This window comes from Cylas formicarius, unplaced genomic scaffold (assembly GCF_029955315.1).
Source record: "Cylas formicarius isolate icCylForm1 unplaced genomic scaffold, icCylForm1.1 PGA_scaffold_1__22_contigs__length_36826433, whole genome shotgun sequence".
Taxonomy (NCBI): Eukaryota; Metazoa; Arthropoda; class Insecta; order Coleoptera; family Brentidae; genus Cylas; species Cylas formicarius.
This window is the reverse complement of record NW_026844264.1, coordinates 3,560,398-4,055,809: the sequence shown is the minus strand read 5'-3', so window position 1 is coordinate 4,055,809 and position 495,412 is coordinate 3,560,398. Positions and strand designations below refer to the sequence as shown.

Below are 495,412 nucleotides of genomic sequence, written 5' to 3'. Positions count from 1 at the left end.
TCAGGAATTTGTGCTATACAAATTGCTGATCGATTGTCTTCATATATTGTTGTTGGGCTATCAACATGAAAACCAAAATCATACATTATTTTTCTCAGCCAACATGCTTCAGTTACTGCTAGACTCAACGCTAAGTATTCTGACTCTGTTGATGATATGGCTACTGTTTGCTGCGATAGTACAATTAAACATCTTAAATATAAAACCTGTGGTAGATTTGCGATCAATCGTATCTCCACCCCAATCGGAATCAACATATCCTATTAACAAATTTTTCATCTGGCTTAAACATTAGTTTTAAATCTAGTGTGCCCTGAACATAACGCAAAACCCTTTTTAAAGCTTTGTATAAGTTTTCGTTTGCTTTGTCTTGAAATCCACTTAACAAATTAATGCTCTCAAATAAATCAGGTCTAGACCCCATTGCGGCGTACATTAAACTTCCCACAATACGTCTGCATAATTTTTGCAATGCCAGGTCAACTTTTTCTCATTTAAAGATTTTCAAATCTATATTACTGTCTAAAGGAATGTTTATGGATTTACAATCCTGCATACCAAAACGAGTTAACACATTTTTTAGATATTCTTTTTGTCCTAATTCAGTAAGTCCCTCATTTAGTCTCTGTTTAACTTCTATACCTAAGTAATTTGAAATAACTCCTAAATCTTTCAAATGAAAATTTTCATTTAAAACTAGCTTTAACCTATCTAATTATCTGTCATCCGTACATAATATTGAAAGATCATCAACATATAACAATACAAATGATTTGTTGTTTTTATTCGATTTAAAGTATAAACAATAATCATTCTGTGATCGGTCAAAACCTTGATTTCGCATGAAAGAGTCAAATTTTTTGTTCCAACATTTTGGAGATTTTTTTAGACCATACAGTGACTTATTTAGCCTACTTACTGTATTACTATTACTTTTATTTTTACCTGGTAACACCATGAATACCTGTTCTTCTATATCTCCATACAAAAAGGCACTTCTCACATCCATTTGGTGTATTGGTCTACCCATCTTGCTGCTCACTACCAGTAAAATGCGGAAAGTTGTTAACTTTGCTTCAGGAGCATATACGTCATACAACTCAGGACCACTTCTTTGTTGAAAACCGCGCGCAACAAGTCTTGCTTTATATTCTCGGTCACCTTTTTTTTTAAACACCCACTTACTATCTATGAGGTTTTCATTCACGGGCCAAGGCACTTCAGTCCACGTATTGTTTTCACGAAGCACTGCCAATTCTTTTTCCATCGCATTCTTCCATTTTTCACTATCTGTACTGGTTATGGATTCTTCGAAGGTCATAGGTTCTTGTGTTTCGGTGTAGAAGGTCACATCATAGTCTCTCATCCAATCTGGCCTTCTAACTTTTCTCTTTTCCAACTGTTCATTCTCTTTTCCTTCTTCTGCATTCTCTTTGTCTAATTCAAATTCTGATTCTTGTATTGGTTTATCTTCACTGTTTATGTCTGTGTCCAAATCTAACAAAACTACATTAACTTCATTTTTCTTCTCTTTAGTTGCCTATCCATATCCTACCAAAATTCCAAGTTTGCTCTTTGAATCCAATTTCTTTCTCTTGTTTTTAATTATGTGCACCGCTACTTTGGAACCAAATTCATGAAACATATTCATCTCGCATTTTTTGTCAAACCAAAGTTCATAAGGTGTTTTGTTTGGAATGGAACTACATCCAATTCTATTTAACACAAAAACTGAAGTGTTAATAGCTTCTGCCCACAGATTTTTGTCCAAACGTTTGCTATGCAATAACGTTCTAGCGGCTTCTACAAGGGTTCGCATTTCTCTCTCTGCTCGGCCGTTTTGCTGTGGAGTATATTCACACGACCTTTCATGAAGCATTCCTTTATTGTTTAACAATTTTTTCACTTCTAAATTCATGAATTCCAAACCGTTATCTGTTCGTAACTTCTTAACTTTGTTCTCTGTTTGTGTTTCTACCATATTCAAATAATTCTTGATGTTCTCTGCTGCTTCTGACTTATTCTTTACGAAATATACATATCTATAATTGGAAAAATCATCCTTCAGCATCAAAAAAATATCTTGCCTCTCCCAGTGATGGTACTTCAATAGGCCCTTCCAAATCAGCATGTATAAGCTTTCCTATTTTTTTAGCTCGTGACTCACTATGTGAGAATGACAGCCTGTGCTGCTTTCCTGCCAAACAATCTTGACAAAATGGGTTGGCAACATCCTTGTATTTTATTTCATTCCTTCTCAATACCTTCTTTACTTGATCAAAATTGACATGGGCTACTTTACGATGCCAGTTTGTCAGACTTTCTGTTATACTGCATAGTGACATACTCTCTGGAGGTTTCAACTTCATTTTATATAGTCGTTCTTTTCTCTGAGCAACTGCCCTCACGTATCCGTTTTTATCTCGGAACTCGCTCTCTTGTTTATTAGACTGCATCATTAGACCTTTATCTAGAGCAACATATGTTCTGTGGCTCCGCTATCTAGCCACCAGTCACATCCACCATTTGATTCCCCAATCAAAGCTGATAAACAAGATACTCCTACTAACGCTTGTGTAACATTTACTTTTGCATTTTTTTCATCGCTTTCTGCATTACCACCTTCTTCCTTTTTCTTCTTATTTTTGTTAAACCAACAGTCTTTAATTAAGTGTCCCTCTTTTCTGCAGCAGTGACATATTTTCTTGGTCTTTTCTGGACAATTCTTCTTTATATGACTCCTTTTATTGCACTGAAAACATACTATATCTTTCCGTTGTTGTTGAAACTTGTTTGACCTAAATGTTTTTGTGACTAAAGCTGTCCCTGAACTACTAGGTTTGTTTCTTTCTTCTTCTACTAACAATCTTGACATCAGTTCTGACAAAGTTTGTTTGTCTTCTGGCATGGATTCCCACGCTGAAACAAAGTACTTTAAACTTTCGGGTAGAGACATAAGTTTTTTTGTGATTGCCATTTTATCGCTTATTTCTTCTCCTTGTAGTTTCAGATTTCCTTGAATTTCTTCAATTTTTGATATCAACCCAGATATGCCACCTTCGCCATACTCCAAGCCAAAAAACTTCTGCTGCAATAAATGTACACTTATCTGAGATCTATTTTCATAGATTGTCACTAATTTTTGCCACATTTCCGCTGCTGTGGTACATGGCAATACATGGGTAAGGGGCTTTTCTTCCAGTCTACACACAATTACTTATTGAGCCTTTGCATCTTTCATAATCCATTCTGTAACTTTCTTATCCGTTTACAGCAGCCTTGTTAATAACTTCAAACAGTCCCTTGGATTTTAAACACACCAATGTTTGAAATTTCCAAAGTGTCCAATTTTCTCCATTCAACTGAAAAAAGATGAATCCAAAAGTACAAAAAGTAACCACGCGTCTCTTATTCTGACATAACCTTCTTCTTAACTAGACCCTAGTCTACATTCGTTCCTCGGACCATAGATGTAGGATATATTTTATTGGTTCGTTTTACGATTACCAACAAATTACTACCCAAATCAAAAAAATATAAATAAAGTATGGCTCCAGTCTGACATACAAAACAATTGAATATTAATTCCCGTTTTAGCGAATTGCCTATTTTAAATGAAACACCCTGTAGGTTTTCCATTTTTGTATATCACGGGTTAATCCAAGTGGAAAATGTTCCTTAATTTTTTCGATAGCTCTAATAGTTTTGGAGATAATGAGTTCAAAAGGCAATTAAAATAAGAAAGAAACATATTTTAATCAAAACATTGGCATTTGACGATTTGATAAAAGGGTCTAGTGACACTTCATTGTCAACATTTTGCAAGCAGTGATAGGTGTTCATAAATCTTGGAAATGGAGAATTAGAAAAGTAATTAGTAGAAATCCTTGACTGATGACTTGACTCAGCATTTTGTGGAAACTATCATAGAGAATCGATTTTTACAAATCTTGTTCATAACCTAGATTTTTAAGTAAGAAAATGGACGTACCTATTATATCTGTAATTTAAAGCATTCACAAATCTTGTTTCTACTTGATTCATTATGAAGAAAATTCTAAAGTGTTTAAAACATAGAGATATGGTATTTATAGCATTTATGGCCTTATTTAATTCTTAATAATTATCCTAGCATTTTATTGGCGCTTAGAACAATGTTTTCAATATGTGCTTCAAATGCAACTTAACATATAAGGTTATATTCAAGTCTCTGACGCTGTTGACACGTTTTAGGTTCCCATTAATAAAATATTATATTGTTGAGTTTGGGAACAAATAATAAACGAAGATTTTTCGTAGTTTAAGAACAATTTATTTTTATGACAGTATGAATTTAATCTATTGAAATCATCTTGGAAAGTTTGAACATTAATCAGCACGTAAAAAGCACTTATATCGATGAGAACAATACTGAATATTAATGGGAAACACCCGTGATGCACACTTTCGACTATTTATTATTAATAACCACAAATTTATAAGTCGGTGAGCCATATAAAAAGATTGATTTTGATTGATTGATTTTGTTTAAATGGGTTTTCATTTTGGGTTGATTTGACATTCAAACAAAAGTTCATGAAATATAATAAATTCAAGTATTTAAGAAAAAAATATTTAGTATTAACATTGGGCCATAAATTGTTACGTTACTTAATTTTATAGAATATTTTCTAAATTCTCATTCAGTTTGGACTAAATTTGATCTTTTCCTACTTTTTTTCATACAACTGGCTGAAGTAGCAAAAAAATATTTTTTTTTACTCACTACTCCTTGGCCGTAATGTAACCATTTGATAAAGTCGACAGCATCAAAACCTGTTGAGTTCTGGACCCAGCAACTGATTTATTATGCAACAATATAGAAACTGTGTCTACAGCCATTATTCACTGATTATTACTATCTGAGACCGTCGGTGGTTTTGATAGGGCATCTGCCACGATGTTTTGTACGTCTTGGAATGTTGTCGATTTTCAAGTCGAATGCTTGCACTCCTAAAGCCCACCCAGCCAATCTACCAGTTGGCGATCTCAGCATCACAATCCGTCGAAATCAGTACAATCAGTATAATTCTTTTCGGCAACTGTTACTAAACGACTGGCGTATTCGACCGATCTTTCGTCTGGACCCTCCACCTGGAGTAGACATAAGCATCAGTCTTAACAATGTATGGCACGTTAATATCAGCTTGACATAAGAAAGGCGCGGAAGTTAATAAAACGTTAGGCTTCTCGAAAGAGTCTTGTTGTAATGGTTCGCAAGATCACGAATCATTTTTGTTTGTCAAATGACTTAGTATTTTAGAGAGAGTTGTAAAGCTTGGAATAAATCTGTGTAACCACGACCAGGTGTGAAGAAAGCTGATTGACAAGGTTTGTAATTGCAGCGACCTGGTGACGATCAGCTTTGATCCCATCTCGTCCAATAGGGTGGGCAATATATTGAAATGCAGAACGTACAATCCGTTTTCTTCATTTTTAGCTTGTAAGGTCGTAGACGACTCAAGTCAAGTCAAGTATTTAATGTGTGGATCAAAAGTAGAAGATTGAATGAACAAATATTCTAGATATCTTAGCATCTGTATATGAGGCAAACCTGAACAGAAAAAAAGACCAAAAAGCATAGCTTTGCAAAGTTAAATCCCAAACGCCGTAAAGAATGGTACTTGATGATAACCACTTTTTAGGTCCAATGTAATTAGCTTTTCCAGTTGCATGTTCTTCGTAATAGCATTCAGTCGCCGGTAATCAACACACAGTCATGAAGTTTCCGCCTTTTTTTCGGTATATGAACATCCGGTTAGTAAGTAAGTTAGTTAGTAAGTAAATTAGTATGATTTTGGGCTCTACATACGGAGTAGCCTCTGTCCTTTTGTCAAACAAATCTTTGTTTTGATCCAGTAGTGTATGTTCCTGATTATTTAAAAGAGCAATAGCGGGTCTTTCAGCCTCTCGGATATGTCGTTTCTTAGCTTCGGTATATTGAGGCCAATATGGAATTGTGTTATAAAGTCAACACCCAAAAGAGTTCTGCTGTCTTTGTATTCGATCGGCAAATACTAAATTCACTGAAGTGGTCTCCAATGGTTGTTAAATAGCATTTAGGAGGCTTAGTAATTTCGAACCTGCAATCCTGCATCTTGCTCTGGAATCTACAAAAGCAAACCCGGATTTGTTTTGTTTGGTATCACAGGTCTTAACAATGATGTCAGTAGATTTGAAGGTTCACCAAAATCAACAGTAAGCATTTCAAGAGTATGCGATGGTCGTTGACGGCGTAGATTTACAATTTGAATGAGTATATCCAGGACTACCGCAACCATAACACGTGATAACTGTGGATGACTGGTAAGAAGGGCTGACTGTTTAAGAAAAACAGGAGGATGAGCTTTTCTCAACGACTTTGGATTTAAATTTTCTGCAAATAACTTAACTAGCAACACCTTTAACACGTTAAAGTAAAACACGTTTATCTATCGCTCCGTATAAAATGGTTAAAACAGTGGTTTTAAAGTGCGGATTAGTTTCGAATCTTGACGACAAAAGTATAGAAAATTACGCGGAACTTTAGTGGATTAGTTTCAAGTGAATCCTAGTTCATTATCATTAGTAATTTTACAAAAAACGTGTATAAACAACCAGAGATAGTAATAAATTAAAATCTCTTATCGTACTTTTTAGTTTTTTTGATTAGGCCGGTCAGCTGTGACCGTAGAATGTTTTGTTTGTAAACAACAATATCATAATACCTGTTTGGAGTCTCCCTACCCAACTGAAGTACTTAAACTTCAGGGATTTTCTCACCGGTGTAATCAATGCTTGTCCGGTGATAACACAGAATCCGATAATACTATAAAAAAGTTGCTAGTGGAAATGAATAACAAGTTCGATGTTATGCAGTCCAATATTGGTGACCTGAGATCCACCCAAACAAATCTACAGGTCTCGATTGAGTTCCTTGGAGGGAAGATCGACGACTTCAATAAAAAGATGATCGAAATGGAAAATTCAGTCAAGGAGATACCAAAGATTGAGTCAAAGGTAACAGATCTAAATAAACAAGTATGTGAATTGAAAACATCCGTTAATATTCTGCAGCAGCAAGCAAGAATGAATAATCTAGAAATAAATAATATCCCAGAAAAGTGCGGAAATGATCTACGTATGGTAATTAACTCAGTCTTTGATGCTCTTGGTACCGAAAAGGATACCTTTCAATCTTACAAGAGGGTTGCCCATCTGAATGCTGATAACAGGACTCCGCGTTCTATAATTGTTACTATGAAATCCAAAAATGATAAAGATGCTGTCATTGCTGCTATCCGGGAAAAGAAAGGTCTTAAATTAAATGAAACAGGATTATCCCGAAATGATTCGGCTATATACATTAATGAGCAGCTGACATTTGAAAATAAAGGGTTATTCAAGAAAACCCGCGATTTTTGCAGAAAAAATCCAGGAGCCAAGTGCTGGACTTTTGACTGCAAAATATACTTGAACCATAAGGATAAAGTGATACAAATATTATCTGAAAACATGCTGAAATGACCTTGTGTGTGAAATTTTAACGTAAATTTAATATACTGTTTTTCCTAGTTTTTTTTTTATCAATGGCGTTTAAAATTAAATATCAGAATGTGGGTGGGATGAGAACAAAATTGCAAGAGTTTTATTTATCTACATTAAGTGATCAAGCGGATGTTTTCTGTGTTACTGAGTCTTGGCTCAATAATAATATTTTTGACTCTGAGTTCATTGATACAAATTATTACGAAGTTTTTAGGTTGGATCGAGATCTACTTAGATCAAACAAAAAAGATGGTGGGGGTGTTTTTATTGCAGTCGCGAAAAAGTTCGAATCAGAAGCACATTTTGATTGGAGCTGTGATGGGATTTTTGAGGATCTGTGGGTGGAAATTAAGCTGCAAGCATCTGTGTCTATTCTGCTGTGTTGTGTATATGCTCCTCCTGAATCTAGTGTTGAAAATCTCAATGCGCACCTAAATAAAATTTCTAGTATTGTGCAGATGTGTCCTGCAAAAAAATGTGTTATTTTGGGCGATTACAATGCTTCGAAAGTAAAGTGGATATTCGATAGTGGCGATAGTTGTTACGTACCCTCAGAGATATCTGGATTATATGGTGAGTCACTCATTGATTCTTTCAATTTAATTAATGTTGATCAATTCAATAATGACAATGCAGGATTTTTGGACTTGGTCTTTAGTAATTTTAAAAATGTTAGCGTGACGAGGTCTGTGGACCCTTTTGTAGTGGAAAGAGTTACTCAACATAAATGTATTGATATTTTGATTGATACAAACATACAGGAATCACTTAAAGGAAAGTTTTGAGAAATTGAAATACAGGTATGCAAACTATGGCGTAATAAACGTAGAGCTGTCACGTATTCCGTGGTTGGATCTTTTTAAAGACTTGAAAGTTGAGGACTGTGTACATATTTTCTATGAAAGGGTTTACGGGGTGGTCATGGATAGTGTTCCGAAGAAAAAAGTAAATAATAAATTTCCTACTTGGTACATTCCAAGTACGAGAGCGCTTATTAAAGAAAAATATAAACTAAACCAAAGATGGAAAAAGTACAACAATCCTGTTGATTACGTCATATTCTCTAATTTGAGAAGGAAGGTCAGAGCTGCAATAAGCACAAACTACAAAAACTATGTTAAAAACACTGAGAGTAATCTGAAAGATAATGTGAAATCATTCTGGAACTTTGTAAATAATAAAAAAAATCAAAAAACATACCAAAATCAGTAACGTATCAAAATCGTAGTTTTTATACTAATGCGGATATCTGTGCAGCATTCTCTGATTTTTTTTCGATTGTCTATGAACCTGATACAACTCCTTCGAGAATCCCGTTGTTAGAACCGCCATGTGACACTGTTGTTTTAAATTTTATATCCGAGGACCAAATCAGGATCCAGCTAAGTAAGCTTGATATAAATAAAGGCCCTGGACCTGATAACCTACCCCCGATATTATTCAAATCATGTGCTGAATCTTTAGTGCAGCCACTTTTTATTATTTACAATAAAAGTTTATCTGAAGGGCAGTTTCCAACTATTTGGAAGTGTGCCAAAATAATACCTGTGCACAAGAGTGGCAGCAAGGTTGACGTCAGAAACTACCGACCTATATCTATTCTTTCCGTTCCAGGGAAAATGCTGGAAGCTATAATTACCAATGAGTTATTTTTCAAATTAAAACATGTTCTTGGAGATACACAACATGGTTTTTTTAGGGGTAGGTCGGTTGCTACTAATCTCTCACTATATGTCCAGGATGTTTCTGAGGCGTTAGATAATAGGGTGCAGATAGATGCTGTGTACACCGACTTCTCAAAAGCTTTTGATAAGGTTCACCACCCAACAATGTTGATCAAATTAAAAAATTTCGATGTACACGGTTGTCTTTATAAAATTCTTCAATCCTACATCAGTCCTCGGACTCAGTTTGTAGAATTGAATTCTGCAAAATCCCAAACGACCCGCATTACATCTGGAATTCCTCAAGGGGGACCATTGTTATTTTCACTGTTTATCGCAGATGTCAGTAAATGTTTTCTTTTTGCTAAATCAGCATCATACGCAGATGATCACAAATCATACGCGCCCGTGAAAAGCCTCAACGACTGTCATAAGTTTCAAGAAGATCTTGATCGTTTTTATGAATACTGTGTGAAAAATCGTCTATTTTTAAATATTGATAAATGTTGCTGTCTTAAGTTCAGCAGGCGGATAAATGATATAAACTTTGACTACACATTCAATGGTGTAAAAATAAAAAAAGTAGAGCAGATTAGGGATCTTGAAATAACTATAGATGTAAAATTAAGTTTTGATATCCACATTATAAAAATTTAGGTTTTATATTAAGAGTTAGCTAGGAATTTCAGGATCACAAATCGCTTATTATTCTATACAATTCCTACGTTCGATCTCACCTTGACTATGGCGGTGTGATATGGAGTCCTCAGTATCATAAATATATAGACAGAATCGAGAGAATACAAAAAAAGTTTGTTTTCCATTTAAATTTTAGATTTAACCGTAACTTACTAACTCATTCGTATGAAGCTAGTCTTAATTTCTACCATATACTGAAGTTATCTGTTAGAAGAATTATCTCCAGTGCTATATTTTTGCATAATATTATTAATAGTAGGATTGACTGTCCTTTACTGTTGTTATTATTTTCTGCTTATCGTAGATATAGGTAGGTACCTACTTATAAGTTTTACTTTGTTAATTAAATAATGGTATAATTGTTAGTGTGTATTTGTAAATTGTGAAGTTAGTTCTTCATGTTAGGGCACCTTTGTAATAAATAAATAAATAAATAAATAAACTATGTCCATAAGCTTGGGCTTGGGCTTCTGGACTTAGGATGGGGAATTCAACTTCGGGTTAAATTCAGCAAGGCTGTCTTCGATTGCTCTACACTCGTCGATCATTTTTAGAAAATCACGAAAACTGTATCGAGGCAGCTCTATAAACCATTTCTAACTTGTGCTCGTTCGGCAAAGGAGTACAATTTCAAAAGCAGTGCACAGGTCAGGTTTAGGAAAAGATTTGTTGGTTTATTCTTTGTTGTACTGGTTTGTTAAAGCCAAGAGCATCACGTAATGCATCCGAAACTTCAGCCCATAAGATGTTTGATTTCTTAGTACCTTGATACCAGCTACTAGATGCAGCTGAGCCATCTAGTAGCTTGCGTAAAACTTTCACAGCATTGTCGTCACTAATGTTCAAACAATCCTTGTAGACAGTGATGGCTTCGGCGTCTTCTTCTGACCTGCCAGAAAACCTGTGAGCCGCATTTGGAGAAATTGGTCAGGGTCAGCAATTTTGTCTAGAGTCATTTTGGACGATCGAAGATTATAAGACATAAATAAGAGACGGGCAGTTTAAATGCGTGTGATGTCTCGAATAACACTTTTCGTTTAAGGAACGGGCACGTTGCGTTGAAAACCAGAAAAAATGAGTAAATCTTAACACCAGGCCACTGGAATGTCCGTATTTACCAGAAAAGAAATTTTAACTTTTAGAAATATCTTAAAATGTCCAGAAACTTGTTGCAGGAAACTGTAATGCCGAGTTACGTCATTCGATATCGCTACACTCACATGTTACCAGAAAAGTACAATTTTTAATGATCACAAAAGCACTAACTCCAATCTAAAAGCCAATGAGTTAGTGGACATACTGAAACCCCAGGCTCAAGTTGGGACATTACGTATGTAGCGGGATTTGGTGGAAACCACAACTCGTCGCACTACACTTTCACGTTTAATAAAATTTATGTCAGAAACATAATAAAACGTTTAAGAATTGAATAACAAATAAAAGAAAAGATATAACAAAACTTCTATGATGTATGCAGAACGGAGGTTAACCTATCTGTTGTTAAAAGTCACGTAAAACAAGAATTTCGGTGTGAAAAATACTTTCTTTCGAATCCTTAATGTGCAACAATCAAACATCTAGTATTAGAAAAGTTTTATTTAAAAAAATATCTATATTTCTATATATATTTTAACTTCTGCTGTATGCTATGAAGCATGTATTTAATGATATCTTACTAAAACAGAACTCAGTTTTACAACGTTGGGTCACAATTAGCTACTTTGTGGACAAAAAAAAGTATAACATTTTGACTTTTTTTTATTTATTTTTCTTGTTAGTCCTAAGAGAAAAATGATCTGATCCTGCACTTCACTTGTTGCTATGTGGTAATAAAATTAAAAGGTAATTGCTATATCAACATTACATTTATATGATTAAAGATTGCTCCTGTAAGTCCACAGCAAAGTATAGAATCAGTTATACCAATGTCACCAAGTCTTTATCCATATTGTAACATTAGGATAGTGATAATTGTTTAATATGTTATAAGGTATTTTATGCATTAGTAAATGTTTTCTAAAAGGAACACTACTGGATCGAGAATATAATTCGTTAGAAAGTACAAGTTAGATTTGCTCTCTGCCTTTTGAGCTTTCTACGAGATTTCGATCTCCTTCTTCTGAAGAGGGGAAGAGGAAGCACAGAAAATAGGCGTGAAAATAAAAAAAAAAGATGATAAGAGAGATGGGTCGAGTTATATGATAAATAGAAAAGAAAAACGAAGTAAAACAGCGGCAAAATCTTTAATTGGCCAGTGCACAAAAAACGACAAATTACAATGATGATGATTAAAGCCGCAAATTTATAAAAGATACTTGTAATAAAAGATATTATTTAATTCTAAAAACTCTAAGGTCAAAAAAATAAGCAACTGACCCCAGCTTCGGTATAGGTGTGCTAGAAATAAAAAACCAAACTTACATAAAAATCTTATATATTGACCATATTATATACATTACCTTTAGAATCTAAAATACATAATATTACATGTCAACGGAGAACTGTTTTCTAGTTATAAATACATAGGAATATATATATATATATATATATATATATATATATATATATATATATATATATATATATATATATATATATATATATATATATATATATATATATATATATATATATATATATATATTCATGTGATTGCTTTGTACAAAACATTTCTAAAATACCTAGAAAACTACATTTTTGATTTTTTTGTATAAAACTCTACGTGTATATGTATAATATGTATATAAATGCTTTTTTTTATCGTACCGCTTATAACTTCGTACATTCCTTAAGCAGATGTTCGCAGTTTAGTGCCTATACTTAACAAGTGACTATAGGTATGCAGGAAAGATTGTTCCCTCCACTATACATCTAATACAAATACAGTTCGTTATTAAATAAATGGATTGCACAGCGTCTCCTTACTTATACTAGGCTTACAGTGACAATTTCTTCATGAATTAATTCTTGAAATTGGTTCAAACAAACAAATTTGACAAGTGCAATGAACCACTTTGATATCAAACAGTAGTCAAATAAATTAGCGAACTTTTTACGTCAATCCCACGCATGTAACCATTTTTTTACCATAAACCATAATTACAAAAAACATAATTACATAAAACATAATTACAACTTTTGCTACAAATAGGTAGTAGGAGACTCTGATATTCGAAAGGTGTACCGGGTGTCTCACATTTCCATATAACATATAACGTATACGTCACATATGCTGCTAAAATACTTTTCAGTGTATAGGTCTTAGAACGCGCTAAGTATATTCGCATAATATACAAGAAACGAATATTTTTTATCAGCAATGATAGTACTTCTGAAAAAATCCCTAAAAAGTTTATACATAATCTATTCCACCTATTCATATACTCGGAATATTTTCCAAATATTCTACTAAGAAAATTTCTTTGAGTAGATTTTTAGCACTTAGTTTTTTTATTACATTACAAAAGTCTCATGTGATGTTAAAAATCGTGGGTGGAAAAGCCTCCAAGATGAAATGCATTTGGGAGCGAATAAAATTATATCATGATTCAAATTCCATAAATTTTCAAAACACGGCTATTAGCTACTACTAAACAAGACGCTCAAAACAACTTCAAGCTGAATAAAAAAATATATATGATTAACAATCAATTGGATAAATAATTCTAGTAAATAACCATAGTATATAACCGATCTGCTTTATCTATATTCAAAGGGCATAGCAACTAACCAATAGGTTATAATTTGTCGATGGTTGTAACTTCAATTTTGTATAAGACGTGTGTACGTTCGCGGTCCGGCTTTGAAAGACATTTTTCTTCCAAAGAAGGTTTTGATGTTTATTTCAAAAAAGTAGTAAACTTCGACAAACTTAAAATAGCTTCAAATGTTACAAATAAAATATGACTATCAAGCATTTCCTATATGAAAAGTTTATCCACGTAAGTTTTAGCAAGAATTGAATATATTCAAGAATAAATAAATTATAGAAACTCATTATTTTCAATTTTTCAAAATACCTCAATCTAGCAGAGATAAAATTGCCAATTAAATGTCAGTCAATTCCAAATAGTGAGTGAAAATCTAAAACTTTTATTTCGGCAAAACTTTGTTAAAAACATCTAAATAAGGTTTTGATTAGTACAACACCTGTAGAAGATCCGTACCATTATGCACATTCCAACAATATACCTAGATTGTACTAAGTATTATATAAGTTGCGGCTAACGTGTAAACTTGATTTGTGTGTAAACTAGCTGTGTAGTTTACAAGGTAACTAAGCTGTTGACTATTTTAATAGAAAACGCTTTTTCACCTCTATTATCGGCTATTTTATAAACTAATAAAGAGTTTGTTTAATATAAATTTACTAGAAATCTGTATTAGTTGGTTACTTTATGAACTATCCGTTGCAGTCTAGCTAACATAAGAACCATAATTTATAATAATACAAAATAGCCAAACCATTTCCAACCAATTCTGTGGCTAATGGAGAAATAAATTTAGGTTATGTTAGTACTTTTCTTTTTTTTATACTATGAGGGTGTGTTGTTTACATTTTAAACGTACTTTTAGTATACTAAAATGGACCACAAAGAAACATTTAACGCTACGTTATTAAATCTGAATTGTAAAGAAGCAAATCATTCCAAACTTCATTATGACAGCAGTTATACAAAAGTGGTGTCGAAAGATTAATGAACTTACGTGTCACTAGACTATCAACTATGCAAAAATCTGATTATTATTGGAATAAGCATTTTGATTTAAAACGAGTTTCTGGCAAAATAACAGCTTGCATGAATGATGTGGTTGATATTATTAAAGAATGTCATCAGTCAACTGGACCCGGTGAAAGACAAGCTACAACAAAGCTAATGAATCAAAAATGTTCAAATATATCTCAATAAATTGTAATATTGTTTATTGACGGATGTAAGAAATGCCAGTTAAAAAAGAAAAAAGTAAGGTAAGAAAAAACTGCAAATGGGAGTTTCCTATATTAACAGCACTAGTCCTTCTAATGACCAAATAAAATAGGAGAAATAGAAAACAGTACAAGCTTACAGAGCTGCTCAATGTGCAAAGAAGATGATTTATGTTTACATTACACATTACACACACAACAAACAAAGGACAGAAAAGATAAGAAAAGATTGTCGGGAAGTAATTGGGAAAAAATATTTTCACGAATTGATTTTTGGAAGCAAAATTTCTTGTTTCCCGATTATTTCAAAAAAGACACAGAAATAAGCATTAGTAGTGCTTTTGATTAGTTTCAGGTTCATCACAAGGTTATGTAAGGCGTCAGTGTAAAAAACATTGAATGAACAAAAAAATTAAAAGCATTGCTCTGGGATACACCTGTAACAGCGAATTATTATTATTATTATTATTATTAGTGCTAGCTTCATACTTTTAATTGTTTGGCGCCTTAGTTGATGTGCCATATATCTAAACAATCTTTCTACCTGCTATACAATAATTTAAGAAACACACAAATTTTTATATAATAAACAAATTTAAAACAAAGGTTAGCATTTTGTGGGTAACTATTCCAGCTAGTATGTAAATCATAAACCATGGTTGGTAAGTTTCTAAAGTAGCCTAATGTTCGGCTATATTGTATTACTATAAATTATGGTTTTATATTAGCTAGACTGTAACGATTAGTTTATAAACTAACCAGGTAATATAGTTTTCTAAATAATTTCAACTAAATTAGCCAAGTTGGATGAAAATGCGTTTTCTATTAAAATAGCCAACAGTTTGGTTAGACTGTAAACTGCACAGCTAGTTTACAAACTACTCAAGTTTGCGCATTAACTGTAACATATATATTATATAAATACATATACCAGTAGAGTGCATTTGGCTTTATCATAAATACATGTTAAGAATACAAGTAGATAAATAGAATATGCTATTTCAAATTTCTTGGTAACACCTTGTGTGAGACCCCCAGTATAATGTATTTTCACCTGTGACTAGAAATCTTATGCCTAGAAGTCTCACGCGTCGAAACTTTATGTTCATTTTTTCGATCTGAGCATTCACACGGTACGGTAATTTATTTGATATCCTCAAAAACTACTGTAAACTGTTCATCCCTACTTGTAAACTCTTCTTGGCCAAATTGAACCTCTTTTTTTATCTTAATTATCTTCTTTCGATGTTACATAGGTACAAAAAAAATTCCAGCAACAATAAGAGCAAGGGCAGCATATATTTTTCTAATTCTTATAGAATTTTGTGGAATAGACTGGGGCTTAAACATTTCAACCAACTAAGGACTGTTATGAATAAAAACTGTTTTAAAACAACTGACAAAGTAAAACATAACCTCCATATTTATCAAGGAATTAAACCCTTACACTTCATGAAGTTATTGTCAGTGTAAAACTAGTATTACCGCTTCGGTTAGCTTCACAATTATAATCTATTTGTAAGCTTGGGCAGTTAACGAGAAGTAAATCATTGCGTTGTCGGTACTCGTGTGCCTGTTTTAGGCCGCTTCGGTGTGTTTCGTTATACTCGGCGTCGTTCGTGAAAGTCAAAGGGAAATACAGTCTCTAACGATTTACAACCAGTTGGGTCCCAAACAATTTTCTAAAATATTCACAGCGTCGTACCTCTCCATGTCGCTAAATATCTGCTTAAGTTCGGTTAAGGCGTTACTGTTCCTGTTCCTAGACTCCCACAGGTCCAATATACAGTCTGTCGGTGAGGGTTTTGTCGCGAAAAAGTTTATATACCGGTCGACGTTTAACGCGTGTGCCAACATTCTCCAGTCGTTGCCCCTTTGTACGGGAGTGTCGAGACAGTGGCACAGTTGCTTCCTAATTTGCTTACATAACCTAAACGTAAAGTCGTCGCACGTCGACACGCCCTTATCTGTCACTATCAAGTTTTTGGCACTCTTCTTCGAATCGCTCGATCGGCTCGTCTCGCTACCGTGCTGCAACGCTATTTTTGGCACTAGTTCGTTGTGGTTAAACTTGGTCTTGGAATCGGACACGTCGTCTCTGCACGTGATGTCGAACACCTGGTGGTACTCGAAGTTTTTCTGGTTCACTTTCAGCTTAAAACTCAGATTCCGGTTCACCTCGTACGATTCCAGGGTGAACGAGCAATGGAGACTGTTGCTGTTCGCTTGCCACACGTGCATGAACGGTATCTCCTGGTAGTTTGAGCCCGGTTTAGATTTCCAACCGTCGCATACCGATTCCATCGTCATGCAAAGGTTGTTGCCACCGTCTTGAAACAGCATCGATCTCGGTTCATCCAGTAGGTACCCTCCCAGACGTCTTTCCTGCCCGTAGACGGTTTCCATGGAACTGTCGGTGTCTTCCAAGATGTACACCCTGACACAGTAATCGACGGTGGTTTGGAAACAGAGTTTCGGCGCGAACGCTGCCAGCTTCAGTCTCTTGATGGCGTTGCCGTTCACGGATCTGCCCACGATGACGAAACGCGACAGGCAATCGGTGACCAAATAAGCGGCGTCGTTGTCCAATTGGCAAAACACGATCGTGTTGATCGTTTCCTGGCCGAGGGTTACCGCGTTCTGCCACTGGGAGTCGCTGCAGTCGCTCTGCAAGACGCTGATCGACCAGTTGTTCTTCGTTAGTTCCGCGCAGTGGGGTAGTTTCAAGATGACCGCCTTGTTAAGGGAGACGTTGGGGCCGCACGAGACCACCGGACTCAGTTGAGTCAGGTGCTCGGCCAGTTTAGGCCTGAAGCAGTCCTCGTTGAGTATCGACAGGAAGAGTTCTTGTTTGCGACTCCTGGAAACCGCTCCTTCCGGGACCAAGAGGTTGACTCCGGACTCGGGGAGGTTGAGGAAGGCGCCCGCGTGAGTCACGGCTGCGCTGGTATAGTTGCCGCTGGTCGTAGGTGTCACCGCGTAAGCGGCCGGCAAAGCGGACAGCGGCAGAGTTACGGAATCGGTCGCTACCTCGTACGTAGAATCCGCTGGAACAGAACGTAGTGTGAAGCGACGTCCTCGTTAAATGTTGAGATAACTCACAGTGATTGGTGCACCCGCTCAATTGACTCCGTTTCCCGCTAGACGATTCCAGAGTCGAGCTTGTCGCGGGTGACATTTGGATATCCGAAGCGGAAGCCAAATGGGGAACGTCATAATGATGTTCCGACGCCGATTTGGTTATCGACGTGGCGGGGGTGGTGTAAGGGTACTCGTAACAGGCGGGTACCGTCTGCGTCAAGTCTGGTTGCAAACTCAAGGACTTCTTGTCCTGTTCGGGAAAAAATTCTGGGTGGTAGTCTGGAAAGGCGAACAGAGAGCGTATGCGTTTGAGAATGTTAGTCTAACGATACATATCTATAGTCAAAACCGATCTTATTTTGGTTTTCTTTTACAGGCGTATACTATCTTGACGTGAAAAAAGGATAAGCTTATAATTTATAGTGGCTTAAAAGCTTTGACTTTGAGCTGCGAGTTTTGAGACTTCGACAATTTTAAGGGGAAATATGAGCAATAAAAAGCAATTTTCTGGTTTTTTGCGTCACAGAGCAAAAACTGTGATTTCAAATTTGATAAACTATTTTGAAAATGAAATAGAAAGTGGAAATTATCTACGAAATTGTTTAGGAATTCTGCAGAAAATTGTGCATTAAAAAAACACAGGTATATTACAGAACAAGACAAAAGGTGTAAACGACAGAAATGAAAGATTTCATTGAAAATGTGACAACCGATGTAACTTCCAATTTTGAAAGAAATTGTAAACGATTCATTGTAAACATTATCAACATTACTAATCCAGCCTGGAGTAGCCTCAAGCTGTCTTTGCTGATCCCAAGACCGGGCAAAAGAGGAGGGTTGTAGCAGCGGACCCCTGCTCTATGTAAAAAAAAAGATTTTTCCTAAAAAACCTAATCACAATGGAAAAACCACGAGGACAAAACAAGCATAGAAAAAGGAAAACGAATTGTACTACATGGAGTAACGAAAGACATCAGGAAGTTGCGAAAGTACATTACCACATGGGAACCAATTAACGAAAAAATGAAAAGAATGAATCTCAAAGTGTTGGGAAGAAATGTTGCGATTAAGATTAGTCCATAATAAAGACTTACTTTTTGAACACTGAGAATGGGAAGAAAGGAAAAGGCAATGAGGGAGACATATGCGAACAAAGTCAGTTGATGGTTCTAAATGGTCATTTTCAACATCCAGAGATCGACAAATACACATGGATACAGTCACCAAGAAACTTATTACGCATTATCGACTTTATTATAACAAGACAAAAATCTCGATTAACATGCATAGACCTTAAGTACAAATAGGTGCCCTCTTGTGGGAGTCACCACTACCTAAAGGAAAGATAAGATAAAGGAAAAATAACCTTAATTAATAAATCGAAAGAAAACCCAGACAATATTTAACGAGACGAAGAACCGGCAAACGAGGAAGCACTACTAATATTTAACACGATTAGCTTGAAAAACGAAAGTACAAAAATACTGTATAACACCCTACTGGGTCAGAAAATACAAAAGGTGGAATTCAATGATATAGAAGAAGAATACAAATACATAAAGCAATACAAATACATCCAGCCGCAGAGGAAAGGTGAAATTACCACAAATACTTAAGCTCAAAAACCTTAAACGACAAATTAAGGTACAAATAATCGCAAGCCAGAGTACGAAGAATGATAATCGAAAAAACCAAAAGGAAGAAGAAAACGTACAGAAAGTAGGAGATTCCTTAGAAACATGACAATAGAACTGAAACAGAAGGTATAGACAAATGTTGGTATAAGAACGTCTTCAATAAGACCAACATTAGCAAAGATTAAGAAAGTGTGTAAAACTTTAAAAAATGGCAGAGTTCCGGCCCCAGGTGAACTTGTAAAATACGGAAGCGAAAAACTGTCTTGCCAACCATGCATAAAAAAGGGACACAAGAGCAATTGTGACAATTATCGGGGTATGGAGGTTACAAGTTCCATTAGTAGAATATATGCAAAAATTAACAAAAAAACAGAATAATTCGCGGATGTTCAAGTGGTTATTACACAAGACATGGATGACATCGACACATGACACGTAAGCTAATTGAGGAGTCTGACAAATCTGGCGACTAATTCTATTGAATACGTATTTATTATTTATATAATTACAATTAGATAGTAGACAATACAACACAATGTATTCAAATGTTTTGTTTCAAGTTCCTTACTACTAACTTGAACCGGTTTGTATTGGCCCACAATGACGACGTTAATAGCATTCGTCATGACTTTTTTTATACATAATTTCTTGTAGAGTCCTTAAACGGACTTCAACTGTTTTCGCAACTGCTTCCCGGGGACTGGATACCAAATTTTCATTCTCTTTTTATTACTTGAAATAATTATTATGATTAAATACCAGTTGTTGTAGATAGATGCTAAAATAAATTGAACTGTTTAATATTGTTACCGATAAGATAAAATTCATTTTATTATTAAGTTACCGAAATAATCAATACTATTTTTTTCTAACTTTTCAACACCTACTGTTTTATATTCTTGTAAAAATAACGATATGTGGCTATCACAAGACTATACTTAGATAAAATAATACTAATTCTAATAAACTTCTTATTTCTTCTGGTATATTATTTAAAATATATAATATATAATACAATATAATAGCATACTATGATTAGTGACCATATATTAAGACTGGATTTGACTATATGGAAGTTATTTTAACGACAGTTAGTTTTTACCCTATCGCTACGGTAATTGTTTTATACAAGAGCATCATTCATCATGGTTAGTATTATTATTAGATAGAAACCTAGTGTTCTAGAGGATAGGCTTCCTAAAATTACCCTAAACAGCAACTACAAAATGTAATTATAATGACATCATCTAATTTAATGAATGAATCTTATTGTCGAGAAACAAATCTGGGAAATATTCATTATAACGATTGCTGCCTAATATTAACCTAAAAATTTGGTGTAAAATCACTGTCATGCCGCCGCATCTTTCGCATGGGCATCTAACAAGTATTTCTAGATAGAAATCAGGGCATGGGCACTTTACTAAATGATAATTCATCCTCTGGACTATAGATGGCGAGACAAGTATCGCTCTGACTAATAACACACAACTGTGCTTCCCTGTCACCTTAACAGTAGTTTTAGAAAAATGCCTATTAATACTCTCTTATTATCAACATAAGTAACGAAATATCATTTAGTTTTATCCATGAAACTAACTTAAAATCCTGACTACTCCTGCAAATGGAATATAGTATCAAGGGTTAGTTATTACTGTTCTTTTTACTATTTTTCTTGCAATTGGAATATCTTTATTTGACTCTTTTCTGATTATTAGTATGGTTGCCGTCAGATTGTGAGATAACCACCCAAAATTGTTGCTCCTCGTTATTAATTAACTTAAAGTTTGTGAAGAAAACATTCCCCAAGTCCTTAACAACACATTTAACGGTATGGTTGGTTAGTTTTGTTCAGATTTATATTTAATATACCCTGTTACCCCCCATAAATAGACTAAATATTGAATTGAATTGAATATTGCTCTGACTGACTATTTGGCAGCTTTAGGTTGTTATGATGTATATCGCAATTTTTATGTGATACTGTGAGCAGGGTGTTTCCTGATAATTCGCTATCCGTCTCAACTTTGTTAATCGAAGAGATAGAAAATAATTAATAGGAAAGTTTTTTTATATGAGAGTTGCTTCATAACTTTTGGAAATCAATACGATCAAAAAGAATAAATAACTGTTTTTTTTTCTGTTATAAATACAGCATAAAACTTTATTTTATAAAAATAATGATGACATATCTTAATCAAGAAAAGAATGCAGGGATTTATTTGGAGATCATGTGCCGTAGATATATAGAAAACAACTTCAGCGAAAGAAAATCTTTAAAAAGAAAAAGTCGGATGGTTCCAGCGGATGAAAATGAAGAGTTTGATATCTTACTTTTCTTTGAACAATATTTTTTACAATATTATTATTACAATATTTATTTACTATACAAAATTTAAGATATTAATTTATAAAAAATCCTGGAATCTCCACTGAAATTGCTAGAAATTATTTTGGAAAATAAAAAAAAAACATTTAATACGGAAGAATACGGATATCAAGAATTGACAGAAATTTTAAGATTAGAAAGTTGCGATTTTGCATTTTTAAAGGGGTTTTGTGGACTGATGAAGCCACCCTTACAACTGCTGAAATATTTAACTGGCCCCATCTCTGGGGCACCCAGAATCCTCGAGGTATTAAAAAAAATTACTTTTACACAAAAAAATTGTTATTATTATTATTTTTTGTTCATATCAGCCTAAAAAAGTTAAGAAAAAAAACTACAAAAATTTCATATAAAAACTTTCTGTCGTCAAACAAAGAGGTTTCTACAGTCTGAGTTTCTTTTATCCGATTTGGATGCAAACAAAATATCGATTCTACATCAGGGTTAGGTCCACATCCATTTATTAGGTTATATGATGTCATTTCAATAACAATCTGTATGTAGTAATTGCTTTGAGATGTTAAACTTAAAAATGAGCGGGTCTGCCCATACTCGTCCATCATAAAACACTTTCGGCGATACGTTTTTCCCCCCACCACAGAAAATCCTCCGCGCGGGTAGGATACGTGCAATCTAGGTATATATTGACTGGTTTACGATGTAAATTAGCATTCCACATCTGCCGGGGCCGAATAATTGTAGCTATAAATAATCAGGAGACCGTGTAAAATGATTTAATCGGTAACAGAGCGGGCGTGTTTTACATAAATTCTACGGGAAAACGGAAACGAGTTCCCTTTTGATAAGTTACTTAACGTGCGGGAAAAGATGCTCGAGTGATGTACCTACATTCTTATCGATCGATGTTGGAAAGACGACAGACAGCAATACTAATACATTTATCGGTTATCGTGATCGTTAACCTTTTAAGAATTCACAGATGAACCAGCATCTGCGACTTTCAAATAACTGACGTGAGATTAGCGAAAGTCAAAAGATTATGTTAAACTTACCGTTTGTGGTCATGCTGTACAAGCTTTGGTGCTGACCTTTCTTCCTATATAGTCTGACGACGAAGAATGACAACAAGCAGACCAAGAATATAGCAACGGTGAGGCCTATGTAGAGCAGTATGTCGTTCTGGGTACTCTGAATGTTCGCTGAAACAGAACACCAACCGATAAGTTAAACCAAGCCCCACTCATTTTAGATAGTTATGACAAGACCAAAGAAATGAGTAATCGTAAAAGTTTGAATGGGATTGGTTCTGAAAATAATTCTAAGATTTCAACATTTACTTGAATAAAAAGACTTTAGTTCTATTCAAAATTATTTATCCGACTCCAACCAAATAACAGCTCAAACAGTTTTCATTATCAATGAAAAATTTCAATTGGGAAACCACTTCCGAAAAATTCAAACCCTTCATCGTTTAACGATTTTCGCGTTATCAGTTATACCACCGACTTTATTTGAAATACTTTAAACAATTTTATATAACCAAATGTTTCTTGGTTAATTTAATAATACCAAAAATTCAACTGACTGGCCATTTTTTGAGTTCTTTTCAGTGTTCTGTTCTTTTTATTCTTTTCGATTATTGAAAGGTATTGGATAAGATAAATCATTCACTTCTGGAATCTAAATGAAAATATTATGGTTTTGGTTTTGATAATATAGCTTGCTTTCTTATAAGTTCCTATTTAGATGACAGATTTCACTCTATACAGTGTAATAATAATTAAATTATCTGTTCGGGACCATATGAGATCCGGGATTCCACAAGATTACATCGTAAGGCCTTGCTCCTTTATAGGGATCTTTTTAAGCCACTGCAGTAAAAATATCCGCTACCAGTTGCTGATGATACTGAAATTTATTTTTCTCTTGATAACAGAAGTAATCTTTCTAAAAAATAGAACTTCAAACTTAATCCTGAGAAAACTCATTTTATGATTTTTTGAGCAAGAATAAGTAGATTTTCTTTAAAGCAATGTTGAAATCTCTATGGACAATGGTAATACTGTTTTACAAAACTTCTAAATTCCTCCTGCTGGATTCCTCAACATTCCTCTACTCAACAACAATCGACGCAGGAGAAATCCATAAGTTTTGTAAATAGTATTATAGTAGCCTGTGGAAGCTTCTTAAAAAAATTAATGTAAAATATTGGTTTAGTTGACGAGATAAAAAATTTGGAAATACTAATTGATAGTAATTTTAGGTTTAAACAACACTTTTCTTGTCTCGAAAAATGCTTTACACCATATTTTATATTTCAAATTAAGCTAAGTTTTGTGTAAAACCTTAGTACTGTTTCTGCCTCGATGTGGACACCAGAAACAGACTTGCAATAGTTTAGCATGACTTTTAAATGTGTACATCATCATAAAATTATTTAAACAAATAGTCCGCCAACTCAATCAGAGAAAGATTGCTATTTCACTATAATGTTCATAATTTACGAGGTATATGAATAAATTGTCGATTTCAGGTGACCAGAGTGCTATGTTTTCTTAAAATGCAGCTTTTTACTTGATAAATATATAATTATATGTAATATAAATTTTGTGAGGGGTTAGCTTAATAGTGCAGGCAAGTGACTACTGTTCAACACGGTTATTCTTTCTTAAAATTATATTTTAAAAATATGTATGTGATATTTTAGGCATAGTAATCTCAGGATATGGTGATATTGAGGCGGAGGTGAGAGAACGAACAACAAAGGCAACAAGAATAGCAGGCGAAATAAAAATATGAAAGTGGAAAGTAAATCAAGAATTTATAAGGCAACGGTGAGACCAATTACGACTTACTCTGCAGAAACTCGATCTGATACAGCAAAAACCAACCAACTACTAGAGACAACCGAAATGAGTGTATTTCGCAGAATAGCTTGAAAAACAATGTTAGACAGAGAGAGAAATGAGAGCATAAGAAGAGCATGCAAGGTGGAAAATGTAAATAAATGGGTACACAGTAGAAAGAAAGAATGGAACGAACACATCAGCAGAATGGATGACAGAAGAATAGCGACAAATCACCCCTGGGTCGCAGAAGTTTAGGACGTCCTCGGAAACGTTGGTGCGGCAACTTGGCAGTCTAACTGGCGGAGGGTGACGAAGGAACGGGCGACTCGCCTAATATGAAGAAGGAAGAAGAAGAAAAAAAAAGAAGAAGTATGTGATATTATTATTATTATTTTTATTACATCATATAATTACTAAAGTCCACATTTCGCCCTACAAAAATCAACTTATGTTCCATTTATTATAATAGTAGTTTTCCAATTTCGAATACACTTCTATCGCGTTGCGAAAGCGACTATAAATAAAATTGGGTCATAACGAATGATCGGATCAAGACGCTGCTTGTAAACATCAGAATGTTTCGACGCCCCCGGCCACACACAAAATACTTATTTCCCATAGGAGAACCGGGAGAAGGGAAATTTCTTATTTCCACCTTTTTCGCGAAAGTTGCGAGTGTACCGCAATACTCTTTTGGAAAATCTAATAACTAAACGAGGTTAAAGCATCGAATTTCGTTTGTCTTTGGCGTAGAGTAATACTAACAAGAAACGCCAAGCTCATTCCGTATCACCAGCTGCTTTTAAAATGCGAAAAATTTGTTGTTTTGATGAATTCTTAAGATTCTGTGTATATCGAAACAAACTTCCAATTCCATTGGAATACTATATATAAATCTTCTGCATTCTTCCTATGTCGGTGGTTATTGAAACTGCCTCTCATTCTATTCTGTACCTGCTTATTCTGTCTGATGGGGGCTGAGATAAAGTGAGGTAAAAGTTGAAGATATGAGTCGCAGTTAAAATTGTTTGTTTTGCTCGGATTTTTCTTTGGTAGTAGCATAATATCCAGCTTTTTTCTTCTTTGCCGTGAGAACTGTTAGTTTTGTACTATTTAAACTCAATACATCCTAACATAGGTTTTATCACTGAATTAGGAACTAATATTCCCCCCTTCTTCTAAACTTAATTAATTATTAACACAGGCCAATACCTCAATGCATTACGCCACCATCCGGCTTTGATGTCATCGGTTGTAAACTCTCTTATTTCCAGAGCGGCAAAACTATCTTATAATTTCCATATTAGAAATATTAAGTGTTCCTTTAGAAAAACACTTCACCACAAGCACACAATTGCCACTGTGGTTCTTCCTTACATTTCAAAAGTGGTTAAAAATGCACTGTTATAACTAGACTACCCAAAAATTTTTCAACATTTCCAGTCCGTCAAAAATAAAATTCTGTTTGAAGCACCATGTGCTGCGAAGGATACATTGGAGAGACAGGTTGACAAATATGTAGGCTGAAAGAACAAGGCTACAGATAAACTCAACAGCAGTTCCCGAACATAACCGAGAATCCATACAAATCTCTAGACACACGAAACAGTCATCCGATAAAATGTTCATGGCCCTCCTCTAGCTACACCCCTTTAAATAATTATAAGTAGGAATAAAATAAACCAGTCTTAGTAAAGCTCTGAAGAAGCCAACAAGATGATTGGCGGAACGTCGGCAAGTTCTATTCAGATTTGTAGATTTGATTTTCACTTCTACCATTCACCATAACCATCTAATATTTTTCATAGTGTTAGTAAGTACTTAAAGCATTTGAAGCAGGTTGCAACCAAGATGAGTTGTAATAAGTTATTTCAGGAAAGTATAGGGTCGTCATCCAGATCGTCCTAATTTGGGTATCGGCCATAGGCGTGCGTAAAGTTTATGCAATAAATTTATTTTGGAAATCCGAAACTAATAAATGAGCAAGTACCTGATATATTGCCCCTCACTATTCCTTTATGACGGAATAAAGGGAAATGAGCATTAGTTTGGTGTGACAATGTAATTGTAAAATAATAAAATATATTTCGTCTGATTCGGTAATGGTTATGGATTACGCAAGTTAACATACACAACGCGTAGAGAAGTTTCCAACTTCATCTCAGAGAAAACACGAAATTATCTACCATTTAACAACCAAAAATATTGAATTTGAAGCTGATTTGTTAAAGATGAAACTGCCTACCACATATAGCCAACTTAAATACACATAGACTATTTGATCAAGTCATTGCGTGACACCTGGTGACAAAAGCAGCAAATCATGACCAGAAAATGTCTTTTTTATCCGGATTCACAGGAACCAAAATATCGATTCGTCTTAATAACACCCTGTACAATTCCGAAATTTAAAGGTTTGGGTTTTCTCGAAAACTAGTTGAGCAGATACAATTTGCATCGATGTATGTCACTCTCACTCAAATCCGGCGTAATTTGCATTAAATACGTACACACACGCGTGTATTTTGCTGCTGTTTCAATCCCGAACAATAAAACAGCCCGTCAGCTGCCGATGCGCCATCTTCCGTCTCGTATACGTGTGCACGCAACGTTGCAAAGGGAACACATTTGTTGGCCCGCATACATCATCAGCGAAGCGCGACCGAAACCTATTAGTTTACCTCCGAATGCCGTGGGGCTGCTTCGCACCGCGTCCGTTATATTTAACCCGAAACTAACCCCGGAAATGCTACGTTGCCGCCGTCGCAGAAGTCCACCTCAAAATAATTACAAAGCGGTTTTTTTAACCGCCTTCATAACTTTTACGCCGTAACATTTTATGGAGAAGTTACTACACGCTGCATTAATGTGTCACCCGAATAGAAGGAAAAGGGAAATACCAAGGATAACCTGGAGACAAAATACTACGAGTCTTCACGGTTTAGAAGCTGGCGAATCTTGAGATGTGGCGTATGGAAGCGGCCAACGCTTTAGGAACTCCGTTAAATGTATTTATATAGCAACGTTAATGAGTTTACTCGGTGGAGACTTTAGGGAAATTACGCATGAGCTGGCAACGTGGCAATCTTGTGCCCGTTGCCCAGCGTAACGAAAACAATCCCTCAACTCCAACGGTTTGTTATCTTTTAAACTTTAAACAAAGGTTCAAACCTTTACACAAAAAGTACTAGGCATGATGGCAGCTATATTATTCCTAGACATCAAACTGCATTATTTACTTTTTTTATTTATTTGTATTTATCATTTTAATTATTGTGTGCGAAAACCTATAATAGTATCGATACTTTTCCAACTAATATCAGTTTGGATTTTCGCATTCCTGAAACTAGCACAGCACACAATGTAGACATTTAAGGTTAAACTTAATACCATAAATACAATAAACTAATAGGCGTGTCATTTGTGGGTTACGTAACTGCTTTAATTATGTATTCATTCTGCTTCGAATTCCTTCAGTTCAAATTTATTTTTGGCTTTCAAAATGAACATTTGCCTTCTATTGTTTTGAAATTGACAAATTTTATTTTTTGTTTTGTTTTCCATTCAGTTGTGACTTTATTCTGTTGTAAATTGTAATAATTTTTGTATTAACTTTAGGAATTTGATTTTTGTTTATCTGTCACAGTAGAATTTCTGTATACTTTTCTTACTACTGTGGCCAGTGATACTATTTTTATGATAATTTTGAAGCGCCAACAACTGATTTACCTAATATTAACAAATTGTCTTTGAAAACAATATTGTTATTATTGGAACTACGTTGTTGCAATAAAACACTAGCACTAAGAAATTCATCGTTTTTTCTAACCCTTTCACTTTTGCTAGGGCAAAAGTATCTTGCTAACAATATCTTTGACCATTTGAGTGGTGTGAATTTTATTTTATTTTGTCTGGAATTGTTAGAGTTTTTCATTTAACATGAAAGCACAGTTTCCTATAATCACAATTTTTTTTATTTCGTACAATTTGCTAATTAAATCGAATGAATAAAGCAGTCTGACAACACTGCGCAGCGGGATGACACAATTAAAATTTTCTAATCGTCTAAATACGTAAAGCGCAGGATTACCCTTTAATTTTTAAATCTTTCCGTTTTCGATCCCTTTCTAGGGAATTTTCCTAGTTAGCATCGGAGATGTATATCGTTAAAAATGGCCCAAAATGAAGCGTCGCAAAAAATCCAGAAACGAGGAGCAGATGAGATATGCAGCAGTGACGCAAATTAAAATTTAATTTCAAATTTCTAGGAAACTAGTCGACCGAAAACAACCGAAAACGAACAAAGGAACGAAGAGAGGAATACATTTGGAACGCGGAGACGGAAATGTTCAAGGGGGTGATCGCGTAGACGCAGGAAGGCATCGCCTGTCTGCTGATTATTTATTATTACGACGCGTATACCAAAGGAATCTCTCATTGTGTTCGACGAAAGCGATCTTTTATTGCGTTTTTATTGCTTACCGAGCAGTTTTTCGTTAACGGTCGGAACGATCCTTCAGATTACGCAGCTGAACGTTAACGACATAGATCGGATAATTAAAGATAAATCTAATTTATTTCCTATTTATTTCGGGCATTATTTGTATAGCTTACTTCTTCGATAATAAGAGAATTACTGGTAATAATAGCATTCGAGGCGGTGTAATTATATTTACACCTGGCTTATGGTTTTTGTAACCACCCTTCTACACAGAACTAACCAAAACTTATCAAACTATCGTGTCGATAGGAACCACGGATCCAAACGATCTTCTGGTTAGTTTCAATTCTACTAAGGCGCCAATTAATGAAACTATCAACATTACCTCAGATATATTAAAACCAGAGAATCTGAAATCAAATCTTTCAGATATATTAAAACCAGAGAATCTGAAATCAAATCTTTTATCTATGGGTTGTTCATTAGCATGGAAACTTTTGATAGGAAAACTATAGACATTTTCCATCCAAAACCAAATCTTTGGAATCGCTACCTTGATGATACTTTTGCTATTAGGCGTCATGGTCAAGAGTATCTTAACTATTTAAACGCTAAACACACTAACATATGTTTTACATTGAATTAGAAACCAATATTGGATATTCTTATTAATAATTCATTTTCATCAATTCTCAATTCTCTTGTTTACATAACCGTAAAACTATCTTCATCCGAATCACTGAAACCAGAATTAAAACATCTTCTTTCAAATAATTTTCACATTAGACACAGAACACCTCCCAAAAGCAACCCCACACTTGCCACTGTAGTCCTTCCGTACATTACAGCATTCCATGCTTATACGGCAAAGAGAAACTTTGGAAAGACAGGACGTAAAATATCTACATGAACGACCTTCAAGACTACGACTAGTAAAATTGACGAGCATTACCATGAAACCGGAGAGATCGAAGAATCCATAAAGATTTCTACACAATCCAACAATCTTAAGTGCGCCTCAGGTCTTTACGCTTAAACAATATATAAGCAGGCGCAAAGTAGAATACAAACCAGTTTCATCTAAGCTTGCAACAAGTAATAAGTAATAAGCAACCTACGCAGAAGGAATCCAGATGATTTGTAAATAGCGTCATACAATGGAAGGACAAAAACATACCGGGGTAAAGACAGACCAAGGAATTCCTCATGAAATAACCGGCAGACTGCTAGACAAGAAAAGCAAGGCCCAGCAGGCATCTGAGCCTCACGGGAGAGGATAAAACACTGAAGTTGGAAGAAGAACTATACCAAGGTGCCATTCTCGAAGCTGGCTAGTTTATTCAGCTCAGTGACTATGGAGGGATGTTCCTTTGGGTCATAGTGACGCTAATTGTTGACTCTCCCTGACCTGAATCTGCATGTAGACGCCGGACACGTATTAACCAGATATCGTTTTCAGTTAGATCACCGCTAATTAATTTTCACTATGCACGAACAACGAAAGTTTAACCTACTGTCACTTACAAGATGGCTACAGTAAGTCACACTCTCATTAAACTTTAGCACGAGTTGTAACAATCCTTTCTAGTTGCCGGTTTTTGGTTAAGGCTTTGCTCAAACTACGAACAGAACTGAGCCATTGGAGCAGATGGAAAATGAAAATCGAAAAGCGCCCGTCGTATATTTGACTATAAACCGATGCGATGGGGTCTTTAGTTATAAATCGGGGTATTGAAATCGAAATTCGCAAATGTTCTGTACGTGACTGAAGGGTTAAGTAACCCCCCATTATGCTACGTGCATTCGGAGAATACTAAATCAGGTTTGAGTAAAGAAAATCGCGTCTCCCAATAGAACACTCGTCTCGATGGCAAGGCGACGAATCTGAAGGATAACCATTCGCGGAATTCAATATTCAGATATATTCAAAATTCATTATATTGCAAACTTTACTCCTGACTGGGAATCTACCTATCCTACATTACCAATATTTTTTAGAAGATTCTAAACGGTGAGAATTTTGAGGAAAGGACCACACTTTGAAAAGAACAAATTTGAAATCCATTTCTTTAAAAATTTGTGCTTTGTGCCAATGGCCTAAAATATGCAATTACAACAACAAAATTTTGGCTTCAATAAGAAATAAAATTACATTTTTAATCAGCTATGGAAACTATTCAGCAACTGATCATTTTTCTTCTTCAATTCTTTGGTGTTCCGATATGGCGTTTTCCATCGCATTGATAAAATCTCTTCTTTTCACTTATTTTCATTTTCTGGTTTATGTTAACTCCGTTCTTGTCTCTTTATGAGTTTGTCCAGTTTTGTGCAACATTTTACTTTTCGTAGGAATTTCATTTTTTGAGCTTGCCTTGCCTTTCTTCTTTTTACGTGGTTCTTCACGTTTCACTACATTTAAGAAGGTTGGTAGAGCTATTATGTATTCCAGAGATGCGTGTGAATTTGTAAAGTTTTTCTTCTGTGGCTGTACTTTGGTCATAAGATATATAGCATCCTAAGCATTTAAAGTGCTTTCTACCGTCTTTGATAATCCGAAACTACGTTTGCCCTTACTGAATATTTATCTGAGAAAGCCATGGTTTTCATTTTGCTTGATGATACTTTCATGTGTTTTTGGATGGATTGTTTTTATAGTATATGTTTCTCCTTGTAGGTCTTCTTATATTTTGGTCTAAATTTTTAGGGCTCTTCGTTTGCCGCTCTTTCAAAATGCCATCTATATATAAGTTAAATAATGTTGGCGAAATACAACACTAACTACATTGTTGACATTTTTCTAGTAATCTTTTCGCCCATATCTATCGCACATTTTGATATCAATGTGTAAATTCTGTATTACTCTTATTAAGTGTATTGCGTGCCTCTATTTTTTCATAATATTCAATAATGTGCATATTTTTTATCGTCAAAAGCTTTCCGAAAGTCTATAAAGCTTTCATGTTGTATTCTCTGTGATCGCCTATGATTTGTATATATGGTAGATCTATGTTTTCTGAAACCCATCTTCTTTCCTTCTGTTATGATTCGCAGTCTTTTATTTAATTCTTAGGTAGTTTTAAACCTTCGAACCTTTCTTGAACAACAAGTGACCTTGGCTTTATTCCATTCATCAGGAGAAGTGCGGTTCTCCAGCATTTATTAAATAAATGTAAAAGTATTTCTAGAGTTGAATAGTGATACCATCCATGCAAATCGCTTTTCTGTTTTTGGTAGCCTTGAAGCCTTCTGTTGTTGTATGATCGCAATGATTGACCCAATTTTCTTCGTCTTTGTTCTTTACCCGTAAACTATCATTTTCCTGGATGATTTCATTACTTTATGGGTCAAGTTTTCTCTTCTATGTATGTCATGTTACTTACTTCATTGGTTTTTGTAGTCATTTCCTTCACGAAATTTCTGTTTTTTTTAGTAAATTTATGTCTATTTATGTTATTTATGTTTATGTTTTCTTCCAATTATCTGCGTATGTGCTTGCTTGTTCTTTTCTTTTGCCGGACGCTACTGTATTCTTTTCTTTTGCCTAACGCCACTGTATATTTTGCTTTTTTCATTGTTTCAGTTATAGCTGCGAAATCAATTTTTATATTTTATGGTTTTATCAATTCATCGTTTATCCTTTTTTTTTTTTTTTTTGAAACACATTTTACACACATCTGATTTTTTTTTCTATTGTAGACATGAAAAAATTGTACAACCTAACCTAAAGTAATTTAAATGTAGAGTAAGTTTTCTGTCATTCTTTGGTACAAGCAGCAAATTTGAAACATTTTTTTGAATTCGTTGCTCACGCTCCTTGGCTCTTTTCAGCCAAGCAGTTATTGAATTATCACATTCTTTTGATATTTGTGATGTGTTTGCCTTCTTATCCGCATCTGAAAATATTTTAGTTTTGAAAAAGACAAGTTTTATGAATCTGTACTTCATAAAAGAAAATAAAAAGAAGAGACTGGCATCTTATATTTTTAAAAAACAGATTTACATTACATTTACATCCGCCTTTTATGTAAAGGCTTGATTTGACGCTGATAATACTCTCGTGAAAGTGATCTTAGATGCTAGTCTCCACGATGGAAGATTTTTATAATACGAAAAAAACATTGATGTAGGTATACTTTTATGTATTTCGTCACATTAAATACAAATCTCATAAAACTCTCATTGGTAGAATCTCCGTTATGAGGAGTAAGTTACTATAGTGGGCAAAAAAACTAGGCGAAATTTGACTTTTCAGTTTGACAGTAAAGGCCTATTTAAATGCAATATTTTTTGCCAACCTTAAAATTTTCCTAGTTTTTTTTGCTCGTTATGGTACCTACTATCAACATGAAAACAAGCCCTAAAAAATGTGAAATATGAATGAATTAACTCAACAACCATTTTATGTGAAAATTTGATTCCTAAAATAAATAATTTGTTTTTTTGTGGGGGGGGGGGGCGATTCATGGATCCATTAAAAAAAAGCTTTTCTGAAAATAAAATAATTTACATATTTTTTAAATTATGCAAATATGTATCTAAACATATAATTTTGTTCTGGGGGATTTTTTTCTAATATTGCTTACTTAAATAAAAAATTAGTTTAGTTTTGTATTCCTAAATTTAGCTGCTCAAAAAACATGAGCAATAACTAAGCAATAAGATAAGAAAAGAAGTCTATAATCAAAAAAGGTATGCAATCTAAAAAGTACATATAGGTACATAGGTCAGATCATCTATTCAGCGCATATCGTTGGTATGTCATGTACACTAAATCCAGAAGCTATCCCTGGGATGTATATTACAGTATATTCTTAGTATATATGCTAACGTATAAGGCTAAGAAACTCCTTCACGTGTCCCGGGACATGCGACTTAAATTGGACGTTGACCGGATATAGTGAGGATATTGTGCGCTATTTGGGTATGTCGTCATCTCGGTCATTTTCAAGTTTCCGGAGTGAAAAATGTACAGAATGTCAGAGTTGTGGTTGGAAAACTGAAAATTGCCGTAACTGATAAACCGAGGCAAAATCCTTATGGGCCGCGTGAGAGGTCAATTTTTTTGATGTACCTTTTCGTCTCTCTAGAAAGCGATTGGTTAGAATTAAATGTTACTTCGTAAGTCAACTATTTACGCTTTTCGTATATTATACTGGCTACTCACAAAATATCGATTCAAGCAGGATGTTTAAATGATATAGGGTGAATCAAAAATCCTCCCGCGGATTTTGTGGAAGTACCATTGGGCTCCTCTGGAGCCCTCTATGCCAGGTATGTGGAACTTTTGACAGGTTGTGGGCCAAACTTTAATGATCGCGTCTAAAATTAGTGTTGTAAAGAACTGTTCATAATTTTTAACGATAGAGAGATGTAAAATAATACGATATTGTTATTGTAATAGACTTCATAAAAATAAAAAATTAAATGGAAAATATAGGTATAACGTTGTAATTGTTTCGAATTATCACACACTACGTAAGTTAAATAGCGACACTGTAATCAATGGGACACTTGAGCTTGAATTTGAGAAGGCGACCCATCGATATTTGGATTAATTCCAGTGATACAAAGACGTAACGAAGTTTGCAAATTATAGTCAATCAAGCTTGTACGACGTTTTGATTTAATTACTTTCTGCACCACTCTAAGCTGCACAAAATTGTAGTCTTCGAGGTATTTTTTGTAGAAATCGCACAACTGCATGCCATCAAATTTAGATTTTAGGAGTGAGTTTTCTTGAATCTCTATCAGTTCCATTTGCAAGTGTATTGGAACATGTTGTACATTACTAGGTCTATTACTGTCTGTCGAAGCGGTAAGAAATCTATTCGAAAATTGTTCCGACAGTAACTTTAGTTCTTCAGCACATTGAGTATAAGCCGTATTTTCATTAGAGAGGGTGGTGAGATAGTAACAAACAGATTGTCTTCTAAAATGCTTTCAAATGGCTGGAAAGATTATTTACTAACTGTCCTTGTTTTTGATGTTTGAAATAAAAATCAAATAACTTGTAAGCTTGATCAGAAATGCTAAGTCAGATATCCATTTTGGGTCATTCAATACTATATGTTATAATATGTCACGTCGTCATTTCATTAAAAAACGCGACAATGATTTTGCCCTCGAGAGCGAATAGAATTTATCGTTTCTAATGTCACATTCATTAACATTCTGGAGTAGAAGTTGTTTAACTTAAAACAAACACCACACACATATCTAATATTAACATAAAAATAAAATGCAAACGCCTTTTGTTTTTCAGCTACATTTAAACGTGGAACATTTGTTTTTGTTTGGCTGCGTGAGCTGTAATCTGATCCATTGAATTAATATAAGTCTGAATTCTCTATTTCAACGATAATGGCTAACACATTTCGGGGACTTATACGACCACCAATTTTGCGCCCAGAAAACTTTTTTTACAGCAATTTTGAAGTAGTAGATTCTTTTTTGCAGCTACTCTTTTTGAATCAATAATGTCGAGCTGCGTAGTCAGAACTTGAGATGAAGGCGCAATCGGTTGCAGATCAATCAATGTTTGAGCTGATGTTGAGGAAGGTGAATAGTCATCAATATCCACATAGCGCACAGTTCAGATATATGACTTGGTTGCTGCACTGTCTGCCATTATCCGAAGGCAATGTAGTGGGAGCACCAAATATTAAAAAAACGTGAAGTAGGTGATATGATACTTCTTCTGCTCTCTTGGTTTTTAACGGTTGTAACTGAACAAACTTGATAAAATAATCCTGGTAAACCATTATAAATTCGTGCCATCGCTGTGTGATTGCAAGTCTATCAAATCGACTTGACATCTTCGGAACTCACCATTGGTTTTATAACAATACCCTTTTTAGGCGCACTGAGTTGCATTTGACCTGTTAAAATGTGAGTTTCGGAAAGCATATTTAACAACACTTGTAAAATAAAACTAGATATTCGTTTCACCTGGTTAGTTTATTTAACTTTAGTTAACTTTTGTTCGTCGCTCACTTTTAAAATATCAAAACGTTTTAAACGTCTGTGGCCCAAAGCAGTCTTGTAATTATATTTGGCAGAAAACGTTAGAAACGATTTTAGAGCAAGATAAAAACAATTGTCTTCATGTTTGCTTTTTATTAGTGTATCTGAATTTTCACGAAATTGATCACTACTTACTGCACACACCACATCACACAAAAGCATCTTAGTGGTTTCTGACATCGAAGCTTATATGTGTTTGTCGACATATACCGGTTGCGTCGTTCACGAATTCGTTTGGTGTATGTCAACAATCACTAATTTCGGTCTTTCACGATAACATATGCGAGGGCTAGTCCTGCCATCTAGCGACTAACGTTTTTATAGGGAAGTTAAACATTTTGAGGTTAGGTTTACTCAGTTGGGTTTTGACGAAAAAGTGTTGTTTGTGTATTTTATGATAAATGAAAAAAATTTTGACAATTAAAAATTAAACTTAATCGGGAGCATTTTCGTGCAACTTTAGAAGTGGACTAACTCAATAGCAATGCATCGATGAACTTAATTCGACTTTTGGAGTTAAAGCAAATCTGTTTATCGCTGGTTTTCGGACGTGGTTCTTGTTTTCTTAAGGATGAATTTTGTAAAGGCCGTCCAAAATCAGTGGTTGTCCAAGAAAACATTGATGTAATGCGGAAACTGATTTTGCAGGATCGTCATGTGGCTTACCATGAGAGGTATTTTTGAGCATTCGTGAGTGGGACCAGCATACATAGAATTTTGCATGAACTGCTAAAAAAATTTGTTCGCGTTGGATTCCACTCAATTTGACATCAGATCAAAAAAAGACTCATGTTGATTGGTCGAAGGACATGCTAAAAAAACGATCGCGGTGCTTCCAAACACTATCTATGCATATGAACCTGAAAGTAAACAGCAGTCGTCGGTGTGGGTCTTTCAGAATGAAACAAAGCCGACAAAAGTTGTTCGTGTGCGAAGCACCTCGAAAAAAAATGGTAGCCTCTTTTTTCAGGAAAACTGACCACGTTGCAACTCTTTCTTTGGTGAAAGGTAAAACAGTTAATTCTGAATGGTATACAACTATTTGTTCGCCGAAAGTCTTCGAAGAAATTAGAAAAAGCAACCGCCGAATATGAATCAATCTCCACGACGACAATGCTAGCTCTCACGGATCAGTGCAAACAAATAACTTTTTGAGCATTAAAAACGTTGATTTGATGACTTCTTTTCATTTCCATACATTAAGAATAAATTACGCCGACAACGATTTTTGATATCAGAAGAAGCGATTGATGCGTTTAAAACGCATATTTTGGAGGTGCCCGACTCGATGTTAGTGGTTTTATCGAATGCAAAAGTGTGTTGATCATCACGGTGAATAATTTGAGGAACAATAAAGTCATATTTGTTGGTAGCTTATAGTTTTTAATTACAAATCCCGAAATATAAAAGGTAGCCCTAGTACGAAGCTACAAAGCAGATTGAAGGCAAAATTGAAAAAGAATAATTACTTGTTAAGTCGCTACTCAGCCTGCGCTCCAACTTTTAGGGCATTGGCTTAAACTTTTCCAATAGAGTTTTTTTTTGCGGGAAATCGTAGTGGTCGTCCTGAGACATTCAAGTTTTTGAAAACGTTCTCGATAGCGAATTGTATGGAAAAACATGAATACTCGCCCTCGCCCGGAGGAATCCGGAAAACATCCCCGCGCGCGTCACGGAGCATACCCCCACGGAATTTCGTTAAGATTTAAATAACGCTCCCCTACCACCTCGGATGCGGGGAACGGCGAGCTTTTGTCACTTTGAGGGGGTCGAAAGGGGGGGAGACATTTCCATACGACCGACAAGGGTGAATACTTACCAAATACCGGCGCATTTATACAGGCGAATATATGAGGACATATAAAGGAATATAAATGAAAGGAATCGTTCAAAAACGGGAAAAAGATGTCGTCTCTGGGCGTCTCTTTGGCACAAAAGGGCCTGGGAATTTTGTCCTCGGCGGCGGATTCCGCGCGCCGATAATATGTCTAATAGGGCTCGCTCTCGTTTTTCTCGGTTGGCAGATTTCGAGAAATTTCGATATATAAAACGGGTCATTCAGTATCGTACACGTGCGACTCCATTAGATTTTTCCCATTCCAAAGAAAAATAATTTTTCGCAAAATTTAAATTCGATTCGATTTTGGAAAAACTGCTTATCAAAAAGTCTCGAAATATTTGCCTTCATGCAATTTTTGGTTGGTTGTAAAATAGGTGAAAACAATTTCCGGTAAATGTTTAAATTTTTTCAACTTTTGTTTCTAGGACAAATTTTACAAACTTGTTCAAAATTCGATAAGTGAAAATAGAGTAGCCCGTACCCTATATGCAATACGCTAGTGTTTTTTTTTTTCAGTTTAAGGCCGATAGACACAATGGCTACTGGAATTTCTGCGTGTATTTAAATGTATGTAAATGTAAAAAACTATTTTTTGTAGGCAAGCACGATGCCATGGTTTCGAGCAAAATTTGCTTTATTATTTTAAATAAATTTAGTTTTAAGAGGTTGAATAATTATTCCAAGACTAAAAGCGAGAGAAATGGGGATGTTTCTTTGAAGTTCCGAATATAATCCAATTCTCTATTGAGTTACATTGAAACGCAGTTTGTTTAAACAAATTGTTTATGTCTCCTTTGTTATAATAGATTTTAATTTCCCAGTGTGCATACCTATAGTTTTGGTTCGGAACCGATATCCCCAGCTATAGGTTCTCCAGTTGCTTCTTGAAAACTTTTTTCGGTGAGATTTTTCCTGTTCGATATTTAGTATCCCATAGTTATAAAAAAGTTATATACAGTTCATACATGTATTACGTGTTTGTGCTATTTTAAGCATAATAGTATACCATGCAACAAATTATATACTTACCTAGTTTTTAAAGGAAAGTTGTTAACCGTTCGAAGCAAGAAAACAACGAGTAAGGTTAAAACCGCCAAAGTTGATAATAACAATTAATTATTAACATTTTCACATTTTAAGAAGAGTTACAAATGAAATGCGTTTTTGAAAATGGATTCAATCACTTGTAAACCAAACGCAACGATGATCCTAAGGAAATGAACCAGGAAAACTTTCTTTGTTGGTTCGAAAAATAGCCATTGAAGAACTTAAGTGAACGATCACGTAATAGTTCGAGGACCAATTCTGAAATAAAAAATCTTCTCCACGCATGCAAATATTGATAATATCTATTTATTAATATTTGGAGGTAATTGAAGGATAACTGGGTTGTAGGATAAATATATCAGTATATCCAGGGTTCGTCAAAAGTCACACAACGACCATATTACTTAGTAATTATTAGACTTAAATTTATGAAATTTAATATACATCGGTTGCTAATTGTGTTAGATGCAATGACATAGGCGAAGTTACTATATTTATGGTTTTTTTACTAAGTTACTAAACTTTCTTATTTGGAATAGAAAAAAAATAGAAAATTGTAAGCATTCTTCGTGTAACATATACCCTATACCCATATTCAACTGTTTTTGCAGATATGACAAAAAAGGAAAATTGGTAATAATTATATCAATAAACTAGAATTTAATTTATGATCAACCTCATTAATGATTTTATAGAATTGCTAAACTTTAATAACAGTAAAAACAATTTAAAAACAAAGAAAAAATGTGCTTATTTTTACAAATGCTCAAGTTGACTGCTGATTTTGATGATTACCCATTCTAGTCAATCAGTCATCACTGAGAAGAATTTTGCCATATATAAGTACAAGCCAAACAAGATAGATTTTCTTCAGCAATTATCCGAAGATTATCCAGATCGGCAGATTGAATTTTGTGTTCGTGTTATTGATGAATCGATTTTAATTCCAAATTTCTCAAGTTATATCCTTTTTCGGATCACGAGACTTTTTGTTGGAATGGCTACGTTAACCAAGAATACCTGAATCAAATATTTCAAAATCAGTAGTAGGCGAAAAGGGACTGTCGAGTGGCCGCCTCTTCGGCAGATTTAAATCCCTTAGATTTTTTTCTTTTGGCTCAACTGAAACCAAAGTGTACAAAACGAAACCCAACACCTTGACAGATTTACAATAGCGGATAAGAGCCGAAATTCGTCAAGTAGCAGAAATACGTCACTTTGTGTTGTTAACATAAGCATTTTTTTCTCATTTTTAAACATTTTTTTTTTGTTATTAAAGTTCATTAGTTCGTTAAAATCATTAATTATATCGCCTATAAATTACATTCTAATTTATTTATAAAGTCTTTTTTGATTAGCCATGAAGGAGAAACATCGGCAAATTCAAATCGGAGTTTTATTGCATGCAACCCAGGAAAACATCTGACGGAAGGATACTGTTATGTTTTTTTTGTTATGTTTACATGTTTAAAATATAAAATACTTTTATTAAAGGTAAATATGTAAATAATGGCAACGCTGTGCCGTCTGAATTCGATGACGTGGCTTACTATATGGTATGGGTTATAAATGGCTTTTTTTATAAAAGTCTTTATATTAAATACATATATAGTCATCTTTCGTATAGTTGAATTTATAAATTTAATAAAAATATAAAATTATGAAATTTATTATTATAAATTATTTGTAAATTTATGAAAACAAATGCTTTGCGCCGATTCCCACACATAGATTCCGGAAAAAACTGCTGCTATTTTTATCTGCCTTTTTGCATTTTATAATTTGATGCGTTGCAATATTTACATGAAAAAATAAGTGCAGAAACACACGCATAAGTTGTATCGTGTCAACCCGGCTTTGCTTTGTGACTTTCTTCACTATTTGACTTCAATAACTAATTGGTCAGACCTGCTTGCAGGCTGGAAATGGTATTCGAAAGTAAGCACGAAAACGTTAAATAATTACGGACCCTTGTCTACCTACGTAGCGCAGTTCACCTTTTATTTATGTTTGTGGCATTTTGCCGCAAGTGATACATACCGCCCCAGGGGGACCAATTCGAGCGTTATCGGGATCCCTTTCTTCGGAGGGCGGCCCACTGTTTTTCCAACGACCTTTATCTGGTGGAAATTTCAGCCTAACATCGTCATCATCGCCTCTCATCTACCGCAAACCAATTAACTGCTTTTTTTTATGGTAACTTGCGTGGAAAATTGCTCCCACGATTTTGCCATCAAGTACGGACTAAACTGCGTCGTTATGTTTAAACTATAAAACAAGAATAAAGACACTGCGTGGACCGTAAAAAGCACGTGTTTACGTCTAGTCGCTGCACTTACAACCCATTTCCTTTAATAAAGACGCGTCTTGAGTCTGTCAAAATAATCCATATTTCTAAACAAATCGGCGATATCGCTCGCGTATGTGTGGCAGTCAATTTTCTCCTCGTTTATTGTTCCAAGCATGAAAAACTGGCGCGAACGCGATCATCGCGTCACATTTTCGCGCAAATACAGCTTGCGGATTAGTCCTAAGCTTGAAATATATATTCAATAAACATATAAACAATCGAGATCACAGACAGCGCCCGCCTGTAATTAATGTGTGGTCGAAATATTAGGCAACTAAATATATCCAACAAACGCGCCTTCACCAAAATTGCTTTTATTTTGGGCGTAAAACTAGATTGTTATGCATGGAGATAAAGATTTAATGTTTTATTTTGTTCAGGGAGACTTCAGGTGAGTTTTGGTTATGATTTCAAAATTTTGCTTTCGAAAATATTATGTTTTTGATTTACTTTTGTTTTAGGCCAGGGCTCTCAATTACAATAGCCGAATCGGAGAATTAGCCAGAAAATCATAAGGCAGTGAAACTTCAAAACAAAAATACTGAATATGCTGTCCTAGATGTTAATACCATACTTTTACATCAGAAGAAGGATGCAAAAATTCCAAAAAGGTGCCACTAATAGTACACTAGACAGACTACGCGTTTTATTATTAGATTTGTCGCTACTTTTTCTTCAATAAAAGTTTTCGTTTACCGTTTATTTGCGTTTTGATGTTTTCTTCTTTATTTTTAAGTAAATCATATTTATTAATAAAACAAAAGTGTATTTTTCCAAAAATCTCTCTCCCCAGTTAGAAGTATAGGTACTGAAATAAAACGAGGCATTATAACATGGACCGCGGCCATTTCTTTAAATTTCTCTATGGTTGGTGTATATTAACATCTCATATATGATTTACCATGAGACATTACTATGTATTATTGTTTCCCTAATATTTCTACGACCCCTTTTAATAGCTTACACGTCTATTATGTTACCACGTCACTGCTAAAAAGTGAAAACAAATTTAAAAGTCTTAATTCTGTCCTCGTCACATGACTCCCCATAAAAAACAATTTTAAAATGAAGATGGGACAAAAGTAGTTGGAGGAACCACGTAAAATAATTATTGTGTTTTACAAAAATAACTATTTAATTTTTCAAAGAAACTTCCACAGGCTACTGTAATACTTTTTATAAAAGCAAATAAAGGAAATGCTACGGTGGTCATGAACACAAATGAATATCAGGAAAAGATTCTTACAGACGGATCATATCGTCAACATCCAAAAATCTATCATTAAGGCTCTTTATCAGACTCCGTGAAAAAATCTGTCACCCCGCATGATTCTGAAATTCCTTGTCTCTATGGACTTCCAAAGATTCACAAACCCGGATTACCGCTTCGACCTATTGTCAGCACCATTGGTTCTCCAACATATTCTCTAGCAAAATATCTAGCTTCCTTATTAAAACCCTTTACAGAGAAAACTAACAATTTCGTATTTAATTCCTTTCAATTCATTGAGCAAATAAAAAGCATTAAATTAGATGCACAAGGTATTCTGGTTAGTTTCGAAGTAGAATCCCTCTTTACTAATGTTCCTATTCCTGAAACTGTCACCATCATTTCAGGTATATTAAAATCCGAAAATCTGGAACTAAACCTTCTCACCTTATTTGAAAAATGTTTGTCTGGGACATATTTTTCTTATAACGGTCAAACATTTGAACAAACGTCGAGAACAAATATGGGTTCTCCACTATCACCAGTCATCCCGAATATATTTATGGAAGCCTTTGAGAAGAAAGCTGTCGACACCTTCCATCTAACACCAAAATTATGGAAACGCTATGTCGATGATACTTTTGTTATTTGGCCTCATGGCCAGGAATCCCTACGAGATTTTCTTAGACATTTAAACTCTATACACCCTAATATACGTTTCACCATTGAAATAGAAACTAATAACACTCTCCCATTCTTAGATATTCTTATCAATAGAAAATCAGACCTAACATTGGGTCATTGTGTTTACAGAAAACCTACGCACACAAAGCGATACCTTAATGCATTGTTACATCTCCATCCCGCCCAAAAATCATCGGTTATCAACTTTCTTGTTTACAGAGCCGTAAAACTATCTCTGTCCGAGTCATTGAACCCAGAATTAAAACACCTTACCTCTGCTCTTCGCTCTAAAAATTTAAACATTAAAGATATTAAGCGTGCCATCACAAAATACACTTCACCACAACCTTCCAATAGCAATGAAACCGAAAGCAATCAAACACTGTTGACTTTCCATATATTCAAAATATCACTGACCACATACCAAAAGTTCTAAACAAATATAACGTGAAAACCAGATTTAGCACACTTTAGCACTTATCAAAGAACATGAAAGAGCCTTAAGACTAAGACAAATAAACTCGTCAGCAGTTGCACAGTTGCAACACAATCACGAAACAGGACATAAAATTTTATTCGATAAAACTAAAATTCTTGCATGTAATCAATTCAACTAACTAAGCAATCAAACTAACCAAAATTAACCAACGGAAAATCCGAGTATAGAAATCTATATGCAACCTAACCTGTCAGCAATATGGGAATCAGTCATCCGAGACAGTGTTTATGCCCCTCATTTAGCTCCGCCCCCCACAAACAATATAAAAGCAGGTACAGAGTAAAATGCGAGCCAATTTCAGTCAAGCTCGGAAGAAGGCAACGTTAGAAACGTTAGCTAGTTCGAGTCAACAAAAACCGACGCAGGAGAATTCCGGAAGTTTTATAAAAACTAAAGTAACTATTTAGTTGTTTAGACGCAAAAAAAATCTGTTGAATCTATTCTGTGGACTAGCAAAATAAACATTTTCTAATCTTGTATTTTCAATCTCATGAAATTCAAAGAGTTGCAACCTGTAAGTTAAAACCACTTCGTTAGATCAAAAGTAGTTTTTATTAATTATTTTTTTAAGTCAGTGCCAATAATGTAGGCTCTACTGAAGGTGCAGTAGCCTCTGCTTCACCATTCGTGGCAGGAAGGTTATTTGATAAAACTTTTATAAAAGCCAACTAATATTTTGCTAAAGAATAAATTCAAAAAATATAATTCTGAAAACAATGGCATATTTAAAAAGGTCTGGTAATGCTTTTTAAAATTTAATTGCATATTACGCAATTCTAATAAAGTAAATTTTATATTAAATATAGGTGTGTAAAAAAAATCTCCGAAACATTAAATGCTGATTCTCACTACAATAGTTCCTGGTATTGTGATGATTACATTTGAGCACTTGAGAAATAGCATTCGTCTGACCAAATAACCAGTGTGTGAGTGTCAGTTTTTCTACATGAGGATGAAGTTGCTGCTTCTGCACATCCTAAAACATTTATCTCTTTTTTTTCTGTTTTCTTTGTTGTATGTTTTATTTTCATTTAGCGTGTGAACCAATGATCCGTTCTCAACTAAATTGGCTTTTAAATGAGTAAATCCTTCGTTCCGCAATAAGCACAAACTTATAATGATAATCAGCTATAATAGCTTACTCACCGTTGGAAATAAAATTCGGAAGTTGCCTCAGAATTTTCATTATTCTCATAATTTTCATAAGTTGCTATTATTAAAAGAAATTGACAAGTATCAACCAAACGAAAATACCAAAACAACCCAAAGAAACTGCTACCTAAATCGCTGGGAATATTTGACATTTGGTTTCTGTCATAAACAATAGCCATAGCTTATCAAATTATGCATTTAATTTTCGAAAATTATCTATCTTTGCATGTTTTTGAGATATCAGTTTTCGCATTTTCAATAAGTTATCTGATAAATACAAGAGGAGCCTGAAAATGCAATTTTTCAATTTAGCTCACAACTTTCTATGTAAAAAAAAAACGGAGATACTTCGCAAAACTACAAAAAATAGCACACCGTGTACATGAGAAAAATTTCCGAATGAGTGAAAACGTTGATAATAAGGCATTTGTTTTTTATCGTTTGCTTTATTTGTGGTGATTTATCCAAACCCTCTATGCCATATTTCCCAAAAATTTATGCTCCCGTTTCTCTCAAAACAAAACTCCGGAGAGAATTTGTTAGGGGGTGGAGGGTAGGCCGCTGACGCAGTGACGCGAATATTTCATCCGGCATGCAGCTTTTCGACCTTTACTTACATACGTAGCGGCCGTTTTAATTAGCGTTTTAAGGGGCGGGGAGCTGCAACTGCCGCGATTTTCAACCGTTCATGTTTTCAGCAGCACTCCGGGTAATTACGGCTCGAGTGATTTACCGTTTAGGAAATTCCTGTTTATTACGCCATCGGGGCAAAACGGTCGCTGGCAAAAATCGATCAATTTCTTTTATTGCCCTTCACGATAGCAGCTTACGCTTATGTTTTATTTGAAAAAAATAAATTTAACGACGTTTATCAAAAACGCGGAAGAAGTAAAAGAAAATTATAACTAAGTTTTACAACTTCATCTAATACTTATTACATTATTAAGCCCTTTAACTAACGACAGAAAAAAATAAAAACGGTTTCTAGAAAGTTGTCTAACACAGTCAGAGTTATTACTGTTTTGAAGCTGAGACAAATGTTCTTTGCTCTCTCTCTGGAAAGAAGTTGTCGAAGGTATTCGATTAGTTTCGGAAATAAATGTCTCAAAGGCTAACGCATTTTAAAATACTAGGAGTCGTTAAACAGGTTTATTGCTAGGCTATCAATCGACTATCACTAAGACATGACTGGTATTGCTTACCTGGCCACCAGGTAGGGCTTTTTGATATAATCCCAAGAAAAATAATTTTCTGAAAAAAAATTCAAAGATACGACTTTTTATATGACATTAGTTAAATAAGATTCTAACAATCCAGTGAATTACCTAAAATGTAAATAAAAGAACAGAAACGAGAATTTTCAAAATTCTTTATTAGACATTTTGCAAATAAATAAATATAATCCAACAAATGATCGAAGTAGAGCAGTGGATCTTCTACGTTCCCTAGTCCATTAATTTTTCCGATAGAGTAAACAATTTTTTTTTGAAACTATGCAGTACGCCGCAAATGATGTCATCGAGTCTAGAGTGAGCGCGATTTTCATATCAATATTTACACTGTATAAACGAAATAGACATATTTTTCACGAATTTTGATATACAGCTAATAATTTAATCCCGAAAAGAACACTTTTATTTATCTTTTCTATTTAATCGAAAAAATGCTTGAAACAGAAGATATAGCCCCGTTTTTTGGTTCAAGAATTTTCCGATAGGGTAAATATTTTTCGAGAAAACAATTTTTTTCTGAAAGCAAAAATAATTTAGAAAATTCTTTAAAAAATACTTTGATGAAAATTTTCACTTTATAAGTTGTTATTAATGTCTAATTACCCTAAATTTGACAAATGAAACGGATGCCAAATGATATTTAAAATTGAAGAATTATCAATATTATTTAATGTTCTCTGAAAAGTATAGATGATACTCGAAAATTAAAACAAAATTGCTATTGTGTCACCATTCTTACTAGGCCTATTGTTTACAACCAATTGGAATCGAGTGTTAAATTAGACAAACCAATCAAAGGAACTCACACACGCAACGGGCAATTCAATTTTTTACAAACTAACCAAAGTGTACAAATATGATATTTACAAACCTTCTGGATTCCTTCTGCCTCGGTTGTTGATAATTTGAACTTCCTGACGTTTCCTTACAGTTGACTTTTTCTGAGCTTAAGTGAAACTGGATCGCATTCTACTCTGTACTCAGCAAGTTTTATTTATCAACAAACGAACGAATGAAACCGAATCCAGAAGAATTTTTAATAGTATTACAGTAGCGTGTGGACGTTTCTTTGAAAAAAGGTACAAAAACGATTGCATTACGTCTGGAAATTCTTACTCGTTTTCAAATGTTTATCAATATTTTTTCTTTTGGAAACCTTTTCCTTGAATGAAATAATTCTTGTCTAATGATTAAGATTGTCATGAAATCAAATTTGGTTTTTATCTACGCAGTAACCAAAACTAAACCTTTAATAAGATTTTACAGGAATAATAATAAATTAACTGAAAAGGGACTAGGATATGAAAATGTAATAAGTCAGCTACTGGGCAAATTCAACTTTTTTTCTAGTTCTCTATTTCACATTTCGGGTTAGCATAAAGGTAGGGAGGTGGGGTTTTCACTTGGTTATATTGCACTTATTTGAAAATCTATTGAAGCAAACAAGGTAAAATTGGTTTATATTTTTTGCAAAATGCAATATTTGAATTTGAATAGATTTGAATTTGTCTCAGCTTTAATACGGTACTCTCTTATGGTCAATATAAGAAAATTTTTCAAAAGCCAGAAGCCATTTTCTCTTTACCGATTTTTTTTTAATTCCCAGATCGACACCCAATAAATGAAACAAAACAAAAACAACAGCCAATCTAAAGTTCAGTTGAGAAATGTGAATTGTTTGTACATACTTACATAGAACTAGCTCTATTTTTTATTTGAATTTAAAGTAGATGTCTTCGAATTCATGAGCCTGCGCAATGGAAATATAGCGTTCGACTTTTTGTCGAACCGCCTTCGAACTCTCCGTTCTCTGTTTCAGACCAAGGAATTTTATAGCACAATAAGAATTTTTAAGAAAAAAAATTTTTTTTTCAGAAAATAACGTCCGCCGGGCTTGCCCTCTTAAATGAAAATAATTAAAAAACAAATTGGAATAAAAATACAGGGAGTGTTCTATTTCTCACATTGTTATTAATTATAATAGAAATGAAACCCTAAAACTTCAGTATTCAAAATTTTTTATTTGTTAATTATATTGTTTTTTATTTATTTATTTAACTTGCTTCCTTTCTAGGTCGAGGAGGATTTGTTAAAAAAGCTTGCTATTTGAAACGATCAATTGAAATGCTAAAAAATGTTCTAGAATTATTTGGTTTATCAGTTTATAAACAAGGACAGAGAAATTTGGTGAACAACTATCGTCCGATTGTATTAATTTAAAATCTTGCTAAGATTTTTGAAAAAATTATTTTTGTCAGATTATTCAACTTCCTTAATAAGCACAACATATTAAGTTTAAGGCAATTTGGTTTCCTCAACAAGAAAGGCACAGATGATGCTATAGCTTTACTTAGCAAATTTATATATGAAAACTTAAGTCTTAGCCTACCAACCCTTGTGACCTTTTTAGACTACACAAAAGCTTTTGGTGCAGTTGATAACGTTATACTCGTGTCCAAATTGCAGAATATGGGAATAAGGGGTATAAGTTTGTCCTTGATAGCAAGTTATCTGAAAAATAGACGCCAAGTTGTAAGGGTAAATTGTGCTAAAAGTCAGCAAGTTAAAACAAATGTTGAAGTGCCTCAGGGCTCAACACTTGGACCAATATTGTCCATCTTATATATAAATGATTTGTTGGTATTGCTTTCCTTGGTACTGCAGTACCAATGAAAGCAAAATCATGGCCCGAACTTTCAATACCCATGTCATCAACTCTGGGTATTATATACTCCTGGCTCTATCAAAATAAACTGGTACTCAACACAGACAAGTCTGTTTTTATCTCTTTTGGAAACTATAGAGACTCTGTTCCACAGCATATACTGATGATACTGCAGTACCAATGAAAACAAAATCATAGCCCGAACTTTCAACAGCCATGTCATCAACTCTGGATATTATATCTCTATCAAAATAAACTAGTACTCAACACAGACAAATCTGTTTTTGTCTCTTTTGGAAACTATAGAGACTGTTCCACAGGATATTGAAATCAAGACTAATGCTGTGAGTCTGAAAAGAGCTACCAGTAGTAAATATCTAGGAATAACTTACGACTACAATATAAAATGTTCACGTGGCTAACACAGTAAAAAAAAAAACAAATACTTAGTAGTACGCTGTGTATGCAGTCATAGGCTGGGGAGGTCTCTACAGTTCTTCGTTTGACCCATTGGATCGGCTTCAGAAGCGTATTCTTAAAATTATTGGAATAAAGGAAGAAGATGCAGATGGACCACTGAGTATCAAACAAGCTTTTGTGCTGAATTCAATAGTGTATCAACATAGTGAATTAAAAAATGAATATATACAAAATCAAATGAACACTCATAATAAAATATTATTTTGCCTCGACACCAATAGTTTGGACAAAGAAGCTATGTTTACTATGCAGTAAAACATTTTAATGAATTACCTAATGAACTGAAGAATCTCAATGTTGACAAAAAAGTACTTAAAAAAAAGAAAACATTAGAAGTGTTACAATCTAATAAATAAAATATAAAAAAAATTCAAGATATCTAAAAGTTTTTTTCAATTTGTAAAATTATAAAAAGCAAAATATATTTGTGTATAATTGGCGGGGTGCAACTCACAACCAATATTAAGTAGTTGTAAGTTATAGTTAGTAGTTGTAGTTGTAAGTTATGTTAGGGCCCACCTATGTACGGGCAGTATTTGCCCCCTATATAAAAATATTTTTTATTTAAAAGGAATTTTTGGCAATAAATATTATTATTATAATTATTTTTGGGGGTCACTTTAATTTCAGTGTTTATGCTTTGCGATTTTTCAAAGAAAGTATTCCTTTCTGTTTGTTGGTTTCTGTAGCAATATCCTTGAGTAATCAAATTCGAATTCTTTGCTGTCATAAAAAAAATTAAGGTTTTGATTATTGAAAATTTCGTAACGTTCGGTTAAACTAATTGAAATTCAAAATAAATAGTTTAAGTTATGTCACAGTAACTCTCTGATTCCAAATCACTTCTACGATAAAACCAGGGGGCATCTAGTTCTGCGTAGTCAAAGGACAATTTTACAAACCTGAATACGCTTATTATTTTAGTATGATCTGTGAGTGTCCAGTGCAAAACGTAAAACAAACCGTGGAGCATCGCACGCCCTCAATTTAACTCGGATAATGAACACATTTCCGCCGAAGAGTTCTGGAATATGTTATAGTTTGCAGTCGAATCGGAGAATAAAGAGCCTCTTGGGTTTTGTCCTTGAAGCGAAACTTCAATTATATGCACCCCTCGCGTTTCTGTCTCGCTGCCTGGCCGCACAACTTCGTTCCCATTTTATTACGATTTTCGCCATGTTGAGTATAATTTCCATTTTCCAAATCTTTAATTGATGCTCGGGTTGTTTGAAGCGTTCGTCACTTTCGCTAATGATTGCTTCGTGTTTTGATCATAGATATGTTGAGATGGTCAACCATTTTGCGCTAACACATAACTCTTGCCGAAGTATGATCGTTCATAGATATAAGAAAGTGACCAATTTGGTCATTAAGATACAATGCAACAGGGTTATTACTTAAAGTTTCGGAATTTAAATTCAGGTAAAATTGTGGTCCGTAATAGAAAATAATTTTATACCTACCTGTGTTTAATATCCTTTGATTTGGTATACTATTTAGTTTAAGTTTATTTATTAGTAATCATTCTTATTTCGTGTGCAATACAGAGTGTGTTGAATCGTGTGCGAATTATGCAAAATATGTGCGAGTCTAGTGTATCTCAGGAGATGGAGATGAAAAATCGAACATCAACTATATAGAAAATTGTGAATAATCCCAATTCAGCGAGGAAAGAAAGAAGCGATGCTGACATTTCCTCGAGTGTAGATGAAAGTGATCAAGATATAATACGTCGTAAAATTTACCAGTTATACGAGGAAAAAAGCATGCCTACATTAGATATCTTAATTAGGAGGCTTGCAACAGATGAAACCGGTGTTAAATGTGGCAGAACTACCTTATGGAAGTGTATTCAACACATGGGTTTTAGACTTAAAAAAATTGGCAAAAGGCAAGTTTTAATGGAATCTTTTAAAATTCAGAAATGGCGGCTGGAATATCTATAAAAAATTAGGATTTACAGAGAACAACAAAGGCCAATTATTTAGTTGGATGAAATTCTGGTTCGACACTTATGATACCTCGGAATAGGGTTGGGTTGACTCAACTGATAAGTGTAAAACAAACGCGCCACCAAAAAGGGGTAAAAGATTAACTATTTTGCTTGCTGGCTCTAAAGATGGTTGGATTCCAAATGGACTTTCTCTGTCTGCGAAAAATATTAAAGATTCTTCTCTGGATTACCATGAAGACACCACCGCTGATTTATTTGAAAGTTGGTTTAAAAACAAACTAGTTCCAAACATTCCTCCTAATTGGGTCATTGTAATGGACAACGCAAGTTATCACAGTAGACAGTTGACTAAAACCCCTTCCTCATGTGACACAAAAGCAACAACCCAAAACTACATGTATAATAACGACATTTATTTTCAAGAAGATTATACCAAAAAGCAATTAATTGAGCTTCTACAAAGCTTGAACCTACAAAAGGAATACGTCTGTGATAATTATGCAAAAAATCTAGGGTATACAGTTTTAAGGCTTCCACCTTATCACCGTAAATTGAATCCCATTGAACATGTTTGGCACCAACTGAAATCTGCCATTCGTCGTAGCAATGTATTTCCCCGTGTTAACTCCAATGTTCTCAAACTTATAGAAACCGAAGTTTTTAATATCCCTCCACAAAGTTGGGCAAATTATGTTAAACATATAGAAAAAGCAGAACAATCGTATATCCATATTGCAAATAATATAGAACAAATAATAATTAGATCAGGCGATGATAGCGATAGTGATATGTGAATAATTTTAAGTAATTTAAGTAGGTAATAAAAATAATTTAATAAATATATTTAAACATAAATACATACATAAATAAATAAATATTGTTTAGTATCTTTCCTAACAAAACCCCAAATAATTACATTTTAAGCAAAGTACGGACCTGTTCGGCCATATTTTATTCTTACAGCTTGCCCGGGTCTTTCCTTAATTCATATCAGTTGCTCACTTTCTTATATCTATGAATAGTCTTTACTTCAATGTAGTGTTTATAATCACTATTACAGAAATGGTAATAGCATTTATTGTTTACCCTGAGGTTCTGTGAAACAACAGAATATTACCTATTTCAGCTGTTTGTTATTTAGGAAACTTTATCGTTATTGGACTTTAGGGGAATTTGCTGCTGATAATGCAATATTAATTCGATTTTTTACACTCCAATATCTTGTACATTTAATCAGTTTATGATCAAATAATAATTCCTATACCCTTTGAATTAAGTTCGAATTGGAGCATCATCTCTGGTATTTTGGACATTTTTTATTACTTCCGTACATCAAAAATCCAAGCAGGTATGGATAAGAAGAGCGAATAATCCACTAATAAACAAAAGAGGCAAATAATATACATCGATATATTGTCGGAAATTCAACGCAGTAAACAATCAAAATCAAAAATGATTTCAGATCTGGCCCGTTAAGCAGGAACCTACCGAAAGTGGAGAAACTAACCAAAACTGCACATATGTAGTTCATCTACGTCTATATTGGAGAGACACTTAAATAGTTTACAAAATATTTATGAATACATTGACTGAGCCTACTGTCTGAATTGACAAACGTCAAAATTCAAGCCGTAGGAGATAATTCCGATTGCTCCCAAACCGGTGTGGTGATATGCCGGAAATGTTCGAAGCGGCTAGCACTAGTAGGAAAAGAAAGTTACGTGGTAAGTGACACTTTCCGCGAGCTAGATTGGTGTTTAATTGGGTAATTTACAGAAGGGAGTAGAAAAATTGAATATCGGGAAGGTTAAAAATAATGCATAAGTATGACTTTAAAAGAGAAGTTAAGTTTACTGTTTTCCTGAGTTCAGTTGAGTTTGTATATACTTATTATTGACTGTCACCTTTTGCATATTTCAGGACATAATAAAAAACAAAGTGGTACAGGGTCTGAAAATTTTAAAAATAAATAATATTTTTTCTGTTGCAGAAACGCATCAATACATTTTTCTGTAAAATTTAGTAAAACGAACCAACAAAGTTATATAATTTATGGAATCTTAGCGACTCAGATTCAAACGCATCTGCCTCAGACTCTGCCTAAATTGTAATTCACAAAAACAAAACAAATTTCTTCATTCCAATAAAAGTATAAACCAGCCGTCTCACAGAATCTATGGCTTCAAAACTTTTGAAATTTTTGTTGATGTTGCAAAGTCTATGGTTTCTTTCTTATAGGTTCTAAGTTTCTATTTTAAATTTAATTAATATGTTTTTTTTTCAGTTTGTTAGAAGCAGACAATTTAAAAATTAAATAAAAATGCACCTCTTTCATTAAAAAAATAAGAAACTTGAGAACTCCGTAATTATTCGATCAAGTAGTAGACGTATATATGTATGTGTTATCCGCCTTTGATTTAAAACATTTCTAAGGGAGACATAAAAAAAACAATTTCGATCAGAAATTAATATCAAAACCCCAGTGTGCGACGGGCAAACTAGTACGACGTGCCGAATCTGGTCGGAACAAGTGCACCGTGGTGGGTCAAGGGTCAATCCGTTCGCTCCACGGGGTGCGAAACGCGATTCCCACCGGACGTCGAAACGTGATTCATACCCGGCGCGTTGTTATTTACACATTTATGAAAATTACGGATATCGTGCGCTTGGTCCCGCTGCTTCGAATTGCTCTGGCGGAAAAAGCGAGAATTACCGAGATATAACGCTACGGGGTTCGGTCGTAACCAAAGGGAACGATGCAGATAATTGATAAAACCATTCTTCTCCCTACTCTGTCGGCGAGTGTCGAATACACGCGATGCTAAATAACAATAAAGCACTTTTATTGTAGAAAACAAATATATATTTTTTATAATTTTCCCCCTTAGAATAGAACGGACGAGATTCAGTTCATCCGTCTAAAACCTGAAATATCGTAAAATGCGCGAGATCAATTAAATAGGCAGGCCGATGCCCTAAAGTTTAATACATTATTGCTCTTTTATTAAAAAAAGAAATAAATGCACACATTTTTAGTAGTATTTTCGAAATTCGATAAGTAAATCTACTAAGGAAACGAAGGTGTAACGTATTTCTGTTCTATTCTGTTTCTGTTCTAGAACGCAGTTTATGGTGCAAATATTTTTTAAGTTCGTTGTTAAAATTTCCAAAGTGTGAGAAATATGTTGATATTTCCGAACAAAAAATATCAACATATTATTGTATTATTAGTAGTAGTAGTAGTAGTGGAAAAAACCTTTTTGTATAGATTTGTTGATGTGCTCTGTGCAACTTAATTAATGATTCAGGTTCCTAATAGTTTTACGAAATGTGATAGGGGTGGATTCTAAAATAATTTGGTCCCTATATGTGCTCTGAAACATGTCCCTCCACTCCCGTGCGTTCCAATATAGGCTGTGCCGTTTGGATATTACAAATATTTTACTAAACAGAAAATTAAGCGGCCGCTTGTTCGCTTTCGTTTGTTTAAAACGAGTTATAACCTTGGGTCGCCCAGCAAAAGTGATGAAGGCACGGCAGAAACGCAGTCGGAAAGTCATATTACATACAGAGCATTGAGTAGACGCGCCAAGACCGACGCAGCTGCACACCAACATCAACCGTTAAAAAACTTGACTTCTCACAATGATACAAAACAGCTCACGATATCACATATGCTTTAAAGTGATATTTTTAATTTTAAATTTCATCCACTTTAATAATAGATACCGAATTAGAGCAAATTTAGGGCGACTTTTAAATCTGACACTTTCAAATAGGAGTGTGGCCCAGGATTTTTCCATATTTAACTTTATACCCGCTTTCCACTACTCCCTTCTGTAAAATACTTAATTATACACGGATATAACGTAAAACCTCACTTTACCAGGTGCGTTTCGTGTTCTGCAGATCCGAGCCTCTTCGGATATTTCCAGGATATTACTGCGCGGGTTTGACGTTTGTCAATTCTGACGTCATGGCATTGAATGTATTCGTGTTGTTTTGTAAAATGTACCCAAAAAGTAACGGTCGTGGAAAAAGTATAATTTGCAAACAAGCTTAGTAAACTTTTTGTTATTCATTTAAACACTCGCTGCGCCGTACCAAAAAAATTTGCGACACAAATGCCGTATACCACACTTGTTGCTTAATATACTATTACAAATCTTCTGAATATCTTCTGCGTCGGTTGTTTATAAATCAAATATTCTGAAGTTAGCTGAAACCAAATTATAATTAATTATGATAGAAATCTCTAAAAAAGAACAACAGTGAACTCAATTTTCAATTTTTTACTAGTATTCTGAGGTCTTTAACCTTCAAGGTTTACAGACAGAATGTCTGAATAATATACCTATAATCCAGACTACTTGGATATCAACGGTAGTGTTCTTAAAGAAATTAGATGCATTTAATAGAGAAATTTTGCTTGACTGGGTTTCTCATGACTTACTGCTGGAAAAATTGAACAAGTATTGGATCTTATTAAATGATAGCTGTTATCTAGGACACAATGTGTGGTCTATTAAAATGAAAAGTTAGAATTAAGAACCGTAGATAGTGGCGTACCACAGGGCTCTGTCCTGGTTCTGCTGCTTTTCGCATTAACATATTGCATTAACGATATATGTCATTTCTGGTCCCCGATAAATGCATTTATTAGGCAGACTATACGTTAATTATTAGCTAGGGCCAAAACACGCAACATTTAATAAATAAAATAAAACAAGTAGCATCTTGTGTTTTCAACCGATAATAGCTTGGTGATCGGTGCTAGTGTAAAACTTTTGGTGATTACACACGTCTCGTATTCTTGTAGTCCGCGAACTAAAAAAATTTTTCTCTAAGGAAACATTAATAATTACATATTATTCTCTTTCATTCACACCTAACCTATGGCGCTTTCATGTGAGGTAACTTTTCTGCAGCTGGTATGGTTTTTAAATTTCTTTAGTAGATAGTAAGAGTGCAGGTTATCTACGTTATCTAGAGCATTGTAAACCTATCTTTGCAAGATCGAAATACATAGGGCTAAAATCTTATCATGATTATCCTATCCCAAAAAGTGACTTTCTTTGCAATAAAAAAATTAAAATAGATGTAAAAAAAAGTTTAGTTAAAAGCCATGTTTCGACTCCGCGCGGAAGTAAATGGACAGCAACATCATGGTAGAGGATGCTATCGAGTTTTAATGTGGTGTGGTTTTAATGTGTTGTTTTTTGTTGTAATTTTTTTAATTGCTCTGTCTGTCGCCGCTACTCCTTTTCGTTTCATATTTTACATATCTTCTCTACTCCCTTCTAAAAAATTTCTAATTATACAGCGATCCAGCCTGCGGAAAGTGTCAGTTTACCACGTGGGTTTCGTGTCCCACGGATCCGAGTCACTTCAGACATTTCCGCATGGGTTTGGGAGCAATCCAAGATTTTCGGAGATTTTACCTCACGGCTTGAATTTTCACGTTTGTCAATTCTGCTGTTAGTGAATGTATTCGTGTTGTTTTTGAAAATTGAAAAAAAACTAACGGTAGTAGTAAAAGTATAGTATGCAACACGTGTGATTTTTTTTTTCTCACTCATTTAAAACACTTTTTGCATAATATACTATATAATATACTATTTCCTACTCATTTCTGTAAAATATCTTATTATACACCGATGTAGCGTACGAAAAGTATCATTTTACCACGCCAGTTTCGTTTCCTACGGATCGGAGCTACCTTGGACATTTGCAGCTCCGTTTTCAAAAGGACACTTTCACATACTATCGTTATTTGACTTTTCTTGGTGGGTGGTTGTATTTGTAGTAGGTTAATGATTTGAAATATCTATGTGTAATGTAACATGTGTTTAAAAAAGGATACGTTTAAAGCGCTCTTTCTAAGTTTCTCGCTTTTTAATGATAATAATATGATATTATTTGCATGACACCGCACTTGTCAAGCCCCATCAGATCGACAGTTCGATGTATCATCTCGTTAAATATTAGATACGTATATTACGATTCTCTCCGAATAATACCTATTCGGGGGAACGTTATTTCCACGACACCATACGGTAAAGTGAATTCTCCACGGTGTAGGTAATAGGCTTAAATACGAAGGGATCTGCATTGTTACCGCCCCATCCGAACGCGTACCCCCAAGGGCTACAAGATAACTTAAATTGTATACCCTCGACGATCACTTTACGATCTGTTAACTACGCAAGTTGCCTTGAGAATGTTAACGCGTGGCTACTTTGTGAGTAGAAATAACCTCGCTTTTCCTAGCTGGATAATCCTAGTGATGGTGGCGTCATTCGAAATGAGGCACCTCGTTCTGTTCTACATTTTCATTTTGGTTAAGTTGGTTAGTTATCGTAAATACCTTAATTTGCATAGAGTAAATGAGTTTAGAATCAAAGTAAACTCATAACAGTTATCAGGACTACATAGACTACAGGGTACATATTCCAGGATGCTTTATTTTAATTTTGTAGAAACATATCCGAGTTTATTCGCATCGCAGGGAAAACTTTTTCTGAAAAATGGTTCAGACGACAGTTGTGCGCATTCCGAGCCTACAAAACGAAAAGAAATTGCTGATGTATTGCAAAAAAAAACATACAAAATGGTTAAATAATATGAAAAAATGTTGTGTATGCTTGTTAATGCAGGAAAATAAGGTTCTTTGAGCACAAAAGAAGTGTGTAATTTATTAAGATTTTTTGTACTGTTCAATGGGTAAGAATTTTTTTATGTCACGTACAAATGGAATATATCAGCAACAAATGCAATATCGAAATTCTAACAATTGCACTTCGTAACCGATAATTTCAGACAGATTTGAAAACAAACAGTACTGAAATAATAAATGCTCAGATTTTTGTTTTCAAAAAATCAATGTGAACAACAATTCAGACCATAGATGCAATGTTTTAAAGATTGTTGCGTTGGGTTTCCAAAATCATATTCATAGAGTAGCGAAAATTACAACAACTTAATCGACTCCACAGAAAAATTCCACTCAAGGGCGCTTTTGAACTTTGAACCTTTTTTAATGCAAAGAAAACAAATAAACAAACTTTCGTTAACATCCATGTACTCAATCAATTAATATTCGCAGCCTTTATACAAGTCACAAAATTAGACATTAAGAATCTTTCTCATTATAAAAAATAAATGTTTTATCATCTTTTTGTAATTAAGTCGTTTAAAAATCAAATGGTAATTTCTTGCTCAATTTAGGAGCTTTGCATGAAGAAGATTTTATATAATGCCGTGTTATGTCGCGATAAAAGTAGCAACTGTTTTTTTCTTGTATTAGTACAATTTAGCTCCCTAAAAATATGCTTTTTAGACCATAAGACATTTTGCAAGCAAGGTGAGAGGTGGAGGTATTTTAAAGATCACACCTCCCTATTTACTGTTTCTGTCTTTATTGCTTGCTGTCAACATACGATAACGTAGATTCCCATTATTTCACTATTTAAGTAGAGTTGACATGTTTTGTGAATATTAGATTAGTACCCATTGCTGTAGACACCCTGTCGCGATCTTCTGTCAAAGTAGGAGTTGATTAATTCAGTGTATCTAGCTTGAAAAACCAAAAAAAAACTTTTTAGAAAACAAGTAGCAATAATAGCAAAAACTCTGCTGTAATCTAGCATCAAGGAGCTGGTATTACTCTAGTTGGAAATAGACTATAGAGCACATAACCTCAATTTACTTTACTCGCGTCGGAGAAGAATTGCCTGACCGGTTCTTTCCATTTTCTGATCATGCGGTTCGGACGTTTCGAGAATATACCTCTGCGCTACCATCCGAATAAGGTAAACAATTTAAATCGTTTAAGCGACATTTGCTAAAACATTGACCGTAAACCGTTCGCGTTTAACCGATCTCGACGTTTAATCTGCGCGAGTAAACGAACGTCCGTTTTGCTTAAATGCAAAAATATTAAAATTCGAAAATATTCGTGGGCGAGACGAGAACGTTTAGCCGCTTGGATCTGACGACGCTATTTACGGCGTATTTAAAAGAACGTTATCATAGCGGCGACGTTCTTAAGTGTTTAATACTTGATGGCTGATTTAGTTTACAAAAAGGGCTAAGTTTAGTCAAGTAGCTCGACGCCATCGCGAATTACACCTGGCCATAAAAAAAATAATAAAAAGAAAGTGGCAGATTAAAAGAGAATAACTACCATCGTCATTTATTGTGTCTGAGGAATACATATACAAGTGAATGGTTCACATTTTTAAGGTACTCAATTGAAATTTAAATTTTAAGGGCTGCCTACTGGGAATCCGCAAACGGAGTCAATTTTCGATATTTTCCTGCGCGTTATAGAGATAAGAAAAAGTTATTTGCAAAAAAGGTGTTCCGAATATTATTCTTATCCCACATATCAAATTTTATGACAAAATTCGCATTTTTAGATTTTTTATTGTTTTGGTGAGTACACAAAGATATTTTTTGTGTTGTTTTTTCTATTTTTTTATAAATTACTGCAAACAAAAATCTATACAATGTGGTCAATTAAACAATATCCATTAAACGGTAATTGTTAGTAGTAGTAGTTTTTGGTTACTGAGTAAATTTAAGGAGATAATGAAAACAATAATTTTCATTATTTCGCTCGACTAGTCCTCCATTTATTCGAATGTTAATTTCTTGACAGGCTTGTGTTGTCCTGGTACAAAGTTCATCTCGATTTCCGTAACTCCCCCAAATCAAGTGGTGTAATATTTTTGGGTTCAAAAGGACTGTCTGTCTTCCTATCCGGCGCATAAGAAATTGTTAATATAACTATTGACGAAACATCTTTGAATTGCTCAGGGATGCATCATCTACCTGGGAATATATATCCAGTCACACATTGATACGACGATTTTCTATAGCATCCGATTATTCCCCATGGAAAAAGATAACTAAATCATCAGTACTTAATGATTGTTTAAAGAAAAGGTTCTATTATTTGAAATCCCAAAATACCACACCAAAGATTGGCTTTCTGGGAATATTCATCTTTACCATTTATAACCCAGTGAGGATTATTTCTGGCTCAGAAAATGGTCCTAGTAACAATCATCTAATCTATTATTCTCATCGCCATCTTTTAATGTATGCAATTATATGAATAAATTGTACAAGCCATAGAGGAGCTAAAATAATACCAGGAGAACCATTACATAGGTCCAGTTATAAGCTGATCTAATGCATTTGGAATACGGAGGTGCTAAAGGATATATAGAAGGAAGTTGTTTCCCATCCATAAAAAAGACGACAAAAGGATAGAATCAAATTATACTGAAGAGATAATTGAAGAGATAGTCGGGGACAACCAATATCAAGACCAATTTAAAAGATTTTTTTTCTGGTGTTCAAAAAAGAAGCGGCAGAAGCCTAGAAACAAAATAGGCCTAAAGACAAAATGTATGTATCTGAATACAATATCCAGTAAAACAATATAAAACTGGAAAAAGATAACCCTTTGTTTTTCAAGGTTAAATGAAATCAAAAGAACTTACGAGAAAAACTAAAATAAATCTATACAGATCGATCATAAAGCCTATATCAATATATAATTGCGGGACCTGGACACTAACCGTCGCAAATAAAGAACAACATTTGAAGGCAAAATGCTGAGAAGAATATTTGGCCCGACTAGAGAACAAGTAGCAGGGCAATACCGAGTAAAAACTAACCATGAACTCAAAGAACTGTAAACATATAATAAACAAAGTAAATTTAAAGAGACAATAGTGTACAGGTCAAGTAACAAAGCTTGTCTACCATGAAGAAATAACATTAGAAAATATTTAAGAGTCATGAATATTCAAGATATTCTGAAAACAAAGCTAGACAGAGCAACACGGAAGCTCGTAGTAAAGTCGGTAAAAATCTACACAAAGTGGTGGCGTCAGGGAGAGAAGAGGAGACGCAGACAGCAGATGTTCTGAGCTATGCTATTATTCTGCAAATTCATTAACAAACCAATATGAACTACAATAAAGACCTCTTTCATTAAAACTAAATTCTCATACGTAAATTTAAGCAGATATGGTGTGTCAATGATGGAGAGGAAATTCTACAAAGAGAGACCTACATATCTGGAGGTCATATTGTGACTCTCAACAGAAAACTGGTACAGTGATGCTGATGTCTTAAAACATTTGTCTTCATCCGGTGTGAGAGAAGTCCAATAGTAGTACAATAAAATGTGGCACACGGGCGTATGGCCTAAGAACTGGATGAACACTATCCTTATACCTTTGCATTAAAAAGAGCGACTAAAGCGACTAGAAACCTAGATGAATTGGCAGATAGCACAGGAGCAGGCAATAAGGAGGTATAAGAGAAGAAATTCCCAATGCCGAAAAATATCGCCGTTTTCATACGCCAATTGCATCCGGGCTTGGTAATTTTCTCCACAATAATTAACGCCTTCGGTCGCCATTTATTGCCCTGCCAAAGGGTAATCCTGACGGCGGTAAATATTGGCGCTCGCAGGCGTCATAAGCAGCAGCCGAAATGTCGAACGTAATCCGGACTTATGACCGATTCCTGTCCGGTCATCAAATATTGTAGCGCGGGTGGGGGGTGCTTCGTCAACCATGTTTGTCCCCTCACCCTACCGCGCGTTATTAACTTCCGAATTTGTCACTGCCTGGAAAATCTGCGGATATGAATTTCTTTGCAATGCTCGTCACTAAAGCAAAATGTGGCATATCTAACATACCAGGCGTCATTTATTTTAAGTCGATAGATATTTTTTTGAAATTTGGACTATATTTGTCCCTGTTAACTGAAAAAAAAAGGAACGGTTTGATGATATTTGTTTTTTGGTTTTATTTACATCCAAGATGTTAGAAGACTTTAAAACTGGACACTTCGATCATCTGATTTGAGGTCTTTGGATTTTCAGCTCCGGAGCGCAAATTTTAAATGATGTAGACGCTTATGCCAAACACAAAAGTAACAAATGAAAACGAATAATTTGACAATTGGTTTATCCCCAATAGGGTGGCTAAAATTTGACGGGAGATTTCAAAATTGTTCCTCTATTTCAAATAAGACACCCTGTCTATTACTTATGACCCTATTTATATCTACTGTAACTGGTTTTCTTTTTATTCGATTTTTCAATTTTTTCTATTTTAATGTCATATTTGGCAGACACAGAGGGATAATGTTGTTTTAAGAACTAAAATGAACAAATCGAAACAGGAAAATTGAAGTTATATTGTATATTATTTATCATGTTATTTATATCTATTGTCACTGGTTCTCTTTTATTCTATATTTTCTATTTTAATGGATGTTTGGCAGATTTTCTTTCTTTTAAAGACACAAAAAACTTGGAACAGAAGAAAAAAAATTGTTTCCATATGACACATTTTTATTAATTATTATTATTCATGGTCTGCATTTAAAGTAGTAAAGTGGTAAAGAAATCGTGAATATGATTTGATACGTAATTTTTTTATCTCTGAAATGTAATTCATATCACTCAAAAAAGTTGTTTTATATGGCCACGAAATGGAAAATCCACAAATCCAATTGCTACTAATCGGATGATCAGGTGGCCAGTTCCAAAGTTGCTTAACCTCTTCTGAAGTAAATAAAACCAAAAGGTGTCTAGTTTTTTCAAATTCAATGGTAACTAGGAAGAACTTTGAGGTTTTTTTGATATTTGATGGAAACTTTGTTAAAAAGAAGTACCGCTCCGAAATATTTTTGTTGGATAATCCGAAAAGCGATATTTACAAGCAAAATGGAGTCGAAAACCGTTCCTTATAGGCAAAAAATTTTCTCCGTATTTGTGTAAGGATGGAAAAAGTTTCAACAGTCTCCCCCAAAAGCTATCCCCACCAACAACTTTACAAGTTTGACTGACTCTCAAGACAACTACGATTTTAAACTATGCCCCCATCAATAAATTGTTAAAATAATTTCGTAGTTTTCGTAAAGAAAGCCACACTAATTAAAAAAAGACTCTATATCTTCATGGTATCAAAGTTATTTTATCTCGTCAAAAAATATGAACTATCACCTTGTTGCCCGACTTTTACCAAATCATTCCTATCATCATTCCTCAAACTTAAGTAGAGATCTGATAGTAAGTGGCAGTTTCTATGAAAATCGCCTCGATTAGGCCGTAATTCGGCTGGCTTATTAACAAAAAAATTAGCGCGTCAGCGTCGGAAGCGTTAATGGAACCGATGTAAAGCGAGCCGATGGGAAAAAACGCAGGCCCGCGCCAATTAAAACTTACAACCAATAGGCGTTAAACCAAACAGTATTAAAACGCCATGCGCCGTGAAGTACGGAGAGCAATCGGATAGTAAAGGAGCTTAACGTTGAGTGCTCCGACACTACCGCCAAATTACGTAACGATAGGAGTGATATAAACGGGGTGCTATTTTTAGTATTTTTTTTTAGTATATTTAGTATTTTATTATTAAGTATCCGCTCAAAGTTTGTTCGGTAACGCACGACATAATTAATTAGGTTAGGCTCGTTTGAATTATAATACACCAAATATAATTATAAACCCTATTTGAACATATGTAACCCACTCTACGAAGTTGACAATATCGCGAAAACGGTTTAGAATTAGGAAGTATTTTATGTTATTCTATTTAACTTTGTTCATACTTTAAGGAAAAGGGGGCAACATATTGGTACCTATATGAGCTATATTAAAATAAATTACATATTATCAAAAAATTGCTAGATATCAGTTTTCATGTTGTAACTGTAAAATTGTTACAATTGTGGTTATTTTCACCTTTTTTTGAATTTATGATTTTCTTGTGTCGGTTTTTGTTGAGTTGAACAAGCTCTGAAGAAGCCCACAGGATGATTGGCGAAACGTTAGCTAGTTCGATTCAACAAAAACAGGCGCAGGATGAATCCAGAAGTTTTATACAAAGTATTTCAGTAGCCTGTGGAAGTTTCTTTGAAAAATTTACTGATTTTTATACTAATTAAGTTCTAGGTACTTGGTTTTTGAAATTTTGCTGATCCATTGTCTTTTTTCGAGAAACCAATATACTTGATAAATTTGCTTCTCCGAGATCATAAAGTCACAAAATCCCTTCCCTCCCCTCCAAATCACAAAAACGGCAGTTTTTATTCCAAATTTGGGCACCTAATCCTGCGAAATTATTTTGGCAGCTCATATAAAAACGTTAAAAAGTGACGATTAAAAATGACCCAGAGATATTCAACACACAAGCAAGTTCGCGTCTCTGTAGCTACACACACTCGTTATACATATCCGCCATGCGTAATTTTTCATATTCCTTTGTAACGTTTCAACTGGTCTCGAAAATAAAACTCGCCGCTCCCGCCTTTTTATGACCGACAATGGCCTGGCCGGTCGGCAAATAAATCGGACGGGCATTTGTCAAAACGGATTTAACGTCCAGCGATTAGGGAAGCGCGCACCCCCTAAAAAAATTGTCGCCGATTTCAGCGTATCGTGAATTACGTGCGATGCTAGAAAACGCTTTGCGTTCGAAGGGAGATTTTGTATATGTTGACTATAGCATCCCGATTTACATTTTTGACAGCAAAAAGTAACGAATATTTATAAAGGATTTTATAAAAGTGTGCATTGACTGCGCGTTCCAGCCGCGCCCAGTGGATACGTGTTGGAGCGTGCGCCAAGTTGACCAAACCAAACTAATCAAAACTAACCTGACTTAAGTTAAAATATCTGAAAAATAAGTAAGAACTTCTGCAACATAAGTCTGAATTTGAATAACAAGCCATAATTTCTGATATAAGTGTCCCTTAAGGGACAATGCACATGGTGAGAATAACCAATAACTTTGAATTTCTGAAAACCTAGTTAGAATTTCTGAAAAATAAGAAAAAATTTCTCAAATAACTCAGAATTTATGACTTAATTCAGAATCATAAAAATAAGTCAGAATTTATGGAAAACAAGCAAACAACCAATACGTTAGAATTTTTGAAAAACAAATCAAAATTTCTGAATGATATGACAGAATTTATGATTTAAGTCAAAATTTCTGAAAAATATGTCATAATTTCTGATTTGTCATAATTTCTACAAAACAAGTCCGAATTTCCAGAAAACAAGCCAAAGTTTTTAACATAAGTAAGGGACAGTACCAATCGTTATTAGTTAATTAGAGTTAAATAATAATTTTTGAAACATAAGTTAGAATTTATGGAATGGAAACCAGAATTTCTCACATAAGTGTCTAATAAGGGAAAGTGGCAATCGTTAGAACAACCAATAAGCCAAAATTTCTAAAATAAATCTCTCGTAAGTGATAGCGGCAATCGAAACATCAGATATACAGGACCATCCATAAATAATGGTCCATCTCCAAACTAGAGGTACTGGACATTAAAATATTGTGAAATCCCAAATTTGATCGGGAGGTTTTTTATTACTATTATCCAAGTTATCATTGCTAAATATTGACATTTTAGGGATAATCGTAATATTTCTTCTTTTAGGTATTTATTTAAAAAAATCAGAAAATATTCCTCAATCTTTTTAAAAGCAAATAAGTCAAAAACTGAGAGGATTAGGCGGCCCACGGAAGAGCATCTGCCCTATGAAAAATTAAACATGCAGATTTTCATGAAATTATACTATAACAACTTTCCCATTTAATGAGAAAATTCAAAATTTTTAAAGGCCTTGTATCTCCAAAATCAGCGACATTTGCATAAAGCACGTTGAGTTAAATCATATTTTGGTTTCTGGTACCTCCCATTCTGTATGAATAACGCTATATACCTGATGTTTCGATTGGTACTGTCCCTTACAAGAAGCAAATGTCAAAAAATTTTGACATCTTTTCCATAAATTCTGACTCATTTGACACAAAATTATCACTTAACTCAGAAACTCTTACTTGTTTATAACAAATTCTAGTTTATTTTTCAGAAATTTTGATTTGTCTCATAAATTCTGAATTTTTTCTTCTGTTTTTCAGAAATTTTGACTTAAGTTAAAAATTCCCTTTTATTTCTCAGAAATTTGCCTTATTAAACTAAAACCTATATTTCATTTTAGGTGACTTTTCGGCGCTCTCATAGAAAGTTTTCTTTTAGAGGTGCGTTTCGAATTTTTGTAATTGCTTGTTAATTCGAAAAGTAAATGTACGAGATCAAAGCGTATTTTAATAGAACATAAGTTTGCGTTGTTTACTTTTAAATATATTTTCTTTTTTATCCTTAAAACTAAATTTTAAAAATATTTCGTATTGTAATAATAAAATTCCAACCGAGATCACAATTTCATTATATCTATTTTGAACCCATGCCTTATTTAATTTACATAGTCGGGAAAGGTGCCGAAAACCACATACGTTTACTCTCCGAAACATGGGAAAGCACGTTTGCGACCAATATATTTTCATTTTTCCTCTAGCTCCCCGGTGTCGCCCGAACAGATTACAAGGATAATTTCGAAGAAACTTCGCGGAAAACAAACGACTAGACGTGTTCGTCTCCAGCGGAGAGCATCTATTAGATTTTGTTTCTCGCATCGTTCGTTGTCTTTTACCCCCTTTCTACTCGATGACACCACGAAAATACAAGAATTTGGAATAATGTTCTTTTCATATAAGTTTCACGTAAACGTTAATAAGATCCTACGTCTTTCGTGGAACGCAACCTTAAATCTGCTATTAAAGCTTCTTCTGTATTAGAATCCGTGAAAAAATTTGTCACATATATATATATATATATATATATATATATATATATATATATATATATATATATATATATATATATATATATATATATATATATATATATATATATATATATATATATATATATATATATATATATATATATATATATATATTTGAATTCAAAGGATATCGGGTAGCGGTCCGTGGTTAAGAGAAAAAAAAACAAAGAAATAGAAAGCTCCTTTGTTCTTTAACACTCAATATTTCGTCAATTTATTTGTTGAATTCTACAAGAATTGTATACTAAGTGTTTATCCGTTTGTTTCATTATGTCGCTTCGTTCATTTCAACTGTAAAGTATGGTTTTTGAGGAACTATGTGGTAGACTCTAATTTTTTCACTCCTGAAGAAGTCAACAAATAAATTGACGAAATATTTAGTGTTAAAGAAAAAAGGAGCTTTCTATTTCTTTGTTTTTTTTTCTCTTAACCACGGACCGCTACCTGATATCCTTTGAATTCAAATAAGTTTAGTACGGTCGATATAAGAAGAAATTCCAAGTGTTAGTATATATATATATATATATATATATATATATATATATATATATATATATATATATATATATATATATATATATATATATATATATATATATATATATATATATATATATATATATATATGATGACACTATATTCCGGGATATCATCCGTTCGCTCGTTGAACTCCGACTGGAATCCTGCAAATCCTGCAGACGTTTCGCCAAAATCTCACTTGGCATCTTCAATGCTCGCGCTCCGAAAACACTTCGAAGTGTTTTCGGAGCGCGAGCATTGAAGATGCCAAGTGAGATTTTGGCGAAACGTCTGCGGGATTCCAGTCGGATGCAGGATTTGCAGGATTCCAGTCGGAGTTCAACGAGCGAACGGATGATATCCCGGAATATAGTGTCATCATATATATATATATATATATATATATATATATATATATATATATATATATATATATATATATATATATATATATATATATATATATATATATATATATATATATATATATATATATATATATATATATATATATATATATATATATATATATATATATATATATATATATATATATATATATATATATATATATATGATGACACTATATTCCGGGATATCCGTCCGCTTGTTGAACTCCGACTGGAATCCTGCAGACCTTTCACCAAAATCTCACTTGGCATCTTCAATGTATACATGACGTCGATTAGCTTCGACCTAGAATCCCTTTACTTCCTATTCTTGAAAGTCAACAAGGAATTTCTAAAAAGGAGGCTATTCGCCTAAGTGCTGTTATATTGGCTATTCTCTTCCACTTAACGATACAGAATATAAAATTTTAGTAACTATTAACGTCAACTTCTATCACAATATTATATTGACATTTGTGTCCATCAAATATCCAAGTTAGTATTTTTAATGTCATTTTTTAACTTTTTGAATGAAGATAAAGAAGATATTGATATCAAAAGAAGTTTTGAAGATGAAAATAAAAACGAAAGGCTTAAGGAGAAGCTAAAGCAGAAGCACTGAAAGGCGGTTTACACCAATTTCTTTTAATAAAAAAGAATAAAAATACAGTATATTCTTCCTAGTATCAGCTTTAAAAAAAGAACTAAAAGTTCAGATTTTCATGAAATATATATTTTCACATAACAATTGTTTCGATATTTGATAATTTAACTAAATAAGTAATTTAAAATAAATATGAAAATAATACTAAACTAAAATAATACTAAATAGCACCCTTCAACTTCAATTCAAGGAGGATAATGGAATATTCGAAAGCACATTCGTTAACTGCACAGTAATTATTATAAAAAATATTTTTAGTACAGATTTACACTTTAAAAAAAGACGAAGAAGAAATGGGTATTTCCGGAGTAGAATTTTTTCAAGAAATATTAATCAATTGATAGTTGATAATAATATAGATTATGATTTTCTAAATTCGATCATCTCAGGAACGATTTGTTTATCACTAATTTCAGTTGAAAGCGAAATATTGATGAAAGCCAAATTCTTGAGGAGCTTATATCAATAAACGCAAGAAGAATTGCATTTTAGTACCTTTAAATAAATGAACTTATCGGGATTAGACATTCAATTCAATAATTGAAATAAAATTAAATCTATTGAAATGAGAATGATTTAAGTAAATATTTATTTGATTTTGTTGTTTGCAATACTAATCAATCAATTTTTTTTGTCTAGAATTTATTTGATGGGCTTCAATCATTATTCTATTTTGGGGCGCCAAAACTAACGCTGTCTCCACTCCATAAAAAGAACTAACTTTACAGTGATATCAATCCAAACAAAAGAGGTTTAAGTAATCCTTATGGCACTCTAAAGACTTCTAAAATAGCAGTCACGAATAATGTTTTATTTTCGCTTTTGCAGGTAGAATGAGCCGACCAAAGGTTGAAACGTAATACGTAACCATTATTATCAATTATATTTGATAATGTATATTCATTTCAAATATTTATTTTATATTTATATTTAATATAGTTTATAAACAATAATAAGTAAAAAGACAAAGGAATTTTGTTTTGTAGCAACATTCCAAAGCCAAGCAAAAGGAAAATAGTTTTGGTGATTGTCATCTCTCTTATGGAGCGGACGATTGGTTTGCTGGCCAAAGTACGTCCTCCTATGGCGACGTTAAATATTTATTCTGTGGTATCTGTCGAAGCGGAAGTTGATTAGTGGCAGGTTACAGCGAGCGCTAAAATATTTACAACCGCATTACCAATCCGGCGACATTTAAGGTTTGACCATTCCGGTTAAATGTTAAATGCCATTATCGAGTATGGCAGCTAGTCCTACATTATTGAACGATTTTGCAATTGAAATTTTATACCGTTTAAAATAAAAATTGATGTAAATAATACACTATTTCACGAGTAATAAGAGTTCCTCTGGTTTGAAAAAAAGTTACATGGGATAACTTGGTTGAAAAACTCTGTGCTCTTAAGAATTACATAAAGATTTAAAAATGCGGTTTCTGCCATGGAACATTTCAATTCTCCAATATAATACCAGTATCGACAGGAATTATCAGTGATACCATGGTGGATAATATCATAAAAGAAGTGAAAACTACACGCAGAGCATACAGAATCGGAAAACAGGAATTTAAGATAGTTTGCCAAGCTGATGACCTCGGAAAATAGGGACTACTATACACATTCGAAACAGTTGCAAGAACAATATTTAGAGAACCAAAAGCGATATAAACTGGCGATTCCTAATAAAAGTGTGGAGCAGGTTATGTCTTTTAGATATCTAGGGGTTAACACTATGGAAAAACCACAAAACTTGTGGTGCGAAAAAAAAAAGACTCAGATCAACTGTAAATAGTTTAAGAGAGAACATGAACGAAGCATAGAGAAAAAATCCTATTAAAAGAGAAACATGGAAGAACTATCACAGTGCCCTGCTGAGAGAAAATCGAAGGGACTATCTAGACGCATACTCTAAAGCGGAAGAAAGAATGGAAAATGAAGTAGAAGAGAGTAGAAGAACCAAAATATCAACTTGAAAAAATGAAAATCAATAAAACCCGAGGAGGAGGTGATTTACCCATCGAGTTATTGAAGCATGCTACAACCACAGAGCTTGATATAATTTAAGCAAAATTTTATAAACGCTAAAACATGAATTCGATCTATAAGAAGAGAACTAGCAAATAATGCGGAAATTATAGGGAAACTAGCAAACATCGTACGAGAGAGTTCTAAAAGTAGAAAGAGTAGAAAGAGTAGAAAAAAAGTTGCGGAGACTGAGGAACAAAGTGTAAGGACCTGCATAGACGGCATATTCGCACTAAACCAATCAGCAGAAAAGATTCTAGCAAAACTTCATGCTCTTTTGCGAGTGAAAATGGGATACCAGACCTCTGCACCGTTTCAACAGACCAGAGTTGTTGTCTCTTCCCCAACTCTTTTTAAAATATATATTTGTGCAGCTCTAAAGTACTGGAGTAGAAAGTGCAGCACATTGGCAATATAACCTAATACCAGCCATTTTCTTTGCAGACGACCAAGCCGTTATTGTTGAAGATGAGTAGGGCATTACAATATATTAACACTTTGGTGAGATCTGGAAGTGAACGCAGAAAAGACGCAATATATGGTGATAGGAAGAAGGGGTAAAGATATAAAACTGGAAAAGGGAATAATAAAAAATGTAAGTCAGTACAAGCATTTGGGAGTCACAATCTGTAACAGCTGTAATCGTACGTGCATGTATGTTGCATAAACGACGGAAGAATACCATGTATAGAATTGGATCCCAGCACAGAAAAAAGAGGAAGACCAAGAAAACTGTGGCTAAACAACATTGCTCAAGAGAGCCGCAGGAAGGAGATTGCAAAAGTGTAAGGTTAATTACAGGTAAATACTCAAAGATAGAACAAGAAGCAATGAGATTAGAACAGTATGTGCTAGAACCAGAAGAAGAGCATGGAGGGACCATCTGAATAAGATTGACAATAATCGACTGGTAAAAATCGCAAAGAATGAGAGACCAGCCGAAGAGAGGTCTCTCGGAAGAACACCAAAGCACTGGTATGAGAGTTCGACATCAGAGCCATAACTTAGACTACATCCTTGAACAAACCAGAGATAGTCTAAGAAAAATAAGGGACATTTCTACTCAAATCAGACGTAACTTAATTTTTTTTAATGGAAAGCCGGTATATTATGACATTTTTGAATTCTATGAATAAATCGGGCAGTTTCCATGTAGTATATGTTTTATCTCTCTTGAGCTATTTTGGAATTTTTTTTTTAAATTAAATTTATTTAATGCTTCAGCCGTTTTAGGTCAAAATCTGGAAAATATGGAAGCTGCTTTGTTTAAAAAATTATGCACATTTTGCAAAGTATATAAATGTAAATTAAAATTTAATGTCCAAGCCCTCGTCACCGTTAATTATTTATTAAGTTAAAATATTTTTGAGAAGAGTAGTGGCACGAGGTAGTATTTAGATTTCAATTTCAATATGCAGGCGATAAGCCTGTAGTCAGTGATATTTCTAGTAAGCATGGACTTTTACTTAATGAAAATAAAATGCAAATTTTAATTCTCGGCAAAGATAAATCAAAAATGTCTACCCAAGATAACGTTCAAATTTATTTAAGTGGTACAATTTTAGAGCCTATTGTTGTATTTTTTTATAGTAATCTTGGCTTCGAAGGTGACGTAGCCGCTACCCTCACAGCTGTTGAGTTAAAACTGAAAAATTCTTTAATGCTGTCCAATATTTCATATTATAATGCAGTTTTACTTCAAAGAGACAAAACCAGCCTTCTGTATCAGATTGGCTTATAATGTTTGTAAATTTGGTTATATTTCTGCGACCCTTGATGAGTCACGCTGGCTGAATTTAAACGAACGGTTTAAATCGTAGCTTTTAGTTCGAAAAAAGTAATCACTATCCAACCTATTTGAGAAACTTATTCGTAGCCCAGATATTTATTCAGTAAATACATGCCATATGGAACTGTTCGCTGTTTCCAACTATAATTCCACCTAAATTAAATACTACCTTAGCTATAACACTATCAAAGTTTACAATAAACTCCATCTCCAACTTCTTAACTGCTTTCAAACAAAAACTTAGGCAACCCCTTTCTGATAACGAAGACGTAAAATAGTGCTATCATTATGTTTAGAATTTTTCTTTGTTAATTTGTTAAATTGTTATAAAGTGTGTTTTTTTTCGATGTATAGAGCTTTAAGTTGGCATTACTGTTCAAGATGGCGACCGATTTAACAGCTGTCAAGTGATTTATTCTCAGTTTGGTTTGGCAATTCCTCATGAATAGACTCACGCCTGAACAACGCTTGCAAATAGTGCAATTTTATTTCGAAAATAATGGTTCGGTGCGGAATACTTATCGCGCACTACGCCCATTTTATCGTTGACAAAATCGTCCATCAGAGCAGTTAATTCGATTAACCATGGAACGTTTTCACACCACGTTTACTCCTAATGATAACTCGCATCCCCAGAGACGCCGTACGGTGCGTACAGAAGAAGCTATTGCTGCTGTAGAGCGTAGCATTGAGGTAGACCCGAATGAGTCCATCCGCCATCGAGCACAGGAATTGGATCTGTGTCCATCCACTTTATGGAAGATTTTGCGGAAGGATCTTGGTTTACGTGCTTACAAAATCCAACTCGTGCAAGAATTGAAGCCAGACACTCATCAAGTAAGGCGTAGATTCGTCGAATGGGCCCAAAACGAGATTGCCGTTGTTCTCGATTTTCATAAGCGAATTTTGTTTAGCGATGAAGCGCTTGTCAACAAACAAAACTGCTGCATTTGGAGCGAAGCTAATCCTCCAGTGTATGTCGAAACACCGTTACATCCAGAAAAACCGACTGTTTGGTACGCTTTATGGGCTAGTGGAATCATTGGTCCGTACTTCTTCAAAAACGATGATGGCCATAACGTTACAGTCAATGGTGATCGGTATAGAGCTATGATTACTAACTCTTTCATTCCTGAATTGAATAACCATAATGTCCAGGATATTTGGTTTCAACAAGACGGCGCAACATGTCACACAGCTCGTGCCACAATCGATTTATTGAAAGACACGTTTGGTGACCACCTAATTTTACGTTTTTGACCTGTGAATTGATCTCCAAGATCTCGTGATCTAACACCGCTAGACTACTTTCTGTGGGGCTATGTAAAGCCATTGGTCTATGCGGATAAGCCACAAACGCTTGACCATTTGGAAGACAACATTCGCCGTGTTATTGCCGATATACGGCCACAAATGTTGGAAAAAGTCATCGAAAATTGCACGTCCAGATTGGACTACATCCGCGCCAGCCGTGGCGGTCATATGACAGAAATCATATTTCAAATGTAATGCCACAAGATTATCTTTCGGATAAATAAAATTCATGTCAATCGAATAATCCATCGTTGTTTTATTGCAACTTAAAGTTCTATACATCGAAAAAAACACCCCTTATATAATGTTATTATTTTGTTTCAGTTTTGCACTTACCAGTTTTTATTTCCTTACTTTGCACGAATTTTTTGGCCATACCTACATATGTACTCTATATTAATTCAGTTCAACAACCGTATATATCTGTGACTAGTTGTTTGCTTTAGGGGGTTGCATAAGAACAAGAATGTAGAGCCTCTTATCATTGCACCAGAAAATATTATACCTATAATAAAAATAATAAAACTTTTTATATTTTAAATAATTAATAAATACATAAATACCAAACCAAAAATATATCTAATCAATAAGTTATCTAATCTATCTAGTTTAATTATTCAATAATTTAGCAAAATTTCCCTTGAGGGTCCCTCTCGGATGAAATTTGACAAGGAGCGATCGCGATTTCTCCCGGATTAATTTATCGGCTTTGCGCGAATCATTATTTCCGGATTATGCCCGGATTTCAAGCGTCGAACGTATTAGTAAACACGACCGTCAGAATTAAGGCTTTGGGTGGCGGAACGGATATTATCGAAAAGTCGTTTTTTAATTGCCCGGACTAGACGCGTTTTTCCATATCAATAACGGCACGAACTCGCCATTACCATTTACGTTTCGTCCATTAATAAATCTGCCCAACGCCAAATCGCCAATTAAAATGTCAAGATCGGCCAATGGTATCAGAATTTAATAATTGCTACAAATGTTGCACTTTAAAGTCTTCGACTTTTCTGAAGTCAAGAACGGATTTTTAAGGTGTTTTATGAATACAAAGATTGAATATTATTATATACATTACATAGTAATTACCTAAATAAGTACTTTATTTTCCAAAATCTAATTCTGTCTCTATGTTATTTTGTTTGTAAATGTTAGAATCTTCAGGTAGAGCTGGAATCCCTCAAGCAGTATGGAATAAATCCTTCTTCCTTAATTCCTGAATCTGAAGATGCTTTTGCCTGGCAGTTTTTCCTAGAATCAGCCCATCATTTGAAAGAAGCTTATTCAACGCTGAAACGAGGTCGAAATTTACTTGATTTGACCCTGTCAGAAAAGTAAAGGAGGGATGATGTGCCGGGCAGAATGAATACTCAAACACGACTTCTGTGTACCTCCAATAAAATACGATGGTAGTACGAATTATTAGAGCCGATAATTGAAGGAAAAATTAACAACGAGAGAGGAAAAGGACGTAAAATATATTCCTGGTTGAAGAATTTAAGAACTTGGTTTGAAACATCAGTCGAATTATTCCGAAACAAGTGTGAAAAAAAAGAGGAGACAATTTTATCGCTTTCGATTTTATGTATCAGTTTAATTTGAATCTGTAATTACGTATTAGTATGAATTGAACTTTAAAATATCGAGTAGTACGTAATTTTCGGAAAGCACATAGTTACACAAAAGCTCTTGATTCAGGAATGATAATGGTATTAGTCCTTCTAGACTATTTCGTCAACAAGAAGTAAATATCGATGGTCGCCCATCTTCTATCCGAACTTCTCGTATCTTACTTCTACATATTAGGACCCATAACGTATATAATTTAGACAGCGTTTCTGAGCGCAGGGCTGAGTTATATTTCAATGCAAGTGTACGCAAGTGTTGTTGTTTCTGTCATTTGTTGTTGTTTTTGTCAGCTTATGAATAGAGACCTACTACTACTACTATTTGCTAGCAAAAAGGATGTTAAGAACTGAATACTGTACTTGATTTTTAGTGGACTGTATTTATTTTATTGTTAAATTATACCGAAATTGCCTTGCGGCATACAAACAAAAGATGCCGTACGGCGTACATGAAAAATGTAACATAACCTCTCTTCTTCTGGTCTGTCCTGTCTCTCAACAGTATTGCCGATGTTCGTTCTTTGTTTACAAAGAATTTGAGATAATAATGTAGGAGCCTGCTTAATCTTTACATAAGCAATACCAAATTAGACTTTTGTAATGTAAGAATAAATCGGGGATATTGGTTAGATGTTGACCTACGACTTAAAAAGTACATCTTTGAGTGTTTGAGGAAATCAATTATCCATCAGAAGACCTGCCTAAGTTTCACAAATCTTCTTGTTTCTCTGTTGAGGAATCTTTTTTTTATTGCACTTTTATATTTACATAGAGATATGTATAGTACGTATAATTGTTGCGTGATACCTGTTAAGGGGAAGACCAACTCTTCTTTATTTTTATAGAAAGAGATGAACTTCGACAGTTTAGAGATAAATACTGCTGCAGTCAATGATTTCAGTAATTGCTACATTTATGTGATCTAATATATGCTATGTTTTTGTCTGAGTAAAGGATATTTATTTTGATAATTCTCACACTATTGCGAGCACTGTATCTTTGTATCTTTAAAGAAACACAAAAGCGCAGGGCTTCGTTCAGTAAATGAAATAAATCTGCAGGTGCAGATTAATAGAAAAATGAAAGGAAACAATGAAGTGAACTTATAGGAGCTATTAACGCTTTCAGTCAAAGCCTTGTATATGGGCATTGTTCCAATTCCGATAACTATAATCGAGAGATGAAACAAGGTTGGTGAAGTGTCGATGGAACGTGTCTAAGCGTGATGCTCGAGATCAAGATAATGCACGACAACATCGCTAACTACGTTGGCATAGACTTTATTTCAGTTAGGCAGTGCGGGGATACTTGGAAATACATAAATGAATTATTTATAAAAATCAATTAGGTAGCGAGAATCAGAAAAACGGATAATGGAAAAATAAGAAAACTGATTTATCGAAATATGTTTAGTCAGACGATAAAAAACCCTTATTAATTTAAAGAAGCAAAAATTAATTCCAATTAAAATCAAGTGCGCATTGGAATTTCTATAGACGACCTCGAATAATGATAGAGATCTTTTTTTTACGAAATTTTAACTGTAGAAAGGTGCAGAGAGGAGATCCAAACTTCCCATTACGATAGTTTGGCAATGGTATTTTCAACAAGACCAGCATTCGAGACGATTTTGAATATCCTGGTCATCATGCTACATAATACCTCCTGAATTCGGTTTATATTTTTTAAAAAGACCTAAGCTAAACATAGAGGTTATGGGAAAAAGAATGGGGCTTTCTACTTTCTTCGGATAGAAGCTATATCATTCGAAGGGTGCAGATAATCCATATTAACAACTTTACTTCTGGTGTGTCTCCAGGATCTGCCTTTCAATCGATTCATTAACTCGTTCGTCCTCAATTCCTGATTTCTTCTCCGCTCTAATGGCTTATAGTTATTCATGAGAATTGAGACTAACTTATGAGAGTTGGAGAGGTGGACCTCGACAGGTGTCGGACTAATGGCCTAGAACATTGGCGAATGTGAGTCAATTCAGAGATCTGGTTATTTTGCTGAGATCTAATTTAAGTTTCCTTTCCCATATTGATATTGGGTGAAACGTAACACCGTAACACAATATATTTTGCCAGTCTCGACTCCATCAAAACTCCACGTTATTCATAAGTTTCATAAATATTTCTACGATTAAGATTTTCATTATGAAACACTTTGTGATACACCTGGCTTGTCAACTCATTCCCATCGAAAGAAGCACAGACGTTTCAAACATATCCATGGAATTATCAGTCTTACGCCTAACTTCCAACTTACTATTTTTTTGGAGATTGTGAGTCGCATTATTGAAAGTCCAAATTCATAGCAGCTATTTGTATGAAAGTAGTAAAAGAAATTGAAAAGATTGACGTAATAAATATCGTTTCTATAAAACTATTATATTAAACACTAATTTCAATATCTGAGATCATATATCAAGATTTGAAGTCACTATTTACAATAAAACCTCCTACAAGCCTACAAGCCATCTACAGCTTTTCTACTTTAGCCTTCTCTATAATAGCAAAACTCGAGATACAGTTCTATTTACAAATATTTTGATTTGTATTTCCTTTTTCCTTGTCTCGGATAAAATGTAGACAATTCTAATTTTTGTTATATCATATTTTGCATCAAATAGGTTAATTCGGCTTCTGAATAAAGAAACTATTTTTGCATTGGTAGCCTATCAAAAATATAAAATTGTCCATGTTTGATGAACCTTTACATCAGTAAGAATATGAAACTCTCATTATCTTAAAAGCAAATAAAAGATCTTTAGATTTAATACAGTGGCTCACAAAAGTCTACATACACCCTTAAAACTTTCATTATTTTAGAGCAAATGTCCTCTTTGTAAATATTAATTTTAAGAAAATTATAAATACAATAAATAAAAAATTTAAAAACACAACTAAATTTACAAAAAGATGTTTTGTGGAAAGTAAACATACACCAAGCAAAAATTAAGGCAGCGTAAAATAAATAATAAATAAGAAACATTGAATAGTGACAGTTCAGTTTTATCGAAGACGCGAAAAAGAACCACTATTTTTTATTTGTCACTTGGTAAAAAGGTTTTAAAATGCCATGTTGGAAAGAAATATCGCTAGAACTTCGTAATTCAATGGGAAAATTACGAAAGGAACGATAATCTTACAATCTTATGGTCCAATAGCGGGTTTTCTCGCGCGACTGTACAAACACTTGGTTTTGAAACAAATTTTACTTTTTAGAAAGAAAAAAGTCCAGGCGTGTTAGGTCTGGCGACCGAGCTGTCCATTCAATATGGCCTCGTCTTCCTATCTACCTATTAGAAAAAGTAGCATTCCCTAACAGGTCTATATCTATATAGAACTCTTTGAAATTCATTTCGGTTGTTGACCTGGTAGTCTCTAATGTTGTATTTACACGCGACTTTACATTAATAATTATTATTACTTGAAATAAATTGTATTTAAAAATGCATCAATAAAATTTCTTGTTTTGCAAAAAACGGACAAATCGAATGTTTTCAAAATTGGTATGCGAATAGGACGTGACAAAAACTTTTAAAAGACGCATCGCATGAACCCTATTGCTGTCATTTTAACATTTTGAGACATTTTTATATCAGAAATTAAACATATTAATTATATACGTGCATGCCAAATTTCACCATGCTAAATGCAAGGGTACAAAAAATAAATAGGGGATCCCATCATTTATGCGGGCACTGTATATCTTGGGGGATGTCTTAATTGTCTTAACTGTGAATAAAAAATAAATAAATATTTTTAGAAGTAGAAGATGGAGGCTATTTCCAGCTTTTATTGAAGGTTTTTTTTTTCAAAGCCCTCATTATTCGTGTTTTATTCTATTATATTTAAGACATCTGTCCACCGATCAATCGACCATGACATTACAAAAATATAGGTAGACGCCCTACTACATAGTTTTTTTGAAAGACTCATGTTATCCAGTGTGGGTTAATCCCTGCCAATTTAATAACAGAAACAGAAGGGGTGGGGGGAGGACAGGGACAGTCAGAGGCCGAAATTAACATGGGTCACTTGAAATATGCGAGGGTACGCGGAGAGGAAATGCCGCTGTCATAGTTACCCCCTCCGCTCCGACCGGAGAGGGTGCGAAACGCGATGCTTTACGCTGACGGATGCGTAAATATGTCACTTCTGACTGCGATGTTTCTGTTTACAGCGGTGACGGCGACGCGACGCGAAAAATCCAGTTGACAGCGTCGGAGAGGGTGACGTCGAGTTGTGTGCCTAAAAGGGCGGAAAGAAATTCGATACGGTCCGAGCGATATAAGCGAGAACAAAACGCAACAGTTATGCAACACTAGTTGTTGCATCGTTGGGTATATTTCTCATAACAACCGCAAATAATAATAACAACAGGACTTAAGAGGGAAAAAGATCGATTTTTAAAGGTGGTTTGCGAGTATACAAATGATATTGGCATGGATAATGACCTACATGTGCAACTCTAAAATCGAAAAAAGTTCGATGTCGAAGAAACTTACGGATAACTTGGTCTGTCACAAAATTGAACACAGGACGTTTTTCTAGACAAGTTTTCTTTTGGTAGCGTCGTTTGAGGTCCACAGTACCGGGTCTAGCTTTGAAAGGGTTCAAACTATTTAAATTTATCTCATTCAAGGAACATTTCGTAATCTAGACAGTTTATATTATCCCGTTAACTAAAAGAAGAAGCCTGGTCTATATAATGTTTCTTTATAAAATTCTGAATTGCTGCTATTAATAATAATAAACATTAATAATGATATACTATACTAATAATAGACAGTAGACAATGATAATTGTAAGTTAAAAATAATACGTTACATTCGAAGTACATCTACAAAAATAAACAAACGAAAATTCGCCCTAAAACCCTTGATCACATTTCATAAGTTAAGCTTGTTGCAGAAAGTGACTTATATAAAATACAAAACAATCAATTAATTAAATTTGACATTGACAAGAAACAAATCTTACACTTCTTATTTTTGACATTCTCCACTTTTTCTTGATATTCATATTTTTCTTCTTAATATTTCGTTTACTTTTTTTTTCATTTATGTATTTATACTTATTGCTTCGAGAGTCACAGATGAAATGATTTTTTTCAGATGTTAAAATTATGAATCTCTGCAGCACCTAGGAAATTATAAAAGGGCGCCCATAAAAATGTGTAAGATCTTTGCCCTGTTTGTTATTTACACTTATTTGTAATTTCGTGTATTGTAATAATAATTATTTTGTAGTTCGGTTTCGTTTTTGAAAATATGAAAAACCTTTGCTTTAAAAAATACTCACCTTTTCGTAAACCAGTACTCCTCTCCATCATAAAATACCATATTGCAAACGTGACTAATACATAATAAAGTTGTTGTTTATTGAAAATGTTTCTAAAATATTTGAATTTGTAAATCAGTGGCATTGTTTACTAATGTTTGTAAGAGTTTGTTCTATTTAATTGTATATCCATTGTTATTCCTAAATATTTTACTTTATCTGTCAATTTTATTGAATAGTGTTCATTGTTTGTTTGTATTTCTAAAGTGTTAAACTTCAGCAAACCTCGTTTATTGCATATATATATATATATATATATATATATATATATATATATATATATATATATATATATATATATATATATATATATATATATATATATATATATATATATATATATATATATATATATATATATATATATATATATGATGACACTATATTCCGGGATATCATCCGTTCGCTCGTTGAACTCCGACTGGAATCCTGCATCCGACTGGAATCCTGCAAATCGAACACTCGAAGTGTTTTCGGAGCGCGAGCATTGAAGATGCCAAGTGAAATTTTGGCGAAACGTCTGCAGGATTCCAGTCGTTTTTGTCTAACGTTTAAGAAATAGTTATTAAAATTTTTAATTAAATTCAATTCAATTAAAATGTCCCTTTGGTTAATGTCAACTTAGTCGATATGCTTCACGTTCCCGTCAGAATACACTGCAAAATATCCTTGAAAGACTTGTATTTACGGTTATACATAACCATCCTGATGATCTGTAGCCATAATTTTTTAAAGAAACTTCCACAGGCTACTGTAATACTTTTTACAAAACTTCTGGATTCCTCCTGCTTCGGTTTTTCCTGAGTCGAACTTGCTGACATTTCGCCAACCATCCTATTGGCTTCTTCAGAGCTTGACTGAAACTGGCTCCCATTTACTCTGTACCTGCTTATATATTGTTTGAGGGGGACGGAGCTACATGAGGCGCATAAACACCATCTCGAATGACTGATTCCCATATTGGTGACAGTCGGATTTTTTGTTGGTAGAAGAATTGATTACATGTAAAAATTTTAGATTTATCGAATATAATTTTCGTCATTATGTTTGGCAACAGCTGATGAGAACAAATATATAAGCAGGTACGGAATAAAATACGAGCCAGTTTCAGTTAAGCTCTGAAGAAGCCAACAGGATGATTGGCGAAACGTCAGCAAGTTCGACTCTGCAAAAACCGAAGCAGGAGCAATCCAGAAGTTTTGTAAAAAGATCTGTAGCCATAGTTATTCTTTTTTGTTTAATTGGTGATTAAATTAAAGGTAAGCAGTATGAAACATGAAATTTTGCTGATACCGTTTGGGTTGGCTTGTAATGTTCCTAATGTTTACCAAATAACAAAAACACAACTAACAGTAAAGCAAAACGAAAATTCAAATTCCATTATCAGAATATACGTGTGAAAGCGTAAAACAAAACCGGCCGGCTCATACATACGACATGAAAGCCGACGTATATATTACGTAAACGTTGATAAATACCTTCGCGGACTCTGGTCAGCTCCATCGACCTGCAACGGTCTGACGAACACGGATTCGTCTGCACTTCCTTTCCGCTGCAGGACTTTCTTCCGTTTCCGGTTCCCGGTATGCATTGTCTCTTCCTCGTTTTGGTGCAGTCCTCATTGCATTCGGACCAATCGGACCACGCGGACCAACGCGCTGGTTCCACTAAAGAAAAACAATAAGTCACGACTTTGCAGACGCCCGGGATGCGAATTTAATGTTGCATGTAAAAGCGAAACGGTAGAGTGGATTGTTTGAAATGAACGCTGTCAAATCTTGTCTGCCTTAGTGTGCAATTTAACATTAGAGAACAATGCGTTATTGATTCAATGAAATACATTATATCCAAAAAATATTTCTGAATGATTGCTTCTTCCCACACATGTTGTGATAGAATGGATTTTTTATGATTTGGTTGAACCGATCAGGTTCTACGAGCTTGTCAGGTGTCTTGGTTCCAATGTCTTAAGATTAAACATCGACCAGCCCTGAAACTTTAAATTTTTTTGAGCTATAGAACTGATTTGGACAGTATTTTTTTTCCAGTCAATAAATCGTCTACTGCAGTTCCATAACAGTAACGGAATGAGCGCGTGGGGGCCATTTTGGAGACGAACAAACTATCTGAATGATGCGTTTTCTAAATACTAGGAGTCTGCTGGTAATGAACAAATATGTCGTTCCTTCCCCTGCGATATTCGTGGTGCGAGCAGTATCAATGATAACTTGCAGCTTTCCAGGGCACATAGTATGAAGCAAAATTTGGTAAAGTCGAAAGTGTTGTGGGAATCAGAGCGACCGTGCTATCAGCAATGATAACTATGTTATTACTTTGGATAATACAGTATCGAATTTTGTAGAATTTAGGGGTTATGGATCGACTTTCGATTGCGATTTTCACATCATATGAACGTCAACGTTAAGCTTAAGTTGCGCGAGGGTCTAGTGGTTTCTTACCTCAATTACTCTAAGATTCAAAGGACTAGCGTACAAAGACTTCAAAAATCCATGTATTAGATTTAGTTGTGGTGTTCCTCAGTATGATCGTGATTCTAGTAGATTTGGCCGGAAACAGAAATAGATATCCTTGTGATGCACTATAGAGATTCCTAGCATTCCCTTTTCTCCTTTCTTCAAATATTGTTAATATTACTTGTGATAATTACTATTTAGAGTGGTGGTTATATTATTATTAATTTACCTGCCAAAGACATAAGGACGGGGAGGATTAACTTACCAATCATCAAACTCGTAGCCAAGGTAAAGTGACAAAACTTCGATTTCTCGAGTATATTCTTTCTGGCTAGTGTAAAACTTGATGTTCTTTGTGCTTTAAACTAAAAATGATTATTAATTAAGGTATTTTTGTAACAGATGTTTTGCCTACACTTGAGATGGCCAAAGATATTTGAGACATATATATTATAAGAAAGTAAATAAATTCACTGGTAAGAAACCTGAAAACAGATGGAACACGACCTATATGGAATACACAGTAAAGTTTTGTAAAACATTGGATGCGACAAGACATTAACCAATATAAAAATCTTGCAGAGGGACTAGAAAACGGAACATAGAAGTAATAGAAAAACTTTGGGCAATTAAAAACAGAAAAGCTGCAGGACTCGATGTTATACCCAACGAACTCTTAAAATATGGAGGAGAAACCATAAGAGGAGAAATAAATAAAGTAAGCAATTTTGATTTCAGATCATGAAGGTGACCTACAGCGTCTAGGTATGTACCTTTAAAACAGCGGCAGGAACCTACAAGATGCGGGTATCGACATCTAAGACCAAGTCTTTAATAGTAGCAAGGGAACTAAGATGATGCAAAATCGAAAATTAATATGAAATAATCGAACAAGTTTCCATGTTGGTTAGAATATAAACATCCATTACATGTATTAGGTTGTTTCAGAGAGAGGAACGATCCTGAACAATCAAATAAGTAAGGTACAGGATCTAGTACGGTGGAGAAGACAGCACATAACACTGATAGACTGCAATAGACTGAACCGAACAGCAAAGGATTCAAATACAAGCAGGCAACAGACAGACTACTAAATACCCTTTGAATGATAGTAACTGGCAACCATATCACAAATAAAACTGCAACTTTAGAAAGAAAAAAGAACAGGGCCAAGACCTAATATAAGAAAAAAATCCTGAAGATAAAAGCATCTTGCGATTTAAAAAGATAGTTTTACTATATTTTTTGGAGCGCCCTGGAAAATATATTTATAATTTTTAGAAGAATACCTATTAGAGGGGAGGTCAATATTTTGATAAAAGCCCTCTTCCCCGGATATCCCTCATTTAATCCAATATTAATACGTCATAATAGATGTGGTGGTACGAATCTTCCGAAAATAAATTTAATCCCGATACGACGGTTAGGGGGTTAAGCATGGTACACAAATTAAAATTAGGCGGTCGAAAACCGAACCCCCGCCCCAACAGGAATCGGGCCATTACCACAAGGGCTTATCTCCGAATTCTCTTTGAAAATACAGTTAATTACGACCTCAGGAATTTTAACCCTCGCCGGGCTTTAGGTCCGCGGTTCCTTAATTTTGTACGTCGAAGAATGCGAAAGTTGTAATTATGTTGTATTACAGTCGACTTCTTTGGCCGCGCATTTCTCGTTAATTAAATAAAAGCGGCGTAAGATTTGCGCCCGAAATTTTCGAGAAAAAGTTTCGCAAGCGCGCAATTAAAAATTTTGTTGGCCTCACGATAACCTTAACGCAATAGTACGTTCAAATTATTAATTATACAAAAATGTCAATAAAATTTTTTTTGAATTTTTGTCTACTTTCGGCAGAGTTAAAAATGCAAGTGTGATGCTATTAACAAATCTTATCGCTTCTTCCTGCTTCGGTTGATACTGATGAATCTAACTTGTTGAGTTTCGCCAGTCATCCCGTTGATTTCCTCAGAGCTGAACTGAAGCTGGTTTACAATCTACTTTGTACCTGCTTACTAGAAATAATGGTGTTTTGTTTGGCAGTGGGAAAAAATGTCATTAGGCGGTAAATCGGGTGAATACAGGCAATGAGACATTAATTCCGTGTTTTTCTTCTTCAAATATTCAGTTGCTTGACGTGCTTTATGGGAAGAAGAAGAAGAATTTTTATTAACCACAATAATAATACAATTGCAGCCTGTCAGTAAAAGGTAAAATACAAAAACAAAATGTAAAAAGTATAAAGGTGTGAAAAAAACCTATTTTATAAATAATACAGTAGTGAACAATAACAAATGTAAAGGTCAACAATACTAACACGGAGTATAAAAATCGTACAAAAAGTGCAAGATAGTATACTATGATCTTCACAAATTTCACTAAGCCAAGGATTTTAATTTATTTTTTTATTTTGATGGAATACTCGTCCACACTATAGAAACAATTTTCACTAAGCAACACTTTAATATTTGTTTTAAACACGTCAAAAGCCATATGTCTGTACCTACCTGGCAGCATATTGTACAAGTTATTGTTTAAAAAATGTTTGTCTGATGTAACAAGTCTGTGCTTTGGAACTCTTATAAGGTTTTTTGCAAGTGTTGGATAACTATGAGACACACCCTGAAATATATTAGTATGTTTGTGAATTTCTAAAAGATTATGGAGAATATAGATAGGGCAGTATCATTATCTTATATTTTTCAAAATATGGAGTACAGTGATTACTGTGCTTAGCACCAGCAAAAATTCTTATAGCCCCTTTCCTGTATCCTGAATATTTGAAAAACATCGACAGAGTTTCCCCATAATATTGTGTATAAAGCATAATACACTGTCATTAGGGCTTTTGGTCTATGCTCTCTCTAATTTTTCTAAGGACGAATAAGCTGGAAGATAGGTTTCGCTTAAGAGATAAAATATGATCTTTCCAGTCAAGTCTACTATCAAGAGTAATGCCATTCGCCGTTTGCAGTTATTGTATTTATCTAGCGAAAAGAATATTTTTGAGTTGCCCGTATTCAATTTCAAAAAATTATTTTTAACCCAATTGTTCGCGCTGCTCTCCAGTTCCCCAATAATATTGTGCAGGTGATTCCAATTGGGATCATATAAGATAAAACTGGCATCGTCTGCAACTTGATGTTCTTTGTGCTTTAATCTAAAAATGGTTATTAATTAAGGTATTTTTGTAACAGATGTTTTGCCTACACTTGAGACAACATCGACAAAGTTTCCCCATAATATTGTGTATAAAGCCTAATACACTGTCATTAGGGCTTTTGGTCTATGCTCTCTCTAATTTTTCTAAGGACGAATAAGCTGGAAGATAGGTTTCGCTTAAGAGATAAAATATGATCTTTCCAGTCAAGTCTACTATCAAGAGTAATGCCATTCGTCGTTTGCCGTTATTGTATTTATCTAGCGAAAAGAATATTTTTGAGTTGCCCGTATTCAATTTCAAAAAATTATTTTTAACCCAATTGTTCGCACTGCTCTCCAGTTCCCCAATAATGTTGTGCAGGTGATTCCAATTCAGATCATATAAGATAAAACTGGCATCGTCCGCAAATAAAGCACATTGGACAGACCTCAAAAAACGGCATAAATCAGCAACATACACTATACAAAATACAAGGCCGAGTACGGACCCTTGGGGGACCCCACCGGAGAACTTCACCAAAGAGGATTTACGTCTGTCATCGTCCACAATCTGTTCCCCGTCTAGTAAATAAGATTCTGTTAGTTTAAGGGTTCCGCCTCGAAATCCATACCTAAACAGCTGAAGAAGATCGTGCGAGATACAGTCGAAGGCCTTGCTAAGGTCACACATTGTCAACTTCACCCGATTTACAGTCTCAAGACCCACCACCACATCTCCTACAACCTTACTCATCGCGTGTATGGTGGAGCTTGCCTCCCTAAATCCAAACTGGTCATTCCCAAAGATATCCTGCTTCTCAAAAAAATTAGCTATTTGGGGTTTTATATATATAGATAGGGCAGTATCATTATCTTATATTTTTCAAAATATGGAGTACAGTGATTACTGTGCTTAGCACCAGCAAAAATTCTTATAGCCCCTTTCCTGTATCCTGAATATTTGAACAACATCGACAGAGTTTCCCCATAATATTGTGTATAAAGCATAATACACTGTCATTAGGGCTTTTGGTCTATGCTCTCTCTAATTTTTCTAAGGACGAATAAGCTGGAAGATAGGTTTCGCTTAAGAGATAAAATATGATCTTTCCAGTCAAGTCTACTATCAAGAGTAATGCCATTCGCCGTTTGCCGTTATTGTATTTATCTAGCGAAAAGAATATTTTTGAGTTGCCCGTATTCAATTTCAAAAAATTATTTTTTACCCAATTGTTCGCACTGCTCTCCAGTTCCCCAATAATGTTGTGCAGGTGATTCCAATTCAGATCATATAAGATAAAACTGGCATCGTCCGCAAATAAAGCACATTGGACAGACCTCAAAAAACGGCATAAATCAGCAACATACACTATACAAAATACAAGACCGAGTACGGACCCTTGGGGGACCCCACCGGAGAACTTCGCCAAAGAGGATTTACGTCTGTCATCGTCCACAATCTGTTCCCCGTCTAGTAAATAAGATTCTGTTAGTTTAAGGGTTCCGCCTCGAAATCCATACCTAAACAGCTGAAGAAGATCGTGCGAGATACAGTCGAAGGCCTTGCTAAGGTCACACATTGTCAACTTCACCCGATTTACAGTCTCAAGACCCACCACCACATCTCCTACAACCTTACTCATCGCGTGTATGGTGGAGCTTGCCTCCCTAAATCCAAACTGGTCATTCCCAAAGATATCCTGCTTCTCAAAAAAATTAGCTATTTGGGGTTTTATAACCCTTTGGAATATCTTACCGATAGGTGGCACTATGGATATGGGGGATAGGCTCCGGGATTGTTAATGTCGCCGCTCGTAAAGATTTGAATAACTATAGTAATTTTTAAAGTATGCCATTGTCTTCATATTTTCATTGTATTGCAGTCCGCGATATGCTAAAAGACACTTAAATCTCTCCGTATGCCGATCTTCCGTAATCATGTTGCGCACAGCATCCATGTTTTTCGGAATGGCAACCAATTTTAGCCGACCTTCTTGACATTCGATGCTGACGGTCGCATAATGGCCAAAAGCTGCACGAAGCGATTTTAGGCATTGTTGTTGATTAAGGACTTTTTTAAAATCATAAAAAATCATCCAAAGTAAGTCTTCACGAGTAAGTTCCCTTTTTTCACTGGCTTCGCAAATATAATTGCCACAACTCATTAACATCAGCTAATATTTAATTATAAAAACTTAAAAGGCAACCATGGTATTTGGTAGATATGCTATTTCTCTGGAGTCGATGTTTCTGGCTTTGTTTTTGAAAATGGGCTGCTTAATGTCATCCCAAACTTGATTACTCATTCTGGCATCGACGATGTCTAACGATTCCTCCAAGGACACGTTAGTGTATGAACTTTCCAGATATCTACTATACCATACCTTCGTCAAGGGGAATCGAACCGATAGCCGGCTAGATTCGTTTCTGAATCATCTTAATTCTTTTACCACTGTTCTTCAAATTTACCGTTGAGAAAGAAAAAAATGGCTGATTATCGTTCCTAGATGTCCTAGTATGTCCCAGTATTTAAATTTTAAGTCTAACTATTCTGAAGAAACCAAACGAGTCACTTCCTTTACATCCAAATTATTTTATTCTATTCTATAAAAATGTATTTGGTTTTTTAAAATAGTTCACTGTTTCCTAATGAAGAAAGGTTTTCTCTTGATAGGAAATTATTGAATTTCATACATTCCATTTGTAGACCTGGAAATCTCCACAAATTCAAACATAATTTCATCAAGTTTTAGTACGATAGCTTGTTGAAGATCACAGAAGCTCTAGAGAAGAGAGTTTTGAGAGAAGGTGCTAAAAATGTTCCTGCTTAGCAGATAGAAAAACGAAAATATGCATTAGTTGCAACATGAGCGAATTAACAATTTGTAGAGATTGAGTGTCAAAAAGTATTCTAATTTTTGATTGGTTAAAATAATCCCTTTTTTTTTTAATGCAAATTTTGTTTTGTTGTCTTTTCATTTTCCATTTGTTATAGGCTATTCCAACATTTTCTGTTTTTTTCTAATAATTCCTAATTATTATCTGTTTGTTTATGAGTTCATCATAATTGTATATTAGCTACTAAAGTAGATTTTTCAAGTAAAATAAAAATGGGTAGCTTTTGGAACAGTTGATATTTTTCGAATGTTTGTGTCTCTCCTTTAGTTCCGTCTCCCTCAAACAGTAGATAAGCAGTTAAGGAGTAGAATGCAAACCAGTCTCAGTTATGCTCTGAGGAAGCCAACAGGATGATTGGCGAAACGTCATCAACAACCGAGGTAGGAATAACCTAGAAAATTTTTAAATAGTGGTTACCAGGTTTATGTTTTATTCCCTTTAAGGGATGAACAATGTCCTAAAAGTTTCCGGCTAATCGTCTACTTGCAGTGCGAATTTATTAAGATTTAATGAATTTACCTTAAACGAACTGTGTATTTGGTGAGAGGTGTGAGACTCAGGTGTGATGCTACGATCCCGAAATATGTAGAGTTAAAATTAAAAATGTACGTCTCAAAAATGTTACACTTTAATTCAATTTCAAACTCCAAATATTTTCAGTGTTGCCGCTTATATCGAACGTAGTTTTTAGACCAGGCAACCTCTCTTCGATATCATTTTCTGATCATTTATTGAATGGAAACCCAGAAAAGATAAAAGGGACAGACAAAGACCATCAATGCGATCGCAAAATGAGATAAAAAGGATTACAGATAGCTGGTTGCACAAAGTAAAGGGCAAGATACACCTGTCTGTACCAGTGTACTTCGAAATGGCTGATGACGATCATCTTTAGCGGTTTTCGTGACAAAATAATTATTTTCTAAATTTTTATATTTAGAAAACTGAATATGTTGACAATCATGCTTTTTGGGTGTTACACAAAATTAATGCGGTTGACAATCATGACAAAGAAATGTTTTATAAGCAAGACTTAAAAGAAACTGAAATATATGAAGATAATGAAATTAAAAATTCAATCATGCAGAAAATTGAAATTAAAAATTTAGAGAACGTCTAAAGTCATATTGCACAAATATATTTTATAGAAAAAATTTGGCATCGTAATCTGTCTGCACAGATAATAATAATTTTATCCACATTATCGCTTCTTCAGTCATTATATTCTTTCTTGACTTTTTAAATTATTTTGATGAATCAATGGTTTGTAAATGCAACGACTAATGTCAATTTTCCACACATACATGTATCATGGTACGCTTACAAATATGTCAAAATATTTAGGTTATGTTCGAACACGGCTTTTATTTCGAAAAAATAACGTGTGGTCAAATTTGTGTAAGAAAGGAATTTCATTATTGTGTAAACTCCGGTATATTTCAATTACTACTCTATATGGAACTAATGATAATAATAATAATAATAATAAATGACTTGATTAATAAAAAAACAACAAATAAATGTATGTTTTTGTTAATGTAAGTTTCAGTTCAGGTTCAGGACCAAAATGACATTATTTGTAAATGACCAAAAATTATTTCAAATATATACATTTATATAAATATCCCTTATAAAGGCAGTTTTTCCCCTACCAGTTTTCAAAAATAAATAAATACTTAAATTGAATACTAAATTACCTCCTTGGGCAACAGCGTGGTTATACAGAATATCTTTGTTTCTTGGGCCTTTGCAACCTTTGGTATCGAGAAAAAATCTTAATTCCGAATTTGCATATCGAGCTTGGGCTGATAAAGCAATTTGTGAAGGTTTTCAATCGACATGGAAATTATTTTGAGTAGTTGTTGTGTAAATTTCCTGGGATTGGCAAGGAAAAATTAAAAGCTGGTGTATTTGGCGGTCCTCAAAAAAGGCAACTTGTTCATGATCCACAGTAATGAGCGAGAATGAGCATCACGCTTCGTGTTCATTTGTTGAAGTACCACAAAATTTAATCACGTAATCAGAAGGGGGGAATTACGTAGAATTAGTTGAAACCATGCTTTCAAATTCCACACACGATAACAAAAGTTCACTACCTCCAGCGCCACCTAGATCGTTTTCGTGATTGTAGTGAAGAACAGGGGGAGAGATTGAAACTATGGGAGATCGTTTTCAAGAACGATGGGATAGCCACATGACTACTGTTGAAGCAGTCAGAGAGACAGCCTAATGTAGATGTAAATCAGTTTTTCGTAATAAACACTTACATCAAATTCTTCGGAAGGTGTATGAGGACAAGTTTAGGCACTGGGTCTATCTAATCAAAGTTGGAAAATTTGGAAATAGTATGCCGGATGATAGATGCTGGAGTGCAGTATAAAATTTCAATTTACTGAATATTCACATTTTCAACTCTGTAATTAGAATTTAAATTGCGGCCTGTTAGATGGTTTGTATGGAGCTAATTATCAGTTCGAAGTAAATATATACAGATTGTCCCATTTAAAAAATCAAGGTTGTCGCTACTTTTCGATAAAAGTAGCAATACTGCGACACTGAAAATATTTTAAAACATAGAAGAGACTTACTGTGGTCAAAATTTTGACTATTTGTTAGGTCCCGGTTTCTCAAAATCTAAAAATTATTACCGTAGAACGCGACAGAAAGTTGTTCAAATTATCAAAGATGTCAAGATGGCCGGTGCTACATATTTCGGGATACACGTGGATAAGCAAAGTGTAAAAGCTCGCCCTTACCGTAGACGTAGTCAATACTGTCGTAGTCGTAAGCGGTATCCAACACCAATTCTTCTACGGAAGCAGGTGAGTGACAAACGTTAAAAGCTTGGTTAGTTCTAAATCGATTAATTAATAGCGCGCATTCGAGGATAGGTTTTTCTTGGAAATGAAGTGCCGTATTTAGTCAAATCTACCATCATCAGTACGAATAAATATCGTTCAAAACTGATACATATATAGATTTATTTCACTGTTGAAAAAAAAAAGTTAAAATATTATAAAGGTTACGTACATTATTAGCTCATTGAAGAAAGATAATCAACTATATACCTACAGATATTTTCGTAAATGCATTATTATCAAGATACAAGGTGTTCAAATTTTATTAATTAATTCAAATACCTTCTCACGAATTTTTACAAAAATTCCAGCATTGTTTCAATCATATCCGTCTAATATTGAAGTTCCGTAACATGAATCGCTATACTATATCTAACGACTTGCTGATGGGAATGCATTAAAAGCTAGCCGGATGTTTCCTAATCGTATTGTCGTTTCCTAATCTTATAGCCCCTAATATAAAAAAATCGGAAGCATTCATCGACGCCGTTATGAAACGCAAGTGGAAGAACAGGAAGGCCAAAAACAGCAGAAATGGTACTGGAAGAAGACGTGTTGAATATGATTGAAGAAGATCTACGTATTTCCACAAGTTCTTATATGCTAACTGACTGTGCAAATTAAGGAGGAACTTAAGGTATGCTGACGATACCACGCGTTATTGCCAACAATGAACAAAAACTGATCGCACTTTTAAGAAGAAGAAGAATATTATTGACAGGTTTAATAAAAATAAAACAGAAATCAAACGGATTAATAACATAGATGTGATACTGATTTTTCCGATTTTCCTCTAGACTTACCATACCACGGAAAAATGAACCTAACATCAACAAAAAGGGTTATTGTAACTGTCACGGAGAAGATAACATCTTATTTTGGACACTTTATTCGAATAGATGGACTAAATAAATTAACAATACAGTTTTTGAGACTAATATACGAAAATGGCTGCCCTGGTGGACCTCACCTGCGGTATGAACGGTTTCTCGATTTAATCACTGTTGTTTTATCCTGTCGGGTCACTTGAAATCTCTGCTTTATGTTACTCCTGTGGAAAATGTAGAGGACCCAAGAAATCGAGAATTATTGCTGGGTGCAACTAAATTAGAAGCGACCCTGAGCTCGCAAGTCGAAACGGAGAAGATTGGATTCCTGCATCCGAGATGGGGTTGATCACTTTGAATACTTTTCGTAACTTTTTTGAATAATAAATATTATCTCGTAAATAAGAAAAAATCAAGAGACGAGAAAGTAGTAGTTTTAGTCGCTATAACTCAGGAAAGTATGGAAATTAAATTAAAGTCAGTGGCGCCTATAAATAAATTTTATAAATTTGCCCGCACTCCCATCCCCCTAACGTCACTGCTTAATTTTTATTTAGTTAGGGTCAAACGTCAAATTTGAAATAAGTGGTCATAAGACATTAGAAAATATTATTTAAAAAAAAAGTACTTTGGAGACAATGCATTTCCTGCATTCATGATAACTTTTTTAATAAAATTAAAAATTGCCGAGTATTTTCTAAACACTCTGCTCCGAACTACTAAAGATTCCACCGTCCAGCATTTTGATCACTTGATATAGTGGTCGAAGTCGCTTTATTCGTCACAATGGGGAAAATGTAATCAACAAGCCGTAAGTATATATCCTTTCGAAATACTAACAATACTAATCGTGGTGCTGATATTATACAATAAAAACAACATGGTGGTTGGAGTTAATCTCAAGTTGCTGAAGGCTACATTCAGGTTTCTGGATAAGATTGTTATAGCTGACAAAATTCAACAAGTCATTTTGAAATAGTTTACTTACAAATAAATAGGTCCAACCCCTGCAGGCAGCAATTTCCCTTTTTTAATCGACCTTTATATAATTTTAAACTACTACTTTTAATCGAAGCACTAACTAATTCTTAACAAACTCATCAAAGGACAAATTATCTCGTAAATGTTCCGAATAAAACAAAATTTAATGGACGGCAGCGTCCGTCAAAAATTCCAAATTTACAGCCTCATTAAGCAATCGGTTATACGTTTGCAAAATGGCGCTCAAGCATCCGCGAACCGTCCATTAGCGTCGATATTGAAAAATTATACAAAGAACAGGACGGACGTATCTAATTAATTACATACTATGCGTACGGGTTTATTGATTAAACGTAAAATTTATTGCCTCTATTAGACCGGAAAACTATCCCACAGTTTTATCATAATTTGAGAGCGGCCGGTAACACACACGGCGGTCCATATTGAAAGGATTGCGTGCGGGGGGTATCGCATGATGATGCGATTAGTTTAGATAGAGGAAAAAATAATTTAAGACCGGTGATGGAACCGGCAGACTGTGGGAGGTTGCTTAATTTTAAAGTAAAACGAAATCCCGAATTCCAGTGAAATAGGTGGAAATTAAACAATTAATAAATACTTTTATCTTCTTTAAGTTGTGACGCCAACATTTTAATTCGATTCAGAAAACTAAATACTCTTACTGCTCTTAATTAACTTCATTAATTTAATTTAATTTTTAATTTAAGTAATTTGAAGATAGTGTTGACTCGAATTTTATTAAAATCTGGAAGGAAAAGCTACTTTTCGACCCAAGAAGGGAGGTTTTATGCTGATATCTGCAGGTTTCATGAACTTTTTCTTTACAATAAGTAACGATGAAGAGGAGTTTGACTGGAATCTGATCGAAATCAAAAATCGGGCCGTTTTCGTTAAAATAAGTAGCGGTGAGGCCGATTTTGATTGAAATCTGATCAAGAACGAAAAGCTACTATTTGTTCCGAAATAGACACTTTAAGCCGATTCTTGCAATTTTGATGCCATTTTATTTGCAAAATGTCACCCAAAAGCCGATTTTCACCGGAATATGAAGGAAATCAAGAAGAAAAATATACTACTATTTGACCGAGCAAAAGAAATTTGAGGGTGTGTGTCCAATGTTTTGTAACCAATAATTGGCGAAGAAGCTGATTTTGACTGCAATTAACATGATAAGGAAACCAATTGAGGTAGAATGTGAGGTTACAATATGTCTCGCAAAAACCAATTTTGCGACGTATCTGGAATCTGATCTAAGTCAATTGTTTTTTTTATTATTTAGTAATTTTAAGTATATGTAGCTTTCCTTTTAAAATTTGTTGCATTTACTTAATCGAATCAAAATTAATTTGAACTTTATTACATTGTTAATAGTTTTAATACTTGTTAAATTAAAAAGAAATTAATTATTCAAAAAGTTTATCTAGTTTGCTTAACTTGACGACGTCCACATATTAATTCGACTCATTAGTACTTTTACTGTGTATATTCATTCCCCAAATTTTTCGAAGATTATCAAATAATTATATTTGTTCCTTTTATATCTTTTAGAATCTAATCAATTTAATTAATATAAATTTGTACTTTTTTAGTTTGTCAAAAAATTGAATGGCTATTTTAATTAACTGTAGCTTATTCTCCAATATAATAAAGTAGTAAACACGTAAACACTTTTATTCGACTCATTACATTCATTTTGCATATATGCTTATTTAATGTTTAAAATTAATTAAAATGATTAATAATAAATAATTAGCAATATTATTTTAATTAATTACATATCTTTATACTTTGTGGCATTTAAGTATTTTAAGTGTAATAAATATGAACCTTATTCCATTGTTAATAATTTTAATACATACTTTGATTAACTTATATTGATAATATTTATCTGCTTTAAATTTGACGGCAACATTTTAACCCGACTCATTAGAAAACTATATATTTTCATTGTGCATATACGTTCCTCAAATATTTTTCAATTATTCAATAATTTTAATTTATTGTATTTCTTATATTTTGTGGTGTTTAGTTAATATAAGTAAAATAAATTTCAACTTTTTTACATTATTAATAATGTTAATGGACATACCCTAAGGAATTAATAATTAAAAAAACGTGTACCTGCGTTAAGTTACTTTGACGACGTGAACATTTTAATTCGACTCCATTGAAAACTAAGTAAATATTTAATAATTTTAATTAATTATGGATTTTATTTGACATTTTATAGCATTTATTTAATCCAATTAAAATGAATATGAACTTTGTTACATTATTAATAATTCAAATACACATTTTGTAATATTATTCAACAATAATAAAAACTAATAACCTGAGGATGATGATTATCTGCCAATTTCTCGTTGTTAATCTGTTTTTCTGAACTGGCACTTTTCTGATAATCATGATTCTAGTTTTAGCAAAAACCATTCTACTAAGTGATTTCGTCTATCTCAAAATTGCATCATTTTTTAATATCGTATATACATGTGGCAATTTGGTGTGCGCAATAATTCATTTCTTCGTTTTTTATATTTTTATATCCAAACTTTAATTTGTTCAAGAAATAGAATTTAAATGCAATTGTAAATTTTTTGAAATAATAATAAACTATAGACTATTCCGTTATTTGATAGACTTGTTGCTAGCAAGTAATTAAAATTTATTATACTACCAGAGGTAGCACCCTTATGGCTTTATTGTCTATGGTGAAGGGTGTAAATAAGCTCTGTGGTATAAGTGGTTGACATCGGCTCAAGTTATCATTAATTTTGACTGAACTGGTAATACTGTCGATATGCATTTTCCAAGAAAAACCTTTACTCGCCCATAGCCGGTATAGGGTAGATTTAATCAACTAAGCTACATAGCTGCGTAAGCTTCCCACGTCCATCTTAACGCTTACCTTGGGGACACGGGATGCAGTCCTTGGTACGTTTGACGCTCGAACCTTGACAAGGAAGACCTCCGTTGCTAGGCGCGGGGTTATTGCACGTCCTGGTGCACATCTTCCCCGTCGCCAATACGTCGCCTGGACAACGACACTCCGTCCAAGGGGACCAAGGTGACCAACCGCCATTGACTGAAACAAAAGTGTCATAATTATTAAAAGGGGATACTCACTCAGTGTTCCGGAAAAACCAGAAGCTAGTTTATCGTTAACCCTGTTTAGTTATTGTGTCTCGTCAGCTACAGGGTGTCTGACAAGTACGCATATTGTGCATATTTCACTCATTTTTAGTTTTTTTGCATAGTTCACTTTGGCGTGCATATTTCGACATATTTTTCAATTTTGGGTCTATATTTAGAAATTTTAAAATCATTTACCCCGTGTCATTAGTCATTGTCATTTGTCACAAGTGTTACAGTTATTATTTATTCTGTTTAGAGCGTGGATTGAAGAAAATTGTGGCGATGGAATGGACGAAACTAACCAACCAAAAGAAAGAAAGAAACAAAGAAAGGAAAAAACGATGAAAGGAATAATGAAAGTGTTTATCATTGGTGAGAGTAGTGTGGATTCGCAAGCAAGTGTATGCGATATATGAAAGTAATGAGATTCCGTCACTTGCAACAGAAATTAAAAGGAAGTGGTGGATTTGCTGGCAGTCGCGAAACGATTTCTACCCAAAAAGTGATTGATATTTAGAAATATCGACAAGCGTAGTTGCATTAAGGAGATTGGTGGAAGGAAGACCAAAATGTTTAAATCAAATTGCCAAAAAAAAGATTTTTTAATGAACTGCAGGAAAAAGAGTTTATTGTTTTACTTTTGTTACTAATAATAAAAGAAAAAGCTACTAACAATAAATATATGTAATTAGATTTATTTATTTGTCAATTAGTGCTATACTAAACCAAAGATTTATCAAAACTTGATTGTTTAATTTTTTTTTAATACAATTAATAAATACATCTATATGATAATAATCAAATGTTTTCTATTGCAAAATAAAACTGAATTTATTTATTGGTTAAGGCTTTCGCGGCCCGTTGATAAGCTATTATCTTGATTCGGGTTTAAAGGCCGTCGTCGGTTGGAATTACTTCCTAACGTTTCGCTAGCACGAGTGGCGAGCTTCTTCAGAGGTCCTTCCATCTCCGATGTTGGACGTAGACTGACGATTTCTCCTGCGCAGGTTGTATTTATGCCGATTGGTGGTGGGCGGGGCTTGTTCCGCTTCGGTTGGTCTCGGGATATCGATCGGTACTGTTCGGGCGTTCCTAAGGATCGGGTTCCAGATTTGGTTGAGTCTAAGGGTCTCCTCCTTTCTGTTGAAATTGTGTGGGTGTTTTTGTATCTCAATGGCTTCCCTGACTAGTCTGTTGTGATAGCCTTTGACCGATGCTAGTAACTTACAGCTCTCAAAGTGTATCCTGTGTTCCCCGCTGCCCAGTGCGTGTTCAGCTACTGCAGACTTCTCTGTCTGTCCTAGCCTGCAGCTTGCTTTATGCTCCTTAAGTCTCGTTCCCATTGATCTCTTGGTAGTTCCGATGTAGACCTTTCCGCATGAACACGGAATGCGGTAGACTCCTGCAGCTGAGAGTGAGTCCCTCTTGTCCTTCGCTGACCTGATGGTCTGCTGGATCTTCTTTGTAGGCTTAAAGATTGTTTTGATGTCGTGTCTTTTCAATACTCTGCCAATCCTGTCGGTGACACTCGGAATATACGGCAGATATGCGTGGGAGGTGGAGGGTCATTGTTCGGTATCCCGTGATCTTGATGATCTTGAGTTCATTGATCTCTCGATCTCCCTTTTGTTGTAGTCATTTTGCCTCGAACGCAGTTTTCAGGTGTTCAAGTTCCATCTGGAGGTTCTCCGGTTCGCAAATCCTTCGGGCTCGTTCTGTCAGGATTCTGATAACCCCATACTTTTGACTTGGGTGATGGTTGGATAGAGCATGCAGGTATCTGTCCGTATGGGTTGGTTTTCTGTAAACTGTGTAGCCCAGCTTGTTACCTCGCTTCCTCACTAGTACGTCCAAGAATGCAAGTTGCTGGTCGTTTTCAGTCTCCATAGTAAACTGGATGCTGGGATGCTGACTGTTGAGATGCTGCAGAAAGTTGTTGAGCTTGTCCATACCATGTTTCCAAATCACGAAGGTGCCATCCACGTATCGGAACCAAGTTGCTGGCTTGTACTCTGAGGTCTCGATCGCTTTTTCCTCAAAGTGTTCCATAAATAAGTTGGCTATAACCGGGCTTAATGGGCTTCCTATTGCCACTCCATCCACCTGTTCGTAGAAGTTTCCCTTCCACACAAAATAGCTACCGGTCAGACAGACTTCAAAAAGTTTGCAAATATCGACAGAAAATATCCTGTTCACCAGGTCCAAGCAACTCTTCAGAGGTACTTTGGTAAACAGTGAGACGACGTCGAAGCTCACAAGGATGTCGTTTTGTTCAATATTGATATCTTGAATCTTGCGCACGAAGTCGGTGGAGTCCTTGATGTAACTGGTGCCGTGTCCTACGTGTGGTTGGAGCAGCGATGCCAAGTGTTTGCAAACTTTTTGAAGTCTGTCTGACCGGTAACTATTTTGTGTGGAAGGGAAACTTCTACGAACAGGTGGACGGGGTGGCAATGGGAAACCCATTTAGCCCGGTTATAGCCAACTTATTTATGGAACACTTTGAGGAAAAAGCGATCGAGACCTCAGAGTACAAGCCAGCAACGTGGTTCCGGTACGTGGATGACACTTTCGTGATTTGGAAACATGGTATAGACAAGCTCAACAACTTTCTGTAGCATCTCAACAGTCAGCATCCCAGCATCCAGTTTACTATGGAGACTGAAAATGACCAACAACTTGCATTCTTGGACGTACTAGCTGAGCCACACAGTTTACAGAAAACCAACCCATACGGACAGATACCTCCATGCTCTATCCAACCATCACCCAAGTCAAAAGTATGGGGTTATCAGAACCCTGACAGAACGAACTCGAAGGATTTGCGAACCGGAGAACCTCCAGATGGAACTTGAACACCTGAAAACTGCGTTCGAGGCAAAATGACTACAACAAGAGGGAGATCGAGAGATCAATGAACTCAAGATCATCAAGATCACGGGATACCGAACAACGACCCTCCACCTCCCACGCATATCTGCCGTATATTCCGAGTGTCACCGACAGGATTGGCAGAGTATTGAAAAGACACGACATCAAAACAATCTTTAAGCCTACAAAGAAGATCCAGCAGACCATCAGGTCAGCGAAGGACAAGAGGGACTCACTCTCAGCTGCAGGAGTCTACCGCATTCCGTGTTCATGCGGAAAGGTCTACATCGGAACTAGCAAGAGATCAATGAGAACGAGACTTAAGGAGCATAAAGCAAGCTGCAGGCTAGGACAGACAGAGAAGTCTGCAGTAGCTGAACACGCACTGGGCAGCGGGGAACACAGGATACACTTTGAGAGCTGTAAGTTACTAGCATCGCTCAACGACTATCACAACAGACTAGTCAGGGAAGCCATTGAGATACAAAAACACCCACACAATTTCAACAGAAAGGAGGAGACCCTTAGACTCAACCAAATCTGGAACCCGATCCTTAAGAACGCCCGAGCAGTACCGATCGATATCCCGAGACCAACCGAAGCGGAACAAGTCCCGCCCACCACCAATCGGCATAAATACAACCTGCGCAGGAGATATCGTCAGTCTACGTCCAACATCGGAGATGGAAGGACCTCTGAAGAAGCTCGCCACTCGTGCTAGCGAAACGTTAGGAAGTAATTCCAACCGACGACGGCCTTTAAACCCGAATCAAGATAATAGCTTAAATTTATTTATTCCACACAGGTAAGTTCCCAGCCTTAGTGATCGAGAAAGTCATTTCTGATCAAAACATTTCTAGAATGTTCCTGTTTAACGTGGGATAAGTATCTGAGTAAAAGATCCACTCTATATCGCGGCAGTTTCCTCTCCCCCCCCCCCCCCCATTTACCTGAGCAACTCGGGTGTGTCCGAACGCAAGAGGAATTTTTTCATTTAACTTCGCAAACGGGTCGAAACAATTCGACGCATTTAAAGTTTGGGGATTAAAGTCGAAACAACTGACAAACACAGACGGACGGAGTAATAAGAGAGTGACGACGAGCCGGCGGGGTTGCGGGGGCAAAAAAGTTTGTAAGTTTAATTCAAAGGATTAGCGCCGCTTTGATTCCGGCTTCAATGACCTCGGACAGATTTTCGCAAATGGGAATTTCGAAGTTTGAAACCACGTCGCTAAAACGAACTTTCGAAAAGCGGATAAAAGACCCGCCCCCTCCAAAATTGTTTTGTATTTCGCGGTTTGCAGCTGCATATTTTGTCCGAGAAACTTGGAAAGGACGCATATACAGATGGGGATATTGGAAACCATAAGGGATACGGAGATTAAATTAGAAAAAAAATGCAAAATTTTACTGTTTGCTGTTGAGAAAACTAAAAAATTTCCACCACTTCCGAATACATCGTTTCCGGTGTTATTTAAAGAGCTTCTACTTGCCACTTACTGTGTTCTTGAAGATAACGTTGAGAGGTTTTAAGTGCGATGTTTCGGCGAAGTCATCATTTATTTTTTCATGTGGTCCGTGAAAATATTACACCAGTTAATTAACTTTTGATTATGAATACAACGTTGTACGACATAATTTGATTCTATATTGTTTAAATCACAAAAAAGGTTTTAATTAAATTTTCAATTAGAAAATGTCGAAAAATATTTATTGATATATTAGTACATGCCGTTTTTTAACGTTGCCTGTTCTTTCTGCTGGTTTCTTTTTGCTATACAAAATGATATGTGCTTAGGTTATTATGTTCACCAGCGAGTTTTTGAGACTGAGGGTTATATAGTTTACAATTTAATTTCTTTTGTAGTAAGTTATTTTTAAGTAATTTGTTTAATGAATTAACATGTGACGTGATCTAATTATTTAGCTATCATTTCATGTCTGTTTTTTTTATTTATCATGTTCGCGTCTACTATACCAAAACATCGTTGTATTCGTAATAACAAATGTTATTAATTACATGTTCTTTCACGGAATGTATGACAAATAAAGTTAATTATGGTTTCGGCGAAACGAAAAGTCGTACTTAAAATCTGTGAAAGCTATATTGTAGAGCTCAAAAAATGCTAACGAGAAAGTGACCATTGTTTTTTATATCTATTTAAATAACAACAGAAAAAAAACGAAAACAGCAAATATCGTTTTTATTCCCATATTCAAATATCCTATGATATATATTCTTATCTTGAACACACTGTAAAGTCCAACCTTTAAACTGATACAACTGAAAACGGATAGCTACTTTTAATTATTTCAGTTGCGCGACGTCCGTCAGATAATGACTTAAAAAAAAATTAAAATCAATCAGTTCGGGCGTTTAACGGCAAGCGGACTTCAACCCTTTGGTCGATATTTCGTTGGGTTGTCGCGAATGTCATTTTTAGTTTCGCGTTTCGGCGCAGTTAATTTCACTTAAATGTCACAACATTGCCCGCGGCACCGGAATTGGATTAAGTTCTCGCTACCATTTATTAGAGACGCACGCTCGTAAATTACGGAAATAAATAGCGCGGCTATTTTTGTTGACAGTAATATTAAGCGTAAATTTAACGAAATTATTTTTGTAATTGTCGCCCCACGCGCGAGAGAGAGAGGACGGGGCTCAAATAATTACCTGCCAGATTCGTATCGCTAAAATCGATCCTGTGTCAATATAATCTTACCGTGTTTTTGAATTAATAATGGCGATTTTTCGAAAATGAATTTTGCAAAAGATTGCGACGACGCCACGTTTCTTTAGGGACGTCATAAGGCAGTAAATGAACACCGCAACCTATTACTAATAAAAATGTCACGACCTACGCTATTAAAAAAAAACATGATTACAGGCTGTATCACAAAAGTGTATATTAATGAAATGAGAAGTTCTTTTGTACAATAATTTTTTTTATCTCTAGGAATCCCCTTGTTTCAGATTATGTAATTTTTCTTATATAAAATTTATGAATATTAATGAATGAATGAATTTTTCTCTCGGCCTACTGTCGAGCAAAAAAAAGATGGTTAATGTCCCTTGAACAAACCTGGTTACACTTATATTGCTGGTTTCTCCTAATTTTTTGGATGCAATTATGTCGTACACCATAATTATTGGATTTATATATTGGAAGTTAGTTTTGGGCATTTTAACAAACACTGGACAGAGAGGCACAGACACAATTAATTTAACAACACAATGCACACAAGAACCCCTTTTGATTATGGGATTCTGCTTGCAATATAATTTCATTAATTTAACATTTTGCTTTTACTGGGAATACCCTTTAGTGAGGGTTTTTCCTGGGCAATTCTATGAATCTATTCATATATAAGAAAACAGCAAAGTAATAAACTGATAAAGACGGGCCGCGTCGAAAAGAGCCGGAAAGGGTCGTTATTTGGCAATAAAATGCAATAAATTCTCTATTGGCAAAAAAACAGGGAAAAATGCGAAAAAAGCAAAAAACGCATTTTGCCTTTTCTTCTTAAGGTTTAATTTTAATAGCAAAAAAAGGTTAGTCAGCATGGAATCTTATCGAAGGATATGAGAAGAACGCCTTTGAACAACTTCAGGGGAGTTTTTCTTCTATAGTCTTTTCACAAAACCAAGCCATTTCCTATCAAAACATTCTAAGTTTATATGCTTACTAAAGTTTAGTTTTGGATAAAAAAAAACAATTCTCAGGTCCTGGGTGTATTGCATTCTTTCTAAAATTACTGGAATAATCATAAACAATGGAAGACGCTTTCCTCGTAAAAGTTAAATTTTTACATTTATCCAAGTTTAATGAAGTTTTGTGGCCTTTGCGTCATTGTGCTAAATGTTTACATGATTTTGCAAGCAATGAATCTACCTTAGAGAATTTCAATTCGAAATAAAATAATAAATGCTTACGAAGAGACAAGAAAAAAACCTCGAATTTTAGATTGAGTGCGTCGTTCAATGTACGGAAATGGATTAAGCCAATGCCAATGCCAATTTTAATCTTAATGCTTCAACCACTTATTGATATTATTGAATAAGCCCAATATGGCTTAATCAAACGTTCCTCACATTAGCCGCAATCTACTTTTTCTGTTCTCTTGCGGCTAGAGTGTAATATAACTTATTTAAAAGTCACTATATTAAAAACGTGTCTAAATAATTAAACTAAATACAACAGTTTAACGATTGGTTTGTCATATAAACTCAATCAAACTAAACTGCAATCTCCATTCGCAATTAAAGATGTACAGTTTTTTGTAAAAAAAAACTGAATAATCTCAATGGCCAAATTTCATCCAAATAGTGTCAATATTTGTTTACTTATTAATAAAATATATTTTTTAATTGAACACCCTGTATCTTGCAAACTCTGCATTTCCATATCAATGTTTATAAAAATTTTATTCGTATTTCTTTAACCTCTTTGTGCTCTGAAATGTATACGTACAAATATTGACAATTAATAGATATAAACGTTATTGCTTGTGCAAGAACCTAATTAAAACCAAAAAAGTGAATTAGGGAAAATGGCCGAACTGCCGCGCGTGTGTGTGGAATTCCTCGTATATCTCAATAACAATGGCGGAACACGGCATCCCGCAGCTTTTGTGCGTAATAAAAAAAAGTTTCGAAAAATGTTATGACAAGAATATATTTAAGGAATACCTAAAAGTCTCCGCGGCGTTTTATAGTTAATGACCCGGCCGCCATTATTTATTAGTTCTTTGTGTTTCGAAACGTAGGCTCGGTAAATTTAACCCCGCGGTTTATCTTTTACTTTTTTTTCTGTTTTCACCGTCTTCACCGTTTGGAGTTACGACTCTGAATGGTAATACGACATTAGGTAGTATAAATAAATAAAATAGGATGGATAGGATTTACAAAATCACCCGGTAAACGTTAACGATTTTCATTGGTCGGTTTTCTATCCCCGGCCGTTGTGCACATTTTTCGAAAAATAACAAAAAAAAAAAGGTTTTTGTAAGCATACGTTCATTTTCTAACTATGCCGAGAAAATCAGAAGGCACTATCGAAATCGAATGTCAGCAGCGACTCGCATTTAATATTATTTTCCACTCCCTTCTCCCAGTGTCGTTTCCTACTGATACTAGCTAGTTCCTATATGTCTGGGGTTTGGTAGCAATCAGATGTTTTCGGAAATATTACTCACAGCTTGAAATTTGTCGGTGAATGTATTCGTATTGTTTTGCAAACATGTAGCCACAACCTAATGGTCGTAGAAATAGTATAGTCTGCAACACGTTTGGTAAACTCGTCAAATACCGTTGGTGGTTGTTCTAGGGAAGTGCGAACTCTAGCAGAACTCTTTAGGAATAACCTGTACAAGTCAATCTAAATTAAAGGTTTTAAAAGGAAAACAAAAATTTTCTTTTGATGCAACAATATTCTAAAGGAAATTGCAAGACATAAAGGTGCCGCTGTCGACTATAGATGTGGTAACATATACAGGGTGACCCAACGATAGATATAGTAAGCTTTCGCGATTTTACCGGATTTAGACGCTATATATCACCTATAAATAGATGACTTCCTAAGGCATGTATTATTATACTCTCCAAATACTTATTATTTCCCTATCAACACTTAGCTGTTGGTATTCCCAGCTATTTCGGCTAAGTATCATAAACTCGTTTTTTTAACATTTATATTGAGTTCCAGCGCTTGACTTACACAGGCTACTGTAATACTTTTTATAAAACTTCTGGATTCCTCCTGTGTCGGTTTTTGTGAATCTGTCAGTTTCAGTCAAGCTCTGAAGAAGTCAACAGGCTGATTCGCGAAATGTTAGCTAGTTCGACTCAACAAAAATCGATCCAGAAGTTTTATCAAAAATATTGTTGTAAGTCATTCATGGTGTCGCTTATGATAACTGTGTCGTCAGCATATCTTATGGCATTCAATAGGGTGTCGTTCATCTTAACTTCGGACATCTCATCTTCTAAGGCTTGTTCAAAAATTTTATCCGAATAAAGATTAAACATTGCTTTCGAAAAATCGTTGTGCGAAGCGACTGCTTCGTAATATGCGCTATGCAGTCTACAAGCTCAATACGAAGCTTTGTATTTTAAAGGTTTTAGTCCTAGAGTGACGCATTGTTTTTCTATCGTGCTATTGCGTACCACTATGCAACATTGGCAAAATCGATGTAATTTAATTGTGCATGCACCCTGTATAAAATGTCTGTCTACCGAACTTCAAAGTTACGGCAAATTTTGTACAAGTATGATGGACGAAACCTGAAACTCCTCGATAAGGTTTACGATACTGTTTAAACCAAATTATCCCATCTTATACAGTTTTTGATAATTGAAAACATAGCCCTTGATCTCTCACGTTTCCTGGTCCAGAAATTTTTCCAATACATTAAAATTAAATTTAAAATACGCCGTAATAGTAAATAAGCCCGAGGAATAGGAATTTTCATGTGGATTTTTTCATATATCTCGAGCGCCGTGTGTGCCCGTAAATACAAAAATTGTAGCTCTTTAAATAAATTGGCCATATTTTTTACAATTTTTGATAATTTACTCTAAAAAGGAACAATTTTCAGGGTCTTTTTATATTTTTGTCTGTAATTAAAACACTCAGTATATAATCGAAAAAAATGCATGAAATAAAAGTTATAGTACCGGATCTTCTGCGGTTAAAGAATTTTGCCCATCGGGTTAACAGTTTTCGAGAAAATATTAATTTCTTGGACACAAAATATCCGAAAAAAAAATCAAATTAAAAAAAATACTTGGCGACCAGTTTTAACAGTTTAAATGTGAGTATAAACTTCCACCTCTGTGCTAAATTCGAAGTCGATAGCTGCTAATTTAAGACATTTGTTGACAGATGTTACATTTCTTAAAATAGCACGGAATATCTTGAACACCCTGTACAGTAGGTAAACGCCTTATATGGGTTACATGATCTTGTGAAACTAACTGACAACTGAAGCCTTTATCAAGTAATCATCAATTTGGTAATAAGGGGACCCAATTTTTCAGTTTTTTTGAGAATACAGGTCGCACCCCGCACATTTTCAAAAATTGTAAAGAATGGAGATGAATAGAATTTGATCTCACGGATCTTCTCGTTCACAATTTTTTTCGATCGCATAAAAGTTATTCGAGAATTGATTTTTCTCTATATCCCGATCCGATGGTCTCTGGGGCTTGATCGCTGTCTCGACTGTCAAAAAGGAGCAAATTTTTAAGCGTCTAACTCAAGCCGTTTGCAAGTTATCGTCGAAATGGAGAACGGAGAACGGACAGAAAAAAAATTTTTTTTTCGACGCTGTTTCGTTCCGTACCCATAAGGGTCTCCTAGGACCTACCGTAACGGAGATCTCGAATTTAGTAAGGAGTAGTAATTGATTTTTCTGGGCGCGAAGGAATATAGTCCTTTCAGTATAGATTTTCTATTATTTTTCTATTTCTATTATTGGTGTGTCATCCAGATCTAGAAAAGAACCAAAAACATCATTATGTCCTTCTGAAAAAGGACATTTAATCCGAACGAAGCATCGAGGATTCCAAAGACATTCCTGAATCCTATCTGAGCATCGTCAAGATCAAACTTTTCTTTTTATCATTTTCTGCTTTAATGAATATTTATGCAGCTAAGAGCATTTTAAAAAATCGCCGAAAATCAGTTTTTTACAAATATATATTGGCAAGTTTGCCCATTTCAACATTTTGGTATTTGCTATAGTTTTCGAGATCCACATATTTGTGGACTCGCAGTAGGCCGTGTTTAAAATTTAAATTTAAGTTGAGTATCTTAAAAAATGTAAACCATCAACCTGAATAGCTGTGTAAATTTTCGAATTTCTATTTATTTAGATAGGCAATAAACAGGCGTGTTTTCGTCTTAAGTACGACACACTGTAATGTTTTTCAATTAGTATGGCAAATAAAAATCATTAAAAAAGATACACAAAATCAGGTCGGTATAATTTTTTTGTTGACTAAGATATGCAACACAACTAGTTATATTGTCAGTTCGATAAAGCGCGCGTCATAGGCCCGCTTGGGGCTGTCAAATGTTTCGCCTGTCAAAAAGTCGCGCATCTGATGTAAGAAATGTTTAGCTGGTTGAATAAAGTGCCCCAGTTACACCCCGAAGGCTTCGACAACGTGGTGGAGGGCCTCAAAAGTATATACAAAAACAAACTGTTGCCGCTGGAACAACATTATTTGTTCAACGAATTCCATTCGCCGCCGCTAAATGATGCAGACTTCGATTCGAAACCTCTCATTCTTCTGGTACGTACTCAACTGAATATTTGTTTACGTTAATGTAGATTTAAAACTATACCACGATTTTATAAATAAATAAAGATAATTTGTTGGGAATTTTATCGAGAACATAATATAACATAAAAATAGAACATATTTAATACAAAATAAATAAGAACTAAAAGTTCAGATTTTCACGAAATTATATATTATGACATGACAATAGAATGACGAAATATATAAAATATATAATTTCGTGAAAATATGAACTTTTAGTTCTTATTTATTTTGATAAATGGATTTTCATCGAGTAAAAGCCACCTCAGTTCAATATTTAATACAGTTTTTTATCTTACTTTGGCGGTTTAAGGAAGAATAAAATCCATCCAATCCATTTTGCATTTGAGACTTAAGGAAGAATAAAAGAATTCTATTTATCCTTTACTTATTCATCATTGATTAAAAATAAATGTTGTCTTTTCTATTTAGTACTAAATTTTTAGCTTCTACTCATGTTCGTCCCCTCTTTTTTAAAATCTTTCCCAATGTGCTGTCCCACGTTTCTCTGGGCCTTCTCTTTTCCGTTATCCCTGCATTTTACTCTGCCAAACTCTTTTAACCGGTACAGTGCCGCCCTGTAAAAGGCGCAAGCAGCCAAGTTGTTTCTTTTCTATGAATTCTTCTATGGGTTCCACCTTTAACTCTTTTCTTATATGTGGATTTCTAATTTTGTGCCTGCTGGTTATTCTCTTCACTCTCCTCAAGTATTTCATCTCTGGTGCTCCAATTTTGCTCTTGTCCCTATCTGGCAATATCCAAGATTCGGAGTCATACGTAAGGATTGGTCTGTAAATTGCATTGTAAACTTTCATTTTAGTGTCCTTGGAAATTTCCTTTTTATTTATGAGCCTCTTATTCAATGCATAGTATACCTTATTTGCCTTTTCTATTCTATTATTTAATTTTGTGTCCTGTCCTCCTGTTTCTTCGAACAAAATTCCCAAGTACTCGAAGCTATTAACTTGTTCTAATAGTCTCCCACATATTTTCACCTCTAATTTCTCTTTTTCGTTTGACATTGCCATAACATTGGTTTTATTTATGTTCATCTTCATTCCGTTTTTTGTTATTGTCTGATCCCAATAATCTGGAATTTCCTCCAGTCGGCATCCAACGTCGCTGATCGCTGTTCTGAAATTTTAATTAGATCGTCTATATAAGTTATGAATAGTAAAGGACTCAAACTATCCCCCTGTCTCACTCCTTGTGTTATAAATGCCTTTGATTTCATGTTCTTACTTATTACGCAGTTTCTTGATTCGTTGTATAAACATTTGATGACTCTTATTAGTTTATTGTCAACATTTCTGGCTTGTATGCTTTTCCAGATTTGTATTCGCGGTACTTTATCATACGCTTTTTTCATATCTAAGGATGCCAATTTGGTAATGAAGGTAAAATGTTTAATGTTAAAAGTACAGAGTGGACATATAAGTGAGATAAGCGAAATAAACGCTTAGGGGAAAGGAGATTACTGACGCAAAAGCCTAAAACATTAGTCATTAACTGAAAGTGACTCGCACTCTACTCTATACATGGCTATATACAGTTTGAAGGGGGCAGAGCTCTAGCAGGGGCATCAACATTGGTGAAAGATAACCCGAGTCGCAGTTAAGATTGTTTAGTTGTTTATACATTTTTGTGAATTCTTGAATTTTTCTGCGATAGAAGAAGATAATATTTGATGTCTGGTTTCATGGTCAACTGCTGATAAGTTTATTTAGCCTAGTAAATATTTTTAGCGAGTTTCTCTAATGTATTCTTTGTGCATATGCACGAAATGCCGTAAGCTCCTGGGATCTCAAAAGGAATTTTGTCTTTGGCGGATCGAAGAGAGAAGAGAAATTTGTGGTCTGTGGATTGCCATCATATTAAAAGTCACTACTGATACATTGATTTTCAATTCGTGTCTTTAGACCTTATCGTATAATCAGGCTACTGTACATATGAAGCCTATCAGTCTCGCCTGTTGCCTCTTATATATATTGACCATATTAGGGCTTTATTCCACTCTTCTGGAGGGCCATGTCCTCTCAGGCATTTATTAAAGATGTCGAATAGGATTTCTGACAATTCCATACTAAGAAACAGAATACAGTAATATTAATATGACGAAAATAATAAAACAATATGCTACAAGATCGTTTTTATTTTCCACAAAAAATAAAAATAGAATAAATAAAACATTAATTAATTGCGTTAATAGCGTCAGTTCAGTTAAAATACGTATCCACCCTCTTTCGCGTGATCCACAGCCCTTACCCCATTTTCCTCAATTTGAGGTGTAAATTGCGCGGGCAAAAAAAAATAGGCCTCGATTATTTCATAAAACGCCCCGTCGAGGGTAACGTACCGCATACCTATTAATATAATTCCGCCGTATTTCCGTCCCAAAACCACCACCCCGAGACGTCGTTACTCATCGCCCGTTTTACTAATCCCCTCGGGCATTTTTATTTTGTTTATTTCCACGGCAATTCGCCGCGTAACGCGTTCAATTTTCAGGTGGGACAATATTCGACGGGAAAAACGACTTTCATACGCTACCTCCTCGAGCGGGACTTTCCGGGAATGAGGATTGGCCCGGAACCGACCACCGACAAATTTATTGCGGTCATGTACGGCGAGAACGAGGTAAGATGGTCCGATCGGTTTATCTTGGCATGCGCGTAAACAAGCGTCATCGTCGATATCGTGGGCTTCGCAGACTTTGGAACCGTAAAAAATGAAGTAAAATGCATTTCAGTAACTCGTTGGTGGACGGGGCAAGATCGAGGCGCGTAGAGCGACCAGATTTTTATATAAAAAAGAAACCGCTTCGGGTTTTTTTGTCCTAGAGGGACGCACTGTTTTTCTATTGCGCTCCTGCGGACCACTATGGAACTTTCACACAATCGATGTAATTTAATTGTGTATGCACCATGTATAATGTGTCTTTCAAATCTCGTCGAACTTGAAAGTTACGGTAAGCTTTGGAAATTTGTACTGGTAATATTTTTTCAAATATTTCGAGCGGCCTGTAAAATTGACGAAACCTAAGACTCTCTGTCGACACAGTTTACGATACTGTTCAAATCAAATTATCACATCTTTAGCTATTTTTTATTTATCCCCAATCATTTACCCACAAAAACGCAAATATTTAGGATGTTTTAGATTTTTTGCCCTGTATATAATTCAAACAATGTTCGAAATAAAGGTGATAGCCCGGGATCTCCCACGTTCCTTGGTATATGATTTTTTTCAATAGAGTCAGTGGTTTTCAAGAAAATACTGTTTTTTGAAAACATGCAGTACGTGCGTGGTAATAGTGAATGACGTCATCGCGATTAGACTGGGTCCGAAGAATAGTGATTTTCATATGAATTTTTTCAAATAACTCGAGTAACGTATGCGATAGACGAAAACCGTAAATACAAAAATTGTAGCTCTTGATGCGGCCTATTTGAATTTTGCCGATCGGTTTTCGGGATATGAATTTTTTTAAACAGCCGAAAATTTTTTCAAAAATTTTTAAAAAATATTTGGCGATGCCGGATTGCACCTAATTTTTATAATTTGCATGCAGGGGCGGACTCCTACCAACGTGCCAAATTTGAAGTCTATAGCTGCAAATTCCGGACATCTTTCAGCATACGACGTTATGTCTCTAACACCCTGTACAATATGCAAAGTTTTAACTCTCTCTATGGGCCAAACTGTCATGTAGAAGAAACTGCGGACTACAGTCAATTTTCCTTTCAAAAAATTGTAAAGAATAAATGTTTATAGACGTCAATATTCTACGTCTTTCGTTCAAGGATTTTTTCGGTCCGATGAACGATTTTCGAGAAATAGTCACTTTTTGGTTTTTGAAAAAAAAATGGTTTTGGAATTTTAAAAAATACCTCCCATTAACCGATCCATCTTAATTTCAATTAGTCCCGTCACGGGCCTAAGCTCTGTACTTTTGAAGAATTTCAAATCAATACATTTTGGGACACTTATCGTGTTTCATAAAAGAGTCGAAAATCGAAAAAAAAAAGATGGACACCAAGGTCCGGCCGCGTCCATTTTTACATATATTATGCGGATCATGGCGGTTTCCGTAGAACCAACCATTACCGAGAACTGGAGTTTAGTGAGGAGCGCGTATACTTTCGAAAATAATCGATTTTATCGATTTTTCGAAAGTTACAAGCTAATTTTATAATATGAAATAATTTGGTTAGATCATAATTATTTTTGGAGAATTTTTCTTATAAGTTTCCTAAGTGATCAAAGAAAAATTAAACAATGGCGTTAGGCGTTAGCTTTATTGATAGAAATGTAGGGCATGGACTTACATTTTTTGCTGTGGAGCCATCTAAAGTCTTTGGGTAACGTTAGTTCCGTGGAAAATGTAAATTACCTAAGAAACTCAATTATTGGCAGAGTTCGACATTTCAAGATTGGATTCCTGCATCCCAGCTGGAAGTGGTCAATTTGAACACTTTTCGTTAATTTTTAAGCTATTTTAGTAAGGTCGTTTGCAAATATTATTAGAATGTTGAAAAATATTGTTATGATAAATGATTAAACGAAAAATGCAAGAGTCGTTTAAACGCTCTATCTCGGTATCGAAATTAAACTAAAATCAATGGCGTACATTTTTATCAATAAATTTTGCAAAGTGGATCTTAACGACATTTTAATTTGTGTTTAATTAGGGCCAAATCAGCCACTCATCATTAGAAACTACCATATATTTTGAAAGCAATGCATTTCCGGACCTACGTTTATGCGAATTTTTTTCAAAAAATGATGTGTAAAAATTGTAAAAATTTTAAAGGGTGAATCTTAGATTAATTTTAATAGAGTGCGACACAAAAAAATTATTGTTAATTTAATTCAGGAACAACACATCAAAACAACAAATAAAATAGTTTTTTTTGTGCGGCCGGTATCCCAAGAACAAAGCCGTCGCGGGCCCATGTTCGTATGAACTTTTTATCTTTCAACTAGTTAGTTAGAGATTCATCCATTAAGGTTTGCACAACTACATAATTAGCATCTTGTACATATATCGCGTTAAAAAGCTCTAAGTCTTCGATTTCTAATCTTTCTGTCGCACCCACATATCTTCCTGCAGATCTTTGCCTTCAATCGTATTGTCACCTCAACCGTGTCGATGCTTCTAATGTAATTCTCATATTATTTAAGAATATCTCATCCTTCATATTCTGCAAGAGAAGCTCCAGAGTCTAATAGCCCTAAGAATTTGAGTCCAGTCAACTCCGAGATATGGCCGTTTATTATCTGTTGCATGGTTCTAGGCCGGCTGCGTGCAAGGGTAAAGGTCCGTTGCCTACATTACAGTGAGGGCAAGAACTTTTTGTAAAGCTTTCCTTCCAGCAGTCATACAACATCAAGTGGCAACAGACTCGTTGTAATGAAAGCACAAAAACTCTTTGACGCCACCCTGGATCGAGTTGCCTCATGGGCACCCAATTCTTCTTCTAACCCTATATAAGCTTAGTATGACTCCAGGGAATATTTTCTTTCAGATGGAGTGGTGTACTCCGATGAAGGTGAACTGTGCTCTATCCTCCGACACAGATAATTTAATTCCGTTATATCATTTATTTCGAGTTCGCGTAGTTGAGGCTTGTAAATAGGAGCAATATTACGCTCGCCTCTATTGTAGGGCAGTACAGTCTCATTATACCTTCTTTGCGATTTGATGGCGTGACATTGTTTATGTTACTATGCTTTTAAAAGTTTCAAGTTACAAGTTCTTCTTTTGTTATTTGCATGTATGCTTTTATCCTATAGTATATTGCTTAGTATGGAGATTGCTCTTCTGCCTTGAACGTTTTTCCCCGTCAATGCTTTGTCGAGCAATCCGTTTTTGGAAACTCGTTCCCAGACATTTTTATCCACTGCAATTGTTAACAATATGTCCCGTTACCAGCCGTTGATCTTGGTGTTATCCTCTATGCGCATTGGCCTTGTCGATGTTGGCTTCCAAACAATAACAATAAGGCAGCAAGTTTGATTTATAAACAACCGACACAGGACGAATCAAGAAGATTTGTAAACAGTCATCTGTGATGTCTTTAAAAAATATTTGGTAATCGTGAATCTTGTTAAGCAAATGCCATAATATACAGATTTAGTTCATTAAATTATCAACAAAAATAGAGAATCTAAGTAAACCCTCGTCAACCAGCAAATGAGTGCCTTGTAATCGAGGGTTAGTGCCTAACTATTGCTGGTCTAGGTTAAAATTTGTGAAGTGCTTGCCAAGATAAATTGATCATATTACGTTACGTTTCCTTCATTTGTGTTCTTCGCCGACAAGAGCGTAGCGTCGGCTTTTTTTGGACGAACTTTGTGCCAACTAACCTCAAATATTTACGAGTTAAGGGGGTGATACCAGGAAACGCGCTCGTCGTCGACCCCAAGAAGCAATTTCGGCCACTGTCCACTTTCGGGAATGCCTTTCTGAACAGATTCCAGTGCTCGCTGCTTAAATCTCCTGTCCTCAAAGGGATGTCTGTGATAGACACCCCCGGCATACTCGCAGGTAAATTTTACAAAGTGTTTTTTAAGCGTGAGTGGAAATTCAGTAAAATTTCCTAAAATCAAGCAACGTGGCATCTCCGCAATCTACGTATTAATTATTGGCTGATTGTGACTATGCTCTATTTCATAATGATTCTCGGGACTTGAAAACATAGTGGTTATTGTCAAGGGTTCTGGGAGTGGTAAGTAGACGGACAGGTAGTTAACCTATCTGTGCCTCAGTATTTCAAGTTAGAATTATAGTTACTTTCCGGCAGTTGGTGGTAGAGTATGGTCTTGAAATTGGCTGGTGTTTCCGAATTTGTTGCTGAGAAACGGATTAATGAAACTGTGGTTTCTAAAAGTGACAGAATTATTATTCTCAACATTCGGAGTTTGAAATGTGAACAGAAGAAAAGAAACCGAGATACATGAGAAAGAAAATGCTGCTATCAGAGGAATAATATATTCGTTTTACTTAAAAAGATGAACACTATAATGTCTGAAATGAAAAAGGGCAATTTTATTCCGTCCATAGGTAAGCAGAAATCATGAATCAGAACCATAGAAAGAAATGAATTTTTGTTACGAAAAAACTTACTTCTAGCAAATGCTAGATCTCATTCCTCCTGGATCTGTCGTAGTCACGGTAATGTCATCTACCGCTCACGAGAATCCACTCATGTCTTTTTTGAAAAAAAGTACATCTTGCAGTAGCTTACCTTAATTTATAATCAATTTCATAAAGATATGCTGAAAATAAAGTACCGCGGATTGTAAATTTAAGTGTTGGACATTTGTTGTTGATGAAAGCGCCTCCTAACCTAATATAACAGTGCTTCGCGTTCCGCTCTATCACTTTGAATTAAAACTCATACAATTGGTATTGGCGCAAGTAAGAAGGGGGAGATGGGAAGATGATAGTATGCTAGAAAACATTGTAGAGCCCCTTAGTATTTCTCTGGACTCCAACGACTAGACTATAGTTGTACTGTATATTTGTTATAATGTATGTTTGTATATTTATTACAATTAATCTATTTTTAATGTTATACTTATTTACTCGATCTTAGAATAATTATATATCAATTATCTGTCCATCTAACGGCTAAAATATAGTATTTATTAAAAATTGGTTCTTGGATTTCAGGAAAAATGCTGGCATAATATTTTCTTGGACATTTTTTACAGTAAATGGAAGTTTTTTTTTTAATGGAACCCAATTTCACTCTTTTCATGAGCATAAGAATTGAAAGCAGACATTTAATTTTAAAATGAAACAGGTAAGTAGCTAGTGCAGGTAAAGTCGTCCTTTTTCTTAAGGTGCCTTATCCATTTAATGGAAATTGGCCAATTCTTCATGGTCCTGTGCAGCTCTAAAGAGTGAGTGAGCATCGAGACCGGTCCAGTCTGTAATATTTATAAGCCATGGATGCTTTTTCTTTCCTTCCATGACTAACTTTCGGAATTCGTACTCCCTCAATGTTTGATGTATGCTCAGTCGTCTTTTGAATAACCACATTTGAAATTCTTCAAGTCGGTTTATAGTATTACCCCTCTACGCTGCACAATAACGTAACACTTCACGAAACGATAACGCAATTGCAACCTAAGGATCCGGTTCGATCTTGCTTCGAATCTCCGTATTTAAACAAGACGCGGCTTCATCACTAAACGGTAGTTGACAATAAAAAATGGATTTAAGCTGAACATCTTCATCATAGTTACACAAATCTATGGTTCATGGTAGCAATCACTTTCATACAGCTCCTGTATTATTGAAATCTTGTACGGATTTGTGCCATATTTTAGTTGTTCATTGTATTTGTTGCTCTAATAAACCACCTGTAGGAACACAGCTGTGACATTAGTGTCATTCACCCAACTTGTCTTTCTATTGTGTGCAAATTGATTCTAATTAGAAATGATGTGTATGCCTTAAAAGCAGAAATACGGAATTTTTAAAAACTCTCAGCGCTATTAATCTGAACTTTGTAATATAACCTATAAGTTGTCCACACTGTCTAAGTATCCTTGTCATTGCTAATTTACATTTTATCACTCTTCCACATTAAGAAACTAGGTATCCTAAACAGGTTACTGTGATACTAGTCCCTCGGCGTTGCCAGATCGTGCACGATTTTCCTAAAGTCCCGAAAAGCAAACTGTATTTTCTTTTTGATAGGATCGATAGCACTCGGGTTTAAACTTGTGTCGCGCCGTATCGGTTGGGCTTTAACTTTATGCAAATTGCGAAGCTCCAACCCTTTCGGGGAAACGTTGCACCGCCCGAGGGTCAAATCCCGCTTGCAATCGTAAACTGCTGAATATTTAAGGACAATTTCGTGTAATTGAAGATGTAATCTATACCGGCGGCCTCAGCGGTCGTAAGATGTAGTTCGATATGTAAATGTTCCGCTACTTAGTAATTTCCTCCAAAGGGAACCGAAGATGGAATTATGCAAAAGGCCCGACGATCGGGTTTGGACTTCATCGAAAAGTCCCGGGTCTCGGGGACAAAGATGGTTGTATCATTATTATTTGTCAGGGGAATGGAATTATGTCGTGTGCGTTTAGAAGACTTAGTAACAAAACCTTTAAAATATGGTGTATTACAAAGATAAAGGTCTAGAAATCTATTTATTTTATTTGTTATTTGATAATTAAATAATCTATAAAAATAAAAATTTATCAAGCCATGTAAGTTAGAATGATTCAAAAATACTAATTTCTACTAGATGATTAGTAATGGTATAATTTTTTGTGGGTGCTTTATAGAAATTTATAGATTTTTTTTTTTAGTACAAAGAAGTGTAATTGTGAATCTAAACTTTATATGTACATACCGGGACGGATTTATAGAATTTAAGACTATGCATTGTTTATTTTTGAATTCATATTATTTTCGAACTTGCGCACAAAGTTCACAAAACATGTGGGAGAAACTACTAAACAAATTGCGCTTAAATTGCCATTAAATCAATAGTTGACTAAACTTGAACGCTGTAGTGTTGGATACTTTTTAAATATGTAGTGCTTTTTAGAACTTTATTTATTTATTTATTTATTTATAGATTTATATTATTAATTGGAATTTATTTTTTGAGCAATCATTGTTTAGCGATACAATATTTCGCCCTACCATCGTTTGCTATAATATTTCTTCTAATTTAAGCATTGAAATTAACACAAACCTAACCTAAAAATATTGATTATTTGAAAATTATATAATTGGCCGCAGGTCTAATTTTTCACAGCGGTTGCTGTTAACTTTCTGCACTTTTAATTGTGTATAAATTAGAAAGTATTTAGTATTTACAAATATTCTGGAATCCTCCTGGATCATTTGGCGGGAAAGTAGCAAAAATTTGTAAATTTGGAATTTAGGTGTAGGCAATCGGGTTAAATAATTTCAACATGGCGGCATATCCGGATATACTGGAAGTGGGTGTCACGTTTCTTATTTTAAATGGAACACCCTATATATTATTGCTTTTCTCGATTCCCCCGAAAATTTTTCAGATTTCAGATGAAATTGCGATTCAACATTGCATGTCAAAAATAACGGTTTCCTACTCCCATCTGTAAAATACCTAATTACACACCGATCTAACATGCGGGAAGCGTCACTTTAGGGAACACCACAAATTTTCGAATGTTCCGAAAATCCCGAACGCCGTTCGGTACCGTTTCGGAAAGTCTCGGGGAGTCTCGTCTCGCGAGGGATCTCGATGTAGCAGACGGTCAAATGGTATACTTTGTAATTCGACAGTGGATACTCGATATGTACAAACTGAATACGAATTAGGGTGCTAAATCCGCACAGGACACAAGAAAAATATATGTTAATTTTATCGAAGGGTTCTGCAACCCGCCTTCAAAAGAATATTTTTTATTAACCCGTGAGTATTTTTTGAATATTTTGTAGTCATAATCACACCCTACTTAGTACAGCCACCGGCTAAGGTAAAAGTTGAGGTTTTTCGAATAAAATTTATGAATGACAACGTCCAAAACAAAATTCATTTTTTAGCAAAATAGGTAAGGTTTACACCTGAAAATGGGAATAAAACTGATTATAAGCTGACTGAATTTACTGTGCAATTTGTCCTAGCCAGTTGGGAGTGAGCCTTGGGGTAACACACATTTATGGGCCCGTACCTCTAGCCTACTTTACAAATAAGATGGGGCATTTCCCATAGCCACATAAAAATCACATAAAAATGTACTTATGGTTATACAAAAATACTTTACATCTACACCATCGTGCACCTGGCTTCTAGAAATGTCCCTAATGACCCCACCAAATCTTTTGTCATTGCATTGCATTGGTGTAGAAGAAAATATTTCCCAGAAAAAAAGTCCAACAAATTGGTTAATAGCCTTTCATACAGGGCCTTGCGCCCAAAATGGTTCATGCCAAGCTTTTGTGTCAAACTGTATAACCAAACTAATATCCAGGTCACTCGCTTACTCCCAGATTTCTAGTCAAGTATTTCAGTTCTACTGGTACATTCGATTGCCTCGACCTCTGCATACAGGTACATACTGAGTTGAAGGAAGTAAGTCACCTTTGACAATTCTAAAATTACATACAGTGTAATGTACTACACATTTCTACAAATATTTTTATTGCTAATAATTTCTTTACCTTGTCGAAAGTCTATTGCATATATTCTTTTGGTGTCCTTTCTTACACATACTTGCAACTCATGTCTTGGATTTGGTCCTCCAACTGTTCATGATTATGTTATTCCTTCCTTAAGAAGCCTTTTTTATGAGCTACCTCACCATACCTCGTTTTTACTTCGTTCCGGTGCACCTTCTGCATGAATAATACATAAAGTGGTCGTGAAAAACTATTTCTTAAGGAGTTATGTTCCTGTTTTGCATTACCCTATCAATTTACTACCCACAATTAACTGAATTCCTGTTTAAAAAAGTAATAAAATGTTAACTTAGTAAGATAAATCATTTTAAATAAGTTTCAAACTTGACATCCCTATAAAAATCGCGTCACGTCTTATCACTTTTATTGGTTGGCCGATCGGCTGGTACAAACCACCCCCGCCCTAACCCGAACGCCGTTCGGGATTTTCCCATTTGAACATTCGTTTATTTGCTACCATCTCTCACTTTACCACATCAGTTTCGTTTCCCACTGATCCGACTCACTTCGGACATTTCCGGGATTTTACCGCACGGGTTTGGAAGCAATCGGATGTTTTCGGAGATATTTCCCACCCTTTGAATTTTGACGTTTGTCAATTCTGACGGTCATGTCAGTGAATGTATTCGTGTTGTTTTGCAAAAATAGAGCCAGTCACAGAAAAAGTATAGTATGCAACACGTTCGGTAAACTTTTTAAATCACTCGTTTAATAAACACTCGCTCCGCTCGTGTCAAATAAACTCGTGAGTCAAATGCCGTTTACCGCAATTGTTGCATAATATACTATTGAAGAGCAAAGAATATTTCTAAATTTTTCTAAATTTAGATAGTAATTTCAACTACTAATACTAATAATACAGGATGTTGAGAAAAATAGCATTTAAAATGAAATTTATAAAAACTGGCAAAACAGATTGTTTTCACATGGAAACCACGTATTTTTATAATCCTATCTAATTTTTTGAGATTAGAGATGAAATTGCGATTTAAATTGCGTGTCGAAAATAACAGTTGCAGACCGAACAATATTTGTAAATTTGTATAAATTTAGATAGTAATCTGAATTATTAATAATAGTACAAAATTTAGAGAACAAGTTTACTTAATTTTTTTTCCGATAACACATTGACAAAATTTGTGGCGGGACTTCCTGTATATCCGCATACAATACCCCTTATTGTTAGGAAGTAGATTGTAAATCTAGTTTTTTAGGGGAGAAACAGCGCATAGATAGGGGATATGACTTCACCGGCGTTCTGGAATGGTTTGCGGAGAGGGTGGATAGAATTATCTTATTATTCGACGCGCACAAACTGGACATTTCTGACGAGTTTAGGAGATCCATCGAGGCTGTGCGTGGACACGACGACAAAATTAGGATTATCCTCAACAAGGTGGATATATCCACGGCTACCCACATTGAACGAAATGGTGTATGGAATGTTTCTAGGCAGACATGGTCGACCACCAGCAATTGATGAGGGTGTACGGCGCACTCATGTGGTCTTTGGGGAAGGTGCTGCAGACTCCTGAAGTGGTGCGCGTTTTTATTGGCTCCTTTTGGGATCAACCGTTGAGGTATTATATTAAACAAATGCACCATGACATCTAATTTTTAGCTTAAACTTTCTAAATGTGGTTCCAATGTCTGTGGGGAAATATTTGTTTGGTTTTTAAATATTAATATTAATCCATCTCCTAAAGATATCCTACATATATCCTCATCACAAGTATCGAATAATTTTAAAAACTCGAAAAAAGTTCTGACCTAAGGATATTTTTTATGATACGTCTACGACCTTCTTTAAGTGTGAAAATTCACCTTCAGTTATAAATATGTAGTTTTCTTGTTTAGGAAAAAAACAGACAACAAAGGAATAAGAGAAAATTTTTATTTCTACTATTTAATTTAAAATGAATAACTTAACGAAAGAAGAGTATGGTATAATATATTGTGCTGTATATATATTGTATAATATTTTACAAGCCCAAAGCGTGACCTCAATTGGAGCGGGGCGATTGCAGCAATATGTTGCTGAAGTTATGAGCATCGACGAGATTACCATTTCTAGACTGTTAAGATTTAGATAAGCTGGAAAATAAAATAGAAGATCAGTTCCAGCACGTCCCAAGATCATGTTACAGCCAGACACCTGCAAAATGTTCTCTCCAGAGTAATGTTCAGATATCTATAAATTCGGTTAAAAACCTATCAAGAAAATTTAAAATAAGAGCCAGAATGTTGGTACTGCTTCCTTGTTAACAAGGGCACACCGTGTTGCACGTATAAGACTTGAGAGAGAACATGGATTAAAAACTAAGTGGAACATGTTTGAGACTAACTAGGAATGGACATACCTGCTCTAGGCAACCTTGATGAGCTGGAAAATGCATTAGGACAAGTACATAAGAGCTTTGAGAAGAAGAGTGCCACGGAGAATGAGAGATGTCATTAGATTCGGACGTGGCAATACCAGAAACTGAATTGCTAAAACTATGTTTGCAATTTGTTATTTTATTTTAATTTTTTTATTTTTTTATGTTTATGATTATTTGTTTTTTTCCTTTTAATCAAATCAACCATTGTTAAATATTCCTAAGTTCAATCCCTTCTCAATTTTAAAAAGGTTTAAGAAAAACTTTTAGGCATACTCTATTTATGCAAAACTTTTTGCGACAAGTGTATATTTTGTCGAGACAACCAACCAACTCTGTTACTCGAACGTATTATTATCATACGTCATTCAATTACCTGTATCCCTTAACAAAATAACGCAGCTGCATCATACGTAATACGGTTAATGTGAATTAATTAAATTGCCAGAGCAAACACCATTTGATTAAGAGCCGTTTAATTAAACGATACTTTGAGTGGATGCTGGGAATCGATCATCATCAGGGCTCCGGTAGAGCATCGCCATTAAACCGACTATTTGCCTCGCAGGCCATAAATAATGGCCCGCATTTACCTGAGACAACTTGGACACTAAATCTGGGTTTGGGTGGGTGCGGGAGGGGGAAGGGGGAGTTAACTCTCGACGTGATTCACCGTTAAATAAAGCGGAAGCGATATGACGTTTTCTTGTAGCTACGATATGAATCGGAAACTGTTCGAGGACGAGACTCAAGACTTATTCAGGGACTTTCAAAGTCTGCCGAAAAACTCGGCATTGAGGAAACTGAACGATCTAATTAAACGGGCGAGGATGGCCAAGGTCCACGCCCTGATCATTTGCGAGCTAAGGGGTCAAATGCCGCTGTTTGGGAAGGACGGCAAGAAGAAGGAGCTGATAAAGAATTTGGACCAGGTCTACGAGAAAATTCGCAAAGAGCATCAGATATCGGCAGGCGATTTTCCCGACAAAACGAAGATGCAAGACCTCTTGAACCAATATGATTTCGGCAAGTTTCACTCTCACAAAATCAAATTGCTGGACGACGTGGACAACATGTTGTCCGATGACATTGCCAAACTCATGGCAATGATTCCGCACGACTGTAGCCCGTCGACTTTGGTTGAGGTTAGTAGCGGAGGAAACATAAAAAATAGGTCACTTAAATTACATCATTCGTCCGAGATATTAGAATGTCAAATTTTTTTATTTATTTTTTTTCATATTTAAGTCCAATACGAGAAATTTTCTGAGCATATTGTACATATTTTAGAGGTTTCTTGGAACAAACGAACAAATTAAATATTTTGAATGCTAACCCAAATTAGGTACGAAAAATGAAGTGTAAAACAACAACAACGTCTTGTCTGGTGCAATGTTGGCATTAATTCTTTAATTAATCAATTGACTAATTATTTAGGAATAATCAGTGAAATAACCAAATATGCAGTCCTCCAACAAGTTAAAAATAAAGTTATTTACTTCTATTAATCATATTAAAAACAATTAGTTATTTAATTCACCGCACCAAATGGACACAAGGAAATGGAGAATTATTAGTAAATTGTATTAATAAATAATAATTTGCATTAGCATAGCTTAACAATACTAAAATTAATAAGGTAATAAATTCATTATTTATTAATTATTTACAGCACACGAAATATTGGGGAACATATTTTCTAAAAAAATGTGTTAGTTTGTATTCGTATAAATTAATTATTTAAAAATTATTTAATTTTACTAATGTTTTTTAATTAATTAATCATATGGAGGACCAGTCACTAAGAATTTATTTATTATTTATATATTTATATTAAAAAAAAACAAATATAGCAATGACCCCAGAGAAGATATTCTTAATCAATATTTTGATTAAGGAAATAATAATTTATATTAGCGTGAATTAATTACCCTAATATTAATTACCTTTATAATTAATTAATTTAATTAATCGCAGCGAATTGAAGCAAGACAACGGTTTATGTTAGCATCAATTATTTAGGCGAATATTAATTAATATTAACATGGGACATATGATTAATCATAATGAATTGTCACAAGGTTAATGTTGATATCAATTATTTAGAAGAATATTTAGTAATTACATTAATATTTATTTAATAATTAATAGGTGAAGAATTGACACAAGGTGATCTGGAGTAGACGGATTGTTATTTACTTTTACTAATTAAAAATACAACTATAATTAAGTAAATTAAAATTGATTATTGATAGTAGAGAATTGAAGTAAGTCAATGATTTATGTTAGCATCAATTATGTAGACGGACATTACTTAATTATGTTTTGTATTTGTTTTATAAATGGTCTTATAAAATCATACAAGTTAATTAATTAATGTTGATTATTTAATTAATCGGAAAGAATTGACTGAAGACAATGATATATGTCAGCATTATTATTATTATTAATTAATTATATTTAAATAAATTTCATAGGAAACCGTATATAATTGACAAGATAATAAAATAACAGGTGTATTATTATTCAGTTCTATTGATTAAAATTAAGGATTTATTATAGCATGGATTAAGTTTACTAATATTAATTGTTATCTAATATAGGCTACTTAATTAATTGTTGTGAAATGGCAAAAGACAATGTATTAAATTGGTAACAATTAATTAGGCTAATATTAACTAAGCATATTCATCTTATATTAATTGACACGAGGCAATCGCGAATATAGGTAAGGGGCGGTGCATTCGAAAACGTCGAGGACAAGATCACCCCCTTCGGTTACAAGAGCGGCGAGGGGTGCAACGCGGGTATCGGGGAACCGGAGTGGATCGTGAACAAGGAACGGGCGTCCTACGATGCCCTGTTCGACTCCCTCAATCCGGTCGACGGGAAACTGTCAGGAGCGACCGTGAAGGTAATGCGGGAGTTTTGCTGAAGGCCACTCGCAAGGTCGTCGAGCTTCGCTTCTTTTAAACGCCGCGATTGAAAGTCAAACTAAAAGTTTTTTTCATAACGTAAGAGTCTTTGGCTTCCTTCGAGTTGGTCCGTAATCAGGATTATGAAATCGGCAATTTTGATATATATAGGAGGAGTTTGTCAAATCGAAACTTCCCAACGTGGTACTGGCGAAAATTTGGAAACTGGCCGACGTGGACCGCGACGGGTTCCTGGACAAGGACGAGTTCGCTTTGGCGATGCATTTGCTAGGCGTCAAACTAAACGGGGACGACATCCCTTCCCAGCTGCCCGACCATCTGGTGCCGCCAAAGAAAAAAGACAAAGTATACACTCTTTGCTTTAGGCCTTGAATCGTCTATCCAATAAAGGCGTCACGAAATGGCTAACACATTTTGTTTTTAGTTGCGCTAGTGTCGGCTGTCGGTCATAACTCGCATCGATCGAAGTGTAAGTATTGCTTGAACGTTAACGTTACAACATTATAAGGATATATTAAATATTAAATATTTTATTCCAGCTTTTGAACCATCATTATTACCCTCAACGCTACTTGAAGAATTTAAAAAGTTTATGGGCAATTTGGGTCAATCTTTTAGGACAACAGTTACTTAAAAACTGCTAAGGCGATCGTTATTTGTAAGACGTTGGTCCCTCGCGATTTGATGAAGTCAATATTTGAGAACAGTTTGTCTTTCGATCCTTGTTTTACAAAAGTTAACTAATTCTTGAAATTGATCGTTGTTACTTGCAGAAGTTTGACTAATTTCGAGCCAACAAAACTGCGGTATGATGTTTTTTTTTGGCATATCGATCCTTGAAAATAATTTTGGTTGGTTACTTGTGAGATACAGTTGTTACCACAGAAATTTTGTTATATATGACTTTTTAGGAAAACGGTTGCTTGAGCACTGTTGATCTTTTGACCTTTTAAGTTCTCTCTATTTGAAGGATGTTGGTTTCGCTTTTAGACCATCGCTTTTCGCAAGCTTTGTTTATTCGTTGTGGGAAATGTTGATCATAAATCAAAAATGAAAATCAAATCATTATTTCATGAAACATTATCCTTTGAGACATGTTTTTTTTTACTTTTTTTCTATTTTTACATAAAAGATGTCGGTCTAGCTTTTAGATCGCCGGTTTTTGGGAGACTTTAGTGTTTCGGGATTTGAGGAGTTATTCTTTGAGAGATATCTTTCTGTCCTTAAGGTCATGATTACTTAAGAAATGTTTCGCAATGTTACGAAATATCAAAATTTCTGAATTTTAAGCTGTTGGCATTAGGGGATGTTGTTTTTTAGGCGTTCCTTAGTCTTTCGAGACTTGTGTTACCGTTAGTTAACATTTTGCAATGTTCGCCGACCTTTTAGATTAGAATAGAATTTTAAAGAATATGTTTGTACAATTTGAAGTACATTATAGCAAGTCAAAAAAATAAGAAAGAAATATCGAGAAATACAAAACAAAGAACACAAACAGCAAAAAACTATCACATTAAAAATCTTTCAGAAAAATTTGATGAACAGGTATTTTAAAATATTCAGATTACTGCCAACGTTACATATTAAAATCAGACCTTAATATTTCTTTTTTACTTCATTCTGTAAGATACCTAATTATACACTAATCCGTGAGTTCTTATTTTTAACACACTGTTTAAATTTTGACGTTTGTCAATTCCGACGATCATGTCGGTGAATATATTCATGTTGTTTTACAAAAATGTACTCAAAAACTAACGGTCGTAGAAAAAGTATAGTATAAAACAAGTTTAGACCAACTGAAACTGTCGTCCCTCATAGTTGAAACAGTCAAGTGAAGCATTTTCTAGCCTTTTTCGCCAGACGAAGGTTGTGTTATCGGAGAATTTCGCTGTTGGTGTTGAAGCCATATAATGGCATAAGATCATTCGTAAAGACAATGAACAAATAGACCTTACCCCAGAGAGAGCACCATTATTTTTAACACGCTGCGGAAATAGAGCTGGAATTCAGTTAGTTTTAAAATGTATTGTTTTGTTCAAAACATTTTTTCAAATCGTCTTTTAATATCGTCTTTTTAGGTTAGTTAGATTTTTCACATTTTTATGCAGTGACCCGACCCTGCTGATTTTAAAACAGTTAGGGAATATTCTCGTTTCAAAGGCTGATTTATAATCACTGTTAAAGGTTCTAGAATTATATCAAGGGTATTTTGAAGTGACTTGTAATTTACGCTGTAACAGTCCATGAGTCCTGAGACTTATTCTTTAAACACTGGATGCAAAAACAAATGTTTTTGTGTCTAATGGCACATTGGCCACAGAAAAAGTGTTCTCACTACTCAAACGATATGGGTCCACATTTTAGGCCATGGTTATTTAGAAGACTTTGTACATTCGGGCTTTCAGAAGTCGGTGTGAGATAAACATTCCTCTTTCGATCCCTAAAGTAATCGTTATTTGAAAAATGTTGGACATAAATTGAAACTGTACGTCATTATTTCAAAAAACTTTATCCTTTCAGATTTTTTTTGTCATCGTTATTTTTTAAAGATGTTTAGTGTTTAGATCGTCGTTATAGTTAGAGTTTCAGCAGTCGTTAGATTTTCGGTCTTCACATGTTGTTTTGGCTGCCATTTAGGTCACCGTTCCTTGAAAATAGTCGTCGTTCTGAAGTTTCCCGATCTCTCCGATCAGTAAAACTGAGCACAACGGTTGCTTCTTCTTTTTTAGGTCGCAGTTACTATTGGCATTTTAATTTGTCCTTACTTGAAATATATTGATCTTGTTTCAACTTTTGGACTATTTAGTCGCTTAAAACGAACTTTCACGTCGTCGTAACAAAAGAGATTAACACAATTTGGCTGGCACCGCGCAGAGAAAAACAAATCGCCATAATTTATGGTTACATTTAATAATTCCTGGTAGGCCCGACGTTGACCAATAAACGGGGCCGACCAAAAACGAGACTATAAAACAAGGCCTCCGATTCGGCAATCAAAAAAATACACGTATAGCCGCGCAATAAAGATTACGACCCATTATTCCTCGCGTATACACAACAAAAACGCGCGTTTACTGCGGCCGGGATGTTAATCCGCGATGAAAATATTATTAGTGGACATCATAAAGGAAGCTTAAAAATATCAATACGGAGGTTATTTAGTGGGTTTCGTGGAAAAACGCAGGTGCATTTATCGGGCTTGTTTCTGTGTGCATAAAAGAATTGACAGAGATTTATAGCCGTTTGAGGACGTCCGTTGGGCCTTTTGAACAATCCGAACGTCCGCCACTCGTATATAGAGTCGTCGCAGTAAATCAGGATTTATGATGGAGTCTTAATCGATTAAAAACAGTCGCGATCGCTTCGTTATCTTACCGTGCCTTGTCCTTCTCTTTCTTTTAATAAGGACCTTGTCCTATTTAACTCCGAATATTTAGCTTGCTCCTGAGCTATTCTTGTGTTTGTTGTTTGGTTTAGGGTTTGTTGCCCATTTTGTCCATGTTTTCTGGCATTCTTTCGCCATGATCTCTCCAACCATGTTTATGTTTTCTAACCCATCTCACCACTGAATTTCTAGTTCTTCTCTAAAATCCTGAATTCGCATTCGATATAAGAAGTTCACTTCACCTCACCTCAATTGTTCTTAACGTTTTCATTTCATTCGTCCTCATTATTCTTTTGTTTCCTTTATATACCCGAGAATACTTTGTAGATTCTGGACTTACTTCGTATAGCCATCATATTGTTTTTCCACCTTGTTTCTTTCAAATATCTTCCGACCCTTGACGCTTTTATCACAAGAGTTTGTCTTCCCTCTCACCTTGAACTCCAAGGTAATAAACTTCGCATCAAAATTAACGCACTAAAATTTGGATCAACTTCGAAGTGGAGAACTGCTGACTTAATATGGGTATAGTAGCTTAAATTTTCAAAACGTTTACATATAAATTTAAGTTTTAGGCATATAGATAGCGTTTAAGGAAAAACCAGTTTTATATTCAATGTTTTGGTTAGAGGAGGAAGACCATGCTTGGAGTAGATCACTCCATCTAACTGCATCTTGACTTGCAAAAGACATATGACACAGTAGCATTAAATAATTTATAGCCAGCAGTGGAACAAAACCGCGTAAGCCAGAGATACATAACTATTGTGAAGAAAGTTTATTGTCGTTACAGTGGTCAAATCAAAATGGGAAAGAAATTATTCGATGAATTCTTAGTCCGCAAAGATCTATCTCATCTATTTTTCAAATTTATGTGGGCGAAGTATTAAAAGGAGTGTATAGATTACAATCTACAGATGACTAAGTCACAATTGCAGCAGATAGTGCTAAGCAGACTTTAGTTGCGGAAGCTAGAAGAAGAGTACAACAAGCGGGGTCTTGTACTCAACGTAAAATATATGGTAGCAGAGGACGACCTTAAAGAAGATTTGGAAGTCGATGCAGAGTTAAAAACTGCTCTTCAATTACTTAGGAGCGTTCCGAAGATATGCCCGCAGCACAAAAGACATTTTGAAGAAAATTTAAATCCAATCTTATGGAACGAGAAAGTTATAAGAAAAACCACAAAAACCCTATATGAAATCGTCCTAAAGAGTATATGTAGATATGGATGGATGGGACATAGATATAGAAACAGACTACTTGCTGGAACCCATCAAATAGATTTCTGGAGTAGGAGCGGGAACAGATGAATGTGGAGGGAACAATCTTAGACATTATTGAAACAAAAAATCAATATGGTATGATCAAAGTAATCTGGAACTCGACACGTCTGCATTTTATTTCTATATTCAAGTCCTTATCTCGGTTATTAAATTAAATTGGAATGGCAGACCAGGCATTAACCTAATAGAACATTTATTTATTCATCCCCACCTCACTAATATCGAGCGAGCACCTATTGACGTCTGGCTCAAATTATGGGTTGTCAAAGTCACTCGGTTGTCATTGGTAAACATGTATCACCTCAAGATGATAGAGGGAGAACCTCTTGAACGAGTTGATAAGCTGACGTATCTAATGAAATTGAAATTAAAATAGAAAAAATACGGCATTAGTAAAAATGGAACAAAGTTCTCTATAGCCATAATTTCACACGGACACTGCGAATGAACATAGATGTTACGCGAATAGTGTTTTCCTGTATGGAATGGAATCATAGACACTGACGCGCTGATCGAAATGTGGATGTACTGAAAATCACCTGGGTGCATAGTTCATAAGTGCTAGAGCCAACAAACAAACAACAGGCTATAATTCTAACCATCAAGTGGGGATCCAACGCTTCTGCCGCATCCTGAATTTCAATCTTACTCCTCAATAGCTCTCCCCTCATATCCCATCTAACCGCGTAGTTTTAGGTCTCTCTCTCTCCTTGTGTTTTGGGGACAATACTCCACTGCTCTTTTTGACTACCTCTCCTTTGCCATCTTTTTAAGGGTCGATACTGTCAATGTGGTCGATGATACACTAGAATACTTTGGTCATAACATGCGCCATCCTGAGAAATATGCCATTCAAAAGCAAGAGAGGTTCTGGAAGGAAAAGAACGCCATGGTTAAATAATCTGAGATGGTGGTATGGAAAGTCTTTGGTTGAACGGTTTCGTGCAGCTGTTGTCAATATGGGGGCCAGCCCGATACCCAACGATCGATACACCGTCGCTGCAATTAGCCTACATTTTAGTGGTTTTGTGAAAACGTGCAAGAATCCATCTTAGCGAGTAAACAAAAAATTGCTGATATGCCACATCTCTGCGCTGATTGCGTTTGCATAAACAGAATAATCCCCTTTTTTTGCTGTCCGATCCATTAAAGCGGGAACAAACACACGTCAGCCGTTTTTACAGTAATCACACGGGAAAGGTAGAAACGATAATTGGAACGTATGGGGAGTTCTGGACCAGGAACGAGGTCTCCGCCAGGGGAAAAATTCCCTTCTCGGTATGAACTCCCGTGGCCGCACTAAAGCAATTAAAGCAAAGGCGGTTCCTCCTGGGGGGTTGGTGGGAGGCGCTTTGGTTTTAATTGTTTCCCTCTCTCGACCCCGTTTCTTTTTCGGCCGAGCTGGATTTAACGGGGACGTTTTTTTGTTGTTTCCGTCTGATTCTGTTTTAAGGCATGTCGAATCTTGTTTCAAGAATGAGGACCAGTTGGCCCTTGGCTTAGTTCTCGAATGCGAAGTAATTTGAGTAACGAAAAACCAGTAATTACGGCTAGCTGATTGTTGTTGCTGAAATTGCAAGGAAATCGGTAAAAACTAAGTTATAAGTATCCCACACTTCATATAGTTCGATAGAATGAATTATCATTCGTGCTTTTAAAGTGAGCGAATTCGAACTCTTGAGATGAATATTTTGTTTTTATTATAAAATATGCAGTTCTTAATGCCTTTCGCAAGTTTTAAAATTATTTGTCTGTAGATCAGGCTACGTGTATGTCCACGTTATTAACGCAGGAAAATAAGCTCTTTCACCAATAAATATAGAATCCCTGATTCGCCCATTCTACTGTTTTTTTTTCTTACTGTATTGTACACCGTGTACCAAACAAAACGATCCACTATACGATCTGTTTTGTACAAAAGTTTCTTGGACTCTCCTGAAGATTTAAAATATTATAATTTTGTTGATACAGGGTGTCATAAAAGTGGCCCCCCAACATTAACTTTGTTATTTTAAATGAAACCCTATATATTTCGACATTTTTTGAATCCTTGGTTAAAATAATGGCCAATTTCTTAAGAAATTCCCATTCGAATTTTGCATAGTTTATAAATTTAGAAATTGATATTAAGTGATCCAGGTATTGCAAAGACAATTTAACCACAGACTAAAGAGATGATGCACTACTCAATCAGTTTGACAGATGCGCCTCAGCTTATACAGAGTGTCCCAAATACGTGGTGCCGTTTTGGGGAATTCAATTAAGAAAATCTCAAGATTTTCAAATGGAACACTCTATATTTTTATTCAGATATCAATTCTAGGAAAATAATAAAAAATAAAGTAATTTATCTAATATTTTAATTTTACTTACTTTTTGACACACCTGTATAAATTCTTGTTGAATTTAAAGTTGCCCACATTAGGTCACTTGTTGGCAATATTAGGTATTTTTTAAATAGCAAAAACTTGATACTACTTCTTAAAGGTATAATCCTCCAGATATACGAATAAAACGTATTGCAAACAATACAGATTTAATAAAACTTCGAAATTCATATTTAAAGAAACATTTAATAGTTAATTATCTAGCTTCATTGGAAATACCTAAAAACAAAAATAAATAATTAATCAAAATGTGAAAAAAAAAACCCTCAATTTCTGCCTAAACTATGCAAAATTCAAATAGGAATTTCTTAAGACCTTTATTTTAACCAAGGATTCAAAAAATGACGAAAGATGCAGGGTGTTCGGTTCAAAATAACAAAGATGATGCCGACGGGAACATATTTGGGCCACCCCGTATCAACAAAATTATAATATTTTAAATCTTCAAAGTCAAAGAAAGTTATGTACGAAATTTTTGTTCGTATCTCCTATGGGTTACCAGATCGTATAGTGGATTGTTTTAGTTGGCACACGGTATACATACATTCTGCTCGTGATATGCTTATGACAATTCTTAAGTTAAATGATCAGTCAATTCTAGCACTTTAGTAAGATATGTTACTTGTAACAGGTAATGAAACATATTAACCAATATTTTAAACAAATAATAGAAATGATAATAAATGCAGATTAAAATAAAGTATATGCTCGTTGTAACTCATGAGATATATTTTTGAAAGGTTGGATCTCTTCGACACGTCAATTGCATTTTTTGGTTTTGAAAATGTAGACGAATTATGTTTTTTCTTTACAAATTTACCTTTATAATCGGTATTGCAACAGTAAATTCGGTTTTTGACATTTGTATTTGCGAATTGGTTTCCGCCGTTTTGGTTCATAATTCTGTTTATTGGGTAACATTTTAACTTTCACTTTTTTTTTTGCATGAAAATAGTGAAACAAATCGAAGACGAACACAAAATCCTGACTTAAATACTATAACAAAAGATAGAAACACAAAACAAACCACCTATGATCACAATGACAATAAAAAGAGTTAAAAATAAACACAGAAGAATAATAACAACATAAAGCGCTGATTTTCCTTGCATATTTAGCAAAAAGAAAACTGATATAACTTTTAAACCCAATCTTCAGTAACATTTAGGTAAGATACATTTACATAAAATCATGTACATCTAAAATAATAACTTTTTCACTCACTGATGATGGAATGCGTTGGTGTGAATGTCGCCATTCTATTACTAATTTTATAATACTAGGAGCAAATACGGATGCACTAAACTAAACACACACATTTTTCCAAATTTCAAATTGCTTCCAACCTGTCCTCATCAGAGATCCATACTCCGTCAAATATGATTCATGACAAAACTGAAAAGCTATCTTCTACCCAGAATCACATACAAAATTTTGAAAAACTGATTTCAACACCATTATAGCCATCAAACTCTATTGTGGTAATTTTAGAGTCGTACCAATTTTCTGAGACTTTGCGATTCTTGCAAAAGGTTTAAACTTCGTCCTTGCCCCACTCATTATCCCAAAAGAGGAAATCATTTGAAATGTGGAGTCTATCCTAAACAAAAGTTCCATCTCAAAGCCAGAACGCATAGCTCTAAAATCTCTAAAATCTAATCCCGATGTATTATTTTAAATTTAATTTAATATATTCTTACATACGGATCCTATCGTCAACGTGAAAAAGATCCTCCGTCATGTATGGAATGCAAACTTAAAGTTTCTTCCTTTGGACTCCTTAAGATTAAACAAAATAAATAAGAACTAAAAGTAGGTTTTCACGAAATTTTATATATTCACATGACAATTGTTTCGACAACACCGTCTCTTTATCAAATGTAATATTTACGAACTACCTGATACTATATATACCGAAAAATGACAATGAAACCGTATCTATACCACCATAGATACGTGCTTGCTTTGTTGGAACGGACAGACAATTGATTTCTTTTTTAAATTACATTAACTCATTACATAATCGTATAAAATTTACTTTCGAGATTGAACAGGTAAACTCTATTAATTTTGTATACTTAACTATTACGAAAACGTAAAACATTAGATTTTCCTATTTACCATAAACCTCCACTGACGGACACAGTCATACATAACAGCTCAAATCACCCTTATACACACAAAATGGCTGCATTTCACTCTTTTATACACAGACTTCTTAATACGCCACTCCCAACAGAAAATTACAACAAAGAACTAAATATCATTAAACAAATTGCACTGAACAGCGGCTACGATAAGTCCATTATAGATAAAATTGTAAATAAAAAACAAATCCAGACAACAGTAAACTCGATTTATCCGAAACCTAATAGAAAACCCGAACAATTTAAAATAGGACATATATAGGACAACACAGTTTCAAAACATTTTTCAAAATGTGGCTTAAACATAGCATTCAGAACTAACAACACAATAGGAAAATTTTGAAAAAACAATAAAACGAAGTGTCTAAAATCTCAAAAATCGGGTTTTTACAGGTTGAAATATCCTAAAATTTATATTGAACAAACAGGTAGATCCTTCAAGAAACACATTAACGAACATAAAAGAGCGTTTAAAAACAATAGTCTATATTCTAATTATGCTACACACTTAAACACCGAAAAACACATTTTTGACAACAATTTTGATATTTTACATACAACTACAAAAATTATAAAATCAAATTTATTGGAAGCCATGGAGATTAACAAAATATAGACATTCAAATTGCTTAACGATCAATTAGATTTAAACCTCTCCATTATTAAACTTAATTTCTCACAACAACATTATTAAAGTTTTTATTGTAATTTTTCGGTATATATAGTAGCAGGTAGTTTGTAAATATTACATTTGATAAAGACACGTGTTGTCGAAACAATTGTCATGTGAATATATATAATTTCGTCAAAATCTGAACTTTTAGTTCTTATTTATTTTGTTAAATGGATTTTAATCAAGCAAAAGCCACCTCAGTTTAGTACCCAAAATTCACAAACCAGGATTACCCCCTTTGACCTGTTGTCACCACCATTAATTCTCTAATAAATTCACTGGCAAAATATCTAATTTTCCTCGATATAGAGTTTTCTACAATAGTGTTACTGACTATAGTCGCTTTGATGATGCGATTTTTGCGCAGCAGCGAAGGAATTGTCGAGGAATGTCGAAACGGCAGTTCGAAATCGGACATTAAAACTGCACCACTACGAGGGAACAAAATTAAATTCCTTCGGAAAAAAAAATAACAATCTACATCTCTACATCTCCTGCTCATATAATACCGAGAATCCATCTCGGTTTAAAACGCGTTTTATTAGGAGGAAAACGAGGCTAAAACGACAATCTCATGCATATTTTCAACGGTAGCGGCTCCGCGAGATTTTATCTAAATCCCTGAAACTCTTCTGTTTTTAAGCGTTTTAAATGCCGCCTGTCAAGGCCGGCACGATGAAGTTGATGACGATATAAAAGATCTTTATTCCGATATAAAAGTTAACCACGCGCATTCTCCCCCCTTCCGCCTCCTCTTCCGACTTTATTCCCATCATCGTATCGAAGGCCCATTTAGAGAAAGCGCGAAAGCAGAACGACGCGATTAAACAAAATGGCTTACGCCTTTACTGCGGTTAAACAATTACGCTCGAGATTCGTCATAAATTCTGATAAAGATGGAAGGCCGGCCAATTAAACGAAGTATCGCAGCCGAACCCAATACGCAGCTCGGGCAACAGAGGATATTTTTCTTCTTCTTGCTTTTATTGGTCACTCGTCCATCCCCGAATAAGTCCAGAATAATTTTAGTTCCATGCACAGTTCCAATGGACTGTTATCACCAACAACATAATGTAAAGTAGTTTGTAACTAAGTCACACCACAAGTTTAAAGCTCATGCACTACGAAAGCCCCATATAGCCGTTGCAGTAACTTCCAAATTAAATGGAGAGAATAAAACAGGAGACCAAGAAAATAGGGGAGGGGTCATCAGGATTAATCAGGTCCTTCTAAAGGAAATGAGAGTAATTCCTTTACCTCACACAACCAAATAACATGTGATCTTCTACTTCTCCGCATTCGCACACGTTAATTCGGTACAGATGGGCATGATAACAGCAGTGGTTACTTCCGCATCTACACGCAGTTTCTTTTATGGTTAGATTCAACCCACGAAACCAAGGTTTAACAGGAGGATCCTCATATAATTGTTTTACTCCCAGCGGATCCATCTCCCTAGCCAGATTGGCCACACTATCCATATTTTCGCTATTTCATACCAGTGTGGCTAATAACCGAGGAAAGATATATTCCGAATCCTTGGCAAGGCAAAACATTTGATCCATTTTAAACTTCAAAAACCACCCCACTCGTCTTTGCATTAAAGTGAGTCGACTTCAGATTCTGGAGAGCACTCTTGGAATCGAAGAGTATTATGGTTCCCTATTAAGATGTGGGATAAATTCCTATTCCTACACTATTATCATCCCCCTTGGAAGCATCCGAAAAAAAAATTAAACCTACTCAGAATTCCTAATAATACATAGTATTATTACTAATATACAAAATATTAAATATAATAATAATAATAAAGTATCAATCACTTAAAAAATCGTCACTATCGCTACTGTCATCACCAATATTTTCTTCTTTTATTACTCGTTTTTCACAGTTAGATCAGTTTTGTACTGATATTTTAGCTACTTCTTGCCGAATTACGTTTATGGTACTGTCATTAAATTTTGGTACAGTGTTATTTCTTCTTATATGCGTTTTCAACTCAGTCAATATCATATCAATTGAGTTAAATATATAATGATACGGGGGTAATCTCAAGAATTCATGTCCGTTTTGTTGTGCTATAGAATCGATTTTGTAGTCTTTATTCAAATGCTTTATTTTTAATAATTCCAGAAGTTGTTTAAAACACTCACTTTATAAGCGTCGTAGATTATACGCCTATTTAGATCTGCGTGCGTGTTGCTCTTTACTCGCGAAGTGCCAGCATCTTCTCTCACTTTTTTTTTTACTATCCCATTTCCTGTTCCTACTTCCCCTTCTGAATTTATTATAAAATTGTAAACATTCAAAACAATTTGTATAGCATCCGGAGACAAATGGATAAGGTTTTTTATTTGCTGAGGTAGTTCGTCTTCCAAATTGTGATTACGTTCGACTACCATCTCCACTTCGTCTTCAAATTCTGCGTTCTTTTCCATGTCTTTTTCTAACAGGGGAACATCTGCTTCATTCCATGGTCTCCACATTTTAAAATGTTAAAAAACAGGAACCTTCAAAAAAATTTTAATTGTAAGATTCTAATAAATATTTATCTGTATTCTTATGACGTACCATTATCTACCGCGAATATAATCTATAACCTTAAAAAATATTGTTGTTTACAAATCGAATAACTATGTAGAAGACACAAAAATACAAGAGGAAGCGTGTTTTTAATCGCTGGCACACAAGACAAAAGTGATTATTTTCAAACTTACCTGTAAGATAAACACGCAGGGTCAAAGTTCGAGAATCTGGTATATAAATACGTACTTACTGAATTTCAGGTGCAATTTAGATTAAATTCTTAAGAATGATACATAAGCGCTTCTACTTATTTGAAAATACCCCGCAGCATCAATGCTTAATCAAATTTAATTTTTTTTAAAAGCATAATGTACTGTAAAGTATTTAAAACGCCAAAGCAAAAAATGCACTATATTTTTGGTCGTATTATATACAGATTTTGAACCGGCATGATTTTCAATATTTAAAAGATAGGTATACAATGCTCTAGATAACCTGTACACGCTATATTTTAAGGACCTCTTTCGAAGTTTAAAAGCTGGTGAAAAGTTAGTCCACTGGACAACCCCATAAGTTGGCGACAAAATACAAAATTACTATATGCCAGTGTAACAAAAAAGTCAGTGTACAGAATAATCTTATCAGTTTCAGTCGATGTTTTGAATTTCTGCTTTTGCGCTTGACGTCCTCTCTATAAAGGATTGTTAATTTTTCGAAGAAACGTCCACAGCTACTGTAATACTAATTACAAATCTTGATTCCTCCTGCGTCCGTTGTTGCATTGCAATCTTCACAGTTTAAGAAAAATGCCTCTAAATTAGAACAATAATCCACAGGATTCTAATCTTTGATTGAAGCTATAGAGAAACTCCTATACCTGAACAAACTCAGTTTTATTCCGATTAAATTTAAGTTTGTCTAAGAAGACCAAGGAGTATAATTATGTCGTCTCCATTGGATATTGAACGCGCAATTCCCAATTACGGGCAACAACATATTAACAAACAAATATTCGCCATAAGACAAGCAATATTTTGGATGGAAATATTCCTCTCGTCGGCTCGGCCGTATTGGATTTTGCATACAAAATAGGGAATCCTAAGGGAAAAGGCTCATAATACGTCTAACTCTACCAATATATTCCCATTTACGGTATATATAGCGCGAGCAGCTCTTTCGGAAAATGTCCAATTTGATCGGCAATTTATGCCGTCGATTTTCGATTCTTTGGAGGATTGCAGTGGTGTTCTGTTTTAATGCGCTGGATAATTTCAATAGAGTTTGGGTGCGCGTCACTTCGATTCCGTCGAAACTGCACCCAAATTTAATCAACTCTAGTTCCCCGCAAGAAATTTGAGAAAAATTGAAAGCATTGTATGGAGATACATCCGCCGATGCTAAGCTAAGTTAAGCGTTGGAGCAATTCTAACCATTTAAAATGACAACTGGAGAATCGGTCGCTCTTTAAATTAAGAAATTGTAGAGTATATGCAAAATGCTTGAGGACTCTGGTAAAAACCTCCTGAATCAGCGGTTGTGTTAAAAATACTAAGCAACGTGCCAACCAAATTCTTAGTTTTTAGAATAGCCTGAGATTGAACGCCGGAAGCCGAACGTTAACCTAATAGGCTCATTAAAGCAGATAAGCGTTCATACGAGGACGAGGAAAGTGTGAATGCACTTGCCTTTCATGTCCAAAAAGCCGTTTTTAGCACCGTTTTTAGAGGCCACCAATAAAGAGCAAAAGAAGCAGGATATTCGTGAACTTAAGAAGAGAACAAAATGCGCTTTTTGTAAAGAAAGAGGACATTGGATTGGCGAGTGTCCAAAGAATAGCAAAAATAATACTATAATACCCACAACCACACATTCTTAACCTCTGATGATGACAGCGAAGTTTGGATTCAGGTGCTAACACGCACATGACTTTTAATGTAAACTACTTAGAATTTTGTAAAATTAGCCTATAACAAAGTACTAAAAGCAACCGGCAAGGGGACTATCACAATCCAGGAAAAAGTAAATCACCTCCTAGTGCAACGCGAACTTCTAAATGTGCTGGATTTAAAAAGAAATCTTTTTTTATCGGCATTATTAGCCAACAAAAACTTTTCTTTGCTTGCTCAGGTTAAAGGTAATAAACACATGGACGAATTAAAGCTTCGGTATGAGCGAATGTTGCACGCAAAGATTCGAATTTTCTGAAAATACTATTAACAAATCCACGAAAAGCTTTTTGCTTCTAATCTTGCTAATAAAATGCATTATCAGATATCCGAAAAATCGCAAAACCAGGTCTAATACACAAAACTGGCTGTGTTACAAAGTAATTAAGTTTAGTTCAGAGATGTATATCGCGTATACCAGAGGTGATGTTAATCTATCAAAGTTTGAGGTTATAGTAAAAAAATAAGCAAAGTTTCTCCTTCTTACTTGAATTATCAACCCCAGTCTACTTTTTGCAATGGGGTTCAATCAAATTCTTACATCTAAACATCTGGCGGGCCTCAGCTGCTCCACTGCTATTTGGTGTGTTCATTGACGATTTATCTGAGTCTGCTCTGATTCCAAGCATTTAATTTTCGCGAATAACTTTAAGAAATTTTCCAAAATTTTTATTTGGAGATTGTGTATTGCGGAATTAACTGAACTTAATAACACAATTTTGCAGAAGGGTTGAATACACAAATCATTTAGGGTTTGTTTACTACCCAAAACCAAACTTCATTGATCATGTAAAATTAATAGTTTCTTTAGCTGAAAAAATGTTGAATTTTATTACAAGAAACAGATGGGTCTTTACTTGACTTTTCCGTGGTTCGGTACACTGGCTTGAAGTTGTTCAAATGCGTTTAGTAAAGTCAATAGCAAGATAAGGCACGTCATACGAAGTGATTTCCAAATGACGCCCTAATACATCTCATTTTTAGAAATGCGGAGGCGAAATGCTGCCTAAACCTGTTGATCTGCTAATTGACTGACCTTTTTTTGCTATCAAAATTAATCTTTGAAATCGCATGTTCGAGAACAAAATATATGGAAACTTTTTGCTGTACAAAATATATTTCCAACCTGGGTCTGAACAGTATTTTGAATAGAGTATGCTGAAAGTATAACGAGATGAGTATTTTTAGATTGTTTATAAAGGGTGATTCAATAAGGGTTTCCACATTAAAATAATAAAAAAAACTCGGAAGAATATAAAAATATACAAACATTTTTATTTGTTATTTTAGATTAGTGTATTACAATTAGGTATGAAAGATGATGTCATTCAAATGACCCCCGCGACTGATGTGGCATGACGTAATTCGTTTATTGAAATTTCCTATCACTTTTTGACAATTCAGGTTCTATGCTTCGCGTCTAATCTCCTGTTTCAGCTCGGGAATAGTGTTTGGTTTATTTCTATACACTCTGCTTTTTAGATACCCAAAAAAAAAACTAGTGTGACAAATGGCCCCATCCTGTTGGAACCACAAATCTTCAATGTCCATACCTTCCAACTGCTCCCACAAAAAATCAGATATCATGTCTCGATAGCGAACACCATTAACCGTAACAGCGTTCTCCGCATTATCCTCGAAAAAAAAGGGTCAATTATTCCTCCGCACCAAAATGCGCACCAAACAGTCACTTTTTGAGGATGCATTGCTTTTTGAATAATCTCTCTTGGATTTTCTAATACCGAAATACGAGCATTGTATTTCTTTACAAAGCCACCAACGTGAAAATGTGCCTCATCGCTAAAGATGATTTTCGTTGAAAAATGAACCCCTTGTCCTCGTATCCATTCTGCAAACACGCGGCGCTGTTGATGATCTCGAGGCTTCAACTCCTGAGTTATTTGGACTTTATATGGGTGTAGATGCAAGTCTTTTGTTAAAATTCGCTGTGTGGTTGAATACGTAAGGCCCATTTGCTGCGATCGATGACGAATCGATGTGTTTGGATCTTCGGCTACACTTTCGCGAACAATGGCAACATTTTGATCTGACCGGCCTGCACGAGCACGTTGAGGGACTTTGAGGTTAGTTACAGATCTAGTTTGCTCAAATTTTTGAACCACATTCCAAATTGTCCTCTCAGAAGGTCGATTTTGGGCGCCGAAAAATTCTCGTAGAGCCTGAAATGCATTTTTTCTTGATCGACCATTTTCATAATAGGCTTGCACAATTTTTACACTTTACTACATAACTAATTTTGTTTATGTTTTGAAGTTAAAAATCTCATATGATAGTAAACAAACACAGCGGCGTTTAAAAAATATTTCAGATTGTAATGTGGAAACTCTTATCGAATCACCCGTTATTTTCATTCTACATATTGTCCCGTAATTGTAATTACTCTGTTCGGCAAATAAGTAAATAAAAATATGAATAACTTTTTCTGGAATATTTTTGTCGTTCCTGAAGAAACCCACAAACCTCATTTAGCTCCCGATATCTTCCAAAATAGCAGTTGCTATACATCGGCTGTGGTCTTATAAGTAACTTTTCTGCTCTCTTTATCTTTTCTTTCCTATCCAGACCATAAGGTCCTATCCATCCAGATTAATAATTTTGATTGGATCGGATGCCTTCGCAGCTTTCCTTGGATTTGGAAGAGGAATGAGGAGTATGTGGTCCACATAGAGGTCAATGGAAAGCACATTTCCATTTTTTGTTCGTCTTCGCTCTATATTGAGAGAGTCTGATGATGCTCACGTACCCTAGAAACTCAAAAACCAGAAGTGAACCTCATAAAAGTTTCATGAATAGAAAGGATGTTGTGATAGTGCAGGAATAAGAAAACAATTTCTTGATGCTGCCCATATTCCATAAGTAATCGGTAAGTAAAATACTCCTCCGCATAGTGTAACAAATTTAAGTTTTAATAAATTTAAACCTCGTCGAAGGGATGAATGAACAACTCAAGTGTGAGACAGTGTCCAACAACTATGGCCTTATGCATGATTTTTCTGTTCTCCTCTTTCCTATAAGATGTGATATAAATAGAAGCCGTTGGCAGCATCCTACGCGTTGGGAGGAGAAATGAGGAGTAGATGTGTTGATTTTCTTCCAGTAAGTTGCTTCTCTACTGTAGAGAGATCGATGGAATGTACTTTCGTGTCTTGTTCGTCTTCTATCTATTGAAGGACGTGATCTCTCTGCTCTCAACTGTACAAAAGCTTCCTCAGTAAGAAGGACATGCTGGTAGCGTATTCAGGTATAGGAAGATTAGCTGCTGCCCTTATACCAAAAGTAATTTTACTTTTCCAGGAAACTGGTTAGTTCGGGGCCCAAACGTTTTAATAAATTAAAACCTCCGCGTCGGCCGTAAAGTTAGTGATTACACACGAATACCATCGACCGACAAACATCAATTATTCATCATCGGGTGGGATTTAGTCTTCGGCGATTTTCTATGCATGTGACATTGCGTGACCGAGTTCGTTTCCAATTTCCTCGGCGCAAACTGCCCCCCCCCCCACTACAAATTACACCCGTTCCCGTAAATACCGCTTCGCTTGTTTTATTAGTAGTCGAATAGGTGGTTTAACGGTTCGGGTCGTTTGAGAACCTCAAACGTAATTTTGAGGTGCAGTAGGTGAACCCGACCTATTACTTTCTACAGTAATTCTCTCGCCGAGAACGACGGGGGGTAATTGGTCTGCAATGAAACATCGCGAGGGGGTTATTATTAAGATGGCGTTAGGGGTTACCATTTTTAAATCTGATTTGAGGTTGCGTGAAACTTAGTACTAATATATTTTCATGTTTGTACAGCCATGCTAGAATTACCTGGAGTAAGAAGTAGTACAAACTACAGGGAATGATTAATATATGATGCGATTGTTTGTTTGAATGATGGAGGAAGAAGGTTGATGAATAGAGATGTCGTGGACTTTCACAACTTCACAGGTTTTATAGGGTTTTTTCTAGTTTTTTACTGGTGTGGCCTTTAGCCAACTTGTCGCAATTAAATTTTAATTTTGACTTACCCGAACTGTCGGCGATCGTATACACTAAACTCTTGGTGAAGAAAAGAAAATAGTGGGAAGGAAGAACCAAGGGAAAGAAAACTCACCGAAGTCTGTTTTTCCCCAAAACTTTGAACTCACGTATACCGGATTTTAATTTCGTGGGTTTACCGACCGATGCTGATTTTCGACTGACCTAGATAGGTTTTTAAGGCGGTGTTACAGAGCGTTTTACCGAAAATATAAAAATGCAAATCAAACAAAATAAATTCATATTGGCGAAAACATATCCCCCTCCCTAAAAGAAATATATATATATATATATATATATATATATATATATATATATATATATATATATATATATATATATATATATATATATATATATATATATATATATATTCTCACGTATTGATTCACGGATGGAAAAATGTGTTCTTTATCTCTGTTCCTCTCATTTGTGAGCCTGAAGGACCGAGCAATTAATGTATTTGCCACTGCCTGTATCTGTGATGGGTGGTGATGAGATTTAGCGTTCAGATATCTATTAATGTGTGTTGGTTTTCTATAGACAGTGTGTTCCAAGTGTCCATCTTCGGTCCTTGTGATGTGCACATCTAAAAAGGGCAGACTGTTATCCTCTTCAAGTTCTATTGTAAATTGAATCCTTGGGTGAATGGAATTCAGATGATCTAGGAATTTCAAAAGCTCCTCCTTGCCAAAAGGCCATACAACAAATACGTCATCAACGTATCTTGTCCATAGTTTTGGCTTCAGATTTGCCTTCTCTATTGCTTTCTTTTCGAAGTAAATCATGAAGAGGTTGGCAATCACAGGTGAGAGAGATGATCCCATTGCTGCTCCATCTATTTGTCGGTAAATTTTCCCGTTGTGCATAAAGTAAGCGTTTTTCAGGCAATGTCTTGACAGATCCATTATGTATGGCGGAAGATCTTCGTTTTCTTCTATAAGCAAGAGTGCCTCTTCTACTGGAATACTCGGGTAGAGGGATTTGACATCGAAACTTGCCATAATGTCGTCCTTGTCCATCCTGAGAGAACCTAAAATCTGAGTGAAATGTTCTGAGTTTTTAACATAGAAATCTGCCTTTTCCACTATAGGCTGAAGTGCACTGGCCAGATGTTTTTCCAGCTTGCATAATGGTGAGTTAAAGGCGCTTACGATTGGACGCAGGGGAACCCCGTCCTTATGGATCTTTGGGAGCCCGTAGAATTTTGGGCAACGACTCGATTTTTCCCTCGGAATAAGTTTCTTCTTTGTATCCTCGTTTATTGATGAATCGAGAATTTTGGACTTAGTTGTTTTTTCCAAATATGTCGTGGGATCTCTGGTGACTAGTTTGTATATTGGGTCGTTCAAAATATCCTCCAATTTTGCATTATAATCCGACGTATTCATGACGACAGTGGCATTTCCTTTGTCTGCTGGCATTATTAGAATGTTTTCGTTTTTGTTTAGATTCCTTAAGGCTTGCATTTCTTCTCTGCTTAAGTTTGGTTGCGGTGGTTTTGACTGTCTTAAGACTCTGGCGACATCTTGCCTAATTAACTCCGCATCTTGTTCGTCTATGGTGGAAAACCAAGGAGTATACAGTGTAGCATGCGGATCGTGCAGCCTGACGTATGTGGGACAGACCAACAGAAGGATTTCAGCCAGGCTCGAAGAACATCGTTTAGCCATAAGAAACAAACAAACAACATCTGCTTTGTTTCAGCACCAGCACCGCCGATAACCTCCCAGTGTTCGAAGTGTTTTCGGAGCGCGAGCATTGAAGATGGCAAGTGAGATTTTGGCGAAACGTCTGCAGGATTCCAGTCGGAGTTCAACGAGCGAACGGATGATATCCCGGAATATAGTGTCATCATATATATATATATATATATATATATATATATATATATATATATATATATATATATATATATATATATATATATATATATATATATATATATATATATATATATATATATATATATATATATATATATATATATATATATATATATATATATATATATATATATATATATATATATATATATATATATATATATATATATATATATATATATATATATATAATGTTACAAATTATTTATACAAAAGTGTTACTGTAAATTTATTGGTCTAGAAGAGGGCACAATTTTAAAACCGGACGCGCAAAATTCTCTCTCGCAGTCTTCACAGTAACTTTTCTAAAAACTCCATCTTTTCCGGGATGGACCTCAGTAACCACGGCCAATGAAGAGACGGGGCGTTATCTATCTTAACAACCACCACTATTCTCAGTTTAATATTTTTAATGTCAGTATTCCATTTTTCTGTGACTTGCAAACTTGTGAGATATTCTAAACGCCAACGTCTCTAGAAATCCTGCATATATCAATTGAAACCTATCCAGCCGATTTATATTCAAATCTACAACGTTATCGGCACGTCAAAGCGGAGAGAGATGATGAATCCGCCGATAAACGACACAAAGTTTAATACCGCCTCTATTTGCACTAAAAGAGTGTTAAGTTGACATTGCTTTCCCAAATCACTTTTTGATAACTTATAAAGCTATAAATATTTTAAATTCACCTTAGGTTTTACTGCAACAACAATATTGTATTGAGACCATAAAGTAAGTTTCTCTGAAACCGATAAGAACTTAGACAGGAAGAAGAAAAATCTATTGCTCTCAACTTTAGAGTTAAAGCAAAATAGAAAGAAGATGAAGCGGAAACGAGGATTTTTTTTGGGTATTAATGAACCTTGTAGGTCGGTAAGTTTATAGCAACGCTTGTAATATATAATAATAATATAATAATAAATCAAAATATAAATATATGCAAGCCGAGGGTCATTCAAACTTAACTCTACAAAGTAGCCTCATAAATCCAGCCATTACGTACCGAAAAGATAGTAAATATATCATTATCCACTGGTCCGAATGGAACAAATTTGTCTAGTCTCAATATATTGAGTTAGTACTATCCATGTAATAAGCCATAAGACTCTAGCTGCTTGTGAAATAAATGGATTTTAAAAAGGACTTCGAATTTTTCGACATTATGAATGTATAAATCATGTGACAAAGAATTATAAAGTTGAATGCTGGTGTAAGTCAAATTATATCGGTATGCTGCTGTTCTGTGCTTCGATAGTGACAATGTTAATTTATTTCTGGTATCTCGTTTATGCATATCAGCGTTTAGCTTAAGTTTATTTTTAAAATTTTAAGTTTTTTGCTAGGACATCTTCAACCACTGAAGTTTATTAATTTTATGGGTTATACAATATTAGAAAACTTGCAAAATTAAAATTAGATGGTATTAATGCCTCGCACAACGTAATTTTCATTTTGGTAAATGTCGTTTTAGGGTATTTGTTTTGAAATAAAGTTAAGGTAATCTCGCTTTTTAAATTACACAAATCACACAAATTTCAATCGTTATTCGATTTAGTTTGTTTAAACTTTTTCAGGGTATTGTTACGTTCTGTCATAAGGGATTGAAGGTTATCGGTTACCCAAGGCTTTGTAGGCTTTGCTACTCTGGCTTGCTTTAGTGGATCATGATAATCAAAGTCTGCCAGTAAAAATTTATTAACGTAGTGCTTTTTTTGAAATAAAGTTTTCAAAATAATAGGTAACTATTTTAGGTTTCATTTTGTTTATTTACGATTCAATTATTTGTTAATTATTCGATTCTCATTAAAGAAATTCACAAACAAGGTCTAAAGAATGGTGTCGGCCTAGACTTCCTAAAACCCACCCAGGCGTACAGCAAAGCAGCTCCAACTTCGTCGATTGTTTCTTTAACTCGTAAAACTCGACGTTAACTCACGTAAATGTCGCCCGACGACTGTTTATTTTTCGATTGACTGCCGTTGTTTTAACGCGGCCTTAGTAAAATATTTATGTTGACGTTTGGCGACCGGTCGGCTGCCTCCGGAAAAATAGCTCCAATGTTTTGATAGTGAAAGATTTGGGCGCTCGCTTGTTTGTTGTTCCTGTTATATGTGTCGCGCGCTGACACTTGTTCGAAACAGGTGACAATCTCGACGGGACGCCGGTGATTTATAGCCCAATTTTTGGGATGCGACGATCGAAATTTACTAGAAAAAGAAGGATTGGAAGGAAAGTTCTTTTTTCATTCGACTTTGTGGACAGGAAAATATTATGCATTGTTTCCCAGCACGAGAGAGTCATAAATTATTATTCAACTGTCAAACTTAGTGCTTTAACTCGTATTTCATTGACGTAGATTGCACCTATGCTGATTGCCGAGGGTCCCGAGAGTGGCAGGTAGTTGATCTACCCGTGCCTTAGTGTTTAAAATTAGAGTTATAGTGACTTTCCGACAGTTGTTGCCAACGTTCGTTGTTGAAAATGACTTTCCACTAAAACCAAATATTCGGAATATGTTTGAATATGACTAAAGTTGAACAGTCAACGATATACCGACTTGCGCAGGAGCATGAACGGTGCCCCTCAGGGCCCATTGAGGTGCTATTGTAGACGAGCCCCCTGGGTAACGTGATAATCTTACGGTGAAATAATCACATATTGGGACTGCGAGAACGTCCGAGAATTTTACAAATGAATGTTTAACAGCAGAAGGAAAAAGATTATGTACCTAGATTTACCAATGACAATCATGCGGACATTCTACTGCTACTGCTGATCAGCTTTCCTTCAGATATAATCTGTCAGGCTTGACTCTTGCGGCAACAACATATCCTGAGGACTATAGCACAGCTATCTATGCTAAAGGTAGCATTGACAGCATCGTGAGACTGGATGTTCATCTCCGCCCAGCAATATATTAAAATCGGAGAAACTGTCATGGATGTTAACAAATCTCCCCACATAACCTTGGATCAGAGAAAGCCCTACTTTGAACAGATTCCAGCCAGCTGTAATACTGACCGCAGACAAAGAACATTATTAATTGGCTTTAAATTAGAAGCAATTTTAGATAGATATGCTGAAAATGAGCTGGAGCTTGTACGAAATTTTTCTTCTCTCTTCACTTGTTCTACACTGTACATATTCTAAGAAATTAAACCCCCAGGAATTGTTATCAGCGCAAGTAGAAGGGTTCTATAACAAAGCATAACACTTGTGATTGAAATAGAAGAAAGAATATAGGGACGATTCGAAGTGAATAAAACTGAAATTAGCAAATTTCTCTGAACTTTAATTTTAAGTTACCTTTAAGTTGCTCACCCTGTTTAATGAGAACTGTCATTGCGAATCTACATTCCTTAACCTTTCGCATTAAGGAACTAGGCATATAGGAATTTTCAAGGAATTCGAAGGACTTCGCTTCACGCTGTTCTACGACGTCTTCCGGTTTCCTGTCTCCATTGGTCTCGGCTTTCTCATAAATAATCAACCAGGTCTCTCTCTCTCTCTCTCTCCAATTTACGTTACGCCCATAATCTCTTTTATTTCTTGGTTGGTCACTTTTTGCATTTTATATTTGCACGTCTGCAATAATCCATTTCAGTGGGTGTCACACTTTTTACTAAGATGTTGAATATTATTTGCTTATTTAGATTAGAGATAATTTCATCCCGGCGTATTCCATTTAGGTGGGGTATATCGTATCGTCTCGAATGTCGTTCCACCAATAGATTATTCACATAGAGGCGAAACGTATAACAGTGCGAATTTATTTAAGAATAAGAAAATTTAATAAAATATATGTAGAATCACAAGCAGGTTTGTAGAAACACTAAGTTATTATTGGTATTACGCCCGAGTTACCTATCGAGAACGAAGGGCGCCGACCGGGGCGAGTCACAAGAAAGTACTTACTGGTGAAAATCGTGGAAACGACGAGGCCCAGTAATTGACGATGTGTACTTCCTGAGAATTATTATAATAGGGCCAATGCGGTACCTGAGTAATAGAATAAGAAAGGCTAGTTGCTTTATAAACGATCTAGGAAAAATCCTCTATAAGACGTGCAAATTGAAGCCCCCGATATTGCGGGAAAGTTCACATCTGGCTATTTGGGTTTCATCGGTAGGTACGGTCTGTTCATAGATATAAGAAAGTGACCAATTGCTTTTGAATGGGAAACATACAATGCAATAAGATTATTACCTAAAGTTGCGGAATTTAAATTCAGGTAAAATTGTGGTCCGTAATAGAAAATAATTCTATACCTACCTGTGTTTAATATTCTTTGGTTTGGAATACTACTTAGTTTAAGTTTATTAGTAATCATTCTTATTTCGTGTGTAATACAGCGTGTGTTGAATCGTGTGCGAATTATGCAAAATATGTGCGAGTCTAGTGTATCTCAGGAGATGCTCCCGCCCAAATGTAGAAAACACTATTCTATTGAGACTAAGGAAGTTATAAACAATGTTTATTTGACTCTCATTGAACGTGGTGCCAGCAAGCAAGCATCTTTGGAAGAAACGGCCACATTGACAAAAATTCCAACATGAACTGTATGGAAAATTGTGAATAATCCCATTTCAGCGAGGAAAAAAAGGAGCGATGCTGACATTTTCCCGAGTTTAGATGAAAGTGATCAAGATATAATACGGCCTATATTAGATATCTTAATTAGGAGGCTTGAAAAAGATGAAGCCAGTGTTAAATGTGGCAGAACTACTTTATGGAAGTGTATTCAACATATGGGTTTTATATTTAAAAAAATTGACAAAAGGCAAGTTTTAATGGAATCTTTTAGAATTCGGAATTGACGACTGGAATTTCTATAAAAAAATAGGATTTACAGAGAATAACAAAGGCCAATTATTTACTTGGATGAAACCTGGTTCGACACTTATGATATCCCGGAAATGGGTTGGGTTGACTCAACTGATAAGTATGAAACAAACGCGCCATCAAAAAGAGGTAAAAGAATAAATATTTTGCATGCTGGCTCCAAAGATGGTTGGATTCCAAATGGACTTTCTCTCTGTCTGCGAAAAATATTAAAGATTATTCTCTGGATTGTCATGAAAACATCACCGCTGATTTATTTGAAAGTTGGTTTAAAAACAAACTAGTTCCAAACATTCCTCCTAATAGCGTCATTGTTATTGACAATGCAAGTTATCACAGTAGACAAAACCCCTTCCTCATGTGACACAAAAGCAACAATCCAAAAATACATGAATAATAACGACATGTATTTTCACGAAGATTATACCAAAAAGCAATTAATTGAGGTTCTAGAAAGCTTGAAAAATCTAGTGCATACAGTTTTAAGGCTTACACCTTACCACTGTATATTTAATCCCACTGAACATGTTTGGCACCAACTGAAATCTGCCGTTCGTCGTAACAATGTTTTCCCCGTGTTAACTCCAGTGCCCTCAAACTTATAGAAACCGAAATTTTTAACATCCCTCCACAAAGTTGGGCAACCTCTATTAAACATATAGGAGAAGCAGAACAATTGTATATCCATATTGCAAATAATATTGAACAAATAATAATTAGAACAGGCGATGATAGCGATAGTGAACCTGATATATTTTTGGTATATTTTCCCACAATTTTACTGTAAATAAGCAAATGGCAGGCAAAGCCTGGTATTATTCATGTATAAAATTACATCATTTATCACCTAAACAACCAAACATTTATAAATTTTTCGACATATTGGAAAAATGCGTTGATGAAAACGGTTTAATGGCACTCACCATTTTTGAAGTGGATGACAGTGGTTTCTCAACGTTTCAAATGAAAAATTAAAGTGTATTCACGCATGAATATTGTTAAACGGAAACATATATATGACTCCTGAACTTGCAAAGACGATTTAGAAGCTCACCAAACGTAGCGAAGAAAGAAGGCAAAATAAGTGAAAAAAAAGTGCTTGTGCCATAATGCGTTGGAAAAGTGCTGCATTTACCGTCACTCAATCACCAGAAGATTGGTTGTGTCATATTTGGGAAGAAAATATAAACGATGATAAGTTACCATACTTAAACTATAGGAAATGGGCTCACATGTCTTGTGTGGGAGGCGACAATAAACTGAAAAAGTACAAATTTGAAAATTGTATTTCAAAACTTATCGGAACGATTTAAAAATCACCGATACGATTTATCCGGTAAATCGTATTGTTTGCAGTGCGTTCTTTGTAACCTTCTATTAATTTTCCATATGCCCATATGCCCATATTGCTACATTTTCTCTTAATGCGAGCCCTAGATATATCTTGAACAGTGTTGGCAATAACAATTATTTCGGTTTTAGCCCTTTATTGAGAAGAAATAACGACGCTCTTCGATTTTCCTTGCTTGCCTCAACTCTACAAAGAAGTCCGGAAATGTATTTCATTTTTTGTTATTGTTTTCAATTCCGACGTATAACCATGTATTTTATCAGACATTATGAACTGTGACACGTCTCCTTGACTACACCACACGTTTCGGCAACTCATGAAAGGAATGAAAATAAATAAGAACTAAAAGTTCAGATTTTCACGAAATTATATATTTTGACATGACAATTGTTTCGACAACACCGTGTCTTTATCAAATGTTGATTTGATTTGATAAAGACAGGGTGTCATGTCAAAATATATAATTTCGTGAAAATCTGAACTTTTAGTTCTTATTTATTTTGATAAATGGATTTTCATCAAGTAAAAGCCTCCTCAGTTCAATTTTCCCAAATGAATGCCATAAAACAAGATCGGTTAACCCGGCTCACATCTTCACGTAAAGAATCGTCATTAACCGTTCGTACCGATTAATTTAAAAATAAACCAAACAACGTGCATATATACATAGTTGCAGAACAACGACCATAATCGGACAAGATCGTACACAGGAACGGATTTTAAATTCGCCGTTTAATGGAGAAAAAAAATGTCCGTCAGCGCGATAGCGCGCCGTGTCCACGAAGCCCGTTCGATGAAAGGATAAAACTATTAAATCCGCGCGTCCGCTTCGGTAATTATGTGCGATGAAGTTAATGGATTTCACGCTTATTAACTTCCCGGCATTATAATCAATGGCGATTTCATCCCGGCCCCGCGAACCGACTTATACTGCGGTCTGTAAAAATTTGTACACGGGATTGCAAAATAGCGTGACAATATATCCGTTATTTAACACGATTTTGGAAATTTGCTTTGATTAAACGTCGCCTACAATCAAAATATACACATCTAAAAAATGATTGACAATATGCAAGATTCAAGATATTCTTACAAACCTCTATATTAGAAAACATTTATATCATCCCTCACTACTCAAAAATTCATCGCTTTACAGACTTCCCAAGATTCACACGGGGCCCCATTACATTCAACCTATTGTTTGTTGACTTTCCAACATTTTATCTAGCAAAATACTAGATTCTATATTAAAATCCTTTTCAGGAAAAACTAATGGTTTCATACTTAATTCTTTTCACTTCATTGAACAATTTAAATTGCAATATTCTGGTTAGTTTCGACTATTACTAGTAGTTACTAAAGTTTCTATTTCTAAAGCTCGTAACATAATTTTAGATATATTAAAATCTGAAGAATCATATTTTTTTATTCTAGTTAGGAAATGCTTGACTGGAATATATGTTACGATCAAATTTATGAACAAATAACAGAACAGAAGCTTTCAAGAAGAAAGCAGTCGGCTCTTTCCGTCCAAAACCAAAACTCTTGTCATTTGATCTCATGGTCAATAATTCCTATGAGATTTTCTCAACCATTTAAACTCATACCCTAACATACGTTTTACCATTGAATTAGATATTAATATCAATCTCCTCTCCTTATTAATAGGAACATTGGATTATTAATAATTAATACCTTAATACAATGTCATGCGGAAGAGAAATCATCGGTTATCAACTCTCGTGTTTATAGAGCCATCATACTATCTTAAATCCAATCACTGAACCCAGCATTAAAACGTCTGTCATCTGCTCTTCTCTCAAATAATTTCCAATACAAAGTACACTTCACCACAACCTCCCAAACAAAATTAAAATTTGTCCTAAAGCAACTGGCCACAGTGTTCCCTCCTTACATACAAAACATTATTAACCACATATGAGATGTTCTTAAGAAATATAATGAATTATGTCTGCACGAATATTTCAAAGAACTCATATATGTCGAAACAACTTAGCAGTGGACAGATAGCTATTTACGCACTCCTGCATTCCATGTGTAAGCTATGCTATGCTAAGCTAAGTGTGGTGCCATTCTCCTCATGCATGTATTTGCCCTACAGAGGAGAGCTGTGCGAGTTATAGCTCGTGTGCCATTTCTTTTTATGTATGAATGTAAATCAAAATCGTCACACCCGTATAAGGTGTGGCATAAGAAATTGATTTTTTAAGACTCGTTCATTCTCGCAATGCATTTTTCCTCCCAATTTTTGGATCTTCCAACAGAAAGGCTAGTAGACCGAGTATATGTTTCTACCTCATCTGATGCCTGAATTTAACTCCGATTATCATGAATCCCAACTGTTGGTGTCTTATAAATAAAATAATAACTCCTAACCTTTGCTTTTCTTCATTACAAAATACACTTGATCACATCTTCCCGAAGAAAATGAGCGGTTCTTCTGCATTGCATTAAAAGCATCACTGACCACATATCAAGGAATAATGTTAAAACCCGATTTACCAATTTTCAAAATTTTCGATTCATGAAACACAAAATCCCGTTTGAGACACCAGAAAGCCGCTTAGCATTTCGTGCATATGCGTCAAAGAATAAATTGAAGAGAAAGGAAGAAAAATATCAAGTATCGTAATAAAACACGAAAGATCCTTACGACTACGACAAATAAATTCATCAGCAGCAACTCCACATCATGCTAACCGATGACGGTTCATAGACAAGCATGAAATGAGTTGTTTTGGTTAGTTAGTCTATAGTCCAACACACAGCGTTGGCGAGAATCGTATAGCAGTCCCAGAATTTTAAATGGATTCCTCATACAAAGATTAAAGTAACATATTTAAAATTTGTTTGTAAAGTCGATGGTAGTCAATAGGAGAAAATTGTGATTAATAATTTGGTGTTTAGTAAATTGCGAAAAATTGAGTTTAAGTGCAGCTGTGAGTGATGCTTTCAAACTCAATAGTGTTTACTCAGACAAATTGTTTATAACAATGGTTTGAGGAGTTTCCAATTCCCAGTTTACATAACAATGGAAAAAAATGTTGTTATGGAAAACGCTCCCTACCATCCTTGTAAATTTAGGTATCCAGTAACTCTATTGAGATCCTATATAATCAAGAAAAGTGATATGTGGAAATGAACAACTCGGATTTCAACATATTCGTTGATTAATAGATGAAGCATTTCAACATGTTACAACAAAATTGGAGTAATTATGTTCAATACTTAGGAGAAAAAATCGAAAAGGAAATGTGATCCACAACAACGCGGATGAACTTATTTAGTTAGAATAAAACCGCAAAGTTTAGTGATACTATTGTTAGAGCTCTGCCCTAAAATGCTCAGTCTTACCAACTTGTATATTTCTACGAAATCTGTTTCTATTTTTTTTTTTTAATCTGGGGAATAGCAAAACATTTTCCTGTTAATTCCCGGAACCAACTAAACAACATCGAGTGACAGTGTACACTTCACGGCATCTCATCCTAATTGTGCACTTTTGATGATACCACGGCTACAACGCCCTCGCACCTTCCTCCGGGGGAGCTATTTTTAAAAATAATTAGTGTCGGAAGCTCAGTCACCGAAGTCGCGGAAAGAATACTTTGACTCTCGAGTATTTTCGGTTCGGTATCATTAACAACCGGGTCCGACTTCAAGACAAATTATGATCAAACCCAAAAAGAACCCGCCTAGTGCAATTAGAAAGGATCATTAAAATTTCCTCGTTTAAAACTCGCTCAGAGGAAATTGAATTCGCTCGACAAAGTCGCCACGCCGCGCAACTGTCGAAATCTATTTTCGGAATCGGACGGGATTTGATGGGTTTATTTAGGAAGTGGCGTGACACTGTGCTGAAGACGAAACAGACCGAAACGTCAAATCTGCACTTAAATAGCCACCCGGCCGTTATGAAAGCGAGGTCCCACTCGGTAATTACAATAACAACGCTTTATTTAGTTCAAAATCTGTTCAATTACAAAACAATGTTTTAACACACTAGTTTTAGAAAGAATTAAAAATACTTGGGCAAAGACAATAACAAGCAAAAGCAAAAAAAAGAGAAAATGATAAAAATATACACTACTTAACAACAAGACTATTCAACATCGACATGAGACTGCGTCAGACAAGGAAGAAACCCTTGAGATATAGTATAGTGTAATTCTTCGACGCAAAAGTAAATGGGACCTTCGTTCCAGCATTGGTTGAGGTCGCTGTATGGTCACAGCCCCGGGGTGGAAGTGGAGAAGTGGAGGTGGTGACCATCCATCCTGAATGCCAAGTGCATTAGAAATTTTCGCTGGATTCTTTTGAATTTATTAATGTGCAGGCCATAAATATGGAGTAAATTTAGATTTAACTGGGCAATAACATAACCTTTTTAGATTCTGAATATAGGAATTATCGGTTTGCCAAGATAGTTTAAATATATGGCAATACTAGTTTTTTAAAATGGAAAATTTAAAAAGGAAATAGATTATTTTAAATTCGAAGCGAAAGATTTTACAAAGTTCCTGGGCGATTACGGCCGCTTATCTGAAGCTGCTTCGTTTGTACTAGCTTATATAAGAAGTATACAAAGAATATCAGAGGGTATCGGAGAGTATCGGAACACAAAAATCCAAAAAAAAAAACAAACAAAAACTAAATTTGCAATCTAACTAAAGTTGGGACTGGGGTTCCATAAAAATTGCTGCAAAAGAAAGAAATAAAAATTTTTACGCGACCTAACCACCAAGGTCAACTTACTAAATGGGCGTCGTAGACGACGACTATATTGAAAAATAAAAAAAATACAAAAAACATTCAGCGCGTCACGTGCTAATTCAACTCAACGCAAACCGGAAATTAAGTTGAAAATTTAACCGTCGTCAGATAATACCATAACACTCGCGTGAACATGGGCAACTAAAATTTCTGCTAAGCCTGTGGGACATTACCATACTTTACAAAATCAGCTACCTACGAAAATTCGGGCAAACCAACTCGACTACTATGGAACACTCAAAAATATTGATCAAAATATGGATTGTTGTGAAAACCATAATGGGACTTTCAGAATTCCAATATTTATTCGTGGAAGAAAAGAATTAAATGATAAACGTTTTTACAATATTCTAAGCTAATTACCGTGTTCGAAGGTAGGTTTAAATAAAAGTGAATTCTATAATTCAATGCGGAATAGAGGTTGGATTGGATTTTACTTCTAATGGCCACGACTGCAATCGGTGGCTCGGCCAGCTTACGATGAGTGTCACATATACCAAATTCCTGAAGTATGCCTTCCTTAAAGAAGGATCTGGACCAATCCATCATCCTCCAGGTTAGTTAACATATACAAAAACGGGAATAACTTCTAAATATTGTCATAAAATGACCGATTCTTCATACGACTCCCGCAATTATCCTATACGAGATATCCGATCCCATCCGGCCTGGTTACTAGCGTGCATATAGGATATCCGGAAATCGTGCTAACATATACATCATGGAATAACACATCACAAATCCGCGTACATCCGCGTAAAACGAACACTATTTCTCGAAATTATAGGCACTACGTCTCTATCACTTCAGAAAACAAATGTAAAAAACAAAATTTTCTTTAAACGACACTAATTTCAACCGATTTCTACAATTTTATTGGAACCGGGCAGCAGCAACGTCCGCCATGTGCAATGGTTCAATCGAAAATCCGGAATATAGGTTATGTTTACCATAAGCGGAATGTTTTAATATTTACAGAAAAAGTCTGACACTTCAAGAAAATCTGTGTGCCGAAACATCTATCCCTGTGTAATGTCCGTCTCAGTCAAACGAAAAAAAAATCGGTAGAACAAGTAAATGAATACCATTGCTCTGTTATCATATCGAGTGGAAAATTGTACTTGTTTGTATTGGCACCGTATAAAATAGAACTAATGTTATTTATTGTTTGAACATTGTCAATTTTATTACTAGTAAAAAAAAAATTGCTACCTCATCTGATGCCTGAATTTAACTCCGATTATCATGAATCCCAACTGTTGGTGTCTTATGTATTTAATTGGAGTGGATTTGAGGTGTTTATTTTTTTTTTTACTTTTATTTTAAAATTCTATTATATTTTGACTTTGCGACGCATGTATAATTTTAAGATTTATACATCAATAAAAAAATCTGAATTTGAAGAATTGCATTAAGACTACGATAAATTCATCAGGAGTTACAGAACACAATCATAAAACCAGACATCAAATCTGAATAAACTCCTAACCTTTGCTCTTCTTCATTACAAAATACACTTGATCACATCTTCCCGAAGAAAATGAGCGGTTCTTCTGCATTGCATTAAAAGCATCACTGACCACATATCAAGGAATAATGTCCGCCATGTGCAATGGTTCAATCGAAAATCCGGAATAGAGGTTATGTTTACCATAATCGGAATGTTTTAATATTTACAGAAAAAGTTGCTACAGTAAAAAAATTTTTTAGAATAATTTGGGAAGTGCCGATTGCTCAGTTATACTTCGGTAATTTTTCACATTTTCTGTATTCCCTGATTAGATGATATAACTTCTCTTCCATATAGATGCAATATGTTTGAGTATTTTCTTTGGAACAGCCCAAATAAAAATTGATAGATAGATGGTCACCGATAGTCACCATTTCGGATATCAAAGTAGTATTTTTCACATTTAAATATCAACTTGTTACATTACACTGAAGAAGTACCTATCGGTTGGTTATTATGGACAGGCATTAGGGAATCAATTGTTCAGACATAGCTGAACTTTCATGCAAAGCGAACAGATAACAATTGTCAATTAAAATTCTAGATGAATTCCGCAACTTTATAGAAACAGTTATCGGTCAGAGTTTTCTTGAAATATGTTTAAATTATAGTGTCGAGAAAACGACTTCCCTGTATCTTTACTAATAAGCGGAATATCCCGTCCTGTAAAACCGTCGAAAAATGGACACCCGGTACTAGAGAAAATAGTTTGCAGACGTTTGAGAAAAAATGACGCCGATGATATCGAAGAACCAAAACAAGAGACTCACCGTACACGACGATTTGAGATGTAGGTGCCATTCGTTTGGCGGCGATGTTCTCCGCCACGCAAGTGTAATTCCCAGTATCCTGAGACCTCGCCTGACCTATCAAAAGTTGGCCCTCGCTGGTTACGAGGACAGAGGTATCGGACTGCAAAACTTGCCCGCCCCTCAGCCAGTACACTCTGGGAGGTGGCATGCCCTGAGGCGGCACGCACTTTAGTTCCGTGTGCTGGCCCATCTCCACGCGCAGCACTTCCGGAGGCGTCACCTCGAATTGCTTCTTAAGATCTGCAAAAAAATCGCAATTGTAAATATTGAAGTAAAAAATAAAATTTGCCACATCATAAAAAAAAATCTAAAACCGCATTAATAATTTGTTCTGACTTTAATAGACACTTCTAGCGAAACTTATTTCTGTCAACAAGCAATGTATAAGATTGCGGTCATTTTAGTGTGCAACATATAGGGTGTGTTTTTATTGACTTTACAACTAAAATACTAATATTAGCAAATATTGTTGCATGTTCCATAATTATACCGAGTGCACTTAAAAAATGAAGAAACTTAACATTTTTAGTATTTTGCCAATTGACTTTTTAACATGTCTGACTAATTTTATTTATCAAAATAGTTTAAACGAGAGCCGTACAGTGCTTCCCCGTAACTGAGACAAAACCAGAGATTCACAGAAAGTTGTTTTATATTTGTTGATTAAAAATTCACTATTTTGCTATATAAGTTTTAACATTAAATAGCCTTTTGTAAACATTCAGAAATATTATTTGAACATATCAAATTATTTTTTATTATCAATACTCAGTTTCTCACTGAATTACAAAATTAAATTTTTTATTATTAATCTAAATAGAATGACTAACCAATAGAAATCTCTCCGTATCATCAAAAAGAATTACTGCCGTTTTGCTATTATTTAATTGTAAACAATGCTTAGTGAACATCTCGCGAACTTGTTAAAGTTATAGTTCACAAGAAAAAAAGAAAGGAAACCATGTATGTTCTCTGCATAATAACCAGGTATACTTTTATCAAAGTTTATGAATGAAGAAGTTACAGCATTATATGTTATTGCTTGAGATCGATCTTGTAGGTATGAAGCTAAAAGATTAATAGGGTTTTTTGAAAATGCAATAAAATTTAACATTCAAACAAAAATTTGGTAGTTAAGAGTATCAAAATATTTCGAGTAAACTAAAGGGGTGAGTAATGTCAGCTTGCCTTTATCTGTAGCCCTAAATATATTTCTGGTTATATGTAGCAGAGCTTTATATCCTAATTCATTAATGGGGAAAATCTGCTTATTATCTATATGACGTGTGAAATTTAAAAAAGATAGACCATTCTGGTGTAATAGACATAAGATCTCGGACCATCTTTTAGTATGTGCGTTTTGGAAAATGTTATCTGGTTCAAGACGGATGATCTCCAGGATATTAGTGTAAAGTGGCTTTGCTCAGGACCACAGTTTTAACCATTTTCACCAGTTAGAAAAACAAGGGGAATAAGTGATCCGTATACTGCTTGGATAACCCAGAATATCAAATTTACAAAAGAATTACCACAAACTACCGAGAAATTTAACTACATCCGCTATAGTGACTGAAAAGAAAGCATATCTTAATCTAAAAATTTCAAAGTTCTTCTCTTAAGCATAAAAAACGGAATAAATTGAAACAATGATGTAGCTAATAATGAAGAACTACATTTTTGTAACAACAATCATTTAATAGATATTACTTTTTCAGTTACTGAAATTATTTTTAATATTAAAATATCCGTCGCCAACGTTGGTTAGCTGTGCCTAACCACAAAAAAAGAGTTTTTGTAAAATCTGTTTTAATAAATATAAAATAAATAAGTTTACAATATGCATTTGCTTATTTAAAAAACAAATGAAGCCTAAATTTATATTAATACGTTGACATTTATTTGGATAGCCGTTGAATAATGTACGTAGCAAAACATATTTCTCTTTTCTTCCTTTCTTACTACTTCTCGTTTCTTTTTTTTACTATTTCAAATTCCTGTCAGCCATTAATTTTTTAGGCTTAGTTGGCTTCGAAATCATTACGCATTCGGTAGTTTGGAATAATAGACTTTATTATTATTAAATGTTGTATGTGGCGTTACCTTTACGTTAGTGATATTAGTGAAATTATATAGGATCAATGCTTTAATTCGCTACCTTCCAAATAAAGCGATAAAATAGAAGACGATATTATCGGCGAGTCCTTCGAAGAAAACGTAGTCAAAGTTCCAAAACTACTTTATTATTTCATTAACCGAATTCCAACCGTAAAACTTACCTCTTTAATTCCCGACTGAATTATTCATAGGCCCCCTAAGTAGATTTTTCACAAGCGCTTACGGTATACTACTCGAATTTTTAAATTAACAACCTCCCGCTGCCGCCAACGCGTAAAAATTTTCTAGCGGCAATAATAATTTTACTTTGTCTTCGTTTCTCCAATTAATTGAAAAAAATTCAAACGAGAGGGCGCCCGAAACGTCGCACACGTAGAAAATTCGAATAGAGTCAATCATTAATAAAAACTACAAATGCATGTACTTTTTTATGAATGAACATTTATTCATTCATTTTTAAGGAATTATACGTTACATAAATGCCCTAACATCTATGATTTTTGAACAAAAAACGAAAATTATGAAATAGTAGTATATATGTATGTATGTATTTACATAATATATGTACATACAAATGTATTGTATATGTACCCAGTATATATAAACATAGTATGTTTGCACATTTACATACATATGTATGTACATATTAAAATTTACACTTTCACTGAAAAAAAGTCAGTTATTTGTGACTGACGACCGGATTTCTTATTTTGGTTAGTTTTTTATTTAAACAATCATAGATGAAATTGGTTGTGTATTCACTGGTTTTCAAATAGGAACGCAAGATAATCAACGAATTTTTAACCAATTCATCTGAAGGTGGTTGCTGAGAATCATCTTCCAATTCCTCCTCCATCGTGTCACTTTCCAGTCATCTTCGATGTTTAACTGTACCGGTTCGGATCCGCAGGACTCGACAATATCTTCATCAGTAGGAAACTCTGAAGTAACAATATTCTCATCCACATGTATAAAATCGTTGATGGTGCTACTTTCTGCTATACCTCTAATGTTTGTCCAAGCTTTAAACTCGATTTCTATTGGGATTTCGTCTTCACTCCTTTCTTTCAGGCGTTCACTTAGGTTAATCAAGGGAATCTCATCTTCTTCTTCCCATTCAGAATACTGACCAAAACCGGCTTTTTTAAAACAATTGGAAATTGTTTCAAAATTAACGTCGATATTCCATGCGGTAGTTATGTCGTCAACACAATCCATTAGTGTAATGTTCTTGTTTTTGTTTTCTTTGAAACGTTCCATTGCGGTGATGACTGAATGTTTATTTTTCAAAATTGTAGACACTGTACTTGCCGAAATCCCATACTTCACAGCTATATCTTTATTTTTTGAGCCACATTCCACTTCTTTTATAAACTTGAATTTTTGATCAACAGACAAAAGTTTTAAAGTACGTTTTGATGACATATCAACAAATGCAAAAATCCAAAAATGTCTTTAATATAATGTGTAAATTGAATAGGGACAGTATTTTTCACTTAATATTAACTAGTAAGTCATACAAGTGAACTTAGCAAGCACAGAAACTGAACTGCTTGCATAGATACGTTAAAAAGACAGGTTAAGATCGGTCGTAATTAGGGGGTTCCCCGAGAAAATTCGATTTATCGAAGTTGGCCCTAAATGTTTCGTTCGAGTTATCAAGATATTCGAGTAACCGAAGTTCGAGTAAGACAAACTAACACGCATTTCCTACTTTTGACGCTATTGCCAACCAATTTGGTTCGACTTATCAAAAATTCGAGTTTTCGAAGTTCGACTTATCGAAGTTCGACTGTATTTGGGTTTCCACAAAAGCAAGTTAAGATGATATGCTTTTTTCTCTATTCAATTTACCTTACTCTGTAATAATATTGCACGGTAAGGCACCTTATAGAGAAGACAAAAGGCAAGAAATATAGGGACCCATTTAGTGGTCGTAGACTTAGAAATATTGAAAGAGTTGACTAAATTCAGCACAAGTTAGATGTCTTTTAATGTTTATTAAAACGCGGTATGCCATATAATAAATGACAGAAATGAGAACAAAGTGAAATAGAAAAAGGCTTCCTGCTAGAACCCAGTTTTCAAATTATATGCCGAAGATAAGGTACAATGTACCGTGGGATGGATATTCAAATAGAAAGCGATTGCTTCTTTCTCTGACGTTTTGCTGATGATCAGGAGTTTGGTACCGATGAAGGAATGATGAAGCTCTGTAATGAATTTAAATATCTTAGCTCATGCTTTACGTAGGACGTAAGGTGTCACAGAGATATTCGTTCCAGAGTTACCCAGCAAAAACAGGTATTCAAAAACTAAATAAAGCTATCGTTGAACCCATTATCACCAATGAAACTTGAATCTGTAGAACTAAATTGCTTGACGTGATCATTTAGCCATATCACATAACGAAAATACAAAAAAAAATAATTAAAGGAAAATATGTAAATGGCGCCAGCTTGATAACGTGACTAAACGTATATTTGGTATGAGCTATCGTTATATGAATTTACGACAACGTTTGTCCCGATATTGTTGATGGTCCAGAAACTGGTTGATAAATTTGTCATACCTTTTCATGTCAGATGATACTTTTTCCATATTTTTTCTCTCTCCATTAAACAAAATCACGTTATAAGATAACGTCCGGAATGTATCTTCGAAGTTCCTTCTTTCTTCGTCTCCGAGTCCCAAACTGTCTGACCAAAATTGGATTAAGTTTTATAAGTGTGCTAATTCTACAACTCCGCTTCAATTATTTTATTATCACAAATCAGATATCAACCGCGACACTAACACAACCGTTCCACGGCAAAACATTCCGCCGTTTCAAGCTTAATTAAGCCAAAAGTAAATCTAACTTTAAACGGCAAAGCATCAAAGTTTTAAAACTACCTATAAGTTTTTAAGTTAATCCGCGGGTCAAAGGGGACTTGCAATTATGTTTAAATGGGATGGTTTTAGAGAGCCCGTCTTCTTTCAAACGGTGTTTACTTAAATTAAGTTTACTTCCTCGATGCTGAGGAGTCTTTCTTTCATTTCTTTTTTTTTTATTTTCCTCTCTCTCTCTCTACGTTAATCGCCGAGTATCGTTGCGAAAAAGCAACGTTCTAGAAAAAACGCAAGATCCCGTCTTTATTGGAAACGTACTTGGAAATATTACAGGGTGTCAGTCGTTTAGACCATACGTTAGTACAAAAACTCGTTTAGTTAAACCACTAAACGATATTCGAAATAATGAAGATAGGAAGTACCTAAATAGCAGAGCGCATCGTGTTGAAATTAGAAAGCAATCTGGTATGGAAAAGTCTAACTATGTGCCAGTCTAGTGTATTAAATATTCAGCTCTGCACCAATTTGCTGATAATTCTCAAGAAGCAGATCCTCTGTTAAATTTTAACTTCGGCTTTGATAATTTATCCTAGATATGCATCACTCTCCCAAGTTTTATGGAAGAAGAAAGTGCAACAATGTGGACCTGAAAATCTGATGCGACAGTTTAATGTTTGCATACGGCCGCATACGGCTGCTCTTGAAAAATCCTGTGCGTATGAAATCTATTGCCTGGACCTAAAGGTGCTCCACTCAATTTGCCAATAATATAACAGTATTTAATAATCATACAACAATAAGCCAGTAACGTGTAGCTGCTTAATCAATGCCCATGTACGTTGCTGCATCCGAGTTATTAAATCCTCGCTGCGGTTTGCTTTTGACATGTAGAAATTTTGTTTCACTCCGTATCTCATATTGTTTTGATATAGCTAGAGCATTTCTTATTCTGTTTTTATGTTTTTCATTATTCTATATCAGAGTTGTGGCACTCAATATTATATAAAACTGTTTTTTGTATACTGTAGCTATTGATTTATTTATATGCTCTTTGGGTCACAAACAAATTAAACAGTGTCTTCACAAGAGTTACAATAGGAATACATAAAAATATGTGAAATTTAGTTAACAACAACAAAAAAAGCGATGATTTGAGTCCGGCGTACAAAAAAAAAGTAAATATACATACAGAAGCCAAAGAAAAAGGTTTTTTATATTGTTTGTGTTTTAATTTTATTCTCTTTATTTAATGATAAATACAATATGAAATTATTTTATTTATTTATTAATTTATTTTGTAGTATACTTTAAATAAGTATAGTCAGGAAAAGATTACGAATTACGAATTAGATAAAGAGTGTCAACCCAGAAGTCTAACAGAGAGTATGTTAATAAAGAATAATGCCAGATTGTAAAGAAGCCCAGGTCTAAGCAGTGAAGGTTTGCAAGTCGTAGTATACGAAACAGGGGAAAATGGTTCTAAATTTTCGAGGTGCTATTAACAGTATATTATGCAACAAATATGGCAAGCGGCATTTAAGTCACAAGTTTATATGGCACGAGCGAAGCGATCCCTTAAGATTTTTGTTTTTTTGTACCCTCTGAATTCCGTTTTTATCTATGTTATCCACACATCGTCCGTAAACTGCGCCATAGAAAATCAACTCAATATTAAATAGTCAGATAAAATAGTTTTCAGTTTTTTCGAAAATAAATGACGACTTGGAGATAAAATTTTTAAATTTCCGTATGCTTTCTGTATAGATTTATTGATATGCGGTTACAACGGAACAATATGTCAAAATGTAAACCTAGATTACTAGCTTGTTTTATGCACCTAATAGTTTCTGATCAAATGATAACATTAAATGCAGTTTCAATGTTATTCCTAAGCTTGCCAAATAGCATAATCCATGATTTGACTCTATTTAACTGCAGATCGTGAATCTCGAAAAATGCGACTACCCGTTTTAGGTTTTGGTTTTGCAGCTGCAGCAGCTGCAAAACCAAGACCATACGTCACTGTACCGATCGAGATACTTTTTTTAAGGATAGGAATTTACATGGGTATTTTCCATAAATGAGAGAAAATGGCGAATTATATGACAGCCAATAGCATCGTATCTAGATTTATTTGATCGACCTGTAGCTAGCGATTTAAGTTCAAATATATGTTTTTTACTGTTTCTTCGGCATTTACATAAAAATTACACAATGCAGTAAAAATAGCCTTTAAATCTTTCAGGCAAAAATTTTCCATTTTTTTTGGACATATATTAAGTTCTTAAGGTTCTTTCCAGAGAACCTTGAAATTGTTATTTATACAGCAGTCTAGATAGCTTTTTTTTCATTATTTATATTATTGGTTTTTAATCTGGTATAGTTTATATGATATAGTTATGTTCCAGTTTAAATCAGTTTAGTTCTTAATTGCGAAGGATAGTGGTGGTTTTGGCGTTCTTAATGTTATGTGTATTGGCAGAGTATTTGAAAGTAATAAGAACTTTACCCAGTCGGAAGTTGAAGTAATTTGTCTGAAAATTTTTATGTCGTCAGCATGAAAACAAAATTTTACATCCTGAAACATTTTATCACGTCATTATTGTAAATTATTTTATTTATTTTTATCTATACTATTATAAAAAAACGAAGGCCCTAAATGGGAACCTTGGCGGACCCTGGAGTTTTCCAACAGCCCCCGTCTACACCGACCTCAGCCACATTAGCTAGCAGCAGCTTATGATCGATCTTAACAAAAGCCTTACCGAGATCGGTGTACACTACGTCAACTTGAAACAATTATCCAGATATTCTCCTAAATAATAGGTATTTGCAATTAGGTTACTCACAATTTGGGAAAAACCATGCTATTCTGCAATACTTTGCCTCTCTATCAAATTGCAACAAGCTCGATAAACGGCATTTGACTCACGAGTTTATTTTACACGAGCGGAGCGAGTGTTTAATAAACGAGTGACTTAAAGAGTTTAGCGAACGTGTTGCATACTATACTTTTTCTAGGAACGTTAGTTTTTGGGTACATTTTCGCAAAACAACGTGAATACATTCACTGAAATGACCGTCAGAATTGACAAACGTCAAAATTCAAAGCGTGGGAAATATCTCCGAAAACATCCGATTGCTCCCAAATCCGTGCGGTAAAATCCCGGAAATGTTCTAAGTGGCTCGGATTCATGGGAAACGAAACTGAAGTAGTAAAGTGACGCTTCCCGCTCGCTAGATCCGTGTATAATTAGGTATTTTACAGACGGGTGTAGAAAAAAGTATTTATAAACAAGTTTATAATTATTAACCGCGTTTTTTGGATCATTTTTATGAACCGGAATTACATCCGATATCGTCCTATTTCTGAAAAGACACCGGCAGCCAACGTTCGATTGAACATTCTCTTAGGAAAAATTGTGAAACTCCGTCCTTGTTGATATCACAAATAAAAATATTTGAATTTAACGAAATATCAAATAATCTAGGGACGCCCTACATAGACATTGATTTTTTAGCGGTGACTCACCACATTAGTGCCAACCCCACCTGAAATTTAAAATGATCGAAAACGACTTCAATTAGTCATACCTACGTGTCGTTGTGGGCCGACTCGAGTACGAAACAATATGTATTTTTGTGAGAAGTAATACGAGAGCGATGATTTTTTAACGAATTGCCAAAAAGCACGCGATGTTGAGACCGCCTCAAATGCACCACCTCGCGCTTTGTCTACAAGCACAAAGAATCGCTTTAAAAGAGAGGCGAAAAAGACAAAACAAATAAAAACGATCAAGAAAGGCGAGGGTAAAGACGCAAATGCGTGTAAAATAAAGAATTGTACATGATGATAATTGAATCATTTTAATGTAACTGATTAGTACGTCATTTTAAATGGCATTTTTAATTTCATTTGTTTGTTAACAAACATGCGAATATTTTAAGGTTTATTATACAAATGAGGTAAATATTCGCATCTTTTTAAAACTTCCAGGGAAAGCTACATCTCAAAGTTTGAAGAAAATGAGTGATGCGCACTAATATGAAAACAAATATTTTAAATATAACAAACAACAAGGATGCCGTTTTTTGGCTTAATGCAAAGATTTTTGTGCAACAATTAATGTAAAACAATATTTTATTAAAGTTAAGTGCAATGTTTTTTACTTATTTTAGGTAAAATTGGTTTGTATAACAGTAAACCGATTCTGTGGAAGAGATTACATTTCAACGGAAAATTAAACCTAATTTTTTCTGTAACATTCAAGAAAAAAAAAGATATTTTCAACAAACAATTGTTATAAAATACAGGAAGGATATCAATAGAACGAAATAAATGTTTCATAAATTTGATTTTTGAAAATGTTAATTGTTCTTTGTAATATCGCACAACTTCTGATGTAACATTTCATTGAAAAAAATTGGTTGGTTCAAAATACAAAATTTCAATTAAAGAAAGTGATACGACACGATAATTTAACATACATTGATATTAACATTAAAAAAATACAAATTAAAGTGACAAAGGATGATATTCAATGATCAAATTGACGCAATAGAGCCATAATTGTAGATTCCTCCTGCATCGGATGCTGATGAACGAATGGAACAAGTTCAGTTAAGCTCAGAAGAGGCAACAGGATGATTGTCGAAAAGTCAGCAAGTTCGATTCATCAACAAACGATGTAGGAGGAATCCTGAAAACTTGTAACTATTAATAGGCCCATATGTGCACAACAGGTCCTTATTTGAAGACATTGCCAATATGAAAGTTTTAAGAGAGTGGGAATATTTTTACAAAAAATTAAACATTAAAATAAATTAATTTTAATTATTATAAAAAACAAATTAAAATTTAAAATATTCAATAAATCAAATATATTGATAGAATTAAAAATTATTCAAAATATTAAACTTCCATCCAAATTTGTTCTAATTTCTTCAAAATACGATTTGGTTAGGTTGATTGGTTGGTAGCACACTGTTTTCCTTCGAATATATTAATTTTTTAAGAAAAAAATCGCAATTTTTTTTCGTTATTGAATTTTTTTCATTGTCGCCGTCGCCGTCGACAGAAAGGCGGCTTCCTCGGGTGGCAATGTAACGCGTTGACTTAATAAATTCACTGCTTACAAACGGAGCTAAGTGCCTTCTTGTGTACGCGATTTTATTTGCGGAGGAACGCCGCTGGGACAACTAAATAAAACTGTTCCGATTAAATACGGGCGGGAGCTGATAAACATTGCAGTTATTTGCGAAGACAATGCAAAATAATCTATCCTGCTCTTGCAGCAGGAGTGAAACAGGCTCGTCCTAAACCGTAACTATGCGAATTAGTGACTTTGACTTCGCACTTATTGAATGGCGTTCAGAGACGAAAACATTCTTCTGAAAAATGTCATCAGGTAAAAATATTTACTGGTTTTAACGAAACAAAACCATATATTGAAAATTTCACGATAACGCTACCTACAGAGGTTCAAAAATCAAAATCAATAGATCACAAAGTATCATGTATTTGTATTTCCTCAGTGCTGATATATTTTGAGAAAAAATTAACTCGTGTAATTTTTTTACTTTAAAATGTAGTTCAGTCAACAGTTGTGCATATTCATTAATAATGATGGACAAAGCATCGTTACAATTTTGGTGTATATGGTTTGGTCAAATTGTAAACGGTATTATGATGCCAAAATAGGTTTCATCAATCCCGTAACATCTGATGTTGTACTGCGTTTATAGACTGAAGCACTTGCTCAAGTAAAATAATAATAATAATACTGATGCAGTATTCATAACAGTATGTTTCAGGTTTCACCCAAAAAATGGAAAAACTACTGCAGGAACGCAGACCGCCTGATGAGTGAGGCTTGGGAAAGCAAAAAGTTGATCGATGCATCTAATATTCTCATCAGACTGGAAAGAATATATTTTCTCTGATCATGACTAGTTTTTGTTACTCTTCTTTGCTCTTTGCGTTATGGGTTTTTATTGTTTTTGTTGTTGGAGCATTGAGGGTTTTTCAAAAATGAACGTATCTAATTGATATTTGTTTTCTCTCATATATTTGATGTGTTTTATTTTGTCCATTCGTATAAATACGCCACCATACCATAATCTGGCTACAACCAAATAATAATATGTACCTAAATACATGGAACGACTGTTTTATGGCCGTGTTTCAAGTAGTATCTACCATTTATAACAATATGACTAACGCCCATGTTGCAAAAACCCTTAAAAATACGACTTTAATTTAGTTTTAAGGAGTGCATATTCGAACTTCAAACTAATGAATTTAAATCGGAACGCATCTAAAAATGGTAACGATATGGCTAAAACATATGGATCATTTTTGATTAGTTTTGGTTAGTTATATATATTGTAAAATATTCCGGGATATCATCCGTTCGCTTGTGGAACTCCGACTGGAATCCTGCAGACGTTTCGCCAAGATCTCACTTGGCATCTTCAATGCTCGCGCCCCGAAAACACTTCGAACACTGTGTGTGTATCTTGGTTATATATTTAGCGCTGGTATCGACATCCCCAATTTATGTGTGTATAGTGATACTCGTTACTTTGACTTCCGGAATTTACCGTGTATATTGGAAATATTTTGTTCGGGTTATATGAGCTTCCCATCTGACGCATTATTATGAATTATGCTTGAATATTATAAGTAACTATAAAAATTTGTTTCGACGTAACTTAACAATGAATCACAGAACTAAAAGAATCTTGGATCTAGTTCTAGACAAGAGTCTATCAGGTAAGAATTTTTATAATTAAAGTATTAGCTTCATATTTCCTCGGGTATGTATAAAAAATGATTGGGAAATTGAGGTTTCAAGCGAAGCCGGGCAGAATTTGGCTTACAAAAAATCAATGAACCAACATTAATGCCTGTATCGGAAAATATGAAGGTTAATTTAAATCATTATTTTTTGAAACTTGTGTAAATATTCGGAAAAAAGTAACTTCTTACATAATCGTCCAAAAATTTTGTTTTATAATACACACTTTTTCGGTTTGTGGTAAAATGCATATAGTGGGTTAGTCCAGGACCGAACGTTTCAATGAAGAGTTTAATTGTTTTACGGTTTTTAATTTAAGTAAAAATAAAATTCAAAATATAGTGGAAGCATCGTTTTAAAAAAAATCTCACCAACTCAATTACAGATTATGCCAAGGAAATAATAATTATGGTATATTCTGCAGTGTTATGATTTTTATTAAAAGGCTGTTAGCGGAACTCCAAAGAATGACAAATCTTCCGAATTTGAAAAAGTGCTGACAGATTCCGAAAAAACATTATTTAAACGCAGTTATCGTACATTGAAAAAGAGTTTCTCTCTCGCATGAGCGTCGCGTCGATGTCGCGCGTGGCGCTACGGGCGGCCAAAAAATAAAACGTAAGAGAAAGAGCGTGTCATGGCAACCGGCACACGCGTGACAACAGATTCCACTCTGTGGACCGTTTTGTTCACGTCTCTCGTCTACAGAATCCTTTGATATGTGTATTTTTGGAACGAGCGAACAAAAAAAAACAAGCCATGTGCCGGGGGCGGGAGACGTCGGCAATTGTCACCCGCTCGCTGAACATGACAAATGCGAAAGTTGGCGTTAGTAAATTGGAGACCCGACGACAATTGAAAACGCGAGGGCCTTTTCGTCATTTTGTGCCGATAACGATACGGAACGATTCGCGGAAATTCTTTTGCCAATATAATAAACCAAACCGGGTATTTTCGAATCCTCATCCAGGATGGTCTGAATTCTTGAGTGATTTTAAAAAGAAAGACCTAAAATAACCTATTCGGTTGTATTCAGTTCTTTGTTGTTAGTTTTCTATATACGCATATGTCGAGAAACGCTCAATATTTGTGGTGGAGGAGTGTAGCCTAACCTTTACCTTTACATGTTGTATTGCCAGACCATAAAATTTTATCCAAAATATCTTGATGATTGAGCATACGCTGCCCAAATCTAAGCAATTTGGAAAGCCTTAATTTCGGTACTTTTAGGTAATCGTAAGCCATCTATCAAGCCAAATATTCGTTTAAGTAGGTCACAAAGCACAAAAATAACGGCGAAACTTGTTCTTTTCATGGCTAACGCCATATCAATAATTCTTTCCTCAATTCTGTTTAGCGCTCGCTCATAATCATAATCTCCCAAAAATAAACTTCAGAGATAATGTGAAAAAAAAACGTAAATGTCAAACTGACTACAAAATAACAATCTAATTTTGAATTTTCTGTTTTTTTATTATCAAAAGAATTTACATTAAAAAAAAGTTCCTTGTTCAATTTAGTTACTACATATTTTGATAAAAACAAATGTTTTGCTCAATTGTATAACTAACTTACTTAACTAAAACGATAACTATGCTATGCTATGCACAGAGCACAAAGAAAAAATCTAAACCAAGTTTTGTTTTATCGTAATTATAAATGGCAAAACTAATAATTTTCAAAATCACCCGGTATCTATCTCAAAAGCGGAAGCGGCTGTTTAATTACACGCACACTGTCGCGAAAAGCACCGCTTTCGGCACACGCGGTACAAATTAAATTTTCCATTTTTTCGAAAATATTTTGAATTTTCGTTTTCGCGGTGATATAGAAAAATCGTTAAGATATAGCAATAAATTTAAAGAAAAAGATCGCCCTGCTTTCGGTCGAACCGCTGAAAAGGTCCTCCTCGTTCCCATTCGCCGCGTGCGTGTTGCCCTTTCATAATTTATAGGTTATTTGAGCGGGATTGCGGGGGCCCCCTCGGGCTTCATCAGTGCTTAAGTTTTATAATGGTTTCTTCAATGATGCATAGCTGTACGTTCCGGGAACAGGGACGGAACTGCCGCCATTTTTAACGCTCCCCTTTTGAAGGATTTCACTGCTCTCGTTTTGAAAGATTTGATTGATAATAATATATTCAAATCTTCTGGATTCCTCCTGCATCGGTTATTGATAAATCGAATTTGCTGACGTTTCACCAATCATTCTGTTGGCTTCTTCAGAGCTTAATTGAAACTGAAGAAGAAGAAGAAGCCGACCCACAAGTCAATCAAATTTCCCTTTGTCTATTCAAAATTAATACAAAACGGGGAATAAATAACTAATTCATTATTTTCACCGTTTTAACAAAAATAGACAAGTTACAAAAAATCACGAAAATTTCATCAATTTATAGATATATTTATAGAAATTTTCATTGTTTCATTGAAAATCTTTTTAGGGAATAAATTTTGGTAGGCACTATTTAAATTGGATGTGATCTTGGTCATTAGTAAGTAACATACCGCAATAAATTTTCTAATCATTTTGCCAAACAATTTTTTTGTATTACTAAATATGACTATTTTACTTTCGTATTGATTGATTATTCATTGATTTCAACTAATAATTAGGTCAAAGGTCCTGTAGCCTTTTAAAGGCGTTTTATTCGATACAGTTAAGGCATTGGATGCAATAATTACATCACACAACTTAACCAAAAATCTAACTTAACCTAACGTAATGAAGTCTTATAAAATAAAACAAACAAACAAATTTATTATATTTCGTTCTCGAAACCTATACTGAATATCAGATAACTGTTGCTTTGTATGGGCTCTTAATCGGACAGTTAATTAGTAATAATAATAAAAAGGTATTTTTTTCATTCAGTATAGTGTTCTACAATACGAAGTTAACATATCTATTCTTAAACAAAACTTTATAAAACTTATATTTATCGTCGGATGCGTAATAATAATAATAATATGGCAGACGACAAACACAGCTTAAAACTACAAAATGAACTAAGTAAACTAAATAAAATAACTTTAAATAAGTAGCTCACAATCTAGCATAAGAGAAGAGATAATGTTTGACTTTACTATGTAGTTGGTTAGGACTCAATAATCTATAGGTTTGGGCAGAGCACTATACAACTTCCCAGAGTGATAAAAATATTACTTAAATTACTTCTTAAAAAAGTCGGCATGATACTCATGTACTATGTAAGCTATGTACGCACTGTCTATGATGTCTATGAGCAAATTTATCCGCAAGAAATGGAGCAACTCAATTTTTTTCGGTTTAATGCTATTCGTTACCGATTTATCAAAACAAATCAGTTATAATATAAATAATCGTACTATTGTACTCTAGTTTACTTATATCACGAAGTTAGAATTCAAATTATATATTATTTTTCATACTCTATCACTGGAGAGAGAAATTCAACCTAATCAGTTTCCGACTCCTTAAGGATGGTGTGCTATTACGGCCCTGTCGCCCATCAACTGTAAGAGCGGCTGTTTTCAGGATTATTAAAATTTTAACGTTCCATATTAAATTTAATTAATATAGAGGCTTCTCGAACGGTCCCTTGTTCTTTTGTGGTCCGCAAAAATTTATGAACTTCGCTTTTTTGCTAATTCGTATTCCTCATTAGACCTCTTTAAGTTGTAGAGAAAAATATCTTCGGTTAAAATGACGTTGAATTGAATCCAATTTCATATTTGCCTTAAATAAAGATAGGGCAAGGAACAATTTTATTCCTTGGATATACCTATATACCTAATTTAATTCCTGTTGGCATAAAGAATATCATAAACTATTATAACATCTAGTGGAAAATTGTCAAGTCATTGAATAAGTTTACCTTGATTCCTTTTGACTTTTTTTGGTCAGTTCGTTTTTGTAGGTTAGAATTATATTAAACTTTTAATGAGGCCTAGTGCTGAACAGTTTTTTGATGCCTCAGATTACTTTCTTCTTAAATATGAGGTGAGATTACGCTTAAGCCTTTCATATAGGAACTTAAGAATTTCTAGCAACGAAACTTTTCATGATGAAAATGTGGAAATTTTTAATTCTGAACTGTTCGGTTCATGCACATGTACTATTTATAAAGCCCTGTCTAAATACAAACAGAATGCAAAACTCGGCAAAGTCGGGAGCAGAATAAAAATGAAAAGAAAGTGTATCTCGAAAACAGTGTAAATAACCCGAAGGCCTGGAGGTTTCTAAAACAACTGAATGTTTATTCTAAATCTGTTACTTCTATTGCTGAGCACCTAAGAAATGTAGAAGACTTACTTGTTTTCTTTACTTTATCTTCTTGGCCACTTGTACAGTTTAAATTCTAAATTTAAGGATTCTTTCTTACCATGACAAGTCTAAATTATATACCCATGTACTGTCTTTAAATATATTTTTGAAAATTTATTATTTTAACGAATAAAGGAACCTAGTACCGATCTATCTACTTTTCTTTGTGCAGAAACTTTCGCCAAACTTTTATATATTTTTTTGTTTTGGCGTCTAGTAAATTTCACCCAAAATGCGAATGGCAAATAATAAAATGATTGAGTTTCTCCAAAAATATTTTTAAAATTAAAAAATCTTGAAAAACTCTGATTTTTTTTGCAAAAAAAAAACAAAAGATAAACTGCAAAAGACTAAAATAATAAAAAAGCACAATTATATTGTTAAAATGGTACCATTTTTTTTTTTTAATTTTTGAGCCAATGCTTATTATATCCCACTATTCTAGTAGATACTACTACCCACCTGCCAAAAGTAATTTCAAAATAATAAATAAAAATAAAATATTAAACTAATTTAAATAAAAGAGGGAAAGAAATGTTTTTATGTATCTATTTAGGAAAAACATTTAAAAAATTACCGGTCAATAAAAATTTTGACAAGACCAAATTGTGGTTAACTTTAAAAATAAATTGACGTCTGCAAAAAAAAAATTGGCGCGTTTCAGCGTTTTTAAATTTTATAATACTTTTCGAGAACACCAAGGTCGGTTCTTTTATAATTTCTTCCCTGCATAAATGCATTGTACTGAACAACAACAAACAAATGAAAATTCAAACAGGCAGGTTACAGGTAATACAGCTCTTTGAAACAATGGGTCGTTATAAACCAACGTTAGGAGAGAACGTCATACTTTTGCCTAAAATTAAATGGAGAGGCAGCCGATTGCATCCCCCTCCAACCAGTCTATATCGTCTCATAAAAAATGACTTCCCGGTCCTTTAAAACTTCGTTTCTTTTTCAGATGACGAGCTACATGTACTCAACCACTCCGAAACCGATAAAACGCATAAACAAACGAACGTCCTAATCTTTATTACATTTAATTTTAATTTATCCCATGCCGCCCGGTATCTGATTTATTGACGTAAGTCTTGGTGAAGAATTTATACCGAAAAATCCGTAGATATAAAAGGATGTGTACATATATAAAGTTACTGTAATCCCCGGCCTATCGTTTTAAGGAGGGTTTATTTACATGGGAACGTAATTTTGTCGTATAAACTGATTAAGTCGAAGTCGTGTCTGGGTATCCTTACGTAATGCTCGAAACCTGATCGTGACCGATAACAATTAATAAGGCACCGGAGTTTTTAATGATGCCTACGCGTTTATTTTCGAAACCTCCGATATTGCGGAGGTAGAAACACTAAATACGTATACGTATGATTGGTTGTCGCATTTGCATACGCGCACTCGGAGAGATTTAAACCAGTCGACACAACAATCCGATACCGCGTTGAATAAAATTTTGATTATTTCCTTAGAAGATACAGGTAGAGCAACTATTTATTAATCCAGATGGCTTCCTTTGAATTTAGGATGAGACGTAACATCCGGAGTTGCGAATATAATAATATTAATAATAATAACAAAAAAAATATTGCTTACATCATTTGCATAAAAATACATGCTGATAAATAATAAATAAATCAATATTAGTAAGGTAGCAAATGACTAACAAATTCAGACATCTAGCAACGCGAGCTAGATACTGTTAAAGCCAAGAATTTACTGTCAATAACTATGGCAGTAGATAACGCACGTAATAATTTAAGATAATGTGTGATAAAGGATTAAGGAAGGGCAAGTCGATAATAGGGAACTGCGCGGAAAAAATAAAAGTGAAATCCTGCTTGGTAATGAGCCCTAATCGATGAGGTGATAAAATGGCAAGGCATGAACTTTATATCCATTAAAGATGGTCAGCCAGTCTGACCTTCTAAGATATGGTGTAATGTGATTTTTATGTCGAATCCCATACACCAGTCTAAGACAGGAGTTTTGTATTTTTCTGATTCTTTTCGATATATGATATGATATGATGTGGTTTTTTCCTCTAAAACTCATGGATTGAAGTGGTTTTTATTATTGTAACGTGAATTTATGTGATCTGCTGTATGATAAGGAACCATATTGCAGCTGCTAACGCAGGGAAGTAGCAATTTTTAACAAAATCGATTCGGGCCACGCTATCAAACAATACTACTGTTAATTTATTACCGTTAAGCTTTAACATATGATGGGCTACACAATTATAAAACCTATTTAAATCTGAGTGTCATCTGCGTGAAGATGATAGTTAAAATATTTTGGTGATTTAATAATCCTACGCGGGAAAATCGAAAATACCGGAGGGCCCAAGATACTGCCTTGAGGGACTCTAACAGGCAATGGAGTCGAAGTTGAAGCACCACAGCTTGTGTCCTCTCAGTTAACTCAGTTAAAAATTAAGGAATTTTAATTTATTATATATATCAAATGCTTTACTAAGATCAAGCCAAACTAATGCAGTAATTATGTTTTCGTTGTAAGCTCTAAATTTACCGTGTACCACATTCAGCAGAGCAGTTTCACAACTATAACCCTTACTGTTCTGAGGACATAATGACATAACTCTTTAGAAAACCTTTTTTCTAGTTTACCATTTTTTTTTCAGAATTTTAGACATAGTAGACAATATCCTAATTGAACGCAAATGATTAAACTCGGAAGGGTTTTTTTTATTTTAGGCAAAGATATGACTTTTGATTGCTTCCACTTGGCAGGAAAATGTTATGAAAAAATACATTCATTAATAATATGAACAATGTAAGGCACAATCAAAGAACAAAGTTGCACTAAAGTAATGTTGATATCGTCATTTCCAGTTGCATTGCAGTGAATATTTTGAATTATATTCACAACCTCAATTTCATCAGTTAAACTAAAAATAAACTAAAGGTCACTGCTATAAAAATCCCATGCCATAAAAATTCAGTACGCAGCCACAGCAGTTAACGGAAGTCACCGAGAATGCCCATCGCGAAGTTTTTTTAAGTTTAAGTTTTAATTTTTTAATAGAACACCCTATATTTTCAAATTTTTATGATTTCAAAAATATAAAGTTTCTTGAAAAATGGGTTACTCAGAGCAACAAAAGCTTAAAGTAGTTCGTCTTTTTTATTTCAAAAAATTAACCAATAATACTAAAAATTCTAAAGAACATTACATCAATAACAACAAACTATAAAAAAACTGAAAATAACGATAATTAAACGAACTATAATGAAAATATAAATGGTAAATGTCTGTGTTTTCTGTCTGTGTTTTCTTTATATTCATAATATTATCTCTCATTGTATGATGAATCGCATTTATAATAAAGAATGGATGATTTCTATTGAGCATGAATATTCCATGTTGAATTCTTTTATTCAACATTCGTATATTTTGAGGTCTGTCAATGTACACTCGGTTTTTTAAAAATCCCCGTAAGTAAATATCAAGAGGGTTTAAATGCGGGCTATTAGTCTACCACTGAATTGTGCCATACCTATCTATGCAATGATCATATCAGTCGTTTAGGTATTCAGTAACTGGAGCGGTATTGTGGGCCGGTGCCCCATCTTGTTGACAAACCAGGTTAATACATTGGCGAACTAGAAGACCTTCCAAATTATTTTCAATGTAACTTTGAATTAAATGTAAATATCGATTGCCCGTCAGATATTCATGAAGAAAAATTGGTGCGATTATTTGGTATTGGAACTGATCTACAACTCTGTATTTTTACTGGTTGAATGTTATGTGGGTTTTCATTTGCCCAATAATGCTTATTTTTCTTAAACATACCTATCTGCCGACATATCAGTAATTTATTTTTTCCAAAAAACCGGAATCCTCTGTCATATGTACCAACATATTTTGACAAACCTTCGTGAATGGCTGTTATACTGGGAAAATAATGATTTCATTTGATTTAAATAAATCTATCTATCTATTTATCTACCTATCTATCTATGTAATAAGCGCATGCACGAATTTAAAACCAAGAGCTTTCAGCTTTGGTGTTGCATTTTTACTACAATATTATCTGAAAATATTCCCACATCGCGTTAAATATTCTGACAACTCTCCTGTGGTTTTTTCCTCTAAAACTCATGGATTGAAGTGGTTTTTATTATTGTAACGTGAATTTATGTGAACTGCTGTATGATAAGGAACGATTTTGGCTGCAACGTAGGTAGGTAACCCGTTTTTCAGATAATGTCGCCTTTGCTAATGTGGTCGGCAACCAGGTAATCATACTCGGTCGGTGGTCAGAGATAGTTATAATCCCAGTTCTGTCGGTCGAGACACTTCCTACTAAATAAACTTGTTACTTTAGTTGCGGCAGGTGGGCGTTTGAGATATTTTTAATCCTATTATCCGGCGAAGTGTTCAATAAATTGATAACGGCAGTACCGGTCCTAAACAATAAAACGGGTGCGGCGCCGAGCGTCAAATCCCATCTTAGCGATTATCAGACGCAAAAATGTAGACCGCCATAGCAAATTACGAACGGAATAAAACTTTTCCGTATACGCCAGCGAAATTAATTACTGAATGGAAACCGTACAAGGGCCAGATGGTCGTCGAAAAAAAAAACGTGCTGTATCGCGTTTTATACGTTGATTATAACTTAATAAAGTGTCGCTACAAGAAACTAATAAGTGACACCCGATCCAGTGTAAGAATAAGACGGCCGTTATCCAATTACTTCAGCTTCGCCGTGTGCGACGTTGCCACTTTTATGGACTCTGATTAGAGATAAGGAAAATGACGTTTCTATATATTTTTCCTGCTACTTTTAATATACCAACATTAAAAAAAACACACACTGCCGGTACTTTGCTAAGTAATCATTTCAGTGCGACATCATTTATGTACTCTACACTGCTAAACAGTTGCATAGATGTAAGCCCGACCCACTTTCCCAGATTATGCAGCCAAGAATGTCTTCTCCACCACCGTGGCTCTCTTTTACTGTTCACTTTTCACTGAACTATCAACTGTAACATAACTGTTGTGTATAATGTTACTGCGTCTCACGTTCGGTGTTACGTATCTGATCATTAAAACCAATAGTCGAAATAAAGTTACCGAAAATGGTTAAAGTTATAATACTTAAACCTGTATCACATTCCAAGTGGGCTTCACCAATTGTGGTGATATCAGAGTTCAGGTTAACTGTTAATAAAGTTCTGAATATATATTTCAGTATCCGTTGCCATCGCCTGAAGATATTTTCCCTTGTTTAGAAGGGGAAAATGTTTTGCGGTTCGGGACTTCACTCGAGCTCACCAACAATTGACAGTACATTCGGAATATCAGAGATATCAACCATACTAGCAACACTCGCATTGGTAGATAGATAGATACATTCTTTATTTGACTGTGTTAACATAAGAAGTATATTTACAGCACGTATAAAAAAGAATTATACGATTATACGAAATCCACACCAAATCGATATAAAAACGTAATACAATACAATATAATACAAAACCAAGATTCATAAAAATTAACAGAAAAAAAAATTGGAAAATATCAATTACAATCAAATGGTGGCTTAAAGCATTTAGATGGCAAATTTGTGGCCTGCTTTGGAATTGGGTTGCATCAGCTTAGGTCAAATTTCCTAGTTCGAAACAAATTTGAGGAGGAAGCGATTATCTGAGTGGAGTGGCAACAGATTTTTCGGGTTATGAATTTCTAAAATTGTGTTAAGTTTCTGAAACAAAGGTTGACTGTGATCTCTATATCCTACGTGGGATACAATTTTAGTTGAAATGGGGCGTAGTAGCTCGAGATCAAATAAACTTTTCTATTTAAATTTTTTACTCCTTTTTAGTTTTATATGCGCTTTACCTATAAGCAATTTGGTCCTTGCAAGAGAGCTTATAATCCAGGACCACATCCAATAACTTAGCAGATTTTTCTTTCGAAACATTCATATTACTTGTAAACATTATCGAGTGAGTTTTATCCTCATCTAACTGGAGGCGATTGGCTGTAAACCGCTAATTGCTATTTGTTTTGCTGACCACGTTTCCCACCTAAGAGTTTCTATATCCGGATTTGCTGTATTAATTAACCACAGCCACACGGTCCATATGGTCAAAGGTATCATTAATATGTACTGAAAACAATAATGAAGCTCTGATATATCATTATTGCAAAAAACTGCTTGCTTTCTATCTGAAAGATAAGATAATATTACACCATGAGCAATGGGTTCCAAACCGCAAAAATTTATTTTTTCCAGTAAATTTTGGTTTTATTGGTTTTATGGTATAGCTGCCGCGTCAGCGATATTTTAGTTCAGTATAGACCAACTGTTGGCAGGATAAGTTTATTAAACTTGGCAAAACCAATGGCATACAAATATTGAAAACACTCCTATATAATCCAGAGCTAGACGGCGAAGGAGAACGTCATGTTCAGACAGTAAAGTAGTCATTCAGTGAGTATTTGTTAGAAAAACAAAAATGTACATTAGCAGTAGTCAACAAATTTTACAATTTTTTTTATTCATAGAAATACGTTTTGCCCAAGTACCAGGATAAGCAGTAATGAGAGTATTTTCAAAACAAAGCCGCGGACTCATTTAAAATTACTAAAATCAGAGAGGGGTTTGAGTATTAGCCCAAAAAAGAACATTTAATTATGTTAATGCTGAACTATTTTTAATAGGTGATAGAGTCCTAAAACAATTTTTTGCGTACATATACAGAAAATAAATGTATGTAGATTGTAAAAACGAATCATAAAATTATGTATAAACATATTAATAGCATTTAGAAAATAGTTCATTTGGCTAGTCTTAGCTTTAGAGGGAGAGATAATCGGTTATTCGTAAATTGTATATATTATTGAACGATGCTCTAACTTTTTCAATTCTCGTTCTTATTTCTGTAGACTGGTCCCATTTTGTATTAACAAACATTCCGTCGTAGAGGTATGAATCTGCGTGTTCTATTCCTGTTTTTTTTTATCTTAAATTGAATTTTCAGGTGGTGACTTGTGTTTACAAAACAGCCATTTTGTTTGAGCTATATTCGGACCCGATCCATGATTCTCACTACTCCTTTGTTTTCTTTCTTCTCCTTCGATGTTACTAGCGATTATAACTATAGCATCCGCATATCTAATATTGTTAGTCATTTCTAAGTATACTATACATTCTTTTGTGAATGATTTTGATGAAGGCTTTAATGATTTCATCGATTAAACTTATGTATTTTTTCGCAGCTTTTTGCATTTATTTGTTTAGGTTTTTTTTATAAATTGTCTTCAGGGATCTCACCGCGGTTGTATATGTCACTGAAACTTTTAGGACTTGATATTTAGGAATTGATTATCTATTTCGCATAACAATTTATTCCCACCTTTAACATTTACTAGTTATTTATATTAATTGCCATAAAACCAGTTCCAAGAACATGTGTTCCCGCAGGTGGGAGTCAGGAAGATAATATTACCGAGACTCGGCAACGTTGGATTCGACTGAAATAGAGATGTGGCGTGTGCGGAGAGTAAGTTTACCAGCAGGGTTACCAACCCTGAAACCGTAATCCCCATTTTAAGGGTTTCTCAGGCACGTAATCTAGCTTTCTAGGAAACGATGCGTCACGTAGCAAGGTCAGTTTTTGTTAAAACTACTTCGGGAAAGAGCCTATAAAATCTTTTCAATCGGCTCGAGTCAGTTTTTCAATAAAATAATTAAAGCCTTCTTTGGCCTAGATATCAACGTCAGTACGGTTGAGCATGTAAGCTATAAGGTATGAAGGTATGAGCAAAACACACTGGAATATGAAAAATAATTTATTAATAAATAATTTTAAGGCTATAATAAAGAACAATGTCGGTCCCTGCCGGCCCTACTATATCAAACATTTACTTTTTAGTCACTATCTTCAACCGAATTTACTGCATACATATAACTATCAGAATAGAAACTTTACAACCGAGGGACATTTCAGTAGTGTACATTAAATTACCAACTAGGAAATATTTCATTATTGAATTTCAATACCACTTTTCCCAAAATATCAGCCCTCATCTTATAGTATAGTATATTTTTGTAATTCTACAGAATCTAAGTTCCAGATATTTCTCCATCTACCTACCTCTCTACCAGAATCAGACATATTACAAAATTTCATTTGATTACATCAACCACTCCAATAATTCCATTAATTACATCATTTCACCTAAAATTTGTACTAATTACGACAACTGTGACATTTTTAATTCCAGTAATTTTAATTAATGTCATATTATTTCGCGACATTTTCTTTCTAAACTGTGATCGCCACACACTTGTTTTCATATTCATGCCTATTAAACAGCGTACTTGTAGAAAATGGTAAGTTATGCAATAAGTTTGATAAATGTCACTTTCGCCACTAGTTTAGTAGTAGTTTTAGTAAACGAAAGTCTGAAACATTTATCAACGTGTTGCATAATATATTTTTTCTACGACCATTAATATTTGGGAAGTAATTAAATGGTTCCGTGTTATGTTATTAAATTTGATTCGCAACAAAAATTAGCCATGGTGGAAATGACATTGATGATGATGAATACCAACACACGTGTCCCTAGTACTGTATCCGTTTCTAAAACCCAACGTACAACCAAATTTCAAGAACACTTTCAGGGTATGACTCATCAATATTCTACGATATTCATCACATTTTTTCTCATTATTCTTCTTTGGGTATTGTGGCAATAAATAAATAAATCACTAGAAACAGAACAACCAAAAAAAAGACTACAAAACGATTCTTAAAGTTATACTGAAGAGTTATTTTGAAAAAAGTTGTTGACAAACTGTAATTTTTCTAAAACGTAAAAGAAAGTGCGGGATTTTTCTTCATCAATGCTCCTTTTCACGCCCTACCTGAATCTTGGTATAAACATCTTGTCGCAATTAAATTTAGTTTTAACATAACATAACAAAAAAAATATCGACTTGGATCTAGCCGGATCTGGCCCTTGTTAGACGTTTAAATATTACAAAATACATAAAAACAGATGATCATAGTTCATTTTAATAAAGCACAGTATATTTGAAATTTGGCAAGGGAAAAATATATAAATATTTGAACAGAAATAAGCACTTTCATGAAAAATATATTGTCAATCAGTCGAAAACCAAACTAACTAGTAGGACAATTTTAATTAAATAGGAACTCAACTTGCAGCCTAGTTTTGTTTATTATTTATTATTATTTATAAATTAACTCCTGTGGGGAGTACGGAAAACCTAAAAAACCGAGCGTAAAATGCATTCGAATGATACGCCCGAGTGGGTATTACGCTTAAAACTTTTCGGTTAGCGCTCTAAACACGTTTTATTCAGAATCTAGGAATCGCGCTTTTTCGAACAATAGAACCGGGAGCCTTGCCTAAATATTTTAAAGCCGCCCATTCGCCGCTACCGCGTTTATTCAGAGCGGTGGAATTCGGGCGGCACTCTCGTACATTTAGGACCGTTAATCCCACGGGCTTCCCTGGGTACGGACGCGCAGCTCCCGAAGCCAAAAGTACGTTTTATGCATGTAGGCTTTAACATTAAATAATTCATGGTCTAGTTTAGACTATACGTATACGTATGACCCCGCGGGAGATTTGCTGCAGAATTCTATATCTGCCTCGCGTTTCCCCCGAGCTTATTGCCGTTTACTATCGCGGAATGACTTCGTTCAGTTGGTAATAACGAAAACCGAGAGACGCTTTGATCGGGAATAGTTATCTTACTCGACGCACTCGCGAGTATGTATGAATTTTAAAAAAAATCTAGCCTTTGTAACTGTATAAGGCTACAAGATACCGTAAATGAAATCACAAAATTAATTTATAAAATTATCAACAAAATACAAAACAATATTTCTTCCCCCAGCGATAAACAAACCTTGTATAGTTACACAAATATTACATATGTAAATTAACAACACATACATTTTGTTATTTCATTTAACTAGGAATATGTAGTGGTGCAAATTTACTTAGGTAATTTTACATATTTCCATTGATTCTAAAGTAATTTTGCATTCCACAATTGTTTAATTTTACACATAGACTGTGTAATTTCATTCAGCTAGGTATCTTGTAGTTTTATAAATTTACGCAATCAATATCAGGTAATTCCAGCTTATAATTTCTTCGCCATGGGGAAAAATGAATGTTAATGAGCAAAGCACCTCTTGATTTACTTAGTAATTGTAATTTACATACAATAGGTAGTCTCATATGCAAAGTTACTAATGAAATCGTTATTTCATGCCGACCATTTTGTTAATAATTTAAATAAATTTAAAATTAGCTAGATAGCAGTTTAGTAGTTCTATAAAGGCAATATTTTTGTATTTGCATTGTTTTCTAACAAGGCATCCCTTGGATTGCATTAGTATTTTACATATTAACTTTTCATTAATTAATTTCATTTAGTTTGACATTTTGCAACCTTGTACATTTACATAGTTAATATATGGCATAGAAATATAGTAGATGTCACAAATATCCATCTCCTAGATTTTCTTATTAATTTTAAACATATACCTTGTAATCCCATTTAGCTAGGTGGAATTTTGCAAATTAGCAGAGGCCATTTTCAAGTGATTGTGTTAGTAATTTAACGTATAAACTTTCTGATTTTATTTAGTATTTTCTAGTGTTTCAAATTTATATTGGCAGTATTTTTGTAATTTCACAATATTTGTGTAATTTTATTATAAAACCTGCGTATATTGATTTGTGGTGTTGTAAATTTACACAGGAAATATTTTTGTCATTACAAAACATTTATTTTTAGTGGAGAAAAAGCAATGCAATGTTAGTGTTTAGCATAGTTACAAGCATCTTCTGACTTTTGTTATGAATTGTACATATATCCAGTGATTTTGTTAGTAATTTTACATATAAGCTTTCTGATTTCATTTACAATTTTGTAGTGTTTCAAATTTGGATAGGAAATATTCTTTGTAATTTCAAAACATTTGAGTAATTTTACATATAGCGTTTGTAATTTCAGACACCTAGGTACTTTCGTAGTCTGATAAATTTGCAATAGTAAAATTTTCGTTATTTTACAACACTTACTTGCAACAAAGTATAGTATAAAACAAATTTCTAGCTTTAAACAATTTCACGAAAATCGCATTGACTCTATTTTGTAAACTTATGTTGTGGTTTTATAATTTTACAAAATCAATTTAGTCATATCGTAAAATTAGTAGGCAATAATCGTTATTATTCGGACAACGCTAAATTATTAAAATCACTCCCGTCACTCGTGGCGTTTTCTTGCAGCCGCTTGTTTTTATTTATTTAAGAAATTTCCTTCCCTACCGGAAAACCCAATACCCCATGCGGACCGAATAAAGTGCCTTAAAAGCCAAACACTGGAACGATTTAAATACACCCGCGCCATTTCCCCATCCATAGTCTCTCCCCCCAGCGACGACATTAAAACCCCCCCCGAAATCAATAGGCAAACTTGGCGGCCACGGGAGAAAGTTGAGTCATATCAAAATGTCATCTTAAGAAAAACAAATCGCCGAACAAGTTGTCCGCGGGGGTGGCTCGATTTCCATTGTTTGGCACCCTCTCGATGCGCCGTCCGGGAAGGGGATGTTTACATTAGCGACTCGTTGTCTTCTAGCGTCTCCTAGAGGGTGAGTATATTCGCGCTAAAAGATATCGAACAATACAACCTCACGGAGGTGCAGAAATTAGTATTGCCCTCAAATGTTAAGAAACAAATTGATCCAAAAACTGGAACCTATTTGCCTCTTTATTCGCGTACGAAGCTCAAGGAAAAACTACTCAATTAAAGAGAAAAACATACAAAATCCATTTAATTACAATATTATAAACCAGATTTTTAGGCAAATTTTAAATTTTATAGAATTGAAATATTAAAATACTCATAAAATATTATAATAGATAAGTCGAACATGTGGGTCAGTTAAACATATTCAAGCAATGTGAAAATAAAAAGGTCTCATTAAATTCACAGGACAACGCAAAAATATAAGTGTAGATTTTATCTGATGAATTTTTATTTTATTGATTTATTTATTTTAGGAATTAATATCAGTTTTCAAATATTTTAATTTAATTTGAGTGTATGATTGTCCAGTTGGGTTACACTTTTCACGAAAATTTTGTAAATAAAAACACTCTATAAGCTCCAAAAAAATTTCTGGAACAACGCCTACGGTTTTAAAACTTATTTCGTTTAATATTCGCCACTTTGCATACGTTTTTCTCTTTCTTAGTTTTTGTAGTTTGCAGATAGCTAGATAGCATTGAAGATGCCAAGTGAGATTTTGGTGAAACGTCTGCAGGTTTCCAGTCGCATTTCTTGGGTTATAGGTCTTTGTATTAAAAGCGATTAAAATTTTTTGTCCATATATTGACGTTTCGGTCTTCTATGACGAATAGAGTCAGGTCTAGAAAGTTAATGACGTTATTAAAAAGTCGCTTAAACGGCCATAAATATGACAAAAAAAATAACACTTCTCTTTCGAGCCATTCCAGGGAGAATCAGCACTCGTTTGACTTTCAAAGTGTGAAAATTTTATGCTCAGAAAGCCACACAAAAAGACGGGAATTTTATGAAATGATTGAGATCCAAAAAAAAAATCCAAACGCCAAAAATTCTAAGACTGACACAAAAAATCTCAGCAAAATTTATCACAACTTAATTAAATAAAGAGACAAATTAACCCGTGAATCTCACACAAACAAAAAAAAACGCTTTAGAAAAAAAAAAACTCCGTTGTCCTACCGTGAAGAAACGTACATCCGTGCTTCGCATTATTGTTTTGGTTCGTCTTATCAATGTGGCTTGTCGATTTACATATTCGATATGTCTGTTGTGAATGTTGTAAAACTGTAAATTACCAAACAACTATATAGTGAACCGTTGATTTTTGTCTTAAGGTATGTAATCGTAATATAAAAAATTATGTATGTTTTATTGTTGCGCATCTATTTTTATACTATTTTTAATCACTTTGTATGTTCTATTGACTTGCACTAGTAATTTTTAATCATTTCAATCTATTTTGCTGACTCCTATATAAATTTTTATCTATGTTTTAATTATGACCAGGAAAACAATGCTATAAATAATTTTATTTAAAAATACATTTTTGTAGGTTAAAATTAAATGTCTGACGAAGGTCTTGATAGCCGAAACGTCAAAAAAAAAATAAAATGTTTCACAAGTTACGGAAACTTATTTGATTTCCAGAGCAAATTATTAATCGCCAATCAAGAATCGTAAAAATATACCCAATCGGTTCAGACAGTGTCATGGGCCGCATCAAGAGTTACAATTTTTATATTTAGGGTTTTCGTCTATCACACACGCTGCTCTAGATATTTGAAAAAATCCATATGAAAATCACTGTACCTCAGGTTCAGTCAAGGCGCGTTATTGATTAATACGGCGTACTGCATGGTTTCAGAAAGAACTTACTTTCTCGAAAACCATTTACTATTTTATTACTATATTATGGGTAAAAATATCTAAAAGACCCTGAAAATTGCCATTTTCTTTTGTAAATTATTAATTGGCCACTATGAAACTAAAAATTTGGTCCAAACAATATCGGAAATTGTGACGATAAAGACTTTGGTATAATATAATTGGAAATCGTTATTGGCGGCCACGGGAGAAAGTTGAGTCATATCAAAATGTCATCTTAAGAAAAACAAATCGCCGAACAAGTTGTCCGCGGGGGTGGCTCGATTTCCATTGTTTGGCACCCTCTCGATGCGCCGTCCGGGAAGGGGATGTTTACATTAGCGACTCGTTGTCTTCTAGCGTCTCCTAGAGGGTGAGTATATTCGCGCTAAAAGATATCGAACAATACAACCTCACGGAGGTGCAGAAATTAGTATTGCCCTCAAATGTTAAGAAACAAATTGATCCAAAAACTGGAACCTATTTGCCTCTTTATTCGCGTACGAAGCTCAAGGAAAAACTACTCAATTAAAGAGAAAAACATACAAAATCCATTTAATTACAATATTATAAACCAGATTTTTAGGCAAATTTTAAATTTTATAGAATTGAAATATTAAAATACTCATAAAATATTATAATAGATAAGTCGAACATGTGGGTCAGTTAAACATATTCAAGCAATGTGAAAATAAAAAGGTCTCATTAAATTCACAGGACAACGCAAAAATATAAGTGTAGATTTTATCTGATGAATTTTTATTTTATTGATTTATTTATTTTAGGAATTAATATCAGTTTTCAAATATTTTAATTTAATTTGAGTGTATGATTGTCCAGTTGGGTTACACTTTTCACGAAAATTTTGTAAATAAAAACACTCTATAAGCTCCAAAAAAATTTCTGGAACAACGCCTACGGTTTTAAAACTTATTTCGTTTAATATTCGCCACTTTGCATACGTTTTTCTCTTTCTTAGTTTTTGTAGTTTGCAGATAGCTAGATAGCATTGAAGATGCCAAGTGAGATTTTGGTGAAACGTCTGCAGGTTTCCAGTCGCATTTCTTGGGTTATAGGTCTTTGTATTAAAAGCGATTAAAATTTTTTGTCCATATATTGACGTTTCGGTCTTCTATGACGAATAGAGTCAGGTCTAGAAAGTTAATGACGTTATTAAAAAGTCGCTTAAACGGCCATAAATATGACAAAAAAAATAACACTTCTCTTTCGAGCCATTCCAGGGAGAATCAGCACTCGTTTGACTTTCAAAGTGTGAAAATTTTATGCTCAGAAAGCCACACAAAAAGACGGGAATTTTATGAAATGATTGAGATCCAAAAAAAAAATCCAAACGCCAAAAATTCTAAGACTGACACAAAAAATCTCAGCAAAATTTATCACAACTTAATTAAATAAAGAGACAAATTAACCCGTGAATCTCACACAAACAAAAAAAAACGCTTTAGAAAAAAAAAAACTCCGTTGTCCTACCGTGAAGAAACGTACATCCGTGCTTCGCATTATTGTTTTGGTTCGTCTTATCAATGTGGCTTGTCGATTTACATATTCGATATGTCTGTTGTGAATGTTGTAAAACTGTAAATTACCAAACAACTATATAGTGAACCGTTGATTTTTGTCTTAAGGTATGTAATCGTAATATAAAAAATTATGTATGTTTTATTGTTGCGCATCTATTTTTATACTATTTTTAATCACTTTGTATGTTCTATTGACTTGCACTAGTAATTTTTAATCATTTCAATCTATTTTGCTGACTCCTATATAAATTTTTATCTATGTTTTAATTATGACCAGGAAAACAATGCTATAAATAATTTTATTTAAAAATACATTTTTGTAGGTTAAAATTAAATGTCTGACGAAGGTCTTGATAGCCGAAACGTCAAAAAAAAAATAAAATGTTTCACAAGTTACGGAAACTTATTTGATTTCCAGAGCAAATTATTAATCGCCAATCAAGAATCGTAAAAATATACCCAATCGGTTCAGACAGTGTCATGGGCCGCATCAAGAGTTACAATTTTTATATTTAGGGTTTTCGTCTATCACACACGCTGCTCTAGATATTTGAAAAAATCCATATGAAAATCACTGTACCTCAGGTTCAGTCAAGGCGCGTTATTGATTAATACGGCGTACTGCATGGTTTCAGAAAGAACTTACTTTCTCGAAAACCATTTACTATTTTATTACTATATTATGGGTAAAAATATCTAAAAGACCCTGAAAATTGCCATTTTCTTTTGTAAATTATTAATTGGCCACTATGAAACTAAAAATTTGGTCCAAACAATATCGGAAATTGTGACGATAAAGACTTTGGTATAATATAATTGGAAATCGTTATTACTTGTACAATTTTTCATATTTATCAAAGTTTTTCGTGACTTTGAAGTCGGCGATAAGTAAAAAATGCTTTATACAGGGTGTATGCACAATAAAATTAAATCTATTTTGTGAATGTTCCATAGTGGTCCGCAGGAGCACAATAGAAAAACGATGCGTCCCTTTACCGCAAAGCTCTTTCTTTTTAAAATAAAAAGTTCCTTCTCGCTAGGCGCTACGAACTTGCCTCGCCCAGCAACAATTTTTGGAAAGCAATCTTGTTTTTTCTTTTTTCTTTATCCAAGCTTCCCAATTTTCATCTTCCATCAACCCAATTTCCCACCAGCACTTTTCTTTCGTCGTTCTATCTTTATATTCGCAACTCTCTTGGACGTTCTTTAATTAATTGGACTAATTTATCCACGACGGAGGAAAATAGACAGAATTGCGAGTTTATAACCGGAGAAACTCAAAAAACACGTAATTGCAAGACTATTACGTCAAAGCAAAACAGATGCACGAGGAAACAATGGCGTCGAAACGTCGTTTTCGCTTTTTGTTCCGGGAAAGTTCGAGAAAAACAAATCTCGCCAGTTACCAAAATTACGGCGACGACAGAGCCTTTCTGTTGAGCTTGTTAACGAAAACGCCGACGTTAAAACAGACACACACACATACACTGGAGAGAGATTCACTGGAAACTGGAGTCGTATATTTTTATCAGACGTTCTCGGGTGACGTTTTAATTTGGCGTTCCTTTCACGCTGCCTCCTCACTTAGTTTTATTAAATTTTCCAGACTTTAAAGGAAGAAAAGTGGCAAAGGAGATTAGCCCCCGCACGAAGTACAAATTGCATCAAAGGGGTATTCGAAACGAGTGCATCCGCACAATTTCGCCTACGAGCCCCACAAATACCCATAAATCACTATCGAGGTTGCTCCATGACGATTCCATTGCCGATGTCCATTAAAAATGAACGTCTCCGATTTCATCCCCTGCCTAAAGTTTCAAAACAAACGTTGGAATTTTGGTCGCGACGAGTTTTAATCGGACCCGGCCTTCGAATGGCAGGACCGTAATAAGTAGGATCTCAAAAAATGGAACTCCAAAATTTGAATAATAAATACAAAATTATTTGCAGAATGAAAGCAATATTTTAATAGAAATGTTTTCGTTATAGATTTAAACTTTCTAAACACATATGTGGACTATACTAGGAAGCTCATTAATATAATAATATAATAAAGAAATAATAAAATAGAATAGAACTTTAACTTAACCATTCAGATGTCACAAAAACAACAAATAGTACGTCAAAAGTGTGGCAATTACAATGGCTATCGTAGTGGAAAAATATATAAAATAAACATTAATAAAGTACAAACAAATTGCACTAAATTATACAAAATAGTTCTAGATAACAGATAAGATGTAAATAACACATAAAGTGGAAAGTAAATTAATAGATAACAAAGTCAGAAATTACTAAATACTCGTATGTTTCAGCAGCTCAAAATATTCATTGGTGCCATAAAAGGGATTCTTTATACAGAAAATTTTCATTTTCTGCTTAAATTGTTTGGTTGGTATATTTTTAAGGCTGCTCGGGAAAACATTATATAATTTAACATTGATTTTATTAGTTTGCGAGGACGTCAGTCTGGAGTACCGTAGGACGATCGAGTCAGCTTGCCTGTCATGTCTACTAGTTAATGTGCGATAAGAATCAGCATTATCATGACTGTATAAAATAGATTTGTAGATGTAGGTAGAGGGCAGCGTCATAATCTCCAAATCTGCGAAGATGGGTAATGCAGTGTTCACGCGGACCAGCGCCGCTAAGTAGCCGCATGGCCTTCTTTTGCAAACGAAAGGCTTTTTCCGAGTATCTAACCCCACCTCAGAACACAACACCGTAAGACAACACACTGTGCAGCAGACCGAAGTAGGGTGTTCTTAGGGCCAACCTTGTTAATGGCTGAGATGTCTTAACAGGAACAAACGCCGGGACAGTGTGGCGCAGACTTTGTCGATCTGGCCGGTCCATGACAGAGTTCTGTCCATAACAAATCCCAGTAGAGTAATATTGTCTTGATGAAGAAAGTCTACTTTGCTACAAGAGAACGTAAGTGAATTTTTTTGTTGGTTAACGACTAGGTTGTTTGCAGAGAACCACTGCTGAAGGACCCTCACAGTCTCAGCAACGTTTCCAGTAAGCATTCTATGATTCCTAGCCGTTGAGAGAACGGCAGTGTCATCCGCGAACAGGGTCACGTTTTCATTGGGTATGGACAGCAGCACATCATTTATGTCATAATAAAGAGCAGCGGCCCCAGTACCGAGCCCTGAGGAACGCCGGAGACTACTGGAAGAACGCTATCACTTGATAGCCGCCACTCTCAAAGTACTGAAACCTGCTGTCTAGATATGACTCCTGACGCCGTGAAACTCTAATTTATTCAATAGTACGACGTGGTCAACACAGGGCCTTCGAAATCTCACCATCATCATATCCCCGGGCCACCCTGCTTACAAAGTGTATGAGCGCATGGGTTGTGGATTTCTTTTCACGAAACCCAAACTGAGAGTCAGAAGTTTGTGGTTTTCAAAAAACCGTGAAAGGCGGGTTTTTAAGCGTTTCTCGATCACTTTACCAAAGATGGGGATGATTGCAATGGGCCTAAAGTTATAATAATAATATTAATAATAATAATAATAATAATAATAATAATAATAATAATAATAATAATAATAATAATAATAATAATATTAATAATAATATTGACAATATATCTTTATTTTTTGCACATCGTATTTACTTTTATCTAATAGCAGTAAATGTTAACTACTTATATCTTAACGGACATAGTATAATACATACTGAATATATCAACGCATTATCATAAATACATAAAGAGAAAAAAAGAACAATGTAGAATATATTATTAACAGAACCATACTTGGGCTAATTATCGATGGATATTAGATTGAGTATAAAGAAAAGATTTATAATTTTAAGGTGAGTTGATAAAACTTGACGACTAGGATAAATGATTGGCCATCCTAAAAGTTAAAAAAAAATTTTTTTGGTGTAAATTTTGTAGAACTAAGTTTATTGTGATCAAGGTGTGTACCAAAATAAATGTTTATGAAAATACAGACAAGAGTCAAGATTGGATTATTCACGGTAAATTATAAAAATTGCTACAGTGGCGTAGATCTCTATGCAATTATAAAGTTCTTTAATAAATTTATGTTTGTACGGTTATATGAAGTTTTTTTATGATGAATCTTCAGCGCATGTTATTTGAAACATCCCTTTATGCGCACATGACATGAATTTTAAGTCCTTTAATAATTGCATGTAATGATAATAATAATACAGTTTATTTTTTATAAAACTTCTGGATTCCTCCTACGTCGGTTTTTGTTGAGTCGAACAAGCTCTGAAGAAGCCAACAGGATGATCGGCGAAACGTTAGCTAGTTCGATTCAACAAAAACCGACGCAGGAGGAATCCGGAAGTTTTATAAAAGGTATTACAGTAGCCTGTGGAAGTTTTTTTGAAAAAATACAGTTTATTTATCAATTAAATTGTAGTATTAACAGTTATTGCAGTACAACGTTATTTGCACCATAAACATATAACGCAAAGTTAAAAAAGGAAAATTTTTATAAAGTAAACGAAAATATGCTTGAGTGAAATGTCTACTAATTGGTTATCATTGATTGATAAATAACACTAAAGATTAATAGCATATTATGCAACAAGTGCCATGAACGGCGTTTGACTCGCGAGTTTATTTGACACGAGCGGAGCGCAGTGAAAATAATATTTTGACGGTAAAGTCCATCAACTCCTTTAGCTTTAGAGCGTAGTTGTGATATAATTTGTTCAATTTTGTCGGCTAACCTCTGTAAACTGAAACTACTTATTAGCATGACACTATTAGTATAGTGGTCAATGTATGTATTGTTTAGTAGCCCATTAACAAAAGAAACATTGGAAGATAACCAAATATTAATCCAACGGAGCAGGAGTTTCCACTTTTTGATAATTTAGATGCGCATCATATATTTAATATTAGAAATTGTCCATGTTGAAGGTCGCTTGGCTATACGACAGGTCTTGTACCGAGCATGTTTATCAAAGAATTTGTAATAAATCGAACCATATCATCAATATCACAGTATGAGTAAATGATGTATAAGTTAAATTGTTAAGTTACTCAAAATTTGAGTAATTATAAGTGTTGGATTTCGTAGGTGGCTTAGTGGTAATTTTTCTCTAAGTTACATCTTACAACTTGCCGCCCAATCAACGGCGACATTTTAAATTGCGTGGACACGACGGAGAAAATACGTAATTTTGAAATTCTTATTCGGGCTCACGAAACTCCCGCCTAACCGTTTCGATTTATGCTCGACTCGGCAACCTCTCCACACACACACATGAACTTTAGAGTAGCGTGATAAATTTCTCCTCTTCTTTATGCCGCCACGTAATACCACGTTATACCCAGCCGGATCCGAAGGGCCGAATGTGTTAACACAAACCATAAAGCAGGACGTCATATGAAATTCATATCTACGGGATATTGTCCAGGATTGATAAAACGATTCTGGAACGTAATATCGCGCCTTGATGGAATACGATACGAAGTTTGATATACTTACAAAAAATATATTGAAATATAAATAATAAAATAAAATATAAATAAATAAATAATAAAAATATAATGAAATATGAACCTCCAAACAGGAATATAAATGTTAGTTGATACAATCAAAAATGTTGACCTGAAAATTTAGGAGCAGAAGGTGGAGAACCGTTGCAGAACCCTTCAAAAGTTTTCCGACGGCATTATGTATTACACACGCAAAACGAGGTAAAAATGATTTAACCATTTTATAGTAGCTGAAAAAGCCATTTTGCATGTTTAATGCAAAAAATATTACATTTTATAGTATTCTTTAAGCCTGGTAGGTAGTAGGTTAATGAATAATATATATTCAAGTTATTTGAACCAGATATCTCAGAATATAGAAACGAAATGTCAAGCATTAGGAAAGTTGAAGAAAATGGTTTATTTATTTTAAGGAGGTGACAACACAATGATGAACAGTACAAGGAAAACATGGCAACAATTTTAAGAGACGCTTGAGAGAAACACGTATAAGAGGAGACCTAAAGGAAATATATAATATATACATATAAAATATAAAAAAAACTGTACCACGGAAACTATATAGTTATTAATAAATTTAAACTATTCAGAAGGTACCTCCCTTCCTTCAATAAAATCTTATTCCTGTAGAACTAGCTGATTTGGCTAGACTTCTGGGATGAAGCAAGTGGCTTAGTGGTTTACTTATACAGTATGGTACAAAAGCTTGCCACCAGTTTGCAACAAATATTTTCGATAAGTTATCGGATAGTTCAAACGCCTGAAAATGTAATATTTTCAGTATCTTCAGAACATGATAATTGACCGGCATGGACGAGCATCTGTCAACATAAAGTATTTCCGACGATGGCGCTTTTCCGAAAAAATGGTAGATTCTTTGATATTTTTAATGAAACGCTATCCGCCGCGGATCACCCTATTCCTACAAAGCATTAATTGGGACGTATGGTTTTGTCATAGCTCAATTTCAGCTCCCGGGTGCGTTAAAGAAAATTACGGGCGGTTCGGGAGCTTTTGCGCAAATAATTGAAAATTATCCTGTGCGTGTGAACCCGGACCGCACACACACACACACATGATGGAAAATTAATTGGAGATTGTGTTTTTTGTCGTTTGACGCCCTTTGGCACCAAAAATGTGTCGGCCTCGAAAATTTAGATATGAACAGGTTAATAACAGATTGAACCCGGATTTACAATACAAAAACCAGTTTTTCGTGTTTTGGTTGCTATACGATAGATACTTGCCCACGCATTCGACTATAGCCCATTTAGAAAAAAACGTTCGAAATCTGGAATAACAAAAGGGAAACAACGGATAACAAGCTTTCCTGGGAATTCTTTTATTTGTTAAATTGGGCAAATCTCAGTCGCCGTATTTAATTTGGTAAAAATGGCGATTTTACCCTCGACAACGACACAATTACATAATACAGATAATATTAAAGTGTCTTTGTATAGGGTTTTTCAGAATAGGTGAAATTAATAACAAAAACCTAGTGGCCTCAGCGGCATCCCATAGACGTAGTATTGTAGCTATGATGATTGTCAAGGCTCTCGAGAGTTGCAGGTAGTCAAACAGGTAGTGTTTCCACTTGTGTCTTAGTGTTTAAGGTTGGATTAATAGTGTCTTTTCGGCAGTTGTTTTTCAAAGTTCGGTGTTAAGAATGGATAGCGTTTCATAATCTGTAGGTAACAAGTTAAACTGTGTTTCCTAAAAATGAGAAAATTTGAATTCTCAAGTGTTCAGAGTTCTTCGCCATCAAAGGTGTCGTTTTAATTTGAAAAAATGACAACATTGGATAAAATAATGTCTGATGTGAAAGTTTCAATTTCATTTCGTACATTGGTCAGCAGTAATTGTGGTGAAATGTGAAATAAATAATTTTTTATTACGTTATCTGGACGAAATAAAATATATACTGTTGGATAGTTTAGTTTAAAAAAAAGTTGCATGAGTGCAAAGAAAAGGATGTAAATGAGCAATGTACAGCACTCATGAACTCCTTTATTCGAAACTCCCGCTTAAATTATGAAAAAATAAAGTCAAAAAGACTAAGACAAATCCTGAACTTAGAGAAACTCTAAGTGAACACAGTGATAGCTATAAATACATATATTCAAAAAAGCATACGACAATAAAAACTTGTCAACACAAAATTATAAAATCTGATAGAATAGATGGATAGGTAGATGGAATGAAATGCATGTAGGCAATAACCAAAAAAATTGCATAAAAAAAATAAATATATTCGAATAGAGGGGAATTCTGAAAAGATATAATAAAAAAAAACATCAATAATCCCAAATATTCTCGAATATGTAGAACAAAATCCATATCATGATATATAGTACCCAACAACAGTCCATGTATTTATCCTGAAGAAATTTGTGAGTTAGGATCGAAATTGAAAAATAAACAGTGGCATACAGGATATATACAAATACAAATAAAAAGAATCTGCAAATAAGTTATTATGCTTATTCGTGAACAATTCTTTTAAAAGTCGAGATAAAAAATCACTTACAAAACCGTAATTTGGTTACCCTCAAGTATTAGACAGTTATAGGCCATCAGTTTGTAGTTGTGTTCACCGATAAAAAATACTCTGGGCTTGTCATATAAATCAAGGTAGTTTAAACTAGATCTTTTATGGAATAAGGGTCCTTGGTAAATATTTGAATTGGTACTTAAATATGGAATAATATTTCGGAGGCGTCATAGTAGATGCAAGTTATTTTTGTATCCCAAAAAATGATTGGATTGATACTTTTGTTATTTCTGTTTGACGTCGTTTGACATTGTTATATTATGTACCAAATTGAAAACAAATACTCTTATTATTATTGTTATTAGGCCTTGTTCATTGCTAATCTCTGCTCTTCCCCGGGTGCGCACAGGTAGTTTTAATGCATTCGATAAAACAAAACCATTAATCTGTGAAAGTACTATACCAACACGCACGAATCAACATTTTAAGAATAAAACCGCCCCAACGCCTATATCCGTCAAAGACTTCGAGCGTAGACAACTAATTGGTGTTCGCAACACCGACAATCTAATTCGTTTTCAGTGTAAATGCGTCGAATCTTTGACAAAGACGGCGGCGCAGGGAGGAGGCGAATCGGGTGCCGCTTTTAAGGGATGCATCTGTTTTAATACACTTACCTTAAGTGGCGGGCACATAGCCGTTTGTTCTCACGTTAGTCACTAACAAAACGGTAACCTTATCTTAAATACGTTTGCAAATAGATTTGGGAGCGTCGACGGCAGTTCGGATAGGGCCGCACTTGGCCCTTTGCCGCCCCCCGCCATTAAAATGAATCCAGCACCGAGTTTACCAATTTTTTTAAAATTCTTTTTATATTATAGTGAAATAATAATGGTACCAATATTGCAATTGGAAATTACAAAAGGCCAGCTTGAAGCCTAGTGCAATTACTCATCATAGTAAGTATCAACTTATCTAAAGTAATCTAAAGTTTTAAATCTATAGTAACCCCAGGGTGGGACAATATATCATCATTGATCACCATGTACAAGTGCAACCTCTTAAATTTCATTCAAATATTTCATTATCAATAAACATGGTTCTGAAATTCTAAAAAACTGCCAAACTTTGTCCCGCGTTTAAAACAGGCGGCAAATACTCTACAACTCATTATAGGTCTATCTCTATCTTAACTAATTTCGCTAAGGTCTTTTTGATGTCCCTACATGAATCCTTATTTCCTCAGGTAAAAAGTCTCAGCACCAACGCAACGGCCTGATTTTTTTGCTATTCATCGAACATAATGGCTTTAAGTCTATTAAATTCACCGCCACCAGTGGTGCCCTTGAGGGGATCAATCTAGCTCGACGTCTGTTCTCTCTCTTTATTAATGATATATGTTCTAATATTTCAAAGTCAAACTCCGCTTTTCGAAAATACATAGGGTAATTAAGTAAAATAGATGATTGTAAAGGTCTCATCGTGGTGCTTGGCGCTTTCTGGTACATATTTCAAAATGCCATAAAATTACCTTTTCTAGAAAATTAAATTCTATTACCTATATTTGCGCATGCACATCGAGAATACAGCTCAGGTAACAATCAGGAACTTCGGATTCATTTTCGGCATTAACCAGAAATCTGTTAAGTTTAAATTTAGTTGTGCTTCTAAAATTTGGTATCCCATATAATATTAATTAATTAGAAATCATCCAGCAAAAATTTCAAAGTTTTCTAGCATTCAAGACTATGTGTAGACTATATTCGCTTTCTTCAGTGTGTGCCACAATAATCACCTAAAACAAGATAAGTTAATTTGTAGAGTGATTTTAAAATTTGGTCCCTTACTTTCACCAAAATTGCTGATATTTGTCTGTTGGTTTATCTACAGCTCTAGCAATGTTCTATTCCTTGTCATTTTTTTAATCTTAACAGAGCCTTTGACCAGTATTTTTGTAATGGCAAACTAATATTATAGCAATGGTGTCAGATAGAAAAAAAGGTAAATAATGTAAAAGAAATAAATTGCAAAGCACTCACTCTGTGTACTTTAAAATAATCTTAAATTGAACATCTTAACAATCTCTACAACTTTTTTATTTACCAATTCCTCGTAACTTTTGAAACCAATGAGTTAATGAACTTCGCTCTATCGTTGATTTAGCCTGTACAGTCGGAGATATTTCATATCGTATTGGTGTTATTGGTAAAATTATTTTTTGGTTTTGAGTATATACTAAATTGTAACTGCAACGTTTAATAATCTTTAAAATTAATATCTGGTCTATGTAGTTCCCATTTAACCGTCGTTTCAGCGGAACAAATATTTTCCGCCTCTCAACGATGATAAATAAATAACGCTACGATCTTAGGTCGCACAAAAAGCAACAAAGTGTAACGAAAAAGCATTAGACGCCGACGACAGAAAAGCGCGAGCCTTTTATTTTCGCATCGAACGAAAAAATTACAAAAACGTTTTGAGAGATGAGAAATTTCTTCCGCCATGTCGAACCCGGTTTCTATATAAATACGAGTTTCGTATGATAAATGTTCGCGGAGAAGTTTTTACAGATTCTCGGCAGATCTGTACGCTGGCAGACCGATAAGGATATTTGGAGCATATCGGTTTGTGACATCTCACGAGATAGACTGCTTCGACAAGTCCTCGATATTGGGGCTGCGTTATTTTTTTAAATGTTTCATCACTATATACGATCCATTTCAGATTTTGATGAGATTAAATGTGAGCTTTTAACACTGGAGCTTTTAGAGAAGGAGGTTTTAGAACTAATACTTTTCGGTAAGTTTTAGGAATTGCTTTTAGAGCTAGAATTTTTACAAAATAAATTTTTAAAACTGGTGCTAGAGCTTTTAGCGGAGCATTTAGACCTAGTGCTCTGGCTCTAAAATTATATTTAATGCATTAGATATTGAGTTAGTCCGAAGTATTTATTTAGATAATATATGGCCCGTAAAAAATTTAAATTGTAATTGTAAATTTGAAATTTTGAGATAAAGAAGTAACAGAAATGAGTGGAAGCAATTGTGGGATTGCAGTTCTAAACGGAATATTAGTGTGATTAATATTTATTTTTTGGATAATATACCTCATATCAATGTTGAACCGGAGGTTATCTACTGTTTCCTCTACTCAATTAAAGTATAGGAACTATTTTACTTTAACTTAGAATCTGTAATCAAAAGTATATATTTTTTTTCTATATTTCTTTAAAAATGTTAAAACTTTGTCTACCCTATTGTTTAAAGCCACTAGTTAATATTATCTATGCATTTGTACAATTTGAATGAAATAAATGCAATAAGCATTCTCCCTGCTACCCAAAAATATTTTAAAAAGGTGGTAAAATGTCAATTTCTCTAACTGATTTGGAAAAAATCAAGATTCCAATCAGCGTTCAGATCAAATTATAGTTATGATATAGCTCTGCTCAGGAGTACCAGCGATATTACCTCTGATTTCGATCAGTCATATTGTTGTTCTTCCGTTTTAATAGATATCACTAAAGCCTTGGATAGTGTTTAAGCCAAGTTAAGGTATTATAGGTTAGATGCAGACGGCTGGTTAAAGAGTCAGTCAAATTAAACATAACTATCATATGTATGCAGATGACCTGAAATTAGTTTTAGAAAATAACTCGAAAAATCTGTTAGCACGCCACTCAGATAATCATGGATATCCCACTTCCTCCTCAAATTTGCTTAGAACTAAGAAGCTGAAATAAACTAAAAGAGTGAACAATTCTTTTGACATCAGCTTATGTAGTCTAATTCGAAACCAGGTCACAAACTTCCCTTCCGAAAATGTTTAAGTCATTAATCCGTAAAGGAATGCAAACAAGTGATGAAAGATTCTTCATAGTGGCCAATATTTGATTGTGGTAATATTTTCCTTGTCTTAACACAGTCAAATAAAGAATTTATTTGTGTTCGATATGTTAAGAATTTATTAAAGAGAAAGTATGTAACTCAGCATGTTATTCAAATTTTTAGATATAACATGGCTCATGGGGTGTCTGATGCATAAGTTTTAAAATCAAAAGAACCCAGTTACTTAGAAGAATACTGGGTGAACTTCCATTTCAATGATGCCATATCGCTACCAAAGCACCAAACCGAGTTATAAAAGACATATATTTAAAAATCGCTTGGCGGTAATTAAATAAGGACGGGCAATATCAATATTTGAAAACAAAATAGCCTGCGTTTTGACAGGATTTATTAAAAGAGATTTTTTGGAAATCCAGTCAAATATATTTTGTAAGTCTATATTTATACAATTAATGGAGTCAGAAAGTTCTGCTCTGCATATATATTGTATATATTGCATATAATATATGGATATTAGTTATGTGGTAGACGAGGTCAGATGCAAAAAATTTGACTGCTTACTGTCTCTCAAAATAACCGTCTACATAAATGTTATATCTTAATTTGGCTAAAAGAAGATCCAAACTTAAACTATCAAAGGCTTTAGTTGTATCAATTGAAAAAGAAGGACAAAATGTGGCACAATTATAATTGGACCCGCACCTTTTCATGCAATAAAGATTTTGTTATTTTATCTTGTTTTAATATAATAACGACAAAGTGATTTCAGACTTCAGTAAATTTTCTCTATTCTACCTACGTCAGTTGCAGAGCACAAAATGCGGAGAGTACGTCACACAATAGCGCATACATTAAACATAACCTAGCGAATACCGACAATGCTGGTTATCGGCAACGTTAACGATCGGCCTGTCGAACAATTTGGTAAATTCGGCGTTGTCGCGCGAAGCTTTAACGCACGGCACGCGAATTATACGGACGCCGCCTGTCACATTTCGACCGGCCATGGGGAGGAGGGGGAGGGCTTCCCAGATCGACTTATCTCTCTCGCCGGCGACACCCCGTTCGATGTGCACGATGATCGTTTAATTATGCGTATCGAATTTAATTAGTTAACCGGATTTGGCAACGTCACGCCATCGAGCGTATCATTATCGACTCTACATATACAGTATGTGAAATTAATCTTCTACAGAAAGAGTTCTGAGTGGTCTAAAACGTAAAATAGAATCGGATATTCAATTAATTTTGAAAAGAAACTTCCACGGCCTACTGTAATACTATTTTTCTACTCCCGTCTGTAAAATACCTATATAGCATGCTGGAAGCGTCACTTTACCACGCCAGTTTCGTTTCCCACGAATCCGAGCCACTTCGGACATTTCCAGGATTTTACCGGACGGGTTTGGGAGCAATCGGATGTTTTCGGAGATATTTCATACGCCTTGAAGTTTTGCGTTTGTCAATTCTGACGGTCGTGTCAGTGAATGTATATAAAAACTAACGGTAGTAGAAAAAGTATGGTATGCAACACGTTCAGCAAACTTTTCAAGTCCTTCGTTTATTAAACTCGTGAATCAAATGCCGTTTGCAGCACTTGTTGCATAATATACTATCACAAATCTTCTAGATCCTGCGTCAGTTATTTACAAACCAAACTTGACGTTTCGCAAATCATCATGTTGGTTTCTTCAGAGCTTAACTGAAACTTGCTGGCACTTGGTACCTGCTTATATATTGTTTAAGGGGGGCATGAACGTTGTCTCGGATGACTGATTTCCATATGAAAGGTAAAAACCAGACTCGCGGTTAAGATTGTTCGATTGCCTATACGTTTCTATAGATTCTTGGCTGTTTCGTTTGTAGAAGAATTCATTACATGCAACAATTTTCGTTTTATCGAATAAAATTTGTTGTCCGGTTTCGTGATTGTGTTCAACAACTTCTGAGGGGTTTATTTGTCGTATTCTTAAGGCTCTCTAAAGGCAAATTTATCAATTAAGATGAGAAGGTTTTGTTCCAGATTCTAGAATTTTAAAATATGTCAAATAATATTGAGAGTTTCAGGAATAGGGGACTTTAGTAAAGGTGGATTCTATGTCGAAACATACCAAAACATCTTGTGGATGTAATGATTTTTAATGGTTCAATGAAATGAAAGGAATTAAGTACGAAACAGTTTTCCCTGTTAAGGGATTTAATTAGAGGCTAGATATTTTTTTAGAGAATGTGTTGAAGAACCAGTGGTGCTGACAATAGGTCGAAGGGGTAATCCTGGTTTGTGAATCTTTGGGAGTCCGTATAGATGAGGAATGATGAGGGGTGACTTTTTCAAGGATTCTGATAGAGAAGAAGTCTTAATAACAGAGGTAAGGTTGCGTTCCATAGATGATGTAGGATCTTTTTTGAGTTGACCATAGCATCCGTCTTTAAGCACATCTGGAATTTATTTCTGGTATTCACTTTTGTTCATGACCACCGTAGCATTTGCTTTATTTGCTTTTAGACTCCAGAGATTTTAGGGCAATGCGTTTATGCTTTGGAATATTAGATTTGGATTTTTTAAGGATTTTTTAAGGATTTGAAATGACAGTAAATACAAAAGTGATTCAAATTTTACTATAGAAAGGGACGGCTAGTGTGGTGTTCTCGTTGTGTTGATTAGTTCTACTTTTTACAAAACTTCTGGATTTCTCCTGCGTCGGTTTTTGCTAAGTCGAACTTGCTGACGTTTCGCCAATTATCCTGTTGGCTTCTTCAGAGCTTGACGACTCGGTTTCATGATTGGCGAAACGTTAGCAAGTTCGACTCAGTTTCAGTCACCTTAGTATTCTGTGAAATAAACATGGAACGTTAAGAATTTGAGTGCAATGAGATTATGAGGTTCGGAAACAAAAATATTTTTTCTCTAACAATAATAGACGTCCTTATGCTGTATTAATGAACATATCTAATATTTTTTACAAAACTTCTGGATTCCTCCTCTCTAAAGAAGAATGATTGGCGAAACGTTAGCAAGTTCCAGAACTTTTGTAAAAAGTATTAAGGTAACCTGTAGAAGTTCCTTTTAAAAAAGAAATTAGATATATCTTCTACTTCTTCGGTGGTGAGCGACCAAAATGGCAATCTCCACCTTAGAAATCGCCTTTCACAGTTCCATTGGTGTCTTCTTGCACCACATAATTAGATGTTTCAACTAGAAATCTCCTCTTCCGTCAGGTGATCTTTTTCCATCTATTTTACCTTACACCACACATTATGTGACCAAAGTATTCGAGTCTTTTTCTCTCGATGGAGTAAATCAGTTTAATTTGTACTTGCAATACTTCTTCGTTTCTGTCGAGTTTGTTCTATTTTGCTTTTAATCTCAGTGTCTTGCCCCTAACGATATATCTGTACTGAAATTATTTACACATTATTATTATACAGGGTATTTCAAAAGTTAAGGTGGTGATTCCTCCTTTAAAATAAATGGTAGGGTGATATATGAACGGCTAAGTAAGAATATGTGTTTATTTTTCTTAAAAAACGAAAATAGATAGAACTATATTACAACATTACCTAAGCATTGCTATTATAAAAACCCACTCTCTGCATATCTTTTTATTTATTAAAAGTGAGTGGAGAGGATTGATTTAGACTACTCCTATCATTTTTTCTAACTAAATTGAAGGAACATTTTATACACTAATTTCGAGATACCTTGTATATTAATATTTAATAGCAATAATCGACCTGGTAATTCTTTCCCTTTTTATTAAAGCTATAAGGCCCATCGCAGTCACCTCAGGCGAAAATTTCCATTTTAAATTAACCTCGCTAAATCATTCTGCTTACTTCAGTTATGTCCTAGTTTCGTAAGATTTCATGGATTTTACGCTTTCCAGATTCGAACAATAAACTTTGTAGTGCATCATTCCTTGTTGCTTAATCGCAGCAAAAACCGGCATCAAAGTTCCGCCGGTTGGTTTTGTCCACCCGTTGCCTGCTGACGAGGGTCCGGTGCAGGAATCCCAATTAGCTCGCCACAATATAGTGTTGGAATGTAGTTCTTGTCGTCGGCGAAAATCTGTTTAGGATCCGGATAAGTTGCGCTGGTATTGTCCTCGTTAACTTTACGTAATGAAATTCAATCCCTCCATTAATCTAGCAATTAAGACGTTATGCTAATAAGCAAACTCGTGCTCGTGCATTTTGCATCTGAGAAGGGGAATTTTTGTTCGAATCCGTCTGTGTTATATTGCGAAAGTAATCAGTGGCATTTAAGTTATAATTTATAATTTTTGTGTTATTTCGTGCAAATAAGAATAGATCAAACTCACACCTTCACCATCTTCTTTTGAATTAACACAATTTTTGCATTGGTTAATGAAACCCATTTCCAAAAACTTTTGCTTAACAAATTGTTGTGTTACTTCCAATATGATTGGGTCATTATGGCCAGTATTTGTGAGCAACTTACGTTGGATGTCGCTTTTCGAGCTGAATAATTTAACCAAGGAAGGACAATGTGCCCAAACTTGCCAAACTTAATATTACTTCCAATCAACTGCATTGCTGGTTTAGATTTGGTAGTGTCATCTCGACAGTATAAAGTTTTATTCAATAATGAACTGGGATATTTATTATCCAATAAAATATCGCTTAAACGTAATATACTTGACTGTACTAGAGAGAGATGGCGTATCCTTTTAATTCTATTTCGGACACAAATTACAGGATTTTTTTGTTGGGGTGGTAAATTATAAAGATATAGGGTTATACTTGTTCTATGCACAATTTATATTTTTCAATTTTTTTTTCTACTCCCGTCTGCAAAATACCTAATTACCCACCGATCTAGCGTGCGGGAAGCGCCACTTTATCACGTCACTTTCGTTTCCCATGAATCTGAATCACTTCGGACATTTCCGAGATTTTATTGCACAGATTTGGGACAATCGAATGTTTTCGGAGATATGCTTTGAATTTTGACGTTTATCAATTTCGACGGTCATATCGGTGAATGCATCTGTGTTGTTTTGCGAAAATGTTCCCAAAAACTAACGGTCGTAGAAAAAGTATAGTATGCAACACGTTCGGTAAACCTTTTAACTCACTCGTTTATTAAAAACTGGCTCCGCTGTGCTCCGCTCGTGTCAAATAAACTCGTGAGTCAAGTGCTGTTTACCGCATTTTTTGCATATTATACTATTATATCCTTAGATTAAATATACATTGTAGACAAATTTTCAACGACATTGTATGGATATGCACGAAATGGTGAGATAGGGTAGATCAAGCTCTTTTTCTCCAATCTCAAACAACTTCGAGAGATTTTAACGCGTTTGTTTTTCTTTTATCGAAAAAGAGTAGCAACAGCCGTGAAATATTCTGGTAGTCGTGGCCATAGAAGTAAAGAAGAAGAATGAACTACTGATTATAAAATTGGCTTAAAATCCAAATACCTTAAAATACGGTGTAATTCAAAATTGGAAGCTAAAACACATCAATTCCCAAGAAATTCACTATACTACCACTTTTATATAACCCTTTTTTATCTAAAACAAAAGAAATTCCAAAATCGAAGAATTAATTTTTTTTCTAATTGTTTCTTACTCTTATCTTTATTTAGTTAAAGTTGCCGTATATAGTATTTTCTATACACTAAATTACAAAAAGTCTGCATTATAGGGACTTCTTATTTAGAATTAAGCATAAGTAGTATTTGAAGTTATGTAAGCAAAATTTCGAATAGAAGATGTCGCCAGAAGATGCTGCCAACTACAACGACATGAATAAATAAATCATCAACAAACGTCCACGACATGTTACGTATTGATTTTGCATCGGGTTAAGAGTCTCGCTCGATTAGCATTTCAAATCGCTTTCGCTTAAGAAAAATTTATGGCCGGCCGTTAATAAAAAGAAGTCCTCGAGGCAGTTTCGATGCCTATTAACTAACCCGTCCGCCGGCACTGTGTTTTGCATATCGGTTATTAATTCACAAAATGCCCGTATGTTACTTTTTATTTTCAGTTTTCGTTTCCCACAGAGAGACGGAGAAGACGGGAATGGAATGCGATAGACTTGCCCGAACATCAAGGGATTCAATACTAGAGTGCACCAGACCACCACCGAGGCCCTTTAAAAGATAGAAAGATAGCCCGCAGTCCACATCACAAATAAAAAAGAGATCTAACAAGAATAGGCCCAAGACAAGAAGAAGACTAGTTCCACCACTACATACGATTATTGTGCATACTAGGACTGTCAAAATGTCTTAAATTTTATTAAAAGACACTGTTCCAATATTACCTTCTTCTTCAGGTGCCGTCGCCTTCTTATGAAGATTGGCTATCATTTTGGCTATCTGCACTTTGGAGACCGCTGCACGAGACAATTAGCTGGCACTTTTACTGTACTAAAGATTTATTAGCCATGATGTTCTACGATGACTAGGAACTCTGCTTCTTTCAATTATGCCTTTTACGCTATTTATTATTCTTGATTGCTTTATTGAAACGTGTTAAGCCTTCTGTGACGCCCAATCCGTAGAGCAGTATGACAAATATAGAATATGTAACCAATTTCAATTTTATTCTTATTTCTAGCTCGGTGTGCTATTTCTCGTTTAAGCAATATCCGAGATAGTTGTACTTGTACTATTATCAGTTTCATACTCACTAAGGACCATAAATTTAATCTATTTTCTGTTTAATGTCATACCGTTGACGTTGTTCCCTAGTCACCCAGTAGAGTCATCCTGATTATATGGACTCCGGTTATATATGTTCCTCTTTCGTGTTCCAACAAGTACACAACCCTGTCTCACACCCCATATCTTCCATGAATTGTACTTCTTCTACTGAAAAAGCTCGTTAGTTCCAATAAAGATTGGCAGTAATTCACATATCAAGCATGATCATTATCAAGCCCGGTGTTATTTAAGAGACCCAACATTTTTGTCTATTGTATTTTATGAAAAGCATTTTCGTAATCTATGAAGCACATACATTCGGTTGTGAATTATGTGAAGAAATATTTTTAATATGTGACTTGCAAAATTTGTAGTACGGTATTTGATCATTGTATTCTTCCGGACTCATATATATTGTTAAAAATATCAGTGAGAGTATTAGCGCTTTTAGTTCTGCTAGTTTGAGCAGGTCTACATAAACATTATCGCGTCCTGCAGCTTTATTATTCTTTGACTGTTGAATGGCCTGTATTATCTCTTCTCTTAACATGTGCTAGCAGCTTCTAGATTGTGTTTTATTGGTCCCGTTATCATGGAACAACTGTTGAATATGTCGTTCCATGTTCTTAATTTGTCATTAATATCGGTTATGAGTGTATTGCCGTCTTTTACTAAATATCCACTGCTACATTTTTTACTGATCCTTATTGCATCGTCTTGAAATTGAACGTATCGCGTTTTTTCTGTAGTTTTTCCATTTCTTGGCATCTAGTATGCCCCCACCAACATCTCGGTGAAATAATTTTCACCTCCTCAAAGCTGTTGGTGGTAATAAAACGAAAGTCTGTAGAGGTCTAAATTCAACACCAGAAATGTATGAACTTAAAAGTTTTTCAAAAAGAGGTCAAACTAAAAAAAACGAAGAAGAGGACGCTGACTATCTATATTGCGATGAATTGTATTCTCAATTACGTGCGAGAAAAAAGTGGATCCAATGTCCAACCAACCAATCTTGGTGCCACAATGAGTGTGCTAACGTTAGCTACCCTTGTAAAACATTTATTTGTGAATTATGTACCCAATTTTTTATTCATTGCATGTTGTTTTAAGTTTAATATTTATTGTAAAGATAATTTTGGTTTCATTTAATGAGGGTACATATGTGGCTTTGATAGACCACTGATCTCTTTTTCTAAAAATGCATATCTGATCGATCAGAAAATCAATAGGCACCAAATAACTTTTATGTCAGAATCAACTCGGTATTTTATATACATTTTCATTGAAAAAAAATCACAAAACTAGGAAAAAATGTGATCGAATCTCCTTAAGGGACAAATTACGGGCACATTTCCTGTGGTTAAGGCTCATTACACAGGCCAATTTTGTGATTTGGCACTTTTCATATTTTTGGAGTTATAGGGACTAAAACTCATAGAAAAACAACGTTTATTTCTTTCAATTACGCAAAATTTTTGAATTAATTTTTGAGATATTATATTTTTTGTTTTAAAAATAGGCAAATTTCATAACATGCTTAAGCTTGAAATCCACTGGTATACATTTTGCATAAATTAACAAAATATTAGTCGAGAATCCCGGAAAGTAAAATATACTTTCTGGGCGGCATGTATTGAAGAAAGCCCGTTCATAGTGTACCTAATTGCGTTTGTTGTAGTCAGTCGTCTCGTGACGTTAGCGAGCATTATGCAGTTAAATTTCTTTTTAAAATGCCAAGACATTGTAAAAACATTCGGAATACGTTTTGTTATGAGTGTGGTCAGGAAATTAAAACATAAGGTTACCCTCCGTTGAAAAAACAACACCACGCTTATTTTAAAGTAATAATTGATGATCAAAACAAAATTTGAATTAGAATGATAGAACTAGACGTTTGCTACCTTTTAGAATACCTATAATAGGAAGAGAACCAACAAATAATCACGATGACTGCTATTTATGCATATGGAATGTTCGTGAATGAACCTGAAATAGCTGAAGATGCTCTTAGTGTTGTTGGTGATATATGGGGTGTTTCTCATCAACCACAGTTATTTTTATGAATTTACGAAATTTTAGCATCTAAACTGGAAATTTAAAAAAACATAACAATAAAGATTAGAAATAAAAATTTACTGGCTAATCTCATATTTCTAGAAGCTCGAGACAAAATTCATAGGCTATTCTAAACAAAGTGGTTCACTTGTTTATTACACCGATATTCGTAATCTAATAAAGAAACTTGTTACAGACAACAATTCTGAGGACTGCAATCTTTTCAGAAGCATTAAAGCAGTTCTCGTGACAATATTTTTGCTTCTCTACCTTTTGCTCATTCTATGCACATGAAAGAATACTATGAAAATCTGGAACTACTGCTTGAGAAAATCACAGGACTATATAAGTTCGACGATTTGTGGTGACTTAAAAATTGTGCGACTTCTACTAGATCAACAGTCAGGATATACGAAGTACCTTTGTTTTATGTTAGAGTGGGACAGTAGAAACTTTGGGTGGAAAAGAACTGGTCAAGAAATATTATTCACGATAGTCCTGACCCACAAAAAATTCTTTACTTCATGAAGCTGTAGGTTAAAACGTAAAAAGTTTTCCGTTTTCTCAAAAGGTTTAGACTTTGTGAATACCATGATCGAATCTGAAATGAGATGCACTATCAGTAAAAAAATACACATTTTACACTCACATCTGGACTACTTTCTAGAAAATCTTGGTGCCGTTAGTGAGGGGCAAGCTGTCAGGTTTCACCAAGATATAAAAGAAATGGAAAGGAGATATCAAGGTAGATGCAACGTTGCAATGATGGAAGGTTACTGCTGCTCATTAAAAAGGGACAATCTGGGCATGGAATATACAACAAAATCCACTAAACGAAGTGTCTTGGCCCAAGATGAATGGACTATACCATTGTTTGAGAGATTGTTATTTAATTTTGATTTTTTAATTCAATTTTTGTTTTTGTACTAATAAAAATAATGTTTAAATCAACCGATATTTTCATTTATCAATTCTCTTAATGTTGACAAAAAAAAGCTTATGTGAAATCAACTTTCAAAAGTTTAAAAATTGTTGGCCGGTGTTATTAGCATATTATACCCAACTTTGTAATTAGATATACAGCCTCTAAAGTTGTCTAAACCAAAAAATAAAACATCCTTGCCGAGGTTGCCGGTATACATCCTGTATACCGGCAACCCCGTCGCGCAGGAGAGGCCGCTTTATTTTCCAGAAATTAAAAATCCCAAAGATGGATTTCGCTTTTGATCAGTTCGTTTCGTTCTTTCATATCGTCGCGAGTCGACGTAAGCCGATTGATTCGTGAAAAGGGAACCGGAAATATATTCCGGAACGGCGAAATTGCATTCGACAAATCGGAAAATCAAGTTAATTTACTATGAGAATGGGAGCTAATCTACGCGAAACTAGTAAATCTGAATTACTTCTCCTGGGAGTCGGGACCGATTCTTATTAATAAATTAGTTTGTCGGATTTTCTTGGGATTTGCGAAATCTGATCATCGGAACGGATTGGATATTCCTCGATTCTCTACCAGGAATATTGCTCGATTTCCAAAGATGCCGAGCGGAAAAGCCGGCTGGCGATACAGGGTGTCTTGTAAGACGAGGAGTCATGGAAAATATGACTTCATTCCAAAAATTTCTTACATAATACAAACACAATTTCAAAACTCTATTTGGAACATAACTGACACTTAAAGGACAAATTTAGGAAAAAATATCAGGAACAACACAGTATTACAGTAGCCCGTGGAAGTTTCTTTTAAAAGTTAAATCTCAGGGACCACATATAGATTCCACACTTTTCGTTGTATTTTTATGGAACATTTGTAAAAAATAGTCATCTATAAGTTACACGTAAAACATGAAATATAAAATGATATAAGCGACACAGGTTTCTATGTCAGGAATAGGTGAACCAATTTCCAGCTATTTATTTGAGTTGGATGCAGAGCAATCGGTCCTCAGCCAAAAAATCAGCAGAAAAAGTGTATTTAGAAGTTCCATGTTCCAAAGCCTGAGGCACATTCCTTTGAAAAAGAGGAGTGGCACTCATTGCCCACGGATAATTGAATAGTCATTCAGCTTTCTATAGGTTCCATTCCAGATTATACAACAAACGTTATTTTTGTAACTCGTTCACCTCACACTTCGTAATGGTTGAATAGGAAATAAAAGACCTCAGGTTAAAAGGGAAGAACTTTTTATCTATCGTATTAGAGCAAAACCTTTTGAAATTCACTAACACCATTTACCTTGGAACTAATGGTGTAGTTATTTTTTATTTGTTTAATATTATTTAATAACATATACAAAATTCTAAAGAAAAATTTTATCATAATTGTATAAAAATGATTTTTCCGATAATCAAAGAACCTACTTCTAAATACACGCCGCACAAAAATTTCCCATCTCTTAAAATAGCGTACCTAAGCACGGTTTTCATTTTTGATGGGTGTCCAAAAAATATTTGCAAAGAATAACAACTCAAAAAGGAATAAAAAGAAGCCATTTATTTATTGTAATTTTTTTGAGTAAAATATTAAAATTAAAACATCAGAGCAACACTCATCGGCAATTTAAGTTAATTTAAAAAAGTGGAAATTTTTAGAAGTTACAATTCGTCTTACATTGTTGAAGAGACCAGTAGAGTGGCAAACTTGCTGAATGCCCAGCAAATTACAATCTCTTGGCTGAACGTTTCTTTGTAAACTGTAAGATGTCGCCTTCGAGACCACAATGGTCCACGATTAACTAGGGAACTTCTTGTTGCCAGATTACAATTTGGTTCTCTTTACAGATGAGTCCAGCTTCTATGTTTATGCCTGAGACAGATGTGGTGTAACAGTGTACAGACGGAAGAGAGTTTTGGTGGAAGTTCAACTATGGCCTGAAGTGGTACATAATTGAGATTGTTGAACCTCATGTAGTTCTTCTTAGGCCTTATGTAGGGTACAATTTTTATGCTCGATAATCCGCAACCTCACGCAGCCAGAGTAATGATTGAATACTTGCAGGAAGTAAAATTACTGCCATTAACTGGACAACAAGACAAAGTCACTTAAGTCGGATAGAACACGTCTGAGATCATATGGAATAGCAGACTGAACAACATAAAATAGTAATCAGAGTCAAAGATAACGACAAAAAAACCTTTTTCAAATATTTAAAGAAATGGGGAGGAACTGCTAAAGCGAATGAAGGCAGTATATTGTATCCACAAATTTTTGAGGGATGTAATGGGTAAAGGTCCAACTTCTCACGAAAATATAATATTAAAATAACGTCTAAATATATCAGTTAATTATAAAAATTAATTGAAAATAATGAAATCCAACAAATTAAATCAAAAGTTCGGTAGAAGTAAACTTTGTTTTAATGATTGTTCCAAAACATATAGGCCAAACAGAAAGATATTTTAATTAACGAATAACAGAACATCGTAATTAATTCATCAATGAAATGTTTAATTCCAACTATACAATTTATTTAAGAAAAATATAATCATAGTTTCAGCAGAGTAAGGAGTGCTGTAAAATAATAGGGTTATCAGTACTATCAAATTATTGCGTTTCTTCATTGCTGGAAGTTACCTTGTATATCAGTCAAATATACTGATGTAATATTAACCCTATTACATTTATGTAGCAAAGATTTACAAAATATCTTAATCTCTTCCCGAGGGACATCAGGCTCCTCAGAGTATGATAGAATTCTAGTGGATCTCAAAAGAATTCCGAAGAATTCAAGAGGAATTCCTGAGAATTTAAGCATCAAAATACATTTTTTGTTCGGGGATATTTTTATTACTGAACATATTTGAGAGAAACAAAAGATAGGCCACTATTTTGTTTAACAATAAAAATATTTTCTAAATTCTCGTTCGATTTGGAGTAAATTAGATCCCTGTTTTTTTTTTCATACAACTGAGCGGTTTCGCGGAAAAATGTTATTGTTACTTTGTTGTTAAATTTCTTCTTTCAACTTAAGGTGTCACTTTAAAACGTCAACTTCATTAAACACTGCAGCGAGTCGATCGAGCGTTTCCTAGAATACTAAGTTGGAGGTGACGTCTTCGATTGTGGTTTTAGTGGTAACATGTTTTGACTTTTCTTAAGGTGTCTAAATTAATTTACACTTTTAAATATCGGTTTGTTTGAACCTCAATTTTCTGTATCATTAAAAATCTTTGACTAATAGGCGAGGTTCATTTTGCTGTAGGTCTGCAAAGAACCATAAAATACTTAGCAGCAATCACTGTTTTGATGTCCAAACACTAAAACATACCTGTTCGTATTAACTAAGCATATCCTGACAAACCACAACAAAAATTTGAAGAAGCAACGATCCAAACATTGATTGATAAGCATTTTAAGATCTTTTACAGACCAATGATTAACTTATCTTTTGTAAACAGTTTCCACATTTTAAATTGTAGACAAATCGGTCATTAAGATCAAAACAAATTAATCTTTAAGGCAATGGAAATTGTTACTTGTCTAAGACCCACGCAGTTCTTGAAATATCGACATGAAAACTTGGCAGTTATTGTAAGACAAAAAATAATTTCAAGTGGTTAATATGCCATAGGCATAATGAACAACAATAAATAATAAAAATGTCTGAACATTCTAAAAATATAGCTTAGGATTGCTTTTTGGCGTATTCATTACATACTATAGTAATATATCAATTATATATTCAATTTGTATTGTAAGTGTAATGTAATAAATAATTGATTTAAATATTCAACCAGAAGGTAAAGCATTTTCAAGAAACAAACAATTTTAAAAAATCCTTTGGAATTCCGGTAGAAATATTAGCGTTTAGCAAATTTTTTAGTTCTGTGATTTACCTCTTTTATCTTTTCAAAGCCGACGAAGTTTATCAAGTTAGTTTTGGTTAGTACCCAAAACAGTATTAGCCTACCTCATTCGCTTCTCTATAGGCTGCTACATAATCAAATAAATTGTACCAACTTATCCAATACCACGTTATTCCTCTCTTTTTTCATATTCTTATTATTAATAAGTTTTTGTGAGCGAAAATGCACTTTAATGAAGTTTTCTTTTTATATTCACAAACAACTCAAAGAAGCGATCGTCTAGCTGAACGCCCCGAAGATATTTTTGCTCGGCGCTTGAATGTGTTTCTTTTTATACGAACCTTAATCGAATCAGACTACAGGTGCGAGAATTGTATCCCTGAATAATTCATGGCTGTACAAAAGCGTCTGGCAATAATATAACAAACGGCAACGTTATATTCTTCAAGCAGACAAGATTGGGTCTTTTTTTGGGTGATGTAACTCGAGGCAGCTGCTCCAGTAGGTTTTCAATGATACAACAAAGTGATAAAATTACTTATGTTATCATGTATCGGAACAACAACAAAAAATTAACTCGGGATTAAAATATGTGTCAAAAAACTAACCAAAACTAAATACGCTGCGATTTTGTAGTAATCAATTTGAATTTTATATTAACTAGATACTTCAGATAGTTTGTATACTATCTAATTATATTTAGTTAATATGAGTACTACAACCGTCCTAGTTGCCTAAAAAAGCGAGTTTACTTGCTCATTTTTTGAAACGCACGGTGATTGCGATGATATTTTGTGAAAATTTACAAATGTTTTTATTCTGGTATAGTGAGGAGCCCACATGTTTGGTGTGCCTGCAATCGATCGGCTTAAAAGTCAACCAATTCTTGAAAGAATTATTAAGTGAACAAGGGAAGTATGAAAAAGAAGCAACCAATCCAACAAATCCTCCCATTCATACGACAAACATCGACATTGATATATCTTTAATTTCACTTTTTTTGCCTCCGCGTTACGTTAGATTGCAGTGTTCCAAAAGATGTATCAACAAAAAATGTAAATGTGCAAGTCCTGGATCAACGTGGAAAGACTTTGTTAATATATCATTGTATTCGTGTTTTATATAACAATGCTTCTGCAAAAAACATTTAAATACATATATTTTTTAAAAAAGTTGTTTAGAAACACAAACCAACAATTAACAACAAATTCGTTTTTATGCTTTTATACTGCGGACTTTAAAAACTACCTGAGGGCCATATTCACCATCATGTAGTAAAATGAACTTAAATGAAGTTTGGAATGTAACCAGTTAGCATCTAAACCAACAGCTTAAATAAAATGTTCTTAATCTTTTACTAAATTTTTAGTTAGTTTTGGTTAGTTTTTAGTAACGGAGCGAACGGATGATATCCCGGAATATAGTGTCATCATATATATATATATATATATATATATATATATATATATATATATATATATATATATATATATATATATATATGATGACACTATATTCCGGGATATCATCTGTTCGCTCGTTGAACTCCGACTGGAATCGTGCATCCGACTGGAATCCTGCAAATCCTGCATCCGACTGGAATCCTGCAGACGTTTCGCCAAAATCTCACTTGGCATCTTCAATGCTCGCGCTCCGAAAACACTTCGACCACTGTTTTCGGAGCGCGAGCATTGAAGATGCCAAGTGAGATTTTGGCGAAACGTCTGCAGGATTCCAGTCGGATGCAGGATTTGCAGGATTCCAGTCGGAGTTCAACGAGCGAACGGATGATATCCCGGAATATAGTGTCATCACATTTTTCTATCCGTGAATCAATACGTGAGAATATATATATATATATATATATATATATATATATATATATATATATATATATATATATATATATATATATATATATATATATATATATATATATATATATATATATATATATATATATATATATATATATATATATATATATATATATATATATATATATATATATATATATATATATATATATATTATTTATTTATTTTTTGTTAAAAAATAAGTAATACAAAAGCTTTCCTCATATTTTTTTATTATTTTTAAAATAGCTCTTTACTTAATTTTAGTAGGTTATACCAAGACATAATTTTGAACTAACGAAGTTCGAAAAGCACTAAGTAAGGGGAAACGTTTGACAGATGAAGATTATGAATTGATCAGAAAAAATGTTTATACAAAAGAAACTAGTATACTACTCGCTCAACTAAATTATAATTATTGATTTCTTTATGCAGTCAAGATCAGGAGGCACAGTCTAAACGCACATTTAGTGACTTCATCTTTATTCATTTAATAAATAAGAAGTTAATTATCTCACGTACAATAACTCTTTTTTATAGTTATTTATTATAAAAAACATTAATACTCAAATGATTTACATACATCTTTATATCTGCTTTGCAGAGGCGAGGTCGAAGCCAGAATGACGTATCTGTGGTCTACCAAAGCCAAACGTCGACCGGCTGATTTACATTCGGAATATTGATTGGTGGAAAAAAAGGGCCGCGGTCGATGATAAAAACGTTTACGGACGACCCTGGCAATTTTCCAACGACGGGGGCAGCAAAAATTCGAAATTTACGGCACTTGGGTGCCGTCCAACGATTTTTCACGTCGGATAAAATGGACCGCTAATGACTGCGCCTCAGTTCCCGCTTTTTGTCAAGTTTCTCAAGTAATGCGCGACCCCTTCCGCTGATATATGAGAGAACTGGGCCGCCGCCCCTGTACTACACGGCGAAATGCAAAATGACTAATTTCATTGTTTTAGTCCGATTTCGAAAAGTTTTGGTTAGTTTTCACAGGTTGCAACAATGCCATCTGTTGAAATAAATCAAAATGTAAGTTCATTTTATAAAGCAATAAATGCTCACATCTAATTATTTTCCGTACACCAGAAAAAAATATAATTAACGTTATAGAACAATAAAAACCAAATTTCGTTAACTTGCTGGTATAAATTCGTCCTTAAAAGTAACACATATATTACACCACAGATTTCTAGCATGACTAAAGAAGTAGTGAATTCTGATACGAAAAGGCATCAGGCTAAGAAAAACTCCACCTGTGCCAATAAAGTATTGCAACCGAAACTACGCTATAGGCATTTTCTTACTTATAAAGGAAATTTGAAAAACAGGCACAAATACTGTGAGGTTTTCTTTGTCTATACCATCGTAAATGCTTTAATAGACTCACCAATTTACTGCAGTGTAATGCTTCTCCACCCTGCCCGTAAAAAGCACTTTTGTTCCGTCAAGGATTTATACTATCTACTTTTTTAATTCTCCACTTGCAAGATCCATCAACACTTTTCTCTGCTGGCACAATGAAGAGTCACTAGATATTTTTGGCACAACATTTATAAAATTAAATTATTCAATAAAATAGGGTCTTGCTAATGTTAATGTTTATTTTGAGAGGAACGTTCAAACTTTTTTTTTTAGTTTTTCGAATATTTTTGCACTTATTCTGCATACAATTAAGAATTGTATCTGTTAATTTGTACTATCCTTTAAGAAGCAACACTATGCCTGTTTATGAACAGTCAAAATGTCCAACATAAGTCTCTCTGTCAGTCGAAATCACACTTAAAAGGCGCTGTCCCTTACGAGACACTTATGTTAGAAATTCTGATTTATTCCTCAGATTTTTTTTTATTTCCTATTTTTTTTATTTTTGGTAGCCTTTCAGCCCTTTCGCAATAAATAAATAATAAATGATAACATAAAAAAAAATATTAATAAATAAATACTTTCAAAACAAAAACAGTCAAATATAACCTCTAAATATTTTGAGTTGACTGAACATTTTGAGACGAAACTCGATTTCCGTATAAAAAAAATATAGAGAGCGAAACAAATAATTTTAATGTGGGAACCGACGACGCCATATTCCTTCAAATAATTCTGAACAACCGCAGATTTAATAAGACTTCGTTATAATTCTGTTCATGTACAGATCCAAGGCAAAATAGGCTTTCAAAGAAAAAACATACATTAATCACGTGACGGAATCGAGTGGAGAAATATTGGAATTACAATGGAAGATAAACATTTTTTAAAACACTAAACGTTACAAATACAAATTGACAGTTGCCACCATTCAGACCATATGGGCTGCAATCTAACGAAAACATTGGATCTCCGTTAAATTCGTAACTAAAGTACCCGAAACTTTTCCAATTGCTCGCGACAGTAACAGGCTTGTATTGCAAACGAAAATAATTTTTCCATCCATTCCCTCAGATATTTATGTTAAATATAAATAATTTTAAGAAACACACGAAATCTACAGTATCAAAACATTTGTCAAAACCACCAAACCAAAACTAAAAACAAATCACACACATGAACAATAGCTACGCAAGAATTTTCATGTCTATGGTTTGGTCTGATGATACTATTTTAACAATTAAATGTTTTCATCCCATATTGCTATTTTCCACACTTCCACATATATTATTGGCAGAGTGACGTAGTTCAAAAACAAAATTAATATATATTACTGGCAATGTACAATATCCGTCAATGTGCGAAATGTCTAGGTATTTCACTGTTTTACGCAATCTGCAAAATGTCTGTTAGTCGATCGGAGGATTAAAGGTGTTTTTGATCCGTTAGCATAACTGTTAACAATTTGAACCACTGTACCAACATATGTAGAAATACATATATAACCTAGAATTGTACATACATACATCAGTTGTATTTGAGAAGGCGCTAAATGTTATCATTTTCTCCTATCATTCTATCAACTCCACTCAACAAGAGAATGATGGAAACTAATCAAAACTAACCAAATACTTTTGTGTAGACACAGATACAGGAGATAGATGAATGTACAACCTGGTAACAATGGATTACAGTCAAACATTTAACGTCTCCTGGTATTTGTTTATATCCACACTCTCAGAATAATATTGGTGTTTTTTCGTTTGTTAATGGTGGTAGCACGTTTGGCCCAGTCGCTTTCTTTTTTATTTTTTTGTTTGGTAGCAATTAAATTATTTTCTTTTATGTTATTAATTTTGCTTAGTTTCCATTTGAGATGAAACTAAGTGGACGTAAAACGTCCTTTGACAGACATTTTTTGCTTTACCTTTTAGTAAATTCTCCTTTTCGTGCCCTGGGAAATGGAGAAAGGATGAACATATATTTTTTTAATGGTCAGCTCTAGAAAGTTATTTAGAAAGTTATTAACTTCTTCTCCTACAGCAAAATTAATATTAGGGTGCAAGCTATTAATTAGAATTAAGAAAATTTTTCACGTATGTGGTTTTCTAGAAGACGAAACACCAAATTAACAAATTAGAGCGGGCTCTGCGGCGCGGATACGGTGAAACGCGTACGTACACACATACAGACGACAATTCTCAATAAAGAGTTCATTTATTTCAATTTTTCAAAAGCAGGCTGCAATGCACGAGTGCAGCTGATGGCATCCGAAGTCGGTACAGGCATTTTCCGGCAATATAAGGGGTGGTGAAAACGTTCGCGGCCCCCTCCCCCGCTCTCGATTTGTCATTGCAACTGAAGTTTGATATATTTATGTCGTCCGGAATTGTCTGGAACGAAGTGTCGTCTCGGTTGCTTCTCGGGACAGGATTAATAGGTTCGGGATACGAGAGAGTCGATCGCGGTCAATAGAAAGACTCAAACAGGAAATGAGTAAAAGATAGTTTTATTAGAACATTGTCGTACAGCATCCCGTCGTCTCAGATTATTGTCGAAGAAAAATAAGGTTGGAAGCAGAGTTTCACGTTAATAAAATACGGATTAAAAGTAAATAATTAACGGCAAAATTCTAATGTTTGCAAAGATAAAATTTCCTAGAAAATACTTTAAAACATAAACATCAAAAAATAAAAAACAAACATGGAGAACAGAACTCATCCCCAAAAGAAAACTAGCAAAAAATATTTCTTATACTTATTTTCCAAATTTCTTTCTAAAATTGTTAATATAGAAGAAAAGCTACTGAAACCATTCAGGTAGTTATTATGGAATCTTAGAATAAGAACAAGTAAAAATTTATTACCCTATAAGTTTATATTTACAAATCTATTGGATTCCACCCGCGGCAGTGGTTCATGAATTCAACTTGCTGACGTTTCGCTGATCATCGTGTTGGGCTTCTTCAGAGCTTAACTGAAACCGGTTTGCATTCTACTGTGCACCTGCTTAGTAGATGAATAAAGGGAGGTCCAGCGCACATAACGTCAAACTTTACAATCACCCACGGTCGTACGTATGTACTACCTCACAGACGACGCCGATTTAAAACGCGTACTTGTAATGACATGTAATGCTGTAAACTCTTGATGAATAGAATATGTTGAGAGATTTTTTGACGTTTGTTAAATCTGGTTTTAACATTATATTTGTTAAGATATATGTTCTGTGAAACGATTCTGTAAACAAAATGACCCAATATTAGGTCTTATTTTCTATTGATAAGAATATCTAAGAATGGGAGACTCTTATTTGCTTCTAATTCAATGAAAAATTCAATGTATACCGTTTAAATGGTTAAGAAAATTTCAATGTCAATGATGGTATAGTCAACGTAGATTTTCCATCATTTTGGTTTTTGGTAGAAATTATCCAGGGATTTTTCTCAACTGGTAAATAATGGAGAAGTAAGAGCTGTTTCTGATATTTGTTCATAATAAACCCATCGGCAGTGACAAAAGAAAAATCCGAGAATCTGTAGAAATCTTTAAACAACAACACAACTCAACCGCGACACAGGTATGGGAATCAGTCATTCATGCCCCTCATTTAGCTTTGCAGTATATAAGCAGGTACAGAGTAGAATGCAAGCCAGTTTAAGTTAAGCTCTGAAGAAGTGAAGCGTCAGTAATATTGATTCATCACCGATCGATGCAGAAAGAATGCAGACGATTGGTAAATAGTATTACAGTAGCCTGTGGTAGTTCTTTGAAAAAATATAGACATAAAATATAATTCATATGCACTCCAGAAATTTCATTAGACTTTTGGTCATTTAACAAAGCCATCGGACCAAAGCAAATAAATTCGAATGTCACCTCTTTTTGGGAACTTGGATCGTCGCCACCCGGCGTATTCTTCTTGTATTTGTTTCTGCTTCGTGGCCTGTCGAACAGCGTTTCCAAGTGTTCTTCCATTGTTTTTCTTCCCGATAACTCCACATTCGCGCCAGACAGTTACAAATTTTCGCGATGTTTATATACGCAGAGAGAAAAAGGGCAGCGTGAAAAATGGAATCGTTCGAAATATCCGACGCCGTAGTTTTATAATTGTCAACGTCCGACGATGCGGAAAACTGAGACCATCGACCGTAACGACGTTTCCCGAAAATGAACGATAAAGAAGTAGACGGTTTAGTGAGAAAACGGTAGCAATTGACGTACCATTTAGGAAGGTATGTTAAAGAAATTTTAATAACAGGCATGCGTTCGCTGTTTGCTTGTTTTTAGATACCCAGTCAGTCGTTTCTATTAGCGACATATCGGCGCGACAAGCACAGTACAATCTCCATTATTCAGATAATTAGTTCCAACTTCGATTTGGAATCTATATTAGGACTACGTAAATCATAACTATTACAGAGTGCATTCTGTTGATATACATTGTAGTGTAAAAAGGCTAATAACCCACATAATACCAAGAAGAAAAAGAATATGCTTATTTATATTGCACTTATTAGAATATGCTTTGTGTACTTGGTATATACTGCAGAAATATGTAGTATTTATTTATTAAAAAACAGGTATTGCATTTCAAGAAAAATACTCGCACATGTCGATCATTACTTTTTTTTGCTAGTGTTTTGATAATAAACAGAAAATATGCAGGGTGGGTCAAAAAGTATATGTCGATGAAGAAATGGAATTAAGTTGTAAATGCCCATCATAGTTTGAGAAAACTCGTTCAAATCGTATGTTCTCAATGGTTTTTTTGACAACCTGAGCGTAGACTATAAAATTGCTCACCATTTTACTCACTTTGGATTTTGCAGAGGGTATTGCGTTACAAACTTTTCCTTCACTTTTTGACCCACCATGTATTACTGCAAAAAATGCGCGAGGATTGTGATAAAATTGTGCCAAAATATTTCTTCAAATACAATTGAATTTGTTCCAAATTTTAATGTATAATACACAGTACAATCTGGGTATATTAATGGAATGTACTTGGGTATTTTCTTCATTGCAAATAAAAGACAGATTTTTAGGAAAAAAAACTTTATTTAAGATGTTTTAAACAAAGTTTTGCCGAAACTGGTTAGAACATATTAAAATTCGGATATCTCAACAAAATAAAATATCTTTAAATGGATAGAGTTTTAGATTTTGACTTAGTGTTTGAAGTTGGATGCAGTTTAATTGCTAATTATATCTCTTCTAGATTGAGACATTTTGAAAAATCAAAATAATCAATTTATGTAATTTTTGAAAATATTCCAATGTTCTTAAAATTTCAGTGGGGAACTTTTCTTGTAGGAAGCGCTTGGGTAGTCATATTTTATTTGCAACATTTCGACTTTCTAAAGCAATTAAAAAGTATTTGATTTATTTATTATTAAAAATGAAATTAAATTTCCTTACACAAATAATTTCGAGAGGACGTGTGACTTTAATAATTGTTCCATAAAACATAATCGACTTTTATGTATCAATTAATTAATTATGAATTAGATTTGAAAATGTTAATTAGAAAAATGAATATTTTCCAAAATTCAAGATTTAGATTTTTTGAAATATATCAAAAACAAAAAAAACAATGAGAATGGTTTAAAAAGTTCCAAGTAAATGCTTTAATATCCCCTCAAGTTTGCATGTTCAGTTTAACACATTAAGTATTTTTTTTGTGGAAATTCTTTCTTTAGCCCGAACAAATAAGAATTTTATAATATCAAATCTTTCATCTTGCGATTTCATTGAATCTAAATAAAATAATCAGAAATATTACGACTAAAATCCTCGTAATCCTAGAACGTTTTTAAACGACACACCAAAACCTAACCCAGAAGGTATAACTTACTTAATTGAAAATCCACCATTTTGATAGTGAACTCTATCTTCAACAAACACATAAACCAAAAAATGCCTGACGATGGAAAACAGTTGGAAACTATTCAACGCTGAGAACAAAATTCACGTTATGGCCATAGACAAACTATTACCATTATATCGGTTAGTTGTTATGGCCTATGCTATGAACAGGCGGCAAAGGCTATGTTATTTATGTAGTCTAGTTGGTTGTTTAACTTTTTTTTTATCTAGGTTGAAAGAAGGAAAAACTTGAGCCTCTTGTTTAGTAGTGGCAAGTAGTTGTCTTTCGAAAATGAATTAATGAAATGAAAAGTTATGTGGGGACGGAAAAAATAGTGCAATGCATATTGTGAGTTGGAAATTGAAAACAAATGGAATCATCAGAAGGCACCACTTTGAATACAATTAATCTTGCTGCAACTTTCAGATTAGTATACTTTAACTTTCAAAGCATTGTGGGTCTTCCAATTCTTAGCTCTTGACCGCTGATCGTTCATCTGACATCTGCCAAATATGGCCGAACCTAAACAAGACGCTGTTGTAGACCTATGATGATATTTTCTTTCTCGATTATATGTTGATCGCCCATGCAACACAGCACTAACTTTAGTACTAATGCCAGTACGAGAAAATGAATTTCCTGGTTTCTTAGCGATAAGTATGTCTTTGCTGCGTTGGTTTAAGTCCTGCTTGTCCTGCTTATCCTGGTTTAGCAGAACGAGAAACTTTCAAGGTTCTAAAGGAGGAGAAAATAGCTTACCTACGACATGTAATGAGAGGAGAACTTTGTCAACTCCTGCGGCTTCTAATAAAGATCGAAAGAGGGGCAAAAGGATTTAGCAGGAAAAAAACTATCCCTGCAAAAAAAAACGTTACTGAACAGGAATAAACGACTGTATCGAGAGGAATTTTATCTTTTAACAACATGTTAAGATGCTGCAAATCTAGATGGCTTTGATGTTATGTTTGTTAAGAATGTTGCTATTTGATGGGTGGCATTTTGAACATATGGAAGTATTACAGTGGCAAACGGTGGGTAATTTACAGAGTACAGAGTTACTTGGTGTACGTGGTATTGGAGAAAGATATCTTGATAACGGAAATTGTTTGAAGAACTAATGTGAGACGTGTTAACTTCTGGTTGGGAGATTCGGGTTGGAAGCCAGCAGAACTTTTGGCGCAACATTACGAGAAATCCAGAAGGCTGCAACTAATAGAACATCGTGATGGGAAAAAGGTAGGATGCCAATACAGGAATCTGCATGGTACCATAAGAAGAAGAAGACCTCCTCTTATGTGTCACATGCGTTCCTCTCGATAATACTGCAAGAATATTGAATAACATGTGAAGACAAAATAAAAGTTGGCAGGTCTCAAGGAAGTAAGAGTAGGTCAACTGTGGGGGGACTTATTTGCGTCAGTTATTCACAATTTGAAAAACCACCGCGTCATTGTCGACGCGCGAAACCAGGCGACAAGTGCGGGAATATAAACGGCGATCATTAATCTAGGCGAAAACAAAAGAAAAGTGGCAAAGCTCGCCGCCCTCGCTCATAAATCTGTGTTTTATGGAAAATCGTTTGCGGTTGGCATCCGTGAATTTGCTGCTATTAATTGCCAGAGACAGATCGATCTATACTCTCGCGATTGTTGTGAGACTCGCTTAATCCGCTTATGCGGCCATAGGTTTGTTCCAACTTCGATTTTCAATGCACAATTTCCGAATGACCGATAAATTGACATATTTGGGAGTGATGGTGTAAAACATAAATAATTCGGTTACCAATGATCCATAATTTTTATTTAATCTTTCTTCTAGCCTATTTGGAATATTATGATTTCTGTGAGTTTGTGCCTGTTAAATGGTTGATAACTATAGATTGTCTTGACCAGTAGTATTTAATGAGTACGTTATGAGAACGTTACTTTCATCACAGTCATGATCCCCATGATGTAGATATTGCTAAGTTTGAAGTCATGCATATAATTAAGTTTTTGAAGCTTTACAAACTTGAGATACAGATGAATTTCAAAATAATAGATACAGCTAGCATGCAAAATAAAAAAATCTCCAACAAATCAAACAAATCAACATCAAATGCCATTTACCACACTTATCGCATAATGTACTATTTCGTGTACGAAAGATGTTGCATGACAAAATTGTTAGTTGTTTCCCTTTACTTAACGCGAAAGTGATTTGACTTTGAAAGTTCTAACCTTAATTACATTTGTTTACATTGTAGCTGAGATAAGTTAGAATTAAATCGGGATTGCGACCGCTACCCTATTTTCATGCAAAACTAGTGATTCCGGAACATGGTAACAGTAATTTAAATTTCCGTCTTATACCGTCAAATACTTTATTCAAAACCAAGAGGGAGGAGGGCCTGAGACTCAAAAACAGTAGCCTTCGCTCAGGCATCAAATATTACGCTTGCCGCAGAGCTCTCGACATTACATGCTTTAAAATTCCAATTAAATAAAAACTATCCGTGGAACTAGGGGCGTTGGGCGCGTAGGTACTTATCTGTGAACCGTCTGATCGGGGCCAAGTGGCTTTACTCTCTCTACAACTATTTGTCTGCTGCAACCATATAAAATTTGTTCCACCAGGCTCAAGCTCCGGTTGGTGCGATCTGTGGCCGCGACCGGGCGTGGACGTAATCCGAGGATAGTGAGTAGGAAGCCCCAGGAATGAAGTGGTTAAAACAATCCTTGACGTGATCCAACGAGCAGTGCAAATAGTATACGGGAAGTCAAATTAAAAAGAAAAAAAAAGAAGAAGGCCTTAAAGAGAATAAACGAAAAATTACTACAGGTCGACAGCGCGAAATAGTAAGTGGATATGGCTTACCGTCGATGTGAGGTGGCCTTATAGGTTGAGCGTTATCCTTGAAAACCTCTCTCCGCTAAATCCGACCAAGTCGGGGGTACAAACGACCACGTGGGTTTACCCACTTATTCCGGAGATCAGGGTTATCAGTATCCCTCTAAATCCGCAATATGCGTGAGCTTTAAGCGACTCCTTACAAAAACAGCCTGGACAAGGGAAAACTTACAGGAAGCACGCTGCTTACCGGCGGGAAAAAGAACACTAGAACCGCCAAAAAAAGAAAAGGGGCCAGAGAACGATCGCCGCTACCACCATTACAACGCTATCCCACAGACAACAGCTAGCAATTCGCTGGTCAATGCTTTAATTTCGCCAAGGAAATATAACGTTATTCGCAACCAATTGAGTTATTGCAGGTCTGTGACCACCACCCGTTCCGCGCATAGGGTACGCAGTACTATGCATCAGCTGTTTTCGTTTACTTCAAAACAAATAATAAATTTCCAAACGAGCACCGAAACGAAGGAAACGCGGCTTTTAAATGGAGTTTTAGAAACCGGGAGAGTTTACAACCCTCGGCGCGCCCACCGTCCGTTACTAGTTGGTCGTAATTCGAGCCATTTCAGGTATTAGCAGCGCTACAAAAATTATTTATGCTACACACATACAAGGCAAGATATCATATCCTATATTTTAACAAACCAAGCAGCCTTCAGGTACCGCGATAAAAATTGTTATTTTCTGCTCAAGGCTTGTAGCATTTAAAGATTCATTTTAGATTGGGCGGGAGCCTATCAAAATGATGCACTTTATAACATGGAATTTGACTGAGCGTAGCGGTTGTTACAGTTTAATAAGCCCCATCGATCTATAACCTACCTCCCCCAAGGGTAAAAATGAAAAGAGAAATGGCATACGAACAAAAACAAAAAGAAAATCGTAACAATATATATATATATATATATATATATATATATATATATATATATATATATATATATATATATATATATATATATATATATATATATATATATATATATATATGATGACACTATACTCCGGGATATCATCCGTTCGCTCGTTGAACTCCGACTGGAATCCTGCATCCGACTGGAATCCTGCAAATCCTGCATCCGACTGGAATCCTGCAGACGTTTCGCCAAAATCTCACTTGGCATCTTCAATGCTCGCGCTCCGAAAACACTTCGAACACTGCAGTGTCTGCAAACGTCTGCAGGATTCCAGTCGGATGCAGGATTCCAGTCGGAGTTCAACGAGCGAACGGATGATATCCCGGAGTATAGTGTCATCACATTTTTCCATCCGTGAATCAATACGTGAGAATATATATATATATATATATATATATATATATATATATATATATATATATATATATATATATATATATATATATATATATATATATATATATATATATATATATATATATATATATATATATATATATATATATATATATATATATATATATATGTTGATTAGGTTTGTGGATTAAACTTAGGTATTTAACTAAAAGATCAGAGGACATACCGATGGTTGGTCGCAGGGGAGGGAAAGGGGCGTGCGAGAGCTGTGTGCAATTAACAGCAGAATGCGCCTGGCGTATAAATAAAATGACAAATGACTGTCGAGTTAAATTAGGTTTTCAATCCAGATAAGCGTTTTAAATTATCGTAAAACTGGTTCGTTTGGGCGATGTCAGATTACCCGCGACGTCTTTCTGCTCGCGCTCGTGCGTGTGTGTGTGGATCAAGCGTGTAGGTGAAATATTTGGGAGATAAAATTTACGGTTGGCCAGCGTGTCGCAAACACGAATTTCTTATCTGCCTGCCACCCTGCTCGTCCGCCGTGTGTTTCCTTTAACCCTATACCAGCATTTTTGTTATCTGAATCGGAAACTGCGATGTAAAGTTTCTATATAGCGCGAAGCCAACGTTATTTGGAGCGGCCAATTTTAATTTTCAATTTTCTCACCAGAAATCGCCGCCAAAATTTATTTGTTAGAATGATTTTTAAAGGAGAGCACTAAATAAGAGCTGAACTAGAGGTTTTACATTTGTAGATTAAAGTGACGTGCGGAATTTGGCAAAATAGGGACAAATATACACTTTACTACTTTTCAAATAAGCAGAGAACATCTTCTGTTAAAGCAAATTTCATGAAACATTTTTAGGAAAGCTCAAAACGAAAAGTGTGACTAAATAAAGAAATAAAATAAGTCATGAAAACCGGATTTAATACGAAGAAGAAGCTGAAATTTTTAACAAAAACATAGAGAATGAATTGCACAATTCTTTAAGAACATTTGTTTTTTTCTTTTCTTTTTAGATTACGGTCGGATATTCGAAACTCACTAACGAGTTAAGAGCGATGAATCCAATAGAACCAATTTTGAACAGTTTTATATGGGCCTTAAATTTTAGAGATGACTTTGCATTTCTATTATTTTTGAAATTTAGTATTCTTAAACCACAACCTAAAAAGTCTAGGTAATTTATAAAGGAGTAAATTCTAGCTAAACTGGTAATCTATTTCAAATCGGTATTATTTATTATTATTAAGATGTAATTGATCATTTGAAAAGATATTTGGATTTTTTTATTTGGCAATATTCAAAGCTTCAAGTAAATTTAATTTGTGTCCTTTATTTTCAAAATGTGAAAATTGGAAATCTTGATTTAAACTGTGATTATGCTCTCTTAAATAAATTGCTTATTTTCAATTTTCAATATGACGTTATTTCATTCGTTTATTAAAACATCTTATTCTATAACACAAATCTTTTAATTTATTTTTTGGACTTTTATTAATTTTTCTTTCACCCCTCATGACTTCCATCAAAATTCCTCGTCTCTACAGACTCCCATAGATTCAGGAATATCCCTTCTACCTATTGTCAGCACCATTGGTTCTCCAACATATTCTCTAGCAAAATATCTAACTTCCTTATTAAAACCCTTTACAGGGAAAACTGACAGTTTCGTACTAAATTCCTTTCACTTCATTGAACACATAAAAAGCATTACATTAGATACACAAGATATTCTGGTTAGTTTCGATGTAGAATCCCCCTTTACTGAAATTAAAATCCGAGAATCTGGAATCAAACCTTCTCACCTTAATTGAAAAATGTCGATTCATCAACAACCAACGTAGGAGAAAGCCAGAAGTTCTGTAAAATGTAAATATTATTTCTGGTTGAGTTCTTCGAGTTTTGTATCCTTATCAAATAAAAAATATCTAATTTTTAAATGTACTTCATATTTTAGCCGTTCACTGTATTTTGAGTGAAACCTGTCACATAATATTAAAATCATGAAAAATAAAGTATATCGTAAAAATTTCATTTTGATTTTCCATTGAAAGTTTTGTTGTTAATCTTTATTTTTCGCAAATTGCAAAAAAGTTTCAGGTACTGTTGTTATGAAACACTTATGATAATAATTGAAAATTGAAAATAACACAAATAAAACAAAAAAAACAACAAATGAGAAATAAATTTAGTTCCAAAACCAAAATACTGCGCGATAACTTCTATAGATGTTGAACGCAGATCAAAGACACAATTTTCTTTTGGAAATTTTTGAAAAACCCTTAGTTATCGTTTTGTATTGTATGTTGTGCAAGATGCTATTGTCTGAATGTATCAATGGTATTGCTGAATTCTTAATTGTATTACATTCTGCAAGTTTAAGTATCAATGTATCTATCTATAAATAAAAAAACTTTTATTGCGATTTTTTTTTCATATATATTTATTCAAATAGATCTGAGGTATTAGTAAAACATTATAGGATTTCTTAAAAAGAAGTTCAATTACTAAAAAATATTTCTGGCTTTATTTAAAATAACGTTAATATTCAGAATTTTTCATAAATTACAAACGCATATTTTCCTATTTTGTTGCTTTTGCATTGCATATATTCTTCAAATTTTCTGCAGTTAAATAGGCATAGTTTTTTTTCCACTAATTTTAAACCCCATTCTTGTACTTCTTTTTCCTTAAAAACTTTTTTTGGGTAAAGGTTGAATCTTTATATTTATTCATTCTTTATAATATAATATTCGCATGCCATCCTTTAGCCGCTTGGTCCTGCGGTCGCTAAGATGCCAGTCAGTCCTGCAATCTCACAGTAAGACGGAATTCAATTACGAGAGTCGATCCGGTATCGACTCCTCCATGATCCCCAGTCGCCCTCCTTAAAGAACGGGATTATCCCAGTCGTTAAGAGATTCGGGAAACTGTCGGATAAATGCCACCGGATCAAGTCGGACATGTTTGCCGCGTCCCGATCCCAACGAACGTCTGTCACTTTCCGATATATTCCAGACGTTGCCACATCTTGACAGTGGATCGTCCACTGCGTTTCCCCGTAGCTCAGAATTAAGATATTGTATTGGGCATGGAACTTTTCGTATTTTGGAATATACTATCACAAATTTGAGGGTACATCTTCACGGATTATACCAAAAAGTATGAATTTTTTGCAGTCCACACCAGTTGGAGAATTGCAAGGTGTTAAATTAAAACTACATTTTGGACAGGACGAGGAAGTTTTTATTTTATTTCATTTTGGAGGCGTAGAATCTAGGAAACTGTAGAGTATCAGCTGCCGAAATTAATACCATAAGGATTATGTTTTTAGTAGACTATTTCCAGGGTGTTACACACATGTTGTTTTTTTTTTTTCAATACCCAGGCCACGTGCGCTGCGGTTAAAATTTTTAATTAATGTCGCTCTAATTTTTAAAGACATTAAAAGTATTATAACCGATAAAGTAAACACAGTGAGCTTCTTAAAAAGTGTTTATACAGATTTTCTTCTTATTTCGTCTACAAATTTAGGTTACTTATTTCAAAAACATTTTAATGCGCTTCGTTTTTTTTTTTACTTATCATTAAGAGACTAGCGTACCAATTCAGCATTAATTAAGCCGTTGCATTTTCCGCAATTAATTATAATGCCATTTCACATGCAATTCATTTCCTTTTATGCGCTTGGTGTTACATCCGCTCATCCTGTCGACAAATTACAGCTGCTCCATTGAAATATTCTTTGTTATAAACAATTGTTTCTAGGTTTCAAGCAATTTTGAACTATGGTGGTAAATTCTAATCCTTACTAAGTCAGCGGGTCTGTCGTAAAAACCTTTATTAGCGTATATTAATCACAGACATATAGGGTGAGTAAAATGTATATAAAATTCTTGATCATATTCCAAAATTTTCTTTCAAAGAAGAGTTACCTTTTTTAAAGTAGAAGCGGGATGCCAATTGATTTAATAAGGCTCATAGAAATACAGCCAGTTTAAACACTGAATAAAATTTTGCCTTATATATTTCTGAAAATATTTTGGTGACTTTCTGGATTTATTGTACAGATTTTTGGTAAAAATAAAGTAAGATTAACACAAAAACAAAAATTGAAATCAATACAATAAAATAATCTGCCGTTAAACAAAAATAAAGTGATATATGAATGTCGAGTTGGAAAAAGATGGTGGCAAATGAATTAAAAATGCAACCGGTACGTGAAAACCATCGGGCAAGAAGAAAAACCACCTGTTATGAAGACAGAGAGATTATTGTTACCCCACAATTAAAACCGAACTGGCATAGGACTAAGTTCAAGAACGGTTTTGATAAGACAGCAAATAACCTGCATGGTAGAGTAGCGAGGAAAGTTGCTCTATTATATTTTCTTTTTTTCCTTTGCGGAATATGATTTAAATTGAGATTGTAAAACAGGAATTAGAAAATGGTGTCATGTACTATGGAGTGACGAAACAAAATTGAATGTAATAGGTTCTGATGTCAGGTGATATGTTAGAAGACCGCCCAACCAACCAACCCATCAAAACTTCTAAACATGAAGTGCGTAATCTGAAGTTATGCGGACCTTTTTCTTGATATGGTGTAGGACCAATTTACTGGATGAAAGAGGATAGGGACAAAAATGAATGTGTTCATATTCTTCAGCACATCATGTTAATGATGAAGTATTAGGTATTTAAATATGTTTGTGTGTAATTTAGTCATTATGAAACTATCCGTTGATGTTGTTTTGTGATTGTTTCTTAAAGGGCACTATTTTTGTGGACACATATTATTTATAGTTTTTAATTATTCATTTGTTAAATGTTCTTAGTTGAGAAAAAGTTTATAGAAATAGTACATTTAATGAGAACACATCCGTACAAGATTACACTACTGCAGGAGCTATTTAGTTAGAACTGTTTAGTTAGAAGAAATGTTTTGTTTAAATGACTTTGTTGACTGTATTTACTCGGAATATGATGATTTATGTACTTTCATATTATTCTTATTTCTATATAAGTTTGGCAAATTTACATTTACTTTTACATTACTGACTAGCATCAAGAAACAAGCTGAAGAAAAAACATCTATCCACCTACCGGATTTAAAATGTGTTTCTGGTCAATTTTTAACGCGGATGCGCAATAAACAGCAACGTTGTCGTTCTGTCCCGAACCTAATTGTTACGTTAAAACTTTAGCAACGTGGCGAAACAAAAAAAGGAAATAAACGCCGCATCCGGGGAAACCGCACAAAGCAAAACTTGGAACTCGCAGCTACCACAAAACATTAAACATTTCCACGCGACTACCGATGCGGAATATCTCCATTTACGTCTAGATAATGCGAACTGACTTCTAAAGTGTTATGACTGCGTTAATTCAAGTAGCTATCATCAGCAATTATAATGTAAATCCGTGAGTTTCCGCAGTTTGCATGATCGTAATTATTGTACTACGGAGCACAATTCCGATCGAATCGAGCCGACTACCGCAACGAAATTTCAACGCCCCACATTGTACCAATTCTACCATTTGACTTATAATACGTTCGGTCTTCATAAGAGGCCACAAAAAATCACGATCTGACTACAGAGTACAAAAATAGACCAACGATCTATACGACTTATGATGACTGAGCAAGAATTTTAGAGGTGAAGGTTTTTATTTGAAATTGTTTTAAAAAACTCTCAGCAAATTCACACACTCATATACACACACACGCACACACATAGAAGAAGATTGGTATCATCAGAGTGTCATTTTTCAGCGTTATAATGCACCTTATTATTATAATGTTCTGAACAACATTTATTTTATATATAAGTTTGTAACTATTATTTAACCAGGTTATTCTTATATTTTAAAAGTATACGCATGTCATCCTTGGCCAGCAGGGAACGCCCAATTTTCTTTCATTAAATACAAATAACTCAATCTTTTATAGAGCCAGGAGCCCCAACCAATGTGATTTCCTTAACCAAACACGGCACCTACGCCATTGTGCATTTTGTTATTGGTGCGGTAAATGGGAGGTCCTAAGTTTTTAGGATTTTGGAGTCAAAGCCGTGACAATTATTATGGAATTGTATATATCTTTTATTAAATGTAGAGTGAGTCCTTTATGGTCTATATTTTAAGGTGAAAACTTATAGCATTTAAAACTTTTGGTAAGTAGTCATTTAAATATTATATGACTGATGCGATGTTGTAAGTAGATCAAACTCTTGTTTATTCAGATTAAACTTCGTGATGACAGAATTCGTCTGAAATAAGATATCGATGAGCTGTTGGTGAGTAATATTAATTTAAAATTTAACATTGCATTGCCTTAAAAAGGAAAATTGTTATAGGTATAGGAAATTCAAAAAAAGCCCTTCCAAAAACTGTACATAGATACAATATTATTCATTTATTTAGTATTTACTAATATTTTTTTCAATTGCACTTACCACTCCCTAAAGTTCAATTTAAAATGTTTAAATTTGAATATCAAATGAACGCATTAATTATTCCATAGGATATTACTGACGATAATGTGATATTTGCATGCTTTAACATTACATTGCTATCATTATGAATTTAGAAATAATAAATTACCGAAACTTTTAACAGAAATATGAATGAACTGAAAAAATTCAGATACTAAACAATTCATTTATTTATATTAAATAATCGTTAGTCCAAAAAAATATCGAAAATAAACTAAATGTGTTTCTCCAAAATTAACAACAACATGTAAATCAAATTATATAGTATTCATTACAATTATTTGACCTATTACATCGACCATTTAGTTAGTTAATATCAATACATTATTTTATTGAATCATTCAAATGATGTATTCTTAAGAAATAAACAATTCTTTAAAATCAATAAACCTGTCACTTAAACTATACTTGTGAGATTTAAACACATTTACTTGAAATTTTGTTGTCCGGCCCTTCCTTGAAAAGGGGTAAATGTTTACTTGAATAAATATTCATTTCATATAAACAAATTCCGTATAAGCAATGCAAATACATTTTTCAAAAATTTCAATTTCAATTTAAAAATAACACCCAATTGTTTTAGATTTTTTTTTTTTTTCATTTACACTCAATGCGCCCTTACATACATTTTACAATTGAATTAGAGCAACGCAACACACACCGAACGATACCATAATGCATTTTCACATCAACATTAGGACTACGACAAATCAAGTCATCGCCCTTATTCAACCAAACTGAAATTCTTCTTCTACCAAAGGACCAACCAAACAATTTCGCGACTGTAAATCAGTCATCTGAGACAACGTTCATGTCCCTCCTTTAGCTCCGACCCCCTCAAACAGTGTAAGTTTCCTTGCGATACGATTTTAATTGTTATATTTTTAGAAAGTGACCAACAAAAAGGATAAACAATACCTCTAAAATAAAACAAGTCTCATTTAAAAGGTTTACCTTAAGCTTCCATTTTTTAACAGTGAATTCACTCCTTTGGCTCTAATATTTTTTCTTTATTCACACTGACACAAGAGGGTTTTCGTTTTAATGGGCATTTGTCCAAATTTTCCACAACAATGGTTGTTGATAAAAAAAACTCTTACTGTTCCTGTTATACGAACTATTTACTTTTTTTTAGGTTCTTTCCCACCAACACCAATCCAGAGCGTCTGTGGATCTAGATTGATGCCACTAAACCTCCGAAGAAAAGTAGCGGCGGCAACATTATATAACGACGGTAAAAATATATCCAAAAGACAACAACATAAAATAACAACAAACAATGTGTAGAAGGCATCGACTAAATACACTGCCTTATTTAAAAGATGTTAGAATATTTAGCAACATGTAGAAATTATTAGGATTAGACGAGGGACATATGTGTGTTCCTTCAAAAAAGATTGACAGCCAAGACCCCTAGTAGCCGATGCTGTAGATTGGGTGTTTCAGTGGGCAAACCAGAATTCACAACTCACCAAACCAAACTGTGATGTGTAGTACCCATTATATATACGGATCGAACGAAAGTATAAAATAGTGAAAAAGTTAACTTTCAAAAATAAATGTTAATAAAACTATGCTTTCTTATCTAACTTCTTACTTTAATGTGCACTGAATTTCTGTATAAACCCTTTCAAATATCCCGCCATTTTCACATTTATTACTAAAATTGCACATTACTTTCTGTATGTGTTAGTAATAACAGCAAACATTGCTTTCGGGTAGTTTGAAGTTGAAATCCAATTCATACTATTAAGCAAAATGTCAAAGAGAAAAACGTATAATTTCTTGCATACTCCCGTGTTTTATAGCTTTAAGAAAGGCACAAGTTCATTTTATCAGCATTTTAAATTTTTTATCTTAGGAAATGACCCTTTCAAACTTTGCTTCTGCTGCTGAAATTCGTTTGCATTATCTCTAAAACGGAAATATTTATTGAAAAGGCCTCTCAAGTGCTGAATTGCTAGACCGGTGCGCTGAAACTGTTTCCCATCAGACAAATTCCCCGCGGAATAGTTGCAAGAAGAATTTTTTAACATCTAGGCGTATGTAAATTCGAAATGGCTAACGATTTCATAAATTATTAAGTACCATGGCCTTCATGGTACTTCCTCGGAACACCTTCTAGTCGAATGCCATACCGTACTATTGGTACGCCGTGCTTTATTGCCCGGCAATAAGACTGAGGACGACTAATGCATTTTAAATACCTTGGCGATGATGCGTGTGAGAAATTCTTTTACAGACAAACGCCTCGATCAAATTGCAAGTATATAGATACCGCACAAATATGGATAGGACTTGGCGGTGTGATTTAACATTAAGCGAATGCAATGCTGATGTGCCGAAAAAATTTCAATTCCATTATTCCATATAGGGTTGCAAGAAATCAGAATGCAAATTTCTCAGTACATTTTATTTCGTTTAATCTTTGGGAATAAATCAAAAACCACATGTACTAACATAATTTTCAAACAGAGTACAAGAATCACACCAGATCTAGTTATACATGATGTTAGAAAATGATGACCACTTGTTTACACATTTTTTGAAAATATTACTGTCAACAATATTAATTAATCAACAGTACTTATCAATTATTAAATTACATTTCATAAATTTAAATATACATAACTAGTATTATATGCCATTAGTATGTAATTTCAAGTAATCCTAATCTAATTATTAAATTGAGAAATTCTTGAAATTTGTACGTTAGTTTTACTTAAAAATCTACTGTGTACATCGAAAACATTTTAAAAAAATGATTCACTTTTATGCTATGGACACACTGTATAAGATTGATTACTGCTAAATTTTCGCTCTTCAAGATAAATTTAGTCACCCTCTCAAATCTTTCCGGTGACTATCTTGAAAAAAAATTACCCATAGGAGTTTTATTTTAATTAACGATTTTATAAAAATTGTATAAACAAAATACACATTTCGTTTAACAAACAATTAATCCACACTTTTTTTGGTTTTGATTGGAATGCTTTTATTTTCGCATTTTTGTAATCTATATATATAGATCGTTTTTTGGATTCGGCCTACGCCACTTATATTAAGCTAATGACCTAGTTTTAAGAACGCATACTTTACAACAAAATAGAAACATGTTAAATGAAAACAAAACAAAATACAACTAGATATCTGACTATATAGAACACCAAAATTAATCTGATACATGTACTACAAAGACAGATAACGAAGAGATGAAGAGTTTGATCAATGCATATTAGCAGTTATGACTTATGGGACACAAATACACAAAACACTTCAAGTTAATAGTAGCCGCAACAAGAATATAGCGATCTATGGTGGGATGGATAAGAAATTAAGATCTGCGTAAAAGGGAGATAGGTATTCCAAATAACCAGAAACACTCATTGAAAGGAGACTCAAAAGAGAGACAGGAGGCAGAGAAAGACCATCAATGACACGATAGAATGACAAAAGAAGGATTTCAGGTAGTTGCAAAAAGTACAAGAGGAGTCGTCTAATGTTATGCTCATACTTATGTACATATTTATCACATAGGTAGGGTAATATTTTTAAAGTCCCCGCGTCACACTAAAAAGAATAGAGCTGCCTAAGCCCCCTATCACGCCTCAAGGGCGCAAAACAATGGCCTCATCGCGTGGCGCTCGCGCGTATTGTCCAAAAATGAAACGGGTCCCGTATTTTCAAGACGATGTAAATTGATATCAGCCTCCCCATTGTCGACGACGCGACTTGACAAAACAAACAATAACAAATTCCTGAGTTTGCCGAGGCAACAAAACAAAATTGAAACGGTCGGCTTTATTCCGTTGTCTGTTTAATTAAAAACTTCGAGACAATTGGTGCCCTATCCCTTAAAATGGTATCGATTCTAAGGACAATGCGTATTAGGTATGAATACAGGAGAGTAATAAAACACTGGCAATTTAATTAGTAATATTTGAAAAAGACTTCCACAGGCTACTGCACAAATATTTACAAATCTTCTGGATTCCTTCTGCGTCGGTTGATAATAATTCTCACATACTCACATTTCGCCAATCATCCATCATGTTCGTCTCTTCAAATTTTAACTGAAACTGGTGTTCATTCTACTCTGTACTTGCATACAGTGTATATGCACTTGCATATACACTGTTTGAGGGGGCGAAGCTAAAAGAGGGTCACGGACATTGTCTCGTGTTGGTGAAAACTAATCTCAATCGCAGTTAAAATTGTTTAGCTATTGAGAGACTTCTCTCGATTTACAGATTTTTCTTTGGTAGAAGAATTGATTTCATGCAAGAATTTTAGTTTGGTGGAATGTTGTCGACAACTGCTTATGAATTTATTTGTGGTAGACTTTAAGCTCTTCCAGTTGGAGCTCTTATGATACTATGGTGGCCTGGTTTGTAGATACTGTGTCAGGTAGGATTCAACAAACGCGGGTTGACAATGCCAGATCAAATATTTTATTATATCAGTTGCTTTAATTCATATTGCTGCCGCATTCGATACAGCATGGATGGAAGGGATAATCTATAAATTTGTCAAAATAATACCATGTGCAACGACTGCTAAATTATTTAGTTGATAGAGAATTTCAAGTAATTATGGGTAATGAGAAAAGCAAAACCAAGAAACTATACAAGGGTCTCCCGCATATACAGGGCTGCCACTTCTACTATTCAACATCTACATTCAACCATTCAAGAATTCCGTTACGTGCACGACATAGCCGTGGCTGTCAAGAAAGAAGTCCTCACTATTCATTTAAATGCAATGTCAACGATCTTTAAGAAACGGAAGTATCCTGCTGTCATCTAAATAAGAGATTTGCGAATTATGAACTAAATATCACATGCAGGTGAAACTATATCAAACTATATCACACATTGTGTTTTCGTGCCTGCTTCGAGCCTACCAAGGAAATCTTGATGATGCGATGAAACTCACACCAGAAGCAGTGAATTGGATGGAAAATTTAGACAACCGAATTTTTCCATATAGCGTATTTCAAAAAATAAATAATAAAATAAATAAATTAATAGGGATTGTTTTAGAAAGATTAAATTTATGTTGTTTGCTGAAGATGTTTTTTCAAATACTTGTCTAAAGCTTGATGTACCATTTTTGTTTCGTAATAATAATAGTTGATACCGCTTATGTATTATTCCAGTTTTTTATTTTCATGATTTTTTATTGATTAGTAACTCCATTTATTTTAATTGTTTTTCGTTATTTGGTGACTAATTGTCTTCCTACAGGGTAAAGCAAAGTTTTTTTTTTGGGAGGGGTGGAGAATTTAAGTTACAAACTGATGTAATTTTTCATATATACATCATACCATCCCGAGGAATTTATTACAAATAAATAAACATATTTTTTTGAATTAGAGCCAAAATATTATTTATTTTTCTTTCCATTCAATAGTCCCTGTAGATTTGAATTTTATTCTAAGAAGAAATGTGGGCCAACTTAACTCAAGGAATATACAGCAAAATCTTTTTGGTTTTTCAATTAATAAAACACAGAATTGTTAACATCAAAAATTAAAATAACAAATTAAAAAAAACGAACTAAATATTTTTCACATACAGTTTTGGTAGATACAATAAATAGAATTTTGTTCTTTAGCCGTAAAGAGAAACCAGACAAGGAAAGCGTCGAATTTCACAAAACCCCACGTCCCGGCTCCGCCCTATGGAAAAAAAACTCGAAAATTTAATCCTGACGATATTTAAAATTTTTATCGTCGGCCACAATTAAATCTTGTTTTAAAACAAGCTTCTATTTGGGAACCCAGTGAATCGCCGGCCCTTATTCAACAAGTTTTTGGCCGATCCGCTGGAAAGTTTTAATTAATACAAATATTCTCTGCATGTTGCTTACACATGTCCGCGCGCGTTCACTCCATTGTTTACAGACACCAATGGCGTGCGATTCGTTTTTTTTTTCGTAGTTTGTCCGTGTTGCGCTCGTTAGAACAATAATTAATGGAATTAGGAACGCCGGTTTTGTAAATATGTACACAGTCTATCGTCCAGTGTTACGCGGTTTGAAAAGCAACGTCCTGAATATTCAGTGTGCGTTTTGGAAAATTTATTGACAAAAATATATATCCTAGGTTCGTAAAAGAGAACTATGTTGATAGTCATTACGATTCTGAATCGATTTTTTTCTAATTTTTTTTTACAAACCCAAAGGCTATCCAACAGGCAGACGATGCTGTCCAATTACAATTATTTAAATAATAATTCTTAGATAGTATTGTTGCGAGCTTCAGCCGAGTATAAATAAATATAGATATAAAAACTAGAAAAGAATAAAAACAACTAATAGTACAGTTGCAAAGCTGAGGTGCTTTTATATAGCAAATAAAATACTTGCGTCAAAAAAATATCCCAGGAATTAAAAGGGCGGGTTTGTTTTATTCCTTTAATTTTTTTTGTTTATTATTATATCGGCTGGAGATTTATCATCCACAAACAAAAAAAAGTTCATATTAATATAGGTTTAGAAGTAGGGGGGGCACTTCTACCAAGGGGCCGAAAAGATTAATTTTCATAAAAATACGTTTTGTCAGTTTTCATAACTTTTTGGGTCTGGAAAGAGGAAAGGTACGAAAAAAACTCAAGAGTTGTATTATACAAAGTAGATAAACAAATTTGCAATATAATCCAGTGGCGTACACATCTTTGGCAAAAGTATTCGTTAAGACTAGACTTCAGAATTTCACAAAATCATATTTTTAATTTTTGTTTTTGAACCACCCTGTATACTCACTACCAGCTTACTTATAGATATAATGCACACGATGGAGGTCTCTCTGCTAATTGGAACCGTGTCGTGTACTTTTTATTTTTGTCGGACGTCAACCTCCGGGTAAAAGCATCCCAAAAGTTGTTAGTTCAGTTTTGGTTTTCGAAAGTAAACAGGACGATAAAAGTTGCTGCGGTTTGTTGGGCGATAGCGGATAATTTATGTTTTCCAAAACGGTTTCCTGGATTTGTTTTCCAGGATCCCGCACTGTCGAACGAATGAGGTAGTTTCCATCTCCGTCTTCCAATAAATAAGGGCAATGAGAACACGATAAAAATATTTACGCTTGCGGAAAAGTGGCATCGTGCCTTCCGAGTTTGTTTTTGTGTATGTATGTGTATTATTGTAATACAAGGTGTTTAAAAAAAAACTAATACAATATTAAATAAAACATAATTTTAAAATTATTGTAAGTAAACAAGGAATAATCGTAGAGGCAAAATATATTCTGCTTGTAAACGATAAAAGTCCTATCTGTTAATGTTATGTCTATTTTTATTTATAGATATTTTGTCATAATCGAGAGGAAGGTCGCAGTCCGTATAAAAGAAACATTTCTTTATAAACGACGTTTTTGTCTCAAATTAAAGATGTGGATGTTTAAATTGCTTTAAATAGGGTCTGTATAAGGTGTTTGCTGTAACCTAGTGGTGTAGGGGAGATTACGGTTTGAACTTTAATTTTATTGTTTTTAAGGTTCATGATTAGTAAAACATATTTGTTTGTGTGTCACTCGAATAGAGAATATTCTTTTCATAAATTAGTTTTACTATCCATTGGAACTACTTCCAAAGGACTGACATGACAATTGCCTAAGTTCAATTTACAGGATCGTCACTATATTTAGCGTTATATTTGTATTCTTATTGTTTCTAATTCGTGTTCGTGTATAATTAGTGAACTACAATAAAATTTCAAAATTCAATAAAATATCTTGAATCTTAAATCTTCAATATAAAAGTAATTTTGTGTATAATATGTTGCCGATCTAAGAACGAGCATTTCTTTTCCCGCGGAAAATCTTATCCCGCGTGACGTCACTTTAAAATTAACGCAGAAACGCGGCCGTTTAGAACACAACGTCGTCTTCGTATTATTCAAGATGTTCTCCAATAAACAAGAATAAGTGAAGAGGAGGAGTTCGAGACACGCGGCGACGAAAGATGAGGAGGTACAGACTTGTCGGGCAAATTAGAGACGGCAAAGAGGAAATACGCGAAATTATTCATTTTTCGAAATGTTTTCGCCGACAAAAAAATGACAGCGTTAACGATCACGGTCTTATTAATGGTTACGGCATTCGCCTGGGGCACATTTTTCATCGCTCCACTGCGATCTAAGTAATGGAGCGATGACAATGAGGAAATTAAACAAAAGGGAGAGAGCACAATTCTGTTTTCGGAAATCTTTATCAGACCCCGTCGAGAAATCGGGTTAATCCATAAGGAATTATGGTCTCCCTTGTTTATATTTCTCAGGCAAACAAAAACTACAACAAAATATTTTTACAAAAGTAGCGAATATTACAAGGTCAGAGAGAAGAAGTGAGATGTAGTATCATGCTATATCTACACCTACACCTATGCTTTCGTGATCAGTGCTATACTGGCAATTACAAGATTGATATAATGAAACACATATACAAAGAAGGAAACAAAATTATCGTCCCATTTCGCTGATGAGACTTTTGCATTAAATGAGACGTTATGATTACCTGCGGTATACCGCCGAGCACTGTATTTAGGCCGCTCTCTGCCTATATGACAATAAATGCACGTAGGAAAAGAATAATTAGTGTATAAGGCAAATACCTGGAATATATAGAGAGCGATCTCATGATGTTTATGCTGATGTTTCGGCTCAATCGGTTAACCTTGAATTTCGATACTTACCATTTACGTCATACAGCAACAATTTGCCGAATCTTGGCCGCTGAAGATAGATGACAGCACCGATATTTAGGAACCACATCCGTAAGTATAAATCACCGCAATTTCCGTCATCTCATACTTTACTTAGAAATAAAGAATGTTGTTAAAAATATCAGCATTATATATATATATACCTGCAAGACTTACGGGATTCTTGATTGGGACCTAGAGATACAAGTGATGCTTTATTTCGGGAGATGAGACTACCAGACGTGCGGCAGCTTTACTCTCTTAGATTATTGAGAGAGATACGAGACTAGGAAAAAGGTCAACCTATAGCACGACATGTGCAAAGACAGTTTCAAAATATTTCAAATAACTTTGCGTTTCTGGTTAATGTTTGTTTATCTTGTGAACATCTTAATCTTTGTTTTACTTGGATATTTAAACCGTTTAAATTATAGCGTATTTTGTTAATTTTGATTTCCAAATTTGTTTTTTACTTTTTCCATTTTTTAAATTTTAGGCGTATACACACTGATTTTATATAAACCGGTTGAATTTCTTGTAAAGCTCAACTCGCAAGCATTTAGATAAGCTATCATTTTTTAATGTTAATTTGTGAATTATTTATATTATGGGTTTGTATAATTTGACAATTTTTTTTTTCAAAAACTTAAACCTGAATGCCTTTGGCAATATGGTGATCGGTCATCTGAGACAATGGTCATGTCCTGCCTCCTTTAGCTTCTCCCCCTTTAAACAGTATATAAGCAAGTACAGAGTAGAATACAAGGCATTTTCAGTTTAGGTAATAGAAGAAATCGACAGGCTGATCGGCGAAACGTCTTAAGTTCGTTTTATCAACAACCGATGGAGGACGAATCCATAGGTTTTTTAAATTGCCTTACAAGGTAGTTTTCAAAAAATCTACATTTTTTTTTCAATTCAACTTAATGATTACTCGCCCAACACTATGGACTTATGATATGTTATTATTTTTTCAAAAATATAATTAACCAACATTCGTCCAATATTTTCCAAAACTTTCCCATCCAATAAAGGGTATCACAAATGCTAGATACGGTTTTTGTTTTTAGATTGAAACATAGAGCTAATTTTTTTTTGGATTTTTCCAGTACCTTCATCCAAAAATATAAAACCTATCAAGCATTTTTGGCGCAGTCTGAACTTTATTGGATTGTAATAAGAAAGTTTTACAAAAGTCGGGACGAATGTTGGTTAGTTAAGATTTTTGAAAAAAATAGCAGACACCTTATCAAAAAGAAAAAGAAAGTTTATTTACTAATCAAACTGGTCCTAGCTGTCTAAACTTCCTCCAGCACAATTTAATTGTACTTTTAATAGAAAAGGCGTCCAGACTGGAGTTCTCAAGATTGTCATACTTCAAGGATTTAGTATGCGTTGAAGAAGTTAATTCTTGCAGAAAATGCAAGGTGCAGTGACACCTTTGGAAATATTGGAGACTTTTTGTTTGATATTCAAATACATTTGTGAAAATTCTTTCAAATTTCTGTCATGTTTCAACCAGTATTCGACATATAAAAAAATGATACGATGTACTTATTTGCACTTTGGGACACAAACATCTTAAACCCGCAACAATATAAGTACATTATAATATGCAAAGCTTAGTTAACAGCGTACAAAAAAAAAAGAAAGAGGAAATAAACAAAAGCGATGAATTGAGTTCAGCATAGAAAGTCATGGAAAAATTACGAATTACAAAACGAGTGTCGATCCAAAAGTCTAACGGTGAGGATCTCTTTTGAGGAACAAGTCCCAACCAGCTCTCAGCATACTAAGCGAGGGACAATTTTGGGGTTTCTAAAGGGAATAATAAATAAATATTTCAGAGGAGTCCAGACAGTGGCAAAACCTTTTGAAAACTGGTATATTAATAAAGCCTAGCGTTGGAAAAACAAGATGATATGACAATATTGATGTGAGATTGAAATATTAGCTTCTGGTCTAATATCACTCCGAGATTCCTCATTCCTGTTACTCTTTGCAAAGTGCCTTTATGGACCGAGCAGTTGAAGGCAATAGTAACCCAATTTCTGGTGAAAGATATAACATATAGTTAGCGTACAAACAAAAGTTGCCATCCTGAAAACATTTTAATACATCGTTAACATAAATTATAAAAAATTCCCTAAATGGGAACCTTGAGGGATCCCGGAGGTGGAAAAATGTCCGAGGTTTGGCTATTGATAAGGACTTTAAATTTTCTAACCTCCTGTAGGAGGATCGTCGGAATAGTTTTAAATTCGTAGTTTTTATGACGTCGAAAATGTAAAATTGTCAGATTTTATTATTATACTATAAAAATTTCATCAATTAATGAGAAAATTTAGAATTACATTTAAAACTTGAGACTAGCGATATTTGTATAAGGCACGATGAGCTCAATCTAATGTTTTGATGTCCAGTATCTCCAGTTCAGAGATTGGTTGTTCTCTATGAATCACCCTGTCTACCTAAACCTCAAGTCAATCAGCTCTGCTTCCTTTTATGGAATGCTCGACAAAAAAAGATGCAGATCCCATCGTGTACGTTACAACGCGTCTAATTAAGACAGCTTAAACCATAAAAAGACGTTTAATAATTATTATTTTAAAGACTTCATTATACAAATTGGTTTTACTTCTTTATGCGTACATGCAAATATATCAAAATTTTTGCTCGCTTAGCGACTTAACATGGCAATCTCATTAGCGAGATTGTCTCTGATTGGCGAGTTTTCCGAAAAAACGAAACCTGATCATTTACAGCGCGCGGAATCAATCGGCATTACGTGTCGCGTTCAGAGGAGACGATAACGAAACAAATCGCAGCAAAAGGTAGACTTATTTTGCGAAGCTGACATCCCGGGCCAGACGCCCCACCATTACCATTTTAATATCTCCGTGGCTTACTTTAAATTCTGTTGTATATTCATGGGGAACGCGGCGCTTAAATTCACCCTTTAGTTAGGAAATTTCTTAGAATAACAACGCTTTACAAGTATAATATTTTTCGAAAACTGCTGGGTAAAATATGCAAATTCCTACGACGCCCGTGAATTCGTACCACCATATTTATTTACCTATTTATTATACTTGACTTTCAATAACGAGGCAGTGGAAACCGGAAGTCATCTTGATACTCAATCCTCGTGCCTTTAGGTTTGTAGAATTGTGAGCTAGCTATCTCTCTCTCACCACAAAGAGAAGTCAGGGGCGGAATTAACATTTGTATCGACTTTACTTTTCAGTAAGCGCAGGGTAATATGAAGCGGTTACTCACTTTGCTGGACTACACCTCCATATTTGGAAGTTTCAGTGTATTTCTGGAATTACAAGCACATAGAAGAGCACTTGTTAAATATAAACGAAAGTTCCAATTCTATAGATCTTTAGCAACTTTAATTACTTGTATAGCATTGATGTATGGTTACTTTTTACTCAAAAATAACATTCAATTCAATTCAACTCAATTATTTATTGTTTATAAAAAAGCATAAATTCTTAAAATGGGCATTAACAATTGGCCATTTTAAATAGTTTGGTGGTAGATCACAGCGAACAAAACTTGATTAAAAATTCTCGTAGTATGAACCGAGTACAATGTTGAGATCTGCTTGATAAAGTTTTGTTTTAAAACATTCTAAGATGTCATTGTTTTTCCGTCTTAGAGTGATTGCTCCACCACTCACCATAACCCAACTCAGGAAACGTATCTCTCATATCAGAGATAGCTCACAATCAAAGAACAGTCTCAGAAGACGGTTCCCGTCCATTCTTATCATTTTCATAAGAAAGGTGAGGCAAGATTGCAAGGTATGTTAAGCTAAGTGTGTGCAAACCTGTTTCAAGGCTAAGCAAAACAGTTACAGTTGATTTAGAAAATAACAATAATCTTTTTCGAGAAAAATCGTCTTTACTCAAGTGTGTCGTTATAAATTGCGCCCAGACTGGAAGATATTAGGAACAAATGTTTAAAATGGTTGTTGGACACATATTTTGAAATGCGTCTCAAGAGCAGAGTTTACCCTTTCTCCGTAGTGCTGGCCCGTTGCCTGGTTTGCTTTGGAAACTATTTTGAACAAAGAAGATAAACCTTTTACGTACACCAAGCCTCGAATCACCATAGGTTGCATGTAATTGAGTGTCTGATGCAGATATTAAGACGACCAGTAGGTTGATGCTACGAAAAGCGTCAATAAAGAGCACATGGAAACTCAATGAAGAAAAAAATCATCAATATCCGCAAGAACGAGGGAAAAAAGTAAGGGTCAAAGCGATTCGTCCTGAAGGATGCCTTCAGTGATTTCGAACATTTTAGATGTGACCATCCTTGACCGATACACCTTATAACCAGACTGAAATTCGGGAATGACGTGTATTCTTTCTGCCCACTCCAGGAGCCTTTTTCATAACATTAGCGAACATAGTTTTGGTTAGTTAAACAGGAGTGTGAATGTGAGAGTGAGAATTATACCTATCATTCAAACCAACACTACTTTTTACAGGACCGTAGTATTAATACTGCTGGATCTAAAAATTAATATAAAATTATCAACCACAATAAGACAGCGAAATCTGAAGCTTTTGGACACGTGAGCAGAAGGAAGAGGAAGGTACGAGACCTACAAGAGGGCCGACTCCTAAGCGATGGATAGTCGTTCTAGTCATGACCAGGTGCGTAGTTTCTGGAGGTAGAGCTCTCGAGAAAAAACACTAGCTTTAGAGCAATACTAATGTTATTGACCACTCAAGTACACAATAGTAATATTTTCATTAGTAACTAGCCCTTTAAGACAGGGCACAAGTATCTCAGGGCAGCAGTCGACGGCCCTAGGCTAATGGGTAGAGAGAAGGAAGTGCCACGACAAGCTATCAGTCAGTACTACGTTACGTCACCTTCCGAGGTTTATTGTTGCTGAGCCTGGAGTCAATGGTCTTTTCGATAGAGCGCCTTTAAACGGCCAAATTTGCGCCCACTCATCGCTTGTGTCGCAAAGCACGACTTAGTTAATTATGATACGCCCATTTGAATTAATATATACCAAATATAATTATAAACCCTGATTGCATATATGCAGCCAATTCTATGAAGTTGGCAATATTAATTACGACAACGAACGAAAATTACTGAAAGTCTGCCAAAACGTTAAGTTCAAATATAAAATGGCGTCATTTTTCTACTGGAAGCGTATCGAAACCTCGGGAAACGGGTAATTTTTTGCCACTGACAATCGTCAGAATCAGTCAATGGAATTAGACAAATAAACATATAATCCGCGAACGCAATTTCTACAGCAAACATAATCGGGCAGTTAGTTTAAACATAATTAAATAGCGACGTATCGCACACAGCAGTAATTTAATTGCCAAAAAGCGTTTTGATATGGGACAATGCGTCCCGATTTATAATTTCCGCATTTGGACAGATCGCCAACCGTTCGGAGGGGCTTTATATTTACCGCCATTGTCCGATTCACATTGCAATTTAAACATCTGTAATTAATAGTTTCGGATTTGAATTTGGTGGCGAGATGGACGGAAGTTAGGCGTATTTAAGCACTCTCCGAACCTCGTTTGAACTTCATATGAGACGTACGATATAAAAATGAAGAATTTTAACAGATGTTGGATATCCGTCAGAAATTAGAAATTAGATGACGTTGATTAGTTTACAATAACGTATTTCATTTTTATTTATTTATTAGTTATTATTTTTAATTATTTCAATTTCGCTGTGGTCATAAATTCTAACCAAGACAAAATTTAAGACATCCTCTCACACAACTCAAAAAGATCCAACTTTTTCGATGGAATGTAAAATTAAATCTGTCGTTTAAGCTTCATCTCTTCCGGAATCCATGAAAAACGCGATCACTTCTCGGACTCATCTTAAACTTCTCAAAATCAGAAACCCTGCAGATCTTTCATTCCTGAACTCTCTCCTCCTCACTCCTCCCTTTCTAGATATTCTTATTAATAGAAAACCACACTTGCCATTCATCTGAAAAATCATCCGTAATCAATTTCTTCGTTTTCAGAGCAATATCTCAGTCTCAGAAGGAATATCTTAACCAGAAATTAACGCATCTAACCGCAGTTCTTGTCTCAAAGAATTTCCGTTATCAAGATATTAGACGACCAATTAAAAAATACACCTCACCAAAATCACTTAAACACAGTAACTCCATAAATACTGCTATGTGGTTAAAATATCACTGATCAAAATTTCGAAAAACATAACATCAAAACTAGATTCTCTACTTGTCCTAAAAACATCCAACATCTACAATCGTTAAATTTCTCCCAAGACAGCATACTGGTGTTTACAACATACTATGCAGGTGAAGCAAAAGCAAAGAACCACCTTCTTTTCTTTCTGGTAGTTTCCACATTAGAGATATTAAGCATTTCATCACAAAAGTCACTTCGCCACAACCTGAAAAGAAAATGAGTCCGTGTTCCTTCCTTACGTTTAAAAAATCACTGTCCACATATCGAGAGTTCTTAAAGAACAACGTTAAAATGAAAGTGCTCTGTCAGCTGTCAAAATTTTGATACATGAGGAGTTTACAGCATTAAATGCACATGCGGCAAAAAATAAATCCAGGAAACCAGTTTAAAAATATCAACCAGACTAAAGAACATCAGAGTTCAGTCAGAAACGACAAATATCAGCGCTTTGATTCCAAAAGTCTAAAATACTTGCACCTAGCTCTTTCTTCAATTCAGAGTTGACAGCCGACGCAGGAGATAGCCATAAAATGTGTATCTATAAAAGATTTGACAGACCAAAATAACACCATAACGTCAAAACTATAAAGCAGAATTAGGACGGTTTAATTTTGGCTTTTCTTGAAGAGACCCATCATTGAGCAATTAAAAAAAGAAAAGGAGCACTTCGATATAAAATTTTAAATGTCAAATGTCATCATTATTTTAAGACACCACGGTTACCTAGAGTTGTTATCCCAAGCACGTGGTTTTCAATATGGCTGTGAAATGAAATTTATTCATAATTTTCCAGCAGAGAAATCGTACAGAAGTTGTGTAAGTTACTGCAATTTATTTTGGTAAATAATATCAGCTGAACATAATGTGTTGGTGCAAAATGTACAAGATTCTGGATTGTCCTACATATCCGCTTTAGGGTTGATACAAAAACAAACAGAAAGTTACTTATCTACTTTTTGATACAAATGGCTCCCCTGGAACATAGATAATCACGAGACATGTACCTACTATTTACAAAGCTTCTGGAATCCTCCTATGACCTTTGTTGACAAATGAAACTTACTGACGTTTAGCTAATTATCCTGTTGGCTTCTTCAGCTAAGTTTCAGTTTCAGTTAGGTTCTGAAGAAGCCAACAGGATGATTGGCGAAACGCCATCAACTTCGATTCAACAACAGGAGGAATCTAGAATATTTGTAAATGGTAAGTACATGTCCAGTGCGAACGTTGGTTTGATAAGATATGGTTTATAAGATAACATGTAACTGTTGATGGATTGATCATATTTCTTAGTCGTGGCTCTCAATTACACCCGTCATGAGAAAGTACATTAGATATTTTTTATTGTATGCCAGTATAACCAAACATAATAATATGTTGTAAAAATTTGAATGCAAATAAATGAATACTTACCCTCAAAACTTTCATTTAATTCTCCACCCAATAAAATCAAGCTTCCAAAAGTAAAATAATTTGGAAAAGTGTAAAAAAAACTTAAAAGGGGAATGCAAAATAGCGAATAAGATTGATTGATATTTTTATTTTTGTAAATTTCATGGGAGGATTATATGCTTTGATAATGTTTTCTTATTTTGATTTAGTTATCATTTAAAGCTGAATGTTTGAAATGAATGATATTTAATAAAGCTTTTTTTCCAAAAACCACAACTGAAAATAATGAAAAATATGTGCATGTTGTCCCGGCCCCTTTTTGTACTGTCTCTGTGATTAATATTTAAACATTAACAAATAAAAACCCTTGTAAAAGGCACCCCGTTCGAAGGCGGCATAAAACTGGTTGCCTATAATAATAGATGTTCAGGATTGGACACAATTAATTAATTAATTAATTTTAATACAGTCGCGATTTATGACTAAACATAATGCATCTAATTATTCCGAAGTTTGATTTATGAATGGAATTCAGCTTCGTAAAATATGTATGTGGCGTAATTTGTTATTATATACGCCGCGACTGTTACACAAAGATAATTTAATTTTACACATTGTTTCCGTTTTAAATTTTAAATAATAACAAAGCGGCTTTATAATTTGGGAAATTCGATTCGCTCGGCGCTCAGTTGTTCCCATTCAAACAAAAAGCTCGATATCAATTGGTTTTTTGCAACAATTGGTCGATTTGATTTGATATAAGGGTAAACGGTACAGGTTTATCGAAAATTATTCTACAGAGTGTCCCAAATTCGAGGGGGACTATTGAGATTTCAGAAACCGAAAGAGACAGAGTTGCAAGTTGCGCATTTTGATGCTTAATTTAAAACCGTCTCAAAATCGAGAAAATAACGATGAGTCCCGAAGATATCCGGGAAAAGCCGAAAATCAGCAATTTCGTTTAATATTTTTGCTGGACTTAACTAAAAAAAATTGTTGACACCAAGTGACACTTTGTCATTGCAACTTCTTCTCCCTTACAAATTTAATTAAACTTAATTTTTTAAAATACAGACGTGCATTTTGAATTAAGGCGCTTAAATAATTTACTTACTAAGCAATAACAGGAACACAAATTGACATTAAACCATTTATGTTAAAACAGTCTTGACATAGTTGTACTAGCAGATTTTTTTACGTATATGTTGCATATTTATTACAATTCCCTCAGATATTCCGGAATTGCCAGTGAATAGTTTTAGAAAGCTGAGAAATGAATATGGCCGAATTGATCCTAATGAGAAAGATAATATTATAAACATGGTTAGATTTTATATCCCATTTTTTTAAAATTTTGTTAATAACCTTAATAGTACGGCTCGGGAATGATTCAGACATTTTGAAAATGAACTGCAAATTCCGAGAATGCGAATATAGAGGACATTACATTCAAATCACTATCATCCCTACAATTCCACTTAAATCAAAAACCTGGCGATGAAATTAGGCTGCTAAAATTATGTAATTGACTCCAAAATCAGCTTAAAGCAGGTGATGACGGTCTATTAAAAATAATTTGAAGAGGTGCAATTAGGCTAAAATTTCTGAAAAAAGTATCAGTGTCATTCTTAAGTCAGAATTTCTGAGAAAAAAGTCAGAATTTCTCCAAAACAAGGCAGAATTAATGGAAAATAAATCAAAAACTGACGGAGTTAGACAGTCTAGTCGAACAAAAATTAAAAATACTTTCAGATTATCAAATTAATACAGCGAAACTAGCGCCCCCTAAACTGCAATTTCTATTATTATGTTATATAAACCTTCTCAATTCAAATTTCTGAATTTCATTTAATCACTCCACACTCTGTATATCTCCGAAATCAACGGTACTTCTGTGCGGCATGATGTGGCGTAATTTCTTATTAATTCATATAATTTTTTTGGGTAATATTATTGCCCATTCTATATGAATTATGCTGCATATCTGTTTCGATTCGTGAAGTCTCTTACGACAGACTTTTGTCAGAAATTCTGACTTGTTTCCCAAAAATTCTGACTTATTTGTTAGAAATTTTTACTTCTTTCTCAGACATTCTGATTTTGACTTGACAGAATTTCTGACTTGTTCTTCACAAATTCGGACTAGATTCTTACAACTTGTGGCTTCTTTTCCAGTTCTTATTTTTTAGAAATTCTGACTTATGTCACAAATTCTGACTTAAGCAAGAAATTTTAACTTTATTTTCAGAAATTCTGATTTGTTTCCCGGAAATTGAGACCGATGCCAGAAATTTTGACTAATTTTTTAAAGAAACTTCCACAGGCTACTGTAATACAATTTACAAATCTTCTGAACTCCTCCTGCACCGGTTGGTTCCTAACGTTTCGCCAATCATCCTGTTGACTTCTTCAGGGCTTAACTGTACCTGGCTCACATTCTACTCTGTACCTGACTATATATTGTTTGAGGGGAGTGTAACTAGAGAAGAGGCATGTAGTTGCTTAAAGATGTCTATAGATAGAAGAATATTAGTTGTATTCAATAAAATTTGATACGCAGTTTCGTGACTGTGTTCGGCAACTGCTGACGAGTTTATTTGCCATAGTCTTGATGCTGTTTCATGTTCTTGGACCTAGTTGATATTTTCGGTCCGGTTTTTTGTACAAGTGTTAAGTCTGGTTGTGATGATGTTATATTTCTTAAGAGTTTTTGCTAAGTGGTCAGTGATGTTTTGAATGTAAGGAAGGACAACAGTAGCAAGTGTGGGGTTGCTTTCATACTCGCCTTTGAAAGGTTGTGGTGCATTGTATTTTATTATGGAATGCTTAATATCTCTAATGTGAAAATTATTAGAGAGAAGAGCAGATGTAAGGTGTTTTAATCCTGTGTTCAGTGACTCGGCTTGAGATAGTTCTACGGCTCTGTAAATGAGATGACTTTTGAGCCGGATGGTGATGCGTATCATGTTCATGCCTTCCTATAGGTCCGCCTCCTAAAACAATATATAAGGAGGTACAGAGTACAATGCGAGCCAGTTTCAGTCCCGCTTTGAAGGAGCCAACAGGATAATTGGCGAAACCTTAGCTAGTTCGAGTCAACAAAAACCAACGCAGGAGGAATGCAGGAGTTTTATAAAAAGTGGTTTTGACTAGGTTCTCACAAATTCTGGCATATTTTTTAGAAAATGTGAAAAAATTCTGCTTTGTGTTCCAGAAGCTCTGACACAAGTCGGAAATTCCGATGTGTTTTTAAGAAGTTCCGACTTTTTAAAACTTTGATAATTAAATTAAAACATTGAGAGAGATTTTTTTGTTTTATAAATTTACCAGTAGCCCCGGTAACTGTCCGTTGATGTTTCTATAAAAACTGAACACAGTCGCAAATTAATAAGACCACAAACGGTACGAGGTTCATGGTGCCAAAGTTTATTCGTTTTTATAAAATAGCGGAAAATAGCGAAACTCCCTAATCTATAATTTCGAGAAAATAACTTTTCCGTCGCTTCTAAAACTTTCGTTTTATCAATTAGCCGCGATGCGTGAACCGCCGGTGGTATCCGAAAGTTAACCGGGACGAAAATAAAAGCGGAACGGGGCCGCAATTTCGTCCCCGAGACATCAAATGGCGTAACATTCTCTTAAGACTTGTGCGACCCGCGTGGCAGCTTAAACGAAACAGTGACAGCTGACGAATATCGAATAACTTATTCCAGACTTTAAGCGTCTCTCTCGGCTCGCCCGTCTCCGACGTCGTTTTTCAGCTTAAGAGATTTTCATTTTTGTTCGTTGTCGTTCGTTATTGCAACAGCGAACGCTTTTGTTTTAACAATTAGCCTTGCGTCGTCGTGCTGCCGCGTGATTTGTCGTCAAATTTCCGGAGCGACGGGGAAATGTAGGAAGCGACAACGCATAAGAAACCGGTTTGAACGGCGTATCTTTATTATAAGGGAAATCAGTAAAGACAAAAATTTACTGGAAGTGGTAAACGTTTTCATCACTTTGGGCTCCCTCATAAGCAACTAACAACAGCAATCTCAAACCTGACAAAGGAAAGTAATTCAAAATCCAACCTCCTAGCAAAGAGGGGAACGGAGACACCACCAATACCCAGATAGCACATATCCCCAGTATATCCGGTCGTTATCCCATTTAAGTCGCATGGCCCTGGACATATGGAGGATATGGGAACATTAGAATAGAAATAAGGGAAAAATGTGAAAAACCGTAAAACAAAATGAAATTTTGAACAACTGAGAAGGAAAATACTTAGTTTTTTTAGATTTGCGGTGGGAGACATTCTATTAGCAACTTTTTTGTGCACATCTACATCGACATCAGTGCTGACAAATCCAAAAAAAAAAAAACGAAATCAAACCGTTAAAATAAGCTTTTGGTTAACAGAAAATATTGCATTAAAATAGGCCTTTACTGTCAAACTGAAAAGTCAGATTTGATCTAGTTTTTTTTGCGCGCGATAGTAAGTACTCTCATGAAAGGGATCTTACCGATGAGAGTTTAACGATATTTGTATTTAATGAAAATGAAATATATAAATGTATACCTACATCATCGTGGAGATTAGCATCTAAGATCACTTTTATGAGAATACTATCAGCGTCAAATCAAGCCTTTACTTGAAAGGTGGATGTGGGGATTTTTTAAATCTGTTTTTTAAACATAAAATACAAGTCTCGTGCTTTTTATTTTTTTTAATAAAGTACAGATATATAAAACCTGTCTTTCTCAAAACTAAAATATTTTCAGATGCAGATAAGAAGGCAATAGCTGCTTGGTTGGAAAGCGCGACTTCCATCAATGAATGACAGAAAACCTGTCAAATATTAGTTATTCTTTTATAGTTTAGTTGAAGATATAATATCTTATCTATTTTTAAGATACTTTAGGTAAGGTTGTTCTATATTTTTGCTATATTATATTCCTACAGATGTGTATAAAATGTGTTTTATTAATGGTATCAATAAGCAGTCCTTCACTTTTACCATCAAATGCAAAATTAAAGATTAAATATTGAAATAAATAAGAACTAAAAGTTCAGATTTTCACGAAATTATATATTATGATATGCCAATTGTTTCGACAACACCGTGTCTTTATCAAATGTATAATTTCGTGAAAATCTGAACTTATAGTTCTTATTTATTTTGATAAATGGATTTTCATCAAGTAAAAGCCACCTCAGTTCAATGATTAAACATTAATTGGAAAAAAATTGTGCATTTCAAATATCGCCTGCTATTCCAGTGATGACTTCACCAACCATACCCATAGGTTAATTCCATCATACGCGAGGACCAAATACTGGGATAGAATTTTTGTAGTCGTACAACCAATTGGACTACTGGACATTACTTTTGCAATATTTCTCTATATATAAGATCCTATTTCCTCACAGTCGGATATAATAACGACGTCTCGACTAGTATAACTGGATATCCTTAGTATGTCCTAAGAAACATTCTACGGACATACATATCTGATATACTGTGGACGTTCCAATTAGTAACAACGTATATCCTTGAGACGTCTTAAAGATGTCCCTCAGCTGAAACAGTATATACGCTATGTCCCGTCAGATATCCCGAGGACGTTTTACAGATGTCCTTGTGTTATTTGGGTAGCTTTAAATACTAGTTTTACTAACATCCAGTAGAGATTTTCTTCAAAATACAGGAGAACTTCTAATTGTTTCACTTCTGTCAGCACAACGTTTGGACGGCGTTTTCGATTATTAACTGCCACTCCTCGTTGCAGATCACGAACCATTCGCCAAAAAATATGTTTTGCAGGATACAAGAATATATATTCTCTTAGGGCTAATTTCTGGCCCTTATTATTTCTTTCGTATCATTAATGAAAATCTAAACGGTCTTGAACACTGTAAAAAGTCATTTTTTCTTTAAAAAAAAGCTTGGTGACAACTAAATATCAAATTTTACAATTTTATTAGTTCTTTGTATACATGGATATCTTAAGACGCGGTTAGAAATGCTATTGTGGAAATTGAAACCATACTACATGTTTAGGAGGGTTAGAAAACCTTTTGTAATTAGTAATATGTTCTAAGGCAAGTTAAATGTCGATTTTATATTGAATTTAAGGAATTAATGTTTAGAGAAAAACTTAGTTAGAATAAGTTATTATATATAATGCAAAATAAAATACTCGAGTTGTTGTAGAAAATTGATCATAACTTCTAAACTACCAATTTTTGTAATAAAAACACATGAAATGATACAGAATTAAATCCCAAACCCAATAAAAGTGCCAAATAGGATGAAAAAAAAATCGGTTACTGTCTTGGCCCAATGGAACACCCTGTATACATAAAAATACTATAAGTATAATACCTACTTAGGATCAAACAATTTTTGTAATCAACTTTTTTTCCTCAATCTCGTACTTAGTGAGATAAGGTATAGGAGCGTCTTAAATAGACCAACCTGTACATTTTCCTTATTTTATTGTCGAAGATTTTAGGACGACTATAAATGGAGTAATGCCATCTGCAAACTTATTAAGTTTGCTCATAATGCGTGATCTAGATAAATAAATTTTCCTTTCTAAACTTTGGCTGCAGTTAAACTTTAGGAGTACTACGACCTGAGGCATGAAGGGAAGTACTTTTTTAGCTTGAATTACTAGTTGGAGAATAATATATAGATTTCATTCACCCGAGCGAGAAGATGGCGCCACATTTGTTGACCGTCGTCTCAACACGGGAGTTTCCGTGATAACCAAATTCATACGAGTGTGAATCAGTTCTATGACTTCGCTCTGCGCGACGTTGACGTTTGAAAATACGGCGCCCGCACAAATCAAAACGCTCGGCCGCGGTAATTTAAGAGGGCGGCAATTATATTTTGAAACTCGCACGCCAAAACCGATTCCCACCCGCATTAATAAGACGAGCGCCGCTCAAAGTGAATATTTGTCTTTGGCGCGAACCCACGTGGCTCCAATTACGCTCCACTCGGTACTAATTGCGTTAATACGCAGTGGCGGTTGCAGAAGTAAGGAACGGATCCTAAAAATAGCAACGGCGAGCTATTTTATAGGTGGATGGGTTTTTTTAGGTTGAGGAACGAGAAATGTTATCCATAAGCAAGAATATTTGGTAAGTCTGCGCGGAATGATGTGTTGCCTATTGACGGGCCCTACCCCAATAAAGCTTTAACCTTTTTTTTCTAATGATTTCTGTAAAATACCCGCTTATACATCGATCTAGCGTGCGGTAAGTGTAATTTTACCACGTCAGTTTCATTTTTCACGGATCCGAGCCACTTTTCCGGGATATTACCGCACAGGTTTGGTATGGCTTGAATTTTGTCAATTCTGACGGTGAATAGATTCGTGAATATATTCGGTGAGTGAATATATTCGTGTTTTTTTTTTGCAAAAATGTGCTCATATAGTAACGGTCGTATAAAGAGATGGTAGCAAATTGTCGAATGTTCAAATTGTCGAAAATCTCGAACAGCGTTGGGGAGGGGGGTTCGGTGAGAGGGGTTGTTTGTAACAGAGAAACAGAGAAAATTATACGTTATCGTGTAAAAGAATGTTTAAGTTAGAACCAGCGATTTTTATAAGGATATCAAATTTAAAAATAATTTATTTTACGAAGTTAAAGTTTTATTACGTTTTTAAACAAGAATCCAGTTAATTGTGGGTAGTAAATTCATAAGGTAGGTAGGTTTAAATATTTAACAAATAGTTTTTCACGACAACTTTATCTATTACTCACGCAGAAGGTGAAACGGAACGAGGTAAAATTGATTTAAAATTTTATCTCAGCTCACAAAAAAAAAGCATTTTGCATGTTTAGTGCAAAAACGTAGTACCTTCTAACATTATTAAAACCTTTATAGGTTTGTAGGTTAATAAATATATGTATATTCAAGTTATTGCAAAAAGTTATCTCAAATGAACAGAAACAGAATACCAAGCATTAGGAAAGGTTGAAGAGAATGGTGTCTTCATTTTAAGGAAGGGGGGACAATATGAACACGTGAAGGATCAAATACAAGACAGGAGTTGCAAGCATGTGTAAGAAAGGAGACCGAAAAAGGTGCCTACTTCCTTCAACTCAGTATGGAGGCAATCGATCGAATGTACCTGTAGAACTGAAAGTGTTGACTAGAGTTCTGAAAGCAAGCGAGTGACCTAGATATTAGCCTTGGTTATACAGTTTGGCGCAAAAGCTTGGCATGAGCCATTTTTCTCGCAAGCCCGTGAAAAACTATTAGTCAAATTCTTGGACCTACCTTTTATCAAATATGCGCATAAATTTTTGATTGATTTTTTTCTGGAATTACCAATTATTTTATATTTTTTCGGTAGGTAACCTCTACCTTTGTATAACAAAAAATCCTCAATTTGAAAAAAATTGAAAAGGGGTTTTATTATTATTATTATATTAATATAATATGTATTAGCGGTTCTTGTTAACCTATAAAAAGTAGAGGTTACCTACCGAAAAAATATAAAATAAATTTTTATTGTTAAATTTGATATATTATTACACTTACAGTGCGGCCAAATTTTTTAAAGTCAAATCAAATCAAAAATTCCTAGATGGCTAAAACAACAGAAAAAAAATGGCATCAGATGATCAGTTAATATATATATATATATATATTATATATATATATATATATATATATATATATATATATATATATATATATAATATATGAAAAATAGGAAGAAATAAACAATAACTGTTTTTCTCTTTCTATATAACTAAAAATAATTTTAACCTTTTTAACCATTTTGCAACTGTGATTTTTCTTTTGCTATCTATACTTACTATCTCTTACACTTTAAATACATACATAGGTATATATTATTTTCAAAAATATAAATCTCCTAAAACCCCTTTACAATTTTTTTCAAATTGAGGACTTTTACATTTCAGTTAGATTTAGACATATGTTAAGATTAAAAAGGTAATGTATAGGTAACACGCTAACTAATGTATTACAACTTTGTATCTTTTTAACGTCATTATTACGCAAATAAACAATAAATAATCTATATGGTAGAAGGTGGCAGCGGATTATAATTTCAAATGTTCTTATGAAAAATATTTTTCGATATACCCATTACAACAATTACATTTGAAAAACCAACAATATTTTTTAACATTCATTGAATTGGAATTTTTTTGACATTTTGTTAGGGGCGCCACAGATCAGCAGCAACGGTATGGAACATAATTAAGTCGCCATTTCGATTTGCGAAACGCATTTGTTCGAACTTTCCATTCGGCCGATTTTTGCCGTCGCGATATGTAACGACACCATAAATTGATATTCCGACTTAAACAAACGACCGTTTCCAGAACAAAAGCGTCCGTATATACGTATCGCCTAATTTACATGGAGAACAATAACGCACTTAAACTCAAACCTGTAATTTACTCCCTAGAAACGAATACCATCGCGACGTACGTACGCTTAAATTAAGTCACACCTGCGTCTCTCGCGAAAGAACGAAATTTCAATAACAAACGATGTTCATAAATACATCAAAATATGACAACAATGAATGGAACTGTCATTAGTTAAATGCAGGTTCTTCATGTACGAGGGCCGAATGATAAGTAAGTCTTACCGATTATAGTCGGTGAACAAAACTTTACATAATTATTTTACCTAAATGTATCAACATTGATCCGTCGAAAATGTATCGCGCAAGTCGTAAATGCTGCAAAAGACCTTGTCGACCAAATCCAAGATACGTCAAGTTCACTTATTTAAAATGAAAATTTCACTTGATTGAATGAATAACTCCGCATATCAAGAGAGAGATACTCCGGCTTCGGGAAACCTGCAGAACGGGTAGCAAAAACTAAATAAAACATGGTTGCATGAAAAATAATCCTCAGATGATGAAATTAAAAGCTGCATTGAACAAGCCCGAACTACTTTTCTGAAATGTTAGTACACGGTGACCAGAAAGGGTGGGGGGTATTTGTTGGGCAAGTTATCCAAGGAACGGCGCGATTGGTGGAGCGTACCCGGGAAACAATCGTGCTTTTTGCATTCGCGCTTATTATTGCTATGGTGATTCGATAGTGTCAGCTCCACGTTTATATCGTGCAGAGTTTAATGTACGCAAGGCACCAAAAGACGATACCATCCGAAAATGGATTCGAATGTTTGAAAATACCGGTTCGACTGTGAAAATTCACCATCCAGGTCACTCACGCTCTGTTCGAACCTAACAAGCGATTGAACAAGTTAGAGTTTCAGTGCGTCAAAATCCTTCTCAATCAGTTCGCATACGAGGTCAAGGCCTTAACATTAAAAAATCGTCGTTGCACACTATTTTGAAGAAAGCCTACAAAATTCAGCTCGTACAGGAACTGAAACCTACCGACTATCCTGTTCGATTGAATTTTGCAAATGAAATGCTTCAACGCTTCCCAATGTTTGAATACATCCTGCTTAGTGACCGAGCGAATTTTCACTTAAACGGGCATGTAAACAAACAAAACTGCCGCTTCCAACTGCGGTCCAACGAAAGTCCGAGAGAAAAACATGAACATAGTCCAAAGGTTATCGTGTGAGCTGCCATATCCGAATCTGGCATCATTGGGCCGTATTTTTTTGAAGACTGTCGAAGGCGATCACTTACGGTAAATAGTGAGCGGTATTGCGTCATGTTACGGAACTTTTTGGCTGCACAATTGCAGGAGTTTGAGGGTTTTAATGCGGAGACATGGTTTCACCAAGATGGGGGGACTTGCCACACTTCAAACTAATCGCTTGCTGTTGTCACCCAACTTTTCCCAGAAAAAGTGATATCTAGTCGCGGAACCAACAACTGGCCCCCGAGAAGCACCGATCTGACACCCCTTGATTATTTCATGTAGGGGTGCCTTAAGCAGAAAGTGTACGCAAATAAACCACGAACTCTACTGCAACTGAAGCAGAACATCCGCACCGAAATGGCCGCCATTTCCGGAGAGATGTGTAGACGCGTGGTGGCTAATTTTCGATTTCGTTTAGAGGAATGCCAGCAAAGCGACATAATCTTTGAAAATTAATTTTGCAATATCTTCTGTAAAATGTTATATATATATATATATATATATATATATATATATATATATATATATATATATATATATATATATATATATATATATATATATATATATATATATATATATATATATATATATATATATATATATATATATATATATATATATATATATATATATATATATATATATATATATATATATATATATATATATATATATATATATATATATATATATATATATATATATATATATATATATATATATATATACTAACTAACTATATAACTAACAGCTTTCTTGTTTTTCAGTTTGATTCGAATTCTTCAAAAGATATTGCAAAATAAAATAACCCAGCTCCACTTGTTTATCCGCCCTGGTATCCCCACCCGGTTCATAAATACATGGAAATATGACAACCGGTCCCGAAATCGACTTCATTCTCATCGGTGGCACCGTCATAATGCACTTCGCCAAGGTATCATTATCTCGCGACTTGTGCTTGAGCGCCATACTTTATTAAGAATAATGCTTTGTGGGCTGCCGTATACGCGTTTTGCGGGTTTGTATGCGCGCGTGGGAATATACAGGGCGTTGTTCGCTCGCAATAGTTTAAAGCATTATATTCAGACTCTTAAGAGCGGCTTAATAGAAAACCGGGATTAAACGAACGAATCGTTGGTTCTCATTGATTTAGATGAGGCAGTCGGATATCAGGCAGGGTAATCTGCATATCTAAAAATCAAAAATTCTTGCAGATTTTATCAATATGAATTTGCATAGTGGATCTCTGAACCACCTTTATCGGAAATTACCTCTAATTACCTTCAATAATTATCAGTAAATAATACTTAAATTAAAACCAATTTTCTACTAATTAATCTGACTACTATTAAATAAATGTCGGTAAAGAAAAATTTTCAAATATTCTATTTATCAACTTACATTTCGATAGCAACAACAACAAAAAACATAAAAAAATGTATATTAAATTTCAAACAAATTAAAAATAGGTGAAAGGGATACAAAACTCGCACCACTTTTTCTTGCACTACGACATTTTAAAAGATGTATAAACTCTGGACACAGGGAAGCTTTGTGTTATTTGTTGTCATAGACTTTCGTTAAATTGCATCAAATTGCAAACTGACTGGAGCCATACACTGTAGAATATTATCTTAATGCAATAGTGTGTCAATTAGAGCACTTTTAGGCCTGGTTTCCATCTGTTCTTTTAATGTTTTGCTGTTGCTATGAAACTACACTTTATGTATAACACAAGACAAGAGGGAAAGATGATAGACTCGAAGACTATCAGATCAGAAATCTCCAAAAATACGGAAATCAGAAGTTATCGAAGCAGTACAACAAACCAAATCAGGAAAGACACCCTACTTAGACGATGTATTCATTGAAATTATTCCTGGAAAGTGACATTGTCGACTACTCAGTGAAATTTCCAAATATTAACTTTAGTCGACCTTCATTTCCATAGTAAAAGAAGCGAAAAGGAATAGATGTGACCAGTTCCGCAAAATCAGCCTGGTCAGTCATGTTCTCAAACTATTTCTCAAAATAATTCATTCTCGAATACATGGAAAATGTGAGGAAGAAATGAGTGAGTGCCATTTTAATTTTTGACATCGATTAGGCACTGCAGAAGCACTAGTAGCGAGATTCACATCCGTTTCATTGACTATCAAAAGCATTTGATTGCGTCGACCACAACAAGATGATAGAACTTCTCCACTATAGAAACTTAGATGAGAACGACCTACTGATTATTAAAATTATTATTAAAAAATTAAAAAGACTGCTTTATAAAAAAATGAGTAGTAAAATATGTTTTCTCCCCTACTGTGTATTCAGAAGTCATCTTCTCTCGCACTATTGGTGAATAGAATGGTTGTGAGTAAAGGAAAAAGTGAGTAAAAGGTTGAACTGTGCAGGGTGGCCGGTTTAAGAGGTGCCTAGACCTTATGTCTAAATCATGAGTCTTATAACAAATGTTTAAATACGAAAGCTGTTTGTATTATTTCAATTGTCACTCAATTACATACAGGGTGATTAAATAAAGTTACTTCTTTTTTAATCTAACACCGTAGGTTACTACATTTTGGAAAACCCATATAAAAGACGAATCCAAGAATATATATAAATATCTGTACGTCGGTCTGTAATGCATCGTTATTAGCAAATATCTTTGGGATTCAATTTAGTTAGAGAGGTTTTTTTTACGTTGCATATTAACTTTTAAAACATTTTTCTCCGTAACATATTTTAGAAAATTTTTATCAAATACGCGGTGTTGCAATGTCTTGCAAAATGTTATTTCTCCCAATTTTATCAATTTCGTGGCAATATTAACGCTATCGACCTTAATTCTGAAAGCATCTCTAATATTTTTTTATTTAAATTTTTTTATTTTATATTAAATTTTCCACATGTCCGCGATTTTGAACAATGCACGTGGTATACGTTACTTCCAAAAGATTTATGGCAGTTAATATATCGGTCATATTTAATTGTTTAATTGCATCTCGAATTTGTTGTTGTAATGCAAAAAACTTCTATGGGCTTATTTTTGTATACTATCTCTTTTAAAGTGCCCCACAAAAAGAAGTGAGGTGGATTTAAATCCGGTTCCTTGCTCGTCAGATGGTGTCATTTTACCCAATCCATTGTCTAAAATTTCTATTTGAAAATTCACTGATACTTCGATGATAAGAGGCGCCATCTTCTTACCTCAAATTTTGATGTTCTATTTCAGGAATAGTTTTCCTAATTTGAGGCTCAATATTATTTCTTAATAAACCTGAAAATCGCACTGCTATCAAATTATACATTGCTACCGATGTGGTAGATATCAATTCATGATTGAATTAAAATTTATTTCAATTTTCTAATAAAGAATTTTGATAACAATTAACGGCGTTTGAAATAACCAGCAATGTCCATCAAAAAAATATTAGACACGCTCTCAGAATTAAGCCAGAGAGCTAAGAATTTCAATAAATTGCTTTAACATTTCCTGGAAATTGATAAAAACCGACAATAAATTCGAAACGGTGCATCATAGACCAATGTTCACATAAATCGTCGGATTTGTCTTTTAAATTAAACTAAAAGGATTAAATTTGGTAATATTTATTCATTTATTTATTTTCTAATAAAGAATTTTGATATTTAACGCTATTTGAAATAACCAGAAATTTTTATCAAACATATATTAGAAACGCTCTCGGAATTAAACTAAGAATATGAATTAATTGCTTTAATATGTTCTGGAAATTGACAAAAATCGATAATAAATTCAAAACGGTGCATCGTAGACCAATATGCAAATAAATCGTTAGATTCGTCTTTTAAATCTAAAATACTAAAATATGAAGAGATTTACAGAAATTGAGAGAAAAAGCATTTTGCGAAACATCGCAACACAACAACAACTTTTATGTTCAAGCTTTTTTATAATACTCATAAATTTCGAGATAAGCATAGGGATAAGAAGCATTTAAAATGTGGGTTTTTGAACGATTATTAAAAATATAATGGTCTCCATATATTACCTTAAGGTGAATAAGCAGAAAAAGGGAGTTAAGGTTGAATATCTTGGCCATATACTAGTGGTTCAACAACATCAGAGATTGGATAAATCTGAACGCCCGCATATTATTTACAGCAGCCCAAATCCGGGAAGAGTTTGCCATCGTTCGCAACATCCAATGAAGCATAAGAAGCTTCAGAAGAAGAGATTACAAATAACTTCGAATTAAAATGTTAAAAGCAAATGTTAACCAAGGGGTTTGCACTCAAATTCAAAGTTCTTCTTCGTTGGGTGTGTTAGTTAACCGTCTCGACATTGAGAACGGTTTTCGAAGCGGCACGGTCCTAAATAATACCAGCGAAGCCCTTAACTCTCCCGTTTTGTCGTGATTCAGTCCCAAATTTAGCGGACTGAAAGGGAACAAGAGAAACAATAGAAACTCTCACGTGTCCATGTCCCGAACTGCGGAAGTCTCCTCGCAGAACGATGAAAATTACGGCGTTCGTGGAGTTACGTGTTTCCTTTTTTTGACAATTCTTCGCCTAGTCCGCCTCTGGAAATGTTAACGAACCTAACGCGCGAAAAACAAAAAGTAATGGCGACGAAGACCGCGGGGCCGACATAAATTTTCCGGTGATTTAGTATGTTTTAAGTAGAAAATCGTTAATATTTCACGGCGATATTTATCGCTACCGGAGTTTATGCGTTTCAAGGATTAACATTTCCATTTAAACTGGAGTCGGAGGTCCGATGAGTAACGATTATTGGATCCTTTGGCGCACCTGTGAGAAAAATTCTTTGCGTTCTCTCCGCCAAGAGATCGAGAGATAACATTAGAAAAACGGTTTCGCGTTATTTTTTTTTGCTCGCAATCGAAAATTGGTCACAATTTACAAATTCAAAACTGTTTTATGGCAAAAAATGCCGTTAATCATTATAAGGAAGATCAAAAACATAAAATTTGACGTGTATTGTATAGAAATAATCATAAAATTATCTTATTTCTTCATTTACATTGAGAGATATTATTTCCAACTTTAAAACAACTTTTAAATATTTATTTAATCACGCAATCACACAAAATTACGACGTCTATAACAAAATATGTATAAACTAAAAGAAATTAATACAGATGAATTAAATTAAATTAGTGAATCAGCTAGGAGAAACCAAAATAAAAATGTTGTCTATTGAACTGTCTTTTGGGAGTATCTATCCATAGGAATTTTAAACGTATAATATACACGGAGGGGATATAGAAGGAAAGCCTTCTTCTCTTCTGTTCCAGTAGTTATTTCTAGCAAATTGACGATACCATGAAGAAAAGTTATTCCTGCAATAATTCTTCAATCTGATAACGTTTGCAACTGAAGTTGATTCTTTGATCTTCAGCTACTACATTCAACTTGTATGCACATATATAGCAAAATTTATGTTACCCACTCCACCCGTGGACAGCATGGTATGGAGTAAATGCCTATTGTAACGGGTTCAATTTGTCATTAGCTACTTCGACTTATGTTTCTCACAGGTAGGTTAATAATGCTCGGAGACTACCTATCGAATGTTTTATTCTCACAATTACACACTATCTTAATCATCAAAACTACTGCTACTGCTAATTATTCTTCACTACTTCATTCTGTTCGAACACACTGTAACTGCTTAATTGCTTGGTGTGGTTTGCCTGCCCTAAAATAAATGTAAATAAGTGTAAGCCCTTGGCATTTTTGCTGCAATTTAGGATGTTACTGCGGAATGCGGTTGGATTGCACGAGACGATCGTCCTGTATTCCTTCCTATTTCCGAACTAACGGCAATTCCTATTCTTGTCCCTTGTTTTCATCTATTTACACTTGTTGCTTTTTGGAGAGGTTATATCTCAATCCTCTGTCAACGCGAATGCACCCGGCCATTAGTACAGTTAAGCACCCGATTTCCTAAGACGTTACTGTGTAATCTCTTTCAAGTGTGTGTAATAATTGGTTATTATTGATAATAGCGGGTAGTAGTTAGGTAATATTTGGTCTCCTTGCGTTGATTAACTTTTGTCATTATTGGCCCATTGACCCTGGTGATGTCGCAACCGAACATCGTGTCCATCGGTCTTTTTTTTGGAACTTTGTGAAACTTCATCGGTCTTTCTTTTCTTTGGCTTTACGATTTCCGCCGGTGCAAGTGGTTGCGAGATTTCAATCCGAATAAATTTGTGGCATCTCGTAGTTTTCGAGGATTAAACCGGATTGAAATCATATAGAAGTTGCGGATCGTCGTTTTGTTGGTACTATTTTGCTTCGGCGTCCCCAACATTACAGCTTGGGCTGGATTAAAGCTAACCAACCTAGCACCTGGCACTCTTCACTGCCACCCACGATCTTCAGGCGTAAGTTTCACAATTTATTTCACGCGTTGCAAGTAATTATGATCACCGCAAATCATTATTTTGTTTTGTAGGGTTTCGGTTTTACTTTTGGTACCGGTTTTTGATTTTTGGTCTGGTTTTGGTTTCCCATTTGGTACTGGGTTCCCTAGTTCCGGTTCATTTGGATTTGGTGCCTCTTTCCTTTGGTGGACTGCACTATCATTGTGTCAACAGAAAATTAGTAACAATTTCTTCAGCGCTTCAGTTGTGTTTATGTCAATCCTTCATCAAAAATGACACCTAGATCCTTGATTTTACTAACATATTTCAAGTTCTCACCATAATAAAATATGACGTGTCATATTTTCCTTTCTCCTCGACTAATTTGGCAGCATTTAGATATGTTCGAATAGAATTTGTTAATATATTGCACCAGTCGCTCAATCTGTCCAGGTCCTTCTGCAGAAGCTGCAGAGCAGATAAGTCCTTAATTGTCCTGAAAGCTTTGTAATATTCAGCCAATATTTTTCGGGAAACAATCAAATATATTGTCCACAAATAAGTCGAAAATTAATTAAGAATAGTGCCCACCTTTAGGAACACCTGATGTAACAAAGACTGCTTCAGAATGATAAGACCGTATTGTACCTTTCTGTATATGTTCTACAAAAAACTCCCCATCCAACCAACAACCGCCTCATGCAATCTTTTGAGAAAAAGGAAGTGATCCTCAGGATAAAACGCCTTAGAAGAATCAATATCTACTCGCTTGAATTGCTCCAAAGCGACTGTTGCCCCATTGTGATAAGTAGCCAGATTGGAAATTGTTGAGCGATCAACACAAAAACCATGGTGATTTTTATTAATTGGCATCATTACTTGTATCCCCCGTTCAAGAAAGTTTATTAATTAATTCACAACAATATTCAATTTGTCTGTTAAGGCGTCCCTTTCGCAATATACAAACATCCTGCCTCTCTGTCTTTCTGTTGCTGTTTCTCTGTCTCTGACTCAATCCAAGTTTGAACACGTGATTATTAGACCTCAAAAGAAAATCGCCGTAGAATTTAGAATGGTGTTTCTAAGACTTCTCTAGTTAACCTTCAAAAAACCTGGCGGAAATGAGACGGGTGGTCTGATTAATTTTGCCGGGGACGTCCAATGAATCAATAGGGAGTTGATTGTTCGGCGGGCGCGTTATTTGGTTAGCCGTCGCACGCGGCGAACTTCAAAGAAATAATTACAAAGCCTTGGCGGCATATCCCCAGCGGTCTATTACAATGTACGAGCTATATAGCCGGTAAATCAATGGACCGACTATACAGTCGTCGCCAAACAAAGTTTAAATCACGGCCTATGAAGCTCAGTAACTTTCAGTTTGTGGTAGAGTGTAATTCGAAACAATGGAAATCTGAAAATTCTTAAAATTTCCGACTCCAATATTCCCGTGTGTTTCTCTCCGCTGGATTGAAGAAGCTGATTGGAGGATATGTTAGACCATTTCAGAATTCCTGTGTAAATAATTTTTACTAAAATCATTGCAAAATACTAAAACTTTTAATATTCCTGGTTAGTTAGTGTTTTATTCTGGTAAAGAGTAAAAAAATAAATTGAACATACCGTGTGTCCAGGATGACTATCATGGATATATAAATTAGAAACAAATTGCAAAATTTAAAGGTTAATAACGTGTTGAGAAAACTAAAAACTTTCCATCCTCCCAATTTGCCAATTTTTTTCAGGCATTATTTAAAGAAATATAAAAAATAAAATTGACTTTCTTGTTATCACTATTTGAGCTCTACAAGATAGCTCTGAGAGAGTTTAAGTATGAACTATATTTCCTCATATGCCCCGCGAAAACGTACACACGACGTATTATTATTATTATTATGATTAATGTAGAATCATAATAAATCACAAGATTTTGCTGTAGTCTGAGATGGTAAAAGAAAAGATGAAATGATAGATAAATAGGCAGATCATGTCACACGTTAATTCATTAAACAAATTACTGACAAAAACTTAGTACAATAGAAAATTCATTAACCATCATTTTTCACAGACAACATTTTGGAATTGTGGAATTTAAAATATTTCTTAACATGTAATGTTTTAAAACGCTTCAAGAACTAATCTTCGCAGTTGACTCTTAGTCTCGTAAAATCGCTGAAAAATATAATTTTTACAATATGTACATATAAAAAAATCGAGTGGGGTGAGATGCTGCAAACGGAGAGGCCACAAGACTGCAGAATCGGTGGGTACTTAACATATTATTTACTATTTTTTCATTGCAGGGTTTATTTCTGGGCAAAACTAGTTTCATAAACTCACCACACTGCTTGATTAAGACCTGTAGTTGATCTTCCAAAAATGTTTATACTAGTTTGTCAGTTGAACTTCCCTTCAGACGAAAAAGCACGTTGCATTTTGTATAGCAAGAAGAAACAACCAAGTCAGCTCGCCTAATACACCAAAATATTAAAATGAAAAAAAAACGGACAAAAAAATAGGTTTTTAATATGAATTTATAGAAAGCTGGTAATCGTTAATATTTTGCTTTTGTATGCTGCACCTTCCTAAAGGAGACTTTGGGGTTGTCTAACTGACACCAAACTTAGACAAATATGAAAAATTTACATATGAAACTCTTGTAGTGAGACAAATTTTAGTAAAATTCAAATACTATCGAACAAAGTTTTACATGTGCTGTGTAACTAGAAGTGATTAACCAGCTCAGAAAGGCTATACAGAGAAGTAGATATGTTGAACGCTTAAAATGTGAGCAATGTAAATTTATTTGAATAGATTTTAACATCAATTACCTAGAACATATAATTTATAACAATGGAAATAATACTAAATCAGTATAATACAAATCAAACAAACTATCTTTAACATTGCTTAGTTTTAGTTTTCCCGAGGTCAAGAACTTCAAAATATGAAACTTTTTTTACTTTTGATAATGATTGATTGAAAAAAAAAAGTTTACTATAAAAATTTAAGTTTAACATAAACGTATACACATATAGATAGATACTTTATTAGTGCAGCACATGTCAACTGGACATGGTCAAGGCAAATATGTGCAAGACACTGGATAAAAAGATGAAACTGTAGCTTTAAGGTAATAAAAATTCCTTAGTTTTACAATAAACCACACAAAAAAAGAAAATCATAACACAAAAATAAAAATAAAATTAGTATAAAAAAATACACTACATAAAAAATGAACAGGACCAGTACGCTATTCCATATCACAGATATTGTTTATATAATAAAGAAATTTATTCTAAAATATTTATGACCATCTTTTGCCTTTTGAGTTCTATATAAAATTGGATCATATCAGCTTGGCATCTGAGATTAATTTTAATATTAAGCACAAATGTAAATACATGAGAGCATCAGTATATGCAAATTAATGAAGAAATTTATGAATTTTTGCTTACAACAACCTCTAAAACCGAAATCGCTCATTACTCGTCTTAAGTATGTGGTTTTTAGGTAGGTAGTTTTTTCCGGATCTTCTGTACGTACGTTAATAGAGTTTCGGAAAGTGGATTTCAATACGAGTTCAATGATATATACCAACGGGAATCTGTGGTGCGAAGTTGTTCATTTTATATTTATATATAAGATAATAAAAAATGTACTTTTTTAACATAAAGTACCGTACATACAGAATTTGAAAGGTATTAAAAATCACTATGACCGTTTCGTTTGTGTCAAAAAATCAATAAAATCGTTTCTGGACCCAAAACGTCGCATCACAGGCCTCCACTATCACCTATAGTTGAATTCGTCTTGGAGCGCACTTCCCGAATATATATTTGTAACTATCCTTAAGAAGTATAAGTCAATGCGAGAAACTTTTGCATTACATTTTCTTTTGTAGATCTTACCATTTTTCATTTTACTTGGACCACTCTGTATAGTTTTGGTTTGGTGGTTTGGCGTTAAAAAATTTATTATGTTATAATTATATTTATAGTTAAAGTTATTAATGCATCGCGAGAGAATTATAAAATTCGACGTTGCCCTACACGTTTGAACGTCAAACAATCGTCAAAAGACGAATGAAAAAAAATCGCTCGAAACTTCTCGGGCGCATAAAACGCACTCAATTTGCAACGTAATACCAACCAAACTATAAACTCTAATAATCTTGTCTAACGTTACAGTTTTATCGCGGCCGCTTTAACGAAGCATCCCCCATAGATAATTAGAAGGTAAGCGAGACGTAGGATGCGCTAAAAATAACTTTAACATCGAAAATAATTACCGTGCATTAAATCACTAATCTATAATTACCCGGAGAGTTGGAGACCATTATCTTGAGATATCCATCACGCAATTAACCCGCTGCCAGGCGCACACACGTACTATATTATCAAACGCACAAGTCACGTGTTCGAAATATCCCCTTTTAACTATGGGCGGAAGGGGAAGTCGATATATAACGCAATACGCGATCAGATTGAACTGATCCGTGTCTATGATCGATTCGGTTCGAGAATCTCGTAACCTTAGCCTATCCCGCTCGTATACGAGCCTCGGCGCTGGAGAGAACAAAAAGCAGAATAGTTAGTAGTTAGTTAATACTTAATAGTAAAAAGGAAGAAGTTTCTTTAGAGAGAGAATGAAAGAGAGTAAAGAGTAGTGTATACCTAGTGAGGCTAACACTTTGTTTGCACTGCAATAAGCACATTATGTTGTATGTGTGCGTTCTAATATGAGACTGATTCAGTCATAGGACAGAGTCCAGAGCACTAATTCGAAGAGTAGCACAAACATCTGTTTAATATTACTTAAGGAATTGATCATTCTATTAACGTACGAGCTAGTTAAACAATAAAATATCCTCTGTGGTTCAATTTCCTTAAGGAAATGCTTTTAGGGCCAAACATTAAGCCCCTAGGTATACTCTGCGCGTTTGAGTAAACAAAAGCGTTTACTCAAACGCGAAATAGATATTTTTCTTTTCCAACTGAAATTCGAATTTGAACCTCCGCTAAGGAGAGGCTACAAAAAACCATTAAACCATCTAAATCTAAAGAATTCTTTAAACCCTCTCGTTTGTCAAATGTTCTTGAAATAGACAGTTTTCTTTAAAACTGCATTTTCAATTGGGACATCTGCTTAGTAGAGACAATATAGCTCTTAGGAGCCAATATGAAATCACCAAAATCTAAAGAGCCCTTTAAACATACAGATGTGCCCTGGTGTCAAATGCCCTTGAGTAAATTCTTTTCTTGAAATAGCGTTCTTTTCCTAATGCATTTCAATTAAAACATCTGCTAGGTAAACAGCTTTGAGAATCGTTCATTAAGCCCCTCAAATCCAGAGACCTCTTTAAGCAATAGAGTCTGCAGTCAAATTCCCTTGATTAAATTCTTGAAATAGACAGTCATTTCCAAACTGCATTTTGAATTTGATGTTGTCTAAATAGCTTTAATAACGTTAATTATTGTTTTTCGGGTCTGACGAACATGTTTATAAATATTTTTAACCTATCATTATAACTATATTAAGCCAATAATCATTTTTAAATATTTATAGATACAAGCATATTTTTTAAATTTTGCCTTATATCATAATAATATTATCCAATTTATTTTTAATATCCGATTAATAGGGTTTTTTTCACTTAAATCAAATTTTCTTTGATTTCGGTTTCGGATTTTAATTAATTGTATTATACTAACCTACAACTTGCTATTGCGTATACCTGCTACTATAGGTACCACTAGTATATGTGCTGATATTTTGTTGGTGGTCCATTATCTTCAAAATAGTGAATCTCGGTTAAAAAAGCAAAAAAATTAATAACAAGTTCAAAATTTAGCAAGTAAATACTAAAATTTTGGTTAGAAGAGAATATCGGGCAATCTGTGAGACTGTACTAAAGATATTTGTGACTTAAATTAATGAAATATACAAATGTAAAATGTCTCCAGCGTCCATATAATTGAGTTAATTAAGGGTTAAGGACCCAGATATGGATGGGCACCAATTTCAGTAGATCAAACGTTTCGTATGCTAGCAATTAATAGGGTATTGGGAGTTAATTAATTACATACACTGAACTGGACATAAACGCTCCAGCAGTTTTGAAGTCGCACTGTTGCCGTTACAAAAACGTTGCAAAAATAAAGCGGACGACAAGTTATTAAAAACGTTTACAAATAGTGAAACGCATTAATATCAATCGCGTGGTAAACGGGACGGGAGGCATTGTTAAAATCAACTTTTAAATTAAAAGACTCGCACTTTTAATTATCCCGAATTCGAACAAAAACGGTCGCGAAAAAATATTCCCTCTAATTAATCGGGTCGGGTGCACTGGCTTTATAAATTATTTAAAGTAGTGGAAAAACCGGATATTCGAACCGACGGGGCGCCCCCCACCACTTTGCGAAAGCCCCACCAACGTGGACTTTGTAAAGCCGTATTTAAAACATCTGTTCGTTAAATGTTTTTCGCTGTTATTCCGTTTTTAAATTATGTATGTTCGCTTACTGCGATGTAGGACACAGAACTATACAAACGACAAAATATTGCATTTATAGCATTTATTCGTTTTTAAACCATAGATTAGCCTCAACGTTATAAGGGGACGGCTACCTGCAACAAACAAGTGCTTTTCATAAATATTTACTTTCATTCTTATAAAGAGAAGAAAAAAATGAAACATCAGAGAAAAGTTAACTAGCGAAACGCAATTGAATGGCGACAAAATAATTTTCATACAAAAAGAAAGCAAAATCAATGGGATTAATAAAAAAAATAATTAATATTACTTCAAATCAGTTAAGTGATTTTTACCCCCTACCTGATTACCGTAATAAACAAAAATATTTTCTGTGCCGGAAAAAAGGTAGAATTTGTTGACATCTGCATTTGGCAATGGAATATCGATTTATATTATGAATATTGCAAGTCGCAATGGAACTTACCATTACAGCGCAATAGAAAAAATATAATATTTAAAACCTATGCACTCTGATTCGAACGGGAAGTCTGAAGACATTCTTAACCTAACCAATTATATCCACAAAGAATGAGATAAATTGATTAATTATTTATGTATTAATTCCGTACTTTTAAAAAATTTAAAAGTTCTAATAAAAAAAAATATTTTCATTTTCTTTTATATTCGGATTCAAAAGAAAAAAGAACGAGATGTTTTTGACTGTACCTAAATATTTATATTATTTATTTATCTAATTCAATTCAATTCAAGTTTATTTATTCTTAAAATATTGTAATCCAATAAGGAAATATTATTAACCCCCCCCCACAGTTTTTGTGCTCAAGTCACAAAATACATACTGAAAAAAAAATAGATAAAACAAAAAAAAACAAGACGTTAATAGTGATAAAAATAAGATATCACAGACATCGATCCCGATTCTATGTGTAAGATTATCTAGTTTTTCCACACAAAACTCCATACAGAGTAGTTTTAACCTCGCTATAAAGAGGATATCGAAACGATCATTAGTCTAAGTTGAATCTAAGTAGTCTAAGTCTAAGTAGAATTCTGGTTGTGTGAAGTGGTAAATTAGAGCTAAGAAATTTTGGAAAGAGTCACTAATGGTTAAACTGTTCTAAAATACCGGATAGTGAGAATTTAGTCCAAAGTCAAGATCAGCGTGAAAACAAATTTCTTTGTATTTAATAATTAAGTTAGTGAAAGTGCGTCTAATAAAGATGTTAGTCAAGGTGCGTCTGGTTACAGATGATTCTGCCATTCCCTAAAAAATGAAGAAGAAGAGAAAGTAACTCCCAAATATGTGTAACGATGAACTACTTAAATAGGATTGTTATTCAGGGAAAAGGGACACCAAGAGGCACTTACAATACAAATGTTCTTACTGACATCAAAACTTATAAATCTAGATGGGTCAAAAACATACGTAATAACTTACATTAAAAAAGAAAGAAAATTGCATAAAAAAAAGGACTAGTGAAAATGCATTTTCGCACTTATAAGAAACATCTTATAGCAATTAAAAATATTACCACAGAGAAGTTTTTGTTGTGTATTTCTAAGCAAAATTTTTGGTTGTTCACTTCTTTTTCTTCTTCGTCGCGTCGATACATCTGAAGCATCTTAACGTTATGGCTATATAAAATTCGTGATTTTCACCTGTAATTTTTCCTATTTGGTCAATCCCTCTTGGCCAAAGTACTGCAGTATAAGTTTACATTCATCAAAGTCATGCGTGATATTGCTATAAGCATATTTATCTCCTCCTCACAACTCTCAGTGTTAATTATTATTACTCTTTCTATGTAAGGAAGACAATGTGGCGCTATAGCTGTGGTCCAGTTTCCATTAGAGGAACTAAATAACAGTTCCGGATGTGAGATGAATTAAATAATTTTGCTTATGTCCAATGTTACAAATAAATACATATATAAATGAAACACGCCACATGATCTTTTTAATACTCAATCTTTTGATGTTCAATACACAAGATATATACCATGCGCCCTAAGAAACAAATAACTAAAAAATGGTTTTTAAACTGTTTCAATCATTTCGTAATTAACTTCTGCCTGTGATCTTCAAATAAGACAGGTATACTCTTGGAGCAATGCAATCTTTAAAATCATTTATAAAAAAGGGAAACAAAAGCTACTGCTTCCCTGAGGTAGAGAGCTAGTCATACCCCAAAAAGAACCCCAAATTTGTTTTTTTTTTGTAGTCAAATAACCTAATAAAATTCTCTAATAATTTTTCCAAAACAGTAAATTTGCGGTACTTTAAAAATGTTGTTTTGCTTTCATCTCTAATACGAAGCGCGCAGAATAGACATGGCCCTCAAATTAAGAATATTATTTTTAGATCTCCACAGACTGCAAGTCATCTAAGCATCCGGGTCTCGTTTTACCCTCGACGACACATTTGTTTATATGTGTGTCAGCAAACGGTTTGCCGTAGAATTTTAATTAAAATTTCCAGGGTTATTATTAGCCAATTTTTTTAAATAGACGAACGGTTTGTGCGCTTAAATGTTCCTCGAAATCGCGTCGAAACAAAGTTTTATCGACACACCTGCGCGACGCGAACCTTTTTTCTGGAAGAACGCCCGCGCATCCCTAAGGATTAGAGGGTCGAAGTTTGAAAGTTTCGGGCGAGGAAAATGGGGACGCGGGATAATATAAAAAAGGCTCTCTTTGCAGAGCCAAACAAAAGAGACGTCATGAATTTTTACTCACTCGTCAATTGCCTTTTTCTGCTGTTGGGATTTGATGGCGGGGTTTTATAGAAAACGGCTGTTACCTCCCAATATATTACAGCCGTATATTCTTTGCGTTGAAAGTTAAATATGCATCCACCTGCTCACATTTTGAAGAACAGATGACCTATTGAGGGATCCGAATATATTAATATAAAATTCCTATCCTAAAGTCCTATCACATTCGCTAGTTACAAAAACTGCGAAAATCTGAAAAAAGTCACCTCAGTTCGATTTTTGGCATTTATTTTCCTCAATATCAAAGAATTTACTAATATTGATGTTCTATTTTGTACATATATTACATCCAAGCTCAAGTATTGTGCAATAATTTGATCTTCGAAATTCGTTAAATTTACAGGGTGACCAAATAGTTTCAAAGTAATATATCTCGTTTATTATTTGTTTTAGAGAAAATTGTTAAATACAAAAAATATAGACAAGATTAAAAGAAACAATTTAAAATTATTTTCAAATATTCATGATTCATTATGTTCATATAATATCTATAATCTGTGGAAAACCATATTTATATATATTATATGTTTAGGTGTAGGGTATGCTTAATAGAATAGAAAGAGCATTATTAGGAATAATCTATGAAGGAATAATAAACAGGGTGTTGCATTTGATTTTTTTACCAAAATTAATAATTTTCACTGTGACTCACCCTGTATAATCCAGTAGAACTAACCTCAAGACAAGTATAGGATAAATGACTGTACCAGTTTATAAAATTTTTGGCATAATAAAATTACATCTGTCAGTAATATAAGGTATGGCCGTAAGCCGGAAAATATTCAGCATAGACCATAACAACCTTACATGAGGATAAAAGGGAGTATATATGATTGCCATAATATACAGGGCGTTAAAAATATAAAAGTTTGATTTGATGATGTGATGATTTAATTTATAAATCACTAAATATATTTGAAAATAATTTTAAATTGTTCCTTTTATTCTTATCTATAAATTTTGTATTTATATTTTTCTCTAAAATAAATAACATAGAGATATATTACCTTTAAACACTATTTGGACACTCTGTAGCAATTCGAAAAACTTTCAGGCTTTTAAAATCGATGGTGTGTTTACGACAAAGGGCACTGAGATAGCATGACACAGATAGCATTTTGAATATCGATTCCAAAATGAAGATTAAATAGAATTTTCCACACCTACAATTTTAAACCAAACAACCGAACCAATTTTGTTAAATTTGATAAGACTGTAATTAGAAGAATATATTATGTTACGTTCTAGGCATTTTCTATACCTAGAATGATCACGAAACTTCAACCCAATCTAAATTTGATAACATGAATCTGGGAAAATGTAACAGTTAAAAATAACAAAAAAAAACTTTTAATTTTTTGTTTAAAAATTGGCCTCTAGCGTAAATAGAGGTATGAAAAAATGTCTTGTCCATTTAGTTGGTCGGCGACCGGCTGAAAATACCATCGCTGCGTTTCTCACGTGTCCCACGCAAAATTCATTAAAAGCACTCGTATACACCTATGCAAAACCGATTCCCTCAAAAATTATTTTTAGCCGCGACAAACCACAAATCATCGAGCGTGCAGGCACAGTTTGAAGTTTCATTTAAAACCGCGGCGCTTGTGATGAATCAGTTTGTTGCCCTATCGTACTAAGAGACAAATCGTCGTGTATAGTTTAGTTGAAATTATACCGACGACATCTTTTATCGCAAAATGCCACTGGTAAAGATACTCAATTACGTACAAAGCAATGGAGCTTTTGTTAGTATTTCTCTTCTCACATAGAAAATCTCTCCTCGTTCGAGTATATTGATTTTGATTCTAATTGATTTTAAATGTTTTTGAGAAAATCTCATTAACTTTGTCTGAATATTGCTTCTTGGTTAAATCATAACTTATGGTCAATAGGTCATTGGCGCAAGGTCTTAAGGGAAATTGATATACACGCGTTCGCTTATCCATTGTTGATGTTGATGAGGTCATTGAATCTTTTTGAAATGTGACGCTTGACCCGCATGACGAAAATATATTAATGGAGGATCATTTACAATAATATTAAGCAAAACTGACCGAAACTACATTGTATGAAATCAAGCGGACAATGGACAAGATACCTAACCTATAGTTATGACAAAGTGTTGTTGCATTTGCCTTTTTTTTATTATACTTGTTTTAAGTAAAAATAATCGAGCAAAGGAATATTATTATCTACTCGACACAGGTTATTGTAGCCATTTTGGATATTTTGTGAGGCTGCTTCACGATTTTCTTTATAATTATGATCACTTAAATTCGCGAAATTTTTGAACGGTGAACTTGCATCCCTGTAGGAATTTTTTTTTCTATCAATCTTTTGAGATTCTTGAAATCGTTTAAATCATGATAAAAATATTGCTTACTTCAGGTTCTTGTATACTTCGCTGGTAGGAATCCTAAAAGGGCACCCCTATATCATGGGGAGGAGTAGACGATATCAGCACATGTATAATGTGTTTAGAAGAAGAACCTCCAAAATGATCTCCTACCAAGCTAAGCACCATTAGGGGACAGCCGATAAAGAATACTAGGAGCCTCAATTGACTGAGCCTGAGGAACTATCCAAATTGCCTATGAAAGTTTTTCGAAGTAGTTTCTCGAGAGTACAAGGCACAATGGATCAAAGGCTTGTCATAAACCACTTAGTGATTAAACCATAATGGTTTTTAGAAAACAAAATTTTTGCTAGGTCCGTCATATTTATTTACAATTAAGGTGTTTGAGAGATGTTTTTACTAAACGAATAAAATAAATGAAAACTTTGATTTTATCTGTACAAATCATTTAAACGATCCAAATTCAATCAAGACTTTCAAATTTTATGTTGTGAAAGTAAATAGCACAAATATTTTTAAATAATCAAAAAGATGTAGCATGTTATTTTGAAAACGTTACGGTGTTAATGAAACATGTAACTCTCCTTGTAGATATATATGATAGTCCGAGTAAACAGTTTGTTATAGGTATTCAGGTACCTAATCCAAGTGATTAAATGTTCAAAATGGTTATTATTAATTACATCAGTAATTACTTCAAGTCTCCATTCTACTTCTCGTAACAGATCAATCAAAAAAATAATCATAAATATTTAATAAGGCGAAATAAAGATAAGCGCACATATACATAATAGTTCTAGTAAAAATTTTAACTATCCTAAAGTCCTGAGAGGTTAAATAGTATATCAATGCCACAATGGTTATTAAAAAGGTACATGCCATTATATAAGGCTGTTTTAAAGATAAAATTGCAGAAAATTTAGTCGATGCAAAACCGACGGCACGTTGTAAATACAATTGTCTCAATAGGTCCCAATAGTCAGTTTTCGATTTTATGGTTTTGCATAAGAAAATTTGTGCTAACTAATTTCTACGACATTTTGAAAACCGTGGTTTCAATCTTTCCAAAAGTATTGAATGCTCAGTACCCTTTGCCGAAAACACACCATCGATTTTAAAAGCCAGAAAGTTTTTCGAATTTTCTCTGCATACTCTCCAGTTGTTCTATACAGGGTGTCCAAATAGTCATATATTTCGTTTATTATTTGTTTTGGAGAAAAATAATAAATACAAATAAATAAAAACAAATAAAAATTATCTTCGAATATACAGCGTGGCAAATATATGCGAAATCAAAATTATATTTTTAAGTACCCTGTATATTTTGCAATTATTATTTTATACTTAATCATAAAGTGCCGTTTCTGACAGCTCTAATTTTATTATGTCAACAAAGTGGTAGTGGTGGTAAAGTCGTACAGCCATATATCCTGTACTTGTCTTTAGGTTAGTTCAAATTCGAGTCTTACAAAATGCAAAGGTTCTTGAAAGATAAACACCTGATAATAGCAGTCGCCATCACATCATAATTAAAAAGTGTAGGATGTGTTTTGTTCGAGAAAGTTATAATAAAACATTTGTCTCGACTCAAAGGATGAATGTTAACCACAGACCGGCCACAAAGCGGCCTAAGCTCTTCTTGGAGCACAACTCTTAACAGCTTTAGATCATCAGCAATCAACGGAGTATGGCTTGATATCTTTTCAACTAAATCGTTAACAAACAAAAAAAAAAACAAAAAATTTGGGAAGCGATGCCCACGAATCTCGACGTACTGATGCCTGTCCGATAAATACGATTTGAAAATGTATTAGCTGAAACCTAAAGCCTCACCAAAAAAAGAAACACTTGTCAACATGTCAAACATGTCAAACTGATTCCCTTACTACCAAAGAACCCATGTTGTTTCTGAATAATGCTGTGTTTTACTTGCTCGTAATATACAGTTTCAAAGAACTTTGCGAAGACCTATAGGTCTGCAATTGGTGATATCAATAAGATTGGCATTTTTAATATGGGGATTAACGTTGCTTCTCTCTATACCCTGCGGAAGCAGCTACACTTGAGCGAAAAGTTAAGAATATAAGAAAGTGGTTCAAACAATGCCTAAATACAATCTTTCGCGATGAAATATGAAACATTATCGGACTTCAATGACTTTTACTTTAAATTCCTCCATTTTAGCGAAATTAAAGTTACTTGGGTTAAATTTGTCCTATTTTAGGCTATTAAAAAGATAGCCATTCCCTCAAAGTTTAGGCTAATGTGATCTTCGTTAATTTTTCAAAGAAACTTCCACAAGCTACTGTTACTGTAATACTAAAACTTCTGGATTCCCCCTGCGCCGGTTTTTGTTGACTCAAACTAGCTAACGTTTCCCCAATAATCTTGGCTTTTTCAGAGCTTGACTGAAACTGCGGGAGGATCTTTATGGAGAGAACACCAAGCGCAAAAGCAAAAAGTTAGAAAATCACCGACTTAAACTGGTAATATTACTCAATTTCAGTCAACCTCTGAAGAAACCAACACGATGATTGGCGAAACGTTAGCTAGTTCGAGTCAAAAAAAAACGACGCAGGAGGAATCCAGAAGTTTTATAAAAAGTGGTCTTAGTTTATGATAAAGAAAGTGAGACATTAAACATTTCGCTAATTTCATGTTCCTTTAAACCCAACAATTTATTTTTATTTAAAATTTTCAAAATGTTGTCGGTTGCTATTAACAATACCTCTAATTTGGTTCAGACTATACCATCGCCCCACCAAAAAATTAACAACGCCGCATGCGCAGTCATAATTTTCCACGCATAATAATCGCATTAAAACAACAATTCCATTTAATTTAGCTAATCGAAAGCACTTCGCTGTTTACCATTAAGTTAATAACCGTTTATTTCTGGTTCCATTCGAGATGACCATATAAAGCCAAGGGGACGACAAAAACGGGACGCCGGCAGTCATATTAGTCCGTATTAAAATTAAAACATTTCGTATTAAACGACGGTCGGGAATTTATCAGCCATTTGTCAGCGAGAACGGCGGGTTTTAAAGCAGACCGTTTTGCAGGTTTATCGACTCTACGTCTTTATTTAGAGGGGTTTAACGATTTTACTAGGAATTGCTCAAGCCAAACCAGGGAACAAGTACTAAAACCCGACCGATACATTTTACAAATACTTTTTATCGAAGCGTAACGGTTAGCAAACGGCAGAATTACGTCTTAATGACGTCATCATTAGCGCGGAAAGACAGTAATGGCTTCTGACAAGTGAACAAGTAGAATTAACAACCACTGCGTAGATCAGATGGGGATAGTACTCCATGTTGAAGAGAAGTCATACTATGAGGCTAATCCACATGGTACTGTAATACTATTAACAAATTTTGTAGATTCCTTCCGCGTCGGTTCTTGATGAATCGAACTTGCTGCTTCAGAGCTACAATAAAACCCTCATTCTAGAAATTTTTGTTTGTTCGAATATTTGATGTCCGGTTTCATGATTGTGTTCGGCAACTGCTGATGAGTTTGTCATAGTCTTAACCATTAAACTCTTACCTATTACTTCTAAATATACCATCACTAAAGGTTCCAACTTCGTACTTGCCCCACGTATTATCCGAAAGGAAATAATTTCAAATGTTGAGTCTATCTTATACGAATTGTCACCTCAAACTGCCAATGAAATTCCATTTGAAACAGTAAAAATCGTTAAAAATTCTACGGTGGTCATGCACAACTATAATAAAAAAATTCAATATATTCTTGCATACGGACATTACGTCATCTGTAGAACACAATATACAACAGATATATTAAAATCCGAAAATCTGGAATCAAACTTTCTCATATTAATTTAAAAATGCTTGTCTGGAACATATTTGTCTTTTAACGGTCAAATTAATCAACAAATGTCGGAAACAGCTACGGATTCTCCATTATCAGCAGTCAAATATTTTTATGGAAGCTTTTGAGAAGAAATCCTTCAACACCATTATTCGAAAAGCAATTAAGTGTTCAATCACGAAATAGATTTCACCACAACCTCGGAGAGCAAATGAGTCTGAAAGTAGCCCCACACTTGACACTGTGGTCCTTTACATTCAGACAGTCAAAAACATTCCTAAGAAATATATTGTTAAAACCAGATCTACCATTTACCATCCGATTCGATCCGTCAAAGACAAAATTCCCTTTGAGATATGTCGCGAAGAATCCATTGGAGAAACAGGACCAAGAATATCAACTGGGCTACAATAAATAAAACCAGATATTGAATCTTATTCGACCAAATTAAAATTCTTCTACCATAGGAAAATACGAGAAACCATAGAAATCTCTAAACAACCATTTTAACCTCGACTCTACCAATTAAAAACCAAAAACCATAAAATATGTCTAACATATTCCAAAACTTAATTTAAAAAATGTATATCATGAAAAGAACTGATATAATGATCAACCAGGTTCCATCACTTTGAGTAAAGATGCTAGTGAAACTGGTTTCCAAAATACTTTCTACTGCAATGCAAATAATAGCAGATGCAAAAATAGTGTGTGAAATGTTACTTGCAAACTTTTTTATTTGATTTAATTCTAGTTTTATTGGTGTTTCGTGTTAAAAAATTCTACAGCCGCCCTATGCGTCTTATAGTTATCGCCAACCATCACAACTATTTCTGCTTTGGAAAACTCTTTTTTACCAGAAACTTCATGTTTTCAAATAGAAATTATAATTTCCAACTGCCACTGCTAAAATGTCTCTTCTGCTACCGACAACAATAAGTTGTTGTTTCGAAGCTTATCCAGAAATATATATTTTAAAATAACATATTGCCAATTTGGTGCTTTTGTAAAATTAGAGAAAACTAAGTAATCCGCAAAAAGCAGGCTGCTGTCAAAAAGGTAACAATTGGCGATCACCATCATGATTATCTTCTTCCCTATCTACAAGTTATCTTTTAAATGGACCCAAGCTCATATATGTCGCTCATATATCTCCATATGTCATATGTCTTCATTTTTCGAAAATAGAGGACAACTAGAATTTAATAACGACGGGTCCACGGAAAATATCTGCCAAAGTGTGGATTTTTTCGGGTTTTAAATTCTTTTTCTTACATTTTAGGTTCAGAAAGAGATATTGAGACACGATTACAAAAGTCATGTCGTTGCATGTTTTTTTTATATCTCTTATTTGCACATAAACGTCCTCTAGTGGAAATTATAAGCAATAATTACAATCGCCACATTTACAAAAACGTTTATAGCCCAAGTTACTGATATTTATTTACAAAATTGTTCATCCCCCACCACTTTCCATAAAAAGATAGAGCAAAAAGATTTTTACAAAAGATTTAGTTCTTGAAGTAATCGAAAAAAAAAACGTTTTTCTTTTACATTTACATTTTAACTAAACATATGTTTTGGTAACTTCTTTTTCCGAAACGCAACAAGTTTCGATCTTCTGGAATTTTGTCTTGTTCATTGATGGCAAATGGCGCACATCAAAAATTCTCTCCAGCACTTTGTAACATTCACCGTTAATATAAGACAAAGTGAGAAGATCTACCATCATTTAAGTATTCTACCATGTTAAATTTATACTTTTACTTTGTTAGTGTCAGCTGTCGACATACAATGCATACTAATTATTAGTTGACATGGTTGACAACTAATAATAAGAGAAATATGAAAGAATAAGAAATAAGTTATAGAAAATTAGATAACAACAGTAACACAAATGTGAACTTAAGCCTCTTTTTTAATATTTTGGCAAATGTGAGTGTCAAATGTGCAAAAAATTACAAAAATATGCATGAGTAAAATATTTCAAAAAGAGTTAGAAATAGGTATAGGACATTATACGTAAAATATGTTAACATTTTCACACAGAATCTCAAAACATAATAATATAGGTTTTCCCTTTGAAATAACCAAGTTCTGTGTTCTTATGAAAAGTGATTGCCATTTATTATGTAAAAAAGTATTACAGGCACGTGTGTGTAGACTTTTTATTGAGATATATAAGCTTCCCATTAAACTCACTGCATTGCAACGGATACCTCCATAAATAACATCCTTCAGTACCATAAATACATTCATTACCAACCGGGTCGTATATTTGTTTAAACTAAAATCCGCACGGTAATTACTTATTGTCAATCTACGTCAAAAAGCCATGATAATTACACCGACTGTTAACGTTTCGAGCGCAATGCGAATGCAATCCTCAGGGCGAAAAACCAAAAAAGCCGCGAACGCCAGCAAACGAATATTAAATGGACCGTATGTGTAAAAGACCTGTTCCGAAATATCCACCCGACCACCATCTTGTCGATGGAGTGAAAAAACGTGGCATTTTAATAACCACTCCGCCGATTCCGCAATATTACGCTGACACGCACAGGGCGTTTCGAAAAGTCTGGCAATAATTAAAAAATCACTTATTTACGAGCCGGCGGGTCCTACACGATGAGGTTATGTTATTCTCACGTGCGACCCTTAATAATAATTCTTCGATAATCACCGGGCGCGAATTGTTTTAAACGCTTATCACGTATAACCGCAAATTGGCGCCATCTGTTGTCGAAAAAACTAATTTACTAAAGCCAGTACCATACAGTGAGTCCAGGAGACGGACATCTGTCATGGGGATATTGGAAACGATATGATATAAGATGGCAGAACTAAAAAAATATTCTCAGCACTTCCGTAGATGTTTTTATTTTTTTCTGCCGTTATTTAAAGATATATAAAAAATAAAGGTCACTTTCTCGTTGCCACTTTTTCAGCTGAACAAGATAACGTTGAGATTTTTTAGTTACGACATTTCGTTTCGGCCAAATCATTATAAACTTTATTTTTTCATCTGGTCCGTGCAAAAACTACGCCACATATTAAAGAGCAGGACGATTCATTCATTCATTTATTCATTGTTGAAACCGCAAATGTTTAAAAATTAAAATCTGAAAATAATTTTATTTACATATTGGTACATAACCGTTCTTCAACGTCGTTGTTTCTTTTTCATCTGCGGAGAATAACAATAATAATAATTTGTTTATTGCCCATAATATATAATTTTCTACATTAAAATAACGCTAGATACTACTAAAATCTGAAATTGGGTTAAACAGAAAAATAATACATTATTATATTAATATTTGTGATGGTATTCATGACACTTCATTAAGCTAGCAAGATAATGGATTGCGTTAATTGAAGTTACTTTTAGTTATAGCTTTTAAAATTAGTTAATGACTGTGGAACAATTCCTGAGCTTAGATATTTTTTCCCAAAATTTTTCCCAGGATTACGAGTTGCAGGATATCATATGTAGGACTTCTCATAATGTGGCCGAGATATTGCAGCATTTTCTTTTTCGCTTCCCGTAGGATTCCTACATCTTTCTGCATTCTTCTCAGAACCTGCTCACATGCTCTGTCCACGGTATTCTCCTACGGTACGAACACATCTCGAAAGCTTCTAGTTTTCGCTTGCAGTATGCGTTGAGAGTCTACACCATAAAAAAGGACTGGAAAAACATAACATTTGAGCATCCCTGCTCTTAGGTTCAACCTCAGATCACGGCTACAGAGTAGTCTTTTGATATTCAGAATCCAGTAATCCACGGAGAAGACGACACTGGTACCTAGGTAGTTATACCTTTCGACCCTTTCCAGCTTTTCACCTTCCACCTTCGATCTTCATTGAGCGCCTCAGTTTTGGTGACCATATACTTATTACTTATTAATATTGAGTGTTAGACCATATTCTCGAGTAAGTGTGATGACATTATTCAACATATGTTGTAGATCTTGCATGTTTTCACCGAAAAGTACTGTATCGTCCGCATAGCGCAGATTTTTCAGTATAACACCGTTAACTCTTATTCCACAGACAACATTTTCGAGGGCTCCGAGTAGACGTTGAAATGGAGGGGTGAAAGAATACACTGTTGACTGACCTCTATCTTGATTTCCACTATTTTCCAGTTTGGGCTAGACGCCCACAGACCTTCGTCGTACCGGGTGCGCAATTTTATTTATTGTCATTTAGTATTTACAGATTCATTTTCTGAAATAATTGTCCCGCATACTAATGATAAGACAGAATAGGCAAAGTTATCGAATTCACTAATAATACCTATCCCTGTCCAATTTTTCAGGCGCCCCTCAAGCTTCAAAAGAACCGATAGCAATGTTGTGGTGTACCAGGAGAGGTTACACTAGACCAGTTATTCCTGCAACTGTCTCGCCTGCGTTTTCAATTGTTGACGAGTCTTTTTCGTTTTGTCGATCCAAAAACAAGGGAAGTCAGAAAGGAAACTGATAAGCTTGCACTGGTAAGAAAATTTCTTTTGGACTTAGGAGAGTCATTGATTAGGGAAAATGTCATAAGAAGATTTAAAACAGAACCAAGAATTCGCAACAGTGTCAAATCATATGTGCTAGAAATATCTCCATAATTTTAAAAGTACCATGAAATCCATGTCGGAGAACCTGAACGAACTGTTTCTGGACGATGTTATTGGTGCAATAGAAAGAAAGATCGCAAGTCCAGGCAACAATGTTGCGATTGCAAAAAAATTACATGCACTGACCATAGTGTAAAACAGATAATTTGCAGATTATATATGGAAAAACGTAAGAATTAATATGAGTAGAGGAGTTCGTCTAACTTTTTTAAAAACATTTTTGAGAATTGTTTAATTTCTTCAACTTTTTCAATAAATATAATATGCATTAGACATTTTTTTTACATTTAATTTTGTTGTTACAGTGTATATCTACGAGAATTGTCGCATAAAATGTCACAAAGCGTTCAAATTAGAGTGGGGTACGATTGTACCCCACATGGTGTTTTGCGTAATTTTTTGACCGCGGTACGGCGAAAGTTAACTAGTGTTTGAATATGAACGGTTTGTTTTCTAATATAACATTCTTAATTCTCACTTATTGTTTTCTGCTATGGGAATAGCTGTTGTATAGATCCAGCGCAAGACTCCTGATATCAATTGATTCTAATTTGTTTGTTAATAACCTATGACTTACTGTATCAAAGGACTTGGCGAGATCTATAAAAAGTGCAGCACATCGATGTCCACTATCCAGACATCTATATATCCTTGCAGACGGTAAAGCAATTGAATCAGTTGCATTTTTTATTTTGTGTAAAACTGATTGTTAGAAATAAGCTGTGTATGTGAAAGTTCGACATACTACAATGTTAAAGCTGGACGTATGTATTTAAATAAGTAACCAGAGGGAAGACATTTGTTCCAGAAATAAACCCTGCAATGAAGAAAAACTTAATAATGTATTATTACCTGCATAAAAGATCGAACGTACAACTGGATTCGCGAAATTTACTGCTCATTTTTTTTTTTTGAGAAAACAAAAATTTTACCCATTTGTACTAGGAAGTGTCAGAAAGATGAAAACTTTCCCAGTAAGATTATTTGGTTGGACGAAGTTATAGTAACAGATAATGGACTCTATAACCAGCGTAATGCTCGTTATTGGGTAAGATATCCTTCAATAGACTGAATATCTAGGTATCAACATCGCTTATTTAATGCGCCCTTTTTCATAATGGTTTTCTTAACTGTGAGCGTTAGGGTTGACTGAGAAGACTAGTTCTTGAAGCCTTTCAACGCATTACAACTGATGTGTTAGGAATTGTTTTAAACTCGACAGTTATCAGTGGAAAATACTATTCACTTGTTTGAACATTCCTATATTTCTTTTCGTAGTAAGTTTTTTTTTTTTTAATAATTTGTTTAATAAGTTAACACTTGATATGATCTACCATTCTTTTCCCGTTTTCATTATTTCAATAATGTAGAATTATATTGTGTTATAGACAGCGGTGGGAATTTTTTAGTTTTTTCAACAGCCATAACTCCGAAACTAGCAATTTTTTGACTTTAAACACGATTATTGTAAATTGTTTGAAAATGTCACCATAGACAAAACGCAATTAAAAACATCCTCATAAAAAAGTATTGTCACTACTTTTATGAGCCAATCAAACCAATTAGGGGCCTAAATTTTCCGTTCTGGCCCATGTTTACAAACTAAACTAAAGTTATTCTTTAAGACTAGACTTACGCAAAAAATTAAAGGAACGTTCTCTGAAACACCAGGTCAAAATTAATATTCACTGAAGTGAGATCAAAAACATAAACTAAATAATTTCAGAACAATAAAATCGGAATATCCAGTTAGAAAATGGAGATACACCCATCAAATCGGAATATCCAGTTAGAAAATGGAGATACACCCATCAAATTCTGTAACGAAAACATCTATCTGCGAGTTATTTTCGATGCTGCTGGGGGATATGATAATGAAATAAAAAGCAGAATCAGCAAGCATAAAGAACATTTGGTTGCCTCAATGGACTTTTCATCAAAAAAAGTCTTGGAAACGTTGGAAATGGACGTGGACAGAAAATACTTAGGTATATCTCGTCTAGACAGAATCCCAAAATGGAAAGGAGTTTCAAGGAAGAGGAGTGACACATACCTTAGAGAACACCAATGCAAAGACCTTCAGAGGTGGTAGTTATGGTAGTTATGCATCCGACAATGTCGAAAGACGTTTTAAAACCCATTTATATTATAAAACCTATACAAATTATTCAAGTAAAATGACAACACTGCAAAAACAATTTGCTAAACAAATGGAAACCAAGTTTCAAAAATAAAGAAAAAAAATTTTGATGGTAGAATGAGGCCTGCAGCGTTTAGTTTTTCATCCACGTGATCCAGCGACTTCAAAATCCATAAATTTTATCAATGTCACACTACACTTCATTTCCCAGAGTTCAATAAACTCTTGTTGATAATTTTTCGATAACGTTTTGTTCCCTTTCTTTGCCGTTTACCGCAACTCAACTGAGAATAGGCAAAACCCTTCTTGAGAGCGTTTCGTGTATTCACTCGAATCAACCGAACCGAGAAAAAAATCCCCACTTGTAATTCACGTTTTGTATGCGTACACGAGTGCTCTTGACTGTCGACGACGACAAGCAGAATTAGCACTTGCCTGTTTGCACCGCAGTTTTAACATTTCTCACGACGTACGAGATTTAAATTATTGTTTTTTATTAGTAATTAACAAAATATATACTTTCACTTGCTGGAGCGAATTCAAAGTTCTTGGTACATATTTTTTACTGCTTGATAATATATTTTCATAGAAAATTCCACAGACTGCTGCGAATATTAAAGACCTGACTAGCGGTTAAGATTGTTAAGAATTCCATGCGCTCTCGGATTTTTCTTTGTTGAGGGATTTTCGGGCAAGTAGTAAACCTGGTTTTAATGCTACATTTCTTAACATCTTCGATCCGTCAGAAACAAAATTGCAGTTGCCGGACACAATCATGAAACTGGACATCAAATCTTGTTACATAAAACTAACAATCTCTGAATTCACATTGACTTCAAAGGGGTTCTGTCGTCCTTGAAAAAATTCTGCCCATCGGCACAGACCCCCCAATATCAAATATTGGGTTGTTCGGAAAGTCATTTCGTTTTTTTTGGGGAACATGAAAGACAGTTTTCGTATAATGAATAAATATTTTATGAAATTATATATTGGCCATTCTGGTCCAACACCTTTTGCCATCTTTCTGGCAGTAACATAATTCCCCTCTCATAAAAGTTTTGGTCCTTGCTGGCAAAAAACTGGTTCAGGTGGTTTTTGACATCTTCATTTGAGGTAAAGGTTTTGCCATCCAAAAAATTTTGCAGGGACCGGAACAAATAGTAGCCGGAAGGCGCCAGATCTGGAGAATTTGGTGGATGTTGCAGTACGTCCCATTCAAGCTGTAAAAGTTTTTGGCGAGTGACCAAACTTGTGTGAGGTCTCGCATTATCCTGGTTGAACACTACACCCTTCCTGTTGATTAATTCGGGCCTCTTCTCTTTAAGTGAATCATTCAATTTGTCCAGTTGATGACAATAGACTTCTGAATTAATCGTTGTATTATCCGGCAAAAGCTCAAAAAAAACGATTCCTTTGACATCCCATCAAACGGAGAGCATCACCTTTTTTTGGTGAATGTTGGCTTTTGACACGCTTTGAGCCGGTTCATCTTTTCTGCTCCATGACCTCTTGCGTCTAACATTGTTGTATACAACCCATTTTTCGTCCCCAGTAATAATCCGCTTCAAAAATGGATCATTTTCTTGACGTTTGAGGAGCGAATCACACACGTCAACGCGACGACACAAATTTCGCTCCGTAAGGACATGGGGCACCCACACATCGAGCTTCGAGGTTAAGCCCATGCCTTTCAAATGGCCATAAACAATCGAATTCGACAAATTTAATCTCTCACCGATCTCTCGTGTGGTTATTCGCCGATTTGCATCAACTAATGCCTTTATCGCATCTTTGTCAGCTTCGACCGGCCTTCCAGACCGTGGTGCATCTTCGACATCAAAATTGCCGGATCGAAATTTTGCAAACCAGTTCTGGCACTGGCGTACTGTTAACACCCCTTCTCCATACACATCCGTCAATTTTTTTCTTGCTTGGACAGGATTTTTACCTTTTCTGAAGTAAAAAAGTAAAATATGACGAAAATGCTGCTTATTGCTCTCCATATTTAAAAGGGCACCAACCAAAAACTACTGCGTAGAATTAATAGAACTTTTTTACACACAAGCCTTGCAATATCAGCTCGCAAGACATATAATGGTTATGCGGCTTAAGTGTGAAGTTGGTTTCGAAAAAACGTAATTAAGTCCTCTGACGGGAAAAAACGAAATGACTTTCCGAACAACCTTATAGCTTTTCATTGGAAGATAAAGTTGAACTCCCGAATTCTTGCAAATCCATTCTTTAGAAACACAAAACCATACAGCAGAATTATGTTACAAATTCTGAAACTTTCTGGATGATGATGATGATGATGGATGCTAAAATAAGAAATTAGAGACTTTCACCAAAACTGCCAGCCGCCACAAATTGATGAAGACCGATTCATATTAAACTAACCAATGCATTTTCATCTGGTTAAACTAAATTGGAGGTATTGAGAAAGCCATTTTCGGAGTTAATTCATACGTTAAACAAATCCGAAAAACCGATCCTACATGAACCACAAGACCTCATACACTAATAGCATTTATTTGGCAAGTGGTTCACAAATCGTTTTTAGTAGTTAAAAAGCTGGAGGAAGACTTGGGTTAAATCAGCTTATGTTAGTAATGCGGTATCCAAATTCAAGGCAATGTGTCATGCATGTGCCGATGTACATGATTGTGAAGTTCCAGTTCGGCTAATACATCTGGTTTAAAATTTAAGATCCATTGCTTGAAAAAATATAAACAAAAGAGAATTCATAAGAAGTGCATGAATGTTCAGAACTGCCTTCACGCATTGACGATACCGACTGCATTGAGTGTGGAAAAAATTATTATTCAACCAAATCGCTAGACCTAATATATAGTTTGTGACAAGTGTTTGCATAAAATGTATGGAAAAAGAAAAATGGCCAATTGTTCACCGTGGATGTATTATAATTATATAGGTTGTAATAAGCCTCACATTAATGGTTTTGAGAATCTTTATTTAAAATTTTAAGTTGTGTCACAAAAACATTCATCTGTTTTTCTAGTAAGGCCATGGTTTAGTGATTTGTTGTTCACTTATTTTTAAATAAACCGTCAAGACACTTATGTTAATAATTATTTCCTCTAACCCTCACTACAACTACACTACAAAGTGATTTCTTCATGTTGCTTTCCTGATTTTAAGCGTCCTATGATATTCCGAGCCGAGATTTTTAAACGAAGATCAACTAAAAGCGAGTCCATCTGCTGCGCGATTTAATAAAATGGCGACGGCGCGTAACTGGGACAGAGTCTTTCGTCTGCCTATAATTAATATATTAAAGGAACCGGTTATTTCGCCATTTCCCTTGGGGAAACTAATTTTATATAGCGCAGAACGTCAAGATCGTACTTTGTAGCAGAGGATCGTATGCTAAGTTTCCGGTTTAAGGACAAAGTTTCTCGGCGATGAGAACTACGCAAAGCGAATTATGAGAATGCGACGATAGAGGGGAACTTTGAGGGGCCCAATTAAAAGGTGCCCCAAAAATTAATACCTGCGTCTGGCAGATCTACTTCGTAGTTGTAGTTTTATTCTATTCCGAGCAAGTTCAGTAAAATAAAAGTCGTGATACGATTAGACATAATGAATAAGGTTTTGAAATTACGTCAGTTTAAAGAAAAGGGTACCTAGGTCTATGCGTTTGGGAGAGCTTGAGTAATACTTTTGTCAGTTTTGCAGAATTACTTTCAGCTACATTTTCTCCGTCTATTCCGATTCTGTCTCTGAGTAATGGTTACATTCACATTGATCTCAGTTTTATTTAAAAATATTACATGAGTCCATTTGTTGAGCCGCTTTAAAAGGACAAAGTTTACCAGAAATACGAGAAAAGAGTCAAATCTGTCTTCTATTAAAGTGATTACCAAAAATTACTGCGTGAGTTGCACAAATCCTCGTCAGTTGAGTATTTTGTTGCTATGTCAGGAGTCCTTTATTTTTTGATTTTCACTTGCTCTTTGTGGATGACCTAAAGATATTCTTGTACATCACCAAACAGAATGATCAGTGGCGATCTGGGAACTTTCTGAAACGTAATGTTGCCAAATGCAAGTCTTTTTATCCAAATAATAGTCCCGTGTTGTGCGACTATACTCTCAACGGTGTGCCATTGGAGGGGTGCGATTCGTTCAGAAATCTGGGTGTTGTGCTTGACACTAACTTTGCTTTTGTTGAACACATGTCAAGAATAATGGCAAGCGCATCCAAGCTAGTCTGTTAGAAACTTGAGAGGTTTGATCAATATCTACGAAAATCTTACTTCTAGTTTAGAGTGCATTCAGTGTAAATGCCTAAAATATTTTCACTGTAAGTTACATGGATATTATCCTCCATGAAGATTTGATCAACTTTTGTTCCTCCCACTGTCTCTTAACATTGAACAGACTGGTTTATCTCCAGCCTGCTAGATAAAACCCCTTTTTTAATTTCACGCTGTAATTGACGCAGTTAGGACCAATATAATGGTCATATCACCATAATGCTGACTTGTGTGATATTAATTTAGGCTCACTGTGCAGCCTGTCCCAAATCCGAGGGGGACTATTGTATGATATTCGAAGTCAGATCAGTCAGTCAGAAAATTTAAAACCGCTTGAAAATCGAGAAAATTGTGATGAGTTTTGGAGAAATCCGGGAAAATCTGAAAATTAACAATTTCGTTCGTATTTTTTCCTGACTTAGTTGAAAACTGCAATTCTTTCACCCCTACAAATTTACATTTTCAATTTTTAAGTATGACGTTTTGTATGCCCTTCATCAACTTTATCTTTTTAAATACATTTTTTATTCAATATTTCATTCATTCTGAAAAATCACACTTAATAATTTACTAAACGCTAACGCCTCAAAATTTAAAATAAAGCTGAAATTACACAAAAAAAATAGATCTCTATTTTTTTTATTTGTTAGCCTTATGCTAATAATAACCCTCGAGGATCAATCAAACATTTTGTAAATGAAATGCAAATTCCGAAAATGCGAATATGGAGAATATTACATTGAAAACTCTACAAAATCCAACTCAAAACCTTAGACCCAGTGATGACATTAGTATTGTTTAGTAAACCGTTAAGTGTGAGCTCTTTGGAAATGTAAATAAAAATGTAGGTCTGTACTCCGAATTTTCATGACTTTGCGCCTCTATTTAACCAACTCAGGATCGCTTACCCCTTCGAAATTGGGACACCCTGGACACTGTTGTTTCTAAATGTAAATATGGCCTAAAGGACAATCAATTCGTTTTTCGCCTTTTGTTCAAAATGAAACACTACTTATTAAAAAAATGATTAAGGTATTTGTACACCATCGAATACAGAAAATAATTCCCACTGCAACATTTGTGAGAAGCAGGTGATGACGCAAAATCGTTAGAATGGAAGACATGCAGAAACTTCTAAACTTACATGCAACTTCGACTGTGGCGGCCATACTTTTGATGCTCCCCTTGCCGCTCCATGCGTGACACTCACACTTGAACTTCTCCTTGCCGAAAAACTCTTCGACCATGTCTCTGGTAACGTTCAGTTCACCCTCCATTATCCTGATCCCGGTTTGCGGATCGACAAATTGGAACTCCTCGCCCGCCACATTCCTCACGCCGTTACACTTGAAATATACTTGGAGCGCGTGCGCAGCTTTACACTGGAGTGTGGCAGCACGGTTTTTCACCACGTAAGCGTTTTGAGGTTCGGTGAGGAAAATCGGAAAGTCAGTGTTGAGGAGTAGCGACTCGTCCTGCTCGGATGTGGGTTTGACGGTCGACACTGCATCTTCCAGAAGGGCGCCGTCTGAAACAAGCAAGTTCGATAGAGTTTATTTTCAGGTAGAATATTTTTCTTTAAGAATAGACTTTATAATGTACCGTGCATTATAATATGCTGTATGACATAGACATCGCAACGCTCAGTATGGCGCACGCGGTCAAATTTCGGCGTAAGTTCTTTGATATTGCGAATACGGCCGGATGCAAATTCCGATTGGTATATCAGCGACCAAAGCGACCGTACCCGCTGCTTTTCCTCTTTTATTGCCCAATCCGGCGTTTTAATTTCCGCCACACCATATGGTGGCGCGGGCCGCGCGTTTTGTTCATTCCCGGGCTAGTAATTGGGAGGAGGGCGCTAAACGACGCTTCGATTTTTTTTAGAGGGTTTCGTGGCCATAAATTTACATTATTCGACATTTAAATTTCTGCACGAGCACGTGATAACGTCTACTCTCTTTTGGGATGCGAAAAAATCCCCCCTCCGCCCTTGTGTAAATGTCATTTTTATGTGTTTATTTCATCGCTAAACCTTTTAGTTTTGCAAGGAAAATATTTTCCAAAAACAATTTTAACCAGCTTTCCAGATTTTCAGAAAGAATTATATTCAAAAATTTTTGTCAGGAATTCTGTATTAACAAAATATTTTCTAAAAATAGAGTTATTATATTCGATCCTCTTGTAAACGAAGCAACGTTTAATGGCAACTCAATATTGGTTAGTTTTGGTTAGTTCCCATTATTCTATTGTTGAGTTGATAGAGAGGAGAGAACTATTATTTAAAAATTGGCTTAGCAACAATGCATACTGGTCAAATATTTAACGTCATCTTGAATTTGGCTTTTTGACAGTAATGTTAACTTATGGTGTCTCTTATTTCTGTTTACCTTTTATCGTTTTTTTATCCATAATAGAATGAGCTACGCAGTTTGTAACCTTTCGAACTGCCCGCAGTGGAAGTTATTTTAGAAATTCTGCTAAAAAAAATAATCACTTTTATTCGTCGTTTCATTGTTGGTTTAATTATTACAGTTTTCGAGTGACATTTGACAGAAAAAAGTGTTTAATTACGTTGTTTTCCGAAAATAAAAAAAATCTCAATCAGCAATAATAGGCCTATACCCTATAGAAAGTCATTAGAACATATATATTTCTCACTGCAGAATAAATATGTATTACGTTATAAATATTTGGGTATTTTAAAAATCGCTGCTCATTGAGACGACTATTCCTTTTTGTTGTTTTCTAATACTGGCAACGAATCAGGGTGATTGTGGATCAAGATGGAGTTTTTAAAATACTGGATTTCGCGATTTGCAGAAAAGTTTTGGAAAAATCTGGAGAACATTAAAGAAAAACAAGTACTATCATTTTAAAATCATGAAAATGCAGCACCTCACTGAGGAAAATAAGACTAATTTTTGTACGCTTATGTTAGAAAGACTAGAAATTGGCCATCAATAACTTGTTACGTACAATTGTACGTCCCTTTTGTACGAAACGTAGTCAATAAATGAATCTATCTATCTATCTATCTATTTATCTATCATAAGACGTTGAAGAATTTACAGATTCCACTGAACGAAGCTACCGAAATTATTTGTCAACAAAATGGGTCACCTTCACATAATGCTGCTTAAGTAACGGACTATCTTTACAATAAATATAGAGACACTTATTTTATGGGTTTATTTAAAAAAATAAATTTTATTTACTACGCAATAAAACATTTATGTAATAAAAGAGTGAATTAGAAATGAAATAAATAATACAAACACCAATCAGGGCTATCGACTATGTGTAGAAATGAACGGTAGTCACTTTCAACATTTGAAATAAATATATAATGTAGGTAACCAAGTATCTTTCATGATCATATTAATAATAAAGTAATTGTTTATACAATCGATATTAAATATTAAACATTGCGACAAATCGGTTACTGTCAAAATGGCCTAATAAACAATTTTAGTTTTAGTTAGTAAAGGATTAGTATACAGAGCATTCTATAATTCTTGTATGCATGAACATAACATGAAACATTTTTCGTCAAAATTACTCACATCCTCAAGGAGGACTCTTTCGTTTGAACGTCTGTGGTGAGGACAAAAGCCCAAAATGCGGTACGGTTGACAACCTTAACGCCAGGAGTCGCTGTATTTGGGAATCCCAAGAAGCGTCGTTAATCCTCAAACGATCCGACCCGAGTGGTATCGTTAAACCGGAATCTTACGACATGATTCTTTTAATTAACTTAAATTTATTTGATGAAGATCCTACCCCGCAGATATACTAACAACGTTTTCTTCGATGAATACTCATTCGTTGGTCAGCTGACTGCAGCGTTGCCGCTTCGCATTTTCTTCGGTGTTTAAAACGATTCGTCGGATGCTCTCAACTCTTACCGTGTGTTTCACAATTCCGTGCAAATATTTTCCAGACATACTTAACAGTCAGGAATATCCACTAAACGGATTTTTTAAACAAAAAGTGATGCCCTGACTCTCCAAAAAAAATCAAGTTAATGATAAATGTGCCCTTAAAATATTTGTACAGAATTTTACTTTGTACAATTGTGCAGACTTTTTATACCCTGAGTAATATAAGCACCTCCTGGATAAAGCATAATTAATTAAACGATAAAGAATAGGTGTCAAAATAAAAAATAATCAAGTTATGAATATGTTTAGCAAATCGATAGATGCAATAAAATAACCACCATGGGAGAAAAATTTAAATAGTTGTATTGAAAATATTTTATAAGGATCGGTAGAATCGACAAGATGTTTTAGATAGAGGTAACGGGGTATTTATGTCGTTGTTAGTTGCAGACTGAGTGGTCAGGAGTTGAAATAATTTACTTTTTTTTATTAAAGAATGTTTTCCGGAAAAGGAACAGAAAATAAACCTGGAATATTTAGGAACAGGGTAAGAATAAATAGGTTAAGAACACTAGCAATTCTGCCGCATTAGCTATTCAATTAATAAAAATTTATAGTAAATCATTAGAAATCGCATTCTTTCCAATAAGATGGAAAACAGTTCCTGTAATTTCCATATCTAAAAAAGATGTAAAGAATTACCGCCCAATTAGAATTCTCTGCACTTTTGGTACAATTTTTGAAACGTTTGTTAATATGTCCTTCCAATTTAAAAGACAAATTATAGACGAACAGTAGGCACTTGCTAAAACTAAAACCATTGATTCCAATCTAATATGATTTTAGCTAGGCTTTCGATAAAATAAAACATAAAATCTTGACTCGGAGGGCTGCTGTGGTCAGGGTTAAATTCTATTCAACAGATAGAAATCAATATTTAGACGTACAGAAGACAGCCATCTTGGACCTTTACTTCTTAACATTTACATTAACGTAATAAGAGTTCAAGGCGATCTTTTTAATTCTTCATAAAACTAGAAACTCAAACCCTCTAATTTTTGACTTTAAACTTATGAATACATCTATGAAACGTTTGTAAATAATGTGAAAAACTCAATGCGTAGCTTGGGTTGCATTGTCAGATTCAAAAGGTTTTGCTTCTTATAATAAGATAACATCCCTCTATGGCAGAAGAACTTTTGCAAATTTACTTGTCTTGGGGTCAAACTTCTGCTTTAGTCAGAATGGTCAGACTTTAAAACGAGCACTGCAACAATTGTTTTGAAATGCAAATAAAATTAATCTTTTTTTGTTGCATTCATAGTTACACAATTTTTTTTATTCCCATTTTGGTTTAGTTTAATTTCAGCATATTGAAGTTAATACTTGTTATTTATTTTTGTTATCCATTAATATTACAAATTTTCCTAGAAATTTAGAAATTTTTAACCTTATTTCTCTATTCAGGCGATACTTATTTTATATCTTCCTCCTAGCTCTTGAAAGTGGCTTGCATAATATTAATATTTTGCACTTAAGTCAAGTTTATGCTTAGTTATAATTTATAGTGTCTTATGTACAGTACAGCATATCATTAATCTATAGATACCAAACTAAGTTTTGCAATTCAAAGAATTGCAAAGAATTTCAAGGCCCAAGTCATAAATATATAACGCCTATGCACGGTCCGATTTTGTAATGTAAACAGAATTGAAAACATTTAAAAAACGTTAATTTTTGTCATAAAAAGAAAAATTATAACAGTTTTGTAAGAAGATATTTTTGCTTTATCACTCAATTAGTTTAAGAATCAAACAGTAAGAGCTTTTACCCAAAAACTAATAATCGTGGAGAGAGTACAGTATGCAACATGTAGATAAACTCGTCACTAAACTGGCATTTCTCAAACTTGTTTTATAATAAATTATAAAGTATTATGTTTCAAACTGCTTTTACAAACATTTTGTAGTTCAAAATTTACTTAGTATGGTTTATCTCCTTATTTCAACATTGAAAAGCTAAACAAAACTACTGTTCCAGATCTGACATTGAAAATTACAGTATGTGCTCGAGACTTAGTGAAACGATACTGCCTTATTATTTATAAAAAAGATGCATTTGAAACTCCATGAACTACTAAGTCAAATATCAATTTCACTAAACTGGTTGGAGGACAAGGTTCTTTCTCTTCTTTCGATTTCAAAATCCCACTTTACTTTTGGAATTGAACACAAATTCGCAAAAAAAAAAACAAAAACGTTATATCAGAAAAGAAAGCAATATCAATATGAGGTGGATATTTGAGTTATAAATTTTTTTTTGCAAAGAAACTGACACAGACTACTATATCTTTTTAAATTTTAAATCAAATGAAATCATTGGTTTTGTCAGTATAACAGTCAAAACTTTTAATTCAGGACACATTAGATTTTTCGCTGATAGATCAGAGTAATCCAATAAAAATCGTAAACACAGTTACTCCAAATACCGTATGTGAGGCCAAAATATTATTATTATTACAAATAATAAAGTGCAGAAAAGAACATATTATGCACATTGATAGTAGCATGAGAATGTTATACATATAATAGCATATTATGCAACAAGTGCGGCAAACGGCATTTGACTCACGAGTTTATTTGACACGAGCGAAGCGCAGCGAAGCGAGTTTTTAATAAACGAGTGAGTTAAAAAGTTTACCGAACGTGTTGCTGACTATACTTTTTGTACGACCGTTAGTTTTTGGGAAAATTTTCACAAAACAACATGAATATATTCACTGACAAACATCCGATTGCTCCTAAATCCGTGCGGTAAAATTCCGGAAATGTCCGAAGTGGCTCGCAATGGTGGGAAACGAAACTGACGTGGTAAAGTGACGCTTCTCGAACGCTAGATTGTCGGGTAATTAGGTATTTTACAGACAGGGGTAGAAAAAAAAATTTAATTATTACTGTGAAACAATACACTGTAGAAGCGATATTTAAATACAGACAAGTTCGGCGCACACAACATCTGGGGATAAACTGTTCCAATAATCGAAAGTCCTGTTACTTATAAAATACAGGCGATGTGAAGTCTTTATTTTAAATGGATGACCACGTAGACGTTCATCATTGCTTAAGACCACAAAGGGCACGTCAGATGGAAATTGGTCATACGCAAATCTATACAGCCCACGCTGCTTAATGTTGGCAGACTCATTGCACTCTTTCCAGAACATCACAGTCACGCAATAGCCATGGGTTCCTGACTGGAGAAGCAAATTCCAGCATGAGGCGAATATAAGTGGTAACAAGTTTGCAAGCCATGCGAGGACTAGGATTTTTAAAAATCTTTTTTAACAAAAATAACGCGCACTTTGCTTTCTTTGTAATATTTGATACATGTACAGACGACGCAAGATCATTGGTTACTGTAACACCTAGGTCCATCTGAGAATCGACACTTAACACAAAGTTTCCATTGATATAATAGTTCAAACCGGAATTGTTCTTGCCAACATGCAGCACAGAGCACTTTTGAGCATTCAGGGGCAATAGCCATGTTGAACACCACAATGCATGTGTTGCAGGATTTTCAAATAATTAAGTGTCATCAGCATAAGCGCTCACATGAGAATCAATGCTGGAGCACTTAGAATAGCACCGATCTCTGGGAAACACCACTAGGCGCGTTTTGTAGCAGTGCTTGAACCAAGTCCTTAGTAAATGTAATAAACTCATGCATTTTATTACAGACGTACTCAGAAATTTGGAAAAAAGCTATAATTGAATAATTAAAAAAAAAGACCTACAGAAAATGTTTGAGAAGTTTTTATACCTTCATATTGTACATTTCTCGACAAACACAAAACTTATTGGCAGACCGTTTTTCAACGAGACTATAATACCCAGACAGCCCTAGTGAACATCTGCGATATTATCAGAAGACGAAGAACAAAGCAATAGCATAGGTATAGCTTCGTTAGATTTCAGCAAGGAATTGTTTTTCTCAATGTATATCGCAGATAGGGAATACATTGCCAAATATTCAAAGTTTGGACAGTATGCAGACGACAGTGATATTTGCCCATTAACGATCAAAACACTGTAGAAACACGAGAGAGGCTAAACTAGGAGCAGCAAAAACTAAACATATTATCACAAGGTCACTATTTAAGACTTAACTTTGAAAAATCGCAACTAAAAGTTGCAATTAGGAAATAAACTATCCCAATTGTACAGCATCGTACATCACCATCATTCAAAAGGAAATTGATAGCGGCTTATCTTCGATTAAAAAATATAAATAACATAAAAAAACTATTTAGTCTTTAACAGCTCGCTGTCGTGGCAAACGAACAAAAAATGGTTCACTCCATATTTAAATCATCACACAATTCTAAATTCTAAATATCGACGTACGATTTTACATACGAATTGTTAAAGAGTGGTAAGCCAGAGTAGCCTCTTAAAGAGTTTAAATTGTTGTCTCAAAGACGTACGAGAAGAGGTATTCAAGTTTTTGAAGTGCCCAGTCACAGAAACTATCAAAATGTGGAATGAATTACAAAATAATGTAGAAATTTAAAAAGACAAGAATTTTTGCAAACATAGCACTAGAACTAGAACTGCTCAGTAAACAATAATATCTGTTACATATCGCCTTGTATTATAGTCTTTCTCCAAGCTTTTTTCGCGAACTCCTTTATAGATTCCCTCTCTTTCAGCTTCCCTGTGGGTTCCCATTCAAAATTTTCGTTGGTATACCGGACTAATTGTTGTGTTTTAATGTCATCGATAATGCAGATCAGTCTAATATCAAAATAATACCAAATTAAGACTGTATTAAGGTACGGGACGACATTAAGGAGCCAGAAACATCGTCTCCAGGGAAAGATAACCTGTGAATGTGGTGAGTCATATTTAGATAACCTGTGAATGTGGTGAGTCATAAATTTCGGAAACAAAAAGATCTTAAGACGTTATAGTTGAAGAATATAGGAAAGACCCCATGAGCGGCGAAATCCAAAGACCAGGATTTATGGAAAATGTATGGATTAAACAACACAACATCAAATGGTCCCAAACTCGGGATGTTCATAGGAAACCGCATTGGTTTAAGAAAACGATAAAAACAATGGAAACAACCTTAGCAAGCGTGGCAATCTCTAATAGAGGTCACTAATGTTGGCATACTAGCGAACACTTCTTGATTCTTCCTGCGTCGAATGTCAGTAGTAGGAAACTATCAGCTTTCCCTGTAAAGGATAGTAACTAGATATTTTATTGCGCAATAGGTTAAAGAAAAAATGTTGCTGCAAACAAGAAGTCAGTCATTAAAGTGGCTTCAGCTTTTACTAGAACCTGTAATGTTTTTGTTTTATTTGTTTTGTTTTTTTTATTATTACAATAATATGTAGCCGATTAATACACTGTGCGGCGCTAAAGAAAATCATGAAATCTAAATACAAAACCGGGGAGCGGCAACGCCGCTTTCGGCCACGCATAAACTTGTTTGCAGTTTGTGTGCGACGCGGCCTGAGGACAAACGCGTGGTAGTCGGCCGGTAAGCACTGCCACGGCCGATATCGGCCGATAAATCAGCGTACTTCTTCTCGACTCGCTTTTTTTTCAGCCGAGACCCCGTGCGCATTATCTATGCACATTTTTCCAATCTGATTACATTGAAGCATTTACTACCGACCTGCAGCGCTCGAAGAATCGTTTGTTTTGCCTGCACACGCCGGATTTCTATTTACGTCGGGGCCATTATGTCGTGTCGGAACGGTCGATAATTTTGAAAAATGATCGCCGCGATAGGCCGGTTAAGAACAGCAAACTCCTACGCGCCGATACGCCCGAGGTGGTTGCGATAAATTTCGGTATCGGCTTCCGTTAGATTTTACAATTCAACGAGACCTCTGGCGGAAAAAATCTTGATCTACTTCGGAGGTAAAACTTGGAAAGGTTGCATTACACTTGATCATCTGTTACAAAAAATGGAATAGGTAATTAAATAATAAAATAATAATAATAATAATATGTTTATTTACTACTTTACAATTAATATAAGTTTTCAATTTTTTAAAATTAATTATCAAAAAATAATCTTCTTCTCTTGGAATCATTTAGATATAAAAGTTTACTAAAAATCTTTACTATGCTCTGTTTCTTAATGCAAGAGATTTAAAAATCATTATTGTATTTAACAGAAAAGAAATACTCGCCAACCGGAGCAAGTTTCACCAGATGACAATACATCCTCAAAAAGTTACCGTCAACGGTCCTACAGAACGACGGTGACCAATTTCTTATAGATCATACTGAGGACGCAATAACTGACAGTTTGGATGAACGATTTGAGTGAAAGATTATCTCTCGTAGTTGTGAGGTGAAACGATTTGACCCAGCCAGATATTCTGCTGTGTAAGTATATTTTTCACACGCTTTGACTACTTGTCCATCAATATTTAAACTGTACTGGGAGACGCCACTGACAAATATTTGGCTTTGCTAAAATTTGTTTTGAAACCGTTCTCATTATATGGCAGTTTATTTAAATTGAAAATTTTATCCGAAATTGGAATAAATTTATCACCACAAATAATGAAACCAATGCAACCGAAATATTAATTAAATTAAACAATTAACTTTTAAAAAATGTGATTACAAATATATATCATTTTATGATAAAATTGAGGATAGAAATGGAACACAAATATCCCAAAAAAACTTGTATTCGATAATACCTATATCTAAATAATTTTCTTTACCATGCATGCATGGACAATAGGTATCATTTATTGTATTTTTTAACTGCACCATAATAATAAAAACCTGAAGATAATATAAAAGCTACACTCATCGTGTGAATCAAAATCATGTTGCGCGTTAAAGAAACCACCATGTTGAAAACAGTTAAAAACTGTTTTTTTATGCCCTCCGAGTATCATCCAAGAGGTTGATAGAAAATTTTGCACCCCCGTTATCAATTAAATTAAATCTACGAATGACGCCCTAGTCCATAGGCTGTAATTTGAAACTGCTATGTGGTGGCATGAACACTAACTTGATGAGCTGGGCAGTTATTTCCTTTTTTCTGTTCCTGTTAAATTTGCCACCACTTTGATTCTTTATTTGAAATATTTTCCACCTTCACATTTCTCGCCTTTGAATCTCAATATTTTGTCAGGTGTGACCGCGGCTTTATCTCCATTGAATATGTTCTCATTCGCAAAGCCTTTCTAATTATTGGGCACTTGTTCTGCAGCCCATCGTTTACAAGGTCCATATCAACAGCAGAAGATTCTTCGACGTAGTTTCTTTATCTTCTTTCCAAGGTAATAACATTTTGATTTCTTTACTGACAAAATTATTTAAAAAGCCCCTGATCAACACTATAGTAAAAATGTCGTGTTTATTATTATTCAAAATAAAGGATTTATGGGGTTTCTTGGAAACTGCGTCACTCATGATTGTACCTACGTGTTCAATAGATTTAAGAACACAGAATAACGATTATTATTTTTATACAAAATATCAAATGGTAATTTTGTGTGTTTAATATTAATTAATCATTAATCATTTAGTTGCATTAGAACTCGAACTAAACGCCAAATAGCAAATGGAATATGGATACTTCACTTTTATTACTTTCACTGTAGAGCCCGGAGTGTTATGCAGCCAACAACTTCTGGCATATTTTTGGTCATCCTTAATTAAACAGGTCACTTAAGGCCATATGGTGTTAAAATACGATCAAATCACAAGAATTCGCAACCAATTAGAAATACTAAATAAAAAAGAAATTATGGTTTGGTGGAGCCAATCGTTGCAAATTAATTTACTTTTACTTCGTTTCGATTGCAACGCAGAAGTATCTCCCGACAGCCTCTTTTTTACTACCAAAAAGCTAATCTTCCAAAGTAACATTGCCTGTATATATGTATAAATTTTAAAGGCACCACGGGGCGTCTGATTGAATTTCACTCGCCCGCTCGCTGCTGCCCCCTCTCCTCTTTTTAATTAAGCCGTTCGGAATGATAAAATTTATTTGGGCACGAGTTGATTTCGGATTTTTATTATGAGCCGGTCGGCTCAAAGGAAGACTTATTAATTACCCGAAATTTATAGCGGGGAATCTTGTACGGGAAATATTTTGGCTGCGGGAGAGTTTAAAAATAATTTAAACTCACGACAGCGAGACAGAGAGAGAACGAACGAGAGAGAGAGAGAGAGAAAGAGAGTAAGTAAGGGCTTCTTACTTAATTATGGTGGTTTCAACTTTTTCTGAAATGAAAAGATTTGAAAAAAAAAAGAAAATTTAAAAAATTATTTTCAGGAAGGATTGGAAAAGAAATATTTTTAAAAAGCACTAATAGTTAAACTTCCCGGACATATTCTAGAAATACCATGAAATTCCCCGCCGTCTTAAAAAAAAATCAAATAGGAAAAGTCATTTTCAAGATGCGTCTTGTGTAGCGCTTGACATCCCATCTTGGCCTATTTTGCTGATCGGGACATGAAGACTACAAAACTCTGCGTTCAGGTACATTATTTTTTGTCTTCCAGATTAAATGCCGGAAATTCCTCCTAACGTCTATCAAAATTCCCTACAATACCCTAAAATGTTTTAAAAAACATTGAAATTCCCCCCAAATTCCATATATTTGTACATCAAAATGTCCCAGTTATTTATTCTTCAATTTGGAGTGTTCTATTGGAAAATAAATTTAAAAAATTAATCAAATTAATTAAATAAAGAAAAATGTTAATCCTCATGGGCCTGTTAAACATTTTCGCCACATATCCATAGTTAATTTTTTTGAGAAGCAGGATTTTTTATTTATGGAGAGGCACTCTACCATACAAGCGATAAGTAAGGTTGTAGGAAATGTGGTGGTGGGTCTGGAGACTGGAAATCGGATGGGTTCACAATGTGCGATCTTAGCAAGGCCTTCGGCTGTATCTCGCAAGATCTTCTTCAGCAGAAGCTGTTTAGCTAACAGAATCTTATTTATTAGATAGGGAACAGTTTGTGAGCGATGACAGACGTAAATCCTCTTTGGTGAAGGTCTCCAGCGGGGTCCCCCAAAGGTCCGTACTCGGCCCTGTATTTTGTATAGTGTATGTTGCTGATCTATGCCGTTTCTTGGGGTCTGTCAAATGTGCTTTAGTACTTTATTTGAGGTCGATGCCAATTTTACCTTACACGGTCTGAATTAGAATGGCCTGCGCAACATTATTGGGCAACTGGAGAGCAATGCGAACAATAATTATTTGAAATTGAATACGGAATACGGAATTGAAAACTCAAAAAATATTCTTTTTGCTAGATAAATACAATGGCGAACGGCAGTCGGCTAAATTACTTGGCAGTACACTTGATAGTAGACTTGACTGGACAGATCATAAACAAACAAAACTTATATATAAAATACATAAAAGTATTGTATAAAGGATGGAGTTTTTCAATAACAGCATGTAAATGTTACAAATAAAACAAGCTATGCCTCACGCATAGCTTGTTTATACCTCACGCATTATCAAAATTATTTTTTATTTCAATTGCCATTTATGGTGAGATATGTCAGTCATTGCTCAAATGTTCGTCTCGGCTCCTTACTGTGACATGTATCCGAGTGTGAAGAGTTTAATGGTGTCACTTGCCATGGCGAGATATCGAAAGACTAATAACAGCAAGCACCATCAACTTAATTTTATTATATGGCATTTTTTATTAAAAATTGAACGATGCCAATGCCAATTTTTTTTAATTAAAAGGAAAATTGATTTTTTTTATTTTTTAAAGGCATTTTTAAGACGAAAATGACTATCGTCGCGTCTGTTACATATTATTTAATATCATGATAAAATAGTAACTATTGTTGGTCAATACTGACGTTTCGAACTCCCATTGTCGAAAAACGTTTCTAGCACGAAGTTTCAGCTAGAAAGTGTCACTAGCCGTTATCAGAAGAAAACTGATCCGACTAACCAAAACTGTATAGGTTTGCACCTCACAACTAGTAATACTTTCTAGCCGAAACGTCGTGTTAAAAACGTTTTCAGACAATGGTAGTTCGAAACGCCAGTATTGACCAGAATCAATCCTTGCCTACGTTTGGAGAAACAGTAATTGCCGTTGTTGTTCCCAAGTATGTCAAGTCGATGTTTTAAAGTGATTGACGTTATTCCACAGGCTACTGTAATACTACTTAGAAATCTTCTGGAGTTTTGGAAAATGGAGTTTCAATTAAATCAAAATAAAAATTGTAGTTATTGTAACTCTGACATACTAAAGATCTGATTTATCGACTTAACGATTAATACGACGGCTGTAGCTCCACTAGCCCCACTGGATCGCTTACGCCAAATTGCAAATGGTCTTCCAATTTTTAGTACAGAATCGGATACTCTCCTTTATTATTTTTCCTAAGAATTTTATTTGAGTAGAGAGAAAGTGTCGAATAGCTCTCGTTCGATACGATGACTTTTCGAGAGAATATCGATCAGTATCAAGGATTCGAAGGCGCCCGCTACATCCGCATTTTTCAGCGACAAGACGATAATATCTCAATTTTTCAGCGCAATCTCAAAAAAAAAAGATGGCCCGACGGGACGCATACTTGGCGTGCGTCGAAGCAACAAGGTATGCCGGTTTTTCCTCGTGTAATGACAGCATTCTTCGACGACTTGGATGTGAAACGGGTGGCGTGACGCTAAAGCGATTCCCCGTCATAAATCCTACACGCATTATTAGTTTTGACGCTTAATTTTTATGTCTCCGGGTAAAATATTTAACATCGTGTCGTGCGTAATGTTTTGTATTGCGCGAGAAAGAATTGGAGGATATCCGAATTGAAAATGTGCAATCGAGGATCATGAAAAATCAGGTATTGGATTTCATAAAAAATACCCACGTCATATTTCTTTCTTACCCATTTTTGCAGTTAAACACAGGATGGGTCAAAAAATAAATGACGACACTAAGTTCCTTTCTTTAAATGAAACACCATTTCTTTAAATCCATTTTCAATTTGCAAATTTCAATATCATTTATTTGTCTTATTTCGTATCTAACTCAAATTCACACTATATTGACATATCTAAAAGTTTTTTAATTGCTTTTATAGGTTTGGATCAAGGATCAAGGCATAATTGACACATTTGGTCTATAGTTTTATAGTATTTATATGGTTTGTTTATATCAAAAATCTGGCTATCCTACGATTATATTTGTCTTTGACAATAGTGAGACCAACGATCACTAATTAGATTATTTACCATTTCAGTAACACTCTGCATACTTTTTTTCTGCTAAAGGTAACTTAAGGGTGCACCATGTCATAGCAAGCTACATTTGTAGCGGATCAGCAAGTTACTGTGGATGATTCAACCACGTAAAGTTTTGATGAGGGTTACTACTACCTTTATTTTAGTTCTTTTTCTTTATGATCATGTTCCTTACTTACTTTGATGCATTAAAAGAACTTAGATTATGTCTTTGGATGCTGGGGCGTCTTCAGTTACAAATAAACTAATAAGAAAACTGATTAAAACAGATCTAGTACATTCTAATTCTAAGTAAAAAAGGTTGTAATACAAATTTAAATAAAATATTTGTTCAAAAAATATTCCATCCCCAAAAATTAAGATGCAAATTGTATAAAGAAGAATGTGTTTCCTTTTGTGAATTCGGCAATCTTTCAATATCAATATTATTCCAATCAAATTTCAAATCATTTCGTTAGCCGATCGGAAAAGTATCGAAAATCGTTGAAAATATCTACTAGAAATAACAATAATTCTCCTACATATTAAAATGTCCTATTTCGCGTTCGGCGGCCAACACAAAAGCAAATTCTCATTTGTACGAATTAGTTATACCTCTTGGCGAACGGTAATGGCGGCCCGCGCCTCATGAATAGAGCAAATTTATCGCGGAGTATAAATTCGAGACGAAGCGACTCAATACCTAATGCTTTGTGGCTCATTATTTTAGAAACGTGGCGTTTCGTGTACCGGGTGAGCTGTAGTGAATGCGCCAAAAGCAAGCCTGCCAACTAATCGAACTAACAATATTCGCTAATTTATTCTCTAAACAAAAGTGTCCATTTTACTTGCAAGCTTAATATTGAACCTTTGACAACCTCATTCTACCTGCGTAAGTGACAACAAAGCATTATTAGTGGTTCTGTTATCTTGTGGTGACGTTAAAGTCTTGGGTTCGTTGTTATTAAAATTTTTACGCTTTTAGGGCAAAATGATCATATAACACATTAAAAAAATTGATACTATCAGCAACCACGAAACTGATTTTGAAGTTGAATCCGAGAAGAAAAGTCCAGAAACTAAAACTAATATCTCCGATATAGAACTTAATTTATTTGTGGTATTTTGTATTATTGGGCTATATTTAAATCCAACTTCCTATCGATGGCACTGGTGCAGAAATTTTTAGATGTATCATGTTCTTAACCCTTTGCACTCGTACGTCGCGTATAGGCGGCACAACATAACTTACATAAATTACAGCAGGTTGGCCGTTCTGTCATTCGCTAAACTGATTTCTAGTATTTCTAAATTGCTTTCTTGAACCTTCGTTGATGACATATTTACGTAAAAATAGATGATAGAATGATATTTATTTTATACATGCCATCGTAAGCTGTTTATATCTGTTGATGTATATATTTCAACCACTTCAGTTCACACGTGCACCATTTTTGCATTTTGAATATTTACTCAGTTTTATAACTAAAACGATTGGGTAAAGTTTGGTGTATTTTTTCGGTGTATATTTCGTAAAAAAAAATGTTTCAAATGCCGAAGAACTTTTTACAAGATGAAATTGAAAATGAATTGCAAAGTAGTGACGTGGATAGTGATAATATTCGTGACTCTAGTAGTGGTAGTGATATTATAGTTACTAAAAGACAGAGAACCATACCTTTACCATTAAGTTCAAGCAGCAGTGAAGAAAACGAGAATATAACATAACCTGGTAATTTTGGTCCATGGCAGGACTTCACATGTCACGATCAGGTACCAGACTGGATAATATTTACTTCTGGGGATAAAATGGTAGGACCATAAATTCCATTGATTTTTTCAAGTTCTTTTTTACCGATAAAAATAGTGGAACAAACAAATAACTACGCTAGACATAAAATAGCACAGAAGAGGTTGTCAGAAAGTGGGTAGATAGATACTACAGTAGAAGAGTTTACCGTATTTATTGGGGTTGTCCTAAATATGGGTATGGTCTATGCACAGATATAAGAAAGTGACCAATTGCTTTTGAATGGGATTATCCAAGGGTGGCCATTAACATACAATGCAACAAGAATATTACCTATAGTTTTGGAATTTAAATTCAGGTAAAATTGTGGTCCATAATAGAAAATAATTTTATACCTACCTGTGTTTAATATTCCTTGGTTCGGTATACTACTTATTACTACATTATTATTTCGTGTGTAATACAGCATGTGTTCAATCGTGTGCGAATTATTCAAAATAAGTGCGAGTCTAGTGTATCTCAGGAAATGCTCCCGCCCAAATGTAGAAAACAGTATTCTATTGAGACTAAGGAACTTATTAACAATGTTTATTTGACTCTCATTGAACGTGGTGCCAGCCAACAAGCATCTTTTGAAGAAACGTCCACATTGACGAAACTTCCAACATCAACTGTATGGAAAATTGTGAATACTCCCATTTCAGCGAGGAAAAAAAGAAGCGATGTTGACATTTTCTCTAATGTAGATGAAAGTGATCAAGATATAATATGGCGGAAAATTTACCAGTTATACGAGGAAAAAAGCGTGCCTACATTAGATATCTTAATTAAGAGGCTTGGAAAAGATGAAACCCGTGTTAAATGTGGCAGAACTACCTTATGGAAGTGTATTCAACACATGTGTAAAACAAACACGCCATCAAAAATATGTAAAAGACTAATTATTTTGCATGCTGGCTCTAAATATGGTTGGATTCCAAATGGACTTTCTCTGTCTGCGAAAAATATTAAAGATTATTCTTTGGATTACCATGAAGACACCACCGCTGATTTATTTGAAAGTTGGTTTAAAAAAAAACTAGTTCCAAACATTCCTCCTAATAGCGTAATTGTAATGGACAATGCAAGTTATCAAAGTAGACAGTTGACTAAAACCCCTTCCTCATGTCACACAAAAGCAACAATCCAAAACTACATGTATATTAAGGACATTTATTTTCACGAAGATTATACCAAAAAGCAAATAATTGAGGTTCTACAAAGCTTGAACCTACAAAAGGAATACGTATGTGATAATTATGCAAAAAATCTAGGGCATACAGTTTTAAGGCTTCCACCTTACCACTGTATATTTAATCCCATTGAACATGTTTGGCACCAACTGAAATCTGCCATTTGTCCCCGCGAATGTCCTCAAACTTATAGAAACCGAAGTTTTTAACATCCCTGCACAAAGTTGGGCAAATTCTGTTAAGCATATAGAAAAAGCAGAACAATCGTATATCCATATTGTAAATAATATAGAACAAAATATATAGAACAAATAATAATTAGAACAGGCGATGATAGCGATAGTGAGACTGATATATTATGTGAATAATTTTAAGTAATTTAAGTAGGTAATAAAAATAATTTGTAACTTTATTTTGGATTTAAACATAAATACATAAATAAATAAATATTGTTTAGTATCTTTCCTAACAAAACCCCAAATAATCAAATTCTAAGCAAAGTACGGACCTGTTCGGCCATATTTCATTCTTACAGCTTACCCGGGTCTTTCCTTAATTCGTTAGTTAGTCACCTTCTTATATCTATGAACAGACTTTACGATACTTATCTAATTCCAAGAGAATTGGTCACAACATTTTAATGCCAAAATACCTTTTTTTAGTGGCATATTTAGATGAGAACGATTTTTACAAATTTTTTGGATGCTCCACTTGCATGAACACCTCTCTTAGGGCTCAAACTTAGAAAGTCAGTCACTACTTAGATTATTTGGACAAGCAATTCAAAGAACATATTGTTCCATCAAGAGAGATATCGGTAGACGAATCTGTTGTTGGATTTAAGGGTAAAATTAGTTTTTTATCTTACAATCCCAACAAGTCTACGAGACGGGGGATACGAATTTATTTAATGGCGGATGCTAATACCGGATACGTTTATTCAATTTTGCCGTACTAAGTAGCGAGACGTGATTTACCTGTAAGCAAGGATAGTGTTACATCTGTGTCAAAAATTATTAGCCAATAACCCAGGGTGAAGAGGATATCATTTTTACACCGATAGATATTATACGAGCTTGCCACTTCCAGAAGAATTGTTAAAACTAAATGCTCATTTGACAGGTACTATTCAAATCAACCGCAAATTGATACCTGATTCTATCATATCTATTATACTGTTTCCTGAGGAAGACTTTAAAATGGTGGTGAAAGTTATTTTTCTGAGGACTCGAAATATCTAGTGTAAATGCATTATATAAAATTTCACAAAGTGGCAAAAACAAAAAACTATTGACACATCTAAACTTTGTTCGGGAATTGGTTGACGAGATGACAAAAAACTTTCGGCAGGGGTCCAAAATTTCTGGCAGATGGTGGTCTGTAGATACACAAGAGCGGCTAAATGGTAAATTACATATTTTAAGCCACCTTGATGGAAAGAAAAAAGAATGGGGACTATGTTCTAACCGTAAAGTACAAAGGAGCAGGCGGGAAACTAGGTATATTTGTGACACTTGCACCCGTAAGCCTGGACTACACATTGGTACCATATACTACAACATTATAGGATGTAATTTTTTTATATTGTGTATGAATTAATTTAATAATAATGGTAGTGATTATGATAATAATAATAAAATGTTGAAAAAAAAATCCCATAGTTTTTAAAAAGCGGTTTTTGTAAATTAAAAATTTTATTAAACATTTTTGTTAGAAGAATTAATTACATGCAAGAATTTTAGTTTTATCGAATAAAATTTGATGTCCGGTTTTATGATTGTGTTCGACAAATGCTGATGAGTTTATTTGGCCATTTCATGCTCCTTTGGCCTAGTTGAATTTTTTTCGTTCAGTTTCCCCTATGCATTCTCTGCCGCATGTGCAAGGAAAGCTATAAATTATGTCTTTGATGGATTGAAGATTTTGAAAGATTTTTGGACAAGTGGTAACTATGGTTTGCACGATGTATTTCTTAAGGAATTGTGATATGTGGTAAGTCATGTTTTGCATATAAGGAAATACAACAATGGCAAGTGTGGGGTAGCTTTTGGATTAATCCTCTTTTGAAGATTGTTGTGAAGTGTATTTTGTGATGGGAAGCTTAATATCTCTAATTTGGAAATTAGTAGAGAGAAAAGCAGATGTAAGGTGTTTAAATTCTGGGTTCAGTAACTCGAGTTGAGATTGTTTTTTACTTCTCTGTCAACAAGATGATTTCGGTGGTATCGGTCCGTGTGCGTTGATCCATAGAAATCTAGCAACCGAGACTCAGACATAACCTTTGATGACGACCTCATAAACAAATATTTTAGCAATATGCGAATCAGTCATCCGAGACAACGTTCATGCCCCTCCTTAGCTCCGCCCCCTTCGAACAGTATACAAGCAAGTACAGAGTAGAGTACGAGCCATTTTCAATTAGGATCTGAAGAAACCAACAAAAACCATTATTTTTGACAAATTCAAAAAATGTTATTTAGAAAATTTGTATAAAATAAGGCTACCTCATTCAATTATTAAATTAACTCAATTTTTATAGTATTTAATAATTAGATATGAAAACGTAGTTTTCCAGTCTTTTAAAATTGTTGATTTTATCAAACATAAAACTGCTTTACTCTTGAGCAAGGTTCATAGAACCCTCGTATACTATTTAATAACTGATGATTTTAATTTAGGTTTTAGACCATACAGACGGATTCTAGTTGACATTTAAACGTAGTTTTTAAGTCTTGTCAATAAAAATTTAATCTTTTTAAAATGTGAATCGTACCAAAACTTAATTTTTATCATGGATGATATTGTGGTTGGATGTCTAAAATCAATTTTGTCGCGGATATTTTCCAATCGAAGTGGTTTAAAATCTTGACAAAACGAGTCCGTAAAAAGTATCAACAGGAAACGGGGGCGTGGAATTGAAGAACGATATTAAAGTAATCTTAGTGTTACGTTAGAGGCTACTGCTACTGCTTCTTGCAGACTGCCTGCCAAATTTTCATTTAATTTTTATTATTTTAAATAATCATCCGAAATAAATGCCAGTGATTGTAGATAGTTGCTAAAATAAATTGAGCTACTTAATATTGGTACTAAGGAGACAAAATTCTGTTCATTATTAAATAGGATACCGAATTAATATTTTTCTTTAACTTTTCTTACACTCACAGTAATAATTTTTTTGTGAAAATATCACAACACTAGGTAAAATAATAAAACTATTTTGCGCGACATTTTAGTACTCTCTGTGTTTCTTAATTTGATTCATATAATTAGTGACCGCAAGACAAGACTGGATTTGACTATATTTTGGTTAGTTTTGATAGTAATTGATAGACACACTACATGACGACCACCATGGATTTTCGAGGGGGAAACAAGATCGTCGGTGCCACCATTAGTACGCCCCACTCCCCTCTCGCGGCGTCGAGAGTCAAGGCACCTCCTTTTTAAAAGCGAATGCGCACGGACATGGATAAATGGCTTTTTCCAAATAACTTATCGTAACCTACGACTTCGATTGCTCCCCGCAGTTTTATCCCGACCAGCATAAAATATGGTCCCGTCGGAATATTGAGACGGTAATTCACTTTCGTCCGTAAATATTTTCCGAGAACCTGCTTTATATTACGTTTGCGCTTACGCGAGATTTATTTAAGCGGGACGATTAAATACATTGAACTATAGACCCAACAGGTCATTCATAAATCATAATCTTTCAGGAAAATGTTAAATTTGCTGGCCAGGCAACGCCGCCTTTACAGCTTCAAGACTGCAGTAGCTTTTTTGTTATTTCTTCCCCTTTTTTTAATTTTCCTAATAAATCTTCTCTTAATTTATTTATACTGCTCATTTCATGACACCGAAATATATTTTCTAATATATTTTCCAATATACGGAACAACACGAGCAGAATGCTTTGAGTCGTTGTCTTACCGGAATTAATAGTCACCATCAAACCAAAATTTTTTTCTAATCTCTGGCAGATTTTCTCTTGAAATATTTAGGTAAATATATGAAGCCTTCATACTTCTCCTTGCCATTATGTCTTTACCTTCATGCTTAACAGTCTCAATTGTATTTTGAATATTTAATGTCTCGCATATTTTTTTCAACTCTTTTTTAATGCCGTCCAATCTAAACACGTTAAACATTCTTTTTTTTTTTCAAAGAAACTTCCACAGGCTACTGTTATACTTTTTATAAAACTTCTGGATTCCTCTAGCTAACGCTTCGCCAAACATCATGTTGGCTTCTTCAGAGTTTGATTGAAACTGGTTCGCATTTTGCTCTGTACGTGCTTTTATAATGTTTGAGAGGGGCGGAGTTAAATGGCGGGCATAAACACCGTCTCAGATGACTGATTCCCATATTGGTGACAGGTAGAGACGTGAGTCGCGATTAAGATTATGAAGTTGCTTATAGATTTCTATAGACTCTCGGATTTTTCGTTGGTAGAAGAATTGATTACATGCAAGAATTTTAGTTTTATAGAATAAAATTTCATCTCCGGTTTCGTGATTGTGTTCGGCAACTGCTGATGAGTTTATTTGTCTTAGTCTTAGTCAAGCTCTGAAGAAGCCAACAGGATGTTTGGCGAAACGTTAGCTAGTTCGAGTCAACAAAAACCAAAGCAGGAGGAATCCAGAAGTTTTATAAAAACCAAACTTCCTGTTATTTCAGAAGTGCATTCCATAATTTCTGAATTATTTTGCAAAAATAAGTGTTTAATTATTAATTTTATTATTACTAATTTTACCAACTACTATTTTTTTCTATCGATGGAGGATTTTAATTCAGCTCTATTGTGGGATCTTCGGATACTATCTGCTTGAAAATATAGAATAATTTAAATAGCATATAAGATTGCGTTGGATCCTTCTTGTTGAAATCATAACAGCAGCAAATGTTTAAATAGGTTAACATGAATTACTGCGACTTTTGCTTTTTTAGGCATTTTACAAAAAATGGAGGACAGACAGCTCGAAGCAAATAAAATCTCTCTAGTACCTGCATTACTAACAGGTAATCTAACATTTAGGGTATGCCAGATAGTTAATCTTTAATCTGTGTATAAGCAATATTTATAATTATTGTTACATTAAATTTGTTTGCAGTTTTAAGGTAGTACTAAATTAAAGAAAAAAATTCTTGAGAAAACATGATATTCATATGAAGCTTATCACATTTCCGCGAAAGATTGTATATACTGATGAAACCTACACTTATAGTGGTCTTATGCCAATGGGAAAATGGTTTCATTCCTTATGCTCTGCTTTTTTTAAAATCAGGTAAGCGTTTACATATTTTCCTGATCTAAAATATCTGTGTGGTTTGTTCTTTAATAGTAAAGTATATTATTTGAATCAACCCATCCTTAATAATTTAATTTAATTTTAATTGAAGGGGTCAAAGTCTAGCGACTATGACGATGATATGAATGATGCTAACTTTATGTAGTAGATGAACTAACCAAATTCACCACCCGATTCTGTCTTGGTGGTAGACAACGCTTCTTATCACAATGGTACTTTACAATCAAATATTAAATCAGCTCCATTAAAAATGATATGTTAGTCGAAGAGAAAAACAAATCTATTTCGATGAACATTGAACAAAGCGCGAACTATATATCAGTGTATGTGTTCGATCACCTGTTCGAGCAATATCGGAATAAGGTGCTACGCTTACTCCCATACCACCCTAAACTAAACCTGAAAAAACTTGGGCATTATTCAAAAACTGATGGCTGAACATAATCCCATTTTACGTTTGTCAAAGGTAGAACAATTTGCGCCTCATAGGTTTGCAGAGGTATAGGCTGGGGAGTGGAGAAACATGCTCACAAATACTGAAATATGAAGAATCTTTAATCGAAAAGGAACGTTTACTGCACTCCACAATAGACAACGTAAGGTTCGGGGTGAATAGTGGGTAATAGGAAGAAGATTGGGCACATAATGAAGGAAGTGGTGATAGAGGTTGGAGGGCTTTATCAGATTGTAGTGATTAAGTTAAGATAATAATTTGATTTACTTAATAAAATGAGTTTTATTTATGTTTCGTTTAAAATAAAAAAATGTTGATGCGTCATATATTTTCTCAATTACGTCTCCTTTTAATATACCGATGGGGGTCCCATTTTGAGATTACTCTTACCCTTCATCTTCTAGATTTTAAAAATCGACAGATTCATATTTTTCTTATGTTTTCCTGTTTATGAACAAAACACTCCACTTTCATCGCTTCGGTTGGATGTCTTGGTTCGAGTAACTTTTAACCATTTTCGGCAATGGCTTCCAACTCGTTACGAATATCAATTAATAAACAGGACCGGAGGCGAGTATATTGTTGGGAAAAGAGACGAGAGAGTCTGACCGCTATCGGATGATACCGAAACTGTAATTCGGCGTAAACAAGCCTCGCACGATCCGCAAAAATTAAAACCACCGCGAGTCGGCATCATGTACTCGTGTCCTAATTGAAATTTCCATGATAGCGTTTCTATGTCAACATCGGGCCATTGGGAACGATCACTCACTTAGAACGGACAAGCGATAGGCGGTGCTTGAGCGCATTTGTTTGCGAGACCTGTTCTAGCGAGGGATGCTGCCGAAATCACTGCTGCCACGATTACGGGGATAAGGGAAAAATCAGTAGTCGCCAAACGGACTGTGACAGTGGGGTGAATGAATGGGTTTCGATTTTTAACATGCCGAAATCCGAATACAAGAATTAAATCAGAGGGTAATTTTTGGGGTGAGGTGCTACTAAGCACACGAAAGAACTAAAATAGGAACAGGTCAAATAGGTACAAGAGGTAGTCAAAAGGGCTATTACGAAAGTCCCAAAAAGTCGCCGGTGGTAGAATGAAGTTCGAGAAGAAGATTTTTAATTCACCCCGTATCATTTAAAGCTCCTGCCGCACTAACACAAACGAATCAATATTTTGCTAGTGCCCAGTATAAAATACGAAAAGCTTAAATAGTTGAGGAAATATTAAATTTCAAAAAGTCGCTTTCTAGTCCGTATATCGTAATATAGACGGAAACGGTAAACGCAAAAATTTTAGCATTCAATGCGACCTAAAAGGAGGTTAAAACCAAATTGCCCCGTTTACAACAGTGTGTGTCAGTTAAGGCTAATGATTTACTCCGAAAAATGGCAATTTTCAGTTTTTTTGCCCATATCTGGGACACCCTGTATAATTTTGATTGAACTATTTTTTTTTATCGCAAAAAAATAAATTAAAAAAAATATCGCAACTTCTGATCCCGCCCAATTTCAATAGATCCCATCTGGGAATGGAATTCTAACTTCTTGTCCAATTTCAGTTCCATATCTGAAAATTTTGTACATTCGCTTTTTTTAGTATGTATGGAAAAAATTTGCAAGTAGTTTCGACCGTTCAAACGATATCAAAAATTTGCCAAAGGTCCATTATGCAGAACAGAGAACAAAAAAATCAGTTTCTTGGTCACTAGCTTGAAGGTTGAAGGAACAAAAGAAAACTGAACAAAAGCAAGAGCATCAAAACACTCGATTAAAGTGATCGAATATCTCCGTGGTAATTTTCAGAAGAATTCTATATAAACTTTAATTATTTACAACCGAGTTTACCGTATTTAAGTCAAAATTACATTTTTTCAACACTGGTTTAAAAACATTGTTAATATGAAAAGGCTCCTCCATTGTTGTTCTATGCCGATGATTTTGGCTTCTGTCTAAACCTCCCTATGTCCGTACCTCCAAGAGTGGTTAGTTACACCTATTACACGTTTGGTCTTGACGGGAATTGTTCGACCTAAAGGTGGCTGACTAGTTATGTTGCAATGTTTACCTATCCTTTTTATCTGTTCAGCGAAACTTTTATTGCAGGGGATGTTAAGCGTATGTTGGTCTCCTTTTGGCTACCGCTTATAATAAGTTCATAATAAGGACAATGGAAGTCCATAACATCTCGTATTTTAAAGTAAATTCGCTTTGTCTTATGCCTTCGATAATCCTCTGTGTAATTTCTGTTGTCGCTTTGTCGATTCCATTATAATTTTCTTTATGATCAGAACGCATCAACCGACAGAGTAATCTCAAGTTTTGGTTAGTTTTGATTAGTTTATGGAAAACCAATAAACTAATCAAAACTAACCAAAACTTGAGATTCCTCTGTTGGTTGCTGCGTTCTGATCATTTATTAAGTTTCCGCCGATAAAAAGAACGCACAATAAGAGCAAAAAGTTAGCAAAACAGCGGCTAAACAAGACAGCAAGTAAGAAAGTACTACTCATTGAATAAATAACGTTCACCGGCAGTGAAATATCTGCGACCGCACAGGTTTCGTTTGAAAGACCTGTGTGATTTCTTATCCCTCAACGTGGTCCTTTTTTGGTCCGATTTGTTTTTAATCCGGGCAGTTTGTATTTAGAGATGTTAATTAAGCGACTTTATCTGCGGAGCTAACCGAGCGCAGACGGTTGGCAACAATTAATTAGGTACGTCGAGTTGGGAAATAGAAACAGAGGTCTTCCGACCTTTAAGTCTTTTTGTCAAATATTATACGAGTGTAAGTATAAATTAATATAAAACTGGAACAAAAGTGGTAATACTAATTTCTTATCAATTTAACACCTATTTTAATATACAGATTATTGTAAGGTTAATGCAGAATATCTGACGGATATATTGAGCAAATTTTAAAAGCGTCATGTTTTTTTGTTTTTTTTCCACAAGTTGGCAGTTAAAAAATAATTGTTATGAAAATTGTGACTCTTTCCGTTTTCAGTAACCTTTACCATCCTAGTGTTTTTATTCGATACATTCCTGCACCAATAATAGTCAGCCTGCTCAGTCGGTCAGGATTTTAATAAATAGATAACACTTTTTTCAAAACTTCTAGATTACTCCTGCGTCCGTTTTTGATGAGTCGAATTAGCTGCCAATCATCCTGTTGGCTTCTTCAGAGCTTGACTGATTCTGTGCTGCATATGCATGGAATGCTGTAAATTCCTGGCATCTCAAATGGAATTTTGTCTTTGACGGACCGAAGATGTTGAGAGATTTTTGGACAAGTGGTAAATCTGGTTTTGATGTTATACTGCTTTAGAACTTTTGATATGTGGACAGTGATGTTTTGAATGTAAGGAAGGACCACAGTGGCAAGTGTAAGATTGCTTTCATTGCTATTGGAAGGTTGTGGTGAAGTGTACTTTTTGATGAAACGCTTAATATCTTTAAAGTGGAAATTATTATAGAGCAGAACAGAAGTAAGGTGTTTTAATTATGGGTTCAGTGACTCAGGCTGAGATAGTTTTACGGCTCTCTCAACAAGAGAGTTGATAACTGATGATTTTTGGACCGGATGGTGATGTACTCTGAAGAAGCCAACAAGATGATTGGCGAAACGTCAGCCAGTTCGACTCAACAAAAACCGATGCAGGAGGAATCCACAAGTTTTGTAAATAGTATTACAGTGGCCTGTTTTGCAAAGATAGAGGAATTATACGCTTTACTTTTTATCCCTGTGGGACCCAGAGACATCAACCGTTGGATTTTTTATCCCTTTAAAATGAATTTAGCGCCAACTAACCAAAACGAAAACCTACTTACAACTGTGCTACGGAATCAGATGAATGGGTACGTAGTTAGGTATTTTCAAGTAGAAATTTAACTTTAAATTCGCGTAGTTTGCAATTCTTCTTCTTATCCATCCAAAAAGTTTCGTACAAAAGTTTCTTGGACTCTCCTGAAGATTTAAAATAATACAATTTTGTTGAAACAGGGTGTTCCCTGCTTCTACTACTTCTTTTAAAGATATAATATTCCAGAGATACAAATAAAACCTGTTGCTAACAATACAAAGTGTCCATTAATACGTGGAGATTTTGAGAAAAAATCGACTCTATACCATGCACTTTAACAGATATAATAAAACTTCAGAATTTATATTTAAAGAAACATTTGATAGTCCATTATCTAGCTTGATTGAAAATACTTAATAACATAAATAAATAATTAAAGTTAACTAAAAAGACTTCGTTAATTAGGTCAGTAAAGTTTAGTTAAAAATGTTACCCTTAAAATGCTTATTTTACATAAAAACAACAAAGAAATATCAAAATATTTAAAAATGTTCTTGGCTATGACATCACAATCTTTTTCTTTTGATGCATTAAGGTACAAACGAACTCTGAAAAGGAAAGTAAAATTTAAATACAAAAATTAATTACAAACTTACCTTATTTTTATGCGTTCAATTTGAAAATCTTGAGATTTTGTGGATTGAATTCACCAAAATGGCACCACCTATTTGGGACACCCTATATAAACTGAGGCGCGTATGTCACACTGATTGAGTAGTGCATCAGCTCCTTAGTCTGTGCAATACCTGGATCGTTAGCGTAACAACACAATTTTATATGGGGCAATCAAAATATGAAAAAAGACATAGCTTCAATTTCTGCCTAAACTGTGCAACATTTGCAAAATTTGAAAAATATCCAACAGTGGCTCTAAATAATGGGTAGGTGTCCAAATTAGTCCAGTGTCTTAAGTTTTTAAGCCACGACTATCTTCCATTATTAACTTCAAGAATTGACACTTTATATTACGAAAAATATTTCTGCGGTTTATAATTTTCATTAACTCCCTTTACCTGCTCATTTCATGATTCCAAGTTGATGATAGTTTTAATAATCGCTTGAAAACCTGCATTTCAAATGATTCTAGTTTGTTAAGCAGGCTGGCTTTAAGGCTCCAGGATTTTACGAAACGATATTGCAGTTTTAAATTGAGGCCTTGATTACTCAGTAGTTTCTCATTTTGAGCAATTTTTTCCTTGCTTGTTCCATTTCACTGGTAATTTCTGTATCAGCAATCAAGACTTCAGTTATTCAGCAGCCAAGATACTTGAAGTTTGTAACTTGATCAATAGGTCTATCATACACGAATATGTTTGTACGTGTGTTCGGCCTTTTACTCACATCCGTTAAATAATCATCGTAAAGTCGAATATATTTTGATTTCAGTTACGACCCCGCTTTGATAAGATTATAACTAAAGCACAGTTTCAAATAAATGTTATATTAAATACCGAACCGAAAATTTATAAAACAATAAAATAGATATGAGAACCTAGCAAGAAAATTTCGAAACATCTATCTAAATTTGGTCTTAAGATTGCTTTTAAAACTGAAAACACCATTGGAGAAATTTAAAAAAACAATAAACCTAGGTCTAGAGTCTAAAATGTGGATCATGTCCCAGTAATACACAAGTTTGACGATAATTTTGATATTTTATATAATGAAACAGAAAGCAACAATCTAAATTTGTTGGAAGTTATAGAGGTTAATAAAATGAGATATTTGAATCTATTACTTAATAACCAATTGGATCTCAGTTTATTTAAATTTGTTTTTTTTTATGATTATATTATGACTAACCAGTTTTAGGGGTATTGGGAAGATGGTTTAGACTGTTTGGTTGACCGACCATTAAAGGTTTTAGGAGAAACAAAATGGATATTGTTGTGAAACTTGGTATATTGCCATAATAAATAAAATATCAAAATATTTTTGCTTTTGTGTTTAATTGCATTTTCGAATTTGACGTGAAAGTTTAAACAACATCTATTAATTGTTCCTCTAGTAATGTACCATCTTGTTCGCAAAACAAATTTTTTTTTCCAAAACCTCGCTTCGATAAAGCGTAAAAATGAATTACACAGTTAAGAGATTCATTGGCGATAGCTAATGAATGCCCAATGCCCAATTTGTCCAGAGATCTTCGCTCCATAATCTCGAAAGCATTAGGATCTGAAAGTACTTGTGATGATCAGCCTAGACGAGAAGGTCCTGTCGTAAGGCGTAGATGCTACTTGTGTCCCAGGGGTAAAGATACCAAACATTCCACTATTTGCTCGGAATGTAATAAAACAATCTGCAAAACTCATTCACTACAACAAGTCACCTGTAGTTCATGTCAAGAATAGGTAAGCACCATATAAAAAATCAATTTCTATTGCAATCATATTTTCAAAAATTATGTCAAAAACATGAGTGTCCTTTTTTTTTGCTTGAGATTTGAATATCGTTTTCTTCTGTGACAGGTGAATCAGAATCCCATTTTCAGAGAATAGACTTTTTGTTGCAATATTTTTTAATATATTGTTTTTGTTCTAATGAATGTTTGTTTTTGTTTATATAAAAAATGAAGGTGTTGCTTATTTATGCTCTAATATTTTTATTTTTTTGAAATATAAGTGTCTTTCTAAATATGTATCGTCCATATACTCATACATTCATCAAAAATAAAAAAATCACAAATTACATTTAAATAATTACCAAAGACAATTAAAAATTGGGGGTTCCTTTGTGACCCCACGATAGTAGTTATGTAAGTATAAACGGGCGATAGTAGTTGAACGTTTGTTACTCATAAAACGTCTAATAGAAGGTCACCGTGGACAACCCTGTATATATTACGTTAAAGTTATTAACAAAATCAGCATTTTCATAAGTAATGGCTATGTTTCTGCGTCTATAAATACATAACTGCTTTTGTGAGAATTCCTGCAAATTCATATTTGGGCGGTAAAATTTAGATCACACTTCAATCACGTTGGCAAAATTTGTTTCTATTGCAGTTGAGCATTCATTTACATCTTTATTAATGGTACCGGGATTCTAATGCAAAATTAAATATCCAAACCTCTCCACCCCCCCTTCAAAATCGACAAACAAAAGGCGTGGCCGAGTCGCGCGCCGAAAGCCCGAGGGGTCGCAGGGGGGCTCTTCCCATAAATAACTTATCTGCGTTCGCCACGTCAAAAACGCGCCGCGACGCGTTTAAACATTCAATTATTGCGATTGCATAATTCAGGAACGACAAAATTATCGGTGGGAATCAGTGACGGCCATTGTACCCCCCCCGCCATGGCCACCCCAAAACTCTGTTTACGAGTCTCCGCATATAAATTGAAAACGAAAACCAGCGCGGGGGCGATAAATCACGGAAACGCACAAAAGGGATGGGAGCCCCCGCTCCTGCATCCCCTTTGAGCATACCGCAGGAATTAATTCGAATACCGCGACCGGGAGGGGTGGGGGGTACTAAGTCTTCAGGTGAGGGGCGTTATTCGGAGTCGCGGTAATTAAACTTTAGTAAAAATCACGCAGGTATGCATCGGGTTCAGGACAAGCGTCGCAGTGGGGGAAAGGGGGCTTAAAGTATTTTTGATATCTCTAAAAAATGAGTTTTAACTTTAGCACCCTGTCTGTTGAGGCGGAAGTATGTGTATATATATATCAACTGTTGCGAAAGAATGCCCGGGAAAATAATTTAAATTTATATCCACCGTATAATGATATTCGAAACACTCCGTTTATGTTCCATTGCAGTCATTGCTCGACCATATTGTATCCAGATGGTTTTCATTTCTTGAGCTTTCCTCCGACAGTTTTGATGAAAATAATAGTTATGCTTTGGTCAGTAAGTAGGGATGTGATGGTAGTTCGGGGCAAAAAGAGTACAAACAAGGTGATTTTACTGATTGTAATTTACTTTTGTTCTTTTTGGTTCCTTTAGAATTATACTCAAAAAATTAAATAAATGAAAAAACGCTCATTCTTCAACTGTTCATTGCAGGCATATCAAAATGAAATTTTTAAAAGAAAACCAGTGAAATATTTAAAAAAGAGAAGAGTGGCTGGATAAAGAAATACAAAATTTTGCTGCAACTCGAGTTGTAGTAAGTGAGCGTTTGAATGTTTCCATAAAACATGAGTTAATAATGTCAATGATTGATGGCAAAATGGTTGGTGCCTTGACAAATACATCACCACAGAAGTGTTACATATGTAGGGCTCTACAAATGAATAGCATAGATGAGTTACTAAAAAGACCAGTAAAGGATGACTATTTAAATTTTGGAATGCCTACCTTACATGCATGGATTAACTGTTTTTGATGCCTGCTTAAGATAAGCTACCGTTTAAATTTACAAAAATGGCGAGGTAACGGAGAGGACAAAAATGGTAATTCAAAACGAAAAGCAAAGGATTTAAAGAGAGTTTAGAAATCGCTTAGGCATATTAGTAGATAGAGAGTTTAGAAATCGCTTAGGCATATTAGTAGGTCAAGTAAAGCAAGGTTTTGACCCAAGTAATGGTGGAAATACCGCACGGAATTTGTTTCAGCATTATATAATATCTGCTGAAATAACCGGTTTCGATCAAAATTTAATATATCGATTTATGGTAATTTTACAAGTGATTGCCAGCGGACTTAGTATTAATGTTAATAATTTAAAATCATATTATTTGGAAACAGCCCAACAATTTGTATTTCTTTATTACTGGTACAAAATGCCCGTCACATAAAATTCTTATTCGTGGGGGAGAAATTATTAAATCATGTCCTGTACCTATCGGACAATTATCGGAGGAAGCCTAAGAACCTCGGAATGAAGAGTACAGACGATACCGGGAACATCATGCAAGAAAAATGAGCAGAGTGATGTGTTCCACAATTTATTAATCTCTTCGGACCCGCGTATAACAAGTTTAACAAAACTGAACTTACCTAAAGAAAAAGCTCTAAATTTATTAAAATCATTTAATCTTTTAGCCACAGTGGTGATAGTAGTAGCAACGATTCTGAGTCGGCATATTTTATTAAAAAAAAAGAGTTCATCTTCAAAAACAGAGCAGAGTGAATGATACTTTAGATGTATATTGTTTTATTTCGTTTCTTTCAAGCAAACTTAAATGTTTTAAAAAATCCGATAACAATATTTTGTTTTAATCTATATTAAATAAATAATTATTTTTTTGTTAAATTGTTACTTTTGGGCATTCTGTTTTATTATTTTTTATTTACTTAAATATAATTATTTTAAAATGTTTCTACATTTTGTGTAGTGTTATTAAACATTTTTCATGATTTAATTAAAAACTGTTTGCAAATATAGAGTTTTTTGTGAGCACCCTGTATAATAATTATATTGTATTAAAGTTTTATGTTCGTAATAATTTTCTCTTTTTATTGTTGTATTTTTATTAATATTAAGTAAAAAAAAATCGAATTAGTCAAGGGACGTAGAAAAAAAACTGTTGTTGTCAGTTGCCATCATGTGGGTACTAGAGATTTTCTCATTACATCTTTAGGCAAAAAAGTGGTAAGTGTATGAATACTATCCTCTGCGAAAATATGACAGCCATCTGAGGCGCATCAATTTTTACTAATCTGATTATTATTTATGAAGTTTTAACCAGCACATACGATACGTTTGTGATTCGTTATCCGCAAAAACTACCCGTCACTAAATGCAGTTTACAAAATTATAGAAAATCTGGTCACTCAGATTAATTAATTAAGAGCAGAAAAATTATAAAAATATAAACGGCAATATTTCGAAAAATATAAATATTTAGAATACAACCTGACACAAAATACAAATACAAATTTTTAATTCTAAATCAGACAGAATTATAAAAATAGGTGGTTTTTATTTGAAAAAAAAAAAGAAGATTTTCAATATTTTTTCTATATCATTTTAACTATATAGCTAATAATTGAAATTATAAACTAAATTTATTCAACAGACCATTTTCTACAGGGTTAAGTAATAGAAGAAGTTAGAAGACAAAATAGAAGAAGTTAGAAGACAAAATAGAACACTCCGGGGTGCCCAAAAAAGCAATAATATATAGGGTGTTCCATTTAAATTAAGAAAGCTGACATCCATTTCTGGTATATCCAGACGTACCGATATCTTGAAAATGATTTATCCTGATTGTCTCAATTAAAATTGGTTCCAAATTTTTAAATTTTTGACAATTATTGTTTTCCTGAAATGTAGCGGTGGGACACTGGCTTAAGGTTAAAACTATAATCAAGAATAAATTATGGTTAACATTTAAGATTTCAGAATAAACTCGAGGATATTAAATTGATTAAAAAAAATCCCCATAAGCATACAACAGGGTGAATCACAAATAATTGTAGACATATACTAAACAAATGCAGTAGATATACTGGGTGTTTTATTTGAAAATCTAAAAATTATTTCAGTCATTTCGACCTTCATCAGAACATTCTGGTCATCTACAAATTTGTTTTTTAATTTGCAGCGATTATATGTCATTTGTTTTGGTTTTTAACTTTCATAAAAGTAAATGGTCAATAACAGTAAATGGACAAAATAAATAAAGGTAATGGACATACAGTTGAATGGTATGATATTAAAGGTGAAACACAAAATACATTAAAAAATTGTATAGTAGAACATACCTTAAGCGAAAATGATTTGTTCTTCGGTTAAAATATATACGGACCGGTACACAAACGTATATTTGACGAACAACAGTTTAAAAATTACACTGATAGGCGAGGAAGTGTGCCTCTTTTCATTGCATTGTTTTTTTTTTGGTTTGCTTTTTATTTAGCGTTGTTGTTTTATTTATTTATCTAATTAAGTTATGGTAAATTTTATTGAGATTCTTCGTGTCTGTCTTCGAGTTTACGGCGTTGCTATTTTTGTGAATTTCGATCATTTCGTAGAATTCTCGTCGTTTGGAATGGTTTTCAGTACGTAATATTTTTGGTTAGAAGGGGCTGTATTGTTTTTTTTTTTTGGCATATTTATGACACTTATCTTATCTTATCTTACAACTCTTTAAATATTGGCTTGTTTGTCCAATGTAGACACCATCGCAGTTTTTACAAGGGATTTGATACACTACATGGCTTTTTTTATTTTCGGGAATCTTGGCCTTTAATTTGCTAAAATTGCTTTTAGTAGATTATGTCCCTTATGTGCCATTATTATGTCATGTTTTTTAAATAAATTATTTAGGCTCTCGGATAGTCCATTGATATATATTATCATACCATTCATATGTATTATGCTTATATGTCCATTTACCTATATTTGTCCATTACCTTTATTTATTTTGTCCATTTACTGTTATTGTCCATTTACTTTTATGAAAGTTAAAAACAAAAACAGAAGACATATAATCGCCGGGACTTAAAAAACAATTTTGAAGATGACCAGAATGTTCTGATGAAGGTCGAAATGACCGAAATGACTAATAAATTTGTCAATTCGAAATAAAGCGTATTAATAAATAACGGACCAAATCCCAAGAACCACACCGCAATTAATTTATTATTTAGTTATCTCTTCAAATAAAATATGTAAGAGAAGTTTAGAATTATGAAGAAACGTCCTGTACATTCTTAAATGGAATTTTATATAAATTTTGTTTCAGAATTCAGTACACTCGTTTTAATGAGAGACAGGAATAAAAATCTACTTTTTCTAATGTCTCTGGGAAGTTGCCTTTAAAAAGAAAACGACTAGATATTCTATTCTATCCATTCCCGCAGGTGACTTTCGAGGGCAAAAAACAAAACCGCGCATCTCCTTTTTAATGGAAACGAGTATACCAATTAAAAGTTCTGAAACGCGGCCGCTTCATTTAAAAACATTTTACGGTACCCCCGCACCACCCCCCTCGGTAATTAATTAAATCTTGTCCCGACTCGCATTTTAATCCCGTTAATTTCTATTGTTTTCGCGACTGTAATTTATCTCTGGGTTCTTTTTCTCCAGCGCCTGGTCGTCGCCGGATAAGGAGAAACCGAATGGAATGATAAAATAAAAGAAAAAAACACGATGGGGTGTGGGGGGGGGGGGGGGGGGCAGGCAGCACCGTGAGACGAGTGGCAGCACCGTGAGACGAGTCTCTTGGTTTTCCGCTTAAAGAATTAAAATTCAAAAGCCCCGCGCTAATGTCGTGTTTGTTTTCGGCGGCGTAACGACGACGGGCTCGGCCTTTTGTTCGGGCCGCCATTTTAATGTCGGTTTTCGTATAAAAATGCAGATTAAGACGCAGAAACACCGAAATTTATTTCGAGGAAACGTTAAACAAAATCCGGAGCGGGGAAATTTATTTAAGGCGGAAGTGTGCTCGGTGCAAGGCCAAAGGCACAACTCCTGGTTTTTAATAGGGTGTTTCAAAACAAATGCAAAACATTTCAGTAGGTGATTCCTTGTTTAAAATAAGGGTAGAGTACGATTATTTAGTAAAGAGTACTTTGACGTCATTGTTTTCTGAGCGAACGTGATAGTCTCTCTTCTGTATCCCAAGCAGTGGTAGTTTGCTCTACGTGACGTGACGTGACGCGTGAAAGAATACATTAAGATCTTTATAAGATAAACTAATTATGCAATGTAGGTAGTGATTTTTTTAATTTTACATGCATACAAATAATGCCCCGAAGTACTAGGGTACTAAAAAATGTCTGTTTTTAAAGAAGTTAAATACAAATAAAAATAGAAGCATCAAATTCTTTCACACGTACGAGTGACGCGGCCTCTGAAGATGCCAGGTGATATTTTGGCGAAACGTCAGGCAAATGATCCTACTCCAGGGTCAAACAACGAACGGATGAACACCCGGATTACCACCAATACACATAGTTCCATCCGTGAAGGACTAAAACAAAACATTATATATATATATATATATATATATATATATATATATATATATATATATATATATATATGTATATATATATATATATATATATATATATATATATATATATATATATATATATATATATATATATATATATATATATATATATATATATATATATATATATATACAGTTCCGATTATTACAAAATAATATGGACAGAAGTGATTTCGAATAATCGAAATTTTGGTAAATCCGAATTTTTTTTGTACAATAGGTGTTTGGGATACATAATAAGATGGTTATGAAATATTTTACTTGAATTTATGTATTTATTAAAAAAATTAGAACAAATAATTTATTTAATTTTTATTACTCAATATTTTTACGTTAATAAAACATAATTTTTTACTGTACTGTCTTAAAAATGAGGTAATTTTTAACTGCACTCGTTTGGCACTACTTCTATTTTTGCCCACAATATGTCTCCAACGGTTAATACAAAGGACATCCATGGGAGTTGCATTTTCTCGTTGTTCTACACAACATGTTTGCTGGAATATTCTCAGTACCTTCCACAGTCATTTCATCTTCTACACTATCACGGTTTAACCCTTCACATGCTTCTGTTTCCGCAACGTTTTTGCCGTAAACTTTCATCGTCACCGGGCTCTGCATCTGTGAAATGTCTCGCCTCTTGTTTAATCAATTTTGACCAAAATTGTTCCTACCTTTTAATTGATTCCAAGCTGAAGCTGTAATTACAAGACCTGTAATTACTTGGGTGATTAGCAGCATTCTCTAGTAACAAAACATATTTTCTGGGATTTCCGTGCTACTACTGTTTACCTTTTTTTTATTTTCATACAAAACAGGAAATGCATTGGGACGAATATTCTTGAAGGTTCGTGGTTTTGCAGATTTACCGGTATATAATAATGTGTCTCCCAGAAGCATTAGCACATGCAAGGACAGTGATACGTTATTTGCCACATTTGTGACCTGGTGCCCCAACTGTTTTTGAAGGTTGAAGGCAACATTTTGCAGTTCAAGCAGGTTTCGTGACAATTGTAGATCTGTTCTGGTTGTAAATCTTTTTCTTTTTTTCGTAGGCTTCATAAAATTTTCTGCAATTTTCGTTTGCACCGGATACATCGGCGGATTTTTCCCCACAAACTTTAAGTTGACGTACATCATGTCTTTTTTCCATCGGTGTAGCCATCCATCACTTCCAGAAAAACTCCCCGAAATTGGTATTCCAACAATTCACAGTATCTAGAGGAGCTACCCAGCAGTATCAGTATCGGTTAATCGGAATTTTTGTTTTTTAATGTTTTATTTCGGATAAACCGCATTTCAAAAAATTGCGATTCGAATAATCGGGATTGTACTGCTCTTGTGGCATGTGTAATTTTTTCATAATTCTTAACGTTTTCAAACAAAAAAAAAACTGAAGCGTTGAATAACGAGATAGAAAAGAAGAAAGGAACGATGTGACAAAAGCATAATGAAAGTGTTTAGGAAAAGTGATGCAGAGTGGATTAACAAGCAAGTGTATGCGATCATTGCGACAGAGTTTAAAAGAAAATGATCAATTTTTCAAAGAAACTTCAACTACTGAAATACTATCTACAAAATTTCTGGATTCCTTATTGGAGGGGGTATTAAAATAAAATGGTTGATTTACTGGCAGTTGTGAAATATTGCGACGATTTATACACAAAATCGGATTTAGATTTTAAAAATTTACGCAGTATCATTATAGAGAGCCAAGGATTAGTGGAATTGATTTCGCGCAGAAAAACCCAATAGACGAGACGAGACTAGGTTCAACACCCAAGACATTATAAAGAAAGGGTGACAAAGTACTGCTCATTAAAATTGGGTAAAAAAAATTCTTTTGTGGGTTTCAATTTCCTGACTTTTACACTGGACTGATTTGATTTATTGGCCCAAAAACACAAACACACCCATTATCGAAGGCACAAATTCCAGGCTTGTTTAACAGTTAGAAACCTAATTGTAGCTTGTAGAATAGTTTTTACTTTATACTTGCGTTGCTGACGTCAGTGTCGGCCACGGAAAAGTCCTTTTTTTCGATAATTCTTTATCGACGCGTATTCCCGATCTCTTCTCCACAGTAGACATTTGTCACTCGCTTCTTAATCAGGACAATTGAAGCGTCGTGTGTCACGAGTTACAGTTCCTGCTTCTTTGGTCGGCCGACGCAGTAATAATACGATTATTAACGCAGTTCATCGGGTTCTCTGACTCGCGCAAAATGAACCTAATAGAGTGTGTTGCCGTTACAAAGGACACGTGCCCATTAGTGGAATCGCACGTGGCCCGTCGGCGGCTCTGCACCGCTCGGCGACAAAATTTTATGCTGGTATTTTAAATTGGAATAGCAAGTGGGAAGCCCGTGTTGCTTGCTTTGTTGCGAGAAGTTATCGGCGGAAATGGAACGCATGTTTCTTTATTACTCATTTACGTGTTTGTTTCATTATTTTTCAAGTTTTATAAAAGTCAGCAGATTTTGCACCCTAGTAATTCGAGACGAGCATGAAATTAATATATTGTTATTATTAACCACAATACTATCTCACTAACACAACTAAATACTTAAAATAGGGATGTTATCTGTCCCCAACACATTTCAAGAAGCTCTTAATAACTGGACTAAAAAACTGGCTAGAATTAATGAGTCTTTATTATCCAAAACAAAAAAGAACAATTTAATCATAAAAAAATGGAATAATAGGCAAAGTATCACCCAAACTTACAAAATAAATAAACACTGATGGACATCAATATAAACCGTCCAGAAACATTCGCAGTCCTTATACAAAACATTTTTTGTAATTAAGTAATGACAATTAGTTTAAAAAATCTACTGACAATTTATTGATCAATTTAGGAGCTTACATGAAAATAGTGTATTATGCAACAAATACGTTAAAAGACATTTAAGTCAGGAGTTAATTTGGCACGAGCGAAGCGCAGCGGAGCGAGTGTTTAATAAACGGGTGACTTAAAAAGTTTACCAAACGTGTTGGATACTATACTTTTTCTACGACAACAATCGAACGAAACGAAACAACACGGATACATTCACTGACATGACAAACGTTAAAATTCCATCCGTGAGCTAAATTCTCCTTGCTTCCAAATCCGTGCGGTTATATACCCGGAAATGTCCAACGAGGCTCGAATCTGTGGGACCAGAAACAAATAATAATAATATTTTTCACAAATTTTATTTTAGTAAACTGCACTAAGGTTTTTTAACTGTGTTGAATCCTTTTATTCTAAACAATAAAAACTTCAGCAATTTTCTAATATTGTAAGAAAACTTGATGCAAGCATTCTGAACTTTCTGGAGTCACCTCGAAAAACTAAATCAGCATATGATAACCTAGATACAATAAATGAATCCCACAGAGACAATTTAAGGTGAAACCCATTATTTCATTGTTTGGGCATTAAGTTTCTTAAGCAATAGATAGGAAGTATTGATAGAGCCCATTAACATTTTGGTATCCATAGATAGTAGATGATAGATGATGACTCACTTATTGGTATCACGCTGAGCTGAAGATCTATCGAATAGAGAATTTAGGTCATCGCCTATCTTTGCAGGATAAATCCGTTTGGAGCCTTGAGGTACACCCTGTGTTACAAAAAAAAGTGCTACATTGACTATTACTCTAGACAACCTGTTGGGATCTTCTGTAAAAATAAGAGCCCTATCTTGCTGTAATCCATCAGTCCGACAAAGCAGGTGATAAGTTGTTTTAGCAAGCGCAGTGACAGATTTACTAAAACCAGACTGTGTATCCGGTATTATCTTGTTCTTGAATAAGAAATCACTCTCTTGTACATGCATAATGTTTTCTAGAACCTAGATATGTGATCTGTTAATTTTTTGGAACGGTAATGGATCTTGACTATGAAGATGGAGAAAACGGAGTATCTAAAAATTGGAAAAAAGTTGAACTAAAAATTCAAGAAGTCCAAAGGTGTAAGGATATCTAGGAATAAAGAAACAGTTATAATTACCGATAGATAGCGGATTATGTATACACCTTCAACAACCACTTATCAGGCAAATCTAGCAATTCAAGCATTTCAGATATAATCAAAAATAGCACAGAGAGTGTACCGATATCAAATTTTCAAAGCAACGCAAAAAAATATGTAGGGTTTGATAGTGCAAAAATATAAATAAAGTTCGTTGATGGTCGATGCCAAGTGGAAAATAAGACAAAACAAATCCAGTTTAGGATGTTTTGTACACAGATATTCATAAAAAAATCTTGGTTTTACACCTAATGAAACAATGTAAACAAAAAAAAAACAAAAACAACTAACATTTCACAGGTCAACAAATTATGAAAGCACATAGACCATAAAACCTTGGACGAAACATGAACCTTTAAAGCTGAGAATTATTACATAAAGGAAAGGGAACTGAATTCGGCAATTACTAAGTTGTATAGAAAGGAAATGCCGATAAAGTCGTAACTAATATCACACATAAGTGTTTGGCTGTCTGCATTGACATCATAGCCAATGAGAGCGCGTTTAGCGAATTTGCCGTGGTAGGCATATTTATTTCCAATGTTTTTTGTTAAATTACTTTATATTAATTAAAACTTTATTTGATCATTTTATGGCAGTGTGACGAACCTAGGTTTCTGTGCACACCTTCTATCTGTTTCTTCTTTATTTATATTCTAAATATTAAGATTGACATCCTATGGCTGTGAAATCGAACAAAGACGTTATACAACTCGTAGCATTGGCATCGCCGTACTGACATTTAAAGAGTTGAAATGTAAACGAAAATATTATCGCCGGATTTGATCTACGAGGATTTTTTATATTCGTTGATTGCGATGCCCACGATAGAGATAAACGCAGACTGCCAGTGGGGGCGCGAAAACTTGAATACTTATTATATATCGAGCCGTAAGCATTCTTCTACAAGTTGCAGTTATGCCGTTCTTCTGCCGCCTAATTCCTCAGCTGTCGTTTTTACTTTCTTTTAAATGGGCTAAAGGCTAGATAAAAAAGTGTATCTGCCATAGGCGTAGGTGAAAATCTAGGTAGTGCTCATTAAGCTTTCGTGGAACGCCCGTCAACGACCTTCAGCAAAAGGGAAGAGATTAATAGTCGTCCATGGCCCTTAACCCAAGAGAAAGCGTTCGCATTTCTAGTGGCCGTGACCAATTTACTCTTATGGGAGGGATCTAGCGTAATGTTGGCGACACTAAAGAATTATTTAACGCTGTATCAGCAACTGGCAACTGGCAGGAACTGGTGATATTATGTTTATGATTTTACCCATTATGCTGTGGGGAATGTTTTTGTTTTCTGCTTAGCTTGGCATTTTCAAATCTGCCAATGTCTAAAAAAGGTAAATAATCTAAAGATCTTAGTTTTATTGCCAAAAATATCGAAAAAGTTCCGAAGGAAGTAATGAATTTTAAGTATTGAAATACTGTTCAAAATATTGATGAATTCTACCCAGCTGGCCTCCTTGGTATAAGTTGTCAAAACTATTTTTCTGTATGCTTGGATGAAATTAGTCATTATTCCTTTTTGTGGGCCCGGTGTGAACGAAAGGAATGGATTTGTAGAAAGACAAAACACGATATTCAATGTGAAAGATTTTAAGTAATGGTTCGATGAAGCCATTGAAGTCAATTACTCAAATCTGAATAAAAATATCAGCACCTGTTGACAAATACTTTGATTTAATGGCCCCTCTTTCTAATCATTATTATTCTTATGTGATGGTTGGATCATTATCAATTCTTATGCAACTATTACTGTGGTCGTATATAATAATAAGAGTCTTGGACAGCTTCAAAAAGGGCCAAGCATCAGTAAGTGATGCCACTAACAACTGTGTTTTTCCAATTTTGTAAGTTATCACCTCCCCAATCAGAATCTACATAAGCACTTAAAAGATTGGTATGCCAATGTTAATCTTAAATTTATCGTTCCCTTAAGGTATCGAAGAACTCTTTTTAAACAAAGCAGAAAAGAAAGAGCCCCGCAACTAATGATATGAACAGACTTTTCGAGTTAATTTTTTTCAACTTTTTCCTGTGAGGTACGGAAAATACAGCGCATTACCCAGAACTGATATTTATCAACCTGCTTTTTACATTGAATTTTGAGATTTTGAGTTTATTGAAACGTTTACAATTTTTGTATAGGATAAATGCAACATCAAGTTTAATTTTAGAAGAGCCAACTTTCCTGTGATGTATAAGAAAAATCAATTGGCCTACTGGTCAAGAGAATAGTTGTCAGCTGAACCTAATCAATAATGTGCTGAGTTTTATAAAGTCTTTAAATAATATTTATGCTCAGACTGCACCCAGATATAGCCCACATAAAAAATCTTATCCTCTTTAGTTTTCCAACAAAAATTGTAAAAAATTAGTGAAGCGGCAAGTTGATATGAGATATATTCGACAAACATAGGCCAGCATAATCAGTGTTCTATCCGAGTTTCCAAGTATATTTTCTCAATCAGGTTTTAATCACACTGTTCAGTATTTCAATAAAGTTTTTGTTCACGACGGCCTTATTTCAATGGAGGCGTCAAAGAAATTAGAACACAAAATAACTGCCACCTGCCACTTTCATTGTAAAAGTGCTTTTGTTGAGCCATTTCTGGTTATATTCAATCAATGTTTACTAAAATTGTGTATACTATCCATTATACCTCGGAAGTTTTGGACAATCACCGACTGATATCCAGAAAGAGTTTGCTCAAATTAAGCACCAAATATTACCGCGTAAGTTACAGACTTTCTGGACTATCTAATGATGTATTGATTTGTGTGGAATATATAGGCTACAAGTTGAAAACAAAATTTTTGTTGCTACTTCAGGAATACCTCAAAAGACGAATTTGACTCCGTTACTTTTTTATTTTGATCAACATCCACTGTTACACTTACCTCATTTATTGTTTGACCCAAAGAAATTTTTGGACACAATGACTGTAAGTGAATTACAAAACGCCTTGCTCATGTTCAATCGGTGAGGTTATGAAACTTAATGTTGCCAAATGCCACTCTTTTGGTGGAATGGTATTCCCTTGGAGAGGTGTGATACGTTCAGAGGTCTGGGTTTTTATGCTTGACACTAAATTTACTTTTACTGAGAATAACGGTAAGCGTATCCACTGAAAAGATTAAATGCATAAAATATTATCGGTTTAAGTTGTATTATCCTCCAGAATATTATCCTCCAAATGCTTTTCATCAACTTCTGTTTTTGATTTTGTTTACCTAAGACCACGCTGTATAAATTCGTCAATATAGACTGTTAGTCCATACTGAAAACAGTCGTTTTTTTAATTCCACGCTATAATTCACCCAGTGCTGACCTTTTTTAAGAGTAGCACCGATATGAGGGTTAAATCAAATGTGTCTAATCTTTAACAGTACATACAAAACTAAGTTACAATCTATTCAAATAAAATCTTATCAGACAGAATTATAAACGCTGATAATGAAATGAAATGCGCACGGGCAATAACCAAAGGAATTACAGGAAAAAAAAGTAATATTAAAGAATCTGTAAGTGAAATAAAAATATAATTTGTATAACCGTTATTTAAAAACTGTGACCTTTAAGCCTGTGACAGTTTGTTGCGTGTAGTCTATAAACTCTTTGAGCTGGCCATGCGCAATGTTTACTTAACTTCTTGTGAAATTGCAACTTCCTACAGAATAATCAATATTGTTTTCCAAAGAAAAGCTCAGAGAACAATATTCCAATTTACTTTAATTTTTTGAAAAAGAGGAAGCACCAACTTGCATATTTTTAGATCTAACCAAGGGCTATTACTGCCTGGACAGAGATATACTTCTACGGAAACCGGACAGGGACGAAATTAAGGGAAATGCAGTTAAATGGTTGAAAACATAGTTAATAACACATGGTTCATAAAAATGGAGAATTCAGTAAATCTGGAAGACTCAACGAGTATGCTATTTCACAGGGTAGTATTTTGGGACCACTTTTATTTGTAATCTTCATAAATGACATCTTCCTTGACTCAATGTAACAACACTAAACAATACTATATGTATGTATGTACTATGTAAGTTTGATTTGTAGTAGTAGCTACGTAGTAGTAGTAGTAGTAGTAGTAGTAGTTGTAGATGTATACTTTGTAGCAAGAACATGGCACAATTGTTAAGCTATAGCGGTAATTTTTTCATTCGAAACAAGAACTCGTTTTGACTCGAAATTGGAAAATATTACGGAGTTTGAAATCGCGGAAGATATATTGGATGTTTCATGCTTTTGGGTGTGTTTCATTGATAACAATTTGAACTGGGCAAGTCATTTGAAAAATACTTTTTTAAAAAGAGCAATTCGAGTTAAGGTTTTATTACTCCAGACCTTTGCGAAATAGACTTTAGTTTAATAAATTAGAATTAGATTTGAAAAGTGGAAAGCATGAACTTTGAAAACTGACCAAGAGTTTCGTCAAAAATCAACGGCTAAAGCGTCCCTGACTCTCAATACGTCTATATACGTCTGACTCAGCTATACACGTCACTGTTCAGTAGTTATCAATACCGACACTGCTTAATACAAAAGCGAAGCGCCCATAAATATTATAACAAGTTAGTTATTAAGCCTCTCGAAGGTATTCCTTATCGCATTGATCGATAATACTTTCCTTTCATCGCCTTGTCGTTCCCGTCGAACAAATTATTTATTATTATTATTTCGCCTTTCGATAAAACGACTTCGAAGTCTCCAATTAGGGTTTATATTTTATAACGGCCGAGTTTAAAAATTATATAGTTTTCGGGGAAGAAGTTCGGATCGATAGCGATTCGCTTTCACGCAAACTTATACATATTTAAGGAGTAATTGTCGGTATCGGATTGTCCGGGCACGAACCACGGAAGGGAGGGGGGCGGCTTACCCTCCCCTACGACTATAGATGGTTTTTGAATTTTGTATTACATTGATCGTATTGCGAGATTCGCTTTCACTTGCTTTTAGCAAAACGAATAAATATGGAGTTTAATGACCTTCATGAAATATGATAAAAATGTAGAAAAATAATAATCCTGCTGTGGGAAAATTGTATTGTATAAAGTATTTTGAAACAATCGGGTCTTAGTAGCGTTTGTGGAATTGACCGGTCAATTTTTCTACTCCCATCTATAAAATACCTAATTACACACCGATCTAGAGTGCGGGAAGCATGATTTTACGACATCAGTTTCCTTTCCCACGGATCCGAGCCACTTCGGACATTTGCGGGATTTTACAGCACGGATTTGGGAGCAATCGGATGTTTTCGGAGACATTTCCCACGCTTTGAATTTTGACGTTTGTCAATTCTGACGGTCATGTCAGTGAATGTATTCGTGTTGTTTTGCGAAAGTGTACCCAAAAACTAACGGTCGTAGAAAAAGTATAGTATGCAACACGTTCGGTAAACTTTTTAACTCATTCGTTTATTAAAAACTCGCTCCGCTGCGCTCCGCTCGTGTCAAATAAACTCGTGCGTCAAATGCCGTTTACCGCACTTGTTGCATAATATACTATTTTCTATTCCCGTCTGTAAAATACGTAATTACCCGCTGATCTAGCATGCGGGAAGCGTCACTTTACCACGTCAGTATCCACGGATTTGGGAGCAATCGGATGTTTTCGGAGATATTTCCGAGGCTTTGAATTTTGACGTTTGTCAATTCTGACGGTCATGTCAGTGAATGTATTCTTGTTGTTTTGCGAAAATGTACCCAAAAACTAACGGTCGTAGAAAAAGTATAGTATGCAACACGTTCGGTAAACTTTTTAACTCAATGGTTTATTAACTCGTTTATAAAATCGTGAGTCAAATGCCGTTTACCGCACTTGTTGCAAAATATACTATAAGTCACTCTTTTACTAAACACTTGCTCCGTTGTGCTCTGCTAGTGTCAAATAAACTCGTGAGTTAATGCCGTTTGCCGCACTTGTTGCATAATATAATATTTTCCTCGTTTTCGTTGATTTTACATATTCTTTTTATTCGATTCTTCGTACACTTGCCATCTAATTTGACAGTGTTCTTGGAGTAAACCTGAAAATCGAGAAAAGAAACATCCATTATTAAATAGTACACCCAACATCGTGTGGCAATGCAAACAGCAAGCTTAGAAGAAAATAAGTAAATAAAATGTCACTTTTTCGCCAACCAAAAGAAAAGAAAGTCAAGAAAGAGATGGAGAAAATTACTCCGCAAAAACAGAGAATAAACGTTTTCGTATCTTCTGGTGATCTGTTTGAGTTCACGGGACTCCTCCGTTTTTGGCGATGCGCTCAAATGCTCGAAATGTAACTGAATCTAATTAGAAAATACAAACAAGTAGCAGACACAATCAATTTGGTCGAGGCCGCGCTCGCAATCAAACTATTTCCTAGATAATTAAGCACTTAATAGAGAAACAGGACCTCCACGAGCACTTTTTAAACCTATTATTAAGTTTAATTATAGGGGAATTAGAGACTTGTTGTATCGGAGACATTGTTGGGGAGCGGGCAATTATGAATTACGTTGTCGAATTGAGTTTTGGTAATTATAGTATTGAAGTAATTAGCTTCAATAAATTCGGTGCATTCTGGGGTGGCGACCGCCTGGTGGGCGGGGGAAAAATGCCGCAGGAGATTTATTGCCATCGAAGCTGTACCAATCGACCAGTTCGAAGTTAATTTCGCATTGTCTACGAATTAGACCATAGTCTAAGCCAACCTACTGTTCCAATTATTGTTGTCGATTGTGTCAAAATCGTATAGGTCATTGTTACTGCACAATTGAATTAATGATAGCAAACGGCGAATACAGGGCGATGAATTATATCTTAACAAAATTCTAGCCTATATTGTAGAAAATTGTAGGTTGTGTAGGTTTGTGCTAATTAGATGCTCAAATAAACGTGCCTTAAGAGCAAATTAGTTTTGGGTTTTTTCGATATTTTTTAAGAAAATAGGTGTGGCGTATAAACGGTATATATGGATCACATTAACATAAAAAAATGATGCAAAACTCGATTCAAAGATACATTTTTTTTTGTCTTATGTTTTATTCAAAAACTTTTGTCTCCTGCAAATTTCTCGTAAGACTTAAGCGGCCTATACACATGGAGGCAAGTGTTAAGACTTGCCTGTACAGATTGAGACAAGCGAGTAAGTGCGAATGTGTATGTGTCAAAACTCAAGACGCGTTCAGTTCCAAGCGCGGCTCAAAGCGAATCAGATTGTGCCTGATTTTTAGAGCAATTGCGAAGGCCAACTTCATTTTTTGCACAGTAGCAAGTCCCACCAACTGGTGAACCTCGAGGTTTACCTGAATAGTGTGTGGCCGCAATTCGTTTCACACACTTGCGCGCGGACTTGCCTGCATGTGTATAGCCCCCATTACAGTTTCCAAATAAAAAAAAAAAACCTAAAGCAATGCATAACGAGATAAAAAAATTATCTAATAAAAAAATCTAGTACGCTATTGTTTCACATTTTTCTCGTTGTGTAATCATTTAGTTGTTAGATAATATAAGTTTTCATTCAATGGAGTTGAATACCACTAACGCAGAAATGGCAGATATGCATTTTATATACGAGCGTGCAACCGGAAATTCCTTGGAAGTGTCATCTTTATACACTAGCGGGTCCTATTCATAGACCTTCTCACCACATCATATTGAAGTTATGAAAAAAATAGTTTTCATACCAGCCAACACCGCGAAGTTCGAACATATGGATTAGAAGTTGGTGTGCTGAATATTATTTAAGGGCAATCGGAGACGAGTACCAGCAGAATTAAACTGATGCATCAACTGTGTGGAGAATATTAAAAGAACAACAGTTATATTCATACCTCGTACGGAGGGTTCAAGAGATTTCGAATCGAGGATGGATTCTTTCTCAATGCTTTCGCCGGGTGATTTTTTTTTCTGTTCAAAAATTATCTACTCGGACAAAGCCAGCTTCTCAAGGGATGCAATTAAAAACTTTCTCAGTAAGGATGTATGGGCAGTTTGTCGTGAACGTTTGGTTAGGAATTATCGATGATCATTTAATAAGGCCACTAGGTAGAAAATTTGCGATTAACTGGTGAGTCCCATTTTCGTTGTCTATGAGAATAATTACGTCCTCTGTTAGAAAATGTATCTATCTTTGTTCTACAGAGTTTCCTACATTTCACTATCATTTAGTAACGAAGTGACGACGATCAGGTTAATTACATCGTACAAATTCGCCAACAAACACAAATTCTCATGTCATATAAGCCTAGTTGGGAGGGTCATTTGGTCACCAAATATGTAAGAGGGCGTCCCATAATTCAGTTGAAGTTTTGACGATTTGTTATCAAAACTGTGGAGGGCTGACAACTAAACTTCCACTTTTAAGTAGCAGTGTTTCAACGTCGTCATATAATATTATTATTTGGACAGAGATGTGGTTAATGCGCGGTTACCTTGCTACGGAGTGGGGTATGGATCAAGTACTAGTGCTAACTTCAGGGGAGTGGGATGTTTAATTCCAGTGCATCGCTCAATTAGTTCAAAGCTCTAATGAGATTTGTATGATCGGTGTGGATTTTTATAAATGCATAGCGCAGGACTAATGTTCAGCCAAATAGCTTTAGGTATAACAACATAGCTATATATGTGATTTCCACCGAACCGAGTAGACTCAATCCAAATTAAGAATCGGGCCCTGACAGTATGGCTTTCACAACAACTTTGAATTTCATCGAGTACGCGGATTTAATCGCTAGTGCTTTGGAGGCGCAATATCAAGTTGATTAATTAGACAGACTTTTGCAAAGCATTTGATAGGGTGAATCATGCAGTGCTACTTGGTAAACTGTGTGGGAAACATTTAACAGGTCGATTCTTTCTCATATTTATCAATCCAACAGTGAAGATCAGGTTCATTTAGAGGAGGATTGCTGACACTTGAGTGGTATGGACTGCGATGGACTTCACGATCCTATAGCTTACGAATAAACTTAAATGGAAAGCGGTAGAAAATGTTAAAAACCTTGGCGTGTTCTTCGAGAGAGCACAATCATATGTCCAAAAAGGCTTATAAAATTTATTTATTTATTATTAAAAGGTGGTCATTAGATTTTCAAAAGGTAATTTCCATAAAACTCCTATATGCTCCATCTCTATGGAATGCTAATTATCCATCAAATATAACAAGAGCAGCACTATTTCCTTCCCTATACAGCTTTTAAGTTGGGTGTCGACTTGGCTAACATGAATTATGTGGCACTTAAAAACTTGGCCGACCTGATGGTGCTGTTTAAAGTTGTTCTTGTTCTTTCATTCTGTCAAAAATAACTTAGACGTAATTCATTGTTCTCGCGAGGCTGGTCAATGAGAACGAGTATTTGGAGTTTTCCACTTCTGAAGGCACGTTTAGTTATCATATTCAAGCAATCGTGGCGTAAGATAATATGAGATATTTTTTTCTCACTAACTTGTTAGATTAACTTGTAACATAGGCCTTTACTTTTAATTTTTCAAAGAAACTTCCAGGCGACTGTAATACCTTTCACAAAACTTCTGGATTCATCCTGCCAATCATCTTGTTGGCTTCTTCAAAGCTCGACTGAAACTGAAACTAAGTAAAAAGCCTTTACTTTTACTTTTTACTTTTGTAGCAGTCAAATCTGTAATTCAATTGAGTATTTTTCCTAGGTTTTAATATAGAAATGAAGCCTGTAAAATTCATAATAAATAAATAATTAAAACCTTCACGACGTAGATTACACTAAGTGTTCAAGAATTGGAATTTACCTATGCTGTTTAAAACAAACAACACACTGAAGCGAATTTTATTAAAAGTTAGGAATCCGGTGAATTATCTAGTCCAGTTCTTTGTACTGTGAAGATTTTAATGCAGTTTATATCGTACTATCTGACAGGACGATCTCCAGTTTAACGTTATGAGTTTTCATATTTCAAAAATTTTAAATATTTTTAAATCAATGCACAGGTTCTCGTTCTAATTTTTATCTGTGTGCATTTGAGTTGACGTCTTTGTATGTACCTATATTATCAAATTAATATTAAAACTTTACCTTTGTTTCAATCGATCGAAACAAAAATTATTAATAAACAAAACTATCGAGGGATATATAAAATTGTACACGTCATTCCATTTCATACTAGGCCAGACAAATTAACCAGCGGTTCTAAAATTGGAAGCTAGTAAATCTACCCCGACATCACAATCGAGATACCGGTGCCAGCCGGAAGAGAGAGGAATATTTATGATTTCATTTGTTTCGAATGCTAATTAAATCGGGCAAATGTGGCCGCGGCGAACGAACGCGGTCGCTCTACCTACGTTCGCTTTTTTGTCGCGGATAATTATACAGCGAATCCTTCGTTGGTCCACCGCACGCGCCGTCCTAGCCATCGGTTTATTAACTCGTCGTTGGCTTTTTGCAATCAAAGAAATACGATAATCAGTAAAATTATCCCCGGAGGATGAATATTTCCAGATATATTTAGGTTTTTCGTGATTACGAAACTACAATAACGTTTCTGGTCGGTTAAAAAAGTTAGGTATTGAACCTGATACTATTATAAGGAAAAACCACAATAATTCTCTCTCTTCTCTCTTTACTTGCAATGTCATTACTCCAGAATAACACATGCTATTGTACGTAAATTGATTTTTGCTTTCATTAGCGGAAATCCATATTAACTTATGTTGCTACATTGCAGGTAAAGGAAGATTAATAACTGGCCTTTTATGGCCTTCTTCTATCTAAAAGTAGTTTGAATTGACATATCAAAAACCTATAATAGTTCATGTGTTCCTACTTACTTTAGTATAAATCTGTGTAAAGTAATTTCACTTGCAATGTCAGTACTCCAGAATAAACAATACTCGCAATATGCAGAGTAACCAATGCCATTGCCAGAAAATTTATTTTTACTTAGAGTCTAAGTTAATAATAATTTATGCTGCTAAGTTGGAAGCAGATACATTTATTTGTAAGTTAAATTATTTTTAATTAAAATGGCAATTGGACTTTTATATTGTTATTTTTAGTAGCACAGATTTATAATTTTTATACTATTGTGCGTAAAATTCTTACATCAAAATTTATGCCATTGTGAGTAAGGTTGTCGAATTGACCGGTTAATTTTTTTTCAATTGATTCGTCAATTGACTGGTCAATTGAACGAAATAATTATTAAAATTCCATGAAATTTATATTTATTTCTTTATTCTCTCTTATTTTATAAGTAATAAATTCTTTCAAAGGAAACTCAACACGAATTTCTCTGGGCCGATGGGAATTGTCTCCAAAAAAATAACAATGGCGCACGAATTTTCAGCGTAGGTCGGAACTACACGGGTATGGAACAATATCCTTTTCCGTCTTGTACAAAGTCTGCCGGATAACAAAACGCCAAAGTGAACGCAATAAAACCAAAGTAAAATGCTAAATGGACATTATGCATGTATCTTGTCAAAACCTACCGGTTGTTCGCCATGTAAATTTATGTAAAATGGCTCGCTTTTTGCTACGCGAGCCTTAAATTAATTGTTGTATATTCTCTGGGGCATCGCCGCCGCGATTTATAACGCCAAGTAGGGACTCGTATTGCGCGGTCGCTACCGAGTTAGGCCGAAGTGACCTTTTGCGCCCCGGTAACTATATTCTTCAGGATTTTGCACCTACGCCCACCATTGTTCGTCATCGAAACCCGTTTTTCCGACAACTCGTCTGTCGCGACTCTTAAAGTCACTTTTTCTATATAAAAAATACAAAATAGTAGTTTTTAAAGTTCGCATTGACTTGCACAAATTTGCTGGATTATTTCACATCATTGGAGAACACTTACTCAAAATACAGCTTAGCAGAATTATGAAGGTGTTCCTCTAGTCCCCAATAAAAAGTAAACAAAATTGTTTTCCATAAGAAAAATATGACGCATGATAGCGAAGCCACAATAATTCAACTTGACACACTTTCAATAAAATAATTGAAAATAAAATATAAAATAAAAATATTAGTTTTTCACCTTTTAAATATAACTAATTGAAATATTTTCAACTTTTTTACAATATATTGGGTGCCTCGCTTAAAATGAATACACACGATGTTATTTCTGGTTTCTGATGGTCCAGAGAGCGACGCCGGAGGTAGCATAGCTGCTGACAGAATTACCACGCACGTAAGGTCTCAAAGGGATGAAGGTGAAGCTAAGAAGGGTAGCGTCTGATCCAGACATTGGTGCGAGGTGGCAGTATCATCAAAATCCGGCTGTAGCACAAAAAGAATGATTTGCACCGGTACAGTACCCAACACGGAAAAGTTCAATCAGCAAAAAAACGATTTTCTCACTGCTATAAAGAAAACGAACTGCCCTCATTCCGGGCACCCCTTAAATGGGGAACGGGCACTAAGAATCTCCCCGTCGCATACTAATAAGAACCAAAGAAACATAGAATAGTTCGAGATATGTAATAAATATTGGGAGTTTGTTTATGGTAGCGAAATTTAAACACTGAAATGGAGATAGACACTAGGCACAACATCGATATACTGGGACTAAGTGGAGCCAGATGGCCTGGCTCTGGATAGCAGAAAGGAGAGGATGCATAGATTATTCAGGGGATGATCAAGAACACCGACATGGAACAGCTGCTCTTGTTTCTGACAGAATTTCCTGGGCCGCTACAGACTTCGTCCCCTTGAGTGACAGAGTGATGTTACTGAAACTACAAACAACTCGTAGGAACTTAAATATGACTCAAACATATTGAAGAATTTTCCAACAAAGTAGATGAGCAGATGCGACTCGCAAAGAGAGGAGAAATAACGATGATTTCGGGAAATTTTAAAGTCAAGATTAACTGTGATGGTGAAGGATATCACGGGCTTGGCACAAGAAATAGTAGAGGGGACAGACCCTGGAAATTATCCGTTTAAATCCGTTTAAATTTAAACAGCAACTTTGAAGACTGTACACGTGGATGTAACCTGAGAAACAGAAAAGAAAGTGTCGTTAGGAACCAAATTGAAATTATTCTGTTTAGCCAGAATTAAAAGATTCTGAGAGTTCAGAATGACAGAACAACAAGGAACGTTGATATGGAACATCTAAAGAACCCCAACAAAAAGAAAGATATAAATCCCAAACCTAAAAATTAAATAAAAACAATAGCCACACCTGGAGAGGACGACGACACCGAAGTAGTGTGGAACGGTCTAAAAACTAAATAACAGAAAAGCACGAAAAAAACATAGGATTCACAACAAACAATAACCACATGAATGCATGACACAAGAAATACTAGATCTTATGACAGAGGAGAACACATAAAACCGATGTAACAAATTATAAACATTTCAGTCGGATTATTAAGAAGAAATGCAGAGAAGCAAAAGAAAAATGGACAGAAATGACAGACAGCCACAGGAGCAGTTCTGAGAGATGATAACAACGAGAATTCTGGGAATAGAAGATAAACTCGCCAGATGAACACAATATATGGATATCGATAGATCATCAACTAAAAGAAAAGCTTACGTTCCAATTTCGACCTTAGGTCATATTTCCAGTAAAGTAAAGAATTACCTGTGTATTTGGGTTTTATTTTTATTATTTATCCCGTGCTAATTCCATTCTAGTGTGTTTGGTACTTTCCTTCAAATCGATCTTACTTTAGGTTTCTGATTCCTTTCTTCTTTCTCTCTGGGAAGATAAATCCGTCGTTTTACTTAGTTACTTACTTACAGATGCCGCTTTTTGCTAGTAACTTTATCTTGCGAATGTTATCCTTTGCCTCTGTGTTCAGATGTATAAATATGTAATAGTATAGCGGCAGGATATCGAAAAGACTCCTTTCACGTTATTATTGTTTTTCAAATGTTCGAGCTGTAATGAAATATAGTAGAATCAGCAATTATTCCTGAAGCTTCACTGGTAGTTAAAATCAAAATTGCTTACTTACATACGGCTGTTGGTTTTAAAATTAATCTTTGCGAAGTAAATAATATTGAATGACATTGATCTGATCGAGAGGTCCTACCTGCCTAAAGACAGTAACTGCCTTCATACTAATAATTTAATATTTATTTGCAGTCCTATTTTTTCTAACAATTGCATTCTAATCACACGGCAAACTGCGCAACTATTCAGCGATCGATGGTGGTAGGGCTGAGCCAATTGTATTCGCAGTATCGACACCTCTACTGAGAGAATTTCTAGTACATACTAGCTTTCTTAAAATTATATGTAGAAAATCTCGACGATTGCTAGCCAAATACATCAATTTATTATAAAATTTTGCAGTTACATACAGTCACTATTAGCCATGTCGATTCCTTATATGTTTTGTTCTTTACTCTAACTACGCAAATCGCACGTTTATGCGGCTTCACTTTTCCGTTGGTCGAGGTTCTGCAGGCAACAGGTTCGTAATTTTGTGGAAGTTTTACATACACACCACAAACGAGAGAATTTCGTTTCAACAAAACAGATAAAAAAAAACACAAATGTCAAACAGGTCAATTGGTTGCAAATATGTTTAATTAAAAACTATTGATTTATTGCCTATACGTCTTGGAACATCGATAAAGTTTGTACCAAAATGTCAGCCCTATTATTACTTACCAAAATTATATAAATATGAAGCAGTTCCTACCCTATTTACCTACGATACATCATGCATATTTCGAAACACTGCCACATTCAGAGCATAAGTAAATACTATCGATGTCTTGCAACCTAGGGTCTAGAATTAAATTTTATGTCTTGTCATGAGTATTTTGCAATCAAAATTGGATTAAAATGAAGTATATTTTAAGTGATTTTTGATTTACTGAAATTGAAATTAAACGATTTTTACAGTTGTCTAATTTTGAATGAGCAAACAAATATTTATAATCGAATTAAATATTTATAAAACAATAAAAGCATTGCCAAACTTCATATCATTTGCCCACATTTTTTAATTAACAGATATGCTAACCTCTAATTTTCTTGAAACAAGAGAATATAGAATAACACCACTATCAAAATAAACAGTCCACTTTATACAGAATAGTCTATAACCTGTGTAAAACCGTTTCCCGTTATCTAGAGGATTTTGTTTCAGGTTGTTCCCAAAATCGATAGGAAGGGACAAAAAAAAATGTAAATTGACCATCGGCGTAGTCGGAAAACTGAAAACGAAAAATATACATACAGTTACGTCTGGCAGTGATTTTGTCGGCGAAACAAAGATATCAAAACAGTTGATATTACGTGATGGAATTGCCTGTTATGGAGCATCGCATTACCAAATTGAAAAAGGGGACCCGATACACCAACACACTGCTCGCCCCTCGCGTCTGTATGGATGCATATTTCAAGGAATAAACTAGGGTAAAGTGGGAAGACCGAAGTCGATCGAATGGGAACTTCCCATGTCGCAGCCCGTATGTCAGAGTGTAGGCATTTTTATGCAGAGGAATCAACTTCAAATTGAAAAGTTTGTTTTTCGGATGTGGCGTGTCGAATGACACCGAACGGTGACGCGGAATTGCGAACTTATTCGTTTTGTCATCAGCTGGATTGAGGGGTTCCACTTGCCTTATTTACATATTAGCCAAAAAACGAATGGTCATTCACAGACGAAAAAGACACTTTCTTTAAATTACAAGTACTAATAAAAAATTGTTTGAAAAAAAGCTGGGAATACAAAAAAAAAACAGTTTAGATGTTATGTTGACACTGATAGTCATAGTTCTAACATCATTATTATTTGATGATTAATTTTCATAAGGTGTGTAAGTTTAAGTTGGTGCTTGTCTTTACATTACATACATTACATTACAATTGAAATATAACGCTTTGTTCGTATGGTATAACAATATTTTATAAACTGTGACAAAAACAATGGCATAAGCGTTTGTTCTTTTCGTCATAGGCGCCACAAGTTATCAGAAGAAACGCTGATGAGCATGGATATATTTTGTTGTCGCTGAAAGCAAGCAAATCCCACTACTCGCTTAAGGATTCTCAAAGACTATATCTGCGGGCAGATTTGATTGCTGCCAAACTATATGTAATGTACACCAATCAAAACCCACAGAACAAATTGTCATACGAGTCTTTCGGAGATTTTTTCACTAAAAACACAAATGATTCCTTTGGGCACCCTCGCAGACATACTGAGTCTTTGTGACTCTTGAAAGGCAGAAAGCTGCCAAGCTACCAAGGACCTTCAATACAAAGAAAGAAAACAGGAAGCGCATTTGAAGAAACTTAATCGTTTTTATGATTTAAAGAGGGTCCTTCGCAAGAAATCCCTCAAGTCCTCAACCAGTTACACTGGATTTAAAAAAAAACTACATTTTCCGAATATTACCAGCAACGATGTCTATTACAAAGTCAATTAAACTTTATCAGTTTTAATATCCACGTTCATCAAAAAAGGCGCCAACGTTCATTTTCAACTCCATGTTCAATAATTTTGTGTCTAAAATTTTGTCTCGAGAAGTAATTGAGCCCGCCATATTTTGTGACTCGTGGGATGGTCAAAAAAAAAACTTTAGTTTCCAGAACTGCACTGAGTATTTATCGTCAATTTATGTAGGTGGCAAATAGACAATTAATTTACCGCAAACTAACATACGTTGGGACCTACTATTCTTGTCCAATAGAAAAATTACAACCCATCAACACAACATCTCAAAATGAATTGCTACATTGGGAAACCGGCTATTAATGCTGCTAAGCACGAGGATTTAATTCACTTCACCAAATTCCTGAAAAACCTAGAAGCAAAGATGTTTTATCAAAACCTAATCCCCAGTGACTTCCCTGCAGCTAGAAGTGATTCCTTAATTGATGCTGGGAGTTCAGCATAAGATAAGTAGTCGTTTTATTTGAATTTGTGCCATAAATTTCGGACTGGTTGCTTTGTTGTACTTATAGGCTTAAATAAAAGTTTTTCAGGTATTTTGATTGATTTTGTTGATATTTAATTGATAAACCTTAAAATACATTTTTCTCAAATGCAATGCGATGACGGGGTTTTTGCCCTGTACCCTTCACTTGTAGTTTCGTGGATTATACTTAATAAATTTTTCTAATTTATTCTATACCTATGTATCTATCTATACCTACAAATCTTATTGAGTATTAAACAATGTCATTTACTTTGACCTATGATGTTTTTTGTTCATTGTGTAGCCTAGGCTCGGCTTCAGAGGCAGAATAAATCGGCGCGAGATCCCGATACAAATTCGATTAAAATTTTTCCAGCGGCGCGCGCCCGCGACGGAATTAAAATTTAATTATTCGGTTAAATACGGTAATCCGGCAATATCCATAGTTTTGTCCAGAACATTAATATATCCGATAGCATTATAATATTTGCATTGGCCCGTCGATATCTGGGACGCCGTAAATAATTCCGTTTACATCGTTTATTTACGATCGCAGTTTGTATGCGTTTAATTTTCTATTATACGCTTTAATAATGTCCGGGTGTAGGGAATAATTAGCTTTCATAAATCGATACGTAAAATCGGACACGTCGCAAGGCTAGCGCAAAATTAATTTTTTATTTGCTATTTAAATAATCACCAGTAATCTTTATACACAAATATGAGAAAAAATATCATAACATCATCATAATTGAATGTAGAAAATCGGGAAGTTCAGTGATGCATTAGCCACAGGTGCTTATCGGCTCTGCTCTACCTAAGCGCGAACATCAAAAATAAAAAAACATTAAACAATTTTTGGCAATGCGTAAGCACATTTTTTTTTTTACAAAACTTCTGGATTCCTCCTGCATCGGTTTTTGTTGAGTCGAAATTGCGGACGTTTCGCCAATCATCCTGTTGGTTTCTTCAGAGCTTGACTGAAACTGAAGAAGCCAAGAAGAAGAGCTGTATCTGCAGCATTTTTTATACAAATTGTTAAATAATGTTATTAATGCGAATTATTAAATCACATGATTCAATTATTGTTCTGTGTAAATTATGTAATCAAATCCGTTCGTCTCTTTTAATTATGTCTTACTACTTACGCAGGGATGAAATTTGAAAATAAAAATTAAATAATCAAATTTATAATATTAAAAGCAACTTAAAATTCTTTATAAAGAACTCTGTCTTTTTGTAGCGGTTGCAAAATTTTTGCTCTAGAGTCTCGGCTGAAATTTGGAGGGCACTCTACAAGCAAATTAAAGATTGCATACAGTAATAGAAAGTCAATTTATGGAAGTCATCAGTTTCTCACAGGACACTAAAAGCCTTTTTTGCATTCGTGCATTGTCTAGAAAATATAGGGAAGTATCGACTGTATCTGCTGAGATCAAGCTGGTTGAATATCTTCAATCAATATAAACTTCTTGCCCTTCTCCCATTCTCTTAAATTAGATTTTGGAAAGATGTCCCCAGTAGACGGGGTCTCAATATATTTCCTTAATAGAGTTTTCTCTGACTCTATTGGTCTTCAAAAATAAGTTAATTGGGTAATTAAAATGCATGCTACCAAGATTTCCTTTCCCTAAATTTTGGGCTGTCAGATCAGGTGTCTGACATTCTTAGCCCTTTGTCAATAAGTTTAATTCGGGATATAATTTTGTAAATTATTTGTTATTAATGGTTAAAGCAATGAAGCTATTTATTATTATTATTACTTTTTAAACTTTATTTAAATTTACAAGGCATTCATTAAAGCAACATAACTAAGCAATAGGAAAATAAAAAATAACGTTTTGTATGAAGAAATAGGATTCGGCCGGTTCAGTATTCCAGTGTTACAACTCCTGCCCAGTAAGCTTCAACGATTCCCCACGAGGGGCAGTAGCCGCAGTTCTTTATTTTGAGTTCAACGAGGCGATTTTGCAAGTACTACTATCTTTGTCTTTTTTAATTTTCCCTTGAGTACAGACGCGCTAGGTAGCTCATCCTCAAGCGGTAAAGTAACCACACGACATTTGGGAATGAGCAACTTAGGCGGTATAGAATGGAGATTCTTATCCGAAGACGGTTTCAAGAAGAGGGGCCTTTGAAAAGACGTTGTTGTGACAAGCGCAACTTTTTATAACGAATGGAGTTGTAAACGTCAGCGCATTTTTCTTAGTGACTGTGCGAATATCGCGAGTGCCTGTTAACGATTTAAAAATAATGATAATGGCCGAATGACAAGCGCGTTTCGTCACGTTCGTTACCTCCTCGGTGATTATCGCCATCGTTGCGATCTGGTTCGAAGCTCACCGAGTGAATTTCTTTCGGTTCTTTTTCATTCCAAGCAGCAATCTTGGATCAGTGAGTAACTGAAAGACAGCAGTAACACAGATACGTGTCGACTATTTCTGCAAAACTAAAAAACCTTTGACACTATTAATGGTACTTTACTTACAAAATGATAAAAAAAATACAACCTATATCATTAACTACCTGAATATCAGACAAGTACTATTAAAGTATTAAATTTTACAATATAAATCTAGCACTAAGAGCGGATTATTACATTGAATTGGTAATTACACAGTGCAAATTTAGTTTTACAATAACATAATTACACCATTAACTCTATCTTTAGTTATGTATATCTAGAATGTCTTAATTAGTACTTGTATATGTTGAATAGTAATAGAATAGAAAACGCAATGGGAATAGTATAAGCGATATAAAAAGAAGTAATTGTAAAGTCCAGTCGAAATCTAACTAACCGAAATTAAAAACCTAAAATTTTACGCAAGCAAAAATTATTCTTTTCGTTTCGGTGAATTTCAAAAGATTTCTTACACATTTTTCAAAGAAATTTTTGCAGCTAATATAATATATATATATATATATATATATATATATATATATATATATATATATATATATATATATATATATATATATATATATATATAATAGGACTTGCTGACGTTTCGCCGGTCATCTTGTTGGCTTCTTCAGAGCTTAACTGAAACTGATTGGCCAGATGTCAGCAAATTCGATTCATCGACAAGCGACTAGAAGATTTGTAGATAGTATGATATTTTTCACACACTGCATTCAAACATATTTCGCGTTAGATACATCGAAAACAGTTACTTTTTACAAAACTTCTGGATTCCTCCTGCGTCGGTTTTTGCTGAGTCGAACTTGCTGACGTTTCGCAAATCATCCTGTTGGCTTCTTCAGAGTTTGACTGAAACCGACGCAGGAGGAATCCAGAAGTTTTGTAAAAAGTATTACGATAGCGTGGGAAGGTTCTTTGAAAAAAAATCGAAAAAAGTTATTGGAGAAAGTACTGGTGTAAGATATAATAATTTCTTTTGGCACTGAGTTAACCTTATTTTAGGAATAATTACACTAGTTCTCTTAGCGTGTCTTGTACCGTGATGTACTATATTAAGATACATATTGCTTAGCTTTTATATAGATTTTAATGAATTTGCAACACTTTAGACTTTCCATAGGATATTGCTTTTTTTTTGTTTAATATGATTTTTAGTACATATTTCCACGTTATTTTCAATGGTTCAACAACACAAAAATTCAATATTGATTCAACTAGCGCATAGTTACTTATAAATTTGTATCCATATATTATTAGATATTTACTTATAGATTTATACTTTAGATATATCCAGCTGCAAATATTGTTGTCAGCCATTACTTAAGGTATTATTGATTCAAACACATTGCGTTCTATATTTACAATGCCAAACACATTCCCCAGATGGAGTAAAATCTCAATACACCTTTTATTTTCCATAAAGTTACGGTTGGTCGGTCAAGCAGAAGACAACATCCTCTGTGCTTGTGCAAACAGGTCCCTTTTATCTAAATACTTTATCAGACGTACTTTCACGCATATTTCTATTAGTTTAGCCAGGTTACTTGTGAGCGAGATTTTGGTTAGTTTTGGTTAGTTTTTTTGTAAAATACCCTTAGCTCCTGATTTAAGCATTACCAAACTCTACTAACTGTATAATAAAATAGTTACAAATCCAGCGTCAAGTTTTGTAATTAGAAAAACGTTCAACGGAGAATTTAATAAGGAATACTAAAAACAATCCTGAAGTTACAGTTATCATATTTGATCTGATAAAGACGTTATATATCCCGCTACTATCTACAGGCGTTTGCTATTATAAGCGACAACTATAAGCGTATTGCTTCGGAATTCAAAACATGGGGAACAAGGATGTTTACATGTTCCTTTCTGATGAACCCGTGGCTTCTCGGGGTCACCAAGAAATCGCATCGTGTATTTAATTATGTATTCCGGTCCCTGTGAAGGCCAGAACATAAACATAAAGCTCTATGTTAGGGAAAAAATACATGATAAATTTTTGATTAGCGGGCCACCAAGACTGAAAAAAAAAATTCCCTAACTTTTTTATTTCAAAATAGTGGAATATGGTTGTTTTGGCTGGACTCACAAAAGAATTAAAATTATTGGCATGGGCAAAACAACATTATTTTCCACAAAAAAAATGGAAAATAACATTTCACACTGAAACATTGATGTAAATAAGTCTAAAGTCGAGTGGTTAAAAATACAATAGCTAGATTCTCTTGTGAGGCACCATTTCAAATTTCTTACAAATACTCAATCAATCATAATTACTTTTTTTAGCTATAGCGAACTCGATTTGAAACTTAGACTTAGACATTAATCCACTGAAAATGCTTCGAAAACGGACTAGTCCACATCAAAATTAGAAATCCCCAAAATTTAAATAATATGTTCATCATGTACTAATACACTCCCAACAGAAAAATATGTATAAAATAAACTCTATTTGCTTTAGTTTTCTTGAAGAACCTAATTAAAAAAAAAGCGCTTTTTTAAATTTTCAATAATCTCGAAATGAGTATTTTGGATTTCTCGTTTTATATAGCTTATTTTGCTTTTCAAATACAGTCGAAACTCTATACAGCGAAATTGAAGAGATTGAAAATAAAAAATTACAGTCACTTGAAAAATAACAATACGCATATGTATTCTGTAGTATTGAATTATTTTATATACATACTTTAACATCTACCTAGGAACATTTTATATAAATATTCAAGAACTACATTTAATGTTTCAAATAATGGGTTATTTTCTTTTGAATTTTTTTAGTATGCCAATACGCATCTCGTACTGTGGCTTGTATTTTCACCATTTCTTCGAGAGGGGCATCTTCCCCATGATACATATTGGCAGCTACTAACACTGTTATACGTTCTTTAGAAAGTTTTCCAACCACACACTTTTTGCTTCGAAATTTAAGAGTTTTATCTGGCTTCATTTTGCATAAAATACCAGTTTCGTCAGCATTAAAAATGTCGTCAGCAGGGTACTTTTCTGCTAGTTTTGGCCACGTCTTCTCCAGCCAATCGTTAGTGACGTTTCTTTCGGCATCACAGGCTTCGCCACTTATCTGTCCATAATTTATACCATGCCTCTGTTAGAACTTCCCCAACCATCCTTCCGAAGCCTTGAAATCGATAATGCCAAGCTGTTAGGCAAACTTTTCTGCTGTTAGCTTTACGATAGGTCCAGAGATTGGTACATTTTGAAGACGTTGATGTTGGAACCATTGCAACATTGCCCGATTCAAATCTTCAAATTTTGGCTTTCTTAGTTTTTTATTACAACTACCTCCCGCTTCAGCCTGAATGATTTTTTCTTTGCACTTCCAAATTGTGGATATAGCCGACGATGTAAGCCCATATGGACGTCCCACATCACTTTCCTTTTCGCCCCGTTCCCGAATTAAAGCAACTTTATCATCTAGAGATAAAGTTTTTCGCTTACTCGCCATGCTCGCTGTATTCACTAAGTCAAATTAGAACTGTTTGAAACAATGGTGTGCTTTTATACATACCGATAAAGGCATCAACATAATCGCTTACTACGAGACAAACACTTAGGACGACCAGGTTCTCGGCAACTAGACTATTATTGTAAGGAATTCTGAGAATTGTGAGAAGGTAAGAGACTCTATTAATTAGGAGTCGGCCTATATTCCTTACTTTTTTACCTGGTGTGCCCTTTTTTCTTTCGGTATAGAGAGTGAGAAATTCGATATACAGACTGGATTAATACATATCTTTGTGTAGAGACCTAATAATATAACAAATTACGTTATACAGAGTTTCGCTATAGGGAGTTTTCACTGTAAATGAAAATTAAATTACATCGCAATCTCAATAAAAATTCAAATATCCCGAGGCTTCCTATTGCGGTTGTTCTGCAAGCAGGCAACGCCGACGCTAGTGAAAAGTGACGGATATAATCACATTTCTCTTTTGTTTTCTGTGACGTATTCCGCGCATTTTTGTTAAAGTTAAAATTTTACGCATGTCCCGAAGGGATTGATACCTAATGATACCGGACGCGCCGTGTAATCCAAAGTCGAGACGCCAGGTCCACTAAAATACACTCAACGACGTGATTAAAACGTTTAGTAATTTCTAATAGGCGACGTATTAGGGGCTTTGTCGGCACCTAAACATCTCATTAAGTTTATTACGCGTCGAACTATCGATAAATAACCAATCAAATCGGCCGGAGTGCCCGGAACGGGCGGCAATTACCGGGCAATATATTACAATTAGGCGGTTTTTACTTAAAACGGGCCTCGGTCGTGTATTGGCCTGCCATTAGCGCGCGTGTGAAAAATTGCCACCCCCTTCGCCGCCGCAACCGATTACGGGAAACTTATGTTGATTAGATGGTCGGGCTTGATTTTAATTCGTGTCCGGCGGCACTGGGGGGCCCGATAAGAGAATTTAAATAATAATAAAATACGAAGTATAGTCTGGCCTATGGTGGCCCAAAACAGTGTCATTCAATATAGGGTGTTTCAAAAATGATCTGGAAACACATTAATTTCTAGTTAGAGCGGTTATAAAACCTGTGTCTCAGAAAGAAATCATTTGATATACCTAAGAGCAAAGTACAAGAAGCCATAAAAAAAACTAAAAAATAATATTCAGAACTACAATCCTATCCAATATGGAAGACTGGATCGATTATGATTCCGCTACACGAGAAAAGTTTTTCTCTCTCTTTCCCTCGTTGCTGTCACATACTAGCAAAGTGTTGCTACATAAATAAATAACCGACTTGGGCACTACGTGAAAAAAGAAAATTGCAAGAAAACAGACCGGCTTTGTGAAGGGCAGAGACGCCGGAAATATAATGTCTCCATGGTAATGTGGTTTTTAGACTCACAACAAGGCTTTCGACTTCGTCAACTCGGATAAGTTGTGGGAAGTACTCAAGCAGATGGGCGTTCCGGATCACTTAAATCACTAAATGAAAAATCATTGCAATTTTGCAAAGTACCGCTGTAGTCAAAACAGAAGATATGATGAGTCGAGACTTCTGGCCACAAGGAGGTGTGACACAAGGGTGCGTTTTATCACTTACACACCAACATCTTTGGCGCAGCCATAATGTGGGGAAATTGAGCCGGAGAGTGGAAAGTTTGTTCCCGCCATAAACAGAACCAAAACAAAACTAATAATGGTGTATAACCATGACGTCGTAAACAGCTTTACATATCTGGTGTCAACAATAAGCAACATGGGTGGATGTGTAGAGGAAGTTACGAGAAGAATAGTCTTTGTCAATAACATGAAAATATGAAACAGCTCATACATAACCAAGAACACTAAAATGAATCTGGTCCAAACGTTGGTATTTCCGACGATCTCATGCCATTCAGAATTGTGGATACTTTCAAATAGAGAACGCAAATATATTGATTCTTTTGAAATGTAGTTAGAATTAGATTAGATTAGAATTCCCTGGACCGGGAGAAGAAGTCATCAGTCGGAGGAGTTAAGTATAACTATCAATATGCATGAAGAAAGAGAAGTCCAGGCCGATCATCTATGAGATACTCTGATGTAATTAAAAAAGTTACAGACCAACCCATCCCTTATTGGCTATAAAGAACGCCATTTTTGCTTAAAGTCTAGAAATGACTTGATGACTATTGTGACTTGATGGCTATTTAGTGCGGTAAATAAGCCAGTACCCAAAAAACAAAAAAAAGCGCTCTGTAAAATGGGCCACAAACAACTCTGATCGGATCATAAAAGCTATGATTGACATAACTGCTTAACATTACTTACAAGAGCGTAGTTAAAGGGGGAGGGTACTCCATATTGTGTGCCCACCTTTTTTCTCATGGGGATATTTTTTAAACAATTTTCCATATTAAGTGTTCTTGCTTAATCTCAAGAAATTACTGGTTTTGAAATTATTGGAGCTTTTATCAAGTAATGGCTGAACCGACTCAATGTTGTACCATCAACACAGTATTAAATTTTTATCCCATAACATGTCAAAATTTCAGAGTCCATTTAACTCAGCATAGAAAATAATTCAAAGGCGACATATTAAATTGAAATTTCCGAAACTAATAAAAAAAGCCCGGTATATTATGCAAAAAGTGCAGTAAACGGCAGTGCTCAATAAACGAGTGACTTAAAAAGTTTTTCTTTTTTTAAGTTTAACTTGTTGCACACTATACTTTTTCAACAACCAATAGTTTTTCATTCATTCATACATTAATTGATATGGCCGTCATAATTGACAAACGCCAAAATTCAAGCCGTGAGGTAATATCTCCGAAAACATCCGATTACTCCCAAACCCGTGAGGGTAATACTCCGGGAATGTTCGAAGTGGCTCGGATCCGTGGGAAACGAAACTAACGTGGTAAAATGATACTTTCCGTATACTAGATCGGTGTATAATTGATTATTTTAGAGAAGATAGTAGAAATAGCATAGTTTTATTTATATCATGTGCTCGGACTTTCAAGGGGGACGCCGCTGGCGCCGCCTTTTATTATCGGAAGGCACTTTTCTCTCCGCGGATCTTGATTGGATCGGTCCGCAATTACGAAAGTGGATGGTAGATAAAACGCGGACCATGTGGGGACCCGTACGGTTTATAGAATTTAGTGACGCAGTAGTAAAACATTTCATTGGGGACCTAATTGCCCCGATAGGATCGAATTGTCCCCCCCGGGATCCGTTTTTTCCGCGGATCTAATTTACTTTGAGCTACCTGTTGAGTCTGCAAACTGCAACGGCGTTCGAAACGCAGTTTACGTCCAACATAGTGATGGTAATGCCCAGTAATATAATTTTTAATGTTCCAACTGGAACTTTGCTCGTGGGTACTGAATTATAACCTAATTTTTCATTGTGGTAGTCTAGTGTACACAGTGGGGTTAATTAGGGAAAATGCGAGGGGTAAACCGTAGTGGAATTATAGTGGACAGTATGAATGATTTCTAGGGAATTTAAGCATAGCAATGCATTTTCTGTTTCGAGATATTTTCATTATCAGCAGCGTTTTGACTGAACATTTTTGAATGAGAAAAAGATATGCACTGATTTCCTTAAAAATAAAAAGTATTTTCCGAATCCTCATTGAATTTGGAATAAATATGGGTTAATTTTTTTGTTTTTGGTATTGTCTTCTTGATAAACCTTTTTTTTTCTACTCACTACTTTAAAATATGGTATTATACACAGAGAAAGCGTGCAGAAAAAGTCAAAATGCCATAGTATTCTGATTTCATGATGGTTTCTAATCAATACGACTCGATATTTTTTATTGGGTGAACGTCCCCACAAGCTTCTTAAAATTCTTAGGAATTCCAACGAATTTCGTAGCATGTCCAAACATTAAAACATCATTCATATTAATTAGGTATGTCCAGACAAACTACATGAAAATAAGCAAGAAAACAATGAAAACATTGACTGCTAAGCATTTTAAGAATCTTTACACACCAGCTGCATAATCGAATTTTCCTTTTCTTGAAAACTTCAATTAATTTGAGTACCTATTTTTTTTTTTATTTATCACTAAAATCACATGGGACATATCTTACCACTACACCATAAACGGTAACTATGATGTCATTTTAACGTTCATTGAACCTAATAAATTATAATAACGTTAATAATAATTAATTATAATTAACGAACACAATATAAATATTTTAAAAACCACAAAGATTAAAAAACATAATTTTTACGAAAACGCTAACTAGCGCCCTTCACATATTATTCGAAAAAATGTAATTGTCTTTACCATCTCGAGAAACCTCCATGTTTTCATGTCGATATTTCAAAAACTGTAGGGGCAAATATTAATTTATTAATATTAAACAATCTAGTTTAATAAGATACACTTTGGTAGAGATTCTGACTGTGGAATTTGTGTTCTGCTGATTCTACAAGATTTGGTATTTTTTTTTACAATATCATTAAAACTGAAAAGTGATGTTGAAATACAATAGTTTTAGTTTAGGTTTGAATTTTCAATTTCAGGATGATCTAGGTTTTGACTGTTGAACTCCATTATCAAGTCAATTTCTTTATGGTTGTCTCGTGTCGATGTTATTTTTGTTATTGTCCTCGAAAAAGTTTTCTTTACTCATCTGCCGTTATTTATTTAATAGAAGCAAGATTATTGCTTTAGTAATGGTAGAAAACCTATAAATTACATCTTATGAGAAACTAAAATAAAAAAATACACACCATCTGACAACGCCGCTAAAGCTTGCACTCGATTAGAAAGTGCGTAGTCGTTGCGTTTTAAAATAAACACATGTAAATGGCGCGCTCTTGAAAAAAAACGGTTATTTCAATATTATTTTAATTAGGAGAAATTTACGGACGTTTGTATCGATATGGACGGTGCGTTTAATAAATAGAAACCGCAAAATTAGTTGTTGAAATGCAAATTTTAACACGCCACTACGTTCAATTGTTGAGCGATCGAGAACCATTTAGAAAAAAGAAGAAAGAAAGAAAAAAAATTAAGCCGTCGTTATTATATTGCCTTTCGTTATGATGAATTTTATTTTCGACCCGCCCCAGACATAATAACACGTAGTATTAAAAAAAGATGAGGCGAGGAAAATGGAGCGCGAGTAATATGCGAAATACAAACCTTGATTGCCACGGGCCACCCCCAACAGCACCACCACCGTTATTAACGCCGGAAGTGACAGTCCAAGGGGAGAGCATTGCGCCATTGCCGTGGGTGTCCCAGACAGCTACTCTCTGGGGAGTCCTCTAAGCATCACTAACAGTTTTCACTTTCGTCTCGGGCCTGCCCGTCACATAGTCTGAGACGTCGTTTGCCACTCAAAGTGTCAAGGTGTTCCTTCCTGCAACGAAAGTAATTGGAGTCAAAAGGGGTCGCACATCAGAAGCAATTTGGGAACAGGTCAAACGCATTCCATCAACTTATCCAGAAAATCACAATAACAAGATTTCCAGTAAGCAGGTTAAACAAACAAAAATATATTATTTTGAGAAAAAAAAATGAATTAGGTTATTTTGCAAAAGAATCGTTCTGATCGGTAAGCGAAATTTTTCAATGGCATGGCAAAGTACAATGAAGGATAGAAAAAAAAGCTATTGAATAGAATACCGTTAATTTTTCAAAGAAATTGCCACAGGCAATACTATTTACATTTTTTCTGGATCCTCCTTCGTCGGTTGTTGATGAATAGAACTTGCTGTTTTCTTTTTCAAAGCTTAACACCCGTCGCAAATTCACATATGGCCCATACTGAAATCCGCAAATCTTGAATTTTATGTAAAAAAAAAATTCCTAAAAGGGAGCCTTAATATTTAATTTTGAATGGATTCTTTATAAAAGGGGGATATATTGACCGGATATTTTGGATAAAAATTAATACAGGTTGAGTGAAAATGTACAAAAGTTTCTAAAATTAAATTATAAAAAAGTAAAGTCAATTTTTCCAAATGGAAACCCCCACTCTCTATGTTTAACATTTTAACATTTTCTTATTGTAATAATACTATAATATGATTGCTAAGTTTAATAATTAATTGGCCATGATACTCAAGCTTAAAAAAAAGAGAATTAAGAGCGAAATTCATTTCCTAAGTCGAAGTGTTGAATATGTATTAGGAAAAAGTGAGATAAGAACTTTTTTTGACGTTATTATTTGTGTTATAACATATTTATCCATACGTAAAGTCGAACAGTAGATAAATAAATAACAATGTTGGTTCAATTCTGGAGAAATAATAACTACCTCTACAGTGTTTTTTAATTACAACTACATTCATTTTTCACAATCTTCATTCCCTCTTTCAATAAGGTTTCAACGTTTGTCATTTTGTCACCTTGCTAAAACCCTTATTACGCAATTCACAATTATATGTCGGAAGGCATATTTCGTCCAAACAGGTTTATTCAAATTTACAATCTGCAATAGCTCCTTTTTCAGCACATCTTTTTAAAAATGCTTCTTATTTCAAGTAATCCAGTGAATTAGAAAACGCGATCATTGGTTTCGGACTTTCTGCTATTAAAAGTGACAACGAACGTTTCCAACAATTGCCGCAAAGTGAAAAATCATCATAGACACAATACTGCTCATATGAAATACGGCCAAGACCACAAAGTTCTACAGTTCAATAATGATTTATAACGTTCATGCTTGAAGAAAAAGTGCATAGCGCTAGATAAATTCAAGTAATCAAGACTACCGACGTCCATGGAGGTTTCTATAAAAATCATATTGTCAAACCTTAGCCATAAAATGCTTTTACAAGTTATTCAAAAGTTACTTAGATAAGAGGATTCAGTTTGTCACTATCGGAGACACCCAGAAACTTCAAAACATATGGCGTACCAAATGGTATCGTGTTGGGTCCATTAGCATTTACCCTAAAAGTCAATAACAACTTTAGAATTGAGGGTTTGGAACGTGATATATACTTTGAAAAAAACAAACAACAATTCACTTTGAAAAAACAAAATTTATTGCATTTTCGGTATATGAGTGTGTTAACGTTAATGTTAATATACAAAAATAAAGTCTAATTGAATAAATAAGAACTAAAAGTTCAGATTTTCACGAATTTCGTGAAAATCTGAACTTTTAGTTCTTATTTATTTTGATAAATGGATTTTCATCAAGTAAAAGCCACCTTACTTGATGAAAATCCATTTATCAAAATAAATAAGAACTAAAAGTTCAGATTTTCACGAATTTCGTGAAAATCTGAACTTTTAGTTCTTATTTATTTTGATAAATGGATTTTCATCAAGTAAAAGCCACCTCAGTTCTAATTGAATATTTGAAAATAATATTGGATACACATTTGAGGCGGAACTCATTAGTAAACTTTCTAGTGATTCCTAGATTCAAATGTCTCAAAAAATATCTACAATTCTAATTCTCGCTAGCTACGGTCTCCTCGGTTGGGACAATGTATGTAATTCGCATTTGGCAAACTAATTATAATTGTATTATAATCATATACATATAGAAAACCATGTATTTATCTACGTCTAGGTGGAAAATTATTTAATAAAATATATATAGTTAGTGTAGAATTAACTGTTTCCATGAAGTGAAAATATTCTCGGTTATGACTGTAAACCCTCAGATTCTTTTTCGGAAAAGCTTGCGACAACTAAACCTGAATATAGATTTAGTTTGTAGTATTTTAGCGGATATGGTCTGATCATAGATAAAAGAAAGTGACCAATTGCTTTTGAATGGGATAATCCAAGGGTGCTCATTAACAAGATTATTACCTAAACTTTCGGAATTTAAATTTAGGTAAAATTGTGGTTCGTAACAGAAAATAATTTTATACCTACCTGTGCTTAATATTTTGTTTGGTATACTACTTTGTTTAAATCTATTAGTAATCATTCTTATTTCGGGTGTAATACAGAGTGTGTTGAATCGTGTGCGAATTATGCAAAATATGTGCGAGTCTAGTGTATCTCAAGAGATGCTCCCGCCGAAATGTAGAAAACGCTATTCTATTGAGACTAAGGAAGTTATAAACAATGTTTATTTGACTCTCTTGAACGTGGTGCCAGCAAGCAAGCATCTTTAGAAGAAACTGCCACATTAACTAAAATTTCAAGATCAGCTGTATGGAAAATTGTGAATAATCCCATTTCAGCGAGGAAAAAAAGATGCGATGCTGACATTTTCCCGAGTTTAGATGAAAGTGATCAAGATATAATACGGCGTAAAATTTACCAGTTATACGAGGAACAAAGCGTGCCTACATTAGATATCTTAATTAGGAGGCTTGAAAAAGATGAAACCGGTGTTAAATGTGGCAGAACTACCTTATGGAAGTGTATTCATATTCAACACATGAGTTCTAGATTTAAAAAAATTGACAAAAGGAAAGTTTTAATGGAATCTTTTAGAATTTGGAAATGACGACTGGAATATCTAGAAAAAACTAGGATTTACAGAGGCCAACAAAGGCCAATTATTTACTTGGATGAAACCTGGTTCGACACTTACCCCGGAAAAGGGTTGGGTTGACTCAACTGATAAGTGTAAAACAAACTAAGCAAAGTACGGAGCTGTTCGGCCATATTTCATTCTTACAGCTTGTCCGGATCTTTCCTTAATTCGTATCAGTTAGTCACTTTCTTATATCTATGAACAGACTTTACCTAGAAACAATAATATGTACCTACAAGTATCATGATACCTACAAATCTCATAGTATACTATTTTTCTATTCTATCCTAAAGAGAGTGTATTATATCTTTTTCTAGAGCATGTCCAAGAAAAACAAAAAAATATACAAAATCCTTGGAGTGCATTTTTATAATTTACCTCAGCAAAGATTAGTTTTCTTGAAAAATTAAAAAGTTTAGTATTACGTTTAAATTTCCATGAAACAAACCAACGAAAATTGAAATTGAAAGAGTAGATTTTTTTCACTATAATTTTTTTTCGAGTACCAAGTTTAGTTACTTGTACTGTGGCGGCACAAATAATACTTTTTCGAATTTATCCGAGGGCAACTTAAAACGCTGTAACGCACATGTCCATTCTTGCATGTCGTTACCCGCAAGTAATTTAAAATGTCTTCAAATATGCCGACGCGGTTTTAGATAGACATTTCTGTTGACATTCTTTTAACACGCCTACCACATGCCCGGTTTCGAATGTCAATATAATTAAGTTAATTTCATAATTTAATCGCCGCGCCGTCGACAATGCTAGGGAACATGGCCGCGCACATAATGAGAAAAGCCGCGTGTCCTGTCCGTCCACACACGGTTCAGTCTAAGATCCGGTTTAAGAACAACACCCTTTATTCCGTAATAAAATACTTTTTTTTTTAAATAAAACTTATTGATTAATCAAATGAGAAATGATTGACAGTCTATATCTTAGCAAGACAATTTTTAATTAAAAATTAATTAATTTCATTTTTTTTTCTTGGTTACCGTCAGTATTTTTCCTTATAAATTTGGTCTCAATCAAGGAAAAAAGTATATAGAAAATGCCATTCAATGTTTGACTACCTTCTTTTAGGCAACAATACGTGTCAACCAGGTGTAAACAGGTAATCGGATGTAGTAATTTAGCCTCATTCTTTTTCTTTAAAAATGAAATATGTAAAAATACAGAATTTTATTACGAACTCAACGATATATGATTGACTTTCCAAATCGTGGCAAAACTAATGATTGACACGATCTAGAGATTCAATAATTTCATGTAAAAATAAAGTGTGACTGCGAGCGCTATATCTTTTTTCATGTACGGCACTGAAGTTCAGTTCTCTGTGTATAAGACAAAGATAAATATATTCCCCCCCTTAAAATTATTTTGGAGCCTTACCGCGTTTACAATGTATATAGTATATACCTATATATATTTATAAATACGGTTTTTTTAGCAACGTGGTCTACTACTTATATTATTTATTAGTATATTATTGTTTTGATAAATTTCAATAAACAAAAATAAAGAAGCGTTTTGTATGTGGTGAAACATCACAAATTATAGATTTTGACAATAATGTTTTTAGAAATTGTTATTTAAAAATACTATTTCGAAAAGAACGTGGATTTAAGTACGGTGATGTTGTTTTAACCGAAGAATCTATGGGTAATTTTGGTGATTACAGACAATGCTATCAAAAGGTGACAGCATTACAGGCAAAATACAGTGAAGAGTACTCCAAATTTGTTCAAAATTATAAAGTTAGTAAAAAAATGTTATAGTTTATGTATTTTGCTTAACAAAAATAATTTAAGTAAGTATAAAAAATCAAAAATAAAATAATGATTTGAGGTTAAACACGGCTATTAGAGAAAAAGTCTAGTCTACTCAGTCGACGCAGATTTTACCATCACAAAAAAATTTAAACACTACTTAAAAAAAAATTCTACATTCGTTTTTTTGTTGATATTTTAGTGATTTATTTTGTTGAAAATTAAATTTTATTAGCTGATATTCGTGTTTTTCTTTTTATTTTTCAAGTTATAAACATTCTCACACATTAAAGTTTAATGTGTAAATATTAAAACATTATTTGCTGAAATTTGTTTATTTTTATCTAATAACATATTTTATTTTTTAATATTTAATATTTCTATTTTTAATTATTTAATTGGTTTAATAAATATGATATAAGAAATTTTAAAAAGTAATGTAATATAAAGTAAAACTTGTTAATACACGTTAAAAAAATTATATTCCTTAATTATTAAAAAAAATATATTTAATCACGGAAAAAAATGAGGGGTGTTGTTCTTAAACCGGACCCTCTACTAATTTTATTTCTCGGTTTGGGACAAAGTAAACCCAACAAGGTTCCTATTTGAAACAGATAAAAAGGTAACAAACCAAATAATAATAATAATAATAATAATAATAATAATAATGTATATAGATACAAAATATAATAAGTGAAGTATTGAAGTGAGTAAGTATTTCTTCATAATTCGAAACCGCTCTATACTTTTTTATATAAAGAGAAAAAACAATTTTATGTGAAATTTTCACTGAAAGAAATATCTCTTTTTGCCTGTTTGGTTTGTTCAGCGCACTTTGAAACGTTTTTAAAAACATTTGCTTTAAAGTTTTTAAAAATGTGGAAGTAAATTCCAATGCAGTTCGGTCGTGGCGGCCGAGAAACAATTGAATGCGGTAATGTTATGAGACATTTTGACGTACATTCATTATTGTATAATAATGAAAATCAAAAATTTAAAATTATAAATTCATTTTATAAAAATAAAAGCGCCATATATCAAGTAACTTGTGCCGTTCAAATATACACAAAAAAACTAATACAATTCTTCAATTGACAAATCTAAATAAATCAAAACTAGTAGACAATATACTATACAAACAAAAATAATCTAATAATTTTATTTTAGGGATTAGAGAACGTATTGATTGTAAAACTTATTGCGTTGACTTTTTCTTTAAGATGCCCCCATAAAAAAATATCCAAATGGTCCAATCTAGACTATTTGGTGGCTATGCGGTAGACCTCCGTTTTGTTACCAAATGATGATGTTAAAGGGGAGATTTTTCAGAAAATTCTAGATTTCATTTCACACAAAGTTTGCGCTGTTGGTCCACCTTGAAAAATAATTAACGCAATATATGTGTTATTAAAGATGTCCTGTTTGTTTATTTTTGATTTACCTAGAAACTTATAGGTGCCCCAGAGATGAATGTTGTACCTGTTGAAAAATTCCAACAGTTTTAAAGGTGTTGTCATCAGCCCACAAAACTATTCCAAAAATATCAGTATCTCCTTGAAATCTTGGCGAAACCTCTTATGTTCGTCTGTCGACTCTTGAAAGGATAAAATTTTATGGCGCTTAAGAGTTGAATGAATTTCTTTTTTTTTGACATTCCAAAATAATTGCTAGTAGGTTCAGTAGAGGTTCTTCTATAAAACAAAACCTCAAAGTTTTAATTTGTTTAAGTTTTAAACATTATTATCGACTGGAATCATCCGTGAAGTTGTTTCCTATATCTGAACGTGCTTCTTAAGGGCACAAGTTTGCCAAATAATTCCCTGTATTCTTTTCTTGCTTGAGATATGTTATTATTTTTATAAAATGTACGCATAATTTCAAGTTTTTGATTTAACGTATTTTTTTTTCAATAAAACAAGTAGTCAAAACAGTGCCTTTTACCTCAGCGAAATTTATCATATGTATAGAAACAATTCAATTGTTTTTCGGTTGTAATTGCTATAGTGGATTGCGGTTTATAAATTTGAAGAAAACAATTTTAAAATTCTCTTCAAATAAGTTGGACAAATTGGATTTTTAAAAAAAATTTTGTTGGTACAATTTCATTCACAAACTTTTTTCTATCTCTTCAAATAAAATAGTTAAGAAGGTTTACAGCTCAAAGCAAAAGACCGATTGAATTATATTATTATTATTATATATTATTATTATTATATTTATATTATTAGCATCACTATTATCGGTGGATAATTCCGTAGATTTAGTGATATATTCAAAATTTCCTTACGTTACTTCGTTACGTTCAGCCCAGAGACCAGAATCTCCTCAAATCATATTATGCCAGTGTAGTTAAGGTTCTTCATCATTCTTGCGATATACGCTCCACATTAATTCAGTAATGAAAATATCGTTAACAAGTAAAAGAAAAAAACAAATTTGAAGGTGATAATGATACATTTTCTTTTAATTTCTATAATTTATGATCAATAAAGTTTGTTGGCCAGATATTAAACTAAAATTATAGTATAGTGCCATAGTGTATTCTAAAGGTACCATTGACAGAAGACCAGCCGACATAACAAAAAGCCAAACAATTTAATGATAAATAGTTACTCGCCTCGGAATGTTCATTTAGTTTCCTCCGAAGTAAATGAAGACGCAAAGACCGCCATCAACAAAAATACACTGGTTTTACATTGGATAAAATATTATATAAAAAAATAACCTAAAATGGACAAGGATAATTTCATTCCATCCACGGATAAGAAGAAATTGAAGAAAAATTTGAAGAAAAGTTTGACCTCAAATGTCAATTTGAGTAACTACAGTAATGACAAATTTAATTTCACCTATTTCTTATCTAGGTTGGTAGGTTCGTTGCCAATTGTTATTTTAATTAAAACGAATTCGAAACTATCATACTAAATACAGACTAAATACATAATTCTGATGTTCTTGAAGACTACTTCCAGGAACTAGACATATCTTCCTACTCAGGATATTTACAAACAACTACGTTAAGATGGTCCTGAAGATCAGCCATTTATTTTAAATCAACAAAAATTGACGTCTGGAAACTGTAATTTGTTCCAGAATTTGTCCTTTAAAAATTATTTCGCAGTGTAAAGAAATGTAGCAGTTTTAATTTAATTGTATTAGTCAAGAACTGTGCAACTAACAACAAAGGTTCTTAAGCAGAAATGGCTAGACTGCTCATCTGAAAAAATCTCAAGTTTCGCAAAGGCATTTGGGATCTCGTCCGTCTGCGAGTTCAGGAATTACCATCTGGAGATTTGACTCAAAAGTAAGGGACGCAACGATTATATCAAATTGTTAAGCGACTTCTTGTCGATGTGTATTTACTTTTATTAATTCCAAGAAATATCCGCTGCCGGAATAATAATTATTCTATCGAACGCAGCTGTTAGATTCCGAACCGTTAACTTTATGGATTAATAAAAACAATTACGCGTATATAAATAATTATTATAATTTAATTCAAGAAATTGATATAGATCTCGCACGATAACTCACGTCGGTCGAAGTCATAAATTTTTTTTATACGATAACCGGCAATTTTCTATTAATATAATAACTATAATTAAGCGTTTCCTAAGGCGATCGGAATTTTTATAGGTTATTGTGTATTGTGTGCGTAAATCAAATGCCTCCAATAAAGAAAATGTCATCAGCCTCGTCTGCGTTTTTCCCTCCTTTAAATAAAAAAGGCTATTGTCATTGCAGCTCGATGCGAAATAGAAAAAATAACAAACGAAATAAAAGAATGAAGGCTTCAGAGGAAGACTTTATGTATTCTAATTGAAATGCTAAAAGAAAGAGTTAGGGACTACTTGAGCAACCATTTTAACAAGTGCTAAAGTAAAATATCACAACAAAAGCTTTGACACGTACAGACTGGCTTTAGAAAAGGATAGCATTATAAATCACCTACACAGGCTAAAAATGTTTATAGAGAAAATCATTGAATGTAACCTACCACTATATCTGCCTTTAAAAGATTATAAAACGGCCTTCGATAGTATAGAATATAGGGCTGTCGAACGATCATGAAAGTAATTTTGCCCAAAATTATTTGCTCTTGCCTTGGAGGATATTTTTAAATACCTGGATAGGAAAAAACGGAAAGGATCTAATTCACTAAATGCTGTCAAACCTACATGAGGCAATATCAAAGGGTCTTAAATAAATTTTACTAAAACGTAAGTAATAACTAGTACAAATTATATGCCATTTAAGAGGGGAACAGCTATTGAATTTGAAGCAGGAAAAACCAGACAGTTGAAATTAGAATGAAATTATTTGAATTAGAATAAACTGGGTTGTAGAAGAATCGTAGAATTCCTTTACAATTAAGAACAAAAGTATTCAACTCCTACTTTATTCCAGTCTTCACATATGGTTCCCATGAATGATAGGAATTTTCTTCAAAGGATATAAAACCAATGGGTGGGTAAAAAATCAAACCAGACCTCTGGATGCTATTGAGCACGCAGCAAGACTTAGATAGAGATGGGCAGGCCGCCACAAAGTTCGTATTACTTCATGAAGCTAAATGATAAGAGATCAAACTGTTTGCGATGGTGTAAATATTCGACGGAACCTTAAAAGTAGTTTGCATGAATTTAAGAGATCTAGTCCATTAACGGGAAGGATTCGTACGGGATAGCAAATGAACGTACTTTATGCCAATGTACAGGAACAGTGATTAGAGACCGAAGAAGTAACTCTTGGTTGCGTGTAGAGCTCGAGCTTTGCTGAAGACAGTTTTATATTTTATCGCCGCATAAATCATAACCAAGGACTCTTCAAATTTGAGGCATGCTAATAGGGCCCTAGAGTATTATTGGCTAACTAGCTGCAGCATAAATTTTCGACTTACTGCCTGCTACTCAACTACCACTGCTTACGAAATGCCTGAAAAGTTACTCCATCAGAAAGAGATGCAGATTCTAGTTATACTTTTCATGGTAAATGTATGGTGTTTTGTTTGGGTCACATACGAATTAAATGTGGCATTGCCAATAATGAGATTAATGATTTGAAAAAGATGCAGTCATGCTTTTCTGTTATACAGCGTTAAAATTTTATAACATTATAAGTAGGTTTTATATTTAGGGTTAAGGAATTTCCTTTTAAGTAAGGGGTGTTTTTTTTCGATGTATAGAACTTTAAGTTGCAATAAAACAATGATGGATTATTCGATTGACATGAATTTTATTTATCCGAAAGATAAACTTGTGGCATTACATTTTAAATATGATTTCTGGCATATGACCGCCACGGCTGGCGCGGATGTAGTCCAATCTGGACGTCCAATTTTCGATGACTTTTTCCAACATTTGTGGAGGCAGTAACATGGCGAATCTTGTCTTCCAAATGGTCAAGCGTTTGTGGCTTATCCGCATAGACCAATGACTTTACATATCCCCACAGAATGCAGTCTAGCGGTATTAAATCACAAGATCTTGGAGGCCAATTCACAGGTCCAAAACGTGAAATTAGGCGGTCACTAAACGTGTCTTTCAATAAACCGATTGTGGCACGAGCTGTGTGACATTTTGCGCAGTCTTGTTGAAACCACATCTCCTGGACATCATGGTTATTCAATTCAGGAATGAAAGAGTTAATAATCATAGCTCTATACCGATCACCATTGACTGTAAGGTTGTGGCCATCATCGTTTTTGAAGAAGTACGGACCAATGATCCCACCAGCCCATAAAGCGCACAAGTCAGGTTTTCTGAATGTAACGGTGTTTCGACATACACTTGAAGATTAGCTTCGCTCTAAATGCGGCAGTTTTGTTTGTTGACGTAGCCATTCAACCAGAAGTGCGCTTCATCGCTAAACAAAATTCGCTTATGAAAATCGGGAACAACGGCAATTTCGTTTTGGGCCCACTCGACGAATCTACGCCTTGATGATGTTTGATTCAATTCTTGCACGAGTTGGATTTTGCAAGCACGTAAACCAAGATCCTTCCGCAAAATCTTTCATAAAGTAGACACAGATCCAATTCCTGTGCTTGATGGCGGATGGACTCATTCGGGTCTTCCTCAATGCTACGCTCTACAGCAGCCATAGCTTCTTCTGTACGCACCGTACTGCGTCTCTGGGGATGCGAGTTATCAATAAGAGTAAACGTGGTGCGAAAACGTTCCATGGTTAATCGAATTAACTGCTCTGATGGACGATTTTTTCGACGATAAAATGGACGTAGTGCGCGATACGTATTCCGCAAAGAACCATTCTTTTCGAAATAAAATTGCACTATTTGCAAGCGTTGTTCAGGCGTGAGTCTATTCATGATGAATTGCCAAACGAAACTTAAAGTTCTATACATCGAAAAAAAACACCCATTATTTTCATCGTCTGTACATATTTAGTATAAAGAAAAGACCAAATTATACTTCGACTGCACTAGAGATCATTTACAAATATAAATGATTAGGTAAGAGCTAGAGTTTGTGATATTAAAACCAAACAAATTATTTTTTGACCAATTTGAATATATTATTGGAAAAATCCACACCCTTTTTATTTTATTGTATATATTTTTATTGTATATATTATATATATTTTATTGTATATTTTCATGTCATCCGCATACGGCAATGCGTAATGCTTTGTTCTGTAATTGTTGTCTAATAGACATAACAGTGGGTTTCATGTTGATCCCTGTGGGACCCCAGATACAGCCATAAAGTTTAACCGCTGAAATTATAGTCAAGGACACCCCAAACGTCTTTCTATCCTAGTAATCTCCCTTCAAGGACAGATAATACTGCAGATAAAACCATTCATCGACCACCGAATTTTAAGTAGACCAGATGAAACCAGAACATTGCTACTAGGCCGAAATAACGGAAAAATGTTTCCACATACTTTTCTGCGATTGCTAATGCCGAAAAACTGCCAGTTGCAGCTGACACCCCCCTCGACTAAGCCCCGAACGATCCCCTCAACAACACTGTTGTTTTATATGAGGCGAAACGTTCCACTTCCCGTCGTTTATTCCGAAATAAAACCGAAAAAGAAGCCCAAGAACACCTTTTCGCCCCGTTTTTATAGGTCTGCCCGCTTTAATGAGCTTTTCACATTTTATTGCTTTATTAATGCTCAACAAACAAGATAAACGCTTTTTAGTCAAGGTGAATAACACCGCGTCGAGCTGATGCGTTGAAAAAAAATTTCAAGACAAAAACTCGAAAGTTTCACTTTACGAGTGTGTGTGTATATGTATGATTTATGGACTGCACGAAGACCATTACATTAAGCCGGCAATCATCGTTAAACGGAATAATTGCTCTTGGATTAAGCTGATGTTAAAGGCAAACGTATGGATGCGAACGTAAATATAGTGCGCGGAACGTGGTTAACGTTTCGAACGAATCGCGTTTCTACCCGAAGCTTTTGAAGTATTCTGCGCTCTCCTCAACCCGAGCGAATTTATTTGTGCACTTTTATCTCGCTCGAGTTCGAGATTTCGGTTTCTCTAAAGATTTTGGGGATCCCGGAATTGCCTAAGAATCGTAGGAATCAACTAGGAATCCTTCAAATTCGGGTTTATGAGAATCTGTTAGTGAGTATAGGAAAGTTCTGAAGGGGATCCGTTAGAAACTTTTCTAGAAAGAATCAATTCTATTGATACGCTTACTTATGAGAATCAACAATTAATGGTGGAAATGCAATATAAATCACAAGAATCACCTAGGAATCCTAGGAATTCGATAAATATTGAAAATTCAGCTAAGGAATCTAGGGAACTCGTAAAATTATCGCAACAGACTATGAACTGTGGGAATCCGCGCTACGCTTTGTATAGAATTACCGAGGAATTGGATTAATGGGACCCCACTATGAATGAGATGAGAGAAACTTTGCGATAAAAACACAATTCGTGCAGGACTTTTGGGATTCACCTAAGATTCCTGGAAATTCGATATAAATTTTTTGACGGGAACATCATTCGTACGGAATTTTAAAAATCTTTCAAATTTGCAAACTGCTTGATATGAATCAACCGGAAGGTCCTTAGGAATTTTGGGAGAAGATCACAATTCCGATTGGGACTTAGAAGAATCACGATCGATTCGTGGGAATTCGATATAAACCCCAAGAATAATTCGATACATTTTGGAAATTCGGCTACGAATCTTCCGAATTTGTAAGATGAATCGTGAATCGTAAGAAGAAGAACATAATATTGTTACCTATTATATTTAAAATTTGAGAGCAAATTAATGAAGATCGACCATGACACTGATACTGAAGAAATCTTCTGAATTCGTAAGATTTCTGACAATCAATTATGAATCGTGGCAAATCAGCTCTAGAAATTTTTTGAGAAGAATAAAGTTCGTATAGAATTACTTGAGAATCGTACAAATTTGCAAAGCAGATTTATAAAAATCGAATGGGAATTATAAAAATGTAATATAAATTTCACAAGACCATAATTCGAATTCAGTCTTATCAGAATTACCTAAGATTACCAAAATAAGAATCTTGGGAGTCATCTATTTTTTTGGCAGGAGTCATACTGCAGCCTCTAAAGAGGAATTACGAAAAGCATGCTCACCAAATGTGCTCACTTACGGAAATCGGCACCTAGACCGTGTTTTTGATAAAAATTGTAACGGATCAGATACAGATTAAATAAGGTGAATTTCTTCCGGGGCGGCAAATCTTCTGGCTCGGTTGTCGATGCAGGAGGAATCTAGAAACTTTCCAAATAGTATTAGAGCAGCTTGTAGAAGTTTCTTTGAAAAAATCGTTCTTAATATGTTAATATTCTTGATAGCGAAACTCTTCCCAACCGCGAAGATTACATCATTGCCTACCAAATTTAGTAATTATCCTATGGAAACCAAACCATGGCAACTTTAGACTTGCATTCTTAAAGAAAACATGATTTTTCATGAATCTCGAAAGGCTCAAAATCTTGATTATTGAAGCGATGATCGCTACATGTTGATACCAAACCTAAATCAGTCAGATACGAGCGCATATCATTTGTTTCACCGGCCACACAAGTAGCCCCTCTTCCCCACAGCGAACGCATAAAGACCATACTGGCTTTCTATGTCAAGTATTTTTAGAGTGTTATTATCCTTTGGAGCGTTTGCAGATTTTACTGCCTTCTAAAATTGTTTATATACAACCACGCGAGCGTGTTTCTGGTATGCGACTTGGTCGCGGCAACGATAAAAAGGCAATTAAAATATAACAACGCGTCCGGCAAATATGCGTCAAAATTTATGACTATTAACGGCCAAATGGGCAGTAAATATATCAGAATATTATTTTTATATCGACCCCTGCAAAAGCGCGAAACCACATTTTCATCGGTTTGGATCAGGTCACGGACGGTCTTTATCCAAGGTAAGGTTAAGCAGCACCTGATGATGACGTGTTCGAAAGTTGACTTAACAAAACTACATGCTGCTGCTGCTTCCCTATTGGCTATCTCCATACCTAACCAACGCATTATCATATATGCAAACACTACATCTTTACAAAAAAACAAAATAAATTTCGGTACATTATCACACAATGATAGAAAGTACTACTAAAAATGCAGCCCGAATAATAAAACAACTTTAATGCGTAATGTTAGTTAGTTAGTTAGAAATTTTCTTTCAATTGCTGACGTTTTGCCAATCATGCTGCTGGCTTCTTCAGCAGTAGCAGCTGTTTCATTTAAGCTCCGAAGGAAACAACAGGATGATAGTCGAAACGTCAGCAAGTTTTATTTAGCGACGCAGGAGGAATCCAAAAGTTTTGAAAATAGTATTACAGTAGCCTGTGGAAGTTTCTTTAAAAAATCGACTCGATCGTATGTGCTCATTTATCAATCATAATAAAAAACACAAAAAAAATTATTTTCAAGAGCTCTAAATACTAACGGTTAGATATTATGAACATTTGAATACATGTACAATATTTTCATTTACTGACACAAATCAGTGAAGTCACTAGAATCACCAGAATCTTCGTCAAGATTAACAATACGTGTAAGAAGCTGCAGTCTGTAAATTGCTTGTTCCCTGTTCACAACTTGTCAATTATTCCCTCTGCGTGTGTAACGGAATTTTGCCACATTTCAGGGGTAAGTAAAGTAGAGTGATATGGAGGTAATTCTATAAATTTTTGTTAATTTATTTCTAAAAGGTAGATGGTTAAGCAGTTGAGTATAAAATGCATTGAATTTTGGTATGGTAGAAACTACCATTTGTTTTACGGCTATAGATCCGAAAATCAAATACAGCCACACCCAGTAAGTGGAGTTTGGCTGTACCCAAACAACCATTAACGATCGCTTTTATCTAAGCTGATTTTCAATCAAATACGACAAACGAACAAAAACGCCATCGTGCGAGGCAGCGCCCGACTATAACAAAATGATTAATTATTTTTACGTGAAAAACGAAGTGAAAAAAAAGAACGCGTCTATGAGTATGTTGCTACCATGATTGATGATGTGTTTTGAATAAACCAGGACCTGTAGCAAACTCTGCCCTGGAAACATTATTTAAGCTTTCGGTTGCCTCATGGTCGTTAAACCTGTCAGCGACTGCACCCTGGGAATCGCGTCGTGTTTTATTTTTTCGCTGAGAAATGTGTTTGTATAAAGATTGTAATTTAGCTGAGCATCAAAAGTTCTTTTTCTGACCTCTTTTGTCTCCTATTTCACCAAAAGTCTGGAATTATCATAAATTTTAGTCGCAATATATTATGCAACACATTTGTTTTACGCCATTTTAGTCACGAGTTGGCCTGGCACGAGCGGAGCGAGTGCTTAATCAACGAGTGCGTACTGTACTTTTTTTTGTATGTTTTTGCAAAACAGCACGATGCATCCAGTGAGTTACGTATGAAGTGGTGACAAATGTAAAAATAACTCCCATCGCTCCCAAACTCGTGATTAAAGTGCCGGAATTCTCTGATGTGGCATGCGATTCAGGGTAATGAAGCGTCTTATAATGATAGTTCCCTCACACTCTATCAGTGTATCATTGTTTATTTTAGAATAAGTAGAAAAAATTATAAATTAATAATATCGTCCTCTCCCGAAAGAAAGTAGATGTTATTTAGTTGTAGCTTTCAACTTAAATGCAAATGCCCTCATTTTTCCTCTTCATATCGAAGGGTTAACATCTAATTTTGGTACCCACTTGCATTTAGTATAACTGGATTGACTAATCGAATTGAATTAATGGCTTGAGATATTTTCAAAAATTTGTTTATGTTATATTTTGAAATTTGATACCTGGCATGTGTAAACCGAAAAAATTCAGAAATTCAGAGATTTTAGAAATAAAAATGTTATAACGACTTTTTGATAATTACCCAGTAGAGCGGGGAAGTTGTCCTATGAAGACGTGGTCTTCACATTTCAATTTTCCTCAGAAATGCAGTCTGGAACAGCTCTACTCATTTTTCGATGCACATATTAGAATTACCCAAAAACCATCAAATCTCATCCAAATTGGTCCTCCCTGTACACAATTCTCTTTTTCCTGCCAATAAAATTTCGACTTTTATTTTGAAGATCCGGGAAAATCCAATGGAAACTCAGAAAAATCTAAAACTAATACCAAAAATTGAAATTTTCATGACAGAATTTTACCAAATAAAAATTTAATTTTAAAAATTTTTCATTTTGCGTCGCTGTATTCTTTTTATTAAATAATTTATGTGTTGTGTTGAGAATAGTTTTAAATGTAATACGCAAAAAAAGCACACATACTAGATTGAAACAAAACTCCAATTCTTCAAAAATTCAATTAAAATAAAAAACAAAAGCATACAAATTAAGAACTGTTTAATATAGAGTATTTCCTTCGTGGGCCCTTATTACCGCCTCCATAGGTATCGGGAGTACCTCAAAAGACCTTGAATACTATTACTGAATGGCATTTCTTCCGATATTCGAAAAAGTATATTTTGAACTTGTTCTACTTTGTTGTTGTTCTACTACTAGTTTCAGTCAAGCTCTGAAGAACCCAGCAGGATGATTGGCGAAACGTCAGCAATTTCGACCGACGCAGGAGGAATCCAGAAGTTTTGTAAAAAGCATTGTTCTACTGTTCTAAATTGGCTTCTGTGTTGTTAAATTTGCCATTATTTTTTATTTTTTATTTTGTCAGAGTGCCTTTATTATTTTTTATTCGTGTTGTCTCCTTCCAATTTTATTCTAAAGATTCGAAAATGCCTAGTTATATTTTGAAAATGGAGACTTAGTGACAAACCTGGATCGGTGTCGTGAGGTGAAATTTGAAAACTTCATGACAAAACTTTAAAATAGCACGCTTAGATGATGGAATTTCGAAAAAAAAAGTGTTTGGAATGCAATTTTGCAATAGAAGGGAAAGTCACGTCCGTCGCCGCCATATCATTAGCGCCGTCGCGAGGCGTTTTATATTTATCCGAGACGATATCGATGTTAAGGCATTAAAAACCCGAACCTCAAATTTACATTTTAATGTTTTTATTATTTTAATACTACGTGTTGCGACAATACGAGCCCACGATGTCCGACGCGTTTTATATAAACAATACCTTAATCAGTCCTTCGGCCCGATAGTCCGTAAATATATTCCCTTTTTTTTGTTGTAGGAGAAACAATGTCTGATTTACAATTCTATACCACGTTTTTTATATGCTAATTTAGTTGTTTTTTTTTAAATAACAGTTCGGGAGAAATATATAATAACGAATATCGAAATATCGAACGGGCAACAATTTTTTATGCGATCATGGTGCTTTTACGTTAAGTTTAAAATGATGTCAGCTCAACGCCCATATAAAGAATGATATTTACGAAAACTAAAACCAATTAATCGAAACTTCGTATTTCTGTCTTTCTCCTAATCTACGCCTCTTATTTAACTCTCAAAAGTTTTTTATTAATAAAAACCCTATGTCTGCAGTATTTACCGAAAACTAAAATGTATCGTAAGTAAATTTATAATGAATGTTACAAATTCTAGTTATATGCAGCAAGTAAATGAAAATAACAAATAAAAAAGAAACATATGAGAAGAAGAAGTTGCTAAAATAGATTATTATTATTATTATTATTATTATTATTATGCCAGATGCCAGATGCGAATGTCACCTTGTTTGCTGACGACACTGCCATTCTGTTAACAGCTAAGCATCAACGAATGCTTAGTGAAGATGTCAGCGTATCAACAAATGTTCTCCAGCAATGGTTTTCTGCAAATAACTTAGTCCTCAATAAACAAAAAACTCAAGAACTTACCTTCTCCTGCAGTAAAGTCGACTATCTGTATCAAAATAATATAACCCTCTTGGGATTCGTAATTGACAGGACTCTGTCATGGTCAGGCCAGATTCATGAGGTCTGTGCAACGTTGTCTCGGCGACTGTTCCTACTGAGACATCTCTATTGTCTATTGTCTAACCCCGGCGGCCCTTAGGATAGCCTATTTTGGGCTTTTTCATAGTGTGCTGTCTTATGGCATTGTGCTTTGGGGTGGGGTTGGATATACGGAAAGAGCTTTTCGTTTGCAAAATAAGGCTGTGCGGGTCCTCTGCGGTGCCAACCCGATTGCCCACTGCAAGCCCATTTTCTCTGACTTCCAGGTTATGACGCTGCCTTCTACTTATATATACCGATTCATCCTGTATATTCATGAAAACGCGGATGTCTATGGGACACTTGGCAATAGACATGAGTATAATACTAGGTATGTTGACAGGATCACCCCACCTCACTCCAGACTGACGTCCTCACAAAACAATAAGATTAATGTTAAACTGTATAATGTTAAAAAATCTACCATACAGACAATTTAAAAAGAGAATGAAAAGTTTTTTTACTGATAATCCTTTCTATGATATTAATGAATACTTGGAGTTGATCAAACATACTACACTTGAATAGACCACTGCGTTAGTGTGTTAGTTCTCAAAAATTGTACAACCTTTTATATTATATATATAAATTCTTTTGTATTGTTAACCTTTGACGTACCATTTGTTGTTTTTGTGACGTATCTGAATGGCCAATAAATTCTATTCTATTCTATTCTATTCTATTATTATTATTATTATTATTATTATTATTATTATTATTATTATTATTATAGAGAGCATTATTAAAACAAAAAAAGGACGATCAACATTTTATACAAAAGGAACAGAAAATGGGATAATAAATATTTTAAAAAACAATTTTGCTTCAGGAAAGGATAAAATTAATTAACAAATGTTAAAGTTTTAACACCCACCTTGATCCTGTATGTCATATAACTAGAATATTTGATTCTTGTGCTGTCATCAATTTAAAACTTCTATAGTAACACATATATCTAAAACAGGATATGGGTCAGACCTTGGTAACTAGAGATGAATGACTGTAGTACAAATTTGATGATGTTAAGTAGAATCCTGAAAATATGAAGGAAGAGTACCTATTCTACCTATCCTACCACTAACTTCAAAAATAGAGCAGCAATCAGTGTTGAAATTTTTAAGCAAATCAAGTACAAGGCAGTCCATTTAAGATGCTCCTGTACCTTTTCTTAATAAATACGACGCTGAGGAAAAAAAGTTAAATAAGAAAAGTGTTTGACCCTAAGTATATATTTCATTTCTAGTATTTTCATGTATACAGGATATTCTGTTCTATCAGGACAGTAACCAACTTTTTTTTTAACGGAACGCAATGAATATTTTTAAGAAATCTAATTATTTCCTTGATTTTGAGTATTTTTTGTCATACGAATTTTTGAGTCGTTTTTGAGAAAAATGAACTTTTCTATTTTTTACGGAAAACAGGTCTTTGGAAAAATGGCCATCTTTTCTAATTTAAAAAACGTATTTTTTTTAAATGGGACACTCTGTATTTAGCACTTCTATTTCGTTTGGGACTTAATTCCGTATCACTATTCTAAAATTGAATAATAGGCCCTGTGTTGGTAGAATGAGGAATGTTTACGGGGGTTAGAAAATGTTATGTAATTAGTAATATTAATAATTAATAATAATAATAAGTAATATTATATTGTATTTAACTAATGTTTAAAAGAGAACTTAGTTAGAATAGGATATTATATAGGTTTAGTTAGATTTAAAACAAAATAAACGAGTTGTTGCAGAAAATTGGCCATAACATCCAAACTACGAATTTTTGTAATAAAAGCCATTTAATAAAAATGAGTTTTTTTAAATTTAAAAAACATTTATTTATGGTCATTATAAGTATAATATATTTTCGCCATAGATAAGTCAAAACGCTAAATATTAACCACTCATATGCATCCACAATAAAAATATTATAATAACTGCGAACTAAAGGAAGACAAGTAAAATGAACAAATCCAAATTAAGGCTATGTTTTGTACATGGATATTCCTAAGAAGAAAATATATACCAAATTAAATAGAGAGTTATTCGGACAAATCGTCATGGAAATTTGGAAAGTCGACAATTTAACTTATTAATTTTTGAAAAATTAACAAAAGATGATAATAAACTGGTTTTATTGCTATTTTACAACCCAGGCCCAATGAGATATCGACTTTAAGGTTTTGTTCAGGGAAATTGGTGATTGGTTATTAGATGATATCCAGAAATAACTGACGGCAACTATTTAAAAACACTCGAAAATATGAGTTTTAAAAGATTTTAAAATATTTTAATAATACGTTCAAGTCTCTAAGTAATGATGATACGCCCACCAAGTTTGGCCAACACTCCGCCAAACACAATATATAAACAAAAGAATTTACACTGCTATTACTGACTTCTGTAGATAGAAAATGTCAGTAAAGTTTTGCTTATCCAAAAATGATACAATATCTAGTAAAAGAGATAATACCTCTATTTTGCTCGTTTCGGATAGCGTTATAGAATTGACCAGTCAAATTTGCCTGTGTCAATTCACCAGTCCATTGACCGAAATAATTTTAAAAATATAATGAAACTCATATTTATTAATTTATATTTTTTTATATTGTGCGTTACGTCGCAGTTTGGTCATTCTGAGCGCTAAATGGAGTCGATATTTCCCTAAATCGCTGAGTATAGTGTTCCTTCAAGAGGGTCATAGGTAAATTGGACATCACAGTCGAATAATGATTTATATAAAGTACATATTATTATTAAATAATGATTGATAATACTCTAAAATTGCGGGATATTATATACATTTTCATCGAATTTACCCAGACAATTAAGAATTGTTTAATTGACGGTCAGTTGACCAATCCCAACACTAGTTTCACATATTTCGGGTTGACTAAAATTAACCAGAAGTAATACTTCTGTCTTTAGAGCTTCGTTATTTAAGATAAAAATGCTCTTGTTCTTGTTTCGTTACTGAGAATTTGTAAGATTGTTTAGAGTGTGAGTACTCTTAGTTGGATGAAATGTGCGTTCTTGAGATGGTATTTGATTGGACGGTTGAAGTTGTCATAATTCACGTTGAAGATTTTCTACGCGTCTTCGTATGTCAGTGGCTCCCTCTCGAGATAAGCAAGGGTCCCGGCCATCAATCCGGCTTCTACGTGGGCAAGACGCATACACGCGCATAAACACAATTTTATCTGAAAGTTTTTCCTCGAGAAATTATATTTACTGCCGCTCGTATATCATCTTTATGTCGCATCGTTATGCACTCCCCTAAACTGAGGCTTTATTAAACAAACATAACTCTTATTTTGATTTACTGCGCGTTGTAAAACGCCGAGGACTCCAATCAGAGTTAGATATGTGAAAATATCAATTATATAACAAAGGCGTCGCATTTCGTTAAGATAGTGACTATTGTTTTTTATTTTTTTAAATACTTTGCGAGGAAATGAAGGTGGATCCTTTCAAAATTTAATCTCTGTACAAGATGATCCAAATTCGAGGGGGGCTACTGGGATGCCGCAAACCGTAAGAAATATGAAGTCAGATCAGAGAGAGGGGAAATCCGAAAATCCTCATTTTTATTTTATTTTTTTACGGTCTTCAAAAAATATTTGCAAACAAATGACATTTTGTCATTTCAAGTATGATGTTTCGGTTTTGTGGTTCCAGGCTGGCTATAAAGCAAGCACTTTTGTTGTTTGTTATAGACTTTGAAATAAAAAAGATGTTTTAAAATGTATAAGAACTATATGTTATGTATTTATTATAATTCAATCATAAATTTCAGAATTGTTTAGAGAACGCCACCTAAGCCAATATCTCCAATGAGTGCAGCCGCATCCAAATTTGTGGTGTGCCAAATTGGATAGAAATTTTTTGGCATTAAATAGCTTTAGAGAGTATAGTCACCGAATGTGGGAAGATAATATTATAAATATAGTAAATATTTTAGATCCATATTTTTTTTATAACCTTAGATTAATAGTAGATCAACCAGGGTCAATCAGACATTTTGAAAATGAACTACAAATAAGGAGAACATTACACTCAAACTTTGAAATGGTGATGAAATTAGGCAGCTAGAATTTTGTAATCAGCTTGAAGCAGATGATGATGATTTACAACTCACTGTCTATTTAATGGGCGTAATGAATATTATTGGTCCATAGAGAATCCGCGGCAACATCAAGAAGTGAGATCACAGAGCGTCCATTAATATTTAAGTAGGTTTGTGGAATAATAAGATCGTAGGTCCAATAATATATGAATATAGCTTAAAGTCCGAAAGACATCAACAATTGATATTAAATAATATTTCCGATCAGTTTGATTACGAACCAATAAATATTGTGCAATCGTTGTGGCGGAAAGAAGGCGAAACACCTCCTTGCGTCGCAGTTTTCTTAACTGTTCATCATCATTTATCCCGGTTTGGGCCAGACAAACTAGGAGCGTAAAGAAAAAATATCAGAAAGGTGGCCATCTACACAAAAGAGGATAAATCGAAATGTTCCAACTACAGAGGGATCCCCTAATTAACTCTGCTTACAAAATATTCTCAAATATTCTACCACACAGACTAACCCCTTATACATAAAACTTCATGGGTTGGATTTAACATACAAGTCAACAATAGACCAACTCTTCACTCTAAGACAGCTCCAAGAAAAGATGGCGATACAATAACTTCAGACAGACAATATGACAAAAGCTCATCCAGAAAATCAAATTTTGTATATTTGTCCACCAGTTTCGAAATACACAGTGGACTAAAGCAAGGTGACAGCCTATCACCGTTTCTTTTCAACCTAGTACTAAAGAAAGTTGTTAGAGCAGGTCCCAAATTATTGATAGCACATGCAGATAACATTGACCTCATTGGAAACTTGATCCTAACCATAAAAGACATTTCAGATAGATCGAAGCAGCAACAAACAAAGTATGACTAAAAATCAACGAATAAAAGACAAAATTCATGTGCAAAAAACATAACAGGAACAGATAGAACACGTCAGTCAATGTAAGTCACTCTCATTGACTGCGAAGAGGTCTTTGATAATGTCAGGCCTGAAGTTCAAATAACATACCTTCAGGAGCTGGATCTAGGGAATAGAGATTTGAAACTTATAGCCAACCTTTAATGGGATCAACAGGCGAAAATACGCCTGCACAACTTAAAATCAGAGTTGATGTTTTATAGGCTTTTCGCAGAAGCATCTGCAAATATGTTTTCCGCTAAAACCAAATGTATGTTTGTCTTTAGCAACAATATACAGCTGAATGGCAAATTCAACGAGTGGATAGTATAAATGTTTGGATTGCGTTGCAAATAAGAAAATGGAACTAGAAATGAAAGGTGGATAGGCCAAGAAAGGACAACTTTTTTCAAGCCCAAACCAGGATCTAAATTTGAGACTTTGATAGCGAATGGTTAAGTGGCCGGTCCTTTTGTCACAATAAAATTGAAGCCTTCGAAATGTGGGCGTTAAGATCAAGTAAGAAGTGATGATGTGCTTAGAATGGATGAGCCATTGTACGTAAGAATTAAAGAATTGAGGTACAGGGAAAGATTGTAAGCAGAAGACGGAAGACTAGAAACATTCGCCAATGGAGAGGGATCCATGAGTTCCTCCGCACTTTAAGAAAAGGAACAATTTCTGTTTTACAACTTTAAATGAAACAATGTTTTAACCAAATACAATTTGTGATGTACGATATTTTCTTTGTTTGTGTTTATGTTTATAAAAAAAAACTGGCTTTTCAGAAATACTCCCAAAAATGTCTTATCAGAAACCCTATTCTTATTCGAAAACAATATTTCCAGAAATAAAAATATTATAGATGCTTCCCGAAAATGCAAACTTTTGAAAATGCTCCCGCAACTCAGAAAGTAGACCACGTGTCAAAATAAGGTTTGGAACTTATCTCGAAAATCTCATTTTTCACTCATTTCCAGCGTCCGTTTTAAATCACTACGGAACATAAACTAGTTATTTATATTATCGAGAATGGAATAAAACTAAAAACCGGGAGCGATTTATTTTCCGAGCAGCCATCGTCGACATTTTTGGTTGCCGGGCGAATTGCTATAATAAACATTTTAATAGGTAGTAACGTAAACGCTTCGACAATTTTTTCTCCCGCCCAATGCCCCCGTTAGCGTTTTCACACTTTCACGAAAATAAACAAAATGGGCACTTGTTGAAGTGGGAACGCACTAAAAACGATCGGAGATAATAAAAAACATCATCACATTGGATGAGTGTTGAAGGTGGATTTAAAAATGTTCGACAAATGTGGTGAAAATATCAGAGTTGTTTTTTTTTGTAAGCGGGACTCCCGGAATATATAATGTTTTTGGATTCTCCGCACAGAGGGGAATTTCGGCCAAAAATCAGAAATGCCAACTTGAGAATTTCAGGCTAACCTCATTAGCACTTAATTATATGGTTACCCGTCTCTAGTTACTGGTTTATTCTAAACATTTTCACACTTCAAAGTTGACATTTGTGGCAAGTAGTGTTATTTTATTATGAGTTACTTGTTTTTTATTACGAAAATGTTACAAGCTATATTGGGGTGTCACCCTAGTGGTAAGTTATTTCTAAAAATCTACATAGTATATTCCTATGTACAGTAATTTATAAACAGGCAGTTTCATATTAATATAGTAACAGAATTGAAAAAATGTGGTTTTCACTTCACACTAGTATCTTTATTCCATGAATCCCAAGAGAGGTTGGATTAAAAAATCCTTACGGCAATTTGCAATTTTTTTTTATATTATTTTTTCAAATAATTACATTGAATATGACAAAAAGCAAAACAGCATGGAAAGTTAAAAGATATAGGGAATTTGAAACCAAATACGCGCTCTCGCCAGTACTTTTTACATTGGTGTTGGAGGAAATATAAGCAGAATAATATGAACGGGAGCCATAGTCAATAATAATCACCAATGTTTATGAGATCGAAAATCAGTCCCGCCTACACTGACACAGTGATGGTAAAGTCGTGGAGTCAACAAAAGAAGCATAGACAAGGAGAACTAACAATGAATGAACTGATATAATGGTACTAATGTTTTGTGAGAGCGCAAAGGCTAAGCTAGTTGGGACAGGGAAGGAGAGAATGTGGAAAATGGTATACAGAAATCCGATCGGGAAAAAAACAGTTGGACAAAACAACGATGGAGAAACAAAACTTAAAAAAACTTATTACCTATAAACGTTATTAATCGAAAATAGAAAGCAAAAAAATAGAAGGGAGGGAAGAAGACTAGAACAACATAATTCAGCCCTAGATCGAAAAGGTCTATTGAGCAAATTAATGCAAGCCAAATTTACAGTGAAATGCCAGAATCGACCGTATCTTACATTCAAAGTCTTCGCTTGGCAACACAAGGAAACAGCAAATTATAGTTATTAATTGCAGTTTCTAAATTATGAGCTTTATAGTATCTAGCTGCCTGTCTTATGTGGAGATGTGATCATTTTCTAAGGTTAATATGCAAGTGATTAAAAAATGAATATGTACGTTACTCTTGTCGACATAAAAATTTAGAAATCACGTAATCAAAAATTAAAATTTTAGCAACTTGCATTTCGAAAACGATAGCCGGGTGGAATAAGTTAATCAAATTCTGTAATTAGCATCCTGTAAAGTACATAATATATTTGAATCGGTGCGTTCCCATAAATCACCAATAACGACAACATGCCACCATATTAATATGTTATTCGGGTCGATTGCTACTCTATTATTGTAGATTTGCCGTGTACAACATTTTGCCGCTGTTAGAGAACACCGGTACTTGCTATTAATGGGATACATCGTCATAGATTGAATGAATGTACTTATGGACATAGCGGATCTAGTTCGATACGTTGTTAGCCGTGTAAACACCCTTCAACAAGACCGCGAGTAGATCAAACGCGGTAGTAGGAGGAGCTTTTGACTGGGACGATGTAAAATAGTCCACAAAATATAGAATGATTGACACATATTAAATCGAAAATCAAACTTTTGATGTATATTTTCCTATCAAACTCCTGCTACTACTACTTTACGTGCAACTTCTAAACCTAATTTCAACATTTATTTGAGAATCAGTCTCCAAAATATAAAACAATGCGATGATTTTAGCATCAAACCCCTTCAGCTACTACTTTAGGACTATATAGTCAGATAGTCAAGATTCCACATTTTTGTCCTTCTCTTAAATGATATGATGAATTATTTTTCACCCTTAATCTGTTGTCACTTTTTTAACGAGTTGATCAAACACTTGCTTAAGATGTTTCATTTTGAATGTCACTACAAGAACTGCTAAGCTCTTGATGTAGATTTTCCTATAAAACTCTTGTTGCTTCTACTTTAGTACTATGGTGTCAAGTGGTCAAGTTTCCACATTTTTGTCCTACTCTTAAATGATATGGTGGACTTTTATTCACCAGTAATCTGGTGGCACTTTTTCAATGGTTTGGTCAAATAGTAGCTTAAGATCTTTCATTTTGATAAGTTCCATAAAATTTAGCTCGCAGAGATATAATACAGCTGTCAGCTTTTCTTTATATATAAAACTCTTTCGCGCCCCCGTCAACAAATAGCTGTGACTAGCAAATCTTTGAGTTACAATGCCGTTGAAATGTTATAACAAAATTCCCCCCAACGCAATAAATCTTGACCATTTAAGTTCGAAATCAGAAAGCCTTATTACTCGGGATAAAATCTGTGCATTTGCATGTTTTTGGCTCTCGTTTTTTGAGTTTGTTTCCCCACGATTTTTTGTTTTTTTCCTTTGCTTGATAATATATTTTTATTTTCAATATTAAAGTTTATGTGGTGAATTTAAAGACCAAAAAACCGACGGGATTTTCTTGGTTATTTTGCAATAAAATGCATGATTTAGTGAAAACACCAAAATCATTAATATTAATTTTAAATAAATGTTTTTTATTTTTGCAATTATTGTTTATTACAAAAATAGTTTTCAAAAATATCCGAATTAATTTCACTTCGAATAGTCCCGTATAACATTACTGAAAATTTACCAAACCCTTTGAAAAACCTCTTTCTTTTAAAAAATGGATGATCATTAGTCTATCTAGGCCGTCCATGAAGGCTTGGTCGGCACTGATTTTATTTTTGCCTTATCACTATATTTCGTACTATTTAAGTAGTCAGTGATGAAAAATGGCAGCAAACCCTATTTATTAGTATCGGATTTGGAATGTGGATCAACAATAATTTTATTGCTATGCCTATGTTCGACACTAAACTTCGATGGAACCGGGTTAAATTTCCCATATTAATCTTTAATCTTTGCCATAATTTTATTTATTTTGATGACTCTCTCAATCTGTTTTCTCTTACGAAGTTTAAGATAAATATTAACAAGAAAGCAACTTATTAATATGCATCATGCTAAAGTAGCATATATTCGGAGGTACGGGGTTTGTTTTTGAGGGCAGTAGGTGTCTTCAAATGGTGACACAAGTGGTCATAATTCCTGCAATTCCTGCAATAACAACTTTTAATTAACTAAAAAAGGCTTAACAATTTTAAAATCAAAATAAATCAATTTCTTGCTATTTTTATATTACTGAACTTTTGAATTTCTCTAAAGTATCGTTTTTGTGTAAGTCAAATGTTGTTTACCTGTATTTATATATTATTAACTACGTGTTATATGTATCGCAATGTCATTCTTTCATACATTGTAATGTATCACGGAAATAAAAGTATTTCCAATTGTAGATATTCTTATGTCATTGGAAAGGCGAAATATGCTGTTCTCTTGATTGTTCAGTATTTACTATTTCTTCAAGAAAGGAAGTAACTTTATATCGGATAAATGGCTGGTAACTACATACGTAATCTGATGATACAAAATCAGATGCCATCACGAAGATCTTATTGTTGGCTTTGTAGTGGGACGGTGTCAAATAGTTCGACATCATCATCAATCATCCCGAATTGTTGAATTTGTTATTTGGCCTCATCGAAATTTTCCTAACCATTTAAATTCTATAAACCCTATCATATGTGTCACCATTGAATTAGAAACTAATAATAATCTTCAATTATTGATCTTCTAGATTACATTGAGTCATTGTGTGTAAAGAAAACCTACGCACACAGACCGATACCTTAATGCATCGTCACATCAACATCCGGCTCAAAAATCATAGGTCTTGTTTACAGAGCCGTCCAACTACCTCAACCAGAGTAATTGAACTGAAGAATTGCAACACCTCAAATCTGCTCTTCTCTCTAATAATTATTAAGCGTTCCATCACAAAGTACACTTCTTCACAAGCTTTCAAAGATAATGAGTCCCAAAACAACCCCACACTTATGTTAAAAAAAGATTTATCACTTGTCCAAAAATACATTGGAGAAACTCGATGAAAAATATAAATTTTTAAATGTGGGCACAACTTTGCTTCAAGGTTTCTACAACTCGAAGTGCATTAGACAATTTTGATTGTCTGTCCAGAGAAAAACGAATCAATCCGATAGTAAATCGCTTTTCCTAAAATAGAAAATATTGAAAAAACATTCTAGGCGTTCAGCTGCGAGAAACAAGACACGGGCAGAGATTGATGCCCGCTTTCGGTCAATTTATGCATTTTCCACGAGAATAAATTCACTTTCGACCTAAATTGATACGTTCCGTTGAAATTTGGAATGCAAATGCGTTCGGTATCGACGGAGGTAACGACGTTATACAGGGCGTTGCGACGTTGTCGGCAATCGCGGTGGCTCAGGCGTTCAACGCGAAAAGCATCAAGGTTAGAAAAAACAGGCAAATTTTGTCCAAATAAAGAATTTAACTAAATTGTGGGGTTGTTTTCGGACTCATTATCTTTGAAAGCTTGTGATGAAGTGTATTTTATGATGGAACGCTTAATATCTCTAGCGTGGAAATGATTAGAGAGAAGAGCAGATTTGATGTGTTTCAATTCTTCAGTTCAATGACTCTGGTTGAGGTAGTTTGACGGCTCTGTAAACAAGACAGTTGATTACCTATGATTTTTCAGCCCGATGTTGATGTGACGATGCATTAAGGTATCGGTCTGTGTGCGTAGGTTTTCTTTACACACAATGACTCAATGTAATCTAGAAGATCAATAATGGAAGATTATTATTAGTTTCTAATTCAATGGTAAAACATATGTCAGGGTTTATAGAATTTAAATGGTTAAGAAAATTTCGATGAGGCCAAATAACAAATTCAACAATTCGCGATGATTGATGATGATGATGTCGAACTATTTGACACGTCCTACTACATAGCCAACAATAAGATCTTCGCGATGGTATCTGATTTTGTATCATCAGATTACGTATTTAGTTACCTGCCATTTATCCGAATAAGGTTCCTTCCTTTCTTGAAGAAATAATAAATACTGAACAATCAAGAGAACAGCATATTTCGCATTTCCAATGACATAAGAATATCTACAATTGGAAATATTTTTATTTCCGCCAGACATTACAATGTATGAAAGAATGGCATTACGAGACATATACAAGTAAAAAACATTTGACTTACACAAAAACGATAGCGAAATTCAAAAGTTCAAAAACAGGCAGAAACTGATTTATTTTGATTTTAAAATTGTTCAGCCTTTTTTGGTTAATTAAAAATTGTTATTACCATTGAGTCTGTTCATAGTCAAAAGGATCTAAGATTACCGCAATTGCAGGAATTATTTATTTATGTGGTGATCAACGGCGATTCTACAGTAATGTATCAGCAAGATTATATGTACAATATTATAAAAACGAACCATAACTAAAGTTAAATTATTAACAACTTCTTTTTATAACAAATAATCATAACATTATTAACATTATTCACGTTGCTGACATTTTAGAGTTTGTTTAACTTATACTGGACATTGAGAAAACATCATTAAGATTATTACACTAGTTGGCACTTCTTGCAATTCGACATAACGGTGAATTTTTTGCAGAGTTTGTTTTTCTAAAAGAAATGGATCAAATTTCACTGGATCGAAGATTGACTTGAAATATATTAAGACGAACCAACGAGAGCACCTCAGAATTACTAATGTTAGAATTAATTATTTGATACAAAAACAGGATATTCTTTTTTGTACTAACGTAGATGAAATATTTACCCAAATTTAAAAGCAAATTGTTGGCGTCCCAGAATTTCATCAACCTGTCTAAGTCTCTTTGAATTTTTAGAATATCGGTTATATCTTGAACACTTTTAAGCATTTTTAAATTGTCTGGGTAAAGAAAAAATTTGAGATTATGGAAACATGCGCGGATGTTATTAATGTATATGATAAAAAATTAGGGTCCCAAATGTGAACCTTGTGGGATGTCAGATATAAGCGTAATTAAGTCCGAAATGAAATCCTGAAGTGAAAGTGACCTTCTCCTCAGATATGAATCAACGAATTTGAGGAGGGAGCCACCGACGCACGTTCTCCAGCTAAAACAACTGTAAACCGTCACTGAAGCTATTTTTATTGAGTTTAAAAAAATAAATTCGAAAAATAATCAATAATAGCAGTATTCATTACTTGTAAAAAAAACAATTTTATAAATAACAAAAACGGACATAAAGTCCCACTCGATTATAGTAACCCTTTACAAACACTCAGTGTTTGCGAAAAGGGCTTTGCAAGTCAATTAGTTAAAAAGAATGCATGCAGGTTTTTTCAAAACAAATGCGAAAAATGTTGTTTAAAATTGACAGAAATGATTAAAAAAAAAACAATGAAAATAATATATTTATTCATATTGTGCGTTACGTCGCCGTGGCGTCTTTCAGAAAACTAAATGGAGTGGATATAATAACGGCAGATAACACTCTACAATCGTAAGATTTTTTTTTAGAACATTTTGTTCGAATTTGATTAGTCAATTGACTAGCCCCAACACTATTATAAACGCATTTTGTACCATTCTTTTTTTAATTTTGCGTTTTATTTATAAGTTTGCTGCTGATTTTTTTTCATTATACTTCTCCGTTTCTAAGAAAAGTAAATACTGACACTTTTTGCGGCGTTTTTATTGCTTAATTGGACATTATTATTATTATTGTTATTATTATCATTAGTATTAGTATTTAAATTGAGAAATGAGAGATATGGTGTGCGTTTATGCGCAATGCAATTATAAGTCGTGTTGAACATCGGTGTTTTCCTAACATTTATGACCATTTGGGAGCTTCAAAATCTTTTCGTCAAAGAGAGCACAACGGGATAAGTCCTAGAAATATTGCACTAGATCAGGAAGAAGAAATCCTAATCCGTGTCGCTGATGACCCACAAACAAATTCTGCGTCAATATTTAGTACAATAAAATGACAAAGTTTGCTGCCTTCTGATATGCAAGAGTAAATCTTTTTACCTTTGTTCGAAACCAACAAAATGAAGATCTTAGTTTTGTTAACAAAATATTATTTACTGACTAAGCTAAACGTAGAGGCATTTTTTATTAACAGCCAGACACTGGTGGCAATTAGAAAATCCTCATTTGATATAGGACAGATATTTTCAGCAAGAATACGGGATAAAGGTCTGGGCAGGCTTAGGAAATAATGTACTTGGAGGAGATTGAGTACTTGGACCAATTGAATTTCCTTCAAAGTTTGATGCAACGACGTTTTTACATTTTTTTCAACACGACCTCATAGATTTGTGAATGACTTAGTACCACGTCACTTTGCGCTAATTCGAAGAAATTACCATAATTTAAACTTTCCCCATGAATGGATTGACAGAAGAAATCCGCTTCTTGAATGAATTTTAGTTTTTGGTGCTATATTAAATTAGTGATTTACAAAGATTTTATAAACAGTCATGAAGGTTGATGAGGCTGTTAGTCAGTTCCGAAAAGAAAACTCATTTTGGCAAATAAACATCTACTTTAAGTTTTTCTTTTTTCTAACAATTATTGAGTTTTCATAAAATGTGCCCAGTGTCTCAATTTTCTTTAACAAAAAAAATTTTTATTTAGAAAATACCAGAAAAGGGCCTTCTGATTTCAGAAATTAAATTTGAGAATATGCAAAAACAATATGATGGTATTTTTGCAAATAAGTATGTGCAGATGGTGCCATCTACAAGTTATGTCTAATGTCTCATCATTCTTGTGATTGTATTTTTAAAATTGCGAACGTAAAACACGGTCTATTTGAGAAATCGAAATATTTTGACCCAAAGAATATGCTGGTATTCTATGGTCCATTCGATTTGAAATACACTGTATAATAAAAAATATTTTGGCTAGTATAGAAAATATTTTGTTTCGTCTACAAAATATTAAAAATTATAGCCGACAGTCTGTGAAATCTAGTTACTGTTGCGTTTAAGCATCCATTTTGGTTGCAACGGTCATCGAGAACTGCTTAAGTGGCCTGTCGAGTGTCTATGAAATACGGCAACGAGTGTCCCCTTTGCAAAATCCCACAAAGTGAAGCGTCTCCGAAGGGGACAAGTGTTACCTACGTGGGTCGGCGCTGCCGCTGTTTCTGGACAATGATTAATGCTTTCTTCAGGTGAATTTATTGATTTTACGGGCAATTTAAGTCCGACGCTAAATCTGTAGCTCGACGTTATTGCCCTCGTTTGTTGGGCATTCGATTCGAAACCACCGAAAGACTAACGAAAAAGATGGCGCCTTAACGGAACATTTATGAAGCAAGGGAGCGCAAATAATGGCAAAAGGAATACAAAAAATACCATTCAATGAATTGAAGCTTGAACTTAATACAGTATGGAGCTTCTTGTTTTGTAGTTTATAGACCACCCAAGGTTAACCTTGCAAACTGTGTGAAATATTTCGATAGTTTTTCGTCAGGCGTTACACCCCAGTTCTGAAGAACGTCAATGTCGATATTTGCATTAACCATTCTCTAGTTCAATATTCGTTCGCAAAAAAGGCTATATCAGATCATCGAGGTATTTTCCTGAGTCACGCTTAAGATTTTTTGGTTGCTTCTAGATTTCTATAGATTCTAGGATTTTTCGTTGGTACATGCAAGAATTTTAGTTTTATTCAATAAAATTTGATGTCTGGTTAGGTGATTCTGCTCGGCAACTACTGATGAGTTTATTTGTAGTAGTCTTAAGGCTCTATCATGTGATTTGAGCCTAATTGATATACTGTATACTATCTACATCTACATAATAATATCGGTCAATCCATCACACTGCCCTTAGAAACGAGTTTAAAGAAAAATATAGAAAGCCATTAAGCAAACTGCTTAACACATTTTTAAACTCGGGGAACCTGACGACCGCTGAAAATACATGGGCAATACCGGTTCTTACATACTCCTTTGGAATCCTTAAATACACAGATACCAACCTCCATGAGCTAGACAGATCGACTCTAAAGATCTTCACTAAGTTTAGAGCTTACCATCCCCGAGCAGCTGTCGAGAGAATCTATTTAAGCAGAAAAGAAGGTGGACGAGGCCTCATCGACGTCTATAAGCTATCCCGGGACCAAGAAGAAAAAATGAGAATCTACTTCCAGGAATCAAACTCTTAATTTCTTAAAGCAATTGTCGCTGTCGATGAAGGATACTCCGCTCTAAATCTAAGACACCATACAGAAACTCTAAGGCAACCAGGGGTGAGTAGGAGTGAATCATTGCAAGAGAAATCATTGCATATTAAACACCCGAAGACTCTACAGGGTGAGCACATAGACAAAGAGGTCTCACTCGCTTGGTTGAAAAAAGGCCAACTCCATAAAGAAACCGAAGCATTTTAGTGGCTATCCAAGATCGTGTGATAAAAACCAAATCGTATGAAAAAATCTGTCTAAAGTAAAACGTGGTGGACATATGGTAAGTATGGTGAAGTATGGTAAGCCTTGAAAAACAATTGAACATATCACGGCGGACTGCCCAGCGCTATCTAACACGGCATACCTGGGCCGCCACAACCAAGTTGCAAAAATGGTCTACATAGAACTAGGAAAAAAATATGGCCTCCTATATAACCCCCCGCCCTATTATCAATACTCACCAGAACCTGTACTGGAAACCAACACCCATCTACTCTATTGGGACCGGCTGATAACCACCGATGGAACTGTAGAATTCAACCGACCTGACATTGTGGCCATTGACAAATAAAACGAACATGCATTTATTATAGATGTTTACTTGGTGAGAACGTTTCTAAAACGGAAGTCGAAAAAATTACGAAGTATGAGAACCTGGCAAGAGAGGTCAAAAATGTCTGGAAACTCAAAAAAGTAGAGATAGTCCCCATAATAATTTCAGCAAACGAAGTCTTTACGATGCACCTAAAGAAAAATATCGATATACTAAACTTACCAACACGATTGTACGAAATCATGCAAAAATGCGTAATTCTTCAGACATGCATGGGAACGGGGAATGGGGCAGAACTATGAAAAGAAAAAAAAAGTATCTAGTAGAAAAGAATGAAATTTCTCTCCACCAGCCCGAGCCTACCCCAAACATGTAGAAAACACCAGTTATTGGGCAGGTGAAAGTTTCAGCTTCAGCTGAGGCAAATAATAATAATAGTAATAATAATAATAATAATAATAATAATAATAATAATAATTTCCTCAGGGGCTCACAATTTGTGAGTAAGGGTGTGGCAATCCCGAGGTGCCCTAGCTGGATCCCTCTTTGCTTCACTTCCTTCTACTATTCTTGGGTGGGGTCCCTTCCTCTTCTGCCTTTCCTATCGGTCTCTCTTGACCAACTCTTGTTTTTTTCCGTCCCTGACGCTATTAGGCAACGAGGGCTAGGGGTCTTTCTTTTCACGCTAAATTAAAAAACCTTATGACGACCTGACGATGGACATGGAAAACCTTGAATAAAATTCATGACGGAACAACATAATATAAATTCGATTACGGTGCAGGGGGACTCGGAAACCCCAGTGCGCGCCCAGGTTGGTTGTAAAGCGGGCCAGTCTAGTGTGACAGAATGCGACCGCGACTCCGAGGGTGGAACTCAGGCTCTCTTGAGTTTTGATGCTACTGGGTTAAAGACACGGGAGAGAAGCTATAGCTGGTCCGGTGTGAAGGATCATTTTGCAAAAAGAAGTCTGATAGGAAGATCCCCAACGCGGGCCAATACCAAGAACACGGAAAATCCAGCCAAAAGGCCTAGAGAGGAAACCTCGCCAAAACAGGAAGAGACAGAAAATAAGGAGGGACTCGCAATCAAAAAATTTATCGAAGATATGGATGTATCCATCCAGACAAATATAAATACTAAAAAGGAGATCAAAGATTCGGTAGTAAGGTTAAGCAGCATAGCTAGCAGGTTAAAAGGCAGAGAAATACAGATGTGGCTGGGAAAAGGCGGAAGTAGTAAGAGTAGTGAAACAGAGAAGAACTCGGCAGCAACACAAACAAGCAATGAACATAATATGGCAGACACAGAAACGCAAACTGTATACATGAAAGTATTGACAGAGGAGAAAGAAGCAGAACTCATAAGGGAGTCTCTGAGGGCAATAGAATCCTTAGATGATCTTTTGAGAGCAGTAAAGAAGACCTGGCCCGAGGCGGCATAAAAAAATGTAAAAATCGAAGTGGGAAACCCCCTTTCAAAAAGTTCTGGAGGTGACCTGGCGATATACTCCGAAGACCCTGAAATGACTAAAGGTATCAGTAGGATTTTTAAGGAGAGATATCCCGAACTCACGTTGTTGGGAGATCCAAAAGAGACTACTGAAGTAGCTTACCTCACTACCTCAGTAAAAATTGGGAGAATGGCAACAAGCGAACGTACCGTATTCAGGCTCTGTCCACTGGGACCTGTGAGCGATGAAAGAAAAAATGAGGAATTGTACAAGATTCTGGTAGGCCTTAGAGAGACAGCAATCAAATTGGGAACGAATAATATACAGATGCCAATACCCGACAGGTATGAAACTGAAATGGTCAGAAAGCTGCTCGAAATGGCATTCATCGACACAAAGATAGGGATAAGCCTGCACGTGCCGAAACAAGAAATCAACAGGAACGCGATTAACACTACAAAAAAAATTAACCAATTAACTAATTGTTAAGGCAGGGAATAAAACATATGCTGAGCTACTGAGGAAAATGAAGACCAAAATTAGCCCTAAGGAACTAAATATAGATATAAAGCAAGTAAAAGAGACAAAAATGGTGAAGTTCTATTAATCATGAAAAGCAACAAGGCGAATACCGAGTTATTACGTACGTAAATAGAAGCTAAAATATCAAAGACAGAAAACAGAAAAGACAAAACTAACAAAAATGATGCAACATCTAACACAACCAGTGACAACAGACAGGAGTAGGAGGGAACATTACCAGGGCCAACACGAGGACATCAAGATTATGCAAGGAAATGTTGATAGAGGCTCAAAGGCGGTGGATATGTTATATAAGATGGCCGAAGAACGTGGGACGGATATTGTCCTGGTAGCAGAGCCAAACCGGAAGAAATTGAAAGGTGGGAAATGGATTCACGACCAAAATATGGACGCAGCGATTTATGTCCCAGGAGGCCAGATCAAGATCCTGCAACATGGTGCAGGGGTTGGTTTCGTATGGGTGGAGACACCACATATTATAATCTATAGCTGCTACATATCACCAAACGTAGACATTGTCACGTTTGAGAACTTTCTGCATAAACTCAGGGAAGATATGAAAAAACAAAAGAAAGAGATGGTCATTGGAGGAGACTTTAACGCGAAATCCTTTCTGTGGAGCCCTAAACCAGAAGATAGGAGAGGGGAATTACTATCAGAATGGTTGGCTGAAGAGAACCTCATTGTACACAATAGAGGCAATGTTCCAACCTTTATCAGGGGAAGCAGTGAGTCATACATTGACATAACATTTAGCACCCAAAAGATAGCCAGACAAGTAATAAATTGGAAAGTCCTTGAAAAAGAAAACCTGAGTCTCCATCAGCATATCCTGTATACAATCACTGGAAGCAATTGGACAGAGCTCCAGAAACCCAATACAGCACAGTGCTGGGTAATAAATAAAGAAAGGCTTACCGATCTGTCTCTGGAAATAGGCAGACAACTCAGAAATGACTTAGCAACAAATGAGTGCGATAAGACCTTTGTAAGGAAACGCAGCAGCGCAAGAAGACCGGTGTACTAGTGGACAGCAGAAGTGGCAGAAGCGAGGAAAAAATGTATTGAAAGAAAGAGAAAGATGGTCCGAGCGAACAAACGTAGCGATGAATCAGTCAAGAGATTATGCCATGATCAATATAAAACAGATAGAGCCCAACTCAAAAGAGCAATTTCTGAGGCAAAAAAATCTGCATGGAAGAAAGTGATCGAGGAAGTAGACAAAGACATATGGGGAAGAGGATACAAGATTCTTACCAACAAAATAAAATATCCACCATTAAATATGTCAGATGAAAAGCAATTACAAATTGCTAAGTCACTTTTTCCGACTCGACCACTTCAAAAGTGGAACAAGGTAACAGTTCAACCTAGGGACATACCTCTGTTTACTGTCGAAGAACTAAGAACTGCAGTTAGAAAAATAAAGGATAGCAAAGCCCCTGGACCGGACAATCTCCCTCCTGAAATTATAAAGACAATTGCGAAGGATTATATTGAGGAGTGCACAGACCTCATGAACAAAATATTGCTGAAGGGAGAATTTCCTAGTATATGGAAATTGGCGCGACTTATCCTTATAGAGAAACCAGGTCAAGATAAGAAGTATAGACCCATATGCTTAATCAATGTAGCTGGTAAGCTACTGGAACATTTGCTGGTAAAACGTCTCAAGGAAGAAATTGAAAGGACTGGCGGACTGGCAGAAGAACAGCATGGGTTTCGGGAAAAGAGATCAACTATCAGCGCTTTGAGAAGGATACGAGAAAAGGTAGACGACGTAAAACAGACACCGTGGGGAAGGAGGAAGTTATGTGCTCTTGTCACGGTAGACGTCGAAAATGCCTTCAACACGGCACCATGGTGTGGTATATTGGAAGAGCTTCGAAATCGTAACATAGCCCCTTATCTGTATAACATCATAGCAAGCTACTTCGAAGATAGGCGTTTAAGCATAGGTGAGGCAGCGCAAATGGACGTCACATGCGGGGTCCCGCAGGGATCAGTAATAGGTCCAACCCTATGGAATGTGTATTACAACGGTGTATTCCGAATTCCTGTTCCAAATGGTATTACCCTTGTCGGATATGCTGACGATCTGGCTATCTTAGCAGAAGTAAAAGAAGCCGAGATGATGGAAACAGTAGCCAACCATGCCCTTTACAATGTCACGGAATGGATGAAATCTAAAAACCTGAAATTAGCCCCCCAAAAAACGGAGGCAGTCCTACTTGTTGCTGGAAGGAAAGTTAAAAACATTTCAGTCACAGTGGAAAACACCACAGTTCAGAGTCAGGAAGTAGTCAGATATCTAGGTATAAAACTAGATAGAAACATGTCCATGGGGGCTCACATCAGAGCCGTAACAGAAAAGGCCAACAACGCCTTGAACAACATCAGTCGCCTTCTACCAAAAGTGAATGGGCCTCGTGAAAGCACCAGGAGGATATTATGCTCAGTAATGACTTCAATACTACTATATGGCGCCTCAATATGGGAGCAAACAGTTGAGAAGAAAGTCTATAAAATGATTCTGAGTAGTGTTCAAAGGAGGGTAGCCATAAGAGTCTCCGAAGCATACAGAACAACTTCCAATAAGGCACTTATGGTGATAGCTAGGATCCCACCTATTAATCTACTAGTTAAGTGCAGAGCCCGTATAGAGAAAGATGGACCAGACGCTAAAACGGAAGCACAAAATACGGTGATGTTATGCTGGCAAGAGGAATGGGACATAGATGATGGTACAGCGGAATGGAGTAAAAAGCTAATTCCAAATATAAGACCCTGGTTTGAGAGACGACACGGTGAAGTAGATTTCTTTCTTACACAAATACTCACCGGGCACGGGTGCTTTGAAGCCTACTTCAAACGTTTCAATCTGGCCGAAACCGAGGAGTGCCTTTATTGCATAAACGTGGATACGGTTGAAAACACTCTATTTTTCTGCCCAAGATGGAACATGCAGCGGAATATAGCAGTGCAAATACTCGGTCACATCAGCCCAGACAACCTAGTAGAAAAAATGTTAGAGTCACCGACAAATTGGGACCACGTCTGCAAAATGGCAAAGCAAATACTTTCTGCCAAGAGGATAGAACGGCCAAATCTTATACAAGCTCGCTGAACCTTAGTCAATAGGAGACCGAAAGATCATAGGGAAGATCATAGGGCGCGAGAGAACATCACGCGCGTCCGGACAACACTCCATCTGAAGTAATGCTGACGCAGTTCCAGATGGAGGGCACACTGTTTTGTCGTCAAGAGAGGAAGTGTGAGTACGCTCACACTGGGTTTACACGGTCGGCTGTTGCCAAGCCGTCGTCGTCAAGGGGACACACCATCCATCCCCAGGGTGTCTTGAGACGCCCAGAACGGGCTGAGGAAGATTCGCCTTATAACCTCTCATACAAAAAATAATAATAATAATAATAATAATAATAATAATAATAATAATAATAATAATAATAATAATAGAAATGCCTTTTATGTATCATCATCAAGAGTATCGTACAATAAATTTATCACAACTCCGATCTAGTTTAAAAGCTACTCTACTGAACCGGACGTTGACACGTTTAACCAAGAGATTTAACTTCAGATATTACGCATTCGTGCAATTTATAACAATAAAAATTTAAGCTTTTTTGGGTCAGTATATACAAAATATAAAATAAATAAAATGAAAGTAACACATACATACTTACAATGCCCCACCATCGTACCGCCATGTGTATTTGAAAGTTTTAACATTCAGACTTTAATAGTGTTTGGGAATTGAAGCGTAACAATGCGTTATACGAAAAAGAACGATGAAACATGGCGGTCCGATGGTGAGGCATTGGAAGTTTGATAGTACTTCTAATATTTAAATTATGTACGTTATAATATATAATATTAATCGCTCACGAATAGAGGCGGTAGCAGTTCATAATTTTAATAAAGAAACAACTAAAATGTAGATCTCTACGAGAATCCATTCGCAGCCAAATTACATCGCTATAAAGGTGAGAAGTATGATCAAATTTTCGAATCCCATGGATAAAACGGAGACTTGAGTTTTTAACTCTTTGTATTCGGGTTGGACTCTCATGATCCAGGCAAAAACCGTAGACAAAATCGCAATAATTAAAGTTACACAAGACAAGTGACTCACATTAGTTTGTTCTCAAGCTTTGGCCTAGTATATGCTTGTTATTATAAAGCATCAGTGAGCCGAAGTTTTTAGACCGAAGCTGAGTCTCCAGTACAACTCCCAGATTCTTTGGAGTAGTTACCAATTTTAATTTAGTGTCATTAACTGTACCCTACTGCACAGAACGGAGTTCAATATGTCAGCAGTATAAACCAAAAATAGCAATGGTCCTAAAATGGAGCCTTGTGATACTCCAGAGAGCAATGTGTATTATTAGAGAATATTATTTGAAACCTGTTTGATAGATCCAATTAAACTACACAATGCTGATGGGAAACTATAAAACTTTAACTTACTGTGAGCGGAAACTGTGATTAATCATACATACGTTTCCTCAAGCCGCACTGCACAGTCGGAATGATATTATTGTTTATAATACAATCGCACATTTGGGCAAACAAAACTTTTTCAAATATTTTTGAAATTGCTGGTAGAATTATTCGTAGATCATTGAGATGGTTAGGATTACTTATTTTTGCCATTGGCTTTCCTATCGATATTTTCCAAGCTGTCGTTTATAACATATGTTAAATATTTATCTATGAAAGGCCTACAATATTTTAACATTAGTGGTGAACCTTGGGAGTGTAGGGGTTATGTTGTAGAGGTGGCACTGGCCACACCCTGGTAACTGCATGGACCTGCAGGCTAAACTAACCGAGGATAGCCAGATTTGGCGAATTCACAGCATCTAACCTAGAGTGGGCAGCTGCAAACAGCGTCTGCATCCAGACTATCGGCTGATCTGATACCGGAGAAGGCAAGGGGAAACCACTCCGGAACTTTTGTCCTAGAGTATCACTATGGAAGAAGCAATAACACAGAAGGTCCCGCAGACCCGGGCCCCTTTAAGTGGGCAAGGGGTGCTAAGAATACCCCGGTGGAAAAATAATAAACAACCGAGAATACGCATTGCAACGTAGAACGTTAGAAGCCTTTATGCGGCTGGAAAAATTGACAATTTAATACAAGATGCTAAAAGGCTGCAAGTAGATATTATGGGTGTGAGCGAAGTGCGATGGCCAAATACCGGAATATAAAGCATACGAGCAGCGACATGCACCACAGAAAGGGAGTTAGAGTTTTTATTACTAAGAAATACTACGGATGTGTTAAAAACTTCACACTCATCTCAGAAAGAATATTTCTATTGCAGCTCAATGCTAAGGCTCTTAGTACCAACATAATTCAGCCCACAGCAGATAAAAAATTCCATGAAGACACTGAAACGATCTATGAAGACTTGACAAAACTTTTTAAAATTCTTAAGAAAAATGAGATCAACCTCATAATAGGAGACTTTAGTGCCAATAAGAGACGAGATGGACTTTACGAATTCTGTCAAACAAACACTGTCCTGATGTGTAACACTTGGTTAAAACTGCCAAAAAGAAAACTGTACATCTGGACCTCGCCTGCTGAAGCGGGCCACAACATACCCTAGAGCGGACATAATTGGATCACAATCGCTTGGTTGCCGACGTAGATATCCGCCTGAAGATATTTAAAAAACTGAGAAGACAATAAACTTCAATCGAACAAAACTACAGGATACCGATGTCAAAACAGCAATCTCAGAGGAGAGACACACAAGCCTGATCAGTCTTACTATCAGATCGGATTATGATGGCAACAGATATTGGACAAGCATGCAAAAAATTATATATGGAATAAGTGAAAAGACCCTCAAACCAACACAAAATACTAAAACATCAACAGGAAGAGATGGATGACAGACGAGATCCTTATCTTAATGGAGAAACGAAGAACGAAGAAAAGCTAAAAATTATAAGGCCCTCCATAACACCTTCCATCGGGAAATAAAAAAGGAGATTAGACAAAACCAAAGAAGAGTGGATGACGGATAAGTGTGAGGAGATGGAGTTGTTAAACCAACAACATGACTTCCTTAATATGCACCGTAAACTGAAAGAGCCAATCACAGTCTTGCTGGACAGGAACAACAAATCGAATAGTTTAAAGATGAAAGGTCTGACGAACTCGCAATACCCAAATGATAAGACATCGAGCAATTATATCGAATACTGAAGTGGTGCATGCTATCAATATCGGAAAAATAATAAAGCAATCGGACCTGGCAACGTACCTATTAACTAATAACGCTCTTCCATGACAACAACACCAAGAACATTGTGGAACTCGTCAAACCAATCTACACGAATGGAAATTTATCTGATGAATGGCTGATATCTACATAAACAACATAAATACCTTGAGATACGCAGTATTACCATGGCAGAAAACATAAAAGACCTTCACCGACTTCTAGATAGTTTGTGCATCGTCAGCAAAGAAATGGGACTGAATATAAATATAACAAAAGCTAAATTAATGATATTTAGCTGCTCACGACATGGGAACAAATGCTAAAGTTTCTGACGGCTGACCATAGTTTGCAAAGATTATTTTCTGTAAATAAGCTATTTAAATACTTTTTTTTCTCTGCGAACCTCACTTTAAGTCTAGTTCTTTTGATTTTCTTTACAGCACTGTCACATTATTTCATAAATATTTATAAGTTTGATGTTAACCAATTTTCAAAAACTCCGATACCTATCGAATAATCAAATCATATAGACGTCAGTGACACCGGAATTTTAATCCAATTCCGTATCACTTACAACTATTGCATATTGAAAATAAAGTGTTTGTACTTTCTGTAACCCCTGTAGATTCATTTATTATCTATACAAGGTTATAATTTTCAAGAAGTGAAGTTAATGGATTTTTTTAATTAAATAAATTTATGTTAAAGTCATCAAAGCAAAATAAATGATCAGCAACTGGATAGAAACTAGAGAAAATCAAAATCTGGAATTAGATCACTAAAATTTTCCAAAGGTGGTAGTGGATCTTTTCTGTAGAAATTGTAATTCGGAATTTCAAAATGTTCGAAGCTGTCTTAAAATTACGTTCATCTTCTCCCCATCCGAGTACGATACCTTTTCAAACATGATTCATGACAAAGCTGGAAATCTTTTCACTTTCAAAAATTTGAAAAAAGAACGTCAACACCAATGGAACCAAATACCAAGCACAGCGGTAAATGTATCGTCGCACCAATTTTCTGAGACGAAAAATCAGTTCTTCCAACTTCGTCCTTACCACAAGTATTATTCCAAAAGAGCTATAACAGCCAATAGATTTCGTTTTGAAACCTTGAAAATTCTTTAAAAATTCCAGATTACAAATTGAGAACAGTCTCCTAAAAAAGTACTGATCCAGTATAAAAGCTTACCCCTTATATTCAAAGCATGCCGAGCTTCCCCAAGTTCCGTAAAATCAATATAGTTCAAACACCCGACTTAGGTCGCAAAAAATTCCAACCGGGCATTCACGGAAATATGAATAAGCAACAGTTGAAGTACTTCTATTTTTTCTGAAGCCATGTTGATTATCTATAAAAATATGACATTGATCTGCAAAAGATATATCTCTAAGAAAGCACTTTACAAAAACCATTTGAAATTGTTACTGGACGATAGTTCTCCGGTAACTCGAACAACTCCTTTTCTTTTTAGATACGATGGCAAATTTTCTCTGGCGCACTTTTTGCATTAAATAGAAAATATACGACACCACACAAGTTAAAGTATGACACCCAAAAAATTTAGAACTTTTGAGGAAAAACAAAAATCAAATAGAAATCGCACAGTAATAAAAAAAATTATGTTAGGATATTCTGAAATGTGTGAAAAAATGTTTTTCACCGGCCACACTTAAATTTTAGGAATTTTTTCCGAGCTCAAAAATAAAAAAGGGCGGGGTCAATAACGTTGTGTACTAAGACGATTCGGTATATTCCATTTAAGACTGTTTTGGGTAAAGTTTACTCGATTAAATGTATGTTTATTACATTATGTGTATAGATGCCCTAAATTAGTATATTCTGTTTAACACTATTTTGTGATAAATCGTACACTTGAGTTCTGGTCAAAATTACCAGCATCCTTGGTGTGAAATATATACAAACTGGAGCGAACTAAAGATCACTTTTGGTATAAAATTTTGCATGGAATTTTTTACTGTGCTCGATTTAATGTATGCGTTTTGTTTGACATTTTTTCCTAACATCGTATCTCGTTGCGGTTAGTTGTATCACACACAATTTGCGAGAACGCATATTCAACGCAGAGGAAGAAAGAATAACATTTAAAAAAGAAAAGTGCCGCCGAAAGACGGGAAAAGCAAATCCCATATCCACCCTAGTTAATAAACCAGTTCAATTCAGTCTCGGGCGTAACTAACAATCTGATTGTCTCGCTCTTTCTCTCTCGTGCGGTCGTCAAGGCGTTTTTCCAATGCCGCGCGACTCGTGCATCAGATTTGCATCTTGGGAGACATGCAAATAGCTGGCGAAGTTGTTAACAACATAATCCCCTTTAGCAGCGCGCTGATATTAAGTACCCCATTGTTTTAAAGCGTACATACGACGACCGATTGTAGGTTTACCCACATACTGCTTTATCTCTTCGGGGGTAGGTGGAACAATCGAGCTCGCGTATATATAATGAAAATTTATATCTTAAATAAATTACCCGACTGGCAAAATGTCGGCGGCGTATCAGCCGGTAGACTTGGGGACACATTTCTGCGTTCCCTGAATGTCTACGTGAGTGCGAGTGTGTAAGTGTATGTAACAACGAAAACAATGTTTGCTGTTTATGGTGTGTACGGGTGTATGTATACGTGTTGCACTTTTTCTCGCGTTACCGCTACAGTTTGTTATTGTATAATGGTTTTGCGGAACGTTTGTCCACGTACAATGTCTGCCTTTGTGCGTAGAAACATCAACAATTTTTTATTTATTTATTTAAAGTCTTGACTGTAAGCTTACAAAAGGTGAGTTTTACGACTATTCATACTTAACTTAATTTTTCAAAGAAACTTCCACAGGCTATTGTAATGCTTTTTACAAAACTTCAGGGTTCCTCCTGCGTCGGTTTTTGCTTAGTCGAAATTGCTGACGTTTCGCCAATCATCCTGTTGGCTTCTTCAGTTTCAGTCAAGCTCTGAAGAAGCCAACAGGATGATCGGCAAAACATCAGCAATTTCGATTCAGCAAAAACCGACGCATGAGGAATCCAGAAGTTTTGTAAAAAGCATATAATATCGTACCATATATAGAAATTACAAAAATCTATTAAACGAAAATTTTAACAACAAGCGAGGTAAACGATAAAAGATTAGTCTCAGAATTTTATACAAATATTTTGAGATTTGGTATTTTTCATATGTTTTGAAGAAAGCCCGTTTATCGTGTAACTGCTTGTGTTGTAGGCAGTAGTTTGGTGACGTTAGTGAGCATTGCGCAGTTAAATTTCTTTTTAAAATGCTTTGTAAAAATATTCCAGATACGTTTTGCTATGTGTGTGATTCTTTTACGGTCAAGAAATTTAGACGTAAAATTACATCCCTGTTCAAAAAACAATACTACTATTAATTTAAAGTAAAAGTTTAAGACATTGGAATAATGGCCTGTAGGCCTTTTATTGACTCATTCGAGAGAAACCTTCAAGCTGTTCTTTTGCACAACTGAAATAATTTTTTCTTCCGTACCTGTTGCTCAGTCTGGGTAAATAAAAGAATGCCACGAAAATCTGGAACTACTGTTTAAGAAAAAAAGACTACAGTTCGATGATTTGTGGTGACTTGAAAATTGTGGAAGTTTGCTGGTTCTACTAGGTCAGCAGTGAAAAAAAAAAACTGACCAACTCCCTTCGTTGCATATTAAATTAGGCACGACGAAGCAGTACATTGAAGCATTAAACAAAGTTTGAGCATGTTTTAAATACCTAACAGGAAAATTTCTCGCTCTTTCAGGTGCAAAATTAAAGGAAGCAATTTTTGTAGGACCTCAAATGAGGTGATTAATGGAAGATCAAGGCTTTATGAATACATCATCGAATCTGAAAAGGTTGTATAACTGTCACTTACTGATGTTGTAAAAGCTTTTCTAGGAAACAACAAATATCCAAATTACAAAGACATTGTAGAAAACATGTTAGAGAAGTTTCGGAAAATCGAATGCAATATGAGTGTTAAGGAAAAGAAAATTGTTTTTATTATTATCGCTGTGGCAATAATGTAGAACTTATGTGTATTGCAAAGCTGACACAGCTGCCTATGCATTAAAACGGCTAGCAAGCCACAACCCCTCAGTACTGTTTGACACGCAGCAGCGAATATATCGTTCGTGCCAACGTCCAACTAAAACCGCGAGTTCAAAATGTAACAAGTAGTTTTTGTGCTCTGCATAGTCCACTAATATTATTAAAAGTACATTTTTTACACCAAGATATAAAAGAAATGGAAGGCAGATATCGAGGTCAATGGAACGTTGAAGTATTAGCAGATTACTGCTGGTGATTAAAAAGGGACAATCCCGCGATGGAATATCCCAAAAAATCCACTAAACGAAGCTTTTCCGCCAAGAGGGAGAAATGTTCCAAAAATAATTGTTCTCACCTGTTATTTGAGACTTTAATTTAGAGTGTTTAATCCGGTTTTTGTTCTTGTACTAATAAAAATAATATTTAAATCAATCGAGACTTTCATTTAATAATTCTTATCTATCAGCTTTAAATTTAGGAGGCTTAAATTATACAGTATATGTTGGCTTGTGATATTAATTTGATTGAGAAATCTAATAGCTCACTAGGGATAACTGAACCGCGAGCAAAAAGCGTTTGAGGTCTCTATAAACCCTTAGACTTAGAAAAAAGGTTAATCGATAACAAGCAACAGAAAAAGGGTGACGAAGTCAAACGTAATTTACTAACAAACACAGCCCGATGATACTGAGAAATATTTTCAGTTCGGAGCCAATCATTTTTTTGAGACGGTCTGTCATATTTTCTAAACTTTAAAATAAACCTACAACAAACCATTCTTAGAAGACTGGTATAATTTATTAACAAGACTAAGAACTAAGGAAATTCGAAATTTAAATATATAATATGCCTTTTGCAATAGGGATCAAATATGAGCTTTGAAGCGTAATTATTTTCAAGCATTAGGCCAAGATTCTTCTCTTTTTTCACATTCGGGAATTTTAGTCCATCTATAAATAGAGCAAGGTTATAATTTAGGAAGGCAGTTCTATTTTTTTGGTTTGTTTACACACCTATTTGAATTTAATTTCATTTTTTTTTGGTTGGCGAAATATTTTTTTTATATGTACATAGGTCAGCTTCTACTTGTTTGTAGCTTCAGGGTGTTAAAGAAGTTTTATTTTTTGATTTACTCCAAATTCATCAAAAATTTAGAAGGTAAAAATTATTCAGACCAGTAGAAATATTACTACAAAAATAGTTTGTACAACTTGACCACTGCCGTGCGTACGTATGGTCTATCGCTGCAATATTTAAAAGCCCTGCTCGACATTGTCTTTTTTTTTTGATAACAACAGATTTTTAACTTTAGCTAACTATACGCATCTGCATTTCGGTTCGTACTGGGAGTTCAGAACCAAAATTTCGAAACTTTATAATTTTTTTCATCTATGGTCTTTATATTCATTCTATTTCTTTCTTTTCTGAACTACATTGCTTAGAAAATAGAGACATTTTCTTTTCATTCAACTTCCAAATAGGTTGTAAACTTGCAATACCTTCAGCATTAGTGTTTATTGAAAAGAATCGGAATGAGTCTCCTTTTCGTGCGGATAGTCGGACTAGAAATAGGGATGATAATGGATCATCCATTACTAAAGACTCATGAAAAATAGGCACTTTAAAAATTACCATGGGACGAAGTTTTTAACTCCTTGCCTCATACCATTGGAGAATTGCTCGCAAGACAATTTTGCAATAAGGTGAAGGCTCTTCTGCTGGATGGGATATATGCGGTTGTTAACATCAATAAATTATCACTGTATTATTATTATTATTTTTATTACTATTATTATTTATCACATTTAGTATTAGTTATCTGAGAAATTTCGAAAGATATGTAAGTTGACATTTCAAAATTATAGACAGCCATTTTTGTTGATTGTTGATTTATATCGATGTTGAAATACTTACTATGCTCCTTTTGGGTTTTGTTTTACTACGATAATGTACTTAATTTGCCTGATAATTCGAACGCTGCTGTCGCAAGACAATGGGACAAGCGACAAGATGAAGTTGTTAGCGGTGTAACAATTTGCATGAGGGTTTCGCGCCATGAGTCACGAGTCAAACTTAACTATAATTAATAACGACACACGATTTTAACTGATATTGTCGGGGCATTGTTTTCGGTAGCCGCCGAACTCATTACCGACCGTCTGGTGTGTTGGTAATTGATATGTTCGTCAAGTTGATAAAACGAAAAAATGCAAGCGACGCGATTTTAATGTCGGCCTGACTCGATGTGACTCGACGACGCGATAAGCGAGGCAAAAGAGATAGATATGAAAAATAAATTGAAGCACAAAACGAATAAGCGGAAAACATTGTTATGTTTAAATCTTAAACTATGCGAAAGGCGGCGCCCATAGATAGATATATAGAATGGTTTGGCAATCAACACTGCTTGTTTCGAGTGCAACTATTGTACGATCGCAAGACGACGAGGAATTACGAGTGCAACAAGTTACGCATATAGTTTTTGGTACTGCGTAATTTCATATTTTAAAAAGTTTTGCAACTATATAAAATATATCTGGTAATCTGTGCCTCAGTTGGCTTTGTTGGCAGCACTTAGAAATATGTTTTAAAATGAGTGTGTTACTCTAGAATGTAAGGTTAATCCTTTGGTGATTGAAATTGAAATTTTTGATCCTTGTATAATATCGAATGGTTTGGCAATAAGGAAACGCTTGTTTTGAATGTAACAACTGTACATTGGCAAGGAGATGGAATTTCGAATGGAACATGGAACGAATATAGTTTTTGGCACTGCCATTTGTTTTATAAGTTCTTAGTAAAATTTTTAATGTCAACTACGTTGTTGAATGTGATCTACCATCTTTTATTAGGATGAACATGTTCACACGTTAAGAATTTTTGCAACTATATAAAAAAATAGATATCTCTGGTACTCTGCAGCTCAGTTTGTTTTGTGAGAAGCACTTGGAAATATAAAATGATGTTATTTTTTTACTGTTGAATGCCGTTTCTTTCCTCCGTATTTTGGTTTTTGCAAATTGAAATTTATGTTCTTTGTAAATGGACACTGTCAATGCAGCTGTTAAGGACAGCACTATTCGAGTTGGGGATGAAGGATTCTCTCCAGGAAGAGTTATATCGAATGATTTGGCAGCACAGCACTACTAATATCGATTGTAAGAACTGTACGAGTTCTCAGTAAAATTTTTAAAGGCAACTGCGTTGTTGACTATATACTATACTACTACCTCACTATACTACTACTATGCTATACTATGTAAAGAAATAGCATCTCCGGTACTCTGCAGCTCAGTTTGTTTTGTCGAAAGTACTTTTAAATATTAGTTAAAATGATGATATTATACTGTGTTATTCTGGAATATTAAGGTCCAGGATTGAATATATTTTGGCAATTCTATTTTTTTTTGTTAGATGCAGTATTATTGACTCGCTTTTGGAAATTATAATTTATGTTTCTTATATATCGACACCGTCAATATAGCAGCTAAGAGCCCCACTACTGTATTTCGATACAAAATCTTCTGTTTAGGAAGGGTTATATACAATCGTTTGGCCACTCAACACCGCTTATTTTAACATTTTAAATAGTTCGGCAACTATATAAAAAAATAGATATATATCTTACTCTGTAGCTCACTTCGCTTTGTTAGAAGGACTTGGAAATATTTCTTAAAATCATGATATATATCATTCTGTGTTACTCTAGAGTGTTAAGATCAAGGATTAAGTATCCTTTGGTGATTCTCTTTTTTATTGTTGTTAAATGTAGTTGTTTTACACAATACTATTGCCTCGGTCTTCGAAATTGTCGGAAACTGTCGATGTAGCAGTTAACGACAGCATTATTACAGACGAAGACGAAGTCTTCTATAACTCTCTCTTACATTACTTTTTACCATAGCTTTAGGTACGTAAAGGACCCACAAAGACGTATCTGAGACACAGATTCATAACTTGCGCCTGTAATTATCTCACTGGGAGTTTACTTTGTTGTAATCGTTATGGCTTGACAATCGGGGCAATAGACTATTATTTTTAATTGAAATTGAAAAATGTATCCGAGCACATTATTACAGACGTTTTAATTACTGCGTTATATTTATCGGCATACGTAAACACGCGGAGCAAAACATCTGCTATGTTAGTATCTCTCGATGAGATACAGAGTTGGGAAATGTTTCAATTTTATTGTAATACTCAACAAACAAGGAATTCTATCACGGAAATATTCCTATTTTATTTCATTTTAATTAATTTTTTTTAACCTAGGAAGGTAAATAAATTTTAAATTAAGTTCCGTAGCTTAATCATCTTCTGGGTTTTCCAATAACTTTTAGCATAAAGCGAATCACTCCGTATACGAACAATGTTTAAAATTATAATGAATACGCATTCTTGAAGAGGCCCACGCGCAGCCAGAGTGCTGGGGCCCTTCGGCGCGCCACCTGGGGCTTAGATCGCTTATCTAGAACCCAGACTGTTATTGGAACATGAGAATGCATGTTAAAGGGATCTACATTAGATACAGCATAACAATCTTAATTAGTTTGTCGGCTATCTTGAGTATTCGATGATGATTCATTTGTTCCAGGGAAAAATTTTATGAAGTGCTGCAGGCCCCTTGAGCAGCTAAAACCAAAACTTAGCGATAATATACTAGCATTACCTTTAGCGATGTTGATTAGTTCTGGGGTTGCATCTTCTTTAACTCTTCATGCTTGGTAATTTTATCAAGATCCTTCTGTACTGCCATAGTTCAAAAGTTTGAAGTTTCTACATGCTTCATTAAAGAAAGATAAGGCAGAAAATTGCGAACTTCCGTCTAATAGCTGTTGTTTGCATCTTAGCAAATGTTCGTCATGCATATAACAAAATTTATTATTTCTACAAAATCAAATCGGTATTCATCAGCACAGATTTGTGAAGAACACACGATACACGATAACACAATATGTAGCTAAATAAATAGATCAAAACATTCACGTATATTTCTAGTAAGTAAATTAAAATAATTTGAAATATCTTCCAACCTGCTTGATTTATTAATATCTTTCCATTCAAGCAGAACTGATTATGTTGAGGGCTGTGGTTTTGCCGTCAGATGAAGTTCGGTGTCCGTCAGTGGCACTTTGCTGTTCGTGACTTTTATTATTCAAGAGATCTTCATATGCGATATGTTACATATGATGGCGAAGTGAAAATAGGAATTAGAATGTCAAATCTTCGCAGATCTCTATTTTTGTTAAACATGGCGGCACTTATACATGTACAACGCCTTCTTCAGGGTACTATGTATGCACATGGATTATGAAATAATTGAAGAAAATAATTGAAATTTCAAATTTCTACAACTAAGGGAGAGTATCGTCCAGTAGGTCTTTCCCACGAAATTGTTCTCGATTGGTTTTCAAGTTTTGCGAATCTCAGAGGAAGGCAATCTTCCAGTTGACTGCCGAGAACTATTGGCACTATCGTTACCTTAACAAATTCTCCTATTTGACTTTTATGTGCTCAAATTGTAACATCCTGCAGGAAAGACTGGCTATATTTAATTGTAGTTTTGATGAAAGTATGAAATGCGTTTGATATTTAAATCTAATTTTATCGTTTTGATATATGTACTTTTTGCTTTTTAATAATGACAAATATTATGCATTTGTAGTTCTTCCATCTAATAGGCTTTCGCTGTTGATGCATTTATTATAAAAACATCATTAAATTATAGAGTATTTTAGAGTAAGGAGTAGAAAAATATTTTTAAGTGAAATTCCGAAAAGATTTTCCAATTTTCAATAGCAAAAAAGAGTTCGTTTCTCATTTGGAGGAATAACCTTACGTTTGCCACTGAATTGCCTCAGACAGCATAGGCCACACAGTGTTAAGATAACTACTATAACTGCAGATAAAGTGGCTACAACTTCGACCTTTTTTTTCAGCCTGTGATAATTAACGCAGTCATTTAACGTTGTTATTTAGCCTAGAAGAGAGCCAAAAGCTTATTAATAAAATAATATTTTGCAAAAGAAATGAGAGAAAGAATAGAAAATTAATATATTACGGGCCATAACAGATTACAAACAAAACAAAATTGTACAGTATATTTTGGCAATATTTCTGTAACAACGAAATATCTCAAAAAATAGCTGCCCTAGGATCTCCCTAGGGGTTGAACTAATTCATGAGGAAGTTTTTCCGAAAATGGATTTTTTTTGCTTTGCTGCTTTAAATTTACACCTTGTATAACAAGAGGAATATAAAAAAAATATCTCCGACACCGCAGGTCTTAGTTATGCATTGCATTCTCCGCCTGAAAAATTGGCGATTCTCGGGAAGATTCAAAAAACCAAAAAACTAATTTTTTTATCTAGAATTCGAAACATGGCTAGTATAAAATGGGTCTATTATTAAAATGTCTACGTTTTTGACTCGTATATTATACCCCAGCCAACGAAGCCGTTAACAGCTCTAAAAGCTGTAAATAACGTCCTCTGTGAAGGCTTTTTGTTTTTTTCGAACTGGTGGCAAGTAATTTCGGTCCAATTAACACCTCCATAAAAGTTCGTAATAAGGTTATATACCCACTGTTTATATTATAACGTAGAGGTCCCGAAATACTGGAGGCAAAGCATGTGGTTCGGGCGAGCTCACATCCACAAAGAACGGGAGCCAGGCCCGTATCTAGAAATTTCGAAGAAATGTGAAACGTAAATATGATGTGAATACCGAATAATTTAATAATAATACAAAAACAGAAAATCTCTAGTTTTTTTACTTATTGGCTATCTGAAAATTACGTAATAATTGCGTCTGCAATGCAGAAAAAGTAGTACTCGACGACGCACTTGCCTCTGCGCAATCCTGAAATAAAAATTTGATGAGACGTTGCCAATTGATTTTTTGTTTTTTTTAAATTAATTTTAATAGATTATGTTGGATGATGATTTTTATTTTTGCATTATTTACGGGGAAAATGGTAATCCCTTTCTATTTGAAAATCCTTCTGTCCGAATTTTGCAGCTTGGACCAATCTGAAATAGAGACGGGTTTTGATATTTCTCTCGTTTAGAAACAGCTACCTCAAAAGTAGCTTCAAAGCTTTCGCAACTTTTGAAAAGGGTCAATTGATCAATTTTGAAAATTGATCAATTTTAGTTGAAGTGGTAAAACAACACAGCACAAAATTTCCAAAAAGTTGATGCCTGATGAACTGACTGCTCGTTAATCAAAATACCACAGAAAAACATTTTAGTAGTAGTAGTAGACTTTGAAATTTTACTTAAATTTTGATATGAAAGGCGAGGTATCTACTGCAGAAATCGATAATTCAAAGGACATTTTTTCATTGTGTCTTCAAAACAAACTTTCTTCTGGGCTTTTCTTTTGTCTATGTTGGTTATCGCCTTTCCTTGAGTAACATATATAAACATCTCCTTATATTGTACATATTTATATTTGGTACTAGTAGAACTTTTTTCAGGCTCCAAAAAAAAAAAATATTTTCACGAAAACCGTGTGTCCGATAGAAAAGGTTCTTCCACCACAAGAAGTGAGAGATTTGGAAAAATAGAACTTAGTCAATTTTTGGCAAAAAACTGAAAATTCCTAATTTTGGTGGCAAATTTTTGGATTTACCGTTTTCGTCTATCATATAGGATGTGCGATATATGAGCTAGAAAGCGATTGGTTGAAATGAAATAATGCCTCTCACGTCAACTATTTACGCTTTTCGTCTACTAAACTGGACGCTCGCAAAAATATTGATTCGTTTGTGGTAGTGCGGTAAGATGTTTAACTGGTTCGGATTTTTTTAACAATAGGACAATGCAATAGGAAGAACTATAAGGCCGACTTGTATGTAAATAATGTATTTTTACTCTATTCGTGCACGCGAGTCCGTCCCTGCGATTGAACGGGAAACGCGCTATTTAAAACCCCGGTACTGCTAAGAGCATTCTGGTGTACTAAACGCGGGCTTTTATTTTTCAAACTACCACTTTAGATAAACAAAGTGTTAAAATGGGATTTATCGCTGGACTTAGGTAAAAAGTTTAGGGGGTTAGAAAATTTAACGGCCCAAAGTAAGATTTGACACACTCGCGTTTCGGCGGGAACGGTTTTAAAATCCAGCTTTATCCGGTTCGGGAATAATTTTGGACAACAGTCTCCGTAGAGCTATTTGCGTAATTTGCTCCAGGTAGTTCCAGAACAAGTAAAAACAATTCGAATTCCTATCGCTTTATTTAGAAAATGACAACAAACAGCAACGAAAATCAAAATAAAAATGCAAAAATCACTCCTCTTAGTGGTTGGTTTCTGTTGGATGCATACAGGGTTTTTCATCCAAGGCGTTCATTAAAAGTACATTGTGTACTTCTTTTTTCAAATACTTTCACCGTTTTGCCGCTTCCGATTGAACTGCAAAATTAAATATCGTGGGCAGAAGAATATTTGGAAATTTCTGCTTCATTTGTGTGAACAATTCTAAATCAACATCACATACACCCGCAGACTTTCCAATGATTTTCACGAAAACAGACCTCTAGATCCGTTTTTGAGCAGACGAGAATTAGTGTGGTGGGTTTTTAGTTTATAGAAGAATTTTTTGTCGGTGAGAGTGAAACTTTCAGGTATCAGTTAGGTGGAGTATCGGCACATAGTTGTCATTTAATGTATCTCGTACTATCTCGAAGATCGCAAGATACTTAAATCTATTGCAAGATTCGACGTCAAAGCTTTAAAAGTTAACTTGAAATATAAGTGTATCTCATAAGGGTAATTTATTGCCATAGCAACTAAAAGGCAGTTTGCATCAAGTCTCAGCTTATCCACTACTTGAATTTTGTAGTAAACAGCTAAAAAAGAAATGTTCTGATGACTACTGCAATCAAAACATTTCTTTTTTAGCTGTTTCTTTTTGTCGAGCACCTAGACATCTTATTTATCGCTTCTTTTATTTGTTGTTATAGTCGTGTTTTTTTTTGAGTTTCCATTATTTCCTCATTAGTTTTTTTTGTTGGTTGATTATTATTACTATTATTGTATTTTCATTATTTAAAAAGCAAGAAGTTTAACAATTTAATCATGAGAAATTAGCAAAACGCGGTTTTAAACTTAACCATTTTATACAAAGGAAACAAAATCAAACTCTTATGAATATCAACCTAAACAATAAAAAACATTGGCAGTCTTTATAAAAACCATATCGTTATAATAAAAAATCGCTTTCATTATCAAATATTTTTTTAATTAATGTTTAATCCATTTTGTAATTAAGTAAGAAAAAATCATTTACTCGTAATTTGTTGATCAATTTCGGAGCTATATATGAAAAAGATATTTGAAATAATCGGAGGTAAAAATATCAACTGTTTTTATCTTGTATTAAGCTCCCTAAAAGATACAATATTTTTAGTCAAATAAGACTGCTAACTAGTTTGTAATGTTTTGTAAAATTGAGGAGGTGAAGGAATCTCAAATATTTAAACTTTAGACGTCTTCGTATAATGTGAATGAATGATCTTGTCATATTTTCTAATATTGTAAAAAATCAAATCTGAAGCAAGCATTCTGAACTATCTGAAGTATGTCATAATCCCTCACGCAGGACGGTACACTGAATCAGCATATAATATCCTGGATATAATTAGTGACTCACATAGAATTTAAGGTTGAAATCCATTATTTAGATATAGTTTCTTAAGCAGTCCATAGGACATCATATGTTTTAAAAAGTCTGTAACATACCTAATCACACACCGATCTAGCGGGCGGGAAGCGTCACTTTACCACGTCAGTTTCGTTTCCCACGGATCCGAGCCACTTGGGATGTTTCTGCGATTTTACTGCACGGATTTGGAAGCAATCGGATGTTTTGGGAGATATTTCCAAGGCTTGAATTTTGACGTTTGTTGTTTTGGGAAAATATACCCAAAAACTAAAGGTCTTAGAAAAAGTATAGTACGCAACACGTTCGGTAAACTTTTTAAGTAACTGGTTTATTAACACTCGCTCCGCTCGTATGAAATAAATTCGTGAGACAAATTCCGTCTACCGCATTTGTTGCATAATATACTATTAAACTCTATATCAACCTCGTACTTATTGGTATTAAGTTTAAGGTTATGATGATGATATATCGAACAGAGAATTTAGCTGCAGACCCAGTAATAGAAGACAACCAATTTTTTAAGATCAGCCTGCATAACCTCATTAAAACTAAAAATTAAATTAGGATTCAATTTATGCTTTTGTATTTATTTAAAAGCTGAATTTTTTATTTAGTTTTACAAAACACATGCGTTGATTTGTTCAAGATTCAATATATGACATGGTAAAGCATCATTTTCTTGATTTCCACAGATCAAAATACATAAAAGTTTTTTGCTCGCGCTTTATAGGTTGTCAAGCGTAGTTTCGATTTTGTTTTAAATTCCAATGAATACGCTGTCTTGAAAGCTTAAGCTTAGCGTAACCCCTATCTCTCAAAAGCATCATCTCTGTAATCACAGGGGTGAGCCACGAAGCTGGAGGTTTTTAAATTAGGTTTAGATTGCTAATAATAAAGTCAAAGTCATTTATTTTATTCCAATTCCAAAAATGTACTTATACTGACCTAGAGTTAAATCGGAAAAAAACAATGAATGTATGATATTTACTATCATTCTCAATTTTTATATTATTAAAACTGCAACTCACCTCGCAATGACGGCGCATATCAAGTACGTTGACTGCTGTTACTATTTCTCTATTGGAGACAACAATGACTTCGCTGTAGGTCTTGAGATAGACTTCAAAAAGTTATTGGACTGGAGGAGTCACTTTTAACCGCGCAAACTCCGGTAGCGGCAACAAACCCGAATAAAGCCAGCGTAAAAAACGAAACCATTAAACTTTGACCTCTTTTTAAACCAGAACAAACATTTTTTTCATCGACATCGCATACTTACGGTCAATAAAATAAACGAAGTTAACACGCTGGTCAAACAATTGAAATAAGATAACCCTTGGCAGCCCGCTATTCGTATATGCATGTAGGGTTATCGTCGTCAGTTGTTCATCCCGATATTTATCGTGGCAAAGATGCGTTATAAAGTTTATTGAACACAATGTGTGTCACAGCGTCCTTAAGTAACATTTATCGCCCGGCATTTTTCGGCTCGATGATTAATTGGCAAGAACCACACCGATACCTCGACGCCGTAAAATATGTCGGGGTTATTAAAACTTCCGAAGCCAGTGTCGGGAGTTTTGTTTACCGAGGATGAACGTATATTTTAATTTTAAGCGCCCGCGCGTCTGGCGGGATTTGTTTTATTTATGGCACCGATTTTTTTTTTCAAAGCCGTTAAGTTTTCAACTCAACCACGTTCGCATTCCAATAATTGTTCCCACGAAAAAATGCGCGTCGATTTGGACATTGAAAGATTACGAAATGTGAACGGATTGAACAAATGAAAATACTGCTGAAAATATTAATAATAATAATTAATAAATAATATTAATAATAACAATAATCAACTTCATTCATAATAATTAAAGTGTAAATGTACAAACAATATTAATATACACAGGGCCAGCCTAAGGATATTCAAACTTGTTCCTGGTCAACCAGATTGAAACCTAGTTTATGTAGATAGAACGTAAACTAATTGAAATAAATTGAGTGCCAAAAATAAATTCAACATATCATTAGCTACTGCTCCCAATGCAATAACTATAATAACAAATTCATTAAAAAGAAGAAGAGAAAAAAGAAAATTATATATGCCCCGTGAGTTAGTAGTACCCGTGCAATAAGCCATATGCCTCCACCTGCTTGTTAAATAAATAAATTTTGAAAAGGACTCTGAATTTTTCAACATTATGATTTGAATTTTGTTATAAGTAAAACTTTGTTGTATTTTGCTGTTCTGTGCTTCGGTATTAAAAATTTGAATTTATTTCTGGTATCTCTGTTATGCATATTAGAGTTCAGCTTGAATTTATTTTTAAGAGCTTTTTGCTAATCTATCAACTACTGAATTGTATGTGTTCCTTTCTGTACCTTTTGAATGCTATGTTGCTCCGATTGCCGAAGTCGGGAACCGTAGACAAAGCTTGCATAATTAAGGTGAGAGGGTACTAATCCCTCACACAATGTAACTGTCATTTTACTACTTAGCAAATGACGACTGGAGGGAAGTTGCTTAAGACACCAAGACTATGTGTTGCTTTCCTAATTGTTAAATTGTTAACTTATTCTGGTATAAGGAAACCTCATTATTATGTAGTACTCGATTTGGAAGGAAATATCATGAAGTGATAGCTGACTTGCCTGGCAAAAGCAAATTAAAAAGCTAGTTACACAGTGTAAAAAAATGCTTAATATATTTAAATATTGATAGTGTAGATTGTCTTAAAGGTGAGACAAATTCAATAAAGGAAAATGATAGGGGGGAGTGGCGGAGTACTCGAAATGGGACGATTACCATTGTGGTTAGGAAAAATTCTGTATAGAACACAAAGACCAAATGTTTTTTCTTAAGTACGGAGATTGCCAAGGAAATTAAAATTTTCATTCTAATATTCGGGGAAACTTCTTTTGAAAATAGCCTCAATTGATTTAAAATACGTCACAATTGACTCTCAGCCTTTGCTTTTACGCTCCCCTATTTATCCTGCTTTTGCTTAAGCCCATAATACTCATAACTCCCCGATTTAAAAATCCTTTCAACTCTCTTGGTGCAAAGCGAACAAGCACAATGAGTAAGTGCACAGATTAATTTTAACTGGTCTATATATATGACAGGCTAAAACTTTAAAAAGTTAATTACTCCGTCAGGTCATTCAATCTGCGGTGTTTAAGTGGCGAGTTATCTGAAACGGCTGACAATTATTGATAGCCGCAGTGAAATTGTTATTACAATAATTAATTTTACAGGCACTGTTTCTGCTCAACAATAACTTAAAGATCTATTTCAGGAACGTTCTTTAGGCGTGCGTGTTGAGTGGACGTCGAACTACTTGAGCCGATATTTTCAGTTTAATAGGCTGACTCGTGTCAGCGCCTAGCTGTCTGCATTTTGTCTGAGAATAAACATTATTAGCTAATTTTATAACGTCGTACGAGTGCAGTGCAATCATTGAAACAGGAGAAACCAAAAGAGCAGTAACAGAATAACGCAAAATATAAAATATATAAATAAAAATAAACTTTTAATTTTAATTTTTGAATGTATACAGGATGTCCGCAAATGATAACCCAAAGGACTGATTCTGCTCGGGAAATTGATGTTGAACTTCATATTTATTTATTTCTAAATACAAAAACAGAATTAAAGGGTGCCATAAAAATGTATTCAATTTTCCTTAATAATAATAGGAATAATAATAATTATAATATAATAATTTGAAACATACAGTGATGGAAAAAAGTGTGGAAACTTATTAATATGATGGGTATATCTGTTTCTGCAAATTATCACACTATTAACATAATTTATAATGTTTGTTAGAACGGTACTTCAGATGAACATTTTTAAATTTTAAGGAAATTTTAAGTGCCTCTAATATCAGTCTGAAAAACAATCTTCCAATTTTGGAGGATACTTAAAAACGTAATAGTTCACTGAATTATCAAAACATGTTTTTAATTTAGTTAGTAGCTAATTAATAACGGTTAATAGTTTTGAGTTATTTTCTGTACATAAGTTGATGAAAACACTGTCAAGATTGACTGTTGAATTTGTTTTGAACATGAATGAAGGAACAAAAATTAATAAATTTTTTTTGGTCATTAACTGTAAGTTTTGAAAATTAGCAAAATACTGTAAACAAAAACTTTGGGGCTTTGGAATTAAGGTTAATAAGCCAAATATGTGCTAAAAAATGAAAAACCATTGTAAAAAAAATTCGGCACTCTGTAAATTTAATTTAATATATATTTCCAAAGTTTTTTAATTGTTGGTGATAATTTCTGTACACTCTGTAGAAACAATTACCAATAAGTTATCTATGGAGCTATCCATGTTCTGCGGAATAATTATTACGAGATACATTTCCCATTTTTTCTCATAGGATTTTGTTTCCATAACATACATATGTTTCAATTTAAGTGCCAGAATGACTAGATTAAAAACTGCTAGATATTATACAAGTCATCCGATCATTTCTAAATATAAAATCATCTGTCATCTGAAATAGTTACATTCATTGGGTGGTATATAAACTAATCCAGATTCTGCTTGGTAAATAAATATGTTTTGGATGGGTAAAGAACACAAGCTCTAAACAATAGCATAACATAAAATTACGCCATTTAAAACTAAATTATTATTATTATTCAGTCATTTTTAATACCTAAATAGAGAGAATAGTAAGTAGTGGAGTAAGTAACATTTTATCTTAGGACATAAAGTTTAGTACTAGACCGTTATCCATAACATTATGCAGATCATTCTAGAAACATTTTTGCATAGACGATTGCAACTGAGCTGAATGCAAATTAATATTTTAACATTGTGTGGGCTATATGTGTTTAAAATGTGTGCATATACTTTTCAAGATAATTTTGGTTTTATGTTGAATTTTCACTTAGTGAATACAACATTAGATTTTCTTATGCAAAATATTCTAATAAAATCTAAGGTGTACGTGGTGTGCCGAAATAAATAAAGATGAGTGATAATTCTAGCAATTGCAATTAAATGCCTGTATTCGGTAGACGAGTACTTTGGTTAGAGTGTCTGAGTGAGTGACTTGCTTATAAATTATTGTAGGCTTGGATAAGTAAAACAATGTATTTATATATATTATTAAATTGGTCCCAGTATTAGTGAATAAAATGGAGCTTTAGTCTCAAGATGTCGTTAAGAAACTAAATATGCGTGTAGAGTTATAACTGTCTAAACAACAAAAAAATTATAATCTATTATTTTAAAAATGTTAAGTTTTTTTCCTTTCGTATAATTAATTATCCCGTTTATGTAGCAGCGCGCGACGGACATTTTTACAACAACGCGATGTGCCCTCTCCCGCCAGACCTCTCCCCGCGAATTCCCCGGAAAAGAATTTCTTGCCGTTAATTACGGAAAAACTTCCATTGTCACGCGATTTCAATCGAAGGCTCTCTTTCTTATAAGAATCCTTTGGCAGGACCAAATAAGAGGGGCGCGTATATCCTTGTCAGACGTCCCGTCGCGCGGCGAAACAATGCCCCGCCCTTAATTTATCACCCTACGGGACTATTTCCTTCTCCACAATCGGAACCGGTTTAGATTGAACACCCAGATACTTCTTGTCATCGCTCTTTCTATTTCGTGCGGCCGTAAATGTTCCTTTTATATTAAACAGTTGTTCGGTTTTGATACGAATGTTTGGATACGAGCCAAAATGTTAAGCGGGAGAATTGGTTACCAAATCACAGCATTCACAGTTAAAAGCTGCTTCTATTTCTTTCGGTTTCGTCATGATACGGATATTTGATTCAATGGAGACTGCATTCTTTAATTTTCCTGCAAACTGATATCTGCTGCAGCTCTGGTATTCAACAAAGAGCAGCGGAAAACACTGAAATGTTCATCATTCTGAGAAAGTCAATTTCAAGAAGATCGAATGTTTGTAAAATTTTATCTACGTTATAATATCTACAAAACTGTTTTCAGTTAAGCTCTGAAGAAGCCAACAGGATGATTGGTGAAACTTTAGCAAGTTCGACTCAACAATAACCGACACAGGAGAAATCTAGAAGTTTTGTAAATAGTATTACAGTAGCGTGTGGAAGTTAAAATAATAAAAAAAATTATCTACGTATATCGTTCGCCGCATCTAGTTTTATCACTGGAAGAATTGTCATCGTCATTGGCAGTAGCCCTCGATCTCACGACCTTCCTTTCAGGGCTCAGTAAAGATCAACTGTAAATTATCCTAGTATTCATCCGCCAGTGCAGATACTCTATTTCCACCTGTGGTTGATTCAGCAATGGATACGCCCTACAAAAGGGTTTGCAGTCTGTTTGAAATTAGAAAAGCAATATGAAATAGAATCTGGTATATCTTTACGAGGTCATTTCCTGGGCCTATAGTTGAATAGTTGAATTGTACTCCTACTGATTTGCCTTGAGAGTACCTGACATGACCATATTTGATAGGAATGTCATAAACCATAAGTTAAAACCTTGTACTAGCATTTTTATTTCTTCGTACCCATGATGGAATGACGGTTACCTACTATCACCAGAATGCCAAAAAAATCATCCAAAAGATAACAATTTCAACAAGACAACAAAGAACACAATTTTAACCGAAACAGACCAATTTTCGGGTTGTCCAAATGGGAAAAGTGATCAAATAACATTTAATTAACTTCAGATTCGTCAGTCTGGATTTTTTGGGTAGAAAGAATAAACGCAACGGAAGACGGTAAGATAGGATTTAATAGCGCAGGATGCCTTTAACTACAAAACGTAGGTAACTAGTTAATAAAATGTCGGGCAGTTCCGAGTTTGTTACCCGTAAGGCTGTTTCGAATTTATTGCTTCATTTCCTTAAAGATACCTTTTCGCATTACCATAAATAAGGCCAAGCTTATGGCCGGTTTCATCAATCGTTCATTTTAAGGACGTTATCGAAATACGATCAAATCGCAAACTAATTAAAATCGAACACATTCATTTGCGTTATTTTTCCTACTATTGTGCAAATTACAATAGGCCTAAATTAAACATGAAAAATTTTACCAGAAGTTCAAAAATACAATGAGAAAAGAAATTTTGATTTATTATGTTAAATATTTAAAAAAAAGAACAACGGTTTGTAAATTATAAAAAATGCCTTGAACACTTAGACGGGCCTAGAACTGGTTTTATCAAGACTTGAAAAAGCTTTCTCTCAGCAGTACACATGACCAGAAATTCTATAAATGATGAATGCCACAATAATATTTGTTTGAATCTCAAAAAGGCCTATAAGAACAGCATCAGATCAACCAAAACAGAATCCAATAGCAGTTGAAAAAATCCATGAAGTAGGAAGTTTGTCAACTACGAGGGTTGGTTGTGGACAGTTTTAAGACGTTAAAACTATTGGATATACTCAGAATAAGATAGTTATTCAAATTCCTCAAGCAAGTGAATGTTTTAATTTTGTATCCATTGCCGACGGAGACATTCTCAGGTAATATACCTATATACATATATGACCTATATGAAAGAAATCTAAAAATAATAAGAAAATAGTATATTAATCAGCTATCACACCTAGAAAATTGTTTTAAAAATGAACTAGACTATGACATAGAATGAGTCAATTTTGAAAAAGCAACTCTAGGAATATTTTGTGAGTAATGGGCTTCGAAATATGTGAATAAAATATAACATGGAATAACAATTTTACAATATAATATTGAAAATATACAATATACATTATACAATATAATATAATATAACATACAATATACATATCAAATCATATCATCATCATCATATCAAATCAATATACATGTCAAAAATATCAAATGAATGCGGGAAAGTTATTCTAACTGAGCTACAAGCATTTCAAGTTTTAAAGACCATTTTAATTGTTATTATTTTTTATTTATTTATATTTTATTTTATTGAATTAGTTGTTCAAGATGTCCACCCAGTTGCCCCATAGTCCAGCTCTTCTTAGAATTGAAGTGATACCTCTGCTAACAGTCTCATGATGAACACGAGTAGTTTCCGAGCCATCCATAATTCTAGCTACCAGTTGTTATGCTTTCTACATAAACTAAATTTTTCAGTCTTCCCCATAAAAATTAATCCAAGGGATTAAAATCAGGTAACCTTGCTGGCCAAGGAACTGCTGAACCTCTTCCAATCCACCGGCATTTATAATTTTTATTAAGAAAGTCTATTACTTGTTGACCAAAATGAGGAGGTGCGGAATCGTGCTGAATCCACATCCTTTGTCTTACATTAAGAGGAACATCATTCAGTAATATTGGAAGATCATTTTCAATGAAACGTAAATAAGGAATGGCCGTCAGCCGTTTATCAATTATCAACTGACCAACGAGGCGGTCATCAATTACGCCGAAAATAGAAAATGGAATTCCTGAGTTTGTCGTGTATTTTCAATTGTTGTTGATGCTATTTCGGTTGAACGAGGCTTCATCACTAAACAATATTATCAGACAAATGCTTTGATTTCTCAATGTCCAGCGACTAAATTCAAGCCTTGAAGCGTAGTCGGCAGATTTGAAAGCTGTAAGACACAAATAAGATGTGTCACGGGTACAAACCGAAATTGTGTAAAGTTCTCCGTACTCTCATCCAGCCTGCGTTGTCTATTACCTATTCTTCGGACACTAGTAGAAGGTTGCGCATCAATCGCATAAATTATCGCCTCTTCTTTAGCAAGTTCCTATTCAAATATTATTCCGACATTTTTAACTTGAAATCACCCCAGCAACACACTCCATGTATGTACTGAGCGGGTAACAGAAAAAATTGCAAATAACTATAACAAATATAACTTAATTTAATATCCCATAGTTTATTTATACGCGGATTGAGCATTGAGAAGGCAAATTCGATATTGATGTTGCAAGATCAAGAACAACTGCTACTTTCTTTATTGAGAGAATTTGTTAGTTCACTTGTTATAATGGTTATTATTTTAGAAAGCCTAGTTAAATAAATTTCTATATTATGTATTTACAAAAACAATAGGCCTAACAGTGGCGTCTGTTTACTTTTAACGATTTGGTATATGTTTATCTATTTAAATGTTTTTATTTCTTTTAACCTGTAACGATCCTTACCCTCGCATTAACAAATTCGTTGCCACGAACAATTGTATACCCCTCCACCTCCAGCAATGGAGACTTAACGATGATAACACGCGGTTTCTTGTTATCGCGTGGCGTTTCCTTTGGTGCGCACCGGAATAATTTAATATTCCGTGTATGCCCCGCGGTATCCCTCCCCCCTACAATCGAAAACGCCGAACAAGCGTTGTTTTAATTAATTGATTGAATTGTCTTGTAAGCCGATTAACTTAAAAAAAGTTTTATTGTTCGACCGTTTTTTTCATCTCTTCCACTCGCCGTGACTTGCAAGCAATCGCCGAAGATTTTAAATTAATAACGTGCGGGACACAGGGTCGTACTCAGAAAAGTTTTTTGCTAAACGTAATTTTACCCAAGTGCAGCACGACTTAAAGAAACGACAGCGATATCCTCTCCAACTTTACAGTGACGCTGAACAATACAATACAATATAATACAATTGGGATCCGGAAGACCGGGTCATATGTTGTATATCTTCTTTTAATATAATAAGGAATCGGTTCAGGTTTCTACTTACAGATGTAACTATTATTCGGTCCCAAAAATTAGTATGCAACTCATGATTGTCATTTTGAATATTTTTCCACATTTCCTCATATTTACGATTTATTTTATTACCTGTTCTGAGTTGAATCAATAGTGCTGAAAAGTGAAAAACGTTTTTCTTTCAGTTCTACTCACTCACCTTTTGCTATTTTAATCCGCCTGACTTCTGACTCAAAGCCATTGGTGATTTTTGAACTAAGGTAAATAACAGTGTCACTATTTTCCATGTCGAAATCTCTATATCGAGGATGTACTGACGTGGCGTTGGAATTTTTGGCTGTCTGTCCATTACTAGCAAACAACATTTGGTCCTTGTTCGCTAGGTGGCAAAACTCTACTATATCAAAAATTTGACACTTTTTGTCTCCAATAAAGCTCCCAGTTTTGCAGAGTCCTTCTACTACTCCATTCTCCACACATATTAAACAAAATTGGGGAGTCTAATGACCTTGGCGACAATGAAAACCTGTTCATAATTTTCCTTCTCCTTGTATGTGGGCTCTATTCTTGACATATATTCTTCTATTCTTCAGTCGTACTCATTTTACTGTGTCAGATGGTTTGGTGTAATCAAGAAAATAGAACGTAGTTGGTACATTGAATTTGCATACTTTTTCTATTATTTGTCAAAGGTCTTTCGACGATCCGGCATAAATCTTGCCTGTTCTAAGGGGATTTCAGTCAAATAGGTCATTAATCGTTGCTGTGTGATGCGCAAGTGAGATGTCTATTGTTACCACCGTTTTTCGGCATAAAAATTGAAAGAATGAGTTCATTTTAAAATATTATTTATTTAAAACTACAGCAAAAAAATAAATAAATAAGTTATCCAATAGCACCGCTTATATGACATATCTTGCGTTCGTTTATTACAAATTGACCCGTAGCAAACGATAATAATAATAATTTAAATATGTATTTTGGGGACGTAGGTTCCAACAAAATTCCTAACAAACAATGCTAATTATAAAATTTAGAATGCATAAATTTTATCAGAACTAACATATCTGTTACCGTTATTTAGGGTACCCACTTGTTGGAAACTCAAAGTTAAAACATTTGTCAATTTCTGGAAATTGTAAATTTTACCAAATTGAGCAATCTCAATTCAAAATCAAACTCTGAGATTTTTAACATTCACATCTAGGAATCCAGCAATGATAAAAATTGAAGGCTTATTACAACTAGTGCCTCTAGTAAACATCTGTGTTCTTGTCTAGGAGACTTTTTGTTTTTTTTTAGGTCAAGTAGTAAATGGTTTAGGAAAAAAACGGTGGAACTGTGTATATTGTACCTAAATATACACCAAAAAAACTACTAAATAAAAGATAGTGACGCGTGCCGTACATAGTATTAGGTACCCTAGTTCTTTATTTTTATAAAAAACGAAAATTTAACAAACCAAGCATTTAATTAAAAAACAAAAATTTTCCCCCATATAATAATTGCCAAAATTTGTCAATAACAGAAACAACTAATATAAACCGAACGAAAAGATATTAGTAATTTCATTAGGTAAAACCAGAATCTCATTAAAAATCAAATCCACTTTCTCATAATAATAACAATGAAATAAACTCTTAGCAACAAATAATAAAATAATAAAAAAACATACCAACTACATATATTGTCCTTTGACCATTTCGGTTAGTTTTTTTTTATTTTCTTCAATTTCATTCCAATTCTAATTAAACGAACGGTATCGGCGTTACGGGCCTGAAATAAACGACAGTCATCCCAGGAATTACAAAAAATTATATGGATTTTAATGACCCGTTGGGTCGACTACCGGCACAGTTTCAAAGTAGAACTTTAGTAATCGGCGGGGTATCGTATATTTTCCAGAAAATTCTCCGGCAAACAAAGTAATCTTTTTTTGGTTGCTTCGAATTCTGTCTTTGACAGCAGATTTGCGGGGGATTTAGACCGTACGCAGATTACGCCGCGAAATGCAGACTGCCGGCTTTGTCGCGAGTTTTCATTGCGCATTTGGATGACGTAGACGTCCCGAATCTGTTTGCGGGTTTTTAGATAATTCTGAGGATAAACGTAAACGCCTTTAAGCCGATAGCCCGACGCCAATAGGAAGTTCCTCCATATTTACACATCTGGCGATCGAATAGCTTTGCATTTTTTTACAAAACAATATTCACAAACTTCAAGTTTTATTTTTTGAGTTACGGTTACTTTAGATTCATTGATACAGTCACCCCAGAGTTATAAGAGAGATTCCTTTTTAACGGTTGCATGTTTGTGCCTGTTTAGCCAATTTGGTTGCCGAAGTTAACGAGAACTTCTTTTGTTTCTTCCAAATACATAAATCAGTCTTGGATAACAATTTTGCAATTTTTGAAGCATGACAACTCAGGCATATACTCAGGCTATACCTTCCCTTAAACACTCATACCATTCAGTTTTCATTCCCTAATTCACATTTTTGGAGCTGAACCGAGTCTGGGACTGCTAAACGATTCTTGCCAATGCTACTCACACTGTATTCTCAGGGTGACTTGGACTATAAATTCAAATATTTTCGATGGAAACAAAGCTTTCTTAATGATTAACGACATTCAAAACTCAGTCTAATTTATTATATATTATACTATAAGTATATCGGAACATCATATCAAGATCAGTTTGATTAGCATACTTACATAACATGATAATAATAATAATAACAATAATAATAATAATAATAATAATAACAACAATAATAATAATATAATAAGAGGCTTTATTGCAAGGGTCTAAAAAAGGAGAAGTTTAAGCCTTCAAACCTACATACTGCCTACAGGTACCAACCAGACAGGTTATCGCTTACCAAAAACAGCCACTAAAGTAACAGTAAAAATTTAATTAATATATAATTTAGTTAATTTCTAGTTATACAGATGCAGAGAAAAAGGAGGAGGCGGAAAGGGTCAAATAATAAGCAGGTAGATATATAAAATGCTTGTCAGTTAATTATCTAGCGTTAGGTGGGACTTTGTTATATCAGTTTTCTGTTTAGTTTATGTTTAAGTGTATATTAATTTTTGCTTTAATACATAAAGTTTCGGTCGTCATACAATTTTTTATGATTATATTGAGATATTTCTCGAAATGTTTGTCTAGAGCAAATCTGTAGTATTATTCCACTCAGCATACTGCTATAGCTATTGCTATAGCTCGTTGACATAATGTACTAACTATCCTTTTTTTTTCTCCAAATATTGTTCCTTATCTGTTGGTGTTTCATAGACATATCTGCTCTGCTGCTCGAACACAAAAACACACGCGAAAGGGCAAAAAGCTGAGATCTAGAAGAGCAGAGCATGTTTGGTCAAAGCAACATGACAAAACAGTTGGTAACAAGCAGCGAGCCATCTATCTAAAACGTTATCCAAGCGGACATTCAAAATCTTTTTTTGGTTCGAACACTAAAACCACACTTAAAAAAAAACAATGCTGAAGATGGATGAAAAAGACCGGCACCCGGAGGGCTTAACCTGATAGATCAGGCTGGAATGATATTTCTTCAAATGAAAAGCTTATAATGCTACAGAATATTGAGGAAAGGTTTCGACAGAGCGGAATAAAACCATTTGATGTAGGTCCTGAACAGAGAAAAATTAAAAATATATATCAGCAACGGACAGAATCAAAAAACAGCTGGCGAAGGAAATAAAAATAGAGGAGGGTGTAAGGCTAATCTCTACAATTTAACGTTTATTCCGAATACATTATGAAAATGTCCTTGAATGATGTGAATGATCGTAAACGGCGAGCAGTTAAACGCTGATTACACGTATCGGAAACTTCACTGAATAGTTTGGGCTTGACTTTAATGAAACGAAAAGCAATATACGGATGATATCAAGACCAGTATCCGATAAAAACACCTATCACTCTCAACTACGTTCTCAAACATCTTAAACTACGTTCACCGTGGAACGAACATTTATATGGCAAGTGGGATCACTCAGTCGAACTCAGACAGAGATAGAGCCGATCAGCAAACACCAAAATAAGCAATATTTTGAAAAATCACTGTTTGGCAAGAAAATCTAAGGCTCGGTTGTCCTAAGGCGTCAACGAAAAGACTCGACGCTTTCGATATATGGTGACACAGGTGTTGCTATTACCAATTACCAAAGAATACGAAGTCCTGCGTGACACAAGGAAACGAAAACTTGATTACACGGGTCATATTATGCGCAATCAGCCTGTTACATCTTATAGGGGAAGGTGCTAGGCAGAAGAGACTTATGACGGCGAAGAATCTCACGGATGCACAACCTGAGAAAATAGTTCTTTCACACTACTACTAGACTCTTCCAAGCAGCATTCAACAAGATCAGTATATCCATCATTCGAATTAGATAGAAAGTTTAAGGATCGATATCGATTAACCATTGCGAAAAACGTTTTCAATATATTTTCAGAGAATGCGAAAAAAAGAATAAAACGAGCGGACGATATTAAGACTTCCTTCGGGGACCATAAGCGACACGAAGTTGGGGATTATCGTCAAAAGACTTAATGAGGTGACTGGTGCGTTTCTACCGCACTTTTCGTCGCAAAAAAAAAATAAAACTTCAGCTATTACGGTCGCATTAAACGCGCCGAAGCCAAAACAATAAATAACGGCCTGGCGCGACTTGGGGGGAGACCCGAAAAAAGTACGCGAACAACGTTCCCCCAGAAGTCATTTTCATACGGAAATGAGGCAACAACTTTCGCTCAGATGTGCATTAGATGACTTTACGAGTTTAGTCATCACTTCGTCGACCGTCGTCGCATCCAATTTATTGTGCAGAAAATCATTATCTCTTTATATGCGGAGAATGGTGGAGTGAGGGCAGCTTACTGTTTTAATGACTCGTCACTTAATAAATTGTCCAGTTGTCGTACGATGTTATTTATCTGTTACTTATCGGTTTCGACGTTGTAACTAGTAATTGTTCTGCAACGTTCGATGGGAATACTCAAATCTGTAGTGGAAGATCGACCGATCACCAAGTTAAATATCACAATAATTTATTCCAATTTAATTACAAGCTAGGGTTGGTTAGCCACGAAGCTCTCAGGATGCCGAAGGAGTTATCATTTTTTCTTTCAAAGAAACTTCCACATTCCTCCGTCGGTGGAACATGCTGACGGTTCGCGAATCATCCTGTTACGTTCTTCAGAGCTTAACTGAAACTGCTTCAGGGAGCGTTTGATATTGTCTCGCGATGCCTGATTCCTATAATATTTGGTTATTTAGAGGTTTACATAGGTTATCCGTTTTTTTCCGTGGTTTCATGATACGCTCCCCGACTACTAATGAGTTTATTTGTCTTTCTTGTTCCCTTAGCTTAGTTGACATTTATCGCCGTCTTTCTTTCCTTGCAGCCTAAGCATGGAGTGCTGACCTATCGAAGATATTGAGAGATATTTTGACAAGTGGAAAATACATATTTCTTAATATTTCTTTATATGTAGTCAGTAATGTTTTCAATGCAAAAAGATACCACGGTGGCAAGTGTGGTTTGCTGTCGGACTTTCTAGGTTCAGTAATTCGAGCTGAAATAGATTTACGGCTTTGGAAACAAGATAAATGATAACCGATGATTTTTATCTGTAAACTAAATGACCCAATGTTAGGTTTGGTTTTCTATAAAAGAGAATATCTAAGAATGGGAGATTATTGTTAGTTTCTGGTTTCTGGTGACAATGACAATGACAGATAAGCATTTCTCAATTAAGATGAGGAGGTTTGTTACATAAGGAATATAAGGTGTTTAGTTCTTAAATGTAGTGGATTTAAATGAGAAACTGTCCCCGTCAAAAGTTAATAGTAAAAGAAAGATATTTTGCTAGCGAATCGGTTAGAAAACCAACGTTGTCAACAATAGGCCGAAGTCGTACCCTTGGTTTGTGAATTTTACGGGGTTTGTAGAAATCAGGAATTTTAGGGTTGCGAGGGGTGACACACTTTTTCATGGATATTAATAAAGAACAATCTTTAATAGCAGATTTAAAGTTGTGGTGCATAGGTGACGATAGAATCGCTCTGTGAGAATATCTGGATTTTTTTTTCTAAGAGTTGTCATTATTAACGTAGAATTTCCTTTATCTGCTTTAAGAATTACTATGTGGGGATGCGATATTAGAACATTCAGACCTTGGAATATTTTGATTTTTAAAAAACTTTTACGGTGTCAAATAGAATTTTATTAATTGGGGAGATGACTTTTTGTTTGGTATAGACTCGACATTCGAAGCGATCTTCTCTTTTGGGATAATACGTGGTACAACGACGAAATTGGAAGCCTGTGCAAGAACTGATTTTTCAATCTCAGAAAGTTGGTGCGATGGTAAATGTGTGATGGTAAAAGGACCACAGTGATTGTGAATTGAGAAGATGGTTTCACTTGTGTTGAGGTTGGTTGTTTAAATTTTTAAAGGTGATTTTGGGTAGAAGATAAAGGTAGATTTTTAGCTTTAGCAATTTCAAGATGTAGAAACCGAAGAGTAATGTATTTCTTTGCGGGTATGATGAATTCTTCCTTTAAGTAGAGCTGAACTAGGTTTATGAAGAGTTTTGTGAGCAGATGATCTTTTGTTATCATGAGATATTTAAAGAAAATTGGGAATAACCGCATGGTCCACACAACGTAGCAAAAAAGTCAGTGCACAATAATTTTACGAGTTTCAGGTGGTGATCTAACTTTCTCCTTTTGCTCTTGGTGTCCTCTCCAGAAAGACTTGTTAAATTTTTATTAAACTTCCACGGGCCACTAAAATACTACTATGTACAAATATTCTGGTGGGAACGAGATTGGAACTTTTCGAACAAGCACCCCCTATTTTCCACATTTGACGCCTAGTGACAGACTGTAAGTTTTAGTGAGATTCATTTTCGAGATGCTGATGACACAGGCGCATGAGTGTTTTTTCTGATTGTTATATTTTTCTTTTATGTTCTATTTAAGTCGTTGTAAAAAATGTTTTATCAATCAAAGTTTTATTAGTCTGGAACCGGATAAACTATTACCGCGTGCACGTGTTGCTAAATCCTTGAGTTTCCCGGCTACATATATTTCACAGCCTTCGGGTTCCAATTTAATCAGGGAGTAGGAATCGGAACACTTATTTAACTTCCACTTTACCCGCTCAAAGTTGAATTTAATACGTCATTGGAGTTGCCCGCCTCCCGTGATAAACTCAGCTGCCGAGGCTTCAGGCGTATCGCGTATTTACTTTAAATTCGCTAGGGCGACAAAATATAACCTCAAAGCTGAAACGCGCGCGCGTATTATTGTGTGTGTGTGTGTGTGACTGTGTGTCGTAGAGAGAGAGAATAATGTGAAAGTAGGAAAGTAAAGTGCATTAAGTGCTTTTCTAGGCTCAAAAATGACCTTGATTTTAGAACTTAAATAATTTATTTTTCTGCTCGCTTCTGTATAATATCTATCTATACACCGGCCTAGCGTGCGGAAAGCGTCACTTTACCACGCGAGTTTCTTGTCCGACGAATCTCAGGCCCGGGTTTGGGAACAATCGGATTTTTTCGGAGATTCTACCGCAGTGCTAGAATTTTGATTTCATTTTTTCATTTTCATTCATCATTTCTTCAGAGTCCATGCTCCCGCACCACAATACAGCACCGAGAATACATAGCATCTCACCATCCTCATTTTTAAATCCAAGCTGAGGTCGCTACAACAAAACAGTCTTTTCATTTTCATAAACTATGTTCTTACCAGTCCTATTTTGGCGTTGATTTCTACACAACAGTCATTATTTTTCTATGCATTGATTGTTCAGTTTCAGAAATATTTTTAGTGTGTGACACGTGAATAGGGATGAACGTTGATATCAACCATTCTCTGGGTATAATACTTGTCTTGTATATGGTGTTATATAGATCTGTTAGATAATGTATGTTTTCTTCTCTTATCAACTTAATAATTTCAGTGGGTAACTCATCCGGCCCTGCAGCGTTTCCATTTTTTATGGTATTTATAGCATAGTTATTTCTAGTCCATTGATATCTTGTTCTATTTCTATTCCGTTAATATTTCTATCATCATTGAAAAGTTCAGTTACGCGGTGCTTCCATGTCCTTAATAATTCTATAATTCCGGTCCATTAATATTGTCGGTTGTCTCTCATTATGTAATCCTGACATTTTTTTTACTTTTTGGTGAACAATGAAATGTTCGTGCTTTTCTTGTAGGTGTTCTATTTCTTCGTATTTATTTTAGTAAAGTACCTCTTTTGCTTTTTTATCCTTGATCGGATTTCCTGCTGAATATTTTATATGCGTCTGTGTTGTCTTTGGCCCGACGGCGTTTGTTCATTAACTCCATAATCTCTGCGGACTCTTGTCTTTTCCCCGCTTTCTTTTTTGTTAAAATTTTCTTGCTTGATTTGATCTCATTTTTGTATCTGCAGTTTACCAAGATATAATCTATTTAGTTTCTAACTATATTTTGTTTGTTCTCTTGTGGAGATTTTCAGGTGTACAGATGACAGTTTGGAAGTTTATATATTATAAAATCATTTTTTTGGCAAAATTGTAACAGTGGCTCTCCCATAAATTTGTCAAATCATCATGTGCCAATTTGGCTGTAAAATATCCTAATACTAGTGTCCCTTGATTTAATGTTGTAATAATTTGTAATATTCCTCAATTTTTTCATCAGAGTTATCTGCTGTAGGAGCATACGTTTGGATTATATTTAGTTTGCAATGATTCGTTTGAAGCTGGAGCAGCATGTTCATGGGATACCGCCATTGCGAATCCATATCTATGTTGGCTATCATTGCTTCCTGAGTAATAAGTAGTGGCATTAGCTGTGGGTTGTTTTCAGGGCTCAGCCATCTTGTGGCACTGATTCCTAGGATAACATTATGTGTTTTTCCAGATTCATACAAGCTGCCGTTGACCGCATGGGTTCATCTGCCTTTTGACCCGATTTCTCACCTCAGAGTTGACAGCTCCTCCAGCCGAAGCTGTTAGCTACCAAGAGGGGGATTACATATACCTGTGATCTTTCTGTGGACTCTAGTATCTAGTAAAAGTAATAGAGTAATTATGTGTACTAGATAACAATTACGCCCTCTGGTGATAATAGTAATTTTTTTCTTCAAATATCTAGGACCATCCCTAACGCCGTACCTCTTTGCCCCTACTGGACACTCGATGTGTTTCCCACTGCAGAAAAATCCCATTTTCAAACTGTCATCGCTATCGTATAGATGAGAATATACGACAACTGCATCTTTTAAGGCTGTTATCTCAACATTTTATATATCCTATACCATCTCGATAGCGTTAAGCCCAGTGAGTGAGTTATACTAATTTCTGTGTGCTCGGGCAACTTCTAGCAGCTTTGAAATTGTAAGCCATTTTGGCGGCTCATTTCAGTTATTAATACCTCATTAAACTAATCTAGTACTCTGATACTATTCAAGTTTTAACTATTTTATAAACATATTCAAAACTTATTGTTCTAATCTTTGTATGAGTAATACATTTAATATATTTATTCATATGTATTTAAAATGAACCAATAGTTGAATTAGCGGGGCAGAGGATCCGCAACTACTAGCAGCACCTCCAACAGATAAAGAAATCCAACAGATCATCACTGAGATGAAAAAAATAAAAGTACAGGAGACAGTGGTATTCCAGCAGAGGATTTGAAATATTGGTGGGTGGGGGGGGGGGGGGGTATTGTTGTGGGGCGTATTTCGGAATTAATATGGCAAATATGGGAGGAAGAAAGAATGACAAATTCATGAAGAAATGCTGTCATCTGCGCATACACATAAAGGGAGATAGAACTGACTGTAATAATTATGGAGGCATAGCGTTACTGGATGTTGTCAACAAAATATTTGCAAAGAGCCTAAAGAAAGGTTCACGGGTGTTCAGAAAAGAGTAGTAGGGAAGTACCAGGGACGATTCAGAGGAGGAAGAAGTACCAGTGATCAAATTTTTACCCTCAAAATGATTCAGGCTAACACGTTAGAGCAAAACCTAAATCTGCATTTATTATTCGTCGACTTTAAGCAAGCTATGACTCTATTAGTAGAGCATCTCTTTTCAGATTGTTACAAAGACTGCAAGTCCCGAGAAAGTTCCAAAAATTAATTAAAATCGTGGGTAGAGATCTGAGACAGAGAGACGCGTTGTCGACTTCGCTCTTTAATTTGGTCTTGGAAGTGGTACTTGGAGAAATTAATAGTTAGCCTACGCAGATGATATAGACCTTATAGCTGGAGCCAGGAAAAAGCTAGATTATATTTAAAGATCTCGAAAGAAGTATAAAAAATGCGGTTTGACGATGAAAAGTGAAAAAAAGACGAAATATCTACAAATGGACTGTCACAAAAAATCCAATGAAGCAACATTTAAAGTGGAGACTAGGGAATTCAGCTTCGAGAATGTTTATCAGTTTGAGAATTTAGTAGTCACTTTGTGTCAAAGGGAATAAAGCGGCTGGTTTAAATAAAATGCTAGAGGCCAAAGAGGTATCAAGAGCAGCCAAGATAAGGATTTTTAAGACAATGATTAGACCAGCAGCAATGTACGGAGCTGAAACTTGGATGGTGAACAGGAAACAAAAACAGAAATTCGCGATCTGGGAAAGAAAAAGCGTGGAGGTGTTAAAGTAAATGAAACAGAATGGAACTAACGCCGAAATAAGAGCACTATTCGGACAACCAGATATATCACGAGAAGGGCATGTCGTGGGGATGAATGGGCGTAGATGGACAAAAAGGATATTGGAAAAAGCGGATGGAGAAGAAGAAGTTGAGGCCATCTTTGAAAAAGAAGGCCAAGGAAACCAACTGGAAGTAACAGGTTCTATTTTATGATATTGATGTTCATCCACGAGCGGGAGTTGTAGTTTTTAATTTTCGATAGTATTTTTAAATTGTTAACCTAAGAATGTCTGCCACATTTTCTTCGCTTTTGTCGGTCTCCGTGTTGGAGTTTGTTAGAGGTTGATATCTTTGGCAAATTGTGTAAGTGTTTTCTAGTGTTTTTTTTTAGTTGTCCTGAGGAAGCCTATATCCATGGGCGAAAACTTGACGTTTGCAATAAATAGCCAATAACTTAACAAGCAATCAGATCTTTTATTTTGCTCCTCCCTTTTGACTTCCTATTATTAATAAAAGCGTAAAAATAAAAAGCTTGTAACTTACCCAAAGCATTCACACCCGTGCGGTTGTGGCAATCGGAATGGTTCTGAAAACAAAAACAAACTGCAAAGTTCATTTATCGTTATAAAACGGGATAATTTTGATCGAAATAAACGGGAACGATTCCGAGCATCTCGTAATAAGAGTTATTACCTCTAAATGGCGGGGCGTGCAGTAGTATGAGAGCGACGAAAACAAAACACACTCGCGTGTTGGCGCTTGTCATAATTGTTATTTGCCCGCGATTAAAGTGCACTGTGTTTAAGACACGTACATGTGTTCCGTGTACAAAGTATAATTCGTCGATCGGCTATAACCTGTACCAGCTCAATTTTCAACGCGCGAAGGTATATTCTGTCAAAATTGATAACGTATAAATGGTAAACGTTGCTTTTGTTTAGTAACCTTCCGTTTTGTTGTATTGTATTTAATAGATTTTGAGATATGAACTTCAAGCGCCCTCTGAACCTGAACAAACCTAACCTTGGTGGATAGCAAAAAACATGAAATTGAAAATATAAAAATTATAGTATACACGTCGAATTATTTTCTTTAGTGCAGAAAGACGACTCGATCTCCTACTCCGTTTGTAAAGAAAATAATGGAAGTCAAATCAAGGGGACTGAAAAAATATGTAAATTTATTTATCTATCCCTGGTGCATACGGAGAAGTCTATTAAAAAGTAATGATTTTATTTATCTTTAAAGAGTCTGGCTTTTAATAAATGAATTTCTTATTTATTTTCCGTTTCTTTCCGGTTGGTTTACGAAAAAATAATAAAATTAAAGTTAAGCTTGTGGTTAAAAGCAGCATTAAAATTGCGTATTAGTTTTCTTACAAAAAATATTCAATACTTTCAAGTCCGTTAACTTTGTTATCTGTAGAGGGTTTCTAGAATGTCGTTTCACAGCCTAATGGTGCAACAGGATAGAGATTTAGATCGCGATTTAGATTCAATTACAGCTGTTGCACGGCCCTTCTCACTATTACTAATGATATTTTTGATGATGATTTAGTTCCAAAGAGTTTAATACAATTAGTCGTAGGTTTATTATATCGATTTTGAACTATATTGGTTTGTAACTTGTCTAAAAACAACCTCCGAGGTCCCTTCTTCTATTATCTGTTTACATATATATCACAATTCTCAAAAGTTTATGCTGTCTACATCACTTTTGCATTTTGCATTTTTGATCAATCAATCGATTCATCGTTTTGATCCGTATGCAATTTTTGAATTTATTATTTGAAAATTTTAGTTGCGACTATTGTTTGACGCGGAAACAAATTCCAAGAGGCCGTTCTTATCGCGACAATATTTTCAACACGTCGGGACACGAGATGTTTATCGCGGATTACTATGAACGCAGCTAACCTTTTAAGTCCCTAATAAACACTCGAAGCCGTAAAATTGATTTAGTGTCGCCGTTAATCGATGTTGCAAATTCCCCGACGTCAATACCTCGGAATTTGTCTTCAAAGCCATACGGCTAGATTTTAAAACCGTGTCAATACAAATATACCAGTGTCAAACGTTTTCCGTCGGGCGCCTTTTTAAACACCGTCGAACAATTTATTTGGTCTCTTTCAAGGCCGAAACGAAGGTCAGTTAAAATTAACGCGTCAATTGTCAATTTTTGCTATTTAATCAATGCTAATAATACTCATAAGAACAGTAATATTTCTTTATTTCCTTTCATTCATATTTCTGTATAGGGTCGCATAAAAACACATTACAATTCCTTAATAACGCTATAAAAAAACAAATGCTAAGAAAATAGAACGACTTTACACTATAAAAGCCAAAAGAATCAAAAGAAATTGTAGAATATAAGTTTGCGTTTCCATGGTGTGGAGTAATAAAACAGATTCCGTTCAGTACGATCATATTAAATAGTAGTTCACAGCTGTGGGCAGCAAATTCAATTATAAAACCATATAAATTGGGTAATATTTCATGTAGATAATGAATGTTGGGTACTACTTAATGGCCTTATGTGCTATTAATCCATAGTGTCAACAGTAATAACGATTTAATATGGCGAGTAAATTCATTCCAATGAACTTGTAATAGTTATCATTTGAAAATTTTCCACTGGCTTACCAACAACGATATTGGATTATTAATAGCTAAAGTGAATTTACACCAACGTCGTTCTTTAAAACATTCTGTGGAAGGCTATATAAGGTATATGTTTCAATCAATTTTCATAACCTTGATTTTTGATTTCACCACCCATGAAGTGTGGTTCTAGTGGGCCTTCCCGGAAAATGTTTGTAGGAACTACACTGCAGATACTCGTTTCAGATGCAGATTTTCCTTGGCGGTTGTCGCTGGTTGCGTTTAATTTTTATCTAGCACTTTTTTAATTTGAAGATAAAAAAACACGAAGCTTGCTGAAATCGCCCTGAGAGCAGAATATATACTTTTTACACTTGTTGGGCACATTTTCCATATGTTGATATGAATAGTAAGATTTAAAAAACACAAAATATAGATTCCGTTTGTAAATCCAAATAGTCAAATTATATTAAAGTTATAATACTCTGTCAAAATAATTAATTTAGAAAATAAATTAGGGTCTCAAAAACTTAGATAATTTAAAGTGGTTTGCCATCACAGGAGTGCTTTAAACTTGTCTTGACCAGAAACTCTTTTGTGAGCATTTGGAAACAATGTTGGTGGCGCAAGGTAACGTTTTCTTGATGCCCCTAGAGAAAAGCACTTGTCTTGAAAATGGTTCTCGCACAGTTTATAGTTCCAAAGGTGTTCAGGAGTTTTGGTGTTTTATGCAGCAAGCTTATAATTACAACTTGGCACTAAATCACACAACGATTCATTCTGGTCAATACTGGCGTTACCTACAAACATTTTTAGACAATGGAAGTTTAAAACGCCAGCATTGACCAGAATAAATATTTGTTTTCAACAAGAGAAATCAAGGAAACTTCGACCCGATAACATTTTTGAACATATTTTTAAAGTAATGCTATTAAGGCATTGAATAAGACCAATCAATGAGAGTTTCTGCTTGGTGCAGAATCGTTAGTCCGGTCCTGGACGCGGATTTCCATTTTTTCCGCACAAATTTAATGGACCTTATACATGCAAAAGGCCTTGCATTATAATAATTACCGATATTATCGTCGGAGTTGGTGAAGTGAGATTCAAGGTTCGTAATAGAGGATATTACCCAACAATTTAGATCGAATATACATCGCGTTCGCGATTTATGGGGGCCACTCGAAACCGAAACCACACATCCCCGTGATCGGGCGAGGAGGCACGTCAGGTATTTCGAAATCGAAAGCGTTCCTCCGTGCGCCTGATCTTTCCTCTTTCGAACGTTTCGACACGCTCCGCGGACGGCCAGCGCTTTCCCAAACATTATGCAGATTGACTTCGATACTGCGATGTAATCGCCCGGTATAAAGTTCACCCGATAAGATTTGCGCGCCACGGGGCTGACATTCGCGTTTTACTAATTCGCCTAAATGACACAATCGTTTTTATAGTAATAATGATCCTAATACTGATTTGTCGTCGACGAATATGCACCGATTTACGGAAAATACAAAAAAAAGGAGAGATGAAAAGAAATGGGAAAATAACTTCATTTTTGTTTGGGTTCCCTTCATGTATAGAAACGACAGTACAGTTTGGCAATCATCAGCGCAATTCTTGCTTTTGAGACCGCAACTAACACTTCGTTGTTACTTTTATATAGCAGCTCAGCGCAGATTGACAAATTGAGATGGATATAACAGACATTATATAGACTCCAAGCGTGGGAACATATTCCTATTCGTATTCTATCGCGGTGCGCCCTTATCCTAATGATAAGGGCTCTGCTTTCAGTTTTTTCGATCCACTATGCCTTAGAAGAATCTCGTACTCTCGATTGCCTCTTGCATGAGGAGTTTGAATAGTTCCTCCATCAATGAATTCAGCTCTTAGTGATTTTTAGTCGGCAGCTCCCTAGTGGTCCGCAGCCGATTACGGGGTAAGTTTGAGTTTCCTCTTCTTCCAAATACAGCCTAGCGATGTAGGCTGTGCTTGAGTCGCCCACCCCCATAATTTGGAGAACACTTCTTAGGATTCTCTTCAGTGCACTATCTGCTATTTTAACGGATGGCACCTTTCCGAGATACTACTTAACCCTCGCTTCCTGGGCCAGTCCTGTCCCATACACAGCACCTGTTTTCTCTCAACGTTTGCTATAATTTTTTATATATCATTTTCACATTGATTGCTTTCATTATTGCTTCTTCTTTTACTGACTACTTTCAGTTTCCAGAATTCCATTGCAAAATATAGCAGAGACAGGGTTTAGGGTCAAGGTTTAAACCTTTTCTTTAAACATTTTCATTATTTGAAAAAAAAAGGTCAGCACTGCGTACATTATAGCGTGGAAAAAGGATTCTGTCCACCGGTAGATATCCCAATCAAGAAGTTTGATTTTCGTAGATCGGTGACATTTGTAGATGCATATTGTAAAAACTCCTTTTAAATGTCGTATAAATCTGAACACTTCTGATTTGGTCCAGATGAAATTACAACTATTCCTAAAAGGGTTCAAATGGAGAGGAAATAGTTTGGTTTCATGGTAAACTATTCCAAAACTAAGATCATGGTCATGATCTTCTGTCTTATATTTCTGAGCCCTGATAGATAGCACATTCATTTCCGAGCCTGAAATTCGTCGACTCACAGAACTTGTACGAACGACAATGACCCAAGTCATCAGCACATAGCAAGGTGGCACTTGTTACAACGATGGTCTTTTCTATTATCCAATATGCATTTGAGAGATGGACGGTAAAAAATTATGCTTTTGAGATGTGAACCTTTGGACGATTACTTCGAATTCCCTGGCCAGTTCATCGCTTAGTCACGTCTTAATGAAATCAAACGCAAACAACGGTTTTTTGTTGACGCATCTATCGAAGCGATCACGAAATGGGGCTTCTTCTACAAAGAAACGAGCTGAACCTCAACAACGAACCAAAACACATCTGTCAATATGTTAATAGCGATGATCATAAATAAGTTTAAGGATACAGATGTTGCCCAGTTTTTTTCACAGTAACGTTATTACTAACCAAAATTAACAATATGGGGCTATTATTGAGATAAAGAAACAGCACTTTGCATTTGGCAGTATAAGTTTCAGAGAGCTCGCTGAGCACTAGCGATTTACCAAAAGTAAGGCGTTTTGCAATTCCTTGCAATCCTTTTGTGAGGCAAAAATTTTTGCAGAATGTTAGGAGATCGATTTTGTTCACCGGATTGCAAACTGCGTTCCCGCAGAGTCCGCTAGCTGTCCGAAATGGGTTAACAGTTTCCGTTAAAAAAAGCTGTCGATATTCGGCGCCAACTCGATTTTCATATAAATTAGAAAAATGTTTTCGTTTTATCAGGGTCGCTTGATGGAAAGACAACAATATTATAAACCGACGGTGATGGAAATTTACACGTACGAGAGAAGAGGCGATTAAATTTCCATACGTGCTTTCGAAAAATTTCACCACCTCCCACATCAACTGATGACATTTTGTGCCGTTATAAATACATATGTTTAAATATGCACAAATTTATTAGTTTCAGCTTGGTCTGTTCGGTGTGTAACACAACAGATTCTTTTACTAGCTAGCAAGCAATAAGGCCTTCCTTAGAATGCATATTTTTGAGATTTCACTCTTTCTAAGAGAAGCGCTGCTGCTTCTTCACACTTTTCACATCAAAGTAAATTTGAATTTAAGGATCAATAACCATGAAGAAGAACTTCGATCGCCTTCTATAGATGCATCTTTAGATAATCACCATAATTTGACCGGAATATTGGTCACGGAATTGAAACAAAATGAAATTCGATACAGGCGGTAGGAAAAATTTTAATTCTCTCATGCAACTTTCCTTCAGTTTATGTTTCTTCCACTCTTTTAATTAAAATTACATAACATTAAGTATACTAAATGATCATTTGTAAATTTATAAAGCCTTGATTCGAAAAGGAAGTAATACTAAAACAGTACTGAGATCAACTTGCATGAGTCCCTCAGAAGTTAGAAGGAGGATTGATGTCCACAATTTCATTTGCAAAAACAATTTATTGGGAAGGTTTTCGCAAAGGATTAGGCGTAATCGCGATAGTAAACTACAGGCAACGTTTTAAGAAATACATTAAATCAACGTAACGGGTAACTTATATATAGATAATATAGTGCCAACCCTGCACTTTGAGCCATTTTCTTTCTAAACAGCGGCTTAGCCACATTTAACGAGATCTAGGCATATTTTGAGAAAATATTACCGTAAGAATGCTGCATCTTATTGACGATAGGCCAGTGGGCATGTTGATTGTTGAATGCCGGAAGGTAATTTGTTAAAAGCAATATTTTATATCTCGCCCATCCTAATGCCAATAATAGCTCTAGTAACTATGATACCATACTATGATATGAACATCGAACTATGATCGTAGATATACTCGCATACTTTATTGTAAAGCAAAGGAATAAAAACAACATTTAAAATAAATAAAGCTGAAAAATAAACTTTCCAATTGACTCACTTTAGAAAGAAAATGAAAAGAAGAAAGCGTAGTATAGGTGTGATAAGTTGGATTGCCTTGACACCATTAAGCCCCCGAAATCTGATAGGTAGAATTTTTTTATGGAATAAATGATGTTTGTTGTTGCCGGGTCTATTTTGGGTAGAACGCCATTGAAATAACCACACCTTGATGTGTGTTTTTTTTGTTCTCATTTTTTTTCTAGGTTAATTCGTGTTTCGAAATATCAGATGTCGTTAGGAGATAACGTTCAAGGGTATTTTACATGGTTTAAAAATAAATCTTATTGTAGAGGGGGTCCGCTCACCGACCGACATAGAAGTAGGCGAGACATTGTTGTACATTTTGTTAATATTTCGGATTTTTGTAACCACCAAGCCTGGATTCTTGTACACTATTAAAATAAAAAATTCAATAAATATGTCTATAATTGGGCTCCGTAACATTTCAATCGAACTTTGAAAAGTATGCAAAAGTTTTATTTAGAAAACATGGTTACTTAAAAACTACATATGTTACATTCTTACATCAAAATTGTGACATTTACAGTAACAGTTATTCTTAATTGGACAAACCACATGCATAGCGTTGGTATGGAAACCTCTGCTTTTAATTGTCAGATTTGGGTTTTTCTTTTCCCAAAACAGCTGCTTGATTAACAAACTTCATTTTTTTTTTCTTTTCCTCAGAGATCAGAACATGAAGCGCCGTCACAACACAAATTTTCTGCGGTTGACGGTATTAGTTGGGAAACTATTTCATTGTTTTCTGTTTTACCTCTAGCTTTTTATTCTCCATTATATTTAATACTACGTACTTTTCTTTGTAACTCTACCTGACTGGCAAACATCAGTAGCGCGAGTTTCAAAAATAGAATTTGGTGTGGTTTGACTCTTTAGGTCATTTTACTTGAACTGGATAACCTTCGGTTGTGGAAAGTACCTGGTCTGTTTCATCCAGCACACAATGGTCGTTCAACAACAGACGTAATCTAAACTCACAGTTTGAGTCACCCACACTCTCAAACCGCTTAATGAACAACTTAATAGAAACAACTCTTCTGATGAGCTATTATTTTCTACCAATACTAAATCAAACGTTTTAGGTTAGGTTGAGAATTATTCGACCATTTACTTTCAACTGCCGACTGTATACTGCTATTCTTACAAAAATCTTTTTAAAGTTCCTATACCAGCAACTTGTCACAGACTCTTTTGCACAGCACATTATTTCCGCTACCCACTCGGGAATTCGGCAGCAACATAGCACAACAACAATATTATTACACGTGTCCGTATCCGTGTTAAGCATATAAAAACAGTCATCAGGGATTAAATACTTGCCTTGTATTGTTACATTTGACGCCCTCGATCACAGGCTGCTGATAGCCAAGTATTTGGATCTTGGGCTGGGTTCTGTAGAGCTCCTGGCAAAATTATTTAGCAAGGCGAAACTAACAAGTCAAACTAAATTCAGAAATGTTAAAATATGTAGTGATTGCCTGTGGTGTGCCCCAGAGTAACATTCTCGGACCACTTCTCTTCAGTATATATACCGGGAACTTGGGTAATTGCCTAAATAGGATAAGATTACATCAATATGCTGTTAATGTGTGTATAACTTTAGGGGTTCAATTTGATACGACCTTAAGATTCTGAGACAATGTGGCAGTGCAAAAATTTAAATTTAAAATAAATTATTTGAATTAATAATGCCCGAATAAAAATGTCAAATTAACTCACTCATCCTCTAATCTCTAGGCTATTGTGGCATTGGTTTGCCTTTCATGATAGAGAGATTTCAAAATCCTTGTTTAAGGTTTAGTTGTGGCGTTCGATAGCAATTGTATCCTGCAAAATATGTGTAATTTATATTTCCTGCTTAATATATAAAATTAATAAGTCGTCTCTCTCTCTCTCTCTCTCTCTCTCTTTGTTTTCGAAACTAATCAGTTTCAAGCCTTGATTCAAGCCTTCATAAAAACATATTAGGCATCAAGGCCCCCACTATGCTGTAACAATTTATAACTCTTTAGAAGACCAGATTAAAAATTCAGTAAATACCTGTCAGATTAGAGCTAGAGTACAAGCAATTTAAGGTTTTGTTTCACACTTATGAGCTGTGCATTGTATTGGTTTTTCTATTGTTCTTATCGTAACTCTATTTTGCTCTTACGTGTTTTTTCCTAGAATGTTCATTTAGGTGACTAGATCTCACCACTCACTTATCTATTATTTTGTGATCATAATGTTTGATCTAATGGCTGTATTTTGTAAGAAAAAGCCAGCCTTCAATCCTACCTCAATTAACGCTTTTTTTAAACGGAATATAAAATTTAAAATTTAGAAATATTGCGCAAAAACCTCTGCATTTCGACATACAAAATTAAACTGACTCATCGTTCACTACGGCCCGCTCTGTTTGAGCTTTCATTATGCGTGTAATTAAAATTTTTAATCTTTCAGGAAGTTTCCAACCAATCTTCCGTGCTTTGAATGCTTTCCCGTTGCCTCGTAAGGAGATTAAGTTGTGACATTCGTGTCTTTCTAACTTTTTAATAACAGTCGAGGCTGAAACGTTCGAAATTGTGGTGTCTTAGGTGTGTCGCTGTCATGGTTCAAGCATCACCGATAAAATTTGTGCAAAAGGAAAAAAAATAGATATTTGTGTTAAATTGGAGAAGAATAAATTCATTGTAATTTGCACCACTACAATTTTACAGAAGAGATCTTCAGTATTTCAAATTTTGTATTAGTCCAATATCATTTCTTATATAACTACGCCTAGATCTTTAATAAAAACCATCATTGTAGCAAAAGTTGTTCAAAGTAGCTCAGAAAGTAAAAAAAGGTATGCAATTTCAATTGTATATCTTTCAAAAGATTGCAAATCCCAAGGCTACACCCTGGAAATAGTAATTATATATATATATATATATATATATATATATATATATATATATATATATATATATATATATATATATATATATATATATATATATATATATATATATATATATATATATATATATATATATATATATATATATATATATATATATATATATATATATATATATATATATATATATATATATATATATATATATATATATATAATTTTTTATTTATATATATATAATATTTGACTGATGTGAGACCTGATGAGGTTGTTAATATAAAGAAATTATTATTAGTAGAATTCAACTTGTTCAAATTTCTAACTCCAAAATCTAAATTTTAATGACCCTGTTGATTTTCCCGAACAACACGGCCGTTGTGTGAGTGCATTCGTGTCAGAGACAATTTTTATTTATAAATATACACAGGAAGTCCGTATTATAAATCGTGTGCTTAAATTCCGAGGGTAAAAATAAATCTTCCAATTTCCCCATGCCTGTCGCCGAACGGCTCTCATTGTGAACGTCTTGCCGTTTTCATTAGAAGTTTTGTATTTTTATTGAACGAGGGACCAATTGGTACCAACATATAACAAATATGTTTGATATGTCGAAATATCTCACTCTAAGCACCGAACAGAAAATAACATTTATATTTGTAAAGTGTATATTTGTAAAGTTGACACAGTGTTTCAGAGCGTCGGTTGTTTATAAATCAATCTAGCCGACGTTTCGCCAATCATCCTGCCGGCTTCTTCGGCGAAACATCAGCAAGTAGTTTGACTTATAAAGAACCGACGAAGGAAGAATCGAGAAGATTCGTAAATAGCACTAATACCAATACACTTAAGTTCAATAGTTAACTTATTGTATAATTCAACCTTATACTGAGGACATTTTTCTGATAAACTCAGTATATGAATAGGATAATTTCTATTGCAAGTTCGTATGTTGTAATTTTGGTGAGTTCGTATTGAAAAAGTCCTTTTGATTCTCTATGTCAAACTAAAATAGCGAATTTACACAGTGCGAATAAGGACATGGACTGTTCAAATGTTATTAGATTTAATTTTGTTAGACTGTAAAATTTTTATTCTAAAGCATTAGTTTTTTGTATTAAGAGTGCATTAGAAGCTTTTTTGCCTTCTTTTAACAAATTTGTATCACCAGCGTATGCAGTATGATGGGTTTTAATTCCATATTCATTGCTATTACTGTCATACCAGGCGATGCAAGATCCGTTGCATATAGATTACTGCAAGGTCAGTGGACATCCAATTTCTGTTTAGTTAAACCAGGGCAGACCAGCGAGCAAAGAAGGAGAATTGAGCTGGAATATATGAACCTGGGGCGACTGGGTTGACTAAAATGAGTTTTGGTCATCTAACTACCAGGAGATGTCTGCAGAACATGACAAGATGAAATTTGCATCAGAACTGCTGATCAACACAAAAAAGGATTAGGGATAATTGTAATTGTGTAAAGAGGCATCTAAGTTCAACGGGAATAGACGAAAACACTAAATCCAGATTCTTTATTATGCTTTGTCTTAATGAAAAAGTTTTAACCTAAAAATATTCCGCGATCGAGCACGAATCGCAAATAAGGCCGCGAGGCACCTGCTGCGAGCGAGATGATTGTTTTGAATGCGATTGCATATTAGATGGAATAACTGTCACGAACGCTTCCTAGTTCTTCGGTTTACGGTGCCACTTATTAATCTCCGCGTCCCGTTGATAAACGTTTCGTAATTAAATGTACTGATGGCGGTCTCGCTCCGCCGCTTTCTGAGTTATTCACGAGGCCAGTGGAAAAAGCGAAAAGTCGGCAGGGGACGGGGGAGCGTTTGGCTTCTCGCTGCTGACGCGTTATTTATATTTTCTTACTTTGATTGATAATTTTTCCTATATTTTTCATTTCTCTCTCATACACGAATAAAAAAAGATAAAAAAAGTTAATTTTACATTATTTTTTTCTCACAGCTTAGACTATGATTTGAAGGCGAGTTAGTGAAGCACCAAAGTGCTGAAACGCCATCAAAAGTGAAATATAAATTTGAATTAATTAATTTTCGAGAAATAGATTAGAATTTCTGAAACACGCATAATAATATCTAAAAAGTAAGTCAGAATTTGTGAAAAACATGTCGAAATTTCTGAAACACAAGCCGGAATGTCTGTCTTTTGTGAAGGACTTTGCAACAAAAACATCAGATATACACGGTTATTCGTAGAGAACGAGCAATCTCTAAACCGGAGGTGCTAGACACCTTAACATTATGATTCAGCTCGACATGCCTCATATGAAATGTCGCTGGCTTCGCAGACACAGAACGATCAATGTTTTAATTTTACTGTGATTTTTTTCATCAATTTTTGTTTTTGTTTTACATGATAATTGAGAATTTCATAATATTTTGATGTCTAATACCTCCAGTCCTGACTTGTTTTGCATAAATTCTGACTTATCCCTGAAACATTTTGTCATACGCGAGTGCATAAAATCCTGAAAAAGTGATACATAATGCAACTTCAAAATAGATTTAGTCTTGGCTTGACATTACGGTGCGTCCAATATTCTTTTTTTAATTATCAATTAACCAACTAGGAGAAATTTATTTCCGTTATGCAACTTAAGAAATTATTCTAATTATTATTCTAATTCTAAAAAAGTAAAGTAAAACACATTTTAATATAATAATTCGACTTTTATTTTTGGTGACCCTTCAGCGTTTCAGTTAACTTTCAATGAAAAAATAAATGATAATAATTAATTAAGGGCATCAAAACGTGTTTAACGTCAGCTACTGGCAAAGAGATAGAAATAATAAAGCAAATAGCATTATACAAAATATATTTTAATTTTTTTCAATTCTAAAACAAATAGGAACCGGGTTTAAAAGTGAAGATACCAGCGATTTCAGAAACTCGAAAGTAATGTCCAGCATTTTTTTTGAACGATCTTCACAATACTTTTTTCGAATTTCTGAGATCCTGTGTTTCCGCAATACTATAACTTGTTGTCTGTATTACACTAATAAAAATTGTTGGATTTTGCAAAGGAATGCGATCCATGCCATTCAAATTTAATCTAATTGTTTTATTCTTTATCCAAGGAAATCGAGTTTCTTGGTTCAAAATATACATTCTTTTGTGGTTTTATTAATTTACTGCGGAGCCACAGAGAACATTCTTGATTTTATGACTAGTGGAAAACTGATCAGTTCATATTTATATGTATAAGGCCACAGAGCCATGAATAGTAGTGTCTAGCCTAGAAAATAGAAATTGTATGAATTGTATGAATAATTACATTCTACATTACAAGTAGAATTTGAGGCAGGATGTGATTTGTTTAATTAGTACAATTTTCTATTATTGTATTAATATTTTTTTATGCAAATTAAAATTTATTTGCGTTTTTCTTTGTAATTATCTTATTTTGCTCAGTAGTAAGAAAGTCTTGCGCAGTTTTGAAAGGCCGCTTGAACCGGGATCGAGATATAAAAAAATTATCACGAAAGCCCGGGATGCGTCTGACAGTTCCCGTTCGGCAATTAAGATAATGTCAATTAAAAAGCGGAGTGAAACAAAATTATAATTAATTTCGACTAACCGAACGGCAAGGCGGCCGCGGCGGCGGCGTCTGACGTTTTTCGATTATGCGATAATTTTTTTTTGTGAAAGGAAGTTAATTAAAAGCGGACAAAGGACGTGAGTAAAAAATTTACACGGGACGTTAATAAGCTTCAACAAAAAAAAGAAACATAAAACGAAAATTTATTTGAAAATTTCCGATGAAAAATTTAAATCCTCTAAAATACAATCAGTAACTAGTAGAAAGACATCAAAGACTTAGAGTTTATTTATATTAAGCAAGAAGCAAAGACTTATAATGATAAAAATTGTTTTTTTTTTAATTAATTATTAATTTACTTTTCACTAAACTTTAAAATTGGAAATCATAATAATCTCCTGAGCTATCTTGTAAAAAATAGATTTAAAAAAAAAAAAAAGTAAATTTATGAAAGAAAATAAGTATGTCAATAAATGGAAGGTGACTGAAATTCCAATTAAACAAAGGGTGTTTAAATTTTTAAAAATATTTTCTTTACAATTCCTGCAATTTTTAAACATGTCAAATGGTTGTTAGAAACTAGAGGTTGATTTTTTTAAAAGATCACGAGAATTTTTTACTGCGCGCTGCAGGCAGATTCTAAAATACAAAACAAATCATTTTTCTAACTTGCTTAGACTATTTCTGTCTTCTTGCCATTTTTTAAACACGTGACCGTTATTGAGAAAAAAAACGCTCACGCTAAGTATATCTTTGGATCTCGAAAATCTAAATGAAATACTTAAGTGAATTTATTTTTTTTCTCAAAAAGAAAGTCTATCAAAAAAACTTTAAATTAGGCAAGAAATCATCTTCATTCACCTCAGTTGTACATGATATTTAGGAATACTATGTAAAAATATTGCGGGAACGCTTTAACCAATTTTGAAATCAATCAAAAAGCTATAATTTTAAAAATTAAACATAAAAATATAGCAAGATTTTCTTCTCGATACCTTTTGCTACATTTTATAGTATAGGTGAGATCAAAAATATGATGAAATCACTAACGAAACTGTAATTGTATTATGATTTGATTTCCAATAAAATTACTTGTAAAAAGCATTATAGTAACCTGTGGAAGTTTGAAACATTGTAACATAACGTTAAGGTTAATTTAAATTTAATTTATTTTATTATCAGGGAACCTTGATCAGTTATGTTTGTGAGTTATTCAGTTATTTATTATTATTGTTTTTTTTTGTAAGGCGTATTCCTTGGTTTATTGGTGCACACTGAATATAATCTAGTTAGTATCTCTAGGTTGGGTTGGTTTTTTTCTCTGTTTTAAATTGTACTGTTTTGGGGGAAACGATGTGGGAATAGGATGTCGACCACTAACTTTATAGATTTTTGAGAATATTTATATTTAGTACTGGGTTTTCATCTAGTACTTTTATTTTAACTTTATAATTTTTTGATCCTTGATCACATTTTGAATATTTGCTTATAAGCCATGATCAGGTTTAAACGTAAAAAACGTTTAATGGAACCGACTACATTTGAAAATGGAAAATTAAGACACCAACACTACCGAACAAAACGTCGTCAAGTCACCAAGATTTTAAACGTCAACCTCCTTAGCGACAAAAACAAAAGACTACAACGAACCGATTTAAGTGATAAGTTTTAAAATTAAAGCGGAAGGAGCGAGCCAAACAAATTTACTTAATTAGTAAAATGTTACGGCGTGGGGTTTTATTAAATTGGCGAGAAATTAACGGCGGCAATTCGTTGTAATTTAATAATTAAATTTAAATGTTTGCTGTTGCCCCGCGCTGCAGTTGCTAAATTGCCATTTGACTCTATTAATTCGATTCAAACGTTAATGGCGGGCTTGCGTATTGCATGGGAACTTGGACGACGTTAAAGACAAAAATCAACTGAATGTAATTTTTACAACCACGAATTCCAACCAACTAACTGCGAGAGACCGCGAGACCGCAGAAGTCATTCATAAAATTGCCATTCGTGTGACGTGCGGTGAGGTGGGAGAAAATAATTCAAGAGAGGGGCAAGGCATCATTGTCTTGCAAGAATAAAATTGTCATAGTCGTATTGCAAGTTTGAAATATTATACATCTTTTTAAGTATCTTCTGTAAATTAATAAATATATGTATAATACGGTAGGTGAATTTAAAACGCAAATATCAAGTTCATAATTATTTTCATTTCATTATCTTTACAAACAATTCTAATTTCTTTTAAACATAATTACACAAACATTTTAAAAATGCTCCGAAAGACTTGCTGATTTATTATAAAAATTGATTTTTGGAAAAAATGAAATCAAAAACAGATTATTATAATAATTAAATTGAAAATTATTGATTTTGTATTGAGGCTTTCAATTCTATTGATTTTTGGAATTTCATTTCTTTGATTGATTGATTCGTAATAAATAGAAATATTAAAATATTTTTTTATTATTTAACTTATTTTAATTTGATCAGACTTTGTCCATGACCATGACCATGACTTTCTAAGGGACCGGAGGCCAACATCAGAACTGTTTGTGCGGTTAGAAAAGCCAACAGTTTGTCGAGTTTAGTGCATAAAATTCAATTTACTTTTTCATAAAAACGAAAAAAACTATAGGCAATTTAACACACTTCAATTTATAACCTCTGATTTCAACAATTATTCGCGAGTCTTCAGTTTTTTAAAACAATGCAGATGCGACATCACATTCTTGCCATTGTAAGCAAGCCACGTCTTTTTTAAAAGATTTTATAACAATATCATATTTGAAAATATTTTCTTTGATTGTTTTTTAAACTTCATCTTCTTCCAATTCGTTGTTATTGTCGCTTTTTGTTATCGTGTGAAAGGAAATTGTCAATTTGTTAATATTTTGTAAATTAAAAGCATTTCTTGTTCGAGGCCACTGACTGTGGGAATGCTGCAGAAGTCTTCTATATTTGCGTCGATTGTTGATGAATTGAACTTGCTAACGATTGGCCAATCATCCTCTTGATGTCTAAAGAGCTTAATGAAACTGGTTTCTGGAGTTTCAGTTAAATTCTGAAGAAACCACATTGGGTTATTGTTATTGATTACTTCCAATTGCGTCAAAAAAGTTTCAAATGACCTTCTGACAATAATATGCATTTAAACTTTTCATAAGTATTAAAAATCCCACGAAACCTGTTCAGATATTTATATTTTGAGGGGTAATTTAATGAAACCCCCCTTAATGTATGATCCCATTTCATCAAAGAAGCTGAAAAATAGATTTTCTGTAACTGTACTGTAATGGCTAAAATATAGTGCAAATTTATCTAAAAATTAGAAATTTAATCTTCTAGGATTTTGCAGTAAACAGAAAATATACTGAGTGGGTAAAAAGTTTGGTATCTACTATGGTCCTTTCCTTAAATGAAACATCATTTGTTAATATGTATTTTCGAATTTTGCGCACTCTATACCGATATCTTATTTTTTATGAGTAAAAGAATAAAAAACGAATATGTAATATGCATTACCTGAAATTAACAGGTAAGTGGCTAGTACCAGTAAAGTTCTTAAATTGTCAATTACATTTTTTTATTTTATATTTGCTGCTAAAAAATGGGTAAAAAAAATATGATGCCAAATATTTGAGCCGTTTGCTGTATATGTATATTGATAAACGATTTCTTGAGTTGTGATAAGACTTTTATGGGCTAAAATTTTTAGCATTCAATATTTTTGGAAAATGGCGTATTTCAGAGTGTCTTGAAAATCTAAAACAATAAGTAATACTATGCACAAATATTACACGACATAAGAAAATAAATTGCGACGTTGTCACATAAGTGCAATTCTTACTAACCATACTGCTATTTTTTATTAAAAATGCACTTGTAATCTTATGTCAAAAATACCAATATCTATGACAATAACGCACTTACGGGCAGATTGGAGTATCTTTCTTATTCCCGGGCACAAAGAAATATATAATGGCCTTGGGTCCCAAGGCATCTTAAACTTGAAGATCGACCAAATTCTTTCCCAATAAACGGTGAGATAATTTCTGTCCTCGACGTATGATTTATGAGTGGGATGGCTCTTTGAATTTAGACCGACCCTCGCAAAATAAGACCTGAACGGGTCAGGCCCGTATTGGCAAATTTTGGGATAAACTCGGTAGATCTGAAACGCTTTAGTTGCCTTTTTAAACGTCTCTTTCGAAAATCATTTACGGAAACATTGAAATGAACAAAAAATTGTTGTTGTTGTTTGTTGTTTTTAGTCGATAAAGATGTCGAAACGTTAATTTAATATTCACAAATCCGAATCTGAACAAGGAGATATCAAAAGGGCGATTTCTTCGGACCACATGGTCATTCGGTCGTATTAGGAAAGGGTCTTTGAAAGCAGTCTTTGCATCGGCTTGACCCACTTCACCGCAGCCTAATTAACTTTGCAAAAGCACTCTTCCTATGGTCCTCTCACAGGCACGTTTATTTATATTCGGAGCAATAGATACGGCGATAACCCCTCGGGGGCTATCGCCCCTCCAAGTCGACTTTTATTAGGTCGCCGAACTTGAATGGAGCTCTGACAGGACTTTAACGTCCTAAAAATTGGCTTTAAATCATGTTCGATTAGTTAAAAACAACCATTTCGGGTGGCAATGATACGCGACGTTTATTTTTATTCGTTGCACTGGTAGATATGGAGATAAGTCTTGAAGCTGCTAAATAGGCTGATAACCCCAGTCGGCTTCTATTGAATGTCCGTACTTACGCCGGCTGGATTTAAATTAGATGTGATTAATGATTCAGTTGTGGTACCACAAATAAAATGTCAACACCTTTTTTATTCTTTTATCAAATATGGGCAAGGCTTTCAAAATACAATATTCGCAAAACGTTTGCAAAATTCAATTCACTTCCAACGCCTTTGTTGAATTTGTTTTTCTGCATAAAATCTGAAACAAGGGTATTGAATTGCTTTAATATACTTGTATACAAATTTCTTCCACTTCGTGTGTTATTCGTGTGGTCTTTGAACACATCTAAGTTGCTCAAAGGACAGCATGATAATACACTTATTTATCATATTGTAACATTTTGGTATCAATGAGTTTTTGGAAATTTTGATCGTCGGAGTAGTTCGTGCATTAAAAATAACTTTCTAACATTCTATAACTCAAAATTTAATTGGGCATCTAATAAGTCTCATCTCTAAACTACACGTGCAGAGTTATCTGCTTGTAGTATTGAGGTTGCGATATCGTTTCAATCGATTTTTTTGAAATTTGGTGCATTTATTAAAAATTGAAAAAGAAACATTTCCATTCAAATTTTGGGATGCATGAATTATCCCTGTTTGCCAAAACTGATTAATAAGAATTGTTCCCATATGTGGTGACACTGATTCACAATCGCGTAACTAATCGAAACCTACTGGTGCGCCAGAATTGGAAATAGAATAAGAATTACTTTTATTTCCTTTAGACATTACAATATATGGAAAAGATCACAGAAACAGAAAGAATAACAATAACAATATTACACATATAACGCAGAGCGAATAATGTATAAAAATAAAAACGTTATACTTACAAGAGTATAACGTCAAAACCAGATTTACCACTGGTCCAAAAATCTCTCGGTCTTCGGTCCGTCAAAGACAAAATTTCATTTGAGATGCCAGGAGTTTATATAGCATTTCATGCATATGCCGCAAAGAATACATTGGAGAGACCGGACGAAAAATATCAACCAGGCTCAAAGAACACAAAAGAGCCTTACGACTAAGACAAATAAACTCATCAGCTATTGCCGAACACAATCACGAAACCAGGCATAAAATTTTATTCGATAAAACTAAAATTTTTGGATGTAATCAATTCTTCTACCAACGAAATATCCGAGAGTCTACAGAAATCTATGAACAACCTAACAATCTTAACCGCGACTCAGGTCTCTACCTGTCACCAATATGGGAATCAGTCATGCGAGACGGTGTTTATGCCTCTCATTTAGCTCCGCCCTCCTCAAACAATATATAAGCAGGTACAGAGTAAAATGCTAGCCAGTTTCAGTCAAGCTCTGAAGAAGCCAACAGGATGATTGGCGAAACGTCAGCAAGTTCGACTCAGCAAAAATTGACGCAGCGTAGCGTGTTCTACGTGCGTTTTATTTGTACGAGGTACTGGGCCAGAACCCGATTCAATAAAACACCAGGGGACGGGAAGTGTCTCTACATACAAATAGTCAACTTTCGACACATTTTCCAGTCGAAAGTGCCATACGTTTCCGTTCCGTAAAAGGCGAAACGGCGTGTTCCCTTCGACGTCGTAACAAGCCGAACACATAACGAGGCTTTTTTTCCCGCCATCGCGACTAGGAGAAGGTATTGTTCAGAATCGACACGACAGAAATTTCGCAGTGTTCTGTTTTAACGGCATCGATTCCATCTCGACACGGTTTCTCGGGCAAAACGCGGTGACATTTAAAGGTTAGGAGGGGTTAAAGTGTGTTTTGATTTTTATTGGGAAGCGGCGTTTTTTTTTAAAGGAGAACAATCGCCGATTGTTCCCCAGCTCGAAAAGAGTTACGTCGGTGCGTGTCGGAACCGGCGTTCCGGCCTTTCGGGTTCGCCATAGGCGTAGAGTCACCGGAAGGTCACGCAAAAATTGCAATGATAATTTTCCGTATACCAGTTTTTAAGACTCATCGAGGTCCTAAATTAGTGTCAAAGATCAATTTGCAGTAATTGAAAGTAGTGATCCGTTTTTCGTTGGATCAGTTTAAAGGTTGCTTACCTTCATTCCTTTAATTATTTTATTACTTTGTTGGTTAGTATTACGTAAATACAGTGCGTTTCACAAACAACGAAATAGATGGATTTTAAGGAATAAGCGTTTAGACTACGAAAGGAAAAGGAAAGCTCGAACTCGTTGATTTTGCATTCACATTGAGGATTCAAGGGTTAATTTCTCTCCTAAAATAATGTAAATCTGCTGTCCAACTTTCGATTTTTTTGAAAATGTTCCCAAAATACCCTAAAATGCCTGTATTTCGATGTTTGTTAAGGAACTGCATAAGAAAATTTTATATGAAAAACATTTTACTGCCACTATCATAAATCTTGAACAAACTGAGAACGCCTTCATTATTAAAATATTAGTTTTATACATAATATATCTATAAAAAATTACTACAACCTGTTTGCCTGAGTTAGTGAAAATACGTTATTTTTATATATATGTATACCTAAAAATAAGCTTTTGATTTGACAGCTACAAATTAGGTTTTCGAATCATAAGAAAAAAAATTTTGGTTATCATATTTTGAAAAATTTCCAAAAACTTAATTTGAAGATGCTAGATGGTACGTTGTGTTTGCTGGTCTAGTATGCGTACACAAATATCCCCTACATGACAATGTTTAGGACTATCACAGGTAGGCGAAAAAAATTTTGTTTTTTGTTAGTATAATAGACCCTCGTCTCAAATTTTCCGATGGGAATTCTACTAAGCTTTGCTATACTCTTTTTTGCATGCTTTGCAAAGAACTAGATATGAAAATAAACTTGCTATATTAAAAAAAAAGTTTAAAAAGTAAAATATGCGCTTTAGAATTGGGAGAATGTTAGTCGTTTTGAAAAGGTATTTTTCATGTCATACCCAATTTATAACTATAACAAAAAACTGCTGCTTGTAGTATCAATTTTTTGGGACCTGTTACAAAAGAATGCATAATGATTTTTTTTAATAACATTTTCTTAACTGTACTATCTACAATAGATTCAGGTGCGTTTGGTTATCACAGTTAAAGAATCATTTCAAGACTACTACTCCATCCTAGATCCTCCATTATGCGGCGTTGTTCTAGGTAGTTTATTAGAATAATAAATATAATAGTAAGTTTCCTTTTATTGAGTTGTTTTTGGGTAGAGGTTGTTCAATAATATCAAAAACCTTTAAATTTTTCTTTATTAAGAATCTTATTATTAATTTTGGCAGATCAGGAAGAAATAACATCTGGCATTTGCTAGAAGCAGTCAAACAACAACTCATCAAACATAAAAAACCTCAAATACAAAAAGCTGATTTAGGAACTACGACAACCATCCATAGAAACTGAAAAACTAGGTTGATAAGCCCATTTTTGATGGTGAACCTTGTACGTGCTTATTGTGGCAGACTACTGGGTTAACAATGGTAGAAACCATACAGAACGTTTCAGTGTAGCCATATTACTTCTATTTGGAACAGAAAAAAAAAACTACTACGAATTTTATCATCACGTACCGTATACAGACTGAGGGACCTACTCAGTAAAACTATTGAAAGTGGGCAAAAGTGATAAATAATATTGAGGCACCTGCGAGCTCCATTATCAGACACAAATTCACGGTTTGACTAGGCCTTCTCAACCAATTAGAAATTCGGGCGCTGCCATGGTACCGACCAGTGGTACAGGGTAGATAGACGGTAATTAATAAAGACGCAGCCATCAAAATCGATACATTTCGCATCGGCAAGCAATTTTCCTAATACCTCGACGTTGGTAATTGACTCAAACGACCGCGGCCATGTTAAACTTTTCTGCATGTCATCCATTTAACGTTTCTTCGGGCCGAGCTTGGTCATTTTTTGTGGCGGCTTACCTCGGATCAAATCGATAACCGGGGAGATAAAATCGTTTACAAACATTCCCATTAAAGAGCCTTTTGTTGTCCAATTAAGTACAAATCGATTCGGAATCTTATTTATTTAATGGACCGTGGGAGAGTGAATTTTCGAGAAAAACGTCGATCTTCGTTAAAACGATAGCAATAGGGAGCGAACGCGTATAGTGCTTTTGCATTAAGTTTGTAGTGACGTCCTGCTGACAATTTAGCAAGTCGTCATTGTTAGATATATTGTTGCTAATTTTATATTAGGGAATCACTGTCATTTTCCTTTGACCTTTCTTCTTTGGATCTCTCAGAGGATGTTGACGCTACATAATGAGCTATTTACTGATACCGAACACACAAGATTAGGCATTTTTAAGCCACAAACTTGAAAATTGTATGCACATAGTTATTGGGATAGTATCTCCCTATTTAAGCAATACGAAACTGGAATAAGACCATAAAACCCACTATGGCGATTTTTTTACAATGAAAGTATTATTCGGTTAGACCGAACTATTAGAATACAATAGGGGCAACAAATTACCCGGGATACTCTAGTAACAGATTTGTTGCGATAAAAAAGCCATTATGTCACAGATTGCTAATATTCCAAACATTCAAGGTCTACATAGGTTTTTCGCATTTCTGACTAAAATAAAAATAATATAAAATAATTATGAAACCTGAAAATCGATCAAAAGCTGAGTTAGAAATCGCAATTTGGATTTTTAGTTTTGACTAAGCTTTTACTCACCTTACTCACCTGGCATTCTCTTATGTTAAGACGTGCTGAATATTAAGTTTCAATTTTTATTATTTTAAGAAGCAGTAATCTTAAATGCAAGTTTTCCGTATTTTGTTCTTGTCTTTTGTCCGGTTTCATTCCTGGTATTAACTTCAAAACAGTTTACTTCTCCTCCATCTCTAAAAGCTATTTAAAAGCGCTTGTTCAAAAGCTTCTCCTCTAAAATCTCGCAATTAAAGAGGTTGATCTAAAAGCTCTCGCTCTAAAAGCTTACCTTCTTGGTCGACAGGATTAAAATCTACCTAAAAGTTGGTGCCCCAAAAGCCCGTGCTCTTAGCTCCTCCTCTGAAACGTCTGTTTATAAAAGCTACCGCAATTAAAGAGCCGCCTTTTTTTCTCTACAAATCTCTATAAAACACGCACTCTTAAAACCCCTCTAACAACTATGATGTGTAAAAAGCAGCCCCCCAGTCCAGTCCTCTTTCTTCTCTTCTTAAACTTACGCCTGCAACAGTTTTCGCTCTCGCTATTGCTCTAGAAGCTCGCCCACTAAAAGCACTCCCTCTCAAAAAGTCGCCTCTCAAAAATCGCTACCTCCAAAACCTACCTCCTTCACCTTCTACTTTCCTACTATAATATGCAGTTATACGCGGGGGTAATTTACCTTACTTGTGAAGAAATAAATTACTTTACATATTCGTTATTATTATTGCTATTAAAACTGTACACATTCCATTACTTCACGTCTACAATTATTAAACCGTGGTCGCAGTTCATTTTAAAGCATCCTAGCCCCGTTGCTTTTCTCGCGAGCGGAAACTGAATTAAATAAATTTAAAGTCAAATTTATTCCGAAGCGCCGGGCAGTTATTTATTCAAACTGTAAAAATATGTAAATTTCCCGTGTAAATAATTAACAGAACACGATTAAGGAAATCAAAGGCCTTTAACTGAGCCAATATTTCTTGTTCGCATGCGGGGAAACTATTTTTCACCGTTTTCCTTTTAACACCTGAAGGCGAACATACAGAAAACGCGGGTTTCGATCCTTATCGCGGCCATGTTTCGGAGACTATGACGTTATTAATCAAAGAGCTGCTTTGAAGTTGGGCAACAACGTTAAGTCTCGATTAATTACAACGGTCCCTGTCGTACTAATATATTTTGCAATCAAAAAGCACAATGTCTGATTTTTATATCAGATAAAGGATAAAAGATAAAAAAGACCACAAACATTTGTCTCAAAAATTCATTATTATCTGAGATAGTTCATCCTCAACAGTTACCCCACACAGATCAAACAACCGTGTGCAGGCAGACTAGATCAGATCAGGGTTGCACATTTGCTTTCGCAAAGACTGGACCTTTCTCTGTCCAAGTACTGACAGGAAGAAATCAAACATTTCGGATCTAAGATAGAAACATAGCCACTTAGTGTTAAGTTTCAGACCGGCAGAGCCGACGATATCCATCAATACAAACTGTAGAAAATTCTGACCTTTAACCGTATCGAGAATGATCTCTACATCTATATATACAGGTCCAATATTGAACATTACTGAATTTATAGAAGCTTTGTGGTTTTTAACTGCAGCAAAGTTTGATGAGATACACCCCCTATCAAGGAGATGCTGCGTAAGATCTGTAACATAGAACTTACCCTCTGTACCAAAGTTGTCGCAGTCAATAGAACAGCAAGTGACGATATTCTGTGCGATTATGGGGAAATGGATTTTGGTTCCCTAACAATGAAAGAAAGACGAAATAACTTTATAGATCATTTATTTACAAAACTACTAATTAAGGCAGCAGAAAACATCACAAGCGGATTGACATTACGGAAATACATACATAATGGAATTATGTATGTAGTTACAAAAACAAAAATTGGTAAATTATTCTATTAAATTTAAGGTTTAGTAAAGAGTTTATATTTTTGTAGGGCATTAATAGTATATTATGTAACAAATGCATTTGACGCACGAGTTTATTTGGCACGAGCGGAGCGCAGCCGAGCAATTGTTTAATAAACGAATAACTTCAAAAGTTTACCAAACGTGTTGCATACTATATTTAATACGTTCACTGACTTGCTCGTAAGAAACGACAAACATCAAAATTCAAGTGGTGCGGTAATATCTCCGAAAACATCCGATTGCTGCCGAACCTGTGCGGTAATATTCCGGAAATGTTTGATTTTTGAAACGCCGAGTGACCTTTCTGACCCAACATCTTCGCGTTTGGCCTCGCACTTGAAAACAGGAGGTACATTACTCGCAATAGAAAATTAACGCGCGGACGCAAGTCAACCACCCGTGAGATTTATGTAAACCAAGCGAAGAGGTAGAACAACAACAACATAAACATTTTTCTCATGAATGGCGTTGTTTTTTATTGTAAGGAAACGGTCTAAAAATTTATGGCCCGCACTCGCGGCGAAATTTTAATTTAAATAATAAAATTATGTAGCTTTACGATTCATAAAGTGCAATAACCATGCGTTATGACGCCGTCATCGACGCGTTTTGAATATTAATCGGCGAATCAATCCGTTCTAGCGCCTCACACGATATAGGACGGCGGTCGCGTAGATATGGCGACGAGATGCCTATTTATTTATATATTTAACGGCTTATATTTTCTCTAATTATCGTTTGCTTAAGGCAAAATAGAACCCAATATTCCCTTCATTATGATATATATACAAGGTGTTTATGAAAAAGGCATTAATATTTCAGGGGTGATTAATCACATCATTTTATGAAAAAAGGTTTTATAAATGAAGTCTTTTTAATTTCTTGAACAAAGCAAGATATGAGAAAAATTCAAGAGACGAAAAAGTATTAGTTTTAATCGCCAAATTAGAACCTTATCAGTAGAAACAACGATGTCAAATTTTAAAAACATTTTTTAAAATAAAATTTAACACCGTGGACATTTTTGATAAAATGATATGAGAAATCACCCCCTTAAATATTGCCATTCTCTTTGAACGCCCTGTATATAACTTCATACAAAATTGTAATTTTTGGTATAGTTTTTAATTCTTATGCTGCTTCGGAGGATTCTTTTAGTCAAAATTATCATATCTATCTATAGTAAATAAAAATTGTAATTGAAAAAAAAATACATGCATAATAATGATAGGAAATTCCATTATTTATCTTGAGAGCAATAGATGCAGCTTTACTTTTTCTGTATGTTTGATATTCTCAAGATCAATAGATACACACATTACGAGAAGCGCGCAGTGATCTTAAATATTTTGAGGTATCTTAATATTTATGCTACCTTAATATTTTGAGCTATCTTAATTTATTAAAATATTTATTGAAATTTATTAAAATATTTATATGTAAATATTTTACATTTTCATATGCATAATAGCAGTAATATGATCCGGAAGCATATTATGTAGAATCGGTACAAAATATCTACTTGAATGCTGGCCAATCGTCTTCGAACATGTCGTGATATAAGTGGACCTTCCCCTAGTCTCGTAGTTGTCTTCAAAACTTTAATAAAAGCTTCTCTAGATTAACCGAAATCTTTTCTATATATTATTTTAATAATCCATGTAGTATCATCTGTACATCTGTAAGTTGTCTGAATGTTTTAAGAGTACTACCCATGGCTTGAATTTTGATGATTCTCAATTCTGACGACTATGTTATGAAACGTATTACATTATAGTATGTTATGCAACAAGTGCGGTAAACGGCACTTGACTCACGAGTTTATTTGACAGGAGCGCAGCGCAGCGGAGAGAGTGTTTAATAAACGAGTGACTTAAAAAGTTTACCGAACGTGTTGCATACTACACTTTCTCTACGACCGTTAGTGTTTGGGTACATTTTCGCCAAACACGAATACATTCACTAACAAGACATTCAGAATTGATAAATGTCAACATTCAAGGCGTGGGAAATATTTCCGAAAACATCCGATTACTCCCAAACCCCTGCGGTAAAATCCCGGAAATGTCCGCGGTGGCTCGGATGCGTGGGAAACGAAACTGGCGTGGTAAAGTGACGCTTCCCGCACGCTTGATCGGTGTGTAATTAGGTATTATACGAAAGGGGGTAGAAAAACATATTTTTTGATTCTTATTACTATAATATAAGAATTCCGGTGAAATTTGTTCGGCTTTCTATAGTGCATCTCTGTATATAACTTATTTTTTAACTAAACATTTGCACTTTTATTTAGTTTTTTTAGCAAGCTAATATTATAATGACAAATATTTTTTTATAAAATGCGATGGGACAATTTACTTCGTCTTTAAAGGCAACTTTTCAGCAAAAAAGAAGCGCGATTATTTAATCCAACTTCCTACACCTGAAAATCAAATAATTTTGCGCTGCTTCATATTACAGAACGGTCAGAAAGCGAATCAAGTTAAATAGAGTTTGAAAAAAATAAATAAATTGAAACTGAATACATAAATATTGTGGCCTGACACTTCCTGCTGCGTGTATTTGTTATTTTTTGTGGTTTTGTTTGCTTCGTGAAACGGCGTCGAACATTTTCTTTATCTTCGACGGCTAATTGAGATCTGTCGATGCGTTGTTGTTGCTGTTGTTGATGTGGGCCACACAAAGTGTCGTTTATGGAGTACGCTGCTTGTTTTTACAATCATTGCCTCAGTTGAGTTAAACAGTAATTTTGCTATCACAAGGCACTTATGAAATATTAATTTATCTAGAATTATTAAACATGGTGTTAAAAAAGGACTCTGCCAAACATTAAGATCAGATAGGTATACCATATGGAATTGTTACACGACAATTTTTGCAATTGAAAAATCGAATGCATAAAAAGGCCAAGTTCAATTTTTAAAGTCAAGTTCTTGCACAGTATAAAATTTCCAACGTTCCTCTACATAAACCAACTGTATAATATTGTAAACTTGGAAATAGCAGCCAATTATTGGCAACCAATGTTCGTTAGTGCGTCCCATTTGTGCCTAAACCACGTTAGTGTCTGGACTATATTTACTTATGCACAGAGACTTGTTACAGTCAAAGTTTGATGCATATGGGCTATAGTCGTGCTGTCATGACGGAAAAGGAAAGCGCAAAATAAATAAATTTTGTCACGTTATTAACTTGGTGGAAAATTATGTATCCAGAGTGCGATCAGTGGTTCCATGACCACTAAATGACTCCATATTTGTGTTAAAAGCGAGGTTAAAAGCCTGGTGGAATCACGTGTTTTTATATCCTGTTTATCCATTGATATGATTATTCCTAGATTTACTAATTCTAATCAAAAACCTAATTTTTCTATGTGCTGTCTGTTCCATTCCACAGTTTTTTCCACCAGAAAGAGAGTGATAGAATTTTAATAATGAACTGAATATTATTAGTTTCATGGAACAACAAAATGTGTTACAAACATTTAAACATATCTTTGAATAGAAGCTTGGTCTCTTTGGAAAAGACCAACAGAACATGGCATTATTCCTTTTTAGACAACATATGGTACAAAATCAAACACATTTTATGTAAATCTTTATTAATTTACATGCATCTTATAAATTTCCTCTGCAATTAACCTCTCCTTGAGACAGATCTGAAGTTTATTTTCTTAACTGCCAACTGTACTGTTTGTTATATGTGCCAAACTTATAGGAAAATGTTTACGAAGACACACTGAAGCTATAGAGAAAAACAAAAACCTATCAACAACAAGTATACTTTTGCCGATGACATTATAAATGAGGAACACTCCTGTGAACGAGATAAAAGTATTAAATTCCAATATTTTCTGTGTGAACGATGAGATAAACTTCGACTTCCTCAACTTTTTCAATGTTTTAGTTTACTTCAGAGTTTCTACGCCTTTTCAGATCTTTTGTAAAATATTTATTTAAAATTAAAAAAATATATTACTTGTTATTCAAAATTTAATTCATTTCGGTTTCACATTTTTTGATTTCAATATCTAGTTACACATTACATTTTCTGCGTAGTCACATGCGTTGAAATATTTTACAATTTGATAGGCTTAACTTTAACTTTAATAATTCGCGGCGGTGTAAAATCAATAAAAAGTACTACCAAATTTTCGTTTTACGATGTGCACCTAATCTTTCTCCCTTCGTTCTTAGAGCCACTTTCGGCGCTTTCCTTAAATTAAACAATGTAATAAGGGTGTTTTTATTTATTTTATTCTTTTATATCATAAAGCAATTTGAACCAATTTGAGCACTTTTTTTTAACTTATTATTAAAAAGAGTTTTTTCCTTCCAGTTTCATGTAAGAAAATTCTCAATCTCTCAATGTTTGAAACTCTGGGCACGTCCTCTTCGTTAAATGTCTGAGAATCCTCCTAGTTTTAAAGTTACAAAAATTTGGGTCTTCAAGACTAAGCTGTTTTTTTTAAGTTTGATGACACGAATTGCTTTTTCCCTTCCAACTTTGTGAGCATTTTGTTGCCAGTGGTGGCCAACCTTATGAGTTTAAATTTTGTATTTTGTTTCGTAATACATCCTTTTACAAGTTGGTGGAGAATACTGAGAGGTTTCTTTTGGTTTATCTTTACGCTTTACGGATGAATTTTTTTAAACTTTAATCTCGGAGGGTGGAGACTGTGAAGGAATTAAGGTGGAATTACCTGGAATTCCAGTGAATTTTCGTGGAATTCCGCAGAATTTATGTGTAATTCCGAAGAACTTAAGCATAATAATATTCTATATAATTAAAAATCTTCGACCAATAGGTGACGGCGATTTTTGCAGAATCCTAAAATACTCAGCATTTTGATTCTCATCAACATCTCCTGAAATTTGTTAAAATTGAGATTAAAGTAAATTGATTTTTGAAAAAGTCAATTAATTTGGGTACCGAAAAGAAATATTGCAATCACTAAAACCACGATCGAACTCGTCACCTACTGAGATTTATAAATATTATTTTTTATAGTTGAGTAGCTAATTTAAAACACCACAAAAATAAAAAAATATAATATTTGCGAAACATTGAAAAACTAATCACTTAAAAATGGTCGGTTCTGTTGGTTCAAATAAATATTATATTTATTTAGTAGTAGTGAATGTGCCAAAAAGCTATCTCAAATTAAACTCGTGTTAACGATGATATTTCAAAAGACTTATAATAATAATAATAACAATATTTATTCAATTTAAACTTTACAATAACATAATCTATAAAATTGATTTAAGTGGAATAAATGTTTTGTTTCACTGAAGCATTGCGAAATGCTTATGCGGGACACACCAATATTAAACCAAACCAATAATATTTAAATGACAACGAGGCAAAGAATCTGCTTGTTACATTTATAGTAATATATTATCTACTCCTACATGTAAGCAAAAATAAAAATAAAAATAAAACGAGGATAAAAACATTAACTTACTACGCATGTGAATATACATAATTTAGGATTTAGGTAAAAGAAAACTATGCTTGATTAAATATAATTCAAGTCTTATTTACCTTTGATATTTTAAGTTAGTGAGGTCATCAAAAAGTCGTCCGCCCGTCTGAAACATCCATATTTTGACATCTTTTTTAAATTTCGTAAAGATGGTTTGTTCTCTTATATATGCTGGTAGCATGTTATATAACCTAGGTGAGAAATACGTATATGATCGTTGTGCGCGTGTTTTTTTTCTAACTGTGGGATAGACGTCCTTGTTTTGTCTGTTCCCGGGTATGATAAGTGTGATTAGCATTAAGAACAAGAATTTTTCCTTTTTGGATGTCTTTTAATATACTAAAGCAGTATAACTGACGTATATCGAGAATTTCATTCTCCTCAAATAGTAGGTCCGATGGGTAAGTTTTGCAACACATTTAGATTTTTCAGGTGGTTTTTAGAGACCCCGCCCCAACCTAGGATGTCATAGGAGAGGTGAGTTTGTACTAATGACATATATAGGTTTTCCAACTGATTTCGGCTTAAAAAATCTAGTAGGTAATTAATTAATTAATTAAGTAATTACTATAGATTTAATTTGCAGATTCCACTTGAGCTGGCAGTCAATAGTAATACCAAGATAATTACTTGCGGAATTTCTGTCATTTCAACTGTTAGGTTTCCGATGTTTGGGAGCCGATTTTTGTAGAATGAGAAAGGTAGGTATTTGATCTTCTGTAAATTCAATGAAAGTTTATTGTACTGATACCACTTTTTGAGAGTCTTTAGGGCCTGCTCAATTTGTAACTTTAACAATTGCCATGTTTTTGCCCGTCCAAAAATTACAGTGTCATCGGCAAAATGAAAACTGTATTATTGGTGTCTAAATTTAACATATCATTTACGTATATCGTAAACAGTAGCGGTCCATATACTTCTTTCAATAAAACATACCGTTTTCGCCGGAGCAAAATATTCATTCAAAAGAAGTAGGCGATGGATTAGAAATGAACACATTCGTTAATCTAAATAAAAAATCTTTGACCTTTCTTTTAAAGTGAAAAAAAAAATCGAACTCTTAATATACTATGGACATAGTGAATGATCACAAATAATAAAAATATGCTTTAGGAAAATGTCCCTTATTGTTGCACTTTTGGCTTTGGTTGTGGCTTTGGAATGCTTGTTAGCGAATTCTTTACGGACCACCCTGTATAGTAATATACGAATTTCACTATTTATATATTATTTTTTAATTGCGCTAACTTATTTTGAATTGTAGATACCTAACCAAACATTGATTTTGTTTATTTATGTTTTGTTTATATTATAAGGTTGTTCGGAAAGTCATTTCGTTTTTTCCCGTCAGAGGACTTAATTTCGTTTTTTCGAAACCAACTTCACACTTAAGCCGCATAACCATTATATGTTTTGCGAGCTGATATTGCAAGGCTTGTGTGTGAAAAAGTTCTATTAATTCTACGCAGTAGTTTTTGGTTGGTGCCCTTTTAAATATGGAGAGCAATAAGCAGCATGTTCGTCATATTTTACTTTTTTACTTCAGAAAAGGTAAAAATGCTGTCCAAGCGATAAAAAAATTGACGGATGTGTATGCAGGCGCGTTAACAGTACGCCAGTGCCAGAACTGGTTTGCAAAATTTCGATCCGGCAATTTTGATGTCGAAGATGCACCACGGTCTGGAAGGCCGGTCGAAGCTGACAAAGATGCGATAAAGGCATTAGTTGATGCAAATCGGCGAATAACCACACGAGAGATCGGTGATAGATTAAATTTGTCGAATTCGACTGTTTATGGCCATTTGAAAGGCATGGGCTTAGCCTCGAAGCTCGATGTGTGGGTGCCCCATGTCCTTACGGAGCGAAATTTGTGTCGTCGCGTTGACGTATGTGATTCGCTCCTCAAACGTCAAGAAAATGATCCATTTTTGAAGCGGATTATTACTGGGGACAAAAAATGAGTTGTATACAACAATCTTAAAAGCAAGAGGTCATGAAGCAGAAAAGATGAACCGGCTCAAAGCGTGTCAAAAGCCAACATTCACCAAAAAAAGGTGATGCTCTCCGTTTGGTGGGATGTCAAAGGAATCGTTTTTTTTGAGCTTTTGCCGGACAATACAACGATTAATTCAGAAGTCTATTGTCATCAACTGGACAAATTGAATGATTCACTTAAAGAGAAGAGGCCCGAATTAATCAACAGGAAGGGTGTAGTGTTGCACCAGGATAATGCGAGACCTCACACAAGTTTGGTCACACGCCAAAAACTTTTACAGCTTGAATGGGACGCACTGCAAAATCCACCATATTCTTCAGATCTGGCGCCTTCCGACTACTATTTGTTCCGGTCCCTGCAAAATTTTTTGGATGGCAAAACCTTTACCTCAAATGAAGATGTCAAAAACCATCTGAACCAGTTTTTTGCCAGCAAGGACCAAAACTTTTATGAGAGGGGAATTATGTTAGTGCCAGAAAGATGACAAAAGGTATTGAACCAGAATGGCCAATATATAATTTAATAAAATATTTATTCATTATACGAAAACTGTGTTTCATGTTCCCCAAAAAAAAAAACGAAATGACTTTCCGAACAGCCCAATAGTTTCATATGTTAACACAGGCAACAATTTTTAAACTTTTGAAAATTGATTTTACTCTCACATCTAATTCTGTATAATTTAGGACTCCCAAATTTAAATTTTTCTCTGTGGCAAGATTTTTTATGAACATTAAATGAATTCACAAATGGAAATCTCGGTTGTTTTAGACACCATTTTATTAGCACAAGAACAAAATACGAATTAAAAAATCTAAATTAAATAACAAAGCCTCAAACAAAAGTTAAGTAAATTTTTAGTAAAAAGTGTAATTTTATACTCATATTGCATCCTATTTTCCTAAATTTCTCTAACATGTTTTCTACAATATTCTTGCAATTTGGATATTTGGTTTTGCTAGAATACATTTTATAACATCAATCAATGCAACCTTTTTAGATTCGATTATCGTATTCACAAATTCTTGATCGCCTTATCGACCTACAAAAATTCCTTTCTTTTAACTTAGAGACGGCGGGAAATTTTCCACATTGGAATTTAAAACATACTCCATCTTTATTTCAAGTTTTAACGTACTGCTTCACTAGTTCTAATTTAACATGCAACGGTGGTAAGAGAATTCTTCGTGGATCCATAAGACTACCGTGAAGAATATTTTTTGATCAGGGAGTTAAATTAAATCTTGAGTAAAACTAGTAGAAGTCCCACACTTTTTGGGTTACCACAAATTATCGAACTATAGTGCTTATATTTGATGTTCTCGAGCAGTAGTTCCAGCATTCTGTTATTTGCACAGAATAAGCAATAGGTACAGAAGCAAGAACATTGCCATTGTGCAGAAAAACCGCTATAAGGTCCTCAGCATTGTAGTCTGTATCAAGTTTCTTTATTATATTAGGAAAATCGCTGCAATAAAAAAATGAACTATTCTGTTTAAAATAACCTTTAAATTACGTTTGGCGCTGCCTGAGACATGAGATTTTAACGTCTTGTATCAGTAAATTTTTATTTCGAAGTCTAGATACTAAAATTTCGGAAAGATCCTAAATGTAAATCTCTTACTAAGTCATTCAGTTCTGATTGTGAAAATATTGTGGTTGCTTATAAACACAAAGCTTAAACTTGTTTTGAAACAAGTGTGCACTTTTACGTATTAATTTCTTGACCACAAAAGAACGTATCTGGAATATTTTTACAAAGTCTTGGCATTTTAAAAAGAAATTTAACGGCACAATGCCCACTTTCTTCAAGACATACCGTCACGACCCGACGATCCAATGTTTTGAAAACATATTTGGGAAACCCAGAAACTCTATTTCTTTATGCAAAATGAATGCCAGTGGCGTAGCAATTTCAATTTTCCATGTTACGTAGTATTTCTATTTATAGAGCAATAAATGTAGTTCAGCAAAAAATTAATTTAAAAATATTTGGAGGGAATTGGGAGGAATTATACATAAAATATTAATTGCGGTGTATACACTTAGCTTTGCGGTTTACCACAAGTTAAATCTTCAGTTATCAACCAAAAAGGTTCGCTTTTTGCGTCGAACGCCGGCTCCAAAGTTCTATAAAGACATTTTGAAGGCACATCTTCTCCGTTAGGTCCTTTCTCCCACGGACAAAAACATCTACCTGAAGTTTTAAAACAATGCCGTCGGTCCTGCCGCGTAACTCTATCCGAAACGCCAACCAAATGACAGACGCGCGAATGATTTATATTTTCGGCTGTGCATTTACACGAAAAACCATCGGGTTGCACCCCCGCGTGGCCAAGATGGCACGATAAGCGAACGAGGGTGCCGAGCCAGGTAGTTTTAAATGCCTAAAAAGATGAATAGACGGACGATGGAAAAGTTGCAATTATAGGCGCACTCCTCGTTAATGACTTTCGTAGCTATTCTTCCATAAAGAGATAAGTGGGGTTTTTTGTGCGTCTGCCACTTGTATATCCTGGAGAACGTAATTTAATAAGGGAATATTTTCACCTTTTTTATTTCGCCCCCCGGCGAAGAAGCGAAAAATGGATTTTTAACGTTCGTCGCGGTGCTTGTCTGCAGGTTTCCTTTTGTCGGTAACAAATTGGCGTTTATCTCCGGTTCTCCTCCTCTTCGAGATATTACTTTTGTCAGGTCGGAACGACGCTGCTTTGAACTATGAGATTTGGTGTTTTGATCATTGGTTCCCTGATCAGATTCGAGGGTAGCTCGACCAATTAAAAAAAATAATTTCTTCCGCAAATTATTTTTATCTTAATAAACTTGAATTTGCGGATTTGCATTAGGACAAATAGGGCAACTGTCCTATGAATGATGTGTGGCGTGCAGACAGCATTAAAATAAAAATGTTATATAACAATTTTTTTATTGCTTGTTTTTAAACTGTGCGCCCGGGTCGTACCTAAACGAAATCGAAGCTAATCATCATTCAAAATTTTAGGCTAATTATTATTCAAAATTTTAAATATCAAGCAACGACTCGATAAGAGACAATAGCGGTCATTTTACTAAGTTAAATGTTTTTTTAAATAGTGTGATAAAGAGGCGAAACAATTTACTGACGGCTGAATTACAATGTAATAATTATACCCCTTTAGTACAAAGTATGGGAACGCTTAAATATAAAACTGCCAAAGCTGAAGCGATGTAATTCAATACCTGGGTTTTTGAACAAGCAAAAATACCAGTAGGAATGTTGTAAGATTTTCCATATTTACGTTACACGTCATAATTTTGTTATTTTAAATCGAATGCAAATTTATTTTTGTTGCAATGAATTGCGAGTGTCAAATTTGGTAAAATCTCATTATATCAAAACTTTGCTTCTATTGAGTATTGAATTACGGCAAAAAGGTTTTTTGAGTAAAAAGTACCGGAACGCTTAAATTACATCTCCAAAACTGCCACTGCTAAAGCGACATAATTCAATAACTGTGGATTTTTGAACATGCAGAATTTAAAAATGTTAATTATTATTATTATATCAAATAACGCGCAAAATTCAACAGTTAAATTAAATGCACAAAAAGCTATGGAGTGGCATTCTTTCTTCTTCTAAATGTTAACATTGGTTTTACATCAAATAATAATAACATATAAAAAGTATAATAACCCAGTTAGGAGATAAATTAGATTATTATTATAAAAGGGGTTTAGTAAATTTCAACAAGATCTAAAACTACCCAAATTTTAAGAAATTAAGTATAGTGATGGTATTTTGGACACCAAATTTGATAAGTTAAATAATTTCGAAATATATACCTATTTTCTCATTCTGGATGCAATCAATATGGAATTGCAAAAAAATGAGAAACATACAGTTTTAGGGCTTTTAAAAGTACACACTTTAATAAAACTGCCTAAAAATGATACTAACCATCAACTAGGAGAGAAATGCCTAATTTTTAAAAATAATACATTCACGAATTTTTAAATTCCATATAAAAAATGACATTCTTGAAGAAAAATAATTATTTCTGTATATTCCTTTGGTTTTATTACTTTTTGATATATTTACATATTTTGATATTGAATAAGGCATTTTGATACCTACTTTTTAGTTCAATTTATACTACAAAATAAAATATTGAGAGGTATGTATAGAGGAGCTGCAATTATATCGCAACACTTTTAATATTTCTGATGTCACAAAAAAAAAAAAAATCTGGACGTCGAGGTAAGCCTTTTTGCGATTTTAAAACGTAGAAAAATCTGCTCGTTTCTTTAGGCACCAACCAGTTTTAAAAAATGTTAATAATCATCTTCGTAAAACAAATCTTCTCTGTTTTTGCAATTCAGTTCAAAATAAAAAATATACGAAAACATATTTTTGATCAGAAGCCGCTTAAATTCTCAATATGAATGAAATAGTATTTCTGGAATATTTTAAATAATACGTTTTGGAATATCATGTCTTAAATAAACTATATTTTTCAAAGCGTTTAATACGTAATTTGTTGTCAAGAACCAAAACTTTTTTTATATTCTTAGTTAAAGGAAATATTTCAACAAAAACAACGGGTTATTTTACCTCCCATTTCTAACATTTATTTTTCTATTATTGTTAATTTGGTTTATCTGTAATCGTATATTTGTTAATTTCGTTTTAATAGGTTTACCAATGCAAGGGAAAAAAAATTCTGTAGGTTAATCACAAAGCGAATTTTGAAGCCTTTTGCCTCTTAACTCACATTTTCAAATTAAATTCTTGAACTCAGTACATTTTAATGGGGACGATGTAACTAAAACCACGCCGAGCGACAAAGCAATTACACGACCGCAAGGGCTCTATAAGCCCGGGTAGCTCAGTCGGTAGAGCATTGGACTTTTAATCCAAGGGTCCAGGGTTCAAGTCCCTGCTCGGGCGGAACTTTTTTTGAGTGTTGTTGAATTTCGTCGCGGTGTTTGTTTAACCTTTCGGAACCGAACGAAACAATACTGTTCATTTGTTTTTCCAAGAAATGTGGCGCCACTCACGCTTGCCTGACTGCGCTCATATGTCGTTTAAAGTTCCGAGATTCACCCGAAGGGAAGGCCTTTCTTGGCAGAGCTTCTAGTTTTACGCTTCCCTAAATACTTGTCGCGTTAATGGGCGTGTGTGAGACGCGCCGACCTGTCCGATGCGCTTATGGTGAAGGCTGAAGTTCCATTTGTGTTTGGTTTCAAAATACACGATGTGTTGGGAATGTTGGTTTTGTGTAATCACAAACACGAGTTTCCATTAAACGTCATAAAGTTTAGAAACGATTCAGGTGCGTAGTAGTAGCTAGTGTAAAATTGTAGGTTGCTAATTTCTATCTTGAAACAACGGAAACTAACCTAAGAATCGCAACAAAAAATTGACTAAAAATCCTCTATTAGCATGTTAAGTAATAAAACGTAGAATGAATGATTAAAAAGAGGCAACAAAGATTTCAAAGAACTGAAGCCAATTCGCATAGTATCCGAAAAGCATCTGTAGTGAAATTAGCAATGTAGAACAAATTATTATTATTATTATATTATTCCAGACTGTTAGTCAAGATTAGGGAAAAATTACTTAGTTTACTTGTAAGCATTTTAAAAGGCGTAATTTGGAAAAAGTGACATCATTAAAATATTTTGGTTTATTTTTGTTTAGTATTTCAATTGCAAATGCATATAGATACATCTGTCGCACCTGGGAAGACAATTTCCAATGAGATGCAAATTAAGCAAAATACATTTTTGAAAATTTTATATATATATATATTCCTATGAAAATTGTTGGAAACTCTATTGGAATTTCAATAATGTAAACTTTAATATACAATAAGCCAGATCATAATTAATATAGGTTTAAATAATCCTATTCACATAGCAGCCAAATGTTTTAATAGTTTTAGTGATGACATTAGACTTACGAATTCTTATCCACTTTTTGTTAGAAAATGAAAAAAATATCTCAATATTCCTTGAAAAAAAAAATGCAAAACAAAAATTAGGAAAACCCTGGTCAAGGTAGCACACTGCATTGATTTTGTTACATTTTTTTAGTTTTATTTAATAAACCTGTTTCAAAAAACGTAGCTAACGGGGTTATAAAGTTAATGATAAAGATCGTTCCAAAACTGACCACGAAAAAATCGCAGGTCTTAATGTAAAACATAAACGAGACTACTAAATACCAGGTTGCAGAAAAGGCAAACAAATACAATGAGAACTGGCTATATAAGACTAAGCTTGGACAAATTCAAAAATATTACCTATGTAATGCGCTAACGAGAGTACTAAATGGAGTATAATAAATCATTCCTTATTTAAGTCAATGAAGACACCATTACAGGTGGCTTTTACCTTGATGAGAATTCATTTAATATAATTAAATTAAAACAAAAAATGTAATGATGACGATCCATATTTCAACTTGTAAACTCCGGATTTTTGAGTTTTTCGTTATTTAGTTTTATTGTTTTTTAAAAAAATATTCCCATGGTGTTTTCAGTATTGAAAGTGTTCTTGAGACCAAATTTAGAGAGACGTTTGAAAACTTTCCTGTTTCTTGAAATGTTGTTGGGAGAACAGAGACAGGGCTGGAGTGAGTAGAATTTTTTTACTCTAATTTTGTGAGGTTACACAAGAACGCCAGATAGCAAAATAATATCTACATACTTGCATTATATTGTAATAAGTATTTAGGGGGAAGCCACCTCTCAAAATTAAGATAAATATTTTCCCAAAGGAAATATATGAGGGAAAATATTTTCCTATAGTTCCCCGCAGTTCCTCATGTAGCCAAATGTTTCCCGAATTTCCCTATATATCACCATATTTAATCAATCTTTCTCAATTTTAAATATTTTATGTAAGTTCAGAAGCGGCGCTTGGTGTGACAGACTGCGAATCTAATACAATACCTATCTAATTCAACACTTGTTTAGAATTTAATTTTTGTGGTGGTGATTTACTAGCTGTTTAAGTTTATTTTAGCAATTTTAGGAATTTTTCATTAAAAATATTAATTTTTGCTTAGAAAAAATGGCTTATTTTGAGGAAGAATATACAATACTGGCGAGATTATTAGTATATCTACTATACATCTATCAGATCACAGCGACCACTAGGATAATAAATCTGATAAATGAGAAGATATAACTGAAGAGTATTTTAATTTCAAATACCTATTGAAAGTAAGACGACAATACTTACAATAATAATGGGCAGCCAATTTACAAACAAAAGGATGGACAGTAGGGAGGAACTAGTTTACTAAAAGGCAACGGAGAACCCGGAAATCCAATATAGTTATTTAGTCAAGTGTTAAAACTCGTGCTAAGTCCGCAGAAAGCATATTAGAGCGTTGAAATCTATATTTTTCAAATCAAATTTTGAACATAATTGTCGAGAATAGCCATACATTTATTTTAAGATGTTCTGAAAATTATACATTCGAAAGGTCAGTCAGAACCGCAGATATTATTGAAATTAAATCGCTATGTGTTCATGCACTAAAAAGCAGTCGCCTCAATCTATATCGGAGATATAGTTATTTAGTCAAGTGTTAAAACTCGTGCTAAGTCCGCAGAAAGCATATTAGAGCGTTGAAATCTATATTTTTCAAATCAAATTTTGAACATAATTGTCGAGAATAGCCATACATTTATTTTAAGATGTTCTGAAAATTATACATTCGAAAGGTCAGTCAGAACCGCAGATATTATTGAAATTAAATCGCTATGTGTTCATGCACTAAGAAGCAGTCGCCTCAATCTATATCGGAGATTTACACAGAGCAGCAGCTTTAAGGACCATATTGCATGTTTAATGATTCACTGAGTATTGCAAAACGGCTCATATCACCACATGAACGTCTCACCGCCACACTAAGATTTCTTCCTAAGGGAAGGAGTTACGAAGATCTAAAATTTTCAGTAGGCCTTGGGCAAATTATACCAGAAACGTGCAGTGCCTTTAAAACACCATTACTTAAAGGTAAGAAAATATGTTCAAATATACTTGTCGAACAAGATTCTTTACATGGCTACATGGCTTGTTATTTATTAAATTAGGTGCCTTTTTGATCGGAAGTTTATTTTGGCATTTTCAACATTTAATAGAACCTTTTGTAATACTTACTTCATTGCTACTTGCTTCGTCACCAGTATGTGCTCCTCGGTGTTTCTTGGTCTGTAAGGAATAATAGATATTCGTAGTACCACAAGTGTGGTCTTCAGTACCGGAACCAGATTTCTTAGATTTAATGAATTTTTCAATTCCTTACGGAAGCAGCCACGTAAAGAGTCATTGTAAAAACTACAGCAATATATTTTTATTCAACAATACAATTTTAAAATCACCACTCAAAATTAACCCCAATTATTGCTGTGTAAAATAAGTGAGTCGACACTGATAAAAACTGTCCTTCTTAACTGCTTTCCCACCACACACGGACAGACTTGAACGAACGCGTTTAAAACGGACGGTTAAAATCAAGCAGTGGCAGATATTTTTGAACGCCAGCAAAAAGGACAGTTTTTGGCCACACACTGACCAACTTATCCTCAACGTTTTAACCGTGCGGGTAAAATTGCTAAAAAAGAACGACGTCTGTGGGGGCCTTAAAGGAGTGAAAATTGGTACTGAGGAAAGTGGCCGAGGCGAGGAATGTCACGTTCGTCTGGGTCCCGGGATCCGGGGCAGTCACGCAGCGGACGCCTTAGCGAGGGAGGGCTCCTCGCGCAGGCATATGGGACCAGAGCCCCGCTTGGGGATCGTCCCGTGCGTGAGGCGGGGAGCTCTCGAAGCCTGGGTGAGAAAACGGGCCGTGGTGGGCTGGAGGGTTGCTCCGGGAATGAGGCAGGCGAGGCTTATGATGGACGGGCCCGCACTCCCTCGGACCAGGGAGCTGCTTAGACTGACCCGAAGGGAGTGTAGATCAATAACAGGGGCCTACACAGGACATTGCAGGCTTAGGAGGCATCTTTGCTTGCTAGGCATTGGAGACGACCCGGAATACAGGTGGTGCATGGAAGGGCAGGATACCCCGTATCATCTGCTCACCGAGTGCCCTGCTTTGATATGGGCAAGATCCAGCACAAGGGGTCTATCTGGTGGCCTAAGTTCTTGGACGCCGGCGGTGAGCGCCCCCTTTAATACCAATACCGCACGGCTTGAATTTTGACGTTTGTCAACTCTCACTCTCATATCAATGAATGTATTAGTGTACACCGTACAAAAATGTTCCCAAAAATTAACGGTCGTTCAAAAAATATAGTATGCAACACGTTTGGTAAACTTTTTGAATTACCCGATTAAAATGGCGTTTACCATACTTGTTGCATAATATACTTTTACCACAGTTGTCGCAAAAGAAAGAAATATGCTTATTTTTATTTTCAGCACTGTTGGTGTCCCATATAAAAGAGCCAGTTTCGGGAGGTTAAAAATACTTGTTATTACATATTGTTTAACTTAATAATATTTAAATGACTCACAAAAAATTAAATCAACCATAAACTAAGTATACCATTTGAATTAATTAAGTAACCTTTGACATAGCAATCATAGAAGACTTATTAAAAAATAAATCAAACCTATGAATCTGTAAAACGGGTTATTAGTTTAAATCCTAATATATCTTCCGCTGCCTCAAAAATTTTCTTTCTTGTTCAGTTTTAATATTTGCTTTTTTGATGTAATAATAATAATAATAATAACAATAATAACAATAATAAAGAAAAACATATAAATGTCAAACAGGACTATACTGATCTAAATCTCCGGCGTTAAGGCACTGTCCCAGTACAATAAAGGTTCCGCGCAGACACAGACGAGATCGTAGCCCATCTAACTGGACTTAATTCGCCAATTTATGATGTCATCTCCGTCTGCGAAGCTCTTTACGGTACATTTCTGTATGAAATCGAATCAGCAATCGATAAGGCTAACGCGGCAACGTTCTAAACGACGTTTTAGTACCGCATTTTTTAGGAATTCCACACTGTCAACGATATCGAGAAGATACATTGAGTAGAAGAGTGAGAAGCGCAATAGATTATTGAATTTGTTCCGCAGTTGGTATCTGTGGCGTTTTTGTGGAAGAAGAAATTAATAATTAATTGGTCACATTCATGTCGGACGGCTATATAAGTTAAAAGACAGAGAAGAAAACAAAACAAATAGATATAAAATATCGAGAAATTCAAAGAAAATCTTAAAGAAATAATAATTATGTGTTTTACTATTACCTCCAACTTGTAAAAGGTAATTATTTCAATAGGCTCCGCCAAGGGTAAGAGTAAGACAAGATTTCCTTACTCAATTTTTGACACATTTTTTAATATCTTACAGTCGGAATGAATGTATCTCTGCACCTTCTGAAACACCTAGCTGGGCCGGTAGAAAGTATTTATCTATTTCTTCCTTGTATTTGTTGCTAAATATTTGGACGAGTTGGGATAGTAGTATTAATAATTTTAATCGTATCGTAGCGGGATCGCTGCTTTTTTATACAATATAAGGTTTATTATGCGTATAATAATCATCATTATTTTTAACTACAGTGCACTCATAAAGTATTAAAGAAATTCATCTAAAAACAGAAATTGGATTTCAAGAAAAATGCTCGCATACTATACAGAGTATATAAAAAAGTAATTGTGGATGCTATTTTTTTTTTTTATGGAGCGCGCATAATTCATGTAGTATACCCTATATCCTATCTTTTACTTTACATTTACAATCCTTTTATGAGCAAAAGAATAAAAAACAGAAATTTAATTTTAAAATGAACCGGTGAATACCTAGTGCCACTGTAAGTAGAGAAAATGATTTGTCGCATTTTGTCGAGAAAACTTATAGCAGGAATGAGAACACAAGATTTAAATATTTTATTAGAAGTTGGGGATAATAATGTCCATTGTGTATTGTAATTATTGGATCTTACTTCTTCGATGAAAATCTTATTGGAGCCCGATATTTACAATTTCACAATGCTGTAATTCCTACTCTCGCAGTTTGTTTCCCAAATTCAGCACGGTAGTGCTCCGCCCCATTTTGCTCGACAGGTGCGTGAATATTTAAATAAGGTATTTTCCGGACAGTAGATTGGTAGGAGGGAATCTGTAGAATGGCCTGCAAAATCGCCAGATATAACTCCACTTCATTTTTTCCTCTGTTGATATTTAAAATCAAAAGTGCATAAGGAAAAACCATAAAATTTAAAACGAGTAATCTTTTGGAATGGTTTTTAAACCGATTAGCATATCGTCAAGCAGTTAATGGTGGTCATTTCCAACACCTAGTAGAATAATTTCTTTGACAAGTTCTTTATTCTTTTGCAAATAAAAAGTAAGAAATATGTGTTGAGTGCAGGGTTACTATACCTACGATGCAGAAATCGAAACTGGATTTAAAAACAGGAACTACTTCTACATCTTGATCCACTTCTTGATCCACCCTGCGTTATGGTTTTGTTCCAAGCACTCCGGAATAAGAATTCGTTGTTAATTGATTTTTTGTTTAAATCCCTAATAATACTTCTCTCCTTTCTCTCTTTTTTTTTAAATATAGACATTTTTCTATCAAACAATAAACAAGGATTTTACAAGGGTGGGTTATAACATTGAAAACAGTTCAAGATTTTCATTAGTTTGATTTTAATGTTAAATTTAAAGCAATATTTGTTGGTTTTAAAATTTTATATTATCTAGGTGAGACTTTGTGTTTAATATAAATTATGTGGAAATATCCGTAAACATTTGTTAGCTTCATTAGTCTGCAATGTGTAGCTTAAGGATTTTAGGGATGGTTTTCATTTGGGGATTTATATAGATGTATTTTGAGTGTGATGTATAATGTTTATTTTATATTTATGCAGTCTACTGACTAAACAAAATTTATCCTATTATATTCCATAACCTCTGACAGTGGTTTTATTCAGCAGAGTAATGTAGTAAAATTCTTGGGTTTAAACGTTTTAACCTATCTTGGAAGAGTTATATCAAATCAGTTACTAACAAAATGAATAAGTACTCTTTTATTTTGTGGTAACTAAAAAATTCTGTAAATATAGAGACTGTGCTATCGTTTTATTATGCACATATTAACTCCGCACTATCTTATGGTATGGTCGTTTGGAGCGACAGCCTTCCGGGAGCTAAAGATATTTACTGTAATTTCATTAAATGTTTTGCAGTGTGCCACTTATGTAAGAGAAAATGTACAGAACTTTTTGATATCTGCTAAAGTTCACAGTTATATTACGAGTTCCACAGTATGGTTTGCCTATTAGACTTATTACCAACGAAACCAAATTTAACTCACAAAAAAATATTAGTGTGTACACGTGAGAGAATGGGTGAATGATTTCTGAGTAAATGTATCAATGAAGGATTGTTTCTGTATTGTATTTTTTGTAGGTCTTTTGACGAAACATATCTACTTGTCGATATTATTGTGAATTGGAAATATTATATTGTATTTTATTGCTCGAAAAATTAATACTATTATTATTACTATACTCGTAAACTAACATACCCGAGCGCGTGGCCTTAGACTTAATCCAAAGAGCTGCCGCAAAATTGAAAACCAAACCAAAAACTCAATATGAACCAACCAGAGCACTCCGAAAAAAACACAAACGCGAGCGAAAATTCGCGAAGGGTAAAAAAAAGAGGCCGCGGCGGACGCGGATGAAATGTTCTTTTCTTTAATTCGTAGGAGGCCACGTTAAACGAAGTCCGTGACGTCGGACGACACAAGTTCTCCGTCGGAGATACGAGCGCGAACTGAAAAGCTTTCCCGTTGACGGCGAAGAGCAACTCAAGCCGCGACTCCTGTTGCGAGTGCGCCCGTCTACCACGGGACTCGCCGTTCCTGCCGTTCGGTAGCCGCGCGAGCTTTTTCGTTACCGCAGGAATATAAATCGCGCATAGTTACCGCATTTATTTGTTTAATGATAAGGGATACGCTAGGGAAGTTATTTACGAACATACTCCTGAGGAATCTACTGTCATGGGAGTCTGCTTTCGGCATTATACCAATCAGGTTTTCGCAAGGGAAGGTCCTTTGAACGGTATTGTGTAAAATGATACGCAGTGGATTTTGATATAGAAATATTTAATTTCTCTATGCTTCAAGAACACAATTGGGGGGTTGGAAGGAAAATTGTTCCATAAACGGCAAAACTTCATAACTTTTTTGTACGAGGGCTGCCTTTTATATTTCTGGATTTTTTTAAACTAGCCCTGCCATCTGACGACTAACGTTTTCAAAGGTAAGTTTGATATTTTTAGCTTATTCTGGAGATTCTGATATAGTTTTCAGCATTGACGCACCTTCTAGTTTCTGCATACAGACACATTTGTCTTGCTAGAGAAAGTTGCTCGAAGCCATCCATCCTTCTTCACGTGTTAACTTTGCAGGCAGCTAAATGTTTTGTTGTTGTTTGATATTTTTAGCTTATTCCGGAGATGCTGATATAGTTTTCAGCATTGCCGCAACTTCTAGTGTTCCTTCTGCATACAGATATATTTGTGTTGCTAGAGAAAGTTGCTGGGAGCCATCCTCTAGCAAAGGTCGTACACAAACTTTTATTGTTGTTAACGAATAGTCTTTCAAGGCTTTGCATGTTCTACATTGCTCAGTGAATGCTCAGTACTGTTTAACCACTTTCAATTTCGTTGCTCAAAAGTTTTCTGTTTACAGAAATTGCGTACTATTGTTCAAACTCGTCGGGAGAAGTTTTGTTGGTTCTCTTGAAAATCATTTTTTTGTAGATAATAATGTGTATAATTTGTAGATAATTATAAACTATTGAAGTCTTTGCAGTGTACTGCTTCCCTGCGCACCATACATCGTCTGTCCTACTTTGCCAAAATCTGTAAACAAAAATACAAAAGCAAGTTGAAGCAGGTTATCGTTTAAGTTGTATCAAGTTGTTGCAAGAATAATAAAAGCATCTGCAACCCAAAACAGGTCCTGGTATTATGTTCCAAATAATATAACTCATATCAAACTTATTAATATACGGATTGTTTGTTTGGTTCGCTCCGACGTACTGTTGAAAAAATCATGTGAATTTGATACTGAACACTTCATAATAGTAATTCAAAAAGTGTTCATCTATATGGGACTTATCCAGTGAGGACTTTAGCAACAGAGTTTTGAAATAGAAGCAATGGGGGAAATTGGTGGGAATTTTTGGAGGCGACTTAGTGGTGAAGAAAAGAGAAAATTACTTACGTTCTAATGCAATTTTCTTTACAAAAGCTCCCTCTTCCACGGAAAACAATCGTTAGTAACCTTATATACGTTTATGATGTTGAAATCCCGTTGCTCTAATTTCTGAACTGGACATAATTTATAAGACTTCCAGTTGTTTATTTGAAGGCACGTTCAAAGCATTGTTCTTTTGATATGTGCATCTAAGATCTAAGGAGTCTCTGCAAAATTCAACAAAATATTAAGTTGCTCTTCATAATTGAAAATATGACATCGCCTATTTTTTTTCTTTTTTCAAGATTCCATATAATCTAAAGTGTTGGTAAATCCTGTCGAAGATCTTTTTTTCTGGGCGTCTCCTTAATGTAAATTTTGTTATATAATCTCTGAGAGCTAGGGTATCTGCTTAGATATTGGTTAAGGGGAGCGCAGCTAAATGAGGGGCATAATCTTCGTCTCGAATGACTGAGTCGCAGTTTAGATTGTTAGGTTCCTTATAGATTTCTATAGACTCTAGAATTTTTCGTTGGTAGAAGAATTGACTACATTTCAGAATTTAAGTTTTATCGAATAAAATTTTAGATCCGGTTTCGTCATTGTGTTCGGCAACTGCTGGTGAGTTTATTTGCCTTAGTCTTAAGGCTTTTTCATGTTCTTCGAGCCTAATTGACATTTTTCGTCCGGTATCTCCAAAGTATTCTTTGCCGTATATGCATGGAATGCAGAAAATTCCTGACATCTCAAATGGAATTTTGTCTTTGACGGATCGAACACGTTGAGATATTTTTGGACAAGTGATAAATTTATTTTTGCCGCTATATTTCTTTAGAACTATTGATATGTAGTCAGTGATGTTTTGAATATAAGGAAGGACAAGACTGGCAAGTGCGGGGTTGCTTTCAGGCTCATTGCGATTGGAAGTTTGTGGTGAAGTGTATTTTGTGATGGAATGCTTTATATGTTTAATCTGGAAATTATTAGAGAGAAGAGCAGAAGAATTCTGGGTTCAGTGACTCCAGCTGAGATAGTTTTGCTGCTCTGTAAACAAGAGAGTTGATAGTCGATAATTTTTGGGTCATATGGTGATGTGACAATGCATTAAGGTATCGGTCTGTGTGCGTATTTCTTCTATAAACACAACGACCCAATATTAGGCCTGATTTCCTATTGATAAGAATATCTTAGAATGGGAGGGGATCATTAGTTTCTATTCAATGGTAAAATGTATTTTAGGGTGTATAGAGTTTAAATGTCTAAAAAAATCTACTAGACCAAGAGGCCAAATAACAAAAGTATCATCGACATAGTGTTTCTATAATAGATTCTCGGATTTTAGTATATCTGAAATGATGTTGAGGGTTTCAGGAATAGGAACTTTGGTAAATAGGGATTCTACGTCGAAACTAACTAGAATATCTTGTGTATCTAACGTAATGCTTTTTAATTGTTCAATGAACTGAAATGAATTAAGTACGAACCTATCAGTTTTCCATGTAAGGGGTTTTCGTAAAGAAGCTATATATTTTGCTAGAGAATATGTTGGAGAATCAATGCTCCTGACAATAGGTCGAAGAAGTAATCCTGGTTTATGAATCCGAGGGAGTCCGGAGAGACGAGAAATTTTAGAGTCATGATTGGTGACAGACTTTTTCACAGAGTATGATAGAGTAGTCTTAATAACAGATTTAACATTGCGTAACAATATCTTGAATCTTTTCCTGATATTCATTTGTGTTCATGACTACCGAGGCATTTCCTTTATCTGCTTTTAGGATTAGATTTTAGAGATTTTAGGGCAATGCGTTTAATCCTTGGAATATTAGATGTAGGAGGTTTTGATTTTTTTTGGGATAATACGTGGGGCAAGGACGAAGTTGGAACCTTTCGCCAGAACTGATTTTTTCCGTATCCGAAAGTTGGTGAAATGATACATTTATCACAGTGTTTCGTAGTTGAGAAGAGTTTGATGGTGTCGCTAGCGTTGGCGTTAGTGGCTAGTGGAAATGAAATCGTTTTACAATAGCAAACCCTGTTAAGCAGTGTGTCTCCCTTTTGCAGATAACAATATGTTCACATTTTTACAATCGAAAATATATAAATATGAATTTGTCAAAAAAATGGAGATGTCCCCTTTCTGCAGTTAGCAATTCATATGTAATGTTTTAAAATGCTTTTCATGCTCTTACATATCGCTAAGTCCATTCGTGATTTTAATGTAGCCAGTTGAGATCTAAAACAATATTCCAACGCGCCTCCTCAAAATTAATTTCAAACTTAACATAAGCTTTGTTTAGTAATCTTACGAAAACACAACTATTAATATTCTATTTCATAATCCAATACCTTCCTTGAGCAGTCTGGGGAACAATAATTAATTTGGTTCAACATTTGTTGCTTGGATTAGGAAACCGCAGGGAAACCTAATCAGATCAGTAAACTCTTACTCTATATCTACTTTCATTTTTAATTCCAGGAACTTAGGTGACGGTAATGGTTTCAGTCAGCTTACTTAGTTCAAATGCCCTTTCTTCACTATTTTTCTAGAAATATGATACTTGATATCAATATTTTTAGATCATTTATAACGCGTAGGATTTTGGACAATACTGATATCTAGAACATAAATATACCAACAATCAACAAGGATATTTCTAAAAAAGCTTACAAATTTTTAATTTTTCAAAGAAACTTCCACAGGCTACTGTAATACTTTTTACAAAACTTCTGGATTACAAACTTTTATTCAACCCACGGACCTGATTAGTCTTCAAATTCTAGGTACTGGTGAAAAAATTTCGTTGTAGCCGAGAAGATATTTTTGTCTAAAACCTGCTTGCTTTATTCGAGAATCTAACAGGATTTCCATACTCATAATTTTTCAGAGAAAGTATCCATTTTCTACTTAAAAATTAAGTTAAAATAAAATTTTTTTTTTCATTAACAGTTGACGAAGTTATGGGTCCCCAATCTTCACATATATATATATATATATATATATATATATATATATATATATATATATATATATATATATATATATATATATATATATATATATATATATATATATATATATATATATATATATATATATATATATATATATATATTCGAAAACACTTCGAACACTCGGAGCGCGAGCATTGAAGATGCCAAGTGAGATTTTGGCGAAACGTCTGCAGGATTCCAGTCGGATGCAGGATTTGCAGGATTCCAGTCGGATGCAGGATTTGCAGGATTCCAGTCGGAGTTCAACGAGCGAACAGATGATATCCCGGAATATAGTGTCATCACATTTTTCCATCCGTGAATCAATATATATATATATATATATATATATATATATATATATATATATATATATATATATATATATATATATATATATATATATATATATATATATGATTGATTTGTTTGCCACTTATATACGACTATTAAGACTCATTGGTAGATGTAACATGATTTACAAGAAAAATATCTTGGATCGTTTGTTTCGTTTCTAAAACTATAAATTTATCTTTACTTTCGTGGTCCAGACGTTAATACCATATTTCACAGTTTGTTTTTTTTACGAAAATATGTGACTTATTAGGGAAAGTAAAGTACCTTGCATGAGTTCCTTACCCCCCTTGCTTATTTCAACGCCATTTTTGTTGAAAACATTCATCTGGCCAGTATTTTTCATTTTGGCCATTTTTAGCAGATTGTAGAGGACCTCTTTCAAAGTTCCCGGAATTCCTAACTTGCTGAAAATTTCCAGAAAACCCTTCCTTGTTACTGCTACTGATATTTTGATATGATTTGTAAGCCTTAAGAAATGGTCAATTAAGTTAGATCGATTAATAATGTTATCTGAGGCACTAGAATTCAAATTGTTGACAATTGTTGGAGCTTAGTTCTAGCTGGACTGTTTGAACAGTTCTGTGTCTATGTGGGTCATGCCTTATTATAAAAAAAACAATGATGACATTTGGCTTGTTTTGCTTGCTACATCTGAGGAGGAGAGAGCTCTGGTCCTTAAATCTCTACTACGAAGGCCACATTCTCTGGCAGTTGTTAAACGATCATTACACCAGTGTCAATATTAGATGTGACATTTTGTCCGCTTTTTCTAGCTTACATGTTACAATTTTAGCACAATTTAGGGATGCTGTTGATACTATGTATCAAAGTACGATGCTGTGGTGTTACATGTAAGATACAATCATTTTTAAAGAACTTGCCGGGTGTGCAAAAAAAAAACAGAGAAAAATGTTTTTCGTTATAAGTTTTGACTTATTAATATATAAATTTGTTTTTTTTTTATAGAGCGATATTGTAGCTTTAGTTTGATTCACGTAAGACATTGTTATTATTTTTGGCATTTCAATCGTGAAAGATATTATTATAACTTTGGTTTGCTATGGGTTGTCATGCTCTTTACACAAAGACTAACTACAAATCAAAACCTTAAATGAACGTTCTTATTGGAAAGCAATGGTTTAACATTTTTAGAGCTATGCAAAAATTGTAACAAAAACAAAGTACTTAACGGAATGATACTTTAGATGTTATTTCGTTGTTTTCAAACAAACAAATTTAAATATTTTAAAAAATCCGATAACAATATTTAGTTTTTGTCTATATTAAATAAATAACTTTTGTTTTTGTTAAATTGTTACTTTTGGGACATCCTGTATTATTTTTTTTTAATTACTTTAATATAATTATTTCAAAATATTTTTACATTTTGTGTAGTGTTATTAAACCGTTTCCATGATTTAATTTAAAACTGTTTGTATATGTAGAGTTTTTTGTGAACACCCTGTATAATAATTACATTGTATTAAAGTTTGATGTTCATAATATTTTTTTCTTTTTATTGTTGTGTTTTCATTAATATTATGGAAAATTTATCGGCATGACAAAAAAGTCAAATTAGTCAACTAGAGTCGGCTCCGTCAAGTTTCATCTCCATATATATTCGAGGTCATCATAAATGATATTAAACTAATGTGCACATTTTTTAAATAAAATACATGATGTTTGCTCCGCTTCTGCCCTCCAACATTAATGTGTTCTTAATTTTGCGCAATTAGAATTTTTGCCCATTTTCTTGGGGAAAGTTCTGACATTACAAAAATTTCTAAATTCTTTCCTGAACTCAACCAAATTAACACTTTCTTGTACAATTACAATTTTGCGCAAACAATATTAAATTTCGCTAACCTTAGTAGGGACAGTTCAAATTTTCAATTCTCACAATTCGATTCTCCGAATTTTGGGCAATATTGCAAAACCAATTTGACATTTTGCGCACCTTCCTGGACAAAGTTATGAAATTCCGAAATTCCTCAATTAATTCGATTTGTGGCACTTTGTTGTCAGTAACCTGCTCGCCGTCGTTGCATAAAAGAATTGAAAATATCTAGTGAAATTAAAATTTTCATCATAAAATAGCGGACAAATTTCACCTAACTTTTACCAATTTCCTTTTTTCTTTCTTTTTTATGAAAATATGAAAAAAATATGAAAAGTATTTTCTTAAAAATTAAGACATTTCAAAATTCTAATCTTTGTTTTGGTCTCCTTTTTGCCCTTGTAAATAGTTGTACGGCTTCGATCCACAGAGTTCAGAGCGGGTTTCAAAATGCATTAAGATATCAAGTGAACAGTTGACGGCTTCTTCGTTTTTATTTATAAACTTTGATGTCATAAAAAGTACTGATCGATTTCATCAAACATCTTTTTTTTACATTTTTATTGTTTGATAAATAATATTAAAGCAACAGCACAACAACTAAAATTTGATTGCTTTCTTCATTCGTTTTTTCCCGCGACTAGTTTATTCGGGACGAAATTCACATGGCGTAAACGCAACTGTATGCAACCAACATCCTGCCTGTATTGTTGATTACCTACTTTTAAATTTACATCGATGCCCGGTCGCGTATAGAAAAGCGTTTCGTTAAAATAAAATCAAATGTAAACCTAAAAATCTGCGTTGCCCGTTGGCTCTTTTGAATATTTTATACGTAAAATTCACCTACCGACCAGCAGAATAACCCGGAACAGGGATGGAGAACCGAATTTCGCTCGGAATACGGCGTTAATACTGCATCGGTAGGACGCTGCTAGAAATTTATTATTTAAATCGGAACTGCAAGTGGTTGCACGTAGTACGAATAAATATTTCACCACCGACCCTACATCCTTTCGTACATAAAAACCATTATCGTTATTATTTTACATGCGCAATGTTATATTTGCGATCCCTTATCGAATCGCATAGGTCCTGAAACGTGTTACGCCGCGATGGGATGTTTCGACAGCTCCTTCTTCAGGAGGCCATCAAAAATCGCACACAGTGTTTAACTTTTTTGTTTCTAAACATATCTGCACATCAAAATATCTGAGAAATCAGCATATTTGATATTTACACTTTATTCGTATTCAATAGATACATAAATATATACAAATATATATAAATATAAATAAAATAGACGGGGTGCACTAACAACTAGCTTGTAGTTAGCATTGGGCAGGCAGTGGCAGCTGCCTGCCCAATGCTAACTACAAGCAGGAACTAAGTATATTCCAGATGCTTGTAGATTAGACAACAAACGACGCAGTGCCAATTACGACAACGGCGTTTACATAACGATGAGGACGGCAGTCTCCGTCAAAACGAAGGCGCCGAGAATCCCCAGTCAAAAATAAGCAAACTTTTAAAATTGGAACTTACCTTGCGTATTTTGCTTGAAGCAGGGAAACCGACTAATGCTATTAGGAAGGAAATATAATCGAGTTTATTACCATATTCATACTGAACGATGCTCCAGGATAGGTCAATAAATATAAATATAATTCAAGTTTATGCACCAATACTCGCAAAAAAACAAATAAAATACCCTATAAAGCGTACAAAACCACATGATAGGAAAATAATAGCAGGCGACTTTATTGCGAAAATATTAAACTCCGTTACAGTGACAGAACTGTTCACCCATACTTCATGCTTACCACCGAGGAGGTTAGACAGACGGAAGTCACAGACAGAGAAGAAAACATGCAAGCTTTGATTCTAAATCACAGCCGGGATGTTCGACATGATTTTATTGTTCGTGGATTACGAAAAGGTATTTGATCAAGATCAAACGCTGATTGATATACTGAAATGAACAGATATCGATGGAAAGCTTATAAGGTGCATTGATATCAAACAGCCCACATAGCATCAAATTATATCAACACGGACGATATTCAAATAATGGGGGTAAGACAAGGATGCATTCTCTCACCACTACTATTTGATCTCTACTGCAAAAATATATTTAATGAAGCCTTGGAAAACGAACTGTTGGGAATAAATGTTAATAAGTCGAAGATGCAGTGGTACTTAGAAATAGAATGCCAAAGAGAAAAAACAAAATATATAGTTTTATAATTTAAGATACGACGACGCTGGTTCTATCGAAAGATTAAAAGATACAAATATATGATATATTGCTTGCATGCGAACTGGGATCCTAACAAGGAGATTAAATGCCGAATCTGATATGTGCAAAAGTGGGTTTTACAAGTATAAGAAGGTGTTAACTTCCTGCGATATAAAATAAATCTAATGCAATCAAATGCTATGGGATGGAAGATTGAACGATGAAATTGATAATGCTCATGGGAAGCATTTGAAATGTGGACCTATCGCTGTCTTTCAAATATACCGTGGGTAACTCGAACGTCCAATGAAAAAGTCCTTCAAAGAAAGCGAAAGGAAAGAAAACTGCAATATTAACAAAAAGAGATTAGAGTCTTTGGACATACAATGCGGAACCAAAAAAATGGGCTCCTGTAACTGATATCGGAGGCAAGCGCCTATTAGCTAGAAAATAGATGTCCTGGCTGAGAAACATACGGACAGCACTACGAACGATTGGGGAATTATGTATACCGCAGCGGACAGAGAACAATATTCCCATGTGATCGCTAACATAGATAGGTACTCTAAGAAAAAGGAGTTATAAATGCCTAGGTACATAAAATTATCAATGGGATCACTCACTCACTCACTGACTGAAACGACGCCGTATTAAAAAAATCAGATCGGTATTTCATAAGATGAGCCCATTCTTCAAGGATCAGGCCCTTCAAACATAAGACTCCTTCGTTGAAATGTGTTTTCTATTCTACTTTATGTTATGGAGTATTGGATTCTGGCAGAAGCAAAAACCAAAAGATTAAACAATGCAATTGTTGGTAAAGAAATAAGATTTTTTTAGAAAGCTTTGCAGTTAATTTGAATGTTTTTCACTTTGAAATAGTAAAATATTCAGGAACTAGATCCGATCGGAAAATCCATTAACCCTAGTCTTCGTAGTTCAGTTTTGAAGAAACATAATTATACTGGCATTTAGATAAGCTTACTTAAGAACAACTCTAAAGAAGGATGCAATTTGGTTTGGAATTTTTAAATAGGATATAACGAAAATAAAAATTATTTTATGGACCAATGAATGTTTCCTCATTACAAGAAGCAGCGGTAATGGACAAATTACCCGATATTGGTCTATACATAATCCTAGACAAATAAGTGAAATAAAAAGCTAAGGGTTAATGGGCTCGGTTAATGTGGGTTTGATATTTGTAGTTGAAAAACTAATTGGAGATCAATATTGTCCTCTCCTAGAACACAATACCGGCACCTTACATCTACCCCTAAATAAATCTATATAAATAATATGCCAGTAAACTGGTG

General features: G+C 34.5%; 3 protein-coding genes, 1 long non-coding RNA gene and 1 other non-coding gene across 11 annotated transcripts; 4 read left to right on the top strand and 1 right to left on the bottom strand.

The window, feature by feature from the left end:
• Positions 1-12,583: 12,583 nt before the first annotated feature.
• LOC132697481 (netrin receptor UNC5C) lies at positions 12,584-485,261 on the bottom strand. Of its 5 annotated transcripts, none has more exons than XM_060663046.1 (11): positions 484,990-485,261; positions 440,580-440,622; positions 363,093-363,312; positions 295,619-296,002; positions 158,365-158,646; positions 96,870-97,046; positions 92,034-92,087; positions 82,246-82,434; positions 22,977-23,123; positions 17,959-18,216; positions 12,584-17,903 (listed from the first exon to the last, which is right to left on the bottom strand). In XM_060663046.1, exons 3-11 carry the CDS (start codon positions 363,175-363,177, stop codon positions 16,510-16,512), a joined length of 2,970 nt encoding a protein of 989 aa, XP_060519029.1. In that variant the 5' UTR covers positions 363,178-363,312; positions 440,580-440,622; positions 484,990-485,261; the 3' UTR covers positions 12,584-16,509. The 5 variants fall into 5 exon arrangements, with proteins under 5 accessions (XP_060519029.1, XP_060519031.1, XP_060519032.1 ...); XM_060663048.1 differs by lacking the exon at positions 484,990-485,261 and adding an exon at positions 440,730-440,750; XM_060663049.1 differs by lacking the exon at positions 440,580-440,622.
• On the top strand, positions 108,069-126,919 carry LOC132697482 (EH domain-containing protein 1-like). Of its 3 annotated transcripts, XM_060663053.1 has the most exons (10): positions 108,069-108,266; positions 110,805-110,933; positions 114,687-114,846; positions 120,708-120,889; positions 120,946-121,073; positions 122,584-123,016; positions 124,600-124,785; positions 124,958-125,152; positions 125,232-125,276; positions 125,347-126,919. In XM_060663053.1, the coding sequence occupies exons 1-9, from the start codon at positions 108,084-108,086 to the stop codon at positions 125,238-125,240; spliced, it is 1,605 nt and encodes a 534-aa protein (XP_060519036.1). In that variant the 5' UTR covers positions 108,069-108,083; the 3' UTR covers positions 125,241-125,276; positions 125,347-126,919. The 3 variants fall into 3 exon arrangements, with proteins under 3 accessions (XP_060519036.1, XP_060519035.1, XP_060519037.1); XM_060663052.1 differs by lacking the exons at positions 125,232-125,276; positions 125,347-126,919 and having other exon boundaries at positions 124,958-125,191; XM_060663054.1 differs by lacking the exons at positions 108,069-108,266; positions 110,805-110,933; positions 125,232-125,276; positions 125,347-126,919 and adding an exon at positions 111,065-111,264 and having other exon boundaries at positions 114,682-114,846; positions 124,958-125,191.
• On the top strand, positions 233,263-236,152 carry LOC132697483 (uncharacterized). The gene is made up of 3 exons (XR_009618160.1): positions 233,263-234,326; positions 234,375-234,449; positions 235,783-236,152. It is a non-coding gene; the product is annotated as an uncharacterized LOC132697483 (long non-coding RNA).
• LOC132696260 (uncharacterized) lies at positions 399,867-400,733 on the top strand. Its single transcript, XM_060660999.1, has one exon. It carries the CDS (start codon positions 399,867-399,869, stop codon positions 400,731-400,733), a length of 867 nt encoding a protein of 288 aa, XP_060516982.1.
• Positions 477,289-477,361, top strand: Trnak-uuu (transfer RNA lysine (anticodon UUU)). The gene has a single exon. It is a non-coding gene; the product is annotated as a tRNA-Lys (tRNA).
• Positions 485,262-495,412: the final 10,151 nt, after the last annotated feature.

Excerpts from the sequence above, each read along its gene's own strand:
- LOC132697482 (XM_060663052.1), top strand. The coding sequence starts at position 108,084 with ATGTTTAGCTGGTTGAATAAAGTGCCCCAGTTACACCCCGAAGGCTTC. Across the intron at positions 108,267-110,804 it reads CGAAACCTCTCATTCTTCTG|GTGGGACAATATTCGACGGG; the intron begins GTACGTACTCAA and ends TTCAATTTTCAG. Across the intron at positions 123,017-124,599 it reads GCCCGTCGACTTTGGTTGAG|GTAAGGGGCGGTGCATTCGA; the intron begins GTTAGTAGCGGA and ends TCGCGAATATAG.
- LOC132697481 (XM_060663046.1), bottom strand. The coding sequence starts at position 363,177 with ATGGCGCAATGCTCTCCCCTTGGACTGTCACTTCCGGCGTTAATAACG. Across the intron at positions 158,647-295,618 it reads CGCCACAGTCGAAGTTGCAT|ATCTTAAGAAGCAATTCGAG; the intron begins GTAAGTTTAGAA and ends ATTTTTTTGCAG. Across the intron at positions 92,088-96,869 it reads CTGCATCCCGTGTCCCCAAG|AAGAATTGGTGTTGGATACC; the intron begins GTAAGCGTTAAG and ends CTGCTTCCGTAG.
- LOC132696260 (XM_060660999.1), top strand. The coding sequence starts at position 399,867 with ATGATGCAACATCTAACACAACCAGTGACAACAGACAGGAGTAGGAGG.